At 34.3% G+C, this 487,587-nt stretch overlaps 6 protein-coding genes and 1 pseudogene across 7 annotated transcripts; 3 read left to right on the top strand and 4 right to left on the bottom strand.

The window, feature by feature from the left end:
- Positions 1-188,481: 188,481 nt before the first annotated feature.
- On the top strand, positions 188,482-214,467 carry LOC129004165 (ubiquitin-associated protein 1-like). The gene is made up of 7 exons (XM_054432615.1): positions 188,482-188,644; positions 193,716-193,774; positions 194,182-194,297; positions 195,132-195,740; positions 205,904-206,095; positions 212,929-213,090; positions 214,232-214,467. The coding sequence occupies exons 2-7, from the start codon at positions 193,741-193,743 to the stop codon at positions 214,295-214,297; spliced, it is 1,179 nt and encodes a 392-aa protein (XP_054288590.1). The 5' UTR covers positions 188,482-188,644; positions 193,716-193,740; the 3' UTR covers positions 214,298-214,467.
- Positions 214,468-226,494: 12,027 nt separating this feature from the next.
- On the bottom strand, positions 226,495-263,663 carry LOC129001931 (heat shock 70 kDa protein-like; annotated as a pseudogene).
- Positions 263,664-265,144: 1,481 nt separating this feature from the next.
- Positions 265,145-422,456, top strand: LOC129003287 (elongation factor-like GTPase 1). Its single transcript, XM_054431577.1, has 29 exons — positions 265,145-265,263; positions 266,299-266,471; positions 266,895-266,974; positions 268,849-268,994; positions 270,543-270,674; positions 270,886-271,073; positions 271,628-271,832; positions 272,166-272,301; positions 273,188-273,375; positions 274,059-274,170; positions 274,806-275,005; positions 275,698-275,848; positions 276,798-276,991; positions 277,319-277,404; positions 277,962-278,085; positions 281,349-281,500; positions 281,549-281,674; positions 281,723-281,848; positions 281,897-282,022; positions 282,071-282,196; positions 282,245-282,370; positions 282,419-282,544; positions 282,593-282,718; positions 284,587-284,674; positions 284,895-285,033; positions 285,441-285,636; positions 286,130-286,266; positions 406,189-406,373; positions 422,242-422,456. The coding sequence occupies exons 2-29, from the start codon at positions 266,308-266,310 to the stop codon at positions 422,428-422,430; spliced, it is 4,074 nt and encodes a 1,357-aa protein (XP_054287552.1). The 5' UTR covers positions 265,145-265,263; positions 266,299-266,307; the 3' UTR covers positions 422,431-422,456.
- Positions 289,438-347,971, bottom strand: LOC129002411 (uncharacterized). Its single transcript, XM_054430192.1, has 7 exons — positions 347,933-347,971; positions 333,283-333,560; positions 297,759-297,863; positions 296,756-296,896; positions 293,740-293,890; positions 292,628-292,771; positions 289,438-289,831 (listed from the first exon to the last, which is right to left on the bottom strand). Exons 2-7 carry the CDS (start codon positions 333,520-333,522, stop codon positions 289,767-289,769), a joined length of 846 nt encoding a protein of 281 aa, XP_054286167.1. The 5' UTR covers positions 333,523-333,560; positions 347,933-347,971; the 3' UTR covers positions 289,438-289,766.
- Positions 375,518-394,456, bottom strand: LOC129002412 (protein giant-lens-like). Its single transcript, XM_054430193.1, has 4 exons — positions 394,151-394,456; positions 379,998-380,171; positions 378,157-378,366; positions 375,518-377,584 (listed from the first exon to the last, which is right to left on the bottom strand). Exons 1-4 carry the CDS (start codon positions 394,367-394,369, stop codon positions 377,375-377,377), a joined length of 813 nt encoding a protein of 270 aa, XP_054286168.1. The 5' UTR covers positions 394,370-394,456; the 3' UTR covers positions 375,518-377,374.
- Positions 422,457-424,986: 2,530 nt separating the features above from the next.
- On the bottom strand, positions 424,987-440,241 carry LOC129004485 (integral membrane protein DGCR2/IDD-like). Its single transcript, XM_054433087.1, has 7 exons — positions 440,083-440,241; positions 438,738-438,889; positions 437,607-437,802; positions 432,059-432,307; positions 431,140-431,352; positions 430,411-430,654; positions 424,987-427,333 (listed from the first exon to the last, which is right to left on the bottom strand). The coding sequence occupies exons 1-7, from the start codon at positions 440,144-440,146 to the stop codon at positions 427,237-427,239; spliced, it is 1,215 nt and encodes a 404-aa protein (XP_054289062.1). The 5' UTR covers positions 440,147-440,241; the 3' UTR covers positions 424,987-427,236.
- Positions 440,242-444,824: 4,583 nt separating this feature from the next.
- Positions 444,825-486,740, top strand: LOC129002232 (integrin beta-PS-like). Of its 2 annotated transcripts, none has more exons than XM_054429884.1 (18): positions 444,825-445,015; positions 464,109-464,255; positions 464,783-465,053; positions 465,957-466,185; positions 466,810-466,894; positions 471,679-471,849; positions 473,219-473,317; positions 474,352-474,516; positions 475,697-475,819; positions 477,273-477,440; positions 477,715-477,843; positions 478,322-478,432; positions 479,572-479,746; positions 480,326-480,432; positions 481,278-481,407; positions 482,085-482,231; positions 484,673-484,812; positions 485,301-486,740. In XM_054429884.1, exons 2-18 carry the CDS (start codon positions 464,109-464,111, stop codon positions 485,364-485,366), a joined length of 2,463 nt encoding a protein of 820 aa, XP_054285859.1. In that variant the 5' UTR covers positions 444,825-445,015; the 3' UTR covers positions 485,367-486,740. The 2 variants fall into 2 exon arrangements, with proteins under 2 accessions (XP_054285859.1, XP_054285858.1); XM_054429883.1 differs by lacking the exon at positions 466,810-466,894 and adding an exon at positions 468,090-468,174 and having other exon boundaries at positions 444,826-445,015; positions 485,301-486,739.
- Positions 486,741-487,587: the final 847 nt, after the last annotated feature.

Consider the following 487,587-nt stretch of genomic DNA (forward strand, 5'->3'; position numbering starts at 1 on the left):
AATTATTTTTATATTTACTTGTTGTCCCAGCTTTGTCCGAAAACCCAAAATAAGATAGTAGATATATCTTCGTTTAAGATTTTGGTATGGATTAAATTTTAGTTAAAAGCCAGGGGTCGATAGAAACTGTGATAGGGCAAAATGTTTACATGGGGAACTTTCTGCGGCATGTCAACCTTGAACGCTATCAAAACAACCCATCCTTTTTCTGTTACGTAATTGGGTTTTCCAATAACACCCTTTAATATTAAAACGTTTTTTTATTTGGCACAGCTAAATATGAGAAGATTAAGGTAATATTAGTCATATATTAACGGGACGTTGTCTTAAGTAGGTAATTTTTAATAACCTACATGTTAAGTTTACTAAACAACAGATAAAATCTCATACATGCACATTGGTTATATAGGCATGACTTTATTCAATATAAATAACAAATTTTAAATATTAAAATGAGTTAAATTTTATAAAAAAATTCTGTATGTACAAATATTTAAAATTGTTGGTCTTCGATTGATTTTTAACACGTTTTCCATATATATATATATATATATATATATATATATATATATATACATATATGCTTAAAGGTATTCTTATTTTTAATTTTACTTTATTCGCCTAAACCGTTCAAAACATGTGTATACAACTTGATTGATTTTTTTTAACTGTTTACAGTTAAACCAACAGATCAGCTATGGAGAATTGACATTATCTGGTCAAAACGAAAGGCTATATCCTTATGGCTTTGGCTTACTAAATAAGTATGGTAATTTGATCACAAATCCAAATGCATATAATATTTGTGAATACTTATGAGACAAAAGACGAATTCTTATAGAGCTACATAAAAGTAAATTGACGTATTTAGTACGATTAAATATTTTATCAGTGACTTTATTTTGGTTTACTTGTACAAGATCAAATTTAATTACAATTCTTTTGATACAATTAAATAATTATTATTAATAATGCTGGTCAACAATGATTTTAATCGTGAACAGTAATAATCTATTGATTATAATCCTCATTTTTAAATCAAAAATACAAATACATTTTCTATATACTGCCACTTTATAATCATATTACTCTAGCAATCTAAATATACGAATGCTCACTATAAATGTAATAACTCACGATTTATTAGGGGGAAAATAATCAAACTTTTAATTACATGATTTATTGTAAAAGGCTAATTGAATATTAGACGCTCCATTGGCTATTTCGAGTTTATTTAAGCTCAATTTTAATTAAATTTTACTGTGTTCGCTTGTCCGAACGTAATCAGTATTGTTCATTTGCCGATGAAGACTTAATTAGTTTTTGGTTTTTATATTCTTTTAACGCAGCGATAATTAAATTTAATCTTCATTGATAGATGTTTTTGAAAGTTTTATGGTAAAAACTAATTGAGTTTTTTTGGTTTTGCATTTTAATTCCTTTACGTTAAAATTAAGAGATGAGTTTGTTCAAACAATGTTTATAGCATAGGATCTACACTAATCTATTAATGACCCTTTTAGGCAATTCGTTTATTTTTTATGAAACTTAATTTTATCAGTATCAGTTTTGTGAATTATTCTAGGCATTTCAAAAACGATAAACTTAAGCTCATCATATTCTCTTTAGTACCTTAGATATTAAGCTTGTATGTATTAGTTTTAGCCTGGAATACAGATTGTTCATCATTCCTTGTCAATAAAGTTTTATCACTTTATTACAAAACACATTGCCACTGCCATCCTACTACTATCACTCACAACTATTTTGAATTTGTGTATTTGTTTCATAAAAAAATTTATATTAATTCTTAAATTGTAATTCTAAACCTATACTTGTTTATTCAAGAGTTTGCTTCATATTATTCAGAGCACATACAAGTATGGGGTATTAAATACTTTTACGATTGAACAATGAAAAACAATATATTTAAAATATTAATAAAGTCAAATTAATCTATAAATAGAATGACGGTAAATCCCTTAATGAAACCACAAGCACGTTCAAAATAAATCTAAATGTTCCCTATCTTTAAACCCAAAAATAAATGTGCATACACATGGCAGTTTAATATTTGAAAGATTTTGCGTTTTCCAACAATAAGACGGTTAAGCAAACCATGCATGTTAATCGTTGATATCTTTAAAGATGGTTAGTAGTTCGTGAAAAATATTTAATCATATCTATATACTAATCGTGTATAATTTATGTTTTCAGTATTAGTAATATGAACTGGATGTCTAAATATGTACAACCATAGATTAAAAGAACTATGGTACAACTATCTTTTCAAGAGTCCTCAAGGATACTATGCTATTTGTAGTATAACGTGTGGTACATACATGTTTTATTGATCCTTATGAACATATTACAAACATACAAAATTCCTAATTTTATAACCATTTTTGTTTTATCACTGTATCTATATTTTCCCCTTGTCTAAAACTGATTAAGTTAAATCTTGTATCGAGTAACGACGTAAGAAAGGTTTCAAATAGGTTGCCTTGACAAATCTGCTTTACTTATTGGATTGGACAAAGACCAACGTGTTTAGTTGTTTTTCGTAAACTATTAGATTACCAAAACTTATACAAACCCAACTATTGTTTTAAATTTAACTCACCAGTTACTAAAGACAAATTTATGGATATAAGTTACAAATATTACGTCCATTTATAAATTGTCTATTATTACAAAATTATTTTCATTTTTGAAAAAAATACATATACACATTAGTTAATAATTTAATGGTCTTTCTAAATTTAACAAAATGTTAAATTACAATATTTTATTTTAAATATTCTCATCTGAGTTTGTTGTTGTTACTAAACTATTGTTCACATTTATTTATTAGTCAAGTGAGTCTCAAAATTTAGGGATTATTAGTTAGGGATTATGAATAGATCGTTTGGATGCTGGTTTTCCAAAATACAGTTAACAAAACGTATTTTTACATGTACGCACCTCAATTTAAAGTTAACGCGTACCTAGTAAGTATTTTTATTTTTGTAATATAACACACAGAAGTTTAAAATAATTGGTAAAAATTAGTTTTTGCAGTAATTAAATTAAAATAATTAAATGTCATAAGGATACCCTTTTAAACTACTTAACTAAGATTAATAATGTTACATATTGATATTACTTTCCAATTTTATTTGCGATTATATATAAAAACCGTTTATGCTGAGAATTAACATTATTTATGTGCTTTATACTACCACTATATAGTTTTACTCAAATCTATTTTGACTTACTTAGCTTATTCCGAGTACCGTTACACTTATAAATAGGTTTTCTTTGTAGATTGTGTCGTAGATATATACAAAAATGATTACGTCTGGAAAACTACGTCACAGCTGTACACAGATGTTCACTAGCCGAAAACCGCGGCAACAGTGAAGTGTGAGATAGGAGACATTTCCCGCGCAAACTCCAAACCCACCCTTCCCTCCTCCCTTTTACATGTCTCTTTTAGCATTCTACTCTTATTTAACATATATTTTCAAAAAATATATATTTTATGTTCTACGATAATTACAATTTGTTTGATTAACTTTACGTAAAATGTAGTCTAAAAAAACATTAGTCTAACAGTTATTTTCAGTTGAGATATTTGAAACTACTTTTTTAAATACCCTAATTATTATATTAGTACTAAATAAAATTGTATCTTACATATTGTTGTTTAGCGAATACATAAACACAAAAGTTAATTGTTCAAAATTTTAATGCTTGAAATATTTTTTTCACCCGGCAATAACCGATTATACAGATTTTGAATAAGAATGTATGATTTTCCGTACATTAAATAAAATGGGACTAATACTTAAATGGTGCCATAAGAGTTAACTTATAACGAGTTTAAGCTTGAAATTACTTGTGACATGAAGTATATTGCAACCCAGTCGTCGGATACAATGTGAGGTCTCACTATTTACTCTCTATACATAAAAAAATTTACTTCAACTGTAAACATTTTCTTAAAAAAATCTAACATTATTATCAAGGTAAATAATAAATACATCAACGGAACTGAGATTGTAAATAAATCAAATTCCTTTCTGTAAAATATTTAGAGCGTTTTATTCCAAGAACCTAGTTGATTTAAGTAAAGGGCAGTTTAATATTGATTTGCATCCTTCATAGTTCTCATTCACGAATGAAAAACTAAATATAGTATGTACAGCATAATCATTATTTTTTATTTCTTTGACTTAATATTAAATAAGATCAGCCCACTTTAAGTGCCAGAAATTCTTAAAGAGGCATTTATTTTTGACACAGATTGATAAAATAAGAGAACTAATTATTTTAATAGACACATTTTAAACCCTAAAATCCATACAAAACGTTTAGTGGAATAAATTGAGTATTTTTAAGAGGGATCATTAAATATCCCTAAGAACTTGAAATGGTATTCATTGAGATTTAAACAACTAGGGGTTCGTTAAGGACAACACAACGTTGCACTAGAAAAAACTACCCCATTAGCCTACAACATTATGACAAATTAAGTTATTAAATAGACATACTAATCCATAATATTTGTCATACAAATAAAAAGCTATAAAAAGCTTTCATTTCGCCTATTGGGTCTGGTGATGATTGGAATGTCCAATCGAAATCAATCACCAACTTTTACATGTATTTACCGTCTTGTAAGTCAACAGTATAAGTGTAAATTATTGCAAGTGTTATTAGACGTATATATTTCTGTATTTTTCAAAGCTTTAAAATGAAAAATAATTTTAATATCGCCGAACACATGAGCCAAGGTTAGTCATAAATTTACTATAAATTGAGATACAAACAAACATAGAGAATTCACTATCCGCATGCACTAGTCCGGTGGTATAGAATGATGAAAGCCCAAATGTATTCATGACCTGACCACACGTGTAATGCTACGTAGCATGTTTGTACGAGAAAAGCTTGAACTTTGTATGTGCTTTCCATCTAGGCAGAATTCATTATCGGTTCACAAACATGCCTTTGCCATTACATTACCAGGAACCGTTATGCAAAGGCTTTCTTAGCTTGTTTGTTATTGAGGGAAAATAATTATTGGTGTGGTATTTTTTTCATGAAGTAATTGTTAAAAACTGTCAAACGTTGGTACTATTTTACATATTGTTAAATTTTACTACTATAATAGCTTTGTATGGAGAGTGTGTTTAAAAGGCGTACTATAGGTGGTTAATTATTACAATCAAAAGTAAATGTAAAAATATTAGTTTTACAATGATGAATATTATCTTTGTTGTAGTTAAGCTACGGTTAAATTAACTTAATAAAGCATAGATATGTCATAAGAACTGCAATGACATTAAGTTTGAGTGATATAAACGTAAATAAATAGAATAAGACCAATAATTAGATTTGGGTACAGTTTTGTTAACCCTAATTATAATAATCCATGCCTGCCTTCTTTCTTATTTAATTGAACTAACATATGTTTTAATAATTATTTGTGATTTTGTAAATTTTGTCCAACTTTTGTTAAATATACTTCAAGTTCATTAATTATCTTTTAGTCTTGTTTTTGAAATTTTAACACTAATCATTAAGTGATGTACTGCTATCAAACCATATAGTAATAATCAAACCTTTAACTGTTGGAGTATACAATGGTGATGCTAAATATAACCAGTGATATGGTCGGATTGATTTTTATTCATTAATCTATAAATAAGCAATATAGTTCGTTAACAGCATTACATTGTAATAAGTTGAAATATGCAGAACGTTGCAGTAGTTTCCATGCGAAATTACTTCAAGTACACACATCAACAAAACTCTAAATCAAGATTAATCGTTTAGGGCGCAGATGCTAGAATGTCACTCCCTATTATATAAGATAATTAATTCACCCCAGCAGGCACTAAATGATCATTCCACAAGATCCTTCCCCTTCTACTAATCGTGCTTGAAGTTAATTAATCCAATTGTGTTTTTGCTGCTTCAACTGTTTAACAATTTATTAGAATGCTGTTCGTGGTTTTATTTTCATCAAATACCACTATACAGTGTTATAATTATTCACAATCAAATTGTTTTTTTTATATTAATTTTAATAATTGCATTGAACTTTACAACTATTCACCTTATAGTTAAAACTCCAGATATCTTGGATGTATTGTACGAGAACTTTGAAATAATCTTGAATTACCAACCACAACTATTTCGACCCACTTGCTACTATGAATAATCTGTTAATTTGTTTTGCAAGAAAGTCAGTGGGCTTAACATACTATATTTTTAAACATGTAAAGTTTGTTGATAGTATAACATGAGTTTTACATTGCTTGGAGAGCTATGAAATGGTAAAGTCGATGTAAGTAGAAAAAATCTGTTTTACTTTACTACTTAATTCTTTACCATTGGTAACATATGATGGATGGCAAAACCCATATCCTGATAAAAACACTTACTTTAGTTTGGTGGGATATTTTGAATGATTACTGCGAATTGAATCAAGGTGATAATATAAAATGATCTTATTGGCTGAAATTATCCTAAATTTGAAAAATCTAGACAATCAGAGAACAAACTGAAGACAGATATAAGTTATCTAAAGCACATGTTAAGAAAGCTGGCTTAAGTCTCGTGAACCACCTCTTAATAAAAATTTTATCTTTTGTATGATTATTAGGGAGGAAAATTGCTTAAGCAATCATTTTTTAGGAACCTTCCATGCAACATAAATCAAATATATATTATGTGAAATAGCCGCAAAATTGGGAACACGAGAACACTTAAAAAGAGGCCATATATTGAAGTTATCTCCCTCACAGGTCTTTAATTTAGAACATTCCAAGAGGCCTTCGTATGATATTAAATACACGAGCCCCTCTAGCTGCTGACAATTCACAGCACGCAACAGAAAATAATGATTAAATGGTTTACTTTTCAAATTTATCTTTTGTTTTATACCGAAAATAAATAAACGTACTGGTATTTGCTTTATACTGTTATTCATTAATAAACCAATTACATTGCTATTTTTTTTTATAGAAGTAAAACCTCAGGAATGACAAAGAGCCGGTATTCGTTTATAAAGTATGAATAGTAATAAAATACATTATCGCATGGTTAAACGATAAATTATGACGGAAATAACCTCTCTACTCTATTCCTTAACTCTTATGGTTAGATCCAGTCATCGTTAGGTTTAGTTTTACTTTGCACAGCCACAATGCTCATTGTAAAAACTCACATATACAAGGTGGCATTGAGAACTATACAATTTACTTTGGCTACCAGATGATATACTTTGCGACAAAGAGTGAACAGGTGTGCCCATAAACGAAATTGAACTATACAATTTTTGTAAATATATCGTTTTGGAATCCTGAGTACCGTGCTTCTGCTGTGGAAATGTTGTTTTACGACTAATTAATATTCTATAAAAACACAGAGATTTTTTAGGAAGCATTTCAATTTTGATCGAAATGGGGCAGTTCTAAGTCGGTTAACGATAGAGAACTGGGTGTTAATATTTAGAAGAATGGCGTCAAGCCAAAAGAAATAGAGGAAGCCATAGAACTGTTCCCACACCTGCCAATGTGAAGAGAGTATAAGCCGAATTCACTCAAAGTCCAAAGAGGTCCGCCATGAAGCAGTCCTTGGCCCTTTAAATTTTTAGGAGATCTTTTGGAAGGATCTTGCATCAATATATCCATTTCCACCCGTACAAGATACAAGATGCCTGCTCGAATTCAGGCAGAGAACCGCCGAAGAAGTTCAAGCGATTCCTCAAGAAATGCTTGAAATTGTATTCGACTGTTCTTCAAGCGACTCGAAGAATGATAACTTTTTCAAGGACGCCACTTGAAGGATGTTGTTTTCAAGATATGAAATAATGGCTTATCCAGAACAAAATCGTATAGTATTACCTTTGTTTTGATGCGATTTTTTTTATATCGGTAATGTAAAAGTTATAGGTTTTGTTATTTTTTTTTTATTTTATAGTTCTCATTGCACCAAGTATATAAACATATATATATATATATATAGTGGCTAAAAATATTTATTGTTTTTATGTGAATATTCCGTTTCAAATGTAGTAAATACAATTTTAGTTTATTTTTCTGTCGTAAGTCTATTATATACAACTAACGTAGACTACATAAAAATTAATACAGGTCAAAAACAATTTTTTTTTACTAAACCTGTACTTTCAAATCGTAATAATTATAAGATTAAACTTAGTATGCTATAATAGTAAGATATAAATGGCTTAAGAACAATTTGAGGCAATTATTCTATCTCTAAAATACACAAAATCAATCATAATGCTTACACTAAGATGTGAAGCCCCGTTATATGAGATGATCCACTAAGCCTCATTATTCTACAAGATCTACCCCCGTCTTCTAATCGTGCTTGCGGATAACTAAGCCACTTTAGCAATGGTTTTATATTTTTAGTACTAAACATTTGTATTTTATAGTCTAATGAATTCAGTGGCTTTTGAACTGTTCATCAGCCATCCAATTCACATGTATTTCATTAAAACTATCTAAACAAATATCTGTAATGTGTTTAATCACCGTATAATATTGATTATGATATCATCTATCATAACATTTCTTTTTACACAGCTTACATAAACTCAATGGTAACCATTTGTCCATATGCACAATCTTTGATAGAATAAAATACAGATAGTAGCATGCTTTAGGGCTCGTTATTAAGCCTAGACACCTATCAATTATTCAGTATAATTTATCTTTTCAGTAGCCTAAGATGTCAGTTATGTAGCAGTGCCCGTTTCGTATCAATTACGACATAATCTTCAGCTGCGTAGCTCAGGTTAAAACAGCTCACATTGAGAGTGTTATATTAAAATTAAAATAAAAAAAGAACCAAGGAACAATTACCAGTAAGCTTACAACCCTTGTGTGGTACCACCATCTGTTGTTCTTTCTAAAGAGTTTCGTGTGATTCGGCTGAGTTCGTCAATGTCAGTAAACTATGTAAACGACGTGTGTCCGAATTCGTATTCGTGTTCTTTGTGTTATTTTAATATATGACAAACACTCTCAATGTGAGCTGTTTTAACCTGTGCTACGCAGTTGAAGATGTGTCGTAATTTTTTAGAAACACGGAAACACATACCGCTACAGAATTCAACTGTTGACACTTTAGGCAACTGAAAAAGGTAAATAATACTGAATGCTTTAGTAGTTTCTACAGACTAGTTTTATAGATACGTCAATAGACACACCAAAAAAAGTAATTTTGCAAAACCAACATGACGACCAATCAACTGTTAAAGGTTTAGATTCCCATAAGACAAAGCCCTGACAACCATTTCAGATTCATACCTTTCCATAGTTTAGTAGTCCATAGTTGAAAACAATGACCGTGCCAAATTTTTTACGAAACATTTCTGCCATATTGGAGGATTATTTGTTAATCAAATTCGGAATGGTAAAAAGGGATCTCAACCCACTATGCTCAAAAATAAAATAAAATTCTAAAGCGTTTTACTTAACTAAAAAAGTATAACTAGAACATTTAAATTAATTTTGAAGACTTGGTAACCATGAATGCTGGAGCGTGTTAGGGAGTAATGCCTGATGATGTAATAAGACTCGGAGAAATAAAAACAAATTTACGAATATTATTTTTATGACCTGGAAACGTTTTTCAGGATATTTTATAGTTTTCAAAACGTTTGTAAAATCATGCGGAGGGAGTATTGAATATAAAACGAAGCTATTGCGCATCGGTTCGCAGCAAAACGTCAAGGGACACTGAATATTCATAGCATCATTCTGATGTCAATGGATTGTGTCATTTCAAAACCGGTACATGAATTTAAACTCTAAGAGGACTATGTCAACCAATGTTAATGTTAACCATACAAGTTATGTCACACAGTTAATATAATTTTTGTTACATTTTTTGTGTTTAGAGGTTAAGTCAGGAAGATATCAAACATCTTAAAAATCTATAGCTAAAGTAAACACGAGTGTTTGACAAATAATTAATTTATGCAAGAAAATAAAATATAAAGTTAATATGATATACAAGTAAACGTAAAAGAAAGAGAGGTACGAATTTTATTGCATTTAAGGCCTTCTCCAACAACTTGAAATACTAATATTTTGGTGTCTGTAAGTTTCGTCTGCAGTCACGTTAATTTAGTAACTTAAATCATGAGAATAAAATAGATATGCAAAATACATTACCTATGGCAAACATATATTATGTATTTTATGAATTGGCTAATACGGCGGTAAATTTTTGTCGAAATAATTAAGACGTAATAAAACAAACTGTAAATAAAAACGTCCTGTAACTCTTTTATGGAACATTCAGTCCACCAGAACATTCTATGAAAAAAATTGTTAACGTTATTTTAAATATTCGGGAAACATACTGTCTTAGTTACAAAACTTTGCATATAATACGCTTTGTAAGTAGTTTTAAAAATTGAAGGTCCTTGCAAAATAGCTATCATCAATAAATAAACAGTAGAAATGTATAAACTTGGATTGAAAACCGAGCTGTCAAAAAGTTATGAATAAGATTTTTGTATGAAACTAAATATTAACCTCACATATAAATATATAATCAAACTTTTGGTAGCTATAAATCTTTATGACAAAAAATTTACTTTAATTTACAAATTTTAATTATTTTTTCAGTACAAGCTTTTTCTTTCAATATGAGAAACTATATTTCAGTTAATAATAAAAAATATTAAAAATCAATCAAAACTATGCTACGGTTTAGTAACTACTTAAGCCTATGTACTTAATGTATTCAATTTTTTTTTGTCTATCTTAAAGTGGGGAAATGAAATACAATTGTTCTTTAAAATTGTAAAACTGTTTTATAAGATCTCATATCAGAATCAGAATCAGAATTTTTTATTGCCATAATAATACATAAATGTACAGGGCAAAAGTCACTAAAACTAAACAAATAAAATCAGACCCATTAAAATAAGATACAAACTTCAAAAGGTACAAACTATTTACAATTTAAAAACGAAGAAACACTGTAAAATTCCTTATCAACTAGATATTCCCTCAGACCACCCTTAAATTTTTTTAAATCATGTTCGCCCTTGATTGAGTTAGGAAGAGAATTAAAAAGACGGATAAACATGGAGAATGATTGGTTTTTATGGAAAGTGGTACGAGATAGTGGAATATGTAGGTTAAAGTTCCTCCTGAGATTGTAGCTGTGGTGAGATGACCCTCTAATATGAAACATTGTCGAATTTTTTCTTAAGAAGGTCAAAGATTCAAAAACGAAAATTGATGGGAAGGTCAGCATATTATTTGTACGAAAGACAGATCTACAAGACTCTCAATATTTTAGGTTGAAGATTAATCTGATGGCTCTTTTTTGCAGTTTGAATATTTTCTTAGTCTGAAGTTTGTCGTTACCCCAAACGGGCACACAATATGTAAGAAAGGGATAAACAAGACCGTAATAAGCTGTCAGAAGGATGCGTCTTTCTTGATAACAGGAGAGCCTACGAAGAAGGAAAGCACTAGTACTAAGTCTATTGTGAATTTTGTCGATGTGACTGGAAAATTTCAGATTGCTGTCAATGACTACTCCTAAATATGTTACACTAGAAGAAGAAACAATGTTGATGTTGTCGACAGGTAAATTTAAAGATTCAGATGGGTTAGACGAATTCTGCCGTATACGAAATTCTAAAAGTGATGTTTTCTGAGGATTAACATGTAGAGAGTTCTCGTATAGCCATTGGAAAACAAAACTACTCTCAATAAATGTTTGGATTTCTAGCTGTGCATGATTTTGACTGGAGACAACGAGGGAAGTATCATCAGCAAACAGATGTAACTTTGAATTTGACACAACAGGAGGCAGATCGTTTGATGAACATTTGACGGGCCCAAGAACGGACCCCTGAGGCACACCTGTACTTACAGTACGCTCATCAGATATCCTACTACACAAACAGCCTGAGGAATCAATGTAAGGGACTTCTACAACTTGCCTCCGTCCTTTAACATAAGAAGACATCCAATCCATAGCTACTCCACGGATACCCAATCTTTCCAGCTTATTTAGAAGTAGGTTGTGGTCAACGACATCAAAAGCTTTGGTAAGGTCAAGGAACAAACCGGAGACATGATTCTTTGCGTCGAGAGAGTTGGAAACCTCTGTAACCAGGCTGAACACAGCATTTAGGGTGGAGTAACCTGAACGGAACCCGAACTGATTTTTGTTGATAATCTTATTTTTATCTAAGAATTGATTTAATCTAGCTAAGAAGATCTTCTCTGTTACTTTAGAAAATGTCGATAATATAGAGATTGGCCTGAAGTTATTGCAATCGTGCCGGCTTCCTTTTTTCTTATATATTGGCTTGACTATTGAAAGCTTTAGTACTGCAGGAAATGTTCCACTCTGGAATGAACAATTAATTAGATAGGCTAAGGGAGCGGCAAGTTCTTCAGCACATTTCTTTAAAGTTTTTGATGATATTTCATCCCTTCCAGAGGAGTTTCCAGGTTTTAGGGATCGAATGATATCTATTACTTCATTTGCATTAGTTGGAGTAAGAAATAGTGATGGTTGGATCATATTACTATCTTTACTTCTATGTACATCTTGCGTTTGCATGTTTTTAGGTAGTTTTCTTCCAATGTTAGTAAAGAACTCATTCATTGTATTTGCAACTAAATCCGGAGTATCCAGCAATTTCCCTTCTGAATCAAACACTGATAATTTCCTAAACGGTCTCTTCAATTTATCTGGTTTAAGGTCATTTATTATGCTCCAAACCTCTTTTTGTACATTGCTACTGTTATTTATCTTCTTAAATATTGCCTCTGCTTTCTTCGAACTTACTTGACTCTTAAAAACCTTTTTAGTGTTTATGTATGATTGTTTAATTGGGTGTGTAATATTGAGATCTTTAGACAGGGTGTAAAGGAAAATCATTTTTTCTCTTAACTCATTCAAATCTGAATCTAGACATATTTTGGTTTTGGACTTTCTTTCCTTTTGTTTACATCTCTTTAGTGGTAGTGCAACATCTAAATAGAATTGTATTGTGGATAGGAAATGGTTGAATTTTCCGTCTACGGATTCGATTTCGAATAAGTCTAGCCATTTCTCTTTCCTTAATAAATACTTGAATGTAGATATGTTTTGATCATTAAAATTCCTTGTCATTTTATACTTAATTATAGTATTGCTCTCTGAATGTCCTTTTATTTCACTTAGTTGGGCATGGTGGTCTGAGATACTAGTTATAAGAACAGAAGAATAGAATAAATGCTCAGGGATGTCTGTAAATATATTGTCAATAATAGTTCTGGAACCTTGAAACTCTCTCGTAAAGGTCTTAATTGTGTCTCGAAGACCAAATGATAACATCAGGTCTATGAGTAGTTTTGCAGAGGGGCCGTCTCTATCAGTCAAGTCAATATTAAAATCACCTGCAACCACGAAGGATAAGTTTTTAGCTTTCAGTGAGTCAAAACATGCTTGAATAGTGCTCAAGAATTTCTGTATGTTACTTTGTATATTGCTTGGATATCTGTACACGCATACAAAGATTGTATTCAGAGACCCATTTGTTACTTTAATTGCAGCAAGCTCGCATACACTTTCAATACAAAAGTCAGACACATCTACCACAGTATAATTCATGTGATCAGGTGTAAATATGCATACTCCTCCTTTTTCTACTTGGGTGCGGCAATAGCTAGCTGCTAGTGTGTAGCCTGGCATTCGAAAAGCCTCCAACTCAGATCGACGGAGGAAATGTTCTGACAAACACAAAACATCTGGTGAATAAAGATCTAAGATAATTTCTATCTGGCTGGATTTGGACAATAAGCCTCGGACATTCTGATGGAAAATACTAAAAGACTTTTTAAGATTGATAGAAGATGTTACGTGATGGCCTGAATCAGTTGAGGAGTTCCTAAAAAAGGAATTGAGCTAGAAGAAACAATAGGATCACTACATTGGGAGTGACAGGAATTAGAAACTTCTAGTGGTGTTGGGGATTGAACTACTCTACCAGGACAGGCCTCAAGACCGGTGATATGGACAGGGATGTGGTTTATGACACTTGTTAGTGTCGGGCTGGTTATTAGATTTATCAGATCCAATATATATTTAGATATTAGTCTTTTACCCAAAATGTTGAGGTGGAGGCCAAATTTAGTGTAAAACTTTTGTTTGAAAACATGGTGGAGTGACAAAAAGTAAGCATGGTCATGAGATGAGATACAATTATACATAAGGCGATTCATTTCCAAAATGTTACCATTCAATGATTTCTTATCAAACCTATATGGAATACCTAATACAATAAGATTAGTATGTTTTGTTTCATTTACTAATTCATTGAAGGAGCTTATAAGTGTAGATTTACAATCTCCCTGATCAACATCATTTGTACCGGCGTATACAATCAAATAATCACGTTTGCTCATCAGTTTAATTTTACTACCTAAGTTTGAGACTACTTGGGATAGTTTAGCATTCGGATTAACAAACCCCGAAACATTGTACTTATTTGAGCATTTATCAAGTAAAAGGGAACTTAGATGTCGACCATGGCTGTCAGATAGGATTAACATTTTGGCTTTGTCTTTTAGGTTACTGCTTGTGGACGTTACCTTAGTGGTTACTGGATTAGGTCTGGGAGCTTGGTTTGGTTTCGTAGCTGTGTTCGGTTTGGTTGCTGGGTTTGGTCTGGGAGCTGGGTTTGGTTTGGTAGTTGGGTTTGGTTTGGTAGCTGGGTCTGGTCTGGGAGCTGGGTTTGGTTTGATAGTTGGGTTTGGTTTGGTAGTTGGGTTTGGTTTGGTAGTTGGGTTTGGTTTGGGAGCTGGGTTTGGTCTGGGAGCTGGGTTTGGTTTGGTAGCTGGGTCTGGTTTGGTAGCAGGATTAGTTGCAGGTTTTTTGGTCCTTACTGTTTTCTGTACCTTGGGTTTGGAATTTGAGGGTAACAGTGAAGGGTCACTAGAACTAATAGGTACATGGTCGGTTACACTTAATGCTGCAAACTTATTGCTACAAGGTATGGAGCAGTTATTGCTATTAGTTTTATTAGGTGAAGGTCCTGAGTTTACAATGGTCCATTGGTTTTTTGGGCATTTTTTCAGTTTCATGGACAGGTTCTTATTTGGAGGAGGATACCTAGGAGATTTACTTATACTATTTATTGGAGTGGACAATTCTGGTGTAGTGGAAGGATCAGGGTCTGAGGCAGTAGATGGTTTGGGTGAGGTCAAAGACATATACCAATCATAGAATGAAGGTAGGCCTACATGTTTACTTATACTACAAAAATAATTAACTATGTATTTAGCATTCACAAGAACATTAAGACCGCATTCATACGAGTTAGTTTGTTGGTGACAAGGCATGGCAATCAAACATTCAATATGCATATGTTTGGCTACGGTTTTGGCTGATTGTTCAATAGTGTCTCCGGCAGAGTCGAAGTGGAAGGCCTTGCTGGAGGTCCGGTCACAAAGTAGTAGACTCCAGTGAGATCCTCCCCCGGCAGCCTGGGCATCTTTGGCGTTGTTTACGCAGCAGATGACGTATCTGCAGCTGTCGGAGCGAAGGAATGGAAAAGCGTCAGAAGCTGTTGATGGTATATGGAACTTTAGTAGGTGGGTTTCCGAAGGGCCCAAAAAGTTGACATCAGTTCTGTCCCTCACCATGGCTGCTATTTCATTAAAGTAGGCAGACAGCACACAGTCGTCCATCCATTTATCTTTCCTCCAGGTTGACTCTGTCTGGGTTGGAACTAGAGTATTTACCATGTTACTTAGTTTGAGTTGGAGATTTGTTAATTTTAATTTCAAACTTTTGTTTTCTGAGGAAACAGTTGCACTGTTTACCTTATCACTTTTTGATTCTTCACGAAGTAGATTTGTAGCAATTTCAGCTTCCTTCAGTTTATTGTTGAGTTCCTTGACTAATTGTTCCAAAGAATTTATCTTGTTTTTTAGTCCGTTTATGCTATCTTCAGCTTCATCCTGAATTTTAAGTGAATTATTTACCTCTTTATTTCTTAGGTCCTTCAACATGTCAAGCTTAGCAGTCAGGGTACAAATTTCTTGAGTAGAGTTATTTAAAGCGGCTTTTTCATTCATTGATTCCAAACACATGGCGTCAATCTTATTAAAAATTGCATGTGTGGCAGATAATAAGCTGGAGAGGTCATGGTCAGGGAAATTTGCAGATAATGAATTTAATTCTGATGATAATTTTATAACTAAGTCTTCCATATCGTCAGAGATCATGGATGAGTTCATGAATGTATCTTCTGGGCCAGTCATAATTAATGCAATAAAATAAATCAGTCAATGGTTATAAAAAGGTGAAAAATAAATACAATGTCTTTTTTACACGTCGGTAGTCTTCATAACTTAATTATTGATAGCCAGGAACTTGAAAACGGCAGCAACTATACAGAGATGTAATGCGGGAACCTTTTCTCAAGTTGCAGGCGCGGGTGAAAATAAACTGAGGGGAAAGCAACGCCTGCGAGTCTTCAATACTAGCAGAGTCTCACGTCGCGTCGACCACGTGTTGGCGGGAATTTATATGTATATTTAATGTATACAGATGTATGATCAAAACACATTGGAATATTAAAGCAGGTAAAAGATCATTTACAGTAGCTGTGAATCTCCCGTATACATTTTGAAACCAAAGATTTAAATTCATTTCTTAAAGGGTTTGCATTCATAAGTATTGGACTATTTGCCTTCATTTGCCTCAAATTTTCTTATTCAGATTCCGCTAAGCATAAAACTCAGTTGTGAAAACATAAAATTCTTGTATGAAGTGTGCACACTAGTTCAAATGAACTAGTGTGCACTATTATGTTAGTTTCGAAACAGTCTAGACTACTTTTAGATTAAATAATATCAAATTATAAAATTATTATATTTTACGAAATGTGTTATCATACAGAAATATTTAAGATCGTATAATTCATACAACAATGCCTAACCATAACTTTTATTGATAGACTTCTTTAATTTGTACAAATTAAATTGTTTATGTACAAAAAATAAGCAAAGAATGTAAATGGACCTTATGAATTTCCGCCTGAGGATCTAGATATTTTTTGATTGACTAGTAATGTTTAACCCAATATATTACCCCTGATGAAGATGAATGAACTGATAATATTAGGTTGTTATGAAAACAGATGTGATAAACAATATGTTGTGCTTTAATCACTGAATATTAAGTAGTTTGTAGCACTGACTTAAAGAAGAATAGTATGTTTGTAGGTATCAGTTATCTATTGCAGTTGGACTTTTTTTAATACTTTTATCTTATACCCTCAAGCTCTAGTAGGCCTAAGTCTTTTAATGAAGCAGGTGTTTTTTAAGGGGACACAGCCTTGTTGCATTCAAAAAAACGTATATTGTTTTATTACAATAGAACAAGGGATTTTCATCACACGTTTCGCATTCATATGAGACATTGTATTCCACCATAAAGGCACAAACATCATTCGCAGAAAAGTTCTAAACCATGTCGAATGGAGGCATTGTTTTTGTGAGTTATTGTACACATGAGATAAACAAATTTACAATGTGCATGTGAAAACTGTAGTGAAGATTAAAACGACCTGTGTACGAATGGCAGATATTTTTTAGACATACTTGTGCAGAAATTATAACCTAAAATAAGGGGTTCTGTATATGGTATGCCTACTATAAATATATAAGGATTCATAAGGATTGGAATTTGTTTTGCTCTACCATTCGGTATCGTTTAAAATAATCTGTATAAGGAAATATATTAATCCAGTAAATGTATGAGTACTAAAAAAAAAAAATCCATGTTGTGATTTGCAGTACTACAAATGTACAGATGAGACATTAAGACCCAAAATTATACAGAAAATATACAGAAAAGTTATACAGAAAATATTGATAGTGGTTAGGTGCTATTTGGTATCAGCTAGTTAAATGACAAACTCAGCTTCTAATTTGTGTTTTTAAACCTTACACTTGTCTCTCTTATCGTTTGATTTGCATTACTATTATAAAAAAATGTTTGAACTATTGTGTAGGCCCTACCATAAAATTGGCGTTTGCCATTTAAATTATGAAAATACATTTCCGCTCGATGTCTAACCAGCTTATACAGCAACCACCTTATACGGCAGATCACAACATTACACAACATTACATATTCTTTTCAGCATTCTCTTTCCGTTGCGAAACACGGGTAAAGCAGATAGTATAAATTGAATTAATGCCATTAAAAGTTATGAAATATTTAACGTTTTAAGCCATTTTAGCTACTGGTCCTACTATCGTACTCGATGGAACAGTTTGACTCCAGATATGATGTATTTCATTATTCTCGAGGCCTGCATGGAATGTCCTAAATTAAAAATATTACTGAGTGAAGTGAATTTAATATAGCACTTCGAGATTATATTACTTTTATTTCATATTTGTGCATACAAATTAAATATGGCAAACTGTGAAATGGAGATAATAATATTTTGATACATTTCAAAATGTACACATGTATCTACAACACACACATGTATAAATAGCACAAATGGTTATAAAAGGGGGTATGTAAATATAACTTGTTGTTATGGCTTAATAGATTTATGGTTTTGCTGTGGTAGGATATACGGTTTACTAAAATATTATTTAATTTACCATTTTTATGACATTTTAAAAATTATAATATTTAACGTTTGCGCTTTTTCAGACTCTGCTACTTCGTTAAATAAATACTCGTACATTTCTGTGTTGTTTTATGAACAATATTTGAAAATAAACACTATTTTTGTTATACGTTAAATACACTATTTATTTTCATAATTTACGCTTTATTAAAACAAACAAAATTGATAAAAAATTATTTTGTTGCAATTGTGCAAACATGTTTACAAAATTGCAATGAAATAATAACTAAGTTAAGGGATATTATGATTACTTAAATTCAAACGATATTAAAAAAAAAACATTTATATATTAAAACGTAAATATTATAAGGAACTAGTTGCATTTTTGCATTTTTAAATTGTAGCACCTACTCTTATTACAATGCATATTAACATTGATGTCGTTGGTATTATAACCGTTTACATACATCAATCGATTGTTGAAGTAACACGAACCATTAACTTCTAGATTGTGTTATGAATATTCATCATTGCTCTACGTTCAATCGTACGAAGTTTAGCTATGGATTTGTTTCAAATTCTATATTGTCCATGGATTACGAAATATCCATATATATATATATATATATATATATATATATATATATATATATATACAGGGTGAGTTTTAATTGTCCCCCCCCCCCAACTTTTTTCTACATTTTTTCAAATATCAATCCCAGACCACTTCCAAACATTGTTGGGTAGTAAGTACTTCATTTTGACAAGGTGGCCATTTCCGGCCGCCATCTTGGATCCGCCATATTGGATGCAAAATTTTTTTTTCAAATGTAAAGGTGGGGTTGTGACCCATTATTTCGAACTAAATTTTTACCCTGATTACAATGCCGCAAACCGTTTAAAAAAATCTTGATTCATTCTAAAGTTATGAGGGCTTTTTAAAACTTTATTTTTAGCCCATTTTAACATTGTGCATTTACAAACTAAGACCATAATCTCAAAATAGTGCTAGATAAAGATAAGTATACACTACCAGTAATTGTCGACCTATTTTCACTTGGTTATGACTGATGTATTTTTTTCGGCCGCCATCTTGGATCCGCCATTTTGAAATGTGATAAATTATTTTAAATATGAAGGGGGCGTTGTGACCCATCATTTCGAACTAATTTTTTAAGCTGAACTTAATTCTATGATCCGTTTTTCATTTTCATTTTTTGATTTTGAAATATTGACATTTTTAACAAAAAATTTCAATATTTCATAAATAAAACTTGATAACAAAAAATGGGTTGCGGCATTGTCTTTAGCTTAAAAAAGTAGTTCGAAATGATGGGTCACAACGCCCCCTTCATATTTAAAATAATTTATCACATTTCAAAATGGCGGATCCAAGATGGCGGCCGAAAAAAATACATCAGTCATAACCAAGTGAAAATAGGTCGACAATTACTGGTAGTGTATACTTATCTTTATCTAGCACTATTTTGAGGTTATGGTCTTAGTTTGTAAATGCACAATGTTAAAATGGGCTAAAAATAAAGTTTTAAAAAGCCCTCATAACTTTAGAATGAATCAAGATTTTTTTAAACGGTTTGCGGCATTGTAATCAGAGTAAAAATTTAGTTCGAAATAATGGGTCACAACCCCACCTTTACATTTAAAAAAAACATTTTGCATCCAATATGGCGGATCCAAGATGGCGGCCGGAAATGGCCACCTTGTCAAAATGAAGTACTTACTACCCAACAATGTTTGGAAGTGGTCTGGGATTGATATTTGAAAAAATGTAGAAAAAAGTTGGGGGGGACAATTAAAACTCACCCTGTATATATGAAATATCGAAATATCCTATAAAAACAATACTGTTTGAAATGTTGAAAAATGTGATTGATTTTACTCTTTCATTTTACCTTACAATGTATATAATTAGCATGTTGAATGTTAATACTGTATAGCACGAATACTTGAAAAATACCGGTATGAATCACAAACATAAACAAATGACGTTGTTGGCCCGAATCCTATACTAACAGCATTGAACATATGTTTTGGCAATTCCATTTAAGCAATGTTAAATAATGTTTATTTTCGGGCCACAAACTTCACTAGTTTATGTTTATAATAACAGGTATTTTTCTAGTATTCGTGCTGTATAGTAACAAGTTTCAATGCAATTTGTCAGAGGATATATCAATATGTGTTTGAATCTGTAATTAACGAGCTTTCTATCACATTGGACGCCATTTGAATTGAAAAACTACTTCCTGAAACTAGTCACTATCTGCACAAACTATAACTGTAATGTAACGATACGATATTATAACATCAAACCTTTACATTCAACTACTAACATCCTTAATAAAGCCAAAGTTGAAAACTGAAAATTATCCCCGTTCATTGTTTACCAAGGGTTATCTAATCACTAGTACATCTCCATGAGGTTTTGTCAGGACTAAAACAGAAGGTTAGTGTAGCTTACGAAATTTTTATGGAATTGACACTGTAGAGCATTGCTAAGCTTTATAAGTTAGAGTTATTCAAATTAAATATATTTGTTACAAGTACTAAATTTAGGCAGTCTATAAAATACTAAGCATTTGCACGCTTCCTAAGGATTTTAGGTAAAGAATTAAATGGCATGTTTGTATAGAAAGTCATTCACTTTAACTAGGCACAATAGAAATATCCTAGAATGCAGTTATAAATGAAAGAATGAATGAATGAATGTAGGAATGATTGAATGAATTCTTATTTCATAACAGAGAATTAGTACACTGGTGCAAAAAACTAATATTGAAATAGAATCCCCAAATGGGCTAATGCCTGTGGTTGGGGATTGAGTGCATCTTCCACTCAGTAAAACAATAAATGTAGGCTACATTTAAGAAAGGAAGTAAAATATATTGTAACACACAGAATTTAAATACCTAGCCAGTAACATGAAAATATCAGTAAAACGTATATTCATACATTTCACGAGTATTAAGAAAAAAACATTTGATGGAAAACTTAAACTCAACGATAAATTTGATGCGACAGTCTCACTTACAATCACTTGTGGTTCTATTGTTGTTACCATCTTTTGCAAACCTTAGTGACGTGACAACGCCAAAGAAGGCATCTAATAACCCTAATAGATTGTTAAAACATCTGTCATACTGATACAGGATGCCAAGTATATTGTAGGATCCTAGTCAATTTTCCTAGTGAAAAAATCCTAATACCCGTGTTAGACAAAGTTGTATCAATGTTTTCTATGTTTTGAGTTTTTTTTTTATACTAGTCTTATCCAAAGTGGACCAATAGCTAACTATTCCGTTATGAGAAGAACATTATTTATCAAACTATGGGGAACTTTCCTTTATTTTGTAACCTTTTTTTGGGGTAGTTTCGAATTAAAAAAGGCATTTTCCAATATAAATGACAACTAAAATATGTCTTGTAAAACATCCAGTATCTTTTGATTGTGTCAGAATTTAAATGCGATTTTAAACCATGTTTATTCTTGAAATGTTTTCTCTAAAGCCAATTGTTTAGGAGTTTAGCGTAAAAACCTAAGAAAAAAATGCTTGCGGTATATAGTCCGCATCTTGCAGCTCATAAACGAGAAAGTGTGGAGGGAAGATGTAGAGAATAAATAGGTGTTAAAATTCTACCTATATTCTAAAAAGACTATTTACTTGAATCCATTCCTTAAATGTTGAAGTGCTATCATAGCATGGGAAGAGAAAAGGAAATTGTTTCCGATAATGGCCACAATAAAACTTTAAACCATTTAAAACAACAATAACCAAATATCATAGAATGCTTTAATTTTATTTTAATTTCAAACATTTTTATTTTAAAATGGTGCAGACTTCAATGGGTTTCCTATTTTAAATGAAAACTATTATATAAAAAATACCATATGTGAAACTTCTTATGACCTATGATGGTTCGCCGGGATCATGGAGTACCCTACCAACTTATTTCGGTTAATTTGAATTATTTTGAAATCATAAAATTTGACTTCCAATATAACTAACTATTACAGTAAAAACCTATTTTAAATTTCAATTAAGACCATCTAAACAGTAAAAACAAAGACAATGCTTACTGTTTTTATATACACTATTCATACATTATCGAATGTGTTATGTTAAGTTAGAGTACCTTGCTCCTATGGGGCTTATTATGGTGATGGCTATACAACATTGAATTTAATGTTACATGTAGGTTATACAACATTATGGTGATGATTATGGACATACAACAGGCCAGTCCCATATGTGGTGCATTAGCAATATATATATGTTACAGGCAAAGTATGCAAATCATCAGGCATTCTATATATTGACTTGACATTCTATTCATTGCCTAAAGTGAACCTTGTGATGTATGAAATAAAGCATATTATATTATTTTTCCTACAGTCCCCCGACAAAGTTGGCTTCCCTGTACTGTTTATAGTACAGAAAGCTGCTAATTGCTGCATATTTATACTTTGTTGTACGGTTTATACTTTGCCGCACGGTTTATACTTTGCCGCACATCAGGATTCCAACCAAACAACACAAAACAGCGTGGTTTTATTATGCACGTAATCCGTGTACGCTTGGAAATAGGTTGGCAACACTTAAAGATAATAATACTATGAACAGCTGATTGACTATTATAACTACGATTTAACCTGTCATTTCGTGTTTATAGTTTTAGTATTTCTGAACTTTCTGGACTTTTCTTTTAAACGTTTTTAAAACATTCCTACGGTCTTAATAAACAAGAAAATACCTTTAAAGCATTTTTTTTAGGCGCGGAAACCACTTCAAATTACAAAAACATACGGAACTATATTCTCAAAAGACGGAGCACATTTCTTGCCGAGGAAAAATAGCGGAGTGATACGGACCACGGGTACTACTTTCTCCAGGGCACCATTTGTGTAATTGTGTTGCTAGCTGAACCTAAAAACGTGTTGTATAGTGTTTGAAAGACTAATTATTTATGTTTTATAGTGACTGTAGGAAAAATATAATGTGTAACACGAGTGAAAAAGGCCTTTGCTGCACTCGAGATCATTCCGCACTCGCCTGCGGCTCGTGCGTAAACATTGCTCTCGTGTGCAGCAAAGTGCCACTTTCACCACTAGTTACACAAATAACTATTTCTAGTCATTGTGCCTTTTTTCACTGCGAGCAAAGTATAAAATACGCTGTTGTAGGATTGTTTTGACGTTTGTAGTCTTGTTTAGCTTATAACTTATCTAATCTAAAATAAAAACAACCTAACCTAACCTAACCATATTTATACTATTTACTTATTTTTAAAGATTTTTTAGACCTTAGATTCCTTTTTGGCATCAGCCAATATATTCCTAAAGTTAACTAAACAACCTAACCTAATTATTTCACACAAAAATCAAACCTGTAAAAATAAATTGTATTTTTTTCAAATATCTTTATTTTATACTTTGCCTGACACACATGCTTGCATTCTATAGAATACGCAATACCTAGTCAAAGTGTTTAACATCCAATCGTTATTATTCTAATTCATACGTGTCCTAAAAACTGCAGGCATTATATAGAATGCTTTGCCTGTAACGTATACAGGGTGGCTGAAAAATATCTTGCACCCCACTTAACTTTTCAACCATTTGAGATATTTGAAATCGGTTTGCGGCAACCTTCTTAGATATTAGGGGCTACAATAATTATGGTCAATTTTGAAAATTTTGCCCTTAGGGGTAGTGGGGGTAGGGGGTAGATCAAAATTGTCAAATGACAAGTATAGTCGAGTTTGGTATCATTTTACAGGTCTTGACGAAACATTAACATCGACATAAAGAAAACCAAAATCGGCTCACTAATAACAAAATGGCGCCCTAAAACATTTCAAATCCAAATAATCATGAGGGTGACAAAAAAATTAACTTGCACCCTCTTTAACTTTTTAACTATTTGAGATATTTAAAATCGGTTTGCTCCAACTTGTTTGGATATGATGGGGCTACAATAATTATGGTCAGGTTTAAAAATGTTTTAGCTACCCCCTACCCCCACTACCCCTAAGGGCAAAATTTTCAAAACTGACCATAATTATTGTAGCCCTTCTTATCCAAACAAGTTGCCGCAAACCGATTTCAAATATCTCAAATAGTTAAAAAGTTAAAGAGGGTGCAAGATATTTTTTTTTGTCACCCTCATGGTTATTTGTATTTGAAACGTTTTAGGGCGCCATTTTGTTATTAGTGAGCCGATTTTGGTTTTCTTTATGTCAATGTTAATTTTTCGTCAAGACCTGTAAAATGATACCAAACTCGACTATTCTTGTCATTAGAAAATTTTGAGCTACCCCCCTACCCCCACTACCCCTAAGGGCAAAATTTTCAAAATTTACCATAATTATTGTAGCCTCTAATATCTAAGAAGGTTGCTGCAAACCGATTTCAAATATCTCAAATAGTTGAAAAGTTAAGGGGGGGTGCAAGTTACTTTTCAGCTACCCTGTATATCAAAGGGTCAGTGGGCTTGTGTTAAATTTAAATAAGAAAATTTAAAAACTGTTTACAATGATTTAGCTAGATACAGCCTAATCGAGTGTTAAGAAACCAGCTTAACTTTTAATTTATTACCATTTACATTCATTTACGTTAAATTAACTTAAAACTAATTAATTCAATGAATACCATATTGCATAAATTGTCATAACAGTGTGGTTTTTATTCAAGTCGAGTTAAGGTTATGCATTTTCCATCACTACAATCTGGGTGCTTTAATTCGATTATTAATTCTTATTCAGTACATATAAAAGTTTGTGTAAGAGTATTTAGTAAACTGGAATTAATACGATCCAGTTTAAGGCCCTAATTAAACAGATTATTAAGGTGAAATGTTAATTTACAAAATATTTGTTACCACGAACGCTCCATCACTATAAATCGTCACAAGGTTTTGTTGTTAAAAACATAAAACATTTGTCAGTGATAACCGTTATTATTTTCACTAGTGTTTGTTTACCTATAATTGCCAATCAATAAGCGTAGTTACCTAATACCAATCTCCAATATCAGCAACCCTTAGTCAAAAAGTCAATTTGTTTCTTTTATTTCAATGTTTTATTATTAAAACATTGGTTGATATGGAAAATATTTTTGTTCACTAGTCATATAACATAAAAAGGATTCTTTTGAGTAAGTTTCGATCAATTAGGAAACTTTCCCTTTTGTATTTTACAATTTAAGATCGAGTATTATACAAACTTAAATGGAATAGTTGCCTCTAAAAGAAAATATTGATATTATTGTAGTAGTTTAATAGCAAGATAAATTGTATTAAATCACGAATTGAATGAACTAATAGAAACAGGCAGTTTCATATAAAACAAACAACAAATTTATGACTTTCACTTCATAGCTGTTGAAAAAAGCTATTTTGTTTGTAAAAAAACCAAAATTACGTTGGAAAACTAATTATATATTATTATAAAATAATTTCCCCATACATTTGAATACACAACCAAGCAGAATCGTTAAAGAGATAAAAGCAAACTTTGTTGAATTTTTTTCTACGCCAGTGGCATTTTAATTAAAGTGGAGGTTAGTTTTAATGTTAAAAAGGGAATAAGGTCCAAACCCATTAGAGTTTTAATAAATTTTGTGATTAAAAATGGTGGTTATAATAAGTATATTGGAATATGCAATAATATATTAACAGTCAGAGTACGTATGTTCCTATGAAAAAATATACGATCCAAAGATTCTAAAGATTATAAGATTTTACATTAATATATTTTAAAACTCCATGGTTTGTTCGTGGGAAAATGGTTAGCATCAATAATTATTATTTCCCTTTTCTAGTTCTATATGAATATTGTTTTAACATTTCACCCTAAAATCGTACTTAAAACATATGGAAATTTAATATCCGACTGAAAAATACAAACTTCTTTCGATCTGTTTATTGATTTACTAAAAATACTTTTGATTTGAAATCTGATTTTATCAAATGGATTGAAAAGGGCCTAAAACGAACATAGTTTTGTAATAGAAATTAAGTTAATCCATACCATAATTTTTTTACCTATCCATTCTTAAGATGTGATCCATATAGTTTTGAAGTTAGAACATCGGAATATTAAGTCCTAACACAGTGATTTGGAGCCTGACAGAGCCCATAAAACGTGCACCTACCAAAGTCATAAGGTAAACTTATCATTAAAAAGGTTGGTGTTTCAGCTAAAGAAAGTCTAGACCTAACCCTATCAAAAGTTATAAAACAATGTAACTTTACCAGTGAGTAAAAATACATTGTTTACAAGATACCAACATACTGTCGCTTATCATGGTAGCCAGAAAAATGACACGTAACAAATGTTAACTTGCGCTACGTTTAACAGAAGATATCAGAGATTGTGTCTGGGGGTTGTGAGCACTCTACATCATTAAATTATGTCATTTAAGAACCCTATTCGTTAAAATGATTTTTTAATATACTCGACAGAAAATACTAGACCTTAAAATGTATCATCAACAGTATAATTGGTACGGTCAAAGTCAACTCCATCATGAAACCTATATCAACATAATTATGTTGCAAAGATCGAAGTAGCTACCCAAATACAAAACCATTATAAATGTAAAACCTACGAAGATTTACAAAATAAAGTAATGAATGTAATTAAGTAATGAACGAATAAGTGTGCATACAGTTTTACTTAATTGTGCAAAATGAGTTACTAGTATCTCCATTGATTTAATGAAGGCAATTCAATATCGTATGTACTGTACGCGTTACCATTATATAGCCTACACTATATGTACACTAACTTACTTACATACAATCCATAATGGTATTGGCATATAGAACCAATATGTGGTCAACAATATTAGTGAGCTTTACTCATGAAAGTTTATATTACTGGTGATTAAGTTTATTTTTAACTTTGACGAAAATACAAAGGTTTTCTTTCTATCTATATTTGAATTTTTGTTCGGAAGAACATGTTTGTTATCATAGTATAGCTCTACATATACGTCAAACAAACCTTGAACTAATAAATAAAATCTAAAAATTAATATACAGGGTGTCCATAAAAACGTTTCAGGCCATTATCATATAGCTCCTCATGCCAAAAGAAATAAAAACGTCCATGCAAAGAAGTATTTACCCTTACACTATTTTCTTACTTTACGTATGAGGACCCATATCCCAATATCCTAAAGAGTGTTTCATGGGCACCCTGTATATATATATAACCGAATACAATAGAAAATAAATTCAAAAATATAATTGTACACTTCATTGATGTATCAATATTTCCTCTAATCTAATAGATAATAAGGTGTAAAAGCTAGCGTTGTCATTGCTAGTCTTTAATGCTTTAGAAACTATACTATACAAATTACTAAAAGTAATATTTCTGTTATAATGATACACAATATCCCCATAAAAGCAATAACAGTAGAGCAGCTTACAACGTTTAATAAAAGCAGAACCTGCCGTGAAAATACAATATCACGGTGGTCAGGTCTGGCTCTACAAATAATGTTTCAGATGTGCTTAGAATAGAAAATGTTTTAACTCCAGTGTTCTATATAATGTTAGGAAAGCTTTCTTTTTTTATTAAAAAAGTATTGTGTGAAATATATCTTTTTACAATATTCTACAGTATTTCAAGAAACCCAAACAATTTTTGTGACAGGGTATGTAATTATGTTCGTATTAGTATTGTTTTGTATGTCAAAGTAATATGTATTTTATTGTGGTATATGTGTGTGTGTGTGAGTATTGCACGTCAGCGAAATAATTAAATAAATATTTTCACCATTTAGTCAATTAATATAACTATAGATATAAAATATTAAGCGTTAGTTCTGATAAAAAGTACAAATTCAAAATAGCTTGGTTTGATCTGTTCAGGATTTATAGCATAAGATTATTGAAAATATGTTACAAAACAATCTACAGCTTCATATACAACAAATGCGTGTAGTGTATTGAAAACAGTTTTGATTTCGATTGTATCTTATAAGCAACCTATTGTTGAGTTGTATCATTTACTACGAAAAAATATAAAATTTTCTCACTATACAGGGGTATTAAGTCTGGCACCTCTTTTTAGCGAATTTCCCAATAGGGGAGTAGCTATTGCCGTAGGTGGCGTGGTAAGACCTGGAGCCGGGACTGATTTTTCATTTTGATGTCCCTAGAGGCCAAAAACACTATTCGTTCAAATTTATACATATATAAATATACAGGGTGACAAAAAAGTCTGGAAACGGCTTGATATCTTTTTAGCTAAATTTGTTAGAAAATTCAAACTTTTCACATCAACTTCTATGTATGAAAACTACTTTTTGCAAGCATTACCATTTTTTGACCTTCACCAGGGGACGGCCCATGAGGAGTAGGTACATAATCTTTAATCTAAGCATAGGTTGATATGCATGTTATTTTAAAGGTCTGGTCAGGACCATTGGATTTAAGGTCTGGTTGGGTGTTCATTGCCGGAAATCGCGTCAAAAAAGGTTCATCCGTTACAAAATGGCGAATTGTGGATTGTATCTGCAGAGGCCATAGTATTGGTAAATACTCATAGTCAACATTAGCCGGGAAATCTGAAACCCGGTCAAATTTGTTTTGAAGATTGAATAATATTAGTCTATGAGGTATTTGACTTTAAAATACAGTTTCAGCTCTCAAACTAATGTTTAATACGAGTATTTACCAATACTAAGGCCTGTGCAGGTATATTCCACAATAACTTTGGACAGCCGCCATTTTGTAACGGATGAACCATTTGAAACGCGGTTTCCGGCAATGAACTCCACTTGACTAACCCGTTAAAATAGTGTGCATATCAACCTATGCTTACATTAAAGATTATGTACCTACTCCTCATGGGCCGTCCCCTGGTGAAGGTCAAAAAATGGTAATGCTTGCAAAAAGTAGTTTTTATACATAGAAGTTGATGTGAAAAGTTTGAATTTTCTAACAAATTTAGCTAAAAAGATATCAAGCCGTTTCCAGACTTTTTTGTCACCCTATATATATATATACCTGTATATATATATATATATATATATATATATAATATATAATATATAATATATTTCGACGGTGTTACGGCAATACCAAGTATCTGCAAAAGCTAAACTTAACAGGAGAGAGAAAAAAAACGTCGTAAAGTTATGATAAAATAAAATTTGGTTATAAATTTATTCAAAATAACTTTAAAATATAAAATTGGCATTTTATAACAGTTTTAATATAAATTATTTTTGGTAACAGCATATTAATTCACTTACTTATTGTTATACTTGTTTTTACACAATTACTGAATAACATGTATCTAACCTTTTTCATTCTTAGAGGTGGAACGTAAGAATAGATTATAGAATATAGATTATAGATTATATAGAAAATATATTATATTGTAGAATAATCTAAAAGTGTACGGTTATTCCATACATGAGTTTAAAAAGTTTGTCAAATAACTTTATAGTGACGAATAATGGAAGAGTCCTCAAATTATTTGTTTAACATTATGTATTTCTGTACCCACCCTTAACGGTATAGATAGTGTATTTTCTGAGTGCTTATGTACAGTTAGGTGAGTTATTTACACACCGTACCAATTATTTAGTATGATACTTATACTATTAATTTACATGTATCTGACGATTGGTGATATTGAAGAATTAGTTATTTATATTTATTCTACTACGTAAGTAAAATACATATTGCAGTTAAATACTCGTGCACTGCGTTTGTAATGGGGGAGGACATGGTTTGAGAAAATTTGGTTCTTTAAATTAATGATGCTATAGTATAAAACATCAACATAGCCGTAATGTTCTACCACTGCACCTAAACAATATAAAAAAGTAAGTTATCGAACATTTGCAAAATATTACAATCATTCATTACATTAAAAACATTCACAATAACTGTAAACACTCCTACTTTGACAGTACTCATTGTGTATCACAGCTTTTTGTTGCTGCTTAGTTTAAATCAGACGTTTTCATTAATGCAAGCTGCATCCTGTTGTATCTTTTTAATCCTATTAAATATTATCACCATAACGGACCAGCATGTTCAGTTGAAACAGCTGGCAAAATTATTTAATTCATTTTTAAACATACATACTCATAAGAATAACATATGGCAATTCTGAACCCGAGTGGGGCATGCATAGGATATTCACAACTTTAATATGCTTCTCAAGCCTATCAAGTACCTCTCTGCAAAATGTCAGCTAAATCGTTCCGGTTGTTTTACGTGATGGAACTTCAGAGTTATACACAAATATCAATTTTTTTACATGTAGAAAGTAGGATTCAAATAATCAGGTGTGAACATTATTTTATCGTGCACTTTATTACTGTGGTATTCAATGTATGAATGTGGGTAAATAAATTGACAATAGAAATGCTGGTATATTACGCTGATAATTTATTAAAATCCAATAACATCTTTTTATAAAAACATATTGTTGCTATTATAGTTTTTCTGCCGACTCGTTACAATTACATAATGTTCTTAATTGTTAATTGTATTTGAAATATATACACTTAAAGTCTTATTTTTATAATTTAAGTAAAATCCCGGCATGTCATAAAAATACCACTTAGGTCCAAAGTACTTTAGGCTGTGACTTTTACAATCTTGGCCAATAATTTATGAAGGAAGAAGCAAGGCTGGATTTGAGCCAAAGTAGCTACTCAGACTTTAATGACATAAATGTTTATATCATGGCAGAGCCTTGAGTGTTAGGATAGTAATATTGCTAGTCAATGAACGAAACAATACAATAATTCTTATTGCACACGATTGATTGTAGTGAAGCATTCTGTAATACACAAACAAACCCGTTAAATATTCAAAGTTGGCTTATTTGATAGTTTTAACTGTTCTAACCACAACCAAACATTGAAATGACGTTGTGGTTTGACTGTAAGCATAAATTAAGTTTAACATGTTTTCGCCCAATATAAGCGCTTCAGTGAAATTCTTTAGTTTTAGGTGTTTATCTAAGCTTTCAAAACAAAACTAAATTACATGTATTTCATATTGTCTATATGCAAATGTAATATCTACCTTTGTTGCAAATGTGGGTCAAGTTGAATAAAATTGTTCTTATGTCGTTAGGTAACATTTGACTGAGTTTGCATTTTGTTAAGCTATAATTTTAGCGTAAAAAATGTAAGTACCGAGGGATACTTTCACTAAGTGAGGGATCTTGTATTTGTTAGTTATACAGGGTGAGTTTTAAATGAGTTCCCCCCCTACTTTTTTCTACATTTCTTAAGATATCAACTCCGGACCACGTCAGATCATTGTAGAGTAGTAAGTACTTCATTTTGACTGGGTATAAATTTTTGGCCGCCATATTGGATACAAAGTTTTTTTCAAATGTAAAGGTAGGGTTGTGACCCATCGTTTTAAACTAGATTTTTATGCTGAATACGATGCTGCAATTCGTTTTTAAAAATCTTGATCCATTCTAAAGTTATGAGAACTTTTTATAACATTATTTTTAGCCCATTTTAACATTGTGCATTTAGAAACTAAGAACATAATCGAAAAATAGTGCTAGATAAAGATAAGTATACACCACATAATATACATAAATCTTTTTCTAGCACTATTTTGCGATTATGTCCTTAGTTTCTAAATGCACAATGTTAAAATGGGCTAAAAATAATGTTATAAAAAGTTCTCATAACTTTAGAATGGATCATGATTTTTAAAAACAAATTGCAGCATCGTATTCAGCATAGAAATCTAGTTTAAAACGATGGGTCACAACCCTACCTTTACATTTGAAAAAAAAAACTTTGTATCCAATATGGCGGATCCAAGATGGCGGCCAAAAATTTATACCCAGTCAAAATGAAGTACTTACTACTCTTCAATGATCTGACGTGGTCCGGAGTTGATATCTTAAGAAATGTAGAAAAAATTAGGGGGGGGAACTTATTTAAAACCTACCCTGTATACTTTAATGAGTGGCTTAGCGGGAACTCTATTAAGGAGGCTTAGGCCTTGGTTAAAATTCCGCAAATCACCAGTGAAATTACATTATGTGAACTTGTATCTCGTTAGTTCATTGTTTCACGATTTCTTGTATTGTTAACATCTGTAAAGTGCAAAATGCCTTTTAAATGCGAAAAACGTTGCTATTTTAAGTACACTCCAAAAAAATCTTAATGAAAACTTGTTTACCGTTATAATGATAACTCTTGAAAGCTACTTTAACCGCGTATTTAATTTTGATTGATGTTGTAAGACATTGGTGTATGGGATTTCATTATTTGGCATTTAGTAAGGTAGCCATGTCAATCAACTTTATTTTACATTCAAGGTTGAAATGCATAAATAATTAAACAGTTTTAATTTTCTATTCACACCCATACCATAATTCGGATATGAAGCCTTTAATAACAATGATTCTAACGACCAATTTACTTTATTAGGTCGCTTATAAATAGGTTCATCAATTTATTAGTTTTATCTCTAAAACACTGGTACTTTGATTACAATGTGTTGAATAATATATTCTCATAATTTATGTGATTAATAACATGTAGTATATTATTTCTTTACATATAATGTGTTCATCAAAATTACTTACTTTACTTTACGTTTAGTTATTTTGTTTAAGTAATGTTAATTTATTAAGTTTTAAATTATTAATAAAATATTTCATCACCAGGGCATGCAGAGGTACTTTTTGACACAAACTCAAGCTATTACAGTAAAACCTCACTAACTCGACAATTTGTGGACCCAGAACTTGTTGAGTTTGGGAGCTGCCGAGTTATCATCAGTAAATGGCTGGTAGGTAACTTGAAAGATATTAGATATAAGGAATATAATCAAATTTTAGAAAAAAAAACCGGAAGCAGTTGTGTCTTTAATAGAAATTGTGGATCTGTGTTCGTGAGCTTTATCAAATTAAAGTATTTAAGTATTTATTGTTTTCAATTTTGTATAGATGGATACAGAAATGGCAAAATAATTCATCTATGCAAAAATATATGTTGTGTTCATACTCCTAACTACTATAATTTTTCATTATAAGGTAAATACAATTTTTTTTCATACGTGAAAATTAGCTAAACTAAAATAAACGGTAATTAGTTTCTCGTCACGACCAACATCATTAATTAAGGAAGCAATTATCACTGAGGTGTAGTAAAGGTTGCATCATTGCTCACTTTGAATCCATTACATAAAACTTTCGTGCTTGGAAATTAAATACGGCGATACATTTCTATTGTAGCAAAAAGTAATATAAATAAAACTCCATTATATTTAAAATGTAACATTCTCAAATAACTGAAAAAATTCTAACTATACTGAATAAAGTATTTACAAACAGATTTTGAACATGTTCTCTGAAATTACTCGTGTATATAAAAACATGTGTGCATAATTAATAAAAATAATTTTGGAAAATTTGGAAAATTTGGAAAACCCTGTAAAGTTCAGTTTTTTCACAGTTCTGCAACATCCCAACAAACTTAATGGTATAATTTTATGAGAAATATAATTAACGGGATTACTGTTCCTGATAGTGAAGGGACGGGAGTTCAAAAGCCGACATGCTATTACTGCTATTACTTAAAACAGTTGTCTTTGGCGAGAAATTTGGAAAGTTGATGAGCCAGAGTGGGTATTTCTTGCACCTCTTCCGTTTATAATCAAAAATTGTTTTCGAGATGATTTGGAATTTTGAGATTGATGGCCGAATGAGTCATATTAATAATACGTTTTGTCTAATATCGGACAGTTTTAAAAGAGAAGAATTTATATAATACGATCTGACTGTATCTTGATAATCTCGTCGAAGATCATACAAAAATCTAATACATTAATTAGCTCGTTGGAATTTCGTTGCCGAGGTCATATCTTTCCCTTACACACACCTTTTAACACAATAAGCAAATTACCAGCTACGGAATGTTAATAATAGTTACAAAAATACATATTGAGGTTCTTGCTTTACTGGTTTAGTTATGGATCTTTTGTTATTATTTAATAGCGGTATGTTTGTTGTCATTCAAGAGCTAATACAAAATTGGCAAATATTAGTTTTATCAGGCGTATTTCAAGCTTACGTTCAGGTTTAATGGTTTAGGGCAAAGACAACTCCATATAATGGCCATTTTGGTCTGCCATTATTGGTTCATTTTGGCTTAAACGACACTCACTAAGCCAGTCCTTTAGTATCTACGTTGCTGTGGTCCATATCTAGGCTTAGTAATAGAAACTCGTTTAATTATAGAAACATACGTGTATTTAAGTAAAAAGATAAAAGTTCATTCAGTAGTTAACCAATAAATCCAAGATCACTGTCGTGGTGTAATCTATACTAATTCTTCCGGTGGTAAATTAATTGAAAATAAACAACAGTGTTCACAGCGCGATAGACCAATGATTGCCTCATATTCAACTGTGGTTTACTGATCAATCATGTGTGTTGTGCGTTTGCATGTCCCATTTGTGTTGTATGTGATGCTGATACACAACTCAATCAGTTGTCTCAAACTGATAAATAAGAGAGCCATGGCGTAGCTTTTTGGTCTGTAGTGACCTATGATATGGTAAGTTGAATAACAGGTTTTAGTCTTTTTGTATGGTCTGTGGAATTTTCGCAGTAGATCTAATTCTCATGCTATTTGTCATTGTGGTTAAGTTCTTAGCATTTCATATAGTACTTTTGATATTCATATTTCCTCATCAAAAAACTATTTTGTCATACTTCTGTGACATTTTTTAGACAAAATACGTTGCGTAGTAGCTTCAGCGTCCTAGAAACAATAATGGGATGGAGTTGATAGCATCACGATAGTAGTATTTAACCATCAAATTTAATAAAATAATTTAGATTAAACGAGGACTGGTCAAAAATTCTATGAGTGTGTTTAGTTTTATTGAACATTGTTCTTTTAATAGTTTGACCTTTTCACTCTAATCATAGATTTAAGAAGTAAAGTGATTGGAACTTGAAATCCGAATCCTGTTTGATTAATTCTGTTTTGTAAATTGTAATTTTAATTAAACCCTAATCAATGCTAACAAAATATCTGAAATATGAAAACGATTTCGCCCACAAGTAAATCATTAAATCATGAACAAATATGTTATAATTAAATAAAACCTATTACTTAACAGTTTTGTTAAAGTGAAACAACTGTTGAATAATCCATCAACAATAAAGACACTTAACGGAATAGAAGAAGAGAGTCTTATTGGCTATGAAGTCAACAATTGCGTCGACGCCTGTGTCATTGATCTCCAATTACAAAACCGTCAAACAAGGTCAAACTCTTAATATTTTTAACTTGGTGGTTGGTTGATCGTGCATTGCTGACCTTCAACCTGCTTACCCCATGTGTTTTACCAGCGCAAACACAGTGTCCTAGAAAAAAGTGGACACAGATTGTATATGGAAGGTAAAGTAATGTTGGCCATGCGAGCAATGTATTGTAGTTCAAACTATGGAAAAGTCATATCCCCGTTTTTCTTTTCGGTGAGACTAGCTTATTAATTAATAGATTATTTTATTATAGATGAATATTTTGTTTAAAAGAAATTTTTCAGTTACATAACTATTAGAATGAAGAGAAGAGTCGCTTTAAGAGTTGGTCTTTTAAAAACAATTAATTAACCATTAAACTTATAACTAATTATTTAGGCTTAAATAGCTTATTTCAACACTAAAAATATTAATTGTCCATTGCTATTGCATCTGAAAATGGCCACATTTAACTTTTCTTCGCCTACAGTACAATAAAATAAAGATACTTAAGATAATAGCCAATTATTAAACGTTGCCCTTGAAGAAGTTGGAAGTTATACTCGTATTCGGAAACTTTATTCATGTTTTATTCATTAATTTTTGGATTTAATAAATTCTTTTGACTATGAATATCTTACAGTTGTTAACGAAAGCTTAATCAAATACACTTTTCCTATATTTATATTTTATATCGCTTGTTTTGGCTCGAAAGACTCAATAACCTATTTTGCACGTACCTCACATTTTAGTGACCAGAAGGTTTCAACTAAAAGTCCTAAAAGCTATTCTTGTGTCTTACAGGTGGTCATCTTAAACCAATATAAGTCTTATGACAAGATGCTGCCTTTGAGCAACACAAAAAGTCAAAACAACAACAAAAACACAAAAAGTTTTAGTGAGTCGGTAGCGTCGCTCGTGGACTACGGGCCCAAGGCAGCGATGTCGTAGGTTCGGATCCTGGTCACTGCCGAAAACATTTTATCAGTACAGTTCACCTTTGTACTTTTGTACTGTACAGGCTTGCTTTGCTGGATACGTTCCACGGACGGGCAGTTAAGTCTATGTGGACGGGCAAATGAAAGGTTAAAGAGGCCACCAACCTCTAAAAAAAAAGAAAAACAAGCTCAAACCACTCGAGTAAATTGTGTACTATGTGGGTACACAAAGTATTGGGCACTACGTCATACCTATTTACAAGTATATTTAATATATTTTTTTGTATGTCTAGTAAGCTGCAATTTTTTGGGATTTCTTTAGTACGTTGTATTAAACAATCACTAAGTTTTCACGAAGCATTGTTTTGCTATCGTTTATGATTGTTAATTGCTAACGACATTTATACCAACAAATAAAAATAATAAATATGACGTCAAATATGTTATATTAACACTGTAAAACTGTTTTAGACACTTGTTTACAATAGCCTTTCTTTTAAATGACGATAATCTAAAATAAAACTGAAACCTTATATTTAAATATAAAACCCTGATTAAAAAAATACATTTTAATTAAAATAAAACTGAAACCTTATATTTAAATATAAAACCCTGATTAAAAAAATACAGCCTTAGACTGGAATTACAACTCTAATTCTAGTGTAATAAGAGTGTATTAACAATTTCATTGATTTGAAAGCAAGATCTTTTATGACAACTTGACCAGTAGGGGAATATGAAACCGCCTGTTAAAGAATCAGTTTAGGTCTTTGCTGTAGTGCGTAGAAAGCTAAATTTGAATAAATGAAACAAGAGTTTCCTGTTTTAATAACTAGGCAGTGTAAACGGGGCTTGCAAATATGCATAATTTCTTTGTCCAAAACTCGTTCATATTTCTCCTTTATATTCAAGAAATGCTTTTGTAGCTTATTTTATGTAGATCTATAGGTACGGGTGGATAAATAATTATTTAGCTGCTGTTAAACTCATTTAAGGTATATAAAGTATCTGTTTAGGATAAATAATTATCCCAGACGTTTATTTTCTTTATATAAACAAAAAGGAACATTGTTAAATTTAACATAAAATAGTACAAACCCAATGTAATAAATAACAACGTAAGACAACTATATCGATACTTAATATTAAACATATTAATAACTTATCGTAAGAAGTTTTCATACTCATAAATCTTCAATCAATTGATGAGGAATTTGTTTTCAACATACTTGTAATTCTTAATAGTTAAATTGTTCGGCCTGTTTTTGATCTGTTTCATTTCATTTCATTTCATTTTATTTTCCACGGCAATGCCATTTACAAAATACAATCAGTTAAGATTATAATAAGATTATATGAATACAAAATATTAAATTATAACAAAACAACATTTCATCAGCAATAACAACAATACAATCGATCAACAACAACAGCTATAAACTATGACATAACAAAAACAAGGCATAAGAATAATAATAACAATAACAATGATAATGAAATGTGTCTGAATGGTATGGTAGGATGTCTGAGTTTGATCTGTTGTATTCTAATGTAAGTGGTGTAGTTCTGTAGTATATAGTAGTATTAAGTCTGGTGTAAATCTGTAATTGGATGTGAAGTGCAATGTGGTGTGAATTAATTAAACGTGCAGAATTTTATGTTTAAGGGAGGCTAGACTGTCGCTGTAGAGGTCAACGAGTTGAGAATTCGTTTCCTAGCCGTTGGAGTCGGATCATCGGACTATTACCATAGATTAAACATACTCCCCAAGTAGATTCTCCGCCAGGTAGGGCTTGGTATGCTCGACCTGCTTGTACGGTGCTTGGGGAGTATGTTTAATCTATGATATTACCCAGGTAGTTAGTCCTGTACTGCGCCCTGAAGAAAACATCTGTAGACCTGGTACTGCCTGGAACTCGAAATAACAGCTTTTCCAGCAGCTGAGGAGAGTCAATTTTACCATTGATCAGTTTTAACAAGAAAGCCAGGTCCGCAACATCTCTTCTTTGGCCAATATCTGTTAAAACCCTATCGTTCTGATAACAGGCATAATGCACATTAGGAATACTCATTCCTCCCGTGCATAGACTATAAATCTAAATTTCATGTTTTATTACCTCACTAGGTACGTAAATAAAAAAAACTGTTATTTGTTACAAATATTGTTTGACATGACATAAAGTATTAGCCCTACAACATTTTCCAGAAGTATAATTGATATCCTTAAATAATATTTTACCCGTTGCTTTTTAAAAACATTTTATACGTGTTTACTTCCAGCGTTGTAAGTAAATAATCTTTAGTATTATCATGTTTCATGCTTTTATTCACTATATAGATGGTTAGTCATGTTATGTGAAAAAAATTAATATTTATATTTTTTCATTAGTTGAATAAAAAAGAAAGAAATGCATATGTTGAATTTAATTATAGATTTCCAGTATACAAACTATAAGTAGATCTAAAAAATATATATATATTTGCACTACAATGCACTACCACTTATAAAAAAAAAACATAAATAGGTCGTGTACGAACAACTATTGAACAAATTAAATACGGGACAAAATTAAAGCTCAGGTGCGAATAAGTACTGTTGTTCAATTCATTCGAGGATATAAAGTTCAAATTTAAATCTTCCCAATGTGTTCCACGACCTCGTTGTTAAATAATTTTAATCATTAATATCTCCCACCCCGTTAGATTACACTCCCCTAAAGTTCTACTTTTTAAGTTTATATGAAGCCAACAGTGAACAATAAATTATGATTGAAGCCTTTTTAATCTTTTGACTATTTAAATGTGATTTTCAACCTCTCACTGTCCCGTAGAGGTAAATAATAAATCAACTCTTGGAGAATATTTTCATCATGCAGTGCCTATAACTTTATCACTTAAATGATGCTAACTGAAGTATTAATACAATCTGTTTGAATGGCAATGGATCTAAAAGAGGGATACTAAAATATGACCTTCTTTAGTTGTTTCAAATCGTCTTATATTACTTGTAATTTGGAAAGTGTTTTTAAAAGAAACACCCTGTATAAAGTAAGTTTCAAAAATCATTGTCAGTACTTATATAGAACCAATATATTTAATTTTATTATTTTTAATCTTTATAAGGGAATCATTTGTGTTACAATATTTACTTTTACAAACCACATTGTCTATGGAAAAATTGAAGTCTTACTATTAACTATAAGAGTACAGCCAATATGAAAAGTGTATTGGAAAATAGAAACGTAGTACTGGACCTCATTCCTAGTTCACCTCATGTATTGATATACAGGGTGAGTTTTAATTGTCCCCCCCCCCAAACTTTTTTCTATTTTTTTTTTCAAATATCAATCCCAGACCACTTCCAAACATTGTTGGGTATTAATTACTTCATTTTGACAAGGTGGTCATTTCCGGCCACCATCTTGGATCCAACATATTGGATGCAGAATATTTTTTTTTTCAAATGTAAAAGTGAGGTTGCGACCCATTATTCCGAACTAGATTTTACCCTGTTTACAATGCCACAAATCTTTTTTTTAATATTGATTCATTCCAAAGTTATGAGGGATTTTTAAAACTGTATTTTAAACCCATTTTAACATTCTGCATTTACAAACTAAGGCCATAATCTAAAAATAGTGATAGATAAAGATAAGTATACACTACCAGGCATTGTTGACCTATTTTCACTTGGTTATGGCTGATGTATCTTTTTTCGGCCGCCATCTGGGATCCGCCATTTTGAAATGTGATAAATTATTTTATATATGAAGGTTGTGACCCATCATTAAAAATTAATTTTTTAAGCTGAACTCAATTCCATGATCCGTTTTTCATTTTCATATTTTAATTTTGAAATATTGACATTTTTAACAAAAAAATTCAATATTTCATAAATAAAACTTGATAAAAAATGAGTTGTGGCATTGAGTTTAGCTTACAAAAGTAGTTCGAAATAATGGGTCACAACACCCCCTTCATATTTAAAATAATTTATCACATTTCAAAATGGCCAACCTATTGCCTATTGAAATTAGGGTTAATAGTTTCGATAGAGCTTGTCGTTTCCTTGCGAAAACAACATATATGAAGTAAATTACATCACTAGTATTCACTCATACCGATTTCATTTAAATACAAAATTTAAATGGATTCAATTTAATACTTAATAGTAACTAAAAATAAAATGTTTGTAAGTTTCCTAAGCTATGTTTTAAATTTGGCTGCTTACTTAGCTTATATAATGAAAAATTACTTAAAATATTACTTGTTGTTTTTAATTATTTTGTAATAAAACAACAAATTACTAATTGAAGTCTTAAATAAGTCTCCACGTACTTAAAAAAGTATTGATAATTTATTTAAATTGCATTCCAATTTTTTATTACTATATTATAAGCTCATTTAGTTTATGTGTGTTTCTAAAAATAAGCTGAAACGGCTGAAAATAACAGATTGCACTAACTAAGTGACGATTGATGGGTCGGGGGGGGGGGGATGAAAGGTGGTACACCGATTTCTATGCTCAGTTTGAAATTGTATAATAACTCTTTGAAGACAATCGTACCTAGCTTTAGTTATCCTTATACAGGGTGTAAATTAAGTCTGGCACACATTTTTTATCTTTTTTTCTATAGTAGATAGAAGAAATCAATTTGCGGGAATGATTAATAACAAATGTTAGGCACTTTTTACAAATTTTGAAAATAATAATTCCCTTAAGGGCAAGGGGGGGTGGGGGGTAACTAAAAATTTTCAAATGACAACCCCCATCTTGTGACCCCTCATTTTAAAGTTCATTGGAAGACAAATCCAAAGATGTGTCTAAAAAATTTTTTTTTGCACCCTATCCAAGATGGCGGTTTAAAATGTACTTAGGGTTGAATGGGTAAATTAGGTATGGCAAACATTTCTTATCTTTTTTACTCTTTGTAGATAGAAGGAATTAATTTGCGGGACTGAGTAAGAACAAATGTTTGGCACTTTTTCATAATTTTGAAAAAAAATCCCCTTAAGGGTAAGGTGGGGGTGGGGGGTAACTAAAAATTTTCAAATGACAACCCCCATCTTGTGACCACTCATTTTCAAGGTATTTGGAAGACAAATTTAACGATGTGTCTGAAAAAATTTTTTTTGCATCCTGTCCAAGATGGCGGCTTTAAATGTGCTTGGGGTTAAACGGGTGGGGTCTGGAACACAATTTTATCTTTTTTGCCATTAATAGATAGAACGTATCCACTCGTGGGACTGAGCCAAAATCAGGCACCTTTTTATTTATTTGAAAAAATCCCCTAATGGTAAGGGGGGGGGGCAACTAAAAATTTTCAAAAGACAACCCCCATCTTGTGACCCCTCATTTTAAAGGTATTTGGAAGACAAATTTTAACGATGTGTCTGAAAATGTTTTTTTTGCATCCTGTCTAATATGGTGGCTTAAAATGCATTTAGCGTTGAACGGGTGAATTAAGTCTGGAACACCTTTTTTCCTTTATACTCTAATGTTTGATAGTGTAAAAATTGATTACCAATACAATAAAATAGAATACCAAATAATTACAATAATACTACAACCCTACAACAACAAAAACACAATAGCAATCAAAATTAATAGAATTCCTAAACTAAATAATAAATGTAATTGCAATAATCAACTTTACGTACTTGTTAATATTCACAAATGCTCAAACTGATGCCCAAGAGAAACTTGACAGAGCCCCAACCGATTGTAAAATTCGTTTACCACCCTGGACAGCGTTTCTTCATTAATAGATCGTGCTTCCATTATTATTCTTGCTGTGAGATCCTGGATGTTTTCTGGGCGGTTAACAAATACTCTACTTTTTAGGTGGCCCCACAAAAAGTAGTCTAACGGCGTCAAGTCGGGTGATCTGGCAGGCCATTCAATAGCTCCCCGCCTCCCTATCCAACGATCTGGAAAAACTTCGTCCAAGTAATTTCGGACTTCAGCATTATAGTGAGGTGGTGCGCCATCTTGCTGAAACCAAATGTTCTCGTTGACAACATTTTCTTCGTCTTCCGGAGGAAACTCATGGGCAATGGCAGGTACTATCGACTCTCGCAGTAACTCCAGATAACGGTTTCCGTTTAGATTTCCTTCGATCACGAATGGCCCTATTAATTTGGTCCCGACAATGCCTGCCCAAACATTGACTTTTTGGGGATTTTGAGTATGGCATTCTTGAGCCCAATGAGGATTTTCAGGAGACCAATACCTATAGTTTTGTCTGTTCACGTGACCATGAAGACTAAATGAAGCCTCATCTGAAAATACAATTCTATTTTTGAACATTGGATCCAAAGTACACCGTTGCATCATGAGTTCACAGAATTCAATCCTGCGGTCAAAATCGTCCTCGTTCAATTCATGTATTAACTGAACCTTAAAAGGATGAAACTTCTCGGCTTTAAGGGCTTTGTGGACCGACATGTGACTTATCCCAAAGTCATTTCCAATCCTACGTGTCGATGTGTGATGATTTTCTTCAACGCTAAGAAGTATATTCAGTCTAGTTTCTTCAGTGAGTACAGATTTTGGCCTACCACTTCTTGGTTTACTTGCAACATCCCCCGTTTCAGCAAACTTATTACATATCTTAGATACTGTAGCTCGATTAATTTGGCGATCAGGGTACAAGTTGTTAAAAATATCACACGCTTCAAGTTGAGTCCGTTTTTTATCTCCATAGCCAACAATGACAAGTATTTCTATCTTCTGTTTTGTTGTTAACAACGCCATGTTAAATAAAAATAATAAAAGATGTACTTACGACTACTCCAAAGAAACTACCTACACAGACTGAAGGGGAATAAGGAAAAACTGATAAGATTGTTACCTGATTAGCCTGCAGTCTTAAGAAAGAGGATAGGAATTCCAAGTGAGTGCAACGTCCAAACCTGGAATCTCAATTATCAGATTTATTTACTAAGTGATAAGAGCTACATAAGTTTGTTTATTGCAGTTCGTCCTATTGTCCAAGTTTTTCTGATATAAACTATCAAATCTATTATAACTTTATTTTTGGTAAAAAAAAATAAAAATGTGTTTCAGACGTAATTTACTTGTTCAACCGTAAGCACATTTTAAGCCGCCATATTGGACAGGGTGCTTAAAAAACATTTTTAGACACATTGTTAAATTGGTCTCTCAAATACCTTTAAAATGAGAGGTCACAAGATGGGGGTTGTCATTTGAAAATTTTTAGTTGCCCCCCCCCCCCTTACCATTAGGGGATTTTTTCAAATAAATAAAAAGGTGCCTAATTTTGGCTCAGTCCCACGAGTGGATAAGTTCTATCTATTAATGGCAAAAAAGATAAAATTGTGTTCCAGACCCCACCCGTTTAACCCCAAGCACATTTAAAGCCGCCATCTTGGACAGGATGCAAAAAAAATTTTTTCAGACACATCGTTAAATTTTTCTTCCAAATACCTTGAAAATGAGTGGTCACAAGATGGGGGTTGTCATTTGAAAATTTTTAGTTACCCCCCACCCCCACCTTACCCTTAAGGGGATTTTTTTTCAAAATTATGAAAAAGTGTCAAACATTTGTTCTTACTCAGTCCCGCAAATTAATTCCTTCTATCTACAAAGAGTAAAAAAGATAAGAAATGTGTGCCATACCTAATTTACCCATTGAACCCTAAGTACATTTTAAACCGCCATCTTGGATAGGGTGCAAAAAAAAATTTTTTTAGACACATCTTTGGATTTGTCTTCCAATGACCTTTAAAATGAGGGGTCACAAGATGGGGGTTGTCATTTGAAAATTTTTAGTTACCCCCCACCCCCCCTTGCCCTTAAGGGAATTTTTATTTTCAAAATTTGTAAAAAGTGCCTAACATTTGTTATTAATCATTCCCGCAAATTGATTTCTTCTATCTACTATAGAAAAAAAGATAAAAAATGTGTGCCAGACTTAATTTACACCCTGTATATAATACGTGAAGGCGATTTCTACGAAACACTACTCCTCCGTTAATAATTGACGGATTTTTTTAAACGAGGTGTCAAAATTAATTATTTTTTGTGTAGACGCCCCCTTTTACCAAATCCTGCAATAAAAATCGGGCTATTCCCCACAGGCCACCAATCCTAATGTACTTCTTATGAAGAAAAGATTTTGTTCACTTAAACAGACGAATAATTTGTATTAATTGCAGCTGTTCATAGTAAACACATGATACACACAAGAGCGTTCGTTTTCAGAGTGAGTTCGTTTTCAGTTACGTAAACTGGAGTGGAGTGAGCGTTCAATTTCTGAGTGAGTTAGTTTCTAGTTTCATGGTTTCAATAACTGGAGTAGAGTGATTGATTACATTATCTTTGAGTCGACTCTATTAAGTCATCGGAAATTGTAACTGTTATTCGTTTTGAAATAACGCCTTTAATATTTTGCAATTGCTCGAATTCGAGCAACAGGTGCACTAGTATGATTAATTGTATGATTTAATTATATGACAAATTATATGATTGAACTTTGATTTACTTTACCCAAAACAGATTTCATCACCTAAATCTGATTCCTCCAGCATGAAGTTTACAGTTCGATTGCACCAATTGCATTGATTTCTTTCTTTATTCCAGTATTGCATCTCTACATCTTTCTAAATCCGTAGTCAGATTAGTGTATGCTGACAAGCTACTCCATTGATCGTGTACACATTTAAAAGAACTTTAAGGTAAATTACAACATTTTATTTTTTCTTTAAAAGAATTAATTTTAATTTTAACAAATGATTTTAAAAATAATAAGGAGGGATAAATATGAAATATCTTCACTTTGTTTGTTCATCTCAAAGAAATTGAAACTTGTTGAACATTGAAAAGAATTTGAATTCTCTTTGATAAATATAAAAAAATATAACTATGGTCAAAATAATTTTTCTAAATTATCAAACTACACCATAAAGTTTGGTTTTCATACCAAAGAGTAAATTGTTTTACAAGCGCTTCTAAAGTTTCCTTACCTGGAGATGAGTTTGTTATTTAATATTTACTTGGACGTATTCTTTGGGGAAATCAATATTTGCACTTCTTTGCAAACAAAGACAATGTTAGATTGACCTGGTGGTAACTTAATAAAAAACAAACTGTAATTTAACTCTAAAACCTAGACTATTTGACATTTACTTTAGTTTTATACTTAAAATGAAAAACTTGTATTCTGTTGTCTCCTACGATCGCAAAACATAAATAATTTAATAAGTTTTAAAAGTACAAAGTAAAATGGTATTATAAAGAACCAATTTTAATGCTTTCTTTAAATATTGATAAAAGGAAATGATTAAGGGTACTTTTATGATATATGTTGCTTTCTACCCTTGTTAATGTACACTTAATGCATTTGCATTAACACTGATATTATATGAATTCCCAATACATACAAGAGGTCAGATGCTGCATATGTTTCGTCTTTCATCATCTATATGCAGAAGATCTCAAATAGCTTGTATGCTAATTGCAATCCTGCAGACCTTTGATGGCTCTCTCGGGCATTATTTATGTCCTTTGATTGCGTATCTTATGAATTTCATACTAGCCCTAGCATATTTGTCATACCCTCCAAACTCGTGTGTTTATAGATATTTGTATCACATGAAAGTTTACGAAATGGGTTTAACTTCTAGTAGAAAAATAGATATTACCAATACTATTTTAGCTATTAAGTCAGTTATCCTAAAGAGAAACAAAATAGTTGTATGAACATTAAACATTGACTTGAGTTTAATATTTTACAAATAGTATCAACAACTATACAGGGTGAATTTTAAATGAGTTCCCCCCTACTTTTTTCTACATTTATTAAGATATCATCTCCGGACCACGTCAGATCATTGTTGAGTAGTAAGTACTTCATTTTGACTAGGTATACATTTTTGGCCGCCATATTGGATACAAAGTTTTTTTTTCAAATGTAAAGGTAGGGTTGTGACCCATTATTTCAAACTAAAATTTTACGCTGATTACAATGCCGCAATTTTTTTTTTTAAATCTTGATTCGTTCTAAAGTTATGAGGACTTTTTATAACTTTATTTTTAGCCCATTTTAACATTGTGTATTAACAAACTAAGACCATAATCTCAAAATAGTGCTTGATAAAGATAAGTATAAACCACCATTCATTGTCGTCATATTTTTACTTGGTTATGACGGATGTAGTTTTTTCAGCCGCCATCTTGGAGCCGCCATTTTGAAATGTGATCAATTAATTTAAATATGAAGGTGGTGTTGTGACCCATCATTTTGAACTACTTTTTTACACTGGACTCAATGCTGCAATCCGTTTTTGGTTATCAAGCTTTCTTGATGAAATGTTAAAATACTCTTATTTAAAATTTCAATATTTCAAAATCCAAAGATGCAAATGAAAAACGGATTGCGGCATTAAGTTCAGCATAAAAAAGTAACTCAAAATGATGGGTCACAACACCACCTTCATGTTTAAATTAATTGATCACATTTCAAAATGGCGGATCCAAGATGGCGGCTGAAAAAATACATCCGTCATAACCAAGTGAAAATATGTCGACAATGAATGGTGGTGTATGCTTATCTTTATCTAGCACTATTTTGAGATTATGGTCTTAGTTTGTAAATGCACAATGTTAAAATGCGCTAAAAATAAAGTTATAAAAAGTCCTTATAACTTTAGAACGAATCAAGATTTTTAAAAACGAATTGCGGCATTGTAATCAGCGTAATATTCTAGTTTGAAATAATGGGTCACAACTCTACCTTTACATTTGAAAAAAAAAACTTTGTATCCAATATGGTGGATCCAAGATGGCGGCCAAAAATGTATACCCAGTCAAAATGAAGTACTTATTACTAAACAATAATCTGACGTGGTCCGGAGATGATATCTTAAGAAATGTAGAAAAAAGTAGGGGGGGAACTCATTTAAAACTCATCCTGTATTTAAAAAAGTATTAATGATTGTAAAAAGTACTTTACATGTAATGGGTGACCTACGTATGTTAACTGTTTGATTCCTTAAGAACGATATCGTATTTACCATTTTTTTAACGGTCTTACCATTTCAGTTGTAACTAAATTATTATTGTTACCTTACAATATCCGTTTGGTTTTGGTAGATAGACAACTACATGTTTCGTGGCGACTGCCACATCCTCAGGTTATCCTCTTCTCAGATTCGTCATTAATTTAAAACATAAAACACTGAACACACGTAGAAAAACACATTACATTTATTTCTGTACAGTCACGGTGCGTGCACGCGTTTGGTCGGGCCGGCGGCGACTCCGGAGTCGCCGCCGGCCCGACCAAACGCGTGCACGCACCGTGACTGTACAGAAATAAATGTAATGTGTTTTTCTACGTGTGTTCAGTGTTTTATGTTTTAAATTAATGACGAATCTGAGAAGAGGATAACCTGAGGATGTGGCAGTCGCCACGAAACATGTAGTTGTCTATCTACCAACACCAAACGGATATTGTAAGGTAACAATAATAATTTAATTAATATAAAGCAATATCCAGAAGTAGGACAATGAATTCTCAGTTATAACAGTTGGGACGTGGTCAACATCAGAGAAGTTAATCAAACAAATTAAAATCTTATGACAGTTCACAAAGGACTATTATACTCTACAATGGAGCTGAAACAGCTAAGACAGTGTGGCAATAACCATTCCATCCGTGCACATGTAACCGTTATCTTACAACGTGTTTTGTACTCAGAGATCGCTGTCCAAGGCACCTATTACTGTTAGGTTGGGTTATTATTAGAACGGTAACTGTTATGAATGCAACTACTAGCTGGAAAACATGTTATCTAGAATGAGAACTGTAGTAAAAGTATTATTTATCCTTCTATCATAGTTTCAGCAAATACTCCGTTCCCAATTTTTGGTTTAACTAAACAACTTTCACTATTCAAAAACACTCTAACTTGTGACACTGTACAGGGTGAAAAAAGTCTGGAAACGGTTTAATATATTTTTAAATAAATCCGTTTGAAATTTCAAATCTTTTACATCAACTCATATGTATGAAAACTACATTTTGCAAGCATTGCCATTTTTCAACCTCCTCCAGGGGACGACCCATGAGGAGTAAGTGCATAATCTTTAATGCAAGCATAGGATGATATTCGCATCCTTTTAAAGGGCTGGTCAAGTGGAGTTCATTTCCGGAAACCACGTCTCAAAAGGTTCATCCGTTACAAAATGGTGGTTGTACAAAGTTCTTGTGGAAATACCTGCACGCACACACAGGCCTTGGTATTGGTACATACTCGTGGTCAACATTATTTAGAGAGCCGAAACCCGGTAAATTTGTTTTGAATATTGAATCATATTGAATCTTAGACGTTAGCAAAATTATAGGTATTTAATTTTTAAGATTAAACTAAAGTGTATGAGTATTGTCTTTAAGCACCAGTCCAAAGCAGAAGTTGAAGAAATATATTAAAACTCTTCCTTTACTTAGGTATTAGAACCACCCTATCATCAATGTCCTATATGCCATATTACACAACTAATTGAAACAAAAGACCATGGTACTTCCGAAGGTTACATTTTTTATATTTTATTTTTATTAAAGATCAAATACTGGAGAACTTAAAATATGTTGCTTGAAAATAACACCCAGTGCCTTGCTTATTTATTTAGAAAGATCATTTACATAGAATCTGAATATTATTGTGACATCGGAAATTTAAATTAAAATTTTTCCTTGGTTATTGTCCAACCTCACGACTAAACAGATGTTCCTCACTTCGCACTAAACTATTTAAAACTATTTTAAAACATATTGCTTACGTTTTAGATGATTTACTGACTCCCCATAGTCTGTCCTCTATCGAACATAAAAATTCAACAAGCTAATTGACTAAAATTATTTAATTATCAATACAAATTATCCGGGTTTCAGCTCTCTAGCTAATATTGACCCCTAGTCATTCATTACACACAATTAGTTTCCAGTGACACTATGTCAAATGATTGTCAATGAAGTAAAGACAACAGAGATTTTATATATACCAACATACTAGCTTATTTTTTCGTTCAACGGTACGTGTAAATATTCGAAACGTTATAAAAATGTGTAATCACTTTTTTTCAATTTATTTTTCTACATAGATGTTAATGTGCTATATTTGATTTGCTAACAATGTTGGGTTTTCCTTACTTTAACGGAATTAGCTCAGAAACTTTTCCTCAATAACTTATATATTTCAATAATATGATACACAGAAAATATTGTGAATCACAGCCATTGTATAAAGGAAATAAAAATTTAAAAAATTAAACCAATGTAAGGTTTCTTGGAATAAAAAAAGTAAAAAAACTATTTACTCATATGATTCATTTAGTTAGTCATTAGATTATAGTATCAATATAATATAATGAATATATTGAAACTTATTCAAAGAAAATTACATTATATGATAAACACAAAGAGTGTTCCCTTTTCTTCGAGTTATAAGTGTCACTTGAAACGTCTCTTTCGCATGTCTCAGACTGACAACAAAGTTTGAAACATTTTACCAGCTCTAAGCGGTTTTATGTTCCGTTTCAAGTAAATATTTCTGTGGTCAATTCTACAAATATAATAGTTGATGTTGCGGATTTAAGTTATTAAAATATAAAATTAATAAAATCACCAATTCAATTGGATGTCCGACGTTAGTGGATAGCTTCTTTTGTTGTACAGTGCAATAAGAATTCATGTCTGTAGTGTATTAAAATTGTAAATAATGCAATATTTGATACTGAATTAGGAATTCATAAGGTTAACTATAATTCTAAATTAATATAACCTGTGTGCAGGTAACTAATAACTAATAATTAATAACTAGGCCGTATACAATTTCACGTCACCAAAAATACTAACTACAGTATTGATAAAAGGTTTGTAGTCAATTAATTTTTATATTTGATGAGAAAAAACTTCCTTATAACACAGAATATATGCGGAAGATTATTATGTAGGCATGGTCTGTACCTTACAATTATTAGAGGAAAGTCCGAACTATAAAGCTATGATGTGTATGAAAGTAAATTTTAGGTAGTGAACGACTCAAGAAATCTTAAATGTACTACATAATTATTGTGACTCCCTATGATGTACGTTAGCTTATGATTACTTTTAACCAGAAACGTCTTTAGCAAAACTACAATAAATATGGTATTTTCCCCCTTATCTTTTTAATCAACAAACAAATTTTCAATTAGTATATTTTTATATTCTTGTGTATAAAACAGCCCTAATTTATGTATGAGTTTTAATCTGTGTTAGTTAACAAATCAACTATTTCTAAATTTAAATTCTTAACTCATAGTTCAATATAGGCATACAGTATATATATTGCAAATTTTAACTCAAATTTGTGTCATACGGAGTCTGCCCCCGTACCGCGACCGGTAAATAGTAGGCCCTCTCTAAATGTTTTTTCGTTGCACGTTTAATGTGTATTATTTTGAGATTGATGACGAATCTAATTCGGAGAATACTATAGCCATATTTTTCAAGTTTTGGGAAAATTCCTTTAAAAATAATAAATATTCCCTGATTTCAGGTACTAACGAATAACTAAATAAAAACCTGTTTTATTTACTTCTAAAAGAAACTGTATATTCTTAAAAAAGTCACACATCATTTAACACCATAAAATAAACATTCTTGTAAATATCACCTGAATATGCTAAACATATAGTGAGTTTCAACCACCACTTATTGAACTGTTGATGTAAGGTATTACCTATAATAGTCTGATTAAACCGTTTACAGGCTAAACAATGAATCTATCATATAAACAGTAACTTCTTAATTGGTTTTATTTTCTAACTTCTAGTTATTATGTTACGTTTATTTGCAACTCACTTTAGTTAACCACACGTTTAACAGATACTGCTGTACATTTATTTTGTTTCCTAAATTTGGTTATTTCTTAAACACTTCAAACGATTTATAACAGTGAAAATACCAAACTATAAACACTCTCTTTTGTATAAACTTTACATATTACAATAAACGATGTGGAATAAACCGAAGCATTTGTCTTTATACTGGTTTATGTTAAAGATAAAGTGAGATTAAAGTATCTGGTGGTCGTATCCTTTATGACTAAATGGTTTATTCAACTACAGAGCTAACGTGGTGATAGGATACTTAACTGCTTAGTTTTACAATCGAGTGGATATACACAAATCCAACTTAGTAACAATCCTGTTTCTGAATTGTATTCTTAGGCCATTGTAAATAATGTTTAACCTTGTAGATATATAGTTTAATAAACTTTCTACTGATATATTCTCCTATAAAAAAAAGTTTATACTGCCCAAGCAATTATTATAACGTGTTAACGAAAACACTTAGTTGTTCATATGACTCATGTTTACATGGGCCTTAGTTAATTTGTTTTTAATTAATTGTGACGTTGGTGCTGACATATTACTATTGTTATTTGACCTTTTAAAGGTGGTCAGTAAAACTACTGATTATTAAAAACAACTATTTATAACACATGATACTTTATATACACCAATAAAAAATCAAGTACGTTATGAAAACCAAAGATAAAATTAATTTTAAAATATAAAAACGATGGAAATAAAATTTGTCTGTACACTACACTATACTAACTACGTATACATGTATTAGTTGTATAAGTTGTGAGTATAGTTTAGTGTACTAAGCAATTATTATCTACATTATTACTATTGCTTGTGTATTGATTTAGCTGTGTAAATAATGAACTATATCGTTAACAAAACGGTGGTTCAGGTTTAATTACACAATCGCATATGCATTTTAAAACGGTTGTAAATTCAAACCCAGTAACTTATTTTTTCTAGACTATAATAACTGTAGATTATTAACAATATACACCTAAATTTATTTAATTATGAGTTTTACCATTAAGTAGCTTATTGGCTGAATGCAGTTTGTGAAATGCGACAACATATAAAATTATCAAATTGAAAATGGCCCTTTCGGTTACTCAAAATAGCGTATCCTGTTTTTATATAGATATATATTTTTTATTGTGTCAGTAATACCTGTTTACGAATGGTTTTCAATTACTTGAGAGGACAGTTTTGTAAATAAATGTTGAATGAATATCATCAGTGTTTGATTAAATATGATACCGTGTTTTGATATAATTCGTTTTATTACATATATTAGATAAAATACTCGTATTATAAAACATAATTAATCGTAATAATAACAAAAATATTTGGAAATCATGCGTATGTTTTATAATTTTAACCTCTCACACAAATTGAACAATGTTCGGTTCTTTGGTAGTTTGTTCACAATAAATAAAATCGTTTCGTGGATAAAACAAAACGTCATATAAGAAAGTTTAGCTGAGGGCAGCACCACTAAATTTGGCCAAGTAACGCGATTAGGTCCCAAACGACCTAATATTTTTACCTTTGGGCGCGCACGTACACTTTCATTCTCACTTTTAAAAACTTATATAAATCTAAAAGAAGTGCTAAAATGAAACGGATACCCTTTTTCTTTTATTTATTATCAAGAAGAACCTTGTAATTTATTATGCAAATCCAACGCTTGCCCAAGTTGTTGTAAAGTGCAGTTAAGTGTTTACTTAAAAAAAGCTTAAGGTTAGGCATGACAAAACGTAGTAATATAAAATTACAAAAAAATAGCATTTATTGATTTTAGTTTGCTCACCGCTACAAGTAAAATCTGTTAAGTACTTTTAAGACTTTAGATTAAAACATTTAAGCTTGTTTAAGTACCAGTATTTTCCCATCCGGAATAAACGTATTACTTGTAAGATTCTAAGCTGATCAAATTAATTGTTATAACTTAAACCTTTGAAATGAAATGAAATGAAATGAATGAATGAATGAAATGAAATGAATGAATGAAATGAAACTTAAACCTTTGAGTATTAATATAACTAAATATTCCATCCCCATGTTAAATTTATTGCTAGATTTTTTATCAAAATCGTCGTAGTTGATGTGAGCCCCCGACAGATTGCACTGATCTAAATTTCTAAATTCTGTTGAATACACACACTTTTTTACCAAGTCAAACTTATGGAATTACTTATGGTGAACTATGGCAACTGTTATGATCCATCTACCTGGTCAGCTTCCAATAGTCCGATACCTTCAGTATCCAATATTTAATGCTTCTACCCAATTCAGAAGCACCGATATAGAAGGCTTTTTTATTTTAATCCTGGTTAGGTGTTATTTAAACTTGTTCTTCTTGTAACAAACCCTCAAGTTATAATAAAAAATGCGCTATTTATCAACCCACATTATTTCGTTGGGACAAAGATTAATAAAAACCAAATTATATTTTTTTATAACTATGTCAGATGATATTTTATATTATTTGAAACAACTATTCCATGGTTTCAACTATATCAAGGGGCCCAAACTATAGTGTTACACAATAATACATCAATTACAACATAGATTATACTTATAAATAATAAAGCGTTAAAATATGTCAAACCTTTTACTTTTTACGCTTTCAAGGGCAAAAAATCTCTTTACTCTGTTAAAAAAAAAACATTCACTAGACACAAAACAACGATTAAAAACTACATTCAGGTGGGGCTGAACTACTAAACTCGGCCACGTAAAATGATTAGATCCCAAACGACCCAATAATTCTACCTCTCGGTTTCCAAACACACACTTTTATTTCCTCTTGTATGAAACAAATCCAGATATATATTTTAAATCTCAATGAAATTCTTCATTTTTAGGTCAACCCACAGTCATGAATAGCTATATTTATAAAGTTTTTTTTTTTTTACATTTACTATGGCATATTGAAAGTCGGTAGTGCATAAATATAGTATACTTATAATATGAAACTATTTCGAGTTGAAAATTATTATGTTTTATATCCACCCGATTATGATTGAACAAGTTTAGAATGGAGATGCCTTGTGTGGCTTTGTTATTGGAGCTGTTTCATTATCCAGGACCATTATATTTATTAAAAACCACAATGTCAAGTACTAGGGTTCAGTTTATAACAATCAAAAAACTACTCACTTCTCTCAGGATCTAATCAATAACATTTTGAATACTTTGCTGCAATATATTTATTTCTAGCTACATTTTTAGGGGTCTTTATTATGTTTATCAGTGGGTCACAATGTATATCAGTAAAATTAACGATTAAGCAAAACTACTTACGTAATTTTTTTTGTTTTTTTTTACAAAAAAAGTTAATATTCGTGTTTTCTTCAATTTAAAATATGTATAAGTACATTAACAAACCAAAACTACATAAACAGAAGACCTACAACAACAACAATAAGTGAACTACTTTAATTATAAAACAAAATCAAGTGTATGGTAAATGTGATTAACTTTGTTTCCCATTTATTATAATATTAATTTATCTGTATTTTCCAATCATGTTATAAAAAACTCAAGTGAGTTATACAGTATTTACGCAGACGCACGCTATATTTCCTATATTATCTCATATATATTGGGTTAACATGATCAAATCTAATTTCAGATATTGAATCACTGTTGATCTTACTTCAATATAAAGTGATGGTTAGCTAAAAAGGATTCTGGTTTGTGCGATAATGCTATTTTTTAAGAAATTGTAGTAATTAAAACGAATAATTTTATTTCATAAATAGCGTATTTATTTAAAATGGTGGCATATTTCAATGGTAATAATAGGGGTTAATAACCCCGTATAAATTGAAAAGGGTTGAGGCTCTTATGTGGGAAGTAAATATTTTATAGTAACTAGGTTATATCGTTGTACCCAAAATTAAATATGTAAATCAGAAAGAAAATCAAAGGTTATGCAAACACCTCAGTGTTCGGACAATATATTTAATAAATACGTGTAACGATTTTATAGCTGATGTATTTTAATATATCAATAACACAACATCTTACTTAAACCAGTTATGTTTAAACCTTACTATTTCGTTTAACTACTAACAAATTTCAATTGTCGAAAAAAGGTCCTTCTCTGGTTTTAAAGGCTTGTCATATTTAAAATGATTATTAAATCTTATATTTGAAACTAATAAATCTCTTTTATACTTGTTAAATACTAACATAATTTTACTTACAGTTTAAAATAACTAAATAAGACATTAGAGAACATAATGGAAATTTTGTTGAAAAAAAATATTATATATATATATATATAATATATATATATATATATTATTAAATCTGTAGCTTTTATTTGAATCATAAGCAAACGAACTATTCCGTTTACCTTTTAAGTTTGACATTAAACACAGCCAGATGCATTTGAAGAGAAATTCGAACCAAAAGATTCAACGATAGATACGTCACTAAAATACAATTGAATTTTAAAACTGTTTTAAATAATACGTGCACATGAGAAATATGAGAAATACCAGCTGTATATGACACAGTTTTCCCTTGAAAATATGATATTATTTACAACTGTCCAGAGAAAACTCTAAGCCCCTTGCTGAGAATAATTTAGTGGACTATTTACCATATCACAAGATGCATTCTTAGTTTATTACCATTCTTACAACTTCATTTTATTCTCCTCTACTTTTCTCAAATGTCGTGTAGTCTAACACAGGATTACACAATTGTTTTTTTTATACTTGGGAATTACTTTATTTTATGTTCGAATGTTTAATTAAATGTGTTAATTGTACTAGGAGTGTTCTAGAAAAATGTAATAATAACATTTTTGTGCATAATAAATCTATTTTGATAAAACATTATATACTAGGACTAAGAATATAAATTGCGTACCTTCACTGCTGTGACCAATAAGTCTTATTCATTTAAAATAAGAGGACATTTAGGCTATATTTAACAGGAAGAACTTTTTTATACTGTTATGGTTTAAGACATTAAGCAAGTTGAGTGTTAATAAAGCAGTGACGTTAGCAGAATAGTAAAAAAAAACAAGGTTCAGTCCACTATTCCAATACTAGACAAGGGAACCTGGAATGACGTGATCGCCAGTATGCTTCAGGAACAGGTACGTACAGTTGTATTTTCTTTTTTAGCTGGTTGTTGTCCAGGACTAAAATTTAAATATTCAAATTATTCTTTTGGCGAAAAACATTAAGTATCTACAGTTAACACTACTTTCATTTAATATACCCATTATACTGCATAAATGTTCCAAAAAGTATTTGACTTTATTATACAAACTTGTTCTGTTAATACATTTTTAAATTGCATTCAACAACTGTTAAGACTGTTGCAACGTAATGTGTGGTGAGTTCCAAGAAAGTGTCAGTAATCAAAGTAACAAAATCGAAAACTTTAGGTAAAATACCGGCCAATCTACAACACTCAACCGTCTTCGACAAAAGAAACAAATACTTACGGTCATAATGAAAATTAAAAGGTAAACATTGTTTACGAGAATATGGGAAACAATATTATAAAGCTGTTTTCTGTTATCAAACATATTTGTTTAATAGTTAAAAAAAGGTTGCATACAAAATAGATTAGTAAATTTGTCCAAAATTTCATGTGCAAAGCAAATGTCATAAGTCGAAAATAAAAATGGTTTAGTGTCTAATATAATAGGGTGCAATTTACCTCGTCCAGTAATCTAAATTTTGGTAAAATAACATATACGACATTACTGTCACACGCAACGCATACAATAAATAACATACACAAACATTTACTAGATAAGCCTGATTTACATAGTTCAAGACGCGGATGGTCCTGAGACAGGAAGGCTCAAACTTATAGTAATAAAGTTTAAATATTAAAAGTCGTGATTTGGATTTAGGTGTTTTGTTTTAGTTTTTTACTAAATTGAAATTTTACCTTTGTCATCCAGCTCCTGATTTATTATCAACTTGTTACGGTCGTTAGTCAGCTACTTGCTCAAGTTCGGGAATGTACTATCCTCAACAGGCCTGTTTTCAAAACCCCGTTTTGACAAATATGTGTGTGTTTCGTGTATATGTTTTTGTGTTTTAACGACGCCTTTTGGCTGAACAGTCCGACGATGGCACAGTGATGCAGAAACAACAACAAGTAACAAGTTGATAATAAATCAGGAGCTGGATGACAAAGGTAAAATTTCAATTTAGTTATAGAACTAGCTCAGGGGCTAGAAAATATGGATTATAATTTAGTTTTTTGTTTTGTTTGGCTAGTGGTAATTTGTTACCAGTATTTACTTTAAATTAAAACTTAGGATTGGTCAATAACCGATTATTTTTTTAACTTCATAACTAATCGTGCTACCATTACTAAAAAATCCCAGTTTTTAGTCAGCAACAGAAACGTTTTATGTAAGCTCATAAAAAATGGTATTATAAAAATAATGGAAGATACAAGTCTATCATATTTTATTATCTCATTACTCCAATAATTACTCTACTTCAATTGTACACCATTGTACAACAAATATATGTATGTTTGTAATTATTTAAACAAAACTTTAACGATAAACCAGTACTATAATGCATGTCAAACTGTTACTAACTTGCGATATCGACTCAGCAATCTCTAACAGTTGATGAAGTGATGCCATAGAGAAACGTTGACAGCTTTGCATTCACAGAATGTCATTATAAACTTTGGTTGTGAACATTTCCATCCTTCGGATAATTTGAAGTGGTGTTTGTTGTTCAGTTCGGTTATTGCCTCAATTCATCAATAGAAACTATTCAGGTTTAATATTATATTTGTGTGGATAGTAAATGGAAATCGTGCATCTGTAAGGCATTTATTTATGTTGTCGAATCATGTTGGTAAATTTGTGGTTTTGATTGAATTTATTTATTGTTTATTGTAATTGATATGACAAAAGAAATATATATTTTCAGAAACTATTTAAGGTAAATAGTATTTAGAAAACCCTTGAGGTAGTACATAATAAATGTACTGTTTGAATTACATATTTTCACCATTTTGACTCATGTAAATAATAACATATTAAAATAACAGCCAATCTAATCAAGTAAAATAGGAAACCAATATTTTTACTATGTCCAAAGTTAATGTTTAGTGCATTTAAATTTTAAATTTAGTACGTGGCAATTATTTACAATGTTTATATATAGGGCCCTTCTGTGCAAAGACTGCTACTTTAAAAAAAGTGCAAGGAAAGATTACTCCTTATAGCGGATTGCTTCGGCGTAGCTCTGAAAGAATATGTGCACACATACCTAATGATTCATTCCAAAGCTGTGTCTATTGGGTTATGTATTTTGCAGTAGTACCTGGATCTATAATACAGGTCAAATGAAACTAAAATTAATAAACCAATATAATACCTTTTTTGTTATTAAATTAATTTTTGGAATAATGTTCCCATTACTAACTGCGTTCTCACAAAAAGAAAGTAACACCAAAGGAGTGAAAGTCAATCCATTATAAACAGATAACGGTACCAGACTTCAATACACTTTCTCAGTGACATTTAGAGCCCTTGCGGTATTATATGGCTGTCGAGGTTCGGAAGAGTTTTTATTTGCGTCACTGTTTTTGTATAAAATGTTGTGGTCACCCATTTTGAAAGTTTATTTCAAAGCTATTTTTTCTGAATTCAGTACCTGGAAAATACCTGTAAACGATGAGTAAAGGTTACTGACGAGAAATCAATTGTAAATGTCTTACTATAGTTTTACAATGACTAAAACCACCAATATTTAAAAATACAAGTATTTGCATTATGTTGTTTGATTCTTGTTGTCATGATTCTCTCATGATTCATTAATTGTATTTTTACACCTCAATATATCAAAGGGCGACACATTGCTTTCATAGTGTATACACTATACAGATAGTTCAACGTATACAGAAGCATCCGAGAGAATAAATGCTACAGTGTTATCTTGTTTACGGTATAAACATTTTTTCTCGTGGGTTTTATCTCGTTAATAAATAGTAAAGCAGATTGCATACAGCTCACGCTTAGAGTAGAATATACAAATATTACATAAGTTAATATGCTGCAGTATGACTACAATGTTTAAGCAATTATTAGTTATGTGTGACAAGGGAGCTTACATTCATTTAGTCTGTTAGTTTATTACAGTGATATAGTTTTTGTGGTAAACACTATTTATTCTGTGTATTATTATATTTGTAAATATCAAAAAGTCTTAAACACGTGTTAAACATAATTTGATGATTGCTGCTACATATTAATCGTAAGGGACTTGAAATGAAAAAAGAAACTTAATATAGTTTAAAGCCGCAGGCCAGTATTGAAATTCTTTCACTCAGTAATCTTTAATTTTGGACATTCCAAGCAGGCCTCTGGAGTAATGAAATGCATCTTGAGAGTCTTGAGAGTCTTGGCTTTCTGAAGATGTATCTTTGTATGAAACGGCGATATGATTGGATAATATGGTTTGATAATAAATAACTTAGTAATATTACTAATAGAGTCCATTTTAGTACTTCCATAACTTTTAAGAGGGTAAATATGGATTTATTGTTTAGTTTATTTTACTTTACTGATAGAAAAATCTCCTCGTAAATTCATACAATTCCATAAAAATACATTTTACATGATCCTGCGACAAAGGAACAATGTAAAAAGGGGATGATTTAAGGGGTTTATGTTTCATAATAGTACAGTTTATGGTCATAAAAGTATTCTGTACTTTTTAATATTAAACATGTGCCTATCCAAGGCACTGCTGTGCACAGCCACGAAACTAGAGCAAGGGAAGGTCTTCGCACTGTCCAACACCGAACAGCTGCATTTGAGAAACTTCCTTCTCAAGTAGGTGTCAGGCTCTTTAACTGTCTTCCTGAAAGGCTTAAAAGTCTGGAAACTTCCTATCTATTAAAAATTAATCTAAAGCGTGACTTGAAAAATCAAGCGTTCTATTCGGTTGATGATTACACTGCGCACCGTTGGAGTTAAGGGCCACAGTATTATGTTCCCCAGGAGTTTTTTTTTTTTTTTTTTTTTTTTTTTCTACGCCAGTGGCATTTTACAAGAGAAGTTACGAGAGATCAAAGTTTAGTGGATGTGCCGGGGATTGAACCCGTCCCTCCCGCACCGAAGTCCGAGACGCTAACCACTAGGCTAGCAACACAACCAAATAATAACTACACTCAAACACACACACACCTTAGGAGTTAAAGGTTAAATGTTTTTTCACCACACTATGATGTTTTTGGCTGTATTACATACGTTAATTGGTGGCCGAAAGTTACGTTTTGCTGGCCATGCCAGCTGTCATCGTAATTTGGGGACCGAGCAGGTTTTTACAGGCCGGGGCCGCAAAATCAGCTGTCCGCTTACTTACTTAAAACATGAATGCATTTTAAATACACAATCAAAATCCATAGCATTACAATATAATTGTGTTATTGTCACCGTTGCCTAGCAACTATTTATTTTTATTTTTGCTGATTCCTGAAATTATATCTTCACATAACCTTAAAGTTGTAGTTGTGTCGACTATCAGTGCGCATTATTATAGTGGTGAATAGTGGTAATAGGGTATAGTGTGGTGAAAAATAGCGTTCGTACCACGGACCGAAATGGTTTTGCAGCTCTCGATCGATTTAAGTTCTCGACTTCGTCTCGAACTTAAAAACTATCTCGAGCCGGCAAAACCTTATTTTCGGCCCTTGGTACGAAATATACTATTAGGCTTTTGTGATAAATGGGCAATGTTTTGTAGTTTTCCTCCGTTTCTTTTACGTATAGATTTATTTGTTGCAAGTAAACTTTTATTTAAAGTGTAATTTGAAAAAAAAACGTCTATGTTATCTGTTTCAATGTAAATGTTAGAATAATTATGCTACACAATGTAGAAATTGTCAAGAGCAATAAATAAATAAATATTTGTATTTCAAAAGTTCACAAGCGTGCCCTTATGAATAACACCTTAGATAAGTTTTAAAGTTAAACTGGATGTATTTATTATTATTACCATACCTTGATCTATTATAAATAGGTGACCCATTAAAAATATACTTGGTACTTTTGAGACTGATATGGTTGTTTTATAGAAGGAAACTCTTTTGGTTTTATTTCCATATTTAGGCACAAACCACAATGAAATGATAAATTGTTTTTTTGTAAATGTTTGTCGGGAAATATCCTCCATGTGTTTGGTTTTATCTTACGGACACAATAGCTCACAGACACAATGTGCTGATACTCGACATGTTTAGAACTTTTCTGCAGACAAAGTGGTGCGGTGGTTATGGTACGTACAATGTCCCAAATATATATATAAAATACCCCCGCCGCAGCAAACCTGCAGACTAATCGAATTTCCACTAGCCTGATTAGATTTACACTAAAGTGTCTCCTAAAAAATATCCCATTTATTCCCTATTTAAATAGAATTAGTTTAACGAGTACTTAGGTTTGCTGCAACAGGAAGGGTAAAAAAGTGTTTTTTATGTTAATAGTTTGGTAAGAAATTGATGTATTTTCCAAATTCAATCAAAATATGTTCATAAACAAGCAAACTACAACAGTTGACTTACTCTCCATAAGAAAAACATGGGAATTTAAAATTTAAATTTTTTGGAATTTTCTCCGTAACCATTAGGCGCACAGTAACGCGTCAACATACTGAATTATTTGTTTTTTAAGCTCTACAAAATGGTTTGAAAAGAAATTGCGAAATTTTGTGTTTTTAGGGTCAAAAATGGGAAAACCCTATTTTTACACAATAAAACCCCGGTTCCCATAGTCCGATCATGCTGGTTCGTGAACCCGTTCGAATAAGTGAAGGTTTACACGTTTTTCCAAATGTCATCAAAATAGGATCATTTTGCTCGAGTTATCGTGCTAATGGATACATATATATAAATATATATAATATGACCTCTAGGGACCTCAAAACAAAAAAGTAATGGGCTAAACCATTATATTTATAAAATCGTCTAGGGCTATTTAGGTTATCGTTTTCATAATACCCTATATATTTGTTATATAATTTTAATAAAGATTCCATTGGATCCATTGAATTGCTCCAAGTACATGTAACCATTAGCAGCTCTCAAACTATATCGCTTTTAAAATACGTTATTATGTCATTTTTTTAAAGAAACTCATAATCTAATTGAAATCATAAATGTATGCTTTATATTGTTAACCTCCTGAATACATTAAGTACCAACGATAAAGGCTCAGTCCCCTGGTACTATTATACAAAGACACATCTAGGTGGAAGATCATACTTGTGATTAATTGTTACATTCATTTTTATCAAGTGAATTCTCAGAAGTTTAACTAAAATGTAACGAGTCATACACTTACTTTATTTGCATACGGGACTAGTATGTTTGAATCGGTATTACTTACTGTTTGAATGACTGATGTATCAGGTATGTTAAATGTATGTACAAATTGAAAATGATAAAACAGTATTAAGGTTCGCAAACATTTCAGAGTAATGTTGGTATAAATATGTTTATTGTTACACACCGTGATGCAATTTTTATCATTGAATATTATACTAAACCAGAAGACCAAATACCTTAATAATCACCATGATATAGCATAATAGACATTTAGCTATTGTTATTGCTTGCCTCAATGAGGTGGTTGTAACACCACACAGAATTTTATACAATGGCTATTGTTATTATAGATATAATATATATATGATATATTTCTTAATCCAACAATATTATGATTTATAGTCATTTATAGTATTTCGCAGAACCAATTTTAGTAGTAAAGAGCCTTGATAATCATTGCCTTGACTGGTTTTCTTAATCTGTGTGAGTGGTGGTATTAACATACGTATGAAACATAGTCATAATAGTAGGAATAAGCCAGGATATAAATCAATGCATTACATATCCCTTCAGTTAAATCTTGTGTAACTTTGTCCATAAAGATTAAATTGGCAATAACACGCTGAATCTTGGCGGACACAACACATTGACTTCATAACAAGAGCTTTGGAACTGGCAAAACCGTTATGACTGAGCCATCAATTCCAATTGATAAATCTGAGTTTGGCAAATCAGATCGGAAATAAACAGTAGCCAAATATTAGGGTGCTGATATCTGTACAATGTGTTTGCGTTGTATTATGAAACCAAATGAAAGAAGAGTTTTGGATTTGGCAGTAGTTGCGAAGCTTGTGTCAACAAGTGATTTAGGTTCCAAAGTGAAATATTTTACCTCAGGTGAACAAACGAGATATACCATTACTTTGGATCATTTCTATTTTAAAATTAACTAATCAACTGCTATATCTTCCTAAAAAGTACTTGTTTCGTTCTTTTTTCAATAAACAGCACAATAAAATTGTATGTCTATGTTGTCTATTTGAAATATGGGCCCATGTCAATTCCTTACTTACATTTTAACACTTGATTACTAAAACAGTATTTTCAACAAATAACAAGTTAACACGTAACCTTGCATCTAAAGTAGTTTTATACCACAGTTATTTTTATTAACTCCCAACGATCCAAATAATGCAGTTGGCAGTTGTAATATATTTTGCATTTCAAAATATTTATTCTTGTATTCAAACCCATCTCAAAATACGGGATTTTAAATGTAGCTATAATAAAACCATTAGGCCTAATACATATCCCTAATAAGACTTTGATAATTTACTGATAAAATAAATTGCAGGACTTGATCAATTTCGTCAATAGTTTATTTTTGTTTTACCGTATTCTAGATTAATATAATCAAAATATATGTTTTGGATCACAGACCTTCATGGAATGCCACCCATACTGTAATTTATGTAAATATGTAGTATGTAATCCCATCTTTTACATTCACAGTAAACAATCATTAGTGTTATTGTAACAAACGCAAATCTATTGCCTCTGAAAGCACTAGCATAAAACATGCAACAATAGTTTGGCTTGCTTGAATGAATTATGGTTAAAATAGTTAAAGCTAAGTTTGTTTAAATTGTTATATGAAACACATTTTGATGTTTGGATAATAATTTCAAGCTCATTATCTCTAAGAGCACTTTGCCCATTGCATGCAAAGGCGATTTCATCCCACGTTGCCTGACAATGTTTTACGTCTCATTATAGAAAACTACATGTTATGCAGATTTTTACTCAACTTGTCAACTTGTAACAAGATTTGGGCATGAAATTATCATTCAAGGCTCACATAGCATTTAACAATCCTATTTAGGCAAACTATGGACTTAATTTGAATTGAAGAATATTTTACAAATGATATAATTGGTATTTTGAAAGTTAATAAATTGCCATTGTGTGTGGAGGATTATTTAAATTATATCATGTTATCTAATGCATGTTTGTAGCAGGCCTATAAACTAATATTTAAGTAAATAATAACTACATTGACTTTTACACCTTGTTCTATGAACAATACGTACTTAACTGTATTGGCGTATTATATTTCTTATTAAATCATATAAATCTAAGAAAACAAGTTTCTTTATTATTTTGTTGAGTATTTAAGATGTTGTGCCTAAATAGTTTTGGTAAACAAATATTAGAAAGAGATAGAAATACAAATAAATTAACTTTTATCTTTCCAACACAGTAGACAAAATGTGTTTTATTAACATAAAATATACTAAAATGTTAAAATTAACAAATAAATTCATAAGAGAACAAAGCTGTCCCTTGATGTTACTGGGGTTCATAGACGAGCCACTAGGGTCGCCATTAATGGACTCGGTAAGTAGTATCGAAGAACTCTACCAAGGACCGAAGTAACACAAACATGATGCACAAGACACTTCTGGTCTAATGCCTATGCATGATGAATGTTTAAACATGCATAAGCTGGACCACTTATCTGTATTGAGATGGGAACGTCATCTGAACTTTGGTTGTCATACTGTACTCAACTGATTTATTTAGTACGTACTTTGTGTATTTATTGTGTATTTAAAGTTTTAGAAAGTCAAAACTTATAATTAGTACAATTAATTTATATTTAAGGGTTGGTTCTATGGTTCCACTCAACTAAAATAATTACTAAAACTATTTTGTTATACTAAAATATCCTTGTTTGTTTTTTTGTAAACTACATTTTTCATGGCAACTACAACCTTATCAGGGTTATCTTCTTCTCAAGTTCGTCATAAACTGAAAATAGAAAACACAGAAGACGCGGTTTATTTTGTAACTCTTCCTAAATGCCAACTTGATAGAAATAGAAAAATTACTCTAGAAAATTATTTGTTATATTAAATAAAATTTATGTATAATTTAATCAGAAAATTACAAATCTTTAATTATTAAAATAATTGTAAAAATGCCGTTTAATTGTACTTGTTATGAAATTAATTTGGGTTTGGGAAAATATTAATATCCAAGTTAACGCCAGAATAATTATAAAATATTAATCAACGTTGATTGAACAGGTTAAGTAAGTGAAATAACGTCATTGTTGCTCAAATATAAGATTTAGGGTTGGTAGCTCACCTATAATATCTGACCAAAGGTAAAAAACTACTAATTGGTATTGTTGAAATTTTTTTAATTTTGTAAAAGTTGTCGTTTAAATAATATTTTTATTTAGTATTATATGTTTGCATCTTGTTTAAAAAATTTTATTCGAATCTGTACCTTTGATCACTGTTTAAGTAAATTGTATTGCAAAAAGTGTATGAATATCCCTGATATATGATTAAAAGATTAAGGAAGACCAAACGTGTTTTAATTATGATATACTTAATCGTGCAAAATATCTCATCAGTATATTTATTGACTTCGAAAAGGTAATTCAATGGTTTTTGCATTATACAAACATATAACAAGATATGCTCCTAATTTATATAAAATATATATATCCTTCTCCATACATTATTGTGTACGGTAAGAATTACTGGTAAATAATATTTAAATTGAATCGTAATCTTGTGCAAAAGCTATGTTTTGCTATTATACTGATAAAGTTTTTATTAGAGATAACTATATTAATCATATAAGTGCAGACCTATACTGTATATAAAATAAGTATAATAAACCTACAAAATATACTAGCACTTTAATTGAATTGAAACATACCCATTTTAGCAGCAATGACATCTAGGATATCAAAACTAACGTTTTTGTTAGTATTCTTAAGTACGATATCATTCGAAATACTTTAATATGTGTTATAATATTGCACAGCAGTCTCGTAGTTGCAATAACAGCAGAACAGCTTACAACGTTTAATAAAAGCAGAACCTGCCGTGAAAGTACAATATCAAGGTGGTCAGGTCTGGCTGTGCAAATAATGTTTCAGATGTGCTTTGAATGGAGAACAAATTACTTCTAAATATCAAACAAAATGTAATAGTCTTTAAAACTGGTAAAAATTTCTTAAAAAACTAGTTATATGTGTAGTTTATTTTAGCCTAAATACATTATTAAAAACCAGCCATGGAAACCGGTTGTAAGTATTTAAATATGTTTGATGCTTTCAGCTTTATTTCTTGGAAGATTGTTTTCTGCTTTATTCTAAGAACTCAATGTTAAATATTTTTATACTTAGCCGATGAAACACTAACCACGGGAATCTTATGTTTCTCTAAGTTAGTTTTTTTTTACGGGCCTATAGATTTCTAATTCATAATTAACTTTCTGGTTTATAACTGTACAATATAAGTTAGTCCTAAAGCGTCATTTAAACTCAAACGGTCGCAAATTAATATACAGAGTGTTCATAATGTGGTGTCAAAAACTTCATGTGCTTATCCAAACAATCTAAACAAAAACGTTCCTTTAAACTTAGGCCGAAAACATTTTCTTTAACTGCTAGCTACCATTTTTATTTTTTAGAAGACAATTAATATCTGAAATTCAAGCTACGGAAACCAAACTTTGCACTTACACGATTTATATATTTTTGTCAAGAAGCAATTTAACAAAAAAAATTATATAATTTTCTTTTATACTAACCAAAGGACGGCAATTTAAAAATTGTTTACTTAAATTGCTAAAATATGGCTGATTTTATAAATAAATGTCACAAACACTTATATTTAGCATTTTTAATTCCCTATCCAAAGATGCCAAGTTCGAAAAGATTAAATAAAAGTTACTAAAATGTCACGATTGTTGGTTGTAAAATCGGGTATAATAAAGCAAAGCTTGTCAGGTTAGCCGTATTTTACAATTAACAATCATGATATCTCAACTACTTTTATTTGATTTCTTTTTTTGTTGGTATCGTTTAATATGGAATTAAAAATTATGAATAAAAAGATTTAAATTTTTTTCATAAAATCAGCCAAATTTAAGTAATTTAAATTTAAAGTTTTTAAATTGCCGCCATTTTCTTAATTTAGTAGAAAATTGCATAGTTATTTTTTTATTGCCGCTTGACATAATAAATGTATGTGCAAAGTTTGGTTTCCGTCGCTTTAATATTTCTAGAGATATAAATTGTTTTGTTAAAAACACAAAATGGTGGCTAGTGGCTAAACCAAATTTATTCAACCTTTGTTTATATAAAATTTTTATATGAAAGCTTATTTTAAATTTGTGACAGCCCCTTACGAACACCCTGTATATTTTATTCAAAACCATTGATTTTTATGTCTAAACATTTTCTATTTTTGACGTTATGACGATTTAATTTAAAACACGTTTAACTGTAATAGTAAGAACGTATGGGATACCAAATAGAGATATAGTTGAGCTGTTTCGCGTTATAGATATAATGATATAAGATATGACAAATACTTTGATGAAATTGTGAAAAATAACATTTTTAATAACAGTTTAATTAATTATTTGGTATGTTATTAACATATCGAAACAGCAGGAATGTAAGGAAAAATATATAGTTGTAAATAGATTTGAATGATTTTAGCATAGTGTTAAGATTTTGATATATTATAAAAACAGGTATAGACTTTAAGAATGTTATTACATAACGAACACTGTTGATAGACTAATATTTATCCCATACATTAAAACAATATTATAGTTTCAAAAAATATATTATATAGTTCCCTTAATTCTCCTTAAACAGACTTTTTTAATATTGGATTCAAATTTATAATAATTTTAAGGATATAAAGGAGTTTTGTTACGTAATTTAAATTCAAAACATGAACTTGTTTGAGAACTTGGTTCTCAAATAATTATTTAATTACAATATACTTACTACAAAATTTTAATTTTAATTTATTTTAGTTTGAAATATTGCCAATATTGTAAAGTTTCCCCGGACTAAAGTGTAAAAAAATCGAAAAGTCTGTTAAACAAGTTTTAAAAGACGACCAATACAAATTCATCCGAAATTAATTTCTCTTACAGTTCTTACATGTTTTCGTAATAGACACCTCTAGGGGTAAACGCCTTTAATACTTAAAATTTATTAGTACATTTTTATTAGCACATACTGTGAATTAAATTTGTATTATTAAAATACTAAATACTAAGTACAAGTAAATTTAGTAAATATCAGGTTTTCTGACTATGAAAATATTGTAAATTACAGTACTAATGTATAAGCTGTTTTAAATTTGATGCCTAATAAAATGTTATTATTTTATGCGAATTCATTCCTTTTTACAAAACAAAACTATGCTATATCGATTACATGCAAATGTATTATCTACCTTGTTTATTTGAAAATTGGAGTGAAGTAAAAATACTTTCGATACAGAAATACAAAGGTCACAAATGTAATCACAAAGTTTGTATGTTACCTTAGTTTAGCTCAAATGATTTATAATTACTGATAATAGTTTAATACAATATAAAAGTCTCCCCACATTGAAGTTGAAATTTTGAAAGTAAGAGACTCCTCCGAAGTGTAAGGGTCGTTCGAGAGTCCACAGGTCATTAAATTTAATGTACCGTTTTAACGTGTAGCCTAAAATCTCTTTCCTCCGTTGTTTTTCACCGTGCTGATTTTAATATGTTTAAGTGTTTAATGGTTGAATTAGTTAAAACTATTTATTTACTGTAACAGTAAATACAATTGACATAACATATCGTATAAGACTCTTCAAGTTCAAATCAGTTCTAAGATTTTGAAGTCACCTGCTCAGACGAATGCTATAAAAAGACTGACTTAAATTTAGGTTATTAATAAGTCAACCAAGTCAACGTAGATCTACGAAGGAGTGCGTCCAAAAGGGCTTTCGAAGGAGACAGAATCCAATATAAGATATAAGTTTCTCCTTAGTATGGAAAAAATACCACATTATAGCTGTTTATGAATGAACTGTTATAATATTGTTTTCATTGTAAAAATAATAGTGAAAAGATCTCAAAATACGTTATTCTAGCACTTAAGAGGATTATAGTATATATTTTTGTTTTATAAGTGAGGAAGGTAATACCAGTAAACGAGTTTTCACAAAAGACGACACTAGCGTAAAGAGCTGAGCTAGCGTAAGTCATAGATTGTAGGATTGGCTTTTGTGGTTTTATTTTCAGCAAGGTTGCTCTCCTCTCGTTATGTTTCATTCTGTTTTATAAGTGTAGAGAATAGCCAGCTCAATCCATAATCAGAATGCGAAGTGATATAATAGTTAACTTAAAGAAAATTTCAAAATTACAATATAATGTGCATTACAGTAATTGTATATAGCCACAACCAAGATTATAAAATAATTGTTTCACCTATCTTACTTATAATTCTTTACTTTATTACTTTTTCATTGAAATTGCGACCATACGAAGGTAGGTATTTTAGGCCAAGAATGGAGACGAGTGTAGTGTGAGTGGTATGATCTTGTAGTCTTGTTACTGACTAAGGTCGACATGTTCCTTAGTCAGGACTTTTAATTAATAGCCCATACAGCCAATGGCAACTACTAAGGGACCTACAGTTTATAGATGAATCTGAACCATATTTTTGCCATGTAATTTTACAAATTGGTCTAATTATCATGAGAGTACCCACTAGTGTGGACGTTAATCTACACCAGGGAGTATCGCATATACAGATATTACATGTAAATATCCGCAATTCTTTACCTCCAAGTAGCTGGATAACATGGCGACGCCATCAGTCATTGATACGGTTACAGTTTAAAATGTATGCAAATGTATTAATGGTTCTTACAATTAATAAATATCTAATGTTATCTCGTCTTATAATAATATTTAACTTTACTTAATCACTAAGCTACTAAACGGATTATCATTTTAAATTCAAATTGTTTAAAGATTATTTTTTATGTTGTGAATTTTATTTATATTTTTCAGTTTGAGAATGGAGCTAAACAAGTGACAATGGTTATTAATGGAAATTCAGACATAACTTACAATTACTATTAGTAAGCTTTGTTACCTTACTGCTATGATTTTTTATTTGTACTTTTAACATACTGAAAATATAAAACAATCAATTTAAGTCTGTATAAAAAAATACATCATGATTATGCCCTTACTTCTACGGTCGTAATATAAGTCTTAAAGTAAGGTTTTCCCATGGGTAAAAGTTAGCTAAACTAAAATATGCAATCATTAGTCTGATATCACTTATATAACTTAATTATAAATAACAATTTTTACTGAGTTGTTAGTATATTAGCATCATCGCTCAATTTACTTAATTTATTTATAGAAGTTCTAGCTTGGAAAGACAAACCGATTAACGCGATTAAGGCTCTTTATCATACCACAAGGTTTAACATGAATTACCCCTACGTTTCTTAGATAAATTTACAAATTACTAGGAATATAGCTTTTTACTACAAGTATCAGAATATAATTTCAGATTATTGTATTTTTAAAAGATCGTACAACATAAATTTGACCAATTTGAAATGATACAATAGTAGAGTTTCGTTTAGTGGAAGCTAAACTGACGTATCAGATTATTTATACAAGTAATGTTATAAAAATAAACTTTATACAGGTAGAAAATATTTAACTAGCGAGATTTTGAATTATATTAAATGAAAATCAGTTGTAGAGACAGTTGGAGACAATATAAGTCAAGTTTGGACAAAAGTAATTGGATCATCGATGTACTGTATTTCAATTTAAGGTTCGAAACATACAATCTCTCAAATTCATTTTGTTTTAACACAAAAGAAAAACATAATGCTCGCTATTTTTAAGTTTATCCTTTTTATAACAAAATGCATAGCTTTGAATGTTTTAATCTTAAAATTCAGTATACTTAGCAAATAATGCAATTCACTTGTTTTATTAAGATTCAACAATAACTCTAAATTGTAATTGATTTTAATTTCAATTGTTTTTATGAATAATTAGGAATCGAATATATATTAGTTACAAAATGACTGAACCTTTTGTGTACTTAAATATATATTTTGTAAAACTATTTAAACCAAAATATATAGCAATAAAAATTTATTCCAGATTCGTAAAACCAAATAAAAATATATAGGAACGATGTAATTATTAATCTAGCTTTTGTGTGATATAAATTCTATAATTATACTGTTTAAACTTTAATCTTTAAACTATTTTTCATATTCAGTGTTTGTATTCAGAAGGATTTTATATATTTCAAAATAACTACACCACGATCATTTGTATTTTTTTAAAGCTAAATCAAATATAAAAAAAAGATCATGAAAGCGTATAGGCTACCATAAAAAAGTGTGGATCATCCCAAACTAGTACATGACGCCGACTGGAGAACATTATAAATACAAAACTTGCCAGTGAAATCACTGGTCCGTGTATAAAGGCTGCAGTCGGTTCTCCCTTAAATGGAAGCCCATGATATTTATCTATTAATCGTACGTAGTTTCATATGGGTAAAGTTTTATTTCAGCTAAACCATAAAAAATACTTTACGATATTGAACTCATTTGTTTAATTGGGGGTGTTTGTTTATTATTTTGTATGTTATCTTAGCATGTTTGGTTTTGTTTTACTATACGAAGTCCATCCTAAGTCCTAAACTTTAACTTATCTTTCAAGTCACAATTATTTGGGAATAAAATAAATTCTTTATATTACCATCAGCAAAAATACCGTGGGATTTTGAACCTCATGTAAGATTAACTTGAGCTCTAGTTGAGATTTGAGTATAAATATTTAACAGTATGTAACCATTTTAAAATAAAATACATATAAACGCGTTTACATTTAAAATAAATCCATTTCCACTTCATAAAATAGTTTAAGTTTATGAAAGTTAAATATAAATATAAAGTTAAAAGCTAATTTAAATTTAAACTAGAAGCCCTTTAAAGGCTCTTGAATTAATGGTCCCATCATTCGCAACACAATTGGAAACTATAACCTCAAACCGTCGCTATTCAAGCTTATGATCAGTCTTAGTTGTTTAGACACACTGACAATGCGATAATTGGAGATTTCAGACTAACAACAGAGGCCGTTTTTTGTTTTATATACACTCACTAAGCCAGTGTTTTAGTTACTATTTTAATGTGAGCAATAGCTAAGCTTAGTGGTCGACAATGATTTCATTTTGGAACATACTATATGACGAAAGAATATAAAAACTGAAGAATCAGCAGTCACAATTAATTATATTAATGATAGTCACATAGTGCAGTGATCAACGAATGACAAGCTTTGATGATTTTTACACAATACAAACAGCTCAATCAGGAGTTACGAAAACAAAGACAAATGACGTTGAGGTAGTGTTGCTTATTGTGCCGTTAGTGATCTATGTTGTCATGTGGTAAACAACAAGTTTGGTGGTGTTTTATTCTCTCTCTGGTTTTTATAGTAAACCTAGTTTCCATATTCGTTGTCGTTGACGTTATGTTTTTAGCAATTCATATTTTACCCTCAACATAAATTTTTTTCCGTCTACATTTATTTGTGTTAAACTTCTATCAGCTGTTTTTATACATACTTAACGTCAATAAAAATTAGTTTTTCCTACGGTCAACGGACAAAGTGGGCTTTCTTGAACAGACAGCTTTACTTTGGAGCAACTATTTGTAAAGGTTAAAAACTAAATCCAGTTGCCCAACGTTTCAAGGACGCTGTTTATTTTTTGCAGTACTAATAAATCGATAAATTAATCATTCGTTTATCTTCTACGAAACTGTGATTTTATTGATATTTGAAGTCAATTTATATCTGAGTTATTGTATATTTATAAAATTGAGTTTTTTAAACAATAGATCAACTAAACTCAACCCTTAAAAATTCTAACCCATTCCTAGCCGTTACATATAAATGCCAGTAAGTTTTTTGTCTCATACACCAAAGTAAAATAAAGAAAATCTAGCAGAACTAGGTTAAAACCCGAGGGATACTCATAAGAAGAAGCTATGGGAGAATATTTTTTCCCCTACTTCAATGTTGACACTTTATTAAGCTTTCTTTCATAAAATGAAAAATAGACACCTTATCTTATCTACGACTATTTCACATATTAGTACAATAAAACGAAACTTTATCTGCATATTGTTGCTTTTTGTTTTCCAAATAACATAACCTATTTGTGTCTCACAGAATAAAAAGCATATTGTTACGATTGCAATTGTAATTTTGTTTACAATGCAGGTAGACGTCCAAAATCAGCGACGTCTTTCTGATCAGCGCGAGATGCTGTGTAGAGAGCAGCAGAGTTTAATATTTTTTATACATTGGGTGCGGTGAAAATATCAATGAGTGCTTTCCTAAGGGCCTGCATTTTTTCATAAAATCTTACTTTTTGTTGTCAGAAGAATACAGTTCTTAAATGGTGTTTTGTGTTTTTTTCCCAAAATAATTGCGTCCAAAATTTGCCGGTCACCGGTGACCGGGCCGGCCCGCTTGATGACGTGTATAGTGAAAGAAAACACTGTTAAACATGTTAAATTGCCACTATATTCATTATTTACAACCCCTTCCTCCCTCCCATCAATTGTTTTTTTACATTCAACTGTGTCAAAGTTTCTGATGTTGAAGAGTCCATTTAAGTTACAAGACCGAAACTAATAAGCAATACAAAAACCCAAAAGAAGTACGTCAATAAATGTGCAGTTATTGAATTTGTAAGTAGGAATGTACAGGTCACGGGTGACCGGCACCGGTCCGCGGGAACGGCAGGTGAAGCACACAAAAAAACAGAGGTTGTGCTAGTAACCTCCGGCGGTTTCACCGGTAAGGTATAACGCACACTCCCGATTAGCATACTCCTCAACACCGCGCCACAATGACGGTGACGGGGCCTGCCCGGGCCTATAGAATCGGGATAAAAATAATATCTATGTTCATTATATATCTTTTTTCCCCATGGAATGTATATGTCTTTGAAATGTTTACGAGGATTATATAATAATACTGTTCACGTTCGATATAAAATGCAACCAATATATAAGTAATAAATAGCACATGAAATATAACAATGTAAAAGATTTTTTAAACGCCTAAAGAAAATTAAAATGCTATAACGTAACAAAAAATCAAAATAAAACTATAGATATAGTAAATAATTAAAATATAAAATAAGGAAAAACGTAAATTAGTGTTAAACATAAATCATGGCATACTGAAAGAAATAAAAAAATCTATCGCTTATTTAAGGCAATTGCTGTAATCTGTAGAAAATTTGATTTGAATAAATGAAACCAAGCATCTTGTCTTAATGACTTGACTTTGAATAGGGGGCTCGCAAATATACACAATTTCTTTACCCAAAACTCGTTCACATATCTCTCTTATATTCAGCGAGTTCTTTAGAGACTCATTAAAACAAATGAATGACAATGACGTTTCTTGTTTGGATAGGCTATAACATTATTTCAAAAAGGTTCATCCCTTTGTTTAAACCAATTAAACATACACTAACCTCTTTGTTTGGCCACTGTGTTTTTACTGGTTTTCCTTTTGTTTCCGTAAAACACCAAAATCCGTTTATAATCGGCGTACTCCCAGTCCACGTTACAAATCCTTGTAGCTAGGGAAATCAAAATATCAGATTATATTACCTTTTAAGTGAAGGTCTTGTATTCAAAATATTGTTAGTGTAATATTTGTTTATTTTAATAAAATAAAGTTAAATTTTCAAACTGATGTATAAATAAATATTTTTTTTTATGTCAAAATTGTACTATAACTTATTACATTAAAGTGTTTTGGTACTTGTTTTACATACCTTAACAGATATTTTTAAACCAGCTGTTTCAAAAATATTTTTTACTAAGGAGCTATCATGTTTAAATCACGTTATAAATGCTTTTATGTTACAAACAGCCTATCATATATGTAAAAACCTACATTATTAGTTTGGAACCTATTATTGTGTCTTGAGCTCTTAAATAAATAAAACTGAAAGACAAGTGAGGAATTAAGATGTTGAAACGAAATATTGAATGCCAAACTATATGTATTAAAGCTATAAACTACAACCTTAAATCGTATCTATGCACTGAAATGTATCATAAAATTATGAATAGTTCAAATTGTCACTTTGTGTATCTACAGCCCTAAATCAAAAACAAACAAATACAAGACATGATTAAAAACTTAATTTACTTGATTCAGATCTATATTGTATCAGTCTAAGCAGAGCGTTAGAGCAGGGGCAGTTACACATTTAAGTGAATCCAAGTTCAGTTTTAAAACTCAATGTAAGTACTTATTTAAGACTAATATATTCGATTTTATAACAAATAGTTGAAAATGTTCACAAGATAACTAGTTCTTGTTACAATACTTACTTTTACAAACCACATATACAATAAAAATGTTGAAGCCCTACTAGAACAGCTGCAACGCCAATATCAACAACGTATTGGGAAATTATACCATAGAATGAGACGCCATTCCAAGTTCACTTTATCAATTGAAATATGTTGTTATTATATTAAGAATTTTAATCATTTCTAACGACATTTGCGAAATAACAATTACATTATTAAGTAATACAATTACTTTCATTAATTACGTAGTTAACCACTTACATCAACTAAAAGTCGTATACAGCAATATCGTGCAAGACAGTGGCTGGTTATTTGGCTGAGGTCCAAGAACATATCTTACCTTCATATATCCCTAGAAAATACAGTAAAAAGCAAAACTTGAACATAGCTCCGCAGTGTAATGTTACCAATTTAATAAATAATTTTTGACAGTTTTTATAGACATGTATTATTACATAAATTATAAGTTTATAATATATTTACAACTAGTTTAATTCGTTATATTTAATTGTTGTATATATTATAGCTTATTTACCTAATACTGAATATTATGTTTCATACAACAGATTTGATAAGTAAAAGTTAGTATCACCAAATAAGACCACAAAAAATGCCATGCAAATTTTCGTTAATATGACCAACGATTTAAATACATGCATACACAAGAGAGTTATAATTAATTCAACTAATCTAAGATTTATGCTAAAATATAACATTATAATGATAAACAATAGCAATAGTTGAAAAATGTATTGTACTTTTTTATGAAGTGTAACATTACTTGAATCTAGAGGTAAAACGTTATATTAATCACTCTAATTTGGTTTCAACTTGTATACATAAATAAATACACAAATAATATTTCTAATTATTACTTGTCTTTTGATTTATTTCCTATTTAAAATTCAAAACTATTTGTAAATAATAAATACAAAAGCTTAAAACAAACATCAGTGTGTATTTAAACAAACAAAAATAAAATCATCGTATAATCAGATACATGTTTTATATATGTTGGATTGTAATATTTTTTATTAAGAAACATTAGTAAATAAATAACAGTAAAAAAAAAATTGTTTCTGATATCTGTAGAACATTTTATATACAAAACTCAAAACATCTAAATATATGTACTATACCTTGAAGAGAGTTTTAAAAGTCTTATAAAAAAGAATCAGAAATATTTGAGCGCATTAAAATTTATTTAAACAGAATTTAGCAGAATTAAAAGAATTTAACGACGTATGATAGGTTAGCAGTCACTAAACTCGATGAAAGTTGATGGATGATATTATGCAATATAACTTAATATTGTAATCTACCTCATACAAGTAGGAAATCAAATGGTTGCTGTTGATTTTCATATTTTGTTGTGCTCACTAAGGAACCAAACCACTTAACATTTATTTTCCAAAGCTAAACAAAGGATACGATATCCGAATTTGATGAAACATTGAATTCAATTCAAAGCGAAAGCAAATAAGAATAGGAGTAGAATCAGACATCAGGAACCAAGTTGTAATTTTTTTCAATGAAACATTTAATTAAATAACTCACATATTTAGTAGATGATTCTTTGTGATATCTAACAAACGTTTTAGGCATAAAATATAGAATTGTTAAACATTCTAAGTACTGGAGTTATGAGGCTACTTTAAAAAAATACAAACTGTTTTATAGGAGTTTTGTAAGCAATTTCAAATAAAAGAAAATACGAATACAACTATAATAATACATCAATAACACTGATATCTGTTTTATGAGACAACAGATCATATGCTGCATATCATCTATATTAATCATCTATATTCAGAAGATCTCAAGTAGCTTTTATGCTAATTGCAATCCTGCAGACCTTTGACGGCTCTCTCGGGCATTATTTATTGATTCCTTTGACTGTGTACCTTATGAGTCATAAACTAACCCAAGCACATTATATGCGTTGGCAGTGATTGACTCTAGTAAAGTAAATAAAAAATATTTGGATTACGGTTAACATGATAAATCGATAACTTTCTGAAAGAATAATGAACCTCAGAAGATATTTTAGTATTCATGTAGATTCAAAAGGCTAAATGAAAATACATTAACAAAAAACAGAATGTATAATTTTATTATTTATATTATTTTTTGCCTGTATTTCAGATAAAAACCCGTTTAATTAATAAACGTAACAATGAATTATATGACATTTGTGTCCACTGTAGTTAGATATTCAAGGTTGCTTCAGTATTTTATCTTCCGTAAAACTCATACAGCGAAAAAAATCTTGAATACAAAATATTTAGATACGTTTAAACTGTCGAATACAATTCTACACAATTAGGAAAAGGAGTAAATAAGATGCAGGAATTAAAGTGTAGAGGTAAAAAAATACTATGTTAAAATGTTTATTCGTCACATTTGCCGGGTATGAGCTAAAAATATAATGTATAACACTATAACAGTTTGATAACAGGTATCTATAAAAAGTAACCCAATCTTAACAGTAATAGGAACAAAACTCTACGATCTGTGTGTACAAAACATGATGTTAGATAACGGTTACACGTGCCCGGTTGTAATGGTTATTACTAAACCTTCTTAGCCATTTCAGGTCCGTTACATAGTTTTAGTATTCGGGCAACTATAATCAAAATATAAATCAGGTGATTTATTTCTTCAATGTTAGTTATATGATCAATTATCAACCATGCTAATTGCATAACTAATAAGCATTGCCAAATAAAGAGGCATATTATAAGAGATATTGTTATTTTATTATATAAACATCAATACACATTTGCCCTTCATTTTTTTTAGAGTATTAACAAAGTTTTTCTTTGAGGAAATGTTATAATTACCTTTAAGACTAGAGGCATTTTAAATACTTGATTGCATACGAAAATAAAAGTGTTAGATTACCAATTGAAGGTATCAAATTTTACATCTGCTGTTAAAACTAAAACGTTGCAATTGAATTACACAACACAAAATGCATTTTAATCTCACAGGGCTCGTTTCCCCAAAATGAGATCACTGGTAAGATAATGACCAACAAATTAACATTTAAATCTTATTTTAATCTGACTTTAACAATCTTATCGTTGTTTTATTACTCATCGCCCTCTGGACGCACCTTAACCAGTTTTCGTATTGTTATTATATTTCAAATCACACATACTCGATCAGTATTTTTTTCATATCAAACCAATAAAAAGACTAACTTAACAGTACACAATATGCTGTAAAAGCTATATCAAAATGCAATTGTCTTTACATTTTTGACACGATCCCTTCAACTTTATTTCCTATGTAATATATAAAGACTTTTGCTAAAAATATTTAGTAAATTCCACTTATTTTATCTTTTTATAAAATACTAAGTTATGGAAAAATTAATAAATGTGAATGCATCAATCAAATATGGGTGTATGTGGCTACTAGTCCCAGATTTCTTATATAGCGTAATATAAATTAAAATACTGCACAAGCATCCTTAAACCTGAATGTAAAGAGTAAATAAACAAAAAAAGCCAAGTTTAACGAGAATGACTTCGTCCCAAAACAAAGGAGGTATTATCCATCTGTGTTTACTAGCCTGTAAATCTTAAGATTGTAGGACTGTTCTTAGAATCAATTAACTTTTTGTCTGTTAAACAGCCAGGATTGTGTTTTTTGTTGCAGACAAATATTACTCTGCATTTTACTTGACTCAAAATATACCTTTTCTCTGACTGTTTATAATGTTACATTATAAAATATCAATCCTCCAACAGTATAAAGCATTTCTCCTATCTCCTGTTGACAGAAATGCAGCATTACAAGTTCAACACAAAAGACAAATATTTAGAACACATGAAAAGAAATGTTATTTCTAACGAGAAACTACTATAAAATATTACTCTTTTGTTGCACTCTGTATTTTAATAATGTCTCCACATTCGTAAGACATCAATTAATTAATGTTTTGGCTTATGCGTTAGTGACAATCAGTAAGGAAAAACACATTTTATGATTTATGTTATATAGAAATAACGGTTTTATAGTACTGCAATTCCATGATAATATTTAATAACTTATTTAGACTGTAAACTGTGTGTTTTAACACACTTGATTTATAATGAACTGTAAGTGTAATTTACAATTGTTTGTTCATGAAACAATGCTTACACAATCATACACAAAGATCAGGTAAAAATATCTTAACCTTTTTCCATAGACCTATCAGTACCACTTGTCACGATTTATGAATTTCTGAAACTGGCAATAAAGATCAAAACAGATTTTACCAACTCAATGCAATTCCGTATTTCGTTTTTAGTGAGATTTAATGGACAGTGTTACAAACCTTTGGTAGTTTCTAGGTTGAACTTTGGTTTCTTTCATTCAAAATATATAAAATGGAATACTGAAATTTGTTGGATTTCGGATGTCATATAGTGACATGAAAATATGTTTCTTGTGCATATCTTAAACGTTAAGGTAATGAGTGACTCTGACTTCCAAAACCTAATGCACTGTGAATTATTCTAAGTTTTCAGGACTAAAAACTAATTTAGAAACGTCGATATAAAATGAGTAAAGAATGTTTAAAATAGTCATTGGCTTCAATCCCCCTAAAATGTAATCGTTTCTTTTTTTTGGACAAACACTCAAGTTAAGTGTTAAAATAATAATACTTTTTTACGCTCATTACTCATTAATGACACACATCATTTCTTCCGTAAAGGTTTATACTGTATTTAAAAAAAGAATTCTGTTTTTTTAAATCTAAATACTTAAAGAATGTCCCAACTCGTCCATACATCCACAATAGCAATCCTCTAAAGGATCTAAAGATTCCTAATAGAAATAATAGCACTAAAATAATTTAACCTTAAAATATTATTAACATTCAAGGAACTTGAACTTCTATATTTTGTTATTCTATCTAAACTGTTATCAACTTCTGTTAAATGAACTAAATTCTTTTTTATTTAGAAGTTGCTAGAACAGTATAGGGGAATGTTGTTTGGGTCAAAAAACGATTAAAAACAACATTCACCTGGGGCTGAACCTCTAAATTCGGCTCGTAAAATGATTGGATCCCAAACGACCCAATATTCCACCTCTGGATTCCTACTCATTTTATTTCCAATAAAAAAAATACTTTTATAAAATTCCAATATTCCAATATACAATAGATATCTGTTAATTGCATCCACTGTCATAAATAGTGCAAAATATAATTTACTGTTACTTTTAGTTTTAGTTAATATTTCAGTTTTAGTTATTATTAATTTACTAAATATTTTATATATAATATTTCGTTTCATAACAATTTAACAATGTTTAATTTACTTATTATTTATTCTGTATCGTGCTTAAATTAATAATTTTCTATTTATTTGTCTATGATATTTCATAGTATATTAATACTCAATAATTAGGTTAGTAGAATAAGTTATAGAAAAAGTTATCTGGATGATTGTCTTCAAGAAAAACGTAATTTCCACTGAGTTTCCAAGACTCCATAGTAAGATACCAACAATAACTGCGTGGACAAAATAAATTCGTGGAATATGAGATCAAAACAAGCTAACTATACTATCATATGGCTTATTACATACTATAATTGAAAACAATATACTAATTGTATATAAAATTGAAAGTACCTTATGGCTCTATTAAACTTAAGTCAATAAGTAAATATAAATTATCGTATAAATTAAAGAAGTAAATGTATTTAAACTAAAATTGTATTGCTCTATATTCTACTAGTTAAATAATTCAATATTGGGCTGAAATAACGTGTGTAATAATTTTTTATCCGTTTCATTTTCAAATGTAAGTATATTTCTGTCCACATATGCTTGGTAACAATAATTCTACTGGCATTTAATAACTCATTGTGCTGGGTGTACTGTATTAATGTTTTTAAAAGTATTTTAGCTTATTATAAAAGCACTTTGGTTTAAGACGTTTTTTGAAGTACCTTACTAACTACCTTACTAACTACCTTACTAACTACCTTACTAAGTAACTTTTTTTGCAGAAATAAATATTTCTTATAAATGTGCCGCCGCAGTCCCGAGCCCGTTCAGCCGTGCGCACGGTGATAGTTTTGTTAATATGTGTTCGTCTTCGTCAATGTCGTGTTTACGTGTTTTTTATGTTCTTAATTGTAAATATTTGACGCGGTTGCTACACCAACAATGCAACTAAGGATGGAACTTAGTGTAACAGCGGGGCTGAAGATGGCCTAAAGGTCGAAACGTACGTCCCTCCAATACACAACTGGATTGATTGACGTAAGTTACAATTGTTAACATGTTACTATTTAAAAAGTCTATGAAAATTGAATTAAAAAGGTGGTTTTCGATGCTACACATATGTCTAATTGTTTAAGTAAAGATACATAAAGAGAGTAACGACACATTTCAAAAGTTTTTAGTAAAAATTAAAATAACGTAAACTAAGTGTGCTTGGTAATTAAGTTGATTATTAAAAGTCCTAAACCGAGTTAAGGTCTTTTTTATGAGAAGCGGTGGAGCGGTAATTACTTTTAGCTTAAAACTCTGAACTTGGTGGTGTTAACCTTCATTTTCTAAACTTTATTAGTAATTACGTTAACAATTAAGAAAAGCTATAATACTATAAGATATTTCATTTGTATTACTAGTACAATCTTCATTTAATAATTAATTGTAAAAATTCATTATTTTGTTTAAACAGTAACAGTAAATGTAATGTATTGGTGTAATAAATGTATTTTTCACTTATGAATTACCCCTAGCAATAATTGTGATTTAATATTTAACATGTTTTCTCATCTATTTTCAGTGTTTTGTAATTAGATTCGTTATAATTTTTTCCTTAAAACAGCCACATAAACACTCTTGTGATAATATCTTGTGACTTAAGTATGTAAACTATGTTGTACTACGCTTGATCGTGGCTAAATCTAACGTCCGAATGCCCTATATATTTTGATTGTAGTTAAACTATTATTACTACCTAAATGCTAACCCGAAACTTATTTCATTTCACTTAAATTCAATTTATACTTAGCATTCAAATTTTTAAATCTATTGTTAAGCTAATAAGAAACACAAACTTTTGAGAAAACCATAAGCATCACTCGTATTGACAACATACTTGAATAAAAGATCTTGGTTTGAAACTTCCTACAAAATATTAGGTTTTCGGCTAACCCTCTCCTCGAATGAGAATTAAAGGTCCATAAATACTTTTATAAAACCAAGTGATGTAATACCTTTCTATCTGTAGGATACGTAACTGTTTTCTAAATTTAAAGAACAGCTATTTTCTACCCATGAACTGTTTTACACATTATTTCAGGGTAGTCCTAGAGGGTCGTGGTATCATCACATGGATAAAATCCATTGGTGGTTGGACGAATTTGACCCCGAGACCTGCAACTCCGAAGGTCTGAGCTCTACCACTAGACCAGCTCACTCCCTAAAGAGCACAAACAGTAATGCTCTACACATACTCAATACACATTATAAATAGCATTATCCTGTTTCGAAGCGCGGGTAAAGCAACTAGGAACTTAAATAAATATGGTAAATGATACAAACAAAATAAATCGGGGATAAATTAGCACAGATGTTACTGTATGTATGTTTTTGTATTATTCTATATGACGAATGACCTGACAAAATGTATCAGGTTTTAGGCTGAATTGGAAAATACTATGGCAAGTTTACTCAAAATATATAAGACACAAAGGGTTACATATAGGCAATTGTCAATGATACATGGGTTGTACCATACACTTCCTTTTTTTGAGGGAATATATTTAAGTGAGTGACTTTTACTGTTTTCTTTAAGAGAGGGTATTTCCGCCATTTACGAAATGAGACGTAATACATTGGTTTCTATTGAGATGTTACTATCAAAAACTATACCACGTACAATTGTTATTTTGAAAGGTTTAACTGTCAAGGGAGGGATACAAATACCCTCCAGATTATTTAAACGAGTTGGAAATCGCATGAAAGTTGTATTATGTCGATTGAACAATAATACACCTCAATATAGTAAGGAATAATACTTTTATGCTGATATGTGTTAAAAAAACACCTCTAAGAATCAAACAAGAAACTGAAGGAGCTTAGGTGTAGATATATCTATATAATTTTATTTTTTTACAAAAACGTTTGTTGAAATATTTTAAACAACTTAGACCAAACCATTTTCAAACAATAGTATGTAAGACTGAAATATCCCTAAATGAGTTCAAATACGTCTTTATTTTGTGTTTTATTAAGTGGAGAAAGTTTGATTTAGTTTCCATCTCATTATATCCAATGCAATTCTATCTTTGTTGCTTATGTCTTTCCTGACCTTTAATTATTCCTGCACACCTGGTTCAAGTTAGAAATACGAAGAAGATCCATGACAATCAAAAGTCCCTAATAAATTATACCTTATTAAATTCATTTGCCATAATGTGTCGTGTGTATTGTTGCAATTTTTTAAGCCTATCAAATTCGGTAGCCCGTCTAACTCATTGCTATCTTTTTTAATGTACCTTAGAGACTAATTATTTGTTTAATTTAATTAACCGTTTATAATTTATTTTCAATTAGACTCAATGTATTAATTAATTGGGATTATAGGTCAATGTTTGTTGCCCCTAAAACATTATTGAGACAATAGAGTCATTATACAGGGTGACAAAAAAGTCTGGAAACGGTTTAATATCTTTTTAACTAAATTCGTTAGAAAATTCAAACATTTTACATCAACTTATATGTATGAAAACTACTTTTTGCAATCATTGCCATTATTTGACCTTCACCAGGGGACGGACCACGAGGAGTAGGTACATAATCTTTAAAGTAAGCATAGGTTGATATGCACATCATTTTAAAGATCTGGTCAAGTGGAGTTCATTGCCGGAAACCGCGTCCAAAAAGGTTCATCCGTTACAAAATGGCAGCTGTCCAAAGTTCTTGTGAAATATACCTGCACAGGCCTTAGTATGGGCAAATACTCGTATTAAACATTAGTTTGAGAGCTTAAACTGTATTTTAAAGTCAACTAGCTCATAGAATAATAGTATTCAATCTTCAAAAGAAATTTAACCGGGTTTTTAGATTTCCCTGCTAATGTTGACTATGAGTATTTACCAATACTAAGGCCTCTGCAGGTATATTCCGCAACAACTTTGAACTGCCGCCATTTTGTAACAGATGAACCTTTTTTGACGCGGTTTCCGGCAATGAACTCCACTTGACCAGACCTTTAAAATGATGTGCATATCAACCTATGCTTACATTAAAGATTATGTACCTAATCCTCGTGGGCCGTCCCCTGGTGAAGGTCAAATAATGGCAATGATTGCAAAAAGTAGTTTTCATACATATAAGTTGATGTAAAAGGTTTGAATTTTCTAACGAATTTAGTTAAAAAGATATTAAACCGTTTCCAGACTTTTTTGTCACCCTGTATAATATTTCAATTCTGCGAATATTAAAGAGTGCGTGTATTGAGTTAAGAGTTATGCCTTAAATTGTTTTTTATGCTAAGTACTCCAAGGTACATCATTATTGAGATAAATAACAAATCAAAATATCCAGTTTTGCTAGGAGCAAACTAGTAATGATCTTATTTGTGCATAGGCATTTTCTCCTAGGTAAGTGATTATTGTATATTAATTATAATTGATTGTTTAAAAATAACTTTACTATATAACCTCATTTGGTAGTACCTTGAAGTTTTACATTAATAATTTAAATTATTTGATTAGTTTTTAGTAGAAACAATTGAAAACATTTAATATTAAATAACATTTAAAATACATCCTTGTCCACATTTTTTACATATCAACAACATTAATCCTATTCACATTAGAGTATAAAGCAAGTGTAAAGATACATGCAGCAGCTAGAAATCTACTGGGTGCATTTCGAAACAAAAGAATAAGGTTCTTTTGTTGCAGGGTTTGTATTCAAAAGTAACGGATCATTAAAACCGTACTTTTACTGTTTGTACACATTTTGCTTACCATAATACTCCTTTTCCTGAAAACCAAACCAATAGTTTGAACTCTTTGTCTACATTTTCATACTATTTGTCTTATATTTTCTTTTGTCTTATTTATTTTATTTTTCAAACGAATTGCGAAAAAAGAATTTTACAGATAGAAGAGAAGAGTCCTGTAGTTAAAAGGCTTACATTATTTATTATCTTGGTTCATAAAAAAAAAATGTTTTTGTCCGGTATACTATGTATATATTATAAGAATATATCACAAGTAATTGGTGATGCAGGAAAACGACGAAGTCATAATGTTCACCATCCTCATCCAATGTCGACGGTTGTAATCTTTTGGCACAATATCTATTTGAATCAACAAATTTGGCAACAAAATGATACTACACTGTACCATGTAGTATGAGTGTGGTTAATGCATTTCATTTTACTAATTGTTTGTGAACACCCTGTATATCTAGCTAAAATACGATTATCGTGGTTAAAACTACTGAAAAGACTTCACTTCTATATTCATTTCTGTTAAGTATATAAATATGCTATCTAATGAGTTTTTGTTTTTACACTATCTTTCTTAATAAATCCATTAACAAAACTGTTTAAGAAAGCCAAAGCAAACTAGCTTAAGGATGGTAGGTTTCAGTGAAATTACAGAATACCACAGAGAAGCAAGGGTACATATGATATTTCTTAACATAAAAAGTGGCCACGTAATCTTGATTGATGAAAATGTGCTAATCACTAACTTATATTAGCATACAATTGGAACTTCCCGGCCATATAACAGCAACTTAGACGGAAAAATGCAGTTCCATGTCACCTATTGCAGCGCGATCTTCATTTTGTAAATTGCATTTTCCCCTTAAAATATTTGGTATATAGTTTTCGTAAACAGAGCACACAACCAGTAAACAATGAAACAAAAGAATCCCACTACGCATTTCTCAGGCGTGGGACATTGTAACGCACCATAAATGAACAAACAACTTAGCAGAAAAGTCTTTGTAGAGGGGACATACAACTCATTGTGTTTTGTAGGCTATTGTGTTTGTAGCATAAAACCAGCGTGTATCTAAACATCGCAGTTGAGGAATATAAATGTCTCTACATTTATAACCTACAAGTAAGCAAACGTTTTGAAATGCATTAGTAGCTGAATAAGAAGTAGAGGAGATATATCTTCTTTCTTAAAAATTAACTTGGTCTAATTTAAAATGTTAAAAATGGTGGCCATTTTTATTTATATACCTTATTAGCTGCATTTTAGTTACATTGTATCGATGGATATATTCATTCGAATGGGTGTAGGACGTAAACTGAAGTGCAGCCAACTTATTTTTAAATTGATATAAAATGTTCCCTAGTAAATAGATAAATTACTTTTGCAAAATATGTTGTTATTGCTTAACACTTATTTTAGCTATATCGATAAGTTCAAAATAAAATCACTTAAACTATTACATTTTGTTTAAGTTGTATTACAGGAAAGTTATGTACTTTTAAACGGTAGAACGGAACATTTAAGAGATATTATATTAACAATTTCTTTACTAGGAAGTTTTTTTTATCATTCCGTGATTTAAAAAAAATATATAATAATTTACTGTACCAAACTAAAATCCCTCGTCCCACACAACTCATACCTGCTAAGATCATATTAATACTCTGCATAATTAGTTATAGTATACATTGTGATTTAATCATTAGTAAGTATGTGATGGATGATTACTGTTTACGCAACCATGTTTTTACTGGGGCATATATTCTCTAGGGAGCTTTCTGTATCCTTTGACCTTGCACTGATGGAAAGCATCGTCCTGTAATATTAAAAATGGAGAATCATGCCTACAGCTAAACTAGAACTTACTGGTATAGTAGCAGCACAAATAACTTATAATAGATAACTAATAAAATAACAAAGAGCCTATAACCTATAACCTGTATACAATAATCAAGCATCGGAAAGAAGGTATATGTACAGGAAAGGTAATAAGCGTATACATAATTAATTGTTTCAAGTGATACTCGAAACGATCGTTAATAATTTATTTTACTTTAATATCTCCGAATACTTTTTGTAACCTAATTTAAACCGTGATTTCATACTGACTATTAGCAGACTATTTGTTATGCTACATAGAACAAATGGCAATAGGTAATGTGTAATAAAATGAGACCTTTAAAAGTCAATAAGTAAACATGTATTGTAAAATCAATAATACAATAAATTTTCTAACTCATTTCTGGCAGGCTCGAATTTTGCGTAAAATGTAAAATATAAAGAATTTCAAAGTTTCTTGCATAAGAATCATGAATCGCAAACTTTATTTATTCTTCAATTAAACTAAACAGTCATACTAGTTTCCAATATGATGTGTCTGGCAACAAATATTATTGTAATTTAAACCAAATTGTTCCTTAACTTAAGTTACTTAAAGAAGTGTATACTCCAACACGTTGCTCTTATGTGGACATTTTTTATCAAAGTTATCTAATCATAAGCGCTCTAATCAAAGTTTTAATGTCAAAAGTAATTTTCTTGCACAATAAATCAAGATCTACTACTTCCACAGAGAATAACTTGTTTGTTATTGTTCAGTTGTAATCCGCAACTTCAGAGTTGTTCCTAAATTTCAGGTCATGAATATATTATTCCTTGTGTGTATTGTTAAGGAATGTTTCTAACTTTCTGACGATTGTTTTGAGTAATTTAAAACTTGAAACAATCGTGAACACTTGTTGTATATTTTATAACAATACAGTATAAGATGGTTATATTACTTGTTGGATTGGGAAGAGTAAAAAATATTTAAATTATTATAAAGGAATGAGAAAACATGTTCACATGAGCAAAAAACAATGTAATGAAAAAGTAAACAGAATGAAATGAAAAAAAAATTACAAATACACACACACACACAGGATAGAGACAGTTCAAGGGTAAAAGTATTAAAGTCTTCAACAATACTACTTACATTCAATGCTAAAATTTCTTGCTTTAAGCGTCTATCTTTGGGTCGTTTTACAGTAGGTAAATTAAACACAGCTGGTTGTAAATGTTTGTTTAAATTCCAATGTGCATTAAAGAAATGTAATATTTTTTAATATTTGCTTCACTGCTAAATTCATGTTGTTAAACTATGCTAAACTAAATTTTCATCCCAATAAAATTGCCTCAGTACTTCGGGGATTGTTAAGTTTTGGTGGGAGAGGACTACTTTCCGCTATATCAAAAGTAATATTCCGTGCAATCTTTGGTCAATAGTTACAACTGATGTTTTCCCCTTGTACTGTTTTTTGTAATTTGCTAGTCGTACCGGAAAGCAGCTGAAGGATGCTCTTGGGATGAAGATGATGACGTCATTGTTTCTCGCGACTCGCGTAATCAAATTCGTCTGCTTCTTTCTGTGCTGGCATGTGATGTACGTACAGCCATCGGTGTTCGTGGCGTGGTGGATAGAGTCCTCGGCCAATGTGCAAGTGGTATCTAGATCGAATCCCATCGGTGATATTAAACTTTTTGTCAAAGATTTTGCTTATAATGCCATTTCTTCTTAACTGTAAATTTTTTTTTTAGAATTTGAGTCATTTATAATTTTATTTTATGAACAGAATTTAACCGTTATTCGATTTTTTCATTATCAGCGAATTTGGTTAGTTAGGTTAGGTTGTGACGGTAACTGCCGGTGTGATGACGTTATTGTTTCATCTTGCTTCATCCCGAGAGGCTTCCTTCATCCTTTACGGTAGCAAGACGGCTTGTTAAAAACACATATGACAAGTCTTTTGTTTACCTTTTCCTTGTTATTTTTTCCAACCAACATAGTTACTGGGCAGCCCAAAAGGTCAATATTAATTTTTTTTTCAAATGAGATGTGTAGGGAAATATTATATTTCTTAAAGTAGTGGCTCTCACCAATCATGTTTTTAGGGCTATAAGTCCCAAATTCCAATTTTTAATTCCTATAGCTGGATTTCGAGATAAATATTACAAACAGACAGACAGAAAATCAGATATAGCTCATATTAGAGCATAGGATAGTTATTCTATATTATTTAGGTATTAAAACTGCAACAATTGAATATCAATTTGATATAAAAGTAAATTAAATTTGATTCATAATATATATCCCAAAAGTGATAGTAAAATAAAACTTTACGTCACACAAAAATATCAACTCTACCAAACCTCGACGGCCATATAATACTGTGAGAGCTCTAAATGTCACTGCTGAAGTGTATTGAGGTCTGATACAGTTATCTGTTTGTAATGAATTGACTTTTTTTTTTATCATTGCTGAGTTCTTTTTGTTTGTAAAATAACCTAAGTTTGATACTTACAGCGTTTTTCATCCTTAAGCAAATATTAAAACCACTTTTGAAATTATATTAAAAGTATAATTTATTTGAAATAGTATTTTTATTTAATGGCATTTAAAAGTTTTATTTAAGTTATTAAGCTTTACATCATTTAGAAACCAAATTAATCCATACGGTCTGTAAATTCAACCTGCACCATTTCTTTAGAGGAGGTTTTTAGTAGTTATGTAGCAGTGGAGGCTAAAATATCGAAGCAGTACAAAATTCAACTCATTTTCACACATATTGATTGTGCATTGAAAAATTGGGAAAAAAACTTGATCGTAGAAGTTACGTTCGGGTCGCAAAAAATATTTTTTCTGGAACTTATGGTAAGTAAGATCAATGAACCGCTCTACCAGCAATTAGCTTACGCCAAGAAGGGCTAAAAGGTGGTGACTCTCAACTAACTGTTGTGATTTATTTCATAATAATCATCAAATAATTATTGGGTGAAAACTCAAGAGTCCTTTGGGGCTAGCGGCCATCTCGGATAACTTCAAACAGCGGCTGAAGAGTTATTTACCATCTCAAAATGCTTTTTCAAACACAAGAGTGAATGTAATTTAAATATCTAGTAAACTGTGGAATAAAAAAAAATTCTTTGTAGTTTTTTTTTTTACAAGTTACAAGTAGGCTCCAAGGACTTTTTGAATTTATGCATTAACACTAATTCCCAAAACATTTGTTCAAAAATCTAGAACACATTTAACCTTTTGAACTGTGTTTAATTTATTCATTGAATATAAAACAATTAAATTCGTGAAATATAGTTATTTTTCATAGATAATATTATTATAAATAATAATATTATTATATTTATTTATATATTTCATTTGAATAAATATAGTTTATTTACTTCTATTATATTTAATATAAAGGCTATTTTATTTAAATATATATTATTAATAAATAATATTATTATTATAATACTATATGGTGTTCCATTACATTCCAAACTAAATAATATTAGTCTATTAATGTTGGAATTTGGAATATAAATAATATTTTTACAAATACCAAACAATAATGGGGAGTAATAGTCTTGGTAGTGTAAGTGTAAACTAAACTGTAGTTAAGTTACAGTAATCTATCATTGACTTTGATGACAAATCGTTGTGAATGGGTTGCGAAGTTAACTAATCCTTTGTAATATCTCAAAAACGTTATATTTTTTCTAAGTTAGAATTTTGAGAAAGGAACACTCATATCATTTATATGTAGTATGGAGAAAACTAATTTTCAATACATGTAACACATAAAATGTTTGAAAATAAATATTTCCTAACGTTTAAAAACATACATCCTATTTCTATGCCAGTGGCATTTTAATTTAAGTCAGTGTTATATTACAAGCTTTCATGCGAAAGCGGTCCAAACCAATTAAAATTTTGTTGATGCGACAAAAATTGAACACGTCCTTCCCGCACCGTAGACCCAACCGAGACGCTAACCACTGGCAACACAACCATTTATCTTATTTTATCTTAATTAAGCATTGATCTAATATCTAGTTATACCTATCTAAGATGTTCAATTTATCAAAGGATTACACTAACTTTAGTTTTAAAATGTTATACATTGATAATTAAAAATATACCAATGATGGAAGAAAGTTATGAAAACAAAGTATACTTGCATTTCGATACTAAATGAGTAAAGCCAACGACAAACGTTGATTGAGCTGCGGCACTTGATACTAGACCAAAGGTTTTATTTGCATACTGATTATCTAAATAATGTAAATTTTGTAATGGTCTTCGATCAAAAATATGCTCCATTGTATAAATGATTTTACATAGAAACTATATTTTCACAACATCCTTCCAAATAAAAAAAAATACGTTAATCCGTTTAATTGAGCACTGTTAAATACAAAACATAAGTAAGGGTGTGTACTAAGAGAAGTTATAAGCTAGCTTTGTTAACATATTTTTTATCATTACTTCGTTTTCATTCCTGTACGTACTCTTTAAATAAAAAATATAAACAACATTACAACTTCAGTAAATTTATCAATAACATTTTTACTCTCGTAACAAACGTATTACAAACTTTATAATGGAGGACATATTTTACATGTACGAAAAGCACCACTCTGAAAATAAACTGTTAAAAAACGTTTACTATAAAGGGTTTTGTTTCAGACACAACCAAAAATCGGAGCCTCACTGTCTCGATAAGGTTATTTTTATTTTTAATATTGTTTAGCCACGGACTGTTATAAGATATGTACACAGTGTAGTAGTTAGGGTATTTTAAAATTAAATACTTTATCCACAACTTAATCATTTCCATCGTGTCTGCCTGTTGATAACCATGTGTGATAGCTCAAATCGACCCGTATTGATTGATGTTATATGTGTTATATGTTTTCTGTCCTATATAACTTTAAAGTAAATGTGTGACTCTATATAATATGTTTGCTTATTTTTATTACAACTTTGTCATAGCACAAACATCTACAGTACAATGCTAACTCAGTTGTTTAACTTATAAATTTAATCAAGCGCTGTTGCAAAAACATAGGTCAACGAACAAGACCTTTCAAATGGATTCATCTGAAGTAAAGTTATTGTCTGGTTCTAGATGTTGTTTGGCAAGAAGTACTGGTCCAAACGGACTGAAGAGATTTCATTGCAGCATCAAATATTTTACTAGAGTTCCCTAAAGTTAAACTTTTATTTAGAAGAAACTGGGTGTAAAATATAATACGTGTTCTCTGACTTAAGTTAATGTACAGATTGAGGAATATGTACTCAAGGGTTATTGCCTATATATTTTAATTTCAGTTTTTAAATGGGTTCTTTTCAAAATGGCTTAGTGATTCATGTCCCATAAATTATAATTCAAACCTGCAATGTTATTTTACATCCGTTTTACAGTATTCACGCTACATCTATAATATTTTATTTTTTAATATTGGTATTTTGTTATTGTGTGTTTAAAACGATGACGCTATCCTTCTGAAATTTCCGACAAAGATAAATAAATCAAATATCCAAGTTAGAAGGTGTACTGCAACGATGATGTTATGTTATATTACATATATATTCTAATCTTTTAATGCATGTATAACTTCAGTTCGAATTTTAACATTTGTTAACCGTAATTACTTCTTAGTCATTTCTAGCTAACCTATACCAGAGTACATGGTGTTATGATCATAATACAGAATTTAACATTTGTAAGGTTTTACATGTATTTTGGCCATATATGTCCTGCATGTATCGTGTTTCGCAATAAATATATGTATGCAATTTCTCCCCTGAGACCAGTGTGACGCATACAGCAATAGTGTGTCCATACTGCAGCTTTTTGACGGACCTTTGGTCTATTGTGTCTGTTTAGGATTTAAATAATTTACACACTTGCATTCACATCCCAAGAGCTAGTCTAAGAACCCATGGATACGATTTTGGAATTTTGTGAACTTTTTGCTGCTCAAAAAGGTTCAACTTACACAGCATAGGTCATATAAGGTAGTTATAGTATTAGGCTACTTTGTTTTTTTCTCAAAAGGAAGTACTAACATAAGTATTTAGGTTCTACACTACATTTAGGTGTTACAGTAATTTGTACAATTACGGGGTTGTCAGCAAATACGCTTATATATAGTATAACGTAACCCCGCATACAATATTCACATAAGTAACAAATTTATTAATACATGACTCTAGTGAGAACTGATTACTTGCGTTAACTAAGCGATAAATATTATAATATTGATATCATTGAATTATGGAATTGAAAAAAAATTACACAGGTAAACACACTTGCACTGATCCGTTATAGTCCTGTTTAGAATAAGATGGCGTCTGGCAGGTTATTGTTAGTGGTTGATTACTAAACTTAACCAGAAGGCATGAGCTGGGTAAAAATACCCCCAAGTACTTTTATCATTATTTTGGTTGAGCTTTATACTATTGCATACCTTAAACCTAACCACAATATCACATACTCTATTGTAATATCATCTGTAAGCCCATCATCAATAATAAAGAAATTGGCTTTAATTAGATCTTATCGGTTGAGTACTATTTTTCTTTATTTTGGTTGCTTTTTCAGAAAATTGTAATTGAACAAACGATAAAAGGACCAATCCAACAGCCAAAGTTCTACAAGAGCTAAAGGCTCTTAAGCTGATAAGGATTGTTTCATTGTATTTAATGAAAACAATCTATTACTTGATAGTAAACCATGAAAACAAATGCTTCGAGCTAAATCGCACACCATTGAACTGCAAAGACGATTATGAAAAAAATACCAAGTTTATTTGTTAATAATGTATAACATTTACATATTAGTCAAAAACATTGTGTAATAACATTCATTCATTCACTTAAGTAACAAATTTATTAATACATGACTCTAGTGAGAACTGATTACTTGCAAAAACATTGTTAAATCGTCAAAAACATTGATTTAACAATATGAAAATAAACACTGTACTCAACTTAGGGACTAACATTTTTTAATAGCTTCAATAAATTTCGATTGGCATTATGACATTAATTATTGTTCTTTAAAAAAGATTAGTAACCGTTCAAAAGGTTCACAATTATCTCTAAGGAATGATCAGCATAACTAATGTAAAGAGCGTTAAACTCTAGTTATGATAATCCATCATTAACTTTAACGACAAGTTGCTGTGAGTTGAACCAGAAGTTCACTAATCTGTTACAATCATTCAAATGATATTCGTAGTTTGATTGTTATAAGATGAATGATTAATACTGTAAGATTCGTAATTATGTCATTTGTATTCACATGACGTTGAACAGAATTTTAATTAAAAGAATCCCATATTAAAACACTTTCTAGCTTTTTCTCGTGATATAAAACTAAAACGTATTACTCGTAGTTTAGGTACATGATTTTTTTTTTATTAAAAGAACTTATGTTGAATTACGATAAAAATCCTCTTACTATAATGTTTTCAACTCATCTTTTAAGCTTTCACGGCATTTTATTTTTGAAATAATTATTTCTAGAATTTATTTCCTCAACAATTTCAATAGGTGTATTTGCTAAGCTAGTGATTTGTTCGAAAATAGGTTATATAGCCTATATATTATACGAAAGATTAAAATAGTATACACTTCTTCAGAGAAAAAATAAGTAAATTTTGCGTATAGCTTTATAAATTACCAAATATTAATAATTAGTATTATTTAATTTCCTTTTTAAGTGACTTAAATTTAAATAATTAGGGGGTTCATTGACTTCTGTCAAAAAATTACAACCCCAATCATGATGTTAGAAACATCTACAGGCAGTGACGTGTCCTTTAACATAAAATATGTGTCTAAGATCAAGATTGAAATCCGTGGACATCATAGTAGGAGAATAGTACGGTTTGTCGTAATTATTTATTAATAAAACAATGACAACAAAAAATGAATGTATGATGGTATATGGTTATGAAATAAAGTGTTTGGCCAGTTTGATAGTGTGCAATAACAGTAAAGTTTACAACAAAAGTGATTACATCTCAGCACTGGGTGTAGTATATTACTTGAGTTGTATCCTCCGAGTTTCAAAATTCTGTTGAAAACACTAAAACCTAGTCTGCTATTCAAATTATAATAAATATACAACTAATAAAAGCACCTTATTATTTATAAACAAATTGTGTAATGTAACTTTGGAATTCGTCGAATGACATATTGTTTCATCAGGCATTCTTTATTATAAAGGGTACCTGTATTAGTAGTTCTAGACATAATCACAAGGGTTACAAAAAACATAAGTTTGAAATTATTATAAAAAGAACCAGGTTTTTTAACATGCAGTTAATAATTTACGAATTATTCGGACGAAAATAAAATTGTTTGTATATAAAGTCATTAGGGACTTTGATACATTAAAATAGCTTTAACATCTTTTGGAACAAGAGTAAAACATTAAAAGAAGAAAATATTAAGATGTAGAAAAGTCCTAAAATACTACACTTTCTTCATTATTTTAATAAAAACCTATCGTTGAAAGTACCATCAGTCTGACAAGATTTTCTTGCGATGTTTTACATAACATAGAACTTTACTCGCAATCTTGCTGATGGAATGTAAAGTAAATCGTATGTCACCACTCATACTAAACATGCCCTAGGGAAATAACACACCCTGAGCTTTGCATCTCACTTCATAATCTTATGTGAGATTTTCTGTCTTGTGTATACTCTTAGTTTGAAGCTGACATTGAGGTGTGTTATTTACTATCACACTAATTGACTTACTTAATTTACCAAGATAATGATAAACTAAATTACTCTATTGAATAAGCAAATATTATCCAAACTCATAATTTTATCCGAGTTCACATTTGACACAGTATTGCAGTGTGTTATAATATCCCCGCCGCAGCAAACCTACAGTTCAAGTTAATTTCAATATGTCTGATTGGTTTTTCTCAAATATTCACATAACAGTACGAACTTATTCCCGTAATTAAAGTTTAAAATCAAACCTGCACTTCAATTGGATTTAATCATAAACAATAGTTTGAATAGACATTTAGATTGTTTTTTATATTTGATAACTGTTGACGTAGTTGGAGATAATCTCCAAGGAATGACCTTCGTAACTTATGTTAGGAACGACTAATCAGTGTTTAATACAATATATTCTTAACTCTAATGGCATCATTGTAAGTAAATTCAGATCTTAAAATATCTTCCATAATCATTTAAACATGTTGTTCAAATTACATTGTTAGAATAGTGTGCCAATAATAGTATTTGATATGTTACTAAAACATGCATCATACATGTAGCTTCCAATACATCTCGTATGTTTTTCAGTTAGTATTAATAATTACATGATATTTATTATTTTACATAATTCTCATAATCATAGTAATAAATAGTAACCAGTAATTCCTAATGAACCTTTCCTGCTAGGATGTTTGTGAAAATTTGAGCTTAAAATAGGTATTAGTTCATTTATTTACTAATGTACTTTAGTGTTAAAATATTAAATTTCACTTCCATTAAATATTTTTTATGAAATTCAAACTTATTGATTGTTTCTATTAGTCTAATGTAATACATTTACTCCCAAATTAGTTTTGCAAATTAACGGTTTTAGTAATAAACGGGTGCACCAATTAGTTTTTTTTGGTGAATTAGTATCACACCCTCTACAAGATGACAACTTCAATCATGTTGTCACATGTCACATGTAACATGGACATAACACTAAACATGACATGTGCCTAGACTGCTATATGTACAACTAGAACTCGGTGATGACAGTGTAGTAGAATTACTTATGAGTTATGAGACAAGATAGGTCACGCCAAGTTATGATACAGTAGGTTTTACTTTATCTATGCCAAATAATCCCATTACCAGTTAAGTTAGTTTTGTTGTATTAATTTTTATCTTATAAGGTCGTCCAGGGACCATAAACATGAATTTGTAATATAAAAGTACGAAATAATAAAGTAATTAGGATTAATTGACCACGTTAATGAGTTTACGATGATCGATAATTGTATAAAGAAGTGTGGTATAAGTACACACCTGTTAATTCCGGTAATGGAATACAGAAATAACTTATATAAAATAAAACACGTTTTATTTGGTGTAGTTTTTCAAATGTAAAAGTAGTCAATCAAATGTGTATCTGGGTTTATATTTGAATGAAATGAAATAATCTGAAATAATAATCAACAATTCAATATTGGTTGGATGATAAAGCAAAAGAAAAACATCCCTAAGCATATACGTTACATACCGTATTGGTTTTTGTTTGGATTCAATCCCCTGCCGTTCTTATGGATCACGTGAATCGTGACCTAAACACAAAAATGAATATGCACGGATCAGCCTGGATTCATACAGTTTTATTCTGCAGTGTATTGAAATTCCACTTCGTCTAAGCAACAACACAGTTATGTATTCTAACATAAGAACCATTCAACAAAATAATATTTACCTGGTAATACGTTTTCAGAAGGAATTATTTAGATTAAATATTTTCAGATTTTATATGTAAGGTACAGTTTTAAATTATTACATAGTTGTAATAGTTAAATAGATGTAATTTTAAAACATTGTTTTAAACAGGGCATAAAAACTTCCTTATTTCAGTAGACAATAATGTTGCAACGGCTGCTATTACGACAGGCTGTTATTTAATTGTACATCTCACTCGGTTTAGTTGTTTTCATAGAGTGAACGAAATGCAACGCACATTTGGAGTTGAGGTGTATTTTTACGAAAGTCGCCATGGTTTTCTTGACTGATGAGGCTAATCTCCATCTTTCAGAATAAATCAATAAGCAGAACCAGCGTTGTTGGAGCCTGCACAGCGCTATACAGCTTCTTGACCTGGGACTATTGAGTTACAGCTGGTCAGTACCACGCTACACTCCACAGTGTCACTGTTTTGCAGAGACCTTTTTTCCGGAGCGGTTCATCTCGTGAGTCGATCTGCATTGGTCAGTGCGTCCTTTACCACTCCTCAAAATATTGAGAAGTAAAAAGGATAGCATGCAAGTAATAGTATGCTTTTTCTGTACTTATTTCACTGCTTCGATATCATTTTTACACACAATTATGTATAGTGAAGTTATTACTTGATCCAATAAAATAGAATAAAATTACAACATACAAATGTAAAATGGCTGCCATTTGTTGATATTCCAATATCAGATAGTCATGAATAGGTTTTATAGAAATTATACGTGTTAAATAATTTTGGTGTGTATGCTATCATGGCAAAGGTAGACCCACGAACAAAAACTTTAAAATATACTTGCCTGGAATGTTTCCTGACATGGAGGACCATTGAAAACAAAATAGCAATTTTTCTGTGTTCACTGGTCCTCAGTGGGAAACCGTTTTTAAGTATACCATGAAGCGTTCGTTTAACATTAACATCTGGTAAAAAATCTGAATAATTTTAACAAGAGAAAGATTTTTTATGAGAGTAAAACAGTATATAACTGTCTGTTCGTATAGTTGAATTATTCAAATTTTAGTCATTTTTGTAGCTTTATTCTACAATACTAAACTGCAGAGCTATCTCAGATCCATTATGCATATTCATAAAGTGGAGTTTAACAGAGCTGATGCTACGTTTAATTTGTAGGTCACGTACTGCTTTTGAGTTTTGTTAAACAAACAGAGTTAAAGTTGAGATATTTAGTATTAGGAAGTAAACAATAAGGGAATTTAAATAAACCTGCCTAGCCGGATTTTTAAAAATCATTTTGTATAAACATTTCATAGCAAAAATCACTCGTATTTCACTGTTTAATAATGGTATTTTTAACAAAAGATAAATTTGTATTTAATTTATAGATATAAAAACCTTTACGGCCAAATTAAAATTTAATATTGAAAACCCCTTGCTCATTGTTGCTTTATAAGGTTGACGTAAAATATTTTATTGTAATGTTAATAGCTAATGATGATAATTATTGACAAAGCATTTTTCATGAATATTTATGTATATTGATCGGGATATGTAAAACTCATATTTATATACAATAAATGTTTACTAAAGAAAAAATATCACTAGTATTTTTGTCATTATTTACAAAATTACCTATTACTTCTAACAATTGAAGCTGTAGCTAAATCTGTTCCTTTCTTAACAATGATTATTGTAAAATAACCATGTCTCATTGCTGGTGGATATAATCATTTCTGGAAATATATATACCGACAAGAAAGGCAAAATGTCTTAGTTCATTCAAAGTAAAATATCCTCGTAAGTTTATTACGTGTATTTTTAACTGTATACCTTGTAAAAGATTTGGGATGTAATAAAAGAATATATATTTTAACATTTTACTTCTAGTGTTCCTACAAAAAATCAAATAGTACAGTAAATAAATTAAAAGCAAATAGAAACTCCATAAGATAACCATTATTTCCTATCAATATTTTATCCAGTAGTTAAAAATCTTCTAAAAGAATTATTTCCCTCATAATACAACTAAATTAATTTTTTTTTGCAAACTGTATGATTTCTATCTTTGTCATGTATTAGTATAAGGTGCAAGCAATTAAAGTTTAGTTTTTTCTTATTATTTTCTTATCGTTATGGACCACTATTGTACTTAACTGACCTCTGATCATTAAGTTGACCTTAAGTTACCATTAAGTTGACCTTAAGTTACCATTAAGTTGACATTAATTTGACATTAAGTTGACATTAACTTGAGCATTAAGTTGACCATTGATCATCAAACAACATACACATCCGCCAACCAAATTAAGAATATAAAAGGCTTGTTAAAGATAAAATAACTATGTTTAGGCCTACTAGTAAACTATTTGCTAGAAAAAGACAATTCTCTACGGAATTGCTTGGTGCAACTCATTTCCAAAAATCCCCCATTAACAAATTAATACTTGACATACGTGCAAGTAAACCATTTTAAGTAATGATATTTCGTCTAATTCAGAACAATGAACGTGGCAAACAATTTTAAAATACAGTACTGATTTTTTAAAGTGGTAGTTCCAATGAAATATCCACATATTTCACCGATACAGAAGACACCCCTCGAGCAGTCAGAGTGTGGATTGGCTGAGTCAGGTATACAATACACTTCAATTTACTCCGATGTTAGGGCTTTTACAGGTGATCGAATCAAATACACGTCATTATAATTTACCCAGTGAATTCAGAGAAGTCCTCAGTTCTCTGTTAAAAATATATTTTCAATGCTAGTTTATCAATACCCGAGAGAAGTTTTAAAATGAAAAATATTTCCTACTTTACGGCTTCAACCTATTTACCTGTGGCAAATATTAGGTTTAATAGACACATGAAATAACACATTATTAATATACCATATGCCATTTGCTTTATATGCCATAAGATTCTAATGTAACTTATTAAACTTATTAACTCATCAACCTGATTTTTATCTATAATGGTTTTTTACCGAATTTTAAAATTTAAATCAACACACATGTTTTGAGACGGGCTGAGGTTAAACAATAAAATACTATCGTTCTTTAAAACTATAAAACAATTTTTCATACAGGCATCATTGGTCACAGCTGAAAATTAAATTATTTTCCTTATTATTATAAGTATTTCTTTGTTTCATGCATTTATAATCAGTTCAACCAATTCAGTTGTATGGCTGAATCAAAACTGCAACTCAGCAATAAGGAAAACGAATATACGAGCATATTTAATACTGTATTTTAATTGTGGTTGTATGAATAGGTCCCATTAATGAAGTTTTGGGCCCTTAGGAGTGTTTATCGAGAACTATTACGTTAGCTACTCATTTCTAGTCAAGATACTTTTTATTTTTTTTTTTATAATAATTCGATTGACAATAATGTCATTCCAAGATTGCTGGCTTCTCAGTTTGTTCTCCTTAAGAAAGTTGTATCCGAATATTAAATATAACACATACTCTTTATATCTTTACTGCTCTTGGCATAGCGCAAGCTAATCTTTGTTCTGGTACTGACAGATCTTCCCATTTAGAGATGCGAGAGACGGTTTGACACCAGGATACTTTGTCGTCGGCGAACTTTGGTGTCACCCAACAAACTGGACTAATGCTACAATTTTAAGATAACCGTTGAGTTCTATCATTCTCATTGTTGAATTCGTCAAGAGGATCATCTAACGAAAGTAATTTTTTTCTAAAGCCGTAGCTGATCTACATAAATACTACATAAGCTAGCTGCTGATTTAACAGTATGGCGAAAGCGTTATTATTTTGTTGCAAAAAGTAAATTCAGCAAGTTTGCACTATATAACAGCTCTTCTATATCGGCATCTTTATAAGCCATAAAGCTGCTAAACAGTGGTTAAATAACTAGTTTCCGAGTTTTAAGCTGGCAGTAATTACTGTTTTACCACTTCTCATAAAAAGACCTTAAACCGTTATAGGACTTTTTAATACTCAGCTTTATTACACAACACACGAAACTAACTCTCGGAAACTTGTTATAAACATAAGTGTATTAAGTACAAAGGCATATTGACATGATTGCATGATGTATTCTTGCCCTACTAGTTAAATAGTTTTATGTGATAAGCGACAATTAATTTTGTCAATCGCCATTCAAAGTCCTTGTATAAAGACACCTTTAAACTTCAATATCGCTTCCTAACACTGCGGGGCTGGACATCTTTCCGAGTGAAGAATAGGACGACAGTTTACTGAAGTTAGTTAAAAGTTTCGTCCTTAAAAGACAGGATCGTAGAATCTTAATGAGACGGCTCGATTCCTGATAAGGGAAACTTACCTTTGAATAAAAAAGTGTAGTCACTTCAAACTTCCCTAAAACAACAATTAATAGTTATTAAGAGGACTTATTAAAATAAGAAATGTTATGCCAAAGCTAGCGTTATAGTATTTACACATGGGTCAGTGCATCATTTTCTCAATTAAAACTATAACATTGAATGTGTGATAATAGTAAAGAAAATGCAATAATGGTATCATTTCGTTTTGTATTATGTTTTGTGATAAAAACATGCATAAAGTCCAAAAAACGTTTCTGTAACATGTACAGTAGCATTATTAACTGTTAAAAAAATTAAAGTATTTCAAAAAATATTGTATGTAAATAACAGAAATGCTTTACGGTCCCTTCAAAGGCAATATAAGAATTGCTAAATGTAAGAGAAAGATATAAAAATGATATATTTATGTTAATGAATTAACAACGGCTGTTCTGACACAATAAATACTCACATAAATTATTCTTTGTGGGAGGCTTAGCGCGTTCACTTGACAGTCGTAAATAATATCTTCTATCTTGGGAAATGTTTGAATTTTGTAAAGCTGGGGTTTTTCATATGGAAACACATTAATTGGATAACACTTTTTCATGTCCTACCTTCACACCCTAGGACGCTAGGTTCTAGCCCTGAACTGTTTGACACATTATTTCAGGTTAGTCATAGAGGGTTGCGGCTTTATCACATCGATAAAATCCATTGGTAATTGGCGGGATTTGAACCAGGGACTTCGAGAACCGAAGACCCACACTCTACCAAAATGCCAGCCCGCTAGCCCTTATTTGGATAACACTATTCATTTTGAGGTTATAGCAGGCTATTTAGTATTTAAGAACTAGTTTAGAACTTTCAAAATGCAGTGTTAATCTATTAATCAAATCTGTAACATTCTGATAACCAGGTTTTATATAACCACTCAACTCTTCAAATTAACAAAACATGAAACCCTAAAATTGTGGGTAAATGATAAAACCCTAAGATGGAACCAACATTAAATAGAAAGAGAGGGGAACCCCAACATGCTTCTTGCATTTGCATGGGGTGCTTTTGATTTAATCTTACAACACTACTGCATTACAAAATCTACCTAAGTGATTTTTTATTTGACATCTAAAAGCATTATAAGGCTTATATTCAATTAAGTATTAAAATAATCTAAATTAACAATATACAATTTTGCGTTTGAAGGCTAAAAAGGATTACATTTTGTAATATAAAAACTTTATGTTTCGTTTTAGTACTCACCCCATAGTAAAACTACGTTTGTAAAACTGAGATATGAAAATGTGACCATACAAGTGAAAATGTGTGGATGTAATCATTATGCGCAAAAGTACTAACTTCTTGATTTACAATTGAGCTACCAAATTAATTTTTTTATAAAGAGTTCCTTCATAATGAATTATGCAAAATAAGATTGACTTTGTAGAGAGGTATGTAAAGTACAATTAAAAGGATAATTTTTTAATCTGAATTAATTTTGTATTTTGTAATTCTTAGCGAACATTTAGCTTTTTAGCTAATTGCAACAAGTGTTTGTTACTTAGCTTGAACACAACGTATACAATGATCATTGTTATTACTGTAAATGCTTGTGTTAGTTTTTAGCGAATTTCCCATATAGTGAATTTTAGTCATAATATTTATTTTAAATTCAAATAATATTAATTCAAAACTTAAATGAGTAAAATTTTCATGATTTGCCTCTAAAGTAAATAAACATAATTGTTTTATTTTTATATTAGTTCATTAAGTATAAATGAGCAAATTAAAACAAAATACTGACTATAAATAAATAAAGTAAAAATGTGAAACAAGTTAGGTTTTAGGTATTGTCAACTGAATTCTTCAGGAATGTTTAACCATTAAGGTCTAAAGATCCTAATGTTTATCTAAATATATCATGAAAATGTATTTACTACGTACCTTATAGCTGGGATCTAAGCTAATAATGACTTCATGACTGTCTCTTACCATTTTCGAACTAAAATTATAAAGGAGCACATTTCATTGATTGTATTTCGAACAGATATAATATTTATTTTAGTATTTTCAGTTTTCAACTTATCAAAACATAGGTTGAACGTCTGAAGAGGTGAAAAGTACAAAAACGTATCACGTCATTACATTTTTCGTGACGAAAGGCGATTACCTGAGTTCCATTACGACAAATGTCTCGCAAACTGATGTATTTCTTTGTCAGCTTCTTCATGGTCCTTAATGCGAGAAGAGATTGAAAAGATATCGTAACAGAATATACTAACGTAGTCCGCGTACTATATGTAGTTTATATGTAGTGGCTATGTAGTCTTTCTGTAAACCAAGTGTTGTTATCTATTTGGTTTACTAAGAAAACATATATCCTCTCATGTTGGTCTTATTTATTTCCCTTAACAAACTAGATGACAACTATGGGGACGCAAACATAAACATACAAAGAAGGAATTTTGTCAAATATTGTTGTACAAATATGTTTTTTTATTAGTTATTAAAAATAATATAAATGAAAATTAACTACCGAAACAATCCTACAACAAAAAACGATTCACCATAAAATTTCAAAAACTTCTTTACAGCCGTAATAAGAAGTAAGAACTTAGATTTACGTAAATAATTTAAAGCCAAACCTAGTATTCTTTTCATGCAAATCTAAAAGAGATTTAACCATATTTCTAGTGTTGTACATTTGATATACAGCATTTTTTATTTACAAAATACTGTCAATTAATTCATAAAACAGTAATGGTGTAATTATATTATACACCAATTTATTTGTCCACTCTTTTAAACTATTTAAGCAATCGAAATATTAAATCATTTCTTATATTAAAATCATGTTACTTATACTTATCGTTCCACAACCAACAAGAAGTACAGTCACTTTAAACATATGACTTGGCTTTATAAATATTTAAGATAATTATCTTATTTTTTATTTTTCGAAATATTGTAAGTCATTTGTAACTATCATTGTATTATTAAAATATTTTTTGCCACGAATTATTCAAAATAAGGTCTGTAAATTGAATAAAAGTATTATTTAAGCGAGTTTTTTTTAATTCACATTTTAATCAAAGTTTAGGCGTTAGATTTACATTATAAAATGTTACTTAACAAACATTGACATTTATATAATATCTTAAGATGTGTCCAAAGAGTACAGCTTAACTACATTTGCTTATTACGACACTACAGAGGCAAGTGGGTTTAGGATAAGACATTTAAGTGACACTTCAACATTTAAGGTTCATAAACGCTAAGTGGCTGGTTCTCCTCTAGCAGATAACTTTTCCAGCCATTCCGTTGTAAAAACTACATAAAAACTGAATATTTTTACTACTTATTTCATTAAACCATAAATAACTACGTACGTTGTACATTTATTGAAATATTGCGAAATTATTGAAAATTCCTTTAAAATGTATTGCCAAGAAATAAACATAGTATATGTTTTTAACAAAAGTAGCACGATACGTGAAAGTAATATCAACAGTGATTCAATATCTGATATTGGATTTCCTTATATCAGCCAATATCCTGAGTGATATTGTGAATCCAGATTGGTCCATATCAAAATAACTTGTACTGTTAAATATACTATTAAAAATCAATATAATTGATTGTACCTTAAACACGTGAGTTATTTTTAAACTAGTTTAATTCAATACATTTTACAGATTGGGAACTTGTTATCATGCAGTAATATGATTTAAATATCTATGACAGTCAATTAAGGGTTTTTAAAATTTTGTTTAAGTTACATTTTTTATATAAGCTCTGAGTGGTGGTAAAGAGATTTTAATTATTACGTATTAACTTTTTTTTCATTCAAGACCATTACATCGTCTCCACATCCTATACTATACCCTAATACGAGCTATGTCTGTTTGTCTGTCTGTCTTTGTGTCTATTTGAATGTCTGTCAGTCAATCCATCTGAAATGTACAGTATTTATATCTTATAATATTCAGGATATCTAGCAAAAGTATTTTGACGAAACTTTGGAATTAGAAACTTCTAGCCCTGAAAACGTGATTGGTGCCAGCCACTGCCTCAGGAAAATTAGTATTTTACCACACAACTCATTTGAAAATTTAAAATTTAGCATCTGCCCTATGGTTTAAGTAACTATGTTGGTTGAACAAAATATCATGGGAATGTAAACAAAACACTGTTAACATGTGTTTAGCACAAGCCATCCACAGTATACTGGCAAATTACAATATACAGAACAAAGAGAAAAACATCAGTTACTGAGCAAAGATTACTCGATAAATAGGAAAATAGTTCCAATCATATACTAATTTCTTTACTTGGCTCGATCATACCAAAACTTAATTCCCGAAGTACTGAGGCAATTTTTGACAGACTTTAGTTTAGCAGTGAAAAAAATTTAATAAGCCTATATATAATATGAGTATAGTTTGAATACTTGTTACTTTAATCTCGGACTCGGCATCAAGATACGCCTGTATACTTACGATGTAACTAAGTTCTACTTCAAAAATAAGCTCTAGATCAGTGTTATGAAAAAAATTGTATCGCCATAGTATGAACTAAACTTTGGAAAATTTTACATGGGTCTTATGGAATACCATTCCGCCATTGCGGTTATTTCATTATCGTAAATTAAATATTTGTAACATATGTTTACACTGAGCAAAAGTAAATAACAATGTTTATACGGAGCAAAAAAAGGGCAATCATATAAATACCATTGAGCATATCATATTTCAAAATGAGTAACAAATTATGGAAATACCTAGTAGTGAAATCAAGGAGAGATAGTACTAACCATTTGACCCGAGCAAGGCTTCTTCTCCAGCTACTATTATATTTATTTATGTACATTAGAATTTAAACAAAAAAATTCAATCAGCTGTTTTAATTTAAGCAAACTGTCAAAACAATGGTTATCCGGTATGCAAGTATAGGCTATTAATATTATTATAAACGAGTGATTTTTACCATCGACTTTAAAATAAATTAATGTGTTGTGGATTGTCAGGATAAATTTTAAATCATAATAAATTGAAATTCCACTGAAACTAAAATAATAAAAGCCAAAAGCCAAAATGAGTTGTAAATAAAACGTCAGTTTCTTTATATTGCTTTTAAAATCGAAATAAACTATACCGATCCATGGTTCGGTCCCTGGTTGACCTACTGAAAACATAATACAGAACTTTATGAAAATCATACGTTTGTGGACTTATATCCTTCCAGCTAGGCTGTTAATCTATTATGCTAAACTATCTGTTAAGTTCACTTGTTAATTAACTGATTTTGTGATATACATACAGGGTGTTGAAAATGTCTGGAACCAACATTATATCTGGTGAGTGGTTAAAGAAAAACAAATGATATTTTGTGTACGGATATACTATGGTTTTACCTATCTTTTGGTGCCTTATGAAAATTTTTACCACTTATAGGGAACGTCCTGTGGAGGATGCAGTAATAAGTTTAAATGGAAGCCTATGGTAAATGATACATCATTTTAAAGGCCATTTTTTTTTTAGTAAGGAGCCACAAGTTTCTTCTCAAAAGGACCACCCTAGCAAAACTGACGACTGTTTGAAATTTAAATAACCACTTATAGGGAACGTTCTGTGGAGGATGCAGTAAAAAGTTTTCATTGAAGCCTATGGTAAATGATACATCATTTTTAAGGCCATTTTTTTCTGAGTAAGGAGTCACAAGTTTCATCTCAAAAGGACCACCCTAGCGAAAATGGCGACTGTTTGAAATTTAAAAATTCCGTTCCCTATAAGTGGTTTTTTAAATTTCAAACAGTCGCCATTTTTTCTAGGGTGGTCCTTTTGAGATGAAACTTGTGGCTCCTTACTCAGAAAAAAATGGCCTTTAAAATGATGTATCATTTACCATAGGCTTCCATTAAAACTTTTTACTGCATCCTCCACAGGACGTTCCCTATAAGTGGTAAAAATTTTCATAAGGCACTAAAAGATAGGTAAAACCATATTATATCCGTACACAAAATATCAGTTGTTTTCCTTTAACCACTCACGAGATATAATGTTGGTTCCAGACATTTTCAACACCCTGTATATTAATAAGCAACCAAATTCTGGCTCCATTGTTCCAAGAAACCCAATTTGAACTAATCTTCAATTATTGTGGAAGTGTATTCAAATGTAAATTACTTAATAAACAATGAATATTCTAAAACTAAATTAAATGAAGTAATTGAATATTTTCTTACTCTTTGCTACTGCCATTGAGAAGGCCATCTATTGTAAAAGTGTTTTATTATTCTTGGGTGCTTTTCTAGCGTAGTGGTTAGCGTCTCGGACTTCGATGAATACGTTTAATGGATTTGGACTTCTTTCCTCAACATAGGGTTGAATATACTCGGCCGTTTTGGATTCAATCATTTAATGTGGGCAAATTTCGAGATGCTCCAGCAAAACTATGCTATGAAACTTCGTTTTGTAATTCAGCTGCAACACTACTAACTATTTGATTTATGTTGTAACGTAAAGCACACAACCCCTAGTTGTTATATGATCCATCAATGTAATATTAGGAAGAGGTTTTAAATAATGCATGCAAGCTTACTCTTATGCACAAGTCATAGCTTAAAGGGGTATTCAAATAAAAAAAAAACGTATATGTTTAGGAATTGCACTTCATTGAGAAGATATGATAGTGCTACTTTAAATTGATTATAAATGTATAACCGTGGAATTTAAGAAACAACATTTTTAAAGTGCCATGACTGATCTACTACCATGACTGAAGATGAGTAATTCTTACCTTCTCAATGCACCCTCGGAAATTTATTTTTCTAAATGTAGGAAATAACTACTTATAAATCTTTTAAAATGATAGTTTTTTACGCTCAAAATGACCCAAAGATCCCAAAGAAAAGCGGAAACATGGAATGGTATTTTTACACCGAAATCGGTCGTGTGGGTACTCACATTAAACGGTAGAGCTAGCTGAACAAGAATATGCAAGAAGTTTGAAGATCCGATGGATACTATAAAAACAGGTTGTTTTGTTCTTGGTATGTCTATTACGGAGATGCGGCCGGAAATGCATCGGAAAACGGAAAAATAACTATGTTACGACCGGAAAAGCGTTGGTTAGGTTAGGTTGGGTTAGGTTAGGTTGAATAAGGTTAGGTTAGTTATTTTGCGTTTACCGACGCTTTTCCGGCCGTATTACCGTTAATATTTCTTGGATCTTGAAACGTCTTGTATATTCTTGTTCAGCTCGCTCTACCAGTTAATTTGAGTACCCACATTACCTATTTCTGGTAATATATTGTTTTTTTATTGTTTTTACGGAGTTTTTTGACGCTTTGCGTATAATAAATAAATAATAAATTTGCAGAATTCCTGCATTTTGGAAAAAGAAAATTTCATTTTCCGAGGGTGCATTGAGAAGGTAATAATGTATTTTATGTATTTGTATGTAATGTATTTTGTAATAAAGCTTTTCTTAGTATGAAGTAAATAAATAAAGAGTGTATTCCAAGATAATACTATTACAATATAACACTTTTTGTCCCAGCATTTAATAATAATTTTAATATTTTTCAAGTGGAATTAAAATTGTTTTGAGAGATCCAGAGGTAAACGTATTGGGTCGTTTCTGGTCTAATCACTTTACGTGATCATATTTAGATGGCTTCAGCTCTGCTGAATGGTTTTGGGAACGTATTTAGTTTGATTCATATACGAGTATGTTTTTATCATCGAAGCTGCATACCGTATTTACTAAAATATATAAGCTTTAAAATAAATTGAATCAGTTGAGAATTTTCTGTTGAGATTAGGCCTATGATTCTATTACGAGTTATAAATGTTTATTACGGACAAATTCAAGTATTGTACGCAAGAACAAAGTGCAAACTAATCGTTTCAACTATGAAAAAAAGTATATGCTTTTGCAAATTAATTGTTATACAGTATACATTTTTCAGTATCTCGTTGTATACGAAAACAAATTAAAATTCAACTGTGGGTTGTTTATTAAATGATCATGAGTATTTTATGTATAATCTTTTAATAAATCTTTGGCAATGAGGGAATAGGAAAGACTTTTTTCTCCCCTTTCTTAATGATTATTTGCCAAATAAAGCTCTGATTCTACTTCATTTGACGTTAAACAGAAACGTGTTAGTTAACAGAATAACAAAATAATAATAATAAGAAGAAAAAGAAGAATAACAGCTTATTCTTAAGCAAAAGTTATAAGGGTTCTAAGGGTTCTAGACTCTAGTCTAGAAAATCCTGGGACATCTTCTACGTTGACCATGAAAGAAATATACTAATCTTGAATAAAAAGTCTCAGTTTATAAAAGCTGTTACTAATCAATGAAACATAACAGAACCTTTTGTTAAATTTTTATTAAGTTAATTTAAATGTTATTTTATTTAGATACACCCGATTCTCCAACATCTCCAGATAGTCTAGAACACCTACAGAAGTGCCTTTGTAAAAGACTACCAAAAACTGTATTAGCTGAAATTCCAAATAAAACTTCCACTTTAGGTAATCTACACGTATGCACAAATGTTGCTAACACACAGTGTCGGATCATTTCCGCAGAAGTATGAAAATATGCTACATCGCTAAACACATAGGGAATAAATTATTCCTTTCTTTCTACCAACATGGATTGCATTGGAACATTAGCTTGTTCTCGCTATGTTGTTTAAAGACGAGCATATTGAACATTATTTGTAAGCTTTTGACAAGATAAAAACATTCAAAATTGTCCTTATTAATCATGTAAAAAATATTACATAATGCTTCTTTGATTTTGCTTTTTTGCAAATTTTTCAAATGTTTGTCTTCCTTTTTGATTAACCTGTAAGTAAAAAGTATTTTTAAATTATGAAAATCACAGATCTAAACTACAACTAACAATTACAAATGACCTGATGCTGTCTATACTGCCCCACACACAAATATTAATATATTTTTAATTTGGTTTATTTTTCGATGGTTTGATTAGACTAAACATTTATAATTAATCATGTAATTGGATAAAATATTTTATTTACTTAAGGACAAAACTTATTACAAATACTGTATATAATACATACATTCAAAAACATTTGAAAATCTCTAACACTTATAATAAACATTCTATCTACAAAATGTATTGATTGTTTTTTTAGAATCAATTGCCTTAAACAATCTATCCCTAAACTGTTTTTAAAAGGAATTGATTATTTGCATCTTATTTTAAAAGTAAATAATAAAACACATCACATGTCGTTTAGTTAGAGCAGAATAAAAACATCCAACCATCAGTGATACAACCGCTTGATACGTTAATCTCTATTTATTTTCACGAAACGCTCCAACGAGTATTGGAGAGGTTTATTCCACAAACGGTTTTGTAATATTTGTAGACGAGAAATATTAATAGCTCTGCACAGTTAGATTTTAAAACAATATTTTACATTTTAAGTAAACACAAAAGAGGTCATAAATGATTGAGTTCTTGTTACTTATTTTATACTAGCAACAATGCCCGTTGTGGTTAAATACAACGGTCTCTAGTAAAATAATGGTTATGAAATCCATACACCACTTTACTCACTAATATTAATGGTACAGTTTAAGTACATAACATTAGAATAACACATTTAACATAAGGAATACATTTTAAACATAAATGCAAATTGTTAACAACAACATTTAATCAACGAAAAATTAATTAAATAACAATATAACAATAAGCTGTTGAATTATTAACACGTCATGTTTCTTATGATTAGATTATGCATGCTGGTAAACCAATTATTGCCATCTATAAAAATTGGTTTTTCTTTTCCGAGTCGGGTTAGTTCTTCTACCTGCCCGAATTTTATAATTTTGGTCTTAAAATAAAGCTATGCAAGCACATATTTGTCATCAAGCATCATCATTAATTTATCTAATGTTTACTCGACGAAAGAATTTTTTCCTCTTTAATTAAAGATGTATTCCAGCAGTTCTAATTACATTATACATTTTGGTCTAAAACCTTAAGTGAAATACCAGCTTTCATTTGAGCTATTGATTATTAAGATCGGATTACCTAAAGCACACTGCTGAATCACGAATCAACAATAAATACAATCGTTTTAGTACCTATATGCAATCAATTAACTGTAATGATAAATTTAAGTGACGACAACGGGTCCTTTACCCACGTCATCTATGCCTTGCTATCTCAGTCCGTTGTGCCACTATTGGATGTTTGACCACACTCCACTATTTGAGTGACATTTTGTACATTTCTTTAATCGTAAAATATTTTTATTCAAAGTGTAACTGATCCTTAAACGGAAAAATGTCATCCCTTTTAATTGATTTCATAAGGTCAAGGGATAACGAAAATACTATTAACATATTAAGAATTAGAACCAAAAGGGCTTGCAGCCTTTATGTTCTGACTAAATCCTTCACTTTGAAACTTAAAAATGTGATCTACACTAGGGGCCACGAGAGTCTGCAGTTGGCGGCAGCCAATAGCAAGACTGGACTAGCGGACATGATCTACGCTAGTCAAACTGGACGTTATAACCCGTTCACAATTTTTTACACTGATTAAAATATACTAAACATTATTTTCAAACCAGCTGGTATTATTAGATTTGGCAACAGCACGTGGTCCTCATTGGCTCCTTCAGAGTGGTAAAGAGGCTCCTCCTTCAACTACAGACTCGCGTGGACTGTGCTGTAATATAATTATACAAATCATACACACTTACATTTTTATGTGGGTAAAGGTAAAGCTATACAACATGCTATAATGTAGAGCATGATTTTTTGTATTAATTGTAGATTTATAAATGTATTTCCATAACATTTGTTGGATTTAGGATGCATCAATTGCTACGACGGCCAATAGCATTAAAATTTACATAAGTTTATATTGGCGATCATAGAATAAACTAAAAACCAAATAACTATTTGCTACTTTTTAAGTCCTATTGTCATCTTAAAAATAACGTAGGCCTACGTTAATTTGTCTGTGGATATGCACTTAAAGTGGAACATAGGATCGCATTGAGTAATATTTTACAGTAACATTGAGTGGAACATAATCGCATTTGTAAAATGTTCTAATCTTTCTTGCTAGTCGGGTAGGTTTGTAAAAGCTTAAAGTGGCACTCAAAAGGAAAGGGAACTAATAACTTGCAGTTTTATTGAAATATGTTTTTTTTATGATTTAGTATAACAATGCATTACATTTATAAGCAAATTTACACATCTGTGTTATGATTTTTAAGATGGCATTGCTGATTTGCCTTGTTGTTTCACACTGCTGGTATTTTATCAAATAATTAAAAAAACTAGCCAACTCTGTTGAATATCTTTTTAAATATTTTTTTTCACAGTTAATACTACACTTTTAGTGGTCTATTTAAGTATGTTTATGCATAAATGTAAACTATATCAAGGGTTATTTACTTCTTTAAACATCAAAATGCACACATCTTTATTTCATTCAATAGGAAATATTTTCCCATGTCAGTGTGGCTTAGATTTGTTTTATACTGGTCAACAGAGATGATAAAATGATTTCATTAATACAAATACTTTTTAGGAACAACAAACTAAACATCCAGCCTTTAATTGTTATTATTTACCCTAATAAGTATTAATAAGGCAGTTGTGATTGATTGCCAAAAGGGGTATTTTCTTTGTAAATTTAATATTAATTGCTACTAATATAGAAACTTAATATAATAATTTATTAACCTAATGAATATTGTCAATGCAATGGAATAGGACACAACATCATAAAATAATAAAGGATTTTAGTTAATGAGTAGGAAAACAATATATTTTTAAGGGTGATGTTTACAAATAGCTTTACGTGCTTTTCTTTACTCTCTTTATCAATGAATAGTTCAATTAACAGAAAAGAAATTCAAAGGTTTCTTCATTAAGCATTAGACTAATTTATAAAATACCTTTTAACCTGCAAATTTTGTTTTTGTGAAATGATTTCTTTGATTTACCGTATTTAGGAAAAATAGTTTTGTCAATACTAAATTATTTGTTAGATGTATATCAGTATTTTATATTATTCCAGTGGAAGAAGATTACTTATATGTATAACAGTTAGTGGAAAGGTACACGCAAGCCGATTAAAATACAGGTTTAACAAAAACACGAAACTTCTCTGCACAAAAGGCAAGTACGGATGAATGAATTCTACGAACAGTTCAACAATCTTGAGACACAGACTGGTAAACAAAGATGGATAATGCCTCTTTTGTTTTGGGTTGAAGTAAGTCTCCTGAAACCTGCCTTTTTCTGCTTCTTTATTTATTTCCAAAAGTCATAAGCTGGTTTGGCTTTATCACTCATTGTTTATTTTAGTATTGATTGAATCCACCTTCAAACACAGTATGGCTAACAGTGTCATTTCGATTATATAATGTAAAACATAAGGGTTGTGACAATTTAAAACACGTTTAAAAAATTTATTTTATGTAAATATTTTCCAAACATTATATTGGCTTTCTTAAAACTCAAATATTAGGGGATTGAGGTTACCAACCTCAACCATATACCATTTACCTAATATTTTATTTAACATTTAAGAATTATAAGTTGTGTTGATAAGCATTCTGTAGTCGAAGATTAAGCAATTATTTGTGAATAGTCTTTTGTTAAATCTAAAATTTACAAAACATGTTCTTGGTATGACAAGTAACTTAGTAAAATTTAGTTCTGTTTTAAGTGCAGTGATTAAAGTTTTAATTTATATTGAACAACTGTTTATTTTATTTTCAAATTTCTCACACACAAAATATCATCTTTAATCTGAAACGTGAGAAAAAACGTCAAAGTGTGCACAACTCACAACATAAATTAATGATATTTCTTACGATAAACTCAACTGTACACAGTTTGTGCGGGAGAGTTTTGTAACAGTTAAAACTTGTTATTTACTAGGGAAGTTTCCAGAGTATTATTAAACTCTTGGGACGATTTGACAACGCAGATGGTTTATACTGTATGTCTACTATGCGATATTCCTACTGAAGTAATAATAAGATTGTTTTTTTTTTTCGAAAAAGTTAGGTTCTATTAAATAATAACGCAACTTGGGTATGAAGTTTTATTTGAGTTAAATTAATAAGTGTATTACTTTAACTAGTGTGATGATTTTTAGCTTCAGCTCATTAACTGTCCCTCTTACAAAATACATTTTTTTCATTCGAAACCATCCCAAAAACATATAAAAAAGAAAGAGGAGTGCTACATCAGCTACAGTTAGCTATCGTACTCATAATAAAAAGTGTTGCTATTGGTTCTCTTAAGTTGAGACACATCATAAAAACACATGGACGTATGCGTTCTCCATTGCAAAAACATTTCGAGAACAAAAATAAACAAACCCTTGAGAAACAGAATAAACAAGAACGGTTCACAATATCTCCATCGAAAAGAAATAATTGTTTTTCAAATTGAAAGATAACCATACCAACTCGTTCAGTTTTAATTTTCGGTTCTCTCATTGGTTACTTTTCGTTTTTGTTAAGTTTTTTTATCGATAAGTAATCTATCTACTTACATCATGTTGAAAAGTAAGCTTAGATAGTAAACCTGTTTATTCTGAAAAAAGGCTGGTTTGAGTTAACATTGGATTTTTTCAAACATAAATAAATTTTCAGATGGTTCAGTTTAACTGCCAAATATAGTTCATCAATAATAGTAATATATTTCAGGGTTCCTATGCATAATTCTATGTTATGATGTTCAATATCAAGTCAGTATTCCTTGGTTAAATGGTTATTGATCTTTTCAGGGTGGTAGCGGTGTGGTCCCGTTTACACTGTTCGAACCATGTGTCCTGGTATTGTTTGAGTCACCCCTGTAACCTCTAGGCTACAAAAAGGAAGATACCAAACAAAGGCAGTATTGTTAAGGAAGCCCTAAGAGCAGAAGATAGCTCCCGCACATACCCAATGTAGCAGGAGATATGGAAACAGGAGACTGGAGGATGATAGATTGCGAAACTCATGAGACAGGGTTCAGCCTGCTCTGTCACGCAGTTCTTGTCTAGTCACGTATATTTTTAGTCATACCTTCACTTGACAGGCAATTCTGGTTCACCCGATACCTTGGATGCCCGGAGACTCGAATATGTGGAACACACAACCTTCCGATTTTCACAGAGGGTTAGAAAGCCTAGAAGCAACTCAACATATTGGTGGTGCTATAAGTTGAATAGCTCTGAGAGACTATAATGCAGGGCAAGGACATTAGGAGATGATGATAAATCTCTCTCTCGGAACATCCTTCAGGGTAAAAAGAACAACTTAGTTTGGATTGTAGTGTAAATGTGAGAAATGAAGGTTCCGAAATGGAGTGAATACGTTAGGTGCATGCAAGCCCGGTCTAGTTTTTGAAATTTTCAACACGTTTTTTCAGAACCCGAAAAGAGTGGAGAGTACTTTTAGCTATTGAGCATTGATTTTGGGTATTGAGCACTTTGAAGTTCCCACCTGTTCAAACACTCTTTCCCATATCTCGTCAAATTGCGCGTGACAAATTGTTAATCTCATTCAAATTTCTTAAATGATTTAAATTCCTTTGCTATTGTGTAATAAAGTTACGTGTTATCACATACAACAAATAAGTCAGCTTTATCCTCATGTGTGTATACTATTCATACGAAACATAGAAAGTAGACAGAGCAAATGATACTGAGATCTGTCAAGGATTGAAGGATCACAATCATCATACCAGAGGCACTTTAGATCACCTGCATATAGATGATGAACGTCCAAACATATGCAGCACTTGACCACTTGTCTCTATTGAGACATCACCAAGCGTTATGTGTTGAAGCTATATGAAACAGAGATATATCAGACTATATTGATGTCTGGGTTTAGGTGTATCCGTACTGGCTTTTCGTAAAATAATAAAATGTAATCTTTAACCCTATAAAGAATGGAAATAAATTAAATGGAATAAGAATGGAACGTAATGGAATTTAATTAATGTTTAATTTATAATTGTCAAGTAAAAAAAAAACAGTGCCGCCTTACCAACAATGAAACTATAAATTGATAAATATTAAGTATTATTATTTTATTTAAATATGTTTATGGTTTCCAAGCGTTCATAATGGTTGAGCGAGTGCAAAGAATTGAATCGGTTGTAAAACCTTTAAATAAGTCATAATACTATTTTAAACGAAAATGTGTACCATAATTACCAAATATGTGCGCACAATCTTTAAAGAATACTTACCTATGTCTGTATTTTCCCCCTATTTAATTGATTACGCAACTTTGACTATAAAACGTATCTCAAACAAAATATAAATAGGTATTTGAAACAAATGAGTTGATAATTTTACTTTTCAAAAACACAACTTGACTTATCAAAGGTACAACTCAATCCATCTTTTATTGTCATTTTCAAAGTGTAAATATTGATTTCCCCAAAGAATATACCAAAGTAAATATTACTTTTCTAACTCTTCTTCAGGTAAGTCAATTTCAGAAGTTCATGTTAAATAAAAACGCTCGGAAGTTGATTCTAGACTTAAGGTTATTCTTATCTTACTCAAATAATTCTTGTTAACATCTGATTCAAGCGTTTTTTTTATCAGGCATTAGTGATATCTTGATATATAATAATAACGGATTATATTTTTATAACATTTATTAATATGAAAACATACACTTTGTTATTGACGGACTTACAAAGCTACGATAGCTACATATTAGATCTCAAATCGACGCCATTAAAGTGATGAAAATCTTTTCAAAATAAATTTAAGCAAAAGCAATAGTTACGACCTTTATTAAGCGTGCGGCAAGTAAATGCCTAATAAAAATAAATATATCCAACTAAGATTAATTGTATGTACTTATTCACTAAGACCTTACTAATGTGAAATGATTCTTGAATCTTGGCCTTTCACTTACAAAACATAGATTTTTACTAATGAGGATCCTTAAAGGCTGTGAAGAATGTGTACGGTGTTTAGGATAAGGGAGGCGTCTTGGTTTTTATAAGTAAATATTAAATAGAATATATATTTCTTTTTATTTGCAACAAAATATTGATACAGTAATAAAAAAACTTAACTGCGGGTAACAGTAAATTTTTAAGAAATTGAATAGAGAATTTTGTGAGAATTAGTAGTTTATTTTATGAAGAAGCTTTTTCAATCGTAGTTATTACCGAAGAAAATAAATAAATAAAGTCTTTATATATCCAGCGTACATCAGATACAAAGTTCTGTTTTACTTGCAAACTTTTGTCTATTGCAAGTAAATTAAAATGCAACATTCCTAAAAAATAAAACTACAAAAGCATATCTTTAACATTCTTCTTGAATGCCTGTGATATTTTTTATTTTACCTCTGATGGTAAAGCATTGTAAATCAGGGGTGTAAAGTAGGAAAAAGTATTTTTTCCCATCTCAGTTCTGACCAGCGGTAACTGCAACAGGCCTTCCTGACGAGTATGGTTCTCTTTACCTGAATAAAAACAGAAAATTTACATTATCTTGCAGTAATGAGCTTATACCTTTTATCGAATCTTTTTTCATATTCTGCCATTATAAAAGGACAGCAGACTGCCAACAATCAACAAAATATTGATTGTCATTGTCCAGAACGGACAATAACTTTTCATCAGTTCAGGAATGTGCGTTTGAATGGATTATGAAGAGTTTTAACTCATTCCTTGATTAAATAAAACCCAGCAAACCCTTTGTATATTTCCATTCAAATTAACTCTTCTTTATTTTTACAAAATCATTATCAAGACAAATCGAATGCTTATATGCAAAGTATTTCTAATCACGATGAACTAAACTAGTTTACAATTTAAAGAGATTATTGTAGTTAACACGTACACAAAAACAAATTAGGTATAGTATAAGTTTGAATGTAAACAAACTAATAGAAATCATTTACTTACTCGTCAAAAATATAAACTAATATATTATAACTAATATATAAGATAAGAACTGGCTTTTAAAACGTGTTTGATTTTGTTTTTGTTTTTTTTTTATTTGAGGGCAAAATGTAATGTTATACGTCTATTCTCTTCCTAACCATCATGTAACTAGACATTTAACTGGCCGTTTTATATGTATATCCATATTTATTTTTACACATATCCTATAGAGTTTAAAATAATGAAAATGAGTTATGATCTCTACATGATGATATTGGCGTGTTATACGTTATTAGCAAATCATTTACACCCAAATAATAGGCTGGTTTTTCAAGCTTCTAAATTAACGAATCGTAACGAAATGTACGGGTAAAAGTGAAACTTATTCTGTAATCAAGTAAAAAGTTTGATTTCTTGTAACTTTCATGTTATCAGGTTTATGTATGTTGAAAACAGCTAAAAGCTAGTGTGTTTTATCAATGGAAGCGAAATAGTGGCACTATAAAAGTAAAGTACTTCTCCCAGAACTCATATAAGTATCCATAAGGTTTTAACCTAGTTTTCTTCAATTGTAGTTTTTAACCATATTGTGTGTAGGAGTAGTATGACTTTTATAAGAAGATTCTACTGAAAAGGTCAAGTACATTTATTTTGTCGTCATACTGTAGAAAAATAACAGCCGTTTTATAATATGCGTTGTGGGTCTAAAGTAGCATTTTTACTTTCTAGGGAGTAAAAAAGCAGTTTAACGCATAGGGAGTAAAACTCATACACTTCTTATGACGTCAAAAATAGTGGAAATCATATTTTGTCAACTCAGTTGTAAATATCTATTGTGAACAAAATTGCATGTATCGAATGTATGTGTAGTTTAATAGTCGGTTGTAGCATAGATAAAACATACTCCCTTAGTAGATTTCTCATCCTTATGGAACAGCTGAAGACAATTTTATTGTTAGTTCTGTACGGTTTTCTGCAGATGTCGTGTTTTGTTTACAATTTGTTTCCCGTTATTACAGCCATTTAAAACCTCGTTTAACCAAATAATACGATCTAATCATAAACAATAACTTGTCCCCTAGTCATATAACCAAACAGTAAAGCACAAATCAAGAAATTAACCCTAAAATAATAGAAACAAAATTTCGTCGACACTAGCGCCCAGTGTGGCGTACATGAACTAGACATGAAAAACGAGCCTCAAAATTTACAATGGGATGAGAAGTCTACTTGTGTTGGTTAGTCTATGGTTGTAGGCAATTTATGCCTTATTATAAATAGCTCGACATGTCAATAGTCAAACCCAACACAACAAACAACAATAAACAAACAGAACACAATCATAATAGAGGAAACGATTGAATCTCTTACTATACAGCTGCTTGTTTTCATTAGAAAATTAAATTTGAAAACATGTAAGAAGTAATTTTAAGAGGTTATCTTTATATGAAAACTATTTTAGTTTTGTAATATAGTTTGTTCAAATAATGGTGAAGATAAATATAGGTAGTTCATCTCACGGACAAAACGTGCCTTTTCAACCCGCGCTCATTTACCAGACCTCGGCTTCACCTTGATCATAAAACTTGAGCTCGAGTCAATAAGAGATATTTTAGGCCCTAGTGATAAAATATACTATTCCTATATCTGTCAATAATAACCTCAGTAATGTGTAAATGGTCCACTGCGTTTAACTTAATGTTACACTTACAGTTTTAAATTACTGTTGAATATCCATTTTATCTCATGTAGTTGACTATGAAAATTGGATTACCAAACTGCTACTTAGATTTATTGTTTACTGTTAACTTAAATTTATTTGACAAACTGTGCTGTTTTACCACATAAATAAAATGGTTCTGATTCAATAAAATCTTAATCGAGACGTTTTACTCAAATGTTTGACAGAAATTAGTCCTTATTAGTATGTAACTTTGCCACAGTGAAAAAAATTGGTATATGTTTTTTCTTGAATCTAAGAACAGAAATGTAATAAACCACGTATTACTTTTGCGATAGTGTGGTTTAATTGATTAAATATGAATTCTGACATAGAAGTGTTAATTATAAGTTATACAACGAGTTTTTTGAGTGCTCATTATTCGTGGGATCAGCTGGTCTATAAGATGCCCCTTCTAGCTGGATGATAATGACGTCACCCGATTGTTTGGATAGGCTCATTTATCTAGAAACAAAGAAAAGGTTCAGTCACTGGAAAGAGAAAATTCTCATTTTAAGTGAGCTTCTTACACTACAATTTACATTTACACATAATTATTTATTAGTATATTTGTCCTTTCAAAACATGAAGGAAGTTAAAAACAATTACTGAAATAATTTATATAACTTACTCGGTTTGATTTGTTTATACTTGACTTTGAGAGTATCGAAGATATCGCCAGTATTCTAAGAACGGACAGTTTTGAAGTTTTGAAGTGTTGGTTTTAGAGCTTTAAAAAATAAATACATAATTTATAAAAACAACAAGTAATTTAAAAAGATAAATGCAACATAACAAATCTTATAGAATGTCTGGATCTTAATAAATGCTCTATATCAGGTTTAGCGTTGGGTAAAATGTATTTGAAGATAAATAGAGCAATATTTGACGCAGTTGTTGACTTTATGGCCAATTAGTGTCTCTCCTTAATCCCAATTTGCCATTTTAGTGACTTTTATCCTTGCTGCTATAATTAAATTAGGAACACTTACAACTTTAAACTTACTATTAAATTAAATTGCTCAAACATAGTTTTTTGTACTATTTCTGATTAATTCATTCCGGTATTTTTTTTCGTGAGGGCATTATTAATATTATTCTTAGTTTGTTGGCTATTCATCACTAAATTAAATTATACACAATTTACTAAAAACATGTGGAGGTATATTTAGAGTTTTCATTAAAACCCATCTTCAGCTTTTTGTAACAACATATCAGGTAAATAAACTATGATCTATTTATTTCTGATAAATATACCAGCAAAACACATACGCAACCAATAATTTATTTTTCCTTTATTTAAGAACGTTGTGATAATTTTCTCGAAGAATACGTGGATTTTTCCAGAATATAGTGTAAGGCTGAATAAAATGCAACAAACATTTTACAAAGGTATTCATCGAATAATTGTTACTGGTTAGGGTTGCATATAATTGATATTTATTTCATCTAAGATCAGTTGCTTCTTAAATTTTTGTAATATAGAGTTGGTCAATAGAAAACTGTTTCGCTTCCTCAATTTCACAGATTACGTTTCTATATGAAATGCTAATTATTACATCTGTTTATTTTCTTCAAACCGCTGTAATACGTAAGGTAGTATACAACACAATATTTAAAATGAGTATGACTGACCAAAAGTCAACATTTGACAAATAGGTGTGCCGTGAACATTTAAAAAAACTTTATGTGCCATATATCTCTTCAATTTTGAAAGATGTAAAAACCATAGTAAAAAAATAACAACGCAACATAGGGCAATAATAGATATCATCAATCAATTACTTAACACAGTCAGCTGTTTTATCTCAACGCATTTTATTTTTATTTTACCTATCTGTGAATCAATACTATTTATGCTCTAGACACCAACTGATTCTTTATCACTATAGAAAAAAACAATGTACCACCACAATAAATAAAAAAAAAATTTTAATACACCTATACAGCAGCATGGCAATAATTATTTGTGTAACTAGTGTGCAAAGTGGCACTTGGGCGCGTGTTACACATTATAATTTCCCTAAAGTTACTATGAAGCATGGTAATAATTAGTCTTTTAAACACTCAACAACACGTTTTAGTTCAAGTTAAATCCAAGCGTTGGATAAAATGGGAAACACTGCACCAGCTGATCGTAGTTGTAGTATCTTTTGCCAACTTATTTTAAAGCGTACACGTATTACTTGCCTAACGGTTTTGTGTTGTTAGGTTGAAATACTGGAGTGCTGCAAAAATTAGTGCGGCGAAAGTAAGTAAATGCAGCGATTAGCTACATTCGTTTTCTAATCAGTACAAGAAAGCCCTCTTTGTCAGGTAACTGTAGGAAAAAGTCTCTACATAACGGGAAACTTAAATAACAAACCGTACAGCCAATTAAGGTTTATCAAATTATTCGAAATACCGCCTATATGAACCTATATGAAACCGAAAGGTACTCTTAAACCTCACACATTTCTTGTTACACCACATGAACTAGTAGTTATATATCGATGGAAGCTAACGTGTAGCAATCATTTGTCTTCCCGGTTGTGAATGTCCATTGTACCCACATAAAAGAATTATTCATGAAAATATATTAAGAATATATTTCAATATATAAAAATTTCTCAAAATATAGTTAATATATATAGTTGTACAAATATATAATTCCATTCTATATTCCTAATATAGTATAAATATACAAAGAAAATAGTTGGCATTATGTATAAATTTTATACTTTAGAACATATATTATAATGTATTTTAAATATAAATCGAATATAAGTTTATTATAAATTAATCGTATTTCTCATAATACATTTTGAATATATTTATTAAAATATATTTAAAGTGTATATTGTATGTTATATTTATAATATATCTTTGTAAATATATTTCATATAATATTTAAATATATTTTAAATATAGTTTAAGAGTATTCAACGTTTTACATTTATATTTTAAATGTATTTGTTCAATATATTAAAAATATATTTTAACATTTACATTTCTAATACAAAATAGATTTATATTATAAATATATTCCACATATATATGCGGCCATATTGTTTTAATTATGTTCAGTTGAGCAGTGTTGTGCCGGCGATAGGTGGGTGTAGGACTGCGTCCGTAGGTTATATGTTGTGGACTTAACAGATATATGCGTATCTACAGGATTTTCGCTGGAGAAATAAGAAAGAGTATGCATGAAAGTGTCTTGTGTTTAAATGTGTGTGTGATTATTAGGCCAGGCAACAAAAATTAGTGCTAATTTGGACCTAACCTCAAAAAATGAGTGTTAGTCATTTAGGTTACGGCCTAGTTGCACGATTCTAGCTTAGGGCAATATGCCTAATATGCGTATCTGTAGAATGTTTGCTGAAGAAACAAGAAAGAGTATAAGTGAAATTGTCTAGTGTTTAAATATGTGTAATTATTAGGCAAGTCAATAAAAATGAGTGCTAATTTGGACCTAACCTCAAAACATGAGTGTTAGTAATTTGGATACGGCCTAGTTGCACGATTTTACGGTAAGTGGATCAACTGTTTATAAATTAGAATATATACGGTACATTTACCAATAAAAAATAATTATTCAATCTATTTTTACAAACAGCACTCTAGCCTATTTTGTAAATATGTGCGCGAGTCTGAATTTTTACTACTATAGTAACGATATCAGGCCGGCCTACATCCCGAATGAAGCAAATCTGTGTAATTAGTAAACCTAAAATACTACGATAATACATTTGGATAAAGCTTCTCTCAATTAAAAGCATAACATTTGTCCATAAAAGAGCTGTCTAAGTAGTCCTAAATTATAGGCCTGGTTTTGTTCAACCCGCCGAATGTTAAGCGTCGTAAAAGCGACTCATAACACACCACCGCGGTGTTATGCGTCGCTTTTGCGACTCACAAACACTGTTTAAAAAGCTTTATATATTATTAATATATTTGAAATACATTATATTAAATATATTTTTAATATACTAGCCCTTTTCCATATTTAAAATATATTATAAAAACACATTTGAAATATATAATTTATATATAAATACCACAAATGAAATATAACTGAATATATTACTCGGTCCCATAATTTGCATATTTAAAATATATTGACAATATATATTAGCAAATATATAGCTTTATATTTCAAATATATTTTTTTTTATATATTTTCAATATAAATTTTCTATGTGGGTATTTATTACCAGTATCACATAACACTATTGGAAGTTGTCAACATACATCACAGCACATTTATCTCATTGTAACGGTTGATTTCGACAATCATCTATCACTCTGTTAAACGTTATGTAACACAAATGAATTTCACATTTAGCCTAGCCACTTTTAAGGAGTGGCAGGAGCGATAAACGAGGAAGGCATTAAAGCCTAGGTTTGTGAGTGTCATTGAAACTGAAATGGACCTTTAACGGCTAACCGTTTACTGCCTTGTCTTTGTATCTAAAGCATTAAACACAATCCTGGGTAGAGAATGAATGTTAATATTGTCAAAGCGTAGAAAGATTAAGAGTTTAGAGACTTATCTATTTACATGAAACGATATTTGCTCAATAGTTTAGTGAAGCTTGTTTTGTGATTATTTTTACCTTGACGGAACACATTATACTATTTATTACAGTTCACACAGTAAAATTAATTTCCACTTCAGAGGTTAACACTATTTGAATATTGTAGTAATATATTATGTAAAAGCACATATACAGCTCATATACCGAATTTAATAGTTGGATGCGATTTCATACATCCCCAATATTATTAATTAATTAAACTCTTTATTGTTGGCTAAATAAGTCGGTCAAGCATGGCAAAGTCCAGCAATCATTACTGATAACAAGAAGCTGTGCAATTACTAGCTGAATGACCCCTTTGACAATCGGTTCTCCAACAAATTCAACAAGAGCCTTTGTTGAGGCGACATCACAACTGAAGGGACTTGTTTTAATACAGATCGTACCACAAACCTAACCTCAAAAGGCTAGTGCAATCGGTGGTTATTGCAGTTTGAATTTCAAAACTAATAAAGTCCAGTAAAATGTGATCAAAGTGAGTGTTGAAAATATTCGCTCCTGATGCCTGAATATTGTTCATATGTTTGGTAGCTACTCTCTATATAAAGATTGCAATATTATTTCTGTTGTATTTGTATCATTTTATCTGGATACTGCATTTAAACTATTCACGCCCGTGGTAAACGCCCCTCGTATCAAGGAGCAAATTACAAGAATGTCGGTCAATGTTTTTTTTATCTACGCCATTGGTGCTGACCGCTAGGCTAGCAAAACAACACGCTCACATGTATGCAATGAATGCAATGTTGTCTCGTATGCATGGTTGTATATGCGGTTCATGACATCCATTGAGTCCATAGCAAATGATGTTGAGATCTCGTAAGGATTGTACGATCACAATCATCACACATAAAGCTGGGACATAGTCAACATTATTGAGTGTTAAGGGTCATAAAACATAAATCATACGCTATTAATGTCTGACTGTAGTTGCATTCGTATTGGTTGTTTAAAATAAGTTTTTATCTTCAATGTCATTTTTTTTATTAAAATAAAAGCAACGCAACATTTTTTAAATTTACGTAAAGAATCGGTTTTATTGTTGTTAAGCATTTATCGAGTTACTGCAAAGAGTACGATTAGTTTGTAAAAAACTTTAAATTGGTCATTAAATATTTTCCGAAGTATTTTTCCAAATTATTGTATATAATATCTAAAGACTATTTTGGTCTGCCTCGTCTGCTTCTATATAGACTTGTTCCTTTACTCCACTGGGTGAGCCACAATGTGAAAATCATCATAAATTTAATAAAATAGATATTCAAAACCAATAAGTGCTACAAATAGGTGAATAAGTATTCTGCAAGGTCAAGATATTCGGTACATGTGTTTACAGTGGGAGTCGTCTTAGTTTTTTACTGTATTTTTTTTAATTCTTAAACTACGAAAATACCTTTCTATAAATTTTAATAAAATATAAAAACAATAATGGAAATTGGTATTAGTGCCGGAAATGGTAAATTAACTTTAACTTTAAAAGATTTGTTTTGTGTTATATTTTAGTGTATGTATGTGTACTTCAATTTTACCAAGAACCTTATTTATCTATTAGTGCAAAGTTAGTATTTCTCATATGACCCTATTACATAGACAAAATAAAATATAATATAGGTTATATATAGGTTTGAGTGAATACATTTAATGGAATTTATTTCGAGGCACTGATGTCACGACGTGACAACAGACTGCCACCAATCAGCAAAAGATTGATTGTCATTGTCCAGAACAGACAATAACTTTTCATCAGTTCAGGACTGTGCTTTTGAATTAATTGATTAAGAGCACCAGGGTACTCTCGGCTTCAATTCATTCCTTGATGAAATAAAATTTAGGAAAACCCTTGTGTAACACCTTGTAAATTACCTTTGTATAAAAATTATCGTTACATTAAAGAAACACATGATTCTTTGTACAAAAATTATATTACAAAAACGGGATCACTACAAAAACCAATTTATATCTGGTAAATATACAGTAATTAGAGAATGTAAGTATCCAAATAACGTTTTTTAATTATTATTGACTTCAATCAAAGTTTTTGAACTGACAGCATCATAGATGTTTTTAATAAAAACTGTCCATTTCCCAAATTTGTATGGGTGTGCCAAGTAAACACCATAATTGCAATAAGTTTAATTTACATTAAATACCTCCAACACCAAACCATTTTACACAGCTTGAGTTAAAAAAAAACTATTCTACTTTGTACTCAGATTCTGGACTTAAGCAAAAATTAAGTTAAATAGTAAGATGTATTAATCTTGCTTCATTTAAAATATTAAAATTTGTAATAGGTGTAATTACCATACAAATTCAGATAGTTTCCGTTATTTCACCATTACAGATTATTATAATTCATTATGTAGCCCCTGGACTGTTTCTTCAGACAAATATTAAGGTCCTTCACGCCAACAGTTTAAATGTGGTAGTCAATCTCACAACATTTTTCGCCTATTTATTCTGGACTTTGAAGCCCAGTCTGCCCCCGTACCGCAAACGGTTAATAGAAGGCCTACTTTAAATGTTAAATGTTTTTTTTCGTGCGTTATGTCTACGCGTATTTGTTTGAATATTTTTTGACGACTCTATAATGGATGAAGCATTCTTGTTATGAGTTCACCAGACGATGCCTGAATAAATAGGCGAGACATGTTGTGCGTTTGACTAGCACATTTGAACTGTTGACGTAAGGATCAAATAATTCATATCCAATTTAGTTTGATTCTCAAAAAGGTAATTGACATGGTAATAAAATCATAAAATGTAATTCATATGTACATTTTTATTGGCAGTATTAGTTTTAGTTTAGTTAAATCAGATATTTTTGTCCCTTTTTATTGTTTTTAGTTATTTATTTTGAAATATTGTACGTTTTTACGGATGGATGAGTTCGATTATTAAAAATAAAATTGTGTAGGTAAATTATAACATTAAGTTTTGTAGACACTTCCATTTTTAGTGAATTTTCCAATAGGGAAGTAGCTATTACTATAGGTGGAACGGTAAGACCTAGGCCCGGGACCGTTTACTTTTTCATCGTCCCCAGTGGCCAAAAACAACATTCTTTCGAGAGAGGAAGTGGAGGTGGATGGGACATACTCTGAGGAAGCCAAACGGAACCATTGAGAAACTAGATTGGAACCCGCAAGGTGTCAGAAGAAGAAGTCGACCTCGAGAAAACTGGAAGAGGACCATTATCAAAGAACCGAAAGAGGTCAACAAGACTTTGGGAGAAGTGAAGGCACTTACTGGAGACAGGGACAGATGGAGAGCTCTTCTGTATGCCCTATGCTCCCATAGGAGATCAATGGAAATGAGTCAGGTAAGTCAACTATTAATTATGTGCTTATTCGACGATTGGTAATATTCCAAATAAATAACTTCTTGATCGTACGTGTTATTAAATTACCTGAAAGTACAAAAATACGTCAAACAACACTTGTAATAAATATATATCCACTTATACCGTTTACGCACAAGACATATAACGGATGGTTCTACTGTATATAACAGTTTCAAACCTAGAGCAGTAACGATTCAGCAGCTTATTGATCAAACCAGCACATGATTTGAGATCAAGATATAATAGCTAGCTCACGTGCGTTTTTCAAATACAGTAGATGAAATGTGTGCTCAAAATCATAACGATATCGTAGTTCTGTTAAATCAATTTTTTGTCCTCTGAAAAATGTTGGGAAATAAAAAAGCCATATTCCGTAATCTACAATAATCTAAAACATAGGTCGAATTCTAGCTCCACCAAAATACGTATGACATTTTAAATGTTAGACCTTTAAACTGCATGATGGTGATTGACAGTATTTCTGAAGATATTTTATGGAATAAGGAAACTAGAGTGGCAAACATCTGAAGTAAATCTGATATGTATTGATGGTGTACCTCTGACACGTACGTTCTTACTAATGGGTTCATTCTGTGAATACAGCTGTCATATGTTCTTGTTGGCAGGTAATCTATGAAACCTTTTCAAATATCAAGGTAGTTTTTTGTTTAAAAGTTCACTCGGAGTTACCTGTCAGCTCTAATTTATTATCCCTTTTGATAAACAAATGTTCAATTAGTTTCTGTTTTTTTATTCTAACCTTATGGAATCTATTTTAGGTAAACTCTATTTTGTTTACTTAGTGGATTCTAAGGTAGAGATAAAGTTTTTCAGCATAACTTTTAAAGCAGATTTTTTACTGCTAGATAGATATTAAAATACCACAATTTCTCGGTGCATTTTGCCGATTAAAAAAACTCATTTGGTATAAAAATATCTTTCAAACTGTTGGAAAATATATATTTTTTTAATTCGTTTGTTCTTACAAAATGTCAAGAATAAAAAAGTTTTTAAATTGCATGTTTTATCCGAAAACATTATAAAATATAGGGTGTTCTATAAGAAATTTCAAAGTTGGCCACCATATTGGAAAATGGCGGCTGAATAAAAAAAAACTAAATTCATTTGTTTAGTTGCCACAAAAAAAAGGAATGTCCCCCTTTTAAAGTTTTCTCTAATTCTTACCGTTTCCGATATCCCAATGGTGGCCTCCTTGAGTTAATCACCCCGTTCAATAGGGCGTATTTAATCCCAAATGTAAGTGAAGGAGTAATGCATGGTAAAATGTTGTGAGATGATCTGTGCAGCTTTCTTACTGACTAAGATCAGCTGTTTCATAAGTCAGGTTCATTTTTTAAAGTCGAATTATCAAAAACAGCTGGTCAGTTTCAAACCATAAACCTTTATCAACCTTTATCAGGACTTTTATTGCATGTAAAACATCAGTTTTGTTTTGTAAAAAAATCTTTATAAATATAAAATTGGATTAAAATAAAAGCAGTAACACAGTGCTAGAACGTATAAAATGTATTTACTTGATGGGGTTTTTAAGTACCAAGGTTATACGCCATCATTTCCATAATTTTCCTCGAACGCAATGAAAATATCCAATGTAATTTGTCCAGCTCGTATTAAACATTAAGCTATCCCCTTTCCGCCAACAGGGTAATAAATTCTTGAGACTTTATAACGGAGAACTTTGTTTAAGCGACGTCTGTATTTACTCCATTACGAAATGAGACGATTTATTGTTTTCTTAAAGCACTGTTACTATATTTAATACATTTTCAACAGCTAAATTTTAAATGTCTTATTTAATATACTGTTTATATTTGTCATAGCACTTTTTAATTCATCCCAAAATGGTCTTGCTATAAATGACCATATACAGATAAATAACTTTTACAGTTTGATTTGTATATAATGTTTTAAAATTATATTTAGATCAAAGATTTGTATTTAAAATGCGAAATTAGAAAGATTTTGCTTCAATAATTAATGTAAGTCAACCTTTTTTAATTATCTACAGTCTATACTTTTACTTTTATTAAATACGGTATTCAATTTGTAAATGCAAATTTCATTTTGTTGATGAATAATTTGTTTGATTTCTTTATAAGAGGATTTTAAAGTAAAACTATCAATAAGCTTTTTTCACTTGCCATGACAAGCTGTCAGCAGTAAATATACACATGAGCTTTGATTTATAGTACTTCAGCTTCGCTTATCCAAATTGTGAGAATTTATAACCTATATATCAACCATCATTTTCAATCACGTGTTGGCAGGAACTACAATTTCAGTATGAGCACAATTTTAAATAGATTAATTTATGTATATAATTCCAACCGAATTGTGTCTTTTCAATGTAAATTATGATAAGTTAATAAATTTATGAAAAAGCATCTTAAACGACCAAAACTTAACCTATGAAAAACATTTGTAGAATCGGTTAGTTCATGTCTCAATGAAATATGAATAATTTGTAGACTTAGTTTACTTTACCCCCATTGTAGATCAAAATAATGAGATACAAAAGTATACACCACATAAATAAAAACATATACTGTATAAACGGTTTTTGGTAAAAGAAAGCATGTATATTTGGAGCTCTCACAACACTCAGTCGTTAAACCAAGTCTTTGTTAAATTTCTTTCGAAAGACGTTGTAAGGAACAGATTTTTAAACGTCACAGGTTTAACATTGCCATCTGCGTGGCGAACATTAATTAGTGTGTCATGAATTTAAATTATCATTCAAATGCAAGCTGTGTTTAAAGTAAAGTTCAATTAAACCTTTTTGTTCTATACTTTTTCATTAATTTGCAATTTTACGTTGATTATGTTTATCAATAAAAAATCATACAACATATAATTTAAAAGAAAAATTACATTTTGACACCATATACATGCAGTATGTATTACTTCAAGCTTTGTTGCCTTGTACTTATGCACAGTCAATTTAAAAAACAAAGGTTCATCATTGTTACTTTTTTCAAGGCAATTGTAGACATATGTCGGCTAAAGAAACATTAATCACAATAATTTTAACACAAAAATAACCTCTTCATGCTCTATTTTCGTAAGAAATTTAAAATGCAGACAACTCCTAAAAAATAACCAAGATAGTTCAAGTTTAAATTCTGAACACGGTAGCATATGGATATCGTCTTTGACAGAACCAAATATTTCTGGTTCAAGAGAGAGCGTCTGTACTATTTTTCACTACAATCACCCCTGATATAACTTAATACTTTTCACCGTAACGTGCCTGTTTATGTGACTTAAGGCCACAGCACAAACCTTAAGATATTATTTAGTTAAGGGTTTATAATAAATCAGGGTAGCTAGATTACAAAAAAAGTTTTGATTAAGTATTGAAAATTATACTTTACAGTAAGACAACAACTTGTGAGTATACTCATACGAAAAAACATGTGCATTTGATGTGTATGCTAAGCCAAAAAAATATTACCAGCAGAAAATATACTTCTGAAAAGAAACACAAGTAATACCAAAGAACGTGCTCTTAGCACTATGCTGAATGACTTTTATTATCTTAAGCAAAACTATTCCATCGTAAGCTAGGTTGTTAGTGTCTCGAGGGTCAAACCTCCACAAAAGCCTTGCAGTTAAATGCTTGTTCTGTATTTAATGTGTAAAATATTTTGTTCAAGCTGCAATATTTTATCTGCCATAAATTCGTTGTGCATAGCTAAAGGCTAGAGATTTTATATATGTAAGATAAACAGAGGTACTATAAAAGTGGAGTACTGTTATAAATCTCATATAAGTACCCCTGGGGCTTAACCTTGTTTTCTTATATCGTATGTTGGGACAGTATGGGTTTTCCTTGGAAAATTAACTTATATGCTAAAAATGTCTAAGGTCTCATAAATCAAGAAACTACTTGTATTAGGATTATTAGTATCTAAATAAAATACTTTTAAAACCATAAAACAGTATATTTATATTGTTTTAAGTGTAATATACCGTCGGCAAAGACAAGAATCTTATCAACTTCTTTACACTATAAAGTACAAACAAAAACTTATAAAAACATGTAATAGCTATTTACATTACAAGTGTAGTAAGAGCGTTTTTACATCACGCATGTGCACCTAAGTGATGTACACACGCTCTTGCGTAACGTGTAACGTACAAGATTTTACCTGACCCGACAATATACAGGGGGTTACGTACAATATTTTTCATTATCCATTTCACTCATCTTCTAACAGTAACGTTCTTTTACAAACAAAAGCTAGGTTAGGAAAATACTTTAAAGCATAACAATAAAATTCAAGAGCACAGCTGATTTCTACCGTTAAACGTCGTTAGCTCCATAGAGGTATATTTTTTTACCTAACCCGCCATGTTAAACTTCCCTATCCTAAGCGTGATGTATACAACTTCCTTACTTCTCGAGTGATGTAAAGTATCAAAAAACTCACTCGGTGATGTAATGAAACCCATTTAAATAACATTGAGTGGATAACTTAAAAAATATAACTCTATGGAGCCAACGACGTTTAACGCTAGAAATCAGCTGTGTGCTTGAATGTTATTGTTATTGTTATGTTTTGGAGAATTTTCCTAACCTAGTTTTTGTTTGTAAATGAACCTTACTGTTATAAGATGAGTGAAATGGGTAATGAAAAATATTGTTCGTAACCTCCTGTATATTGTCGGGTCAGGTAAAATCTTGTACGTTACACGTTACGCAAGAGCGTGTTTACATCACTTAGGTAAATTATGCAACTTTAACCTGCGTGATGTAAAAACGCTCTTACTACACTTGTAATGTAAATAGCTATTAAGTTGAGCACTCAATTTAAACAGGTTTCATTAGCTCACCGAGTGAGTTTTTGAAACTCTACTTCACTCGTGAAGCAAAGAAGTTGTATACATCACGCTTGGGATAGGGAAGTTCAATATTGCGGGTTAGGTAAAATATTTTTTTTATCATCACAGAATAATAATAATGTTGTAAGTGTCAATAACAAAAGCCAGACTTTAGAAACTAAAGAGTTAATTTATGTATATGAAACATGATGTAATTTACTTTGCATGTATAAAGTACTATTAATACAGGCGTACTCTAAAAATTCGTGTAATAAATTATACATTGACAGAATATTACCGATTATTTCCATGAAGTTTAAGGAAAAAAATTTGAGGCCAGATGTGTATATCATGTAAATCTTTAGTCATATTATTTGATGTGTAATATATTTTATTTCAGCTCTGCTGGTGTTTTCGTGAATTAATCATTGGTACAAACATACGTTGATATATTTTACTATTGTTTACCCATTTAATGTGCCCCTGGACAAATTATGAATTTCCAGTTTGCAATTTGCATCGAAATACTCGTTATATTTATAGACATAAATCGCAATTAAGTACACGTTTAATGTTTAGATTGTAAACTATGAATGTTTGGAGGGGTTATCAAAATAAAACGTATGTTTGTATTTAACTGTATATTGAAGTTTATATCACCTTTGCACTGTTTTATCGCATAAATAAACTGTTTATGGTGTAATAAACTTTAATTGGATCTTTCAAGGCAAATGTTTGACTAAAACAAATCCCCACTTTTTATGCCTAATTTTACCAAAGTAAAGCATAACAAAACCATAACCAACCATAAAGTAACGGGGGTGTGTTCTTTCGTAAACTGTTAAGCAAATATCCTCTCAGTAGGGACAAGATGTGTAAAAGTGTGGATTATGTATTAGATATTTATGAAATCAAATGTTGTGAATGTGATAAGAGCTGCAAGCAGAAGCTCAAGCTATTTATAAGCCCTAGGATCAGGAAACAGAACCACAATGAAGTCCAACTATGTAGAACAATTATTTCAAACCTAACACAAAAACAATAACAACCATGAAAATGTAAAACTTCTTGAATATTAAAGTGATAAATCTAAACTACACGTAAAAGCACAAACCCACAAAAAGAAGAAGAAAATTCTGAAAGCTTTCTCAACACGACGTCCATGAATCAAACCCCAATATTCACAAAACATCGTGCACAAAAAAAGTTATGAAAAAACAACTACTAAATATAGAAAGAATAAGAATTTGAAAGATTATAAAACAATTTGAAAGAAATTAAATTCAAATTCACACAAGCCTTAATTTGTCAATTCAGATGTTTTCTTTCTGTATGTTTTATTTATTTACTACAGATTATTTTCATCGTATTTTTAATTTGATGTTAACAACATGACTTTTTATTTATTTTTATTTATTATTCCTCGAAACTAGTCGTTGTTATAAATAAAAATGAATTCAAAAACCAGTAAAATCTCATTGATTAGTAATGTGTTCAAATACATAAAGAATTTGACACATGATTTTTTTCGCCTCTGGGGATATCAAAACGAATAGGCCTAAGTAAATCGGTCCTGGGTCCAAGGCTTACCATTAAACCTAATAGATTATTATTTGTATGAAGAATTTGCTAAAAATACAATTTTGTTTATTTATATTTTGACAGGTGTTGTTGATAATACTAGCGTCTACCAGGATCCGCAGGTCAGTCAGTTATAGAGTTTAAGTTAGTTTTTAAAATACGTTTGTAAATAGAAAGGTTTTTAAAACCGTAAACGAAGAAATCCAATATAATGTTTGGTGCTTAAGAATTTAATTTAGCATGAGTTTAGTGGATGAAATGTATTTGATGATATAAAGAGCAGTATTTGACTCAATTATTGACTTTATGGCCAATTAATCTCCCCCAATCCCAACTTGCCATTTTAGTGAAGTTTTTATCTGTGTTGCTTTAATTAATTTAACATTTATTACTTTAAACGTACTTTTAAATTGCATTGCTAAAATGTAGTTTACTAGTTTATTAGTTATTTATGTTTAAAATACAAAAAAAAAAACACCTACTTCACCAACAAAGGACGTACCTTTGCCTTGTTTTACAAAAACGTGCAATTAAGTTAGAGTAAGATAAATAACTATGTGGATTTTATAGTCATACTAGAGTATTTTTAATGAAATGTAGAAAAAAACTTAACAAGACTACTCAAGGAAAAATTACTAGTCAGAGGTGCATAGCTTTGATTTTGATTTATTACTTGGAAATCATTCAATTTTAATATCTGACTATTGTAGTCAATAAAATACTGTTACTCCATTTAACTTCCGCGCCTAAAAAAATGATTTGAAGGTATTTTCTTGTTTATTAAGATCGCAGGAATGTTTTAAAAACGTTTAAAAGAAAAGTCCAGAAAGTTCAGAAATACCGAAACTATAAACACGAAATGACAGGTTAAATCGTAGTTATAATAGTCAATCAGCTGCTCATAGTATTATTATCTTTAAGTGTTGCCAACCTATTTCCAAGCGTACAAGGATTACGTGCATAATAGAACCACGCTGTTTTGTATTGTTTCGTTGGAATCCTGAGGTGCGCCAAAGTATAAACCGTACTACAAAGTATAAACCCTACGACAAAGTATAAACCGTACGACAAAGTATAAATATGCAGCAATTAGCAGCTGTCTGTACTATAAACAGTACAAGGAAGCCAACTTTGTCGAGTGACTGTAGGAAAAGATTATTTTGCCACCTCGACGAATTTTTCAATCAATACCTTTGTATAGCAATATGAAAAAAATGATTTGCCTAACAGAACATGAAAAAGTTTATTATGTACACATTGACAATATAACAGCATTGCTGAATAAAGAAAATTGTCTAGCAGCACAGCTATCTAAATTATATGAAATTGAGTGAAGTATAACACCGATAGAAACTGTTGAACATCAACAACAAACAAAACGCTTGCTACACCACACACAACTACATGTAGCGATCATTTGTCTTCTTGGTTGTGAATACCGAAATGCATCGATTACCAGTATCACATAACACCATTGGTACTTGCTAACATACATCAGAGCAGATAATTAATTCCATACAGTACATGGGTACATGGGTACAGTATATGTATGACATTGGACTGTCTCGTTGTGATTACTGATTCAATCAATCATTTGTCGCCTACAAGATGTATTCAATGTTTTATATTTAAATGAGTTTCAACCATTAAGCCTAGCCATCGTGTGGGAGGGGCAGGACTATAAACGAGGTAGGCAGAAAAATACTGGGTAATGAGTGGCAATGTATCTCAAATGGATCTTTAATGGCAGACTGAAATGGCCCTTTACTGTGATGTCTCTGCTGCCCCTGTCCATCAAACTGAAGTCTAGATAGAGATTGTATTCTAATATTTTCAATATCCTACTAATTCGTAGCAAGATTTAACAAAGGCCTATGTTCAGGTTTAAGATGGCTAAAATAACTGTTTCATAAAGACCATGCCTAAAACTGGATTTCAAGCTGATCTCAATCGGTGGTTATTGCATCACGAATTTCTAAATTAATAATGAAATAACCTGTGAACAAGGTAAAAATTGAAACAAATCCATCCTAAAGAGTGAATATTTATTAGTTATTCAAGCCACTAATTGCGATTTACGGGTGGTTATAAAAATATCTTAGGCTTCCATGAAACGTAATAGGGGGACTGTACACATTTCGAAGCTTTCGATAGCTATATAAACAGGTTAATTATTTTTCATGCGTTCATAAATATGATGTATCTTGAATACTGTTACAAATGTAAAATACTAATGTAACTTTAACTAACCAAGCTTTCTTTTTTTCCTCGGTAGCACTGCAGCTTTATGATAATAACACTTGAAATATTGTACAACATTTTTAACGCACTCTTTGACACACTTTTAGTGAAATAAAACACAAATTCAATCGGTAATTAGTTGTAAAATCGATTCTAATGTGGTTTTTTTACCATAATATGTCCTTAGCTTCACAAGTTGGTGAACCAAGCACATGAAACCCATTGTTCATGAACTCCAGATATAGTTTTAACTGCTTGAATGGTCGAAGGCTCTTACAACTAAGCACATTTTTCGGTGAACATTTTTAATGCTCATATTTATCACAGATAAGTAAAATATAATTTTTGGTGTTATCATTCAAACTTGTACTTGTGATTAAATTTTTCGTCAGGTTTGTGGCAGTATTTGTCAATAATAAAAATTCTTCTATATGTAGTATGTATATTCTCATTAAATACGAGTATAAGTATTTACTTATTTATGAAAGTGGGTTTTAGTTATCCCCATGTGGATATTCACCAGTAAGGGTTGTCTGTAACTGATAATAATTTTAAACATACCTTTGTAATATATGTATCGTAAAAAACGAAAACAATACAAATTTACATCCGGTGTAATAAATAATTTTGCTAATACAGTAGTATCAAAAAGAGTTTAAACACATTCTTACTATTTAAAAAAGGATAAGTACAGGAATAAATATTAAAGTAAGTATTAAAAACACTTTTATAAAGTGTAAGAAAGGGGATTAACCCCGTACCCACGGTGCTCATCTATGCAGACACTCTGTTCACATTACACTTAGTCGACCAGTTGGTGTGAACAGAGTTGAACAGTAGCATGAGCATCGATTTACAAATTCCTTTCCCAGCTGATGTGAGCTAGGCGATGACCGGTAGGGCTGACTTCCAAGAAACACCGTTAACCTATTAGCCACACACCCTATCGGTAATCAGCCAATGAGAAGGGCTAATGAAGAAGATGGAGGGGTGACGACTCTTGGAGCTGGAGGATCTGAAGGAAAACATCGAGGAGATCACCACGGGCAACCGGAGAAAGAAGATCGGGAGTTTGGGAGTGCGTGTATCGGTGTGTGTGCTTCTGGGACAATAGACAGTATGTAGAAAGAATAAAATATCTAACTAACACTTTGTCAAACATAAAAGTAATATAATTTGTCAGTAACTAATTCTTTTAAATTTTCAATTGATTTTCTTTTCTTGTAAATTTAACGTTGTAAATTAATTTATCTTTTTATTGTTGATTTTTGCCTTCTCTTAGTTTTCTTTTGCTGTTGTAACTTTTTGTTACTTTTGTTGTTTTTCTAAATTTAAATTTTTGTTCATTACACGTTGAGTAACACCCTTAAGCAGTCTTATGTCTCATTAACCTAACACCTCTTCACTAAGCTAAGCGAGTGTAACATTTAGGAAACTTAAACTTAAAGTGAGGCATGGGACTCGCATGGTGGAGGCAGCCGCACGGCGAAGGCTGTCTTTTCATTTTGGACTAAACAATAACGATCCTACATTTATTTTAATAAATTATCTTGAAACAAATTATATGACTTGTGAATTATTTTAGTTTATTTATAGTCAATTATAGTCACTTAAGTTAATATCAGACTCACGAATCGTAAATTGTATAGGGTGTTAGTTTAAGATAAAACTTAAACATTATGAACAAAACAATATAGGCCACTAACTCAAATAAAAACACTTATCTTAGCTAGGCCCATAACCTTTATAAAACCACCAAATGTAACAATAGCTTATGTAGGTTTGTCACATTACTAAAACTTAAAAGATAATTTATGGATTTAGATTTTGAAATTGTTAACATTGACATATATAGCTTAAACAAAACTGAGGCTTTACAACTAGCTTGTCAATATAAAATACAACTCCCACCCATCCCTGAAACCGAAACCCTAGCCAATCTAAGAACAAAATTAGCTTTCACTAAAGATGTTTTCAAGACTGCATTTAGACATCCTAGTTTTGCTGAGGCATTAACAGACTTGTTCTTTAACAACAAACTAGAAGACAAAACAAAAGAACAGTTTAGAGATTTGCTAAAATTCAAGAAAATACTTCAAGAACCAACATATGATACTATAAACACTTCTGACGACCTAACACAACCTAAACCTGAACATTCACAAAACCTTTATGAAAACAGGTCAATAATAGAACACGAACAATTGTTACATAGCTTTAATTCGTTAAACTTAAATCAAGAAACCCATCAAAATCACAACCAACCAGAAACCCCTAACACATCAACACAAATCGTATCTCAACCTAAATCATATATAACCAACAAAAACATGGCTGATGAGTCAAAAGAGAAACTTCCCTTAATAAAAGCAGGCACATACTCAGGTCTTCCTTCAGAAGATGTACATGAATTTATTCAAAAATTTAATATAGCATCAAGGTGCAACCATTGGTCCGAAAAAACTAAAATTGAACTTTTCCCCACACACTTAACGTCTACCCCGTATAAATGGTTTGCACTCTACAAACATGAAAACAATGAAACTAGTTGGGCAAACCTAGAGTCTGAATTTATTAAAGCATTCAGCCCAGTTGCATTAATTGATGACTTACAGACGGTCCTTGAAAATCGAACACAAGGAGAAAATGAATCTCCAATGCAATTCCTATACGAAATCATTCACCTTTCCCACAGAATAGATCCCAATATGAATGATGCAAAAATAATAAAATTCGTAATTCAGGGAATAAAACCGGAGATTTGTAATGACCTAGTGAGAATGGAAAACAACTCACTTAAACAGCTAAACGAAAATCTGCTAAAAATTGAATCTCAAAGAGCTATTAGGAATAAAAATCAGAGAAAATACCAAACCTCAGCTGAACGCGTTACCCTAATAAAACCTAAACCAAAATCGGTAACGTATGAAACTGACGAATTAGACAACTTAAAATTAGAACTTAGGGACATAAAAGATACATTATTAAGCCTCAAGGTCAAACCTGATGAAACAAACTACTCTAGGGACAACCCACACAAAGAAACTTATCATCGTTCAAGATCCACACAAAGAAGAGACATTTCCCCTCATCCCAGATATGACAGGTCAGCTGAAAAATATAGGCCCAGAAGCACTTCTCGAAACTCACAAAATTTATCGAGAAGCTCTTCACCTCACAATTCACATCACTCCAACAGACAACATATCCCAAGAACCAGATTAGATTATAGATCACCACACCGATCACAAAACACTCCACTCTTTTGTCACATATGTAACAAAAACAATCACGCCACAGAAAATTGTTGGTACAATGCTAGAGCTAACCGTAGGAATCCAAAATACTCAAATACACCTTCCAAATTTTGTGCATATTGCAAAAGAAATAACCACACCATTGACCAATGCTTTAGGCGTCCTGCTAAAAGGGAACAGTTTCCAAAAAACTTCTAAAGCAGGGAAGTCAACTACCACAAAATAGATATTTGGCTTCCCAAGATAAACAAATACAAACGAGATATTTCTGGAACACAACTAAACGTTTACCACATTTCAACAAATCATCAATCTTAGAAGCATCCAATAATTCAAAATGTAATATATTTTCACCATTAAGCCCTCAATACCAATACAACTTTCCAACAATCGAGGATTCGTTTCGTGTAAAACATAAAGTTAAAGTAACCCCAATAACTAAATCACTTCCTCCAAGAACCACAATAACATCAAGAAATATTCAACACATACAACCCAAGAAACAGACCATCATCATTCCTACAGCGACTGCTGAACCTAAGACGACCTTGCAATCAGCTGATGGAGAGGATAACGCACCACAACAAACGCCCACGTCACAAGCGTCGACCCACTGCTGCCTAGGAACACCGACTCAGCAACTGACGTCACAGCACCGCACAGCTGATCAGCCCAAGACTCAAGATGTGGCACGTACATCTGTTAACTCTTCACGACCTTCAACGTCGGATGACAACAACAGCTTCAGTACGAGTACATCACTTCCAGGAACCTCTACGGATAGACACGTGGATTCATCAACTGCAGGAGTTTGTTTAACAGCTAGTGAAGCAACAACCCTCCAGAATCAAATCGACAAAGAAGTTTTCCAACAAAGTTCTAAACACCTAAATTTGAGAACCCTAATTAAATGTGATAAAAGACAATCTAAATGCACACTATCGGATATTTATGACTTAATTTTTAATGTTAAGCAAACAAAAACATTCCCTACATTGACACTAAATATTGATATACCAGAAAATGGACAGACTTATTCAGCTACCTTAGATACTGGTTGCAACTATTGCCTGATAAAATCATCAATTGTAAATAACCTATCCTTTCAAACAGATAACTTACCCTTAATTGTAGCTGCTAACGACCAACCAGTCAAAGTATTAGGAAAACTTTTACTACCAATAACAATTAATGGCTGTGTTTATCCAACCAACTTTTACGTAATTGAAGATTTTGCAACTGACGTAATCTTGGGAAATTGGTTTTTATTCCAAAACTGCATGGAATTGGATTTTAAGAAACAGGAAATCAGACTAACGAATAAAGATAAAGTTCATTGCATCACAATGGACAAATCTTGGTTACTTAATTTAAAACCGTTTGTTCTAACAACAATAGCGGAGTCTAGTAATGAGATGGTTGAAATTAAAGTTCCTACGGACACAGTTATTGCTCCCCAACAACACTACAAATTAATGGAAATCTTGCCAGAACATCATCAATATGAACTTGATATAGATTTAAATTACCGAGACAAAAAGAACCTCCACTTTTATATCTCATCAGAAAACGAAAATTCACAAAAGTTTATTTACGCTTACAATGCAAGTAAATCTCCAAAATGGTTAAAACAAAACGTAATATTAGGTTATTTAAAACCAAATGCCGGAGTAAAAACAAGAACATGCACACATCCACCTAAAATAAAACCACTTCATCCTTCTAAAACAATTGCACTTGACAGAAATGGCAACCCACTTGACATAAATCCAAAATTGACAGTCAATCAGCATAATAAGTTAGCAGCAATATTATCTAAATTTAGCCACATGTTTACTAACAAGACAGAAGATTTAGGTCCAGCTAAACTACCACCAGTTAAACTTAACCTAAAATCAGATGCTAAACCAGTATATCATCCTCCTTATAGGCAAAGCCTAAAAGAACGCAAAATCCTTCAAGAAGAAATCGAAAAACTAACAAAGGCAGGTATACTCGAAGAATCGCCCGAATACACAGAGTTCGCCAGCCCAATGTTCGTAATAACCAACTCTGACAGCTCATCGCGTGTAATATCTGATTTGAGATCAGTCAACAAATGTTTAGAACAACAAAATTTCCCCATAGTCTCAGTAGATTTGGTCTTGTCTTGTTTATCTGAAATGACTTATTTTACCCACTTAGATTTGAAAAACGCTTTCTTTCAGTTAGAGATAGCCCCAGAAGACAGAAAATATTTAACCGTTATCACACAAACGGGAAAGTATCAGTTTAGAAGAATGCCACAAGGGCTATCCATTGCTACAGTAGCTTTCCAAAGAGCCATAACTAGAATTTTATCAAAACATTTGTATAGCAGATGCATACCATTCATTGATGACATCACCGTGTTAGGAAAAACATTTGACGAACAGTTGGAAAACATAGAAATTATTTTACAAGAGCTAAACAATGTTAACCTAAAGCTTAACTCAAAAAAGTGTCAATTCATGTACGATAAAATAAACATACTTGGACATGAAGTAAGTTCTAAAGGCTGTTTGCCATTAAAAACAAATATAGAATCCATAATTAAATTTAAAACCCCAACTACCATTAAACAAGTAAGATCGTTTCTTGGAGCTGCAAATTACTTCCGTAGATTTGTTAAAAACTTTGCAAAAATAGCCATGCCCTTAACAACACTCATAAAGGAATTCAACGCAACGAAGAAGTTTCAATGGACAAACGACTGTGAGACTTCATTCCAGGAACTCAAGACGATTCTCACCTCACCGCCACTTCTCAGCCACTTCGTAGAACACAGAGAGACCAGAGTGTACACAGACGCATCAAATTATGCTATAGGAGCAGTAATGACCCAGTATGATCCAGAAACATCTACAGAACATCCTATTCAGTATTTAAGTAGAAAACTAAAACCAAATGAAGTTAACTACAGCGTTTCAGAAAAAGAATTCTTATCCTTAGTCTATGCATTGGTAAAATGGAGAGAATTTTTATTCGGAAGAAAAGTAAAGGTTTTCACTGATCATTCTGCATTGCAATATTATAAATCATTTAAAGGAGCTTCATCTAGACTCACCAGACTCTCGAATTTAATATGTGACTACGACCTGGAAATTACTCACAAGGCAGGTAAATCCTTAGTCTTGCCTGACTTCTTAAGCAGAAATCCGGTTGACAAGACTATAGAAGAGGATTTCACTTTCAACCTTACTTCAGTAAATGCCCTTCATCTCGTGGACTTGAAGAAATTGCAAGCTCAGGACGATGACCTAAAATGCATCTTACTTGCTTTGGAAAATCCTGATCTTGTGGAACAAAAGTACAGGAAAATGGCCACGTATTACAAGACGGAGAATGGTGTACTCTACCGAATGTACAACGATTCTGATCCTCACAGACATGTTATAGCAATACCACGAAAACTCGTCAACAACATCCTTCAGGAGTACCACAATTCACCGTTATCAGGAGGACATCTAAGTACATTCAAGACTCTCGGAAAAATCAAAGAAAGATATCATTGGATTGGTATGTCAACAGATGTCGAAGACTACGTGAAAACCTGCGAAAGTTGTCAGAAAAGAAAGAACCCTCCGAAGAAGAAGTATGGCTTCCTTAATCCTATCCCTCCCACTAACAAAATATTTGAACGAATCCAACTTGACATAATTGGTCCATTAAATCCTAGCAATAGATATAAATACATTTTAACAGTAACTGATGCCTGTAGTCGATTTGCATTTGCTTTCCCACTTGTAGTTGCAGATGGTAAATCAATCGTAAAATGTCTCTTAAAACTAATTTGTACTTATGGAACACCTTCTATTATACAATCAGATAGAGGTACTGAATTTAACAACAATTTGATTCGTGACTTAACCACAGCAATAGGTACATGCCAAATTCTAAGTAGTGCTTTCACACCACAAGTAAATGGACAAGTAGAAAACTTTAATAACACGTTGATAAATATGATTTCTCATTATGTAGCTGAAAAACCAAACGCATGGTCACAATACATTGACTATGTACTTTTTGCTTACAATAACAGTAAACACCAGACAACCAAGTACAAACCTTCGTACTTATTTTTAGGCTTTGAGCCAAGCTTTCCAAGTGATACTTTGTTTGTAAATCCAAATGTAGAAAAAGATCTGCTAGAAAACTTAAGAATTGTAAATGAAATTAGGGACACAATACCTTCTATCATAGCTAGTGAACAAAAGAAACAAAAAATGTATTACGATAGGAATAGGAGAGACTTAATCTTACACCCAGGAGACCAAGTTCTCATATGGTACCCTAAAAATTTAAGGGAAAATCAAACCAAATTTTCTTACCGCTACAAAAGTCCTTATACTGTATTAAAACAAGTTACACCAGTCTCATATCTAGTGGAAATCTTAAAAAATGGAAAACTTGTCAAAGAAGTAATTCATGTCTCCCGAATGAAAGTTTTTCAAACAAGTCTTGTAAAATAAAAATATTTAGTTACGTTAGGTCAATAGATACTATGTTTATTTTATAAGATAATTTTGGTAACATACAATAATTCATAAATATATTTCTCAAGTTAGCTATTTAACTGATTTTGATTTATTGCTACACAAAATAATTAACCACAATATATATATGATTCATATGCTTTGACCTTACCTAGTATTCACTTAGGTCTAGTTAGTCATACGTAAGCAATGTGTATTCTAAGAAACAATTAGTACGTCTATTCCCGAAGCACACGCACTCCCGCAAACTCGTGTAAATATTATGTAAATAATGTGTAGCTACACAAAACTCAAGTGTTAAGTCGACTTTTAATACAAAAATATCGCGTGGCCACGCAGACACACACAGACAATCGTAATCAAGTTTACCATTGTAACTGTATTTTTAGTTCTTGTAACGAGCAACTTACTTACACGTTGGACACTTAGTGATTTTACTAGTGCGCGTAAGATGAATGATAATTAGTGACATTCAGTGACATACAAGTTGGTTTGGTGTACAACCCAAGGACAAACTCCACTCAACGAGAAGTAATTAAGGATTGATCACCCTTAATTATTCACTCAAAAAATTTTCTTTACAACTCTCTAGATTATTAAGGAAAGAAAGGACTTTCACGCAAGAATTCATAAATAATTAAAATGAAACATTTATGTTCAAAACTCCTATAACAAAGTGTCGTCATAAAGTAATTGTGAACCAAATACCATTTTGAACATTATGTGTCTAACAACATCAGGTATCATTCATGTGTCATATTTTAAGTTCCATGTAACATACATTTCAAACAACTAAATATTCATAACAATAAGTAGATAGATAGTCTTAGTAGGGAAAGCATATGAATCAATTAAAATTGTATGTTACCAAGTACCAACATTTGTGAATAAATCTATTAAAACATGTACTAACTCCACTGTTAAGTAAGTTTCAGCAGTAAAAGAGTCCCTGAAGCCACCAGCAAGTACAAGGTCACCGCAACACGACATGACTTCATCGCCATCGCATAGTCAGCCGTCCATTCAACCCCGACGCCGTGATGCTGCCCATGTCGCCGTTCCAGCTCTGCTCGCCACTATCCTTCTCATATGGCAACCTACTCTATCAGCTGGCGCGGAAATTCCAACGCATATCGTGACCGGCGTAACATTTAACGAGGTCTCGTCAATCGTAACTCCTTATCATTCTGTCGCGCCTTTGTTTTACCAAATCAATTATCGGACTAAAATAACCCAATCGATCCCTAAATCTCATCAAACACCCCGTCCCCATAATTGCAATAGCTTAATTCAAACCGAACTTCAAAACTGCAAATTCAAACAAACACTAGCAGAAATTCAAACCTTTATTCATGACATGCTCTCAATTGATCAAGTAAATTTTGACCCGAACATTCAGTTAAATAAAGAACTACCTCAACAACGAATTAAACGTTCCATTGAATTTATCGGAAGAGGTTTAGAATGGTGTTGTAATGTAGCTACCATGACGAATCTTCATGATCTTGCGGAAAATGAAGTACAAGTTGACGATAAACTAAATTCTCTGTTAGATTTTGTGAAAGATGAACACAGAGACTTTACTATAGCCGAAACCAAATTAAACAATTTCTCTTCAAATATCAACAAAGTACTAACAACACTCCATGAAACATTTCAAAATTATGACAGAAATATAAAATCAAACTTAAATGAAACTTCTGAACATTTTGATTTAAAACTAGCTAAGTACACACAAGAAACTTGGCTATACATTTACCTAACTTTGTATTATAACCAACTTTATAAAATAGAACAAGACTGCCAAAATAACAAAATCCCCGAATCGATTTTACCACCCCCGACTTTGAAGCAAGATTTAGCTAGGCTTCAAATCAAATTGAGTCAACAAAATCTTACCACTGCCATTCCGTTAACGAAACTTGAATCCTATTACAGTATTCCTATTTGCAAATGTCACTATGAAAACGAAAATATAATTTTACAAATCAAAATTCCCTTGCAAAAAAGTAATTTGCAATACAAATCATACACCTATAACCCCATTCCTCTAATGTGGGAAGACAAAATATGCCAACTTACGGAGACTAAAATTGTAGTCATTAAAACGAACACTTCAACTTACATTGTAGAGACCGAAAATAATGAATACTGCAATGAACGCAATTCTAACCTTTGCTTGATCCCAAGACACAATTTACAATATTCCAAGTCATCAATGTGTGCACTTTATTTATTAAATGGTACAGACATTTCAGACCTAAAAAGTCACTGTGAATTTCATTGCTATGATTCACCTAATCACGTGATTGTAAAAGAAAAATCAGTTAACACTTTTCTAGTCACCAACATAAAAAGTGACTTAACAGTCAATTGTTTGAACAAACCCAACATTAAAACCATACCAAAAATGAGAACCGGAACTCTAGAGATTAGATTACCTTGTGACTGTTCTGTTTCCCAAGGAAAAACAATAATCATTGACACTATCATTCCTTGTGATTCCAGAGACCATCAATCACCAGCCATTTTTCATTTAATTCCTCTTTCATGGACAAATTTAAACTATCTCAAAGTTGACCCACTAGACAGGATCGATAGATCAGAATTCAACAACATCACAAACTTCATAATAGACGATTGGAATATCACTACTCCCACCTTTGTTGTAAAGAATCTAGAACCTGTTAAATTGTTTAATCATATAACATTAAAGAATAATTGGACCGACATTTTAGATGATAGAAGAGTAATTTTGTACATTTTATTAGTCTGGATAGTAATATTAACAATCTTACTCATTATTTCAGCATATTTCATCCACATACTCAATATTAAAATGAATCTAATCACAAAACCTCAAACCCCTCAAAAAGACTATTAATGTAACAAAGTGTTACCCAGAATAAACCATTAATAATCTCAACATCAAAAAATAATTTATAATAATAATTTAAAAAATAAAACATCTTAACAAACAGCTAAAATTTAAATAGTTCAAAATTAATGAAACAATCAATAAACTTAAGGAGACTCGAAGGGGCGAAAGAAGACGTGAGCGACTATGAGCTATACACCACCAGCTCATTCTACCGCGTCGCTGGAAGGGTCGCGAAACAAGCAAATGCGCCGATCCTCAAGATCGCGTCGCGTCGCAGGAAGGGGGGAAGAAGAGTCGGAACGCACATCAAGATATCCGTTCGATTCCCACCTTCGCGATTGATGTTTCCGCGTATCTCCTTAAGTTGTTTTTCCTTTTTATTGTCAACCGGTGGTAGGTTGACGTTTTAACCAGGGGGGTGTAAGAAAGGGGATTAACCCCGTACCCACGGTGCTCATCTATGCAGACACTCTGTTCACATTACACTTAGTCGACCAGTTGGTGTGAACAGAGTTGAACAGTAGCATGAGCATCGATTTACAAATTCCTTTCCCAGCTGATGTGAGCTAGGCGATGACCGGTAGGGCTGACTTCCAAGAAACACCGTTAACCTATTAGCCACACACCCTATCGGTAATCAGCCAATGAGAAGGGCTAATGAAGAAGATGGAGGGGTGACGACTCTTGGAGCTGGAGGATCTGAAGGAAAACATCGAGGAGATCACCACGGGCAACCGGAGAAAGAAGATCGGGAGTTTGGGAGTGCGTGTATCGGTGTGTGTGCTTCTGGGACAATAGACAGTATGTAGAAAGAATAAAATATCTAACTAACACTTTGTCAAACATAAAAGTAATATAATTTGTCAGTAACTAATTCTTTTAAATTTTCAATTGATTTTCTTTTCTTGTAAATTTAACGTTGTAAATTAATTTATCTTTTTATTGTTGATTTTTGCCTTCTCTTAGTTTTCTTTTGCTGTTGTAACTTTTTGTTACTTTTGTTGTTTTTCTAAATTTAAATTTTTGTTCATTACACGTTGAGTAACACCCTTAAGCAGTCTTATGTCTCATTAACCTAACACCTCTTCACTAAGCTAAGCGAGTGTAACATTTAGGAAACTTAAACTTAAAGTGAGGCATGGGACTCGCAAAAGATTGGCTTTAAGAACACCAAACGAAGATAAACATTTAACTAGAAAGTCAATTTAGTGTCGGATCGAAATGGGAAACATGTTTAAGAATTATTTTAGTTGTTAAGTAGTTTTTTAATTACTAAATAACTTTGCAGCCTTTTCTGGCATAGAGTTTGAAATCTAGTTTAATTAACTAACCAGATTATTGGAATCGAGCTTAAATAACTGATATTTTTGTAATAATTTAAGCATTATTGTATGTGCTCAATAAATTCATAGGTAAACATAAAAATGAAGAAAGATGCAATACATGAATCTAATACAAGAAAATATGCGTTAACTTCAAATAAATGACGTTAATAGCTAATAGTCGGCAATTTAATCGTCAAACAATAAAACTTCCTATAGTTTTGTAGTCCAGTAATACAATTTTATAAATACATTGGAGACATATCACACTCTACCACATGAGGGCTAAACAACCACAACCAAACAGTGCAGCTTTTACATACAGTCCAGTGTTTTCACTGTCATGCTTTATATTTATTGTGTTTCCCAGTTCACATGTAGCACTTGTTTAAGGAAAACAATGAATATATGCATTTTAAGTTTGTTTTGTTATTCTTGTTTAACTTGGTTTTTAAATAAGTAAGCATTACATAATTAACTACATGTTTTTACTATCACTACGCTAACTATATATAACTTTTATATGTCCGAACTATATACATATTTTAAATTGCAAACAGTATAATATGACTTTTGTAGTAAATTGTAGCTATTTTCGTGGTAATTTCAAGCAAAGGTAAGGAAATGCGTGGCCAATCCATTGTCTGAGGCTAATTATGTACTGAAATTCATCGGGCCATGCCCTGTGAACGTCCATAGTCCATAGGGCTGTATCACATTAGGGGTCCATATAGTCCATAGTTAAGAGGCAGAGTTAAAATAATTATTGATTGGTCTCTGCATGGCAACAAAATTAAATCCAAAACGTGTACGTGCAACGCAGTGATTACATTTGCTCAAATTGCAATTATGATGATTCACGTTTGGAAAATATTTCCCTTTTGTACAGCTGTTTAAACTAATCCGAAGATAATTTTAGGAATCCACTTGGTTTAGCGCGTTTAAGATTTGTTTCCATAGTCAACGGTAAGCATGGAAACATATTCTTCAGTAGGGTTCAAAAGTTATTTTGTTCTCTCCTGATTCCTAGTCATGTTGCAAAACACCAGTAAATCAGCTAGTATGCTATGAAATACATGCTAATTTTCATCACGGATAGGTAAAATGTAATTTTCTGTGTTATTATTCAAAAGTTGATGGTTGGGCTAAAATGTTTCGTCCAGTTTGTCACTGTGTTTTTATAGTAAAATGTTTTCTGTTTTATGTATAGTGTTTACTTATTTAGGAGAGAGAACTATTGATAAAATTTCGGTAATAAAGGTTAATAAAGGTTTACTATAACTTATTTGTTGAACAGTTGGTGTTTTTGGTGCATGGGAGCATCTAAACAAAAAGGGAAACTCCTATGTTAGTATCTATGTTATACGATACATTTTTTACAAAATGTCAATCAAGCAAAATAATAATTGGTAACTTCACGTTTCGAATCGTAATGTATATGGATAAAACATTGGCAACTACGTAACAGTATAATTATTTAATGTGTTCAGAGTATTTACCCCAAAGAAATTAATATTTGCTATCGAGTTTTAAGTATTATACACTGATGGCACCTGTATTTATTTATTTATTTTATTCCGATGCTACACAACAGGCTTATACCCAATTACAATGTGGGATTATCACATTTAAAAATATTTTAAATGCATAGTAAATAATAAATATAGTTAAAGTCCATCTTGCTGAAGAAATTATAACTTCTAGTGTATAAACTAACAGGAATTTGGTTGGGGGTGAGCTGGGGAGAGCGAGCTGGGGGACCCGAGATAAAATCCAGCAAAATGGCCAATGGATTTTATCCACGTGATAACGCCACAACACCTAGTTTGGTAGATTCTTGATAAAATGTGGAAAACAATCCCAGGCTAGTTCCTAGCGTCCCCTACAACGCCCGTATATTCTGCCCGTATATTCAGTCCCATATATTCTGCCCGTATATTCAGTCCCATATATTCTGCCCGTATATACAGTCTCATATTTTCTGCCCGTATATTCGACCTCATAAATGCAGACTAGCCTGCCCGTATATGCCCGTATATTCCATCCTGTATATTTTGTCCGTATATTTTGCCCATACATTTTACCCGTATATTCTGCCGGTATATTCAGTCCAATATATTCTGCCCGTATATTCAGTCCCATATATTCTGCCCGTATATACAATCTCATATTTTCTGTCCGTATATTCGACCTCATAAATCCTGCCCGTATATGCCCGTATATTTTGTCCCATATATTCTGCCCGTATATTCCATCCCATATTTTCTATCCTTATATTCTGCCCGTATTGTCTGTCCCATATATTTTGTCCATATATTCGGCCCATATATTCTGCCCGTATATTACGTCCCATATTTTCTTTCCTATATTCTGCCCGTATAGTCTGTCCCATATATTCTGCCCATATATTCCGTCCCATATTTTCTATTCATATATTCTGCCCGTATAATCAGTCCCATGTTTTCTGTCCATATATTCTTCCCGTATATTCCGTCCCATATATTTTGTCCGTATATTCTGCTTATATATTTTGTCCGTATATTATGCACGTATATTCAGTCCCGTATATTTTGTCAGTATATTCAGTCCCATATATTATGCCCGTATATTCTGCCCGTATATTCTGCCCGTATTTACAGTCCCTTATATTCCGTCCCATATATTTTGTCCGTATATTCTGTCCATATATTTTACCCGTATATTCTGCCCGTATATTCAATCTATATATTATGCCCGTATATTCTGTCCATATATACTTAGTCCCGTATATTCTGCCCATATATACAGTCCCATATGTTCCGCCCGTATATTCTATCCCATATATTTTGCCCGTATATTCAGTCCCATATATTTTGCCCGTATATTCAGTCCCATATATTATGCCCTTATATTCTGCCCGTATATTCAGTTCCATATATTATGCCCGTATATTCAGTCCCTTATATTATGCCCGTATATTCCGTCACATATTTTCTGTCCTTATATTCTGACCGTAGAGTCTGTCCCATATATTCTGCCCGTATATTCCGTCCCATATATTTCGTCCATAAATTCTGCCCATATATTTTAGCCGTATATTCTGTCCGTATATTCAGTCCCATATATTTTGTCCGTATATTCTACCCATATATTTTACCGGTATATTTAGAATTTTAGTCTCATGTATTATGCCCGTATATTCAATCCCTTATATTATGCCCGTATATTCTGTCCATTATTTTCTGTCCTTATATTGTGCCCTTATAGTCTGTCCCATATATTCTGCCCATATATTCCGTCCCATATTTTCTATTCATATATTCTGCCCGTATAATCAGTCCCATGTTTTCTGTCCATATATTCAGTCCGTATATTATGCTTATATATTTTTCCCATATATATATATATATATATATATATATATATATATATATATATATATATATATATATTCTGCCCGTATATTCCGTCCCATAAAATCTGCCCATATATTCTGTCCCATCCGTATGTTAGGTTCCATATATTCTGCCCGTATATTCTGTTCATATATTCTGTCCATATATTCTGCCCGTATATTTGACCTCATAAGTGCGGGCAAGCCTGTCCGTAAATGCCCATATATTCTATCCGTATATTCTGCCCGTATATTCCGTCCCATATATTTTGTCCGTATGGTCTGTCCCATATATTCTGCCCGTATATTCCATCCCATATATTTTTAACCGTATATTCAGTCCCATATATTATGCCCGTATATTCTGCCCGTATATTCAGTCACATATATTCTGCCCGTATATTCAGTCCCATATATTCTGCCCGTAAACTCAGTCCCATATATTCTGCCCATAAACACAGTCCCATATTTTCTGCCCGTATATTCGACCTCATAAATGCAGACAAGCCTGCCCGTATTTGCCCGTATATTTTGTCCCATATATTCTGCCCGTTTATTCCGTTTCATAATTTCTATCCTTATATTCTGCCCGTAGAGTCTGTCCCATATATTCCGCACGTATATTCCGTCCCATATATTTTGTCCTTATATTCTGCCCATATATTCTGCCCGTATATTACGTCCCATATTTTCATTCCTTATATTCTGCCCGTATAGTCAGTCCCATATATTCTGCCCGTATATTCTGTCCCATGTTTTCTGTCCATATATTCTTCCCGTATATTCTGTCCCATATATTTTGTCCGTATATTCTGCTTATATATTTTGCACGTATATTAAGCCCGTATATTCTGTCCATATATATTAAGCCCGTATATTCTGCCCATATATACAGTCCCATATATTATGCCCGTATATTCCGTCCCATATTTTCTGTCCGTATATTCTGCCCGTATAGTCTGTCCCATATATTCTGCCCGTATATTCCGTCCCATATATTTCGTCCATAAATTCTGCCTATATATCTTAGCCGTATATTCTGTCCGTATATTCAGTCCAATTTATTCTGCCCGTATATTCAGTCCCATATATTAGGCCTGTATATTCTGCCCGTATATTCAGTCCCATATATTAGGCCTGTATATTCTGCCCGTATATTCAACCCATATATTCTGCCCGTATATTCCGTCCCATATATTTTGTCCGTATATTCTGCCCATATATTTTACCGGTATATTCTGCCCCTATATTCAGTCTCATATATTATGCCCGTATATTCTGCCCGTATATTCAATCCCTTATATTATGCCCGTATATTCTGTCCATTATTTTCTGTCCTTATATTGTGCCCGTATAGTCTGTCCCATATATTCTGCCCGTATATTCCGTCCCATATTTTCTATTCATATATTCTGCCCGTATAATCAGTCCCATGTTTCTGTCCATATATTCAGTCCGTATATAATGCTTATATATTTTTCCCAAATATATATATATATTCTGCCCGTATATTCCGTCCCATAAAATCTGCCCATATATTCTGTCCCATCCGTATGTTAGGTTCCATATATTCTGTTCATATATTCTGCCCGTATATTTGACCTCATAAATGCAGGCAAGCCTGCCCGTATATGATATGGGAGTGGCTATACATCATTAAAAGACATAAACCCGATTAATTTATTCTTGAGTATTTTTCAACGCACGTTTGAATAAAGTCAATCAATGTATTATAGTTGTATTAGTTAGTTATACTTGTATTATTATGTATTATAGTATAATATTTTCTTTAATAAAGGGTCAACTTATGAATCACGAAGGGGAATGTATTTTTAAAATGTATTTAATATGTTTTTTTCCTTTTCAATGAGTTACAATGTTATGCAATGATGACAATTAATAAACAATATCGTTATCATTCTTTACATGTTATAATTTCAAACATATCTCTTTATCAATGAAGTATGAGCTAATTAGGCCAAAATTCAGCCTTTCCCTTACTTTTACAAATCCTTAGGCAAAATAATAAAAAGGCCAAATATTATTTTTAATGACAAGCAGGGGGTTTACTTCATTGTATATATATATATCAGTATTTTTATATATCACTTTTTATTATACAAACTAGCAGAGTACCCGTCCTTCGTACGGGGTTGGCATGTAAGTATAAAGTGACATTAGCGTATGGTTTGACAGCTCCATTTAAGTAATGTTAAATAATGTTTACATTCAGGATAGTGACATCATTATTTTAAATATGATCCTTACCCTCTCTGTTCTAATATTCATGCAGTATTTAAATGAATGTTTGAACCAGCTGTATGGAATTGTGAAATCAAAATTAATTTGACAGTTAGTACTGCTTGTTTACATTTTTAAACTTTGTAGGTTTGTTCTTTGTTGTCATGGATACCATCAATCAAAATTTACTTTGAAATCTCTCACCTCCGATTTTTGAAAGCCCACGGGGCAGAGCCCTAGGACAATATTGAAGCGGGAATAGTTCTATATGTATCCTCGGAACTGTAGCTTCATGTGTGTGCAATTTGAGCCCAATAGGTTCAGTAGTTTTTGAGATTAGCTCATACAAACACACACACAGACACCACCTCTTCTTTATAATAGTATAGATAGATAAGAATTGAAAAAATGTATTTATAAAATAATCAAGATGTGACATAATAAGTTGAGAGAAATCGGGTATTAAATTACAGTATATGGTTGGATTCATCTAGGATCAATAGTTTAAACTAATAAATTGTGTAGCATGAAATATGTTACATCAAATGATTTTGAGCATTTACCATTTTTGATAGAGTTCAATGTGAGGCAATAATACTCTACAACTTATGGAGAAAATAATTATTGGGAAATGAATGTTACATTATTATTATAGCTAGAAATTAGTAAAATTTATACTAACAGAAAAATATTTTCCCTGATCTATATTTTTAATTCTGTATAGATTAACCTATTCAATTACTTATCTATTCTTATTTATTTTAAAAAGTTATTTAGGCGCATCTTTGTGAGTGTGTATTTTACACTATTTTATAAAACAGCTTTGCTTTTCAGACCAAATTTATTTTATCAATATTCAACTTTTCAGTACTCTTTTAACACTTTATTTTACTTAAAGAATGTTTTTGCAATCCTGTATGTTGGACTACAGCGAACAATAATTACTCCCAAGCTAAAAGTAATAAACAATTATTTTATGTATAACACTATAATTAAAACGTGCAATGGATTCAATTAATCCATTAATTGCTGCAGTTAATTAAGATCTCCAAGTGCTAAATGAGTTTATTGCCACTGCTTTCGATCCAGTAAATTACATTCAGTAAACGTAACGTGATAAATATGTTAGTAGGTATAGAAGATGAGTGCTAATGAAGTTAATATCATCAGCCATAAATTAAAAACTTTATGACCACCAATATACTTCTCACAACAGTAGAGTCCATTAAGTTACATTGTTTGAACCAACCCCTATGGTTCCCACATTGTATAGTTCTTAATTCAATAACTGAATCCCGCCTTAATTTCAATAGCGACTAAGCTTGATAATGTTAGCACATGTCTGCATATATGAAATAATAACTGAATATGAACATATTTTTTCAGTAATTAATTTAGTCTTTAACATAGTTTTTAATTGGTTTTCTTTCACTTTGTGTACAACAATGCAAAAGATATACACATGTTCATAATTCTATATCAAAATGGGATTGGGAAGGATGAATAATTGAATATGATTGAATCCGGTTTTCTATACAGCGAATCTCTGCAGTCCTCTCCTTTACACACATAGTAAATTGTGAACGTTATCTTTTCTTTATTACAAAATGTAAAATGTACTTGCCTTTAGGGCGGATGATTATGCATAAGCAGTCCAAGTTTAGATGAACTATTAGTTTTATTGATTCTATCTATGGCCGTTGCATTTATTGACTTTTTGAAAGGTCGAAACCCATGTCTTGTTACTACCTAACGTCAACCTGTCATTGACTGTCATACCTGTCAGAAAGCATCACTAATAGTTGATAGACCAGTTACAAATGGCATCTGGGTATGATGAAGTTGCTTGAGATTGAACCAGTGACCCTCAGATTTGAAGCACTAAAACCCGGCTAGCCAGACAAATATTTATTCAAACTTAGTATTTCATTTGTTGATTCCGAGATAAAAGGTTTCAAGATGTATTAAGAACTGTTTATTTATGTATACCTTAATTTTTACTTTCCATTAGTTTTGTATCTGTTATGAATAACAAAAATGTTTGGTGATAAAATTACTGGATGATTAACCTACTTTTGTGCACGCTGATGCTTCACGTCGACTCCCTTTCAAGATTTATCCCGTTCAGGTTTTCAATTACTGTATTAGTTTATAGACTTAATTAGTTTATTATGGTGTTTCGTTTGCAATACACTTATTAGAACATCTCTTTACTATGCCCGTTGCTATAAAGACAACATTTAAGCCAGATGATAACTTAAATTTTAAAAGTTTTTTTGAAAATACGATTTTACTAATATATTTTTCAGTTTATTTTTAAACTTAAAGTGAATCTCAAAGAAGTAGAAAACAACAGTAGGACTTCGACTTATCTTGCTTTACCCACGCAGTTATTAGCCTTGAATATTTTACGTAAACTGAAAAACGCACATACATTTATCATTTTTAACCACTGTGTTTATGGATGGATGTTTTTTGAATTCAGAAGATTAATGAAACTTGATGGCTCTCGTCACTGTATTGTTTTCCGTTTTCAACTCAAACAACTTGTGACGAGTTGAAAGTAATGGCCCGAAGTAACGAATGTGGTATAAACAATCATTGCGACTTGATTACTTGTTCGATAATTGTTTCAACTCATTGTGTGTTTCAACTTAGTGTGAATCGGATTGAACTAGTTTGAACTCGGAATTAGAAATACAAAACAAGATAAAAGTTTCTCTTTCTTTCAGATTTCCTTTATGTCACAAAGTCATTATTAGGTAATCAGTAAACAGAAAAGAATTATGTTGAAGAGTTTGTGCCTCCTATTCGTTTAATATGCTTTCCAACAGGTCGACGTTTTACATTACCAGTTTTTGTTACAAAATAGCGATTAGACATCTATTGATATAACACAGTAAAAATGGCAAAAAGTTACAATAATTATACAGTACTTGTTATTTATTGGGCAATTATATAGTTATATGTAATAAATTATTCTTTGGGCATTATAAATTTATGTAGAACCATGCAAGCACCATTACTCTTTTCTAAATGCTTTCCCGTTATAAATCCGGATATAACGATTTGTTTTTAGTATTTTATTTCTGGAAGTTGTTTTTCTTATTACATGTAAAAGAGTTATTGGTGTTTCTTAAATCTATCTAATATACACCTCGCTGCTTAGGTATTGTTGTGAAAGGAACTATACTTTTCATTTACGTATTTTTTATAGTCTCACAATGTTGCTTCAACTCCTTTGCCACTTTATTTTTCTTGAAAAATATAGCTGTGTCATACTTGTTTGAAATGAAATAATTTGGACTTTGCAAGAAATCTGAACCGAATAACAAAATTGACTTAATTGTCACACATTTTTTTCAATACCTTCCATTTTTTACTGTTAATCCTCAAATTATGTTTTTAAAGTGCTCAGGATTAACAACTACTCGATCCTCCCAACTGATACATCTACGTCGCAACCCTGTAGCTTGTCTCAGCACGCCTGTAAATGTTGCAGTTATCAATCCAGCCTATCTCAAGCTACATAAATCGCTGCTAAAGGCAGTAACTGTCACTGTCGGAAGTCTATTGTGCTTCCAGCACTCCGTACATCACTAGATATGGACTTATTGTTCATATGGGCGTTTTTGTTTGTTTTCCATTAAGAAGATTTAAGAAGAATAGAAGTGTTGTTATGTTTTACGATTTATATCGAGAGGAAGATGTCTACAGCATTTTTTTGCACTGTTTTTGGAAGCATGATATTGAAACATTAAACACAATTTAGAGAGTACTGTTGTTGTAAAATGTTGTACAGAGGATAAGTCACAGATATATTGCTGGTTGTTGTTACTTTTCAATAAACATTTTAACAAAGGTGATTGTCAAAATTAAAACTCTACATACTATATTTGATCTTTTAAATTGCCTAATTTTGACTTTAAAAACTCAAGGAATATTCCAAAATAATGTGTTTTCAATATAATTAATGCTATTTAACAAAATCATAAGTAACCAAGAGACCAGCAACAAATTGCAACTGGGATGGTAAATGGTCGGACCAGAAACCTTTGGATTAAAGAAAACCTCTCAGATCACTCGATAAAATATACTTTAATGCACACATTTGACCTTCAGATAAGAGAAAGAACACAAAGCTTTTCTTTGAGGTACGAAATTTAGAGCCTTGTAAAACACAGACATCAACTCTAGATGGAACCCATCATGTCCCAATACATTACAATGGTCAGGCGCATGCTTGGATATTCATCATTCATATGTGTTGTGGTCTCTAGTGTCTTGTGTATTCCGTGTGTCCTTTGACAGATACATCCTGTATTACGTGTTGTATCCTTTGGTGGTCTCTTAAGAATATTGCAGAGAACGTTGCAGTTTATAACAAATTTAAAATCAAATAGTGTTATCATTTAAAATAGGCTACTGTTTTGACATTATAGAAGCATAATTTAATTCTTAGATATACATTTTGAAAGTGAACTACAATTTAAAGTAGGATCGAAATTTAAATTATTGCACTTCATAGAATTTTTTATAGATTGAACAATCTATAATATGTATCTAAAATACATAAACAGAAAAGGTGCGATGCACCAAATATCCACATTTAAACTCTTCTTAAGTGTGATCAGTGTGTAATGTTAACAATATTATAAAAGAATGATTGTCTTTTATTTGGTAATGTTGTCACAAAAATTACAATACCATGAAGTTACCTAGATGTATTAGATATGGGAAAAAATTCGCAATGAACCAGTGCTCCATTTAATACCAAAAATGGGCTTAAAGTTATTAAACTCGCGTTTGTTGTTATTCCAGTGATATAGTACTAAATGTAAAACAATATTATAAAGATTTTATTTTGGGTATTTATCATTTTTGTAGCCACAACACAATAAAACTTAGTAAATTGCTGTTGTGTTGTTTTTAATAAGTTATCAGTAAATATTCGTATTCTTGTTCGATGATCCATGAGAGAAATGTGTTAGCCAAATAATAATTTAAAACTGTAAATGTTTGTTAAAATTCAATGTATGAGGTAATGATCTATAAAAACCTAGTAAAATTCATAAAACCTTTGTAAAGTCATGATGTTAAATATGTACCTGTATGACAAACTTTTGAAATTGGGCTTTAGTAGTTAACTTAATAGTAACTTTTGAGTCTTACAAAGTTTTTATTTTGAAAACACCTTGCAATAGTACTGTAGTAACATTGTAAAATATATTGGATTATTAATTAAACTACAGTAGTAAATTAATTAGCATAGCTAAATTATTGAAGCTATCAAAAGCAAGGCTTTGAAAGACAGGTTTTTGTGGGTCTAAGGCAATATATTGGGAACTTCGAAGCTAAATCACTTAATGTCACAAGCTGTATTGTGTTTGCTGGCAAATACAGAAAAACCTTCATTCCGTTTATGACGAAACGATCTCTAACCTTTAACATCATCCACAGAAGATTATTTGATATAGCCTTTTTATGGCCAACCCGTTTTAGAGGTTTATCGTTAGTGAGGTGATTTTTTTTACTTTGTTTATTGGTTATATTTAACCTCAAAACACTAATTATCAACTAGAAATCATATAGGCCTATTTCAATCATAACAGTTTTGGCAGTAGTAAAACTTCTTGTTAATGTATAAGGTCAATTCAGCTTATTATTGGAACCTTGATCTTTTTGGAAGGTCCTGAAAATTGTTAACTTATTTTAGAAAACGGTTAAGTGTATATATAATCAATATAATAATAATAAGTGTGTATCTATAATGATATTGTTTTATGGATCACCTAGACCTAATGGTATTAGTTCTTACTTATTTAGTATACATTTTCAATTTTATAATCCACTAGCTGTACCCGCGGGCTTCGCCCCGTTTAACTTCATAAGTATTCGCATGGCTCATTCACGTCCTGGTTGAAGTTCGTTCGCTACGCTCACTCACCTTTAGGTTGGAGCTCGTTCGCTGCGCTCACTTGCCTTCAGGTTAGCTCGTTCGCTACGCTAACTCGCCTCCAGGTTGAAGTTCGTTCGCTACGCTCACTCACTTTTTGGTTGGAAATTAGCTGTTGTCATAAATTAAAAAAAAATTAATAGTGCTGCACCCTGTTGGTAATCCTTGTAACTTTTATGTTATTGCACATCATAGAACAGAACCAATTTGTTTAATTGAAACAGCTGTTAAGATTCATTAATTCCTTTTAAATATGAAAAATCATAAGATTAACATGGGGAACTACAGAGCCACTGGGGCGGAGCCCGAAAGGGTTTTTGAGATAAGAATATGCTTTAATGTTAATCGGGAATGTGAGCTATCATCATGCCAAATTTCAGCCCAATCCATCCAGTAGTTTATGCGTGATTGAGCAACAAACACACAAACATACACACAAACACACACACAAACATACACACAAACTCACAAACTTTCAGATTTATAATATTAGTAAGATAAGATTATTTTTGTGTATAGCAGGAACTTTTTTAAAGTATAACGTATTACGTTTTTTGAACAATGAACTATACAGGGTGAATAAAAAGTCAAGACCCCCCATCTAATATTTTTCCAAGTAAATATACAGAGATATCCTTTTGGGGGTCGTGCAATCTTAGCAAGAAGTTTCATTTTATGATTTTTAAATTTTTGAATCTCCCCCCAAAAGGGGGGATTTGAGGGGAACTCAAATATTTTAAATGTAAACCCCCTTCAAGTGACACCTCATTTGGAAGTGTTTACAAAAACTTACAGAATGGTGAAAACTAGAGGTCGCTATCAATTCTCTGTCCAAAATGGTAGCCCGTCAAAGGTTGTGGAAAATCAATGGTAAAATTGGTTCGTAATTGTAATATTGGCTACCATTTTGGATAGAGAAGAGATAGCGAACTCTGGTTTTCACCATTCTTTAATTTTTTGTAAACACTTCAAAATGAGGTGTCATTTGATGGGGTTTTACATTAAAAAGTTTTTAGTTGCCCACCCAATCCCCCCTTTTGGGGGGACACTCAAAAATTTTAAACGTAAACCCCCATTTAGTGCCACCTCATTTTAAAGTGTTTACAAAAACTTAAAGAATGGTGAAAACCAGAGTTCATTATCTCTTCTCTATCCAAAATGGTAGCCAATATTACAATTACGAACCAATTTTACCATTGATTTTCTACAACATTTGACGGGCTACCATTTTGGTCAGAGAAGAGATAGTTACCTCTAATTTTCACCATTCTTTAAGTTTTTGTAAACACTTTAAAATGAGGTGTCACTTGAAGGGGGTTTACATTTAAAATATTTGAGTTACCCCTTAAATCCCCCCTTTTGGGGGGAGATTCAAAAAATTCAAAATCATAAAAAGAATCTTCCTGCTAAGATTGCACGACCCCTAAAAGGATATCTCTGTATATTTACTTGGAAAAATATTAGATGGGGGGGGTCTTGACTTTTTATTCACCCTGTATAATGTAGTATCTGGTTTCTCCACATTTTACATTAGATTAGATTACTATAGTTATAACATTAGGTTACCATTTTGGAATTTCACTATTCTTTTTTCGTCAAAGTATAAAATCTTCCATAAGGAATAACGTATCAATATTACTTAATCCATACTTTTAAGAATATTAGATAAATAATTATAAAAGCCTACTATAATCTTTAATGTTAATTGTCCACTAATCGTAGTAACGTTCTATTATTACAGTTGCCACTCTTTTACAGTATACATTCATACAGTTATGATACATCCGATTGTTAGGCATAACAATAAATTATCTATACAGACAGTAGGCATTGTGTTAAGCCATGTATAACGGTACAACCCCCTCATTGAGGCAAGCTATACTAATAGTTACATGGGGATTATGTTATACTGTATCATGGCAATTGTATGTGTCTATTATCCTCCAGGACACTAATACTCGAGGAAATAAAATAAAGCTGTGTTTACCCGTAAGAAATAAAATAAGAACTTTAATTTTATTAGTTTTTTGTTATTTATTGCTATTCCCTTTGATCAATCATTACAACTCAATACAAGTATTAATTAAAAGATTGCTTTATGGCCCACAAACCAACTTTAAAAAAAGTTTTATCATTTACTTTTGGGTGCTGAAATTTACATTCCATCTGAACAGACCAGTTGTAGCCAATCTTTCATTTAAAAAGGAAATTGTTTCCGGGGTAGGAGGTAAAAATGCATTTACAGTACACACTAAGCTGCTCAATGGCCTCTCAGTATTGCCGAACTCCCGCGGGCTCAATGTCCCCGGACTACCGGCTTAAAAAACCCTCATCTCCTAGGATACTAGCCCAGGCTAGTGTCCTGCGTTCCAGAACTGCAGATTACTTCGGGCTAGGCCTTTTAAACTATGTCACTAGGGCTTTCCTTTTTGAGCGGAGCGAGCGAAGCGAGCGAAGCGAGCGAAGCTCTTATACGTCGACTCTTATACGTCGACTCTTATGCATTTCGTAATACGCAAACTCCTCCTAGACGGCTGAATCAATCGTTTTAAAATTTTGCATGGTGATAAAGACCATATCGGTGAGTGCCAACATCTATATGGCGTTAATAAAGTCACTCAGGAATCCGCCCCACTGGGTCTCAAAGTTTCAATGTAATCCTTATGGAAGCAGTATTTGACACATAAACAAAGACATATGATCAGCTGTTGACTTTTGAATGCAGTAGAAAAGAAATAGCTGATGGCATTAATCCACAGATTAGAACAGAAACTGTATGGATCAGAAATATAACCAAATGACGACACTAGCTTGAGGTCCTTGACGTAAGAAGTGATGAAGGAAGTAGTAAAGGTGAGCATTCTGGAGTGTGAAAACTGATTATGGCGATTAGAATTAAGTATCTGCAATCCTAAAATGCTATGAAAGGGAGGGAAACAGGTCCGTGACGTAGGAAGTGGTGAATGAAGTAGTCAAGGCGAGCTGTCCGGAGTGTGGGAACTGTTTATGAAGATTAGATTAAGGTATCTGCATTCCTAATATTCTATGGGAAGGGAGGATAACGGGTCCGCGACGTAAGAAGTGGTTAAGGAAGTAGCCAAGGCGAGCTGTCCGAAATGTGGAAACTGTTTATGACGATTAGATTTAGGTATCTGCATTCCTAAAATTCTATGGGAAGGGAGGGAAACTGATCCGCGACGTAGGAAGTGGTGAAGGAAGTAGTAAAGGTTAGCTGTCCGAAATGTGGAAACTGTTTATGACGATTAGATTTAAGTATCTGCATTCCTAAAATTCTATGGGAAGGTAGGAAAACGGGTCCGTGACGTAGGAAGTGGTGAAGGAAGTAGTCAAGGCAAGCTGTCCGGAGTGTGGGAACTGTTTATGTCGATTAGATTAAGGTATTTGCAATCCTAAAATGCTATTGGAAGGGAATGAAACAGGTCCGCGACGTAGGGAGTGGTGAAGAAAGTAGTAAAGGCGAGCTGTTCGGGGTATGGGATCAGTTTTTGACCATTAGATTAAGGTATTTGCAATCCTAAAATGCTATGGGAAGGGAGGAAAACAGGTCCGTGACGTAGGAAGTGATGAAGGAAGTAGTAAAGGCGAGTTTTTTGGAGTGTGGGGTTTCTGTTTATGACGATTATATTAAGGTATCTGCAATCCTAAAATGCTATGAAAGGGAGGGAAACAGGTCCGTGACGTAGGAAGTGGTGAAGGAAGTAGTAAGGCGAGTTGTTCGGAGTGTGGGAACTGTTTATGACGATTAGATTAAGGTATATGCAATCCTAAAATGCTATGGAAAGGGATGGAAAGAGGTCCGTGACGTAGGAAGTGGGGAATAAGGTAGTAAAAGCGAGTTGTCCGGAGTGTGGGAACTGTTTATGACGATTAGATTAAGGTATATCTGCAATTCTAAAATTCTATGGAAAGGGAGAGAATCAGGTCGGTGATGTAGGAAGTGGCGAAGGAAGTAGTAAAGGCGTGTTGTTCGGAGTGTGGGATATGATTATGACCAATAGATTAAGGTATTTGCAATCCAATAATGCTAAGGGAAGGGAGGGAAACAGGTCCTATATGTTGGAAGTGGTGAAGGAAGTAGTAAAGGCGAGTTTTTCGGAGTGTGGGGTTTCTGTTTATGACGATTATATTAAGGTATCTGCAATCCTAAAATGCTATGAAAGGGAGGGAAACAGGTCCGTGACGTAGGAAGTGGTGAAGGAAGTAGTAAATGCGAGTTGTTTGGAGTGTGGGAACTGTTTATGACGATTAGATTAAGGTATATGCAATCCTAAAATGCTATGGAAAGGGATGGAAAGGGGTCCTTGACGTAGGAAGTGGGGAATAAGGTAGTAAAAGCGAGTTGTCCGGAGTGTGTGAACTGTTTATGACGATTAGATTAAGGTATATCTGCAATCCTAAAATGCTATGGAAAGGGAGAGAATCAGGTCGGTGATGTAGGAAGTGGCGAAGGAAGTAGTAAAGACGTGTTTTTCGGAGTGTGAGATATGATTATGACCAATAGATTAAGGTATTTGCAATCCAATAATGCTAAGGGAAGGGTGGGAAACGATTTTTACTCCCTAAAGAGTAAAAATGCTACTTTAGACCCGCAACGCATGCATCAAAAATGACTGTTTTTACTACAGTATGACAAAAACAATATACAGTAATATGAACCCTTGATGACTCCGCTCAATTTTGTGGATGCCACTGCGAACACCACCTAGTTATTTCCTCCGAAGACTAAAGCCAAACAAGATCGACCTTCTTAGCCTGAAGTATGGCCTCGATGAACTGTTTTACACAGTTCCAGGTTCCCTCCTCGTGGAGCATAGCTCCAACGATGTTGTCAGCAGTCTTCGACTCTGCCACGTTCTATAATTCAATTTTCTTCTTTAGTTGTTAGCAAAATGGTTGATGTGGTAAGAGATGCTGCAGCTGAAATAAGTCGTTTTATCAGTATTACTTGGTTAAGATTTATATGGTGTTTTCACCAGAGAGTGACTCACACTTTGACTCAATAAAATTTTTTGGAAAAATTTTAGAGAGTCGGTGGCTCAGTCGGTAGCGTTGCGGACTTCAGGCCCAAGGCAGTAGTGTCGTGGGTTCGGATCCTGGTCACTGCCGATTACAATTTATCAGTACAGTTCACCTTTGTACTGTACCGGCTCACTCCTTGCTTTGCTGTAAACGATCCACGCACGGGCGCTTAGTCTATGTGGACGGGCAAATGCAGGGTTAAAAGAGGCCGCCAACCTCTTTAAAAAAAAAAGAAGTTGGCGTACTCGAAATATATTTATTTTACATCATCGCACACTGCCAGTGGTCCTTCAACTAGGTCCTATTTAAATTTGTAATTGGTGACAGCTAAGGGTTGTCATCGGGATGGAATGTATAGTTATACATTCCAACTTTTTTAATAGTTGGAGGTGTTATTCAAATTCAGACTAACTAGTGTACCTGTTGCTCGAATTCGAGCAATTGCGAAGGATTACAGGCGACTCAAAGATTATGGAAATACTCACGATCTACACAACAGTTAGATATAATCAAAATCTTATGTAAATATCTTGTCTTTTTTCAAAAAGTTGATCTTGTTTTTTTAGTGTTTTTAGTGTAAAAAAAACATTATTTCTATTTATTTTACTTGGTTGCGTTCTATGACTTTTTCTATGTTTCCATTGTTTGCAAATCGGTTATTTCAATGATTGCTCAAGAAATGTAGCATATTGTTAATTCAGTTTTATTTTTAGCCTATATCAAATTGTCCAGGATTTCTCGCGTTTTTCCATTGTAATAATTTCACCAACCCAAGTTTCGTCTACAGATGCAATACGCCAAAGAATATCACCTACGTACAATCTCCAAGAAGTGGTAAAAAAAGGCAGAAACCAAGCCATACAATAGATATAAGTTAACTCATTAAGAAATAATTTTAAGAGTTACTGTGATATTAGGATTTTCCACTGATTTGGTAAAAAACATTATATTGCAAAACATGACACGATGCACAATAAAGTCGATTTTAAAATCAGAAAAACCCATTGCAAATACTGTACTTCATTTTGAAAAATTCAATAAATCACAATTTAAATATTAACAGCTGTTTCATTAAAAAGTAGTGTAGAATTAAGCATATGGTCGTAATGTAAACGAATCTGAAGAGGCAACTTTAAAGGCTTCTGGGGCAGAGCCCCAAGGGAATTTACCTCGTTCCTCTTTTGATGGCTCATCTACAGACCAAGACCTTTCTTTAGAGACCCCTACCAAGTTTCTACGCCCAGCCGTTCTCTCAAATTAGCTATGACAAAAACCCCGTTTTCCTCCATAAGAATAACATGGGATGGGAATTTAAATGCCACTGGGGCAGAGCCCCAAGGGAATTCACCATGTTTCTCTTTTGATGGCTCATCTACAGACCAAGACCTTTCTTTAGACACCCCTACCAAGTTTCTACACCCAGCCGTTCTCTCAAAATAGCTATGACAAAGAAAATCAGTTTCAAATTAATATATAGATTTTTACCTGTTTAATTATTACTCACTTATCTTATTAACTTATTACTATTAGATTTTTTAAAAAGGTAAATGAGCCAACACGTCCGACTTTCCTTATACAGTACTAAAACAACTTATGATTGATTATTGATGAAAATTGAAAAAGGCCAACCGAATTATTGATCAATAATTTGGAAAATACGTCATTTATGCCACTGAGAAGTATTTTCCGTTTTCAGCACAAACAACTAGTGACGATTTGAGAGCAATGGCCCGAGGTACCGATTGTGGTGTAAACAATCATTGTGACTTGATGACTTGATCGATGAGGTTTTAAACTCGTTAGTGTGAATCGGATGGAACCAGTTTCCGATCGAAATCAGATTTTATTGCAGACATTTCAGATTAGTCGAATAGTATATCAAATCTCGGACAAAGGCTAAATTAAGTAATAATCAACGTTTTAGTGTTGTCTTAATCGTCATTTAAATTTGTATTTCCTAAGAAAATATCGATAACCTTAATAGTATTCATATTATAACGCTATCTTATTAAACATCTAATTATATTGTTTGAACTACAACGGTCGTCTGAGAACATCTTGTATATGAACTACACCTGGGACTAGCCTGTTGTATGTAACATTCATTGTAATGAGCCTCGAAGGGACCGGTTATATCTTTATATTCTCTTTCTGTCATAATATACTGTACGTTATAGTTGATAGCATTTTATTGAGAAATTATCTACTAATAAATTGAGTCATGTCCGCAATGAATGAAAGTTTTTCAAGTTTAAAATATAATTTTCATTGGTGTTGTACAGTAGTATTTCATATAAAGTATTTCATATATATAGTATTTCAGACGAATTGTAAATGGTTCCATAATATTGGTACACTGAAAAGATCGTTTACAACTGAATTGAGGTGCTCGTACCATTTTTCTAAGAGGATTGAGATTAAATTAATGCGACCCGTAAGTATTTTAAGGTGATAATGTGTTTTGTTACTGACTATTTTCAGTTCTCTCTAGGCATGGCCATTTATTACGAGCTTAAGACAGTGCTTCTCAATTATGCATTTTAATGAACATCTAACGCATGCTCTAAGCCAACAGGTTCAGTGTAAATCTACAACAAATAATACAGGATGTATCTGTCAAAGGACTGCAGCATCCCAAACAGAATACACTAGAGGCCACACTACATATGTATGTCCAAACATGCAGCACCTGACCATTCTTATGTATTGGAAAATGTTTTGTTCTATCTACAGTTGATATCTGCATTTAACGATGTTCGATTTTTCTTACCACAGAAAATGTTATTGTGATAAGGTTACGTGTGAGTCTGACAGACTAAAATGCTCATCCTTAACTCAAACATTGCTGAACAGATCTTGAGAAGTATCGTTTTAAAACTCGCGTTGTGATATAGATGCATCAGTTGGCAGAAGAGAGAAGTTGGAACAGTGAGTAACTATCATCGAAGTATATAACACGACTCGAAGTATATAACACGAAGTATATAACTCGTTGTGTTATATACTTCGATGGTAACTACAGACACATTTATGAATTAGCTTCAAGCAACGAAGAGGGGTTAAACGATTCGGGTAATATATCTGATAGAAAAGTCAACGTGAGGTTGAGACATGTTGCGAAGCCGTGTATCAGCCAGTAAGTTATGGCATAGCAGTCTTAAAAGTTGTAGTTTCCGAAATCTAAAAATTTTTTAGACTGAAAAAGAAAAAATCCAATTTCAACTACCGGTACTAAAAGAAAATCCTATCTGGATTACTGATGGAGGTAATTCTAGGGAATATGGATTTAGATTACTGTAAACAAAATTTGTTGTAACCTATTATGGAACTATTTAATTTCAGTTTTGGTTTATGTTGAACTTTAAAAGTTGTATTTGTTATTTTATGTGATTCAATTTCTCTTTTCCCTGAATCACCGAATTCTTATTATAAAATTGTATTGTTGTATAATAATCAGATTTTGTAACCATCTAATGTTGAACGGTTTTAAGGCAGCATACTTAGTGCATTGATTGCTCAAAGTATTTTAATTTACGCATAAATCAATTTTTAAACATTTACATTACCTAATGATGACTTCGCGGTTTGTAAGATAGCTCTAAGACGATGGAAGTTTTACAGAGGTTGTTCGTTAAATTGGACTAATCGATGCGTGACCATTACACTAATTGAGTTAGTATAACAGATTGTTTGTTGGAGGCTGCTCATTATAATGGTAATTGCTTTCTGAACGATGAGATGCAAATAGTTACTCTGCGTATTCTGATAACTAATTATATTATGAGACTTGATTATGTATAGGCTTTCTATCTTAAAAAATAATCAAGTGAATTGGTTATGTCACCATCATGAGTTCGTTGCATTCTTTACTTACAAGTCTTACATGATAATAAATTCTGTCTGTATTATTATTCAGTGTGGCCCTTTGTTGGAATATATTATTGATAAAATAAAAGCATTACCTTATCCTACCACAGTTGTTGGTATGACAACTAGTTTCGTTCCTTAGAACTTCGTCAGGTCATTGTATTCAACCACAAAGTCATAATGTGTATGTGTTCAAATTCTTTACTAATAAAGTAATGGTTATTTCATTAAATAGCTGGAGGTAAATAAATAAATACATTGTGAGGTGACGCATCATAAAAGAGAACGTTTATAACATATCCACTCATTCATCTCGTTAACAATGTAATAAAACTGTTCCAAATAGCCAATCTAGATTGTGTATATTTGAATAGTGAAATGGTTATTAACTTTCAAAGCGTGTTTTAATACCTCTGGTTACCACTAGCTATCAGTAGATTTCAGGACATGAATAAAAGCAATTTCGCTTTATGAAATAATAAATTTAATAATATATTCATTATCAATTTGTAACATCTGTCAATTATATAGCTATCCTTAGTAACCAAGTTTTAGATACTCGTATCAACATGATGTATCGGGCTGAAACTTTCACTAAATGTGCCTTGGGTTAAACCTATATTTGTCGAGAGCAAATGCAGTAGTACCTCGCCCAAAGTTTGAAAGGTAGTAGTATTTGTTTCATCATTTAACATTTATTTAGGATAGTCATCAACAAAAATATCACAAATGTCACTAATGATCTCTTTGTCGTTTTCTTCTTTGTAACCTTCAACTAAAACAGGTTGGTTACATTGGCCAAAATTAGTCTTACAATTATGAGTGTTTATAAAATTTTAAATATGTTGTTGAAGTCTATGGAAACACAGATGAAATACTGTAAAAAACTAGTAAACCACGGAAAGTAAACTACGTCATGTATTATTATTAAGTTGGCTTGAATAGCCTTAAAATAATCTATTTACATATAAAGTTCTATAGTTTTAAATGAAGAAACACCTACTATGACTAATAATATTGTAAAACATAATGCAATATTATTTACTTAGTAAATTAATGAAGCCATCTGAAGCTAGTCTAAGAGAGGCAGGTTTTGTGGGCCTGAGGCAATATATTAGGAGCTTCGGAGCTAAATCATTTTATGTCACAAGCTGTATTGTGTTTGCTGCCAAATCCAGAAAATCCTTCGTTCGCTTTACAACATCACGTCATGAGCAAAAGGTTTTTACAGCAATTTTTCACAGATTCTTTTACAATTTAATATTAACTTCACATATCTTACTCTATTATCAGTTTTCTTTATCGCCAGCCTAAGGATGATTGACTGCAATTTATTTATCTCAATCGTTAGATGTTTGGCAGCAGCTCAGCTCTTCATATAAAGTCAATGTGTTGTGCCTGCCAAGATCCGGTGTTTTATATGGCACGTTCATTTTTTATTACAAAGTTATATGAGATTTATCTTAAGTATATCACACTGATTGATGTTTTTCATAAACCTCATGCATTATTAGAGGTTTTAACATTAAATTCGTTTATTAATTTGGTTTTCATTGATAAATATCGATATCCAAATGTTCGTAAAAATATATAATTTAATAGGCTACAAAATGTCAATTAAAAAATAAATGCCAAGTAGCAGTTTTATTATAAGAAATAATGTTTTCTATCATTTCTTTTATCGAAGAAAATTACACAATAACCCTTTCACAATGATACGAAAGTCACAAAATTTTAATAGCCTCTGTGATAATCACTACAATGTCAGAGTATGCTTATATATTATTGTATTTGAGATGCATACAATTGCAATTGTATAGTTAAACAATAAATTATATCTATGCCTACCTACTGACTATAACCATTGTATTAAACACTTCCTGACTGTAATTGAGGCAGGCTATAACAATAGCTGCAAAGCCATTATGATATTTCATGATTATTTATGTCTGTTCCTCTGGATTAGAAGTATAGCAGAAGGTTGTTATTTATGTACTTTTGGTATAACAATTTCACAATAATGTATGACATTCATTTAACTATGCTCAAGGCATTATGCCAACTAACAAATAACGATACTAGTATCTCATAACAATAAGAAACAGATGGTTATTATGTACTGTATCAACATTGTAAATTGGTGATCTTGCCGTTGGACTAAAAAAATAAATAAGCTTAAATGAATGTGGTTGTGTTTATTCGTTAATTGACACACTTGTTGAATGAGGGTTTTTAAGTAGGTCAAAAATCGTTAACTATTTTTACCTAAAGAGAAATCTTCATTAATTGCCATATTGAAGACTCCTTCCTTTAGTTAGTTGTTGAGCATTAAATCATTCACTTTTTCAATTAACACGTGTATGTATACCTTATAGAAGAAATATATAAATCGTATTTTAACGTTTTACTAAACACGGTATTGCGAAGAAACGTTAAGAATTAGGCATAATCCGGGTACTTCTTAACATATACCTTAACAGATGCCTTTACATCCTACAAAATTTGTGCTAGTTAGTATCTTGTTCCTGTTTTTCACATAAGGTAATGAATTGGAATAAATAAACGTATTTATTTTAATTTTGTAAGGAGTTTGTATTGCTTTTAACCTGGTTTCATTTTCGAGGACTCACAAACCGTTTTCAGAAGGTCGAACAAGTTTTTAAAAGTCAGGAAAATGTATAATTATAAAAAAAATGCTATATACTTGAAATATATAGGAAATATATTTCCTGCAGCAAAGTGTATACTTTGAACAGAATGTATAATTTATCAAGACAGCTGACTCAAATTTTATAAACATAAGCAAAAATATTCCTTCCACTTAATGTTTACTAAAATACTTAAATTAGTGTTATTTATAATAGTTTTTATCAAATCTTTAACAAAATAATGCATTCTAAATTTCATCCAAGTGATCAACTTTATCTTTAAAAGTAAAAAATAACAGAAAAGGATCAATACCATTGGCCTTAACCTCAATCAAGAACCTTAGAATGGGGACAGCAGAATATTTTTCAGTTATAAGAACAGAGAAGGATGGAAACTGCTTATTTCGTACTGTAAGTCAACACTTATTTAATAATCAAAATAGCCATTCTAAATTACGAACTCAAGCAGTTCAGTATTTAAATAAACATTGGGAAGAAGTAAAAACATTTGTAGTTGATGAAAGCAAAGCTTCTGAGAAAGATAAATATATTCAACTAATGAGGAATGATGGAACATACGGCACGTCCCTTGAATGCCTTGCTCTATCCCAAATATACCAACTTAATTTTCATATATACCTTCAATCTACAGAACCAAGAATAATGACAAGAACGATAGCTATGAGGAAGCCTCCAATAAAAATCTCTTCTGGTGATAACAAAAAAATAATAAATTTATTATTATCTAGCAATCCTGTGTCTGGACATTTTGACCTACTTATTCCAAAATCTAAAACTTGGGAAATAGATACAGACAGCAATTATAGTGTAATAGATTCAAAAACTAATCAAAACAAATGTACTGAATGTGAGATTAGTTTCAAAAGTCATGCAAGATTCCTCAATCACTTGAACAAAGATCATTCTAAAAAAATTAATGATTCATTGACAACTCTTAATCCACCCAAACACACCGAATGCAGATCTCCTGATTATCTTTCAAAATATTTCGAAGTAAATCCAATACAATCCTCTGAGGATCAAGTAACAAATCTTTAACAAAATAATGCATTCTAAATTTCATCCAAGTGATCAACTTTATCTTTAAAAGTAAAAAATAACAGAAAAGGATCAATACCATTGGCCTTAACCCAATTGGCCTTCCCCTTGTTGCTATATGGTTGCTTCGTTGGGAAAAGATCGTTACTCTTAAAAGATTGCAATATAATTTGCCAAATGGATCCATTGGAGACAAATTTGTACAATTACTAGCGGAAGAAATATTATTGCTGGCAACTGGAAAAGAAACCTCTAAAAGAGTAATATGTTTCATTGCTGTTATTTTGCAGAGAGAAAAAATGATAAAACAAACAAAAGACATCAGAAGACTAATTGATAGAAGAATTAATGAGTGGAAGGAGGAGAGGTATGATGAGCTAGTAAATGAGGCCATCCGATGCGATAGATCTTTAAAGAACAAGTGTAAAAAACTTGATGCAAATGAACAAAAACAGTTTACAGAAACTTATTTCAACAGACTTGTTCAATGTGGAAAAATAAAAGATGCATCAAGAGTAGTAAACCAAAATATGGTAGGAGGAATCCTTAATCCTAATGATTATATCGGTGACACCAACACTACAGTTTATGATTTATTAAAAGACAAACATCCAGACCAAATAATTCCAAACAAAGATTTAATAAAACTACCTGAAACCATGAGTGAAGTTCCCAAACTAGAAAACACTGAAATAACAGCAGAGCATGTTGAGAAAGTAGCAAGACAACTTCATGGAAGTGGTGGCCCAGGAGGAAGCTCCTCAGAAAATTGGACGGATTTTTTGTTAAGACATGGAAAGAAAAGTGCGCTTCTTAGATCTTCAATAGCCTCTTTAGCCATGAAATTAAATGGAGAAATAATACCTTGGCATAAAATAAGAGCCTTAATGGCAAATAGATTGATAGCCATCGACAAATGTCCCGGAGTGAGACCAATTGGAATTGGAGAATGCCTAAGACGGATCATAGCTAAATGCATGATAGTAGCATTTGGTGATGATGCAAAACATGCTTTAGGTACTAATCAACTATGTGGAGGCCTAAAATCAGGCATAGAGGGAGCAATACATTTTATGCAAACTGTTATGGATGAGAACTTTGACAATACAAATTAATGGTGCATGATATTAGTTGATGCTGATAACGCCTTCAATAAAATTAACAGAGTAAATGCATTGTGGCAAGCAAGATTACATTGGCCTAGAGCTGCCAGATTTATTTACAACACTTATCAATGCAACGCAGACTTGATAATCCCTGGAACTAGTAAAAGACTGTTCAGTAAAGAAGGTGACCCTTTATCAATGATTTTGTATGGATTGGCAACTCTTCCACTAATTCAGGAATTAAAAAGAATGCCAGATGTTTTCCAGACCTGGTATGCAGATGATTCATCTTGTCAAGGATCCCTTAATAATGTGATACAATGGTGGCAAATACTTAAAGAAATTGGTCCAAAATATGGATACTACCCTCAAGCAAAAAAAAACCAAACTAATTTGGAACCATGATTTTGAAATTCCCCAAAAAGTTATGAAACAAATGGAGGGAATTGAAGTTGTTCATGGCAGCAAGTTTTTAGGAGGCTTTATTGGCTGCGAGGAAGAAAAGAAAAAGTTTGCAACAGAAAAGATCAATGCTTGGACCCAGCGTGTTGAAAATATTGCTGGGATTGCTGAAAAACACCCTCAATAAGCCCATACTGTTGCTACAAAATCATTACAAGCAGAATGGACTTTTTTCCAGAGAGTAGTAAAAGTTGAACCAGAAATGTTCAGTCCAATCCAGCACACTATTAGAACATCACTTTTCCCCAATCTGTTTGGATTACAAGAAGGCCTATGTAAAGAAGAGCATGAATTACTTCATCTAACAGTAAAAAGTGGAGGAATAGGGATGGCTGATCCAATAGTACAATCGAAACACATATATGAAACGTCAAAAAGAGGGTGTGAAGTTCTCTTACAATCTCTTGCATTAAAAACCTCTTTTGAGTTCAGTGAGCATGAAGATGCTTTAAAAAAAGCATTAAAGTTCCATAGAGAACAAAAGAAAACTGAAGAAAACAAATTATTAAATGAAAATTTAAAATATTTTTCACTACAAAGGCAAAATGTAATTCTACGAAATGCTGACCCTAAATCAAAACATGGCAGCTGGTTATCCTGTGTACCATTGAAGAAATTAAATTTAGACATGTCACCCCAAGAATTTAGGGATTCCCTGGCACTGAGATATGGTCGGACACCGATCCATTTACCAACCAAATGTGATGGCTGTGGGAAAGAATTTAATACAGACCATGCCCTTACATGTCCTGTAGGTGGCCTAATTATCAAACGACACAATGAAATTAGAGATGCTTTAGGAAACATTATGGAACAGGCATGGGGGAATTGTATCAAAGAACCCCTTATAGCAGAGAATAGAAATGCAAACGGGCCTGCAATTAAAGCTGACTTGGCATGTAGAGGAGTATGGGAGACACAGAGGGAAGCATTATTTGATATCCGTGTCGTAGACACCGATGCTCCCTCATATGCTTCCAAACCTCATGACAATGCCATACAAAATGCAGAAGAAGAAAAGAAAAGAAAGTATATTTCAGCCTGTGAGAGCCGGAATGCCTCTTTTACTCCTTTGATAACATCAGTCTGCGGAATCCTAGGCAAAGACTTTCAAACACTAATAAGAGCACTAGCTGAGAGATTGTCAGAAAAATGGGTTAAGCCTTACAGCCTGGTAGTTAATTGGATCAGAACGAGACTGACTTGCTCAATTTTAAGGGCAACAAGTATGTGCCTGAGAAGATCTCGAAAAAAATGGAGATCTGCTCGAGAATTCGAAGATGGAGCAGGCATCCAACATATTTATTGAAAGAATCAAAATTTTTTGTAATATCTGTAAATTTAGATTTATTTGTCTTGTAACTATCTATATTAAATTTCTGTGTTTCCTCTTTTTATTTATTAATTGAATTTTAACATAAAGGATCATAAAAAAGGACACATACACGTAGACACAAACGTGAAATAACAAACAAACAGGCAACGTATCTTAGCTTTTACTCATCAAAGATAGGTCCCTTATTAGAACAACTGTTAACATTTTTTTTTGACACCTTTTAAACTCGATATTAGCTTCAAGCTCATCTTGGTGCTGTTCATTGTATTCAGTATTCTGAAAGAAACATTTACTTAGTTTATCAGTTTATTGAGAATGGGGTATGCATTGTTTATGTTGATTAGTTTCATAAGAGCAATACTGTTTACTTGTACGCGCTTTATAACTTGATTTGCCCTTAGGTTGACTTTTAAGTAATATACTGTATAATAATAAGTACTAGTGGTCGTCCAGTGGTCGAAAACTCGACCAATAACATGTAACGTACACACATTGACTATTAATTGGATACTGAAGTAGACATCCCATCTATATGGACCAGCTGTCGCCATTTTTTTACATGTAACTGTGTGAGCTATTCACCGAAAGCGTGTCTTAAATTCTATTTTCTACCTTGTTTTTTGTTGCTGACAAAGTTGATGGGTCATAACAGTTGCTATAGCTCATTCAAAAAGTTTGACTTGGTAAAAAACATCGTGTATTCAACAGATATTTAGTCAATTAGATCAGCGCAGTCTGTTGGTGGCTCACATCAACTACGAAGAATTTAATAAAACAAAACTGGTGACATCTTTAACATAGGAATGGAATGTAAAGGTTCAGGCTTCTCTATTTTCACCCCACCCTGTAAATAAAACATGTGATTGGAATTTCTTCCATTTGTTTTGATTTTCTTTTTATATTTCGTTGTTATTTCGTCACCAGCATGGCAACCCATAAAACCCATGTTAAATTTAAATATTTTCAAATTCATTTGTTGACCTTATATTTGAGCCTATTACAATTTTTAAAGGGATTCTGCACTTCTACAGGAAAATATCTTTCAACGGTATGCGTAGATTTTCCCTGCGATGCACACGAGCTGAGAAAACAGGTTTTAAAGAAACATGCTTGCCTATTAATATATAGATGGATAGATTGATAGTATCCGATTAATTCTCACTACTTTCGTGATGTTAGTACAGTAATTTGTATAATTACTCAGGGGTAACAACCGCTCTATCCTTAACACTAAAACATCTACGTCACAACCCTGTAGCTTGCCATCTCAGCACGCCTGTAAATGTTGCAGTTATCAATCCAGCCTATCTCAAGCTACATAAATCGCTGCTAAAGGCAGTAAATGTCACTGTCGGAAGTCTATTGTGCTTTTAGAACTCCGTACATCACTAGATAAGGGCTATCTTTGCTAGAAATATTTGGTTTTGATTTATGCCTCAAGCAGACCGGCCGTTTAAGGCTTATCACAGTATTCAATATTAAAAATCCTGAACAAACCCTCAGGCAAAAGTTATTTATGAACCGTCAATCACAAAATTAATACATCACCATCGATTTTACCTACTTTTAAGACCATTCAAAATACAATCAGACTTGATTGTCCCTCACTTTGTGCGTTCTCGCTGTTTCCATAACAAAAGATTAATTGTTTGTTAGACTTAAGTAAACATTGACGATGTCTATTGTAATACTTGTGTTATCTAATGACAAATAAAGATATTGAAACTTGATAAGCTAACTAATGTAACCTAATTGGTTCTATTACTTGCATTGCTGGCTAACACTATATATTATTTTTAGGGTATAAATTAATCAAATGCAGTATGTCAGTCTGTATTGAGGAGGCAGCTTAATCACATTTCTACAAATATGCTTTTTATAGTTAATTTAAGCTAAATTAACTATGACACTAGCCAAATCACGAATCGTTTACTATAAAATGGTCGTTACAATGTTTGATGTTGGTTAACAACCAAACGTAAACATTTACTATACACAATCAATGTCTACCTTACGAGGAAAATGTCCACAACAACATGCATTAATGCATTGATTAACGGTAATTCCCACTCTCAGTATGCGGTTATTATTCTTTAACACATTTACTCCCGTGTGTCTGGAGACTCAATATTCAAAACAGTGTGACGACCATTGCTGAACCTGTTAATTAATATTACTTACCAAAAAATAATTATTTAATATTAAGACATATTTATTATCTTTACTATATGATTCGTATCTTTAAGTTGGGATGGCTCTTAACTTTATCCGTAACCAATTCCAAAGAAACACAAGAAATTTAATTTACAAGGAAAACAGACTGTTTTCTCAGAAATAACCAAGTTGTCAAGATTCTCATAACGCTAAGAAAAACTTTAACTCTAAATAAAAAGTTGTACCATAACTCACTCTCACAATTCTGCTGAAAAGGTCGAGTTTTAGGGTTTAGTTTAGTTTATACACAAGCTGGTACAGTTGTTAAGGCTAAGGGGGAACGGATAACCTTCTATATTTCAGCATTTTACGATGTAAGCAAAGCAACATAAAAGTTTCCGCTTAATCTCTTCTTAACATTTTTAGACAACAATTAAACAAATTATACATTATACATATGTGTTTCCTAATAAACAGAACTAGAAACTATAAGTTTTACAACAATATACGATCTTTTTCGTCGTCTTTTGAATTAAGTCCGCAATATACTATCAGTCTTCTACAAAGGTTTCGGATTATTTACAAAATCCATTAAAATATTACGGTTTACCATCGAGTCTAATGATTTCAAAACCACAAACAAGGTGGACATTTGACATAAACACCCTAATATTTCACGAATACTTCAAGTATATTTGTACTTAAATATAGCCTAGACTCTATAAGAAAGGGGGGTTTGTAACTCTGTCTCGTGGTGCATACATTTATCTATTACTAGCTGTTGTACCCGTGCTTTGCAACGGGAAGAGGACACAAAAAAGAAACATTTTTATCTTTACATCTGTTGCATATAATAAAGTTACACATCCACCAATGCTTTTAGAAACAAAATTCAACTTTCTTTTAAGTTGGCATATACCCTCTAAGGGGTTGTAAAGATGCCAGTTTAAGTGTATACCTCTAATATATACGCCAATCAATAGCCGTAAAAATGTATAAAGATTCAACTTACCACACCAAGATTTAAAGATGAATAGAAATGTTTCTTTGCACTCCAAACATATTGTACAAGTTTTTCGTGAATAGAGGTTCTGTTAATTTTTAAATAATTATGTCAATCACAATTTTTTTTATCTGAAATTAGTTAAATAACTTATTCTTACGTGTCCATATTGGAATTTATTATATTATAGCTAATTTCCCTATAGGGAAGTAGCAACTACCGTAGGTGGCACGGTGATACCTAGACACGGGACCAATTTACTTTTTCATTTTCATTTTCGCAGAGGCCAAAAGCATCATTCGTTCAAATTTTTATATATGTATATATAAATAACGTAAACACGATAACTTGAGTAATTTTTATCCGATTTTGGTTAAATTTGGTTTGAAGGTGTAAGGCGGGATAAACTTGAATGAGTTCGCGATCCAGCATGATCGGAAAATAGGAACGGTTTTATGGGGTGATAATAAATAAAAAAGTATATAAAATAAAATTTCCCAATTTTTTTCTAAACTTTCTTAAATAGCTTAAAAAACAAACGATTCAGTATATCAAAGTGTTTTTGTACGATTATTGGTTAGGAAGAACACAAAAAAAATTTAATTCAAAATTCCCATGTTATTCTTATGGAGAATATTGTAAAATGGTGTAGTTTGCTTGTTTATGGATATATTTTGATCAAACTTGGCAAATATATTGTTGATTTTTTACTAAGCTATAAAATTATTTTACTTAAAAACACACTTTATTAGTTTCTTTGTAGCAGCTAACCTAGGTACTCGTTAAACCTAATGTTATTTAAATAGATAAATTGAAAATCAATTCAGCCAAATGGAAATTTGCTTAGACGGCAGGTTTGCTGCGGCGGGGTATTTGATAGTTTAACTTTTAGCCAATTACGTATTTGTTCCAATGTAAAGTCCATCAATAATATAATGCACTGCACACTCACCCTATTGCATAATATACCATCGCGGAAATTCTGTTACGATCCGCAATATATTCACTTCGGATATTATATTTAGACGCCATATCATATATTATATGTTCATATTAAATTTTTCAAATACTAATCAACCAAATTCACATAGTTGTGTTCGAGCCCAGTACGTTCTTCTCATCACAAAAATCATAAATGATATTTATTTGTATTTATTTACATCATGTAATTCTTAACGATCAAGCATTATTATTTTACTATTAAATATGTATTTCAAGTAAGCTACAATGTATATTTAAATAGGGAGAAATATTGTACAAGTACATAACCTACCAAACGTTATCACTATCCCTTAGGCTTAAATCTTCCCGCATTGGCAAGAATCACGCACCCCAGTGGTATTCTTTTTATATCACTAGAATTGATTCTACAAGATATACAGTAGTCACTGCTTGTAGGCAACTAGATTTGAAAATATATATTTTTTAGTTTTTATTACTGTTTTTCACCAGTATACAAGTGTATAGCTTAAGTTAAAAGAATAATATTTAGAGGAATACTATATAAGAATGATGTGTCAAAAGGGTTAAAACAACTACCTACCTAAGATGTGTCTTACCATTTATTAAAGTCGCATATAAAAAACTTCATGTCCAGATCTAATTAAAACTGTTATTCCAAATTGTGACGTATTCGTTTATTGATCTTTAAACTATGTTTTAGCGAGTTTCCCATATAGAGAATAAATTATTACCGTAGATCTCATGGTAAGACCTGGACGAGGAACCGATTTACGTTTTCGTTTTGAGGTCCCAAATGTCCAAAATACACTCCGTTCAAATTCATATTTATATACAGGGTGAGTTTCTAGAGCGTGTTAACTTCACCAGTATGTTCTACTCACTAAAAGGAACAAAAAGTTTCTTTAAACCCATGTCCGATTTTCAAACGTTTTGCTGTAATAGGATGTTTTTGAGTTTTTTTTTTTATTTTATTAGACGTTGCCCCACAATTTATGTAATTAAAACAAAAACAAATACTTTAGAGAGTTATAGTTAAAATAATTGAAAAAAATATTAAATTTGCTACAAATCAAAGGTTTCATGCAATAAACCATTGCACCATTGGTACCATTGCATAGTACGGTTCATACCCAAAATATATTAAATTACATCAAATTAAATAATTACGTTAATTTCTATGACCCCACATTGATAAATTATGTTCAAATGCATAAAAAAACTTGGCCATTTAATAATCTTTCAAATGATATGCTATTCAATACTATTTTTGATAGAAACTAATGGGAAGTTCCTAATAAACTGCAATAAAACACGTTCTACAGATTTTGCTTTAGCAGAGATTTTACGTTATTCATTGTGAACCTTGGTTGGAATATATTATTGATAAAATAAAACAAACTGAAATACAGATGGCACTGGAGAGATGAAGACACTTCATGATGCAGTCAGTTTTGTATAGTCAGTGACAGTGATAAGACAGTGCTGGCCAGCCTTTACAGGTTTATCCAGTTTTATAACTTTTTATTCCATTTTTATAATTTGATCAACATGACTAGTTTTTACTATTGTGATTTTGACAGTGTTTTAAAGAATCTTTTGACATACCACAATGTATTAATACATTGATGATGTGGTTGCATACAATGACCTGGCGAAGTTCTAAGGAACAAAACTAGTTGTCATACCAGCAACTGTGGTTGGATAAGGTAATCCTTTTATTTTATCAAGAGATTTTACTGTTAATAATAATTACTCCATGTTGTATTTTATTGGACCATCTGAAACAATTTTTACGTTATTTAAACTTTTAAAAAATATTATAAATTCATAAAATGTATAAACTCAAGTTATTTTGCATGATCAAAGATGTAGTTTGTTTGATTCTTAGATGCTGTATAATTAGTTGTTACTTGTACTAGCTTTAAGCCAGCTGTTATTGGTTTGTCATCTATAGCTAGATAACTCAGCTGTTTGAACATACATTGTTGAGTAATTTGTTTGTTGAGTAACTTTACAGAACAGTTTACTGGACTTAGTAAAACAATAGATAAAACATTCTCCCTTGCTTAGTCTATGGTAAAACCTACACTATGAATACAGTAATATATATGCCTAGTCTACAAACTACGCATGTATTGTTACCATTTGTTGAAGAATTGTTGAAATTTGATGACTAATTAAATATATTTAATCGTCTGCTATTTTATACAATAGAATTAGCATTTTTCATTAATTGATTTACATTAGTAAAAGAACTCAACTCTTTTCTGATTTCTCTAATTTCAAATTTGATATCTCCTAGTATCAATAATAGTTCTTACTCCAAGATACCTATGTCTTTTCTGGACTAGAACAAATGTAAATAAAATACAGTACTGTAATTGCTGAACAAGTGAAAGAGTGATGACTAGAGTGATCATTTTCAAATAATAAATAGTATAATTGTTAGTTTATGCGCCAATTTTACAATGTCAATGATGTTCAATGGAAACACAGGTTTTGTCTAAGACTTCCAAAAACCCAACTCCCTATATGCTTTATAGTGACTGTAGGAAAAATATAATGTGTAACACGAGTGCAAAATGCCTTTGCTGCACTCGAAATAATTCCACACTCGCCTGCGGCTCATGCGTAAACATTGTTCTCGTGTGCAGCAAAGTGCAACTTTGCTCACTAGTTACACAAATAACTATTGTATGACGACCTAGCATCTGAGATAGAAAACTTATAAGCGTCCGTTGCATTTTGTGTGTTTTAATTTTCAAGAGTCTAATAGCCCCAGTCACCCCCTCCCTTGGAACAGCTATTTAAAATGTTTTAGTTGATTGGATTTAATTATTTTGTCAAGCTAAGTTATATTAATTGTTTTCATTTATTTTTTTTATTTTCAGTTGATTTTTACGACGATATATCGTTCCATTTGATTTCGAATGACTTAATCATTATGTCTATTGGAAACTGAAGTTGTTGTATCAATAGTCAAAGGTTATTTATTTATTTATTTGGTGTTAAACACAATTTTACATTGAACATTTCAATTTGTTTTTACAGTTGGCCAAAGGTGTAAAAAGAAAGTTCATTAAGGAAAATACCCCAGCCGCAGAAAGGTGCAGAAAACCTGCTGACTAAGCGAATTTCCATCTGCCTGATTTGATTTTATATTTAAATAACATTAGGTTTAACGAGTACCTAAGTTTGCTGCTACCAGGGATGCTAATAAAGAGTGTTTTTAGTAAATAATAATAGCTTAGTATAAAATAAATAAAGTTATTAAGTTTTATCAAAATATATCCATAAACAAGCAAACTTCAACATTTTACAATCTATCTATACTATTATATAAAAATCTAATGGTGTCTGTCTGTATGTGTATTACTAAAAGGTGCAAAAACTACTGAACCGACTGGGCTTAAATTTTACAAATATATAGCTACCATACCAAGGACCATTATAGGGGCCGTAGAACGATTGGCACACATTTTTAGCCGATTTGGAATAGCACGACTGGCACAATCATTCATTAGAGGGGATTAAGAAGGGTCAACTTGTAAGGTTCGGAAAGGCACGATTGGCACAACAGACCGGTAAGGAAGTAGCAGCCAGGTTGCCAGAATGCGGGGAAATGGATATTGTTTTGTCCCCACAAATTATTTCCTGCTGTGGTGCTTATTAAAATAAGGAAGGTGTAAGTTTGCACGACAAATCTGCAGCTACGGTCACTGCGCTAGATGGATCCAAATAAAACGACACTAACGTAACCTAACCTAACTTAACCTAACCTATCTTAACCTAACCTAACCTAACCTAACCTAACCTAACCTAACCTAACCTAACCTAACTTAACCTTTGAAAATACGCGATATTACCGACAAATGACTGTAGTAGCAGAGTTGACGGGGAATTTTAAACTTCCCGTTTTCCCTCGTTCGATGGCGTCTAACTGGTCGAGCGGTTGTGCCAATCGTGCCTTTTCCAAGCAGGCGAGTTGACCCTACTTATTCCGCTCAAATGATTGTGCCAATACTGCCATGGGCAGAAGATCCAAAAATGTGTGCCAATCGTCCCGTTCCCATTATAGGACTATTCACACTTTGATACTGACCGTGGGCGTTGCCCCTTTGGCTTTAAAAGTTCTGAGGTGAGGATTTTAAAAGTAAATATTGATTTGTCTCCTCAATGTTAACAAGAAGAACTGCTAAATTGCATATTTCACAATTTAAGAGCTGATACAAAGAAACTAAATATAATATTTTCCACAACTTTGAGGTAGGTTTATTTTTATCTAAAATTTTATCATGGATTATTTATTCTAAAACTATGTCAATGATTATAGAAAAAAACGATTCTAAAACCGTTGCTGTGTCAACTCCTGCTCTGCTTTGGATTTTTTTAAAGCGTCTTGGTTATTAAGATACGTAATGTTATTGATATGTTTTCGTGGACACAGTATGAATATTACAATGTATAGATGGTTTGTATGAATTTGGAGGCATTTTTCATAAATTCGAACTGCTTAACATGTGTTGGATAAACTTAACATAACTTGCACTTCACATTTGCTTTTTTATATTTAGGTAAATGTAGCAGGTAATTTGTGTTTTGCTACACCACTGATTAAATTAAACTAAGGAAAATATCATAAAACTTAGCTGTATACAGTGTTCTTTTGTTTCTAAAATCAATTAAATATCTGTTACTATGATTAATGGTAAGTGTGAAAATGTAATGGACTATGGAACTAAATAAAAGAACTGGTTTGTATATTATGTTATTCGTTGATATTTTTGTAGAGTAAAATCATAGATGCAATGAAACATATACCGTATTACTATTATTTTTTCGTCCTTGATGTTTTGATAATCATTAGTTTTGTCTGCCATCTTAAATGCTCAATTACATTTGTAAATTAAATAATATGTAGACTACTAAAGATATAAAACAAATGAGTTAAGGGTGTGGATGGGTTTGTTTACCTTGGGGCAGAGCTGAACAGCAAAAAATACTGCTGCGCAAGAAATCACAAACGAAATCATGGCTGGTAACAGAGCATATACTGTAATGCTAACCTTAAGATCCTCAAATTCAAGCTGATGACCCGCAAGACAAAGTTGAAGCTGCATAGGCCTACAAAACTCTCATTAGGCCTGTTGTTACGTACAGTGCAGTAACCTGGCCCCTTTCCGAATTGAACACAAAGGTCATTAGGGTTAATTTTGTTTGTAACAGCGTTGGTGGATGTGTAACTATTATATGCAACAGATGTAAAGATCAAAATGTTTCTATTTTCAGCTCCTTTTCCCGTTGCAAAGCACGGGTACAAAAGCTAGTATTCTCCATAAGAATAACATGGGAAATTTTCAAAATACAATTTTTGAATTTTCTTCGTAACCAATAACCGTACAAAAACACTTTGATATACACAATTATTTGTTTTTTTAAGGTTTTTAAAAAGGTCTAGAGAGAAGTTGGGAAATTTTCTGTTTTGAGGGTCACAAATGAGAAACCCCAATTTTTACCTAATAAAACTGCCCATAAAACCCTGTTCCCATGCTCCGATCAAGCTGGTCCTCGAACTCATTCAAGTTGATTACACCTTACATCTTTAAACCAAATTTCATCAAAATTTGATAAAAGCTATTGAGTTGACGGGCACATTATTCAAGTAAATCGGTCCTATGGGCCTATAGGTCTGACCATAGATAAAACATACTCCTCGAGGTTTTGATGAGTATGTTTTATCTATGGTGTTACCGAGCCGAGCCACCTATGGTAATAGCTATACTTCCCCAGTAAGGAAATTCTCTAAAAGGAAATATGGACCCACTGTCACCCAATTTGTAATAAAAAAATACCCCCGCCACAGCAAACCTGCAGACTAAGCGAATTTCCATCTACACAGCTGGAATTCCACTAAATTATTCCCTTAAAATTGTCAGATTTATTTCCTATTTAAACATCATTAATATTAATGAGTACTTAGGTTTTCTGCTACAGGGAAGAAAATAGGGGTGTTTTATTGAAATATTAATAGCTCAGTATGAAGTAAACAAAATTTCATTAAAATATGTCCATAGGCAAGCAAGCTACAACACTGTATTTTATTCTCCATAAGAATAACATGGTAATTTTAAATTTACATTATTTTGTGATTTTTCCGTAACTGTTAGGCATGCAACAATGCTCCAATATACTAAATTATTTGCTTTTTGAGCCCTACAAAATGGTTTAGAAAGAAATTGCAAAATTTTATGTTTTCAGGGTGAAAATTAGAAAAACCCATTTTTACCCCATATAAAACCCCCATAAACCCCTGTTCCCATGTCCGATCATGCTGGTTCGCGAACTCGTTCGAATAAATGTAGGTTTACACGTTTATACCAAATTTTATCAAAATCTGATCATTTTTGCTCGAGTTATCGCGCTAACGGACACATATATAAATATATATATATATGAATTTGAACGGATGGTGTTTATGGCCTCTGGGGACCTCAAAACAAAAAATTAAATCGGTCCCGGGTCCAGGTCTTACCATGAGACCTACGGTAATAGCTTATTCCCTATATGGGAAATTCGCTAAATCATAGTTGTGTGAGCCAGTCACAGAATGTGCTAGGGTCTAAATCTGTATTATATACATTATTTTTTATGCTGGCCAAGTTTCCGAGTCATAACAGTTACTATTCCTCATAATAGTTTCATTCCATCATTCCATCAGTTAGACTTCGTTAGAGGTTTGTGTATTTGACAAAAAATAAGTAATTTAGATCAGCACACGGTCTGTCGTCACATCAACTACCGTACGAGGATTTTGAGTTTTTAACTGGCGACTGAAAGGTCTAGTAGTATCAATAGTCAAAAGATAAATCTAAAACACATAGCTCACCGGTCAAGGTTAAATGATTACATAATTTCGTAGCTCATTATAACAAAATGTTATCATAAGTGCGATAGCAGATTTTTGGGATTATGAGCTATGATACGACACGGTAAATACAATAAATACTCCATGCCCTGTACTACTTTCCCCACAGCACAGCTGAAAAGTAGTGCAGCAGCTGATTCACTCCGCTTGTCCGCTGTCTTGCTGTCTTGCAAGTTGCAAAAATGCAAATCGTCTTGCCTTGCTTGACTTGACAAGGAGTCTATTTTGTCTGCGTTACAAGAGATATTATTGTTTGTATAGGTGTAATTAACGTCAAGACCTTGGTAGTTTCTTTTAAGTTCACAAAATTATACGTGTTTTTAGATCGTAAGGCAGTACAAAGTGCAGTTCGTCGGACAAGTAAGTAGTTAACTATTAACTTAAGAAGCTCTAATCAGTTTAGTCCTGTACAATTATAGAGTGGCATAGTCCTATCATAATGTCACAATAATTCATGATTTGCACAAATTTATCCTAGTAAAAAAACTTATTTTTAAATTGTAATATAATTCCGAGCACTAACTTAGGCCTTTATTCATCAAATGAATAGGCTTAGCAAAATATTACTAAGGCTATCAATAATTGTTTGTTTAATAGGCTAGGCCCTAGCTTGTCTAGTCATTGGGTGTTATTCAACCATTAGGCCTATATCTTTTAACGAGGTTTTACTTTATTCCATTATAAAATCTGTTGAAGCCAGCTTTTTATTATATATATATAGGTGGCTGCACTTTAATTTACGTCCTAGGCCTATCAAATAGCCTAGTCCCACGATAAGCCTTCATAAGATTGCTCAGTAGGAGGCCCTACTGGTAAGTTAGCTTAAATTATTTTAAAGTCAAATCTGGACAGAGCATCGCTGCCGCATGACCTCATCCTACGTTGGATGAAGAGTCCCCGAGCAAGCGATCTACCTAATCCATGAATGTGCTCGCCCCATCCGTAGGCCTACCCATCATCCAGCCTCACCCTAAAAGTCAGCCGTTTTTGATTGCTCAATCAGGTTCTCTCTTGAAGGGCAAATAGTTTCTTAAGTCCTATTATTTTTGGAATTCTGCTTTTGTGCTGTTTGAAAACACAAATACCGTAGTTTGTTTTCCGGGAATTTAAACTGAGTTTGTTTGCTTCAAAGAATTTGGAAAGATCTTAGATTCTTTCATTAGCCTCGCCTTTCAGAGTTTCGACATCCTCATGACCAGTGTTGTATTATCGGCAAAGAGGTCTCAGACATTGGACTCTGGAATCGCGTTGGTGATGTCGTTAATGTAGACCAAGAATAGGAGAGGTCCTAAGACGGATCCTTGCGGAACTCTGCTTGTGATTTTTGAGGAGTCGACATGACGTTTTTAATTTTGTGATTAGGTTTTCCTTTAATTTGGTAATCGGTTTGTCATGTACGACTCAATCCATTCAAAAACAATTCCTAAAATACCTGTTAATTACGTTCCAAGAGGCCTTTGATTTATTTTTTACTGTGGTTAAAATACTCTTATGAGCCCAATTTAACTTCCCTATTTGGATTTTTCTCCTATAGTTGTCTTAAATTTCTATTTACTTCTTCTAATCGTAGGCTGATTTTCTGTGCTTCCTGATAGAGTATTGTTGGAACATTTTGAATGTCTGCTGTCACTTGGACCTTTTCATATTTCCTGTTTTTATTTTATTTTTAACTAATGGACAGCTAATGTCAACAAAGTGATACTTTAATGTTTCCATAAAGCTATTAATAGGCCTACATCTTTTTGACATCCTTTGCGAAGTACCGTACACAGAGCTCCAGTCTTCATATTTAAGTCTAAATTTTAATTCTCTGAGATTTTCTGGGGTTATGCTTCTCTTTTCTATCGTGTTTTGATTTGAATGGTGTCTATTAGAATTATCCGCATTTGAATTTACATTTATTTTTATGGAAATGGCACGGTGATCGGAAATATGTGGTTCAACTGTTGTCTAGCATAAAATTAGCTAAAAATATTGTCTATGCATGTGCTCGAGGTCTCTGTAATCCTAGTAGGCTCTGTTATATTTGGTCTCAGGTTAAAAATTTCAATTTCATTAATGAATCTATGATAAGTGAATGATTCAGAGTAGGAGTCTATACAAATATCCGGGCTCGAATTAGGAATGGATAAATTATAGAGAAGAAAATAAAATATAATTTAGAGATTGATTGAGAAAAGGGAAAAGAAATTAGAAAGGGCCAGTTAAATAGTTAGAAGGGCCAGAGGGGTAAAATGTAGAGGAATGGAAATATTTAAATTGAAAATATGAGAGAGGGAAAAAATGAACTTACAGTACTTATTAATGGTTATAAGACAACAAGACACTGTTTTATTTTATTTACATTTTGAATGCATAATATGTTAACAATATACAGAGTTAGCAAAACGGGAGTGCCGATGGAAACCAGGTCAAGTCCCTTCAAATGCACGCACCCCCGCAGGTCTCCATCGGCACTCCCGTTTTGTTAACACTTACCTTACCTTACCTCCTTGGCCATTGAAACCTCAGAAGGTTTTTGTCCTCGCCAACGATGCTTCTCCACTCTTCTCTATCCACCGCTGTCTCAGGAGTAGTGCCCAATACAGCCACATCCTTCAGCACCTGACTCCTCCATCGCAGTCTCGGCCTGCCGAGTGGTCTTCTGCCTTCTGGTTTGTTCTGGTCCACAGCTTTAATTAATGCTGAGTTCTCTCTCCTCCACACATGTCCAGCCCATCTCAGTCTCCTGCTTTTTATCCTTGATACTACATCTGGATGGTGATACACATCTCTCAATTCTCTATACTTCCTAATTCTCCAGCCTTCTTCATCTTGAATTGGTCCGTATATTTTTCTCAGAATCTTGTTTTCAAAAATAATAAGTTTCTTTTCCCATTCTTTTGTTAGTGCCCATGTTTCCGATCCATATAGTAGTACTGGAAGAATGATGGAGTGATAGATTTTAATTTTGGTATTTTTGGACAGAGTTCTTGACTTAAGCATATTGACTAGGGACCAGTAGGTTGCTGAGGCTACAATTAGGCCTACTCTATTTTGGATTTCTTTTTCCTCTTTGTTATCATGTGTTATTGTTATGCCGAGGTATTTAAACTCATCCACATGCTCAAACTCCAAATCACCCACTTTAAAATTCTCTTTCCTGGCTACTCCTTCGGTTCTAGCCACATTCATATATTTAGTTTTTTGATGGTTTATTGTTAGCCCAACATGGTTGGCTTCTTTTATTAGGACTTTTGTTAAGCTCTCTAGATCCTTTCTGTTTTCTGCAAGAAGTGCCACATCGTCAGCAAACGCTAGCACATTAATTTTGGTTCCAATATTAATTCCTGCTGCTAACTGTTTAGTCTTTTTGAGGGCATCTTCAATCACTAAATTAAAAAGCAAGTAATAGTGTTATTTGTTAACACTATAACAATTAAAAATGAATTGTAACACATGTTACTGGGGAAAGAGGTGTATATTAAGTAAAACATAGAGAGTTAAATGAATGGTTAAAGTTTACTGAACAATAAGTATTGTCAGTATATATGTATTAAATATTCATTTAGTTTGTTGAAATATTCCTCTAGGTTATTCTGGTATGTAGATTTATAAATTGATGCAACATTAAAATGTTCTTTATTTATGGTAAAACTTATCTCGGAGCATTCAAAAACTGTTTTTTTTTTTTTTTTTTTTTTATAAGGTTCTTGTCTATTGTTGTTGGTTTAATATTTTCGATAATGTCACAGTGTATGTTTTTGAATATGGCAACTCCACCTAGGCCCATAGGCCTATCTGTACTCCCATATGCTGCTAGAAATTCATAATTTGCAATGTTTAGTGCGTTTAGGTTAATCTGATCTAATCCATGATCATTGATTATAAATAAATCGGTGTTTTCTGAGAGAAAAACTGTTCAATAATTTCTAACTAACTTATTGATGTTCTGCTAAGTTGACAATTGATTCTAGGCTACGGTAGCCTATCTATTGTACTACTGGCAAAAAGGTACCCAACAACAGACCTGTTTAGTACCCAAAACATAGCCATTGCAAAGTTACAAAACATTAGTCTTATAAAATTTTCTGCTCACAGTACTGTTACTTGAGGCTCCTAGTATTTTTACAAATGTTTTTTAAGTACTTGTATTCAAATCATAGTTTGTCACTTTAAATTATGTGTGAGTTGGTGACTCAGTCAGTAGCGCCACGGACTTCGAGCCCAAGGCAGCAATGTCCTTAAGATCCTGGTAACTCACACTACTTTTTATCATTATGGTTCACCCTTGTACTGTACTAGCTCACCCTTGCTTTGCTGGTTATGTTCCATGAATAAACCCAAAGCGAAAGCGTATGTTGACGTTGACGGGCAAATGCAAGGTTACAAGAGCCCGCTAACTATGTTTTTCTTCTTTTTTAATTCCAAATATTATGCCCACAGATGTAAATTTTGGTTGGATTTTGGCCCAACGGTGAATGAATGAGGATGGGAAGGCCAGATTACTTGTATTTTTAGTGCTCACTAATTAATTGCATGACGACTTTGTACAGTACAAATGGTTTAGCTCTCTTTAAAGACTTGAATTTGCCCGTTCAAGCAGACCATAAAAGCCTGTACTTCGAGTGTATCACAGAGCAAAGCAAAGTGTGAGACGGTACACAGTACAAGAATGAACTTTCGGCCTATTGATAAATTTTAAATGGCGACACTGGGACAAACCCATGACATTTAGGACTGCCATGCTAATGCTACCTTGGCTTTAGGCCTGCAGTCCTCCAATCTACATTGACTGAGTCACCTATTCAAGAAAGTTTATTAAACTAAATTTTTCTATTTGTTTGTTAAAATTAGCGTATTTATTAATTGAAATTTAAGTATATTTATTGATAGCAATGATGTTTGGATTCCTTCAATTGATAAGTTGCAGTATTTGTGCCTATTAAGAGTTATTGTATTGTATAACATGCTGACAAAACCAATAGATTGACCATTTCAACTTTTATAGTTCAAAATACATATTTTCAATCAAACCCTCTCTGGATGATTTATTTTATAAACTGAAATGAGGTTATAAAAGTGTAATGAGCAAGTTCAATATCTAGATTGAAGCCTTATAAGAACACTGCTAGATAGCACTTGGTCAAATTTATTAGCTACAGACCAAACCTATGGTCCGATTTTGATTAAATTTTGTATTTAGGTAGCCAATCCATATTATCTCCTTTTGTGATTTTTCAAATAAAAATAATAGTTACACCCACCGCTTTACTCATGATAAAGAGTTGTTGCCAACATAATGGGAGAAAGTAATGTCATATTGCTGATACCATTTATTTTGACTGATATCACTTTCATTTTGAGAAAGTTTTGTTTGATAATGTAAATTTCCTTTGACGTGGCCATACAAAACATGCTGTATGATTGTAATTTTTTTCTCTTTTTTCAGATGGTTCAGGAATATACATAACAAAATGGCGTACAATAAGTGTGATAGTGACAAACATGGTAGGCACTAACTTTAAGTGTTCTATTTTACCTCATAAACTTATACTTTATTACTGTGTTTTTTACAAATTAAATATTAATATGCTTTTATTTCACAAATAATTTATTGTAATTATGTATTAATTATATTATTTATACTAAAACAATGTTTTGTATTTTATATGGGACATTTTCAAATTACAGCCTATATGATTTAATTAAAATATTTGGTGATTTGTCATATTTGATCATTAATTAGATCTGATCTACTTACATTAGTAGATCAGATCTAATTAATTGTTTTTAATTGATTTTACAGATACCTATTTTGTTTGTGCAAAACACAAGTTAAGTTAAAACTGTCATACATTTACATATATATTCCATTACTCTTTTAGTCTTATCATAAGTAAATATGTTTTTTTCAGCTTCCTATATGGATGGCATACCAGTAAAAATTAGTGAGAAGTACAAGCCTCCCAAGAAGATTATTCTCCCTGGTTCAGTAGTTAATAAACTTAGCTCAGAAATATCACTTCCAGAGGTAAGATTTACATTTTTCGAGTCAAAGTTTATGTATTCTTGTATGCAGTGACATTCATTATGGCAATGGTCATTACCGTTTATGAGTGTATTTCTATTGATCCAAGTTGTCTTGCAGTTTTGGACAGCATGAGACAGTGGAACAGTTTCACTTGTGTTGCTGAATTGAGTCAATTACATAGGGAATTGGTCCCGCTTTCACTGATCTAGAACCATTCCTGTCTAACAAGCATGTTTTGTCAAAGTCAGACTTCGCTCTTTCAAATTTAAATCTTGAAAACAAGCTGTTTGTCTCCATATAAAGCTATATTTTTTTATTGTGTGAAATTAGGTTGACCTAGTTAATTGTTTGGTTAAAGACAGAAAGAGAAATCAGTCCCTTTTATGTATTTTTTTGTTGCAGCACAAATGAAGTCAGCAAGCCTCCATAAACTTAGTGCTGTGTTATAATAATATATTATTTGGTGGTATTCCCAAAACTAAAATCAACCTCTATTTAAAATTAAAATACCCTGAATAGTCATGTAAATCAAGTTGGTAACTATAAGCTCCCTAATCAGTCAAGATTTATATGACCAAATCAAATAATTATTTTTGTAGATTACAGTCATGGAAGTTATGAAAGTGACAGTATATTTAAATTATAACTGATTTTGAACTTATCTCAATACAGCATGCCCTCAAATACATTGTTGTTTTGCCATAAATATTGATTGATAAAGTGTTGTATTAAAATGTTTTCATCGGGACAATATTTATCCTATTAAATTGCAATAGGATATACAATACTATCATAGGCTAACTTATTAATTATTTTTCTGTTATTCTTTTTCAGTATGACTTTACGCTAGAAAAAAGTGTGTTGGAGAAAATGACTCAGTGGCGGCAACTGCGGCAGTCACAGAGAGATGCACGCAAACAACGGATCACAGCAGAACAACAAGCGAGAGCAGCGAACAAGACTGAAGAAGCCCCATCAACAGAACCTACCACCCCCGCCACCATCCTCACCCCCGTTCCCATCCATGCAAGTACCCATCCTACCACAAACCTTCACTCTAGTTTCAACATATCAGAGTTCGAACAAGATACCTCCAGTCCATTTGACAATATGGAACTGAAGACGATCAACGATTTGGAAGAGCTTGCTCATGTTTTACAGCCTGTTGTGATCGCTGAGAAACCTGTAGATAGTGATAAGAAAACCCCGCCCCCGCCAAGACTGAATGGGTTCAACCAGTATAGTTATGATAGTTGGACTCATTACAATGCCCCGCCAGGGTGTTACCCTCCTGGAAATTCTGTGCAATCATATGTGGTGCAGAGGATGGACTCAAGGAGCGTGCCTGACATCCTGCAGGAGCTGCGGACAGAGCTGAGGGACAAGAGAGAGGCTGAGCAGAGGACGGAGCCGCCGAGACCCTCTAGCACTGGCCCAGCTGAGGTAAGATTAACATTCCGTGATGGGATTAAGAGTAATAATGTTTGAAGTGTATTATCCTATTCATGGCATAAATAGTTATATCCGAGGTATGGCCACAATTGGTTTCATGGTAAAAAGCCTTTTTTTTCTTATTTTTTAAATTTCTTTAGACACATTTGTGCTTAGGCTATTCTATTCATCTTTGCTGTGATCTACTCACTGCAACAAATGTAGGTAATATTTTGACAGTAGGCCTACGTACTGCAGTTCCTTAGCCAATCACTGTTAAGACTTTTCTTCCCTATTGTAGATAAATTTTATCACTATTTAGACCTACCTTAGTTTTTAAAGACAGTAACCATTAACATTATTTTGTATTAACACTATTTAAATTTCACTGATGTAAGCAGAATAAAGAAAAACCTTTAAAATTGACGGACATTTCAAACATTTTTTTAGCAGCACTTTTCCTTCTAAACAGGCTTACTTAACTTAATGTGAATTATTTAATATTTAAAGCAAAATCTAGACAGCTCTAAGAGTGACTTTAAACAAAATTTAGCATTGTGCTTGGTCACTGTGTCGAGTTGAACCATAAATATTTTGGAAAATTTTAATAATTATTTGTCCTTAATAATTATTTGTGTTAATTTTGTCCTTTATTAATAATCTAAAAAAATAACATTGTCTCCAAAGTTCCTTTAAAACAGATACCGTCTTTGTTTCTTTTAAAATAAAACTAAATCTTTAGATGAAGAATTCCATTTAATGAACTACAAGTTAGTTTGTTAACAAAACAACAAGTTAACAACAAAACAAGTTGTTAAGTGTTAACAAGTTTGTTTACAAAAACAATATAATAATAATTAACAACCATATGACTTTATAGTCATATGTCATCTCCCTTCTTCACTTTTAAGTCAAGTCTTTTGGGAGGATTTACTCTTCGTGATGACTTGCTACTATCTACATCTTTAATTCCATTTCCAGCTTTACTTCCATTCACTTTACTTGCTCCTGCCGGTTCTTCAATGTCATAAAAACGTTTCTTCAAAAACCAAGAGTTCCTTCGATAAATATTCCCATCTGGAGTTTCTATAAGGTATGATCTTGGCTCCGGATCTTTTCTTAGGACTGTAGCTGGCTGCCAGTCTCTGTGTTCTTTTCTATACAGTATTTATTCTCCTTCTTCAAATTCTAAGTTGTTCTTTCTTGTTCTGTTACTGTATTGCCTGGATTTTTCCCGAATATTTTGCAATTCATTGTGAACATTTTGAATTATTTTAGGTTGCAGAATTTAATCTGTGCTAGGGAGCAGTGTCCTTGTTCTGCGCCCCATTAATCTTTGAGCTGGAGATCCAAGATTTTTCCGGGGTATATTTCTTTGATAAAGTAGGGCTAGAGATAAACATCCGTCTTTTCTTCTAGGCATTTCTTTACAATGAGTTTTGCCATACCGTTCGGCTAATCCATTTGATGTTGCAAACTAAGGGCTTGAAACCTTTTTATTGAATTGCCACTCTTTTTTAAAATTTTTGAACTCAAATGAATTGAACTGAGTACCTCCATCTGATAATAACGTTTCAGGAATTCCATGTACTGAAAACAACTTTTTGAGTTCAGTAATAACATTTGAAGATGTTGTAGATTTTAACTCAACAATGTCATAAAACCCAGAGTAGGAATCCGCAACAACGAGATAATCTTTACCAGATAGGTGACAAATGTCAGTTCCTATTTCGATCTACGGTTTAGTTGGTACTTCTGACGTACGATGATTAATCATTGATAAAGAAAACCCCTCAATATATTTCATATAAGTTTGCCAAAAAACTGTTTAATAATTAATATATAAACAGTCATATGTTTTTCAATTGTTTTGGTAAACAGAAAATAGTTTAGTATGTTGTTTTGTTGAATACAATAAAGAAGATACCTAGTTTTTGTTAAAATTTATTTTGTCATTTCTAATGTTTGATATTAATCGTCCGTGATATCAAAGGAATTGAATCACGTACAGTATAGTGACGATATCAATTGGCGACCGTGACAGGACTTTTAATTTAGAAATGACAAAATTAGGAGTTGAAGATTTAACAACTGAAATGCTAGAGAAAGGCCTGGAAGAAGGTGAGCAGAAGGGGACAGGAAGCAAAGCCTACGAGCTTCGATCACGGGTAGGACGGAATACCCAGTTGGCAGAACAAATACCACAACCTGACCCGGTGAGTATTCTACTGTCCAAAATTTCGGAGAAACTAGATATCCAATCTGAGAAACTTGACACACAGTCGGCAGATATTAATAGTAATATGTCATCTTTTATGGAACAAATTTCTCAAAACTATTCAAAATTAGACAATAGAATCGAATCATTGGAGTCAGATGTTGTCGTAACCATTGATAAAATTACGAAATTAGAAAGAAATTTTGTTGGTAACTCTGATAAGTTAAATGAATTGGAAACTAAAATTAATTACATTGAAACTAAATTTAACAATAAAATGCAAGCTATTGGAACACAGATATCCTCACAGGAAAAGACAATTACTTTGAATAATCCAGAATCCCAACTATCATTCATGCCTACTGTAGATCCCAAAATTATCAAAGACAGCCTACCGGAATTTCATGGGAGGTTGGAGGAATGTCCCACAGCGTTCCTAGCTACGTGCGAGTCTTTGTTAAAACGGACGTGTATACCGTCAGAAATATATCTGCAGATTGTGAGCCAACAGTTGAGGGGTTCGGCAGGTACTTGGTGGCAAAGCATTAAGGGTCTAAGTCTAGAATGGGACACATTCAAACATGAGTTTATGCAGAGATTTAATTCAGAGGCTGTCAAAGCATTAATCACTAAGAAATTCTTGACGGATGTTCAACCTAGTGGCATGAGAGCCGGGGTATTTGTTATTCAAAAGTTACAGTTGTTTAAGAGAATGAATGATGGTGGGAGTATTGACGAGAGTGTTACTTATATTATAGAACTTTTACATGATAAGATTAGGTCTCTAGTTAAGGTAGCTCAACCAAAATCATTTGACGAACTCAGGAACATAGTAGCAAAGCTAGACGAAGAGGTAAGCTTTTATTCCTCAAAAACCAGAACTTCGAACCCTGATAACTCCTTTAAATGTTATCAATGTGGGCAAACTGGGCATGTGAAGGCCCGTTGTCCGGAGAATTATCTAGACCAGAACCGTTCTAATAGGGACGAGAATGGTTCTAGAAGAGTTTCTAAGTCCCAAAACTACAAGTCAGAACGAACCTATATTGGTCAAATTTCTAGTGAGAGTGTGGGTAATCCCCGACCGGCAATTGGTTTACAGATTGGTGACAAATATTTTACTGCAATCCTTGAGACTCAAGCATCACATTCGTTTATTGACATGACGGTGGCAAAATTGTTAAAACCTGTTCGTCCAGACGGCGTAATTGTTGTCAAAGGTGCAGTACAAGATATAAATTACAAAATCGAAGGATTTACTTTTCTTGAAGCCAAATGTTCTCAAGAATCTATTCACATTCCGGTAAAAGTGATTAAGGATTTAATCCCGGAAATCATACTAGGGCATGATTTCCTTGTCAAATACGGTGTGTTGATAGATTATACAGCAAATGAAATAATTTTTGGCATTAAAAATAGAGTCAGATTGGGATGGTAAGAGGACAAACACTTTGATTTGGGAGCAGAATTGGAAAACAACATTTTGGATGAACTGAAAACGGGAATATTGGATCTCAATCAAAGAACAGACTTGAATAATTTACTCAGTATCTTTCCAGAAGTAATTACAGACAGAATTGGGTTCACTACTACGGTAAAACATAAGATCTCTTGTAAAGATGACACTCCTGTCAAACAGAAACCTTACCCTCTTAACCCCGACAAAGTAAAGGAAATGGATAATCAAGGGCTAATTGAACCGTCATCTTCAGGATGGGCTTCACCAATAGTATTACCCAAAAAGAAGAACGGAGACTACAGACTTTGTGTGGATTTACGTCAAGTCAACAATAAAACTATTGCTGATAGCTTGTCAAGAAAACCGGTAGACAGTGGTGAGATATCCAAAGAACTCATGGAGAGGGAATTTCCAGTCCCAATGAAGTTAAGACAGATTGAAGCCTGTTCTTATGGTGGCACAACGGGAAAATTGTGACATTGACTTGGAACTGATAAAGAAATGGCAGAATGAAGATGCAGCTTGTAGTAGAATGAAATCCTGGATAACCAAACGGTACAATAATTCCGAAGCTATCCCATTCCAGTTTAAGACATGCTATAAGAACCTTCGCTTGGAAGACAGTTTACTTATGTACAAATCTCATCTATCAGAATCTTCCCCTGTGATTGTAGTTCTGAAGTCTCAGAGTGTAAGTATTCTAGAGAAGTACCACGACAGCCCTGAAGCTGGCCATCCAGGACAAGATGAGACCTACACTTCGATTCGGCGTCGTTTCTTCTGGGTAAATATGCATCGGGACATCAAGAACTACGTCCAATCCTGCACTATTTGTGCCTGTACCAAGGCTAACAACCAAAAAGCTAGTACAAGCATGAGTGGACGTCGGCCACTTTTCCTTGGTCGGGAAATAAAAAGAACTGGTGATTGGAACTTCATGCATGAAAAGTCTCCTGAAACTATGAATTTGACTGCATGGCATAAAGAAAACGTAAAACAAATCAAACATATGAATCGACAAGCCGAAGAGAGTTCGAAGAGCAAGAAGCAGAAGACCATAACGATGCTTCACCTGGGTATAACTTAAGGTCTAGAAAGAGGAAGATTTGAAATATATATTGAGGGTTTTGGGGAGGATGATTGACGTACGATGATTAATCATTGATAAAGAAAACCCCTCAATATATTTCATATAAGTTTGCCAAAAGACTGTTTAATAATTAATATATAAACAGTCATATGTTTTTCAATTGTTTTGGCAAACAGAAAATAGTTTAGTATGTTGTTTTGTTGAATACAATAAAGAAGATACCTAGTTGTTGTTAAAATTTATTTTGTCATTTCTAATGTTTGATATTAATTGTCCGTGATATCAAAGGAATTGAATCACGTACAGTATAGTGACGATATCACTTCTTGCTGTAATAATTTTTCCTCGTTATTATCTTTTTGGAACTTTGAGCATATTTTGCAGTTCAAAACATAATTTCTGATTTCGTTCGTCATGTTAGGCTAGAACACGTATTCTCGAGCAAAATTTAGTGAGTCTTGTATTCCTCTGTGTCCTAGGTGGATCTGTTTTAGTGTAAGTGGACGAAGATGCATGGGCAGCAATATTTTTTCCCCTTTAAAAATTATATTTTCATGAACAGCTAGTTCATCCCGATAATTCGAATACTTGTGTAGCTCTTCTGGCAATTCAGATTTTTCTTCAGGCCAACCACTTAGAATGATGTGCTTAAGTTTGGAGAGTTCAGCTTCTTTTGCTGTGAGATGTTGAGCCTCCTTAAGTTTTTCTTTTGGCATGGATATTACCAAGTCTACTGCAAAAGAAAGTTCTTCTTCAGGAGTAGCCTGATTTATGCAGTCTTTACTCAGTGTGTCCGCAATATATAATTCTGTTCCTTTCTAATAACCAATTCTTGGATTGTAGGGTATTATCTCCATAACGATACGCCTAACTCTTGGAGGGGTGTCATGCAAGGGTTTTTTAAAGATCGATTCAAGAGGCTTATGGTCAGTTTCAACTACCTGACCTTGTGATCCCCATACATATTCGTGAAACTTCTTACATGCAACTGAAATTGCTAGAGCTTCTTTCTCTAACTGGCTGTAACTTTGCTGTGTTTTAGTTAGAGATTTGGAAGAGTATGCTACTGGCCGATTTTCCTGTAGGAGCACTCGAGCACTGATGCAACAGAATGTGAGCTTGCATCAACTGACAATGTTATGTATGGGAAGTTTTGGGTCAAAGTAACGGAGCAAAGTAACCTCGTCCTGGGATGTGAGAAACGGGGCAAGTTAGCCCCCAAAGGGGAGGTAACTGCTCGGTGTCGGAATCGGCATTTCAAGTAGGTCATAGTTATGGACGACTGGGCAAGCCAGCCTCTTTGGGTTTACCCAAAGTGAGAGTCCCCAGTGACATTCCCCCCATCCAGGTTGTGGGGGGTGTTCAGCTCTGCAAGAGGTGGAAGTGCGACACCAATCTATCACCTGCCTGTAGCTATGATCCTTTGGGCTTCGGCCCGCTTGTTGATGTGCGACTGGCATTCAGTGTGGCAAATCCTCGACTTTGGAAGTAGCCTTCCTGGAGGTGAAATCGGGCGAGTACCCGTCAGCTCACGGGGACACTCAAGGGGAACGTAACTTTCCGCAGTGTGAGGGCAACGGTTGGGCGCACTCCATCAGCCAATCCCTGTCTCTGAGACCGGAAGGTATGGTTATCTAGAGTGTGGGGGGTTCTCCCTGGAACCTCAATTGGGCAAAGGGTGTCGCCACCTTTGGTGGATAGGTTCATCCGGGTGGGACCCACTTCTATTCCTGCCTCCTTTTGGGAAACCCTGATGGCCTGGCAGTGATGTTGGGCTTGATGGGCAAACGAAGTAAATCGGGTGCTGGGTTCAAGCCCGTTGGGGGTGTTCAGGGATCTATCGCCTTGGTCACCTCTGGTTTCCCAGCAACTGGGTAAGGCCTCGATCGGGTAGTGGTGTAAATAGGTGGTTGGGGTTCCCCCCATCAGCTTGCTGGTGGTTCCCTTCTTCCTGGCTTTGATGGCGGGTTCTGCCTGTCAGGGATTGGATAAGTCCCGAGTGTTGCTTGCACTAAATGCGTCAGGGCATTCCACTATGGTCCTTCTGGGTTTCGCACCTGGGGATCCCAGGTGGTGTGACGCAAGTAGCCGGTATCCCTGGTTAGGATTGAGGAGTAACCCTCTCTCCGAAGTGTTGCTTCGGCAGCCGGTGAGCCTGATGACCTTAAGTCATCCTCCCATGGTGTGCCAAAGGTCGGTGCGTATGCTTCGGCCTACATCATGGGCCTTAATTTGCCAAAATCCTTTTCTGCAATCTAGGAGTGTGAAAAATTTTGAGCCATTTAACCTAGATGCTATTTCTTCTAAAGTTTGAAGTGGGTGATGGCGACGTTTAATATTTTTGTTCAAATCGGTTGGATCTAAGCAGATTCAGACTTTGTCTTTTTGGCGTACAACAACCATGGGGGATACTACAGGAGTAGGTTCAGTTACAGGTTTAATAACACCTAACTCTACCATGTAATTAAGGTCACGCTTAACATGTTCTCTTAATGCAAAAGGAATTCGCCTAGCTGGATAGATTTTAAGTGAAGGATTGTCAACTATATCAATGTCATATTCATAATTGTTCAAACACCCTATCCCATTGAATAGATTTTCATCAAGATTGCTAGCGTGTAATTCATGTACCCTTTTAACAAATCCCAACGTCTGACATGAATCTCGACCTAAAATCGCTGGATAATTTCCATCAACTACAATAAAGTTGACTTTTTTTGTCGTTGTTTGTTAATTGTTTCTACAGTTGCATTACATTCACCAAGCACCGGTAGCTGGTTATTTGTGTATGAAATCAAATGTTTAATCTTAGAACCATTAATTTCTAAACTACTATTTAATGCAACAGTTTTACTTATTACATTACATTGAGCTCCTGTATCTAATTTGAAAAATACTTCTTGGTTCTTGGGAAGTATTAGGATTTCAGTCCAATCTCCTGCTTTTTGTTTTCTTTCGTTAGATAAGGAACTAATTAATGTTACCTGGGGCCCTATTTTTGAAATGGTTGACTGTTGAGTTGAGTGTCGAGTCATTCTATTTCCAATCGATTCAAATTTTTGAAACGGTTGACGGTGGACTTATACAACCAAAACTACTCAACACCTATCGAGCTGTTGAGTGGAGGTTGACAGGTTGACTGCACTTTCTTCTTCCTCTCTTTCGGCAAAAAATTACTCTTTTTGAGACGACGCCATATTGTTTTGTTACTGCTTTAATTTACTAATTGCGATTTAGAGGTTATGTATTTGTTGTCAATGTATTAGCACCCAATTATGCGTTTGTTTTCTGTAGAATAATCGCATTTTTATTTTATTTACTGTGTCAATACTAGACTATTTAATCAAGGGTTTTATTCTTGTTGGAATGTTTGAAATAGACTAGGCATACTAATTGAACTTATTATAAGATAATTATTGTTATTAGACCTATGATTTAAGGTATTAAAGATTGTGGTAGAGAGAAACAATATCATAGTTTGTTTCAATACTATTCACCTAATAAAGGGATCAAATTAATTTAAGTTACGATATGCTTCCAGTGCAATGGCAAATAGCCGCTTTAACCTAAATAAAAAACAATTAAAATTAACATAAAACAAACCGATGAAGGAAACTAAAATAAGGTGATGTGTTCCGAAATAGAGACGAAGAAAGCAAATAATAATGTATTTAGGATGAGTGTAGGACCTAAAGTAAAGTGCAGCCTATGCCTAAACTTATAACTAGCTACACCCTAAAACAAACATCCATAGTAAATTTTATTTTTTATACTTAAGTTTATTACTTAAGTTAAGGTACTTTGCAATCACTAAGATTAAGCAAGACATAACCTCAATCTCAATCTCTCAAGAACGGAGTTGACAGTTTACCTCAGTGTCTCGAAATATGGCAGATTGAGATTAGCTGCCAGATTTTAGAGTAAGAAGAGGTTAAATCGAAGTCCGCAAGAACTCTGCTTTGTGATTGGTTCAAAATGACGTCATCTGAATTTTTGACGGTCGTATGCTCTACATTTCCACCACGAGTCTCTCAACTAGTGATTCCCAACTCGCTTCCCAACTGTTGGGTTTCAAAAATACCAAATCATGTTGTTGGTTGAGTTGAGTGCTGACGATTGACTCAACTGTCAACCATTTCAAAAATAGGGCCCCTGGTCTTAGTGTTGAATCGAATATACTTCACCATGTTCATCGGAGTCCTCAGTTTTTAATGATTTCACTCGATTATTTGGTTTTGAGCGTCATACCTTAGAGAAGTGGCCAAGGATACCACAGTTAGAGCACTTCTTTTGGTAAGCAGGACAAGCTCGAGGGCCATGGCGATATCCGCAGCGACTACAAGTGAAGGTGTTATCCTCTTGTTTTTTTCTTAGTGTTTTTTCTTCTGGCTTCTCACATAAAGTTTCTTTTCCTTTAACTGCATATACGTTGCAGCATTTCTTTTCAGACATTGTAGATATCTGAAATTCTACTTCTTCAGAAGTCTTACAGATGTTTATTGTCTTTTCAAGTGTCAAATTTTCTTCATAAAATAGTTTTTGGCGAGTGTTGTCATGATTGATTCCGCAAACCAGCCTGTCTCGTAATAAGCTATCCTTCATTGTTCCGTACGAGCATTTATTTTCTTGGTTAGAGGCTTTAGTTAAAAAATCATTAAAAGTTTCTCCTTTACCCTGATTTAGATTTTTGAAAACAAACCGTTCATATATCATCCAAGCTAGTAGATTTTTCATCAATGCCAAAAGACTCAAAGAGTTCAATTCCATCTTCTCCAAGTACTGTCATAAAAGTAGCTATCTGTTTCTCTAATGTTCTCTTCTTCAAATTGACAACAGTAGTATACTACTGAAATTGTTTCCGCCATAAATTCCACTTCTTTGTCATTTCACTACCACTGGTAACCAACAGTGGCTTTGGTGGTCTTATGTTTATTGGCAAGTCTTGATTATTCATCTTATCATTATCATAATCAATGTTGTCTGTAACCTCTCTGAATGGAGAACATTGTCTTTCTTTATTCTTATTTCTGGTTCTTTGTTACCACCATGGTTATTTTAAAATAAAACTAAATCTTTAGTTGAAGAATTCCATTTAATGAACTACAAGTTAGTTTGTTTACAAGTAAGTTTGTTTACAAAAACAATATAATAATAATTAACATTTAACAACCATATGACTTTATAGTCTTGTTGACAGAACTTGTAGATTAAAGTTGCTGGATTCAAGAAAAACATAGGCTATTTTTGTTTAGGTTTAAATAAAATGTCTAAAAACTATCAATTATTTTGGAAACTCCTCTTATAAGTTTGTTAAATAATAATCTTCAGAAAATTATTATGTTTCCCTATGTTTTGGCAAGTGTAAAACATAAGCCTACAGAGCTTACCACTTTTCTTGTTCTCCCCAGATGTCCAGCAGGAAGACTGCGGCAGAAGTTAATGCCAGCTGGGTGTCAGCTGAGCAACCTTCTACACTGCCAAACCCATATGCTCAACTGCCCTCGACGTGTCAGCGCCTGTGTGATCGACTGGCAGAGATGGGTTTCCCCCTTGCTAGGGTAGCCCGTGCCACCAAGTTGTTTGGCGATGATGAGACACGAGTATGTTTGTTGATTTTAGTGAAGTTTAGTAGAATTGAGGAAAGCCATTTCCTGATAAAAATGAATAGTATTTTTGAAATTGTAGGAAATGTTAGAATAAGTGATTTTGAACATTAGTTTGTTTTAATAAAAAATCCTGTGGGGAGCAAGCTGGCGTAGTGGTTAGAGCACGGGACTTCAGTCCCTGAGGTCCCGGGTTCGATCCCCGCCAAGTCACGAATGGATTTTATCTAAGTGATAATGCCGCAACCCCTAGGTCTAGCCTGAAGAAAAACAACCCCAGGCTCCTGCCGTGTGTGCTCGAATTGATCCGCGGTCAGAGGGTGGTTTTGGACCATTCAAACTGACCCGGGGTTCTGGTGGGTAGATAATAGGGTCGCTTGAAACTTGTGATCCGACCCGCGATTCGTTAAGGGAGGCATGGGAATTCTCCCCGTCCTCTACAGGAAAAATAAGTTGAGTAATAGACTTAGTATTTTCTTATATGCCCACTAATATGATTAAGCCTATTAGCTAATTTTAGCAATTTAATTGATTCGGCTTAATATAGCTAGCCTAGTTTGGTCTTTTATTTAGTTTATTGTGTGTATTCAATTCCGTCTAAATATTCTATAAGTTTCGATATCTACAATTGGTTTCTACAATTGGCAGAAAGTTAACATACTAATTTTGTATTATGGTTGTCAATTAATTGTTAATTAATTTACTTAATTACAATTTGGTTTGCATTCAAAAAGTAAACAGTTTTGTACAACGTATAATCTTATCACCATAAAATAAAATAAATCGTAAAATGAAATATTCATATTAAATAAATCGTATGTATTTTAGTTTGTCTGTCAGCATCTCGTAAACACATTACTAAACCATCCTTGCAATCGTAACGCACCTTTAGAGAGTAGTTGATCTCTGGCTACAAATGTTTACTTTTAAACTATTCAATTTTACTGCAAATATTTACTGAGAGTTGCTATGAAATTCTTCAAGTTTAGTGCTATGACTATGAGCGTTCAATACGGTTTTCAATACAGTACAAGTAACTCTATCAATGATTAAATTAAAATATAACACTAATACTATTATATCCTAAATCTCACTCAAGTTAACAACTTACAACAATATCAAGTTTTTTCAAACTGCATACTTAGTCTCAACCGGGTCGCGTTTTCGGAATTCTTCACCAAAATATACATCGTTACGCAAGACATTTTTACAGTGAAGATGTTAGTCAAATTCCTTATAGGCTGAGTGTGTCTGTGTATACCACCTCCCTCTTCCTATATAAAATATCCTATATCCCATGGTTTGGATACTGAAAATAAAGGTTTTGGACTAGGCAGCGTAGGCCTACAATATGCATGTACCTACATGAAAATATTAAATTTTATTCAATATTTCATGGTTTTCTAAAACAATCTGGGATATTCTAGGAGGTCTTATAACTTTATGAATTAACTATGGAAGTGCGTGATTAGTAGTTAAACTGGAATGCTCTTGAAAGAATATTCCAGATTTGTCTAGATTGTACTAAAACTATAGATTATCTTACAGTATTTTTCATCATTCAGGAGTTTTTCTTATTAAATATACACACCAAACAATTTTGTCCCATTTTTTCCCCACCGTCCTTGGACCTTAAGCTTTAAAATGAATCCTCAACCATGCTGCCATGGAGCATGGCCATGCTACCTTTTACGTAGCTTGAGATATTTAATGGGAACCGATTTGCTTACGGAATTAAATTTTGATTGATTTCATATCTTTTACATAATATGACTCAAATTAAATACTAGCATTGAATATTGGATACTGAAGTAGATCTATATGGACCAGCTGTAGCCAATTTTTTTTTTTTTCGTTAAAAAAGAACGTAGTTGTGTGAGCCAGCCACAGAATGCACTAGTGACTAAAACTGTATTTTCTACTTTATTTTTTGTTTTATTAATAGCCAAAGATATTTAAGCCTTAATACTTTAATACGTTTATAATACGTTTTCAATGAAATGGCGACCATACAAATTAGGCATTTTAAGCCAAGTATGAATGGAGATGAGTGTAGAAAGCCAATTCTATACTTTGTAGTAAACCTATTTGTTGAAATATGAATCAAGAAACATGAATTCGTACTGAATACTTGTACGTAAATGCATAACTTTCATTTTGCGCAAGGGATTTAACAGAATTCGTTTTTATTTTTTTATGATTTCAAAGTACAATACAATAACTTGTGTATTATAATTAAAAATTACAATATTATTAATCATACTACATTTTTAAATTTTAGAAAGCAACAAAAGACAACAAATGGTACCAACAATAATTTACAACAAACGATGTATTATTTTTAAGGACAGTATAAAGAACACTGTAACAAATAGAGTTACACACGAAATCTCACGTAAATGTTAGCATTCTATAGGATTAACATAGACGCTTTGAGAGCCCTGACCCTGGGTCGAAGCACTCGCCACACACTGAGCTCAGCTTAACCCTCCTGGTGTCAACCGTTGATGCATCGACGGTAAGGACACGCTCTGGGGTGTCAAGCGTCAATCAATCGACGGTGGTGCAGACTGTTACATTTCGTGTAATAACTCGCTCAATTTCGCTCCAAATCCGACTGAATTCACATCACTAATAATCAGCGGAAAAAAGGCTTTATTCTGACATCTGTCTCTAAGCTTTCTCTTTTGCCTGTCTCCAGATGTTATGAGAAAAAAAATCAATGTTTACGTTTCGTTGCCGTCGACGGTGTCACTAGTTGATGTTGTTTACAATTGGTTTGTTATCGTTTACTAGTGGTTTGTTATTTAATTTTATGTTGTGAAAATGGATAGTAGCGATATTAGAGTTTCTTTAGATGAAGATTTTAGTGATGCAGACTCTGTTGTAAGTCACATTGAAGTGCCTGATGATGTTTCATTAAACCTACTTGATTTTTCGTCTGGAAGTGGTGAAATCTAATGATTTCGCAACTGTTCTTGTATTATATTATATATTTTGTCATATAGCTAACCTAAAAATTAAGCTAAGCCTACTAAAATGCATGTTATCTTTTTTGTTATAATATTTAGAAATAAATAGCTATCTCAGATTTTTCATATGGTTAAATTTATTTCTAAAACAAGGGGCACGAACATTTAATTTTTTTTCTCAAAGCATCTTTTACTCATCAAATATGCATGAAACCCAAACATCTATGCTGCATTGTGATATAAGTGTATTTAGCTTCACAAAAATATATAACATGGTATAGTTCATCAGAAAAATATATTTTTTATAACATTTTTTAAACATAATGCTGCGTAACGCCCAAAAATCGCCTGACACTACAGAAAAAATGACAGACACCAGGAGGGTTAAATAACATACAAAGATTTAAATTTAAAGACTTTTAACTTTCCAAATTCGTTGAAAACAGGGTAAGTTATAATCACTCAACAGAACCCTATAGGTAGCAATGTCATTGATCATTGATCATTGATGTATCTCTGTTAGTTTGTACTATCAATTAGTTTTTACTAAGTGAAATATTTTAAAATATGATAGCAATATTTATGCCAAATCAACTAAATTGCTAATTAGGCTAAATCATATTAGTGGTCGTATAAGGAAATACTTATTCTGTTGCTTAACTTATTTATCCTGGAGAATTTCCCGTCCTCCCTCAACGACTCGCGGGTCAGATCACATGTTTCAAGTGACCCTATTATCTTCTACCTACCAGACCCCCAGGTCAGTTTGAATGATCCAAATCTACCCTCTGACCGCGGATCAGTCTGTATGCAGCTCTCTTGCCTAGCGTCCTAGGACAAAAAATAAATAAATAAAAATTGCTAGGGGTGTGCGAAGCAGCAAAAAATTTTCGATTCGAAGCAACGATTCGATTCAAAAGATTTTCGATTCGATTCGATGCAACTCGATTCGAAGCAATACGGTATTTTTCTATTCATAATTGTCAATTGAGTGGATTAACAATAATTAAAATTTATCACATTTGTGTAATACAAATTTTTGTTGATGTGGTATTAGGCCTATTCATACTTACATATGAATTTTAGGTGAAAAAATATTTATTTTCAATCATATGTATTAGAATAACTGCTGGAAATACCAGTGAGCTGCTTTACTTGCCTATTTCATAATTTTTACTTGGAATTGGCTCAACTGCAAGAAAGAAGAAAATATTTTTTTTATCAAGACATTCATTCTCATTTTAATAACTGTTTAAATAACTAAATAGGTACCGGTAGCTAAATTACAACAAATTTGAATGGAACTTAATATAAAAAGACCATTAAGAAATAAATTTACATATCACAAGTTTAGGGCCTGAGGACCGGCTTCAGGACTGCAAGCAAGAAGAAAATAAAAATAATATGTTTCCACCATGCAACATGTATCATTCATTCCCTGCCTCCTAACCTCCTTAGTATAATAACCTCACACTTACATTATTTGTTACATCATCATAAATGAAGAATTATTATTGGCATCAGTAGGCCTACAGCTTTACATAGGCATTATTTTTATAGGGCCTAAAATAGTAATAGGCTAGAAGCAACATGTCAAGTGGAGAACTCATTGAAGAAAAGATATTGTGTAAACTAATTTCCTATAAAACTCAAAAACAGTAAATAACATACAAACATTGTTTATGGTATAATTAATAAGGACTAAAAAATGCATATCATGTCATACAGTAGTATAGACCTACCGGTACTGCAAGATATTAAAATCCTAAAACAACTGATTTTGATAGCTAATGAATGAAAAGAATTAAAAATCCATAAAATAAAGCTAAACAATATCACAACTAATTAGGTACCCGAAAAGTAACTCTTAAATAATATATAGAAGATTAAAATAATATTAAATCAAGAGACAAGAAAGTTAAATGCTATCTTCTAGTGCCCTTGGCAACACAGGTCAATGTTTTTAAACTACCCTCAATGTTTTTGGAACAGCAGGGCCTTTTTCTCTTAAGGAAGGGTAGTAGTATGTCAACAAAAACAATGAATCAGTCTCACCAGCCAGGCCCGGGCAACGATGTGTGAATTCAAGGTCATAGACCCTCCCCCTCCCCTCTTACACCACCCGGTTGCTACCCAGTTGCTTCAATTGCTGACAAAATGCAAGTGATGAAACAAGGAAGTAGAGACAAAGAAATATATTTCTTTATTCAAAAACACAAAACTGTTAGAGATTATTTTCAAAGAAATTAATTCAATGTAATTTGTGAGTTGTAAATATTGTATTGGATCTTAGAAATATATTTTTTTAACCCTATTTAACCAAGATACAGATCTGTTCACTATATCAGATATTTCTTTTGTTTATAATTTATTATGTAAAATACTAAAATATATTTTTAATTAGGTATTGAATGAACAATAAATGATTATACTAGTATGTCTGGATAAATAGTCTTTCTATTCTTTTGACTTTGTTTTCTTTGCACTGTTAGTGTTGCGTCACGGCTTTTGTCTTGTTACTCTTATCAGTAGACGACTAGACCTGGCTCTGGCTAGTGGCAGTGCGGCAATTGCTCTGTTGTGTCTTTATTCTTAAAGGTCGTGAGCCAACTTAATTTTTAATTCTCATTTGAACATTTTAATTCCTCTGTAATAGATATAATAATATAAGAGTGTTTCTTTGGAAATAAATTATTCTTTTTTTTCTTTTGCCCCAACAAAAATTCGGGGACGGGGACCGACAGACACCTAACAAAAATACCAAATGTATCAGTCTATAACATTGATCTTACTAGTTAAGTATTAAGTAACAATTTTTCAGACTTATTTTTAAAATGATTTTGGAGTAACCTACCTTGTTTTGGCTAGGTTCACAGTAGTAAAATATTTCACACACTGCTTACATCAAGACAAAAAACAAAACCTCTAATCATTTGCAATGTCAAAACAAAAAAATATAAAACAATTAAAGCTATATTTAATGCAAAGAATGTATTAAATAAGAACGCCTTCGTAAAGGAAACGCAACAGCAACGCGCTCCTGTATTGCGGGTATTGCATTGACTTTCTGCAGGCGTTTTTCGTATATGGATACTGACTCCCTCGTGAATCGAATCGTTTTTTGACCACCACTGAATCGAATCGCGATTCGATGCATCGAATCGAATCGAATCGAAATTTCGATGCATTTTCGATGCATCGCACACCCCTAAAATTCCTGTAGTTAAAAGGTACAGTAGACTCCCTCTTATCCGGACTCCTTGGGACCGAGGCCAGTCCGGATAGTGGGTTTTCCGGTTAAACCGACGTCCCCAAAAAACTTGTAAAAAACAGACCGTTTAAATGCGTATTTGACTTAAATTTATGAGAGCATTGTTAAGACACGTGATCACTGGTTTCAAATCTTTCCCACGAGAACGGTCGTTTCAGTACCGCCCGTTTCCTGCCGATCTAGTCCGGTTTAACTGATATGCTGATAAAAATTGTCCGGTTAAAGAGATGTCATTTCTGCTGAGTGTAGTCCGGTTAAAAGGTGTCCGGATAGGAGGGAGCCTACTGTAGGTATGTCAGATAAATGTTAAGGTATATGTAGGCCTAATGTAATTGTAGTCTAGTTTTTTGTTTTTGTTGATTTTATGCAATCACTGCAACTTTATGTCTAATTCCAACAAATTTATCAACCAGTCAACCTGGATAAAATCTATTAAGTGCAGCACTTCTCTGACACAAAACTTTAATATGACCTTTTTCTAAATGATGGAGAAAACAATCATCATCTGTGTTAGCTTTAGAATGACTAATAAGAGATGAAGACAGTTTTTATTGAAATGATATGCTAATGGATTGCAACACTTGTAGGTTGTAGAGTTCCTAGTACAAGTGCAGAGGCTGGAAGAGCTCAAGTTTTCTGGTGACAGAGCCGAGCAAGCACTGGTGGCCAACGAGTACAAGGATACAGAAACTCTGGAGTATCTTCGTACGCAATCACAGCTGCTAGACCTGGGCTTCTCCGAGGACCAGGTATGGGTTGAGACAGTTGACTAGCTTTTTTTCTGTTAATGAGTTTATAAGCGAAATAGTTTAACTGTAGAATGTCAATAATCCGGATTTGTCTCTTGCAAGAAATAACAGTTTGAATGGTTACTTGTCAATCACAGGCCCAAAACAGTATACAATGCATATACACTAGAATTAGGAAATACAATTTTAAGAATGTTCATGATATTTTTTGTGAATAGTGAGGTTATGTAACATTTATTAATTTAGAGGTATCAGTTGACCATGATTGATCCACCTCCTGGTTTATTATGGCTCTACTACTGTGCTTGGGGGAGCAAGCTGGTTAGAGCGCAGGACTTCAGTCCCTGAGGTCCCAGGTTCAAATTCCGCCAAATCAGCAATGGATTTTATCTAAGTGATAATGCCGCAACCTCTGGTCTAGCCTGGAGTAAAGTGAAAAACAATCCCAGGCTCGTGCCTAGCGTCTTAGGACAAAAAAAAACTACTCTGCTTAAACACAAAAATATTTTGAATTCATCTCTCTTTTAGACCCTTTACTGTACCTGCAATAGAAAATATACAGTTTAAAGAAGTTTTTACTCAATTAGTGTGTGCTGGTCATTTTTAAAGGTAGTTTTGATAATCCGGATATTTTGATAATGCCATCAAATAGTTCTGTCATCAAAATTCTAACCCTCACATAGTAATCAATTATACTAGTGCTAAAATATATCCAGTTAATGATACTGAGGTATTTTCAAACATTTTAGTAAAATAACAGGTACAAGGTGTTTGTAGGCCCTTTTGAATCTATTTATTTGGCTCACCTGATTTTAATCCATCAGAATATTCCACATAACCTTTTAAAAGTAACAAGTTTTTCTATGACTTTTTTATCAAAGCTGGCTGAAGGAGTGTGATTCTGGTATCCCTTTGATCTCAGCAATGTTTCGTACCTACTAGTACCATATTAACCACCTAACTTCACCCCAATGTTACAGATGCATTATAGATTAAACATGGTACATTACTAACCCCTACAATTCACCCAAATTTTGCAGATTATATAGCTCAAGTTTTCCCGAGACCTAAAATTACTGTTTCATTTTCCTAACTGTTTGTTAACATACCTGTTATACAATATACTTCTATGTTGTTGCAGGTGATGAAAGCTATAAAGGAGTGTGGTACTGACCGAGACAAAGCACTTGATTGGCTGATCTCATAGCATAGGTCGGAGATCATCAACTACCATACACTGCTTAGCCTTGTACTTCATTCACCCCGTCTTTTTAGCCTAAGCATACGGAAACATTATTTAAAGTATTTATTTTTCAATTAAGTAATTTTTATTATGTGTGATTTATTTATTTTTGAAATAAACACAAGCGTTGTTAATTTGTCCTTCGTCTCAATCTCCTTACTTATTTTAGGTTTTTGTGTGATTTGTGTTTTGTTAAGTTTATGTTATTTTGTATGCAAAACATTTATAATTTTAATATAGGAGTGAGGGAAAACTCCCAGTATCATGTTCACTCCCCCCCCCCCTGAAATTCTCAAAAAATTAAGTTTTTAACAATAACTAACTGAGGCTTTTTAACCTGCTAAATAAATCTGTGTTTATTTCTGATGCCAGTCGAACGAACATTTTTCATAATGAAAAGAATCAAAAACTACTTAAGAAACAGGATGAATGACGAAAGATTAATTGATCTTGCACTCTTGTCCATTCCCTACGACAATGTCAGTGTTTCACCGAAACAAGGACTGGATGTAATGGCGAGCGTGCCCAGGAAGCTTGTTCTCTTGTAGTTGTTTATCATGAATAACAAGAAACCTTAGAATTCATAGATTACTATCACTCTCATGTGTGTTTTGTGGGACATACAAATCTATATCTATAAAAGAGGAACTATGTATGTGTGTATATACGTTATGGACTCCGAAATCACTCGACAGATTGTAATGAAACTTTCAGGCATTGTTAAAGCATCTTTCAAGGATGGTTCGAGTGAAGTTTGGTGCAGATCCGTCAAAAGGGCTCTGCCCGAGAGGGTGGGCCAATGTCAGACTTTTTGATCTACAATGTTCACAAATCTATATCTTACTTATTTAATACGCAAGCAGATTTTTTGTGACAATTACTCCACCGAAACTACTGAACCGATTGTTATGTTTTTGGTGTCATTGGAAAGAGTGTAACGTGAAGTTGTGCAGGAAACTTTCTTTTTAGGGAAATAATGAGAGAGTGAGGCACTGGAGCCCTTTAAAATTTCGTATTTCTCCATAAGAATTGGAAACAACAACTTTAATGAAACTCCAGCTGTTGTCAGAAATTAAAAGTGAGAAGAAGATCATATGTTAATTGTAAACAGTCAATAAGTTTGCTAATTTAACAGTTTGCTACAAACGTTTACTAACTTGGTTGAAATGAAATATATTTACTATTTTAATTTGGTTTGGCGTACGGTAAATATTACAATGGAACAATTGCTCGAATTCGAGCAACAGGGACACTAGTAAAGATAATTTAAAAGTAGATGTTTACTTTCACCAACTGTTTTGTAGGTTTGGATAATCACAACATTCTGTATTAGCATTAGTCATGATTTGAAATAGTGCCACAGTGTTTCTATAGAGTGCAGCACAGAAAACTATTTTACTTTTTAATAAGTCCAAATGTAGTAAACCCCAATCGCAGCACACCTGTGCACTCAACAACGTTTAAATTCTCGAATGTTAAATATTAAATAAAACCATAAAAACCTTTATCAATGTATTATAATCAATAAAAGGGATGGCAATGCCTTAATATTTTTATCTTTCGTTCTATACCCACACAATCTAACATAAATTATTAAGTGAATAATAATCGTGCGTGCTATCACGGGTATTCAAATGCCTCTAAATTTGTCACTAACCCACCACATTAATGTCATTAAAAGAAAAAACTCCAATAATACTAATGCGAAACTTTATTCCACCGAAGCTGTGCAACAATATTAAACTAACAAAATTACGTCAAAATCGATTAAAGCAAAAATTATCAGTGGTAGGTTTAAGGAAGAAATAGTCTTAATCCCAAGAATACTGATGATTTCATCCGAATTACCCTCTGATCTTAAGCAACTACAATTTCCCTAGTGTCTTGCTTTCGCAATCACCATTATAAGGCACTAGGGCAATCCCTGACTATCGTCGTTTAAATGTAGAAAAAACATGCTTTTAACACAGACAGATGTATTTTGTTAGCGCAGCAACGCGCGCCGGGTAACTGCTAGTTAATAAATAAAATAAGAACTAATTTTAATTATATTAAATAAATAAAATTGAATTAATAAACAAATAAACTATGAAAATTGTGAGTTTTATCCCTGTAGGTGTACTCCATTGTACGTCAAGCTTTCATAAATTTTTTAACTTATCTTCACATTACCACACGAATTCCTCCCAACAGAATCAGAATGTGATCTTTATCCAAGGCAATTTATTAACAAAACTTAGCAATTTAAAGGTATTTATTAACAATTTATTACCCGGTCAGGGATTTCAGTGATATTTATAAAAAATTATAAATACCCCCGCCGCAGCAAACCTGCAGCCTAAGCGAATTTCCATTAACCTGATTGGATTTACACTAAAATGCCTCCATAAAAATAGCACATTTATTTCCTATTTAAATAGAATAAGTTTAACGAGTACTTAGGTTTGCTGCAACAGGGAGGATAAAAAAGATTTTTTTTTATAAATTGATAATAGTTTAGTAAGAAATAAAAGTATTTTCCAAAATCTATCAAAATATGTTCATAAACAAGCAAACTACAACAGTTGACTTATTTTCCATAAGAATAACATGGGAATTTCAAAATTACAATTTTTTTTATTTTCTCCGTAACAAATAGGCGCATAATAACGCTTCAATATACTAAATTATTGGTTTTTTTAAGCTCTACAAAATGGTTTAAAAAGAAATTGTGAAATTTTGTGTTTTTAGGGTCAAAAATGGGAAAAACCTTTTTTTACCCCATAAAAAACCCCATAAACCCCCGTTCCCTTAGTCCGATCATGCTGGTTCGCGAACTCATTCAAGTTTATCCCGCCTTACACCTTCAAACCAAATTTTATCAAAATCGGACAAAAATTACTCAAGTTATCGTGCGGATGGACACATATATATATATATATATATATATATATAAATTTGAACGAATGGTGTTTTTGGCCTCTGGGGACATCAAAATGAAAAAGTAAATCGGTCCCGGGCTTAGGTCTTACCATGAGACCTACGGTAATAGCTACTTCCCTATAGGGAAATTCGCTAAAACATATAACCTTAAGTATTATAAAAATAATTCAATCTCAATGAGTGTGGGCAGCTTGTGTAGCTTTTTTAACTGACTTTAAAACCAGCTGTTTCATTAGAAAACCATTTATTAAAAGCCCACTAGAATTTGTTTAAACACTAGAACAGTGCTATTGTCTTTACAAAACACATAAAACCTCCCACAGCCCAGATGTGCATGGAATGACTGTCACCGTTTTGAAATATGTCAGAAGAATACCTCTGGCAAAAACTATTAATGCATGTTTACCGAGCGGAGTTTTTCCCAATTCACTGAAGGGTTCAAGAACAGTCCCATTCTTTAAGAAGGGTGATCCCGGCATCCATCAGCAGTTATTGGCCCATCTCAATAGTTCCAGTCAAGGCCGTAGCCAGGACAAACTTCGGGGGGGGGGTCATGTAGGTTTTAGGACCTTGACAAGAGGGTGGCCAACGGGGGGGTTGGGGGGGTGTGGATCACCCCCCAATAAAGCAGGGGGGTCTGGGGGTCCTCCCCCGGGAAAATTTGGAATTTTCAAAGCCATTTGGTGGCTTTCTAAAGCCATTTTTAACACCTAAAACCGTGCCCAATTGTCCATATAAACTCCCATTTCACCTGTTGTTTGTCATGAGCAAATAGACATTTAAAAAATTAAACAATGACGGTTGCATTCATGAATTTTAAAACACACTGTAGACTACGGCCATCCCTCCTAAAAGCCGTTGGGTGACTTTCTACAGCCAGTTTTAACGTCTAGTAGAACTGAAGTGCAAAACCTCCCATTTCCTCATTTACAACCTTAACCTAGACGGTGGCGCCAGCACGTGTAGGTTGGTGTCTTGCCGCCTGCACCCTGTACCTAGTGCCCCCTAGCCTATGAGTTAATATGCTATATTCTGGATCGCACCGCACGCGCACACTACAGTCACGCAGCGCACGGCAAAGACTAGGGAGTAAGGCAGTAACCTACTGCATCCATGTGATATTTATACTTGTGCATTTTTGTATCTTGTATTTTAATTAAAAAATCTAAAATATTAGTATGCATGCAATGCACAATGTTGTTATGTTGTTGGATCCTCTGTTATGATTTAAATTTTATAATTTAATTTTAATCCCAGTATTAATGTTTACTACTAAATTTCGGGATTTCGGGGGGGGGGGTTTTGACCCCATAACCCCCCCCCCCCCCTGGCTACGGCCTTGGTTCCAGTTATTCGAAGGTGTTCGAGACCGTTATGAAGAGGCAACTAGTGGACTACTTAGAGCGCAACTCTCTGTTTGCGGATTCCCAGCATGGTTTCAGGCGTGGTTGCTCGACCATCTCAGCTGTCCCCAAGCTGATAGGAGAGGTCCTAGATACATTCAAGGTAAGGGCTCTGCAGCTTTGGTCCTTGCAGATCTCAGCAAAGTGTTGTAGAACACCTAGCTTGGTCAAAGGCAATACTCGCTAAAGATAAATATCATATGAATTATCATATAAATTATAGATAAATTATCATAGAATTTACGAACAATCTGTATTGAGCTAACTTGAACTATCGACCGCAACGCGTCATCAACCTCAAGTGTTAGTGTCCGGTGTATATAAAACAGCCCGGTGGCTGATTGGCATTCAATTACCTGACTCGATCTCGACTTACTGCTCTACACACAGTCCTGACGACGGATCATCTTCAAATGGTCCAAAATCGTTTGGTCCAACGTTTATATTGCCGTTCGTTTCGTCCAACAGTTAAAAACACGTTCGTTTGGTCCAAAATCGTTTTATCCAATTTCATTTGGTCCAAAATCGTTTGGTCCAACGTTTATATTGCCGTTCGTTTTGTCCAACAGTTAAAAACACGTTCGTTTGGTCCAAAATCGTTTTATCCAATTTCATTTGGTCCAAAATCGTTTGGTCCAACGTTTATATTGCCGTTCGTTTCGTCCAACAGTTAAAAACTCGTTTGTTTGGTCCAAAATCGTTTTATCCAATTTCATTGGTCCAAAATCGTTTGGTCCAACAGTTAAAAACTCGTTTGTTTGGTCCAAAATCGTTTTATCCAATACTTTAATACGAGTTCGTTTGGTCCAACAGTATAAACTATTGCGTCCCTCACATTGAAGGCGTTCAAATATCCACCGTCGTATACAATAATAATATTAATACTGTACAATTTTTGCTTTAAACATGCCAACTTTCTGTTATATTTATTCACTTATTAATCACTATTATAATACACTGTTATAAAAATACATACCTCCTCTATAGATAGAGTTAATGGCCACAATAAGCCACAACAAATACAGGGTGGGGCAATGAAAGAGCCCCAATTTATAAGCAGTTCAAACTCAATAATATTCACCCTATGGATATAAATAGCACATCAAAACACAGCTTATCTTTTGCAATTTTAGCTTAACAAAGTCATTTTTCCATTTCTTGAGAACGAAATCCTGCAAGTGACGTCCTTGTCCTACTTGACATTAGGCACTTGAAAACTCCATCAAATACTCCTCCAGCATTTCTTCAGGAATCACTTTAGTTTTTGGACAATTCTTAGCTTCGGTTCAAGCAAATCTGTGGGGTGACTTTGAAAAACCTCAAACTTCAAGTAGCTTATTAGAACCCCCCCCCCCCCTTGCCAAAAAAAAAGGAGCCAACGTAAAGCTTTCAACAACAACAGCTTCCTGGCAAATCTCTTTGGACTTTGAGTTACTGCGACTCGCACTCTTTCAACATTTGCTGGTGTACAAAGAGTTTTGCGGCACCCACCGATTATTTTTTAAGTTTAAGCGTTTATCCTAAATAGTTTTACCCAGTTCACCATTGTTTTCCAATCTGGAACAGCGCCATGTTGACCAAGGATGGAATGTGGTCCAAACAATCTCAGGGTTTTTGCACAAGAACCACTATTTTAAAAATAGGTTTGCACATAAAAATCTCAAGTGTTAATAGCCTCGGGCATAATATTTACTAAAATGGCATAGTTTAATTGATGTTTTAAGCACAGCTGATCATTCGTTGTTGCAACAATTAACATGTGACAGCTAAAACAAATTGTGGCGTTCTCATTGCCCCACACCCTGTATAAACTCTTTTCTTTTCAATAATTAATCTTTGGTTCTCTTGGGGAGTTCACATAACATCTTGGGAAGTTTTACAAATAGGATATATCTTCACTGAGAAATTCACTTTATATATTTGTATTGTTAACTAGGCCTACATGATTGTTACAAATACCATGACAAACACACAACAAACATAGATTGAATTGAATATATAGATAAACTAGGTGGCGTTCGCAGAGGCATCCACAAAATTGAGCGGAGTCATCAAGGGTTCATATTATATTGTTATTGTCATAATATGCATGTTATCAAACGATTGCATGTATCGAAAATATGTATCGATCCGTGCTTCGTAATCATTTTAACATACAGTCTACAATCTCTTCCCGTAGCATTTTAGCATTGCAGATACATTAATCCATTCCCAAACTCAACACTGCTCACCTTTACTACTTCCTTCACCACACCCTACGTCGTGGACATGTTTCCCTCTCTTCCCATAGCATTTTAGGATTGCAGATACATTAATGTAATTGCCAAAAACAGTTCCCACACTCTGCACTGCTAGCCTTGGGTACTTCCCTCACCATTTACTATGGCATAGGCCTGTTTCCTTCCTTTCTCATAGCATTTAAGTATTACAGATTCATTTATCTAATTGCCCAAACGGTTCCCCCACTCTGCACTGCCAGCCTTTACTACATCCTTCACCACTTCCTACGTCTTGGGGCCTGTATTCATCACTTTCCATAGCGTTTTAGTATTTTAGATGCGTTAAAAGTTCACGAACCAGCATGATCAGGCCATGGGAACCCGGGGTTTTATGGGATGAAAATAGTTTTTTTCTCAATTTTAACCCCCTAAAACATAAATCTTTATCTTTAAAATATTTTAAAGAGTATGAAAAACAAATTAGTATCTTAAAATGTTTTTTACGGTTATTGGCTACAGAGACTATTCAAAAAATCGTAAATTTAAAACTCCCATGTGATTCTCATGGAGAATAAGTTAACTGTTGTAGTTTATGGATATATTTTGATGAAACTTGGCAAATTTATTTATTGAGCGGAGCGAGCGAAGCTCTTATACGTCGACTCTTATGCATTTCGTAATACGCAAACTCCTCCCAGATGGCTGAATCAATCGTTTTCAAATTTTGCAAGGTGATAAAGACCATATCGGTGAGTGCCAACATCTATATGGCGTTAAAAAAGTCTCTCAGGAATCCGCCCCACTGGGTCTCAAAGTTTCAATATAATCCTAATGGAAGCAGTATTTGGCACATAAACAAATACATATGATCAGCTGTTGACTTTTGAATGCAGTAAATGAAGAAATAGCTGATAGCATTATTCCACAGATATTAGAACAGAAACGGTATGGATCATAAAGTGGTGAAGGAAGTAGTCAAGGCGAGCTGGCCTTGGCTGTCCGGAGTGTGGGAACTGTTTATGATGATTAGATTAAGGTATTTGCAATCCTCAAATGCTAGTGGGAGGGAAGGAAACAGGTCCGCGACGTAGGAAGTAGTGAAGGAAGTAGTAAAGGCGAGTTGTTCGGGGCGTGAGATCTGTTTATGACCATTAGATTAGTATATGCAATTCTCTGAGGCTTATGGGAAGGGAGGGAAACAGGTCCATGACGTAGGAAGTGGTGAAGGAAGTAGTAAAGGCGAGCAGTCTTGAGTGTGGAAACTGTTTATGACGATTAGATTAAGGTATCTGTAATCCTAAAATGCTATGGGAAGGGAGGAAAACAGGTCCGCGACGTAGGAAGTGGGGAAGGAAGTAGTCAAGGCGAGCTGTCCAGAGTGTGGAAACTGTTTATAACGATTAGATTAGGGTATCTACAATCTTAAATGCTATGGGAAGGGAAGGAAACAGGTCCGCGACGTAGGAAGTGGTGAAGGAAGTAGTCAAGGTGAGCAGTCCGGACTGTGGGGACTGTTTGTGACGATTAGATTAAGGTATCTGCAATCCTCTGATGCTATGGGAAGGGAGGGAAACAGGTCCATGACGTAGGAAGTGGTGAAGGAAGTAGTAAAGGTGAGCAGTCCGGACTGTGGGGACTGTTTGTGACGATTAGATTAAGGTATCTGCAATCCTAAAATGCTATGGGAAGGGAGGAAAACAGGTCCGCGACGTAGGAAGTGGTGAAGGAAGTAGTCAAGGCGAGCTGTCCGGAGTATGTGGAAACTGTTTATGACGATTAGATTAAGGTATCTGCAATCCTAAAATGCTATGGGAAGAGTGGGAAACAGGTCCATGACGTAGGGGGTGGCGAAGGAAGTAGTAAAGGTGAGCAGTGTTGAGTGTGGGAATGTATAATGTATCTGCAATACTAAAATGCTATGCGAAGAGACTGTAGACTGTAGGTTAAAATGATTACGAAGCACGAATCGATACAAATTTCCGATACATGCAATCGTTTACAATCGAAATTTACAACTGAGTTGACAACAGCTGATTTTTACTCCGTAGAGGCTAAAAACGATTTTTACTCCCTTAAGAGTAAAAATGCTACTTTAGACGCATGCATTAAAACGACTGTTTTTACTGCAGTATGTCAAAAACAATATAATATGAACCCTTGATGACTCCGCTCAATTTTGTGGATGCCTCTGCGAACGCCACCTAGTTATATATAAAGCTGTTAATATTTTGGTAAAAAACACACTTTATTGCCCTCCCTGTAGTAGCATACCTACACATAGGTAGTTTTAGTTACTTGTTAAACCTAAATCTATTTAAATAAATTTAATTGAAAGTCCTATTAGGTTATTGGATATGGATATTCGCTTAGTCTGTAGGTTTTCTGTGGCGGAATTATTGATATACTGTATATATTTTCTTATATTCAAAATAATCTAGGTACTACATTTTGATGTAACTAGCACTTGTCAATGACACTGAACTGAGCTCAATCACAACACAATAAAAAGAAAACAATTATGACTGTGAGCTATTTGCAGTTTTTTATGTTTTGTTTATTATGTCTTCACTCTTTCGTAGGGGGTGAGTGGGGGGGGGTATGTATGCGGTTGCTAATTTTTTCCTAGCTAATAAAATATTTATAATTAAGGTACGGGTGCTTATAATTAAACTCTCAGTTGAAATAAATTCTATTCAGGCTCCATATTTTTATTGAAGTTAACTGTAAAAACAAAAACAAAATAATATTTTGTTAAATTACTTCCTGCAAGATTTTTTTTTTGAACAACAGAAACCTAAAAAAAAACTTTTATCAAATATACTTTGAGGGTAATGAAATTGTTCAGAATTTAATAACGAATTCCAATATAACATTCTTTTACTTAATATGTAAACAATTAACTTGCTAATGAGGTAATACCGGCATGATGTCGACTTAAAACCTGCCACCTGGCAGGACTAAAGTTGGGGACTAAACTCACTAATTTTTATGACGAAAATATATCTCTTAGTCCCGAAATTGGTCTCCCAAACCCACCGAGACTATCTCTTAGGCTGGCGCCTAAGTCTACTTGACTCCCAAACCAACAATATTTAGGCACCAGATTATCCCTGCACAAGTTAGGCGCGCGCCTAACTGATCCCGAGCTCCCAAACCCGTTTTCTAGGCGGCAGCCTAAATACCGGAAATATCCGGTTCTTAGTCGCGGACTAGCGCTAATACCGAGCTCCCAAACCGCCTCTAGATATTTTAATGCCTTGTGTCACCCAATTCAAAACTGTTGGCTTACATTTCAAATTCATATATATATATATATATGTGTGTGTGTGTGTGTGTGTGTGTGCCCGTTAGCACGATAACTCGAGCAAAAATCTTCCGATTTTGATGAAATTTGGTACAAACGTGTAAACCTACTTTTATTCGAACGAGTTCGCGAACCAGCATGATAGACAATAGACAATAGACAATTTTCTTTATTTGTCATTTCTTTAAGAAATACAATGGCTTCAGAAAAATCCAGAATGTTTAACATTTAGATTGTTTTAACAGTTTACATTTTCTTTGTGTTGAAAGTTCATAATTGGTCAAAAAATTCCTTAAGGGAGTACACCGGTCGGTGATCAACGGAGAGTTGATGATTTTGCGGCCAATATAAGAGGGTTTTCTGCTGTATTGTGTAGTGTGGTGGATCGGAAGGTTGTAGTTGGCTGCTTTTCTGCTGTGGTAGGAGTGAAAATTCTCATTTCTGGGAAGGTTCAGTTTTTTTGTGTACAGGACAACTCCATGGATGTAGAGTGCTGTCACTGTTGATTAGACTATGGGAACAGGGGTTTATGGGGGAAAAATTGGTTTTTCCCATTCTTGACCCTAAAAACTTAAAATTTTCTTTCCAAACCATTTTGTAGAGCTTAAAAACCAATAATTTTGTATATTGAAGCGTTATTATGCGCCTAATATGGTTACGGAGAAAATTCCAAAAAAACTGTAAATTTAAAATTCTCATGTTTTATTCTTATGGAGAATAAGTAAACTGTTGTAGTTTGCTTGTTTGTGAACATATTTTGATCAAATTTGGAAAATGCATTCATTTCATACTAAACTATTAACATTTTACAAAAAAACCTTTTTTACCCTTCCTGTTGCTACCTAAGTACTCGTTAAACTAATGTTACATAAATAGGTGATAAATGTGATCTTTTTAAGGAGACATTTTAGTGTAAGTCCAATCAGGCAAATGGAAATTTGCTTAGTCTGCAGGTTTGCTGTGGCAGGGGTATATTATTTTGTTCAACCAACATAGTTACTTGGCAAAGGCTAATGTTAATATGGCTCAGCTTTAAAAAAGACAACACTGTAGTGATATACTATTTTTAAATGCAGTCTGTATATTTTGATATTTTTTGCTGTGTCAGTAATGCATGTTTATTTAGGCATGGGTTTTAATGCGGACACGATGGGTTGCTGAATCACGAAGTGTTCCAAAAATGGGATGAGTTTGCTTAAAACAGTAACTATCATTTTGATGGGTTTACCTAGTTTGTTTCATTACATACGACTGTATTACATAATTTCATGGAAATTGCACATAATGTAGACATGTTTATTTTTATTTTCATTTTATTTTTTATTTTATTTCCCAACGGCATAGCCACTTTACAATGAAAAACATTCACAACTTGAAATTACAGGAAACAAAATAGTAAAAGTTGTACAAATAGTGAACAATAACAATAGTAGTAACAATATCAATAGTAACAAAAATATTAACAATACAAATATTTACAATTTTTAAATAGAAAGTTGGATGGCAACAAGAAGTGTATGAGTGAGATCAAGAAGAGTTTAAGTTATTTTACAATAAATACAAATTGACAAATTCGTTACAATAATTGTTTTACAATAAATAATTTTACATTGACAAAAAAGCAGGAACAAACATAATAATCAGTTTTACAAATTTTACATAGGGGCCTCATCACAAGATGAACAAATGCTGGTGAAAATCTGTGTCTGGAAGTAGGCCTAGTTTACGCTTGTACAGGTTCAAGGAGTGAAGATTTCCGTAGCACATCTTCTGAGATGAGAAATTGTGTCACAGAACAGGTCACAGTCCGGAGCAACACGGTTTCCAAGCCTGGCAAGACGAGCTAGTGGGCTGTGGAAGTCGAAAGACGTGTTGTAGTGTCTTCGGACGAAGAGTTCCCTAGTCCTAGTGCCAGACGGTACTTGGAAGTCAATTTTTGACAGGAGATCCGAACAAAATAGAAGACCTCTGATTATTTTCAGTAGGAGCATGAAGTCGGCCAAGTCTCGGCGCACCGCAAGAGATACAAGCTGCAGTTTATTTATTTATTAATTTTTATTTAACCTCGAACAAATTAAACCCCACGAGCGGTCCCCTGATATTTAAAAGCAGGATACTCAGAAATACATCACTTTATTGCCAGACCCTTGAGAATCTCAATCCCTGCATCTGGGTTTTAAATGACAACTTAAAATGGACCACATTTTACAAGGCACACAAAGTTAATCTGAGGAATTAAAAACAATTACAAAAACTATGGTGTTTCAAAAAATGAAACTTTAATACCAACAATAAAAAAATGATGACAATTCTAGTTAAAGTTGCATGCGCTAACACATTTATTCCGGTTTTTAAATGCAACAATACAGTACTTAAAGCAAAGATATGGTGAAAATACTCGATTCAGGAACATAACACACAACTTGGTACAATTTGGTGATGATTGGGTTGCACAGAGCCTCCAACTCCTGCTTGTGCTCATACTCTTCCTTCTCAGCCAGCTGGTTGGTGTCCAGCCAGCGGATCACTTCGTTGCACTTGTCCAGGACGGTGGTCTTGTCAGCTTCTGTGATCTTGTCCTGTGAACACGATAATTTTAAAATTCAGACCATTAAATAAATTACTTTTTATCAGTTGATCGTAAATAGTTTTTGGTATGAATTATTATTCAACGATTCATTTAAGTTAATGGCACATACAGTAGGAATCCAACCACCCAAATGAGATTATACCCTATCCGGATAATCAACAATCTGGATGATTGGATTCTTACATGACAGTGGCACTAATTAGGTGACTCATTACCCACCTAACAATACATCACTATGATTGATTCAAACACAATTAGCATATTAAATTAGCAGCTAGCACCGAGAATTAAGAAACAAATGATACGCGCAATAGTACACTTAAGTGGTTTCTAGCAACAGTTGCTGCTAGACGGGTGTCCTTGCTCGGCACAAGTACATTTCCACACCAACATCCCAGAGCTAAAAGCGCACTGTTGTCCCATAAGCTTGTATCCTCTGTATTTAACTTCTCTGTGCAGCTAGTACAATGTACTACCACATACCACAATAAGGAACTTAATTATTTTGGTTACATTTATTCATTTGTTCTCTTTGAGGTGATCTCGTATTTATTAGTGATCCACCGGATGATTTTAATTTAGAAAAGTTCTGATGTACTTTGCTGCTGTTCCTTTTGAAAAGAGAAAACTTCTATTTTGTAGGACAAAGAGTAATTAGTGAAAACCATTCATACAGGCATGTACTTGAAATGATGATAAATTGTTTCACATCTTAAAAATACCATGGTTTTCATCATGTTTAACCTTGCTACATCATTAAGATAAATATAAAAATTGTGTAAAGGAACCAGCTTGTTTCAAAACCTTCTGTGATTGTGATAAAAGATTGTAAAAAAAAAACACACAAAAACTGTCCAACCTTTAAACAATGTTATGTACACAATTAATATCAACAATTACCTTAAGTTTCTCATCTTCCATGGTACTCTTCATGTTGAAGCAGTAGGATTCAAGAGCGTTCTTTGCAGCAATCACAGACTTCTGCTTCTCATCCTCTGCCTTGTACTTCTCAGCGTCGTTCACCATCCTCTCAATCTCCTCCTTGCTGAGACGTCCCTTGTCGTTGGTGATAGTAATTTTGTTCTCCTTGCCGGTGGATTTCTCCACAGTTCAAGATACCGTTGGCATCAATGTCAAAGGTGACCTCGATCTGAGGCACACCTCTTGGTGCTGGAGGAATTCCAGTCAGTTCAAATTTTCCCAAGAGGTTGTTATCATGTGGTTGTGGTCATGGCACGCTCACCCTCATACACCTGGATCAAGACACCAGGTTGGTTGTCTGAGTAAGTGGTGAAGGTCTGGGTCTGCTTTGTAGGAATGGTGGTATTCCTCTTGATAAGAACAGTCATGAAAACTCTAGCTGTCTCAATACCAAGTGAGAGAGGAGTGACGTCCAGCAGAAACAGGTCTTGTACTTCCTCAGACTTGTCTCCGTGCAAGATAGCGGCTTGGACAGCAGCTCCGTACGCCACAGCCTCATCAGGGTTCCATCAGGGTTGATGGATTTGTTCAGCTCCTTTCCGTTGAAGAAGTCCTGCAGGAGTTTCTGGACCTTGGGGATCCTAGTGGAACCACCGACCAGAACAATGTCATGGATCTGGGCCTTGTCCATCTTGGCATCCCTTAAAGACTTCTCGACGGGTTCCATTGTGCTTCGGAAAAGATCAGCGTTCAACTCTTCAAAACGGGCTCGGGTGATGGAAGTGTAAAAGTCAATTCCCTCATAAAGTGACTCAATTTCGATGCTGGCCTGAGTTGAGGAAGAGAGGGTTCGCTTCGCTCTCTCACATGCTGTTCTCAACCTTCGTAGAGCTCTCTTGTTTTGTGTAAGGTCCTTCTTGTACTTCCTCTTGAACTCTCGTACAAAGTGGTTGACCATTCGGTTGTCGAAGTCCTCACCCCCCAAGTGGGTGTCTCCAGCTGTGGACTTTACTTCAAAGATACCATCTTCTATAGTTAAGATGGAGACATCGAAGGTTCCACCACCCAAATCAAAGATCAAGGCGTTACGTTCTCCTGAACCCTAAAAAAATAAAACTTTGAAAATCAACAAGCAAGCTCACATGGTGTTTAAGAAGGCCCTGGAGTAACATTATGAATTATACTGAGTTGAAGTGACACATGGTTTGATTAAAAGTGTCTAAACAAAATTGTATTGTAAAAGGAATTTTAAAATCAGCTTCCTGTTTTACTAAGCAATTAAAAGAAGCCCCACCATTTCTCGGGGAAATATCAAACTAACAGTGCTGTGTGCTTTTAAGGGTGTACGTAATTCATTAATTGGGGAAGTTATTGGTGTATCAATTCCTTCTATAAAGTGTTCGTAAGCTTCCTATGCTTTTACTCTCAAAATAAAAAAGCTGCTGTTAATAATAGCTTTCGCCGATAAAATATAGTATCCGGACTGGACACCTCCATTAAGTGAAACAAAGCTACCTAACTCAACCTTTTACACGTTTTTTGCCAATGAGTATAAGGAGCTTTATTCATCTAAACCCCAAATCAAGGTCGTCAAATTGATAATCTGAGAATCACTATTAGACTTAACTCAGTCAGAGTCACGATAATTTTTGCTGATTTAAATGACAACAATAATATACCATAAAATACAAGGTCAAGGGTGTAGCATAGAGCACAAGGGCCTAGGTTTTTAGGATTTTTTGAGAAGATAGCAGGTTTACCTGAATGGAAAAGAGTCCAAACTGGCACAGGAAACATATCACTTTACAACTATCGATATACACAAAACATTAGAATATTTCACTGTCACTGACAGCATTTTCAACAAAGGAAAGGAAGAGAGACTTTTCTACATTTTGGACATGTAGAAAACTCTTATCTTCCTTAGTTGAAAAATGATGTCAGTGACAGTGAAATATTCAAATGTTTTGTACACCTATATATTTGTAAAGTTTTGTGTTTCCTGTGCCAGTTTGGACACTTTCCCATTAAGGTAAGCCTGCTATCCTCTCAAAAAATCCTACCATAAAATACAAACAAGGATATGCATGCAAACTACTATCATAACGCTAAACTACTATCAAACGACTATTAGATACTGAAGTAGACGTCCTATCTATATGGACCAACTGTAGCCAATTTTTTGTTAAAATACCCCTGCCGCAGCAAACCTGCCGATTAAGCGAATTTCCATTTGTCTCAATTCATTTTCAACTAAACCTCTTTAAATAACATTAGGTTTAATGAGTACCTAGGTTTGCTGCAACAAGGAAACTAATAAAGTGTATTTTTTTGTAAAATATCAATAGCTTAATATAAAATAAATAAATTTGCCAAGTTTGATCAAAATATATCCATAAACAAGCAAACTACAACATCTCTTAATACGTGAGGGCTGTTTTTTGTGAACAAAACTCCTCTGTTATTTCTGGATCGATTTTAACGTTTGAGGTGTCAAATAATTTGTCTCAATTGGTAGTTTTTCATAAAGGTTTTAAAATTTAAAAACTCTTACCCTTAAGGGCACGAGACGCTCTCAAAGGTCGCACTTTCCCCATAAGAATTACATTAAAATCAAATTTAAAAACAAAAACAGCTGTATATAAAAAGAAACTCACCAGCTTTTTGGGAGTAAATATTGATGTTTGTAATATTTAGGAGGTTATAGACGAATCTAAACAGTCAATCAGTTTTGTTGGAAGAACAGACAATTTCTTGAGTTTAAAGGAGGAATATTGAAAACAGGAGGATGAGACAATTATTAGGAAATCTTATACGTATGAGAAGAGTAGAGGAGAGGCCTGGCGGGCCTGGTGTCACAGTAAGGAATCCAGGTACACAATCACTTGGGGAGATAAATCATTTTTGCCAGTTATGCGAAGCAACTTAATGGAAGTAAAAAAAACCATGAAGAAAATGGACACATCATGTTGTCACAGTTGTAAAGTAAACCTACCTAAAGTCAGATCAAATAAATACATGCAAGAAATTTTTACTGGTAATAGTTTTAAGTTGGGAAACATTTGTAGAAAACACTAAAAAATAAGGTCAAGTCCAAAGAATTCTAAAATATTTTTACAAGAAGCGCTTATTATTTCAAAGCGCTATTAAATAGAATGAGTATTTCAATTAGTTACATAGCCTAAGTATTTAGTCGGGTCTTTTAAACTCATCGAAAATTATAACCGTTATTAATGTAGTTTTAAAATAACTTCTGTATGATACCGGTACTTGAAAATTGCTCGATTTCGAGCAACAGGTACAGCTCGGCCAAAACTTCTGTGCGCGTGGACGGGTCGCTACTAGCCGAACTAAAACATTCGGGCACCGGCTATTGGCAGTGCTGGGGGTAGTGGTGAGTGAGTAGCAAGACACAAATGTTTTCACAAAAGTACCCCCGCCAACCCCCTCGCCAAGACTCAACCAGATCTGGTCGCGCGCACAGAAACTTTGGCCGACCTGTACACTAGTTTTACAATATTCTCCATAAGAATACTGTAGTATGGGAATTTTACATTTAATTTTTTTTTTATTTTCTCTGTTACCAATAACCGTACAAAAACACTTTGATATACCAAATTATTTGATTTTTTTTAGCTCTTTAAAAAGGTCTAGAGAGAAATTAGGAAATTTTGTGTTTTGAGGGAAAAAAATGAGAAAAACCATTTTTTACCCCATAAAACCCCCCGTAAAACCCCGTTCACATGGTCCGATCAAGCTGGTTCGCAAACTCATTCCAGTTTATCCCGCCTTACACCTTTAAACCAAATTTCATCAAAATCGGACAAAAATTACTCAAGTTATCGCGTTCACGGACGTATACACGTGAAAAAAGTTTATGGGATGTTATATTCGAAAATGCATATTAACCCAGATATCCGCCATTTTGTTTTTTATACAAAAATATTATTATCTATGAAATTTTATATTCGATGATTATGAAATTTTGTAAAAATGTTAACATACAAGACCTATAATAGAAAAAATAATAAAGTTGTTCCGATTGTAAATTTCAAAATGTATATATATATATATATATATATATATCTATATATATAACGATGTACGGAGGGATAATGCTACTTGATATTTAGATTCAGTGATATCACTACCGGCCGTCCCCCCTCCGCGCCACTTCCGGCGTTCGAGGCCGGGTAGCAGTATCCCTCACTCCGTATTTACTCGAGCCTTACGTCGATTCTACTCCAGTTGATACGGAATACAGGATAGTACTACCTAAAATACGTGTTGCCAACTGTTGAATTAAACCCCACTGTCATCTCACATCTTCTTTATTTACTGTTATTTTATTCTTTAAATTTTTGTATTACCTAAATTACAGACTTACGTTTTGTGAAGTTTTATGTTCATTTATACAATTTCCATTATGTACGGACTTTGTCTCGTTATTATATCTCTCATATGATCTTTGACTATTAATACAATAGTTCTTCTGTATCCCATAGTGAATGATATAACATACGATTTCCCAAAACTTATTATTATTATTAACCAATTGTTTCAATTGTTATAATTTAAAATTCTCATATTGCAACTGGTTAAATGAAATATAAAATTCCAAAGTGCAAATGATAAAAGCCACGTAATTTACCAAATAAAACTAATCTTAGTTTTACATTGCCGTTATTAACTCCGTTTAGTGATTAATTTCGAATGAATGTAGGATAAGTAAATACCCCCGCTGCAGCTAACCTACTGTCTAAGCGAATTTCCATTTGGCTGAATTGCTTTTCAATTGATCTATTTAAATAAAATTAGGTTTAACAAGTACCTAGGTTTGCTGCTACAAGGAAACTAATAAAGTGTGTGTTTTAAGTAAAATAATTATTGCTTAGTATAAAATGAATATATTTGCCAAGTTTGATCAAAAGATATCCATGGGAGATATTAACATGGGATTTTAAATTTAAATTTTTTTTAGTTTTCTCCGTAACCAATAACCGTACAAAAACACTTTGATATACTGAATTGTTTGTTTTTTTAAGCTCCTAAGGAAGGTTTAGAGAAAAATTGGGAAATTTGTGTTTTGAGGGTCAAAAGTGAGAAAAACCAATTTTTACCAGTTTCATCGTAGGTGAACGCATTGCTTAGAATCTGTTTTAAATTACACAAGAAGTGACAATATGTATACATGTACTAGTGGATGATCTGCTAACATTTCGACTGGTTACGTAACACGGTAACACTAAACATTAACGTCAAGTTATTTATAGGCCTACTGTGGATATTTATTCTGTGATTTAACTTTCGGTTTTTGGACGACTTTTTACTCGATGTACAAAAAGTATATGTAACATAGTTACTACTCGGTGTAACATATTATGTTTTCTGAGGTAAATATATTCTTCAATAATTTTATTTAAATGACAAAGTATCCACTATCTCACCAGAACAAGGCAAACAAGATGACATAAACTTGTCAAAAAAGATATTTCACCCGGAGAGTTTGGGAAACTTGAGCGACGGGTCAGTAAGAGGCGTTTCTTGAAGTTTGCTCATATTAATATGCGCTCATTGGGAACTGGTTTTGATGAGATGTGCTCTGTAGTAAAAGACTTTGATTTCGATCTTATAGGTATTTCAGAAACATGGCTATGCCCTCACACTCCCTCAAATACTTACAACATTCCTGGTTATACTTTCCTGAGATCTGACAGAAAAAGTAGTAACTATGCTAAAATAAAAACTGGCGGGGGAGTTGCTATTTATATAAAAGAGAATATAAAATATGTGGTCAATAGTTTGAATAACGTTGATCAGCAACTAGAGCATATCTCTGTCACAGTTCATACCAAAACAAAAAAAACTTGGAATTTGCTTTATGTATAGACCTCCTGATGCAAACTACACCACTATAGAAACATTATTAAATGCTGCATTTATTGACCTTGCAGTTGGGGTCGATAACGTCATCGTGTTAGGAGATACAAACATCGACCTACTCTCCGATCACAGTGATGCAAAATACATGAAACGTCTCTTGCAAAGTACAAATACAGTCCAACTGATAAACGAGCCTACCAGGGTCACTGCCGAGTCATCCACTCTCATAGACCACGTCATCGTCGAAAACACCACAACATTAATTAGGTGTGGAGTAATTGATACCTCAAACATAAGAGACCATAGGGGAGTTAAAATAACTGACCACAAAATGATTCATGGATGTATTGAGTTTGAATTTGATGAAAATAATGCAAATAAAATGGTATCATACTTTTCGAAATTTGATATTGCAAGTGCAGTGAGAGATATGGCGGCAGTGGACTGGGGATGTGCTAAGCAAATTTTAAATGTAAATGCAATAGAAAAATTCATTACCTCAAATATAAAGGCCATTTTTGACAAACACGCTCCTATAGTGCGCAGGCGTGTTACAAAGAAAAAAGCGCCATGGAGAACTACTGACATTAACAAATTATCAAAAATTAAAAATAAGTTAAGACGTAAATATTGGCAAACTAAAGATGGCCGAGAATGGGAACAGTACAAAACTATTAGGAATGAGTTGAATATTTTAGTACACAAAGCAAAAAGGTCTTACTACATGAAAACCCTGAGTAATTCAAAGAAACCTAGTGAATTCTGGTCAGTCATGCGAAGTTGCAATGTAGGTGATGATAGTAGCCCAAACGATTATTCATTTGCAAGTATTAATGAAATTAACAAGCATTTCGTTGACATGGGATCTAACTCAAGCCCGGATCAAAACTTAATTGAATATTACATGACCAATAAATTACACGGCATCAAAGCATTTCAATTTGCTTACGTAACAGAACTAGAGGTCCAAAAAGCAATAAATGAAATAAGCTAAAAAGCAAAGGGAAATGATGGTATAAATATTTTTATGATTAAATCAATGAGTCCGTACTGTCTTTCAGCAATTACTCATTTGATCAACCAGTCACTAGCTACATGATACTTCCCAGATGCCTGGAAAGAAAGTATTGTGAGCCCACTGCTTATAACTAAGCATCCGACGAATGTTAAAGATCTAAGACCTATATCAGTACTGCCAACATTATCAAAGGTTCTAGAGAAAATTGTAGTCAAACAGATTTCAGATTTTATCGAAAAAGAAAGCATTTTACCAAAACAACAATCAGGTTTCAGGAAACAATACAGCACTTGCACTTCGCTTCTAAATTTGTATAGTGATCTCTTAGAAACAAAAGATAATAGTAAATGTAGCTCTTTAATCATGTTAGATTACTCTCAAGCGTTTGATTCATTATCTCATACATTGTTGTTAGCCAAACTACACTATTTCGGATTTAATGACACAGCATTAAAATGGGTCGAATCTTACCTAAAAACAGAACTCAGGTAACAAAAATCATCGGTAAAGTATCATCTCCCCTGTCAAAAGAAAGAGGAATTCCCCAAGGAACATGCTTAGGTCCAATATTCTACAATATATACACTGCTGACATCACAAAAATTGTAAAAACGTGCAATTTACATTTGTATGCTGATGATTGCCAGATAAACCTGTCCTATGGTAAAACATGTTACGCTAAAGCCTTTGATGTCATTAATAATGAGCTGAATGCTATATCTGTCTGGTCAAAGAGCCATGGATTGAAACTGAACAACGATAAATGTTCAGTTCTCCATATTGCACCGCAAGACGTTTTAAACGAAATTAGGCAAGACATGGTCAGTAAAATTAAAATAAATAGGACAGCCAACAATATATGCGAGAAACTAAAAACGCTAGGAGTAATTCTTGACGAAGACCTGACGCTAACTGACCATGTAAACCTCATGTGTCAGTGAGCCCTTGGCCGGCTGCGGGGTCTATATAGATTGAAAGGAATTTTACCTGAGAACGCCAAAATAAAACTAGTAAGGGCCTTGGTATTGTCAGTTTTTGATTATTGTCTTCCAGCATACGGAAATAGCATTACGAAAGGCGACCTAAATAAAATACAACGAATACAAAATGCATCACTTAGATTTATTTATAATTGCACGAGAAGAGATCACATAACCCCTTACAGAAACGCTGCAAACATTATGCAAATTAAAGATAATTGTATATACCTAACCTGCAGCCTGATACGTAAAGCTATAGAGCACGGCCAGCCTGAGTACCTGTGTGAGAAACTTCTCTCTCGCCGGGATGACTCTGTCCGCAGCACGAGACAGGACAAGTTGTTGCACTTTCCTAGAGTCAGGCATGAAGTGGGGAGGCGCGCCTTCTCATACTTCGGCCCTACCATGTATAATGCTCTCCCCGACCAAGTAATAAGAGCCAACTCTTTGAACACTTTTAAAAAAATGTTAAAGGAATATTTGTTTGCTAAAAGTAATTGTCTAAAGTAAATGTATGTTTTTATTGTTAATTGGTCTAGTCCTAGCATTGCAGATTCTGGTTATTTTAAGTAATGTTTGTTATAGATTTTTTTAATATTTTAAGATTGTTTAATAGATTGTTGGTATGGATTGTTTTACATTGTTTTCATAGATTTTTTATATACTGTTTTATAGTTAGTTTTTATGAATAGTTTATTAGTATTAAGGACAAGAGTTGTTTTGAAAAGCAGAAATATTGTATCTGAAAAACGCTTGCTAAATAAAGACATTATTATTATTATTATTATTATTATTTGCTACAGATAAACTTTCATTAAATGTAATAATTTAGCCTAGGGTTTTACGGTTTCATTCAACTTTTTATACTGCTATGACATTTTTTAAGAATCGCTAAGATAATACGGAGTTAGCTCATTTTTTTAATATTCAACAGAAATAGTTAAAAAAATAACACACAAAACATAAAATACACAAACAAATAAAAATCATAAAAATGCATTTTAGATAAATATTTTAGGGGATTAGGTTGAAGCAGCGACTACAAAACTTTAAGAATGTTCCGATATTTGGACTGTTTATAATTTTTCACCACACTATGATTTTTTGGCTTTATTACATACGTTAATTGGTGGCTGAAAATTACGTTTTGCTGGCCATGCCAGCTGTCATCGTAATGTGGGGACCAACCAGGGTTTTACAGCCTGGGGCCGCAAAATCAGCTGTCCGCTTCCTTAGTTAAAACATGAATGCATTTTAAATACACAATCAAAATCCATAGCATTGCTATAGAATTGTATTATTGTCACCGTTGCCTAGCAACTATTTATTTTTATTTTTGCTGATTCCTCAAATTATTTCTTCACATAACCTTAACGTTGTAGTTGTGTTGACTATCAGTGTGCATTATTATAGTGGTGAATAGTGGTAATAGGGTATAGTGGGGTGAAAAATAGCGTTCGTACCACAGACAGAAATGGTTTTGCAGCTCTCGATCGATTTAAGTTTAAAAACCATCTCGAGCCGGCAAAACCTTATTTTCGGCCCTAGGTAAGAAATATACTATTAAAATCCCCTTGTTCGTGACTATATGGATACGTGTGTCTATGTGTTATTACAGTCAAAGTCTATTAATTGTTAATTTAAAAAAATCCCGGGGGAGCCCTCCAGTAGCCCTATTGACGAAGGTCTATCTACGACACTCCTTTACAGTACTAATATAGTACTTTAATGGTATTTTTCAAACAATACCAATGTAGTAAATAGGCAAAAGTATCGATGACTACATTTTTATATTTGTATGATATCCATTTAATAGTATCATATAGTTATGCTTGCTACAGCCTTGAGCTTTATTCTATTCATTTTTGCTTTAAAGCATGCACAAACGATGAGAAATGAAAATTATTGATAAATCACGAGCTCTATTATCTCTCTTGTTTGTAAAAACCCACTAGTATTGTACTTTACAATAGTTTTAGACTATATGTCTGCGAAAGCTTTATTTAAACTACTATCTAAACGAAACTCAAACTACTACCACTATTTTGTTTAATAATTAAAAACAAATGCACAGTGAGGTCTGGATTCAATTCGAGCATGCCAGTAAAATCGGTAGTAAATATTTAAATTTGTTTATTTATTCTTTTTTTTTAATATGACATTCTCAACTAAAACCCCTAAATATGCCGATTCATAATGTTTATTACAACTATGACCAAAAATTTAGACATAAGGTCAACTAAGAAGATAAGCCATTAAGAAGATAGCTCAAGTTAATGGATTTCGAACCAAGACAATAGAGGACATCGCAAGAAAGACGAAAATAAAACTCATTAGACAGAATACACTACACAGCAGAACAACTTTAGAAGAGATAAAAGAGGAAAACACCAGATATGTCACATTTAGCTACACGGGGACTACAACACAAAGGACTGCTATCAGATTCAAGAAATACGGAGTTTCGATAGCCTACAGGACTAAGAACACCATGAGTAAAATACTGCACCCAAAAATAGAAGATTGTAACAGATTCGACGCATCTGGCATCTATAAAATCAATTGTAACGATTGTGATAGCTTCTACATTGGACAGACTGTAAACTTCGTCAAGCACTTCAAAAACCACATATCTGCATGGAGGAACAACAAACCAGAAAGATCAAACGTCGCACAACACCTGTTACAAAATGGACACTCAATAGGAAAAATGGAGGATAATCTATGTATTTTAAAGAATTGTAAGAAGGGATATGTGATGAATGCTTGGGAAGAATTGTATATTTATAAGGAAAAATGTAAAAATTGAAGTACGTTGATTAATGAACAAGTAAATTTCGATTCCAGTTGTACTTATAAAAATGTATTGGCCGGTGTTTCCGGTAGCCAATAGGGTATAAATAGGGACGCCATTCTAGATTCTTGTCATTCGCCTATTGGGTCTGATGATGATTGGAGTGTCCAATCGAAATCGATCACCACTTACCATCTTTTGTATATTTATCGTCTTGTGAGTAACAGTATAAGCGTAAATAAAAAAGCGTGTAAAAGACGTATATTTATTTAATTTCCATAAGGTCAACACAAAGTATTATAATTCACGGGACAATTTTGACAATATACAGGTTTTACTAAAGAACGGATTGTAAAAAAATATTGATCCGTATGTCGAAATGTATGTTTTAGTAGGAGAGGAATCCGATTTTAACATTTTCAAACTTTCGAAAATGTACCGTTTAGGCTGTAGAGTTGAAAACTCGGAGAAACCTAATTATTAATTTTAAAAATCTTTTTGTGGTGAAATATAAATATAATAGTCTCAAACCCTAAACCAAATAATGCTGATTCATAATGGTTATTACAACTATGGTCGATAATGTAGCCATAAGGTCAATAAAAAATATTATGTTGAGCGCGACTATTATGACAATATACAGTTTGTTATTATGTCGAACCCTATTGATCTGTATGTCAAAATGTATGTTTTAGTAAGTGAGGAATCCGATTTTGATATTTTCAAACTTTCGAAAATGTACCGTTTAGGCTGTAGAGTTGAAAACTCGGAGAAACTTAATTATTAATTTTTAAAATCTTTTTATGGTGAAATATAAATAATAGTCTCAAACCCTAAAGCAAATAATGCTGATTCATAATGGTTATTACAACTATGGTCGATAATGTAGCCATAAGGTCAATAAAAAATATTATGTTGAGCGCGACTATTATGACAATATACAGTTTGTTATTATGTCGAACCCTATTGATCTGTATGTCAAAATGTATGTTTTAGTAGGTGAGGAATCCGATTTTAATATTTTTAAACTTTCGAAAATGTACCGTTTAGGCTGTAGAGTTGAAAACTCGGAGAAACTTAATTATTAATATTTAAAAATCTTTTTATGGTGAAATATGAATATAATAGTCTCAAACCCTAAAGCAAATAATGCTGATTCATAATGGTTATTACAACTATGATCGATAATGTAGCCATAAGGTCAATAAAAAATATTATGTTGAGCGCGACTATTATGACAATATACAGTTTGTTATTATGTCGAACCCTATTGATCTGTATGTCAAAATGTATGTTTTAGTATGTGAGGAATCCGATTTTGATATTTTCAAACTCTCGAAAATGTACCGTTTAGGCTGTAGAGTTGAAAACTCGGAGAAACTTAATTATTAATTTTTAAAATCTTTTTGTGGTGAAATATAAATATAATAGTCTCAAACCCTAAAGCAAATAATGCTGATTCATAATGGTTATTACAACTATGATCGATAATGTAGCCATAAGGTCAATAAAAAATATTATGTTGAGCGCGACTATTATGACAATATACAGTTTGTTATTATGTCGAACCCTATTGATCTGTATGTCAAAATGTATGTTTTAGTATGTGAGGAATCCGATTTTGATATTTTCAAACTCTCGAAAATGTACCGTTTAGGCTGTAGAGTTGAAAACTCGGAGAAACTTAATTATTAATTTTTAAAATCTTTTTGTGGTGAAATATAAATATAATAGTCTCAAACCCTAAAGCAAATAATGCTGATTCATAATGGTTATTACAACTATGATCGATAATGTAGCCATAAGGTCAATAAAAAATATTATGTTGAGCGCGACTATTATGACAATATACAGTTTGTTATTATGTCGAACCCTATTGATCTGTATGTCAAAATGTATGTTTTAGTATGTGAGGAATCCGATTTTGATATTTTCAAACTCTCGAAAATGTACCGTTTAGGCTGTAGAGTTGAAAACTCGGAGAAACTTAATTATTAATTTTTAAAATCTTTTTGTGGTGAAATATAAATATAATAGTCTCAAACCCTAAAGCAAATAATGCTGATTCATAATGGTTATTACAACTATGATCGATAATGTAGCCATAAGGTCAATAAAAAATATTATGTTGAGCGCGACTATTATGACAATATACAGTTTGTTATTATGTCGAACCCTATTGATCTGTATGTCAAAATGTATGTTTTAGTATGTGAGGAATCCGATTTTGATATTTTCAAACTCTCGAAAATGTACCGTTTAGGCTGTAGAGTTGAAAACTCGGAGAAACTTAATTATTAATTTTTAAAATCTTTTTGTGGTGAAATATAAATATAATAGTCTCAAACCCTAAAGCAAATAATGCTGATTCATAATGGTTATTACAACTATGATCGATAATGTAGCCATAAGGTCAATAAAAAATATTATGTTGAGCGCGACTATTATGACAATATACAGTTTGTTATTATGTCGAACCCTATTGATCTGTATGTCAAAATGTATGTTTTAGTATGTGAGGAATCCGATTTTGATATTTTCAAACTCTCGAAAATGTACCGTTTAGGCTGTAGAGTTGAAAACTCGGAGAAACTTAATTATTAATTTTTAAAATCTTTTTGTGGTGAAATATAAATATAATAGTCTCAAACCCTAAACCAAATATTATGTATATTATGACAATATACAGTTTGTTATTATGTCGAACCCTATTGATCTGTATGTCAAAATGTCTCGAGTGCATCGCAGGGAAAATCTACGCATACTGTTGCAAAGATATTTTCCTTTAGATATGCCTTAATAAATTAAAATAGGCTCAAAAAAGCACAGAAAATGAATTTAAAATGTTGAAAAACGTACACGTTTCTTATGGGTTGACATGCTGGTGACGATATAACAACGAAATATAAACAGAAAATGAAAACAAATGGAAGAAACTCCAATAACATGTTTTATTCACAGTGTGGTGTGAAAATAGAGATGTCTGTACATTGCATATTTTTGGTCGAGTTTCGACCACTGGACACCCCTAGTAATGATTAAAAAGATTTAAAAAAAACTGCTGATTCAGAACGGTTATTAGTAAAATACAATGCCGCAAATTTGAGCTTACAATAAAAATGGTAGCCGTTCAAAGATTCAAAAAGGCAGATTAAGGACGTTTTTGAATGGCTGCCATTTTTGACTTGGTTGTCCGTTTGAGTTCGGGCTTGCGACATGGCGCTTTATTAAATAATACCTATAATTTTATACCAAACTTGATCCATGCTTCAATTTGAGGATTTTGACTTACTCCTCATGGGCCGCCCTCCTTAAGATGGAAAAATGAAATAATAGCTTGAAAAAGGTAGACATTTATAGTTATAATTGATTTACAAAGTGTCATTCCTTTATTTATAAAGGTCAACAAAATATATTACCTCGTCCTGGGACTTTTCAATCACACTGTGTACATAGATTTACCGTAGGATGTTAAGTGGACAGCATTCAAATACAGTGCTGATAAGAGAACAATTGCCGTTCTTTTATTAATAAGAGGGAAGTTTTCTTAACACCCTTGTATATAGGTAAAACTTTTAGTTGTCCTTTTAAGAGTCTTGTGTTTTACAAAATAGGCATTCTAACACACTTGGAGAATAAATTTCCAAAATAAATCCAATACATTCAAGGGGACTGTCCCCTCAACAGACTTGTGTAATTCTGTGTCCTCACAACATCTTTGTGCAATAGAGTTTCTCCTCTGTAGTTCTTATTCCGTTGCTTATTTAGTACAATCAGCTCGTCATTGGCCCTATCACAACCGGAGCCATCTAGCCTTGATTATAGTATAGCCTCCTTCTTTAGTATAATATCTATACATGTTAATAAGCATATCAATGCACTGGCATAAAGCTTTTCTAAACGTTACAGTCATATAATGTTCTTTGTGATTAGATTGCTTTAAACGCCGTACATAATATTTTGCTGCGGCTCGTTCATCTTGGTTTGTCAGGCCATTTAATGATACTTTCTGTTCAATTAATTTTCCTTATTTCTCTGCTTATTGAGTCGAATCAGCTCATCGATATATTTGTCTTTTGTCGGCTACAGTGTTCGTAACCGACTATGATTTTTCGCTTCTGTTGCCTATACCCCAATGAACATACATAATATAGTCCCGCAAACATGCCCCTGATTTATCGCCTGTCACTCAGGTCGTATGAGTCCTGCAGTTTTCCACTAAATGCCTTTATTAACTTATATTACCTTTTAGCGAATTCCCCATATAGGGAATAAGCAATTACCGTAGGTCTCATGGTAACAACTAAACCAGGGACCGATGTGCTTTTTCGTTTTGAGGTCCCAAGAGGGCAAAAACAACATCCCTTCAAATTCATATAGCGCGATAACTCGAGTAAAAATTATCCAATTATAACGAAATTTGGTACAAACGTTTAAAACTACGTTTATTCAAACGAGATCACGAAGCATCATAATCAGACCATGGAAATGGGGGGTTAGGGGGCGTTTTTGGGGGTAAAAATGAGTTTTCCCCATTGTTGACCCTAAAAACAAATCTTTTAGCAATTTATTTCTAAACCATTTGGTAGAGATTAAAAAATAAATAGTTTAGTATATTGAACCGCTTTTGAACCGGTATGGATCATAAACATAAACAAATTGACGTTGTTGGCCCGAATCCTATACTAATAGCATTGAACATATGATTTGGCAGTTCCATTTAAGCAATGTTAAATAATGTTTACTATCGGGCCGAAAACGTCATTTGTTTATGTTTATGATCCATACTGGTATTTTTCTAGTAATCGTGGTACCTGCATTTGTCTCTCATATTCGTTCCTTAAACTTATGGAATTGTTATTGTAGTTCATGCTGTATATATATTATTTCATTTTGTCAAATTAATCCTAATAAAAAATAATTTAAAGAGGAAAATGTTGTACAGTATACGTATATACAGGGTGAGTTTCTAATGAGTCCCCCCACTTTTTCTACATTTATTAAGAAGTCAACTTCGGGCGACGTGAGATCATTTTAGAGTAGTAAGTACTTCATTTTGACTAGGTGTAAATCTTGGACCGCCATCTTTGACCGCCATCTTGGATCCGCCATATTGGATACACAGTTTTTTTTTATGTAAAGCTAGAGCTGTGACCCATCGTTTCAAACGAGATTGTTACGCTGAATATGGTGCTGCAATCTGTTTTTAAAATTTCTTATAAATTTATTTTTTGCCCATTTTAACATTGTGCATTTACAAACTAAGACCATAATATAAAAATAGTGCTAGATAACGATAAGTATACACCATCAGTCATTGTCTATGAAAGATTTATTTTTATCGGCCGCCATTTTGAAATGACAAAGTTTTTTAAATATGAAGGTGGTGCCGTGACATTTTGAATAACTTTTTATGCTGAACTCAATTGCCTACCTCAATCCGTTTTTACTATTCATATTTTGTTTTTTAATATTGACATTTTAAATAAAATAATTGTAATATTTCATTAAGAAAGCTTGATAACAAAAAACTGATAGCGGCATTGAGTTTAGCATAAAAAAGTTATTCAAAATGGTGGGTCACAACAACGCGTTCATATTTTAAATATTTTTTCTCATTTCAAAATGGCGGATCCAAGCTGATTTAGATATACAATTTAGATATACAAAAATTTAGATATAACGTAAAATGTTCTTCATAAGAATAGCATTGGAAGCCATACACAGCTGATTTCCAGACCAGTATTCAATACACGCAGTTGGTCTACTTCTTAGCCAGTAAACTCTAAAAATACACTGTATACTGTATTAAAACCTGGGGTAACATTATATCATTATCTATAGATAGCCAATTGAGCAATATTGGCTTCGACAACTGGGAAATGGAACCCTAAAACCATAAAATTATACTTAATGTGGCTAATACAACTGTTAATTTTTTATAGTACAGTACTTATTTACTTCCCTTAAGTTTCATCACGTTCGGATGGTCGTTTTGTAACGCATATTCGCATATATAACAAACATTGAATTTCACATATATAGATAACAACAACAAAGGCAAACAGAGCGACTTTTAGACAAAAAGATCCATCTTGGCAAATAAATAATTCGATTCTCAGTTTGCTTGAATATTAAAATAAGCTGTTTTACATTTCAAGCTTTTTAGGGACTTATGTCCCTACATGCTCCTAGTCCATATATTAATTACGTCAGCTGATTCTTTGCGTCAAAATTGTGGGTGACTGGGAAGTCGTAAAATGACGGGAGAAGGCTCAAATTAGAGGTCTCGATCCCGTGACGGCGGGGAAAATAGTAACATTCCAAAAATGTTTACACAAAATTATATACAGTATAGCATAAAATGTTCTCCATAAGAATAGCATTAGAAGTCGCTGATTTATGTTTACCTCAATATACTGCAATTTACAGTATAAAAACTATTGATAACGTTATCTATCTATATAAATAAAATTACAGTTTTGTCTGTACATTGCTTAGAATCATGCGGTATTTATGTTTGTCTGTCCATTCTGTGACTTCGCTTTTCCAATGTGTCACTTTTGGTTTCTACTTACTTACATTTCGACAACGATATCGGTACTACCCCTACTTAGGAAATAAAACTAGAAACGTACAAAACCCCAGATTTGTGCGTTTTTGTCACATTTCCTCCGAATGTTTGCTAGATATATGTACCGATTATCGTTTAGAGATTACGTAATCTTTTAAATAAGAAATGTTTGTTTGGATAAAGGTGGTTTCTTCAAACTGTCATTAATATGTTAACATTAAAAGCTGCTTACAAATAATACTATTAATGGAAAATAGCTTTGATTTTGGAAAACTTAACAAATCCAAAACCAAGGGAGATTAATAACTTCGGTACTGATACCACATCAAGTGAACGATTTTTGAGCAAACCATCATGAATTTTGAAAGCTTTAGGTTGTTAACGTTTCATTGGTTTTTGGCCTGTGTATTTAGGCCTATATATTTGCCAATGGATTAACACCTATTAACACCATTAACACGGATTAACGCCAGTTCGATTACAAGGACAGTTTGAATTGGTCGTAAGTACTATAGTTATTTTCTTAACTGTACACGTTGGTTTTTGGTACTGATAATTTTCCTTAGAACCGGTGATAGAAGCAAGAATCATTTTTACGTACACACACATCACTAAAGTGTAGTTATCGTTAGTGCTGCAACTTATTTCTTATTAAATTTAATTGATGTCTTACAGTATGATATTTGCGTTTTCTGTCTGGTATCCAGAATATTAGTCAATGCTGTGAAAATGATAAAACATCAGTGAACGATTTTTTTTAGCAAACCATCATGAATTTTTAAAGCTTTGCGTTGTTAACGTATCAATGTTTTGTGGACTGAGTATTTATTTACTTATTTATATATTTGCTAACGGATTTATACAAATTTTACTGATTGATCAGGCCTTAATAAGATTATCATAAAATTTGATGACTCTATCAAAACTTTCAAATAATTATTTTGTTTGTAATTTGCTTTGGTTAAATCGTAGCAAATCCCCAAATTCAATTATGTATTTGTGTGTGTATGTATATTGCATTAATGTCCTTATTTCTAAGTGTCTCGTGGAAAAGACAAGAGCAACTTTGTTAATGAAAATTTCAACCCGAATAAAGTGTGCAGTAGTGAGGTTGAGGTAGTATTTTAACTACTTTTAACCAGTGTTGGGCTATGCCTTATATGAAATATGGACTACAAGATTGGGTGACATTTAATTTCGAAACATTCATTTTGGCTCGAAACTGTCAGATATTGTATTTGCAAAGGTTTATATGTCTTCCCATACAGTAATACTTTTGCCAGCATATCTGAAAAAATGCACTCGGCCTGGCGTACACGGTAGATTTTTGATCGGCCGATTAAAAAATCGGCCAAAAATAAATCGCCATTGATTTATGTCTAGGCGCACACGTGGCAATTTTTTAGTCCAGAAATGGATTTTTTGAGTGCGTTGTTTAAGCTATCCTAAAATGGACTTTGTTGAATTAACCTGTGTTTGTACTCTTCTAATTAGAAAAAAAGACAACTTAAATATCGGGTTCATCCGATAGTAAGTCAGAGACTTTTAAATCGACAGTTTTATAAACTACACACTTCACGTGATGACAGTAAAAACTTCTTTACTATAAAATGTCTATTTAATGTTTCAGTTTGTATTATAACAGCTGCGGTTTTTTTAGCAAAGAAAACAACACAACTCACACTGAAGTTCACTGACTCCTGTGGAGAACAACAAGCGACTGGCCGATTTTTTAGTCGACCGTGAGCGCGGACTGATAACAAGAACCTGTACGTTACAGATTTTCGGGCGACAATCGCCTTGCCTACGAATCTGTCGCAAAACCCAGATTTTAAAATCGGCGTAATTCTCGATCGCCTGTGTGCGCGCTTCCATTCAAATACGAGTACATGATGCACAGATCGGCCGATGAAATAGTCGCCTCAAAAGAATCGCTCGTGTGCGCCTAGCCTTATGCAAACAAACTCCTATTCTGAATATAAGAAGGTTCAAACCTACTACAAGATTCCCGTACGTAGGACGGGCACACAGCTAGTTGAAAATAATATCAAAAAAAGCAAACAAAGACGAACAACAAACTGTTTTTTTTTTTACACAAAAGATATGTTCTACTGCACTGAGATATCTACCCTGACACATAGATAATTTAAATTTGATTCCGAGTTTGTTGAAATATTACAATTATTTGTTTTAATTTTGAGCGTTTTAGGGGCTTATGTCGAAGCCATATGTCATTTCATATTAGTTCCACTACATTACGTCATAATTTACGACCTGCTTATGAAGTACACACATCCTTTAATTTTATGAGAATGTTGTATTGAGGCTTTTGACAAGGTAAAAGGCCCTGAACACTCCTACTTAGGCTCTTTAAGACAACAGTTTACCTTTCAAATTGTCCGTAGACGCTAGCTCAGTAGGCCTGGGACCCGTGTTGTCTTACCAGATGGTGTAGAGAACCTGATAGCGTATCAGTCACGCACATTCTCAACAGCTGAGAGAAGCTATTCACAAATTATAGAAAAGGAAGCTTACTCATTGTTGTGGCTTGCCCCTGAACTGGTCAGACAAATATAAGTACGAAGGTAAAGGTAACTAAACCACTATTATTTTAAAAAAGGAAGCTCTTGCTTTAGCATTTGCAGTTTAAAAAATTCAATAACGTTTTTGTAGGGTAAAGCTTATTTTGGCTCTGATTGCAAACTACTTCGTAGTATTTTTGACTAAAAAGGCCGAGCCCGAGTGCAAAGATATGCGTTGTTCTTATAAGGTTATGAATTTAAAATCTATGTTTTTGCCCCTGAGCTGTGATGATAATTAAAAATAAATATTTACTTCTGTCTACAGCTCAAACTGTTGTAACTTGGGTTACGGCCGTTTCGGCATTATAACTCGGATTGAAACGACGTAAATTCAAGTTATGGCCGTAACTCAAGTTACAACAGTTTGACCTGTAGACAAAGGTAAATACCTATTTTTTATTAAGAATTTAACATTGAAATAATGTCTTGTACCTTATTGAACATAACAGACCAGGCCGTATCAAAAATAAAGTGGGTTCCAACAGAAAAATCTAAAAAAGTTTTCTCTATTTTGGCTTGTAAATCTGAAGTAGCTTTTGAGAAATCTTTCGGACCTTGTATTTGTGCAACCATGAAAAAATGATCTGTTAGAGCACGTTTTATATTAGCAGATTTAATGAAGTTATTATTTTTACAGTCGGTGAAAAAATGATCCAGATAGCCTTCTGTATCTTCTGTAACTCTGGTTGGCACATCGATACCACTAATAAAACCCACAAAACCTGAACCATATAAAACATTCACGTAGTGGTGTGAGATATTGTTAGCTTTTTTTGGCAAAATGCAGCAATTAATGTCGCCGACCAGACGTTCGACCAGCCAGTGTTTCCTATACCCTATTAACCTAAGTAGGCTTCAAGGTCGTCGATAAATGGAAATACTGTAGATCACTAGACGGACTCCTGTACACCGATAAGAGGGAAAGCCGCGCACCGCCAAATGTTACCTCTACTTTAACCATAACAAAAATAATTAAATATAGACTGTCAACCTTGCTGTAATTACCATGGTTACCATAGGTTCTGGCGCACACCGCTTGGAGCGCCGCGTAGTTACGTAGCGCGTACATACATGGTGCTCCCAGTGTTGTGTCTATGGTAACCGCAGCACAGCTGACGGTCTTTATTTAGCCCTTTTTGTCTATGCTTTAACACATGTTGCTCAAAACATTTACCAACCTTAATACCAAACAAAACATAATACCAACCTCCTCCATGCACGCAGAAAAATACTTTTTCACAAACAATCACACCATCATTACGATTTCTACTTTCTTTGTTCATAAACACGTTATAACCATCCATACTCACATTCCCACTTGATTCATCCACCCAAGACTCAGTTAAAGCAATTATATCAAATTGATATACATAACTATCTAAAATAATAATCAGCTCGTCTATATTTTTAGTATAACTTCAAATAATTAGACTAAGAACCGTTTAACTATTTTTAAAATCTTCATTAAACTCGACTGAAAAAATTAAATGTTGATATGTCTTCAAATTATTTGTAAATAGCCTGGCAAATAGTCGAAAAAATAATAAAAACTGTAGGTAACAAAAGGTCATATATTTAATGGACATAATTCAAATTATTGATTGATTAATTCAAAATATGTTACGTTGACCATATAATACTTAGGCGAAAGACGCGCCGACCTTATATCACACAAGTTTTGTCGTACCTGTCACGTAATACACAGATTTCTATATAACTAATTATAATAAAGACATACAATAATAACAATATAGATGTATAACCTTTACTCGTGTATTCAGAATGGTATATGGCTACGGAAAAAGAGCCGTTACCGTTCACAATTTTAACTTTTGCTAAGATTTTCTAGTTTTATAAATTTACAGTTTATTTCAATGTTTTTTTTTTATTTTAATTAAAAGTACTAGGTGAGACCCGTCAAAATTGACGTTAAATATTCAATTAAAATAGTTTAACTATCAATCAATGATAAATAGCTTTTTTTGTTGGTCATGCTTCTGCAGCGTGCTTTAGATACATTCGATCACAATAGTCAACCACTAAAATGAAAGCTGGTATTTAACTAAACGTTTTTGATAAAAAAAATATAGTATAACGTGATTAGAATTGAGCAAATATGTCTAAAATTAAACTCCATATTCGAGAACTAAATAATTTTATGTTTTGTAATTCAGTACCGGTAATTCAACATCTTTACTGTTTAGGATAAATTTGTCACTTAAAAATTGCCGTTTTATCATAATCAATAAGTTAGACAAAACAAAGCATATTAGCGTCTAAAAGATTTTAGGAGTTGGTATCACTGGGTAGTGTTAAGCCTGCAAGTAGTGATATGGTGAAAAACAATAAAATTGGAGTGAGGTAGTGATATACTGCAATCTGAGTGCTAGGTAGTGTTATCCCGGCTTCCAAGTGTTTGAAATGCAGGCATAACGCTACCAAACTTTGCTACCTCGCGGGGAGTAATATCCTGCAATCCAATGCGGTAGGTAGTGTTATCCTGCAGTCTATAAAGATATATATATATATATATATATATATACATAGATAACAAATTTTAACGAATGGTGTTTTTGGCCTCTGGGGACATCAAAATTAAAAAGTAAATCGGTCCCGGGCCTAGGTCTTACCGTGCCACCTACGGTAATAGCTACTTCCCTATAGAGAAATTCGCTAAAAGAATGTGTGGTTGTGTGAGTTAGTTACAATATGCGCTAGTGACTAAAACACTATTTTCAACTTTATTTTTTTTTTTTTGCTGGCTAAATTGATGAGTCGTAACAGTTGCTATAGCTCACAAGTCATTCCACTAGTTTTAATTGGTAAAAAAGATTGTGTATTCGACAGAAATCAGTATTTTAGATCAGCACAATCTGCCAGTACCTCACATCAACTATGACAATTTTGGTTAAAAAAACAGGCGACATCTTTAACATGGGTATGGAACGTTTAGTTGTATTAATAGTCAAAACTACTAACTAGAAAGAAAATGAATGTTCAAGGGTCCTTACAGATACCTTCTTGTCGAGCCCGTAGGCGATGGCTGCCGCAGTGGGCTCGTTGATGATCCTGAGCACGTTGAGCCCAGCGATTGCCCCCGAGTCCTTGGTGGCCTGACGCTAAGAGTCGTTGAAGTAGGCAGGAACTGTGATGACAGCGTTGGTCACTGTCTTGCCCAGGTAGGCTTCAGCTGTCTCCTTCATCTTGGTGAGCACCATAGATGACAACTGGAAACACGATCAGCAGGGATGAGTAACACTAGCATGGCAGTTATTTGTACCAAATATGAGTCTATAAGCTAACTGTGCAAGTTAACTATACGTTAGGTTAGAATCTCCAATAAAACTACATTACTAGATTCCTAAGTGTATAATGAAGATTAACTTTTCATCGCTAAATTCTGATTCTTTGATAAGCAAATTTCTAATTAAAAAGGCAATTGAATTGTTGGCAAGACCACCACAACAAGACTTAAGACCAGAATTCCATCTAGGATCCCCCTGAATTTGATCAATGATTCAATCCAATTCAATTTGCTATTAGGCCTACATGAAAGTCACCCATATAATTTTTGTTCAAATTCACATAATTTATGTCCGATATCTGCATAAATAACTATAGTTCCTGAATTAAAAACAGCCTATTTAACTTTAAATCTCAAAAAGCCGAATACCATTCATCATTTCCAGCCTTTGAATGTTTTAACCCCATCTTTCAATTTACCTATTCTATTCATTGCATGGAATGACAGTGTATATCTTCCAAGGACACTTCTCCCTATTTTAGTATTAATTCTTTAACAAATCTGCAAACTCATTTCAGTTAGGGTTCCATGGTTTTAATTCTTCACAAATATTGGAGTAGACATAGGATTACTATTTACCTCCATGTTATATATTTTTAGTAAAAAATATTTGGAACAAGTTATTAAGTTGAATCCCTACGGTTTTATTATGGAATTTAATTTATCCTGTAACAGTTTGTTTTAAATTGAAAAAGTGAATTACAAACCTCTTCAGGGTAGAAAGTCTTGTCCTCTCCCTTGTAAGAAACTTTGATCTTGGGCTTGGTGTTGTCATTGATGACTTCGAATGGCCAGTGCTTCATGTCGGACTGGACTGTGTGGTCATCAAACTTGCAACCGATTAACCTCTTGGCATCTGTAAAACATCACATTTGTCATGTATTAAGAAATATGAAATCAAATACAAGTTACCTTCTATTTCATGGAATCATTGTGAATCAGCCAACATTCTTTGTATAGAAATAATTGTCAAAATACTGAGTTGAAATTAGATTGAGTGCCTGTTGGTTATTTAGAGAAAATGCTGGAAAATTGCAAGAAAAAATTACAACTAACGACTCTAGCATAAAAAAAAAATTAAATAGAGTTCATTACTTTGTCAGACTACCTAAATGGACCAAAATTTGAATTGAATTGAATTTATTACATTCTATCGATGACTATTCCCATCTCTTACACATCGATTCCCCAATAGAATGGTTGTAAGACTACTAGTTATAACTTATCTTTTCACAAACTTTCATTCATCTAAAGTTTTTTTTATTTTTAATTCTGGAACTAAATTATATACTTACCTAACTCTTGGTCGCAAGGGGATTCCATGCCCAGGGAATTTGATAGGTATGCAAAATATTTCCATATAGTCCGCAATGATTAAATTTATTGAATTTTGAATTTATTGAATTTTGAATTTATTGAATTTTGAATTTAGTCTCTGCGATGGACCTCCCCCTGGTAGGATGGAGTAAACATAATTGACCTAACAGTCAATTATGTTTACTCCATGCTCCCAAGGGAGGGGCCACGGCAGCTCGCGTGCCTCTTTAGGCGAGTAGATCGGGGGGGGAATCAAAGTTAAAGTGAAGTTATCTGAAGTAAGTAGAAAATAAAGATCGACAAAGTCGGACGCGGTACCTATCAAATTCCCTGTGTCACGGAAGTAACGTTTGATAGCAGAGAAAAACATCTTTATCATGGGGCAAGATGAAATGAAGTGATAATTATTTCTATGGTTACTGTTAAATTGTTCAATTTAATACGAAATTACTTTTTAAATCACCTAGGTAAATATACTTTGCAATAACAAAAGGTAAAGACAAAACTCAATTGGAAGTATTTTCTTGTTCAAAACATGAGTTTCTGGTTAAACAATAATGGCCATAACTTAAATCTGCCCAAGACTAAAATATTATAATTTTCCGCTTCATCAAATTATTGATCTAAAGAATTCAGTTCCTGACACCTTCATTGCCCTTCCTGTCTAAAACTGTAGATTTTTTCGGGACTTAAACATTTGAGATAATTTAAATGGAATGACAACTGTGACCATTTATATAATAAATTGAAAGTTATAATTTTAATCTCTGAATTATTATACAACTTGCGATGAAAAAATAGAGATATTATAGCCCAGTCAAATTAAACAAAAAATTGCCATTAGGGTGAAAAAATTCCCGGAGAGTTGGAAGTTTCATTAAACGTTCCTTTTGTTTATTAGATTGAATAAAATAAAAAGTCCTGATGAGTGGGGGTCGAGCTTGGCTAAGGGAAGGGCTCTGAATGTGACTTTTTTTTAGTTTTTCGCTTATATATTGGAAACTGTAAGTAATATTGAAAAGTGTTAAATACAAAAGTTAAAGCTGACAAAATTGCCTACAAAAAAGACTTTATGCATTTTTTCGTAGGACTTGACCGTTTAAAGCTAAAGGATAAAGAAAATAACAGTATATTAAAATCGTGTTTTATTTGCATTTAAAAGTTATGTATATACGTTTTTAAAGTTAACGTCACTTAAAATAATGTTAATGATTACAATCACGGATAATATCACTTAAACTAGGGGATCCAGGGTTTCTTCAGGGTCATCCTCATTCACGGAATCGTCGTCTACTGGAGGGCCATTGGTGCACGCTCCCTCGCAGTTTCCGCACAATGTTGAGCAGTGGATACCCGCTTTACGGCACCCACAACGTGTTCCACAACCTTTTGTACAATTGCAAAAAATTGTTTTGAGGATAGCGGCTGGAGCAGCAGGATCTAGGGTAGTAAGGGGTTGTAGCTGTCCTTCAGTGCCCGTTGTCCAACCCCAATCAGTTGGTGGTAGTTTATTTCCCAGCCATTCTTGCACTTGTAAATATACTCTATAGGAGTGTTGCTGGGCAGAGCCTTTCGTTGGTGGCAGAGACGGGAGGTCTGCCTTCAGCCTAGTGGTGGATTTGATGAAAGCGATGTATCGGTGTCTGTCCAGATCTTTTTCTCGGGATTTGTACATCGCTAGGATCATCCGCTCGCCGGCTGTCGAGACTTCCTTTTGCGTCGAAGTCGGGCTGTAAAATATGTTGGAGATGGTATCAAGACTATTATCCCTACTAAACAATTTCACAATTGATGATTTGCCTTTTCTGAAAAACGACGAGGTGGTATCACACCCACTAAACCCATGAATGAACAATATGCTTCTGGCAAAGTCACATTTCTGTAATTCAACGGAGGAATAACATCTGCTTTCTACTTTACCTTTTCCTGGTTTGAAGAAGATAATTCCTTGCTCGAGTGGAGCTAGTCCAATCAGCAGGACCAGCAAATCTACATCCTCTCCAACGATAGCAACATGATCACTGAATGCTCTTTTTTCTACTGCACATCGTACAATTGTTGTATCAGCATCAGCCTCAGCCTGTCTGACTTCAATACCCTCTGAGGTCATTTTCTGGGAAAGCATCTTAATAAACCTGGTCTTATTTTTTTCATTACAAAGAAAGTTTTCTTGCTCTACTGTCACTGTCATGTCTTCAGTGAAATCGATGTCGACTGATACGGTCTTGGTGGTGGCTCGTCGTTGTTGTTCGGCATGTTTTGTGCTGTTGACAGTATCCGAGTAACCATCAAACACAACAGTACAGAATTCGCCATAGTGTTTCTTTATGTACGTCACATATTGGTTTATTACAACTGAGAAAGTTGAGCCTATGCCCCACTTAACGCGATGTAACAAGAATCCACCATCAATCACATTAATGTAGAGCTTAAGGTCTGGAATTACCTGGTGAACATGGAAAAAGTCATACAAAGAGGACTTATTTGTCTTTCTCATCCCTCTTTCATCGAACAGAGCTAAGGGGAAAGGTGCCAGCTCGTAGCGCAGAAGGTCCTCTAGATCCTCGTCGTTTTTCTTCGAAACTGCAACTCGTTGGAATATGAGAAGTGGATCCACCACATGCACTACGTTATTGATTTTGATAGTGCTACTCATTGAGGCCAATGATAAGACTTTGTCTTTTCGAGCCTGTTTCAATTCACCAAAATTTTGTCCTATCATCTTCTTCATAGTGTTTTTGCCTACTTCAAGTGCTTTGTGGCAGTTAACATCGCCGCTTGCAACTACACCTGTTGTCAAAGATACTAGTGCTGATGATTCTGGGAAGGGTGGGTGCTGCAAAAACCACTGAAAGAGCTTCTTTCTATCCTCCTCATCTCTTGCTTTTCGAGACATTCGATGGTCCACATGTTGCTCCCCTGTCGAAAAATGTAAGCCAGCAAAGTCTTCTAGTGCAGAGCAAATTGAAGTTGACGTTGCTGCACCACCAACCCACTTTGCTAATACGGCATCAGTTATCCCTCGGCCACTTGTCAGTCCTCCATGGGTTTTCATGCTGCGCATTAAAGTGAGCTCTATTGTCATATCAGTCCAATTACCAGATCCAGGTGAATCTGATCTGCTCACTGCAAAGCTTCTGGTAAAATCTTGGAAGTTGTGGGGGTGAGTATTGGAAAGAGTACGCATATCCTGAAGATATAAATGAGCACATTTCGCATACTGCAGGTGGCCACTTGCATGAAAGAATGGTATGATTTGCTGAACTGAGCACAGATGCAAATCCCAGTTGCCTGAACGTTCTGCTTCAATGAACTGCTTCATTAGGGATACCATGTGAAAATACTGAACCCATAGGGCAGCAGTGGGTCCGCAATCTTCAAAAGATGACAGTGCATTCTTCATTTTTGCTTGTAGGAGGCTCAATTGAACATTTTGCTTAATCACATCTTGTGTGAGTGTATCTTCTTTGAGTTTTGCCAACAGTTTAGTAATTTCAATCTTCTGTTCATCTGAGACTTCCAGACTGTTCAGAATAACTTCGGCCAAGACAGTCTGTACCAGCAGGTGTCCTCGTACTGCTCTGCTAAAGGCATGGCCAGTTAGCATTTTATCGACTGAAGTTGCTGCAAAAACAGTACACAACGCTTCTTTGAGACCACTTCCAGCCATGATATGGCCAATGCATCCCAAGTATGACATTAAAAGGTGGAATCCACCCAATCTTACAACAACTGATTTCATGTGAGGGTCTTCTTGGCAGGATGACACAATTTCACGGGCCTTAACATATAGTGGTTGGTCAAAAGTGACATAGCAAGTCTTTATTCCCTGTTGTTGGCATTGTTTTGCAGCATATTTTAGTGCTGTGTAAATTGTGTTCTTGTCACTAGGTTGTGCATTTATAAATGGTAGTGGCAGTACAGCACTCTTCTCTGGATGTTCTGAATCATATAGTCCACGCATATAACCCTTCCACTCGGGAATTTCCTCAGTTCTGAGCCACTTACCACAAAACCATAACACATCTGATAGTTCAGGAAAAGGAAAGTCTGGAACAGGGTAGCAATCGCTCATATCCTCAACAACAATAGCATTCAGTCCAGTTTTACCAATGTTTTCATATATCTCCAGTGGGATGACTCCTAATGTTCCAGTGGCTTGAGCTGAGGGGGATTTTTTCATCTTCTCTATCATCAGTGCAGGAGGAAGTTTATGTGCTGGGGTGAGGCAACTGATGCCACCCATGCTGTGAAATGTTTTCAGTCCATCCAGTGTGGCAACGTTGTAATCTGCATTATCAAACACATACTGGAGAAATACACCAGGTGGTATGTCTTGTTGGGGAGAGTGAGTGGCAGATATTTCCAACGTTTGAGCATCATTATAAGAGGCACTGAACCCTAAATTTGCTAGCAAGTTAACTAAGCTCTTAGACCCATATTTCCGATGTATAAAAAAGGCTATACCATGCATGATAGGGGATATAAAAGAACGAGGGCGAACTGCACTTATAATTGCATGGGAAAGAGATACTACTTTCCTCTTACTTTTAGTTTTATCTTGGGTCTTTGAACATAGAAGTACTTCCAAGAATGTTAAAAGAGTTAGAGGGACAATCTCATCAACCTGACGAAGAAAACCATCACTTGGGGGGTAATGACTGGTGTCGTACGCTTGGCTCTGTATGTCTTCCTTTATAATTGCAGCTGCTGCTCGAACTACTCTACAGCGTTCCTCTTCTGCATTTCTTCCCCTTGAACTGCTATCATACCACGACGTGTTCAAAATTTTGTCACCAACTTCCTTAAAGCACAGAACAGTCTTGCGGGATGGTAACTGGCTTATAATCAAACGTTCTCCATACCTCTCCTTCAATTTATCTTTTACTGTTTTCACTGACGGCTTTTCCCCAGTAATTGTGTCCATTACTTCAGTTAAAGAATACTGACAGTCATTTCCCATATCAAGAAGACTGTAGATCTCTTCCATAGCAGTTGTCACATAGTCATCTGAAGGACGTCCTCTTTTTTTACCAGTTGAACGTTTTTTTGAAAAAAATGTTTTGCAGCATTTGTCATGGTAAATCGCATGAGCTGCAACCAAATCGTTGACAGTCCCAATTCGTCTTGATACTTGTTCTCCCCATTCATCCCCCCTTTCATTAGCAGCCTTAGATATGTTTTCCTTTATCTCTAAACTGCGCACATCAAAAACCTTCTCACGTTTTTCTACAGGTTTTTTTGTCTGTTTCCGATAATACTCTTCATCAATTACTTCACAACAAAAAACACACTTCTGTTTGAAATTGAATTTTGGTTCACTTGAACGCCGGGAGCTTCCTTGTGAGGTCGTTGGCTTGTTTCTTAAATCAGCAGCAATAGTGTCTGGTCTGGTGTAATTTTTTCTACAAGAATTGTGAACAACTCCGTCGGATTCATTTTTGAATATCTGGCTCTTTCCATCCTGCCTAGAAAAACTGGCTTTTAAGAGTCCTAACATTCCTCTCTTAAGAACCACACTCCTATCACACTCAATAGTTTCATCACAAATCAAACACCTCTCAGCCATTATGAGGTGAGGGTGGAATCACAGTACACTAGAGAAAATAGTCATGAATGCAAAATTTAAGTTGCTAAATAAAAGGAAAATATTTTAACAACTAATTAACATCAATTTTGTCAACAAACTAATTAACAGCTGTTAATAAAATAGCAAAACTGTTCTGAGTTAGGGAAACCATTGCTGCCAACAACGTTTCACAAAATGTATCTATGAATATTATAAAATAATATTATAAATAATATCAATATGTATATAAATAATTCCACATTTTACCTCCTTATTTGTTAAGCTTTAGATTATAATACTATACACATATATTTAATTATTACATGCATATAATTTACAAATGGTTTTGAAAGCATTTAGAACGCTGTTGCATGCAATTTAAGTCAAATTTAAGTTTTCACAACTTATGAAGCTTATTGATCGGATATGGTTGCTCCTAGGAAAAAAGTGCATAAAACCTTTTTTGTAGGGAATTTTGTCAGCTTTAACTTTTGTATTTAACATTTTTCAATATTACTTACCGTTTCCAATATATAAGCGAAAAACTAAAAAAAGTCACATTCAGAGCCCTTCCCTTAGCCAAGCTCGACCCCCACTCATCAGGACTTTTTATTTTATTCAATCTAATAAACAAAAGGAACGTTTAAACCAATTTCCAACTCTCCGGGAATTATTTCACCCAAATAGTCTAATTTAACTGGGCTATTAGAACACAATTTTTATTCCTTATAAATAATGTCCTAGTTTCTTGAGCTGGGCCACACTCTGTATGTGGCTCACTAAACTATGTTCTTTTGGAGAAAAAATTGGCTATAGACCAGGGCATAAAATAACATGTTAACTGGGCGAAGCATGTGTCGCCCAGTGCTGAGATTTTGTCGCCCAGTCGCTATGGGTGGTGCCGGCATATTTTTTTTAATGATGCACATTTTAAATGTATTGGAATTTAAAAAGTCTTCTAGAGCAAAAATTGCACATTGACGATTGAGGAAACACGTTAAAAATCATATTCTGTCATAATTATATCTACAGATAATTACAGATTTTTTAACTCATATACTTATATATAAATTTGTAATTATCATTAAAAATCTTTTATGGTTATGATTTTTACCCGTATGAAAATAAAAAGTGGAAATTTACATTTTAGGTTTTACGTAGATATTTTAAACATGTTTGTGTTCACAAATTGTTTAATGTTTGTAGTACATTAGTACACTTTAGAAATTGGTATGATTTTAGCCCAAGAGGTTGTGAAAGAAGCCTTGGGCTGTTCAAGAATACGCAATTAAGTGAGATTATGGACTATTTACAAGCAAATACAATCGGAAAATTCATGAAAAGGTGCGTACCCCCCCCCCCCCCCAGCAATCGGTAAGTTCGACGCCACTGTCGCCCAGTGGAAATCCCTTAAAATATGCTCTGCTATAGACATCATATCTATATGCTAAATTGGCTGTCGCCAATTTTTTACTAAAAAAGAATGTAGTTATGTGAGCCAGTCACAGAATGCGCTAGTGTCTAAAATTCTATTCTATACCTTATTTTTTGTTGCTGACCAAGTTGATGGGTCATAACAGTTGCTATAGCTCACCATAAATCATTCCCTAAGTTTGGCTTGGTAAAAAGGTTTGTGTACTCCACACTCCACAGAATTTAGTAATATAGATCAGTGCAATCTGTAGGTGGCTCATATCAACTACAAGAATTTTGATGAAAAGCCGGCTACAAATTTAACATGGTGAAGGGTTAGCTACACCTGATCCATATAAATATTACAGTAGCTATCCAAGTCAATGGTTGCAAATAGAGTTGCTTCATGGATACATATAATACATAGATATTTAAAAGTATATTTTACAAAATTTAAGTAACCTGTGGAGAGGACTCCAGCAAAAACCCAGCATTGGCTGTACTTAACAGGTTTCTTGGAGCTGTAAAACTTCTGCAGGATCCGGACACTGCCCACCCACTTGGTGGGAGGAGTTCCTCCGTCAAACTGTGTCCAGTTGCCCATCAAGGCTCCGTTGTCATCGGGTGAGTTGACCTGAGTGTAAATTGGTAACATGAGACCTCTCTAACACCATGTCTCCCATCACACCATTTGATGTCCGCAATAAACCTTTGAACTACATTTGTACACGTCACATATTTCAAATCCTACTTCAAACACGTCATACGTTTAATTCCTTAAATCAAGAAAGTCACTATCTCCTACAGGCTATAGTACCTTTCTTTGACTATTGAAAAAAAATCAATGCTAGTAGTAAAAATTAAAAGTGTGACAATTCAAATAATTTCTACTTTTGAACCGTTAAAAGAAAGCATTGTATTTACAGCTGACTTCATTTAACATTCTGTTATCTACAATCTTTCAAAAATGTTAACATTGTGAAACTATGGAAAACCATGGGGCGTAACTCAAAGGATTAATGTGTTAAACGAAATAAGTATACGTGTTAACCAGGCACAGGCACAGAGCTATCTTAAGTTGATTGGTTTTTACAAAAGGATTTAAACATTCAAGGAACATTATTTGAAGTAACCTCACATCACTGAGTCTTCATTCTTTATTGTAAAATTCACTTTGTTTGTGGCTATATAAAATAAAATAGAGAAGTAAGATTTCATGTACAACGAGCTCAGGAAGCCCGAGAACCAGCAATAATAAGTTGGAAATAACCGGCCGTGCCTTCAACTAGATTTTTCATTCTTATGGAACAGCTAAAGCCAATTTTATTGTTAGTTTTGTCCGGTATTATGTAGATGTCATGTTTCGTTTACAATTTGTTTCTTGTTATTTCAGTAATTTAAAACCTCGTTTAACCAAATAATACCCCCGCTGCAGCAAACCTGCAGACTAAGCGAATTTCTATTTCCCTGAATGGATTTACACTAAAATGTCTCCTTAAAAATATCACATTTATTCCATATTTAAATAGAATCAGTTTAAAACATACTTAGGTTTGCTGCAACAGGGAGGGTAAAAGTGTTTTTTATGTAAAATGTTAATAGTTAGTAAGAAATAAAAACATTTTCCAAATTTGGGCAAAATATGTTTATAAACAAGCAAACTACAACAGTTTACTTATTCTCCATAAGAATAACATGGGAATTTTAAATTTACAATTTTTTGGAATTTTCTCCGTAACCATTAGGCGCATTATAACGCTTCAATATACTAAATTATTTGTTTTTTTAAGCTCTACAAAATAGTTTCAAAAGAAATTGCAAAATGTTATGTTTTTTGGGTAAAAAATGGGAAAAACCCATTTTTACCCCATAAAAGCCCCCATAAACCCCCGTTCCCATGGTCCGATCATGCTGGTTCGCGAACTCGTTCAAATAAACGTAGGTTTACACGTTTGTACCAAATTTCATTAAAATCGGATCATTTTTGCTCGAGTTATCGCGCTAACGGACACACACATATATATATATCTCTAATATATAAAATTCTCGTGTCACAGTGTTTGTCTGCAAACTCCTCCGGAACGACTTCACCGATCGTTATGAAATTTGGTGTGTAAATTCTGTAGGTATGCGAATCGGACATAAACTATTTCCCGTTTCGAAATTCTTAAAAGGGCTCCGCCCCAGTGGCTCTGGAGTTTCCCATGTTAACCTTATGAGAAATGGAATTAATGAATCTTAACAGCTGTTTCAATTAAACAAGTTGGTTCTGTTCTATGATGTTCAATAGCATTAAAGTTACAAGGATTACCAACAGGGTGCAGCACTATTATTTCTTTTACATTTATGACAACAGCTAATTTGCAACCAAAAGGTGAGTGAGCGTAGGGAACGAACTTCAACCTGGAGGCGAGTTAGCGTAGCGAACGAGCTAACCTGAAGGCAAGTGAGCGCAGCGAACGAGCTCCAACCTAAAGGTGAGTGAGCGTAGCGAACGAGCTCCAACCCAAAGGTGAGTGAGCGTAGCGAACGAACTTCAACCTGGAGGCGAGTTAGCGTAGCGAACGAGCTAACCTGAAGGCAAGTGAGCGCAACGAACGAGCTCCAACCTAAAGGTGAGTGAGCGTAGCGAACGAGCTCCAACCCAAAGGTGAGTGAGCGTAGCGAACGAACTTCAACCAGGACGTGATTGAGCGATGCGAACGAGATCATCTTGAAAATTAAACGTAACGGTACTTTCTTTCCATCGGTCTGTCTTAGGGGAAACCTATAACTTAGGCGATACGAAGTTCGCCGGATCAGCTAGTATATATATATATATGAATTTGAACGGATGGTGTTTTTGATCTCTAGGGACCTCAAAACAAAACAAAAATCGGTCCCGGGTCCAGGTCTTACCGTGAGTACTACGGTAATAGCTTATTCCCTATATGGGAAATTCGCTAAAAACTATCTAATCATAAACAATAACTCGTCCACTGGCTATACATAACCAAACAGTGAGACACAAATAATGAGAAACTAACCCTAAAATAATAGAAACAAATTGTAAACAAAACATGACATCAACAGAAAACCGGACAGAACTAACAATAAAATTGGCTTCAGCTGTTCCATAAGGATGGGAAATCTACTAAGGGACTATGTTTTATCTATTATTATTATTATTATTATTATTATTATTTATTTGTCATGAGAGCCGAAGCCCCCTGACTGCATACCCGGTACCTATCCGTTAGGACATACCCGGGCCCCATGATGTAGGCCGAAGCTTACGCATCAACCTTTAGCACATCATGGGCGGATGACTTAAGGTCATCAGGCTCGCCGGCTGCCGAAGCAGACCCTTCGGAAGGAGGGTTGCCCCTCAATCCTAACCAGGGATTCCGGCTGCTTGTTTAAGCGTCACTCCACCTGGGTTCCACTAGGTCAGGACCTAGAGGTCCATGGTAGAGCGCCCCGACGCATTTAGTGCAAGCAACACTCGGGACCTATCTAATCCCTGACAGGCAGAACCCGCCATCAATAGCCAGGAGGAAGGGGACCGTCAGCACGCTGACGGGGGGAACCCCAACCTCCCATTTACACCACTACCCGATCGAGGCCTTACCCATTGCTGGGAAACCAGAGATAACCAGAGCGATAGATCCCCAGATACCCCTGGCGGGCTCGGACCCAGCACCCGATCTACTTCGTTTGCCCGTCAGACCCAACATCACTGCCAGGCCATCAGGGTTTCCCGAAAGGAGGCAGGTATAGAAGTGGGACCCACCCGGATGAACCTATCCACCAGAGGTGGCGACACCCTTGACTCAATTGAGGTTCCGGGAAGAACCCCCCACACTCAAGATAACCATACCGTCCGTGCTCAGAGACAGGGATTGGTTTGCATAAGTGCCTACAAACCGTTGCCCTCACACTGCGGATGTTTTATCTATGCTTCAACCATCCGGCTCGCTAGTCGCTACCCCAGATCGGTCGGTAGCCCATCAATGGAACCCGTTAGGCTCGCCCCTGCCTCTCGCCGAACCCTGCAAAAGAGACAAGAATTTTGCCTTGTCCCACCCGCCCTTCCATCGCTGAATAGACACGGGAAAACTATTTCTGTGCTACGGCCCGCGCAACACCGGATACCGGTATCGTATTAGTTGGCCCTTTTGACTTTGACAACAGTTTTGAAGCGCTGGAGTCTACTAAAACTTTATCTTTTGACGAGGAAGACTCTTAAATGAAAATATTAATAACGGATACATATCTACATACCTACCTGATTTGTTAGTTTCGTTTTAATTTCATGTGTTTATATATTTTTTTCTGTTTTGAATTTCCATTTAGATTTTCAGGAACATGTTATATTATGGCTATGTATTGAACTTAACTCTAATGAATGATTTTTGTATTCTGTGTTAGTTATAGTACTGTTTATGTTTTTATTTCGTATTTTTTTCAAATGGTTTAAAGCTTTAAATTATACCTGCAGTTCTGTCTGGTGATCCATGGATAGTGCAAACGACAAGAGTAGTAGCCTTGGTTGAAAGCTTTTTAATAGCTGTGGAATTTGTGTTTTAGCTAGCATAGCATAGAACATCTGTTCTAGCTTCTAGCTTCTGCTAAGTCTTAAACGTGTCGACATTTTAGATGAGTACGGTAACGCCAAATCCTGAACATATAAATCAACAAATCCTAAATTGACACAAAGACCTATTCAAGTCTTAAATTTAAATTGAAGATTCCACAGCATTTTAGAGTTCCAAGATTTGTCTAGCCCTTCTAAAATGTTAACATTAAAAATTTGGAAATTTGGACGGGAAATAACCAGAGGTGACTAGGCCTACGTGTTACTGTAATTGGGTTATTAGAAATTATAGATAAAACATAGTCTCTTAGCTATTAACCTACAAAATCAGAGCCATATTGCTTCGGTAGTTTAGGTGTGGTTGAAAGAACTGGGCGCTGGGAGGCAAAACGCGATAATTCCTCGGACGATTCGGTAACGGGGATATTCCCCATGAGCCCGGTAGATGCAGGGAGACGTCCGCTCAATTACCCACCCGAACCAGTTTTGTCCGCCTCACCCACGTCCGGGGGAAACACGGCACACCAGGGCCGTATTCCAGGATAAACGTTCGGGATTTTGCTGCGATAGTGAAAGACGATATTAATGTTACCTCGTGGTCATGCGAGATATTTAAGATTTTGGCATGATTGTGCGGAAAAAGATGATGTTTCCGTTACCATCATTAGGGAGATATTCTAAACATCACGAATATACGTACCACGGGAGATATTAGGGGTTTGGTTGCAATCATGGTAGACGATGACAATGTTTCCGTGACTGCGTGAAATATTCACGATTTCGCCTAGGTCACGGAAGACGATGAGGACTCCTCGGAAGATGCCATACCAAGCCCAAAGTGTAAACTTGAGTAGTGGAAATAGGCCTACCTATTTTAATGATTATTGGGAGAGCGGGCACTGGTGAACAAACTTTTGGGGGGCCGCAAGTTCATATCGTGATATATACTACTTATTTTATAATCTAAGTATTTTGACGATTGGAATGCATGTTATATGATGTTAAAAGCAATAAAGACATTTCATTTCATTCATTTCATTTCATATCGCTGCCACTACATAGTTGTGGTTCTCTGATTATTTTCCAGAATGTGGGTCAAAAGGTCCATAATGTAAAATATTCGGATATAGGACAATTCTTATACTTTACTTCTAGTACTGGTGAATTGATATGAATTAAACCATTGACTATGTAAAAAAACACTAATAGTCAATTATTAAATTTCTTTCTATTAGTTTCACGATTCAGTGGCATTGGTACTACTGAATAGTAAACATAATCAATGTCAATAGTGCTACAGTATTTTAATTTTGGCTTCATGGCACTACAATTCGCGCTAGCCAACTAAGAAAAAATGTAATAATGCCATCTGTTCGAGCCAGCCAGCCAGCTCCAGCTGAGCTGCAGCTGATTCAATTCCATATTCCATAACACAAGTCCTATCACATGTCACTATGTCAGGAGGAGATATTGTTTTGGTTTTACTGTTTACAACATTTCTCACGTTAGGTTATATCTAACTCCATGAAAATATTATAACTAACAATTGCTTGAAAACAAAGTAAGTAAAACGGATTTCTTTGCTAATATAATGAGTTACTTTAATGGCAACGGCAACACAAACATAACCTCTTGTGTGAAAACCCTGTCTTTAATTTACAATTTAATATTCATACAGTACGTTCAATTAATCACAATTTACTAATATGTTAGCAATAATTGTGATTAGATTTAGTCTTAAGTTAAATCCGATTTTTTAAGTCAATATTAATTCATTATTATGTAAAACTTGTCTCAGGTTAGGTTATGTTTGAGTAAACCTGTAAAGCTAAACAACATATTTGCTATTTTTTTTTGCTATAAACAACGTCAATATTAACTACTGCAGTCGTAGATTAGTCACAATAGCAATAATGAATACACACCTTGTAAGACTTAAATTTGTTTAATCTTATGAGTTGATACACCAGGAAAATAATTTGATATTTAACATTGACAATAGAATATCAATGTGAAAGGTATAGCGAGAGCTGTAACTTGAGTCATCCATAATTTAAAATGCATCTTTAAGGTTACGTTATAGGTGCAACTGAGCTTCCTCTACTAATACAATGCTGCGGCAAGACACAAGTGGCAACAGCGCTGTCCCGTCAAGTCAAACCGAAAAAGGTGTTGCACTAATTTATAATGGAGCGTATGGGCAATGTTTATGTTTACATTTGTGTTATTTCTGCTATTATCATGGCAATAAATATGCCGTTGCGACATTGTCACACGTCAACCTTGTATTAGAGGAGACTATGGTGCAACTCCCTACTATCTCTTCTCCCCAGCATTGCAACGTTCTCTGGTATATTCTAGCTTGCATATATTTTTCTCAACTGTAACTTATCTAATGTAGCAATTAAGTTATACCGGTACCGTTATACATAATCTGTTAAATGAATAGTTATCTTATATTAAAACGTAAAGGATTATTGTGAAAGTTGTCATTGTTTTGCAACGCTTTAATGTAGGCCTACAAGGTCAAACTGTCAAACAAAATAACTGTAGCCTATCATCGTTTGAGTGTTTTATACTAAGTCAATTGTTGCAGTTATCCACCATGAGATTAGTTAATATTGAGAAGCTCGGCGAGCTTCAAAACAAACCTTCAAACATCAGGAACATCTGCATCATGGCACATGTTGACCATGGAAAAACAACATTGGCTGATTCCCTGGTGGCAAGCAACGGTATTATTTCCCAGAGAATGGCTGGAAAATTGAGGTAGGTTTAATATTTTGACTTTCAATTAAAATCTTTAGCTTTAATGTTGATGAAATTTTTATGAATGACTTACAAAACACACCAAGTTCTGGCAATACATATAATATTGTAAGGAAGTTTTTCTGAATTACCAGTATAATATTTTTATTTTTTATTTTATTGACAAGTTCTCCATGATAAAATAGTTTACCCAATGCTTGAACCCTTTAAGACTACACTTCAAGTGTTGATAAATTAGAGGCTAATATGCGGACAAATTTCAAGTGCCCGAAGTTTTTCAGAGATAATGCCTTTTTGAGACTTAAAACAATTTAAATAGGCCTAAACTATATTTTCAAAAGGTTTAGTTAAATATTTTTTGGTTTGTTATCCTTAGTGTGGTTCTTCTGTAAGTTTGATTACCTCTTTATGTTTTTAACTCAGGTATCTGGACAGCCGAAAAGACGAACAAGAACGAGGTATCACCATGAAAAGCAGCTCAATAGCACTGTATTATAAAAGTGGTAAGTCAATAAAATCCTCCAGTACCTAGACTATCGACTGTATTAGTTACTTGTAAGAGTTACATAAAAGACCAAAATTGGTGGATGGTTTTAACTGTGGAAGCAAAGTTTAGTAAGACGGTATTGAAAATATTTGAAACAGAATTCTTTTAGGGTCTCTGCTTAAAACTTTGCACACAACCTCTTGCTTTGTAGCTTATTTTATTTCCATCAAGACACAAATTAAGTTCTTTTGTAAAAGTTAAAAATAGGCCTATCCTGCCACCTTTCAGCCACAAAATAACTTAATTAAATAGGTTTTACAACATGTCACTTAAACAATTTTTTAAGTTCTAGAAATATATCTGTAGTCAAATCAAAACATACTTTATTTCCAAAAATATTGCAGAATATAAATTATAAACATAACTTCCAGTTAAACAGACACCTTACTTGCTATTGCATAGATAAAAATAATTAAATATAAAAATACATGTAAACTGAATAATAACAACAAAGGATTGTATGGTCTCAGAGAAGCTATGTTAAACATATACATTAAGGAAATAAGCCTACATGGGCTGGAAGCCCATACGCTTGCTTGAACATACGCACTATATGTGCGTAGGCTCAGTCGCTATCAGTGACTTTCGTATTTCTTGGAAAACAATAATATTCATAATTCAGAAAATCTTAAAAACAAATAATTTAATATAATTGTAAAACTATTCTGAGGCTAAATTAGTGAAATGAGCAATTTGAGGAATGAGGCAAGGCGGAGGACACAGACATAAATATAGTTAAGAATGTTCGATGTTAGTAATTCAGTTATTCAGTAAAGATTACGAGAGAATAAAGTAGTTTAATTGAGTTTTCAATTGTTTGTATTTTGGATGTACTACAGAGAAGTAAGGTACAGGGGATACACACTTATGGGACAACCGTGCGCTTTCAGCTATATTATTTTGGGGTGGAGATGTATTTGTGACGATCAAGAAAGAGCCAAAAGGCTGTAAAGAAATTCCTATCGCACAGGGCACAGGGTCTTCCTCCACCATGAATGTTGTAGTACATGAGGGTGAGGGGGCAGTGCGGGACTTTGCCCTAGACACCAGCGACTAGTGCTAGACACCTCTTAGGTGTACCGTTGAATGTTTCCTGTGTACCTTACTTCTCTGTGGCTATACCTACTTTGGTAAATAATTATATAAAACCTGGGATATTTATCTCTTCAAGAGTAGGCCTATTTAAAATTTAATAGTAGGGCCTATTACAATATAGTCAGACCTTAACCTGATTTCCAGGAAGAGAGATTAAAGGTTCTGAAATAAAAAATGTAGGAGTAACATAGAAAGTAGACTTTTCATATGTGCCGTTATGTTTATAGAATTGTTAACAGCTACAGTATTAAAACCTTATGAGAAACCAATATATTAGTGAATAAAAGGTATTTTGCCTTAAATGTTACTATCTTATGATACCTCACAATAAACCCTACCAACCCTGACGTTAGAATGTCTCAAGCACTAGGGGGTTTAAGGACTACCATCGAGATAACATACTTAAATAAATGGGAAATATCTTGGCACAAAAAACCCAAAATACAAGAAAATTTTATAAAACATGAGAATAATAATGTTTTCCAAAACCTCCATTTAAAATTCTGTGGGCGATAGTGAAATATAAAATCAACTGTGTACCGTATTAAGTAAATTTATGTGTTTTTTTAGTGATTTAGTGACACAGGTAAGCTTCCTATCTCAATTCTCAACTAAATTAATTAGCTTTCTCTCTGTGCCATAAACATAAAATCTGTAATTATTACTTTCTCACTTTTACAATTCAAGTCTCGTACATTAACCGTCAGTTGAGAAACCATGTTACTGTCCATGTAGAGACAAAGAACGAAGAGTACTTGGTCAATCTGATAGACTCGCCTGGTCATGTAGACTTCTCCTCGGAAGTTTCCACTGCTGTCAGACTCTGTGACGGAGCCATCATTGTAGTAGATGTCGTCGAAGGCGTTTGCCCCCAGACACAGGTGAGGAAAATTGCCTTTCAAATATCAGTTTGAAGGGGTTACTGGTGTTATACAAACGATTATAAAAGGATGTTGGTTATATTACTATTATGTTGATCGATAACTCAACGTTTTCACAACATATCCATACTGTTTGAATTTTATTGATAACGGTGGTTAAGTTATTGTTTTTAACCCTACATCTGGCAGTTACAAATCTTTACTGGCAGGCAATTTTTTTACTGTATGTACATATGTAAGGCTACTTTAGAACTGTATAAATTATGTTCTACCTTACAAAAGTATGTACTATTATATATTTTATTTTTATGGACATTACAAGGTCAAACTTAAACCATGAACAGATCCCAAAAAGATTTTTTAGAACTGTTTACTTGTAAGAACAAAAAAAAACAACTAGTGACTAGTTGTTTGCCAGTGGAGAAAATAGCGACTAGTCAATAGTCGTTTGCAAGATGCAGGAAAAGATTACTGTGGACATTTTCCATCATTGAATAGTACATCACATGGTTTACAACTTTTTAGGATCTGATATCTAACCTGTTCAAGGAAGGAATCTAAAATACAAAGAACACCAACTTGTAGTAATATTGTTCACAAGATAGAAGGCTACCACCAGACATTTTCAGAACACAAAGGTTTGGAGCAGTCACACAAACATAAAATAATTTAAATACCCCCGCCGCAGCAAACCTGCAGACTAAGCGAATTTCCATTTCCCTGAATGGATTTACACTAAAATGTCTCCTTAAAATTATCACATTTATTCCCTATTTAAATAGAATCAGTTTAAAACATACTTAGGTTTGCTGCAACAGGGAGGGTAAAAGTGTTTTTTATGTAAAATGTTAATAGTTAGTAAGAAATAAAAACATTTTCCAAATTTGGGCAAAATATGTTTATAAACAAGCAAACTACAACAGTTTACTTATTCTCCATAAGAATAACATGGGAATTTTAAATTTACAATTTTTTGGAATTTTCTCCGTAACCATTAGGCGCATTATAACGCTTCAATATACTAAATTATTTGTTTTTTTAAGCTCTACAAAATAGTTTCAAAAGAAATTGCAAAATTTTATGTTTTTTTGGGTCAAAAATGGGAAAAACCCATTTTTTCCCCATAAAAGCCCCCATAAACCCCCGTTCCCATGGTCCGATCATGCTGGTTCGCAAACTCGTTCGTATAAACGTAGGTTTACACGTTTGTACCAAATTTCATCAAAATCGGATCATTTTTGCTCGAGTTATCGTGCTAACGGACACATATATATATATGAATTTGAACGGATGGTGTTTTTGACCTCTAGGGACCTCAAAACGAAAAAAAAAATCGGTCCCGGGTCCAGGTCTTACCGTGAGTACTACGGTAATAGCTTATTCCCTATATGGGAAATTCGCTAAAAGGGGAGAAATCATTAGTTGTAATATTTTATTAACACCTTCCTCAAAGTAGCTAAAGGTAGGATTGCCCTCCCCCCACAAAAATTACTTTTCTCTAATTACTTTATCTTATTTACTGAAGGTATACCCGTACTTCTGTTGCAGGTTGCCCTGAAGCAAGCTTGGCTTGAAAACATTCAACCTGTGTTAGTGCTGAACAAACTAGACAGACTTATCTTAGAGGTCAAACTATCTCCTTTAGACGCTTACGTTCACCTTACACAGGTTCTTGAACAGGTTAGTATAGTAAATAAGGAAATAGAATAGAGCATAGCATTTTTTAGTATTCTATTGTTTCCATTTGTTTATTGAATTAAAATTCAGCCATGATCTTTGTAAGTCCGTGGCAAAATATAACTTTTTGCCTAAGTGACAATGTTGTTCAATGCTCTGGATACCAACTCTAGGAATCACCTACTCATGTCATGTTTGTTGTTCTTTCCTCTAGGTGAATGCAGTGACAGCCTCTCTGTTCACTACTGAGGTTATGAATCGCTCAGAATCAGTTCCCAGTTCAGGAGACCAACTCCAGGATTGGTCAGATGGGCTGGAGACTGCAGACGACTCTCAGTTGTACTTCTGTCCTGATCAGGGCAATGTGGTGTTTGCCAGTGCGGCGGACGGTTGGGGATTTTGGTATGTCATAGGAAATCTCTTCCTTTTTTCCTATCAGAAGAATATTAATCCATTACAGATAGAAAGGTAATAAGCCTAGCCTATTGCTTTTGCTGAAACAGGACTTTGATTTTCTCCAACTTAGTTTTTGGAAACAAAGGTGCAGTGTGTGTATGGCTGAAGATTTGTATTAATATTGTGAGTTAGTGCTGATTAGATATCAATCCATTTTTTTTTTTTTTTTAGAGGTTTGTGACCTCTTTCAACTTTCAACCTTGCATTTGCCAACATCGACCTAAAATCGTTTGCATTGATATCAATTATAACATAGATGAGCTGGTACAATACAAGAGTGAACTAGCCTATACCTTCTAATAAATCTTTAAGTGCCCACGACATCACTGTCTGAAGCCAATGGTTAAAATAGCCTATGCTAAAATATTGTTAAATGGTTAACTCAGTCATTGGTTCATCAGAAATTGATTTAAGCATGAGTTTGCATTGCCACTGGTTATCCTAGAACTGATAGAAATCTTTTGAGTCATCCACCAACACCAATATATTGGTTGTTATAGCGTACGAGACTTTGCGGCTGTGTACGCTGCTAAGCTGGGTGTCAAACAGGCTGTGTTGGAGCGTACTCTATGGGGAGACTTCTACCTCAACACCAAGACCAAGAGAATAGCCAAGGGAGCACAAGAGAAGGCCAAGAAACCTCTGTTTGTCCAGCTGGTACTAGAGAACATCTGGGCTGTGTATGAGAACATTGTTGTGCGCAAGGTAAGGAACTGACTCAGAAACCATGTCTGTGATGGCACGATCAGATTTGTCTGTGTGGTATGAAATACCCCTCTTCCTGTTGCAGGAGAAATTCAGAGGTTCCCCTAGACATTTATTCTAATTAGTTGCATTTTACCTTCTATTTTTGGCCTTGAAGGAGAGGAAGTTGAGCATTGGGATTTTGACTCTTTTTCACATCTTTGAGGCTGTAAAAACAAAAAATAAACAAAGACAAATCATTAGAGTATTTTTTTTTTCAGAAAAGAACGTTCACTATATACATTTCTTTCAGTATTATTTAGTATTATTTATGTTATTTTTTACGTTTCACAGGACAAAGACAAGTTGGTTAAGATGGCTGAAAGTTTGAATGTGAAAATGACAGCAAGAGACTTGAGGCACACAGACTCTAAAGTTCAACTACAGGCCTTCTGTAGTCAATGGCTGCCCCTGGCGCATGCAGTATTGGGTATGTCTAGCAGCTGGTTACAACTTTTGACTTACAAACCTACATTTAATTTGCTTTGATGAAGTTAGTTAGATACCAGATAATTAGTGAATTATTGAGAAGGGAATTTAGTGAATAGGAGGGGCTTAATTGGATTCTTCTGGTTTGCACACCAGGCATGCTTCTACCTTCTACTACTTGTGCTATCTTTACAGGGTGTTCAAAAAGGGTTGGGAAATAATTTACGTAGTCATTCCATGGATAAAAAATAAAGTGAAATTTACGAATAAAATCTTTTTTCAAAATCGCTTTGTCAACAAGATATTCACCATTTTGTAATTTGTATATAAACATTTTTATTTTTGAATTGTCTAACCAATCTTTATGAAAAATGGTATGCAAATGATGTTAATATAGAAGAGACCCATGTTAGAAACGAAGTTAGCCTACCTTGATCCAATTTAAAATTTCAAAATGCGGCCATATTGATAATTAATTTTTAAAACTTAAATTACAAAAACTGTCAAGAACACTTTTATATTAGTCAATTGTTATTTGATATTTTTGAACTTTGAGACCAAGTTTCCAGCTTGTGTCAAAATGTTGGTTATATTGTTTTGTTAGCCTAGCAATTAGTTTAGTCTTTAGTGCGATAGGGAGATACTAATCAATTTTATTTTGATTGGAAGAGGGTATTGTTTATGTGATTGTATTGAATGAAATTTAAAGGTTTGTTAGTCCTGGTATACAGTCAATTGAATTGAACCTCTAGGGAGGGAGAGTGATTTCGTTGCACACCTAACTGATTTTGAGAGTTTTGGACTTTTGCATTTTAACTTTGTATAAAAGGCCTTAATTGGCAGACCCCTAGGAAAAAAAAATTATCAAGTCTTTATTATTTTCACAGAAATGGTGAGTTCCAAGTTGCCTTCTCCTTGTGAGATAACACATGAGAAGGTGGAGAGGTTGATGTGTGGTCAAGGCCAATCCCTGGAGAGTCTTCCCCCCGAGTCACAAGCCCTCAAGCAGGCCTTCCTGCAATGTAGTAGCAAGCCTGACGCCCCTGTCATTGTGTTCATCTCTAAAATGTTCCCGGTAGGTTCACACCTTGTACTTCATGCTTAACTTGCTTAGAATCCCCCTAAAAGTAACAAGTAGGCCTACTGACCTATACCTTGTTATTAGAAAACCTCAAGGGATGGATAGTGTATGCAAATGAAAAAGCTGGATTATCTTTGATATGATGTAGGCTTTTATAAGGGAACCATCTAAGTTACTCCATTCTTTCTTTAAAAAAGATTATTCTTCAACTGTAGTTTCATCTCTCGTGACTGTAATCTTGGTGATTGTTAAACGTTAGAAGGAATTAGGAGGCCCTTCATCAAAGTTGGGCCCACATTAATAATGCAGTTCCTCCTTTACAAATTGTACAGAAATTTCAAAAAGTTAGTCGTAAGGTTAAGAAGAGTAGGAAGAGCAGCCTGCTAAGCCATCAAGAGAAACATTTAGAAACTTAGGCCTACAGATTAGTTAGAGGTATTGTTTATATACTCCCAAAAAACAAAACACAATCCAACTTACAGCTCTGTATAACTTATATTTCTCAATAATATTTTTGTTTGTGAGATATTAACAAATTATTTAACAGATTTAAAAGGTTTATTATGTTGTAACAATAAATTATTTCTGTGTATACATATTTTAAATATTTTTGAAATGTTATTTAGTATTGGTTTCTTTGTGATTGTGGTAACACTAACCCACTTCTGTGTTTGTAGCTGGAGAGAAAGCTGTTACCACAGAATCGACCCAAGCCACTTACACCTGAGGAGATAGCCAAGAGGAGAGAACAAGCCAGACTGCGATTGGCCAACCAGAACTCGACACCTGGTGAGTCCCAAGTCCTCAGTACTTGACTACAGCAAAATGTATTTCACAGGGTGTTTTCACATCTAAAATTTGTGTGCAGCAATTTATAAAGAAGAGCAATTTTGAAGTTTGTTTTTGAATTTTTGGAAGATTGTAGCAGGATGGGTGGAAGATAACATCTCAACACAGCGGGATCAGAAAATTAACAGTTTCGCGTTGTGCTTGTTACTGGGGGAAAATTCACAACTTCCTATTTGCAGTTAGAATGAACATTCAGAAAAGTCTATAGTATCTTACCTTGTTTAGATTGTAATTTTCCTTTGTGTATTTTTGTCGTCATAGAATATGTACAAAAAAATGTTAACTCAACCATAAAAATGACATTATAAGAATGTCTAATTAGGATAGGGGTTTAGCCAATGAAAGAAAAACATTAACCAGCAATATATTAAAAGCCTATAGAAAAAGACAGGGACAGGTGTTTAGATAAGGGCAAGTCTAATTAAGGGTTAACATTCTTGATAGACAATAGCCTCGAAGAACATTGCAAAAATATAGAATCAAAATTATCATCTTCGCTGTGTATGAAAATAATCTTTATAGCAACCCTTTAACTAAAAACCATGAGCAAAGTTTCTAAGGGTTATCTGTCTCAGGAGATGGTCAGCCGCTGCCTGATGTTCCGCCAGATGGAGGGGGAGGGATAGAAGGAGACCAGGACACACTACCCCCACCCCCTGCGGAAGAAGATGATGTATTTATTGCGTTTGCCCGAGTGTTCAGTGGCTGTCTGAGAAGAGAAAGTACTGTGTATGTACTGGGCCCTAAACATGACCCCGCTGTGGCTCTTCAAAAGGTACTGGCTATGGCTTTACAATGTGCTTTATCACATTTTAATTAGTTTAGTCAATTTCAAAATCTCCTATGTTGTTTCCCATAGATATTCTGCTAGGAAGAGAAATAAAGTTGCAAGACCGAAAAGAGTAATGAAAAAAAATTATGTACTTATGGCAGTGCAGTGTATACAATAACAGCATAATGTTGTCATTTTTAGTCATAACAGAAGTCACAGGGTGTCGATGTTGTGAAAAATAACATTTTATACTGGGAATTTTCTGGGCATATTTACATTTCAACTCCAGATGTGTCAATCCTACTTTACAATGAAGATCAATTATCAATCATCGAGATGGGGACGCCACTTATTAGCGTATTAACCCAAATATGAGTGAAGTATGAGTGTAGAATGTTGTGCCATAATCTGTGTAGCTTTTTTACTGGCTAAGATCAGCTGTTTCATTAGTCAGGATCATTTTAAAGCCCTATGATCAGGAACAGCTGGGTCCAGTTTTCCTTTTGAACCATCAAAAAGCTACTGACTTTGCTCAGGATTGTTAGGTGAGCACTGTAACCACTCAGCTACCCAGCAATTAAATTGTAGGAATTATTTTTATGTTTCGTTCATAGCTTGAATTTGGTAGTTTAGATTTGATGCATTAAAAAGTTTTGTTCTGGTTACGCTTAGTTCCAATGTTATCTGATCCTCAGCAAAGACAAGGAGAGGAGATTGTTGCTGGGGTGACACTGAAGGATCTCAAGTCAGGTCAGCATGTGACCAGAGTGACCTTGAGTGACCTTTACCTCATGATGGGTCGAGAGTTGGAGACATTGGAGTGTGTGCCAGCTGGAAATGTGCTTGGTAATATATTGTTGTCTCTATAAAGTCAGATATTTAAGAGTATAGAAGTTTGTCGTAATGTTCTGGCAATAATTCCTTTGTGACTCAATGAATAATGTGGTATAAGAAACTGGGCAAGGTGTAGTAGAGGTAGAGAGAATATTCTCTTAGGATACAACAGGTTACATACCTTAAAATATTTTGTTTATTTTGTATTTTTTATTAGTAGTGTAAGAGCTAGTAACTAGTGTAGCGGCGTGTTTGACCTGACCCTTGTACTGTGCTGTCCCTCCCCACCAACCCCCCAGCCTCGTGCACAGCTCCTGGCCGACACAACTGTATGGACAACGGTAATTTGCTCCCATAGAAATTATCTATCACTCATTTAATGTCAATTGCATTTCATTCATCCTCAAGAAAAATTCAAAAAAAATCTTTTAAGTTTTTTATTCAATCTCCGTTTAAATTCCCAATCAACAAATTTAGGTCATTAAAAGACTATATGCAACCTAGCAGACATACAGGCAGAGTTTGTCTATGTCTGCTGATTCCATTAGACCAATTAATTATAACTAGCTACAAAATTATAAGTTTATTATGTTCATTTTGCTAGTTTTTTTTTTATAATTCAACATAAGTTCACAACTTTGTTATTTTTTTCCTGTTCTTGATTATTTAATGTTATAAACTTAATATTATAGTAAAAACTGTAAACATTGTACTTTGTAGCAAATTTAACGTAATAAATCATTCATTCATTCAGCTTCATAATAAATATAATAATTTCTGTGATACCAATAGTAGCACAGTTGTTAAGTGATGCACCATGTACACACATCTATTATCTTGTGTTTATCTTTATATTCAGGTTATTGTCCTCAATGACAATTTTTTTTTATCACAATAATCCTTGAATTCCATTACTCACCTTTTTGTGAGCAATACTCATAGTTGTCTTGTGTCACTGCAGGTATCGGAGGTTTGGAGGACCATGTGTTGAAGACTGCCACACTGTCGTCGAATCTCGCATGTCCAGCCTTCAGAGAGCTGCAACTAATGGCTGTGCCTATACTGCGAGTAGCTGTGGAGACCAAACGACCGTCAGATCTGCCAGCACTCGTACGTGGTCTGCGTCTGCTCAATCAGGCCGATGCTTGCGTTCAGGTGTGTCAGAATCTTAAGTGCCCTTCACGATTATCCTACTGGTCTGTGCTGTGACCTGAACACATTAGAGTACAAATACAAGTACCAGTCAAATGAAAAAGCGTTATAATGTGAAGTTCTAGTAATACTCCTTTTAAATACTCGCTTAACTCTCTGAAATACCCTTATATATATACACATATATATATATAAGGTTTAATTCCTGATTGAGAATACATTCAAATAAACTTGCTTAAAAACATTCTTCCTTAAAAGTTCTTGACAATGTTTGTTCCAAGGACAGTTATCAAAATCAATTTTTCTGTAAACCAGTTGTACTGATTGCAGGTTATAGTTCAGGAGACAGGGGAACATGTAATAGTCACTGCAGGAGAAGTTCACCTGGAGAGATGTATAGAGGATTTACAACAAAGGTAACATTCTGGCCTTTAACTCTATAAACTACAATATAATCAATCGTTTATCGTTATTGCTTTCATCTTTGATTTAAATTCCTAATATATCTTGCTTATAAATACCTAACTAACATCATCTTGATCTGTTGAGTCCAATGCAGATTGGTTGATCACATAATTCTTAAATACTGAAATCTTTTTGGTTGAAATTTTTTATAATCTGAAAAAGATGGAAGACTCAAAATATGACTGTTCAAACATTATTACTTGTTTATCATTCAACAAAATATGTGCAGCTGAGGCAGTTGTTTGTAGAGAAATAAACAACAGTTGGATGTAACATTATTTTTCTGGGGTATTAACTCAGCTTTACAGGCTAACTTTATTTTAGTCAAGCATTTTGCTGTCTCTAATCTGTTTTCCCATTCCTTCAGTTTTACAGTTCTTAATTCCTTTGAATATTTGGCTTGAATAACATGGTTGGGGTATTGATAGTTCCCCACTAAATTGAAAACTATTTAACAATTGGTAATTTTTAACTGGGCATTTAATATAATGGAAAAGTTCTGTTACAGATATGCCAAGGTGGCAATCAATGTTTCTGAACCAATTGTCCCCTTCCGAGAGACGGTTGTTCCCCCTCCAACTGTAGATATGGTAAATGAAGCCATTCAAGACCAACAAGTCGTAGGAAAAAAGGTCAGTTGTATGGGTAAACCTAAATGTATAGTTCGGCCGCTTAGAAAACGACCTCCTCTAGCATTGGTTTAGCATCAGCGCGCAGGTCGTTTTCTAAGCGGCCGAACTATAGTTTGATTTTTCAAATTAAAATAATGTTTTTCTCACTCATAGACTTTTTATTTCAGGTAAATTAATTTAGAGTCAGTTGTTTGACTAGAACTACCCAAGCATAATTGTTCAGGGGGTGCTAACTCGATTGTAGAAGGCAAATCTATGTTAATCTAAAAATTTTAATTACTCTAATGAGTAATGACTTTTTTCAATCCTGTACTTCTATACAATACAAAATAGTTTGGTGATTGTTTGGAGTCCATTGAAGAACATAGTTAAAACTAACGTTTTGTCAATTCTCGATATTCATTCTTGATACCACCGATTTGCGGGAGACAATGATGATGTCTACACGACCCAGGCAGGTGTTCAGAATTTTTCTGTGACTACGGAAGATTATGATAATGTCAACTAGAACTGTAGGAGATGTTCATGATTTTGTCACTATTGAGAAAGTCCATGATGATGTTTACAAAACTGCGAGTGGTATTCAAGATTTGGCCATGCTCATGGAAGGTGATGTTAATGTTTCTGTGCCTGCTAGAGATGTTCAATATTTTGCTACTAACCTACAACACAACTCTGATGATTTCGTCACTGCTGAGAGGTATTCAGGATTTTTATACGATTTATGGGATACGATGATAATGTCTACACAACTTCAAGAAATTATCAAAATTTTGCCTTGATAGCTGAAGACTAATATTTTATCCACACAGCCATAGGAGATTTTCTGGATTATGCCATTATCGCTTGAGACAATGGTGATGTTTCCGTTACCACGAAAAATGTTTAATATTTTGCTCACATTGTGTGAGAGGTTGATGATGTTTCTGTTACCGCTAAGATATTTCCAAGGCTAGCCGCTATCCTGGAAGACTGTTATTGGTTTGAATTTAAGTGAGCTGGTTAAAATGTCATTGACTGCCAAATTTTTTTTTTTTTTTTACTTAAAAACATCTCTATATCCCTAAATCACTTTGTGTATTGACATAAAGTCAGGGTTGGTGTAGTAAAACCAATATATGAAGTTTTGTAAAATAAAATACCCCCGCCGCAGCAAACCTGCAGACTAAGCAAATTTCCATTTAGGCCTACCTGATTTGACCTGTAATAGACAAAATGATCAAATCCCTCACTAAACAGCTGCTTACTTACATTAGCAGTAGGGATGGACGGGTCCCGAAATTTCGGGAATTTTTCGGGAAAAAAATATTCCCGATTATCGGGACGGGATTACATTTGACTCGGGAATTTTTCGGGACGGGATTTGGTCCGATCGTCGGCGATTTTTCCGCTACGCGAGTGCCGATAACGCCGTTATTGCGAGCGATAGGTCCGCGAACGCAGGAGACGAAGTCATTTCGACGATTACGACGTGACCGCGGAGTCATAACGACGATCGCGCCGTGGCCGCGATTATTGGACCGACGATCGCACCGTGACTGCGAGTCATAACGACGATCGGGCTGTGACCGCGGAGTCATACCGACGATCACGCCGTGACCGCGAGTCATACCGACGATCATGCCGTGATGGCGAGTCATACCGACGATCACGACGTGACCGCGGAGTCCTACCGACGATCGCGCCGTGACCGCGGAGTTCTACCGACGATCGCGCCGTGACCGCGGAGTTCTACCGACGTTCGCGCCGTTACCGCGGAGTCATACCGACGATCGGGCCGTGACCGTGGAGTCCTACCGACGATCGCGCCGTGACGGCGGAGTTCTACCGACGTTCGCGCCGTTACCGCGGAGTCATACCGACGATCGCGCCGTGACCGTGGAGTCATGCTGACGATCGAGCCGTGATCGCGAGTCATACCGACGATCATGCCGTGACCGCGAGTCATACCGACGATAACCCCGTGACCGCTGAGTCATACCGACGATCGCGCCGTGACCGCGATTCCTACCGACGATGTCGCCGTGACCGCGAGTCATGACGACGATGTCGCCGTGACCGCGAGTCATGACGACGATCGTGCCGTGACCGCGGAGTCATTCTGACGATCGAGCCGTGATCGCGCGTCATACCGACGATCATGCCGTGACCGCGAGTCCTACCGACGATAACCCCGTGACCGCGGAGTCATACCGACGATCGCGCCGTGACCGCGGAGTCATTCTGACGAATCGATCATGCCGTGACCGCGAGTCATACCGACGATAACCCCGTGACCGTGGAGTCATACCGACGATCGCGCCGTGACTGCGAGTCATACCGACGATCGCGCCGTGACCGCGATTCCTACCGACGATGTCGCCGTGACCGCGAGTCATGACGACGATGTCGCCGTGACCGCGAGTCATGACGACGATCGTGCCGTGACCGCGGAGTCATTCTGACGATCGAGCCGTGATCGCGCGTCATACCGACGATCATGCCGTGACCGCGAGTCCTACCGACGATAACCCCGTGACCGCGGAGTCATACCGACGATCGCGCCGTGACCGCGGAGTCATTCTGACGAATCGATCATGCCGTGACCGCGAGTCATACCGACGATAACCCCGTGACCGTGGAGTCATACCGACGATCGCGCCGTGACTGCGAGTCATACCGACGATCGCGCCGTGACCGTTAGTCATCCCATGATGTGCTAAAGGTTGATGCGTAAGCTTCGGCCTACATCATGGGGCCCGGGTATGTCCAGAAGGATAGGTACCGGGTATGCAGTCAGGGGGCTTCGGCTCTCATGACAACAAATGTAAATGTAATAAATGACCGTTAGTCATGACGACGATCGCGCCGTGACCGTGAGTCATACAGACGATCACCCCGTGACCCGCGAGTCACAAGTCTCTATAGGTACCTGTAAATTGTTACCCATTTTTTGGTTTTTATAGATCATTGCCACAAATGGTAAAAATTGATTTCGTATGTCTTTTTTGGTAACTGCAATACAGTACTTTCTTTCTATGCACAGAAAAAAATCCCGTCCCGTCCCGTCCCGAAAATCGGGAAGGAAATAAAAATCCCGTCCCGTCCCGTCCCGAACTAAAAATTCAATCCCGTCCATCCCTAATTAGCAGGATTGGAAATAAGCTGGAATTTGTTTTGAGAGCTTATCTTTACATGAAAAGCATTTTCCCTTTTTTTTATCTTAGTTTTTTAGCTACATTAATTTTCATAGGTTAAGTTAATGATAAATTATCTTTTTTCAGGAATCGACAGATGAATCGGTAGGCGAAGGTGGACTAGTGACAATAGTGACCCCCAACAAACAGTCTGTAGTGAGACTGAGGGCAGCTCCTCTACCCCAGGACATCACAGATCTGCTAGAGAACAACCTGGAGCTGCTGAGGACACTGGACAGGTACTCAGCAGTGATGTCTCTTATTGGCTAGTTACTGATGTGTTTGAGGGTAGGTGAAGGAGGACTGTACACTCCCAACAAACAGTCTGTAGTGAGACTGAGGGCAGCTCCTCTACCCCAGGACATCACAGATCTGCTAGAGAACAATCTGGAGCTGCTCAGGACACTGGACAGGTACTCAGCAGTGATGTCTCTTATTGGCTAGTTACTGATGTGTTTGAGGGTAGGTGAAGGAGGGCTGTACACTCCCAACAAACAGTCTGTAGTGAGACTGAGGGCAGCTCCTCTACCTCAGGACATCACAGATCTGCTAGAGAACAATCTGGAGCTGCTCAGGACACTGGACAGGTACTAAGCAGTGATGGGTCTTATTGGCTAGTTAGTGATGTGTTTGAGGGTAGGTGAAGGAGGGCTGTACACTCCCAACAAACAGTCTGTAGTGAGACTGAGGGCAGCACCTCTACCTCAGGACATCACAGATCTGCTAGAGAACAATCTGGAGCTGCTCAGGACACTGGACAGGTACTCAGCAGTGATGTCTCTTATTGGCTAGTTAGTGATGTGTTTGAGGGTAGGTGAAGGAGGACTGTACACTCCCAACAAACAGTCTGTAGTGAGACTGAGGGCAGCTCCTCTACCTCAGGACATCACAGATCTGCTAGAGAACAATCTGGAGCTGCTCAGGACACTGGGCAGGTACTAAGCAGTGATGGGTCTTATTGGCTAGTTAGTGATGTGTTTGAGGGTAGGTGAAGGAGGGCTGTACACTCCCAACAAACAGTCTGTAGTGAGACTGAGGGCAGCTCCTCTACCTCAGGACATCACAGATCTGCTAGAGAACAATCTGGAGCTGCTCAGGACACTGGACAGGTACTCAGCAGTGATGTCTCTTATTGGCTAGTTAGTGATGTGTTTGAGGGTAGGTGAAGGAGGGCTGTACACTCCCAACAAACAGTCTGTAGTGAGACTGAGGGCAGCACCTCTACCTCAGTACATCACAGATCTGCTAGAGAACAATCTGGAGCTGCTCAGGACACTGGACAGGTACTAAGCAGTGATGGGTCTTATTGGCTAGTTAGTGATGTGTTTGAGGGTAGATGAGGGAGGGCTGTACACTCCCAACAAACAGTCTGTAGTGAGACTGAGGGCAGCTCCTCTACCTCAGGACATCACAGATCTGCTAGAGAACAACCTGGAGCTGCTGAGGACACTGGACAGGTACTCAGCAGTGATGTCTCTTATTGGCTAGTTAGTGATGTGGTTGAGGGTAGGTGAAGGAGGGCTGTACACTCCCAACAAACAGTCTGTAGTGAGACTGAGGGCAGCTCCTCTACCTCAGGACATCGCAGATCTGCTAGAGAACAATCTGGAGCTGCTCAGGACACTGGACAGGTACTCAGCAGTGATGTCTCTTATTGGCTACTCAGTGATGTGTTTGAGGGTAGATGAGGAAGGGCAGTACACTCCCAACAAACAGTCTGTAGTGAGACTGAGGGCAGCACCTCTACCTCAGGACATCACAGATCTGCTAGAGAACAATCTGGAGCTGCTCAGGACACTGGACAGGTACTAAGCAGTGATGGGTCTTATTGGCTAGTTAGTGATGTGTTTGAGGGTAGGTGAAGGAGGGCTGTACACTCCCAACAAACAGTCTGTAGTGAGACTGAGGGCAGCTCCTCTACCTCAGGACATCACAGATCTGCTAGAGAACAATCTGGAGCTGCTCAGGACACTGGACAGGTACTCAGCAGTGATGTCTCTTATTGGCTACTCAGTGATGTGTTTGAGGGTAGATGAGGAAGGGCAGTACACTCCCAACAAACAGTCTGTAGTGAGACTGAGGGCAGCACCTCTACCTCAGGACATCACAGATCTGCTAGAGAACAATCTGGAGCTACTCAGGACACTGGACAGGTACTCAGCAGTGATGTCTCTTATTGGCTACTCAGTGATGTGTTTGAGGGTAGATGAGGAAGGGCAGTACACTCCCAACAAACAGTCTGTAGTGAGACTGAGGGCAGCTCCTCTACCTCAGGACATCACAGATCTGCTAGAGAACAACCTGGAGCTACTCAGGACACTGGACAGGTACTCAGCAGTGATGTCTCTTATTGGCTACTCAGTGATGTGTTTGAGGGTAGATGAGGAAGGGCAGTACACTCCCAACAAACAGTCTGTAGTGAGACTGAGGGCAGCACCTCTACCTCAGGACATCACAGATCTGCTAGAGAACAATCTGGAGCTGCTCAGGACACTGGACAGGTACTCAGCAGTGATGTCTCTTATTGGCTAGTTAGTGATGTGTTTGAGGGTAGATGAGGAAGGGCAGTACACTCCCAACAAACAGTCAGTAGTGAGACTGAGTTGTGCTGAGCTGTGACACTGACATGTCCACACGCTCCACTCAATGTCACGTCTCAGTGTTTTTGTTATAGTGCAAATGTTGGTTTTACGCCCGGAATATGTTTGGTTTGTGTTTTGCAGCACACCTGCAAATCCGGATCGAATCTCCGCTCTGAAACATGTGTTCGTCATAAGGACTGTCATCCGTACCTGTCAAGACTTTGTGTTTGTTATTTTGGTTTGGATGTAGCTTTCACATTCGTGTTGTGTATTAGTTTTTCTCATATTTTTGTCTTTGCAGTCCTTCCACAGTCTTATAGATTTTAGGTAGGGATGTGGGACGACCACTCGCACTGTCACTATGTGGGGGCATGCTGTTGCAGTTGCTTGTCTGGGGACGGTGCGAGGAGCCGGCTCAGTGATATCGGACACACACACATAATAGACATGAATTTGAACGTATAGTGTCTTTGACCTTTGTGCTTCAAAACAAAAAAGTAAATCACTCCCAGGTCTAGGTCTTACCATGAGACCTATGTTGATAGCTTATCCCCTATATGAGAAATTGGCTTAAATGCATAATTAATCTACATAATTCTCTTATTCACATAATTTTAAAAACTGAAAAGTAGTTCTTTGTCTGAAATTCTAGTCGTGAGCTTCTATTTCAGTTTAAGCTGCCTGCAATATAGAATATATAAAAACATTGATGCACTTATATTAATAATGTATTATTTTCCTAGAGCACATAATGTACGTGCAGAGATGGCTGAAGGAATCAACAAACTCTCTTTGGATTCTTCAACAGCACTAGACGAAAAGACTAAAAAGGTATTTTACACTTTCATTGTCAAAATTACTTCATTCTTTCAAGCAGTTAATTCTTCCACTACAATGTCTCCTCATAGTTTTATTTATTTCTGCCAACAATTTTGATCATACTGTTTATTACAAAAAAATGTCCCACTTCTAAAACTATCGATAAAGTGTTTTGCAACATGTTTTCTTCAGAATTGTTTTTCTATCTAATAAACAATTCTGGTTTTTTCAGGCTGTGGAGGCATTCAAGAATAATATTGCAGAAATGTTTGAAAAGCACGGTGGTGAATGGAGTAAAAAAACTGTAGAAGAGATTTGGAGTTTTGGACCAAGAAGGTGCGGCCCTAATATACTCATCAACAGGATACCTGGTGAGATAAATATTTTAGACCGTCCCACCTTAAATAAACTGTGTCGGGCTTTGGTGGAAGGGGATGGCATCAGTGAGCTTAATAGGGATTACAAACAGCACCTGTTTTGCTTCTCTTTATACTTGCATAGAGGAGAAGGACACAGATTTTTTCTTTTTTTTTTTCTTTTAATTTGGTAAAATGGACATACTCTTGGTGAAGTGTTTTCAAATATATAGAAATATATGTATAAATCCTGTGTCAATCGGTTAATCTTAACGAGAGAAGAATATCTGAACCACTTTCAATATCTGTTCAGATTATCCTCTCGCTGAAGTTTCTATTTTAACACTCTTAGAAGTTGTTTAGCTAACTATTTTTTTTTAATTAAAAAGTCCTCACTTTTTACCTTTTACATTTTTCAATAGAGCACAGTGGCCGGAATGTATGGAGTGGGGAGAGTAAGCAAGGTTGCCAACCCTCACTGCTTGAGTATGATAGCAGTTTTGTCAATGGTTTCCAGTTGGCAACACTGGCCGGTCCAATGTGTGAAGAGCCGATGATGGGGGTGGCTTTTGTAGTGGAGGACTGGACAATAGACTCAAGTGCAGAGTCGAACACAAGGTATGTGAATATATTTTCTAAAGTATTTTATATAATTTTTAAACTACTCTCAGAAATTGGTTGCAGGCAGGAATAGGCTACATTAATCAATAAAAAATGTGATTCGGTTGGACAACAATTTTTCTAGTTTTAATTCTTTTTTATTTTTATTTTTTAAAAGGTTGTTGGCCTCTTTCAACCTTGCATTTGCCCGTCCACATAGACTCTGAGCCTGTACCTCGCTGCCTTGGGCCCAAAGTCTGTGACGCTACTGACTGAGCCTCCAAAAATACAAATTTTGTATTTTTTATAAAAAGATAGGGCATTTGCCAGGAATTATTAAGGAAAGTGGTTGAAAAAATGGTCAGTGACCACGAAAATTTCTACTTTTAATTTTGTGATGTTTTATGTGTCTCTATGGACTTATTTAAAGGTAAGCCTGCTTTCCTGTCAATTTCCTAAATTTTGTATTTTGAAATCCATGAAAAATTTTAAATCTTTCTTGTTGTTACAGTGGAGTGTTTGGGCCTCTGTCTGGACAGATAGTGTCGGTTGTCAAGGATGGTTGTAGGAAGGCATTTCAAGCTCAACCTCAGCGACTCATGGCTGCCATGTACAGCTGTCATATACAGGCCAATGCAGAAATTCTAGGTGAGTAACTTTAATGTTTCATTAGCATATTATTTTTACCTATATTTACTATTTAGCAATGTGGCCTGTGTCTGTTGTACAAAATGAAGAAAACTAGGCTAGGTTAAGAATCTCATTAAAGACGTCTGCCCAAGAAAAACCGAACTCTTTCCATTTAAGAAATACATATTTAGTATTTACATTTACTAAACAGCTGTGCTGCCGTGATAAGCTCGACATTTTGCACATACTCATCATAGACAAAAATACTGTGTTCACAGTCCAACACTCAATGGCTAATAAAATGGCGTATACAGGAATGAATTACACCTTTCCCTACTCACAACAATAACCATCACATAAAAAACTTCCAGTTCCTGTTGGTCACCCTATAGGTTTTAGTCCTTGTGGCAGACCTGCATGAAAACTCTCTCCTCTTGCTCAATTGTAAATCAAGAGCAAATGTTTTTGACGTTGCCCAGGTTGTATTGGGCAAATTATCTACATTAAAAGATGCTGGAACATGAGGTGATTTGCTATTGGAATGTTTTCCTGCAGTGTAAGTCTGGGGACAGAATTTTTCTATATTCTCTTTATAGTGACTATTAAATATTAACCTCAGGAAGAGAAATATGACTCAAAGGGAAACGAGGGCTTAAAAAGAGGAGTGTGTAACTTATTAACGTATGTAAGTTATTGCTGTAGATAAAATAAATGATACATTTTAAGAGGCAGTATCCGTACATGAACCCACAACGATGCTTCCTTAATTTCACTGTCAGTCACACTACAGATTTTCCCCCAAAGTGATTCTTCAACACTAGATTTGTGCATGGGTGAACTCTGTGCTAACCAGGCTTTTGTTACAAGTTGGCAAAGCGATTTTGTCAGCACAAATGGAACTGAACTTAAGTTAATGAACTTCATCTGTGGGAATTAAATTTCTATACAGAAAAAAATTAAATAACTGCAGAGCGAGAACTGTCCCATTGTGCATAATATAACAGGAATAGAATTTTATATTTTACAACAAATGGCCACAAGAGGTTAAAAAAATCAGCGTAACAACTGAAGCAAAATTTATTTCACATTTGTTTACAAATCCCACTAAGCTTAAGATAATAAACCCTAAGATCAGAGGAGATGTAAACTGAAAATCCTCAGCAATAAATAATATATTTACCACAAATATTTATAACTACCTTATAGTACAGATTTTTTCTTGAAAGATTTTTTGAAAAAAAAAAAACATAGACTATTATTCCCATTTTTGGCCATTTAGATGCGTAAGTATTAAGAATGTTAAATGTAACTTAAATTTAAATGTCTGATATGTTTGTGTGTTAAATGTGTGATGTAACAAATCTGTTGTGATGAATAAGATTAAAACTTTGATTGAACATAGTTATTACAATCAAGTTGTTGTAAAGCTGAAATTATAAACTAAGTTATATTAATAGGACATTGAAATTGTATCTTTATATTTAAGTTTACACAATAATTGTACAGCAAAAGTTTTGTACTTTTTAGTGAAATATGAATGTTTTTATGAACAGCAAATCTTCATTGAGATAATGCTTTGATAATACACTTTTTGATTTAATTCTATTTTTACCATCCAAATAAATTTATTAAATTTAATTATCCGAGAGCTAATAAAAAAGGAAACTTGAATTTCATTTCATATAAAGTCACCGGTGGGTACTTAGCACATGATTAAAGATTTATTTTTCATCGCTATTAAAACATTTATATAAACTTATTCTTTTGAACTATTTCTATTCCTAATATTAAGAAAGTTTTATACAAATTAACTTAATTCCATACTAATAAATATATATACAACTATAACTAGGTTCTAGGATATAGAATTGTATCTTTAAATAATCTATGACTATGTATATTAAGGATCATATTTATTCAAATTGTTTCATGGAAACATTAAAATCTTTATCCCATTATCTAAGTCAAATGTTTATATAAACAAATTTCTTGGAAATATGTTTATAAATTGAAAAAAATTACCTGGGAACTATAATTCCTTTATAAACATACCTAAAATACAATAAATTTTATTTAACTAACCTAAATGTTATCGATTTTAATCCTAAATAATAAATAGTATAATTTGTTGAAAAACACAGGGATTTTAAAGCTACTCAATACACATTCTTAGTTTCTCACAAGTTACCCGTGTTTTATTTGGTACTTTTTGTAGTAGCCTATACAACCTTTATGCAACCTGTTGATTTGCCAGAAATAAATTAAAATTTTTCTTAAGACGGTGACACACTATCGATCTTTTCCCCGATCAAGACCCCGAACCGAGCAGGGAGAAGGGAGATAAATATACGCAAAATTTCACTCCGAACATTTCCCCGAACAAGACCAAGACCAGACGAATTGTACCGAGCGCGGCAAAAGGGAGTTTAGAGAGAGATGGAGAGTGTGTGCGAGTGAGAGCGCGTTAAAAGTCGCTTTTTGAAAACTTGTCTCAAAAATAAAATATTCTAGAAAGTATGCTTATATGTATTGATGTGTATTGATATGTGTGGACTGATATGTATTGAGTTATATGTATTGACTTTTATTGGTTTTATTCATTGGATCATTTTTTTATAATATTAATGTTTGTATTAATTTTGAAAGAATTTAAAACAACATCAATTACTTAATTCACTTTAATATTATTGATATAATTAATTTAACGGTTTCTACATTTTCAACCTTGACCAAACAAACCACAACATTACATCTTAAATGATCATAATATATAACGGCAACATATTACCCAACATTTATTTATTTTACCAATTAAAGGGTCTAATTGCCATATTAAATTATAACTCAACGCTAGCACAGGCGGCCGCTCGGTGCGGCGCTCGTGACGGCGTACGGGGCAAAAATGTACCGTGACACACTATCGTACATCACTCCGTACATCGGACCGATCTTTTCTTTGATCTTTCGCCAAAAAACTGCCTCCAGAGCGCTCGTCTCCGTGCTCGGCCTGATGTCTGGTTCGCCGTCTGGATCGGTGTATGGACCTGTGACACACTATCAAACATGCTCCCTTTGACCTCCCCTCTCCCTTCTCCCTGCTCGGTTCGGGGTCTTGTTCGGGGAAAAGATCGATAGTGTGTCACCGTCTTTACATGTGCTACAAAGTTTTGAGTTGTTCAAAGAACTTAACAGAACTTGAACAGAACATTTTTTGTTGGCAATATAACAAGACAACTTAGAGTACGGTAGCTAAAGGAAAAGTTTTGTTGAGTTTTTAATTATTGTAATTATATAACCTCACTAACATTAAGGGCAGCTTTTACAAAATGTGATCAATACATTTTCTACAACATATTATAGCCTAATGAAGCTTTTCTTCTGATACATATAATACTTGTTTTAATGGAAAACTGGCAGTTAAATTCATGCACTTTATTAAAGTGACAATCAAACTATTGTCTGTCCCGTTGTTATCACACAAGGTGTTTAGGCTCTGCAGTCCTTATCACATGGAAGGCTCAGTCTAAGGGTAGTGTCTTCATCATTTCAGACACCTTATCCCAAGGAAATGGTGGTTTTGGACCTGTCAAACAAAAAAAAAACCTCATATTAGGCTACTCAAGTCAAAAAAAAAAAATAATATATATTTTTTCCACAACAGTTTTACAAACAAAATGACAAGTTTTAATTTATGCTACATAATTATTTTATTTACTTTAATAAACATATTAAAGTAATTAACAAAAACTGGAAAACTTTAATACTAATTTAAAAGATGTACCTTCCGATGAAAATCAAGTGTTATGGAAAATTCTACAGTGGTCTGTGCATAGATTTGAGTTTTTAAGAATGAATTTATTTTTTTTCATTTCTGAGCTGGATTAATTTAGGGGAAAACATTATTATTGGCTGATGGAAACTTTGAGCTGGATTTGATAAATATTTTAAAACATGTAAAACAATTTAGGCCTATTTCATATTTAGTTACAATAATTGATGTTAAACTAAAGTTACAGTAGAAGTACTCTAACCCAAAATATAATTGGAAAACAATATCTTTGGTTTGCAATTGATTTCTTATTTCTCCACAGAAGTGCTTGTATAAAAAAATTCAATATTTAAGTAATGAGTTTTTACTTTCATTAATAAAGCTTCTACAATTTTAACTTTTCCATCATAAGGTGTAGGTACATATTGGATTTTTTACTCAAATCAGTAATTGACTGGTAAAAGAATACAATTTAACAATCATGGATCAAAACAATAATTGATGTGATGTATCTGGGTATTCTTACTTCTATAATGTGGTAAAATACTATTACTTAATCATACTATAACTCTTGTATATTTCTGTATACAGGTACTAAAGTATTTTTCTTTTATTTAATCACATCATTCTATTGTTTTTATTTTATTCAGTCTAACTTATTATTTTTAAAGTTTTAACGCAAATTCACTTCTCTTTTTGATAAAAAGTTGAGCTTCTGCTATTATTTTTAACCACTAACATATAATAATAAAATTAATATAATGTTTATGACCTACCGACCAAAAGCTTTTTATCAAGGAGCTTTTTAATAATGACTTAATCAACAATCCAAACACAGTTATATCCATTTTGGGTTAAAATAACTGTACAAATGTAGGAGAAAACCATAGAGCAGTGAACAAAATTTAAAACAAAAATAATCTCTACAGGTCATTTAGGTTTGTATCTAATTTGAGAACAGCTGGATATTGCTTTGAGATGGGCAAAGCAAGTAGTCAATTTGCAGTAAATTACAGGATCTTGATAATTAGATGCATGCAATGGCTTCCTACAGACTTATTTGAATGGCTACTGGCCTAGCTGTACAGAAGCATAATTTGCTTTTGGAAAATACATTCTTTTTTTAACAAAGCTAAAAAATCACTATTATTTTGGTCTAAGGCAGTCTTATAATATAAAATTGTCTTTATTTAAATAAAGGGATATTTATAACTATTTGTATATTAATATTCCTATATGTGAGACACATTGTCTTTTATAAAAATAAAAAAAAACATTCAATTAACTTATTGAACTATTATTATTTATTGCTTGCGCCCCAAATTTTTTGTTTTAAATCTTACAAGTATTTATTCTCTCCACATATTCATAAATTATTTTCTATTTTTTAGTTCACTTAAAAACGTGGTATTTTTAAAAAGTCCTTTTATTTATAAATTAGTTTCTACTTTTTAGTCTTTAATGTGTAAATATGTTAAAATAGTTATTTGTATAACTAGTGGGCGAAGTGGCACTTTGCTGCACATGAGAGAAATGTTTATGCACAAGCCGTAGGCAAGTCAGTTTCCACCTGTGTTACACATTATATTTTACCTACAGTTACTATAAACCATATAAATATTTAGTCTTCCAAACACTGTACAACACGTTTTTTAGGTTTGGTTAAATCCAAACATTGAACGAAATGGGGAACGCTGCACACCAGCTGATCGTAGTCGTAATATCTTTAAGTGATGCCAACTTATTTTCAAGCGTACACGAATTACGTCCATAATAAAAAGTACACTGCTCTGTGTTGTTTGGCTGAAAACGCCAAAGTAAAAACTGTGCGCCAAAGTAAGGCTTTCTGTACTATAATCTGTGCAAGGAAGCCCACTTTGTCGGGTGACTGTAGGAAAAATCTATTTTATATGGCCTGTTAATACATAACTAAAACCTTTTTAACTGTAATCAGATGTTGTTGCTACTACTATTCTCATAATCATAAAACTTAGAATCATAGAATCTCTCGGGAGCAGAACCTGTACCTCTTAACCTCTGATCTTTGAACAAAACTGTCAAAAGTATTTACACCTGACTTCAATTGATATATTAACATTCTTCCATAATGTAAACATTGAAAATTTGGAAGCCTATGTGGCGTAGTCCAAGGGAAATTTGAAAATAAAATGATTTAATATTGCATTGTCATCCATTTGTGAGCTATGTTTCAAGTTTCAAGTCTCTAGCTCATCATAAAAACAAACTTATATGGTTTTGGAGAAGATCCCCCATAGATAGACTAGTTTCTTATCACCAAGAGGATTATCATTTATGGTTTACTTGACTAGAATAGATAACATTTTTATTATGCTGACACACCAGGGTGTGTATTTTATGGCATGAGTACTATGGCAGCTAATGATTATTGAATGAATGACAACATTTTTACACAAAAAGATCAACTGGTTCTTTAGTCAGGATAAATTAAAAGCCCAATGGTCAAGGATCAGGTTCCGATTTCGAACCATTAAAAAGATTTCAACTTTGCTTAGCATCGAACCAGGAACCATCTGATAACTAGGTGATTGGTAGAGCCACATCTACCATGTAACCTAAGTTTCCAACTACCTCTGATCCTCAGACTCCTGGTGTAGCGCATGGGTCGACCTCTCCGCTTGGTAGAGTTGCTGGCTTTGTTGACACACATCATTCCATACACTCGTATCCCCGGCACACTGGCATAGGTGGGCTGATCATGACTCATGGGGCCCTCTGTGTATAGAAACAGAAGTATTTGAGTGGAAATCAATAGATTGGCTTGTTGTATTTGCTTACTTTGAAATGAAAAGGTAGCTGTATATCACCATCATGTGAAAATACCTGGTTAAACCTTTTTCATCGATAGGCCCTACATTCATTACATTTTTACTGCATTGAGTATCAATAAAGTCTGTCATATTAATTGTAAGATAATTATATTATCCTGTTATTATTAGGAAATATCTCTACAACTTGTTTATGAGTCAAAAATGGGTTATGCATAACATCAGTGGCAGTTAAAGGGGGGGGGGCTATAGGGGTGACCCTGGAAATATAAATTTAAATATAAATTTTGTCATTAAAACATAACAGAGGTTTTTGGACTCGGTTATAGACGTTAAAATTGGCTTTAAAAAGTCACAAATTGGCTTCAAAAATAGCAAATTTTCCTGGGAAGGACCCCCCTTGACAAGAAACCACATAACATAGACACACAAATATGGCTTACATTTATCTGAAATCCTAGTTTAAATAAATATAAAAAGAAACAGAATTTTACACATTTTAGTCATCATCGTAAATTGTGTTCAAACTACATTTTTACATTATCAACAAGATGAAACTTTAAAATCTTGGTCTTCAGGAAATGACAGTGACGATAAATTGGCAAAGTTAGTGGCCGAAATTTTGGATGCATTGTGACAAGGATTTTAAATGTAGTTTGTCCTGATGTTGGATTGCTGCTATGCATCTGAAATGTCGGCCATTATCTTCACCTATTGAAGGACACAATCATCTAACAAAGACCAAGGTTTGACTGTCCACTTTGTCCTTGGAAGCTGATTAAGAACAGATGGGACTTTTCACTTTACCAATTCATTAGTTCCATTACCTTAACAAAAGTCTGGAATAATAAGATGTTAACAAATGTTTTCTAGTTTTTTTACTTGTATGCTTAAAAGATAAATCATCAAACTAACCAAGTACGCTGGTGTCAGGACACCGACAGATAACGAGATAGTGTGACTTTCCTGTCCGAATGTTCTGTAGAGCCAGCAGACTCCAGTCTCGAGGCACCCGACACATCCTCATATCAGCTACTGGCTCACATGTCTTGACTAGAGTCAGGATCTGTAGAAAAGGATCAACTTTCAGGATTTGTTAATAGCTACCACAAACAAGTTATTGAATATGCTTTAGAACTTACTGACTTTTTCTCACTTACTCCTGTGGCCACTCAGTTCAAAGTTGATTTTTTGTCTTGCCAATAAGTTTCCTCCATACTCTTCTTGCCTCCAAATGTCAACCTTTTTTACAAGTTTCCTCCGTCTGCTACCTTACATTCTTACTTGATATTTGTTCCTGGTGGATGACCTCCCTTCTGGTTAAACTCGCAATACTATCGTTATCAAGGAATTTTCCTCCCTCTATTTGATCTTCTGTACAAATTACTGAGCTTTAGTACTCTCCAAACCGATTTTGGTATCAAAAGAAAGCTTATAATGTCCTCTTTGTAAGCAATACAAAATTTTGTCTTAACTCACAGTAGTTTTCATTTAAATAATTGTTTTATTGAAGCATGTCGTAAAAATCACATTTCAGAAAAGGGACCTCTTGTCGGCCCTATGTTATTTCTCCATTAGATAAGATAAGGTACCTCTTGTCGGGGCAGCAAAATTTGTGAGATATTTTGTTCTCCGTGAACTGAAATTTGTTGTAGTTCTCTAAATTTCCACTAGAATGCAAAGCAATTTTTTTTTTTACTAAAATCTGTTTAAAAAGTGTATAGGCCTATTAGAGGGCAAAATAACATTGAGCGAGAAGAGGTACCTTTTCTCAGACCTTGCAAAGAGGCTAACAAAATGATTTATTTCGACCTTTTGCATCTTCAATTCTATATTGTAACCGATACGGTCATGTTCTATGTTAAATGAGTTATAACATTCGATAAAACCCCGAAATTAGGTATTTTCGACCTTAATTACTTATATCGGCCGTACTGAAAATTTTTCATCTCCGACAAGAGGTCCCTTTTCGCTTTCCACATCACATATTTCTCCTCCAATATTATTTGGCTATGTTGGTACCATAGCTTTGGTCGCTTTCAATGCTATCTATAAAAGTTGGATAAGAGGGGACAATTTGTGTTATTACCTTACTCCTCACGTGACTTTAATTAATGTTTGCAATTTCTAGTTTTATAAATGTATATGAAGCTTTTTTATTTAATAAATACATAAAACCCCTACAAAAGTACATAAAATAAATAATAAACAATTGCCTAATTTACTTTCCTGTGGATAGTTTACTTGGAAATCGATACTGATAGTTGGTTTTAAATGGCTCAATCTGTTCGGATTTGGTTAATTGCTATTTGCTGGTGAACCAAATTACACCAGAAGAATATATAGTTGAGTCAGACAACCAGTGCTGCACGCTGGAGTGGAGGTACAATTTTCCTGCTACTTGCTCCATTGGCTGTGACATTGTTTGTTTCTGAACCACGCAGAGTAACGGAACTATGCACTATCCATTATCTCATTTACATCTCTCCCTCTCCCAGCTCTTCCTCTCAAATAGTTGCTCTTGATTTATCCTTTATTGTTGAGGAAAACTTATAAGGTATTAAAAGTCAAGACTGAAATTTAAATTTGGCACTTAACTAACACTGCTGTGTTATTTAATTGAGTCTCAGCATTTTGAGATTTGGCCATTAATAATATGATCATCAGAAACCGTTGTTACATTATTATTTGGTACTGGACTAGACTTATTGATACTTGTTTATAACTACTGTAGTGTATTGATTATCCATGCTTTCGCTTCTTATTTTTCTGAGAGTTTTGAGTTGCTGCTGTTCATACCATCAGTTGTGTATTTATTTAGTATCAAATTGACAAGACTTTATCTCCCCCAGCTTAATAACTGTTAGGTGTTATTTGCATACTTAAATGTGACTTTTGATTTTCTACATAAGGAATTAAAGGCAACAAAATATCTTCTTGAGTAATCTTCTGTTGCCAAAATCTAATATCGTAATTACATCTCGCTCTTAATTCTTAAGACAAGGTTTAAAGTCATAAAATCTTCACTGCTCTTTTTACCATTTCCCTGAAGCATTGTACATTTAAATTGTAAATTTTAAATCCGCTTGTTATTAAAGTAATGAGATTTCCACAAGTAGAAAGGCATTCACGAGAGTTTGTATCCTGAAGCATGGATCTACTTTATTGAGTTTACCAATTCCTTCAATTTAAACTAGTCGTTTCCATTACTCGAGGCAATACAGTTTTTGAAATTATATATCCAAGCTTAGAATTATGGTGATTTTTGCCAGCTCGCTTGGTTAGCAACTAGTTATTGATTTAGCAAATTCCACTGGTAAACGAGCGTTCTACATAATGTCTATGGAGGCTTACAATTAGCTTTAAATTACCATTATGAAAAAAAGTCTTGCAATTTAGTGAGTTTTTTAGCTTTGTAAAGATTGTGTGGTCAATAAAGTTCTTTGAGAGATGCATTGAAGATGAAAAATTTAATTTTGTAAACGTAAAATTTATATAATCTCTACCATATGGATAATTGTTTTAGGCTAGTATAGTTCAGATTGATCCCAGTTCAGATAAATAATACTTTTTTAAAATAAAACATTGGCTCTAATAGTTCAGGCTTTGGGGTGTAAATTGACACAATTTTTGATAATAGAAAAATTATGGAATCTCAAACGGCTAAAGCGGATGACGAAGGCGGAATTTGCGGCTAGGTTTTAAGCATATTAAACATTTTGACAATTGGTACCCATCTTCTAATATAAATTTTTGTTCTACTTTTTTGCCCCTTTACATTTTGATCTGAAATTTTTTTCCAGATGATAGGAAATGCACTCATTGTCAGCTTTCTCTTAGACTGTAAACTATACCAACCAACGTTTACTGACCATCAATATTATTAGACTACCAAGGTCTACCGTTTAACTTACTTTATACTAAAGCTTACCTTTCCCTTGGGGTCCATAGTCAACTCTGTGGTGTGTAGATCGTCAGAGTTGAGACTGGCTGAACAAGGTTCTCTATATCGTGAAGGGCAGGCACACAGCGGCTGTGTGTAGTTGAGCCTTACGTAAACTGCGTTACACACCTGAAAACACATCAATATTGGCATCAGACGCTGGATAGAAGATAGCTCAAGCAAATGTTCAGATTACTAGAGTAACTTGTTATAGAAACTCACACCTATTTTACAAAACAAACCTGATGTGATGAGGATTATGGACTTCAAACATTTTTGTAGTAATCTAATGTAAAAAGGTTTGAGGAGGATTGTGACAAAACTGGATAACCTAAAGTAATTAGGTTTTACTTTGATATCAGAGCCATTATCATCAAGCTGGGATTTGAGAATGTTAAGAAGTGACATACTTGATAATCTTGTATCACTCTGTGATTGGTTGTTTTACAACATATAATTTATAATTAATTACAGAAATGGAATACTTCAAACAACAAACTTATTTAAATATATATTTCTGCAACAAAAACAGACAAAGGCTGTAAATAATCAAAACATCCACATTTAGAAAAAAAACATGCATTGGGATGAAAGAAGATAAGTTAATATTGGCACTCATAAAAACATGGTACTGTAGATTTAATGATATCGTAAATTTTCCATTACTGAGTTCTTTATCTGCAATGGCTTTATCTTCGTTACCATGCAAGGACAAGAAACTAAAGTGTAAAAGTTTGATTAAAGAAGGACCATTTCAATTATTATAATGGCTACACATCTTGGAGAGGTTTAGACTGTCTCACCTTAATCTCTTTCAAACAGTATTTTTGAAAATGAAGATACCCCAAACGTTTATTACCAAAACTGTTAATGGGTAATGGGATGAGATTCTGTCATGAAGCATACATTGTTCACGGACATAAATTACTGTTTATCGTCAAACAGCAGTGTAATATTTATTATGATTGTTATAGTAGTTGATTGATCTGACCTGTTGTACAGCACACTCTGGTAGCAGGTAGATGTGTTGGTTGTGAGGATAGTAGTGGTATTTGGTTGGCTTGGTAGCTGTACCTCCTGGTAGCCTCACTGTATCCTGTAAAAGAAAAAATATGACTCATCAGAAGTTTTAAGTTTCCATTGATAATACAACATATTATCTATTGATAATAATATATTATGATAACTTAAATATTTTATTATAGTCCTCGCCACCCTAACTTGAGGCAGCCCAAGGCTGCACAGTGCACACTGCACACCTATATCTAGGGTGGCTTTGGGCTGCCTCAAGTTAGGGTGGCGAGGACTATACTATTGAAACTTTTTGAAAAGAAAGGTGGATATTAGTGTATTCCTTGCATGTGCACATGATTAATTTATCACCCACACAAGAGTTATCTCTCTTGGGCTTGACATCAGGCTGAAACTGGTAGTTTAGTTAGATTTTCTGGAGTTTTATTATACTGTATTCTCTCGAGAACATTTGGGGAACTGATTCGAAAAGTTCCTGGAAAACAAATGATATAAATCTGGATTGTACATGAAAATACTTAAGGTGCGTTACCAGCACAATGCCGCACAAGGAAAGTAAACGAAGCAACTTTCTTCTACACAAGGGAAGTGTTACAGATTAAAATAATGTCGAATCACCAGCTGATCGTGAATATCGGCGGGAACGGTGACAATTGGCGGTAAAAGTGGCGCGCGGTTATCAGAGCGACCACGTGACCGGGGACACTTTCCCTCGACATTAGCCGTGAACACGTCAATGTCAATGTGATTGTGATTGAGCCGACACATTTGATAGTTGATAGTTTGAAACCTTTAGTATGTTTACTTTTCGAAATGTCACCTTTAGTTTGTTCTTTTTTTACTGAGACGTCGACATATTTTGGGTTGCTTGCATGTTGAGCGTTAAAAATGCCATAAATCATGTAGTCTTCATACTTTGAACTTTGCAATTTGATCTAGACAATGGTTATGAAAATGTTATTGGAGAACATCATAACATCTAAAAAGCACTTCACAATTAATTGCAAAATTCAGGTTTCAGTTTTCTTAATGTATCACGCTTTCGTTGTTTATGCACATGCACTTTTCCAGAGCTTTTGAATAGATTACTCTCAAGAAAAGGTTTACACCGGGGAAAATGTCAATCTGAAATCTGCTTTTCTACTTTTTTAATCGACCCCTATATTCATTCCGTAGATGACACGGCATTATGCTTATTTTAAGTGTTTAACCTCTTTTTGAATGAGTTCTGTACAAACAGAATATTTGACAAATACTGTAAATATCTGCGTTAATAACATGGATATTTTTTTACGTTTTAGTCAGCTTTTTCAAAGACCTTTTGAATGGGTTAAGCCTATGGTGAGAAAATGCTCACATGATGATTTGTCTAAATCTCAGTTCAAAGTGTTTTTTTTTCAATCTGTCCTGCACCATACGATTACCATCAGACGTTTATTGAAGTTTCTTTGAAGTGATGTTTTACTTTGTCAACATAGGCCCGTACTAGGAACATAATTTTTAAATGCAACGACTATCTATCTATCTTATTTATCTATGTTTGTTTAACGTGGTTTTTAGCTTTTTCAATGGACCGACATTGTGCATTTACGCGTGTAGAAGAGACGTTTATCTATGTTAGTTTGACCCGAGTATAAAATGGGTGTCCCAGCACGAAAGTGAGATTAGCGACTGGGAACTCACGACTGCAGTTGTGGGACTCACGATAATACAGCTGCTATTGCCTTCCACTTCGTGTGTACCGTGGTACCGTGGCTTGAGACGGCGATGGTCCCAAAATGACGAGGGAATGGTGTCAAATGAATACCAAGTGCCGAAACAGAACTCTTTTCGACGCTGAAAGTTCAAATTCTTCAGCGATCCCGAAGTCACGCACGGTTAGAGTCATTGAGTCGTTTATGGATCGATTATTGAAATGTATTCCCACTAAAAGCTGCTTAATTTTGTTTCGGGATACATTTTCACAAATCTTTGAAACAGAGAAAAGCAGTTTTGTGTTCGTATTTGGTACATGGTATAGTATTTTGTTTGCAATCAAGCATACCGAAGTGTATACTGTAACATGACCTTTCTTATTCACTGTATTTTGCCCTTTAATGGCTAATTATGGATTCATGAATGTGAGCCGAAACTGTTAGCGAACGCCATCATATTGAAATACCGTTTGAGTATGTAAATAATTGAATCACTTGATGGCATACCGACGAATTTATTATATAACTGTTTGAGATATTGTTTACATTCCAATATCAGCTCCCTGCACTACTCTACCACAACAAGCACAACAGGGGCCCCGCTACCCTCGACAATGGTAACAAAACGGCATTTACCGCATGATAATTTACCACAGGGAGTCGACGATATGATTGGAAATTCCCGAAGTTGAGGTACAATGTCGAAAACGAGCGTGGCGGCCGACAATCGAATAACAATCGAATCGAACGGTACATTCGATTGTGTGTCCGTTACTCGGCTACCGTGGAATCGGCGAAACTGCGACATTCTCGTCATCGTCATCACGTCATCGGCCTGACAGTCGTAGCGCGTGCCGAGCGTGCTGAACGTGCAGCTGACACGCCGAGCCTGAGACTCCCGCGATGATACTAAGTCTCATGGGCACTCTAGTACTAATGAGCATGAAGAGGACGCATGGAAAAGCTTCAGTAAGCTTAACACCCAATAAAGTTCACGTAACGTTTTTTTTCGTAATCGATGGACGTAATTGATCGCTGAACACATAGTTACATTACACGGCAAAGTTGTATAGATTAATTTGGTCTTTCATGGTTATCCCGGACTTTTTAAATGGCTTTTACATCTAAAATCTTTATTAGTGAATTTATTTGGTTGGAAAGCACTTTGCAGGTTAGGAGTGTAGGTGTTTCTTACAACTTTACTACTGTAATATCTTTATAGTAATTCCATACTCAACCAAAAAAATTCAAACCTTAATGTAATTTTACGTTTTTATTTCATTCTGTTTTATTTCCACTTCCCTTCGTGTTTGATGGTTTTGGGTTCCATTTTCATAGACATTTTATACATGACCGGATGCATGATCGGACCATGGGAACGGGTTTTAACGGGGGGTTTTATGGGGTAAAAATTGTTTTTTCCAATTGTTTACTCTTAAAACACAAAATGTATAAATTTTTCTCCAGACCTTTTTAAAGAGCTTAATAAAACAAATAATTTAGTATATCAAAGTGTTTGTACGGTGATTGGTAACGGAGAAAATTAAAAAAAAAAATGTTTACTTAAAATTCCTATGTTCATGATTGTCTTATGGAGATTATTGTAAAATGTTGTAGTTGGCTTGTTTATAGATATATTTTGATCAAACTTGGCGGATTTATTTATTTCATACTAAGCTATTGATATTTTTATACAAAACACACTTTATTAGTTTCCTTGTAGCAGCAAACCTAGGTACTCGTTAAACCTAATGTTATTTAAATAGATTTAATTGAAAATCACTTCAGGCAAATGTAAATTTGCTTAGACGGCAGGTTTGCTGCGGCGGGGGTATTTTATCAATTAGATTAACTTTTGATTGTTCAAATCCATCATCAGTAATGGATTTCAATAAACCAATCATCTGGAAGGATAAAATAAATATGTATTTTTGGTCTTATCAGAGCGGAACTTAGATCATGACTAATGTTTCACTTTCTCCCTACCTCATACCAATGATAAAAGATTGTCGTTCCGACGCGACGGCAAGAAATGTTCATGGTATTATGTTTTACATTGCAATTTACATTACATTACGATCACACTCGTCAGTGCACCATCGACAGAATCGTGTCGTCCGTGACTACGGTTGTAGTAGCAGACTACACTACTGAACTCGCATGTCGTGTGCAACACTACCTAGAATAACGCTAGTGATATTGTATATGGTAACATTTTATCTATAATGAAGTCTTCAACATGAAATGATTTAAAACTTGTTTAGTTACTCAATACGAATACTGAGGATTACAATGCTAGTACTTGTATTAGATCATACGAGAGCATAACAATGTTTCGCTGGCTACTTTGCATAGCAAATGAACTTTTAAGAATCTTACTGCCAATAAGTATTGACAAATGAATTGCTCAGTTGTTTGTTTCAACTGAAAATAAAATATCAGTAACAAAACTCAAAGAAAAAACCAACACGTTGCGTGCACCGAGTTCCAAAACATGCTGTGTGGAATAATAAAGAAATCATAAAGGTTTCATTACAATTGGTCAATTAAGTACTTATGTGGTTCACTGACTACGGCAGCTGTTCTCAGGTCCTCTGTATCATTTTCGTGTCCAACGATGGCTTTTCCTACGAAGCTATGATGAGAAATGCTATATAGTGAATGGTAATGCCACCAGTCGCTACTGGGGACTTAGCTTGCGTTGCCTGACTATTCAATTCCGCCTTTAATGACTTATCCGTTTATAAATAGGACATTACGGACAACGGTGCAATCTATACTATCATAAATTAAACATGTCTTTCATGGCGTGTTACATTGTATTTCTTCGGAATCTTGGTTTCGGTATGAGTTTTGTGGATAGTTTGGCCGTCTGCAAAATATGTATGGTATAGCTAATGGCGATTTCAAAATCAAGAGAATTGGTTAGAGGAGCCAATTTGTTGTAGAAGACAAGTTCCAAAATATTACATTAAGTTTGAACACATTAATTAAACATCATTTGTATATAAACAAATTGACCGATCTGCGAGTAACTGCAAGTTTCGGGTGATTTTACTACGAGATTTAAAGATAGAGAAAATACCTTTTGGTCGGGGGTAGGATTTTATTCTGGTTTAGGCAATTGATCCGTAAGAGGTTGTGTCTAATTAACGTGTATTTATATTAAATACACTTTCAATACAGGTATATGCTAACAATTTTTATGAAAATGCCAAGTAAAGATCCAAAAGATACTACTTTACATTCATTCCTGATAAAAATATATACAGAAGAGTTCCATATTAACAGATACAATAGTTAGCCTGTTTGCTATTTACAGTTATAATCAACAAAGTTTAGAATAATTTCCGTTGGTGAGTTCAAAAACCTGGAAAATCGTTACGGTCTTTTACAAGGCAGTAGTAATTGAAATCTAGCACAATTGTCTTTTAACGATCTGGAATTAAACTAGCGGAGGTAAACGGTCCATTGGAAGATAGTTTTACGAGACCACACAAATCTCTGGCCTACAAAGTACTTTGGTATGAGAGTTCCATTTATTCAAGGAGATCATCAGCTTCAGCAGATTTGCACCACTGACTATACAAACTCTGCATAATGAATGAATAATGCTTGCACGAATGCACCATGTTTCTCGTTCGGTCTACGTCGACCTCCTGAGGGCATTATTTTATTTATCCCAGCAATTCACTTGTGCAAGTATAATTTGTAGCGAATTTAAAGCCCGCTACACACGGTCAGTTCGGTGTGTCAGTTTGGTGTGTTCATTTCTAACTGTCACTTCAAACTGAACGCAGCATTTATTTGCATCCACACGGTCAGTTCGGTGTGTCAGTTCAACGTGCTACCTGGGGGTGAAATCCTCCCAGGTACGCTTCCCTTCCTGGGAAGTCGTACTCGTTCGTATGTATTTTCATAAAAATGTTTATTTTCCTACACACGACAGATTTGTTGGTGATGAGATGGATCTCTTTCACCTTTCCCACAATACCTAAAAGAATTATATGATTACTAAAGTTATTATTTGTTGTGAATTGTATATGACTTAAATGACAATAAACAAACTGTAAACAAAAAATGACATCTACAGTACACCGGACAGAACTAACAAATAAATTTTCTTCAGCTTATTCTTAAGTATGAGAATTCTACTAAGGAAGTGTGTTTTATCTATGGTATAGGTTATATAATGACGCTGCGTATGCTCAAATACCAAAATTTGACTAACTGAACTGACGCGGCGGTACACACGCTCACTTCGGACTGACATCAGTTCGGTGTGTCACACCGAAATGATGAATTTTCATCAGTCCATCAGTTCAGTTTTTTGATGTGAGCTCACATCAATTTGGCGTACACACGATCAGTTTGGTGTGTCAGTTCGATGTGAACACACCAAACTGACACACCGAACTGACCATGTGTAGCGGGCTTAATGCTTACAACTACGAAACGAGTTATATATGCTATTCATCGGGTCAAACGGAAATCTGCATGGTCCCTATGAAAGCTGTCACAGCTCAAAGTTGCGGCAAAGTATAAATATGCAGCAATTAGCAGCTTTCTGTACTATAAACAGTACAAGGAAGCCAACTTTGTCGGGGGACTGTAGGAAAAAAATATTACACTAAGTAATGCCCAACGCTTATAAATTTCAAGGCGGTTTCAATCTGTCGACACGTGTCTCCAATGCTCCCCCTATAACTCAAGATTGAGCCACCCGCGCCGCGACTCCAGTCTACTATTTCTGTAACAGTGAGCGAGGAGTGAGGTAGCGAGAGGTGAGCGGAAGACCGAATTCCGAGCCGTATAATTGCATAAGTGGGCAGTAGACTAGAGTGGACTAGTGGACCACAGTAAAGCACCGCCGTGCGTCGTGCACAACACCGCTAGGACAAACACGTGACCGCTGATCCAGATAGGAAAGGTCGACCAACGGCCATTAGTTTAATTTGGGTGCGGTGCAGGATGAGAAGAGTCGTCACAGTCACCATTTCTGACACAAGTGATCGTTTTTTAAATGCATGTCGATCATTCTACACCATGTTAGGTGCAGGCTGGAGAGGACATTGTCTTAGAACAGCCTTAGTTTGGTGGGGTTTCGGCTCCACAAGGCTCCATGGACTGAAACATCACGAAACTAACTATCACTATGCCGCTAACATCGTAGCTAATACGATAAGTAATCAAATTATTGAGGCTGAAATGCAGTGCAAAACCGCCAAGACACTAAATTTTCTCAAAATACATAATACTGTATATGACATAAAGAATACTTCAATATCTGTAGAAATCTCTAAAATTTTCTAAATATTTTATGCTTTGGTGACTCAGTCTTTACTGGCCGCACAAACGAAATCCATTACAGTGTTTGTTTCAATATTCCTAAAATCGATATAAGCCTAAATGTAATTTACCAACGTTCGTAATGTTCATTTGTATTACAGGAGAGAATGTTATCCCTTTTTGGCAACATCACTTATGACAACATGTCCTCATGTATCACTGCAAATGTAAAAAAATGATGTTAAATGGATAATGTGTCATTGGAAAAGATTTTATCATGTTTGAATTCTAACGTAACATCTGCATCCCGGCCCAAAACGTTAGGCTAAAAATGATGTCTTGTAGAATAAATGTATACTACAGTAAGGACACCGTAAAATCTTTATTTCTTGCTCTGAAAAACTTCTCATAAAGTCGAAAAGAAAGTCGCTTGAACCAGATATACCGGATTTATAAGTAACGTTTCTCATTTGCAGAAATTTAAGGTTTCCATTTAATCTGGAATAAGCCGAAATATTTATTTGCTCTCTGAAGCAGAGCATCGAACACTCTCCACAGCGGGCGCCAGTCACGGATGGCACCGTTTTGAGAAGATACATTAGCGACGCGAGCGTGTGCTGATGCTGGATTGGATGCTGGAATCCTAATGGGTTGCCGCAAGTTTTGATCTGCTTTGTTGTGGCACAGAATATTTTGGGGTGTACAACTACAGTTGCTTCAGTAACTATATTATGCCTTTTAGCTGGATAGTTGAGTGGATATTTCGTAATCGTAAAATTGCCCTGCGATTCAGGAAGTCTTTATGATGGTCCAAAACTGGGCCTTGCTGATCAATGAGCTTCTAGTAAATGGCCTTGGCTAAAGAATAGGCCGAAAAGACAGTACAATACAGTCGTCTCGCTCATTCAAAACTCATGTTCGTCTTAGCATGCGCACACTTTGTGTTAGCGTCGTATAGGTTTAAACTAATCTAAAGAACTATTTCTAAAATAGTTATGTTTAATAGTGTCAGGGAAGAAGATAAAAAATATTGTCGAAGGATCCGTGTGGTGGTACTTCGGATCCCGACCTATTCTGTTCATATATGGAGGCAGAAGGTGCATCCGGAAGCATTCCAGGGTCGCAATCATGAATATGTATATTGTTAGATAAGACGAGAGTGAAACTCGGATGTACAATGACTGCGGTATGTAGACCTCTGGGAAAGAGGCAGTCGTACCCTTGGCAGTCTGCACGACCGACCCACTGCGGTGGCACGACTGTCACTGTAGACAGGTGCAGGCTGATCAATACTGTCTTGGAGTCATAATATTGTGAAACTTATGTATACATGAAGTAAAAAACCCATGGGTCTTTTATTTTTATTTCTGTTTATAGTTTTCTATGCAAGTTAAATATGTACCTTTGATTGATTATATCATGGAAAAACCATGCCGATATAATCAAAAGTTCGTGACCACTGCAGAGTCCACTTGCAACTTGTGGTAATTGCAAATCGTATCGCACTTGACAGATTTGCGAAACCCGGTAGACAACAGGGACAACACAGACCCTACCACCTTAACAACAACAGCAGAAGAAATATATGAAAACCCTTTCCAAACCCCAACAAAGAACTCATAATAACATCACAAACCTCAACAACGGCCATATGTATCAAATAAAAATTACTACCCCAACCAAAACAATAGCACCACCTAAAACATCATCCTCAACCGGAACAACAGCGACTCCTAAATTGCTACCCCTACCAACAACAGTCAACAACAACAAAGCGATTCGTATGTCCACATGTGGAGCGAGGACGCGGCGGAAGAATGGAACGTGCGCGGACGTCGGTGGCTCGTGGCAGCGCATTAACAGTTTCCGATGTAACGGGCCTGTGTCATTTGTCGATGGGCGGCCTTAATATGGGTCCAAACAAAACAACGGCCGCAGGCGCGAAAACTGATTGCACTAGCATGGGAACTGGCACGAGATGCGTCTAGGGAGAGATACATGTGTAATGTGTAGAGGGAGGGTCGAGAACAAAATGACATAGTGTGTGGTAGAGGCTCAAATGCTGTCACGTGAAGAGGGAGGAGTTTTACGCATGATAGTGGACTTTGGAGTTGGATGATACAGCTTACGAGTTATTACACACAATGTTTTCATACAAACGTAGAAAAATTTAAGGCGATAAATTTCGAAGGCATGGTGATGGTTATTAGTGAAATATAAAGGAATATGAAGATATAGTTAGAAAACCCGTCATTTATGTTTTGCCTCAATGGGACATGGACTTAATACAAACGAAACCCTACAATTCTCACTTGTAACATAAGCCAATATGCTTCTTGGAAATTATAAATTTTGAATGAGAGCGTGATAAAAGGTCACTTTGTGCCTTGTAATGGGAACACAAGCTGGTAAGAGGTATCTGAAGAATGTGGCTTGGCCTCCCTTCGGCAAGGAAGTTTCTTTTCAGCATTGTGTTTTAGACATAGTGTCTGCATTAAGGTTCCAACATAAGTGCCTTAGAAGGAAAGAGAATGAATAAATAAACAATTATTGTGATTGTATTCCCCCCTTTGTTTCCATCATGATGTCCACAAGACTTCTTCCAAAGAGTACTAGCAGCAAAATTATCTCTGTTAATACAGTCATAGTTGGCAGCGGTGAACAAACACCTCAGACGTTAAAGTAGCTTGTCAAGGTGGCAAGTCACAGATCGGCCTCTTTGAACAGGATCCGCTGAGGAAGACAATGCGAACGTAATCGAAACGTCTGCCAACTGAAACGAGGGTTATGGTCTGATGAATAAAAGATGACGCAATTATGAGGTACGGTGGGTCTTCGGCGTGAACTACTTGGCAGTAACAACTTTGCAACCTGTTCGGCTTTGAGGCAGCCTACGTTGTCGGTGTCACCGTTGATTCACATTACCGGTCACTCAAGTACCGATTGGAGTTTGGACGTTTTAAGGTTTGCAATGCGATTTCTATGGTTATGGGATGCAAAATAAAATTGTTCATTTGAAGTTAGTGGTTTGGTTTTAGAGCTATTAATTCGCCAGTTTTAATAATAACATCTGTAGGAAATGTTCAAATATAAAACTCACGTAATTATGTGCACCCATGATGTATGTGAGAAGAATTTCGTAGGACAAATCTCTTATATTTCGCTCCTATGTTCAAGATGACAAGGGATTAATCAGCTCTGTCTCAACTCGGGAAGGTTCAAACGTAATATTTGAAAAGTTCCTTACGTTTGCTTATTTATCGTTCAATCAATGACAGAGTTAATGAATAGCATTGTTCAATCAATCTTTATTAACCTGATTATTTGAGCTATAGATGCTCCACGTTCATCAGTGTAGACCTAAACGGGTTTTAGAAAGGTCGATCTTCGTCCTTCCCAATGGAGAGGTTTTGTTTATTTTACTTGTCATTCTGCGTTGCTATTGCCTTGGTCCTCCTACCTGTACTTCCTGGGATTTTTATGGCCCCTAACTACTTTGGTTCTAATTTTGCTCTTACTTTCATTACGAAATTATGTTATCTTAAGTTTGCATTGTATCGCGTAGTGAGCTTAACACGAAACATCACTGAAATTTACCAGTCGAAGACAATAACGGATTGCCGTTCTCTACAGTCAATGTGTCCACCATCGAACGGTACGTCGTGTGCAAACCCTCAGCTCGTAACCTCAGAGATCGATAGAGATTGTTTTGCTATTCGCCCACTACCGTCCTCAGCAGCTGTACTATCCGCCTCCGCGACTTTCTACGTCTCCAATATCAGATTATCTGGTCATGCACTCATACGCGCTCTTTCACTTAGTTTATGGAAATCCGCTCACATTAGCGAGGTATGCAGCTCGTGCTCGTGCAGATTGCTGATACAACTGGTCTACCCAACTAATGGAACTGCTGCTGTAGATAATATTTGCTTATTCCAAACTACAGTCTAAATGACCTGTTAATTTCTTGCTTGTATGGTCGAATTTGACCTACTTCTACTTATGCACTACATGGAAAACATTGATTACAACACAAATGCTTTGTTAAACATTCGTAAACGCCTTTCCTATCTATAGACCTTACCTTGTACCATTTGACTCTTCAACGGTTTAGGATATGATTACTCTAGAACTCGCGCATCCAGTCTAATATTTTAATACTAAAGACTCTTTGCGATTCTCCGATCAACTGGATCACAGGTTGACTGAAGAAATGCTCATAGCTGGAGGAGTTGCAATTAATACATGGATACATTTCACAAATAAACTGGTACCCCTCTCCTAAACAAGTCCCCTCTGCCCAATTTTCGTACTATCTTAAATTAAAGCCGTACTTATCTTGCTTTGTCGGGTTCGTGTGATCCTGATCTGGCATCTTAAATCATGTTCCTATTGATGTTCACTGTTATCAAACGTGGCTTTTGATGTCGGAACTAAACCCTGAATAGGGGTGTGCGGAAGGGTACTTAAAACTCACGAACACAATAACACATCTCAATTAGGCCTGTAGAAATCATAACGAATGAAACTCTTACCGCCTTCAGTAACAGCTCGATTATGTTGTCAACAGCGTGAAGGCCGTATAACATTGTGTTGCCCGGATGTAGAGCACAACTCTCATTTCACTTGTACTAATGAGTGGCGGAGTCCGGAATATCTCCGTACGCCACCTGTCTCCTTCTTAGCCCACTTTCCGTTTACGGAGATGTCCGAGACCTCGCCACTTTATGACGGACATTGTTCCCTTTGCTCTCACACCAATTATCAAATTACTCTTTGCTACTGGGCTACTGGTCGCATGCAAATACACTAACGGACCGTGAACTGCGGTTCAACGTGCGTTGTATGGTGTGCTGGGGGATTGAAAGCAGCAGTGCTTGCATGAGCGGACGACACTAAACAAGTAGATGAATAAGACTCTTTGAAGTTGAAACAAAATGCGTTTTTTTTTAATTCCCTTATGATTACTCAAGATTGATGAGATTTGCGGATGATTAGTTAAAAATCGTACTCAGCCCTAATAATTATAAGCTTCAATGAGTTTGTAAACAGTGTTTTCGTCGGTCGTTAAAGAATTTTGAGAGGACGGATTTCCAGTCCAGACAACATGAACGTTGGTGGTTATTAGTATATGACTTAGTGCACTACGGTTGAGATAAGCTGTTATTGTTTGCTAAATTAATTGCTAAACGCAGTAGGCCTATGAATTTAGCCCTACCAAACTTCAGGAGATGAATCCATTTCCATTTCCATTTCGTTTTGTCATGAGAGCCGAAGCCCTCTGACTGCATACCCGGTACCTATCCTTTAGGACATACCCGGGCCCCATGATGTAGGCCGAAGCTTACGCATCAACCTTTAGCACATCATGGGCGGATGACTTAAGGTCATCAGGCTCGCCGGCTGCCGAAGCAGACCCTTCGGAAGGAGGGTTGCCCCTCGATCCTAACCAGGGATTCCGGCTGCTTGTTTAAGCGTCACTCCACCTGGGTTCCACTAGGTCGAGACCTAGAGGTCCTAGGTAGAGCGCCCCGACGCATTTAGTGCAAGCAACACTCGGGACCTATCTAATCCCTGACAGGCAGAACCCGCCATCGAAAGCCAGGAGGAAGGGGACCGTCAGCACGCTGACGGGGGGAACCCCAACCTCCCATTTACACCGCTGCCCGATCGAGGCCTTACCCATTGCTGGGAAACCAGAGATAACCAGAGCGATAGATCCCCAGATACCCCTGGCGGGCTCGGACCCAGCACCCGATCTACTTCGTTTGCCCGTCAGACCCAACATCACTGCCAGGCCATCAGGGTTTCCCAAAAGGAGGCAGGTATAGAAGTGGGACCCACCCGGATGAACCTATCCACCAGAGGTGGCGACACCCTTGACTCAATTGAGGTTCCGGGAAGAACCCCCCACACTCAAGATAACCATACCGTCCGTGCTCAGAGACAGGGATTGGTTTGCATAAGTACCTACAAACCGTTGCCCTCACACTGCGGAAAGTTACGTTGCCCTTGAGTGTCCCCGTGAGCTGCGGGTACTTGCCCGTTTTCACCTCCAGGAAAGGTTACTTTCAAAGTCGAGGATTTGCCCACTGAATGCTGGTCGCACACAACAAGCAGGCCGAAGCCCAAAGAACCACAGACACAGGTAGGTTAGAGATTATGATGTACTTCCATCTCTCCTAGAGCTAAACACCCCTCCATCCTGGATAAAGGAATGTCACTGGGACCCAATGCCCAGTCGTCCATGTCTGTGGCCAACTTGAAAATGCCGATACCAACACGGAGCATTTACCTCCCCTCTGGGGGCTAGGAGATGAATCACATTTCACATTATACAGGATGTGTTAATGAAATACATAGGCTATTTCGAAATAGTTTCATTTAGCAACGGTCATATTCTTATTGGCCAAAATAATTTTCTTGTTAAAATTTATATTTATGAGAAACGAGTGTTGAAAATTTTTAATATCCGACATTCGTTGCACCATACAAATCTAAATATACCCAGGTTATATTTATACCCAAGTTCATTCATCAACCTAAAAACGTTTTCGGAAATGGATCTAAAGGATCAGCGAGCACTCCTACAAAAATTGTGCTTTCTGCAACACCACGCCCCTGATCTACCCGGATCTTGAGGTATCACAAATCGTGTTCCATTAACTTAGGCACGTACTTGAACATCGCGAGCCCTGACCTTGGTTATCGCCTACGTGCGTGAGCGTCAGTGTAATCACTAATCACCTACACGCGCTAGTGTGCGTGTATAGTGTCCCAGTCCCAGCTCTCACCGTCGTATCTGATGCTGGAGATCTGTCGATGCAGCATTTTGTACACTTATTTTCTATAGTGAAGGGGTAAGGCTTGAATATGAAGACCTGAAATAGCTCCATTTTTAGTGCGAATAATTTTGGAGTCAGAATTTCAAGTTGGTAGCTGCTGAGACAATATTAATCCCAAAAGGTTACCTGAATCCTAATCAATCGAAAATTACCTCTGGGAGTAAGGTCTTCAAACGTACTTTTGTATCATAACCTCAGCTGTATTCTCGTTTTAAACAGAGTAAACAAAAACCATGTAACAAAAAAGGCAACTGTAGCTGATTTTGCTGGACTGCTCTATGAGTCTTTTTTTACACAAGTTGCAAACATTGAATTCGGTTTAGCGTAGCAATGCATTAAGATGGGGTTTCGGACAATCTATAGCAATAGAGTTGGGTTGTGTTGCTCGTTTAATGGTCAGTGGTGGTGAACTCTCAAACTTCGTTGCAAGAAGGACTCTTGTCTACAAAATTCCACTTGCATAGGCACTGCAAAAGTAAAAATGAAAAAAGGCAATTGTGCTAGGGGTGTAGCAAACAACAAAGAAACTTCTGTATGTATAAGATATTCAGATTACAATTGGTCCAACCACACTAAGACTAAGAAGAAATTTAATTTTATCAATTGTCCATCAATACACTCGAAAACTGACCACCACTTCGGTTTCACATTTCACAACAGCGGCATCCTCAGTGAAACTTCATGCTGCACCGGAAGCGTTCTCTCCATAAGACAAGGGGACATTAGAGTTAACATTGGTACGTTGACTCTCGATGCCCGGAACTCCGCATAACGGATAGCTGGGAACTTTCCTTGGAAGCTCGTCTAATCATAGCCGACAACAATCGGCTTCGATACTAATCATAATCAATTATGTGGCAGAAAGTGGTAGGATGTAACACCGACTCATTAAAAGCGCGAGGTGTTCCTCAGGGCATACTACTTTGTCTGTTTTTCTGATAACTGCCTTTGTTTTTCTAGTTATTGACGGAGATTATTGGAGATTACTTGCTTTTATTCGAGATATAATACTCAAATTGTGGTTGGGTTTATGTTTTTGCGTTGGGTAAAATATTTGAGAATATAATAAATGACCTTGTTTTTCAGCCTATTCGTATTTCATCGTCCTTGATTCCATTTTGTTTAATGCTGTAACATTGCTAACAGGATGCTAGTTATTCATTGAAATTTTAATTTTGTTAGATGTTTTGAGATGTGTATTCGGTTGAAAGAATTGCAAGTTAAATGAGTGTTCAAACGATTGAAATTTAATGGTTCAGCTAATGACTCGTTCGGAACGAGTGCCTTATCAATAAGATTGGTGAATTTTTCTCTCTCAATGTACACAATACTAAATTAGTTTTTAAATAACTATTTAGTTTTTTTTCATTGAAAGGAAATAAGCTCAAACCTAATCACTAGACGAGAAAAAACAAGCATAATGAGTTTCCTCGGAAGCAACTCTGCGATGTTTAGCGTGTACAAGAGTGCCGAAAATGGTGGAAGGGAACATTTCCTCATTAGAACAGGAGGTGTACAGCGTAGTGTACCTCAGGGATCGCCTTCCTGCTTCCTCCAATCGCGCTGGGAGGTTTACTACAATATTTGGCGTTTACTCTAGGTGTAGCAGGCGCCAGTTAAGTGTCCTGGTTTCACAGTTAATGTTTTATGTTTACGAAGAGAGCTGTAAACGTGGTGTTATGTGTTGTACATAGAGCTAGTTTTATCACTTTTCACAATTCTTATGACTTTTTTAATGTGAACAATTCTGGCTTGATAATTTGAGTGCTTTTCACGTGATCTAAGGCTCAAAGGTTAACCAATAAGAAATGTTTGGGTAACCTGAAGATAGGAAGTTAACTTGGGTGTATAAAAATAATTTAGTCTGATAATAATGAGGACTTTTGGTCAGTATTAGGGATTAAGTCGACGATTTGATCATTTAACATCCTGGCCTTAAACTTTGCACAGGATTTTGATTGGAAATTTGATTTAGAATTGTAATTTTTCGCAGACAGAAATCATCCATAAAGGATAATCCACTTTTTTAAAGATTCATGTTGTTATAATGGTGTTTATTGTTTCGAATGGCAAAACATTTAAGTAAATAGGCTGCTGAATGCTCGTGCATCCTATTGATGCCTTAGATGCATCGAAGAAGACATTTTCAAGGCTGTCCTCAATTTTGGAGGGAACAACCGACTATTACTTGACCTCCCAAGTTAGGTGTCTCCAATTCCCAATTCACTCTTTGCAAAAAGTCCCGTTTTTTACAAAATCCACTGGATCGCAAATTCCCACTCACAAGAACCTATTGTTTGACCACTTTCTAAACAATCACGCTGTAGCTGGAAACAATCGGTGAAAAGTGCTTGAGGATAAGTGCAGATTTAAGCTTTACCTGAAGTTTGTAATTTGCATTTTCTCTTCACACATTCAGACTGTACGGATCTACAACCATTTGTGACAAAGTAGTCTGTGATTCTCGATTATGAAGCTTTGAACAGTATGGCATATAGATTTTATTTTCCCTTTTTGTTATCATACCATCATACGTGAAGAAAATTACAGTACATCTCAGCTTAGAGTGTTTTTAAACTTTGTTTTTTTTTATTTCGTGCATTTACTTTTAGTTCAGTATTAGTTATAATTGCTACTTTGATTGGATATTCATCTACATATTATACTTTGCTTTAAAATAGATGTATATAGATGAAACATATATGATGTTTGTCAAAAAATCCAGTGTTATGTGACGGTTTTGAACATTCCTACATTTTATGGGGTTTTGGTTAGTACCTTTTTAAAAGTCTAGGTGTCTTCATGTTCCTTTAATGGAACGCAAACAGGATGTAAGGATTGAAATGAGGAATCAAATAAATTGTGGGCCACATCTTTTTGGGAAACTTATCAACATGTTTCGATTCATTTGGACGATTAATGGAGCGAATTCCCTGTACTAAAAATTGACGATCTTGGTCTAGACTAGACCACTGTTTATTAAATTAGTTGATCCACAGAACCAAGGAGAGAAATTCCAGGAGGAAAATGTGAATATTTGTGCTTATTATCGTTCTAGCCGGCAAAGTTTCAGCCCATTCTCCGGACTTGGCGGTACAGAACACGGACAGTGAAAGTGGCGTATTGTTTGAGCTTATGAGCGCTCATCGGCTCTTTCTAGTTTACTGCTACAAGCGACATAAAGCCTAGCATTAGGCTAGTAGAGCATTCTCTCTTCCTTTGCTCTTCAAGCTTTCCATCCCTGTCTACAATGGCAGTCATCATTCAAGGGCAAAAAAGGTGAATGTGTCCGTCTCCAGTCGAGTTCTCGGTGGTGCTTAGTTCGAAAGTCTCTTGCTGTTTATGGACAGATCACGTGGGCTGGCGCTTTAAAATAAGTTTATGGTGTATATTTTCTACACCGTTTGTCTGAAGACATAAAATAGATTCCATACAGTTTTCATTCTAAAAACATATTACCTATGAATGTATCATAAAAAAAATTGTGCATACGACACTCCCTTTAAACGTTAATGAATTAGTTCTGCTGACATGGAAATGCCGATATACTTACAATATGGAGACAAAAATAGGTTATAGAATAGGTTAAACAAAATATTCTTATAACATGTTCTTAGGCCTATACGATACAAATTATAAACAAATTCATTTTTCATCAGGGAAATGTGAAGTTAGTATTATAAATATCATTGCATGTACGCTTCAATCAAGCAAAATTCAATTCTACCCTTAACGAACAATTTATTTGGCTCACTATTGGTTAAAAATATGTGGTGAAGTTAATTCCACAACTTGGGTGTCCGAGTTCCCAATTCTTTTCTTATACACAATTGCCCATTTTGCGATATACTAATTTACAAATTCGCGACACGGTCAATCACTCTTTTGTCCCTAGATATCCATGTAAACCCAGCGATTGTTACGGATTATTAATGTGCTTTCCCACCAGTGGGTGAACGCCACGCCTCCATTGTAAACGTTATAAGTTGTGACGATCGATGGCACAATGGAACCGTTGACTTGGCTCGTAGATTATACATTCTGGCCGAGCGAGTGTTTAGCAAACCAAATATCGGGAACTGGGTGCATCGGTGCACCTGCGTTACTCGCGGACCTACTTGCTAGGTCGAATATCCCCAATTGTCATGCATATACTTAGGTCGAAGAGTACCAATTGTCCTGAGTGGCTAAACAAGTTTTAATCAGTAGCAGTTTTATCAGCTGATTGGTTTATATTGTTGCTTGGTAAACAATATCAAATAATTGTTGAGTCTCATTTGAATCGCAATGGGATCTTGCATTAATGCTCGTATTAGTTGGCCTCCTAGATCACCAGATATTACCCCGTGTGACTTTTTTATGTGGGCCTTCGTTAAGAATTTTGTCAATGCTAGTAAAGTGATCACCAAAGAAGAACTCATAGAAAAAATCAGGAGAGCGTTTGCTAAAATATATTGTCTTATTTTATGTAGTGTTTGGCAAAACTGGAATTCAGACTTTATTATTTGCGCTCGGATAATGACAAACATATTGATGATGGGTAAACACTAAAACTTGAAATGATTTCCTAGACTTTGATTGTTATTTCGCAGCTTTAAGTGGAAAATTAAGTGCTTTATGGTTGTTTGAAGTTGTAAAGTTTTGTATAAACACCCTGTATATTTATGTGTAATATTGATAGAAACCATGTGACAATATGGTTAATGTCTGCTGCTGATTTTTATTTGTACGTTGACGTATTAACACCGTAAATATTTACGCTCGTATCAGGCTCTGCTGTCCTTATTTGGCTAAAGCTTACAGTTAATTAACTTTAAGGACTGTGGAACAGAATCACATGTCTGGATTCAGTTTTCCGTTAGTCCTGCACGTTCAATGTTAGCTATTTCCAATCATATATATATATATATTAATAAGAAAATTCTCAGCTGCCCTGTGGCTGTAAAATGTAAACCAGCTGAATGCGTTTGCATTGTTAATCTCCACTCATGCGTATCTTTGTTAAACAACGGAACCTTAAATCAACCATCGCCAGTGAACCAGGCTGACTAATATATCAACCAGATTCGGCCAACCGTTCAACCGTAGATGCGTAACGGATTTCTCCTCAGATTTACTTAGATTTCATTGGTTTGTTTGAAAATAATCCTTTTAGGCGTTTCTATTGCCTGTCTTACCTTCAAATATTAAGGTTGATGGATCGTTCCCAGGGGTTTATTCTGGACCCATTTGTCATTGGGTTAATGGTGCTATGCAACAAAATGTTGACAATGTATCAAAACCTGTGTTTGGACCATTCCTCCACAAAACACATAAATATGCCAATGGTTTTAAACACGCAAGTTTTAATCACTTAATTGTTTCTAACAATTGATTACTGTAGCATAATTTAGTTTCTTCACGATGGTAAAAATAACCATTTTTATGCAAGCTTACTCCAACCATTGATCTCTTGTTATTAAAACTGTATGTTATTTTCTAAACGTTTAACTACTTTCGTATCGAATTATAATGGGCGACAAAGATTTATGGAGTACTATTAGTTGGCTATTAAATATACATTTTCACATCGACACATACTTCATTCTCTATTTTATAGATTACTAGCTGTACCCGCGGGCTTTGCCCCGTTTAACTTATAAGTATTCGCATGGCTCATTCTTGTCCTGGTTGCAGTTCGCTCGCTACGCTCACTCACCTTTTGGTTGGAAATTAGCTATTGTCATAAATAAAAAAATAATAGTGCTGCACCCTGTTGGTAATCCTTGTAACTATTATGCTATTGAACATCATAGAACAGAACCAACTTGTTTAATTGAAACAGCTGTTAAGATTCATTAATTCCTTTTAAATATGAAAAATCATAAGGTTAACATGGGGAACTACAGAGCCACTGGGGCGGAGCCCGAAAGGATTTTTGGGATAAGAATATGCTTTAATGTTAATCGGGAATGTGAGCTATCATCATGCCAAATTTCAGCTCAATCCGTCCAGTAGTTTATGCGTGATTGAGCAACAAACACACACACAAACTCACAAACTTTCAGATTTATAATATTAGTAAGATGATTTTATAATTTTTAAATAGTGTGGCATGAGTGGACTAAATATTGTATAATATTCTTTTGCAAATTTCATTACTTTTTTTCTAACATTTGGTACTACTTTCACGTTCTAATTTAGTTACACCGTAATACAGGGCGGCTACGTAAAAATCAATTGTCCCAAAGGAATCTGAAGTGCTCAAAAGGAATGCAATAAAAGTAGCGACTGCCCATCGAGAATGGAAAGGACTCTTTCAACCAAATCATCATCAATTCAAATCCACACATTTAAAAACTCTAAATTACTTTTCTAAAGTCATACGGGATTCCGCCCGATTCCTTGGATTTCCTTGCGAATGTATACGTAGAAACCTTTTCGTTTCGACCTCTCCGTGCCGAATGCGGGAAAAACAGGAAGTTGCATCGTCACTTTCAATTGGACTGTTCACACCCGACAGCGACAAAAAGTTGATCCGATGTCACCGAACCTGCTCCTCTTTCTACGTGTTGCTGAAGAGCTATCACGTGACCACGTGCTGAGCGTATAGAGCGTATCAGCACACTTGAGCCAGGTGATTGGACGACTATGGGACTACCTCAAGGGTCGTTGGGAACAATCTTGTTACCGCACTCGTGATAACGGCCAAGGAAATTACGTCTTTGTGGCAAAATTGAGGCGATCGATTAAATTCTTTTGTAAGTTTTTTCTGAGGAATTAGTTAGTACTTGTTCTTTTTGTAGTACGTGGCTGTGTGAATGTGGGATATTTACTGGGTATCGAAGGGATATTGATAAATGAATCTACGGTGATACGTTAATATTCGATTTGAAAAGTTTAATAGTGTAATGTCATTACGTCAATTGGACATCTAATTATTGATTGAGTTTTGGGTTAAATGTGAACGTGTGTGAAATTAAAATGGCATATGTGCCATTCAAGAGATAAAATAGTATATTCAATTTTTATCTTTATGTGCCAAGTAAGTCATTTGAAAAATATTTAATGTCCTCTCGATCTTCCAATTATAAAGAATGTTTAACGTTACAGTATTTACAATTTCAATACAGTAACAGCTTGTCGCGTTAAGGTTTATATTTTTTTACATTAGGCAAGTATGTCAGCTTAATTTCATATTTAAAATAAAATATAAAGTGTAAAATTTGTAAGGAGAAACACCGCTTGATGTAACACATCACTGATATAACTGGCGTAATAGATCTGTATTCAAGTTCAACTTAAAATGCGCAATATAGTGCTCTTCGCTGTCTCAAAGAATTGAATTTAAATTTGAGCCTCTCTTGTTCGAGGGATTATTCAGTAAAGAACATCAAGTGTCCATGATGTTTTTTTAGGATCTGGGTCGTGCATTGGATTGTACAATAAAAACCGAATGTAGACCAGTAAAAAAAATTTAAATTAATAACAACTACGAAAGCTACATTTTTTTCTTCCATTATAATGAAGGTATTGAGTATGTAAAGCGTTTAATGTAGAAGTTTGTTGTTTGAAAGAACCTAATGGTTATTACAGTACTAGATTTCATAGAAAATTACCTTGAACCATAAACTACGTTCCTCTTATGAGTCGTTTTGTCACACCGGATTTAGCCATGTATGCACGGCCGTATACTTCTGTTTCTGTCTTTGGAATGCTCTCTACTAAAACATAATTGCCAATTATGCCGCGAGAATCGGCTTTATAATTCTTAATTGAGAATGTTATCCACGGTGGTTAAGCTTTACGTAGTGGATTTTAGAGTTCGTTCATCCTTCCTTCTCTCGGTATTGTAAGTTGTCTGTGTATACAATTTGTGTTTATAGTAAATACAAAGTTAATACCTATAGATACTGAGTTATTTCAGGGGAATTTTCCTCTCTTTAATATGTTGTTACGTTTCAGTATTATGTATTTTATCCAAACGTATTTTCTTCATTTTTGTTTACAAAAGTTTACAACTATCATACACAATTGCTTTATTAAATTTAAAAAAGTATATTATTTATTGGTTTAAGCAATAACATAAATAAATAACTGATTTAAATGCTACCCCCACCCCCCTACAAATGCATTACATTCCATCCAGTTGTTGCCCTAATCACAACATCCTTATTGAGTATCCAAACTGAATTACTGTACTGTATTCAAATTTTCAATTGTATCACGCATGTTTATTTTAACAATAACGTATTTAAATCAATATTATCCATACTGATAGCTTATACTAGCACGCAGATTACTACAAAAGAGGGCTTTAAAATATCTACGAAATAAATATTATTTGTTATATGTATATCGTTTTCTACGTTTCAGGACTTTCTGAAATTACCAGTATTTTCTAGCTAGGATATTAAGGCATTGAGCAAACCACGCTTTGCTGACACAAATTATCTACAATTCTTAATTTTCTTTTTAAAAGTAATATTTTTACTTCTTATCTCCTAAAAGTGTGTTAATTTACATAATTTCTAGATAAATGTGTATTATTATGACCGCCTTTAAAAAGAAATCCAACCCTATAGTTCCATAAAAAAACCTCACCCACACTTCTTCGTCGTGAAATCCACGAGAAATTCGTTAGGGTAAACTTGAAATGCATTTTCAAGTCAAATCGTTGGTCCGAAACAACAATTGCCGAACCCGTACCTTCAATCGGTTGTTCCTGGACATTGGACACTTATCACGAATTGTCGCGATTCTCGATTAACTCAATTTCAGATTTCGACCAGCGAATTGTTTCATGCCCTGACTCCCAGCACAGAAGAAGAGTTGATTGGTCGTTACTAGTGGCAACGACTGAGACAAGGAACGGTGGATCGTGGTCCATGTCGGTCCAAGTGGACAGGGGGAATTGAAACTATTAACACGAAGCCATAGGAGACTGGTAATGAATAAAGATGTTGAAGTTATGACGTATTTGTGTAAGGTTCTAGTATATTTTTTGAACTTGTTCGATCTTATCTGCTGAAATAAGCATCTGTTCAATCAAGTTTAAAAATATAAATGGGGTGGGATTTAGCGACCATTAAAAATGTACAGGATACACATTCAATGAAAATGTCTTGCTAGTGCAGGGAAAATAAACCATAAGTGTTGAAAAATGAGATTTTAAGCGAAAAGTGTACAGACACCTTATTGAATTTTTTAAATGACAAAAAATAGACTACTGTATAACTTAATAAGCTTGGGTAAATCAAATCTGATCCACTCTATAATATCATACTTTGTGGTTGGCTGACCAGGATTTGCTTTTTAAATAATATAATATATAAGACTTACCGTCTTGAAGCAATCCAGTTTTTGTACTTGTTCGTCTGTTGTCTGTCAGTTGAGCACATGTCATAAGTGAGGTTATGTCGCGACATACAAGTAGGGTAGGCCTACCAAAGTTTATGTTTTCATCTTTTATGTTGTGTAAAATGTGTTGTAAAAAGTTGACAAGAACCAGAATGTTCGCATATTTATAATGAATTGACCTCTAGAAGAATGTGCTGAGGATGGCTTTATAAAGCCGAAACAGCTGTACACTAAGTACAAAAACTGGATTGCTTCAAGACGGTAAGTCTTATATATTATACTATAATATCAGTTTAACCTTTTAAGTTTATAAAATAATATCAGTTTATTTACCTTTGAGTCGTTTAACATTTTTGCCCTCAAATTACAACGATTTTATAAATTAGTGTACATGGGGTTCGGCAGGTCTAGCTTTTGCCTTGGAGGTCCTCTCTTTGTTTAAACCTCACACTTCACCAATCGATTTTAGCTATGTAATGATGCCTTGAAAAGATGCCCTTTCACACTAATAATTGTAATGAAGTGTAAACCTAGTTTATAGCAAGTGTCATTACAACACATATTCCTAAAGGTTGACGGAGCTCAGCAGAAGTGAACACTGCATTTATTCCATTGTCTGTGCTGCAACACTCGCGCCATTAGATTTAGTAACAGTCAACGACGTTGCGTTCTCATATTAACTAACAAGTATAATCAATGGTAATGTGGTTGGCGATGCATGCTGTAATACAGGTGATTATGAGAATAAGTCGTTTACACGAACCTCTTTATAGTACAGTAAAATTAGACGCGAGTGTAGCTGAACCATCAACTCCATTATACGTTGTCTGCCCTTTGCTTGGTCTGAGTCAAAAGTCTCCTTTCTTATCTCATCAGCTTTTGCTTTTGCGGAGATGTAAAGCTTGATCATAAATGACAAATTTGTATCATTTTGCAAATACCCCAATTAATTGTCGTAAGATTCATGAAGTATGATTACAAAATGAATTAGCATAACATTTTCTACAATGTGAATGTTTACGATCTTCTTTCTGTAGCCAATAATTTCAAAGTGAACTTAATCTTCAGATAGCCTATTTCTAAGTCATTATTCAACATATTTATTTATAGGTGTAGGAAATTTACAAGGGGGTTTCTGAAGGTCGAATATGGTTTAATTGGTTCTTTATTATTCTTTAGTGTCGCAATGTGATTTGACGTAAGTTATAAATTTTTGTCTAAACTGTAGTGGTTTATAATTTTAGAAAAAATGCATAATCCCTATCTATATTATTTTCGTTAATGTTTCAAATATATATTTGACCAAACTCTCTATTCATTTTACTTTCTCTGGACATTCCTTTATTTTACTGTTATAAAACATGTAAATGTTTTTTACCCCTCTCCTTGATAAGAACCTTAGACACTTTTAACTTGGGGTAAAATTTGAACTAAGGGTGGAACACTTTCATTAGACAAACATGTTTGTCTAATCTAATCTCCAAGGACGGATGCAAATGTATTTTGTTTATTACAGATTTCAACAAAATACACTCAATTTTAAAATTTAGTGCCATTTTTTCGACCGTTCGACTCGTAAATTTAAACGTAAGGTAGTAAACAAACTATTGCCACTAGTGTCTCTGAAGACAATAGAGTGGAATCTCAGTGCAAGCGTTTCCACCAACGCCACATTTAACACATGGAAGAACACCACAAACTGTCTCCGGAGCAAAACACACCGAGGTATTTGTGTAAACCGTTCGCTTAGTAAAAACCACATTGCGGACCCGGAGCTAGTGAAGCGACTCGTGAACTGGTCCACTTGCCAATAGCGATGGTACATTTGTTACCCGCAGTGCAATAGTGCATACAATCAGTGCGAGAGATCGTCTGCAAACCTAGATGCAGATCTTGGGAATAGGCGCGGCTGGTGAAGTTGTATCACCAGAGTAGATCATCGAAATTCTTTCATAAAGATTTATCATACTGTAGCTGTTGTAGATAAATTTATGAATTATGATGAGCTGGTTGTCTGAGTAGCTGACTATATTGCTCACTTGACAAGTAAAAGGTTACTGGATCGGTTCTTAGAAAAGTCAGTAGCTTTTTGAATGTTCGAAACAGGACGTTTTGTAGTTTGCCTTGATCATTGGGCTTTTATTTGTTTTAACTAAAGAAACGGCTGATCTAATCAGTAACAACGCTTAGTAACACGTCATTCAATTTTTACCTATCCTCCACATATACGCACCTAAGTGTCAGCATCGTTTGATTCTAATGTAATCTTTCTCTGCCTTTTACCAGTTACCCTTGACAATGGGCTTTTATTTGTTTTAACTAAAGAAACGGCTGATCTAATCAGTAACAACGCTTTTCAGACCACAGTTGTCATGAGGGGGTCCATGCATGGTCAATATTGTTCAATCTTATTGAAGAGCGATCATACACGTTCAATAATATTGTACATGCTCCTTTAAAGTACTGACAATAATAATCATTTACTCTTGTAAGAAATAAAAAAAGTCGGTTATTTAAGGAAATAATGCAATTTATGAAGCAAGGACCGCCTTCCTATCACCTTATCAATGCATGAAATGTGTCATAATCTAAACACAACATAACTTGTAAATAGTGTTTAATGTCAAGGTTAATTTTTTTAAAGTAAGTAGTTGCTTAATTTTTGAATAGACAGTGCTCAGCCATGTTAATCGTTATTAACATTCGTTGCTGATGCTGATGGCGGACTTGTTATTGTACAGTATATATATCTTGATTGTACAAATGTTAAACATTTAAACGGGGGTTTCAGTCACACCCTGATAATTCTATTGAATGGAGAGTATTTATTAACTTATTATAAGTAATCATAACCATTAACCAACCAAATAAATTATCTATTCGGATTTCTTGTTGCAGGTTAGTACAGGACCATTAGCGTTTAAGGAAAATATGACATGTAAGTACTGTTATTTATTGTATACTACTGTTTTAATGTTTATATTTTAAAATGCTTAATTTTTTAACATATATGGCAAAGGAATGGGAATTAGTTTGTATCGATGTTATCATAGCCGTTTTTACTTTTTTCAGTCTTCCTGAGGTTCTAAGTTAAATTATGGTCGAACATATAACTTTTTACCAACCGATGGCAGAAACACGTCTCCTGTTACGTCTCGGTTCATTTAACCTGTATGAATCATTTCCCGCTCTTGTTAAGCAGTTTGTGTCAAATCCAGTGCTGAAGTCTGCTTGTAACTCACATGAGCTAATGGATGCCGACATGGACTGTCGACTGTCGAGTGTCGGTCCCTTGGTTTCAATTAGTATCCTGTCATGCGGCGACCGATGTAGAAACCTATACGGTAAATTCTCTACCCAGCCGGCTAACTGAAAGACTATGCAAACATTAAATAGATGTCTACGTATTGAAATTTTTAATTTCCATGGAAAAATATCCATAAGAAGTCTTAGAAACTGACGTGTTTTGCCATGAGAAAAGCCACGCTGGAACAAGTAACGCTGTTTATCATAGAAGCATTCTTATGCCAATACAACCAGAAATGTTAGAAATGTATGTGTTTTAGCGAATTTCCCTATAGGGAAATAGCTATTTATATTAAAATACGGTTTAACATCAATTTCGTCTTAACCGGAAATAGTGATTATTTAGGAATTGATTTATTTATACGCTTATTGCTATCCTAACCTCCTAACTAGTAGAGGACATTCTTCGTAATTGTTACGAGTATTTATATTTTTGTCAGTACTAACATTATATATTTGTATTTTTTTCTTCGTAAAACGGCTAATCAATTCATGCAATCAAAATATAAAATTTCTTTCCACGTGTTGTACTTTTCACTAATATAGTTGTGTGAGAGTCGAGTAGAGCTACGCCTACTGTATCTAAATCCTTAATTAAGAGTCGTTATAAGGATTCCAAGAACCACAACGGTTCGAACCATCCCACAGCAATGCCAGCAAAGCGCACAGGAGTCGGCAGATTAAGCTGTAACTAGCTATTTTCATCTTTCAGGCTATAATTTTTCGGCAGCTGGAAACGACCGCGATCGTTAACATCGGTGGCGCCGGCGAACATCACAGAAACGGACCACAACTTGTAACATCTCCACCGCTCAGACCTACTGTAATAGTTACTAGCCGAATGTCTCTGACGAGGGTTCACAAATAGTTAATGACCGTTCCGTTATATTGACAGTCCTCAAACAATTTCACCTGCTAAATTCATTAAACTTTGTCATTGTGAAAAACTACCACTTCACCACTACAAACTTAAAACTATAATGTTTGTAACGTGCACAAATTCGTTATGCTTTACATCGGCTTGTAAAATAAATCTATTGAAATACATCCATCGTAGATGAGCTGGATGTGGGAAATCATTAGAGTTGTTCGATTCAGAAGTATACTAGGATTAGAACGAAGGTTAAATAAGTATCGAGAATATTTAAAAAAAGTGTAGTCACATCTTTAGTTTAATATATTTAAACTAATCATCTTCAAAGCAACTGTATATGTCAAGTGTGTTATGCTACTTAAACTGTGTACTTCTCAATCAGATTTTCATAAAAAAATAAACGATTTTAAGGTAGAGATAGTCGGAAGAGGATAAATGTGCATATGGAACTCATCTACAGTATTAGCATTTGTGAAGGTATCAAGTTCAACAAACTCTATTAAGAATAAGCGAAACCCCTTATCGTCGTATTATGAAATGGGTTGCCAAAATACCTAAACTCTTATACAATAGTCCTGTTTTTGGAAAATATTAATTTGTTTAAACCAAAAGGGCGAAAATTATAGAGAGCTGACAGTTTGCAAGTATGGTGTGCATGTACGCTCTTTAGTTTTACTAATTTAATAAGCTTTTGAGGTCTTTTGGACGAACAAAATAACTTTATGTGGAATTGTTTTAAAACTATGAACTGTCAGATTTTCTTCATACAACTCAAAAATATCCAAGGATGGTAAGCAAAACTAACATAACGACTAAAACTATAAAAAAATTACGAAACCACGCTTCTACTTCCTAGAGTTTTGCCCATTGGTGACACTTTCTGTGGTGATATGGTTCAACCCTTTTTTTACGTTTCCACAACTATCACGTATCACGACTGTATGCAAGACCAACAAAATACGTAAACATCTTTGGAAATGGGTGATCGACGATTTAAAGATTTAATTAAACTTTTAACACGTAAAGATCGACAGTTTATACAGGTACGTCGAAGCTGATGGCATCTGCTAATGGCGAGACTTGCGTCACGTTCTGAAGAGGTGGGCCAATGATTGACTCATTACTGATGCGATCCATAAATAACGCGCCACAACCACAATCGGTTTGCTGGTTGACTGCACAGTTAACCTACATACGACACGAGAGAAAGAGAAAGATGGAGAGCGGAAACGCGATCGTCGTGTCTTCTCTTCCGGTCGACGACACAAGACACCAAGGCCGACGTCGGATGATGCGGTGCCGGATAAACGAGAGGGACGGAGCTGGGATCTAGCGTGTTTGGGATTCCACAACACTAAGGTAGTAACTGCAACGCTAGCTGATAATGGACCAAGTTTGTTGGAATGCCTACTTGGAATTTAGTTTTGACTATACAATGCTTCATCTTGGATAGTGACGACCGATTACTGCCGGAACTTTAAAAATTCCGCCATAGAAATTTAACGGACCTGCAATATGGTTACAGGTTAATTAATAGAGATATACAAACATTACACATACAAAATAGCTATGCAGCCATTCACAATTCACAATAATTAGTTACATTTCCCATATTTTTTATAATATCCGAGACAGTTAACAACACCGTAAGTAGGACTATGGTAGGACTAAACAAATAGGAAGTTAGGTGTATGCCTATCCAACTATAATTTCAGTGGCCTGAAAGAATTGTGTATCGTGTTGATATACATAGTGTTTGTAACATATTTTTAAATGAGCAGCAAAAGCTATATTTAGCCTGTTAGTTTAGTAACACTTGTGATCTGGTTGTATTAAAATCTCTGGGTATTTTTCAACAAACCCATACAATCTTTTTGATTCGATATCCTTATAGTAAGATGACAATGTATTGCAGGGGTCCGTCCCTAGAAGTATGTACAATGAAGTAAACAGAATAATACAGATGCACAGTTGTAATTTGGAATACGTCTGCTTGGCTGTACACTCTTGTACAGATAAAGTAAAGAGGGATTTCGAAATCAGGCGTTTTTGGACACATCTAATCTTTGTTCCCTCTCTAAAACAACCTTCCAAATAAGCTTTTTACAGAGAAGGATAAGTGCTCATGCCAGGGATCATTTTCTTATTCTTCTATGTCGCAAGATTCTATTGCAAATTCTTGTTGACATTTTGATCATGTTGATGTTTTCATGGCTCCTCAAATGTTTTCTTCTACATGAAAGAGCTATCATTCTACATCTGTAGTTGTAAACATTAGAATCACAAGGAAGTTTTGGATTCCAAACATTAGTTGAACATAGTTTAACATATTTGATCTTCGGTACATGACTAAGTCGTTGAACTGGCGGATATTGTGGTCAAGGTTTCTACACTTTAACTAGCATAGACTAAAAAATATAGTCTACTGTAGACCAAGTTTCGACAGTTTGCCTCGCTACTATCAACATTTAGTCAATGTGTTTGTAGGTATGGATATACAATTTTCACCTCTGCTCTTTGCTGTATGTTAGATGATAGACAAGTAGGTAGCACGTTTCTCATGTAATCAGATGGTCATGCAGAATTATTTGTGTACCGAAACACTAGACCTGGCTGGACACAAGCGTTGCTAACGTGTCCGTCCTATTGCCCCTAATCCACCGTAATGCGCCACGTCAAGCTGTATTAGCCCAGATAGTGTTGCCTCTTCATTTGACTCGTCCCCTTCCTGTGTCTTTGATTAGAACACCGACCAATCAAACGTTATATTAATTCTCTATCTAATTTTCTATTCTCACATTAGATAACTAAGATCCATTGTCATTTTGGAATGTTAATGTTTATGGAGGAAAAGAAAAATGTACTTTTAAAATAAACTTGTAATATTCTCCCATGTTTTGTTAAGAGCAATTTTTAAAGCATGCGTATTAACAGCCCTGTTCCGTATTTTAAGGTTTGCAGTATTTTAACCTTGCAATTGCTCATCTGGTATTTTACGTAGGCATCTGGTCTGTGTGTGGGAAAATAATATCAAGAAAAAGAGGCGAGCAGTAGAATTAATTGTAGACTGCACTGATAGATATTAGTGGCGGTATCGGGACGAAATCCTACGTCATCGCTGTCTATACTCATAGACCTAACGCTATCGATTGAGCCTTCGACCCCCAAAATCGGAAAGTAAAATTATTTCTTCAGTTTATACGGTTTAAATTACAGCAATATTAATTTTGCCTTAAAATCGGTATTATGATCGGGAAAAATGAAGAAAAAACATTTGTATGGGTGCAAAATCTACGAATTTGTTCTTAAAAAGGAAAATAAATATTATTTAGTGTTTTTACGAAGACTGGAGAAGTGAAACTCAATTTACAAATACTTATACAATTAAATATAATGCAATTTTCTGAAATTACAAATTATTTTATCATGACTCTATTCCTAAGAATACCAAGCTCTTTGTTTATCATTCCCGTTAATATTCTGATTCATAATAATTACACTGCAGTTAGCGAAGATAAAAACTATGCACTAACAACTGCACAATTTGCATTACTATCGCGGTCTCATAATTAGAGGTTGTGTGTTTTCCCATACATTCTATCAGAGTGATTGAAACATAAATCTGGATTAATTACTGGTATGGAACGTAAATCTCATTGAGCATACTGCAAAGTGTTCACTTTTCTGTGTTACAAACTTTCATTCGATATTTATTTGTATTGTACCTTGTATTTCATTTGTACACATTGCACTTTTTGCAATCTTTATGTAGGTACTCTATATTGTATGGTTATTATAAATTCTGATCGAAGATAAAACCATTTAAAACAGCAACCTTTGTGATGAGATTTAACACAAATGTTATTATTTTTAATTATACAATCTTATCATTTAGGAAACACTAAAAATAGTGTTTCCTATCTAAATGACATTGCAATAAATTGTATAGAAGGGGTTTTAAAATGTTATTCGGTTTTGTATGTTAATGTATTTTTTTCACTAAGTGGTTAACTTTTTTCCTGGCAGCTAATATCTCCTGAGAACTGCGCTTTACTGTTATTTTCGGTGAAATCAAAGACGCAAAGCGTTCGTTTTGACCCAGTTACAAAAATTATAAACCTGAAGCGCTTTTGCTGAACGATAGTAAAAATGCGGGCGGAACCGTTCAAAGTGATAAAGCCCAAAACTGGGTCCCTGGACTTGGTCACTGGGTGTGCAGTGCGTCATCGTATCATCAACTGCGACACGGCGACAGCTGACATATAGTGTGTCATCACAGCTGTGAGGAGAATTGTACCAGAGTTTCTACCGATCTTTTGGCAATTTGGGGGACTTTCCACGTTTTCTATTTAATAATACGTATTCTTGGGTAATGAAGATTACGAAGGCTATGAAGTTCCCAATCTACATTTTGATTTAAGTAGTGGAATCATTTCCAAGCAGTTTTTAAATTCCTGTAGTGCTTCTTTAATTATCAACAGTTGAAAATTAAGCTGCATAATTTTAGTTTGTTCTTTTAGTTAGTTATAGTGGAATAAGAGGTGATACATTGCTTGAATTTAAGTTGATGTGAACTTCGTGATAAAACTATCGATGTTTGGATAGAACCACAAAATCTAGACAGGTTTTCTTTGAGAATCTCTCACTTCAATATGTGTTGGATGGGGTGGGCGTAGGGAAGATTTATTATTTCAAATTGGTTGTATTAAAGTTTGAATGTGTAATATTTTCTCATTCGGCAGCCTCTTGAGAGGCTCTCCTTGAGGGATTAGGTGTTTTATTGATGTCATTTTGTTAGCCTCAGAACGGTGATATAAACAATCGGAGTGACTGAACGTGTGACATATCGCTCGCTTCTGGACTAACAAACAGTGACTCAACTACCCGTCATGATTTAGTTAAATATGTCATATGCCAGCTCTAGAGCGGTGACTTCAACGGTCGGATCGACTGAAGGCGGGATCGATGGGCGGGACCAGTGGCCAAGACTACTAAGTAGTGACTAACCACCTGAAATGCCGTTATAGTTGTATTTAGGTGCTATATGAAGCACGTTATGCGTAACATGGTGTAGTTTACCATGTTATTTCCTAACCCTAGAGCAGTGACTATAAGGTCGGTTTAACGAAATGCGGCACCAGTCACTAAGACTACTAAACACTGTTTTAAAAACTCGGAAACCCCATTTTCACTCGTTGTATTTAGGTGTTAAATGATCAGTACTCGTATTACGGTGCAGTTTACTAAGTCATTTGCTAGTTCTAGATTAGTGATCTCAACGGCCAAGATCACTAGAAGGAAAACTACTACACAGTCTCTAAATTAAGTTAACCAACCAGTGCATAAAACACAATGCATGATTTCGACACCGATCGTATTTCGGTGCTAAATAAAATAATAAAGTGTGTAGTTTACATTGGATTATGCTAGCTCTAGAACGGTGACTTCAACGGTCGGGATGACGGGAATAGTAGCTAGAACCCTACTAAAAAGTGGCCAAAGCACAACCACAAGGTGGTGTTGTAGTGCCTTTTACAATAACTTTATTTAGGATGTGCATGAATCTTTAGAGTGCAGAAAATGTTAAATTGTACTCCGTGTTGTTTAATCAGTCAAATTCGTCATAACACATTCGTGACCTTATCTTTTGTTGTTTGTGTGCAGCAGGTGGGAGTAAACGCGCGATATTTTACACAATGATGCATAGTTTATTATTTCTTCATAAGAAGATTTCCTACTGGTTTATTTCACTTCTACGTCAAACACTATAGGTATTTCACGCTTGCACCAAGGGTACGTACGCAGACAGGACGTGCCAGTGACGTCACGGTAACGGTACAGTCAATGTCGCACGTGCGTTTACATAGTTATCTACTCGGCATGTCAAGTAGTGAGTATTGTATGGTGTTATGGTAACCACGCGGCTTTCACCATACTGTACCTAGAGTGGTTGTAATCACCAGGACTTAGGACTCATCGTGCTCGCGAGCTTATAGCGGAGTAGGTCGAGAGCTGTGGACTTGTATATTGCGGTTGAGTCCCGATTGGCATTGGAGGGTGTGGTTCAGTTGCCGAACGTTGAATTTCCCGCGTTTATTTCGAAAAACAAGTTTTGGGGAATATTCCTCTTCGTTAAATATTTCTTACGTGTTTACACTCTGTAACACATTGTTCAGCCTAAATTGAACAGACAAAAAGGTTGCCAAAGCCAAACACCGTGCAATGTAAAAAAAATTATGATTTAATGCTAATTGATAAACCTGTAAATGAACTCGTCATTTTGTAAATTTAAATTAATTTATAGTAACCGATCGCAAAAAGCATCAAACATTGACAATAACATCCCTATATTGAAAATAATATGACAATTTTCTAAGTTTCCTAAGTTATTGTCACAAAAATAGTTTTCCCAAAAGTGTCCCATTGACATTTTGTTGGACAGAAACCACAGAAAGCCAACTTTTCATCTAATTCATGACAGCTTTACATCAAACATGACGTTTTATTTAGACATTAACAACGAACGCTACACAAATCATCTCCTCATTTCATTCTACACCCATCCTTCACTCATATATTCGGGTTAAAATGCGTACCTATGTGGCGTCCCCCTCTCAGTGATTGAGAATTAATCATTGAAAGGGGAGTATGTCTATCTTCTAGTTTGACCAGTACCTTTCATGCACAATTATTAATTAGTCAACTCCTTGATGTGACTTCCTAATCAAGATTTAAAATAGATCGCTCTCATTATGAGGTCATGGGAAAGGTCAGTTGAGCCTAAAACTAGTTTTTAATTGCGGTTAATTTGTCTTCGTACCAATTAGTTGTGGTGAAAGCTTATTGATTATTTATCTTAAAACAAAATCTCTCGCCATTTGTCAACTTGGTCCACTTCGATTATTTGCCTTGTCGCTTGTCGGAGCAGAAGTGTTTTCTTATTAATTTCCTGCTATTAATGAGTTTGCCTTGTTAATCTACATCTAGATCGGAGGTTTTGATATTTTTGGGTACAGGCTTTCTCATATTACTTGCCCAATTAATCGAACGTAATGTCGAAATATATCATAGTTTAGGGTAAAAATACCTTGGCTTGATACAAATAGATATTTGCTTACATTTAAATAATTATTTACTTATTGTATGTTTGGTTTTTGTATTAGTAACCTTTAGATAAACTTTAGTAAAGGAATTTCTACACACTTAACAAGACGATTCGTTGTCTAATATGAACAAATAGTTTTATACTAGAAAGGTTGGAAGTATGTTAATTTATAATTACTTAAAAAAAAGAATTGGTGATATCATCCCGCTTGTCTACTGTGTAACCTCTATTTTTGTTATGATGATGCATTTGGTATGACTCTTTTCTTCCCGTGTGATGAGCCATAAAGATCATACTGGCGACTGGGAGGTAAATTTTGCGGTTATGAGTTGGGCTTCGCGTGACATTCATGGACGATTATATAGAAAGTTCTTTGAGAGGTCAAGACGTCTGATTTTGAATAGACTTCGCTATTCGTTTGTAAAGTTATTATGTGGTTTTAGAAGAAAGCTGATGTGCTTACTCCTCACGATTAGATATTTACAGTTGATATCGGATCACGCTCTCCTTAATCGACTTACAATCAGCTTAGGAAAAGGTTTCCCGGCTGGTCAACTAACCGACCACAAGTGTTTATTTACCTTTTTTTTAAATTATAATTACTATCATTTTAGAGTAACCAGGAACTCATGAAATCGAAAAAATTAAAAAGGGGTACTAATTGTCTTTGGTCTACTGTTTTAGAATTGAAATGGTACTCAATCGAATATTTTAGCCTGGCTTATGGATAGTAGATCAATAGATATGGAATATGGTAATGTAACCATCAATGAGTTTTTGTAAAATTGATGTTTAACAGTCAAGCAATTATCTTTTGAACCTAAGAATTACAGGAACAAATTTACTATTAACTATCCTTTACCACTTGAATGTTTTCACGTTGTTCTCATTCTAACTCATCAACAACAAAAAACATATTGTACTTATTAGTATTGGTATCAGCTCAGTCATTTTAAATGTTTTTTATCAAAGCTATTTGAACATTTAGTTTTGTATAGATATTGCCTTTTATCATTGAAAAATGTACTCACATCGTCCAGTTTAGCAGGCTGTTCTCTTCTGCTGGGGTAGTAGCTGATGGCCATAGCGTCCCTGATGGCGCCTACGTCTATGCTAGGCGGCACGGGGGTGGGGGGAAGCTCGGTCGTGGTGGAGGGGGTAGACGAGGCTACTAGCACTGGTGGAGGGGATGAGTCTCTGGATGATCTGTATCCCTGTCCGTGTATTCCCGCCACACAGGCCACTACCACCGCTAGCACCGCAGACAGCATGACTAGTCCTCAAGAGGCGCTCTGCACATCGGCACTGTCTGGAAAGGAAAGATCAATCTTGTATTGGTTCTCAATGAATCTGTTGTTGCTGCAGTAAGTTCTACAGTCGAAATATATCCCTACCAAGGAAGTAATATTTTTCTTAAAAACGACAAATATTGGTGTATTCTAATGGAAATATTGCTAATAATTAGTATAGTATGCAATTCGAATATCTAAATTTGTAGATGTTTAGGCTGTAATGCGTGCATTGTATGGAATTTATAATACATGATTTTTCATGTTAGACAATAGTATACCTCGAAAGGCGTCACAAAATAAAGATCGAATGTTACGGATGGAAATGAAAAATAATGATATTATTACAGCACATCAAAGTCATATAAAGGATTATGCCTATTTAAAAAAGTTTAACGTTTTCTTAAACGTCTCCAGAACGTTCACATCTCGCAATTCCACAGCAAGCGTAGGAAAATTGTATTTTTAGTCAAACATCTCAAACGAAACATCATGTTGTTTACTGTGTGTTATATTAAATGGTGTTTGCTAAAAAAAACATCTTTTTTACGTATTAAAAATTTAGTATTTGTGTGCCTAGTAAATTGTAAGAGTAATAATAATTATGTTTACCAAATAGTTTAACTGTATCGGAATTATACAAATTATATCACGGCAGGTGCATATCTAGAAAACCTGGACAGTTATGTAAATCGTTTTACATTTCTGCTTCTGAATGTTTTTTTTTTTCAATCAATCATAAAATGTATTTCTATAGATCACCATAAAGTAAAATGTCTAAAGATGAATTTAAAAATAAGGCACTATAGTAGGTACTTTACATACTAATACATTAAGCCCATCCTCTACAGTTCATGGCATTGCCGTATTAATGCATTCGCCCGCGGTCGGTGGAAATTGCGGTTACGTAGCGAGTAATAGTCGATGGGAAGTTGTTTGATTGGCTATTTATTACCAGTAATAGTCGGACGGAAGTCTTGGTTTGTAATCAACAGCAATGATTGTTTTATTTGGAAATGAAAATACTGCGTTGTCGAGCCATTAATGTCTGAGTTTGCTCATGCGATTATCTAATGGTTTTTTTTAAATTTAGAATTATTTTAGGGTAGTAATGTTGTTCTGGTTTTATTTAGTTATATGGATTCTCTACTTAGTATTAAGCTGTGATTACATTCATGTTTGTTGCACTAATGAATGCAGGAGTATTTTTGAAAAAAAAAAAAAAAATACACTACGCATGAGCAAATTGTTGATTTAAGCGTAAGACGAATGGAATTTTTATACTTCCTACAGTGAACAACATGATATTTCATAAACATATAATTTTTGGCAAACATGTTTGTTCACGTAGAACTTTAATTGATAAATCAATTTAAGTATAACAGATTATATTTCTGAATTCCCTTATTTTATCAAAAACTAATAATATCTAGATATTTCCAGTCTAAACATGTGTAATGTTAAAAATGGTTGAACAATTAAATTATTTCTAATATAAAGTAAGATCTTAGATTTGTATGGAAACAACGTTGCAAGCAAACAATATTTGTAGGATCCGATCTTCAACCATCGATGTATAATAGCTCCCATGTAGCGTATTATACATCGATGTCTTCAACAGCTGTCGAAAGACAAAAACAACCACAAACTTGACATTTCTACTAGACGCACAGGAGCGAACTGGAGTCAGTCGGCGTTGCGAAAGAAGGCATTGCCGTTTACGGTTAACGTTTATAGGCTGTCAAAACATTACCGTGGTGTCGGAAAGTGCGTTCACATAGCACTGTGTATTGTTGCCGATAGCTTCATTCTGCAGTTCCGGGAACCCTGTGCCGTATAAGCGTTTTATGGTGCTTCGTACTGGATCGGCGTGAAACCGCAATGGGAAATTGCCATTGGCAGAGTAAAGTGTGATAGGCTACTGGACTGTACACATATAACAGCCTTGTGATGAGGTTAGTTTTTAGGCTTGTGCTTTAAAGAATAACAAAACATCTTACTCTGTACATTTTTGTATATCAACATTATTCTTGACATTAATAATTTAACAAAAGCATTTGTTTGAGTTGTTTGAGTCAGCAATCATGATTATTTAGATTAACTATTTGAATTGAACTTACATGTTGCGTAAACGGAAACTACTTATGGATTATAAACGACTGATAAAATACTTCTAGGTAGAATATGCCATTTTGATGCAAACCTAAAAACTTTAGCAACCTTTTGGGAATTATTTGTGGGCCCAGTTTCAAGCACAATATTAATCAAATGTTGCCTTGGAGTATACACATTTTTACAGAAAATTGGGCTTTTTAATTTTTTTTTTTTTTTTTTTGCTCAGCGATTACATGTTCAGAACTTTACTATCAATACCCCAAATGAACTTTTTTAATTCTATGTGAATGTTAAGAACATGGAAATACCAGTTGACACTTTGCCGGTTGAATACATCACAAGTTGACTAGTTATCAACAATTTAAGACCTTGTGTTAAAAGCATGTGTGTTTTGGTTGTATGATATTTAATCAAAGTAAACATTATTTCAAGCATATCATTTGACTTATGAAACTGCCAACGCTAAGTCAGCATTATTTTAGCTAAGTGGCTTGCAATCATAGTGGAAAAGTTTAAAACCAATTCAACAATTTGAGGGATTATTGAAGGTCATGTTTTAGAAAATATGTTAAAATCCTACTTTTACCTACAAGTACTAAAACCCCATAACTGTATGGTTATGGTACAGTTAACCATAAATTTGCCATACATTATGTGAAAAATTCCCTAAAAAAAATTCTCAAAAATTTTGTTATTTATTTATAGGTAGGGCCTATATGAAATTCTACTTCAATTAAGTCAGAATTGATCTTAATTCTTCTACTTATAGTTGTATTTTCTTCATCAATATTGTAAAACAAGGTGCGGTTGTAGCAGGTGTTATGGTTTGACGATGGCGCCGGGATGGAAACTAGCCACAAAAGAACAGTTACGGCAACAGATGGGCCAGTTACCGCGATAGCTCAACAATAACTTGGCAACTATGACAGTTCCATTCCACTTGCGCTGGTTACGGAGGAATGGGAACACCAGCACAAGAGCCTGCGTGTAACGTGTAGCAGATGTTAATACGCCGTCATGCCAGTTATACGTCAGTGTTTGTGGAACAATACGTCGAGTGGACAATATGTAATTTAAAGTACTCAAGGTGGAACCCACTTCTTGCTATTGCGAATAGATGAATAGAAGAGTGTCTTATTTCAAAACTAATTATGTCACCGACTCAAAAGTAATTTGCAGTTGTATAGGCATTTACTTTTTATAATGCATTATTTAGCTGCTGGACATTGAACGTGTCAAAATTTGAAAAAATAAATGTTTGAGATTGTTGTATTGCTTAATGTGTAAATGAGCTGTTTAAATATTGTTATACCTACTCATTGTTATTGTTTACTTTGTGTTTGGGATATTGAAAGATGCAAGACTGTCAAAGAGAAATTTCGATCAGATCTGAGTAATTTAATCAGGCTGTATTGTATTGCTCAGTATTGCATTGTATAAGATACAATCTGTTAGCAAGTTTCATCAAGTAATTTCAATTAAGCAATTCGCAGCATCAACGTTTTCATCAATTCTTTTTCTCTTCTCATTATTTGTACATCATCGCGACGGCTGTGTACATCAACGCACTTTGTTTTCGTGACGAGCATTTTAGATAATTAATCCGTGAGTAAGAAAACGAGTTCGCTTGTTTTCTCTTTCATTTTAATTTGTTTTTTATTAAGGTTGGCCATGCTTTCTCGTCGTAGGCGGAATTAAAATTTTAACTGTAGTTACAGCAATGACATTTGCTGTACCGAATTGAAAATTCTTCAGTTTACTTTCTAATATACAGAGATTTTTTTTGCAATGTTTCATTTTATGTAAAGTCACTTAACTTACACTTTTTCATCACGAAACCTGAAGAAATTAGTTGCAAACATAGCAGTGTGACAATTTATTTGCACTAATGTATACCGCTTATGGTTTAATCAACAAGTCAATGTTTCCACTCTCAGGATTTTCATTCTAAATGTTTAGGAAATATTTGGGTGACAGTAGGATAATTATACCCACCACAGTCGCGTATTGGCTTGTTAAATCTAATATATTAGAAATTTTATTCAACGAAATCCCGCCGTAAGTTATACGAATTTCCACGTACTACTAAGTCTAATATGGTAGAATTTAAGAAGGGCGAACGAAAATTTCCAGTTGGGTATGCGATATTATATGTTGAAATGTGGGCTAAGGTTAAAGTGAGATATTAAATTATAACTTCAGGAGGAAGTGAAAATAGTAGTTCATAAATAATTGTGGCGTGTAACTTTTTTTCGATTTACTTACAGTCCTCGAGTGTACAAAGACTTAAGTATATAAAACACTGACCTCTATTCACCTCACTGGAACATTAGATTCAATATTGTCGGCTTATTCTTCCTCAGCAGATATATAGTTTTAGAAATATGTAAAAGTTCTTGCTCAGTACCTACGGTGTTGTTTCGAAACTCATCGCTGTTCACATATAGGTTCAATAGTAATATTTCACTGAAACAATATAATATAAAGTATAATTTATGACAATTTGTGACATCTTGTGTACTTGAGTTCCTATTGATGTTTTTGCCATGAATGCTCTGAAGACGGAACGTTTAACCCGTGTTGACACGGAGATATGGGACCGACCGTGACGGTTCCGCACCAAATACTTCCACGGCGACCTCCGACATCTCCACCGCCAGTAGGTATCATTCCCACACTCTTGACATTCCGGGAGTTCAAGATGAGTGTGAAGGGAGAACCGCCCAAAATGTGTATATTAAGATTCTTCATCTCGGAGGAGTAAGGCTGTTTTCCTTGTACACTCCCAGGTCTTCTCAGATACTTTGTACAGATTGATCAGCTTGTACGGTATCAAGCTCTTTACATTCCGAAAGGTCTAAAGGAAGAACTAGTACCTACAGTCTTAATTTTGAAAACGTTTATCTAAATTTTAGGACTGTTCTTTTTACGTATTTTGGGGTGATTTGACTGCATAATCGGTGGAAAGGTCTCAGACATGAAATATATTTAGAGATCGCTGCTTAATATGGTATCTATACCGGCTGGGCTTGTATTGCATTGTCTGATCACGACGGTGATTGTGAGGGACTACGATGCGGCAGTGAACATTCTGGCAAGTGCAAATATGGCCATACAATTGAGAAAGACCGAACATGACGGGATTGTTGAGGGTGAGAGAGTAGACAAATAGGCCAACATTATTGAAACCTCTCTTGGTAAATCGAACCCAGCGACTAGTCCCAGGGGATCTTGTATAATCTTGATGCCACCGTCAGTGATTTCAACACACCGCGTATTAAGTGTTAGGAGTGTTGTAATCTAATTACAAAAAAAAATATATTCATGCTGCCACGAGTCAAATTTTCAATCTGAACATAGTAGTTCAACAGAGTCTCCAGTTCACTTCAACTCGGCACAACGACCAGTGATAAACCTCTTCAGAGGCCTTGTTTGCCTATAGCGCTCGATAAATATCCATCAGTAGCACGATTGTTATTGGATCGTTACTGGGGAAAAGCAATAAATTGACCCATCATGCGGATGATAAAGTCGCGGTGATTAGACCCACATGGCCGAGTCCCCCATCTGCCCATGCTTGTGGTCGATACGGTGAAACGGGATAGTGTCTTTTGTGGCGTTGTTGGTTTGTCGTGTTGTAAATTCGTAGTGGGTTGTGCATGTTTTTGCAAGACTGCTAAAATTGCTTGTTTGTGTTGAGCTATTTAGTACACTGGAAGTATTTGATTTTTCGTCCGGTATAACTATATGTTTGTTGATTTAAGGGCTTGTTGCGGACATGTTCGATTTCCGATTACTAAAACGCACGCGTTACGAAGTTTTGGGATCTAAATATAATTCTGTCTTTAGGCTGGAAGGAGTCTTATCATTACGAGCACATGAAATCGGCAGCGCACGATTGATACAGTATATTCAACGTACGTCCTGAGGCCCATTTACGCAGTCAATCTTATTTTAATTTCAGCTATTTGTAGAACCTTTGTTAAAAGTATTTTCATCATATTTAAATGTCATATTTAAACAGTCAGAATAAAAAAACAATTGAATGTCTTAAAAGAAACGAATTACGTACTAAATGCATTACAGTTGTGTTATCAAAAGAATGTGCCAAAATGAAAATGAAAAAAATGTTTTTTTAATGAGGTAACTTTAAAAGCTAGTCGCATATGAGCTAAATTCTTCTTTGACGTAAAATACCAACTGGACGTTTCCTAAACCTGTTTTAGTAGTTTAAAAACGTGATGGCTCATAGCTTTAAATATGTATTCCTCGGACGTACCGTCTATTTAGTTTGCAACGCTCGTATTCATTATATATCAAGGATGTAAAAATATCCGAATATTTCGGTAATATTACAGCTTGGAAATTTATTTCATTAAATGACTGACTGTTACGAGTAGAAAGTTGGACCTTCCGCTAATAACACACGCATATAAATGATTTAATTACAAAACGCCACTGTTATTCTGTGAACAGTTTTAAACCTCCAGAGAGAGCGGATGAGGCAAAGGTATCTGTGTTACTTTCGTGCACTTTTTAAAATTTAATTCATTTTTGTTTTTGTTTGGAAAAAGCTTTGCGAATTGAGCTTAATAGGCTCTATCTTGTAACTAATTAATAACCGATTTTTATAACTTTTTCTTTAACCGATAAACAGTTTTTGTTTTTTCATATATTGAATTATATGAAATATTGTGATTGATTTCCTGCTACATGTACCAAAAATCAGGCAACAGAAATCAACCCCCCCCCCTTCTCTTAATTCGGCGTATAAAAGCAACAAATGCTATAAATAAAACTGGGTTACGGAACCGGTGTGCTTGAAGATAATACATCTCAGAAAGATTACACCATTACCCGGAGTGCTGTACCGTCTATGCCTGCAGCGCACAGTGTACAGTGCTGTACATTATATTGTACGCTACATCGTAACAATCTTGAATTACCGGAGAAGATGGTTTCAGGAATGTAGTCTTCTTGCTTCTCTAGGTCGCTCTGTTCGTTGTCAAATCAGCAGACATAACCTGTAAGGTGGCACGTGTAGTGGATTTAATTTTTCTATAACTTTTTCGATGTTTTAATGTGGTAATTGTTTTATCTTCCAGAGATGATCTCGTCCTCTGGTGAAAATGTTGATGAACAAAATAAAATTGTTGCTGTTGAAGGTAGATTTCTGCAGCGCACCCAAAACTTCTGCCGGTATTTTTGACAATATTACACGATCATCTTCTAAAACACAAATTTGAAAGTTGGTCTTTCACCAGGGAAGTCTTCCTTCTAGTTTAGGTAAAATAAATGTTTGTCAGATTACCTGCTGAAACCTTGCTCGATTGTTGCTTTATGTCTTCACTGTTGCAGTCTTTGCAAAAACTTTATATGATTGTATTTAAAAGAAGTAAAAATCACTACGGTATTAAGCATGCAAATTTTTTCAGCTGAATTGGGTTCAAATGTCAAACTTTTTAGATGCTCTTCATTATATTTACATTCCAAATGCCTATTAAAAGTCGAAAGCTCAATAGTTAAGCTTTAATTGAACCGCTACCAACTGTAAGGTTCAGGCTGATGAAGCAATTCCGCCAATATGCAGAGTATGACCGGGTTCTGGTAAATCATCCAGATTCAGAATCCATGCAATTTCTACCTCCAAGTCAATCCTGCGGCTACAAACTAGGATGCCTCTTGGAGAAGAAATTCTTCATTCTCTACGAACGCCCCCAATTACCATGATGAAAGCACGGCAGTAGCTAGTAGCTGGAATAACAAGGGTCTCAGATCTAATTCTATTCTGATGCCGTTGTGCTTTCTTTTCCTAGATTAGGGAAAACACTAAAACACTAGTTATGCAGATGTAGCTCAGACAAACTCATAGGATCATAATAGGAAGTGCCTTGAAGGGGTTCGGTATTCGAAGAATTATGGCTGTTCATTTGCGGTCTTCATCTCATTAATGAACTATTTCGTCATGGGCTACTGCAATTCAATGAAACTAGAAACGAGTTATGTACAGTAATTAGGAATCACATTTTTAGAAGAATACTAGTTTTTCTTTGGAATTACCTTGATAGGAAAGAGGAAATTCAGCTCGAGTTGAAGTAGTTGAGGGGTAAAAGTGTTTTGATCATATTAGTGCAGTGCTTAATTCTGCAAAAAGGCAGTCCATTGAACTACTGAGTCTGAATGTCGAGAACAGGAGTCGACTCCACACATTAATTGCGGTTCATTGCAGTATTTCTGTTTTTATGGTTGTAATTCATAGTTGAATTCTAATTTTGAAAGTACCATGGGTGATACGAAAAGTAAATTATACACTTGGCCTAAGGCATGAGTTATCTTTAATGTTATGTTCCTGAGTTTCTCAGGATTTAACCAGCAATCTTCTGAAAACTAGGCTTTTAAATCTTAGACCAAACAAATATTTTTAGCACATTCTTTATAATATGTTTTTGCAACAGTATGAAAAAACCACTTAATCCTCAAACTTGACTTTGTTTGTAGAAACAGCCTCGCATGGCTCTGACGAGACTGTTAAGCAGCCTGGGTGAGCCGCTATTCCGTATTCTAATTAGTCTAATTGCCCTCGTGCTCGGGAAGCTAAGCTCTTCTCTTGTATCTGTAGACGTCCACCGCACGCTCTTTACTCACGTTCTGTGCCGCCTTCCACCCTTCCACCTGACAATCTGACAATCCACAATCCAGATCAGGGATAATGCTGAGATGAGGTTGCCGAGGGATCAGCAGTAGGAGGTCAGCTGAGAAAGGTAGTTGATGCAGAAACGCAGTGTCAGCGAGAAAATGTATACAAAATATACATGGTGCAAGATACATTTTAGTGTTGATAAGGCTTTTGAATTGTCGGCGAATAAGTAACTCGTGGTAGTTCCCTGATTTTATAAGAAATTTGGGCCGTATTTCCTCGTAGGTAATGTCAAATAATATAAACGAAATAGGGAACGACTGTCTGAAAAAAATGTTGAAGTTTATTTGCAGCAATGGCATATACTCCAAATAGTAATAAAAGTGTATTAGCAGTAAAAAAAACAATAAGTTAAATTCTTTTTCACGTCCAGTTTTTCCTCAATTGTTTGTAAGTTAAGCGTACAAATTTTGTCAAAATATATATTCTGCTTGCTGACATGGAATAATTTAATAATATTTTACATAGAAGTAATATTGCTGTGTTTGCGTATTTGTCGTAGTCGTTGCTAAACCGATTTTCTTTATTATTCTGTCCGTGTGTCTTGTTTTTTTAACGATTCCAGTAAAAATATATATCTTAAAAAAATTACATAAATGGATTTTTACCAGTTATTTTCAATAATATTTCCTTAACCAGTGTGTGCCACCTAAAATGTGTGCTATATTCTACAAAGCTATGGTTTCCTAGAATAATCATTACGTGAAAACATAGATTACGGATACACTAGGCCGGAGTCAAAGGAAATGTTTATGTGTACCTTTTACTTGTTTTTGTGTCAGTACGAGTTTATTAATAGCTCGTGACACCTTTAGCTGAACATTCCGTATAACATAAGCAACAAATATAACCATAAATATAACTTTTTATTTCCCAGTTTCGACTCGGTTCCTAATTATTATTATAAAACTGATGAATAAAACTGACGATCACCATAACCTTTCTGCTACCAAGACAATTTCCTAAAACAATGTGGTCATCATGATTTTACAGAAAAGCTTTTGAAAACATCACGAAGGGGGTCAAAAGAGAATCGGACGTCATGTAGAAAAACAAAATAGAAGAGGTGAATTGAAATTGGTAAAATACTGTGTCAATAGGCTTTCTCCACGGGGAAATCAATGGGACCGAAGAAGAAAGGATCGAATAACCAAATTCAGCAAGCGATTGTCCAATCAAACAGTACCTTCCAATGACAGTTGTTATTTCGATAATGGGGAGACGTCCGTCCGTTATGCTTTGCCTACTTAGACTCGGTATTTTACTTGTCTCGTCCTCAATTCCAGTGGGAAACAAACGTTTGAGTTTCATTCTAAACGTTTAAGATGTTTCTTGTAAGATACATGTGTATGACTTTTGTCAAGAAACTGGAATAGTAATTTTCTTTATTAACATCGAACAGTTTTCAAGTGCTATTATGGTACTCTTTTATTAGGCTAGTTTATATAAAGTTACATTTTAGACACCCTTACATTCAACTTACTCTGGGCGAATGTAATGAAATATGTTATACTGTCGTTATTCTGATAAAACAATAATCTCGCAACTTCCACTCATTCTTCTCATCTTCCCTCTTTCATTCTTGCTAGGTTGAAATTTTATCTCAATCCCATCATCTATTCCCACTGCTAGACTCGATGAATATATTTGAGCTAGCCATTATAATTATTACTTCTCTTGTATTTATTGTGTATGGTTTCTATTTATGTCTTTTTGAAAAGGGACAACACTTTAATATTTTGTTTATGTTGAGATATAAAGTAAAAAACATACGAGCTCATTTTATCTCGTCGACTAACATATCCTATAAATATATGCTCGTTAAAAAAAGTAACAAATTAACTGTAATTTCAGGCAGTGAGCAAGTTTTCTGCAACGGTTCCATATACATTTTACAAACTCGATGGCGAAAGAAAGTTTAGTCTTAGTCCGGGTTCCTTTAAATACAAATAGCGAAGCATAGTTTTTCACTGAACGAATTTTTTGCACATTTTACAAAATAGAGGTTAGAGATAAAAACCTTTTTACTGTTAACAAAATTGATTTTAACGTCACGTGTATTTATTGCTGAGCTTAAATGTGAAGACACTAAACACCTGAATCCTCTTGAATTCGAGAGGTGAGCGTCTGATCACGAACCCGTATAAATAGATAGAGCGGTGGAACTCAGAAGTGTCACTTCCAGATCATTAGTAGATGTCTTGGCCGAGTAAAAAGTCGTAAAAGATAGTTTAAATTCTCGGCCAAATTGTCAAAAAGCTTTCACACTGTGTGGTCTGCCAACTCCAGGGTGTTCCGCTACCTTGTACAGTATGTCGACCAGGTTGGGAAACATGCATCTGTGCCAGAACATATTTGTCACCATCTGGCTCGAGCAAGATTTATATTGGCTTTTGGAACAGATTGCTTCTGGTTTAGTGTACAGGTATAACCCAGTTGTCAGTGGATTGTTGAACAAATGTAACCTGAGGGGTTGATTGGGTTTATATCGCAAAAGGTAGAACTTAAGAGTTTCAAATTTTCTAACAATAAAAAAATTATCAATTATTAATGTATAACTAAACATAAGTACCCTATCAGCCTAGACCGTAAAAGAAGTTATTTATAATCCCCTAGCCACGATTTGATAGTGCGTTATTTTTAAACACATTATAATCATTAAATATTCGAAAGGTAGCAATTTTTAAATCACCAATATTCTTTAATTTTGGTAGAGATGGCCCGTTCTTAAATATCTTGGACATTTTCGTCTAGTTCTCGTTCTTGAATGAGTTCTGTTTGACGGAAAATCGGCTAACTTTGTATCTGGCTTGAGGGCCTATTTTATATTTTTAGTTCACTAGTAAAAACTAGCTATATATGTCTGAAACTCCATTAAATTGTTGTTCGGTCACTAATAATTCGTATTCATAATGAGTACAAGCATAAAGTGTACTGAAAAACAATATTCATAACTTTGTCAGTTTTCTAGCACCAATTCTTCTAAAAAGAGCCCTGGCTTACACTCTTACAGCCATATGGTGTCTGAACGCTGTGTCATGAGAATGTAATAGGTGAAGCCTTTTCCATATAAATGTTATTTCAGTTGGAGTTAATTTTGGTAAAAATTAAATTTAACAGCAAACAAGGTAGATATAAAACAACCCCCTCTTATGTAATCATCATTTTTCCTACGCTAATGAAGAATTGGTTTTAATAGATGCTCCAAAATAGAACATTATTTAACGATGACATTTTTCCTCACTTATTTATTTTTTTTTAGTAATCTCTATAACGATGACATTTTTCCTCACTTATTTTTTTAGTAATCTCTATACATTTTCGATTATGCCAAAACTCATTTAATTAAAATAGCATATTATCAGATTTTGTTACTCTAAATAAATGTATTCCTCTTCACTTTGAGTATATAAGTGGATCAGTTGTAAACCCTTGAAGTTTCTCCTTTAACAATCACTTTGTCTATTATAAAAACTTTATGGAACCCTGAGCTATAACAGTAATTGTTTTTAATGTTTTCCTCATATTTCCCTGTCCACATCGTTTGCCACATTAGTGATAAGAGCTATGTGCCGTTGTTTACGGTAGTGGTAATGTCCCTACTATGACGTCATATCGACTGCAGGTCATTCACCACTGCTACTCTCAGCTGTTACAGCTGAATAGCGTCAACAATGCAACTAATTCCGTCTCTTTTTTGTCTGGTGATGCAGCGATGCTAAAAGTACACCGGAAAATTCAGTTGAACTGAAAAGTAAATTTTAATGGTTGTTAGTGATTCGGTTCGCCGATATTGTACGATAGATTGTTGGTACGTAGAATTATTTAGAAACTATAACACCCATGTAGACTCCTCGAAGTTTTTTAGACTTGTTTTTCATGACTAAGTTACAATTTACACGTTGTTGTTTTTTTATTCAATGTAAAATATAGTCTAATAATTTACGTGTCAGTAATATATTTATTAATCATTACTGAAACAGTTGGAATTAAATCAGCTTAAGTTACCACGAACACCAGAAAGTTTAGAAATGCACAATTTTAAATGTTTAAGGTATAACTTTACACATATTTGAAGTACTTTTGATATAGCTATGTAAAAAAAATGTTATAAGCCTTTTCCAGGTACAGTTAGTTACCTTACGTGCTTTTTATGTGAACAGCAATTTGTATCATTACGAAAATGAATTAAGAGTTATAAAATATAACTGTTATAACCCTTGTCTTTTGGTCGGTATTTTTTGTAAATGTAAAACAACAAAAACCAAAAGATTAAAAATAAAAGCAGATATTATGTGTCCAATAATAGACGCGGTAAATTGGTTTCAATATAAGTTCCATCACATTTTCGACCGATTTGGGTGCGGTTTAACTGAGCGGATTTAGTTAAATTAAATCTTTAGATATTCTTAGTGAAATCTGGAAGTCAACATTTTAACCCTGTACAGTACTATGTTTGCTTTCTTTCAAGATTTTGTCGTAAAATTGTATGAAGAAACTGCTATAGTAGCCGATTACAATATATATATCTGGTTATAAACAAGCTAACTCTTTTTATTTGTTTTTCATTCCTATGCTTACATTAGTTTCACACAAATTTAGACTCAAGAGTTATTATAATGACAATAATAATAATTGTATAATTTTTTTAGTTGGTTCTTGTGTTTAGGCAAAACACGCTATTGAAAACCACTGCGGCTATGAGGTATGGCATACAACTCCATACATCTTGTGGTATACATAGAAACGTGCGTATTTGTTTTCCTTTTACTGTCAGGCCATAGGACATTGCGTACTTTCTTAAATTGTGTACACATTTATAAACAAGTGCTTCCAATTTACTTAATTCAGTCAGCCAATAGATTTTGTCCTTTGAAAATTGACAAATATATTATTGTTGAATTTGGCGGAGTACCGTGATAAAGTATTTAGCTTTACAGATTAAAAACTTGTTGTTCCTTCAAAATGGCCTTAGTTTTTATATAATAATATTTAATAGTTTTGATCACAAAGAAAACTTTTGCTTTGGCTAATTTTGAATTCAAATTAAATTTAACCTGTATTTAGAATTATATTTTAAATCTCTTCCTACATAATCAAAGTATCTTAGTAGATCTTATAGCGTTAGTTACTTATATTGTAGAATTAAAAATTTAACTGATTGATAGAACTATTAAAATATAAAAAAGAAAATTTATGTTTTGTATATTATTATTGAATTTCAATTGAACAATCAATTGAATAGTACTATAATGACATATTCATATAATGTCCTAAATTCAGGTGATGAAAACCCTCATAATTCATTTTCATCATAGATTTTGTATATACAATCTCTTTTAATACTGTATATCTATTTGTGTCTCCTAAATATAGAGCAACCATTTTTTTCCTTGGAAATAAAATTGGCATTTTTTATATTATAATAAACATTATTCCCCACCAACAATCTACAATTTCAATACTTTTATCCAACCAACTAATTTATCTCCATCCAATTTTTCAAAATCATTTGTTTGCTATTAACAGCTGTGTCATATACTCACGAGTACACAACAAAGTATTATCCAAGTATCGTACCAGAGACGAGGTAGTTACTGTATCCTGCAGCACCGAAACACACGACAGGACGACGGCAGAGCCCGCGGTAGACTGAGGATGGTAGGAGCACCGTGGGACACCGTGGTCCTGGGGTGGGGGGAGCTGATAACACGGCACGGGGATGGGTCCGTGCGGAGTGTGGTGTGATTCATCCAGGACTCATGGAGCTGCCGGTGTCAACTCTAGTATATGTTATGGAATAAATGTAATTCGTTCAAACGCCGTTTTGCAGCAGGTCTGTTGATAAGAATAGCTGGGTAGATGAGAGGTAGTGCTCGCCCAAGATGTATCGAGTAAAAGTACTTTTATAAGTAACATACTTTTATAAGTATGGAGTAAAAGTAACTTTTACTCCATTCATCTTGGTGCTCGCCTAGTAATCAAAAGGTCAACAGTTCGATCCTAGTCAAGCTTTTTTATGGTTCGAAACTGGACTCAAGCTGTTATTACGCTTTTAAGAAATGGTATTGGCTAAAAAAACAGCTGATCAAAAGTAAATAAATCGACAAGGCACTTCTCTTCTTTCATTTGGACTAAAGCTTTAAAGTAAGCGCCTAGGTAACCCCATTTTAATTGGTAACTGGTAAAAATATTCGAAAAATAGCCACCATATATGTAATGGATTAAACATAAGGTGCACTTTCGATCCTCACTGTCTTTCTATCACGACAAATTCGTTGACATAAATTTCTTAACAGTGCAAGTATTACACGCCTGTTCTTTTACAATATAAGAGCTCCTTTCCGTTGGCTTCTACTGTTTCTGTGTAGTTTGGCTTTTAAAAGATGGAACCTCGATAAGAATACCCTCGATAACAAGTCACCCTTGATAACAAGTGTCATTTTCATATCCCCTTGAATTTTAATTTGACCTCTATGCAAACCTCAATAAGGAGTTGCCTTGATAACAAGTCTTATTGAATGGCATATTTTACGTGTGTTTTTTTTTTTTTTTTTGACGTACCTATTTTATGACTTGGTGACTTGTTATCGAGGTTCTAATGTGTAATTCGTTTACTTTGCAACTTTAAAAACGTTTGTTTTTAACTTAAACATTAAATTTGGATTTTAAAATAATCTCTCACAAAAGTAATTTAAGGGGAGTCTGTACCTTTTTGGTGAAAAAAAATTTTTTTTTTATTTTTATCTTAAAAAATTCTTCAATTCTTTGTGTTTATTTATATATATAACACTTCATATTTTGCAAAAGTTTTTTATAAAAAAAAAACAAATAAATAGTACTGCACGATATTTTTCAATGTTCTTAGGATGCGCGACCTAAGCCCTTTAGAACTTCAAGGGCGTTTTACCGAAAATAGTGTTTTTTAAAAGTTAGGTACGCATAACTTAAAAACTATAAGAGATAGCAATATGAAACTTCACACACATCTTCTTCACATCATGGTGAGTAGTGCTTGATACCTCTTTTAGTTTAAAATGATTTGGTTTAAGTCATTACCAAGGTAACATACAAAATAAATCAGGTAAAAAAATTGCATATTTTATTTATAAAAATTAAAAGATTAAAAACAAGAATATATTTAAGTTTTAACTAGCAAGCCGGATACCCTATGCCATAGAGATCATGTAGTAAAAATTTCACTTTAAATGGTTTATAGGTTGCTGAGGAATGCGTACCTATATTGGTGCATATCTTCCCATTTAAATAGCATTAGGGCGTAAAAGGGACAGACTCCCCTTAATTAAACGGAAGTGAATGTAAAAAACCACGAAGAACAGTTTACTATCCATCAATAAATGTTAGGGTAGTGTAACTTTTTTCCTGCAATAGCTTTGAAGAACCAAAATTTTCTCTTCTACGTCGTTCCTACCTTCTCCGTTTTGAAAGGGGAATGAGTTTACGTTTGGATATTGTTGAAGATTTTGATTTTGTTGCTAATAACAAGATTTTTTCTATATCTAATAGACAAAGCAATACAAATAAGTAAGCGAACCGTATCCTATGCTACTAACCAGCGGTTTTACTGCGAGTTTCAAAAATAAATTATGAAATGGATAATCAAGGTAGCGTTTTAAACGTTCAAAATTTAATTATGTAATTTTCACTCAACTAACAATGTATGTTTCATTTTCAGGTAGGTCAAGCCCCAGTGTATTGGTAAGTGATTTATCTATCCTCAATATCTATTTATTACGATACACATTATAGATACTAGTTACCACTGCTGCCATTGGTTTTGGTTAGTTGGGTTTAGTTAGGTGAATTATACGGAAACGGTACTTTTTTTTATTCATTGTACAGATAATTAAAACAAAAATATAAGACAAGGTGTTTTCTAAAAATATCAGTCGTGTTTAGTAAATTCAACTACACCAGTCCAAAAACAGTTGTTATATATAAAGTAATCAATTAGCTAAAATTACTAAAAGGCAGGAAGATATTTCTACGAACAGTTTCGACTAAGAAGACAAACGTGGTTTACCGGAAGTTGGAGAAATTAGAGGAATTATTTTGTGGAAGAAGGTGGGAGGTGGGGTGCGACGAACCTCGAAACAATTTCACAGCAGATCGAGCGAGAGGCAAAAACCCGCGGGAATACCAGGTCCTGAGGGAACAAAGGGAAAACGGGATTGACTGATTGAATCGAGTGGCGACTGACGTGCTGGACATCTGGAGATACTGGAGTCTTCTTCTACAGGAGAGCCGGGAACGCTGGAGAAGACGTAGTCTGGCCTCAACTAGAAGATTCAAAAAGGGCTTTAAGCGTTTGATGGAGTCTTGTAACTTTGACTGACGGTGTGTAAAATACTCTAGAATCTAGATCGTTAAAAAGATGTTAAAAACTGAAATCATGTTTGTGGAAGACATAGGCTAAAATAGGATTTGCGTTAGTAAAAAAGTAATTGCAGTCTTGAGCGAATATCGATGGATAGGGAATAAGGTGTCTGTGTAGTGAGTAATGGTAGGGCTTTGTCTTATTGGCTGGGTGTGAACCATTACAATGAAATGATAGGTTATCTAATCCAATATACTCCAATATACTTTGGACACTAATATTTTTTTGTTTTAGTTCCAACTTGTATTTCATTAAAGAAAATGATAGATGACTGTCTTCGTATTTAATTGATCTCTCTCCACGGAAAGTTGTACGGTAATTTACCCATTTATGTACAACGCCATTGTATACAAACTCATATGAATGTAAATTGCCACATTTGTTGGTTGAAATCGAGAAACAATATTTTTATGGAATCAACTTGAGTCACGTTTCTGTTTTCTTTAATTCTCCACAATTATAAAATTACTACTCTCTCGTGATCATCCAATAACTTTGCTTAATCCAATTACAAGTTGACTACACTTATGTCGTAGAGAAACTTAAACATTTTTAGGGTAGTCTTTACCTCTTCCTCGAGGCCAAGCATCAAGTATGTACTTTTGGCTGAAGTAACCAACAGTTGTTTATATCGTTGGAAGTAAATAATCGACCCAAACGTTGAGGTTGGGGATACCCATAGGAAATCTAGTCACGAAGAGTCGCTATCACATTTAATAAACATGAGGGGCTAAGGGTTGTATGTGTCTTTATTTTAAGTTTCTCTTTTAAAAATAAAAGAAACTATATTTAAAAATTTAATTACACAGTGCTAACTGTACAGAATGAAACTAAACAGAATGGATCAACCCATTGAATTCCTGTCTAGTCAATCAGTTATATATTTACTGACAAAATATTCAATGTATCAACCCTAAATTGCCTTCTTAGTTAAAGGTTTGGAATTTAAAATATTTTGCAAACCATTTAACACGTTCGCTGCTGAGCGCTAGATGCCGGGACGGCGCCAGTTGCTGAACTAACGCTCGGCCGCTGCGTGACATTGCCACCGATACACTGAATTACAGTAAAAACAACAGTAGTTATACTGGATGGCAATGTTCTGCAATAATACTGGCATTTGATATAGTACTAAGTGATTCTGATGGATAGCAGCACTACCCAGGTTACAGTCGGTAAAGTAGTGTCGCTATCTAGCAGGAAAGAGATAAAACAAAGCCCTGTTCCAAACAACCCTGGTGGTGATTTGGGAAACTATATTTTTTATTGTCAGAAAAGTACGTCCCCACGAGCTGCAAAGAAATATAGAACGCTTGTGACGTGCTGGCTTATCCATAGCAACGTTAAACAACAATGAACGGTGACGTTCTGGAACGTTCTTAGCTCCTGGCGCCGTGGCCCGGCTGACGTTCCGGAACGTCCGTAGCAGCGAACGTGTTAAGTCAATTATGCTAATTTTCAGTCAACTCGCTACACCTTGTGGGTGGTAATTTGGCGGAAATAGCGTAAGGTTCCGGAAAATTAGGCCCAGTTTTGGGCACTCATGCAGATGAGATAGGCTAATTACTTTCCCAGGAGAGTTGGATGCATTGTCTGGTGATGACTGTTTGTAACCAGTGGCAAGGAAAGTGAAATTGTGCTGAAGAAGCTAATATCGTACGGGAGATGACTCAAACCAGAGATAAAAGAAACAAATCCTAGTAGGGTTTCTTTCATCTGTGCTCGAACTGACGGTTTTAATGAGACTAAACAAAACAACTTAATCTAAAATGTACATTTTGGTGGAGGATTCATGAAACATATATTACCAACTTTGGTGTAGTTTACATCAACATGAAAATTTGTTAAACCCATAAAAATAATTAACTCAATGTTATTCATAAAATAAAATTACGTACTTATGTAAATTTATAAGTATACAAAAAAAACAATAGCTAGAAACCACGAACTAAACATTTACAAAAGCGTTAGGAGAGCAACGATATCTATTGAGTCCTTATACATTTTTCAGTGCTATTTCCTAGCGTGATGTCAGGAAAAATTGAGATCAGCACTTCGGTTCTACAGGTCCTGTCTGTATAGCCGATGAATGGAAGGTCAGTAGAACAACTTGTACTGTTTTCAATGTACTTCCAACGTGGTTTTTCTGTGGTTACTGTTTGGTTGATTGAGCAATAAACTCGAGAATGTTATTCAGTTTCGGTTTAGTTTTATTGTTAGAGAAAGGTTTTATTGAATTCGATTTAATCGAATAAACTCGGTCGATAACGGTTTTGGAATCGAGAAAGTCTTTGGTTATATTGCCTTTCTTGGTCAGTGTTATTTCATTTTAGATTTAGTTTCGTCGTGTGTATTTACAATCTGCGATGGTTGGTATCCAGGTTTATCATGGAACTTAACTGAGGATTAAAATGGTGAAGTTTTGGCTCGTTGGTTGTAAAATGTCCGTTATAAAAACATTCTCTGATTTTATTTTTTATAGAAACCAATTACTGTAGTTGCAAACCGCCTACATGTTGTTAAAAAACCTTTAGAATCGCCTTATCTTACCGACCTTTTGAACTTCGCATGGACCTCGTCTTACTTCAACCATCTCTTGGCTTGCCATATATTTTACGGCACTGTAACCAAACCACCTTTACGCCTTCCCTTTACATCATGTCCCGGCCCTTTGAACATGGACTTACCACACCTACGTACACTTTTGGTCATCGGCTTGCCGTAACATTCCTTTTTTGGACACCGCCTTGCCTTTAAACTATACATCTGGGCATCACCTTGCCCTAAACTACCCTTTTGGACATACATCACCCTAACCCGTGCTTTTGGGCACCGCCTTACCTTTTCCGACGCTATGGACAACACTTCACCTGTTCTAGGCACGGTGACGCTAGGTAATGTTGAGGTACCAGTCACAGAGCCCGGGGTCCCTCTCTCCCGGACAGTTACTATCGTGACCTGAGATATGGTCTATCTGTATCTACTATCTACGCCTCCTCTTAGTCGCGGTCCTCCCACATTTCGGCGGCCCTCCACACCTTACCAGCGCTCCCGGCGACGTACCACTGCGGGACAGATCTGACGATAGGACGGGCAGCTCACTCCGGGCCGGGGGAGTAGGGAATGTTGGTTAGTTAGGGAAACCTGGGGTCTACCATATCGATATTTCACAACCAATAGCTTGGAAGAGTGTCTCATTTTTTCAAGCAAAAACAAAACCAACCTTCAACTTACTTATCTTCATTGAGAGACAGATTTGACACAAGGAGACAATGGTTCCCTAAAAACGCCCATGGAACAGCTGTTATACAGTGGTACTGTGAAATGTCCAATTTACAGTCGATATGATAATAGCGTTTAGTTCTTAATTTGGCTGTAATAGATTGAGATAGGATTGATAATCGTTTTACGTTCTTTTAATTAAGACAATTTGCACAAATCCCGTAGATACAGGAATGGCAACCAATTAATGCATATATTAAAAGTAACTTGGTTAATTTAAGGTGTGCCATCGAATATTCTATTGCTACACTTATTTCAATGATAGTACAGTATATTTATTTAAAGCATTAGTTAATTTTGCCATTTTTTGTACCTACCCTAAGTACATACTGTATAAATGCTAATGATTGTAGACTAAATTCGTGCACATGCATATAGTAAAGTTATTCCCTTTACAATGATGTATTCAAAATTGTAATATTATTTATGATTCACCGAAAAATTATCCTGGAACGTTGTACAGTGGAAGATTTATGCACATAGATTTTTCAGGACCAACTAATGGCCCTTACATTACTGGATGCTTTCAGTAAGTGGGTGGAGGTGATGCAGACAAGATGAACTACAAGTACATGGTTAATCCAAGAATTACGGAGAATCTTTTCAGCTTTTGGGTTTCATTACAACTTAGTCTCAGATAATGGAAGTCAGTTTGTTTCCCAAGAGCTCAAGAACTTAATGCATGAATGTGGGATTATTCACAGAACAACGGCACCATACCACCCAAACTCAAACGGCCAGGCTGAAAGATAGTAGGTACGTGCAGACTGTCGAGGCGTTAAAATCTATGGAGGTAGGAAAGGGTACACTGCAAAATAAAATCCATATACTTTTAATGCAACTCAGGCAATCACCCAAATTCCACTGGAGCATCAGCATATCACCTAATGTTCGGAGGAAGCGTAAACCTCGCAATAATTTTTCCAACCTTAGAATCAAACAAACATCAAAAAAACTTACTTCAATTCGATATAAAAAGGAAACATCCCGAATTCCAACCGTAGCTACTAACTTACTAACCAAGAAAGATTTGGTATTACGCCTCTTTCTCAAGCCCTCTATACTCAAAATAATTTTCCTTTTTATTAATTTTGAAAATATTCAACTCTTTTGCTTAGTCAAGGCAACACTAATCAAGCAGGCCGTAATGCTCTGAGCATGACGTCATCGTAGGCGACGGCAATGACGTAATGTTATTTTTTTAGATATATTTTATTTTCCGAGAAAAGATTGACACAAGTTCATACCTTTTCATCTAAAATAATTTAAACAAAATGTTGTTACTCGCTGCTTATTATGGACCCAATATTATATATATATATATTCCCAATATTCTCCCAATATTCACATTAATGATGGATTCGTGTGGGACGAACGAGAGCCCTGGTCTTCGTAACTTTTTTATTTCATAATTAATCAATCTTTGATGAATCTTGAATAAGACTCTCAGCTCTCACATCGTAGACATTGGCACTGGGGTTGTTGGTCAGCTTCCACTTCTTCAGAAGATTTATTTCCACAGAGCACGATCGTCATCACCGTGAGGTCCAAAGATGTGAGATGGATGTTTTAAATTCCCCAGAATTTTGTCTCAAATTTGTGCTTTTTCCCACTATTACTTTTTCTGTTCAGCACGTATCATAGCTGCTTTTATGATTTGTCACTACTAGGCAGTTGTACTCATTGGTTATTCTCTGCCCGTGGGACCCCCTCACTTTTGTGCTGCTTGCCTTACGCTGTTGCCTTTTCCCATTTTCACAAGCAGCACAGTTGCTTGCCCTTTTATTCGTCATTTGTTTTGCGATTTAGAGCTAGGTCCTGCCTCTCCATCTTGTACTCCTGTAGTTTCTGATTGAAATATTTCGGGAAGACTCCCATGGTTTTGTCAACCGTGACCGCAATCACTACTGTCGCGGCAAAAAACCTCCAGTTTATTATGGTAAAACAAACTTAAGAGACAATTTTATAAAGTTGCTAACTTTACCAAATGTTCTGGAGAAATGATTAATGTCTCTATGGATACTAACTTATAAATAGTAAAATAAATATGATTTACAAAATTACCAAGGTGGTGAGATGGACATCATGCTATTTATAGACAAATTTTCATTTTTATAGAATAAGATCAGTCATTCTTAAAAATACACGTTTTTGGAAGAAAAATTTCAATTCTCATTTCACGTCAAACGTACGTTTTATATGCACTCGTTGATTGTTTTTGGATTCCTCAATTTTGAATTTTAGATTAAAAGATAAAAAATAAACGTAATTTTATCACAACTATCCGAACCTGTAAAATTCAACACAATTAAACAGGTCAAACTAAACTAAATTTTGCTAATTTTCCTATTTTGCAAGGATTAAAATTATAGTCAAACTTGCGTGCTAATAGTATGAGTGTAACATTTTGCGATGTTTGTTAACAGTTGATATACTTCGTAACAGCTTGGGTTAGCTCAAGCTTTGGTTTCTGGGAATTGTATGAAAATTCCAATTTCTCTCCTTTCAGACAGCCAATGTGCCGTTTCTAAAAAGTGTTAGCCTACGTTCAGTGTATTGCCAATGATATGTTTTTAAAGTGACCGAAACAAAATTGTCTGCTAAATTCGCATCACTGGGTTCCCAGAATTTAGGTTTAACCTTCATTTCTTCCTATTTGGTAAGATTGCGAACGGTTTTCCACAAGTAGGGCCATATTATGTTTGCGAAACTGCGAGAGCCGATTTTTAGGTGGGAATTTTCACGGAAACCTTCTAAAACGGGACCAGCTATCGTGGCCTACCTCACGTTGCATTGCACCACGTAGTCGTAGTTGTGGTGTACGGTGTACAGTACCACAGAAGCTGCTCCTGGGGTTGATTACTCGACAATGGCGTCCATTATATCGGACGTCACGAGTTCGAGCTATTTCCACGGAAACTCCAAGAGGTGTTCGGATCAGAGCAGTCCGTGCGAGAACTAACTGTCATGACATTCCAAGACTTCGGGAGTGGATCGTTTTGGTGTGGAATTCGTTCAAAATACTATCCGATGACCTAATAGAATACCATAATACCCCCGCCGCAGCAAACCTGCAGAATAAGCGGTTTTCAACTTGTCTGATTACATATTTACTAAAACATTTCCATAAATAAGACATATTTATTCCCAATTTAAATACTGTAACATTATTTTTAACGAGCTCTTAGGTTTGCTGCTACGGGGAAGGTAAACAGTGTGTTTTTACCAAACGTCAATAGTATAGGATGAAATAAATAAACTTTCCAAATTTGGACAACGTATATCCATAAACAAGTAAACTACAATAGTTTTAATTTTCTCCATAAGAATAAATGGGAATTTTAAATTTGAACTTTTTTGAATTTTCTCCTTAACCATTAGGCATACAACAATGCTTCAATATACTAAATACATTTTTTTTAGTTCTACAAAATAGTTGGATAAATTCAAAAAAATTTTACCCCCCATTCCCATCGTCCGATCATGCTGGTTCGCGAACTCGTTTGAATAAATGTAGGTTTACAGGTTTATACCAAATTTCATCGAAATCGAATAGTTTTTCTTCGAGTTATCGTTCTAACGGACACATATATATGAATTTGAACGGATGGTGTTTTTGGCCTCTGGGGACCTCAAAATGGAAAAGTAAATCGGTCCCGGGTCCAGGTCTTACCATGAGACCTACGGTAATAGCTTATTCCCTATATGGGAAATTCGCTAAAATGGGACCAGTTTTCCCTGTTACATGTCGTTGTCAATAAACTGCTGGTTTACCTCACCTACGTTCGTAACTTTTTGCACTGACATTCCAAAGAGCCTTGAGAAATTGAAATCTTGTTTTAAGAGTATGAAATTATAATGAGTTGTATTATGATTTTAATGTGTACTGTGTCAATCTGTATGTTTGCATGGGAATGGCATACGTGTCTGTAATCTATATCTTTATTTCTTACGTAACTTTTGATTTCCAGATCTTCTTAAAAGTTTGAAAGATATAGTTATCGTACAATATAGTACAAATATAGTTTCGTACGTATATGTTAAATATTCTCATATCCGGGCCTATAAATAAACGTAATTTTATCATAACTATCCGATCCTTTATGGACAATTAAACAGGTCAAACTATACTAAATTTTGCTAATTTTCCTATTTTGCAAGGATTAAAATTATAGTCAAACTTGCGTGCTATGAGTGTACCATTTTGCGATGTTTGTTAAAAGTTTATATACGTCATAACAGCTTGGGTTAGCTCAAGCTTTGGTTTCTGGGAATTGTATGAAAATTCCAATTTCTCTCCTTTCAGACAGCCAATGTGCCGTTTCTAAAAAGTGTTAGCCTACGTTCAGTGTATTGCCTGTGATATGTTTTTAAAGTGACCGAAACAAAATTAAAATGTGTTTATGTTGGCAAAGATCCTTCATTTCTTGGGAAGTACCATCGTTTTCCTTATAACGAAACGTCGATGGCTAAATTCATGGCGTGCGAATTCAATTGCCCCAAACTTCTTTGGCACTTCCAACCAATCCGTGCTCATTCTTACATTCACATCAAGGTACATATAGGGGGAGCGTCGATGTTCGCAAGGATTTCTTTCACCTTAAAAATGCGTTTTTCAATAAATGCGTTGCCGGGCTTCAGCAGTTTTGCGTGTTTTTCTCTATGTTTACATACTCCGTGTAACTCCGTGTATACTCCGTGTACTCTTGTGGATCCGCGTGAAGTCTTGCCGTTGCATGACGTGTGATGGGTGTACCCGGTCCGCTCCCATCACATAACACCAACACACACACGCACACACACAAACACACACACACAACCAAGGAGAATGCTCGGGCATCCGCGCAGACTGTTATGTGCTCATCTGTCACTTCCCGTCAAACGGCGAACGGACCAAACGGTTCTGGAGTGGACCGTGGTGGTGAAACAAACACTAGCAGAACACTTTTTCGTGGATTTCTCTTCATGCAGAGTAATTTTGTCCCATTAACTTTTCTAGATGCACATGCAGTCTTTTTTAGCGAATTTCCCATATAGGGAATAAGCTATTACCGTAGTACTCATGGTAAGACCTGGACGCGGGACCGATTTTTTTTTTCGTTTTGAGGTCCCTAGAGGCCAAAAACACCATCCGTTCAAATTCATATATATATATATATATATATATATATATATATATATATATATATATATATATATATATATATATTTATATATATTTATTTATATATATATATATATATATATATATATATATATATATATTTATATATATATATATATATATATATATATGTGTGTGTGTCCGTTAGCACGATAACTCGAGCAAAAATGATCCGATTTTGATGAAATTTGGTACAAACGTGTAAACCTACGTTTATTCGAACGAGTTCGCGATCCAGCATGATCGGACCATGGGAACGGGGGTTTACGGGGGGTTTTATGGGGTAAAAATAGGTTTTTCCCATTTTTGACCTAAAAAACATAAAATTTAGCAATTTCTTTCCAAACCATTTTGTAGAGCTTAAAAAAACAAATAATTTAGTATATTGAAGCGTTATTATGCGCCTAATGGTTACGGAGAAAATTAAAAAAAAAATGTAAATTTAAAATTGCCATGTTATTCTTATGGAGAATAAGTAAACTGTTGTAGTTTGCTTGTTTATGAACATATTTTGATCAAATTTGGAAAACGTTTTTATTTCTTACTAACTATTAACATTTTACAAAAAAACAGTTTTACCCTCCCTGATGCAGCAAACCTAAGTACTTGTTAAACTAATTCTATTTAAATCGGGAATAGATGTTATATTTTTAAGTAGACATTTCAGTGTAAATCAAATCATTCAAATGGAAATTCGCTTAGTCTGCAGGTTTGCTGCGGCGGGGGTATTGTATATGTACTCTGGTATTTTTCGTTGGTTTTAGTTTTTTTTCAAATCCACAATGTTAATCATTACCCATCATTATCATTATGTTGATCATTATGTACTATAAATACCAAGGACGTTTATGGAAAATATAAGGACGATTCATAAATTTAAGATGGTAAATTTAGCTGCTTATGCCATAGACAATGTGGGGAATTGAGGACTGTTGCATTTTTTATCAAAAATAATCATTTATCCTGTGACTGTTCTTTCCTTTACATAAGAAACATCTAACATTTACTTATAGCCTATTAGCACACTTCTCTGGTATACAACCTAGAGGTGTGTATTTTCTCCCGAATCTGTAACTATTACTTTTGACCATCAATAATTCTCAACACGGTTCCAAACAAAGATGTAAAGTGGAGCGTGTTTCAATGACCGTAGCGTTACATCAGCGATGGAACGACGGAACCAAGAGACATGGGACATGGGACTAAGACTGCATTGTAGCTCCCAGCATGCCAAAAGATGGTCAATATTCAATTTGGTGTAAAACACGCGCCAGACCGTTGCAGCGAGGTGAACGACTGGCGGTTTTTGCAACGTCAAACTGAAGGGATTGACAGTCATGATTCTGATATCCGTGAAGAGCGTCGAGTGCGAGTGGATCTTGCAAAACTGTGGAATGTCTAGCCTATCTTCCAGGCTCCGAGAGTCATAGTGAATGTGGGGGACGGACAACTTGTCTTGTAGGGGTCCTCTAGTAAGATTTTACTTCGCATCGTCCTATGCTAGCCTGACAATCATAAGTCGCTGGTTCGATCCTAAAAGACAGTTGTTTTCGATGCTGGGCCCAGCTGTATTCGATCATTCGGAATAATCGGTTTCGTCACAGAAACGGCTGGTCTTAGTCGGTAACACTGGTGATTGGCATAGATGCTTGTATTTTTTGGTTAAAATTAATTTGCATACTTTGTAGAGCAGTCGTAAATCGTATTTTTTGTATTTCGTGAAACTATGATTGGCATGAAAGATATTTCACTTAAAGTTCAGATATATATTTCACTCCTCCATCAGATCCTCTCTTGTCTTCTACAGCTCTACGCAGTGCAATATGGTGTTTTAATCTCTACTGAAACTGAGTTAAAATATTTGATTTCAAAACCATTCAGGCATCTTTTTTGTGGCAAATACTCCATGATTTACCATCAAAGTGTGTCCAAGCCACTCATGTTTACAACGGTCCCAATCCTACACCAACACGTTCCAACATTTGTCCTCAACCCGACATCACAAGTGTCCGTTCCAACAAAAACTGTCCTGTTTTTCACAGTGACAAGTGGTTATTAACGATGAAGCCGTCACCAGTAAGTGACCAGCGGCGGTTAGCCATTATGAGGCATAATTGCGACAATGGCGTATCACGGTGGCTTCCTCAGCTGCAGCCGCCGTCGGTGGACGTGAGCCGGGCCACGGTCCGACACACAAGCCGGCCATACGTGAGAGGCAAGGCACAATGTAGAAAATCGTACTACGTTTAAAATTCCTATCGTCATGGGCTTTTTCTAGTTTTGATAAGTGTGTTATGTTTCACATTCGTGTTTCGTGTAACCGTAACAATCAGGTGGGAATTAGGATAGGGGAGTGAGGACAAGAATCGTGTGTACTAGGTAAAAAATGTCTCGATCCGTGACCTATGGCAACACAACGAGAATTGAGGTTATTGAGTTAAATCTCCAATAGAATGCGTTTATGTCAGTTATTAGTTACTGGTGAATACGCGAATTATTTATCAACGAAAGATTTTAAGGACAAGTTATTTTAATGTGTAACATATATTTTATACCACTTACTAAATATTAAAGAACAAAAATCCAAAGGAGAATCCGCTCCTTGACAATCTTGATCTCTTGGCTCTTTACGTCTTTGGTTCATCGTTTAGGCATAGAATAAATAAACACCAAAGTTTCTTTGTTCGCAACATCAAACTATGTCATTGAGTATTTAAAACTTTTCCTTGTTCAAAACTTCAAACAATATCATTAGGTTTTTTAGCGAATTTCCCTATAGGGAAGTAGCTATTACCGTAGGTGGCACGGTAAGACCTAGACCCGGGACCGATTTACTTTTTCATTTTGATGTCCCCAGAGGCCAAAAACACTATTCGTTCAGATTTTTATATATGTATTTATATATATATATATATATATAGACTTATATATATATATATATATATATATATATACGTCCGTGAACGCGATAACTTGAGTAATTTTTGTCCGATTTTGATGAAATTTGGTTTAAAGGTGTAAAGCGGGATAAACTTGAATGAGTTCGCGAACCAGCACGATCGGACTATGGGAACGGGGCTTTACGGGGGGTTTTATGGGGTAAAAATTGGTTTTTCTCACTTTTGCCCCTCAAAACACAAAATTTCCCAATTTCTGTTTAGACCTTTTTAAAGAGCTTAAAAAAACAAATAATTTAGTATATAAAAGTATTTTTGTTCAATTATTAGTAACGGAGAAAATTTAAAAATTGTAAATTGAAAATTCTCATGTTATTCTTATGGAGATTATTGTCAAATGTTGTAGTTTGCTTGTTTATGAATATATTTTGATCAAACTTGTCAAATTTATTTATTTTGTACTAAGCTATCAATATTTTACTCAAAAACACACTTTATTTGTTTCCTTGTAGCAGCAAACCTAGGTACTCGTTAAACCTAATGTTATTAAAATATAATTTAACTGAAAATCAATTCAGACAAATGGAAATTCGCTTAGTCGGCAGGTTTGCTGCGGCTGGGGTATTTTTATTTTACTAGAGGATTATTTTATGCAACTGTGATATGAGCATGGATGTCTTTATTCAGGCATGAAAAAGAAAGAATAGTTTCCACAATGCAGTGCAAGTACATGAATGACCCTTTCTGTTTATTTCTCAAAACACGTGTTTATAGGTTTTGTCCACATTTCAGAGATTGACGCATTTCCTCACCATTTACTGAATTACTATTGAAGTTTGATGAAATTGTTTCTGCCAAATAGTGTATCCATCACCCAGCTACAAATCAATTTAATGTAGGCTTTTTACTTGCTCAAGAATGACTTGCACACATACTATTCTTATTCCGCAATTATTAACCACACCCACTACCACTATCAACTGCTTTTACGGCATTTGTTGCAGTGCAAGAGAATAATTTGTCAGTTAAAACATAAGAAATTGCCGTAATACTCGGGCAATTTAGATTCTGACTTATCACATTTGCTTTACCTATCGTATTTTTAGAATTATACTCCTTCTAATTCGACTATAATGTCAAGGAAGAGTGCGTTTATTGTTCGCCATAGCATAGAATAAAAATATTTGGTTCTGGTTTTACGTTGAAGATGTATGTTTGTTCTATCCGATTTTTTGGAGATGAATTTTAAATATGAACGAACTTTACAGGTCCTTTCCATTACATGGTGATCACTATTTAAACTCGCTCTGTGCAAGATTAGGTTAGATCACTCTATTTGCATGATACACATTTCGACAGTGACGACCCCGTTGTTTATATTACACCCTAGTACATATTGTAACCACGTTTCCACAGTCACGTCACAACCCCTACTGCGTCACGCGTCACGTATAACGGCCCACGTGCGTCACGTCGGTCTCTCACGGCCTTCCTCTTCTGTCACCGTTCCGGTCCAGTTTGATCCGCTGCCGCAAACCGCCGCCGTCCTGGCCCGGTTTTGTCTTCGGATTCGGTCGTCTTCGACTTTTCCGTCCATGTCACACTGTTTCCCGCGTCGACGGAATTGCCCTTCTGTCTGAGGAATTTTGACAGCCGAGACGCTCCAAGTGGGACACAGATTGTGGGGCGAATAATGTAGACTATAAGCATAGAAGTAAAAACTAAGTTATTTTTATTAGATGAAACTAAGTTTTAGCAATTTATAACCTCTGTATTGTGTCCAAATGAATGCGATGGTTGTGATAATTTGGCTTGTTGGTCGAACTGTTGATGTAAATCAATTCTGAGCCATGTGCTTGGGTGGAATATCAATGAGCATTGAAAGTCAAGTGCCAAACTGTTTAAACTAAATTAAAATTAGTTTAACTAAACGAAATACCGCAACCTAATAAGGCAAATTACATTAGTAGGTGTAAGGAAATACTTATTGTATTAATTATTCACCTTATTTTACCAGCTCAGAGGCCGATGATAAGACCCCTCCCATCCCTCAACGACTCGCGGATCAATTTGGATGTTCTACCCTCTGACCGCGGATCAATTCGAACACACGCAATTAATTGACGAGTTACAGAGAAACAAAAGTTTTAAATTAGTACAATTTATTTAAACTAAGAAACTTATTATCAGTATCTGAACAAGTATCGCACACTGAAAAACTAATCAATCACAAATAAACCTCCAATGATTTTCTGCAATTATTCTCATGCACGAGACAGTGCAATTACCGAAATGATAGGGTGGGGCAATGAGAACGCCTCAATTTGTTTTAGCTGTCACATGTTAATTGTTGCAACAACGAATGATCAGCTGTGCTTAAAACATCAATTAAATTATGCCATTTTAGTAAATATTATGCCCGAGACTATTAACACTGAGATTTTGATGTGAAAACCTATTTTTAAAATAGTGGTTCTTGTGCAAAAACCCAGAGATTGTTTGGACCACATTCCATCCTTGGTCAACATGGCACTGTTCCAGATTGGAAAACAATGGTGAACTGGGTAAAATTATTTAGGATAAACGCTTAAACCTTAAAATAATCGGTGGGTGCCGCAAAACTCTTTGTACACCAGCAAATGTTGAAAGAGTGCGAGTCGCAGTAACTCAAAGTCCAAAGAGATTTGCCAGGAAGCTGTTGTTGTTGAAAGCTTTACGTTGGCTCCTTTTTTTGGAAGTGTGTTACTAATAAGCTACTTGAAGTTCGAGGTTTTTCAAAGTCACCCCACAGATTTGCTTGAACCGAAGCTAAGAATTGTCCAAAAACTAAAGTGATTCCTGAAGAAATGCTGGAGGAGTATTTGATGGAGTTTTTAAGTGCCTAATGTCAAGTAGGACAAGGACGTCACTTGCAGCATTTCGTTCTCAAGAAATGGAAAAATGACTTTGTTAAGTTAAAATGGCAAAAGATAAGCTGTGTTTTGATGTGCTATTTATATCCATAGGGTGAATATTATTGAGTTTGTACTGCTTATAAATTGGGGGGGCTTTCATTACCCCACCCCGTAATTTCGTCACTTAAGTTTTAAGTCCGTCTTAGTTTGAACATACTTTTCATTTACAAGTACTACTTCCACTGTTCTGCTACAATCCACCAGCCTGCTCAACCATAACCTTTTCACATAGGATGTCCAAGTGAGAGTGATCATGGTCAGTGCCGTCGACTTTCCCGGGCGACTGTCGCGCGAAGGTTTGCGAGGGAGTTTTTTGTCCAATGAGAGACGGACGCGCGTGTTTAGTAGAGCATCATCGGTTTGCCGAGGACGTAGTTTTCACGGTGAAAAGTAGCAGACTGGCTGCAGCGGCGCGTGTAATCGGTAAGGGGCTTGATCAGGTTAACTGGACCTAATCGATCACATGGAGACGCGAGGTAGGTCAGGCAGACAGCAGACAGTAACAGACAGATGGAGGAACCACAAGACTTGGCAGGAATATTGCTCTTGAAGTTGCAAAGATCAGAGGACAAAGTCCTAGTGGGTTCATCACCAACTGAAGTCACGATCACGTCAAAAATGGAAGATCTGCATGAAGCTTACTTTTTAACTAACAACACCCTAACCTATATTAGACGCGACTGGATGCAGTTGGACAAGTTGGAAGAGTCAAGCATATTGCTTTTTAGTTTGCAAGATTCAAATTAGGAACGTTACTTCTGATGAAACCAAATCCAAACAGAAAAAGTTTAAGAGCTTTGCGTGGATTGAAAAGTTCTGATAGAGAAATGAAAAGATTAATAATTACGTTATAAGAACGAAATCCAAACTGATAATGGAAATAATCATAATAAGTATGATAGTGAAATTTGTAAATTGAAATTTATAAAGTAGTGTTGATTTTCAATTAACAAGTGGCAAATAGATAACCGCGACTATTGCGCGTACAGCTGCAAGATCTAAACGGATAATTTACATACCTGAGTTTTTTTATTGCATGATCCAATTACAAAAGTGGCCTTGCTTTCAGAAGACTATAAAAGAGAAAAGGCATTATTTTCGGTTTGAAATTAATTGTTTGCAGTTGTTGCTTTTGGCATTTCAAGATCCAGATCTGAGGATTCCTAAATGTAGGGCTATTTGATGAAAATAGTTGAGTCTAGATGTCTCGTTTACGAGCAAAGTTTAGACGGACCAAGTGTTGATAAGATTTCCGAAATGGTAAGATCCTTGCTATTGAAATCACTTTGAGTGACTTGATGCTTGATGTACAAGAGCCGGATTTTTCAACTAGCAAGCGACAGAGTTCAACACCCGGCTTCGTCCAAATACTGCTACAGTTGTAAAGCGACAAGACCTAAAGTGGTTTTATTTTCAGTTACGTTAAGTGAGATTGTTATCGTCCAGTTCGTGCCCACTTGGACCGGGTGACTTGCGCGGCTGCATGCAAATTCCCACTGCCCGGCTCACCGCCGCAGGAGTAGAGGGGAATATCCTACTTTGGAACAAGTTAATTGATTAGTTGACACAAGGGTTCCTGTTGGTCGAGACCCGTCAGACTCACATTAGTTGATAACATGTACCATTGCCTTATCAGATTATTATTAGTGTAATACGTTATCCACAAGGGGTTGAATAAAAACACGTTAGACAACCAATAAATACGAATAATAGAAACTCAGTTGTATCAATAAGTTCAATGCAACTTTTTTTGTTATAATCAATCACTCGTGTGACAGAATAATATAATTAACTTAATCAAAATATTAACAGCGCTGTTGTTTACATTGCTGGTTTTTGTTTGTGGTGATTCCAACTTGAAATTTTCACCCTGAAAATTGTAAGATGCCGAAGCCCTGAGTATTTATAACACAACCCAAAGTCATTGTTTCAGCGCTGTTATCACGCCTCGTTTCAACAATTACCGACAAACACTGGGTGAGCGGCAGAATAGGCGAATGTTGTCTATTATCAGGCTAATGTCGGGCTCTAAAGTCCAGTCAAGTGAAAAACTACAAGGCAAGAAGTGGGGTAGAAAGTAAAGTGAATATAAGAAAGTAGAAGATGAAGGTCCATTGGATGTCGTTTCCGGGCGGCATTAAACACGAGAGTTTTAGTGTTCCGCTCAGCGGCGGCGGGGTCTTGTGCTGCAAATCCTGACACCACGACCACGACCGTCCAGGATCATGTCCTGCAGGAGGTTGATGGAGACGGTTGACAACAGTGGCATGACTCGTGGTTTGTTAGATGTCCTCCAAGCGAGTTTGTAATGTAGTAATAACTATTGATGATGACGTCGTTGTTAGGGAACACTGTCATTGACATTTCTGTTGTACCCTGTGATGGTACAAACACCCTCAATATAAACGACTAACGCAGATACGCTCTTAAAACAGTGTAGGAGAGGAAACGCTTGGCATTGTTCAGTTTAATTGTGGGTTTTATACATGCATGTATAGCTACTATTCAATATTAAGGATACGCCTCCTCCGGAACATGTTTTTCCTATTTTTTTAGTTTAAACCATCGATAGTATTTTTTTTTAATTAGGTATGATAAATTAAAAAGAAAAATAATAATTTCCTACCCTTGGTGTTGATAAAATTTAATAACTTCATCTCTTTTATAGGTTTTTGGAAAATGTTGAATTACTTTTTTGTATTTGTTTTTTAACTATTTTGCCTAAAAGTTTTAAGACTAATTCTACATATTATAACTATGGAAAATATTCTGGCTACAGTATTATGTAACTAAAATTTAAAATTGTTTATCTTTAAAAAGTTAAAATTTCAACATTTTCTTTTAAAATCTTTTATTAAATGGGTAATATATCACGTAAAATGTTTCCCATGATTAAAAAAAACTGCTAAATATTATAAAGATAAAGTGGTAAAAATGTCAACAGTCTATTTTATACTATGGGTTAGTATGGATAAAAAGTTATTCAAAATATTGTGTTCGAAAACTGGAAAAACATTATAAGCGGCAAATGGCGTTTACAGCAAACAGCTGGTGCAGTGCTAGATCATACGCCAGCATACTAAAACAACCAAAAAATAGGAAATAATTTTCAAAATGGTTTGAAATTTCACCCAACCATTTTCAAGAACATGTACATTCATTCAAAAAGAAAATAATTTGACTTTGACCAAAACTGACCATTGGAGGAGGCGTCCTTAATAAGTGATTAAGATTTTATTTTACAACAATCTTAAGTTTCTTAAATATCACTTCTCCTCCTGAATATCTGCGACCAACAAGCTGTGCAGTTTCACCAACGCAAATCTACTGTAGCTTTATCTTAATTCAACATACTGTAATTCATAAAACCTGAAACCTGTCTGGGCTCATATCCTGTGACTTAAAGGTTTGATTGAAGAGCAATAGGACAGCTACAACAGCTTTTGACAAACTTGAAGATTTTGTAAAAATGTTAAGCCACTTAATTAAATAGAACATTAAAAACACGCTGTTAAACTAAAACAGTGCAAATTATATAAAAATACGTTTCGTATTCTTGTTCCTACAATATAGAACGTTGAGACAAATTATTTTGATTTTAACTTAAATCGGCGGCTGTATTCTAGCAAAGTATAAAGCATATGTTGAAAGATTGCCTGCTACTAAAAGGCAAAGTGTTTTGGATAGGTACATATTTATAATACAAATTCAAGTGCCAAATATATTTAAAGTTAATTTCTTAAACTATTGTTATTCTTAAGGAAGTTAACCTTTTTTTTGAAGCCAACTTTTGAAGACAAACTCGTCGTTGAGAAATAATCTAAAGCCGGTTTATACAGAATAACAAAACTCGTAGAATAAATGCACACGATGCGCCGACTTAGGGGATCTGGAAGTCAGAAACGCCTTATACTCGCTCCAAGCAAACCGCATCACGTTTATGTAACCTAGTATGCATGTGGCTTTCGCAGGGTGTTGTGTATTTACCTTTTTTACGTTAGATGTCATATTACTGAAATACTGTGCAATAAAACAGATAGTATAATTTGAATACATTATCAGTTTTTAAATCAAGCATATTTTTATGTTTCCTAAATGGCATAACACATGATTTTTTTTGTGCACATGTTAAAAGGTACGGCAACCAGCCGCAGAGGTTAGCTTTTACATGTTTTTCACAATTTTTACTTTTTAATATCGTATCCCAGACTTCTCAGTTTTAGTAGTGGAGAACGACCCGATGACATCAGTAGTGTTATAGACTGACCAACAACCTTGAGTGCCTACTGTTGCCTCAGTAGTACAATTAATTAAATATGGAGGCGTTTCTTCTCTGTTGTAAAAACGCTAGAATAACAGCCAAAACAGTTACTCAATATTAAAAATGTTCAGCTATTTATTAATATCTAATAGTACATAGTCTGCACTAACATACTTCCAGGCTTAATTTCCGTATAACTTGAAATATTGCTTACATGTCTTGATATCTCGCCTCTCACAGTTTGGCCATACAGTACTGTATCACCGCAGGTTCATCGCGAGTTTCCCAGATCTCAAGATAAGTGGGTAAGAAATAAATTATACAACTAGGTATTTAACTAGTGTGACTAATTAATGATTTGATTAATTTATATATAAAAAAATTTAATAAAGAGACTACGTATCGACTTATCTGTTTGTTGTTCTCGTTATATAGTAAACAGTGGTTTCCTGGGCGGAAAACCAGACGCTGCCATAAATTGTAACAATAAAATCAATAGTCAATACAACAATACAATAGCCTCTATCCAAAATCTTACAAAATTAAAAATTCCATATAAATTAATAAAAATGCTAAACATCATACAAATATTTTTAAACTTCTTAATTTGATCGATAAGGGGATTATTTTCCTTAGTTACAAAAATCATGGGATTGTTTTTAAGGTAAACAAAATCCCGCTAGCATGCTTCGCTATGCTTTCCTCTAAACATTTCTGAGATTAATATGTTAACCGGCTGACTCGTTTGACAAGTTTGATAGTTTTTTTTTTCTTTTTTAGTGTTAGAATGTCCAAAACAACGTAAACATTTAACTAACATTTTTGCCATACAAAAGCTAACAATATTAAATACTAGCTGATGTACTCATGCTTTGCAACGGAAAGAAAATTCGGTTTCGAAGAACCGCCCCCTTTATGTCATAACATATCTTGATAGCCTAGTTAACATTATTTCTTAGTTGATACCGCAATGGTTATAGAATTTGTTTAGAATAAATAATCAATCATAAAGTTTTATAAAATGAAATTACCACAGAGTTGTGTTAAAATAGAATATTACATTTGTTTGGATCATCTGTCTGAAATTGTGAAATTTTACAGTTCTGCTTGTATACACCGAAATGTCAAGGCAATGGTAAATACTTGAGTTTCTAATGCTTCCATGGAGACCAATCAATATTTACTTCTTCACCTCAAAACTTTGGACGTCTAAGGGGCGTAACCCGTGAGGGAAAGACATTCCTTGATATGGGATCTATCTTTGTGCTTAATTTGGGCTGTATCGGTTTAATATTTTAGTCGTGACAGCCGCCCGGACAGACTGACTGATACCACCTCAATTTTAACGAATTTTCCATATAAGGAATAATCTATTACCGTAGTACTTATGGTAAGACCTGGACCCGAGACCGATTTACTTTTTCTTTTTGAGGTCACTAGAGGCCAAAACACAATTCATATATATATGTCCGTTAGCACCTTAACTCGAGCAAAAATGATCGGATTTATATGAAATTTGGTATAAACGTGTAAACCTACATTTATTCCAACGACTTCGCGAACCAGCATGATCGGACTATGGGAATGGGGTTTTATGGGATAAAAATTAGTTCTTTCCCATTTTCTACAAAAAAAACATAAAATTTTGCGATTTATTTCAAAATAATTTTGTAGTGCTTATAAAAACAAATAATTTAGTATATTGAAGTGTTATTATGCGCCGAATGGCTATGGAGAAAATTCCAAAGATTTCTCATGTTACGTATTCTTATGGAGAATAAGTAAACTGTTGTAGTTTGCTTGATTATGAATATATTTTGACCATATTTGGAAAATGCATTCATTTTTTACTAAACTATAAAACCACTTTTTTTACCCTCCCTGTTGTATTAAACCTAAGTACTTGTTAAACTAATTAAATTTAAATAGGGAATAAATGTGAGACTGCTGGATCAGAGCTATAATGTGATGAACCCCTTCAATGAATGCAACCCGCAGTACGGCCGTGTATCTGAATCACGTCACGCGCCGCGCTGTAACAGTCCGAATGAAATCATGAAACCACTATAAACACAGACTACCGCTACTTACTTCTATAGATGTGTTACTCTTGTCTCTAAAGAAAAGCTAAGGACAATCAAGAGGGGTTTTGTCTGTTTATGTCGAATGAGTTTTGAGTGTTGAGGATTAAAATCTGTTTCTGGTACCGGTACGACTATTACAAATATCCTTGTTTTCTGATAATGTCATAAAACAATTCCAACCAAATAAAACAATGTACACTATTTTATAAAAAGTTTACTGCGCAAAGTAAATATACATACGTCTAGTAACACTTAGAACATATATTTTATACTGTAAACTTCCAAGTGAAACAGTAATAAGTGTTAATATATAACGTCTTCCAGTGGTCAAAAACTCGACCAAAATTATGTCTACAGACTTCTCTATTTTCATCCCACACATTAAATAAAACATGTGATTGGCATTTCTTTAGTTTGTTTTGATTTTCTGTTTATATTTCGTCACCAGCATGGCAACCCATAAGGTCAATAGTTTTTTTTTTTTTTTTTTCAAATTAAGTATTTATGTTTTTGTGCTTATTGCTGAGCCTATTTTAATTTATAAAGGTATTCTGCACATCTACAGGAAAATATCTTTCTAACAGTATGCGTAGAATTTCCCAGCGACGCACACGAGCTGAGAAAAAGTGTTTAAAGTAACAGGATTGCCTATTAATATATAGATGTTCCAGGTGTTATTAGACGTATTTTTATTTACTTTTCGAAAATGTAATAACACGTACAATGATGATTACAATTCCCGTAGTATTGCCTCCTTTTTACGGATGAAGTTGTGTAAGCTGAGAAGAAGAATATAAATTACATTGAAATTATACATATATTTTTTTAGTTATCAAAGGATATTTTCAATTTGTATAAGTAAGATTTATAATTCAACAATGTAATAAAAAACAATATGTAATTGAGATCACCGCATAGGAACGTAAGCAGGCATGAAACACGTGAAAAGGCCTTATTATCCGTTAGATTTAAAATCATGTTGAACTAACAACCTTGTGTTTTCTGGAGATACTGGAGATTCTAGAGAACTTGAAAGCTTTTCCGTTTATTTGTAAAACAACTACTTCTACTCCTTCAGACTATATTTTGCACCTGTAGAACGGAGCTGCGAGCCTATAGTATCGACGTGATGAAGGCGCTGCAATATAATTTCATGGTCACCGCCTTCATTACAGTTGTCTCTTTCAATTTATAAATTACAATCTATAGAGAATTGATTGTATGTAAGGTCTACTATTTAACCACTAAAATAATATTGTAGTCTAGTATTAGCTGAAACAATTAAGGCTTTCAAATTCTCGAAACTAGGATAGTAGTCAATCCATATTGGTATGGTCTACGTTAAAATTCACCGTCTATAAGTTAGCTAGCCAATGAAAAAATAACAGTAAATCGTTTACATCAAAATAGTTCTAAAAATAATCGCCGTAAGCCAAACCACTAAAACTTCCATTTTAGTAATAAATGTATATATCGGTTGTTAAGTTTTTATTAATTAGTTTTAAATAAAGGAGACATTTTTAGCAACAGTAAAAGTTTCTATTTTTAAAAACATAACAACAACTTATTTGTAAACAGACATAAGATAAACTTGAAGAATAATATGTTATTTTAAAGCATAGAAAATTAAATATCTAAACATTAAAATATCTCAAATATCTTCCCCTTTGACAAATTCAACTTTTCTTTTTCTTATGAAAATAGTTTCTTCTAAATTGTTTTCCATTTTTATCTTGCCCTACGTATGCTCTTGGAGTTTCACCAACTTTTACTATGATAGCTGGCTCCCAGTGCTTGGTCCGAACATTTCGTACATAAATGGGATCCTTTTCTTTATATACTGTTTCTTGTTTAGTCGTCTTATCATAATAAGATTTTTTATTGATTCTTTTCGTCTACATTTCATCTGCTACATCTTGATTAAGAATTATCTTTGGCTCTAATCTGTGATTTGGAAGAGGTAATTTTGATCTTAATACCCTTGTGTACCTATATTAATAATCGAAAACATTATAAAAACATTAGTACCCTTTTAAATTCATTTTAATTCAAATGAATTTAAAAGGGTACTAATGGTTTTATAATGTTTTCGATTATGTATAGAGTAGTATCCCTAATCACAATCATACTTATTATACCTATATTAATATATATGTAATTGTAGTAGTAATAATGGGACATTTAAATAGATTACCTTCGTGTCATTCACTTTTCACTGATGTTTGTAATGTTATTGAACAATGTTATTTAGAATTCTAAAGGAAATTGAATAGGAATAGACATTTGTTATCTATAGACTTGGCATTTACATGTAGAAGGTTTGGCTATTTATTCTTACTGAATTCCTTTATATTTTTAATTATTTTAGGACATTATAATTTAAATTGTAGTTTTCTTTGTAAGAACCGTCACATGATTCTGTCGTTCATTTGAACTTGTTTGTCTTTTCTCCAATTTATTTAGCTAACGTATTGGTATGTGTAAGGTATAAACCTAAAAGTGAAAGAGAGATGGTTTTATCTACAAAAACAAGTAGGCCTATATTGTGAATTATTAATCATATCTCCAATTAGATCGTGGAATTGTCTTCCTGATTACATCAACTGCACATACAATAGTCAGTTTGAGGAGCTGGGATCAGTGAGTCTCTGGAGCGGGTCGCCGGAATTTTATCCCCCTGGAATTTTACCCCCTGGAATTTTACCCCCTGGGCAAAGCTGACGTCACTATGACGTAGTAACCTGAGTGGCCAAAAATTTGTTCGCGGCCGGAATTTTACCCCCGCGGATTTAGAAGTCTAATGAAAGTAGTCAGAGCATGATTAATTAGATTAGCGATATAAACCGGAATTTTACCCCCTGTCCATAGAACTAGCGTTTAGACAACTGAAGATGTACGGGCCGGATTTTTACCCCCGGATTTTTACCCCCGGAATTTTACCCCCGGATTTTTTACCCCCCGGAATTTTACCCCCTGGCCGATTTTAGAAATGGAATGATTGATTTATTTCTGTTTTTAATTAATTGTAAACAGTTCATTATTTAGTAGCCTATCTTTATTTATTTATTTTGTAATCTCAACTAAGTAAACAGAATTCGCTGTTTTATTTTGATCGCATTAACCAACAGTCCAGCAAGATCGAATCCTGATATTCGAATCTCAAAATTAAAATTATTAACATGTTCGATTTGTTAATGTTACAAATAAATTAAGAGGCTACTTAATAATAAAATGTTTACTATTAAATTAAAACTGAATGAAGATAATTAATCATTCTCACTAATTTATACATCTGACTAGGGGGTAAAAATCCGGGGGTAAAAATGCGGGGGTAAAATTCCGGGGGTAAAAATCCGGGGGGTAAAATTCCGGGGGTAAAAATCCGGGGGGTAAAATTCCGGGGGTTAAATTTCGGGGGTAAAATCCGGGCCGTGCATTTTAGGTTTTGATAATTTGATGTGTTCCGCGTTTAATCCATCGAGCTGATGTCGCGAAACTCAAAAGTTCGCGGCCGGAATTTTACCCCCTGGTTTGTGACGTCACGTTTGCCCAGGGGGTAAAATTCCAGGGGGATAAAAATCCGCTACCACTCTGGAGCTGATGTGTCTAGTCATTGGTGGATTATGTATTTGATTACATTGTGTTTTTTAGTGAGTGATGCACATTATACGTTATTTTTAACTGTTATAAACAAAGAGAAAATCTATAAACGCTATTTTTTTAGTTTTTTTTTTTAAGTTAGTCCAAACCCTGTTCTTATTACTACCTCTTGTCATCCTATCATCATTAACATCCCAATGACGAATAACAACTATACCCTTGATCGATATAGCCAGGAATTGAACTAGTGAGCCTCAGATTTGAAGGCGAACACTATAACCATTCGACTTCCCAGAGAATCGTTTGAATCGATTCCGGAGAACCCAGAGAATCGACTTGTTAGTCCAAACTAGAGAGCACAGAATAGAAATAGAGGGGCTGCGTATATCCTTTTCTTTCTATTCTGTGCTCTCTGGTCCAAACATCGCCATTTGTATTTTATGAACTTTCCATTAAGTTTCATTTAATTACTTGTAGTAATACTAATTGGATGATCAGGACAAGGTTTGAATGAAAAATAGGCAGTTGTAATTAAATAAAAGTTTATTTCACAGTTATAATACACTGGGGACTAATAACATAACATAGTTTGCTCCGCCACTTCTCTGTAGTGACTTGGCGTTTGATTTTGTACAAGGGCAAAGCTCTGCTTGCTTTCTCAAAACTTATCTACTTCTACAATGAATTAGGTCCATTCATACCGTTTTTTCTAAGATATCTTGTAATTAAATAACCAAGCAAGGTGTTTCAAGATTTTTTCATTGTCTAACAGATTGGATTTTGATTTTAAAATTTCTTGGCTGGTAAAAAAGAGAATTCTCTCATTAATTAGTAATGTGCGAGTAAACTATAAATGATTTGTCTCAAAAGTGGGTTTACCACTTTTGAATATTGATATCGGAAGTTTATTTTTTTATTTATTGTTGTCTTTGGTAATTTAAGACACTGTAAAGTTTAAATTCATCTTAAAATAAACCCACATATAATTAATAATTGATTTTATAACGATCGTAGTGTTATACATAACAGATTTTCAAGAACCTGTTTTCAGTTTACACTATATAATTTGCAAAACACTCAATTATTGCCAAAGTTCTAAAAGAAGTAGATAAGTTTCAAGCTCTTTCATACAACTTACACTTCAACAATAGCCTCTATATCAGGTACAAAAAGCCTCGACTAACCAACTATCTACACCTATACGAGCTAATAAAGCAATCAACAGATCAAGTACAATTATACTAGAACTAGTCTGCAATACTTTGGACTCTATCCATTGAACTTTACATAGGTTCATATCTACACTGTACAGCTAACAATAATACAGTTTACCGAATAGTTCTTCTAAAATATTAAAATCGTAACAATATATCATAATTTTATATTAGTTACACAACTTTACAAAACGCTATCTACAAAAAATAAAACTTTGAAATAAATAATAACTCTTATTCTAGTAACTTATAACTATGTTCAACACATTGTAAATGTTTGTACGTAAAATCCCATTTATACATTCGGTAAAATGTTATGTATTCTAAGTTATTGTTGCAAACAATGTTTATAAGTTCAATCATTCGAATTGTTGAATTGTTTAATTTATATAAACACAGTTTTTTCAGTAGTTACATTAGATTTTTCCCCAAATATTTACAAAGAAATCAATTTTAAACGCAATAGAAAAGCAATATTTTTTTTGTGGCTCATAGAACAAAATTAATATATTTTCCAAATACTGGTTATTTACTATACTTATTTCATTGTGATTTTCTTTTTTCTTTTAATAATTCTTCGAAATAATGTTTTGTTTATAATTTTTTATGAACTGATTCTTTGATTTATATTAAAATACTAAAAAGTAGTGTGAATTTTGTATGTCTTTTAATAAATAAACTTCAACCATCTAATAAGATTAATACAATTGTTTAGTAGTTACCATTCCCGTAGTTTCAGTTAAAATCACATATTCCTAATTGTTTGTGATAAAGTATGTCTTGTAAATTTAACATTAAGTTGCTAAGATTAATATTTTCATTATTCAAAATGACCATTAACAACAAATTTATTATATATAATCATTAACCTTGTTTATATTTTGAATGTCTGTTATATGTAGTTGTACAACTTTTTACTCAAACAAATAAACAAATAACTGACTCACTATGTGCTCTCGTGAATTTACATAAATAATAGCTTTATAATGTTACTGACCATAGTAACCCCTTTCAATGTTTTTAAGTTCAATAATTTTATATGGTTAATTTTGAGTTTAAAATCGTTTTATAACACAGTAAAAGAAACATCCACTCTTAGACTTTACATGAGTTTAACTCGTCAAAAGTTCCATCGCGGGGCATCTGTAACAGAACGCACTGTAGTCCACTACTTGGGGAAGCAGTATCCGGAGTAAGTCCTGATGTTCTCCTCCACGTAGCTCTTCCCCTGGACTGTGCCGGGGTCCGTGTGATGGGTCGGACAGTAGTGGTTGTGAGGACACTGACATAGAGTGTTGGTGTTGACTTCGTCCAGCAGTTCCAGCCTCTTGCGTACAGTGAACAGACGACACGGCTCCTTGCGTTGGCACCGTAGCCTCTGCAACAGGGAAAAATACGTTAACGCTGTGGAACAAGTGAAAGATGTCAGAGTGGAGAAATAAAATAAACATTTTCTAGCAAGTTGGGTAAACAAGTAAAAGTGGAATAAATATGTCAGAGACGTAACACTGCGTAGCAAAAGCTGATAAGCAAGTACGATGCATAAGTAAACACTGTGAAACAAGTGGGATGAATAAAACATTCAAAACATAACTGAGTGTGATGCTATTAATATGCTTAGTTTTTGTATCACAGTGTCATAGTTTTGACACTGATACATTATGTGATACAAAAGATTATACAGTTTATAATAGGCTGTCCTTGCAGTTTAGTACCATTTGACAGTTATCGTATTCGCGTATAAATCAGTTTAATTGAATTCAACACTAATGTATTCAATTCTTACACTGGCTACAATGTGCAGCTACAACATGGGAAAGCTAGTTATATCTATAGTCAAACCTCTCTCAACCTCTTTAGACTCTTAGCTAAGAATGTATAGATCTTCCTCCTCAAAATCGTGTTGTTTATTTCCGAAAAAAAACATATATTTGAATTGTTAACACTTACACTCTGAGGGCTGCACGCGAAGCTGTACTGGTAGCCTATCTGACCGTCCCTTCCCTTGAAGGCTTGTTGTTTGATGAGGTACGCCACCGCGCCCCTGGGGCAGTGGCAATGTACCAGCTGTGACGTCACGTTGTCTGGTCCCGACGTCAGCGTCCACGTGACGTCACGGAAGTAGCGACACTTGGGCAGCTTCTTGACTGGCTCACACAGCTGTAAACAACATGCCAGTGTGAATATTGTGATTTTTTCAATGCATTTGTTTTGTTAAATGTTGTCTCATTGGCCATAATAGTGAAACTATTCGTATTCCTGTAAACTGCGGTGGTTTTAAATAGGCAGGTTATTTATTATTCCGTGTTAAGTGTGATTTTTTACTGCGGATATCAGAATATGTATAAACATTGAATATACAGTAGTTGTATAAAGAACTCCTGCAGATCTCAGGTTCCGTTTTATTATTTACATCGATGGTTCCGTCAAATCACGGACAGAAGTCCGCAGTCTTACACGTGAAGTGGTTTGCTACGCACCTTCTGAAGGCGTTCGTTAAATACGAAATGTCCTTATTTTACGTTCTTGGTGTAGAATTTTATTTGTTATTGATTTAGTTAACATGGAATTCAGTTGACTTGGTAAAACTATAATTTATTTGAAAACTGATTTTTTGTTGGCAAGATTGTCAATACGTAACCATAAAAAACAATCTACGGTAAAAACCTACCTGGTAAAAACACGCTGTCAACACTGTGTATATTGAAAGAACAACACAATAATTTGCCTGTTAATGGGTTAGGTTAGAATCGGAAGTGTTTTTAGATTTTATATATTTTTAGGGGGTTTCAATCTATTCATTAGTATGTTTTATCAAAGATCTATAGTTTCATCCACCAAGTTAGTCCGTTGATAAACTTGTATTCCAGCTTTTCTAAAATCTTACAAAAAAAGGTTGATACTGACATGCTTTAACTGTTCATTTATATGCGATGTAAATGTGATTCATTCTTTAAAAATGTTTTGATTATTTATCGATAAAATATTTAACAATGGTTCCGGTTGTATTTGCTAAAGTGATAGTATTTGATAGTGATTTCAATGGTAAAAAGAACCACTTGGAAGATACGGGTACAATTATACCTACAAATATATAGTAATCAATTCTTTGTTATTTGGAAACAAACCGATGCAAAATTTTAGGTAACGTCACTATTGGATCGACAGGCGTCCGAAAAACTTGAATTGTTGTCGTAACATATTTTACCGCTCTTCCTTGAGGTTAATTTAATAAAAATAATTATAAGCAAAAGAACGCCTATATCATTGAATAAAGTGATTCGTCTTCGTCTGACTGAATATACAAGTCTTGTTTGGCCGTTTGGGCCGATACAGATTCAATACACGCCTAATCCTCGTTTGGATCAGTTTATCGAGGTCCAACATATAAAAAATACAGCCAACGGAAGACTCGAATCATCGCATCTTATCTTTATGCGCTGATCTATCCATGACATCTCGAGAGGATCAATGGCATCTCAGCTTTTGTTGGGGTCGCCTCAGAACAGTTCGAGACCAAACCACTCGACCTGGACAATGCTGGTGTTAAGGGGCGTCATTGTAGAAAAGGCAACCCCATTGAGTCGACAGATGTCCGGGCCAAAACACTTTTGTGGGGGTCATCAATCTCCTCGCATCACCTTCAGCTACAGACACTGCTAGCTGCGTCATCGTCATTCGACGGATGGCATTCCGGAAATCTCAACATCAGGCCCTATACTTTAGGCATGTCTTGTCTTGGACACATGCATATCTACATCTACGTGCACGTATACTGTATCTCGTCTTACCTTGAGCTGCCTTGTCTTGTCAGAGAGTGTGTGTCCGTCGATGGACGACAGACTAGAGGAACACTTGGTAGAGCCTGGACACCTGCATTGTCTCTCTATCCAGGGTGATTCGTACATGTCTACTTTGCTGCAAACAGACCACGGCCTGCACACTGGTAGTTCCTCTTCTGATTCCTGTAACATCGACATAAGTACTGTATTAGATTTGTTTGTGTAGTAAATAAAATTGTATAGGCTGGATTAACATTTTATCCTCTTTATTGCCAATGCTCTTTTTCAGTATTACTATTTTGAGCTACAACTAAATAACGACGCCAACACATTACAAAATTCGTTTAGTAAGAGTCAAAATTATTTCAATAGTGTGGAAAATTTACATGAAACCTTTTTAGTGGCACCGGCAAGTTTCTCAATGATTACTCATGAAAAGCTCAGTAATCAAGTTAAAACTTCAAGGATCAATATTGGCGCTCGTCTTGATAACGAAGGGTTTCAACAAGATATTTATAAACGCATGAACGCATGTGATGTTCGTCAATTATATGAAAAGAATGACAGATTCAATGACGCTAACGTCTTTTACAGCTTCTTAATGATTTTACTCAAGGAATCCGAACATAAATAATTGATTTTAGAAAAAAATATCTAATGTTAGCATGCAACAAGCGGGTTCTCCGAACAACTTTGTCCGCGATAGATTGGCCGAGGCGACGACCCGACGGGGCTCGCTGGATAGAAATGTCTGTCGCATTGCTACGGCAGAATGAAACGAATAGCACAATTATATGTGAGGGAAAAAGAGAATCGCGGCCGGTAACTATTTGTGAAATGGCCGTAAACCCGGGAGGTATGTGGCGGTGGAGGCAAAGCGGCGACGGCGACATCCGGGGCATTGGACTGTTGGATTACATGTAGATTGTGGATTGAGGAAATCTCCTGTATATTGACGTCTACAGTTTGTTTACTTTTAACGTGACTAACAGCTGGTGGTACAAAGGAAGGGAAGAGATTGATTATAGTCATAGGGCGGATGGAAAACTGTGGAAAAAATATGTGAAATTCAAATTTGATCAATATGAGAGATGTAAATGTACATGTGAGTGTGGAAATTAGATTAGCAAGTGCAATCTGTTTACTTAACATTACAAACAGTGATTGGTGGAAAGAAATGAGGGAGAACAATTGTAGCCAAAGCATGAACAGGGAATCTTGTAAAAGATAGAGGGAAATTCTATCAAGGTCAGGAGAAATTACTGATTTACCCATCATTAATTTAAACTTTTTCATTTTGTCGTGGTTTTGGACTCAAACAAATGGCATTACTTAAAGACATACAATGCACTCGTGTATTAATACGACGTGGTCTGGGGTAGCTTGGGGCACAGCTTCACTACTTTATGTAAGACGGGATTAGGCCAGAGGACTTTTCTTGTCACTTTTCACTATCTATCTAATTTGACTGCCCAGTTGGTTTTCTCTTTGTCATAGCTAGTGTTTAAAGTTTACCTTAAGCATTATGTCCTTCAGTAGAAGATTAAATAATTGGGTAAAAATTGGGAATATTTATAATAATTTGAAAAGTTACATAAAAGTTAGGCTACACCGTCCTCAAGTTAAGGTTAAACACAGAGTATAATAACTCAATTTCACCGCGCATCTGAAGACGTATAGTGAAACAACTATAAAACAAGTACAAATGGTTATTTTAGAACGTATTATCTTTTCTGTATAAGTGATATAGGTCGATAGTTTCCCCGATCAGATCACTATCTCCGCAGCTATTATTAACTAAGTGCACTGTTGACACTCAATACCAAGTCCCGCATGGGTGCAGCTGATCTTGAGTGTCTTGGTACAACGTCGTGAATGTTTGGCAAGATCGGTGTCGTCATCCACACTGCAGCACACCTGCGTACTCCCAGGGGAGGGGGTGCACCACAAGAGTCATGTTACTACTACTTATCTCGGGGATCGGTTACAAGAGTGGTCTCGTAGATAACGCGTCCATGTTTTCAATAAATTTGAATAATTTTGAATTGATGATTAATGATGATTTATTTTTTGTTCGAAAAGATTGTTTTTAGATTTTTGTGTGTATACTGTATAGTGTTTGTATTTCATGCGCAAGTCTAGATGTGTTTGTGATTAGGACTCCTACCTATTCTATTTTTTCGATGATCTTGGTTTAGCGGTAGTTGATAAAAACTAAAAAGTGTTTCGTTCGTTTGATTTGATTTTCCAAAATGTAATAACTTGGTGTCCAAATTAAGTTGGGTTTGAAATACATAATCTGCTGGGTAGGTTTCCCATTTAACGATGTGATTAGCTGTGGAGTACTTAGCTGAGTTGAGTTTTGCATTTTAAAGCTGCTAATCTTAGGAAACAATGCATATGTTTAACTTTCTACTTTCTCAGTGGGGATTTATTTAGTTCTTAATTCAGGCTAGCCTAGTTTTAGATCTAGGGATGCAATATGTTATAGTTCGAAGGTTTACTGTTGTTTTCAAAATAGCGTGAGTAACCAATATTTTGAAAGGCCCCTTGGATTATTTGTCTAATACAGATTACCTCATAAAGTGTAAAATCGTCTGCATGTTACTTCCGTTGAAAAAAGTCAATTTGGAAAAGTAATTTCTAAAATCAGGGATAAAAAAATGAAAGCATACGGCAAGACGAATTTCTCATCAGTGTTAACGCGATATCTGACAGGTTTATGTTTGTGTCTGTGGGGGGGGGGGGCTGCCGGAAACTATATGTAATAGTTGTGAGTTGGGTCCTGGTACCAAATTTAATTATGAGGAGCGGGTTCGTGTCGTGGGCCGGGATAGCGGGGCCCGTGGAAGCTGTTTTAGCTCAAAAAAGTATTCTAAGACTGCCTGAGATCTTATGGTAACTATTATATGTTTGAGGGCGTTTTATGTGAATCTTTGTGTAAGTGGATCTGCTGTATTATACTTTTACTTTAAGTATAGACTAATTTTTATTAATAATTACTTAGATACTCAAGTATGTTCAAGACCATAATTTACTTTAAGGGTTGGCGGATTCTTTTTTTAAATAGGGTTAAATTTGTGTCAGATTTTATACAAATTAATTTCAAACGATTCGTTGGAGTTTGTTGCGATAGTTAATGTTTTTTTTTTAGGCTGCAAAAATCGCTTGGTCGGATATTTTTAATCTTGGTAACGGCTGTGAAAATGTGTTCGAAATACATTACGCGTGTTTAAGAATAACAAAATCGGAGAAGTATTATTTGATTAACCCACATTTTCAACGGATTATGAATTTCTTAAGAATCTTCATCTCTAATAGTGCAAAAGATTCTATTTCATAGGGTGGAGGTTTTATAGAGTAGTACTGTACAATTCGTCTTGCCAAACTTATGTAACCGGTACCACTGAAAATTAAGATGTAGCAAATGTACTCCGAAAGATGAAATATAGCTCACATAGATCGCAAAACCCCAATTAAGCAGTTGATCTTAATAATCGTACAGGTAAACGTTTAAATGACTGTTAAATTATATAAAGATACTCCTTTATTATGGAGAAGTTGAAACCTTCGTAGCACAATTTACGACGAAAACATGTTGACAAACAAATGTATTTATCCTCGACATTTTATTCGACTCTGATTTTCCTCACTCAAGATGGACCGGTGAGAGGAGTGACAACACGGAAGATCTCGTGTACAGTCTGGTGCGCGAGGTCTACATTGTGTGGACGCGAGTGTACGCACACCTGCGCCGGCGCGGCTGACCATTCAGTGCGCAGCGCTTGCGCAGCGGCGTGGTTGCGTCAGACCATTCATCCCGTCCATGCGCTGATCTGTACTTCGACAATTTGTTGTGGGATTTCAGACACATTTAATTTGGGATGTGATATAACATGGGACAGTTTGAATTATGTACGAGTTAACTGTATCGTTGTTTGGAACACGCTTTGAACAGTTTTATTATTGTAGGGTTCGGAGGTTTTCAAGTGATTACGAGTAAAGAATTTTTAACGTATTCGAATCTGTTGAGCGAGAAATATAGGTTTGGTCTTATGAGTAAAGCTACTTCGATGGGCTAGAATCATTAGATTTTGTAAAGTTGGAATGGTCATCACTTATCTATTATTTATTATTACTCTCTTGCGTTTTCGCAATGTATTGTTTATTGCTTTGTTTTTTTTTTCATAAGCTTTGCTACAATATGCGTGTTAGTCCATTCATGTGGGTTAAGTTAAATGCAGACACAATACCGGATCGACTGAGTTTATTTTAATACAATTCAGAGGAGAGATTTTAAACGCACAATGTGTTGAACTTTATCTCATAATGTTTCACGTTCACAAGTTTTTATTAAATGAAAAAAAAATTATTACATTACTATACTTGGGTTGCAGGTGATTTTACATTTCGTAGCTGTTGGGTGATAGCTTAAGTTGACGTCACAATGTTGTTGTTAAATCTCAAGAGAAAGAAACGATTAGGCCAATTCAGGAAATCGCTCCACCTGTTTCTTCAGCCTACTTCGTGTTTACTACATCTGGCACACCCTATGAATGTTTCTGTAGTTTATTTGAAGAATATGCTTACTCCAGGCTCTCGAGGTGTGCTCGAATGTCAATGTACTATACAGCTGATTTATGGATACACTCTGTAACTCGTGTTGCTCGTCAGGCTCGTGCGGTGTGCCCTGTGTCGCAAGTGAGGAGTGAGCCCACTGGTTGTGGTTGTAGGTTGTTGGAAGGTCAGTTCAGCAGGTGTAGGGTGTATGTGTTGGCGTTGCTCGTGGTCCTCGCGTTACAACATCCAATAGTTACCTCCACCTACACTACACTCGACAGAGGGAACGGCGGTTGCGAAACGGTCAATCTCGCCGGTGTTGAAGGTGGAACGCTCAACGCTGGACCGCGCGGACTTAACTTCCCGCCAAACCGGGCGAGGCCGAGCGACCAGTTACTTTCAATTCATTGATAGGTCTCTCTCTCTCGCTCGCTCTGTGCCTCTCCCTCTCTCAATGGGCACAAGTTCATTGAGGCTCGGCCGCCGTATAAATAGAACGCCGGTGAATGGGCATGAGCGTTCCCGCGCAAACTACAGCCGTGCTGGAAGGCGGGTGCGTTCTGCGTGGTCGCCACCTGATGCAAAATTTGTAAAGTTTTGTTGAACGGGTTTTACGAAGTTATATCAGATAAGTTTTCGTTATCTCATTATACTGCTTCGGATTCAAAGACAGTATCTGCGATTCTGAATTTAGGAAATCTACCTAGAAAATCTTCGTTTATTTTATTTGAATTTTGATGCAACTTTATGTTATGCTATTATCTAATCAAAATGTATAAGAATGAAATATGTACCTACTTCGATACTTGAATAACTACTGATCAAATCAGACAAATCGTTTAACTGTATGTTGTGTAAGTAGTGTTTACATGATGATATTTCTATCATTTTTGCAGTGTGATAGTGACTCATAAAGCTGTTTACAAAACAGCCACAGTTGAAGATAATGTTAAACTTTAAATTTTCTAGGAAAGAATGTGTTTATATATAGAACAAAATTGTATCTATGATCCAAAATATTTTAAACGCTTAGTCAATTAACGAATTCGACCTACGTACGCCACTACAATACTCCTGTGCATAAACGTCGAATTTACCATTTACATCTCACATGAAGGGTTAGTATCGCTCCTTTATATTCTGTTTTCCATTATTCAAATATTTTCCCTTGACACCGTCAGAAATCATTGTGATAGGCTTCGATTGTCTAGTTTTGCAACATATACTATTATATGACTATACTGTACTAAGTAGGGAAGTATAAGTAGGCAGTATTGTTGTTTTATCGTCCATTCATCTTGACGACAACAGTGCAGTTTGCAGTGATAGTTGACTTGGCCAACTTGGGAGAGGACGTGATGTTGGTGGGATAGAGCTGCTGGAAAATTCCACTAATTGAATGAATCATTACGGCACAAGTTGATTATACAATACTACGATTAAGTATTGTTCATGTTTACACTATAATGGGTGGTCCACAATAACTGATAATATTTTGTTTTGTGACAGCTAATTCATCGGTTAGAGAGACGATTTTTGCTTAGAATGGTTAAGAATTCATTTCATGTAATTATAAGTCGTTCAAACTATTCAACTTTTCTAATGGTGGTGGCATACAAAATGAATAATGTGTGAAATCTATACAATGTTTGTATGTGGGTATGAAGTAATAAATATAACAACGCTGTGTAAAATAACAATTACGGTTAACCAAAACTCAAAGAAATATTTACAAATTATTTCTTAAATTGTTCACACACACCTTTATATGGTTATTGCATGAGGAACTGTACCATTACGATGAATGTGGAGGTTATTGCGAATTAACCGTTGCGTAATATTCATGGACTCGTAATTTAGGAAAAAAAACTCTTTGACAGCGAAACCCCAGTAAACATCCCACTGCTCGATTTAATTCAACTAAAATGCTATCAGCTGGGCTTCTAATTGTTGCAAAATCAACTGTCTAAGTGAAGTAGCAGCTGAGAAATGACTGTTTAAAATGGACCACCGTTACTATACAAATTCTTTTAGATTCTTACAAATTCTTTTAGATTCTTAGACGTTAGAAGGGGAAAATAACGGATTTGCTTATATATAAGTAGAACTCTCTTTAGAAAAGGTGCTTACATAGCTAGTTACGCGTTTGCACAAGCAACCGCGTAACTAACTATGTAAGCACCTTTTCTAAAGAAAGTTCTACTTATATATAAGCAAATACGGCATTTTCCCGTACATGTCACAGGTTTATTATTTCATGGAATTTGGGGAAAATACATAAATAAGTAGACATATTTTCTGTTATATCAATATCAATGCTTTACTCCTGTGACTGTAGTGTTTCTTACGCAAATAACTTTTAAATTCGCGAACAATATGTCTCCGCCATAATTTCATTATAAATTAATTCTTTTATGGAATACCTTTTGATTGCAAATCAAATATTATTATTAACTGTAACTGTATACACCCTGATAAAATGAGCTAATATTAAATTAATTTGTAATCTATTGCTTCGGTTGACAACAACAACATTTGTTTGTATATGATAAAAGTACAGTTTTTCCTAGATTGTGATTATATAACTATAAACTTGCATTATGCTTGATGTTTGGATGCTGTTATGCTATTGGCTACTTTAAGACGAGAAGTTGGAGATCACAGTTTCTTATCTTAGTAGCTTAGTGAACATTCAGCATATTCAACCCACTTTTATTGTATTTAGCTCAACGCAATTTAAGTAAATTTCGGAATCTAAAATTAATTTTTTATAGTTTAGGGCAGATTTGGTTCCTCTCTCAAGACTAACCGTTTGGTAACCATTTCGATTTCGACATTGAGATTTGACAAGTAAACAAGTAATTAACATAATATATTAGGGTACTGAAAAATTCTTATTTTTGAGTAACGTGGTCAATCCCTCCGTGGCTCTCCCTCGCCCATGAATCGATGTCGGCGGATTTCCTTCAAGTTAATGCATAACTTTGGTAGTTTGCGACATCCTAGAGTGCAATAGCTAACGGTATCCGGACGACGTTGTCCGTTCGCCGTTACTTCCGGATCCGGCGGCCAGGGGCTCCGCCCGTAGGAGGTCGAGGACGTAGAGGATCAGGATATGTGGAGGTTTGGACAATCATGGTGGCAAACATTATCCAGCACACTTCTTGGGAGAAAAGCGATTTTCATTCGTCGTTATGTGCTCGGAATTAACGTAGGCTACAAGAAGTGTTGATAGACAGATCATTAAGGACAATCAATTTCGTCGAACCTTTTTGATCAATCTCTTGGTTGCCTAATAGGAGATCCTGCTCGCTTTTCTAGCCACACTAGGGAGCATTAAAAATGTAATCGGTAGTATTTGTGCGGGAACACATGGAGCAATTAAAGTTGTACAAGACCAAGACTCCATTTACATCATTGTGATATAAATTATAAGCGAGAGATAATACAGTAGACTGCAGTGTGACTCTCAGGTTAATTTTAGCACAATTTCACTTGAGGGCCATCCAAAGCAAAGACTGCGTGTGCGTAACTGGTTCCTGGTTTAGCCAGTGGTAGCGCGTGACTCAAACGAAAGATCAACGCGTTAACAAATTTTAAAAGTTTTAGTCGACTTCCAAATATTTAAAAACACCGAAAAGAAACAAATCCATTTAGATAGCCAAGTTGCCCAGGATCTAGGTCAATTGCAAGAGCCTCGAAAGTCCCAGCTTCTACGACCACTCCTCCCGGATGGCCCGAAGACCTCAGCGCCGGCGCCACGGTTGAAAGTGACACCTGGGAGTCGCCACTGTGGACTTAAGCCAGGAAAAAGTGAAGGTTAGGCGCCACCCGGCGTCCTTCGGCGCATTCCGACATACGCAGCTGGCTGAATCTCATCGTCGTAATTGCGATTTTCTTCTTGATTTTTTCAACTAAAGAATATATTTTACCGCTGGGAAATTTCGTCTTCGGATTTCGATGTGATTCTCAATTTTGGTGTTGATCAACGAAAATGTTTTGAGATTAAGGCTTTTGGAATATTTGAAGTTGAATCGCTGTTAGGTATATTGTAATAGCGACATTGAAATACTGCATTTGTCAAACTGGATGGTTTTGAAAATGTAGTCGGATTAAGTTACTGACTTCCCAAAGGATTAGAGGGGGAAATCAAGATTTAGCGCGAAAGTCAGCTTAAGACACATATGTGCATTCTCCCAACTTATTTTCGATTGGTTCAAATTTAAATAAGGCTAAATATATTATTAATAATGATGCAGTGTTTAGAGATTATGGCTGGGTAGAAGTTATTTGATAAGTAGTGACTTCTTGACTAGCTCAATGAAGTATTTTGATTGTAATGTATATGTTTGTTATTTAGTGAGTTTTAGTCGTTGGACCTAATTTAGCTTCTTAGGCAATTAAGTCATGGTTCTAAAGGGCAATTTTAGCGGGGTAAATATTTTGTGATGTGATCCTTAGCATAATTAACTATCTTTTACTGCTGAACACAAAGCAGTAGTATTTCTTCAATCTCAATATACGTGTTTTCAGGATTTTAAGTCAGACCCTTATTATAAGATTTCAGACCCTATGCCACCTCATCTTTGGTCTTTGACTGAAATCATACTTACAACGAACGTCCTGACAAACTTTACTAGCTCACCTTATCACATAGCATTCAGTGCGTATTTCTACGCTATACACGTGTTGCAATCAGCGTGCGTATTTACGCTCTTCGTGTGTTGTGTCTACGCTACGCTGTGGCTGTAGGAAGCGTAGCGGAAGGATCTCGCTAAATCCCGCGTCCAGCGTCCTTGGTGTCCACTGCGCCCACTAAGGCCGCGGCCATGTTGTTTATGACAGGCACTGCCCTGTGGCCGACATTCGCCTAGGACTAGGATATCTGTAGGCGAGGAGCTAGGAGTTACTAGCAATTGTATTTTAGACCAGTTAAATTGGGGAAGTCGGTAAAAAGGGGGATATTTTGATAGTACATCTGCGTATTTTACCGAATTTCCATACAGGGAATAAGCTATTACCTATTGCCGTATGTCTCATAGTAAAAATATGTTTAAGGAACTACAGTACTTTAATGCAAATTTAATTAGGCAAATGGAATCTCTCATATTTGCAGGTTTGCTGTGGGTATTTTTATATCTTTTTACCGCAAACCCATTAGGCGATCATAGTCTATTATCTTTTATGGTTCCTACAATGGATTTCATGGGTTCTGAGACTTTATTAAAACATAAAATTAAAATTAAAAGTCAAGAAACTTGAAATTATTTAAGGCGCGTTTACACCAAAGTTGACAACCAAAAGTTTACAACTAATTGTTACTAATTGTTACATGTAATTTGTTTGCACAAATTTGAGCAACTAGTGGACGACAGATAAAAAACGCTGTATTTTGTAGAAAAGGCAACGAATTGCCGCAATTAGTGGAAAATTTAGTGGAAGACTTTGCTGTAAACTCAGCTTTTCGAATAATTATGGAGTTATTTCGTGATCCGTACCAATATTCATTGTGTACACATCTTTCAATGACGCCCATAGTACAATAAAAATAATAATATAATGCTTTTATTTTTCATCCAATCCCCACGAATTGTGTGGAATGTGTATTTATGGAAAACAATGTAAAACGTGTTGTAACACCATTGTAGTGTTACATTTATGTTAGGTTGGACCAATTTTAACACATTGAACATGAGTCTACATGTTTTCATGCGCAATATTCTTATTAGCGTTACGATGATTCTATATTCTTCTTGAACTTTGTAATCAACAATATTGATTGATATATTTTGTTAAGCTTTTCTGATTGTAAACTGATTTAAGAGTTATTCGATATGAGATCAAAAAGCCGAAAATATTCATCAAAACCGATCATTTCAAACATCCGTTAGAAAATAGCCAATTAATGGGTACTTTGGAGGGAAGTCTCCTTTACACAAGAACTGTTAAAAGGAAACGCATGAATGCGTGTTATATAGAGAAGCCTATTTTGTGGGAAAAAACAATTAAAAACTACTTTCATTGTATTGTTGTTAGCCTCCGGATTACGTTGAATATAAAAATTGGTGTAAATACCTGTTTCTTGTAATCCAACAACATTTTCATCCAACATCCAACATCTATTTATAGCAACAACATTTTTGGATTACACGAAGCAGGTATTTACACCAATAAAAAAAAAAAAAACTACTGTACTATAAATTGTTTTAACTAAATCTCCGGTGGTGCGATGGTGGTACTTCCTGCCCCAAATATTGGGTAGGTAATAGTATTACTACAATATTAAGTAGAGATGCCATCTACCGTTGATTTATTTATCCAAGGATGGCTGGAGAGTCTAATCGAAATCAATTAACAGTCAATATCTGTGTTATGAAATAACTGTCCTGTTCTTGGACATATAACTATGTCTTCAGAGTGTTATTAGACTTCATAATTCACAATCCCTAACAATTTAAAACAAAAATAAATAAAGCAACCTGAGCAATTCTAAACATTTTAAATCAAATAAATATGGTTATTTAGCAATGTTGTACCACAGACCTATGGTTAAACAAGTTTGAACGCGTTATCCCAAATATTCCATGCAGTTTTTTGTTTGATCTAGTACAAGTCGTAACGTGATTTTTGTTTGTAGTTTTTATGTCGTAATTCAATTTTCTTTACCGTGCTTGTTTGGTCATGCAAGTTCTTTGGCGTTAACTCGTATGTTTCAATACTATAACCAAAACTAATGTTCGATCCAGTGGTTTAATGTAACATCTATTGTACATTAATTAATGTATATAATAAAAGATTGTACTATTTCATTTTGGCTTTAAAACTAATCCTAAATCGACACAAAATATTAAAATATTATCGTGTTCTTTGTAATTCCAAATTTAAAAAATCAATGAGCCATTGTTACTAAATTTGATCTCAATGTAAAGTTCCTTTTCTAGTAAAAATTACAAAATATCTACTGACACGAGATATTATATTGTCCTACTCTCGTGAAATGCACATAACACTAACAGTTCGGTTAAGTAAAGAATCTCGATCAAATAGATATTATTACTTTTGTTTTCATGTTAGTAAAATAACACATATATACAACTATCTAATGCATAGTTGTATTTATATTTTTATCGAACACAAATAACATTCATAAGGAAGACTCATAAAATAGTCGAGGTACTAGCAAAACATTAATGAGTCATTGATAGAAATGGAAACGAATAGATAAGACGTATTTTGTCTTGGTCGCTGTAACCTTGACACATGACACGTAGCTCGTTGTTGTTGTTTATGACACACGGTGACGATGACAACACGTGGACACGGTGACGATGACAACACGTGGACACGGACGATGGCACTGTATCCACCCCGTGGATCTCGGATTATTGACAATGACTAAACGTCCTAGATACTTGACTTTGGTCCTTCGAAACTAGGAAAACAACACCTATCTTCTAGGCGAGCGTCGAGGAAAACATCACTAGAAAGTTTGTTTCTTGTTTACAAACTGATTTTTAACTACAATTGATGCCATTACTTTCTACTAAGCCATGTTGTAAACAATTATATGCACTATTCTATCTGTGAGTGTCAAAATACTGTATAAACTATCTAGTGAACCTATCCCTATTCCTATACCCATGTACTGGTGCGGATTATTCATAAATTACGTATTGTTAGTAATGTTTTGTTCTAAAATGGCGAAATTTTTTCAATTAACAATTATTTTTGAGTTTCTATGACAGTTTAGCGCCCCTATCTGCGCGTGCCCCCGATAAATAGGCCGACATCTCTACGAGTTATTCACGACAGTGAAACTCTTAAAACAATTATAACTGTTAAACTTTTTATTTATTTAATTTTTGCTTTTTTTAATGTTGTTAAATAAATTGAAAATGGATTACGATTATTTGAAGTAATAAGAGATTATAAAATTGATATACATTCGTAGCAACTTCGAATTAGAAACACAGAATAAAGATTCTTTAAATGGCTTTATTCTGTGGTGTGCTTTTCCCCTGCAGTGATGGTAACTGCACTCTTCCCTATTCACGTTTCCCTTGTATCTTGGTACATATATTTTAGGGTAACCTTACTAATATTATAAATGTGAAAGTTTGTGTTTGTTTGTATGTATGTTTGTTTGTTTTAAGTTCAATCACGCATTAACTGCTGGTCGGATTTGGGCTGAAATTTGGCGTGATGATAGCTCACATTCACGATTATTATATAGGCATATTCTTATCTCAAAAATCCTTTCGGGCTCCGCCCTAGTGGCTCTGTAGTTTCTCATGTTAACCTTATGATTATTCATATTTAAAGAGAATTAAAGAATTTAGTCAGCTGTTTCAACTTAAGAAGTTGGTCTTATGATATGCAAAAGCATTAAAATGTTATAAGATTTACCAACTATTATTTTTTGCATTTATGAAAACAGCTAATTTGAATTAAAGCAACGAAAAACTGTGATACGCAATGAGAACTGTCAAAGTAGGATTGTTTACATTTAAGTTTGTGTTTTAAGTAAGTTGAATGATTTGTAATATTTTGCGAATTTTTATTATTTATTTTTCACTATTGTTTAGGTGAAACTGTAGAACATAATGGCTATGGTAGATGTATATTCCTATAGTATACCGTAAATTTGAATAAGCAAATGTTATCAAACTGTGTGCTCCCCCATTGAAAACGCAAAGCTTGAATATAACTGCAATAAGCATTTTATAGGCTAATTATATGCCAACTTTGAACGAAGGACGGGTATATGTACATATGTGTATACATGTAGGGTTAATATTATAATAATATAATGTACTGTAGCACCTACACTTGACCGATCTTTAGTACTCCACCTGCATAGACTCGTGTTTTACCGTCGACAGGATCCTACCTGTTGTGCGTACTCTTGTTTATCGTCGAAACATTGTAAGACTGAAGAATATTAAAATACTATCTACATTGGATCCTAACATGTAACCAGTAAATTATTCGTTTACAGTCTTCACTCGTACAGTACTTTCAACATTTCAAGTTTTCTCCGGAGACCCTTAGTCCTGTACTCTTGGCTAATCATAGTTTCCCCTGTACAAGAGCACCTATACTTTTGCCGTTCCAAACACTTCACCGATATTTAGTAGTCCATCTGTATAACCTTCCCATCTAATTTACTATATTTTCCTATCAAACATAGCCGTGAAGAATATTCAAACCCTGCCATTTTGGATGCTAATATGGCAAAAACTCAATAGTTGTCTAATATAGACTTACGTATTCCTTTACCAATCAGTTTTCCCATTGCATTATCACTACATTTCTCCTCTACTATGGCACCTACACTTTTGCCTACCCAAACCTAATTTTCTCCACGTAGTGTAGTAGTGTACAGCCCGCGTATTCTCCGGACAGTTGGCAGCTAGTCTGTATATTCAACTTACTCCAGTTTATTCCAATATTTCATCCTATACAATATTGAAACCCTGTTAACATTGTATACATGGTCCCAGTATAAAACTTTGCATCTGGCTTATTTCTACTTTCAATATGTCAAGTTTTCCCTAAACTTTTATTTACAATTTAAACATTTAAGTTTTTCCCGTACTCACCCCCACTTGGTAGAGCACCCTGAGCGGCCTGTAGTCGCCCCTGTCCTCCGTCTTGTACGCCAGGTACTCCGGCGACACTGTCGTCTGCAACGTGAACTCCTCCAGCACGTCCTCTAGTCTGTGGTATAGGTGGTGTTGTTGGAACACTATCAGTGGTAGACGAGACGACGAGGTCTCCAGCAGACCCGCCACGATCACTAGCACCGTAGACCACATCATATTCCCATAGTTTTTGTCCGTATACGTGACGCACGCCACAAAGAAGCAGTCGGTCTTACCGCGCGTTGAGGTCTCGCACTTGCACCGGTCACACTGGCACTGACGACGGCCGAGAACGCTGCGTCTTATGAATGAACGGAGGGGGCACCTGCCCCTCCCACCCCTCCCTATCTTACATTGTACGGGAGATGTGTTTTGTGAAATTACAGTTTTGGGAGTAATTATTGTATTTTTACAAACTTGTTGGGTGATTTGTGTTGTTTTGAAAATTCTATAAAACTGTTCTAATTTTGTAAACAATAAACAATAAAAAAAATTATTTTTTAGATGTAGGCGATGTAGGTAGTAATTGACTTTTGTCAAATAATTATAAAGTAATAATCATATGGAATTGAGCTGGTCTAGTTGCCAAGATCTCTGATTCAAATCCCGCCAATCGCCAATGCCATGTAATACTGCCGCAGCGTTAATGCCTGGCCTAAAAACTAAATCATTACCTGAACAGTTCCCAGCCTTGCATCCTTATGTGGAGGAAGGACATTAACATCCTAATTATTATCTTCATTTTTGTATAGCCTAATAGATTATAGTGTGTTTATATTTAGTAGATTGATTAGTTAATAGTGTACAGTAATGAGAAAAGTTGTATGAAGAAAATATTATTGCTAAAAGCTATTGTAATGATTCATTAGGATAACGAGAATTGAAATACTTGCAGTCATTAATCTAGTCCGGAAGATCAAATAATAAATTGGCGATGATAATTAGTTTTGTGTTGTGTAATGGTTGATACTTAACTTTAAATACATATTCAGCAAGATATTTGGTATAACATTTTTATGTTACTATTTATCAAAGATAAACACACTGTCAAGTGTCACACAAGAATAAGGACTGTGAACATATAAAATACTGATAACATATCATCGGGCAACTGTTAAACAATACTCGGTACACGGATTACAATATTCTTTATGTATTTGTGAAATATATATTGAGCAATGTACAGATTTAGTAGGCCGATTAAAAAATAGTCATAATTAGAAATTAATTAAAAGAAAAATATATTAATCTTATAACATTAAGGGGAAAAGGCACTTATGAATGTATTTTTTTATGAATTAACCTCATGTTGTTAATTCATATACATGGAGCTCCAGCAAGAATATGCGTAAGGTGACATGGTTTTTTTATTGACCACAGCCTAATGTGGATCTACGCATGTTGAATAAAAATATGGATAGTGGAGAAAAGGTTTTACGATACATGAAAATTGAGTAATGAATATTTTTAGTGAATTTCCCATATAGGGAATAAGCTATTACCGTAGGTCTCGTGGTAAGACCTGGACCCGGGATCGCTTTTTACTTTTTCGTCTCCAGAGGCCAAAAACACCATCCGTTCCCCATCCGATCATGGATCGGACCATGGGATCGGAGTTTTATGGGGGAATTCATGAGTTAAAAATTGGGTGCTCTCATTTTTTACCCTCAAAACATAAATTTTCCCTATTTATTTCCAAACCATGTTGAAGGGCTTAAAAAAACAAGTAATTTAGTATATTGAAGTGTTTTTGTTATTGGTTACGGAGGAAACTAAAAAAAAAATAATTCCCACGTTTTTCTTATGGAGAATAAGTAAACCGTTGTAGTTTGCTTGTTTATGGATATATACTTTTCAAAATTGTATATTTTATACTAAGCCATTGATATTTTATTTAAAAAAAAAACACAGTTTATTACTCTCCCTGTAACAGCAAACCTAGGTACTCGTTAAACTTAATGTTATTGAAATAGATTTTATTGAAAATCAATTCAGGCAATAATGGAAATTCGCTTCGTATGCAGGTTTGCTGTGGCGGGGGTATTTTATTTACCAGCAGTTTTAAAGAGATGTTTGTACATTCCGATAGTAAATATTTTCTTTTTTATAAAGCTAACAACCAAACATGTCAACTCAAAATCAAGGCAAACAGATTTTCTTCGAAGTACTGCACAACGACATGAGTCACGCGTTATTGTGCATTGTGTCATCTAAAGATTAAAGTCTATAAGTTTGAACTCGTGCGTCCAGTTTTTAATCCTGACGTTTTGACTAATCGTCAAACAAACCATTAACCCCTTACACTCTTTTTGGCACACAGTGACTCACATCTGAATGCTAATTTCTCTGAAAATATTTAACTTTTGAGTATTAAGAAAAAATACTCTAATATATCATGTTAATAACCACTAGAGAATGATTTAACGGAATAGCTGCTCGTTGGTTAAATTCAAATTCAAAGCTAATTTTTTATTATGGTGATTTATGAAATTGTGCAAAACCCAATAGCACGACATGATTTCGAGTTTTATAATTGCATTTTTGTGCTGATTGTAAAACTAATTGATGTTCTATTTATGTATTGCAATAATATGTTAGGTTTTAGCGAATTTCCCATATAGGGAATAAGCTATTACCGTAGGTCTCATGGCAAGAACTCGACCCGGGACCGATTTACTTTTTCGTTTTGCGGTCCCGTTCAAATTCATATATATGTTTGCCCGTTTAGCGCTATAACTCGAGCAAAATTGATCCGATTTTGACGAAATTTGGTACAAACGTGTAAACCTACGTTTATTCGAACGAGTTCGCGAACCAGCATGATCGGACTATGTGAACGGGGGTTTATGGGGGGTTTTATGGGGTAAAAATCGGGTTTTCCCATTTTAGACTCTAAAAACATTAAATTTCACAATTTCTTTCCAGACCATTTTGTAGAGCTAAAATAAAGAAATATTTTTTTATATTGAAATGTTGTTGTATGCCTAACGGTTACGGAGATAATTAAAAACAAAGTTTTAAATAAAAAATTCCCTTGTTATTCTTATGGAGAATAAATAAACTGTTGTATTTTGCTTATTTTTGGATACATATTAATCAAATTTGGCAATTTTGTTTATTTCAAACTAAACTATCAACATTTCAATAAAACAACACACCTCAATACCTTCCCTTTAGCAGCAAACCTAGGTACTCGTTAAGATAAATGTTATCTAAATATGAAATAAATCTGACAGTTTTCAAGGAATATTTTAGTAGAAATCCAGTCAGGCACATTGAAATTCGCTTAGTCTGCAGGTTTGCTGTGGCGGGGGTATTTATTATAGGCTATTACTATGTTCCATAATATTATTGATAACAATGTTTTTGTATAGTTTTTGTGTTTTCATGTTATGACTAGGCCTACGTAGATTTTTATCTTTAGCACACTGTAAAGTTTTGGTCCCTCGAACCGGATATCGAATTTATGAGTTAAATACGCACAAGAATGATTTAAGGATATACAGTATACTATTTAAATTGATGTCCAAATGTTATAACACGACACGACCTCTAGTTGTATCATGTGTACATATTTTTTTGTATACTTATTAACTCCCTATATTAATTGATTCTCTTTATCTATGTAATGTGTTGATTTCTTCTTGAACTATTTATTCTTTACAAAAACAATTTTATTCCCTCCAAATAGTATGTGTAATTGTATTTTGACTTCCAGCATAAACTTTTTTGGTCCTTCGAGCCGATATCACATCTGGGTATATGCATCTTTGAATATCTCTACCTACAGAGAATCAACCAACTTTAAAAATGGTCGATTTGTTTATTTCTAAAAGTATCTTTCGATGCTTTAACATTCCTCCGGTGGGATCGTAGCCCTGAGAGGACCACAAATTAGCAGTTTTACGCTGATGCCCAGCTGACTAATAAACCAGGGTATTTAGTTGACCGCGAATCGATCCTTCTGAGAAGCGATAACATCGAATCGAGCAGCGGCCATGAGATGCTGTAAGGGGGGGAGGTGGTATATCGAAATGTGAGGAATGCCTGGTGTGACCTTTGAACCCGCATTCCTGCCGTTGTTTCCCGGGCATCTCCTCGCGGGCCGAGGCCCAATGACCTGATGTTTATTGAGAATTAAGTAATAACTCTGGATGAGCGGGGACGAAACTGTAAGCCCGGGCTATGTGACAAATACGCGTGTGAATAGATTCTAGTGACGAATCGTCGCAGTTGCGATTATGTATCCTGTATCCTACATTATGTTAGCTATGTGGAATCATCGTAATCATCATCGTCGTCGTCGTTTGTGGCGACCTTGGGCGGGTTACACCATGGGTTTAGTTATGTTGGAACGAAATAGTATGGTATTTCCATAGCAATAAAGTTACGTTCATAGTTCGAAGCGAAGAGTTAATTTCCCTGAAACACTCGGGCCTAAAGAGAGAGTTCTGCAGCGCTCTGACGTGATACTTGCAATATGAACGTTGGTTTCAAAATCACTCAGTGACAGGAAAAATTATGTTTCATCGTTGTTGCAGGCTTATGCCAATAAATTCAGCTGGCCCTATTAGATAGTGTTGTGTGATGCATGACAGCACATCTAGGGGGATACGTTGCAACGAAGATATCACAGTTTTAGTTGGTTTGGAAGGTTTCATATTGCAGTGTCATTACTAGAAAATCGTCGCAAGTAATCTTTTAGCACGATTTTAGCAAGCCCCATTAGGTTTACGCTAATGAAATATAAATGGGACTGATTATAGATAAATAGGAACAGAGTCAGAAAAACAGAACACGTTAACTCAGTGGACCAGTGGTAGTTTTTTGGGTGTATAGTACACGTCACTGCAGTCACCACACCAGTCCCCGCCAGCTTGCCCCTATTATTTCATTATAGCACAGTTGGTATATGAATGTGGTAACGGGTAGTTAGGTTGAAGACACCACTACTGTACAACAATCAGGCAGAGCAAAGAACCAGCCTGCGCGGGTGAAACGATTTATTGCACTACAAAGTTAAGCAAAGTCGAGCAGGCCTTGGCAGTAAGTTACAATGGCGATCGCGCAACTCGCCATCTTTATCTCAGCGGCACCTGATGATAGATTATAGCGGAAATGAGGCGAATTAACAACCGGAAGTGAAGCGAACGGCCGCCGGTTTAATAGGAATGTTGTTGCTTAGCGCGGTCCAGTGGGCCTCGGTCCTGTACTTGAGATCGACGTCTGACGTCTGACCACAGTCTGCGAGTCTGACGCTCTTGAACATCGAAAATGGTCTACGGTGATTTATGTGTCAAGTCCCATTGCATAAGCAATGATTTTATAGTCGTTGACAATTTGAAGTTCGTAATGAATCTGTATGTTTTTGCTTTTTGAGACGGGAATGCAATTGTGCGTATTTTCCCCTTAGGATGAAAAGAGTTTAGAAAGGAGTGGAACTTTGATACTGGCTAAGGCCATCTGTTTCTTAAGCCAGGTTTAGTTATTAATAGTCCAATGATCAATGACATATATTGCGCATACTGTAAAAATAATCGTTATATTTATACTCTTAGAGCATCCAAAATTAGGATTGCGATGGGTGTCCTCGTCGTTGGTTACCAGAGGGCATAGAATAGAAATGCTGTGCTCTCTGTTGGTTACCAGAGCACTATTCTTGCGTTCCGCATCCTTCTGTGATTGTTTAGATCGGAGTGATACATGATACATTTGTATGAATCACAGTAAATCGCAAGTTTTCATCAGAGAGTTGAAAGATGTAAGGGTGGTTTCAGAAAGGAAGAAAGTATGGTTTATGGTCATAATGGTTTATAAATCACAAAAATTACATCGATCTAATTATCTAGTTTGTTCGAAAATGAAACTAAATTTGACAAATAAAGGGTGGCGTCGCATTTCAGACTAATTATTTACGTTGGTTCACGTACGCGCTTCGTAATAGAATTAGATAAATGTTCAATGAGTCGCAGCCGCACAGATGAATGGAAGCGGCTCGCCGTGAATGGAGACCTAGGACTAGAACGAGAAAGCTCGTACACTGAGATTCAACCAAGCTGCCTTTCTATGGAAGCCTTCACTTCCGGTGAAAACCACTCCAACGGTCCAACCCTTCTGGCTTTACTGAGGAATGTCCACAAATACAAATAGAAAAGTATTGAATAATTAATTATACAGCGTGGATTTGGAGGGTGATCTCCTATACAGAGACAACTCTCCTTTGCTTAGAGATATGTTTTTTTTTTTACTTGATAGGTGGAGAAATCAATGGATAATAAATTCCATAATTATTATGGAATTCTCATTTGGCAAATTGTCAGTGGTGATTGTTTGTATTTGAACCTGGCTCTTGAAGAAAAATATATATAAGTCGTGCAAGTTTATAATGATGCAATCAACTGCAAGTGCAGAGCACACATAAAACAGCGTTATTTTTATTATTAATTTAAATGTACTTGAGCGTAGCTTCAGTACAGTATTTTGAAATCCAATCAGAAACGTCGCAGCAAAACCGGGATGTCATAAAAATACACTTAGGTTTCGTAACGAGTATGTACATACAAATTATTAAGCAAGTTATAAGCAGCAACTGAACCGTGGATTCATGGGTTTCCAAAAGAATAAGGCAGGTATTTTAAACTTTTATTGACTCTACTACAGATATTCAACAAGTGTGCGCTATCGTCATAAATGTCCTGCGTCCTGCGTAGTAGACCTTCAAGGAAATGTCTTCTAGGGGTGTGGGGGACTCATTCATAGTGTACGTGTAGTATTTTGCCGGGTAGTGGCGAGGGAGTGGGAGTGGCCCATTCATGGTACGGAGGTTGTAAACCCATGAGTGTGGGTGGAGCGGCCGCTAAAACACCAGGTCGCCGACGAACATCAGATAGGGAGTATCTTGTCGCCTAGTTTCCGGTCCTAATTGGGGACTGTTTCGGGATACAAAGTTTTGGAGTGTCTATTTGTATCTGGAACTTGATGACCGTGACGAAGAACACGATTGTAAATGGACATCTGAATCGGTCGGAGTAACCGATGAATTGAGAATGTTGAGAAGGGTAATTTCTTTAGGTCGCTTGAGATTGGAATTACTATTTTGAGAAACGCTCTTTCTTATGTTAGTCACTATTACGTAGAAAACTTGGCCTAAAGTGGTAGACTGTTGGTTTTGTTGCAGGTAAAGAAAAAAGTATCAGGCTTAAAAAATCCTATGGTTTAAGTTTTCAGGAATTATTCCCAGTATTAGATTAACACAGAATTATCGAATTGTTTGATTGTGCTCTTGTAATAAAAATTGTATTTTTACATATTTTTAGATAGGTTTTTTGTAGTTAGAGAAACAGTGATGTACAGTATTGACTTTGTTATTGCAAAAGCAAAATCACTGCAAAGGTGCACTTCAATTCAATGCATTTTCATTTAATGTTTTATTTGGTTTTTGGTTGTGTTGACATTATTCAGTGGTAGTGTTTAATGTAGGCCTTATTAAGAAGAACAATTTTAATCTACAAACAACTATAACATTGAGTCAGCTATTTATAAGAAAGTCTTATAACATGCATTTACACCCATAAATTGTAAATAACAAATTATATTCGTTTCAAAACATCCCTACTTTACAGGCTCTTTGAAAAGATCTCACCCAGAACTTTGTTTCTGTAGTAGATAGGAGTTCTATTGCATGCTCGATGTGTATATTTAAAGTCGAGTGCGGCGCGTCTACTGCGCAGGCTCTAGTACATCGCATGCGCGGAATGTTGGACTCGCTTCACCGCGCGGACGCGAACATTCCCGCGTTTTCGTGACTGCCGGCTAATCGTCCTCCTCTTGTGGGTTTAAGCGGATCCTCTTCTCTCCTCTACCTTCGGAGTATCCTCCCATTCAGAATAATACTTTGGTCCAATGCTGACGTAAAACCATGGTATCGCAACGATAATGATATCAATATAAATTAATAAATAAAGTCTTCGTGAAGAACTGTTAACATTGGTTTTAATAAAATTCAACTAGTTGCTCTGTCCGTGCTCCGCTACAAGTTGAGAATTTTTTTGTCCTAAGGACGCTAGGCACGAGCCTGGGATTGTTTTTCACATTACTTCAGGCTAGACCCAGGGCTAGACCTAGGGGTTGCGCATGGTTGCGGCATCATCACTTAGATAAAAATCCATTGGTGACTTGGCGGGGATCGAACCCGGGACCTCAGGGACTGAAGTCCCGCGCTCTAACCACTACGCCAGCTTGCTCCCCAACGGGTTGAGAATAAAGAAAAGAATAATGCGTTTTTTATTTACTTAGTTACAACACACTTACCAGAGATCATAGTGGTAAAGCTCAATTTTACTTATCGCTCATTTTAATGAAGAACTCTTATGTAATGCCAAGATTGGATTGGACATTGGATTGGGGGTAATCAATAAGCTGTGAGGCAGAATCAAAACTAATAACTTTTCCGAAAAATAGATATATAGACAATCTATAAGTATTTAAAAGTTAACTAGGAAGTGAAAAAATAAATAAACATATATTAGTAAAATCAAATGTTCCCGCTGACTTATTTGTAATATTTTAAATTGTGATTTAAAAACAACCCTTTAACAAAGGCATGTGCCCTTAAGAGAAGGTTTATCTAAAAACTGATATTTTTCATTGATAGGTGTGCGGCTTACGGTCTCTTAAAAGTTCAAATCCTTCTTTTTCCACTGTTCAAGAAATCAAATTAATCACTAAAATCTAGTGGAAAAATACATGGATTACAATCATTAATTAGGCAATGGGAACCCCTGGTTGTAGCCTGAAACTAATTTATCCTATATAATTGGTCTTCTTGCGCGAACAGCATCAATCAACACCTCCGTATCCATGCTGAACAACTATAAACACTTTACCAACAGACACAACCGATGCTACTGTGTCGGTGAACCACAACAAACTGAGGCACGCTTGCTTGTAGAAACAAATATTTTTGTTTCGTGATTTGAGAAGCGCAAGCTTGTCCCAGCGTGCGCTTGCTAGTGGCGAGCACTGTAACCACCACTGGTCAAGTCGCCACCGGTTTCCAGTAATCTGCTACAATTTTGTTTCAAAGGGCAAGCTTGGCCAAGCGTGCGCCACCATTTTACTTGCCCAAGCGTGCCTCTAATGTAAACGCAGCCTTAGCTTTATTATTTAGATCTGAAAATAGTCATAACATAGTTTTATTAGTAACGTAATTTTATTTTTCGTCTTGGATTTTTTCTAAGTAGTGCTGAATAATCATATGAACTTATTTTTAATTTCACCATTAATAATTGAACTATCACTACCACTAACATAATCTAACACTATCAACGTAAACAGTACCACGGAAACAGTTTCACGTAAAGTAGTTTACTTCAAAAAATTGAATCTGCAAGCTTTAGCTGAACTTGTGACTTGTATTACTTGTAGAAATCCCAAGAAAGGCCCCGATTTAAGTTGTTAAATATTTAATGATTTATGGCTTTTGTAAAAAAAATGGAAAATTTTAGTATGAACAATTGACACTATTAGCTTCAACACGTAATAAGTCGTTTATGCTAAAAAAGTCGAAGCCTTCAGCTTTAGCTGAACTTGCTGGTAGAAATTGCCAAATTACCCAAAATTGTTTTTGTAAATATTTTAAATCTCTGGTTTTTCATAGAATTTTTCATGGAATTAAAGTTAATCTCTTTTAATTGAGTACTATGACTATCAAAATCTTTAGCTGGACAGCTTTGTAGAAATGCCCGAAAGGACCCTCATTTCTGTTGGTAGTGAATATTTCATGTTTCTATTTTTGTTGAGTTATTAAATGGCGTTAATGGCGTTTTAGGGTAATTTACCCTTTTAAATCACGAGCCAATTGGCTAAGTAGGTCTAGTTTTAAATGGAGATTAGGGTGCACTGTTGAATATTTATTATTGCAATTAAAAAACGTTCCTCGAATAATTCCTTTTCACACGTCTTCTCTTCATTCTTTTCTCATTTTGCTTGATCCTGGAAAATCTGCTGGATAGAAATTCTAACTACCGATCAATCAAGTATCCAAGGGCTTTACATACCGGAAGTGCTCCAGTCCTGCGTCCTGAGGGAATCATTCCTCTTTCTCCCTTTATTCCTGTCCGCACTGATCGCTCTGGAATCCTCATCTACATATGAATACAGTTTCCGGTCAGCACACCATGGCACAGTAGGTCAACGACTGGCGATGGATGGGAGTTGGACTCAGTGAGCGAAATGTCAGATCTCAGATCTCGGCAACACAGCCAGAGACGCGTCAGCGGTTTGGACCATGGTTGAACGTAGTTTTCTGAAAGGATCAAATTTTATTTACATTTTAAATCGTCGGTAGGAAGTTTCTATGTCCTCGTAACATACATAATGTTCGATGATAATTGTTTTGCCATTAAAACTATACATATTACATGGGTAAGTAAGTACCTATGTATGTTGATAGGAATCAAACTTTACCAAAGCTTATTATGAACTATGTGCTGTTATGACTAACTATCTTTTTTATCGTGTGTGTTGTGAGAATGGAAGAAAACGTTTATTTGAACTAACTGTTGGGCCGATAACGCACTTCTCTTTGAACTGATGATTTTAAAATTTTAGCACAGCAACGGTAACTCTTGTACAACAACCCGAATATTTAATTTGGCATAACAGTTGTTTTGCCGAATAAAATATAGGCCTACATAGTGTAATGTTTATGTTACTGGTATGCACCCTAGTTCATCAACGTCAGTTTTCTCTTGAAAAACGAATTATGTTTACTAATAAAATTATTTTTGGTTTTGGTTTTACGAAAAGTGTAAAAATGTTGATGATGTTCTTAGTTTAAAACTTTAGCTGAGAAAAAAAAAATATTTTTGGTTTTGGTTTTACGAAAAGTGTAAAAATGTTGATGATGTTCTTAGTTTAAAACTTTAGCTGAGAAAAAAAAAATATTTTTGGTTTTGGTTTTACGAAAAGTGTAAAAATGTTGATGATGTTCTTAGTTTAAAACTTTAGCTGCGAAATTATATCGAAGAAATGTCTCTGTCAGGACTAACAAACTGAAGATCTAGATATAGCTTTGAAGATTTCCGTTGACACAATCCTATCTGAGGAATGGTGTTGACTATTGTTGTATCCTGAGGGCAGGAATCATCAACCACCTGTGTCTATTGTCAAAGAGAATGTGCTGTAGGCAGTGAGTGACCATGGTGTGTAGGGCAAGGTCTGCACTTGCTGGGAGAATGGAGGAAAGGATTGTCTTTGTCACTAGGAGTTATCGCCTACACAAATACTTGTACTTGATATTGTACTTTATGACTCTATACCACTTCAGCGTATTTCATCTGTAGGGTGATTTCCGTTGCAAACTGTAGAATGTGGTGGATAACAGGTGATATGCAGCTGCAAAATCGTCTTTTGTAGACAGCTCTTGATAAATGTTTACTATAGAACAGTATTTTTTTAAATATGTGTGTAACAGTATCACATATTGAAAACAAAATTTGGCTAGAAATGAATTTTACTGGGACATTGAGTGTATACGTGTTATGTATGAATACAACTCTAACTCCAAAAATCTTCCCGACCTAGAAAAACTGTTACATAATGCCATTATATTTCCTAAATAGATGTTTTTTTCTGTTTTCCATGTGCCTATTGCACCAATGTTTTTGCTTTTATTTATTTTTCCATTTCTGCATAATTGTTCTAGGTGTTTTTTTATTTTTTTTATTTGAGTTACTTCTTTAATCCTAAATCTAACTCATTCCCTCTGAATGTGGTCCTTTTCCCATTCTCCAAAGTCTCCTTTTCATCCATCAACTTTTTAGTTTTTACTTATTTCATGATCAATTTGATGTTCTATATTCACATAACTCTTCTGATTAATTCTCCATATACTCAACTGGAGGGCGAGGATGAAGTCATTGGTCCGTCGGGTTACTGTGATCTGCACCGTGGGTTCTATATTTCGTTATTCATTTCTTTACTTTTTGCTGCAGGTAAGATGTATGCGGTTCTGGGCCGTCGTCATGGCAGAATCCTCCACGGGGACATGACCCAGGGCTCCGCCTCGTTCACGGTGGAAGCGGTGTTGCCTGTGGTGGAGAGTTTCTTGTTCGCTCCGGAGATGAGGAAACAAACTTCAGGACTGGCGAGTCCACAGCTAGTCTTTAGCCACTGGGAGGTGAGTCGAAGACATTGACACATTTCTTTCACATTGCTAAATCTGAGCGTGGCATAGAAAAACTTCTTATTATACAAATGAAAAATGTTTTAGCCATTAGGAGTTAAGTAGAAGACACTGAGTAAGTTCTGTTTAAACCTTAGGGTGATACAAATAAACTACTCATAATACACATTAAATAGCTGCCAACCTTTTTCATCAACGCTCTTTATAAATAAATACGCTTATAATTGAACTTTTCAGGATGTGTTAATGAATATTGGTTGATTAAACATACTCACTTGCACTATTCAAAGCTAACTACGGTATTTAGTACATTTAATACTCGTGAGTTGTGTAGGCTACAAATGACTGGTGGTAAAATGCAGGGTGTCTTTTTAACGCAACCTAAATTACAAGTACCGTTAGATAATAGAATCGATCCTTAAACCTTGTAGATGTTCAAGCAAAAATGCATAAAATTAGCTGTCCATAAACAGGGATATCCACGTAGTAACTGGGGTTTCGTTGAAAAGGGCCTCACTTCACGTAGTTGTAATTATTTGGATTGCGTTAAAAAACCCCTGCATATAAAAATATTCATTCGGTCTACCATCTAATGTCGGTTCTACAATATTGCATTAACGGTTATTTAGTATTACCACCAGAGAAATTGATCTGTGTAACCTTCACAATAATAATCTTCTCCTTTCTGATAATAAGAATTATTTGCATTTCCAAATTAAAATTTAGATCTACTTTAGATGTACTGTACTACTACATCATAGATCCACATGTATTTTAGCGAATTTCCCATATAGGGAATAAGCTATTACCGTATAAATATATATATATATATATATGTGTGTGTCCGTTAGCGCGATAACTCGAGCAAAAACGATCCGATTTTGATGAAATTTGGTACAAACGTGTAAACCTACGTTTATTCGAACGAGTTCGCGAACCAGCATGATCGGACCATAGGAACAGGGGTTTATGGGGGCTTTTATGGGGTAAAAATGGGTTTTTCCTATTTTTGACCCAAAAAACATAAAATTTTGAAATTTCTTTCCAAACTATTTTGTAGAGCTTAAAAAAACAAATAATTTAGTATATTGAAGCGTTATAATGCGCCTAATGGTTACGGAGAAAATTCCAAAAAATTGTTAATTTAAAATTCCCATGTTATTCTTATGGAGAATAAGTAAACCGTTGTAGTGTGCTTGTTTATTAACATATTTTGCCCAAATTTGGAAAATGTTTTTTATTTCTTACTAACTATTAACATTTTACAAAAAAAAAACACTTTTACCCTCCCTGTTGCAGCAAACCTAAGTATGTGTTAAACTGATTCTATTTAAATAGGGAATAAATGTGATATTTTTAAGGCGACATTTTAGTCTAAATCCAATCAGGCAAATGGAAATTCGCTTAGTCTGCAGGTTTGCTGCGGCGGGGGGTATTTTTCATTTATACTGTTGTAGCTTTGATCTTTGACGTTCTTAACCTCTTTTGTCGTCCACTTCATGAGTATATTTTCTAGTTCGTACCTTTCCACCCCATTACGACGGACTGGACGGTCTATTGAGACAGTATAATTTTGATATTATATTAATTAACTATATTAAGCATATTTAGCCAAGCATGGCTATAAAATGAGTGTGAAATGGACCAGATGCATTTTGTAGCTTTGTTACTGACTGAAAACCAGGTGATGTTTATCCCCAAAACATAAACGATAGTCCAATGATCAATGACATCTGGCTACATATTTGAGCATATAAAAAAAACTATTTAACCCCGCTAGCATCAAACTCCCACCTTCTGATCGCTCTATAACCATCATGATGCTATCTATATCATGGTAAATCTGTTCCAAACTTCATGATGATATATTTTGACCCGAACTGGCAGGGTACGTTATAAATAACCCAGTTAAACGTGGCGGATAGGTTTCAGATGGAACGGGTTTCAGAGAAAGTGTGGGGTAGTGTCGAGTGTCGAATGTCGGATGGTAGTGGTAGTGGAGTGTGGTGGTCGAACGACCGGTCTGATGGGATACCCGAGCCGTTCTGCGGTCGCCGTGGGGACGCGTGCCGGAGTCTACATCAACCGAGGACGACTCCTGTGGACAACGTAGACTATTCCGTGTGGAAAAACAAAATGTAAACCCCTTTCAACCGAGGGTTTACCCTAAATATTGCCAGGAATAAAGGAGACGTTACAACAAGTTGAATACCAACGAACGTGTTTGTGTTTGCAGGTGTAACTTGTAATTGATTGGGTCCTTTACCCTATTTAATTGGTATTGAGCAGTATGATTGAACACATACAACAAAAACATTAGACATATTATATATATGGAGAAACATTACACTATATACCTTAACATTTTCTTAAACCAAATTCTGAGTTAAATTCCAGTAACAATTTAATAGTTAACACTTTTTCACAGAATAATTTTTATTCAGGGCACCATACTCAATATTAAACAGTCAGGAGTTTTAAACAAATATTAAGATACGTTACACCAATGCCTAATAAGGAAATCAAACGAAAACCCTATATTCATAATTGATCTTTGAGTTTAAAGTAATATTATTAAAATTATTATTCTATTGGTGTAGACTAACAGTGGATAAAAATGACATAAATCCTGGTATTCAAATAGTCAAAAATGTACTAACATTTCAAATAAGATTCCTACGTTGGCGTGAATGTACTGCAAACGAGACGGACGGGAGTAGTTGTACATAAAGTAACTAAGGAAATGTAATAAGGGTAATGTAAAAGATAAGTCTATATAGAGCTGAAAGCCGGTTACAAGACGAAGTGGGTGTAACACAGGGCGTAGCTGCTGCCCACAGCTTCCATACCTTGAGGCGGCGAGATCTCTACCTACCACCACCGCCACTCTACCACTCTACCATGACACCGTGCTACAACAGTACGTAGCTGCTGCCCACAGCTTCCATACCTTGAGGCGGCGAGATCTCTACCTACCACCACCGCCACTCTACCACTCCACCATGACACCGTGCTACAACAGTACGTAGCTGCTGCCCACAGCTTCCATACCTTGAGGTGGTGAGATCTCTACCTACCACCACCGCCACTCTACCACTCCACCATGACACCGTGCTACAACAGTACGTAGCTGCTGCCCACAGCTTCCATACCTTGAGGTGGTGAGATCTCTACCTACCACCACCGCCACTCTACCACTCTACCATGACACCGTGCTACAACAGTACGTAGCTGCTGCCCACAGCTTCCATACCTTGAGGTGGCGAGATCTCTACCTACCACCACCGCCACTCTACCACTCCACCATGACACCGTGCTACAACAGTACGTAGCTGCTGCCCACAGCTTCCATACCTTGAGGTGGTGAGATCTCTACCTACCACCACCGCCACTCTACCACTCCACCATGACACCGTGCTACAACAGTACGTAGCTGCTGCCCACAGCTTCCATACCTTGAGGTGGTGAGATCTCTACCTACCACCACCGCCACTCTACCACTCCACCATGACACCGTGCTACAACAGTACGTAGCTGCTGCCCACAGCTTCCATACCTTGAGGTGGTGAGATCTCTACCTACCACCACCGCCACTCTACCACTCCACCATGACACCGTGCTACAACAGTACGTAGCTGCTGCCCACAGCTTCCATACCTTGAGGTGGTGAGATCTCTACCTACCACCACCGCCACTCTACCACTCCACCATGACACCGTGCTACAACAGTACGTAGCTGCTGCCCACAGCTTCCATACCTTGAGGCGGCGAGATCTCTACCTACCACCACCGCCACTCTACCACTCCACCATGACACCGTGCTACAACCGTACGTAGCTGCTGCCCACAGCTTCCATACCTTGAGGTGGTGAGATCTCTACCTACCACCACCGCCACTCTACCACTCCACCATGACACCGTGCTACAACAGTACGTAGCTGCTGCCCACAGCTTCCATACCTTGAGGTGGTGAGATCTCTACCTACCACCACCGCCACTCTACCACTCTACCATGACACCGTGCTACAACAGTACGTAGCTGCTGCCCACAGCTTCCATACCTTGAGGTGGTGAGATCTCTACCTACCACCACCGCCACTCTACCACTCCACCATGACACCGTGCTACAACAGTACGTAGCTGCTGCCCACAGCTTCCATACCTTGAGGTGGTGAGATCTCTACCTACCACCACCGCCACTCTACCACTCCACCATGACACCGTGCTACAACAGTACGTAGCTGCTGCCCACAGCTTCCATACCTTGAGGTGGTGAGATCTCTACCTACCACCACCGCCACTCTACCACTCCACCATGACACCGTGCTACAACAGTACGTAGCTGCTGCCCACAGCTTCCATACCTTGAGGTGGTGAGATCTCTACCTACCACCACCGCCACTCTACCACTCCACCATGACACCGTGCTACAACAGTACGTAGCTGCTGCCCACAGCTTCCATACCTTGAGGCGGCGAGATCTCTACCTACCACCACCGCCACTCTACCACTCCACCATGACACCGTGCTACAACAGTACGTAGCTGCTGCCCACAGCTTCCATACCTTGAGGTGGTGAGATCTCTACCTACCACCACCGCCACTCTACCACTCCACCATGACACCGTGCTACAACAGTACGTAGCTGCTGCCCACAGCTTCCATACCTTGAGGTGGTGAGATCTCTACCTACCACCACCGCCACTCTACCACTCTACCATGACACCGTGCTACAACAGTACGTAGCTGCTGCCCACAGCTTCCATACCTTGAGGTGGCGAGATCTCTACCTACCACCACCGCCACTCTACCACTCCACCATGACACCGTGCTACAACAGTACGTAGCTGCTGCCCACAGCTTCCATACCTTGAGGTGGTGAGATCTCTACCTACCACCACCGCCACTCTACCACTCCACCATGACACCGTGCTACAACAGTACGTAGCTGCTGCCCACAGCTTCCATACCTTGAGGTGGTGAGATCTCTACCTACCACCACCGCCACTCTACCACTCCACCATGACACCGTGCTACAACAGTACGTAGCTGCTGCCCACAGCTTCCATACCTTGAGGTGGTGAGATCTCTACCTACCACCACCGCCACTCTACCACTCCACCATGACACCGTGCTACAACAGTACGTAGCTGCTGCCCACAGCTTCCATACCTTGAGGCGGCGAGATCTCTACCTACCACCACCGCCACTCTACCACTCTACCATGACACCGTGCTACAACAGTACGTAGCTGCTGCCCACAGCTTCCATACCTTGAGGCGGCGAGATCTCTACCTACCACCACCGCCACTCTACCACTCCACCATGACACCGTGCTACAACAGTACGTAGCTGCTGCCCACAGCTTCCATACCTTGAGGCGGCGAGATCTCTACCTACCACCACCGCCACTCTACCACTCCACCATGACACCGTGCTACAACAGTACGTAGCTGCTGCCCACAGCTTCCATACCTTGAGGCGGCGAGATCTCTACCTACCACCACCGCCACTCTACCACTCTTCCATGACACCGTGCTACAACAGTACGTAGCTGCTGCCCACAGCTTCCATACCTTTAGGCGGCGAGATCTCTACCTACTACCACCGCCACTCTACCACTCCACCATGACATCGTGCTACAACAGTACGTAGCTGCTGCCCACAGCTTCCATACCTTTAGGTGGCGAGATCTCTACCTACCACCACCGCCACTCTACCACTCCACCATGACACCGTGCTACAACAGTACGTAGCTGCTGCCCACAGCTTCCATACCTTGAGGCGGCGAGATCTCTACCTACCACCACCGCCACTCTACCACTCCACCATGACACCGTGCTACAACAGTACGTAGCTGCTGCCCACAGCTTCCATTCCTTGAGACGGCGAGATCTCTACCTACCACCACCGCCACTCTACCACTCCACCATGACACCGTGCTACAACAGTACGTAGCTGCTGCCCACAGCTTCCATACCTTGAGGCGGCGAGATCTCTACCTACCACCACCGCCACTCTACCACTCCACCATGACACCGTGCTACAACAGTACGTAGCTGCTGCCTACAGCTTCCATTCCTTGAGACGGCGAGATCTCTACCTACCACCACCGCCACTCTACCACTCCACCATGACACCGTGCTACAAGCTGCTGCCCACAGCTTCCATACCTTGAGGTGGCGAGATCTCTACCTACCACCACCGCCACTCTACCACTCCACCATGACACCGTGCTACAACAGTACGTAGCTGCTGCCCACAGCTTCCATACCTTGAGGTGGCGAGATCTCTACCTACCACCACCGCCACTCTACCACTCTACCATGACACCGTGCTACAACAGTACGTAGCTGCTGCCCACAGCTTCCATACCTTGAGGCGGCGAGATCTCTACCTACCACAAGAGCATAATGGTCTTTAAATCACCCCCCCCCCCCAAACATCACTTACAATGTATAATAAATTTGTTTTTTTTTTTGGGGTCAATATGACCGATATTACTCGTATTTCGGTAGTTGTGTATTCTAATTCGTAATTCCTTGCTTGTCACGTTTAAAATTTAAAAATTGTTTTTACCAACATGGAAAGCCTCAGTCTCCGAATTGTACTTAGTCTGCATCGCATGTACTCTCGAATGACGGAGCGCGACCGGTTTCATTCATAAACGTGGAAAAACCGGAGTGCAAAAAACGGATCTGACGAATTTCGCAGAGGGAATTAAAACGGCTTGTGAATGGACTCTACGCCGGAAGCGATTTTTCTGCAACTAATGAATGATTTAATAGTGAGCCAGCAAGCTCGCAGCCTCGGGACCAGTCCACGATTCGACCGGTTTCTCGTTTCTTCAGCGATTTTATTTATAGGAGTGGCCGCCTTTATTGTTTTATTCTACTTCTTGTCTTTGATTTATTAGTTTACTTAAAATGTATGTTTTTACATTCCGGATCGGCGAGTTCTTTTTCTGTAACGGTTTGACTTTTTACTGGTGCGGTTCGCCTATTAGAAAACGTTATATAAAATCAATATCTTGATATACGTACTGTATGGTTATATTGGAGGACTACTTTGGAATTCTTCTTGCCTGTGATTTCATTTTTATCGCAAATTACGTCAACTAACAAATTACCACTTCTACCAAAGATAAACGAAACTACGTCTTCATAGTTTTTCACGGCACATAACCATATTTCCGAGTCACCTAGCATGACAGTGTTTATTCTGCCTCCTATTCGGTGCCGCTAGTCGGCTGCATGTATAATTAACTTAACAGAGTGAGCCAATGGTTGGCCGCTCGCTGCGACGCTTGCCAGAGCGTAAAACTGGAGGAGGAGTCAGCAACAGACCATGGTAGCGGCGTGCAGCTAGTCAAGATATAGTCACAAATGTATGTAATAAATTAAATTAACAAGGAGCATACATCCATCAGTACATAAATACATTCCCTTTACCACTGAGGTAAGTTGTACAATGACTGACTGCATCGTTCAATCGACCACTGGACGAACCACGCTGTCGTGATTTCAGCATCCGAAGTCAGCCAGCGGTAAATGGCTTACACAATGTTTAAGAAGTCGTTTTACCTTTGTATATAGTACCATCACTACTCTCATTAGCATTGCATAGCCACTTCCAATAAAGAAACTTTACCACCTTACATGTAACCCTCAAGATGCAACTTTATCACCTCAAGGTTTCTTTTCAAAGTTAGCTGTCTGATCAGCTCGAAATCCATTTATTAAATACAGTATCATACGCTACTTTACCTAAATTTAAAAGTTGAGAATAAATTAAGACTCTTTGACTTGTTTTTGGCAAGCTAAGAACTTCGTGATACTTTGGTTTTAGTAGTTTTGTAGTTATTGTTGTTATTACTACTGTATTGTTTTTACCGCAGTCAAGTAAAGTAAGTCCACCTTGTTGAGTGCGTTTCATTCTGTACTCTTTGCAGTTCAACCTATTTGACATAGAAAAGTAGTAGCTTTATGACTCTATCATGATGTACACCAAGTAACAATATTTACAAGGAGAGCTGGGGAGGTAACCTCGCCCGATGAGAGGTGAGAGGGGACACAGCGAGCGCTCCTCACCGCCAAGTAATTCCAGAAGCTGGTTGTAGATTGATGTCCCGCCGGCACAGGTGGGTTTGTACCTGTTTGACTACAGAGGAAGGGGGATTTCGACTGTCTGTTTCTGAAGTACGGTAAAAAAAGTTAGTTGGGACGCTCGCTTATTTACATCCACTCCCGGCAATCAGGCTCTCCGGTTATTGAATCATGGCTGTTTACAAGAGCCACATGACCTGATCAGCATAATGAAATTACGACTGTCGTTTCTCGCCTCTGCCGACTATTATTTCCATCGGTTAATTTCGTGCTCGAGTCTGTGGTTCTGAGACGTCAAAACGTAATGAAATTGCTCGAACAATGCAGGTTTATTTGGAAAAACACAAGGTTTATGTGAAGAACTGGTAAATGTCTTTCGGATAGTCCGTATGTCAAAGTTTGTTGTTGGAATGAACTAGCCTCTATAAATGCATTTGTAACTAAACCAATCACACAAATCTGCGTAGTTAACATAGTAATTGCCTGAATCACAATTTCACTCGCGATATTCATTCGGTCAACCCTACTTACATACCTGACGTGTATTTGTTGTGTATTTCACATTCAGTTTTTTATTGTTCCATAGATGAAGTAATAATAGTACAATCAGAATCAGTATAGTATTACATTGCATTTTTTGTATCCCTTTCACAAATCCCCTTTGTCTGTCATTGCTCTTGTTGATCGCTTATACACATCTTTTCATATCTTCTTGTCTAATCCAAATCGCGCTTGAGATTTTTTTAGATTAGAATTTTGTTCGATCTGACGTGACAAACGCGTGACGTGATGCGATTATCAGTGGTGTGATTTTGTTTTTTTACAACTTGTCTCGACCAGAATCACTCGCACAATTGTTTTGTTTCAGCGCAACATTGTGTTCGATTGTATCACCGAACGACAACTACATATCTCTTTTTTGATGTTTCAAAGAGAATTTACAATGTGCTAACCGAGTTTTATGGGTTTAATTCATAAAACTTAGCTTCACATTTTCATAACCTTAATTTACCACAGAAAACATACTAATATTTTCTGTGCTACTACCAAGCGATGTAAAAACTTATCTGATTTATTACGGCGAGTTGTATAAATTCGGTAGCCAAAATTGACAAGATTGAAGCATACGAGTAAAGTAATAATATTACAATCAGTATTTTGATAGTAATACATGGCATTTTTCTGTATCACTTTCACTAATCCCTAGCGTTTCATTGCTTTTGTATGATAAAATGTATCAAGTTCGATCATTTCCGAGAACACTTGTTCAGGGTACACTTTAACAATTTAATTTCAACATTTAAATTAATGCTACCTAAATATTTTAAAGTTATCTCGTAAGTTTTCTTCACTTTAAAGCCCTTCAAAACATGTCAACCTTGTGAAAATTTACCAATCACTTCATTGTTTCATCATCAGTTTTCACTAGTATATCCAAGACTAGAATCTTCTCAGGGATCGTCTCCGGGTCTTCCTTAGATGACCTCGTTCTAGAACTTCGGGAAAAATCTTGTCTAGGCTTCAATTTTTAAAATTTGTTCCTTTTTAATATTAAGATGGACTTCATGTAAGCTATCAAAATATTAACAATACATTTTTAAATTACGTCCGCTGTGATTAAATAAAATACCCCCGCCGCAGCAAACCTGCAGACTAAGCGAATTTCTATTTCCCTGATTGGATTTACACTAAAATTTTACAAAAAATTGGAAATTGGAATTCCTTAAAAATATCACATTCATTCCCAATTTAAACAGCATTAGTTTAACGAGTACTTAGGTTAGCTGCAACAGGGATGGAAAAAATTCTTTTTTTTATGTTAATAGTTTTTATAAGTATGAAATCAATGCATTTTCCAAATTTGATCAAAATGAGTTCTTAAATGAGCAAACTACAACAGTTTACTTATTTTCCTTACAAATAACATGGGGATTTCAAATTTATAGTTTTTTTTTTATTTCTCCGTAATTATTAGGCGCATAAAAACGCTTCAATATACTAAATTGTTAGTTTTTTTTTAGCTCTACAACATGGTTTGGAAATAAATTGCAAAATTGGGACCAAAAAAATTTCTTTCTAGAAGTTCCGGGAAAGCTTGCTCAGGCTTCACTTTAAAGTTAACTTCTGCTTTCTGCATGTATGCCATCCAAATATCTTAAAAGACATGTTGAAATCACGTCAGCTATGGTTAAATATAAAATGCACCAATCACTTCATATTATTATCATCTATTTTCACTAGTTTATCCAATGCTACGTAGAAGATCTCCTCCAAGTATTCCTATCAGTGGAGGATCCGAGAGGTTTTTGTAAAAACTTGTAATTTCGTTACTTTCAAATTTTAAGGTTAGCTCAATAATGCTACCCAAATATCAATTTCACAAACTCATTTTTAAATAGAATTCGAAACTAAAGGACCTTAGGTGAACAAATGTACCAATCATAACGTGAGGCCTTCACTAGTTTATCCAAGGCTACGCTGAAAGATCTTCTCCGGATGATATCAGTGGAGGATCTCGTTGGGCCTAATTAGTTATCTTGTGAGGGGTGAGGGGTGAGAGGAGGGAAGCAGAGTACGCCAGTCGTGTGTGCTGAGCTCAGGAGGTTGCCACGGAAGTTCCCACGCTACTCACACCTGCTACGTCTGTCTTCCCCCGCACCCCTTCCATTCATTGACTCCACCACCTGAGTACTATCCGTACCGGGACATCTTGGGTGTCAGGGTGTCATCCCCCTAAAGAAATAATGTAGTCAATTTACGGTCCTTGTAATTTAAAATTCCTATGCTAACGTAGTGTATTTGGAACATTTGGAATGACTTTGTTGTTCACTGTGTGAGGCTTTCTTCCCGCTTTACGTTTCCGACTATTGATGACTCCACCAATCGATTTCTTGGATTCCAACCCACGTAAACCAAAATTATTGTCAGCCTAAGTTAAGGTATCCTCTCATTTTAGCAAACTCAACAAAACCTGAGTCATTATAAGTCTGCAAACTTAGTCGACTAGATAACCCGTCAAGACTCTCTGTACTGTATATATTTTGGGCTTCATCCCCCTTGATGAAACACTGTTGTTAATCTACGACCATGTCAATTAGATCCTTAGCCGGAAAATCTGGAATAGGCTTTAGTGCTCACTACGAACTATTTAGTTTTAATTTGCAATATAAATGACTTACTGCTCTCCATTTAAATGCACTTTTTCCACTTACCCCAAGACCATTTTTGACCTGTAATTCATATTTCATTGTAGTCCACACTATGATAGATATACTCCAGATTTGATAGTACCAGATAGTTTCTTGTTAAACAAAATACATCAAATTATATTCCAGTTTCCCCTGATCGTGTTTTATCTATTGACAAACGAATTTACAAGTTCCATACAAACAGAGTTGAGAGTAGATTAGACGTGAGTTTCTCGAGAGGTGTGGAACGATAAGGAGGGAAACATCAATCACTACGACGACGATATCTAGGAGCTTCTGTTGGCCAGATATCTTTTGGACAGAGCTTCTTTCAAAATTTTTTTACTAGGATTTAGCTTAATGCTGGCTTTATAGATGAAAATACGGCTTTCCCTAATACGCTTAAAAGTTTAATCTTCAGTCTCCAAGTAATTTACTCCAACGATTTTTTTGAATAACAATATCGACTATTTTTTTGTTCGAGCGCATAAAACACAAATACTTTGCGATTCTTACCAACATCGGAGTACTTTTAAGTGTTCATGTCTTGCTCATTATTGCATAACATTGGTCTTACGTAAGGAGCAGTCGGCCTCTCATAGTTTCGTCTCTATTTTTTGTCTGTCATTATAAATTGTGACAAAACTATGCATTGAAAAATATATTTTAAATTGCATCAAAGCAGATCCAAACCCACCTCTTTCCGAAAACAGATTACCAGTAAAAGTAGATCACCCCTTGCAGCAATTAGGACAGTAGCTTATGGGGTGCGGGGGGCGTGCAGTGGACTTCCCCACACCTGAGACGCACCTCGCACCTGCCCAAAGTTCCCACAGATTCTCACATCTGCCCCGTGCCGGCCACGTGACTGGAGACTCCCGTTTTTTCATTCTTTTTTAGTTTCCGTTCACGCTTTGTACTCCCTCTGGACCATCGGTTCGAACGTCCTTCCACAACACGGTGGATCCCTCGTGTTGTTTGGAGATTTTGGAGTTTTCAGAGGATGATGGATATGTGACGTATCTTTTCTTTTTTCTGGGATGCACACGAAACAGTACCAACCATGTTTGAGAGGTTTCGACAATATTACATTTAAATAAGGGATTACAGTATGTAACAAAGTGGTCTCTTAGTTTTGCTTTTCACTTCAATGACTCGTCTTTGTTCTAAACTTCATTTATGTCATTGAGTATCTAAAACCTTTTTTCTGTCCAAAACTTCAAACTATGTCATTGAGTTTTTTTTTATTTTACTGGAGGATTATAGATACAGTATTTGATGTAACTGTGATATGAGCATAAGATGTCTTTATTCAAGAAAAAAACAGTCATTTCCACAATGCGTGTACATAGTGGATCCTTCGTGTTTTAGGCAGTTTTGGCAATGCAAGTACATGAAGGACCTTTTGTGCTTATTTCTCAAAACACGTGTTAATAGGTTTTGTCCACATTTCAGAGATGCATTTCCTCACCATTTACTGAATTACTATTGAAGTTTAATGAAATCGTTTCTGCCAAATAGTGTATCCATCACCCAGCTACAAATTAATTGAATGTAGGCTTTTTACTTGCTCAAGAATGCCTTGCACACATACTATTCTTATTCCGCAATTATTAACCACACCCACTATCAACTGCTTTTACGGCATTTGTTGCAGTGCAAGAGGATAATTTGTATGTTAAAATTTAAGAATTTATTGTAAAACTCGGGATATTTAGATTCCGACTTAACACATTTGCTTTACCTATCGCCTATGTGGAATTGTACTCCTTCAAATTCGACTGTAATGTCAAGGAAGAGCGCGTTTATTGTTCGCCATAGCCAGTGGCTGTTCACGGAGTGCCTCAGGGTAGCACACTAGGTCCCACGATATTATTTATAGTCTGTGGTTATTCCCAGTTTCAAGAACGAATTATTAATAAATCAATAAATGAAATGTGCATCGAGCAAGAAGTCTACAATTTTCAAGAACCTGGCAACCATAAGGTAAACCAATTTATTTATAGTCGGCGCCGACGAGTGGTTTGTGGTGGACTATGGACCGTCCGATTTTATAAATCACGAACCACAGTTTCTGGGCAAACAGGTTATTATGACATTTTCCACTCGCCCACCACCTCGGCCCTCCCTCCTCATTTCAGATTCCAGGTAGAAAGCAGTCGGATTGATCCACGTATACCGTAGCCGGGTAATTTATAGTAGATTATATTAAATGGGTTTCGTGAGCGAATTACAACCGAAGAATTAGTCTCGCCTGGACGTTCTTCGTGCATTATTGAAGGCTGCGTTTAGTTTATAATAGTGGTGGGTAACCAGGTAAATGCAATGAGTGATCGAGATTGAGCGTCTTGTACACGGTTTCACGTGATTTCAGTAGTTAAGGCTCAGAGAATAAATAGATGTGAGAATAGGTAACAATTCTGTGTTAAAGCTGTAGCAAGTTATGGAATAAAAATAACCGTAACTAACCAACAGAGCACAAAGTTAATTATTTATTTCTATGGAATACGACAACTTTCTAATTAAGCCAAGCTTAGATAACAACGATTGTAGAACGTAACATCAAGTATTAAAGTCTATGTGAGGAAATACAATGTTGACCATAGTGCTCTTTGTGAGAGGCTCATCGATCTACGTGTAGGCCTATAACAATAATGGCTACAGTTGAGCCTTAACTTCTATCAGTTATCCATGGGATGTCTACTTCACTAGCAGTGTGCATTGCCATTGACTATACACATAATCAATGGTATTTTTTGAAACATTTATAGTCACGTGTTGAAAGCAGCGCCAATATGTCATTATGTTTAGATAAACAGAATACTGACAGTCTGGATAACTGAAAAAGCGTGCGAGTGTATTATGGTATTTTTATACTTATAAAAAATCGATAAAGGATATGCGTCAGCAAAGTTTTTTATATTGTTCCTCGTTTGTCAAATATTCATCATGAACATGTCACTTATGTATTTGTTGTAAAAATTGTGGTTACCGTGTAAATAAATAAATAGTAGTAAATGCGTCTCGTTCTTTTCCCGATATTGAACTCTATTTTTACTTGTTCACTCAACGCACAGAGATTTTTGTACATCATTCTGACGACCCTTGAGCATGGTTGTAGCTTTCTGGGAATCTCAGCTTCAACCTCCACTGTACAATTTGGAAAAAATAAAAAGCCAAGGCGGGCACCCGTCAGTCAGTGGGCGTGGGCTGCAATTTGGACGTCACGGACCCAGCCCCGACCCAGCTCCGGCCCCCGGCGCCCTGGGTTTCAAAATTTGACTGATCGTCCGTTTTGCAGCCCCCCGGCAGCCTCCCCATTCATGTGTCTAGATCGATTTATTTCCCTTCGATTCAAAACACTGTTGTCGCACGTCAAGAAGTCCCCGACAGTATTTCACCCACTAATACTTTGTGACGAATGGAACTGATGTACGTAGGTACCAGCAAAACCAGGATCGTATGTCCCTATTAGTGAGTTTTATGGTGTCAACAGACTATCGCAGTTTCCATTTAAGCCCATTTTAGCGAATTCCCCATATAGGAGACAGCTATTACCGTAGGTATCATAGTCAGACCTGGACCCGGGACTGATTTACTTTTTCGTTTTGAGGATCCCAGAGGCCAAAAAACATCGTTCAAAACACTTCTGTAAAGAAAATAAACTTATTAAGAACAGTGTACAAGAAGGGGAAAGTCCCTGAAATCCGGTGCTGGTGCTCACGTTTACGTGTATTGTGGTACTTCGAACTTCTTCACTGTTTAAATTATGTTGAACCAGCAAAGAATTCTAGAAGCACAATAATTGATGAATCGGACAAAGAAATTGTTGTAAAAGGTCTAAACAGCACAGCCACATATCCGGCAAATCGCTATAGTGTGTAAGCTCGTCTTTAGCACATAACTCAAGGAAAAATGATTTTCATGAAATTTGATTGACTGTGTAAACCTACATTTTATTCTAAGGAGTTCGCGAACCAGTATGATCGGAGTTCACAGGGTAAAAATTGGTGTTAATCATTTTTGACCTAATAACATAAAATTTTGCAATTTCTTTCCAAACCATTTCATAGAGTTTGGAAAACACATAATTTTGTATATTTATGCGTTTCATGGAAATATGCCTAATTGTTAAGAAAAAAAATTTAAAAACCTATAAATTTAAAATTCCCATGTTATTTATATAGAAAATAAGTAAACTGTTGTAGTTTGCTGGTTTATAAAACATAATTTGTTTAAATTTGGAAAATGTTTGACTTCATACTAAATTATTAACATTTCACAAAAAATCACTTTATTACCTTCCCTGTAGCAGCAAACCTAAGTACTCATGTGATTTAAAAATAAAATTCTGTAGGAAATAATAGGGATATCATAACACATGATTTCCTGTGGGATAACCCACTGGTACACCAAATTTAATCTTAATCGTGTCCTCACAGAGAACTTCCACCTGGATAACCAGTAGACTGAAAGGAATCCCGATTTAGTTTCAATAACATCTTAAAATGATGCCTGAAATAAAAATGGACTCACAAATCTAAGACTACTTATCGCAATATGTTTTAGGTTATCGACGTAGACCCTTACTGGGAACCGAGGACCGAGGAAGAGTATCTCCACTACGGGGAGAAAGCCGACACGGAAAACCGCGCACGTAAGTACATGGATCAGGTGCGAAGAAGGAAGGGGCTCCCAGTCCAACAGAAGATTGTACAGTTCGCCGAGAAACAACGGACCCTCGGAAAAAATAAATAACTATTTTGTATGACAATTGAAATAAAAAGACGATTTGTAATATGTTTATTATTTAACCAAGTAACCAAGATGTGTAGCTATAGGGCGTTTTACCATTAGATCTGATTTGGCATGTGTAATTACCTATTACTTTTAACTATTTTATTATTTTTAATGCATTTTTCACAAAGATATCAATTGAAAACAGCCATTTGCCTTGCAGTGTGAAAAAACATTTCTATATCTCCAATGTTAAAAAGCCCTTTCATTTTTTAAGAGTTTACTTAACTCTTACAGATGCTGTTCTTGTGAGTTATGAAAATGGAGTTAAGAAATTGTTTATTCCAGGTACGTGTTGATATTCACATTTCTATCCCTTTTTAGTTGTTTTCCAAGTACAGTACACTCCCCAGGAGCCCTCGGGTTATCTAAGGTCGTTACAGGCCGACCTTTTACAGGTCGGTGTGCGTACCTTTTACAGGTATTTTTACAGGTTATATATTTGTAATTTTTATTTGGAAAAATTACTTTATTCTTCTTAGAAATAGCAAGTAATTTGTGATTTGTTAAAATTAATAGGCTACTTGAAATAACCATTATGTTTTACATAAGAATAATATGCAATAACCTAGAAAATTAATAGGATGGCCGCCAACCTGACAAGCCATCTCCAGACAATAGTCAGTGTCAAACTGTTGCATTATGATGATTTGTTGTAGACATATTGGGTCGAGTTTGTCAAAAAGTTATAGCTTTGAACAAAATGTAATTTTATACTTATTAAACTAGAAAGATCCGTCTTATTATTTTGTTCAAAATACTGTAGTGTATTGTTTTAGCATAATGTTAACACTACTGTCTTTAAAGTTTTTCAAAAGAAAGACCACGGAAGAAGTATGTTAGTATATTTTTTTATTTAATGACACTAACTTATTTTAAAAAATTAGAAAATGTATCAGAAAAGATTTACCAGTTTGTAAATAATATCAAACATGAATCTAGAGGCACAATGAATTATCCATTATGAAGGATGGATCTACCTTAAATCTTTATTCGGTGGTTCTTGGTTCTTTGGATATTTGGGAGTAGGTGTATGACAATAATGAAACAAGTTTATATTGAAGAGATATTTTCTTATTGTTATCTAATGAAATGTATACACCCTTAGTATATAATCAGTTCATAACAAGTAATTAAAATAGAAAACACATTGTAATCATAGTTTTGAAACATAAAAGTAAAAACAAGGGCACACATTTCAAATATGCAACTTTTCAATAACACAATTTGTGTACTAAATCAACATAAACTTCAATATAAAGGCTTATTTACAATTAGGCCAGAATTTAAAGTAAGAATAATCTTAATACATGTAACACTACATAACATTAACAAGTCCAATTTATATTTGAGCTCGGCAAAAACACTCGTAAGTAATTGAAATCGGTAAGAGTTAATTAAGCTACTGAAAATTAATAATTGAAAAACTGGAATCTTTAAAGAATAATATTATGGAAATTAATGTCAATGATGATAAAATAATATTTTAGTTCTTCCTGCAAACATTACAGTTGGTTACAAAGTTGACTAGAATATGTTTGGAAATTTGAAAACGTGATTTTAGTACTACTATGTTGTCTTATTTTTTGTTTAACTTTAGACTAAGTTGATCTAATGCTTAGTATTTGTAGCAAGGGAAATATTGCAGGAATTAAAATTACTACTCAACAATACAAATTCAAAACATTGTAAATTGTTTGTCTCTCTCCAATGTTTTGAGGAATGTTGTCATTTGGAAACATACATACAGTATTTGTATGTTGTGTTTAATACAACATTAATAATAGTTATTTTTGTAACTAATAAAGTCAATGCTAGTGCGCAAAGTGGCACTTTGCGCTCACTTCACACATTATATTTTTCCTGCAGTTACTATAAAGCATATAGTCTTTCAAACCCTAAACAACACGTTTTAGGTTAGGTTAAATCCTAAAGTTAAGCGAAACTAGAATGTTGACACGAAATAACAGGTTAAGTCTTAGTATCAATAGTCAAAGGCTGTGAAATGCTGCACCAGCTGATCGTAGTCGTATTGTAGTATCTGTAAATGTTGCCAAATTATTTTCAAGCGTATACCATTATGTGATTTATAAAAGCAAACTGTTTTATGTTGTTTGGTTGGAATACAGGAGTGCAGCAAAAGTAAGTTAATGCAGCAATTAGCTACTTTGCATGCTATAATCAGTGCAAGGAAGCCTGCTTAGTCAGGTAACTGTAGGAAAAATGTTTTTTTTTATTAATCAGTCAGTAATATTTACCACTGATGCTTTGGATAGATAATTAATTTTGACAAGCTTAAATGGATTCAAAGTGTTCAATTCTATATGGTAAATGTTACTTACCAATATAGTTAATACTTAATTTATGTTACAATAAGGTTAACATTTATTTGATTTTTCATTATACATAAATAAATATACATATAATATATGTTTTGTAGATAAATAAATAAACTTATTAAAATCTAATTAAACAACGACTTACTTAATAAATTATTTTAAATAAAACTTTGAGCATATTTGTCATGGTAAGATAATCTGCAACAAGGTCAACAACAAACAATACTATTTAAAATTGTTGATAAAACTAATATTTGCCATTATTTCAAAACTGAATATTAAACATTAAACATAATGAACAACTTGTTACATATATATATTATAAAGTTCCAAATCGAGTCAAATAAACTAAATACAGTTGGCCTACTTAGATTGTACACCTCCTGCATTCAAGGAGACAATATGGTGGCAAGCAATCATGACAAAGTCGTGCAATCTCAGTAGATGCAGTTTTTTGTCATGATAATATCACAAAAAAAAACCTCTCTCTTGGCTCTACCTTACATGTACCTTAGACTAATAGATTTGGTGCTCATTAGGCTCGGTTCCACTCAACCTGCTGTCAAACAGCTGATTAAAACAATAAAATATGGTAATTTAGTAAAACAAAATGCTAATCTCACTCAATGGTGATTTTGTCGATTGTAAAAGCTATGAGACTTTCTTCAAACAATAGCCATTTTAGTTGACTTTTGTGGCAGCTTTAAAGACTTATCTAGGTTCAAATTTGAATATCTAAAAATGACTCGAGTTGGTAAATTATCATAATACTTTAAAATGAAACTAAAACGGTATAAACGGAATGTTCCCAAAATATGCATACAACATTGATAAAAATTGTAACAATAAGACTAGATTACTGATCACAGTACAATGGTAACACGTAACAGGGACTTTTTATTCATCTTAGGCTACATATAAAAAACAAAAACAACAAGTTTTGATTCTGTAAAAGTCTGTTAAAAAGTTCAAACAAAGATAAGTTGATCTCAACTTTTAAATGTTACTTCCAGTTTAATTGTGTTGTTTATTTGTATAATGTAAGCAAATTTAAATATATTTGCCATTTGGCTTTTCACAGTATTCTGATTGACAGGTTTGAAGCATCAAAGTCCCTGCTACTTCACAAAATGTAGTCAACACATATCGAGAATAACAAATGTAAAACTTTCACATCGTAACAACACCTAGCATCCATCGTTCACGCACACGTTGAGCATTTAATGCACACAAAGTCACACGGTGACAATACATGTCAACACATCTTTAACACTTAATTACACTTGTTTCACACATTTACAGTCACTGTGGTTCGTTGAGTAAAGTTCAAAACACAGAACACATTTAGAGTATTACAGTTTTTGTTTATCAAAGTGATTAAAAATACATGGAACATAATTGTCATAAAGTAAAATGCTTGGTAATATTTATAATACAAATTAAACTGTGTAAAGTAATAAAAATATGAAAATCTGTATAAAAATAGAAAACATTGGTTAAATAAATTTGACCTGTTTAAAATGTCTTACACCTTTAAAATATTTTGCAATTATAAAGACAACAATAGAATCAATTTTAGGGGCAGTGATGGGTTGTAAAAACATTACACTAAAATCAGTAAAACAACACTGTTCCCTAATAAAGGTCACTTATATCTAGCAAAAAATAAAAACAAAACCAAACAAACAATAACCTAGTTAAATATTCTGTTTTAAAACTATAATTTGTAAAGGATATAGGATATATATCCCCTAACAATCATTAAGAAATAAACTACAAAGGACAATCACAGAGCATATACTGTCAAAAGAATATCAATGGCAAAATGTGTATTGATTACAAAAAATGTTAAAAGATAATTTGCAAGTGATTACTATTTTACAAAACTAAAATATGACAGTAGTAAAACTTCTCTAACAAATATAGTAGGCTAGTTGTACTTTATAAAGAAAAACCCACCACTACCAAGTTATTTTAGAACTGATATTCTGTTTTTAGCAAACTTTCATGGAAATGCATGGTACATACCCGTTAAATTTGAGTTCAAGCAAATCTACACTAAGCATCGAAAATGTTAACAGTTGCTGACAGATATTACACAAAATAGAAATGTTTGAACACAAATTTATAAAACAACCGTGGGTTTGAACCAACTCAAACTTTGGCACAAACAAGTCCATAGGGCTACAATCACATGATAGTGTGCAACAGAATTTTACATACAAACAACAAAACTAATAAATATTCAAAGTAAAACTGTTTTCAATTATTAAAAAGGTAACAACTATTGACTGAAGCACCAAGTTCTCAAACACTAACCCACCTTGATGTTGGTATGACAAGACTGTTCATCACGTCGACCGGTTCTAATCTATCAGTTTGTGTGATGAACTTAAGTCGGTTTATGCACCAATTACATCAGAGTCAGTTACTCTTCGTCTTCAGAGGATGAAGTGGACGAAGGCATGCTACTGAACCAGTTCTCCCGAGCACCTGCCTGAGCAGGAGCACCCATTGTTGTTGATCTATTAAACAAATAAGTAATAATATGAGTAAATTATATAAAGTAACTAGCTGTACCCGCGGGCTTTGCCCCGTTTGACTTCATAAGTATTCGCATGGCTCAATCACGTCCTGGTTGAAGTTCGTTCGCTATGCTCACTCACCTTTAGGTTGGAGCTCGTTCGCTGCGCTCACTTGCCTTCAGGTTAGCTCGTTCGCTACACTAACTCGCCTTCAGGTTGAAGTTCGTTCGCTACGCTCATTCACCTTTGGTTGCAAATAAGCTGTTGTCATAAATAAAAAAAAAAAAAAAAAATAGTGCTGCACCCTGTTGGTAATCCTTGTAACTTTAATGCTATTGAACATCACAGAACATAACCAACTTGTTTCATTGAAACAGCTGTTAACATTCATTAATTCCTTTTAAATATGAAAAATCATAAGGTTAACATGGGAAACTCCAGAGCCATTGGGGCGGAGCCCGAAGGCCCGATCAGTATAAAAACTACTTAGTTGTTCTATTTAATGCCTAAAGAATCGGTGTACCAAATTTCAGCCTCCTAGGTAAATGGGAAGTGGGAGAATTAGTGATGAGTGAGTGAGTGAGTGAGTGAGTGAGTCAGTCAGTGAGGGCTTTGCCTTTTATATATTTAGATTATATGATTGGATGGTTTTTAATAGAGTTCTTCAGCAGAGGAATATTTCTCCTCGCCTGAGAGACCTTAATTTTTCTAGTTGGGAAGACCTCCAAGTTGAAGAGGGCTCTTAACCAGTAAGTCACACATTATAGACAACTAAGTCTTTGATTACATTTTAAAGAAACACATACAGGAATGAAGTCCTGCTCTCTAACCTCTAGTTTCTGGTTTACTTTGGTTCTTCACAAAGGGTTTCCTTACTTAACAGTACAAATCTTAAATCCATCCACTAATCTTAAGCCTTTATCAGCTAAATTATTTTACACAAATTTCACAAGAATCTATATACATAGTCTTCCAAGGTTGCATACCTTGGGTTTGTGTTCTGCCGATGACCATCAACAGTCAATGGAATAACAGGCTTACTCACCAAAGTTTCAGTTTCTATAAATAGCCCCATCTTAAGAGAAAATTGACTTCAACAAAGTTGTGGCATTGAGTATTAATTTGCTAGCAAATATTTGATGTATTAACCATACAAAAGAGTTGGGAAGTGATTGAGTGATTAAGCTTCCCAGGTGTCAAGCTAATATGTCCGCTGCCTTCCTACTAAGTACTCACTGTTCTGTCAATCTTCCATAAGGACCGGGTGCTGAACTGGTGGGCTTCCATTCTATGTCATTTCTTTTTTTCTGTTTCTTACTACTTTATTTTTGCCTCTTACTAAAAAATTGTTCTAACTATCTTTTTCTCAGAATTCCTTCATTTCATTTTCTTCTATTCATCCCAAACCAAGGTGGACCATACACTAAGGGCTGAATGGTCAAGGGGAGTTTGACCTAGAATATGGAGACCAGGTGACCTCCAAATCCAAGTAGCCTTCCCCGGACTTGCAGTGCTATGCCTGTGTCGACCAATCTTCCCTAGCTTCTTTTGGGACCAAGATGGAAACAACAAATAAATTTGCAAATGAAGAACAAACAACACCTAAGGATGTTGCATGCCACAAGTCACAAATTCTTAGGAATTCCCTTCAAACCATCTCAAGGAGGTATACAATGACCCTATCAGGGAAGGAAGGCCTCCTCAAGTATTTCAAGTCCCAGACCAAAAAAGAGTTAGAAAATGGGGCAAGCAACCTAACGGTACGCCCAGAGTGCACGCCGATTCAGATTGAGTCAGATTCAGATTTTTGGCACGTGGTTATTCTGAGTCAGATATTTTGTTGGTTGCCACAGTGGAAGCAGGAAATACGGCGTCAGTACTGACTCGGTTAAAGCAAAGAAGCAAGTCAGTCGTAGTTATGGAATTGTCGGATGAGGAATTAACGTTTAAAATTATAGCGTCTGAAACTGTCGTGAAGTTACAGACAGTGAAAGATGGTGTTTGTGATATTATATATCTCTTTTCCCATAGCTAGAAAAGATAGAGCTACTGCTATATTGCGTTGAATGGAGCTCGAAACTGATAAAATATTAAAAATGAACATTGTATTGTAGAAGCTGGTGTAACCTACTCAAACAAAAAAAATCTTGAAGACCGTTTAGAGGAAACCCTAAAAGTAAGTATGAAAAATAAAATATTTTACTATAAAAACCAAATTTGTTTCATTAAACAGTATACGTACGAGCAATATCTGAAACCAGAATGAAGAATTAATTCCGGTAAGCAGGTGCCTGAGCGCGGGCTCGGCAACCGGCAGCCACTATGGCCACTTCCATTCGAATGCAAGTGCCATTCCTGGCACCCAAAATCTGAATAGGAATCTAAATCTGAGTCGGTGTGCACTCTGGACGTACCGTAATGCTGGCAAATAGGCCAACGATTAGGATGAGCGTTTTTTTTTTCAATTCAAGAGGTCACAATGACTTCTCGTCTCAAGAACGGATACTCTAGACAATAGCTATAAGCCTAAAAACAAACCCTACAGACCAAAAGAACAGCAAGAGTCCAACAACACGCCAAAAAGATCTAGGTTGAATAATACTACCCTGGAAGAAGCTTGAAATAAAAAGAGCAGGAAAAATAAAAGCACTTCAGAGACAGGTCCTGCCACTCAGAGACCACCGACCAAAGGAAACAAGCAAGCAGCTGAAGAAATCAGAATTGGCATCATCCATAGTAAATACCTGGAGGTATTAATAACCAGCGAACAGATGGAAGCCCTTCAGAAGTTCATTCTGACACTCATATATATGAAGTAAATTGCAAAGCCAATTCACCAAAGGATGTGACTGTACATGGAGGTCGAAGTGAATGATTTCCTTGATTATGACACTGTCATTGTCTAAAAAAATGAGTCTACAGTATAAAATAAATATATAAAGATCCTTGTGAAAATTTGGTACCCTAATTTTTGTTCCCTTTTAACCTTTTAAACATTAATATTGAAATTTTAGTTAAAAAATGTCAAACACTTTCAGACAAATAAATAAAATCATGAGCATGAATCACAGACCGACCTTTGCCGACGACAGTTGGTCGGGAGAGTCAGAGATGTTCGGTAAGGAGGGAACGGTTCCTCCGCCTCCTCGTGAGGTCTCCGATGTAACGTCATCGTCTCCATCTCGCCATCAAACTGCTCACTCATGTTGCAGTTCTCGCACTCGCTGCGGTAATCATCATCCTCCATGACAGTAGGCAAGGTAGTGTGTACGGACGGTCTCACACACTGTGTCTCTAACAGCACACTCCTGCCACTGGCTACTGTAATATACAACTTGATATGAGGGGTAGGTTACAGTAGGAAAGTACTATATAAAGAGAATGGAATAGAGGCTAAAATAGTGGTCCATCATTACGATTAACTCTTAGGATCGTGGTGATATTGTGATCAATTCCAATGTTTGAAGTAACACTGTAATTAACTCTTGCTATCGGACATATTTTTTTATAGCAGAAACATCTTAATGACAATGTATATGATTCAATATGCATCTGGCTAAATGCGATGATATAGCAATAGCGTATTATCATAACATATTCAATCAACAACATATTCAACATATTCAATCCAATCAAAACAGAAAAGTTATCACTTTAATTAACCTATAAAAGCACAAGTATTTCATCTACTCTCAACATAAAACATCACATTAAATCTCAATGACTTGGCTGAAATAGTTTTTTTATGGCGTATTACACAACAGGAGAGGCTGCTGGGGTAGACACAGTAAGGTTATGTCACTGACCTGTATCAGCGATGGTAAACGTAGGAGTAACTGTGGCTGGGGAGGAGGACACAACAGGCGGAGCTGCTGGGTCCCGCACCACCTCCTGGAAGAACAAGTCCGGCCGTATAGTGGCCAGTCTAGTCTCTGGGGGTGGCGGAGACAGAGGCCCACTGGTGGCTAGTGTCAGAGGGATGGTACGATGCTGGTGCTGCAGCAGACTCAGACTGGTACCTAGATAATCACAGAAATTCATGATACAATGGCTAAAGAATAAATAAATGTGGTATGTAGTTGTTGTTTAGAGCAAACAGTTAGGAAGGTAAATATGAATCTATATCATAAGGGCAAATTTAAATAAATGTTTAGTGGGTAGGCCACCTTTTTCAAATTATTAACATTCAAAGACTCATTTCCGAAAAAAAGTTAATTAATTTTTTACTTAAGCTATATGAACTGATGGTACGGCTCAATGTAAAAAAACTAATCCTTTGTTTGGATTCTAGGAAACTTTGTTAAGCCTCGTCTCATAACTATAAGTTTTGTTAACAGATATATTTACTAGAAAATGAATTTGCTCGGGAAAAACAAACTGTAAACCATAATTGATCAGAAACACAACTAAGTTGTTATTTAACAACCACACTCGTCCCAAAAACTTGGCACCTGATCTCCAGCGGTTTCGATTTTCGGTAAGCCAGCAAGTGTTGAGCCAGTATCATAACCATGAATATTGAAAAAGTAATTTAAGCATTTTTCTACTACAAGTAAATAAATTCATGTAAGTTTTACTGTTATAGTTAGTAACCATTAATTGGAAGTAAAAAGAAAATGTGATAAATTATGTCTTGAGTTTCAAATCTATCCCTTTTCATCCCGTATTTCTTAATCTCTGCAGCCTTCCGGTTCGCATTACATCGACTTCGTATTTGTAACTCACCGGGAGTGGTTCTAGCGGCCAATGCTGCCTCTGCGCGTGCAGCTGCCACCGCTTCCTCATACGGGGGCGGAGCCTCTCCTCGTGGGAAGTAGTTTCCTGGAGGTTTCCATAGAGGGAAGTGAGAAGATGCCTCCTCATAGTGGAAGTCCTGACAGCCCAGTGCTGGTGGGAGGTAGCCGAGACTCCCAGCGATGTAGCCGATACTGCCCAGACTGCGGGAGTCTTCACTCAACTGTCGACTTTGGCGACCTGTGTAAAAGGACATTTTCTATAGGGGATTTTTTTTATTGTAAGAGCACTTTTGTTAATTTTTGTCTATGGTTGTACAGTATTGACTCCACCATTACATAGCTGGTATAGGTGATGGCTTCATCGCTTTATTTTGTCAGAGTATTGATTACATATCTAGTACAGTAAAATTAATAAAACACTATACCTATGTTTTTCCAATGTAGATTAAAACTTTAATTACAAGAGCAGTTTTTTAAGTTAGGGCCGCTTTTGTGTAAGAATCCGTAGTTCGCTTGTATGCTGCAACATGGCTCCCCGCCACTTACTAGCATAATTTTTTAACTGGATGACACAATTTACAGCTCTGTAGCTGACATGCACGCTTCGCTATGTGTTTAAAAAAATTTGTATACCATCTAATAACCTGCCGCGTGCGAGATAAGGTCAGTGATACGTTTATTGACTCCATGAAACATATACGATGCCAAAATTCATCGCCACATGACTGAAAGCCCTAATGCAATTCAATTCAATTTAATATTTCTTTATTCATTAAAGCACAAAGTACATGAATAGTGTCATTCTCTTCAATGTTTTTATATTACAACGTTCTTACATTCTATGGATACAAAGTTCTTAAAATCTAGCATAAGTTTATACAAATTAGAAATTAACGCTCCTTCTAAAATTTTAAAGTTCATCAAGGGAATACAATACCTTGTTGATGAGAAATGTTTTAAGACCCCTCTTAAATCCCACCATGCTTTTTGCCGATTTAATTTCATTTGGAATTTTGTTGTAAAATTTGGAGCCGATATAACTTGGTTTCTTACTGTAAAGTTCTAATCTGTGGCGGTTTAGAGTAATGTTGGTTTTGTTTCTGGTATTGTAGTGGTGGTGTTCACCAGTTAACGCCAATTGAGAAAATCTGTTTTTAACGTATAGAACTGTTTCATAGATGTATACTGTCATTATTTTTAATGATCTAAAATGCTCTTTTGAAGTTCTCGAGTCAAGGTCCAAAATAATTCTTATAGCTCGTTTTTGTAATTTTAGGATTGTTTCTAAGTTATTGATAGATGTAGCGCTATACAGAGATATTCCAAAAGAAATAACAGAATGTATGTACGAAAAGTATATTGATTTTAATGTTACTTGATCAAGAAGATTTTTTAATCTAGTTAACCCTTTCAGTGCTAGGAAAATAATTCATATTTTGTTAGACTTTTTTGTTTGCCTTTTAATTCCATTACCTGTTGTTGAATTTTAACTGCCATGTTGTCACTATTTTATTAATTAGGCTAATTTTGAATAATAACACAATAAGAAAATATATAAGTAAGATAAATCCCGCTATTTGTAGTAAACATTAAATAAAACTTAGTTTTTGTTGTAATTTTCCTGGTTTTCCTATAAATGTTTATGTTCTGATAGCATTATTTGAAACCAAAATCTCATAAAATCAAAAGACATATAGTTTACAATGTAATATTGAATTTAACCTTGATTTAGTTGGACGAGGTTATCGTAATATAGCCATTTTAGGGAAACTAATGTTTTGCAGCAAAGTCTCAGGAACACATTTATGATCACTGTTGTGTTTAAACTAAAAGATTGCATCTAAATAGTCCGTGACTAACTGGTGCTGCTACCTAGTAACGCATTGAACAACCATCTGTTCAGCGCCATCTGTTCGCAATCGGTGGCGACAGCTTAAATACCGGGTTTTGACTCCCCAGTCTTCAAGCACAGATAGCCGAGAAGGCTAGGGCGTGTGTCACTTGGCCAGTGGCATTCGTCTGCTCGGGTTCGAATCCCGTCCTGTGTGGCAAATAATTGGTGACCTGTGTGTTTGTAGCGATATACTACAACCACTGGGGCATAGTGAGGTGTTCATAATCCTTGGTTTAGACCACAGATAATATAACCCCTACTAGGGGTTATACCCTAGTAGGGGTTATATTATCTGTGTTTAGACATACACCTCGAAATCATCGGATTGGGCGAATCTTTTAGCTAAGTGGTTGATAGTGTATCCTATGAACATGCAGGTCACCAATGGCCATTTTGCTATTTTTTTTAAATAACCTTCCTCTCTATATCCCTTAGAGATTTTTTAAAACAACGATATATTGTTTCATAGCACTGAAAGGGTTAATGCAAATAGACCAGATCACGTTTTTTTTATTACTTTGTTCACGTGAGAATTCCAAGTTAAATTTTTGTCAATTTCAAATCCTAAGAATCGAATATTTTCTAATTCTTCAATAGGTTTCTGATTAATTTCTAGTGAAGGATTAATTGAAAGTCTTGTCTGACGGGTCTCAAAATTTATGAACTTTGTTTTATCTGGATTCAAAAGTAGCAGATTGTTTTGGAAAAAATTTGAAAGTATATCTAGATTAGCATTAGCTGTCTTTTCAATTTCCTCTTCAGAATTAGCGGTAACTGTAAGATTTACATCGTCTGCATAAAGGTAAAGTTTGCTAGATTTAGTCAGCCCTGGTAGGTTTGTAACATAGCAAATGAATAGAAGGGGACCCAAGATGGATCCCTGTGGTACCGTACACCATGTTTAATAGTTCTAATTTTTGACTTGTGAGTAATTTTCATTTGATTATTGAATTGGATAGTTTCTACAAATTGTTTTCTATTACAATGTATGTATGATTCTAGCCATTGAAGAGATTTATTTTTTATTCCGATGCTAGACAATTTATTTAAAAGTAGATTGTGGTTTATAGAGTCAAATGCCTTGGTTAAATCCATGAAAATACCAAGAGCCTTTTGTTTTGCATCGAAACAATCAATAACTGACTCTAAAAACTCTGTAGCAGCTGTCACAACTGATCTACCACTTCGAAATGAGCACTTGAGCACTCAAAATGAGCACCACTTCGAAGCAATGAGTGAGGTGAGTTCCTTTTGTTGATTAAGTGAAAGTAAATTACTAACCTAAGGTTTTACTGTTACAATAATTAGTATATTTTATTTTTACTTGTCGCCAGTTTTGTTTATCTGGTCCTTTGATTGCTTCTTCATATGTCAACATCACAAAATCTTTATATCTATCAGGTAGTAGTTTCTCTTCTTAGTTTGATCTTTTAGTATCAGTATTACTTTGACTTTGCTGTTCTTCATTGATTTCATTTTGGTCTGAAACCAACCCAAACTCTAAACTTCATTATTACTTATCTCATTTAGATTATCTGATTTATATCTGCACTCTCACTCTCAACTATCTTTATTTTCGTCTTCTTTCTGATCATTCTCATCATTTATACTATTTTTGTCTTCAATAATCCTTGTTTTCTTTTTTTCTTTGCCAACATGCTTGCTTTTGTACTTAAGGAATTTCACATCTCTTCAAACTTTTATTTTTTTACTAGAGCGTTCATCCCATATCCTATATGCATTAAGACCATAGCCCGCAAAAATAAAGACTGTAGAACACCGCAGTGAGATTTGTACATGATCTTCGGAAAGGAGACCATATATATCTCAATTTGAAAAAACTGCCGGCCTCTTGTCCTCAGCAGCTGTGTGCAGGGTACACAGAGTACTGACCGAAAGCGAACCGGCCTACTTTGAACATTGAAAGATTGGTCACCCGCAATCGGGTGTCCCAGTGCAATACCCGACAAGACAAACAACTTGACTTCCCGAAGGTGAGGTTGGAAATAGGTAAGAGAGGTTTTGCATACTTTGGGCCTAAACTGTACAATGACCTCCCCCGTGACCTTAAGATGCTGGGTGTCGCAGATTTTAGATCTAGGCTGAAGAAAATCTATATATATAAAAGGCAAAGCCCTCACTGACTGACTGACTGACTCACTCACTCACTCATCAATAATTCTCCCACTTCCCACTTACCTAAGAGGCTGAAATTTGGTACACTGATTCTTTAGGCATTAAATAGGAAAACTAAGTGGTTTTTATTCTGATCGGACTCTCGGGCTCCGCCCCAGTGGTTCTGGAGTTTCCCATGTTAACCTAATGAGTACTCATATTTAAATGGAATTAATGAATCATAACAGCTGTTTCAATTAAACAAGTTGGTTCTGTTCTATGATGTTCAATAGCATTAAAGTTACAAGGATTACCAACAGAGTGCAGCACTATTATATTTTTTAATATTTGACAACAGCTAATTTGAAACCAAAAGGTGAGTGAGCGTAGCGAACGAACTTCAACCCGGAGGCGAGGTAGCGTAGCGAACGAGCTAATCTGAAGGCAATTGAGCGCAGCAAACAAGCTCCAACCGTAAAGGTGAGTGAGCGTAGCGAACGAACTTCAACCAGGACGTGTGAGCGCAGCGAACGAGCCCCAACCTAAAGGTGAGTGAGCGTAGCGAACGAACTTCAACCAGGACGTGATTGAGCCATGCGAACGAGCTCACATATGAAGGTAAATGGGGCAACAGCTTGTGTATATATATTTGTAAAATATTGTACATAGGTGGTTGATTTGTATTTTGTTTTGGTCATTAGTTTTAAGTTAGCATTAGGCCTAGTTAATTGAAAAGAGTCATCATGTAAAACAGTTTGTACTGAGGAGCGCTGGCTAATAAAAGGCATTTATTTTCATTTTAAGTAGACAAGAAGCAGAACAAAGAAATATTGATCCTGAGCTCCAAGGTGACATCACGATTGCTGCATATCTGTATGCTGTGTGTTATGCCACAACAGCTGATGATGAAATAACGCTTAGCTGCCTTTGATTGGGTGATCTGTAACCATGGCAACTTTAGTAGCCTGTAATTGGTTGATAAGTAACCCTGGTAACTTGTTGAGTGTGTGGATGAAGAGAAAGAACAGAAGAAAAAGATTTGTTTTCAACTACGGGAACATCAGATGCGAGTTGAGTACTATATTATTATCTGACATTCCTCTGTTCTGAAACAGCATTTACCGGTAGCCTACCTCAGGCAGTTGCTTACAAGACTTTCTGTTTTGTTCTTTATGGGATTTATTGCTATACGAGGGATTTTTTTTGTTAAGTTTGAGGAAGCTGTGTTATTTTAACTTAAACAAGGTTAATGACTTGAGCATTTACCATGATTAGGCAATATTGAATTTTGTTGATGTAAAAAACAAAATTATAATATATACTAATATGGCATTATGGTGTTTTTATGGGTGTGTCATGTATTTCCTTATGTAAGTCCCCCCCCCCCCCCAATTACCACAGGTAATCGAGGTTCTACTGCATCAGGCTTTATTCTGCAAAGCCACTATTTTTTAAATTATTCTTGTGAAACTAACATCATAATTTTATACATTATTGTCAAAAATACAGTACCAGTCAGCACACTCACCCCTGATCTTGCGCTGCCTCAGTCGATGAATGAGAAAGAAAAGGAGGGAAAGAGACAAGATGGCGGTGACGGCACTGGCTATCAGGCGAAGACCGAGGTCTGCATTGAGATCATGGCCACCGTCACGGTTTAGGATGGTGTCGTCTAAGCAGATAAACTCACAGCACGAGCTGCCCACCCGGAACGACTTACAGTCCTAAAGAAATATATAATAATAATGTTATGAATAATACAGGCTAGCCCTCTAGATACATACAATGGATAAATAATGAATACAAAAATGTATAGCCTATATAAGCATATTGTTTTAATACCATATGCCTATTAGTCTATTATTGTAGTTGATGGACTACAACAAACCTCAAAATTTCTGCCTTTGGTGATCTTGACCCTCTTATAATATGACCCCAACCCACTTTTCAAAGAAAACATTAGCTTATAGATTAAAAGAAATTGAATGTGTAGTTTCATATTAAGTTCAAGTAAAAATAATATAGCCTATAACAATTATTCTATATTGAACTGGTTTCAACGACCACGATGATTGGAGCCAAATTAATAATCAAATGACTGCTAATGAAATGTTTCATGAATTCTATTCCTCTTTTTTGCACTATTTTGAAATATCATTTCCAAAGACCGTTTAACGAATAAAACCCAAATAAAGTGGAAAAAAAATCGGGGCTTTTTAATGTCGTGTGGACATAATAATAATCTCCGGCCATTGCGGCAAAATTGTAATCTTCTACCGGACGAGTCAAGTGGAGACCATTCATCGTCTTGCGCGGATGAGGCAAAATTATTTTCTTTTCCCGCAATCTTGTGTGGTCATTATCATCTTATTAAAACTACTTGTTAAAAAATACAAAAAAATAGGCTAAGTACTTGTAAAATTTCTTGTTTAAAAATGGCCTCTCGATGGTCCAACATTTTCTTAAATCCGGCCTACTGGCTTATCAAGGTTCTCTGGGGGTACAGTACGGTATTGCATTCAGTTCTAGCTTAGTTTTTTTTTTTTATACAAGTTTACTACACCTACCTACGTTAAGTTACAAACTTAATACACCAATCATCTTCACCGTGTACATCTAGAAGGCCTACAACAATTTTGCTGTGTAATAGGCTACTTACTTGTGGAGGAGAACAAAGAACAGCTTTGCACCATTTAGGCTGACCATTGTCACAGACACATAGAGTACAGGTATCAGGACCCGGTACGTAGTGAAGACCTTGGGTAATCACTCTGTCGTGAAGATCACGACATTCTCCTGCACCTTCTGTACCTAACACAAGTATTTAATTATTTTTTCCTACAGTTACCTAACAATGTACATGTTCTCTCACTGATTTGAGAAAGCAAAGTGGCCAATTCGCTCATCATTGAGACAATGTTAACATTGTACTCACTCTAATTACTTTGTCTCACTCCAGATTTGCAACGTGAAGGCACAAAATAGTGAGTGCGTAACATGCAGACAAGGTCGTATGCGCGCGAAATACGTTGGCAGCACTGGCTGTAAATCAGCTGGTCAGCTGTTGTACTGTTGTTGATCGTGTTGATCATTAAATGTCATATTAAAAGTTCACTTCTGTGTAAAAATATGTCACGTTTCTTTACTAATTTATTTGTTTTATTGTAACTGTAGGAAAAATATAATGTAAAACTCGAGTGCAAAGTGCAATTTCCTTACTCGAGAAACCATTCCTCACTCGCCTATTTCTCTCGAGTGAGTCAATTGCTCCCTTTGCTCACTAGTTGCACAAATAACTATTGAACCTCTTTAAAAACAAGAGAATGTTCCCCATTTAAAGTTTGCTGTAAAATCATTAGTTACTGAGATCCCAATGGTGGCACACTTAAAAAAAAACACCTTGTATATAAAAAAAACATCGATAATAATTAATGTTCCCATGTTTTTGAGACAGCAGAAAATTTTTGCACCATTGCTGTCCAGTAAAAATCTAGTTTCTAACGATATATAAATTACTATCTAGGTTCCCTTGGTCACCTTAATATGCATAACTTAATCACCCAAACAATTAAAGAGGCCCAAACAATAAAGTCCCAATTAAAGAGGCAAAGATTAATGCCCTGATTGAAACTGTCAAGTTTAATTCCTTCACTTACACAGCACTGTTAAAAACAGCAAAAACTCAATAAATTACTATAGTACTCTTGGTCACCCTCATCGCAATAAATTTCCAAGGGCTGAATTGTTATACAACATATTCATATAGGCCTAGCTCTTTATATTCAAGATAGTTAGGGCCTTTGTAAAATTTTAATTAAGCTTAGGCTAGGACAATGAATTAGGCATGAGTAATAATTCACTATGTTGTTTAAACAATACGCGTTGCAAGAATGCTCATTCAAATTCAAGATCAGTTAACTTAAATTGTGTTAGTTTAAGAATGAGTTTTTTTAAACAAAGACAAAATCCCAGGAACCTCATAGAGTGGCGATAAACAATCTTACCTGTAGAAGTTAGAGAATAAAACGCAACCCCAAAAAGGGCTAAATTGTTATACAACATATTCATATTCTCAAAATGTTTATCTTTAGATTCCCTAAAGCTACGTTAGAAAACATAATTTCTTTAGCACTGTAAAGAATTCCAATACACACAAGGCACCCCATTTCACATATCTTGCCATCTTGCACCTACTTTTTGAACGATCGATTAATAAACAGACAGAAGCAGAAGGAGTAGGAGAACGCGAACGGGTGGGTGCTGCCAGTCTGCTATACACTGCTATTTGGATTGCTTTTCTCTATAAACCCATATTATATGTGAGTTTTAGGTTTCCTTATTTTATATATTATATACGTGCTTTTTTATTAATATTTGATTTTAAAGTGTGTAATGATGTTTTATTTTAATGTTTGTCATCATCAAATAAAAGAAGTAAAATTTATTACTAAAAACATTATTTGTGCTGAGAAAACTATTAGCTTAGAGACTAACCAACTCTAGTCTCTACACCATTGAGGTATAACTGACCTAAGGTTACCGTTTCGTGATTTATTTTATGTAAAATAATGAATGTATTTGGTAATAGAAAAAATAATGTAGTGTTGTTTGTAGTTTTACCATGCTATATAAATAATTCCAAACAGATATTACAAACCCTTTCCTACTGGTGTTAAAAATAATCATGATCTATATATGAATCAGCAGGATGTTGCATACCTGGTATTGACTAGGGATGCAGGTATCTTAAGTACTAATGTGAAATCCTAATAAATAAGATAACTATATCTTTTGCTAATATGAAAATAAAAATAAAAATAAAATATTTAATATAATTTTAAATAAAAAACTGAAATTCTAATTCTTACTACCTTTTTATGTAAAAAAGCGAGGAAATTATATCAGGGGATATAATTGACAAAAACTCAACATGATTTTAGAAAACTTTCATTAATAATGTTTTAACTTGACTAATTATTTTAAGTTTTCAAATCAATTTTATTTATTTTAATTTTTTCCTTTATAATATAAATTTAATACACACATTTAATTCATATTTTTAAATTTAATATAATTTTAAATAAAAAACTGAAATTCTAATTCTTACTACCTTTTTATGTAAAAAAGCGAGGAAATTATATCAGGGGATATAATTGACAAAAACTCAACATGATTTTAGAAAACTTTCATTAATAATGTTTTAACTTGACTAATTATTTTAAGTTTTCAAATCAATTTTATTTATTTTAATTTTTTCCTTTATAATATAAATTTAATACACACATTTAATTCATATTTTTAAATTTATTTCATTTACAGTTTTTAAAATTCAATTTAAAACATTTTAATTTATTTTATTTTAAGTTAAAATTTTGAAAATAAAAATATTTTACAAGATTTTGTAACTCTTTTTGCATAATAATACCATTGACTTTTGGATACTGAAGAGTTGTATTGATAGTCAAAGATACTTTACCGTGTCATTCCGTTTCACAGTTTCCCAACGATCTAAATTTTAATCATGTTTGTAATTTATTTATAAAAACATAAAATGAGTTAAAAAAGTGTTTTTCTGATTATTTACACCAAATTAATATAAAAAACTGGGGATTATTTTTTACATTTACACATATTCATGAGAACGAAAGGGTTAAAAGGCGTCACATATTTGGGTCACTCAGATAATATCAGAGACATATTTCTTATAGTTGTATTTTCTAAATTCCTCTGTTCTGTTTTCACACTTCTTCCCAGTTCGTTGAGTTGCCTTTTAAAGTGTGGTAGATGGTACCGCTGCCAAAGTCGTCTAACTTTATGATTTTCTCTAATTAGGTACATTGTTCTCATTGGAGGATGATAGCATTCATTTTTACACCAATATAGCTTCTATCTCTGGAGTTTCCCATGTTAACCTTATGAGAAATGGAATTATAGAATCTTAACAGCTGTTTCAATTATACAAGTTGGTTCTGTTCTATGATGTTTAATGGCATTAAAGTTACTAGGATTACCAACAGGGTGCAGCACTATTATTTCTTTTACATTTATGACAACAGCTAATTTGCAACTAAAAGGTGAGTGAGCGTAGCGAACGAACTTCAACCTGGAGGCGAGTTAGCGTAGCGAACGAGCTAACCTGAAGACAAGTGAGCGCAGCGAACGAGCTCCAACCTAAAGGTGAGTGAGCGTAGCGAACGAGCTCCAACCTAAAGGTGAGTGAGCGTAGCGAACAAACTTCAACCAGGACGTGATTGAGCCATGCGAACGAAATAATCTTGAAAATTAAGTAGTTAAACGGGGCAAAGCCCGCGGGTTACAGCTAGTATTGTATACAGAATACCCATAATTTTGAAATTTTCCACATCGGTTGGATGTGTCTCAGTAATACATGCAATATCAATGCTCTCTAGCCATAAACGCGATAAAAGGAACACGTTTATCTCAAAACCCATTGGCATTTCAGTTAAGGAGGGTTAAAATGTTAACTTGAAAATAATTGATCTGATCCATTTGAGAGAAAAGAACTTATCATACAGATACAAACATAAGATTAAACCAACAACAGAACTCACTTGTAAACATAAATTGGTACAACAAAGGAAATCATATAATACAGATAAGGGGAGAAATTTAAATAATCTGTTATGTTAACAGATCATCTTAAGTGTCGGCAGTAGTCAATAATTTTGCATTGTTGTTGACCGTCAGATGCCCCAGGCTTAACAGTGGTTGTCCAAGCACCGATCACCAAAAACATGCGTTCACGTTGAAGTTTTTTTAGTGTGGCCTTGGCTGAAGCTTATTAATCATGCACCGTAAGCCTCATTACCAAGCAGAAAATTTTATGTGATTCTTAAATATATTTTCAACGTGAATTACATTTTTGATTTTTAAAACTTTTGTTTTTGAGGTTGAAAAAAAAACACAGTTTAAGTCAATATATTTAGTAGTTAGACAAAATACTAACAACTAAAATAAAAAAATAGATAGCAAATCATATCCGTGGTTTCAATAGCTTTAAAATGTGATACTGTATTTTGCAACTTTTTATCTAATAAACAATACCGTAATATGCTTCAACCATTATTAACATTAGCGTTATAAGTAGAAAATCCAAGTTGGCCGGCGGTTCTGCCAACTCTTTGCAAACCCCTTCAATTGATATTTCGTTAAAAAAATTTATCGGTTTGACGACAACAAATTTGTTACATCAGTCTATATTATTCATTATATCATCTTATTTGCGCAATTGCACGAACCTTTCTTTACACAGTTCTTTTGTAAAAAATCGGCGAGATTATCCTGGCTAGTTACATATTAGCCCACTCAGCACGTAAGCTTAAAATAAGTTGTTTTTTTTACTTGTTTTGAACTCTTATATAAGCAAACTTGGTGAAGTTATTCCTAAGCATAAACCCAGGTGTGGAGCCCAAGTGGACATTCCCAAGTATATTTTAAACTTGGTTTTTATGGCCTTGCACACAGTGTTCTAAGTTTTTATTTTCATCCGCTAGTTTAGTACCCCATAGTACACATTAGGTTGAGTCTGGAAAATGCAAAGAAAGCCATTCTATGGGTACTTTGTGGCAATTGGTCCCTCAGACGTCTTAAAAGATACACTTCTATCTGTACTAGTACGGTACTTTAGTTTAGTACAGACTTGGCTTTGGTCTATCCAATTGAGACAGGGCTAAGGGTTTATACCAAGGAGTTTGACAGGCTCTTGCCCTCTTGGAATGGAACAATCTGGGAATCACATAGGCTAAAATTTTATGCACTGTGTTTCCTCATTATTGAGCAATAATTTATTGTAAACAAACCAATTAGAGGCTTACGTCAAACCGCCATCTCGGTGTTTTGGTCAGAGACATGGTAGCATGTCATAGTGCATCATCTCACAGTATAGTGCATGTTATGCACTATAGAACAAAATTAGAATCAGGCACTGTAAGACAAATTCACGATTAGGCACTGTATGATTATGCACTATGAGACTCTATGGAAATAGAGATAAGCTATTTGATAAGCTATTTTTGTTGTCAAATGTCAATACTTAAATTAATTTGCACGGTATTTTAAGCTAGAGGTTCAATAGTTGGTGTTCCTTTTGTGTCATTTGGCTGTTCCACTATTAAGCGGAACCATAGATTAAACATAATCCCTTAAGGAGTAATGTTTAAACATACTCCTAAGGGAGTATGTTTAATCTATGGCGGAAACCTCCAATTTCCGTTATGCACTATAGGAATTTTGCCCACTAGGCACTATAAAACAAATTGGAACAAGATGCACTATGAGACAGTTTCACCATGAGATTATGCACTATGATACGTTTTCACTTTTAGACACTTTGTATTAGGCACTGTGAGATTATGCACTATGGCATGCCACCGTATTCAGGATGCGTAATCCAAACTCGAAACGTTTTGTTATAATTTATATATTTCCTAAAATTGTAAAAAAAAAAACTAATTTGAAACAAAACACTCGGGTATAAGACAAGAACCATGGGTCAAATTATAAACCTCACCTCTGGTTTAATTTGATAAAATTCTTTCGTATATATGTGCGTAATTCATTTATTCATTGTCAAATGTTTATATAATCAATGATGCTATATTATACTTTTTGTGCAGAAATATCCTGTTCTCGCGCAACTATTATGTTTTCCTGTCTGTCTCATAGAGCTCAGGCCATACCAACTGCGGTCTGCTAAAGTAACGGTAACCTAGCTCTCTGATTGGCCAAGAAATGCACCTCTACGTCACACACAATCGTCAAACAAGAGGTGTTGCCATATCCATTTCGGGAGATTTTGTTGTGACTCAATGAGGGGGTTATGAGTGAATGTGTGAATGTGCGGTATTTGTGAGGTGATAAATTAGGTTTAGTAAGTTTCATGTGTGGATTAGCCGAGCCAAAGGTGTAAAATTTAATGTAAGTAAAATCTTCTTTCATCTAAAACAGAATTAGTTGCATCAGTCAATGTTCTATTTTCAGATCTTTCAGTCATTGGACCATCCCACTTTTCTCGTAATGATCTCATGCAGACCTAAGTTTTATTTATTTGTCGTAAAATATAGGTCTACCAGTTAAACGTACGGTTAAGGTACGTAAGGTGTTAAGGTACGGTATTTAACAAATTTCCGGGAAAGTAAACAACAATTAACTTAAGCTTGTGATGGGGAATAGCAAGTGACAATTTGAATGCAGGACTAAGTTACAGGAGAATAAAAACTAGCCTAACTAACTTACCGTTACCCTTAATCTATAATAGCTTAGGTCTTGACCTAACTTTTAAGTTAAGTTACTTAGGAGTAGAGCTGGAGCAGAGCCCCACTAGAAAAAAAAGTTTTTCTAGTGGGGCCTTGGCTGGAGTGTGTATTGTCTGCTGTTTCTGACACTGATGTTCTCTTCAACTGATTAATAGCTTATTTTCATTTTCTCTTGCCAATGTAACCGTTGTCCAGTTTGACTTTGTAGTGCAGAGCTCTGAGTTGAAAAATAACTTTTCCGAACTTGAGAAACAATAGGGTAGGCCTACTTAACTTAGGTACCCTACAGAAGTTTGGAACGAAGTGCAGCTATCTGTTTTTTGTGCTTTCCAATAAGTCAACAGTGTACAATCATCAACGCTACTATTGTAAATTCCTCATGTGAAATATGCTTGATTCAAGCTGACCAATTTACTAAAGTGTAAATTTTGCATATTTTTACAATTTTATTGATCAAAAATTGATGAATATCCTACATGAATGCAAGACTAGAAGGAGTCTGTAATGGATTTGCAATAAGGCACCAGGTCACTACTCAATACATTCCTGGGTCACACTTCCATATCAGTTGGCACAAACAACCGAATGAAAATATCGATTATTCGATAGCTTATAGCCTATCGTTTGGTTAGTTAGGTTAGGTTAACCTTACATTACCTTACCTTATTATTAGGTAGGGTACCTTATTATTATCTTCCTCTAAAACAACAAAATATTATCTTGCGAGGAGCAAATACTAAAGCGAAACACAGTGGATGGCTGTCATGCATTCCTCTGAAAAAACTTAACTTAGATCTTTCTCCACTGCAGTTCAGAGATGCTCTTGCATTAAGATATGGGAAAACTCATATACACCTCCCCTCTTCATGTGATGGCTGTGGCAAAAACTTCAATATGGAACATGCCCTTAACTGTCGCACAGGTGGTTTGATAGTAAGAAGACATAATGAGGTAAGGGATACCCTTGGAAGCTTGATGGAGCTAGCATGGGGAAACTGTGTTCGAGAACCAATGATCTCTGAGCAAGGGTCATTTGATACTGCAGCACTAAAAGCAGACTTGGCTTGTAGGTTTGTATGGGAGGTTCAGACGGAAGCATTATTCGATGTACGTGTCGTTGACACTGATGCTCCGTCGTACTTGAACCTCCCATACGAAAAAGTGTTGGAGAATGCAGAAAGAGAGAAGAAGAAATATTTAACAATAACAGAAACCAGAAATTAATCTTTTACCCCACTAGTCACGTCTGTGGACGGAATGCTGGGCCTTGCTCAGAGCAATGGCAGAACGCCTAACAGAAAAATGGAAGAAACCTTACAGTTTAGTGATGAACTGGATAAGGGTAAAAACCATCTGTGCGACGTTAAGGGCCAACAGCATGTGTCTAACGAGGACAAGGAAGAAGTGGAGGACCCTTAGAGAGTTTGAAGATGGGGCTGGAGTACCAGTTATTTATTAATTTAAATAGTAAATGTTTTATTATTTTTCCATGTCAAAATTAATTAGGCCTAATAAAGCATTAAAGTGTTTTGCCTTGTAAAAAAACCTTACCTTACTAACCAAACGATATAGGCCTATCGAATTAAACAATCAATATTACTCATTCGGTTGTTAAGTGCTTCAACAGATATGGAAGTGTAACATACCCCATTCCTGATCAGAATGAGGTCGCAAAGGCTAGAAGCATGCTAAGTGACTCAAATTTGAGCAAGGGTTAGGCTACTGCAGTATGCTGTGGAGGTAGCTATTTATCTTATACACCGAAGTCCTATAAAAGCTGTTTTTGGAGTCGCTCCACAGGAGAAATGGACTGGATCGAAAGTGGACCTCAGTCACCCAGGGCCGCCCTCAAACCTCCGGCGCCCTTGCTGCCCGTTTATAAAAGTGGGCCTGCAGTCACCTTAGAGTTTTGGTTGCATAGGCTATGTGCATAATCCTAAGGAGAGAAGGACCAAATTGAACTATAAGAGTGTTCCTCACATTTTTGTAGGTTACAGTGGGGAGGATGTCAAAGGTTACAAATTAGTCGACCCTAAGTCTCCCCGTAGAGTGATTTATTCTAGAGATGTAAAGTTTTTTGAAAACATTTTACAATGTTCGTGAAGAAAATAATGGTGGTGAAGAAAATAGAGGTGGTGAAACTGTACAACCAGTCGAGACCATAGTAGGTAGGCATCCAGACCCCCAAACTCGATGAACCGTACAGGAATCCTGAGGCAGAAGAGGAGAGCTTCATTCTCAATAAGTAGGTATTAACATTGTGCAAGATGATGGCGATGTTGGAACTGAAGAATCTACTGAAGGGGATTTGAGAAATGAAGAGGAAGGTGTTAAAATTAATGTTGGTGGTAGGTACCCTCTAAGAGTTAGAAAACCTAATAATGTTTCCTGATTTTGTTACCTACATAGTTACCCGTGAGGATCTAGAGCCAAGTAGTTATCAAGAGGCAGTAGAAGATCCGAATAAGAATTTGTGGAAGTATACTATGGAGGAGGAGTATACCTCGTTGATTAAGAATAACACATGGACTCTTGTTGATCTACCTCAAGGTCAAAATGATGTAAAATGTAAGTGGGTGGTATATAATTAAAAAAGACCGTAATGGAGTGATTGTGAAGCATAAGGCAAGACTGATAGCAAAGGATTTTACGCAAAAATATGGTGTTGACTATGAGGATACTTTCTCGCCAGTGGTAAGATTTGAAAGTTTGAGAGTTTTGTTTGCACTAGCTTTTAGGTTCAACTTATCCTCCATTGATAACCTAGATGTGTAACATGCGTTTTTTTAATGAAGAGTTGAAGGAAGGAAAATACGTCAACCGGAGGGTTTTGTAAAAAATTACTCAGAAAAAAAGTTAGGTAAAAAGGCCATATATGGTTTTAAAAAGCAGGCATCGAAAGTGTGGAATGAAAAATGTGAAATTGTATTGCAAGAAATGGGGTTTACACAACTAGAGTTAGAACCCGTGTATCTTTGCACTGTTTACACAAGGCAAACTTGCTACCTATTATAGCTTTGTAAAAATCAAATGTATAGGACTACAGTTAAAAGGATATTTTGAAATCAAGGATCTTGGTGATGCTAAAAATGTACTAGGCATGAGAATAACTAAGCAAAATTATATCCTGAGAATTGATCAAACAGCTTACATTGAGACAATTTTGATACGATTTGATATGATTGACTGTAATCCTGCCAACAAATCTATGGAAGAAAGGCTAGACCCTAAAAAGCCAGAGGTAAGCAGTAACAACTTGCAGTATCAAGAGCTGATAGGCAGTCTTATGTATTTGTCAGTGAGTACAAGACCTAATACCGGTACGGTATCACTTTTAGTGTGATGTAATTGAGTCAGTATAACACCTGTCATTCTGAGGAGCACTTTAAGTATGCGCCAAACGTTTTTTAAGGTAGTTAAAGAGAACAAAATCTTATTGTATTACATTCACAGCTGATGAAGAACCTCTAAATGGTTTTGTTGATGCCAGTCATGGAAACAACTTTGATGGGAAAAGTTTTACTGGATATGTTTTTAAACTGTGTGGAGGACCTGTGTCTTGGGGTAGTAAGAAACAGAGATGCATGACAAATTCCTCAACAGAGTCAGAGTATGTAGCAATGGTTCAGACATGCAAGGAAGTAATGTTTCTGAAGCACTTGTTGGAAGAGCTAGGAATATTTCTTAAGCATGTAAATTTGAATTGTGAAACAATGCCAGCAATAAAGATTTTACTGAAGAGACAAGACGTGTGAATGACAAGACTAAACATATAATTCGTAAACAGCTATTTGTCAGGGACATAATCAAGAGAAAACTAGTTGTGCTAAATTATGTTCCAACTTCCAGTATGGTAGCTGACATTTTGACCAAATCACTTGGCAAAATCAAGCATGATGGTTTCCTGACCGACCTTGGTATTACCTCAATGAAGGATCAAGATTAAGGAGGGGTGTAGGAATTTGTAATCTTGTTCCTCATTGCCTTCTTGGTCTTAAGTTTATAACAGCTGCCATGTGTTTGCTATGTTCAAACTTAGCCTACTTCTACTATTTTACTTAAGAAACCATACTGTCTTGTCATTTTATTATTGAGGATTATGTCTAATTATTATAGGCTTAAAGGAAAATCAATTATAAAACAAGTTGAGTTTACCTACACATTAAATGTAATTTATTATTGTTACCAGTATCTTATTTTTATATTTTATTGATTTAGGTATATTTTGCCGTTTAGAAATTACATAGCCTAATAAAATGGTGCTGTTACAAACACTTGGTGCGATTATTATAAGTGGTGATCGATTTCGATTGGACACTCCAATCATCATCATACCCAATAGGCGAATAGAATTGGGTCTATTCGCAATGCCGGGCCTATATACGATTTGGGCCCACATTCGCCTATTAGGTCTGATGATGATTGAAGTGTCCAATCATAATCGATCACAACTTACCATCTTTTTTGTATATTTACCGTCTTGTGAGTAACAGTATAAGCGTAAATATATGTTTTAGGTGTTATAAGACGTTTCTTTTATTTACTTTCCGTAAATTTAATAACACGTACAATGCTGATCAAGAAGTTATTTAATAATAATCAGCGGTGAAAAATAAAGGGAGGTCCCTTTATTTGGATTCAGGAGGTAAAAAACTATGAAGTAAGATATCAAAATTAAAAGTTTGTTTGGAGGCACATGGTAAATAAATACCATTAAACGGTTTGAAGTAGGCATGTTGCTCTTCTTAAAGCATCTTATTATTGTTTTTGGGCAAAGCACCAGAATTACTGATTTTAAAAGACTACATATTACAAGTGAAACTACTTACAGAAAAACTGTTACAAATGAACGCTCTTTAACATCACAATATGACAATTTGATGCTTCAATAACAGCTCAATTTACCTTTATTCAGATCACTGAACCAAAACCATCTTCAACCAAGAATTGTCCGGGTCACAAACTATATAATTGAGATTCCCACCATTCCCACAGTTAACAAAGTAAAACTTCATTCTTACGTATTGTTTAGTGGTAAAATGAGCCTACAGTATATAGTTTCAAAAATTTTCAAAGTTTTAGTTCTTACCTACTGTTTTCATCTGAACTTTGTAGTGTATAAATGCTCAAGTGTGAGTTGTTATTGATAAAAAATAGCCTATGCATACCGCCACATATGTCGTATGTTTAGCTTGTTCTAGAAGCTAGAGCGCTGATAACATACCAATGCACAACAATTAAGTGAAGTTTACTTATCCAGCTACTTTTTTAAAGCTTTCGGGAAAACTTAGTTGTCAACATTATTGAAAATGCTTTATTTATCTGATTTTAAAAACCTTGGCATCAATAATAAAGATACATTTCCTTCTACTAGAATCGTGAGAAGATATCATGAAAAAGTGAAATCAAATAAGAAAGAAAATACTTCTATTTTATTTTACTTTTATAAGCTGTTGGATGAATACTGTCAGTGTAGTTCTCTTCATGGGCTTCGATATATCAGACTTGCATCGATTCCAAGGCATGAAAGGTTTCTATGGCTGGGGATATTTGTTACTTGTTTAAGTTTAAGTGTAATAGTTGTGAAAAATGCTTATTTGACTAGCATGAACAATGAATTTCAGTTAGTATTTGAGCCAAGGAGCTTATCTATCGCAAAAATTCCATTTCCAGCTGTGCTGGTATGTTCTAACAACCCTGTGCGGAAGTCTTTTTATGATTTAGACAGTAAAAAGTACAATAACAAATTCAGGTATTTCAGCAAATTTGTTTGCTTGGAAAATATCCATACCTTTGCAGATGAGGTCAATATTACCATTGACGAAGAGTTTTTCGACTTTTTATTCGATGCAGCGATACCCTGCCAAAAATTGATCAATAACTGTTATTGGCGAAGTAAGAAAACAGATTGTTGCCGGTTATTTAAACCAATTGTTACCAGTTACGGGTTATGTTATGTATTCAACAGTCTGCCAGGGGAGATTGTAGTTAGACATTACAGACCGATGCCGGGGGAGATTTCCTATGATGAAAACCTACTCTACTGGGACCTAGAGAAAGGCTATCCACAGGAACTGAGACATAACTCTCTACTACGTCCATTTAGATCTAGAGTAAGAGGAATTGCAGGTGGATTGACATTTGATATTGCGGATCATAGAGAGGAGTGGCAAGAACAATGTTCTGGTCCGTACTCAGGCTTTAAGGCTTTTGTTCACTCGCCCGAAGGGTTTTCTGAGACCGAAGCTTTCATGCGTATTCCGACTGGTGAGCATTCTCATATCAAATTGACACCATTCTTAATATCTGCAGATGAGAGTTTAAGATCTGTTGATATAACGGACAGAGAGTGTTTATTTCAAGATGAGATACAATTGGAATATTTTAATTCTTACAGCGAGTCTGCGTGTCAGGTGGAGTGCTTCACTAAGACGTCAATGCGTATCTGTGGATGTATGCCCTTCAATGCTCTCCGAATAATAGGAAGATATGGATACCCTTACTGTACAGATTCCTCACTAAGATGTTTACAGAGCATATATGATAATGTAAGCGATACCATTTTGAATGAAAGAGAGGATATATCAGATGTTAGAAGAGATTGCTACTGCATTCCTGGCTGTACTTGGCTGAACTTTGAATTAGAGAGTAGCTTTCAAAAATTTGGCAAAGTAAAAAATATTTTTGCATCTATTAAGCTTAAAAATAATACACAATACGATGACTTAGCTCGCCTGTCAGTGTATTTCAATGTTGATCAATTCAATGTAATCTCCCGAGTAAGAGTCTCAGATATGAGGGACACAGTCGCCAATTGCGGAGGATTGTTAGGATTATTGCTAGGATTCAGCTTCATGAGCTTTTTTGAAGTTATTTATTTTTTTATTTTCAAACCAGCCACAAAAATGACTAATCTATTAGTTGCAAAAATTGTGTCACGATGTAAATAATATGTTAAAGGCAGGTTCTTTTGGTGATGTGCATTTCTGTAACTGTAAATTTATGTGAAAGAATTGGGTTTTAAAAATTGTTAGAATCCAAAAGTATTGCAATAAAGTTTAGGAACCAGAATTATTCTTTTAAAGCCCTTATTGTTCTAAATTTTTGTTTAAAACTGTCTTGACTGTGTTTTATTTTTCATAACTCCTATTACCTTCTTAGGTAGGAACTATATAAAACACGGTGAAGTGTTAATTCTCATATCCTTAATGCTTGACTAGGATCTGATTGCTGGCACCTAAGTGTCGTCCCCATCTTAATGATTGATAATTGATAATTGATTGATTGACATGTGTCTGATTTTTAAAACCAAAACGCTTGTGCTTTGATCCTGTATCAGGAGATACAGTTGAATGTCAATAGTTATACTTGGTACACAACATATTACAGTACCAGTAGCCTAGTATTTTTACCCTGTAACGGGCCGAGAAATTAAAATTACTAGTATAAAAACTACTCTTCTTCGAATGTTAATTATTTCACTTTGTTAGAACATAACAGTTTTACAGTAGGCCTACTGTATTAAAAATGTGAAGTAAAAATTAAATTCTCTGCCCAGGTTGTGAGCATGTACCAGACAGATAGGTTGAATGGGATGTGTCAGAGTGTGTGTGTGTGGGTGAACAGGTTGAACCCACGGGTGCCCACCTTCCCACCCGGTCAGCACCCACACACCCAACCCGGGTACTCACACACTTACACCTGCATAGTGCATATGATGCCTTTACAACATCAAATCCTTTGGTTAGTGTTGGTTCCACTACTGTAAACCGTCATAGTCAATTGATGAGTAATACAAACTGATAATCTAAATTCTTCATTAAATTAATTAATACACTGATTTTTTGAATGTGGTAGGCCTAATTCTTGAATAATGGGTTATTTTTTTGTTTAGAGTACATTTTTATCATCAGATACTTAATGCCTGTATGGACTGTTATTTGTATTTTGATTCTTTGTTTATCTAAGTTATTGGGGTTTTTGGACTTACTTCAAGCTTTGTATTGACCACATTTTACCTTATATTGTAGTGATGCATTTTGATTGTGCCTTTGCTAAGCAATCATCATAAAACTGAACTAGGCTATTATATCGTTATGATTTTCCACAAGGATTATTGTCTGAAGGAAAGAAAGGATGCATTTTCTGATAAACATCTTGAAGTACCAACCCTGTATCAGACAGACACTTAATGATGATTCACCCAGATAATTGCCACATTAGACTGGACAGGAAGGGAGGGTGTTAGTCTCCCGCATTGTTCTGCCACACAATAACTGTCCTAATTATCTGTCTTTTGATTGGACCATTGTCAACAGTGGAATGTGACATGTGTAGTGTATTTGACTTTTTTTCTATTATTCAATGAGGGGCTCATATGGTTTGTACTGAAATTTTCACTTGCTTGTTTATAGTTGCAAAATCTTTTATACATGCTACAAGACTAGCAGGTTTGGTTTTTATTATATATTATTGTTTATGTTTATATTGTCCTTCTCTTTCACCTCTCATGTTGAGTCAGTCAAACTATATCTGTTCCTATGGATTCTTTGCCTACCGTACTTATTAAATGGTCTTCAGCAACACATTATAAGGCAATAAAAAATAGTAAATATATTTATTCCCTACGGCAAATTGCCAATACATACATGAAATTACAAAAAGTGATATGCAATGATACCTATAGTGAAGTAGAACAGTTTGACATTAACCAGAGATAACAATAAATAACAAAGCTAGACATATCAAGAGTTAAAAAAAATACCCCCGCTGCAGCAAACCTATGAGTAAAATATGAGTAGCTTAGTAAAAAAAATTGCCAAGTTTGATCAATATATTTTCTTCAACAAGCAAACTACAACATTTTACAATATTTTCCATAACAATAGGCCTACTGTAACATGACAATTTTTAATTTGCTATTTTTTAAATTTTCTCCGTAACCAATAACCTTACAAAAAGACTTTGACATACCGAATTATTATTATTTTTTTTTAAGTTCTTTAAAATGGTTTAGAGAGAAATTGGGAAATTACGTGTTTTGAGGGTCAAAAATAAGATTAACTAATTTTCATTCCGTAAACCTCTGTTCCCAAAGTTTGATCATGCAGGTTCGCGAACTCATTTAAGTTTATCCAGCCTTATACCTTTAAACCAAATTTAATCTAAATCACTAATTCAGACAAAAGTTACTCAAGTTATTGCGTTCACGGACGTATATATAATATAATATATATATAAATATGAAGGAATAGTGTTTTTGGCCTCTAGGGACATCAAAATGAAAAATTTTATCGGCCCTGGCTCCAGGTCTTACCTTGCCACCTCGGTAATAGCTAGGTACTTTTCCCTATAGGGAAATTCGCTATAACTTGGTAAATAACAATAATTTAACTAACAATAAATTAATATAAATAAATTAACAGCATTAAATTAACAAGAGGAAAAACAATAACAATGTAGTGACTGACAATTGTGAAGCTAGAGAATAGTGGTAACAATATTATCAACAAATATGATACAAGCAAGACAGAGAAATTGTGGTATGTGATGAGAACAGGAACTAGAAACTAAAAATAACAAAGCAGAAAAAATCAGGAAATATTTAGATTATAATGTAGGCCCTACCGTAAATAATACTTTGACAGATAAATAGAAAATAGTTACTGCAACCAAGGTTGTATTCTTACAAGGAACTGTTGAAAAATTTTGATTTTAAGATCAAGTTTGTTGTCATTTTCCTGTTGCAGCTGATAAGGTTGCTGTGTGTTTAGCAGTGTACGGTATTTGTTCTGTTTGTCCTATTGAGCAACTGAGCCCGTGTCGAAAACCCAGGTTTGATAAGAGCCCCTCCCTGGCTATGTCTTAAACTCTCATTATGTTGTGACTTTAAACTGTCACAGTTTGTAATAGCTGTAGATTCTTTGCTTAGTGTGAAGAACACATAATTCTGCTATTATTTATGTAGCCTACTAAATTACAAGATGAGAAAATGAGAACATGCATAGGAGCAAGGTTCTGTGGAGTTTGTTTAGAAAACACACTACTCCTCTGTGTGATTGTCAAAACTCTATTTAGCCAGTTTTTTTCTTAAAATTTGAATTTACGCAATTCAATGAACTGAGTGACTGAAAAATTATATAATTTTATTGAGAAACAAAATCAGTAAATTTGCACTCTTTGCAATTTTTGAATGCTTCTTAGGTAGTATCATTGACTATATATACCTGTAGTATATATTCTGTATTATTGTGTTTCAAACTTTGTTTCCTAATACGGAGAAATTTGGTATAAACATGTAAACCTACGTTTATTTGAATGAGTTCGCGAACCAGCATGATCGGACTATAGGAATAGGGGTTTATGGGGGGTTTTACGGGGGTCAGGGATAGTCATGGAAAGTCATGGAAAACAATTCTGGTCATTGAAAGTCATGGAAATAGGCAAAAGGTCATGGAAAGTCATGGAAATTCCCCATGATGGATGATTTGAAGGAACTATTCAATGCTCTAGTCCGCCGTAACTCCGACTACTGTAGCATTTTTCAGGATTTTTCAAAATTGGTTTCCCCATTTTTTACCCCGGTAAAAACATAAAATTTAGCAATTTCTTTCCAAACCATTTTTTAAAGCTTAAATAACTAATAATTTAATATATTGAAGCGTTATTATGCGCCTAGTGAATATGAAGGAAATTAAAAAAATTGTAGCCTAAATTTAAATTTCCATGTTATTCTTATGGAGAATAAGACAACTTTTATAGTTTGCTAGTTCATGATCACATGTTTTGATGAAATTCGGAAAATGCATTTATTTCATATAAAATAATTACGGTAACATAAAAAAAACACATTTTACCCTCCTTGTTGCATTAAACCTAAGTATACTTGTTAAACTAATGCTATTTAAATAGGGAATAAATGTGTGATATTTTAAAAGAGAAATTTTAGTGTTAACCCAATCAGGCAAATGGGAATCCACTTAGTCTTCAGGTTTGCTGTGGTGAGGGTATTTACACTTATCAATGAAATTTAAAACATTCTAAATGTAAGCGATTCGGTTTGTAGAACTGTTGCTGTATCTGACTCAATTACACCAATCTATATATTAATAGGCAAGCATGTTTCTTTAAAACCTTTTTTCTCAGCTCGTGTGAATCGTAGGGAAAATCTACGCATACCGTTGGAAAGCTATTTTCCTGTAGGTGTGCAGAATCCCTTTATAAATTTAAATAGGCTCAAAGATAAGCACAAAAAATGAGTTTAAAAATTTGAAAAATTAACATGGATCTTATGCGTTGCTATGCTGGTTACGAAATAACAACGAAATATAAACAGAAAATCAAAACAAATGGAGGAAACTCCAATCACATGTTTTATTTACAGTGTGGGGTGAAAATAGATAAGTGAGTACATTACATATTTTTGGTCGAGTTTCGACCACTGGACGACCTCTCGTTAAAGATAATTTGCTGAATTAGATTGATTGGCCATAAGTGAATCAAGCCCAAATTAAAGTTACAGTTTACTCTCAAAAATATTTTCAAGCATAGGTTTAGCTTTTTTTAAAGATTTTTGAAAAAGTTGCATTCAATCAAATGCCCTATATTCTAGAATCTAATAACTTATTATATTGGACAGTTTGGTTTTAGAAAATTCGAAGTACAGTACCACTTCCACTGTGGATCATTTTGTAAATTCAATAACACAGAGCTTGGATGGGTCAGTAGTCTGTGATCTATCCAAGGCCTTTGATAGTGTGCACCAACATAAATTATTTTCCTAGAAATGGTTGAATTTTTGTTGGAAAGAATGTTATAGGCTAGTATTTATTAGTTTCTTGAAGAGAAATCAACGTGAATTTTTTGTTTTTGTTAGTATGTATTTACCATAGGCCAGTTTATTTTAGTATAATTTGACAATGTCACCTGTTTTGTCTAGCTGTGCCAGAGCATGGTAAAAAACCCATTTTGTGACATTAAAGATGACTTTGACTTATTTTTCTGTGATATTTAGGTAGCCATGCACTATAGGTGTTTCATAGTAGGTCTATTTTGTACTGTATATTGAATAAGAAATTAGTAGGCTACCCATTTATTGTTGGAAAAATTGCCAGTGCCAAAAATTTTAAATCAAAGTTGACAAATGTATGAGATTTAGGAATGATATCTTTAGCGAGCATGCACCTTGTAAATGTTTTTCAAGAAACCTCTGCTGTGTTAAAAAAAGTTTTTAAACAATCATTATAGGCCTATTTATTATTATACTAGGTATAACATTATTAACAAAAATGTGCATTTTCAATCATGGTTTGAGTGGCAATGTGAACCAGATGGTGTTGTAGTAGGGGAGGGGAGGGGCAGTCTGACTGAGAGAGATGGAGAATGTAGAGGGAGAGGGAACAATTGAAGTCAACATGTGTGGGACTCATCTGGAAGTAGGAATGTAAGACATGCCTGACTTTTGATCCTGGAGTTGGAGGTTATCTGTTCATTGTTAACATCAACATCCGTGATCCCTCAAAAACTCTGTTACCAAAAATATCCTTGATTATATACAAATATTTGTATTTTATGGTGTTATTCGTTACTATTAAAGTAACTTACTACTACACAGTATATTTATTTTATTTTGTTTTTTAATCAGTTTAACTTAATTAATTTTAAGTTATATGATAAAAGACCTAGTAATCCTAATACGAGCTATGTCTGTTTGTCAGTCTGTAATATATATCTTGAAATCCAGCGTATGGATTTTAATTAAATTTTGGAATTAGAGACTTATGGGCCTAAAAACCTGATTGACGACATCCACTACCTCAGGAAAATTCTTATTTCGCTACACAACTCATTTTAAAATTTAACATTGGCCTTATGAGCTGCCAAGTAACTATGTTGGTTTAACAAAATAACAAGAAAGATGTAAACAAAAGACCTGTCACATGTGTTTATAACAAGTCATCCACAGTAGGCCTACAAGCAAATTACAAAATACGGTACAAAGGGAAAACCATTAGTTGTAACTATTGAGCAAGGACTACACCATAGATTACTTGATGTACGGGAAAAAAGTTATAGAAAATATTTATAGAAATGATAAAATGTCTGTTTACAATTTTTATTGTTTCAACGATTCTGAACAAGGCTCAGTCCCTCGGTACTTTTATTTTATGTTTCTAAAGTAACAATCATTTGTTTTATTCTGTTCAATAAATACGTTTACAGCTGTGTCTCATAATGTAACTGTAAAACTCATTATGTATTGCTGTTCTTTTCGTGATTTTGTGAAGGTTTTCAAAAATCTGTATTCAATAAATTCATGTGTATCATAGTCCTAAAAAAATATTATACATGGTATTTTCCAATCATGCTCGGTTTGTGATACAATTGGTAAAACAAAAAGCTTAATATGGTGCTTTTTATATACAAAACGGCCATACCGGGTGGTGATCAATTACTGGTGCACTAAGCCTATTTCTAAAATAGTAAAAATCTATTGTAATCCTTTTTACAGTAAATATGTAAAGTTTATAAACAAACAATATTTAAATAATCTGGACTTTGCTAAAAACTTTTAGGAATCAAAGTCTTACCAAACCATGGAGAGGAATAAGACTGGAGTAAAATGAATGACTACGCATGGATGAATATTTTGCTTAAGTTATAATGTGAGTCAGTAACATAAGCTTGAGTCAGCCCTGCTATAGACTTGGCTGTTACGTCATTGCCCCTCTGCTAGGACTCTTGGAAATGTTTATTAGCAAAGCCTCATCTCAGTATGTAATAAATGTTTAGTTTATTATTAGGGTTCAGAAATAAATTGAGTTGAAAACATTGAAAACTGATTTTCGCTTGACATAATATCATATCACTAGCCCTGTATATAAGAAAGTAAAATATTTAATTGTTAATGTAGTTAGATAAATATTATATTAATACACTTGATGGACATGGCTAGGCAGTCCTAGAGCCCTGAATGCAAATCTTGCCAATTGCTAATGCCAAGGATTTTAGCAAATAATGCAGTAACTCTGTGATATAGAGCTTACCCCCAGATAAGTAAGATACAGATGATTCAAGCTCATGGGACAACTATGCACTTTTAGCTCTGGTATGTTGGAGTGGAAATGTACTAATATCGAGCAAGGAAGAGCCCGAAAACGATGGCCACATAGCATAGAGCGTGATCTCTGTAGTAAAATTTGGCAAGAATAAAAAGAGAACGGATGGGAATACAACAAATAGAATTTACTCTAGACACCGGCAACTGGTTCTAGACACCTCTTAAGTGAACCATTGAATGTTTCATTGTTCTTACTTTTCTATTGCTTACACTATAGCTATGTAGAAAGTTACAAATTACTGTAGGTCTATACATTTCCTAGGTGAATATAACTTTTTCTGAATTAAGCTTCCTCCAATGAAATCAATATAGTCAATCAATTTAATTATCAATTATTTATAAAATAATTAATTACAATGAAAGCTTTTGTGATGCTAAACTTCAATTCCCTAAAAATATGTGGTTATGATAAGAGGAAGCAAACATTAAAATTTATTGGCATTTGCATGCCACACCCTTTATTGACTATAGTTGTGGACAGGGTAACTCCGGACCAGGAAAAGGAGACCTACCTGCCTCGGCTATTGTGGAGTTGCCCGACCGACCGACCCTAATTAATGTCGCTTGGCTGCGCTCAACGAAAACAACAACTAGATACCCAATACCATAAACTTAAGTTAATTTGTCTACAAAAATTATTAATATTGATTATCATATAATGTTTTGTTTTAAAATGTCGATCTTTTTTTTCTATGTTGCTTAATTTTATATTATATTTCACATGCAGTATGCCTATTTAGTATTAGTTAAATTTTAGCTACAACTTTCACACTGTGCTCTATGTTTTAATTAATGTCGTGTTGATTTTTGTCGTTATCATTTTAGAATCACATTTTCTATGTTGCTTAATTTTATATTATATTTCACATGCGGTATGCCTATTTAGTATTAGTTAAATTTTAGCTACAACTTTCACACTGTGTTCTATGTTTTAATTTATGCCGTGTTGTTTTTTTCGTACTCTGTGCCTTTGCATTTTTATAAATTTAGAATCAGTAGAAATATTGTACAGTTAATCAAGTTACTGATTAAAATTATGTTTTCAAATTTGTATTCAAACGATCTATTTATTTTGGTTATGATATAATAAAATGTTAATACATTCATACATACGCATTTTGTTATTCCTCCATTTGCTCACACTTTGATGTAAATTATATTCAATTTTCATTGTTTGTTAAAAATTAGTTTTTGAAAGAAAAACTAGTTTGGCGGCACAAATGGTCAAAATTGGCCGATTTACAACAAATTTAGTATCAAAATGATCGACATTTTAAAACAAAACATTATATGATAATCAATATTAATAATTTGTGTAAATAAATTAACTTAAGTTTATGGTATTGGGTATCTAGTTGTTGTTTTCGTTGAGCGCAGCCAAGCGACATTATAGGGTCGGTTGGTCGGGCGACTCTACAATAGCCGAGGCAGGTAGGTCTCCTTTTCCTGGTCCGGAGTTACCCTGTCCACAACTATAGCTCAGCGATGTAGGTACAGCAAAGTCCATGAAGAAAAAGTAAATATTTATAAGAACACTATCTCCTATTATTCAGAGAAATATAAAATATCAAAATTCGAAGTATATGGACTACTCATTGGATCAAGAGGAACAATTCCTCAACAAGTTGAGAAATTTTGGAAGAAATTCAATTTGGAAAATGAAGTGCTATATTTAATATCTTTAACAGCCATAAAATTTTCTATTAATATTATAAGAAACCACCTATATAACAATTATCATAATTAGGTTTAAACAAACTTGCAAAATTTAATGTAATATTATTCTTTGTTCTACAGCAGACTACAATGTGTAGTAAGATTTCAATTTTTAAAATAAATTTGAATTTATATATATATTCTCTGCAATTTTGTTACAGGGTGAACAAATAACTTTATTGAACATATTGATAAAATCAAATTTTAAACTGCCACACAAATTATTGAATCAAATACAATAGATGGAATAGGACATAGTGTCAAATTAAGTGATGGTGTGTTTATTATATCATAATGACATTGATTAAAGGAAATAGGCTACATTACTATGGCTACATTACTATTACACATTGCCTATGGAAATTAATAATAATACTAGGTGATAGCCTACCATAGAATAGACACAGTTCCTTATTTGTGGGCCAGCAGCAGACAATCACAATGTTCCATCAGTTATGTTGTGGAAATTTATAAAGCATATAAGTAATTAGTCTTTCAAACACTATGGCAACACGTTTTTAGATTAGGTTAGATCCAAGTGTTGAACGAAATGGGAAACGCAGCTAATTGTAGTAGTATTATCTTTAAGTGTTGCCAACTTATTTTTATGGGTACCGATACACATATTACGTGCCTAATAAAAGCACACTGTTTTGTGTTGTTTGGTTTGAATACTGGGGTGCAGCAAAAAAATGAGTGTGGCAAAAGTAGTAAATGTAGCAATTAGCTACTTTGCATGCTATAATCAGTCCAAGGAGCCCACTTTGTCAGGTAACTTTAGGGGGAAAAAATTAATTCAAGTTAGTACAGTATTATTAATAAATCTTGTCATTCCTATGTTTGTAAATCAGTGTATTTGTTTGAGAAGCCTGAAATCCAAGGTTTGCTGGTTCAATCCTAAACAATGTCAATTCTGGTAGTGAGTAACACCATAGGGCTATCAATCAATGACAATATAAAAGGTCAAACAATGTTAGATGTCAGACTAGACCAGAGCTGGGACAGTTCACCTACAAATAACATAAACAATGGCAATGGAGTCAACACACTGAATAATTGAGAAAATCGTCATTGATACAGTAAGTGGTAGTTTCACACTGAGACTGTGGCTGCAAGCGGTGACCCACTGACAAGCCAGACGGCAGTTTGGTAGTCAAGGTCATGTCTTCCCTATATGGCCTGACAAGGTATGGCACTCCTCATACTGTACCTGAGTACCCCGAGCATGTTATACAAATTGTATGTGAATGTCTTGTAAACAGTTTAAACCACTATATTCGTAGTGTTGTATTAAATATATTGAAAAGAGGTCAAATCTTAAAAATAATATCCTCATCAATTTTGGAATATAACAAATCTGTTCTTAACATTTTCTCCCCCCCCCCAAAAATATATATATATATATATATATGTGTGTGTGTGTGTGTGTGTGTGTGTGTGGGTGGATATAATAAGGAGAACTTCATCAGTTAAAAGATTAATTTCAAAAAACCAAAATAAAGATAACCGGTATACTATGTATTAAGCAAAATTGCTATGTATTCTTAACAAAAAAATTACATGAAAAAGTAACTACTGAATGATGACTAATGAAAACGCTGATCTTGTTTAGTAACAAAGCTACAAATGTTATCTCACTCCATTCAATACCCATCCTTCACTCATATTTGTCAGTTCAAATATGCCTACTTGTGATGATATGGTACAAGGAGACCCTTCCCCAAATCGCTCATTGTAGATTTCAAAATTCATCACTGAACCATAAGCAATATTGTAACAATATTGCCCTTTACCTTGCTATGTCTATTGTAGAACTAATACCATAAAGAATATAATTTAGGAACAAACCACAATCATGTTTCAGTTACCGTATCAAAAAAAGTTGCCTATTTAACATATCCATTAACTCTAACTCACAATGAGAGAATGTGCATAAACATTCTCCCATTAAAGAAAATCATCAACAATATAATCTAAGCATACCAACAAAGAATAAAAAGTGAACAAATTCTAAAGTAGGCATTTAAGTGGTTGTTGTCGCGGACTTAGATGCAAAGTTGCTTTGGTTTGTTCACCGGCATATCCACAATCACTCGAGGGGTTTGAGTAGCTTATTCTTCAAGGGTTTATTTATTGTTACCAATAAAACACTTTCATTTTCTATAAAACTAAAAATAACACAAGTACCATTTGGTCTTAAAATAAGATTTGGAAAGTCCAGCCGTTGATTCCAGTCTGCTGGCCGATGTGGATGTCACATGTGTTGCCTTGTGTGGGTTGTCCTACATTTGCATTGGCAGCTCTGGTAGATCATTGTATTTCGTCTGACAGTCTTAAGCTTATACATCAGGACATGTTGTGTTCACAATTGGAGGCTCATAAGGTTACGAACAAACCTAACCTAAAAGTCGAAAAGAGAGCCTAGGAGCGCGATGGACTGCAAATTTATGGCAGCGAAGTAGCAGCAGATCATCTCACTACATCCTCACACTCACCATGCATCCATAGCAATTTAAAATGCATCCAAGTGTGTGTCACTGTCTGGAAGAATTTATTCATTGATTGTTTAAATCCTGCTACAGCCAATGCTAATATTTTTCTGTACTTTTCATTCTTCTTCTGTACAGGCTTCACTTCACTTCAGACTTGCTTCATGCTTAAAAGGCTTCATTCTCAGGTTTGTGTATTAAGGCAAATACCAGGTCAATAAAGGCTGCCAACCTCTTTAAAAATTCCGTTATACACAATATTTTCTACATCACACAATGTATTCTGTAAGAGACAATGTATTCAATATGTCCAAACATATTCTATACTACCTGATGCATTGTATGGCCAAAGTCATGATGTATGTTGCATGACATAATGTATTCTGTTTGACCCAATACACTCCACATGACATGATGTTTATTGTTTACAGATGGAGGTTAGACTGTGGCTCTTGTTTGTGCTGGGCTCTGCGGCGGCACAGCAAGCAGAGAAGCTAACACAGAACCCTTGTACAGTGAAGCAGACCTGCCACGAGTGTATACAGACTCCTACCTGCGCCTGGTGCTCACAGCCCACGGTAAACTCTATCCTGTCAAACTACGGATAAGAAATATGAATTATTTTAGTTTTCCCAACAACATCAGAAGTGTGCCAAGTTATTGAGAAAAAAGGCAAACAATTAAACTGAGGCATTATGGTACGATTTAGTTTATTTCCCATTTGTAGATAATGAATTTACCACGCCATAATATTTCTAACACACGAGTTTAACTTGTTGAAGAAAATATATATGACTTAAAAAAATCTTGGTTGTAGTGCTGATTGACTGACTGGTTTTAAGCTAATGTTTGAAGCCTCAGTCGTCAGGTATAAAAGCCCCACCTTATGTCTATAAGTAGCATTATGTTCTAACTGCAATAGTCCACTTAGCACAATAGCTTGTCATCAGAATAGCTGATAGGGGTAGAAAAACCACAGTAATAATAATAATCGTAGGAGTATTGGGTGCTGAGTTTACTGGATTAACTGTCATCAAATGGACATGAACGATTGGATTGATTGAAAGTTGAGATTAATACAAATCTTGTGGGTGTTTTGTTGCAGGGCTTTGACGACAATAGAAAACGATGCTTCCAGCCAGGTTCCAACCTGTTAGAGCAGTGTGACGAGGCGTATGTAGTCAACCCTGACAACGAGTACACATCGATACAGCAGAGAGCGCTGAGCAAGGGCAAACATCACTCAATGTACACCAACTACAGCTCATACAGCTCATCTAGCTCAAGTTCTAGCTCTAGCTCCAGCTCAAGCTCACAGAGCCATCAAGATGCTGTCCAGATCTCACCCCAACAAGTCAACTTGAAGCTGAGGATAAGTGAGTTTCTGTAATGAGATTGAGCCCATAATGCATAAAATTTAGACTCTATATTTTTAGCCTGTTTTTAACAAACATTGCTTTCTTGCAATTTGTTAAATATTGCATAACGTGATTTAGTTGAGTGTACAATAATCTAGGAATACTAAGGCATCATTGATTCATTTTTTGGGTTGTAATTAGTAGGTATTATTATTTATTTTTCTTCCAATGTTTTTGGTAGTCCAAAGCAAGTTTACCGAGAGTCGACTGTGATTAATTTATAAATGCAAGTTCAATGCAATGCTTTGAAATAGGGATATGTCGATTCTCAAGACCATCGCGTCAAAAGTCGATTCTGATACTGATACCCGACACAGCAAAGATCGACAATGACATTCCTTGGTCGCGGGAGTCATTGATGATGACTACACAGACGCGGGAGATGGTCACAAAAAACAATATTACCTCGAGTTTAGCGTGACAGAAAATATAAGACTAGCACACCTCTAGTCATAACAACATTTTCTTTTTGATGTTTGTTTTTAAATCTTCTTTGCCTGAACAAATTCTTTACCTCGATATAGTAGTTAACGTGTTTATATAAGGGCTTGTAAACTTCATTCAATTGACTAGTTAGAATTTTTTATTGCTGCAATAATATTTTACTCTACTTTAAATCACCTCACTACCTCAAAAATACTTCATGGAAAGACATAAAGACAGGGTTTGGTGAAGCATAACCAATCCATTCAGAAAAAAATGGTATTGGTATTGAGAATCTATGAATTTGTGTATCAACACACCACTACATCTGAATTTTGAAAGTATTAAAATCCCTACATTTTGAACTGAGTTGTTATAAAAGATTTCACTTGAGTTAACCCTATTTACTCATGAAATTTAAATTGTATTCCCTGTTAGATCAAGCGTACAAGCTGGAAGTGGCTTATGCTCAAGCGGAAGACTATCCCGTGGATCTCTACTACCTCATGGACCTCAGCAAGAGTATGGAGGATGACAAGGAGAAACTGTCCAGTCTAGGTGATGTCTTGGCCAGGAAGATGCAGAGTATTACGAGTAACTTCCGTCTGGGCTTCGGCAGCTTTGTAGACAAAGTGGTCATGCCTTACGTCAGCACTGTGCCCAAAAAGTAAGTCTGGCAGAGATAAACTGTAGGTTGCGAGGAATAAATATCCTTTCAGGGTGTTTTTATACCAGAGAAGCTGATTTAATGGTGGAAATTAACATCGGTACATTATTCAATCTTCTCGTAGTGTATACAATTTATATTGTTACACACTCTTTGGGATTGTTAAAGATTTTGTAGTCTGATAGCGATGAAACCGTGAAGTTTTAAATTAATAGGCATATGGTTTAATTTTTCTGGTTGGTTTCAAATTTAGAAAAATTAATTAGGTTGGATGAAACCTTAAACAAAGTAATTAGAGTAATTTGTATTGCCATGATGCATTAGAAAGAATTGTTAATTTCCATTATTTTTCAAAACAAAAATTATTTAAATACTCACTACAGTATTAGAATTTTACCCTTAACTTATAAAGTCTATAACCTCTGTAGGCCTACTCATTGTGTATATCATATCTCAACCAAGGTTCTATTCCAATTATTTAATACTTATATTCTCCCTATTACTCCTTTTCTCTCTTTTTTCTAATCATTATATCAGTACTGCTACAACCAAACATTGGGAGGATTTTTCAGACAATTTATTGCTGGATGAATCTAAATAATCTGATGTCTAATTCATTTTTAGACTAGAGGAGCCTTGCGATCAATGCAAAAAACCTTACGGCTTTCGAAATCACATGATGTTGACGACTGACACGGCCAGGTTCAACGTAAGTCATGAATGAGTCTCAGAATACATGTTAGCTTGTCGAGCTGTAAAAATAACGACACCTCTTGCTTACAATATTGCACTAAATGTTGTCATCTGTATCACATGTCAAAACTGCACCAGTGCATGTCAACATCCTAATGTTGTCCTATACAGTATATATTTTATTATTTGATAATTCAATTTTTTATCATAGGCCTACTTTGTTTTACTAAATTTGTTTGGCCTTATTATTTTGTTATCTTTTGATTCGTCCAGATTTTTATTTTTTTAAAGTTTACCTGCCAGTTGCTGAAGGCAATATTTTAACATAGAAACAGAAAAGTAGTGTTTAGTCGATAAAATGTAGTTAAACATTCCAAATTATAAACTTGTCTATCTTATTATCAGTAAATAACAAACATTTTAATGACGTAAATGATGTAACCACATTTGTTGTTTCAGTTTCTTTACTAAATTATTAATATTTGAGTATGCTCGACAACGGTTGAAAATCACTTTTAGTGCTCCAAAGTTGTTTTTGATAATATAGTTTGACTTCAGTGCAGTGTCATTAATTTGCTTCTAATTTATTGCAAAGCTAGATCATACAATGAAAATGATTCTAAAGTAGCCCATTGGTAAATAACCGGCTGGTAAATGTTGTTGTTGTTGAAGAGGTGTTGTTGTTTTTACAGGTCGGCAACAGCATGGGGAGGTTAGCAAATGGAGGACTCTGGTGTACAAATATTATCCTTTGTTGTTGTACATTGCTGTCAAATTAGGACACTGAATAATACAAAACATTCAGTGTAGATTAATACTCTTATACAAATTGTTGCGTAGATTGTTAATTTGCTGAGTATATATGAATACACAAACCCTCTCGAGATCACTTATTGTGAAACGGTAAAATTTGGCAAGTTTTTATAAACTTTACAGGATATAATACACACTTTATTTTCATAGGTAAAGAATAAAATCAGCGTATTGGCAAGAGAAAAAACTTCTTTGTGCTATCATGAAATGACAATAATAAAGTCTTATATCTTACTGTTAAAACATCCTTGGTATAGCTTGTTTTCATTCATTCCGTCAGCACGTCACTGATTTGAAGCTTCCACAACATACATTGACAGCAGTGTGCACAACACCATATTTTATGTTGTGATGTTGGTATCTGCTATTGGTGTCAGCTGACGATTTTTCTGTTCCAGCCTGGCTGAACCTTGTACAGGCTGTGCGGCCCCTTACGGCTATCAGAATGTCATGTCTCTAAGTACCGATACCGGTAGATTCTCTGTAAGTCTCAAGTTGTTACCATTACCTTGCCGATAGAAACCTCTTGATCTTCTCAAACTATTTTTCATTTTTGATCTTTTTCCTGTGAAGATTTTGATTTTGAGTGTTATGATTTATTTTCTTTCTTTCACTGTGACTTATGACATTGTTGACAACTTTAATCCACTGGTGACTTGATTGAAGATACATGTACAGTATATTTTGTATGCAAATACACATAAAACTCATTTAACCTGTGGGTTTTGATATTTAAGTTGTTTCAAAACCAAAAACAGATATGAGTTTAAGGTAATCATTGGTTGAAGCTAATCACTTCTGAATTATAAGTTTTCATTTAGTACTTTTTGATAATATTCATAATTATAAAGCCTTTTTATTAATAAGTTAATTTTAATTAACATTAAGATAACTCTGATCTCTTTAAAGTTTACTGTGTTTGTCATATTTGCTTGTATTTGTCTTTACTTGCTCAGAATCATTTTATCAAATACAACATAAGTGTTACAATACCTCTGTTTTGTCTATATTTAAGTGCTAGTTTGATTTTCCCAAATTAAGAAACATATGCGCTCATTGGTTTAGTGGGCTGGGAACGGTTTTCCCACTCTGGTTTTTCTAAGTATCCAATATATTAAATTGGTGGCCCATATTTTTTTATGACATAAAATAATGACTGAATAATTTGTAACAATTATAAATACCATTCAAATAAATACATCTTCTGCGATGGGATCAAATAAAAAAAAGTTGCGTAGTCGAGAGAAAATCGAGAACTTCTGTGTTTGCAGCAAAATGACGAGCGTCACCCGTGACCTGTATTTACATTCTTATGGAAACCAAATTCTCTGTGGAATCGCATTGACATAACAGAGGTTTTGCAACCTTTTTGGTTTATTTTGTTCAGATGGCTATGTGGCTTCATAAGAAGGGTTACTAGCTTTGAATGTTTTGTTAGCTTAAGTCATTATCAGATTAATATGATGTAATTTTACATCGAATCACCATGAGATACTGTGACTAGTCCTGATCCACAAGAACTATTATTGACCATAAGCAACAATTAACGAAGTTATTATTACTACCCAAACAAAGACATAACCTTCATTGAAGTGCAGTTTGTGTTCAGATTACAGTCAGACTGTCTTACCTATTTAGACCAAGACCTTACCATGGTTTGATATCTGTGAGACATAGGTTGCGGGAATATTCTATGGCACTTGAACTTTTTTCCAGAGCTATAAAAGTCATGACCCCTTTTTTTACTTATCTTTATTTACATAGTTTCTCTCACTGAGTTAAGAAAAAATTACTACATACAAAAAGATTCAATTTACTTTTCAGACTGATGATATCATCATTGACCAAACATGACTATCATTTGACGTAGTATTGAATGGGTGTCTGCTGTTTTGTTTGAAAGCTGGCCTAAGACAGTTTGTAATGGTTTTGTATTGTATCGAGACAGTATTTTTACCAAATAAAATTTAAGAATAATGTTCTGTCTGCAGTGTGCGTTTTTAAATTGTTTTTATGCTACCGTTTGATATTGTTGAAATTAATAGTCTATTAATATCATTATCATCCATATTTTTGAAAAAAATATCTTCATTCTGTGGTATTAAACTTTACAATGATGGGTTGTTCCCTCAAAAAAATAGTAAAGTCATTCACCTGTGTTCTGATCTTATTTTTTTTTTTACATTAAGTCTTTTGATTTATGCCAGTTAATAAACAATCGTTTTTCATATGACATATTTATAGGGAATTTACAGTAATTTACTAGACTGAATTGAATTTCATACTACGGTTAAACCTCATTAAAAGATTATACTGTTCCTTATTAAAGAAAAAAAGAATCACTCTACAAACTGTTCATTACTTGCAAAATAGTATTACTCACATAAGTCAGTATAGAAGAAAAAGTAAATTACTTACGTAACCCAGCCTGTTGTAGTTGTTAACTTCTTAACTTCTCCTTTTCTCTTCTATCCTGCTTTAACTTCTTTCTTTTATTTTCTCAAGAGGATGCTAGTGGCAAGGAAGTGGTTGTCCCTAAAAGCACATTTTTCCTTTTTGAAATCCCAAAATAACACAAGTTGATTTTAAGCACATTTTTGCGGTGACATAAGTTTGCTTTTTAGAGTGAAATGATTTTTCTCTAATTCTAATCAAATTGATTCTGATTCTAATTAAATTGATTCCATAACCTAGCTGAAAATGCGACTAGGCGAAAATAATGACCTAAACGTGTTTTATATTTGTATATAAATACATGTAAATATTTTAGTGAACACGATAATGCAAATGCTTTATGGCTTGTTGTATGTATTTGGAAAGTTAAAGGTTACTAGTTGTTTAATCTGTAATGCTTTGGTGTTGGAATAGCTTGGTTTACTTAAAATTCAATTTAAATATTTAGTATGGTTAAATACAACATCTTGTCTTTTGAAAATCTAGCAATTGTATATTATTTAAAATTAAACTACATGTCTAATCATTCTGTAATGATTATTCAATTCATTAAAAAATCATACTGCAATTTTATATACCGTACTTTCTTTTTTCTTTTCATTAATTTGTTTGTGGACCGTTATAAATACACAAAATTACTTAATCTATTTAAACTGAAGGGAAATCAAGTAAATGTGCAGACTTGTCATTGCTTGCTATGTTGCATGTGCATGTTATTTTAGTGTTGTTTGGTTATTTTTTTCTACCTTAGATGGGTATTGATTCAGTAAATCAGGTTAGATTTAGAATTTTTTAAGATTATTTAAAAAGATAGAGGCATGCTGGTTTTGTGGTTAGAGTGACTTTTGTGTTTGAAGTTTGAGTCCAAATTTCGCTAATCAAAGGCTACAGTAGAACTCTAATTATTCAAACTCCCAACTATGAAATTTGTTTTGTAGATTACAGTTAGTTCCTTAGGGATTTTATTTTTACCTATTCTTTTGGCAATAGAACTTTTTTAAATACATCTTAAATGAAATGGCGACAATTTTTATATAATCAATAAATTTTTGAAATGATTTAATCTTATATATGTATAGACAAATGGCAATTAACTTTTAAATAAGCTAAATATTAGCATGGGCTCAGTTTTACAAACATAAATAATATAGTTTTTTATATGTATTCAGTGTATTAACAAAAATTGTGTCGTCTTCCAAAAAAGATTAGTATCTAACTAAGTTTTGTTGTGTTCTTGGTAAATATTTCTTGTAAAATATGGGTTGTGTTTGTGTGTGCTGTCCATGTAAGTGTAAATATTTATCAAAACAATTTTCACTCACCACTGCTGTACCTCAACTTCATTGTCAATTAGGTTCAAAATGTGAGAACATGATATTTAAATATTTCTTTGGATTTATAGTATAATATCCCAATTTTCTGTCAAAGCAGTGTAAATAATTTATCACACAAACAACAGTTTGTCAATGGTGATGAGTGACAGTAGATGGTAGAGGTTGAAGATCACAGCTTGTTGACGTGGACTATCTCTAGGGGGAAGTCCACAATGCTGCAGTCTCCGGTAATCTGGATGCTCCAGAGGGCGGTTTTGATGCGATCATGCAGGCGATTGTCTGTCGCGAACAGATCGGATGGAGGGAGAAGGCTCGAAAACTACTTGTCTTCTCCACTGATGCTGGTTTTCACTACGCTGGTGACGGAAAGGTAAGAGTATCTAATTTAGCTCCACTTTATTTACTTATATTTTAAAATTCGTATTCTTTTCAGTTTCTGCTCAATCAATCGGCTGGCCAGCTGTACTGACCAGTTGTACATCAGTTTGTTTAAAAATTAAATTGGTTGTCTTTACTTCTTGATTTCTAGTGGTACTGCCATGTTTTGTCACTCAAAATTTAATTTATATTTATTTCTGCTGGTGGTGACATCTAGTAAGCAACATAGGAACCAAAATTTTGAGCTGGTGGAAAGAAGATGGCTTTTGAGCTGATACAAAGAAAAAGGTGGCTGTGGCATTGGCCATGGGAGCGGTAGAAACAGCTGTAATTGAAACAATTTTGGCTGTTTATGGTAACAATAGTCATTACAACTGGCAAACTGAGTGTCAAGGGACTAAAATTAAATAAAAGCTCTATCAAGTATTTTGAAAGACGTGATTGTGATAAATAATTCTATAGATGGCCTGATATAAAAAAAAAATAAAAAAACTGCTAATCTCAGTAACTAACAAGGCTTTAATCACACTAATAATATATCCTGTCACTTGAGTAAATTTAACATCTGTAATCCTCCAAATACCTCCGATGCATAATTAGTTTACCATGCAACATATAGCCTACTACCTTGTGAGCAACAATTAGCTCATCTAAAACCATAGTGCAATGGTTTGGTGCCCCACAAAAATATTTTGTGTGTAAATGAAATGTTAATATTTTTCGTTTGTTTTGATTAAAGCATATTTAAAAGGATTTTTGTAAGTATTTACCCCCCTCTCCTTTCCCCTAATATTTTTAAATCCCCCCTGCATATTTTTTTATATGCCCTGAATGTTTCAATGAGTCAACCACAGCATGAATTAATAGGTTTGTAGAGTATTCCTAGTGGTGTTTAGAATGCATTATGGAAACAATGTTTGAACAATAGTTTCCCCGGACCAGTTTTACTAAATGCTTGTGTAGCATTTGTACCCCTTACGTGTAGTTGTTTAAATTATACCATTATTTATAACCTTAAAACGGTTTGAATTGAATATTATTTCAATGCATTTTATGTGTTTCAAAATCTTGCCTGAATTTTGATACAAATTATAATTAATTTGTTTGAAGAGTTTGGTAGCCCATTTGATGTTCCTTCATTGACCTTGGCTTTCAAGTAAACACGCCACCTTAATAAACCAACTGTAGTCAGTTTTTTCTCAGAGAAGTGATGTAAGTATGTACAAGTCAATGATACACTACTTCCTATTTATAAGAGACCACAATAATTGTTATAGGAAGTTAATAGGTTTTATAAAATTCATGAATATTAATTTTTAGATCCGTGTACATGTGTCATAGTTCGAATTGCCATGTTTCAGCTGGGAGGTATTGTCAAGCCCAATGACGGTCTGTGCCATCTGAGCAATGATGGTACATACACTCACTCTACTCTACAGGACTATCCATCTATATCTCAGGTGTGTAATTTGTTGCTCTCTTAATCTTACTTTTTGTTACTTCTAAGGTAAATTTGATTTATAACTACTTCCAAAAGTAACCAGCACTGTGCTACATATTCAGACAAAATGTTATTGTCAATCATCCCAAAGAATATAACTACTAATAAAATGTCATCACTTCCTGCAAATTAATGAATTTGTTTTAAGTTGCTTCGTGAATGATTTCATTACACAACACAACATTTATCATATCGATGTGGTTGAGTTATCGGTTTATTTCTTTAATTGAGGTGTTTGGGAAGACATTCCACTGAAGCATGTTACAATATTCAAATGTAATTTATTAGCAAAATAAGGTCTTTAAACCATTTTTAATAAGTATATGCACATTCTATCATAATGGACACCATCGGTTTGGCTAAAACTAGCTTGGATTAGATTTGTTTATCTGCAGGGATGGATAATAGAGATTGATGGCTTAAGTATTTACTGTTAACTTCTGTCCTTCATTTTGTCCTTATTGATGTAGTGATACTTATTGAGAAATCCCATATACACTTGTAAAATAGTAAATTTCAGCACAAAACATAAAAAATTGCTTAAGAAATTAATAATCATTGTGCCTTTTACCACAGAGAAGTAAGATACGCAGAGGAAACATGGTTATGGCACAACCGTGCGCTTTTAGTTCGGGAATGGTCTGGCGGAAACATACTAGTACCGAGCCAGGAAGAGCCCGAATGTCTATTGTTTGCAACAGCAGTTGTACCGCATGTGATCTTCCTACAGCGTGAGCCCTTTAGTACGTGATGCTGAGGGGGGAGAGGAGAGCGGAAGGAAACGACCAATAGAATTTATACTAGAAACAAGTGACTGGTGCTAGACACGGCTCAACTGTGCCATTGAATGTTTTCTCTGTATCTTACTTCTCTGTGCTTTTACTGAAGTAACTAATATATATATATATATATATACTGTATATTTGTTATTAAAATTACTCAGGAATGATAAGGGGATTATCAACATTGAAATTTTGTTTGACTTCACAACAGATAAACCTAAAAGTGAAGCAGAACGCCATCAACATTATCTTCGCAGTGACTCAGGAACAGTCAGGGGTGTACCACCGACTACATAAGCATATAGAGGGCAGCACTAGTGGTACTCTGAGTAATGACTCCAGCAACGTGGTGGAGCTGGTGCAGGAACAGTACGATGTGAGTACCGGTACTTACATCATAACATTAATCCTCATTTTAAATAGAAGGTTTGTGGCAGATTATTATATTGCATTATTTATAACTCGTAATGTAAAATACCGAATTTCCATTTACCTGGTTGCATTCCTACTAAAATATTCCCTTAAAATTGTCAGATTTATTTCCTATTTAAATAACATTAATTTTAATGAGTACTTAGGTTTGCTGCTACAGGGAAGGTATTGAGGTTTTTTTCAATGTTGATAGGTTAATATAAAATTAACAAAATTGCCAAATTTGATTAAAATATCCAGTGCTCTATTTGTGGTGGAATGCGGCGGAACGGAATTCCAGTACCTCTCTTTTGGATAGATAAAAATGCTGGCATAAATAGGTACAAATCACATAATAGGTTATAGTTCCGGCACCTCGTTTTTTACAATTCGAGCACTGAAAATATCTATACTATAATACAAGTAACGTTTGCGCACAATGATTTCAAAACAGGCTCCTATGATTTCCTCTGAATAGTTAGAAATATCTTAGTTTCAGGCTAAAAACAATATCCGTGCTAGCCACTGTTCTGGGAAAATTTGTTCCGACATTCTACATGAATCCTACATGAATGGGTTGAGTAGCCAGTGACCTTTTTATCATCCAAGTAAAAACAAAGTCACAAAAAAGTTACCCACCTAACTGCGAAAACAGTGAATGATCTGTGAATTTTGCAATTAATAAGGTTTCCCAGTTCTAATACCTCCAAACTTTTGAAACCGGTGATAGGCCTATCAAGAAATTGTCAATTCTCAATGTCTTTTGATTCAATATCAATTCCAAAATCCCCCACCATCACATTGACATTGTCAATTTTAAATGCACAATTTTTGCAGACTTCTGCTTTATAATCCCAAGATTTCAATCCCGAAATTACCAAAATTCTGTCAAAAAAGGAAATAAAAATCTCAAAATTTTCTGGTATTTAAAGTTGTTATTTCATATACTGTAATTTATAAGTGAAATAATAATATTTATTAAATTGGCCTAATTAATTTAATTGTACCCTTAAATTTAAAAACCATGGGGACCTATATGCAAACTGTACAAGTAAATAGTCAACATCACTGGATATTTAAAGTATACTCTAGAAACTCCCTTAGGTTAAACAACTTCTTATTCAAAATGTATTATTTTTCTCCAGAAAATCAAGTCATCAGTGGAGATGAAGGATACAGCGTCCAGCAATGTCAAGATGACGTACTACTCTCACTGTCTCAACTCAAATGGACCTCTCGTACAGACCAACAAATGTGACGGGCTGAAGGTATGAGCATAAACAACTACAGTATACACATTGGATACAGATTCAAAATTTTAATTCTTTATTAACTCATAACATCTTTTGTAGTAAAATACCCATGGATAGAAGTTTAGTTAATATTCGTTATGATAAAAATAATTGCATTTAACATTTTAAAATATTATAGAAACAAAAGTATAATAGTTCTTGCTTTTGAAAACGTTGTTACCTAAGCTTAAAACTACATGGAGAGACAAATCTGGTCTGTATCAGGAGATGATATTATCCCACTTAACTCCAAATGATTTGACTACAACAAAAGAATTGAGTAGGTAACTCTTCTTTTAATAAAATAAACTACCAAAATCATTGAGAAAGAATTCCTCGATGCTATAATAAGATTTATCCGATAATTATTTATCTACAAATTTAACATTTACAAATTTTTTCAAAGAATATTTGCTACTGTTTTTTATATTTTGTTAATAATTTTGATTGGGGAGCGAGCTGGTGTAGTGGTTAGAGCAAAGGCCTTCGGTTCCTGAGGTCCCGGGTTCAAATCCTGCCAAATCACTAATGGATTTTATCTAAGTGATAGTGCCGCAACCCCTAGGTCTAGCCTGAAATAATGTGAAAAACAATCGCAGGCTCGTGCCTAGCATCCTAGGACAAAAAAAAATATAATTTTGACTAGGCCTACCTTGTAATTTAGACTATTATTTAGAAAAGGTCTACAGTGTGGAAATCCAAATAGGTTTGAGTGGTGTGTGTAATAGTTGTGGTTAAATTTAAACTTTTCAAAGTTATCTTGATCATTGTAAAGGAACTTGAAAAATTCTATGATTCCATATTGGTTCTTTGATAATGATCTATAGCTTAAAACCTTAGCTACTATCATCCCCACTGATATTATGCTTAGAGAAGTTTTTTTCTGTTTTGGAATTGGGTCCCCAAAGAACAATACAGAAGGAGATATCCCACCTTTGAGAACTAATTTGAGCTAATTTCTTATTAAAAGAAAACATTTATGATATGTCTAGAACATGGAACCTCTGTTCTGGAGGCTCATATTTCAATCCGGTCAATCGCCGAAGGCTTGTATCTATTAAATGATGCCATAACCAGGGTGTTCGGACCACACCTATTTACAGAACTAAATGACAGGTCTCTCAAATGATAGCATTCTGTTTGTCTGGGCACTCCATCTACTCTACCAAAGAATTTCAGAGATCAATTGTAAATTAACCTCTCAAAAAGGGTGCTAGTATCTAAATTATATTTTCTGTAATTTTTGTACTTTGGTATGTACTTAAATGACTACGTAATGCAATATTTGCCACAACATACATGTTGTCACTGAGGTACTATGGTATTTATTTTACTATACTAGGCCCTATTTTTAATTTACGTAACGGTTCAATATTTTCCACCTGTAATTCTTTATCACTACCTACCTAGATTTTACCATTTTCCCCAGGTCGGAGACGAAATTAAATTTGAGGTGTTGGTGGAAGTAAAAGCTTGTCCGGAGGATCCGGCCAAGTGGAAGGAAACCTTTGAAATCTACCCGGTGGGAATCAACGAAAGTCTTACAGTGAACCTAGAAATGCTCTGCTCTTGTCCTTGTGAACGTCCTGGAAACCCGGTAAGCAATGTCCATTACTGGTTTATTTCATGGTTATTACTGGCCTTTTACAAGGTTTATTTTACAACTCATTTTGCATTTTCCAACATTTTTTGTAAAGAAACAATTCAAACTCCAGTGATGTTTCCAACTAATATGAATCTTGTAATGGTCTTGGATATCAACTGGACATGTAAAGTAAAACAAGTTACTGAAATCCTTCTTTATATTGTAGAACCTGCTCTATGTCAATTTAATTTAAATTAGTATCTTACATGTTTTATGGCATGTTCAGGGGTACAAGGAGCGAGCTGAGGAGTGTTCAGGAGTGGGTACCTACACCTGTGGTATCTGTGAATGTGACGCTTCTCACTTCGGCAGAACTTGCGAGTGTAGCAGTGATAACATCAAGGGCAGCGAACAGGTAACTGGCTCAGATACATTTCAATTACCAATAGATTGGATGAGATTCTAAGATTCTCAGAATCACGCTTTTATTTAACAAACTAAACAATCCTGTATATAATTATTTAAATTTAAAGGATTGAAAATGTGAATGTAACCATTCATTTGCCTCTTGCAAAATTTACTATTGGTACAAGTCTATTTTTTATGAGTGAAAATCATAACTACTACAATTAATATACAATACATCAAAGTTAGCTGCATCCTCCCATTGGTAGGCTTGCCTTATTTGAAACTTTTGAAGTCAGAGTTTTTTGTAAATAATGGTTTTTATGATACTTTTGTACATTTTAAAATTCAATATTTTGTAACTACAGAAAACACAGAGTTAGGATTTGTATGTATGATGGGACTGGAAATATGATTTAAATAGGCATACAATTAATTGAAGATATTTTTATGTTTTATTCTATTCTGAGCAATATATTGTCTAACAGGACTTGACTGCTGGATGCCGACCAGACAACACTACAATGGTGGACTGTTCAGGCAGAGGCTCCTGTATATGTGGCCAGTGCTACTGTGACTCTAGGCAGAATGAGGGAGAGGTCAGTTCAGCAGAAAGATCGGGCATTGGCTTCTTGTACTGAGCGATGATGCTGCCGAAGAGCTCATCAGATCCCAGTACAGGACATAAGAATGTCGATGACAAATCCAAAACTAAATTAAACTAAACAATTGAAACTCACTTCAGTACTGGCACCCTCATTCATGGATACTTAGTTTATTTTATTATAGATCTGTTCAACTCAATCTATAACAATCGTGTTCATGTTCATTTTAGTATTTTTTACCAACGTTAGGGGACATTTTTTTAAATTCCTTTTTTATTTTAATTATTTGTTTATTTTGTTATCTTGTCTGTGAAGTGGTGAGCGACAAAGACTCTCCCCACGTAGATTTACATTACGCAGATGTACAATCTTTGTGGGGATTTTTTGCCCTTGTACATTTGTTTTAAGCCACGATTGAAATCTCTAATTTGTAATTTTGGAAATAAATAAATAAATAAAGTTAACTGCTGGTTATAGGATAATTATTAGAGTATTTGATATTTAACAGCATTTCTGCGCTTGTAGAATGTGAAAGAAGTGTTTGAAATGCAGAGGCATTGGTTTAGGGTAAGGGAAGGTCCAGGTAATCGGTTTACGTTCAGAGAAAATCAGAGGATTGGTTTTGGGTCAGGTATAAGATCATCAAAAGCCAAGGGAAATGCCAAGGGTACAATAAGGTCAGAGAAATAGTTCTAGGGCTAGATAAAATCGTTGGTAAGAGAAAGTCAGGAATTGGTCTAGGGTCGTGGGAAAATGAAGGGATTGTTATCGGATCCGTGAAAGTCAGGAGAGTTGGTGTACAATCAGTGCAGGTTAGGAAAAGTCTAGGAAGTATTTGATACAATTTTCTTAAATTAAAAATTCGAGGAAGTAAATGAAAGAAAGAGAACACATTCTACTATTGAGTTGAATAAGTTATTGAGAAATACTAACAATTAAAACATTATAAGAAAAGTACACTATTCAAAATTGTTTTAATGGGGGTGTGCAATGCATCAAAAATGTATCAAAATTCAGATTCGATTTGATTCTATGCATAAAATCGCGATTCGATTCAGTGGCGGTAAAAAAACTATTTGATTCACTAATTAGTAAAATGTTTCTGCACTCATTCACTCTATGTTTCCTTTCAGAAAATCACTGGGCAATTCTGTGAGTGTGACAACTTCTCATGTGACAGACACAACGGAGTGTTGTGTTCAGGACCTGACCACGGCACTTGTGAGTGTGGCAAGTGTATATGTAACCCAGGCTGGACAGGCAGTGCGTGCGACTGTAGAGCCACCAATGACACTTGTATACCTCCAGGTAAGCGATAGTGTGTAAAACTGTTAGTTGAATCTCTATCCTATGATTGTTGGTGGATTTCTTCAAAGTATCCACTTCTTAGAAGCCAATAACACTGCACTTCGTTGACGTATGCATATTTTTATCAGTGGGAAAAAATAACTCTTGAAAATTTTTCCTTTTTAACAAACTCTTGATTGTACTGGTAAACTAACATCTTTTTAAATGAATTAACAAACCACTGCATCCAGTTATGTAATCATGAGTGGCCGATGGGGGCTTTTTCTGCATTTTATTTTTATTTTGTGTTATTACCATTGCTATTGTTGAGTTTTTTTGTGTAAGATAATGGTTCAAACATTTGACTTGTTACCAACGAACATCAACTTATTGTTACCTGCACCCTTTGTAGACCTGTTGTTTCTACCATTTTAAACTTTTCTCAACATGTAAAAAAATATTATCCCACACCTGAGCTTTGAAACATTGCTAATATTTAGGAAAAGCCCATATTTGAATACGTTAAAGAACTCTTTATGTAAATTAAATGTGTTGAATGTATTGTGATTATTTCTGGTTGTGAAGTTATTATGTATGCAGGTGGTGGAGAGATCTGCAGCGGCCACGGCACCTGTGAGTGTGGCGCCTGCAAGTGTAAGAGCGACCAGAACGGCCACTTCAGCGGACGCTACTGCGACAAGTGCCCAGTAAGCTCTATAAACTCATCTATCATAGAATACTTTTTAACGAAGTGTAGTTTTGTATTCTCTATAACTTTAAAAAGTCTTCAGCATTTTGTAAATTTAAATTAGTGGATAAGATGTTTAATGTTACAGGTTGGCCCAAGTTTATGAAGAGACAACTGTTGTGTTTTAATCTTCTGAAGACAAAACTCATTAGACCTATTGATTACAGATACAACACTCATTTGTTTTCCATATTGTTTTTTAATTAAATTTGATCAGTTGTGTGGCAAATCAAATTATGATTAAATTAAAATAAATCATTTTTACTGGTTAATAATGTGCAAAGTTTGCATGTAAATGCACAGGTGCTTTGTCATTATCTTATAATATTTATAATAGTGCTTTCTTAAAACTAAATAATAGTCTAAAAAGTATTTACAATAACCAACAAATTTTATCAAAGAAACATATTGCACAGTCTGAATGAAACGTTTAATAAAGATAGCTTTTTAAGCAGATTAAAAATAGTTACAATCAAAATGTAAAGTACAGTAAATGTAAATTGCCGGAATTTTCTATCACTTAACTTAGGTAATTCAAAAAGAGTTACTGGTCTTTTGATGCTAAAATTGTCCAAGCACCATTTTAAGAATAAATAGGTCATTTTGTTGGCCTGGCATCTTTGTGTAGAATTACAGCACAAATTACTTTTACACACAGGCTTAAAACACCTCTTGCTGAAATGTAGAATAAAATTGTCTTTCTGACAATGTAACACACACTTTGGAAATGTTACATGTTTTAAAACTTGCTTTTAATAAACACGCTTTATGACAGTAAATATATATTTATTTATGTTTTTGCAGACTTGCCCTGGGAGATGTGAGGAGTTCAAACACTGCGTCCAGTGTCAGGTGTACAAAACTGGGCCATTCACAGAAGAGGAATGTGCCAAGAATTGTACTTTTGTACCCAACGTCGTGGATGTTGTGGAAGGTATAAAATAATGTAACCTCTATACGTTTATTGTAATATAGGTGCCTGATGGAACTCAAGTTTATGCCTGATAAAGCCACTGATTTTATTTCTGTTTACCCATGCTATGAGAAATTGAACTGTTTTTTCTATGGTTATGCTCCAAACCCTAGTCTTGTCACTATTTAATGCAAACTTTTTGTTAGATAGCATTATTAATTAATTGGTAACCCAATGACAAATTGCATCTGGTCCGAGAATAAATCTAGCTTGGAATCGAACCATTAACCTTTAGAGGTTCAGAGTTCATACTCAAATTGAATACCAGTCTATGAATAATTTTCATCACTGGGTTTTAAACTTTGTCAAAAAATTATACAGACGAGTTGATGAGTAACATAACAACAATGTTGGCCAAGTGATACTATTACTGGTTATAAATTTGTGGTGTTGCCGGCAGATGATGGTTCATTACTAGTCGGTTAATACCTCAGTGAGACTACAGCTTCAAGTTTTACAAGCTTTATAGAAAATTAATTACGAGCAAAAGTCACTAAGTCCTAAGTTTTTGTTAAACAGAACTTGTAGACATCCTGAGTATATAAATATACTTAACATAAGTAAAGTGTACACGTTTGATCTTATATGATGCAAACATTTGAAGTTTTTGCTATGAGTTAACTTTGTTTAATTTTCAGACCGTGAAGACCTAGATGAAAATTACTGTACTTACTATGATGAAGACGACTGCCGCTTCGCTTATGTGTACTCCTACGATGAGAAGGGGAAGGAGATAATCACGGCACAGAAAGAGAGGGAATGTCCTCCACAAGTTTATGTCCTAGGTGAGTTCATCAGTGAATAGGTGGATGACATGTCCAAGCTTCATAATAGAGATTTTAAAACTAATATTACTTCAATCATGAAAGGGTTAAAACAGGTAAGAGTGTAAAGGGTTGATGCCAAGAATTTTTAAAATTAAACCACTCTCCAAATTAAAGCCTTGCCTTAGGAGGTGAGACTGGCTTATGTGAGTTGGTGGCTCAATTGGAAACGTCACTGACTTCTGACCCAAGGCGGCGATGTTGTGGGTTCAGATCCTGGTCACTGCTGCTACTCCTTGCTTTGCTGGATACAATCCACGCACATGTCTTTAGCCTATGTGGACGGGCAAATGCAAGATTAATAGAGGCCGCCAACCACTTTTTTTTTGTAAAAAGAAAAGAAAAATATGGCAACTAAGAAAATGATTGCTACCGATAGTTCTCATAATCAAAGGATTTATCAAACCTGAATTTAATAAGTATAATATTAGTTTTGTTGGAAACTTGCCTTTTTGCCAACTTCTTAGTTAAATTTGAATTATTTTTTAAGCCAACACTGATGAATAATTTTTTAAGTTGGTTGATAGTAGATTTAAATGTTAATTTCATTTTTGAATACTTTTGTACTTGAAACCCATCTGACCATTGTAATTTTGAAAAATAAATAACTGTTCGTTCACAAGAATGTTAAGTTACGCAAAATGTGTTCAGTTTAAACATTTAACAGATAAGAGATGACTAAGACAAAATTCAAAGCATATGACCATGACTTTTTAAAATCTGGCAAACTAATTTTAATATGTACTAAAAATCTAAACAAACGTGGAGTAGGTAAAACTTCAAGGGATAAGAGAGCTAAATTAATTGATAACCATTTAGTAGCTCATTGAATAGTTTTTCAACTTAATTACATTGGAAGCATGTGTATCACTTTAACCATAGATAAAACATATTCCCTTAGTAGATTTCTCATCCTTATGGAACAGCTGAAGACAATTTTATTGTTAGTTCTGTATGGTGTACTGTAGAGGTCGTGTTTTGTTTACAATTTTTTCTTGTTATTTAAGTAATTTAAAACCTCGTTTAACCAAATAATACAAATTAATCATAGGCTAAACAATAACTCGTCCCCTAGTTATATAACCAACAGGAAAGCACAAATAAAGAAATTAACCCTAAAATAATAGAAACAAAATTTTGTCGACACTAGCGCCCAGTGTTACCGTACATGAACTAGACACGAAAAACGAGCTCCAAAATTTACAATGGGATGAGGAGTCTACTTGTGTTGATTAGTCTTTGCTTTAACTCTTTAAATTATTTTCAAAATTTTAGACACAAAAATTATATTTTTTTTTGAAAATGAGTATATTTTTACCAACAAAATAAATGTTGATTTCTAGAAACTATTACTAGATTACAGATTAACAGATTTATCAACATAACGTGCAAGTTCCCTTAAAATTGTTTCTCAATTCCAATAGATTTCTAACACAATCCTATTAATTAACCTGGAGAAGAAAGTTGTTAACGAGCTAGCAGATTGCCTTAGGACATTTTTAATGACTTCACCAAGGAAACTGAAAGATGTGCGAGGTTCATTTCTTTTGTTGGTATTTGAATTTGATATTATGTTAGATGTCTATTACCAATGTAATATTTATTGTTATATTTCCACTTAAAAGTGTTAGTGAATCAATTTCCTGGTGTGGGCTTTTTTTGCTTACCTATATCTGTAACTTTCTGTGATTTGCCATTTCCACCCCTCTCAATTTGTTAACTTGTAACTTCTTCACATATATTTGTGAAATAAAAAAAATATTTCTTTTTAGGGTTTTGCATTGCCAATGGGAATTTTATTTTTATACAAACAGTCTCAACCTTTTTTGTTATACTACCTATCTATATAATAATGACCTTTTGGTAGAGATAGCATAATTTATTGCTATGACATTTACAAAGTTATATTTTTTTTATTTTGAAAAGGGAGAGAGTAAAGCTAACTTACCTGAGACAAATCTATTTCAGGGACTTAATATACAAATAGAAAAAAAAACACAAAACATAACCCTGATATGTCGTCCTAGTACAGGAATTTCTTCAGAGAGTATATTAAATATGAAAAAAGATTTTTGTCTTAAATCATCAGTATTGTTTCATTAGATTTTATCTTTCCTCTATTTTCTCGGGTAAGCTCTTTGAACTCTTATCCCTTTTCAAAATAATTCCTAATCAACTTGGCTTGCGTTTAAAACTCATTATCTTTTTTATTGAATGTAACATATTAAACACAACTTTCTTGTTTATATTATTAAAAGAAGATCGAAACTCTGGATAGGAGAGTAATTCTAGGATTTCCTCTTGATAAACATTAAACGCTTGCGGTAAAGTACTGCTCTGTTTTCTGTTAAGCATGCCTGTTTGTAGCAATGCAGCCTCATAATCAGTGTTGTCACTTGCAGGTATTGTACTGGGAGTGATCGGGGCAATAGTGTTGATTGGATTGGCACTACTGCTGCTGTGGAAGTTGGTTACCACCATTCATGACCGGAGGGAGTTCGCCAAGTTTGAAAAAGAGAGGTCCATGGCAAAATGGGATACGGTAAGTTAAATCAAAATATTGTTTTAGTTTTTATTATTAATTGTTTATGACATATTTATTTTCTGGTGGCAATCAGCAGTTGCCATTCAAATTAGTGCTGAGTGTGGTATGACTATAGCCCCATACGTCAAATTCGACAATTTCTTTATTTTTAATGAGATGATTGTTATAAAACTTAAATTTAAGAAGCTTTTAAGACTAATAAACATGGACATGGATTTGAAGAAAGTAAAAAGAAAACTATTAGATGGGTCTAGTGGAAAAATTCCTAACAAAAAAATATATTTTCAAAATGAGATGACCCATGGGACTTAAAAAGCCGTAATCAAAATAAACTATGAACCAACTATTAGGCCTAACTGTTTAAAAGTTATTTTTTATGAAGCGCCGACACTTTTATCATAACGTTTTGTGCCAATACAAATTTTGTTATTGCTAATTTATTCAAGCAATTTAATCGGACATAATAATTTACCGCAACTTTGCAGGGTGAGAATCCAATCTACAAGCAAGCCACTTCGACCTTCAAGAACCCCACTTACGCTGGAAAGTGATCTCCTAGTGCCATTGCTTCTAAGTAACCTGTGTTCATCTTAAATTAGAACATATAGTAGAACACACCTTCTGTCAATTGATTTTGTGGAACATTTTTTCATCTCCTTTAAACATGTGACAAGTTTCTACATTGTTTTCTATGTCATAAAAAGTAGGGGAAATAATTTGTTGACTGATTCTGTAGCTTTAAAAGTTCACCAACGTAAAATTCCTGGAGTTTAAGAAATGTTTCATAAAATTATTTTACATCCATTTGATCCACGGAGGTGTAGATGTCTAGTTTCTCTTTCTTAGATAACATAGTGAGTAGAACACTTTTCACTCCTTATGTGAGAAACATGTGTGAAACAAAATATGCACATTTCGTAGTTACTTGGTAAAACTACCAATTTAGGCCTATCTCCTATAAAAAGTTAAGCATTATAAATTACAATTTCACATTTTATTACTAAATACAATTTTTTATTTTAACAGCAAAGTTAAGATTTTGTACAGTTGCGAAAAATTGTATTTAGAATGTCCAGCACAGTAAAAAAATGTTAAACATTAGTAACAACTGGAGAATAAATTGCAAATGTGCTATGCATCCTAATGATGTTTCAGTAATTATAAGTCAATTCATTTGTACATAACACTGTAACATATTTTTAAGCATAGTTAATTAATTGTTATTATTATTAATTTAGATGTATTTATTTAAGATTATGTTAAGATATGTAACAGACTTGCTATTTATAAAGGCTTTGTTAAAGCCTGCCTCAGTCATTTTAGTGTTAGATGTACATAATGGCCTTTAATAACCTTTACGCCTGCTTTTAGAGATTTTTATGTCATTATTCATGTTGCTTTTGATGTGAGATTTTATTTATTCTCTTTGTATTATTGCAAATGTTAATGTACTTATAGTTTTTTACTTAAATGAACTAACTTTACAATTGTGTTAACTAGTTTGCTATGAAGCAGAAAGGAAAGATTTGAGCTTCCCACAGAAATAATTCAGTAAAGTGTCTTCCACAAGTACAAGCAAACATTTTGTAGACTTAATAAAACAGCCTTTAAATGCCTTAAGGATTGCCTTCCAACAATTTTAGAAATGTACTTTTGGACCCGGATTTAATATTTCATATGTATACTTAAAATAGCCTTTGTTTTTCTCTTTATGTATTAAAAGGTTATTATTTTTATACAAATGACATAACAGACTTTTATTTTGCCTAGAAAAAAACTTAATTATTTTTTATATGCTTTTTTGGGATTTTATATTTTTAAAGATTAAGAACGTTTTAAGGAGTTTTATTTTATATAGCCCACTTATTTTGTTGATAAACTAAACAGATAATTTATATATTGATTTTATGCAAAGTCTGGCTGGATAATAAATTTCTCCTATTGCTGGTTTCTAATGTAAATTTTTCCTGTTGTTTTTAGTTTGGTTGTATTAATCTAATAACAAAAATGAAAATAAACATGAATAAATATTGTGTTTTACATTATTTGCCCTTTTAAAATAATTTTATATACTTACTTCAATAAGGGTTTTCCATGTTACATCCCTTTTCCAACCTTCCTATTAAACAGATTTTTACGATTTAGAAGTAATTTTGGAGCTTATGATCTAGCGTAACTTCAAATCCTAATGAAAAAGGTAATTTGTAAAAACATTAAACACATATACATTTTTACAAGGACATACCGGTAAATGAAAACAACTTAGGAGTTGGGATGTTAAGAAGATCATATGGCCATGTATCTAAGTTGTTTTCATTTATGTCCTTGTAAATATTTTTATATGTGTTCAATGTACAAATGATACCAAATCGACAATATCTCAAATATGAGATGGAGAACAAAAAGGTTTAGCTTGCCTATGAGGCAAAGGAGAAAGGACTGACGAACGGACCTAGGTCTCAACTCAACTTAAAAATAAATTGGATCGGATCGTAAGGTAAGCCTTAGATTTAACTATGTTCAATAACAATCCAGAGGCTATATATCTCTAAATTTATTTATTTCATACCAAGTTATTTATTATTTATACTATACTATCTGCAGTACTATCCTGATAATTATACCAATATTTGTGAATTACAAGGCAAAAAAGTGGTTTGCAGTGGCGTACTATCATAATTGGGGGTGTCCTTTTTACACACCTACAGGGTGAGGCACGGAAGACAAGATTTCCATCCATCCGAGCTGAAAAGATAAGATCAAGAGTGACTC

Source organism: Macrosteles quadrilineatus, unplaced genomic scaffold, assembly GCF_028750875.1.
Source record: "Macrosteles quadrilineatus isolate MER2022 unplaced genomic scaffold, UCM_ALF_1.0 Scaffold_9__3_contigs__length_116548681, whole genome shotgun sequence".
Lineage (NCBI taxonomy): Eukaryota > Metazoa > Arthropoda > Insecta > Hemiptera > Cicadellidae > Macrosteles > Macrosteles quadrilineatus.

Coding starts and splice junctions, on each gene's coding strand:
- LOC129004165 (XM_054432615.1), top strand. CDS start 193,741: ATGGCGTACAATAAGTGTGATAGTGACAAACATG. Junction 193,775..194,181: donor GTGTGATAGTGACAAACATG/GTAGGCACTAAC, acceptor TGTTTTTTTCAG/CTTCCTATATGGATGGCATA. Junction 194,298..195,131: donor CAGAAATATCACTTCCAGAG/GTAAGATTTACA, acceptor ATTCTTTTTCAG/TATGACTTTACGCTAGAAAA.
- LOC129003287 (XM_054431577.1), top strand. CDS start 266,308: ATGAGATTAGTTAATATTGAGAAGCTCGGCGAGCTTCAAAACAAACCT. Junction 268,995..270,542: donor GCGTTTGCCCCCAGACACAG/GTGAGGAAAATT, acceptor CTTCTGTTGCAG/GTTGCCCTGAAGCAAGCTTG. Junction 282,371..282,418: donor CTGCTCAGGACACTGGACAG/GTACTCAGCAGT, acceptor GATGTGTTTGAG/GGTAGGTGAAGGAGGGCTGT.
- LOC129002411 (XM_054430192.1), bottom strand. CDS start 333,522: ATGCTGTCTGCGGTGCTAGCGGTGGTAGTGGCCTGTGTGGCGGGAATA. Junction 293,891..296,755: donor CTATGGACCCCAAGGGAAAG/GTAAGCTTTAGT, acceptor CCTTTTCTACAG/ATCCTGACTCTAGTCAAGAC. Junction 289,832..292,627: donor CAGGAGTCTGAGGATCAGAG/GTAGTTGGAAAC, acceptor TTTGTTTGACAG/GTCCAAAACCACCATTTCCT.
- LOC129002412 (XM_054430193.1), bottom strand. CDS start 394,369: ATGATGTGGTCTACGGTGCTAGTGATCGTGGCGGGTCTGCTGGAGACC. Junction 380,172..394,150: donor GGGTGCTCTACCAAGTGGGG/GTGAGTACGGGA, acceptor TCGATGTTACAG/GAATCAGAAGAGGAACTACC. Junction 378,367..379,997: donor ACAAGACAAGGCAGCTCAAG/GTAAGACGAGAT, acceptor TGTTGTTTACAG/CTGTGTGAGCCAGTCAAGAA.
- LOC129004485 (XM_054433087.1), bottom strand. CDS start 440,146: ATGAATATGTTGTATAACAATTTAGCCCTTTTTGGGGTTGCGTTTTAT. Junction 438,890..440,082: donor TTATTCTCTAACTTCTACAG/GTAAGATTGTTT, acceptor TACTTGTGTTAG/GTACAGAAGGTGCAGGAGAA. Junction 432,308..437,606: donor GAGGCAGCGCAAGATCAGGG/GTGAGTGTGCTG, acceptor CCTTTTACACAG/GTCGCCAAAGTCGACAGTTG.
- LOC129002232 (XM_054429884.1), top strand. CDS start 464,109: ATGGAGGTTAGACTGTGGCTCTTGTTTGTGCTGGGCTCTGCGGCGGCA. Junction 473,318..474,351: donor ACTATCCATCTATATCTCAG/GTGTGTAATTTG, acceptor ACTTCACAACAG/ATAAACCTAAAAGTGAAGCA. Junction 478,433..479,571: donor CTAGGCAGAATGAGGGAGAG/GTCAGTTCAGCA, acceptor GTTTCCTTTCAG/AAAATCACTGGGCAATTCTG.